The sequence below is a fragment of the Apus apus genome, chromosome 3 (genome assembly GCF_020740795.1).
Source record: "Apus apus isolate bApuApu2 chromosome 3, bApuApu2.pri.cur, whole genome shotgun sequence".
Taxonomy (NCBI): domain Eukaryota; kingdom Metazoa; phylum Chordata; class Aves; order Apodiformes; family Apodidae; genus Apus; species Apus apus.
Window position 1 is genome coordinate 107,102,569 of NC_067284.1, and position 461,871 is coordinate 107,564,439.

The 461,871-nt window shown below is 40.6% G+C and overlaps 1 protein-coding gene across 1 annotated transcript; it reads left to right on the top strand.

The window, feature by feature from the left end:
• Positions 1 to 20,607: 20,607 nt before the first annotated feature.
• On the top strand, positions 20,608 to 271,204 carry PKHD1 (PKHD1 ciliary IPT domain containing fibrocystin/polyductin). Its single transcript, XM_051615066.1, has 65 exons — positions 20,608 to 20,662; positions 21,745 to 21,822; positions 23,067 to 23,211; positions 24,182 to 24,281; positions 28,019 to 28,076; positions 29,005 to 29,083; positions 31,311 to 31,382; positions 32,484 to 32,548; positions 33,574 to 33,613; positions 34,187 to 34,257; positions 36,084 to 36,185; positions 36,518 to 36,613; positions 37,708 to 37,843; positions 38,753 to 38,867; positions 39,700 to 39,975; positions 41,076 to 41,165; positions 41,895 to 41,988; positions 44,841 to 44,983; positions 45,966 to 46,096; positions 46,844 to 47,028; positions 47,401 to 47,539; positions 48,741 to 48,895; positions 50,133 to 50,317; positions 51,345 to 51,467; positions 53,527 to 53,632; positions 54,116 to 54,394; positions 57,341 to 57,471; positions 58,294 to 58,429; positions 62,114 to 62,309; positions 63,737 to 63,804; positions 66,690 to 68,303; positions 68,681 to 68,824; positions 76,504 to 76,717; positions 80,679 to 80,829; positions 107,869 to 108,019; positions 120,857 to 121,069; positions 136,605 to 136,812; positions 137,810 to 137,967; positions 139,564 to 139,758; positions 140,607 to 140,774; positions 143,351 to 143,484; positions 148,509 to 148,621; positions 150,265 to 150,364; positions 152,263 to 152,397; positions 155,604 to 155,739; positions 157,979 to 158,225; positions 167,373 to 167,550; positions 168,048 to 168,243; positions 176,375 to 176,440; positions 178,072 to 178,191; positions 186,163 to 186,300; positions 193,410 to 193,523; positions 194,872 to 194,959; positions 195,455 to 195,609; positions 198,855 to 199,007; positions 199,326 to 200,204; positions 201,318 to 201,480; positions 203,435 to 203,595; positions 243,177 to 244,182; positions 256,096 to 256,222; positions 256,800 to 256,887; positions 260,419 to 260,526; positions 264,988 to 265,137; positions 265,625 to 265,759; positions 270,240 to 271,204. The coding sequence occupies exons 1-65, from the start codon at positions 20,608 to 20,610 to the stop codon at positions 270,578 to 270,580; spliced, it is 12,096 nt and encodes a 4,031-aa protein (XP_051471026.1). The 3' UTR covers positions 270,581 to 271,204.
• Positions 271,205 to 461,871: the final 190,667 nt, after the last annotated feature.

Sequence of the window (461,871 nt, forward strand, 5' to 3'; positions counted from 1 at the left end):
TGTGTGGTCAGTAATGCTGTCCAGCAAGCAGCCTATACCTGGGGTGTTGAAGAGTCTCTAAGCAAAGGCTGAGGCTAAAAAATCCCTTGAAGCAGCTAATACTACTGACCCCTTTTCATGCTTGCAAGAGTGTATGGGGAGGTGGGCATTTCCCCCTCTCCCACTCTCCTCTAGACCATTGCCTCCCTTTTTTCCTTCTCCCTAGTGACAATCATATCAAGTTCCCCTTTCCTCACTCAGTTTTCTACCATCGGGGCTCATTTCCCCCACTTTGTTTTAACATCCTTACAGCTCCCTTGCTAAGGTCTATTACTAAGGGCTTTCCACCAGTGTTTCTGTCTCACCCTGCTCAGGCCAGACCAACCTTCTGCATCTGGCATCTGGTTGCTCGTTGGCTCTTCACGTGCATCTTCCTTGCCTCTCTTCCCCTCCCTTCCTTGCTCTACCCCTAAGATGCTTATCCACCATCCCCGCGTGGTCCCTGCCCTGGCAGCCTGTCACAGTCCCTTTTGTATCACCTACCCTCCCAGGCCAGCCCACCCCATCACCCCATCCTCCCACCTGCCTGTGTCCTTTACAGCCCATGGCCATTCCCGTCCCTCCTGTCCACCTCAATCACCCAGCTGACAGCAGCATGTTGAGTGACACCACTTCAGCTGTCCTGTGCTGGGAGGGCATGTCTTCATTTTAGCCCTTTTTCTGCTGCCACAGCTTGGTCCTGTCAAAAAAACCCCTCCAACAACTCCAAACACCAAAGATTTCTGAGAATAGAGACATTTATTGTGTATACCTGTTTAAATGGCCAGGGGGCTGCTGCAGGAAGAGGAGGAGCAGGGATTTGGAGCTGGTTTGGAATCCTGGTGGGGCTTGTTGGTTAGCAGACGTGCTTGGGCAGGGTAGGAGGACTGGGCTTTTGTAATCTTTGGGGTCAGACAAGAGCCCAACCAGCTCCACAGGTCACACCAGTACAGTCAGGAATAGGGACCATGCCCTGGGTCCTCCCCACTCTGCTGTCTTTAGACGTATGGCATTAACTGTAACTGCCTTTTCTTCTCCATCAGAGCTGTTGGAAAAATAACATCTCTGGGAGACTGGACATGAATCCACTTGTATGGGTGGATGTTTTCAGAGGTGCTGTGACCAATCTCTTCTCTGGCAGATAATATTACTGGGGTGTCTGAATACCTCAGAATGTTCTGTCTGGTTGGGAAACTGAGGCACAGGATGACATGCTCAAGTACTTGGAGGGAGTTTATGGTACCATAAGTACTTAAAAAATCCCACCCTTTAGTAAAAGCTAATCTAAACTAGTAGACTAGATATGATTAGCAGAGTTCCCTGGCCCCAGGTGTCAAATGGTCCATATTGGTATTATTAAAGCTTTTCAACCTCCAAAACAGAGTTGCTGCATCCAGCTGCCTCTCAGGATGTGTCTTATCCCATGTAAATTCCTAAACTGTGCCTGAAAAATGATGGGAGACAGTAGCTGTCTCTGCCACAACCATGCTGAGGATGGTCCTGCAATCAGGATGATGGAGTTCTTGCACCCAGCAGCATCACCTGGTCCAGTTTGATTTAATTCAGAGTCTTTTTCTCTCAGACAGTCTCATTACAGGCTGTGTTTTACCTCAGAGCCTCTCCCTGTGTTTTATCCCTACCCTTACTACGCCTTTTATCATAGGTGAGTACTCAAACCTCTGGAAGTGACTGCAGGGTTATGTGGTCACTCTGCTTTTAACAAGAAAAAGTCTCCCTGCTAAAAACTCTGACTGCACTTCATTTAATTTTTTTCCCCCAAAGAAGAAAAATGACACTGAACATTGTTGTTTTGGCAGAAATTGGGGAAAAAAAATAGATATATATATACTTCTAAAGCATATTTTGATATGGATCTCATGGAGTCTGGTAAGGAGCAGAGTGACTAAGGTAAGTCACTTAGAGAGATGCATTGTACTGGTCCTGTCATAGCTGGTACAACTCTAGCCCCTTTCTTCAAGGTAATAATATTTTTAAGCTTGACAGGGAGCTGAGCCATCTCTTATAAACTATATTATTACCTAATAAGGTTGGACGAGATGATCCTTGAGGTCTCTTCCAAACTGGCATTCTAAGATTCTGTGATTCCATGATTCAATATTATTTATTTTTTTAAAAGCCATAATCTGTTTTTTTTTTTTTTGCTGAATTCACTCTCAGGTAGACCTATGCAACATGACAACAATATTTTTTCCTTTAAAATCCTTTCTAGTGCACAGAATTTTTGGGGTAGTAGGGAAAAAAAGCTTATTTGTTCAGCACTGTGAAAGATAAAATTCTGGGAAGGAGCTCCGCAAAGAAAATGAATAAATTACTTGCAAGCTCTTGCCATCCAATGCAATGTGTTCCTGGTATCGCTTGTCCATGATACTCCAGGAATGGTGCTCAGGGTGCTTCTCTCTGGGCATTTGCTCCTCTGTAGCAGAGTTCAAGCCTGGGAGGGTGCAGCACACAGATGGGGGCTGTGTAACCCCCACCAAGCAGCTTCCATAGCTGGAATGCATTGTAGAACAGGTGGGTGCCCCCTGCGGTGTGAGCCGGGGGGCGAGGGTGCTGCACACACGGATGTCACCCCCTGTCTCAGAGCCTCTGCACAAGCTGTCTGTGGTCAAAGGGGGCAGGAGTGGGGTGAAAAGAAACAGGAGATCCCATCTGAGTCCCCAGCATTGGCTTTCACATGGGCTCAGCATCCCAGGCTGTGTAAACAGCAGCATGACCAGCAGGTCGAGGGAAGAGATTCTTCCTCCTCTGCTCCACTCTCATGAGACCCCCAAGCAGTTCAGCATCCTGTTCTGGTGTCCCCAGCATGAAAAGGACATAGAGCTTTGGAGCAAGTCCAGAGGAGGCCACGAAGAAGATCAGAGGGCTTGAGCAGCTCTGCTCTGGAGACAGGCTGAGAGCTGGGGTTGTTCAGCCTGGAAAAAAGAAGGCTCCAAGGAGACCTTATTGCAGCCTTTCAATACTCAAAGGGGCCTATAATAGAGATGGGCACAGACTTTTTAGCAGGGCCTGTAGAGATAGGACAAGGGGTGATGTTTTTAAATGAAAAGAGAGATTCAGATGAGATATTAAGAAGCAATTGTTTACAATGAGGATGGTGAAACACTGGCTCAGGTTGCTCAGAGAGATGGGAGATGCCCATTCCCTGGAACCATCCAAGGTCAGTTTGGATGGGGGTCTGAGCAACTTGATCTAGCTGAAGTTGTCCCTGATCAGTGCAGGGGGTTTGGACTGGAGGACCTTTAAAGGTCCCTTCCAGCCCAAACAATTCTATGATTTTATGATCTTTCCATAAAAACATTAAACATGTAGCTGCAGTGGCAGTAGTGCTACGACACAGACAACTCCTGAGATGCACACCTGGAAAAGTGTGATGATCTTTCCAGGGAGCTGGAGACAATGATGCTCTGCCCTCACTCTCTCTGAAAGTTACACTGAATCAGGCTGACAGAAGCAGGGGTGCAAGGCCACCATGGAAAGGAAGTAGAAGAGACAACAAGACATCATGTGCATTCCAGCAATATGAGGTTGAAGGAAGGAAGGCGTGACAGAGAGAGGAGACCCTTGTGCCTCAGTTTACCCACCTGCAAAAGAAACTGTTAACTTTACACTGCCCATTTCTGTTTTGTCCAGGTTCTGCATTAATCTTGCAGTGGAAAGATTCTGCCTGGGTGGCTGGGGGCTGTCGCTGTCCTGTAACACCCTGGATAGATGCCTGGCAGATTTGGGGCACAGCTGAGACTGAGACTGGGGTTTGATGTCACTGGAACATGCTGAGGCCTGGAGACAGTCCCAGGTTTCAGGAGGATGCAGGGATGGCAGCTGTGCACAAGCTGGGCATCTGGCTTCTTCTGTGGCCATTTTCTATTTTGAGCTACTGATACACCTTGTAGTGCTATGGAGAGAAGAGGTTTTGCTCAGGAACTCCACGTGGTCCCATGCAGTCATGACGTTAACCCCAGCTGGCTTGGATTTCTTATAAAGTATCATCCTGTTCCTTATGGAAAGAAAGGTGGTTGTCCCTCTAAACCCACCACCTTGGTCCATTCTCACACTTGTGAGCTGAAACTTCCAGTGCAAAATGGATGGTATTTTTTTCTCTTTTTTTCCTTTTTTTTTTTTTTCTTTCAATTCCCACTTGTTTGAAGAAAAAAATTGAATCTGATGTTGCTATCATCATCATCATCATCATCATCATCATCATCATCATAATCACTATTCATTATTATTATTATTATTATTATTATTATTATTAGTAGTAGTAGTAGTAGTAGTAGTAGTAGTAGTAGTAGTAGTAGTAGTAGTAGTAGTATATCCTAGGTAATAACCTGTAGGGCATAATTTGCCCAAACTATGTTCACTTCATTTTTATTTTACTCAGCCCTTAAAGATCCATAGGAATCTGGGTAATACCAGTCCCCCACAGTGCTCCATGCTGATTACTATTCATGAAATAATTGTTAAGATGAATAATTATAACCTTACTAGGTGACTGTCCATCTTGCATCATTTGATCCATTGTGACATTAACCAAGAAGGGACTAATCTGTGTGCAAGGTGACTGGCCTTAATTGGAAAAAGAAAAGTGTAACTATCACTATGGAAAGGTGTTTTGTATAATTAACACCTCCTCTCTAGAGTTCTCAGTGGGTGGTTGTCTCATATGTTGTGCCAGTGTAGGATGTTCAGCCTGGAGAAGAGAAGGCTCCAGAAGGGGAGAACTTAGAGCACCTTCCAGTACCTGAAGGGGCTACAGGAAAGCTGGGGAGGGGCTTTTGACAAGGGCAGGCAGTGATGGGATGAGGGGGGATGGTATCAAGCTGCAAGAGGGGAGCTCGAGATGGGATCTGAGGAAGAAATTCTTTGCTGTGAGGGTGGTGAGACACTGGCCCAGGTTTCCCAGAGCAGCTGTGGCTGCCCCATCCCTGGCAGTGTTGAAGGCCAGGCTGGATGGGGCTTGGAGCAAGCTGGTCTAGTGGGAGGGTACAACTCGCCTCACTGCAGGGGGTTGTACTAGATGACCTTTAAAGGTCCCTTCCAACCCAAACCATTCTATGATTCTTATGGTTCCATGTTTCTTCAGTAAGAGATGGCTGACAGTGCAAATCTGACCAATGAGAGCGTTTGTTGGAGCTTTTCGTAAATGTTCAGATGGAAGAATTGGGATGGGAAAGCAAGTACAAACTATGTGAAGTGAAAACTAGTAGTGATGTCTACTTCTGCTGTGGCAGGTAAAGGAATAGATACTTACATCCAGAGGGAAAATGCTCTGCAATGTGGCTGTGTTTGATGTGAGAAACTGAGCAGGGTCACATGGGACCTTCACTTGGATGTGACACCTCAGAGGAGACAGCATCCCTGATGCCAGAGGCTGGAGGAGAGGACTGGGGAGGGGACTTAGCCTGATTACCTCTGAATTTATGATGGACATCTAAACCCTGGATCTCTTGGTGATTTTGTCGGGTAGTTCTGGTGTTCCTGGCTGATGCAGTTAAGGTAGTTTTGCTTTGACGCTTTGTTTTCTTTGCCACTGTAACACCTGCTATCACCTTATAGCTTGGGTGGGGGGGGAAAAGCTGTTTTTAACATGAGTAGTGAAAAACTTGTTTTTTTTTTTTTCCCATCTTGGTCTTTACTAGCAAGTATTATTATTCAGAATCCCTTCATTGAGGGTCCTCTTAGTGTGAGATCAATACAGATGACATTTATTTTGCGCAGTAGCTTTTCCGACCTAAGTAGTACACACTCTTGGTAACTGAGTGATGTAGTGCACCAAGAGCAATGGAATCTCATTTCATCATTGATGCAAAGTTCCTGTTAGAGTGAAGCAGAGAGGAATTATATTCAGACACATAATTGTACAATCATAGAATGGTTTGTGTTGGAAAGGACCTTACAGATCATCCAGTTCCAACCCCGCTGCCATGGGCAGGGACACCTCCCACCAGCCCAGGTTGCTCCAAGCCCCATCCAACCTGCCCTTCAGCACTGCCAGGGATGGGGCATCTACAGCTTCTCTGGGCAACTTGGGCCAGGGTCTCACCACCCTCACAGCAAAGAATTTCTTCCTAAAATCTCATCTCAATCTCACCTCTTTCAGTTTGATACCATTCTCCCTCACAACCTTTTCTGGGTTTGCTTCAGTGGTGGTGAAGGGATTGACTTTTGTCCCTGAATGTTCCCCCAGAGGGATGAGAAGATGGAGGGGAACAGATCATCTGCCCTTCTGGCTGTGCCCTCATTCATGCTGCCTGGATAAAAGTGGCCAGGAACAAGGAAAGTTGTGGTGCCTCACACCTGCTTGCATACTTGCGGGGGTGGAAAAGAGCAGATGTCCAGAGCTGCCAATTCTGGGAGTCCTGCAGGAATGCAGGGCCTGTGACAGCTGATTGAGCTGCAGAGGGTTTGGGTGGGGGAGCATGCCTGCACACTGCCTGGGACACTAGGTGATGGGGAAGGGACGTGGAAAGTTGGCGTAGACTCTAGAATTAAAGAGGCTGTTTGAGCCTGGAATGCTCATGGCCTGAATGCAGAAATTAAGCCCTCTCCTTTTGTGAGACACCCAGTCTTAGAGTCTCTGCTTGATTTTTAGTGTGCTTTCTGGGGTAGTTGATGGGAAGATCAGGTTACTGACTTGGCTTGATACAACAACTGCCAAAAGACATAATCAGTCCAATTCTAGCAATCAGAGCTTCAACCCCAACAGTCCTTTCCACTGTTACCAAGTGAGCCTGGGAGGAGACGATTGTCCAGAAAAAAATCCAATGAGGTAGTAATCTGGTTTACACCCAATATTCTATGAATCTCCAAAAAAAAGTCTCCTGAACCTTCTTATTTTCTGAACTGTCTGTGGTTGAGTTTGGTTTGACACAGGCTTGGTTTGGAAGCATTTCAATAGGGGTCCACTGAGTGGGTTTGAATGGAGCAAAGACAACAGAGGTGCCCAGCTCCTCTCAAAAACACCAGTAATCTATGTGGTACGTGTTCCTTGTTCCCTATGTTACAGGTTCCCCAGTCTAAGGGATCTGAAGTACTGCTCCCTGATTCATTGGGCTGATGTTCTGTCATGATGTGTTTTGCCCATTTAGTTACTGTGAAATCAAGGTACAAACATATGAAGATTGCAATGAGTTATGCAAACAGCAAGGTGCAGTCCAGCTGTAGGCACAGATGTGGTAAAGGATAATATTTATAATTATGTAGAGTACAACAAAGATGTTATCTGCTGTTGGTGTTGGGCTGATGGAAACAAAATGGCTAATGATACCATTCTTACCTTCACAGACTCATTGTCTGAGGATCCAAGATGTCATTAATCTAGTATTCCTGCTGTTATCCTTACTGATAGGCCTGAAGTCCTCAGGTCACCTCCTCTGTACAGGGATGTCTTTCCATGCAGGACAGCACCATCTGCCTTCAAGGCAGGAAAAAGGACCCTGGAGGAGGGTTGTTGAGTTCTAGCACATATTTAGACATGACAAAAAAAGTGATGCCTCAGGGTAACATCTCAGTCTCATCTCACTGGTGTTTTTACAATTAAGCAGATTAAGATCTCATCAAGGCCCTGTTCTGTGTCAGGCTTTTGGAAAATAGCCTGCAGACAGGCAGGTGCAAACCCTGGCTTTATCATCCTGTGCAATTTTGTTTTTTTGAACTCAAGGTGTGAAATTTACTGTCCTTGACTGCCAGAGGATGGAAAAATCCTCCATGCAAGTTCCAGGTAATGCCAGGCCTTCCTCCAGCACTCAAGAGAAGATTTTATCTCATCCTCTCCCCATCTCTGCATCTATGAAGAGCAAGTGGCCAGGGTTCCTTGGGAGCCCCTGGGGATCACAGCACAGCTGAGCAGATCCCGAACCCAAAACTCCTGCCCAGAGTCCCTCAGGGCAGGCAATTAGCAAATTAACACCCTGTGGTGAGAACAGGTCTTGAGAGCTAATTGATCTGGATTTACGGACCTGGGCTTTAAATAAGGGTAGTGCCAAACTTGGTGAGACTTAAATAAATAAAGCCCCCACCACCAGGCCAGTGGTTTAGAGCAGGTGTCCTTTGCTGTCCCTCCACCCAGGAGCTGGAGACACCATCCCTGTTCCCAGCTGTTGCCCTTGAGGTTTACACAGCTGCTGTGGGGGGTGGGAGAGCAAGGGGTGGTGGCAGAGCCTCGCAAGCCCCTTGGTCCCACAGCAGGGTCAGAGGTGGACAACTTTGGGCTAAAAGAGGAACAGGTGGGTAAAAGGCTGACAGAGGGAACACTGGCACTTTTCTTTTTAACAGCACCCTTTGTACATGCACACATTGTGTTGGAAAAGGCAAGACATGACTGTCTGAAAAGCATCTGACTGGGCTGAACAAGGCCCCCTCCCTAAAAATAAGGAGATCATCTTGCTTTTGGGGATTGAATATTCATTCAAATTGCATTTTAATGCAGGCAAATCTTCTGAATTAAATCATTAATTCCGGTGCTTAAGCGAGCAAGTTGTGATCAAGGCTTTCTCCCTCATCTCAGCTTTCATCCTCTCTTTTTCTTTTTCTCTATTTTTCATTTCTTTTTGGATAGGTCTGTGCAGCAGCAGCCACAAGGATACTTTGATTGGAGCTGTGTGAGTAACCAGTTATTCAGGTCTCTGGCAGTACAGAAAAGAGGGGGGATGTGGGGGTGTGTGTGGTGTGTGTGTGAAAAGTCTTGCTGTGGTTTAACTGAAGTATTTTTTCTAAGATTGGGAAGGAAATGGTTTCCTGCAGGTTTCAGGCAGTTTATGAAGACCCTGTGAACGGCAGGAGAAAACCAGAAAGATATGTGAAATAAACTGTGTTGAGTGGGGAAATAAATTAAGAATCATAGCACTAATAACAGCAGGTGGGCAGGCCAGTGACTGGTCCATCAGGAGGTCAGAACTGAACCCTGAAACAACATTGACATTTTCATTTAAGTGAAAAGCAAAATGCAGTTACCAAATCTGTCCCACAGTTGCACTGATGACCAAGATACTTGTGCCAAAAGTCAAGGCACGTTTTTCTTTAGTCCCTTGCCCCTCCAGGCATGATATTATCCCACTTTGGTGGGACTGAGTCTTTCCTGCTGCTTTCAGGCACCTGTGTTTTTCCTTGAGGGTAGTCATGGGAATGGCCAAGCTGATACATAAGCAGAGCTCATTTTGTGTGCAAGCATCTGAAACGACTGAGAAAAAGGCTTTGCTCTTGCTGGATGGAGTGTAAAACTGCTCATTGTGTAACTGCTTGTTCAGCTGATGTGGGGGCACTGTGGTTTCCACCAACCAGAGATAACTGAGAGCAGTAGAGATACTGCTCCTACCTGCTGGTATTAGGGAAGGCAATCCATGCATCCATGAAAAACAAGGTTAATCAAGCCTATGGTGAAACCTTTTCTTTGACCTTGGCAATGCAGAGTAGATTTAAGGTCACTTAGATACCTGCATTGCTTTCTCATTGTCTAGTAAGTTTGTTGTTCATCTATGCAACTTTCAAGAGTTTGTGGTTTTTCATCCTGAGAGGACAATGTCATAGAATCATGGAATCCTAGAATGGTTAAGGTTGGAAAGGACCTTAAAAATCATCAGGATCCAACCTTCCTTCTATGAGCAGGGACACCTCACACTGGGCCAGGCTGCACCAGCCTCATCCAGCCTGATGTTGAACACCTCCAGGGACAGGGCATCCAAAACCTCGCTGTGCAACCTATTCTAGTGCCTTACTACCCTCACGGTGATGAATTTCTTTGAGTCCACCTTAGTAGGAGGTCTGTCTGGAAGTTTGTTGTGTGTGACATTGGAGTGCCAAATTTAGGATTGAGAAGGACCATTAATGCTCTGCTCAAACCCACTGTGTGATGACAGGCTGTGGAGCTTCACACAAGGTAAATGAATGAGAGAGACCAAATCTCACCCCAAAGATTTGATGACAGAAAAGATCTCATTTTCTATTAAGTGGCTGGTTTACACATTTCCCTGCATAACTCGAGTCATTGTAAATTATACCTTTCCTCCCCTCCCACTTTTTCCTCCCCCCCCTTTTAATTTTCTTTTTTTCTTCTATTTTTTTTTTCCCCTACCTCTTTTTGTTTAGCCATGGCATGTCTTACATAGAAACCAAGTTGTGCAAATCATTAAAAAAATAGAAAAACCAAAAAGCGTCACTTGATTCCAGCCCTGAGGAATACAGTGGCAAGTCATCCCCTGGCCTGGAGGTGAAGCAAAGCCCGGGAGCAGCCTGCTGCTGGCTCTTTTCTTTCATGTGCCTCAGACACACAAATCCTCAGTCCCCGGGGGCTGGGGGATCACTAACAGCGGTGGCAGGCTGTGAGAAAGGGGTGAAGGGAGCAAAACTGTGCTCTCCTTTCATTCGCCAGGGTCAGCTGTCCCACCTGTTCCCCCTGCTTAGACATGGGTAGCAGGGACAGAGGGGATGGGGCAGTGGCAGCCTTGGAAGTGAAAACTCATCAAACAGAAGGAATTTAACATTAACATGAGAAACAAGGGAGCATTTGCCTTGCCACAAGGGAAGGGATGAGCAGAAGAAAAGAGAGTGCTGGACACAGTGGGGCTGGTTGGCCTGAATCACTCCCTTGAGAACTGGGGACCAGGCCAGGAAGAAGTTTCCTAATGAAAGACTAATGCTGGATGAAGCTCAGTAGGTGCAGAGTTACAGTTTGATTTGGAAACCCAATCTGCTACCAGCTGTTTATTTAAGCAAATGCCATGGCTATGGTCTGCAGTAGTGCCTGCCTAGACTGCCCTGGGAGATTTCTTCCATCAGATCGACCCTTGAATTTAACCATCAACGCTGCCTCTGAGGTCTGCAGTCCAACCTGTGCAGTTCTCCTGTGGGGATGTTATCACAGAGTTTGCAAAGTCTAAAGCCCACATCTTTCCCACAGTCATGTGCGATTACGTTTCTTTGCCCCTATTGAAATCAAAATCTTTTTTAGGCTACACACTATCTGGTATCGTGTGGTTACAGAGCACCCAACACAATGGAGCCTGCAGCCTTTCTTGGATACTATTGTTGGTGTGATAAAAAGCCCTGTAGCACTGAGACTGGAGGTGTGATGGTCCATCACACTGAAACAGAGCCCCGCTTGATGGGAAGTGTGAATGAGATGGTGTCCATGAGGAGAGAAAAACCTCTGGGAAGACCTCAATATCAGGATGTTTTTTTTCACAGCACAGATGCAGCTAGTGCTTTATTTAAAGCTGTATTTTTATTTATTTTTTTTTTCCCCTTGCTGCTGTGTTTACCTTTAGGAGGATTTCTCTGCTTTGGTGGGTCTGGAAGCCAGCTTTTTTCCCCTGGCCATCTCCTGTGCTTCGCAGATCTCACAGGAGCAGAGGGGCACCTTCTGTGTGCTGGTGAGAAGACTAAGCTGCAGCAGACAAATCCCCTGCAAGGTGCTGGTTTCTCCTTACCCATTTTCCTTGTGCATCCTCAGGCTCCAGCATCTGCCACGGGCAGGTGGCTCCGTAACTTGCATCCCCTCCATGACCCACACGACCGCGGGGGACACGAGTCGAAACACATTCAACCTTGAAACCAAAGAAGCTTCAAACCTGTCATTAAAGCAGCTGCACAGGCCATAAATTTAGTATTTAAAGAAGTTCATCGCCTGTTTCAAATGCAGGGAGAGTAGCTATGGGAACAACTTCAACAGGGTTTTACCATGCTGAAAAGTGACCCTGCACAGACATGCAGAAACTCTCCTGGAAGCACCAGCATTTTTTTCCTCTCAAAGGAAAGAGCTGAGCCTGTTGCAAGTCGGCCAGAAAAATGAGCCAGGCAAGGCAGGCAGCTCAGTTATGGGCTGCAAATGTAAACAGAAGTAGTGGTTATAAAAAGTTTTAAAATTCTAAAAAGCTGCTATTATGAATGTTAAGATTTTCAAGAAACAAAATGATTATTTTTTTTAGTGCCAAGGAGCAGGAATAAAGGAAAAAATTGAGGTATTGGTACTGCCTGATAATACAAATGATATTTTTTGGTTTTCAGCTTCTTAGTTGGATTTTAATCCTCTTTTGTAAAATTAGTATTATCTTCCTTAGATCAGCTCAGGCTGTGTTCATGTTAATATTCTCTGCCTTCACCACCCCACCTTGTGTAAATCATGGCAGGCAAGGGAGCAGCTCAGCTGGGGAGATGATGGCCTGGTGCCTAGAACACCAGAGCAAAGATAAGATCTGAGTGCCATTCCTGACCTGTCAGAGGCTTCAATCTTCTCCTGACTTAGGAAATGTTCCTGAACCAGCTGTATTTGATTTCTCATACCTAGATTTCTGTGCTAAAGTGTTTAATGAAGGGTTGAATGCAGACACTGCTTTGAAATCCCTCTGCATGCTCCTGGCTGACCATCCTTCTTACCCTACCTGTGAGCATGCAGACATAAGTGACTCATGCCTTAAGTACATTGAAACTCAGAAGGAAAGATGGGACTTTTTAATGAGATATTTTAAAAGACAAGAGGCACCCAAAATCTCAAGGCAGATTATCTCATCTCTACTCCTGTGGGTAGGGCCACGATAGAAAGGGAAGCGTTGTCACCACAGTGGGCAGCTCAGCCTATTCCAGCAAACCTAGGACCAAACAGAGTGGCTCAGTGAGGTCAGACATTTAAGGTTGTAATGTTGGTCCCAATTTAAAGGATGCTGTGGGCTGTAGAAAATGGGGATGCAGTAGGTGCAGTGCACCCTGTGTGATGGGATTTAATAGCAGTGAGAGATGTTTACTTGGTCTATGGAGACTGTTGTATCATGATTACAAATAAAGAAACTCAACCCCTGTGGACCCCAAGGGACAACTTTCAGCATGGTGCTAGATGCCAGATCCACTGTCTCAGCTCACCTTCCCACAGGTAGCTTCATCTAGCTGGATGCTGTGGGCCAGAAGGAGGAAGGCTGAGATTCAGAGGGGGAAATTCAAGCAGAGTGGGGTGTCTAAATCCCCAGGGTTCCCTTGAGTATCCCAGCTCAGCACCCTGTCTGCTGGTGTCTAACAAGCCTCTCAAGAAAAATGACATCAAACCCCAGGATTTACTATTAATCAGTCCAGCTTCTTAGCACCTTCTCTTGTGACCTTGGTTGCTAGGAAATTTGTGTAAATACACAAAAAGTGAAGTATTAATAGAAAGAAAGAGCAGCTGATGGGAGCTCTGCACAGGGCTCCATGGCCAGTGCAGGGGCTGCTCTTGCAGGACATGATAGACTACAAAGACTTCCAGGCTACATCTTTACCAGGAAACCAACCCTGTAGGGCCCCTTTCCTTCCCCTGCAGCCATACTCATGCTATTAAACTTAAAAACAGCTTCAAAACCTCAGTGACTATGTCCATGCAGTTCACCGGGAGCAGGCACGGGCCACGTTGACTCCTGAACCATCCTCGGGAATTGTAGCAGCTAATGTGAGCTAGTCTGGGTCAAACCATGCAGATGACCACATTTGCAATTTGAGGTCAATGGAGATACAATACCCAAGCCCTTGATGCCTTTATTCACCTCACAGATATATCCACAAAGTCTGAGGCATGGGCTGGCCTATGGGAAGTGCTGAAATCTTCCTAAGAGACTTTTCAAGCCTGGGTGCTTTGCTCCAGATCCTCAGTATTTGTAGAAGTCCTGATTTGATTTCAGCACGAAGCTGACGGTGTGAGTGGAGACTCCTTTCCTTTTGGGCACACATGGTTTGCAGTTTGCTTGAGGAGAAGACAAATGTGATAGGTAAGGCCTGGAGGAGGGCACTAACTTAGCGGCAATGTCAAGCTGGACAGCTCAGACCTTTCTTCAAGACCCGTATTGGGACTGAGCCCCTAAGTTCAAGTGGTTGCATGTTGTTTTTCCCCCCTCCATGTCCAACATGAGTCAGCAGGGAGGCTGCTTATAGCAGCCATGTCCAAGAGAAACACAGTGTTAGTGGTCAAGGCAAGAGAACCATTAGGCTTAGCTTCCTCTGGGGTGTTCTGTGGTCTGTTCGTAGGTGTGGATATGGGTGTGATGTGTGCAGGTAGCACTTCCACATCTTTTTCTTTTGAGGATAACTGGCTTTGGTGAGGAGCTGGCAAGAAAGACTGGTGCCCTCAGAGTGTGGTGATGCAGGCAGCAGCACGGCTGAGAAGGAGAAGGGGGGTCTCCCAAGCAGTTGCAGATGAAATTGCTAAACCTCACCTCATCCCACATTATCCTCCCCTCAGCTGTTCTGCTGGGTGATGCCATATGGTGTTCAACAACTGCCGCGTTCCTCTCACAAGGTGGCTGCCGTGTGATGGCTGGGGGAGGGTGCAAGAGGAGCCCTTGCTTAGCTCCTGCAAAGCTCTTCCATCCACATTCCCTGGGGAAACTTAGTGTCTTCCACGCTGCTGCACTTACAGAGCACCTGCCCTGCAAAAGGCTTCATGGGCTGTGCATCAACACCCCAATTTTACATGCATGTGGCTTGAAGATGAAGCTGTTTGGCCCAAATCATGTTGGTGAGTGAAAGAGCAGGGAATAGAATAATAAAATCATAGAATCATAGAATGGTTTGGGTTGAAAGGCACCCTTAAAGGTCACCCAGTCTTGCAGTCAGCAGGGACACCTTCAACTAGAGGAGGTTGCTCAGAGCCCTGCCCAACCTGACCTTGAATGTTTCCAGGGATCGGGCATCTACCACCTTTCTGGGCAACCTGTGCTGATGTTTCACCCCCCTCAGTGTAAAGGTTTTTTTCATTATGTGTAGTCTAAATCTACTGTCTTTTAGTACAAAACCGTCACCTATTGTCCTATCTCTACAGAACCTGCTAAAAAGTCTGTCCTCATCTTTCTTCATATGTTGGGGGTCTCAGAACTGGGCACAGCACTGCAGGGGTGGTCTCATGAGGGCGGAGCAGAGAGGGAGAATCCTCTCCCTTGACCTGCTGGTCATGCTGCTGGTGATCCAGCCCAGGATACAGGTCCTACAGCCCCTTTTCCTGTCCTCTGCCTGCTGGACGGTGACCTTATCCTCAGTTGCAGGTGGTTAACAAAAGCTGTCCTAGATGTGTGTCAGACAGAGCAGTGATAGCCCAGTTGGCCTTCAGCTGTGTTTCAACTAGTAGACAGATCTTCAACAGCTCTATACTCCCACCTAGTGATGAAGAGCTACTGCTCACGACTCATGCTTTTTTTTTTTTTTTTTTTTTTTTTTAAATGTCTTTTTTGGTTGCAACATGGGAATGTTTCTCAGGCTCCTGATGTGACTGAGTGTAAGGCTACTTCTACTGATACTCCTAAAATCTGCAACTTCCAAGCAAACAACTGCAAACAAACAAAACCAGATGGCCTGGGGAGATGTTTTTGAGAAGAACTTTCCTACTGTAAGAAAAAAAAAAAAAAAAGCTTACACACATACACAAACATGCACTTATTCATCAAAATGCACTGTTTTCCTCTTTGGTGGGTAATTATACCTAGCTAGGGTCATCAGCTTGTAGGGAGAGAGTATTTACACTTCATATTACATGACCCTTGTGTGACTTGACCATTTCATTCCTGGTCTGAATTAGGGGTGTCTGATTCTGGTAATTAATGATGATGCTCTTCACCAGTTTCCCTTTTTCTTTTCACATTTCAACTCCTTCAGGGGGATTTTTCCCTTTGCAGTTTTTCTACCTAATCTGCAACTTTTTTTTTTTTTCCAAATAATAAACTCTTTGTCCCAGTCAAATCCTTTAGCTCTGCAAAACCAAGACATTTTGTTGAGAATTTCCTATATAAAGCATTTCCTTAGGATTGGATCACAAAATGCTGCCTAGAATGTCAGAGGTGATAACTCATGTTTTTGCTCACTATGGTCTAGAGAATTTGAGTGACTGAGAATGTTGGGAGCAGAAATGTCAGTGCTCTGAGGACAGCAATGAGCCTTAACATCCCTGATCAGCCTCACCTGGGACCCCCACCCATACCCATCTAACCATGGGTAAGGAACCCTATTTAACCTCAGCTTCAAGCCTGCTATCCCCTTTTGGGCTGTGTAACAGGAATGCTGGAGTTTTGTCCCATGTCTGGTCCTGCCTTCTAGATGGATTATGGGCCCATGTTGTAGCTGAGTCTTCTGCTCTGTCTCCTCTTGCTTGTGAGGGTGTTCTCTGGAGGGACTCTGGACCTGGTCCATCCTCTCATTTGAGGCTGTCACTGGGCCCTGTTAGCAATATGTCTTTGTTTGCTGTGTTCAAGTGACCATCTTCAACCTGTCTCTTCTTTGGAAATACTTGTTTTGGGTTTTTTTTTTTGAGAATTTTCTCAAGTTGGCACTTCTGGCCATGTTTCCAGTGTAGTTCCTGTAAATAAGTAAATTGAGTGCAGACTACTGAACAGGATAGGGTTAACTTTCAGTGGGTTCCTGTAATCATTGGCTATATGCAGCTGAGATGATGGGGCTTGGCCTAAGAATTAACTGAATACAACTGGTTTCACGGCTGGGCAGAGCTCCAGAACTTCCCTGAAGGTTGATTGCCTGTGACTTTGTGCCACTGTGTCTCTGAATTGAGGCTGAGGGAAAAACAAGCAGGCCTGTTTCACCTCTCTTTGGGGATGAGGTAAGAGCATGTGTGCATTCTGGTGCATGGTAACTCATTAAACTGCAGTTATGCTGTGGTGTCTGTCAGCTTCCTCTGAATTTCAGTGGAAACTTCCATGAAGGCATCCATACCAGTGTAGGGGCTCAGCAGTGTGTCTTGTTACTGGTGGCTCCATCAAAAACTATCTGGACTCCAAGCAGATGGGTGCAGAGGTGCTCTTCAGCACCTGATGTGGGACGAACTGGGTCTTCCCTGCAGCCAGTGGAGGCACGTGGTTCTCCATGGGGTTAAAGATGATGCTGTTTCAGTCCTTTGCACAATTTGGCACCTCTCACTGCATAAGGATCTGCAGGAGTGTAGGTACCTGAGATGTGGTAGCTTGCCTGAACACTCTTTGGGCAGAATTCCTGCCAAATTCAGACACTGTTGGGAATACCATGGGAACAATGAATTAAGAGTATATGAAGAAAACTTGGTATGTTTGGATGAGATATGCAGAAGAAATTATTTTCTATGAGGGTGGTGAGACACTGGCCCAACTTCTCTTAGAGAAGATGTAGCTGCCTCATCCCTGCAAGTGCTGAAGGCCAGGTTGGATGAGGCTTGGAGCAACCTGGTCTAGTGGGAGGTGTCCCTGCCCATGCAGAGGGGTTGGATCTGGATGATCATTGAGGTCCTTTCCAACCCAAACCATTCTATGATTTCAAGTCCACTGCTGTGAAAGCCATTTCCAGATTGGATATCAGCATATCAAGAAACAATTCTATCAGTTGTTTCTGTCATTTTGAGAGGGAAAAGGAGGATAAAATAGACTCATAATATTCCTGTTGGAGGATCTTGTAATATATCAGTGGAAGAACAATTCAAGGTCACTCTCATTGTGGTCATTAAAGACTTGCAACAAAATAGTTAATAGCTGCAAGTAGCTGAGGTTAATAATTAAGCACCTGCAATGGATGGCTCCGAGCTGTCTGTGGCAGGCATTGAACCTTCTGAGAAACCAGCCTGGTGGGTTCAGTCCCACGAGGGGACTGAAATGAGTACCTAAGCCAACCTCAGGCTGAAAACTGCAGTAGAGCTGGTGTCAAAGGGATGGAGCAATCACACTGGTATCAGAACCTCTGCACGTTGTTCATTGGAGCTTGACATGGGAAGAACAACAAATTGAACAAGGTAAGTAATACTAGCAAAAGTGTCTTAAGGATGATAAAAGTAAATCTAAATGATTTTTTGTGTATGCTTTGCTGCTTTGAAGTGCAAGGTTCACCCGCATCAGAGCTCTGATCCCTACAAATTGCAGTTATGTTAAAAATGTAAGAAATATGGAGCAGTTACAAGAAGCTCTTGTGCTACAACAGATAATAGAAACTACTATGGCTACTTTAGTGTCTTTCATTGTTGTATTACTCTAGCCTCATAATTACTGTGTTTGGATTTGAGACAAGGATGTGGAAAAGAGCAGGAAAAGTTTGATGTTGGATGCATGTGTTGTTTCTGCTGGCTGGTCATGTCTGTGAGGTGTGACCAGAAACATGTGCCCTTTACTTGCTGCTTTGCTGTGGATTGTCATGAAAGGTCGTCTACCTCTTAGCTACAGCTGCCTCATGGGTAAGGCAGGGCACTAAATGGAATAAGCTGCATAGGGGCTTGGAGTCTGTTCTTCTTAGGTTTAAGAATGTTACAAAACTGATGAGTTATTGAAGGTGTAGATTTCTGAAGGCCTTGCAGCCATCTCAAATGGTGAGTGGTGGCCAGCTTCATCCAGGTCATCTTATTTCCAGATGTATTTGGCTTGTACGTGCTGTGCTGCAAATTGCAGTAGTTGGCTTTATGGGGACAGTGTGTTTGCCATAGTTAATTAAACTTCTAATTAAAGTTTCTACCCAGGTCTCACCTCTAAGAGTGTCAGTCTCCATTGCATCTTTTCTAGGGTGCTAATCCACACTTCTTCCATCGTGTGGCCTTCTGTATCCCTGCTCTTGCATAGCAGCTCTGAGGAAGGTTTTTGAGATTTTGTGACCATTATTTATAGTATGTGGATGATCTTTACCATATTTATTGTAATAGCAATATCAAATTTTTAAGGGAGAAGCATGTGAAAAGCAATCAGGTTTACTATAAAGCTTGCCTTTCTTAGAGAAGCCAGCAGCAGATTTGGTTCCTTGAACACCCACTGTGAATGCAGTACATTCCACTCATTTCTGCAAAAAAAGTCCCTACTGAAAAGGAGAGAGGGAACAATACTATCTGCCTTTAGTGTTCATTTTAGACCAGGAGTGCACTTCTGAAGCAAGTCTTCTCATCTCCAGGTAAGGTGCTATGTTCCACACCACAGAACTGTCTCACTGAACAGCCTGAAAATCCCCTGGGTACGTTCACCAGAAGGGTATGCACCAAACAAGAATTCAGCCATGATGGCAAGTTCAGTCCTTGGGACTAGGCTACAGGCAGTGCTGTGTGTAACACCCCTAAATGCTTGCAGTGGAGATGTTGGGTCTTCAGCACCAGTTGATTTAATCTAGGGATCTGCTTCTATTGGATTGTGCAACAAAGGTGGACATGGTTTTCTTTTGGATTGTATCTACTTCTGCCATTATCAGCAAGTGTTTTTCTGCCCAGTCCTGAGCCGTTATTTTTGTTCTCCATTGATTCTGAAGAATGATTCTTTTTCAGCCTTTCACCAATAGACTTGAAATTATTTGTCAGGGAACAGACAAAAAGGAACAGGAGGCACAAATTCCTTTCTCTTCACTTTCTTCTGAAGTACAGAATGTGAAAAACCCCAACAACATCCACTGTTCTTGAATGCAAGTTGACCACATCTTCTGATCAGTGTCCAAGAGCATGTTGTGCCCATAGACCAGAGATATTTTTTCTGTGTATGCCAGTCCTTTTAACAATGACTTAAAGCATCAGTAATTATGAACCTCTGTGGCAGCAGCAGATAAAGAACCAGCCCTGGGGTGCTGCTGGGTGCTTCGTTCCCTTTTTTTAAATTTATTTTTCCCCTTTCCTCTCAATAGTGACATTTATTTTGGGTTTCCTTCAATGTAGGTCTGAATCAACTCAACAGACATTTGCAAAAGCCAGCAAAGCAGACAGTGCTATGGATGGTTGTTGAGGCTTTTTCGGGTGACTTGACAGGCCGATCCTTCACGAATGTAGAAGGCAGTTGAATCAGTGCAGTGAATGGAGCAAGAGCACCACATGGAAGAACACATGAGCTCTTGGTACCATCATCCTGTGGTGGAACTGGCCTTAAGAGAGTTGAGGTCTGTTCTTGTCCTTTTTTCACAAACAGACTGGTGGAGAAGGACTGTGGATGTCTGTCTCTTTGCATCACTTTGTTCTTTTGTGTCGGGGACATGGATTCTCCCTTTAAGAATTGCTGAACATACAGCACCTCATACAGTGGTTATGGTGTTTTGCCCTTTAGATCCTACCATAAAAACAACCCAAAATCCTAAATTACCTTCTTGCCATTTGATTTTATCTTTATGCCTGTGACTTTGGTCATCTGAACTGATTTTTAACAACCCAGGGTAAGGATGTCTCTGTACTAACTGCTGATAGTTTTAGGTTCTTGCTCATTTAAAATGAGGGTACATTAATTAAGCCATGGTTATTTCCATACTAGTACAAAATCTGAGGTCAAAGCAATAAAGTTAATGGACTATATTTTTAAAAGTTAGATCAGTTCCTGGCACAGGCTTTATAAAGGGAATGTGTGATATGACTGGCTATGATAGCAAGTAAGACCGAGGAACTTCCCAGGCTACAGGGACTCAAATATTTATATTTGTAGAACAAAAAAGTCTATGGTTTGCAATATATTGATTCTTTATACCGTGCTAGAGACAAATCAATGTTTTCTCTCTGATTCCACATTGCAGTCCATCTCATATGGTGTAACATTGCTCTGCAAAGGGCAAAAATTGTACAGATGGGGTTTGTTTCAAAGTTACAGGGAAGGTGCTACAGCCCCAAGCCATGATCCTGCAGCCAGTCTCTTGTGAAATCCCCATCCAAAGTTCAAGATGAACCCGTGGAGATCATCTGTTCTGAGTGCTGAGCTGATTATATTCTTTGCAGGTGGGTCATAAAGAGGTGGTGTCTCCAACCACACTGGTCTTATGACAGCAGCAAAATCCAGTGCCACTGGGCTGGATAGCGACTGATTGTGAGTGAGAGACATGGGGAAGCATCTCTAAAAGGTGCTGAATAGTATGGGATATTGGCTACAGCATACTTGATATTGTCTAACCTTATCAGTGGATTTCATGGCATTCTTTCCATAGCCAGTGGAGATTTCTGGGTGGGTGTGGGGATTTGTTGTTAAATGTTCCTTTGCTGTCTGAGTTCATCTCACACCTCTTGGTTTTTTATTCACTTGATGATAGTCATATCATTGCGTGTTGATCTTAAGGGTTCACGATGCAAGTATGTCCAATATTTGGCTTCACTTATCCATACTTGTGTTTGGTGAGATTGTATTCACATGCAGCTAAGAAGCTGGGAATCTCCTGAAATGTTAAACAGGAAACTGGGTATCACTGTAAAAGGACACTAAAAAAGAAGTCAGCTACTGGTTCATCTGTGTTAGCTTCAGAGGATGAGGGTCCCCAAAACTAATCTTAAATCACCTTAAGAATTGGATGCCTTCATGAAAGGCACTCTATAGCAAGTTACAGGTTACTTAGTTTCATGAAATTCCTTTCCAGTCCTGTGTTTCTTTTCTGAAGGACTTCAGCAAGGGTAAGTGGGACAGGCAGTCTCAGACCCATAAGAGAGTATATTCTGTGAGCAACCCCAAGTTAGAGATGGTGAACAGAAGTGAGCAGGTACATTTATTTGAGAGCTGGAGGAATAAACACGAAGTTTATTGTGTTTACTTTAATTCTTAAGGAGTACAGGAAGCTCAGACAATAGCTTGGATCACCAAGTCCTGAAAGCATCAATACCTGCTTGAGTGGAAGAAGGACTACTACATAGAGGAGGCAGTTGAGGGAAACAGAATGAACAATATGACCAATTTGGATGACTGAGAAAGAGAAATGAGTTGAAGGGTGGGATCACAGGAGGACAGCTGTGAAATCACTATGACTTGTCTTGAATGAGATATTTTAGATGTTTGCGTTACACTTCAGTCTGAGGTAGCTGGGTTGTTTTTGCAGTGACAACCACAGGATTGCTCATTAAACCCAGGGAGGGCAGTGTTGCTGGAGGAACCTGGATTACAATTATTCTGGATGGTGAGTTTTGAACTCTTACAAAGCATGTATCAAAGTAACAGAAAACCAGCTCCATTCTGAGATTTATGGCTGCAGTGATAAACCCTAAGTAACTGATACACAGGCTGTGGCACCCATGACATGAAACCAGCTTGAAAGTATTACTTCATAATCTATTGCAGATGGTTGTTTTTAAGTTCTTTCTAAGTGAGAGAAGTTGGATTTCTACCTTAATTTTCTAGATGTAGGCTAGACGTTTCTTCCTTGCCACTCATTTTTTTAAGAAAACTGAAAGTCTCATCTGTTCATAGGTCCTGTGATGCTGAAGCTTTAAAAACATGAATGACAAATATGAGATCGGAGTAAAAAATCACAGAAATTGTTATGTCGTGCTCAGCTGGGCCCAAAACTATCTGTATGAAGCTAGGTCTGATTTTCCATAGCGCTGAATACTGTTTCATTGGAAAGAGAGTTGGTTTCTGAGCCAGCTCTATGTTCAGTTTAGCTGCTCAGGTTCTGACCCTCAGTTATTTATAACTTTGATGAATGGTATCAGTCTTATTTGTTTGAATATTGTGTGTTCCCATAGAGATGGTGAAATGGAAGCTCATGTCTTCAGTGCAGACCTTATCCCAGCAACACTGTGTGGCAGGCAGAGGAAGCCACAGCTGGGAACACACCATTCCAGCAGAGTGGGCTTTTTTTATTTGGAGGGGGGCAGAAAGCCAGGCTTTGGGATAAGGGGAAAGTACCTTTCTAGAACCAGTAGAAAATGTGCAGATTGCTGCAAGTCAAGAAAACACAGATGTCATTTAAAGTGAGTCTGTGTGCTGGGAACCTCTTGTGAAGATTTTGAGCAAAGGGAGAGTTGTTTATAAGCCATCTTAATTTCTTAATGTATTTGATTATACTAAGAAGATTAAGCATCTTAGTTTATGTTCAGATAAAGCTTGACTTTCTGAAGATTTAAAGTCTTAGATCATTTGGGCAGTTCACTCTAAAGAACTATATAGAATTCTATAATTCTATGTGGAAGAGACAAAGTATTGTATTAGGGGCAAAAAATGTCATGCAACTGTGTGGTGGGATGAAGTTGATCTTATTGTGAAATTACATAAACATGATTTTAAAAAGCCTGATTAGAAGGTCTAAGTGTTATTCCTAAAGAGATGCTGGGTTGCACATGTAACAATGTTTATATTGTGTGACTGAATGTGAGCAATCCTGCCCTCACATAGCTCTTCTTGTTGACTTTGATCACTCAGGCTCAACAACCCACCAGTTAGAACATGTGTCTTCAGCCAGTTGGTCCCAGCTGGAGGTGTCCCTGGTGAATCCACATCTACCCAGTTTGCCGTGTGATGTCTCTCCTGTGTATTTTAACTTATCCACTATAAAGTGCAGAACAAGGTATGATCCATGACTACAGTGTGAGTGAGAACTTGCCATTTGTCTGGTAGGATCCGAATTTTCCTTAAGTGTCTGTACAGGCAGTTTGGGAGTTTAAAGAATCCTTATGGCTGCTACTATGGTGGCTTCTGAGCACCTCCTAAGCTGTATTGCATTTATCCTTGTTTCAGTTTGATGAAGCACAAGGCTAGTTAGCAAGAGAGTCAGAGGGGGAGGCTCCTTTGAGAGGCTAGACCCATATTCTCAAAGGTTTGTAGACATCTACTTCTTAGATGGAAAATTCCCAAGAAAATCTCAGAGAGGGAGTTTACCAGCTTCTGGTGTCTTTGACCTGTCCAAGATGATAGAGGTTTTGGGTAGAGTGGGAAACAAATAAGGTTTTAAGCACGAGCTGGGCTATCTAAACTCCTTGTTTTCCATCCAGTCATAACTTTAAAGAAGATTGTTTGACTGGAAGACTAAGGATGCCACAAGAGGCTGTAAGAGTGACCCTAGGGGGGCTCTTCCCATATCTGGCTGCTACAATACAGTTGGGAGTTAATTCTGTTGAATGTGGTGCTGAAAAACTGCATTGAGGGTGCAATGTTATTTGCAATCCAGCACCAAGATGCCCTGTAAATCCAGGCAGCCCTGGGATATTTTAATACTAATGAATAACAATTATTCATTAGTATTAATGAACACTAATGAGCATGCCTGTGTTTTGCATTAACATACAATTTAGATAGAGTTCTGGTGTAGCCTTATTTCTTTCTGAGCTTAACTGTAATTTCTTGCTGTGTCTCCACATTTATTTTAAATTTTAGTTTTAGAGTTTGGGTTCATATGTGTAAATTTTGGGTTCACAAATCTTATCTTGTTCTATCAAAGCCTCAGAGGATCAACTAAGAATGGAGACCCAGACTTGGTGTTCCCTAAAAAATTAACCAAATCCGTATAAAAATAATATAACACATTTTCTTCCACCTAGGTCTTCACCCCAGGAGGCTTTGTACTATGTGGAAGTGATCTTTAAAGGACATGTGATTAACAACCTGACTGAGGTGGAGAAAGAAAAATGTACTTTCAAGGTAACCACAAAACAAGGATAGAAGTGATGCTAAAGAACTCAAGGTATTGAAGGTGGTCAAAGAGAATATATTGAAATATTATCTCTCATACTGTATGTCTGATTGCATGTCAGGATGAGGAGTTAGAACGCTCCTTCTGTCCCTTAAAACTAAGTGCATTGAGGTACTCATCAGTCTGGCACTGGATAAAATAAGTGACCTAAGAGACCTTTCTGAATAAAAAAAATAAATCTGTGTGCATGTTAATCTGACTCTGCAGTTAAGCCACACAGAGAGAAGACAATATTGTATCAGAAGACCTTATGCCAGTTTCTTCTGGTGTTACCCTCCAAGTTTCAGCTAACAGCAGTGACAGGTAACCATGATTAAGAATACCTTCCATGAGCACAACTGGTTCCAGGAAAGGATTTCTCTCCAGGTCTAGGGCAGCTCTCCAACATCTAAGAAGAGCAAGACTGGGGAAGCTCAGACCTCAGCTGTGATTTCATATCTGTTGCTCAGTTATTTTGAGAGCTCACTACTCCCCCCTTCTCCGGGTCAGTATTTTCCCTTTGGCACTCAATGCCAAAGCACATTGTCTCAGGAGGCTGGTAAAGTATGATGGTATTAGACCAGTTAGTGATGATGGTGTCAGGATCTCTTGCATATCATGCTCTGGGATGAGGCCTGGTGCATTCAGAAGTCACGTCCCACCTCTGTGCTAACTTGGAGTATTGAGCAGGGAAGCCCAGTGTTTTCAGTAAATTGCACATTAAAGCTGAAGAGCCATTGGGTGGTTCAGCTAGCTTAGAGAGCTGATGAAAAATCACCAGGGGATGCTGTTAATGAGGCACATTCCAAGCTAAATAAAACACAATGTGGCTCTTTGTTTTGGGGCTGGAACCTGGGAGCTAGACGTATTAAAAATTAATTTTGCCTCTGCATTAGAAAGACAAAGCCCACTGCAGGCAGCAGACAAGTTTGAAGAGCTTTGGAAGACTTGTGTCAGCTATTGGTCCTGGCTTTCATGCTGTTTTGGCTTCTATCTCTGCCTCAGCTCCAGCCCAGAGTATGGAACGATGCTGCCTTTGTTTCTCAGATACGACCTTTGCTGGAGAGAGTTTGTGGCTACTCATTCATTTTTTACATGGCCTGGAGGAGGAGGAAAGGCAAAGACTGAGCTTTGAAAGGGAATAGGGTTCAAGGAAAGCTTGGAAAAAAACTTCCACCTGTGCAATGTTGTCTTTGATTTCATTCAGCAAATGAGATTTTCCTATTTATTGGGCTGACAGCAGCATTGATAAGTAAAACTGAGGGCAGGAGAGGGCTGAAAAATCAGGTGGAGAGGAGGAAGAAGTTTTGGGGGAATGGGGACACATAGGAACAATGCTTTTCCTGTATGGTTAATGAAATCAAGCAGCTAATGACTTGGAACAGGATTTAGCCACCTACAGGACTGGTATTTGTAGATCCTAAGAAAGCAGAGAGACAAATGGATTTTATAAAATCTGAACAACTCAGATGCCTTTATACACCACTTTAAGCCCAAGGCTGCTAAATACCTTGATGGTTCTGACCCTTCTTTTTCACACAATGATTTTCATTTCCAGAGTGCCAAATACTTCATTGGATAAAGACAACAATGTTACTCTGATTTTTCATAGCAGATATGAGGAATAAAGAATTGAAGTGGTTTTGCTAAGGTCTCCCTGTAAAATGCAAGGCTGGACCTGGATTAGTTAGCAAGGCAGGGTCTGGATATTGTCTCCACCACTGCCTGGGATCACCCAGCTGCTGCTCCTTGGTTGCTTTTTTGGCTTTGGGTGATGGCAAGTCTGCTCCCATTAGAGAGCTTGGGTATTTTTGGTGTGTCGGGAGAGTTTCCCTGCCTGGTTTTCCCTGCCATGCTGTTCCCTGGGCCAAATAACAGGTTCCAAGCTATTTTATTTACTCGTAAAGAGCCTTAGTCCAAGTGCCCACCTCTCCTTTCCACAAATCTTGTGGTCTTCCCGAGACATCTAGCTCTATCTGATTGTCTGTCCAGGTATGTTCCCACTGACACCAGACCACACTCTGTTACATCAGCTTGTTGCAAAATGATATTTGGGTAACCTAGCACTGGAAAATACCTAGTGTGCTGGAGAAAACTCCTTATCTAAAGCTGGAATTTTTAAAATGCATCCAAAGAGTTTTTATTTCCTCCAGTCCTAGGATCCAGATGCTTGATTTAGACATAACATATTTTTTAACTACTGAAGACATCTCTTTATTGGTCCTGTTTGGTTGGCCATCTTGCAGAGAGAGACAGAGACACTTACAGAAAATGTTGGTTCCACGTGAGTTAGCAACATGTGGAGGACCACGTGTGCCTCTGGCCACTCAGTTGGTGAGCAGTGCTCCTACACGTGGTGATAGATGAATAGGATTGGTGTCAGTTTAGGAAAAAAAAAATGTCTAGACTTATTTTGGTTAAAAAAGTCTCACAGATTTGAGAGTCAACTGCACAAAAGGGGCAAAAGGGCTTGTTGAAAATGCAACCAGAGCATGTGCCAGGTCAGGTATCCACATCTCTTAGATACATTCAGAGGCTGATGATGACCTTCACTTGGAAAGTGTCCCTGTGTGCTCCTAGTCTTCTGAGTAGCTTGCCTCAAAGCACAATCTCTCTGATCCTTCTTGAAATCTATATAGTACACCATAGCAGATCTCCAGTATTTCCTTGTTGTTTCCTCTGAGAGCAAGTAGTGCTTTCCTAAGATACCTCTGATGTATTTTCATAGGATTGTTTAGGTTGGAAAAGGGCTCTAAGATCCTCCAGTCCAAATATTAACCGAGCACTGCCTAGTCCACCACTAAACCATATCCCTCAGCACCACAGCTACCTGTCTGTTAGATGTCTCCAGGGATGGTGACTCTGCCACCTCCCTGGGAAGCCTGTGCCAAGGCCTGGCAACCCTTTTGGGGAAGAAATAATTCCTAATAACCAATGTAAACCTCTGCCGACACAACTTGAGGCCATTTCCTGGTCCTGTTGCTTGTTACTTGGTAGAAGAAACCTAACTCCACCTCACTCCAACTTCCTTTCAAGGAGTTGTAGAGACCATTAGGATGTACCAATACAAACATATTCTTCTTTACGCTGCTTTAGAGTACCCAACCAGCGTGCTAAATGTTAGCTGAAGTATTTCACTTCTGTGATGTAGAAACCCTTTTAAGGAGTATATTATTGGGAAGAAAAATGGTGTCACACTGCCAGATAAAATGGGGGTCTCAACTTCAGGTAAAGCTTAGAAAATGTATAGTGTACTAAATCGTGTCTTCTGGAACTGACTGAAGCCAAAGTGAATAATCTGGGCACAAAGAGGATGCAAAGATAGCAGTAACACATTCTGAATGCAGAGGAGACAAGAAGGGGACAATGACACAGGTTTCCCAGAGAAGCTGTGGCTGTCCCACCCCTGGAATTGTTCAAGGCCAGGTTGGATGGGGTTTTGAGCAAGCTGGTCTAGTGGAAGGTGTCCCTGCCCATGGCAGGGGGATTGGAACCAGGTGATCTTTGAAGGTCCCTTCCAATCTGATCCATTCTAGGATTCTATTGCACTTACTCCCTTCTCAGAGCAAGACTCCACTTTGAAGATCAAATCTGAAGTGTGAGCTACAAAATGTGGTTGCCAACTGTGTTAGGAGCAGCGTGCAATCAGATCTTGTTGGGCTGCTGTGAAAATGACTGCCATTTAACTACAATTTTCTCTCTGCAGTTCTCTGCTGTGCAGACACCTGTGGTTTACCAAATTAGTCCACCATCTGGCATCCCAGGTACGGGACCTTTCTTGAAGCTGGAGACCACTTTAATTATTACTTGATGTTTCATATTGTCTTTCTCCTTATGAGGAATCTGTCTTGCTGGGGATTAAAATGGGCACCTCCAGAACTTAATGGCCAAGCTCATGCTGAACAGGAAAATGGGTCTGTACAAGGGGAGATAGTCTGCAGTACAAGAGGAATGGTTACTGGTGAGCAGGTTATTTGGGACTTAGTTTCTGCAGCCCAACTCTGCCCGAGTAGAGAGATGTTGTTCAGCAGTCCGGTAGGTCTAATTAGTCTCAACTCTTGAGTCATCTGATCCCATTTCATATTAGTTTCAGGAAGAATTAGCTATTAAGTGATGGCATTGCAATGCCAAACAGAGAGGCTATAGACCAGACCTTAAAGTTACATGAAAAGACAGTCACTGGTTTTGGTCTGAGCAGTTAACTGGGGTATGGAAAATTTGGCTCTATTTCTTTTCTGTTTGTATTTGGAGGATTCTTTAGACAAGATTGAAATGCTTATTTCTAAAGTTAATGTTAATCAAAACATTTAGGTCTCTCAAGACTGCAGAGAACTACGTGGGTGATTAGATAATATAGGTGTTCCTTGGTTGAACTCCATGAGTAATTTTCAGTTATTTTCAGGTGCAGTTCAGCTCCATCTTCTCATGCCTTATTCTGGGGTGTCTGTATGGAGGCTTCAATGCATTAGCTGGATGTTTCAGCACCCAATGTAGTCAGTAAAGAACATGTAAAAAGATGTGTGTTTTGATAGAAGTGAATTTAGTGTTAAGTCATGTTGAGTTACAGTAGAAGCTGAGAGTAGACAACATTTGCAAAGACCAAGAATGACTTTTGTTCAGCTCAAAAAATTTGCAAATACAAATTCTCTGCTTTGAAAAGACTTTCTTCTATTTCTATTTCCTTTTATACAGGAAATCTAATAGAGATCCATGGGAAGACAATTGCTGGAAGATATGAGACCCTGGACTTCAATGTGGATTATATCGATGGGTAATTGTATTTAGGCTGCTATCTGACCCATTCCCTGTAAATTAGTGTTTCTTCTATCAGACGCCTTGACAGCAATAAATTGCAACCAGTTGGCCCAGAATTGCCATTTACTTCCTTTATGGTTTATTGCAGCTCATGAGTTGGGCTCCAACAAACTTTGTTAATCTAATTGCAACTGGTCCATTAAGCTAGTTGGTTTGTTTACTGGCAGCACAGTCAATCACAGCTCAGTGTGAATTGTACTGTAATTGCATCTGGTTGCTGTAGATTTTATTTTGGTTAGCAAATTAAAATTTAACTAATTAAAATAATGTCAGAATCTAAAAGTTAAATAAATTTTCCCTTCCATTTGCATTTTTAGACAAACTATTAGTTTGAAACAGATGCTCTGGGGAGTCAGAAGACAAAGCCGAAGCATTTTGAGACAAAAGGCTTTGTTGTTCACTGCTTTAAACCCTCTCAGGTCAATTCCTCATTCTCAACAAAAGTTTGATTTTTATTTTCTGCTGCTTCTATGGTTACACGCAACAGAGCAAAGCAGGTAAATAAATAAATAAAAAAAAACCCCTTCAAGCCATCAGCACTTTGAACACAGTGAATCTGAAATGAACGTGGATGCTGACCTGCCATCAGTCATATCTATTTCTGTGTGCATGGAAGTGTTTTCAGATACTGCTGACTTATGATTTCCTTACACTAGTGTCAATGGCAGTAAGAACTAATGCCAAGTAGGTGTTTTAAAGACAAACTATTAATCTATAGTTGCTGTGCTGCTATTTTAAAGACTATTTCAGGAGCCAGGGAAGGTGCATATTCTCAGTAGTTAGAAATTTTAATTGTAGCAGCAGATATTTGACCACTAGATGCTTTTTAACTACTTCTCAGGCCAAATGGAAATGTCCCTTTCTAAGTAATTAATTTCCCTGCTAGCATGAATGAAAATCCAGTGCAGATTCCTGCCATACCACAGGCACCCTTTTATCAGCCCTACATTTTTGCTCTCTGAATGCGCTTTAACTTCCTTTGTTTGATATTAATAATTGTTTTACCTGCTTCTAGTGGAACTGTGAAGCCTTTGATCAGTGGGAAGAAAGGCTGGTCTGTCTGACTGCAGGTCGGATGTGCCTGCATGCTCCATTGCTAGATTACTCATTTACAGCTTGTCCATTGCCAAAAAGGAAATGGCCTCAAAATCTTAACATACCAGACAGGTTCACACTGTAGCTTCACATGAATAATTTGCCCATTTTTGGTGTGTTAGTACCAGGTGAGGACTTGGACTTGACCAGAGCACCCTGTCACTCAGTTACACTGATTCAGGATTTGGAGAAAAAAACAAACCTGTTTTTATACTTCATTACTTCCAAATGTGTTTTTCTGCCCTTTCTATGCTTTTCATGGGGTGCAATGGTTCAGTGATGCTGAACTAAACATTTTGCAGACCTGATTTTTTTTCTATTCATCCTTAAAAGGAAAGGTATCTCAGTATCAGCAAGCTGTATTAATAAAAGCAAACTCTTAATAAAACCTCATGAAACTACACTCTGAAGCATGGGTCATAGCAAAGTCTTTGCACTACAGCTTTTAGTTGCATATTTTCCTTAGTTCCCTGTTAATTCTCAAAGAATCATTGCCAGCCTTTGCTTATTATGCTAATTATTGTGAATTTATTACTCCCACTTCATGCCTCTTCTCCAGCAGAAGTTGTCCCTTGCCATATTGGTTTGCTAAGGTGGGGACAATTTGCTATTAGGAGCCTGGATGATTTCTAGCAGAGGGTGTTTGTAGTGTTTTTCCTCAATGAAAGGAGTGACTGAGTTGCATCTTGAAGCAGTATGGCTGTATGAGCATGATGCAATGCTTATGTTGCCTGCTGCTTCTGGAAGGGAAGGGTGGACATAGTCTTTCTGGGGCTCTGACTACCAACTGTCCCCTACAAGGGGGAGGTATTCAGAGCTAGCGTGGGTGTCTTGAAGGTGGTCCTGCCACAATCTTTACAGAGGTGCAGTTCCCACAGTATTTGGGGAATATACTCAGTAGGTGAAGAGGTAAGAAATGAGGGATTGGTCAGTTTCTTCATAGGTAAATAAATGCTAGATACAAGTGAGGGGTTATTCTTGACCTGTTTGAAGATATTTGCTGTTGATTTTAACAGGGTCAGGATTTTACTTGTAAAACTTTCTTGCAACGTGTCTCATCTCCCCTGTTTATTTTTTTTTTTGCCTAGACCAGCTATCCTTGTGGCAGAAGATGGATGGACCAGTCTCTGCTCTTTTGCTGACAGGCGAGGTGGAAGCAGGTCAGTTCTTAACTTACCTTTGGTTTCTGTTGGTGCAAGGGCTCAGCACAGCTTGTGCACACAAGCAAATTTTCTTGGCTTTTAAAGTTTTTCTGCTTTGGTTTATGATGGAGAGAGACCATGGGGGGTTGACCATGTGGTTTATGAGAGGTGTGGGTGATGGTCACTCTCTCTGTGGTCCCAGTCCTAATCAGGCAGGGCCAGGGGCTGTTCTTTGGCCTGTAGATGATACGTTGTGCCCTGACCACATCTGTTCTGTTCAACTCTTTAGACTCCAAAGCAAGGTAGCCATTTCCAAGCTGCCTATTGACCCTGGTAAATGCATTGCACTGATTTGAAAGGGGGATTAACTGATCTGAACTCTAAAAATTTGATAGCATAGGCTCTGGTGCCTGGGCCCTGGCACTGTTCATTTTTTAATATTCATGTATCCTTGTCTTCTATAAATGTCAAGAGACCCTTTAGACTGCAGGCTGTCGTGCCCTGCTGAATTACAGAAAAAAACCCCATAGATTCTGTAACAGTGTTTCTTTTATTAATTATGCACTTCTCACAGTGCCTGTGAGCACTGTGAAAGGGAGGCTGCTTTTACAGGGAGCAAGGGGAAAATCCTGCTCCCACAGAAGTCAGTGCTAGTTGCTTTGTTCCATGTCTACAGAAGGTTGATGTAATGTCAGCGTATCTGGTTTAGTTGCTACCTGCTCTTACTACAGATTAGGGACATGAGAGGTGCAAGTAGAAGGGAAAAATATTTGTTGTCCTGTTGACCCCTATGCCGTGCCCAGATTTGTCTCCTCTCAGCTCTTATTTCTAATAGGGGTTCTTAAGGTTACCAAGAGGATCAGCTTCTGGTTGTAAGGGTAAAGGAGCCAATCTGGAGCAATGAATGTTGCTGGGAGGCTTCCTCCTAAGCTGCTGAGCTCCTGGTGGTTGGTGGGGAGATGGATGGTTCTTCTCCCATCTCACCTGTTTATCTCCTTTAATTCCAAAAGGAACGTGACTAGCTCAGATGTGTAAGTCCACATCTTCAGTTAGAAGATTCTCATTGCATTTTGCTCTTTTTGCTCACAAGGCTTAGCCAAGTCCTTTGTCTCTTCACAGCTACCCTATTTGGGCAGAGGATGGACGAGGGATCCTGCAGTGCCGGGTGGAAGGGAACCACATAGGTTGGTAAAAAGGGGGAAAAACATGGGTTTCTGTTATTGCTGCAACTCCAGAAGGCAGAAGGAGAGTATCCATCACAAGTTCTTGCTCTGTCTCTGGTTAGGAATTTGGCTCAGGGTTGAGGCAAGAAAACCTGCTTCATGCCAAGGCTTACTCATTTAACACAGCCACAGCTGTGACTCTCATCTGCTGCACAGCCTTGGAGAAAATGAAGTACACTGCTGGAGTGAAACCATGGAAGATGATGTGAACATTGCTGACAGCAACACTGTGATCTGGGGGCTTTGCTCAGTTTACCTGTTTATTTTTTTACTTTATTCTTTCTTGCATGTATTGGTTCTTACCTTTACTGCTCTGTTATCAGAGAGGAATAAATTAGGTGCCCACTTTTATTCACAGTCTTTTTGGTAGCATGTTGGATACCTTTAATTTTTTCTTCCAGCTCTCTGAAGAATCTTCTGATTTCTTTCTGGGACTTTGAGCAGGAAGCTTTCTGCTTGGGAGGATGATCTGAGTTAAAGATAAACATTAGAAATTAATATCTAGCTGTTATGTAGTCACCGATCGCACAATTCAATAGCCTAAAATTTGGAGATGCCTTGTGTTATCTGGGATCCCTCCAGAGGGATGTCAGGTATAATGGAGGTCTTGAAGAAGGTCTGCACCTTCCTAGCATGCCAAATGAGGTCAGATAGGATCCACAGGGTCTAAGATGACACAAAGCACATTTACTTAGGTGACTAAATCCTGCCTCTGAGATTCAGCTTGCAGGTTCAGATTCATAACTGTGTTTATCTACATTATAGTGTCTACTATGACCTAAGGCTCTAAGCTCCCTACGCTGATATTCAGCTCAGTTGTCGCACGCACACACTGCCAAAAATCAACACAGTTACACTGGTCTAAGGAAAGTGTAAGGAAGAGGAGAATCAGGCCCAGGACAAACAGACAATGTATGTTAGGATGCACTCTTTGTGGAGCCCTCCACACTTTTGCCATAAAGCATATTACTTTTTTTTTCCTCCAGGATCCCACAATGTTAGCTTCTTGGTGTTTAACAAAGGAAAGTGAGTAAAATAATATTTTTCTCTCTTTTTCTGTATTTTTTTCATGGGGACACACAGGTGCATTTGAATCCAGGATGAACGTATGCCATTGTTACTGAATCTTACATTTCATTGCTTAGAAATGAGATTTGGCTATCTTGAGAAGATGTTCATCACACAGATGGGTAATGAAGAGGGAGCGATAAGGTTCATACCCTAAAACATCTCACCTTTGGGGTTTTAAAGTTTTAGCTTCAGTGCCCATAGCATAAGTAATCTGTTAAGCCCAGCTGAATAAAATTCTTCCACCTGGATTTAACTCTTCATTTAAATGTGAAAGAATTTAACCATAAATGGAAGTGAAAATGCATTTGACTGCCAAAACCACGCTTAACAATGTGGCAGTACTTCTAATAAAGGGTTTCAGCCATGTAATGGATCCTCTTGAATCAATGCCTCAGTTAGCTGGTGAAAGGTGTTGTTTAGTCCTTATAGAAATGTTTCATTATTTCTCTGGAGAGTGTGTGTTCAGCTCTGCCAAAAGGTCTGCCTCAAATAGCCAAGGGTCTCTCAGGTATTTTCTCTCTTTTGCAGGTCAGCAGTACACAAAGGTGCTTGGCTCATCAGTGCCAAACTGGAGCTTTTCTTGTATCAAACACATTCAGGTATTACACCGACTCACCTCTCTGCCCGCACTGTCTTTTTGGCAGTTCCAACATTGTCTAAGAAAAGATCTCTCACCATTGCTCTTCCTGTGGATGTAATCCTGTTGTGTTCTCACTTTGGGTGTGTCACTCTCCTGATATGATCTTACTACAGAAAAACACTGCAAATAAACAATTTCAGGAAGATCAGATTTATGTGCTAGGGCTGGGTGTGCTGCTCTATCCTGCATCCCCAGTGAGCAGGTGTTCCTCTCAGACCAGGGATATGTTTGAAGTCAGTTTTGGACCACCTAACTTGAGAAGACCAGAGAATGGCAATATGGAAGGATTTGGGACGATGTTGCTCTATCGTTGTTCTTTTTCCTGTCAGATCAGTTGTAGACTTGACGTGTTGCATCTAAAGAAACCTTTCCTCCTTAAATCACACTGTTTTTGGTAAGGCTGAGATCGTAGAAATGCAGAGTTTAAGATTAGGTAGGTCCCACACCAGCTACAAGGAAGAGATGGTACTCAAGAATTAAGTTCCAGATAAATTGTGAACGGTAGGTTATTGCACCATTTTTTTTTTTTTTTTAAATTAAGTTACATGAACAAGAATAACCTCCATGTGACATTTCCAACTACAATGTAGACAGCAGGAAATGAAATAAGTTGCTAAAGATTATGGTCATGGACAAATAGTGTCCAGGACTCAACAAGGTCAAAGCAGAAGCAGGGAATCAGGGATGGCAGAGCGCTGGGCAGCCTTTGTACTCAATCAAAGGCTGCATAAAGCTGAAACACCACTTGGTTCATCTGTGTAGGTCTCCAGCAAGGTCCTATTAAGTTTTTGCCATTAAGCTGGCAGAAATTAATGTAATGAATGCATTAGTTTCTTATGTGCTGTGCATGAGAAGCTTGGCTCAAGACATAACAAAAGCATTATTATTATTATTTTGTATGCTGTTTAATAGCATTAGGCTTGTTTCACCTGTAAATTCCAATCACTTTGTAAACAAGGCTGTTTTTATGTCATATTTTATTTAACAATCGAGGCACAGTAAAATGAAATAACCCTGAGTTGACTACTGGCAGAGCACCAGCAGAAACAAGATCTGCCACATTTATCCAGTAAACAGGACTGTACTTGGCAGTGACCAGTATTATAAAACTGAGGCTTAAATATCAGAAAAGTTAAAAAATGCAGATGTGGACAAACATAATTTTTTTTAATTAGATTTTTTTTCAGAACTACACAAGTACAATTTAGTGGTTAAACTAGGACATCAGAGTGCAAAGTGGGTGTCATCAAAGAGAAAAATAGGATTCCAGTGTGGAAAAGCATGACTATAACACATAAAACCCTGGAAGATTCTCATGGTCCTAATGTGGACACTGAGATGTTCAGATCCCTTCATTTGCCCCTGAAGCCTAAAGGACAATTGGAAAATGTGGCAACATCTAAAACTGTGGGCTAAATTGAGAAGCAGGTCAGACAAGGTCAGAAGGATTAAAACAGTTTCAATTCCACCTTTTTTTGCAAGGCTCCTCAGTAGCACAGAAGATACCAGTGTGCAATCTGAGCCTGACATATGCAGCCACTGCTAAGTAACAGTACTAGCATTACAGTATTTCTCCTGTCACACAGCCAAGTTATCCATGTTGTTCATTCCTGGTATAATCCCAGCAGCTGCCAAAAACCCTGTGAAGGATCAGGGAGATGCCTGTGTCATTCACAGGAGCCTGCTCTGGCTGGAAACAGTGCAAGTGCACTGCAGGCTCTGACGGAAATAGGTTTGGGATTAAGCTTTCCAACACTCATTTCCACCTTTTTCCTTCCTCTGTAGAAATAACCTCAGTGTTTCCAGAGGGTGGGAGTCTTGGAGGAGGCACCGATCTCACTGTCATGGGGGATTTCTTTGAGGAACCAGTGCAGGTCACTGTTGCAGGTAAGAGGAGAGATGTATCAAGTGATTTATTTATTATTTTTTTTAAAGGGTGGTTTTTTTTGTTGCTTTTTGTCCCCCTTCAGTGTGGTCATGGCCCTGCCCACAACACCCAACTGCTGTTGATGGACACCAGTGTGGCAGTTGTAGCACTCACCATCAGGGTGGTCAAATTATCCTGGCTGTGGGCATGAACAGTTTTGTTTCCTTAATAGTACAAACCCAGACTTTTAAGTAAAGTGCTGACCCCTTTCTGAAGCAAGATGGGTTCATGCTGCAGCTCAGCTGTGTTTGAAGTCTCATACAGGATATTTGCCTCCTTTTCCTGCTTCCAGGTGTCCCCTGTAAAGTCAAGCACGTCTCTCCCCAGCAAATCAGATGCACCACTGAGCCTGTTGGCAAGGGAAGGAGGTTTGGTGCCCCCCAGCCAGGTATAGTGCTCCAATAACTGAGGGTCCAAACAGGCAAATACACATGGAAATGGAGGGCAGAAATCATTTGGTGATGAATGCAATGGAGTAACAGGGCTTTCCAAAATGTTATCTGCTTCAACATCAAACCAATTTCTTCTAGGTTTGACAGAGAGGAGGTCATAATTAGCTCAGGGGCTGGAGCACCTGTGCTAATGAGGAAAGGCTGAGAGAGTTGAGGTTGTTCAGCCTGGAGAGAAGAAGGTTCCAGGGAGACCTTAGAGCACCTTCCAGTACCTGAAGGGGCCTGTAAGAAAGATGGGGACAAACTTTTTAGCAGGACTTGTAGCAATAAGACAAGGAATAAGGGTTTGAAACTAAAAGAGGGGAGATTTGGACTAGATATAATGAAGAAGATTTTCATGTGTGGTGAAATACTGGCATGGGTTCCCCAGAGAGGTGGTAGATGCCTGATCCCTGGAAACATTCCAGGTCAGGTTGAATGGGACTCTGAGCAACCTTGCTGACTGCAGGGAGCTTGGACTGGATGACCTTTAAAGGTCACTTCCAACCCAGACCGTTCTGTGATTCTACAGCAAGGAAAAGCAAGGTGGAGAGCTCAGCCCATCACTTGCATATGGACAGTGGTGTGAGGAAGGTCAGTCTGGTGTGTAGTGCTGTGGCAAATGAGGGGGGGGGAAAGTATGGATGGTATTTAGGGGAAGTGTAGCTGAGCTCGAGCTACTGCAGAGGCTTCTGGGAACCCTGCTTGAGTGGAGCACTGCAGTAGGGAATTATTGTGCATAAAATGAGGCTTAGCTCATTTTGACTGTGGGACATCTCGGTACCTTTTCCTACAAAGGTAAACGTGAACTTGGTTGGATGATCTGCTTTTTGCATAGTTATTTTTTCTTTCTGGTGGAGGATTTCAAGGTAGAACAAACTCCCTAATGGGAGATCTGTGTTCTGCCTTGGGCTGCAAAAAAGACCCACAGACAGAGCCAATTTATTATTAAAATTTTCTGTTCTAGCCTGCCTTCTTACACCACCAATGATAGCAGGTGCTTCGAGATTTCTGTTGGCTGCTACTGAGAATGCACATTTTAACTTTCTAGGAAACAGAGGGCTTCTCTTTGAAGTCTGGGATGATGCCTCTGATCTGACAGAAGCAGGTCCTGGATATAGATGGCAGTTTGTACCTAATGCCAGTTCTGCAGTAAGACTTCTGTCTGGGGCAAAGAAGTCCTTCAGGTACTCCATGATCTTAAGAAGAGATGAAGCCATGGCAATCACCTTTAGCAGTATAAGATGTAGCAAGAACACCTGACAGCTCTTTATAGCAAAGCCTTACAGTATAGCTCCTATAAATCAAAGCAAACCCTTTGCTCCAAGGTCCTTTTGAAGCTCAAAACATGCACTGAGCAGTTTTGTTTTGTTTTTTTTCCTCCTTTTGCTTTTCCTCAGTATTTCCACTCTACTTGGCCTAGATGTGCTAAAATACCACAAAAGAAATTGCTACAGAGGTAGAAGGAACCTCCAGTTAGAGGCTGTCCTGGACTGGACCTCCAGCCAGATGTGGAGGACGAGATCCTCAGCTGGTGTTGGCAGCTGCAGTGCAGATGGAGTTGTTGGAAATAAACTGATTTGCCTCAAGCTGTGACAGTATTTAAACAGTGTTGGTGCCCATTGCCTGTTCAGATACACCCTTGAAAGCTCTGCAACATGCATGATTGTTTTCATTTTTCTCTTGTGTGGGATTTTTGAGCTTTTTGCTGCCCATTCAGGGTTAAGACTTTGCTTGAGAATAAATGCACAAAAAAAGTGACCAACAAAAAAACCATACTTATTTTCAAGGACTTTTTGATGTTTTTGTTGTTGGTTTTGGTTTGATTATTTTTGTTTCGTTTTTGCTTGTTTGTTTTTTTTTTTTCCTTTTTGAAAACTTATGTAAAGCATAAATTACATTGAGTGTGAAAATGAGTCATTTTGAGGTTCCTTCAGTTTTTAAGTCTCTGAGTTTGTTTCATTGTAACCTGGTCTCACTGTCTTTCCTTGTGTACATGGGAAGGTGGAGTGTGGGGCTGGGTGTTTTTTGTTTGTTTGTTTGTGGGTTTTTGCGTTAACTCTTTTGTATATTATGAATGTTCTGCTTTTCCTAAGCTCCAGGCTGAGTGGATTTTTTGTGGCTCCTCAGACCAACAATTACACCTTCTGGATTCAGGCAGATGGTCAAGCATCTCTCTACTTAAGTTTGTCCCAAGATCCAGAACATAAGGTATGACTCTTAGCAGAGAAAAAAATGAGATCAGGATATGGTTTTAATTAAGATCATAACAGGTGGGATTTTCCCCAGTTTGAACTGGCTTATTGGACCTTATGAATCTGTTGCAGAGTAAAATCTGTATGATTATACTTGATGCTTAACATTTGGTCCTATTGGCTGCTCAGTGCATGAAAAACTCTTGCAACAGGAGTATTTCATTGTCTTTTTCCAGAAGACCTTTTATGTTCAGCACATGACCATCACTAATGATATGTGGAAGGGGACCTGTAAACTTGCTGTCTGACTTACTCAGTTTACCTCCTTTTTTGCCTGTGGAAATTTTGCCCTCTCAAATCATTGGTCATTCCCTTTGTAAAGCTGAGAGGATGCTGCAAGTGAAGGTGATCTGTTTCTCTGGGCTATTCTTAAGCCTCATAACTGATCAGGGCTAGAAGAAATAGAAAGGACTTCTTATCTATAAAATAATAAGTAATGTTACTGGTCTTACTAATGATAACATACTCAGAAGGTTGTAGAACCTTGTGCGTTCTTTCTTTTGTACTTTGAGGACATGAGGAGTAGAACTTAAGTAATCCATGAAAAGCTGCCTGGAGAACTGTTATTAGGGTTAGGATCAGCCATAAGAATTATCTGCTTTATGGTGTTGAACACTAAACCAAAGCTCTTTAAGATTGTGCCTTTTCCCCGTACTATAGGAAGGAATGTGTCAACCCTTGGCTATAAACACAAGTCTGTTTTTTTTGAGCTGTGGTATTGGAGAAAGCGTCTTTTGAGGCTGGAGAAATGTCTCTGTAACAGATTTATCTGGTTGGTTTGGACACAGGTGAGAATAGCTTCTCTCCCTGCTGGCAATTCAGAATGGTCTGAGAACTGGGTGAAGAGCTGGAGTGAGAATTGGCAGCCAAAATCCCAGAAATTTCAGTTAACTGCTGGTTCAAGGTACTACCTGGAAGCTCTGCATCATGGAATGACACCCAGCAATGGGATAAGAGTTGGAGTCCAGATACATAACACATGGCTGAACCCCCACGTGGTGAATAACTACTACACAGAGAGGCACGAAATCCGGGCTCAGGCCTTGCATCTTCCAGAAATGCAGGTTGGTGCTGTGTGCTGGACTCCGGGAGCTGGACTAGCCCTGATTCAGATGACACAGTTGACAGCAAATCCTAATTGTAAAGGTCTTGTCAGTGTTAGACGGGAAAGTGTGTTTCCTCATTGTTTTTAACCTGCTGAGATAGTTGATTAGAATAGCATCCTGAACTGAAGGTGTTTGTGGTTTTTACATAAATTGGTGGGCATATGTAAACACTATGATTGCATTATAATCCGCTCGTGTGTTACTCCCCTAGGGTTTTATCTCACCTCATTAGGTAATGCTAATTAAAACAGGTTTGGGATAGTTTTTCTTTCCCCTCCTTCATGACACCACACTGTGTGTTACCTGGTCAACACCTCTACTTCACTGCAGATGACAGAAACTTTCAGCTTGATGAAGTGCTCAGCAAGGAGGGAAATTTTTCCAGGTGGTTCAACCCTACAACTCAAGAGTTTTAGGGATCATTTGTGGCTGTTGGCATATCTGCACAGGTCATGGTCACCTGGAGAAGAGAAGGCTCTGGGGAGATCTAAGAGCACCAGCACTTTCCAGTAACTGAAAGGGCTACAGCAAAGCTAGAGAGGAAGTTTTGACAAGGGCATGGAATGGTAGAAACAAGGGGTGGTGGCTTTAAACTAGAAGAGGTTAGATTTAGGTTAGACATTAGGAAGAAATTCTTTAGTGTGAGGGTGGTGAGACACTGGAACATGTGGCCCAGGGAAGTTGTGGCTGCCTCCTCCCTGGAGGTGTTCAAGTCCAGTTTGGATGGGGCAATCTGGTCTACAGGGAAGTGTTCCTACCCATGGCAGGGGGGTTGGAACAAGATCTTTGAAAGTCCCTTCCAAACCAAACCATTCCATGATTCTTAGTAGCCCTTGTGCTTCTTTTCATCTAAAAACAGGAGCGCAAGGCTTGTGTCGGGAGAGACGTGGAGAACAAAAGCAGTTAAAGAGTAGCTGAAAGGACTCTTGATTTACAGAAGCTTGAAAAGCAAAATGCTGGCTGTAAAATCCTCCTCAGCAGAAGATACAGGTTTGAAGTCCGTGTATGTCATGCACTTTGTCTCTGTTTTTAATTATTTGCTTCTTTTTCCTCACCAGATGTTGACTGTGTCTGGCACAGGGTATTTCAGTATCTCCTGGAATAACTCATGGTGCAGAATGATCCCAGCAAATGCTACAGCTCACCAGGTAGGTGTCATTAAACTCAGACACCCTGTCCTCTGTCGGAGTACAATTGATGGGGCTGTGGTACTTGACAGCAGTCAAGCATTTGGCCCAGAAGCTGAGATAAATTTTACATTATGTAGAGGTGATTTTTGTTACTGGGAGTGTCTCTCAGTGGGATTTTTTTGGGTTCTGGTTCCCATACCACAGCATCTAGTCTTGGCCCCTCTCATGTCTTCAGTGAGGTATGTGGTGTGATCTGAACCAGACCCTTGGACTTCTCTTCTAAGACCTGATGTGTAGTGTATGGCTTTTGTTTTAGACAGCAGCTCCAATCTGGTTTATTGAAAAATCCCAGAGTGTCTTGATGTGGTAGTTGGTTATTGTTAAAAGAACCCTGGGTGATAGCTCCATGATAGCAATTAGACATCTAGCCAGCACTGCTGGTAGAGCCTGGAGGGGAGTGTAAATGCTCAGGCTGTGATGTAGCTCATATAAGAAATCTGCACCTTTCTGAGGAGGCTACTAGGCACCAAAGAATGTCTCACACCTCTGAATGAGCCATTCACACCCTGGTATGTTGAGCTGAATTTTATTCTCTACCTTTTGGTTACCTGCTTCTTCAGAGCTGCTTGCCAGGGATGCCCAGCTGATGAAAAATGTAGCAATGATGTGAGTGTCAAAACTCACAGCTGAAATGATCCAGGCACTGTTGTGCTGTGACTGCTTTTCATTTTCTTAATTCTTTTAAAGGTGCAAACAGCGATAGAAGAACTTCTTTCCATAGGATGTGAAACTGAGTCAACTTCTGCTAAAATCCTTTTTCGTGATGGCTTTGAGAAAGAAGGTAGTGATCTTCTGTGAAAAATAAACAGTATTTACTGTGAGAGTTGATTTCCTTTTACAAAATGCACATTGAACTTCTAATGATGGTAAAGTTACACTTTTAATGGGCTTAAGTACATATGTTTGTTTCTCAACTACTCGTTATTTGTATGTATTATGATGGGGTTTTGGGAACGAATATTAAAAACAACAGGATTAATCCCTTGTATGACTCAGTCATATTGCAACACACCTGTCAAAACAGGTGAAATGTTTTGGCTGTTAGAAACATTAGTAATAGAGACAAAAAAATGCAAGTTCTAGGGCATGTGAAATTATTCGTGTTTCAATATGTTTGTTGGTGAAACAATTCTGGTGTAGCCCATAGCTACATCTCAGGCTGTGGAAGTGGCTGATTCTGACTCTGGAGGTCTTTGCTTTCAATGTTTCTTGAGGATTGAAAGTGAAACAGTGCAAATATCTGTGGTATATTTGCCTGGTCAGGCAAGGTATAAAACATCACTTGCATTTGTAAAACAAAATAAAATAATTTATAGTAGTTTTCAAATACTTTAAGGTACTGTAGTAGAAAGTAGCTTCAGTTACTACTTTCAATACTGGCCCAGGTTGCCCAGAGAGGTTGTAGAGGCCTCATCCCTGGAAACATCCAAGGTTAGGCTGGATGGGGCTCTGAGCAACCTGATCTAGTAGACGATGTTCCTGCTCACTGCAGGGGGGTTGGACTAGGTAGCCTTGAAAGATCCCTTTCAACACAAACCATTGTCTGATTCTGTATCTGACAGCAAGAATAGTATACTTATCCTATGCCAAAACGTAGATAATTGCTGAGGGCCTTTTTATCATATTTTTGTATTAGGTATGAAGAGAGAGAACAGGTAATGCCAGTAAAGTATATTTGGTAACTGATTCCTCCTAGTGGAGGAAAGCAATTAATTAACTGTAACTGGGAAATGAGGGAAGTTTTATGCAGAAAAAAGAAAATGGAATCATACCAGGTTGCACAAAACCTCGTCCAACCTGGCTTTAAAAACCTCCAGGGATGGGGCACCAAAAAGCTCCTTGGGCAACCCATTCCAGTTCCTCACCACCCTTATAAGGAAGAATTCCTTCCTAATATCTAACCTAAATCTCCCCTCTCTCAGTTTAAAACCATCACCCCTTGACCTATCACTATCTTCTCTGATGAAAAGCCCCTCCCCAGCTTTCCTGTAGCCCCTTTCAAGTACTGGAAGGTGCTCTAAGGTCTCCCTGGAGCCTTCTTGTCTCTAGGCTGAACAGCCCCAACTCTCTCAGCCTGTCTTCGTAGCAGAGCTGCTCCAGGCCTGTGATCATCTTCGTGGCCCTTCTCTGGACCCTTTCCAACAGGTCTGTATCTTTCTTGTGCTGAGGGCCCCAGAACTGTACACAGTGCTCCAGGTGGGGTCTCACCAGAGCAGAGCAGAGGGGCAGAATCCCCTCCCTGGCCCTGCTGGCCACACTTCTTTTGATGCAGCCCAGGACACAACTGGCTCTCTGGGCTCCAGCACACACTGGCAGCTCATGTCCAGCTTCTCATGTACTACCACCCCCATGACCTCTAAAATATGATGGACAGAGGCTTAGTAACTGCATCTGCCAGCTCCCTCAGAACCTGTGGGAGAATCCCATCAGGTCCCATAGTTTTATGCACCTTGAGTTTCTTTAGATGGTCACAAACCTGTTCTACACCTATGGTGGGGGGTAGTTCACTCTCCCAGTCCCTGCTTTCACCTGTTGTGGCCTTTGTGTTGACAGTCCTAAATCTATGTTTATGCCAACAGAAAAGAGAAGAACTTGATCTAAAAGCCAATGATAGCTCAGCAGTACAGTGGGAATAAAAATAGGTGTGTAACAAATAGAACAAAGAAGAACTTGAATTTTCGTGAATGATTGTAAAATGTAGATAACATTAAAAGACAGCAGAGCACTGGTGAAATTATGATGAATGGACACCATGAAAAAACCCCAAAATGAAACAGTCACACATTCAGATGTAGGGTTCATCTGGCCCAGTGTCTTGTCTTCAGCAGAAACCAAAATAGATGCCTGGGAAAGAGTAAAAACCGAATATTTGTGTATAATAATAATTAAATATCTTCAAATATTAAATATTTCCAGCTCAGTTAATTCTTAGAGGGTAATATGTTTTTTAATTTATTTGCCTGCTGTGACTCTCCCTTCTCATTTCTTCCTATGAATACAGCTAAACAGCTACACTCAGAATTTCTCCCAGTGAAGATTTCAACAGGTCCAACACTTGTGCAAAGAGCCACAGTTACCTCCTTTCAGTATATATACATATATATATATATAAAATTAAACTCTGCTATTAACTTTATTTTGCAGGCATTACTTTTCTTACTGGAAGAAAAGGTGGATTGTCACTATGTAATGACAAAAGAAAATCTTTTCTTTACTAGGAAGAAAAGAAATCCCAGCAGTTTTTCAACAGCATTGTCAATAGACTAATGGAACAAATACCTCAAAGGGGAATGTGGATTCACTTTTATTTTGTATATCAGTTTCCAACTTTGCCTGAGTGTTTTCTGAAAAGGATTTATTGAAATATATGGGTAAATAAAGTGTTGTTTGCCATGAGGTTTTACAGTCAGAACAGTATATTTCTAATGGTCCCTCCTCCTGTCTTTCAGCACCCTCAAGCTGCAGAACAATTGTCCTGCAGATGTTCACCATATATCTGGGCAGGAGAATAGTGAAGAGTAGGACTGACAAATTTTGAATACCTACTTCTTCTGTTTTCATTAATCTCTTGACCATTTTGGTGTCTTCTGAATAATTTTCAAGCCTCTCATCTTGTTTCTTTATCTCTGTCAGATATGAAGAAGATTGTTACCGCAGGACACATCATCAGTGGAAAAGAGCCTTTCTGTGGGAGGTTCAGTATTCACAGACCGAGCCAGCTAGTGAAAACCTCTCCATCAACCCTACCAAGATATGATCTTGCTGAATATACGCATGTACGTGGCTGCTCTTGATGAGTAGGTTGCGCCGGGGACTTGGAAATGAATCAGCTACATAAAATCATCTGGTCTGCTTAGACTTCCATCAAATCCACAAAGAATCCTGTCTTTGGACTATGCCTGTGGACAGATCAGAGTGTCTTTTATTGACTGAATGAGTAGTTTGAGATCCCTGAGATGTAAATATTTTTTAATGCATCTGACTGCCATTTGCTCATGGGGATGTAACTCTTGCTGAGGAAAAGATGGGATGGTGTTAGGAAAAGATGGAAGATGCAGGGATGACCACTCCTTGACAACAGGAAAAAACCATCTTGTTATCTGGGGAACCATTCTTGCTCCCTATTCTACTCATCTTCTACATCTGATTTTAATAGGAATAAGTCTCGATTTCAGCTCTGTCACCCTTTCTTTGCCAGCTGGGGGAAAGCAACTAGTTAAGGGTTGAAAAGAAGAAGGCAGGAGGGAAAGGCTTATTCCCAAAGCCTCCTGAAGTCCTTCCGGACTCCTTTCAGTCCTATTTCCAAACCTGACACCCACTCCAAACCTTGTACCCTGTAAGTTAAACCGGCTCTTCCACTGTCTGTTCCTCCCTCCCAGGCACTTGAAACCTCCACAGGTAGTTCCCAGCTATGTTTTTGCCCCCAATCCTCGAGTCAGTTTCAGGCTGTATTGTGGCAGAGGAGTCACCTAGATCATAGAATCATAGCATCATAGAATGGTTAAGGCTGGAAGGGACCTTAAAGATCATCAGGTTCCAGCCTCCCTGCTATGAGCAGGGACACACAGTGCAATGTCTTCTATAGGTGCTGTTCAAGGCAATTTGACCTTAAGCCATGGGCTTCCTGGCTGACCTTGGACAACAGGTTTCCCAACTAATGTTCAACTGGGATTGAAACAGAATAGAATATCTTCTGCAGACATCACATATAAACTACCTGTAGTATGATTTGTGAACAATTTCCCCCCGTTTTTGCAGGTGTGTTTTGCACATAAAGGCCATATGAGCAATACCTTTCGTATCTCGGTGTCCTACACCAATGTCACTTCATGTTCAGTGAAGAGGAGCCTCACCTGCCTGTGGGATTTCAATGAAACCGTGTCCAAAAGGTATACAGACAATTCTGGTTTCCAGAGATGGCACTTCCCATAGTAAGAAGGTGAACTAGGAAAACTGGGGGATATTCTTATTTGTGCAGGAACAACTGGACAGTTGAGGTAAGCTGGCACATGCTCTGTCCCTGCAGAGACACTCCTGGAACACACTTCCATTCTTTTTGAGGATGTACAGAGTAAATTGGCTTGTTCTTTATTATATGTTCTATCTCACTTTTAGTGATGCACAGATGGAGAATTTGTTCTGTTTCTGGTAAACACACCTGAAGGTTTCTGAGACCATTAAATTCCCAGTTTCTTGGGCAACAGTCAGTGGTTTTTCTAGAGTGAGAGAGAGATGAATTGATTTTGGTTTTCCCCAGGTACACAAAGATCATTGGTACACAAAGTTTTGAAAATTGGTGTAGTTTTCAGTTTTCTTTATTCACTTGGAATTATATGGGTAGAAAACTTTTGGTGTTAGTTGTGAAGCTTGGGGCAGGCAGACTTAAAAATCAAGAGTTTTGATTTTTTTTTCCTCAACGTGATAGCTGCTCATCAGCAGCTCAGACTATTGTCCTGCAAAAAGGAAGAACTTCAGGAAGGGAAGCTGGCATCTTGGGTATTTAAGGCTGTGAGAGGAGAGTGTGTGCATACCTGAAAGGGAGTGAAGGGGCTGGGCTTAAATTACTACATGGTAGAGAGAGCTGGGAGCCTTGAGCAATCATCTGGTAGAGCCTGCACAACCTTGGTGTCTTTCAGCTGGATGTTTACCTGCACTGACCTCTGGAAGGGGTGTGTGAATAACTCCATGCTTCTCCAAGACCTCCCTGCCAATTCCCCAGTATTCGTGCATCAAATTGACTTGCTGAGCCCTGTGCTGAGAAAGAAAATATCTGGGACATTTTACCTTGATGAAGTCATCATCACAGACAGAGCTGTGACTGGTAAAGGAATATGTTATTTTTTTTCAGTCCTGTTAGTGTTATCATCTTTTCAGGATACTCCATTACAATCTTTAATGATAGGGATGGGTGAACATATTCCAAAGGGGAAGGGTATTTCACAACAGGCAGAAAATAATTTTCTTTTCTCAAAGTTAGATTATTTGGTAAAAACAATCAAGAAGGAGTTACCAAGCGTGAATATTCTTGGCTTATTTGAAAAATGTGTTTTTACAAATGTAACACTTGAATGATCTTAGCCGTACAAAACCAAACAAAAACCCCCAAAGAAGCAGATACTTTTCCAGCTATGAAATAAAACCTAGGCAGAGTGACAGCTGCTCTTTGCTTTAATGAATCCTTGTACTCTTTCAGTTTCTCAGAGACATCCCAAACCACCTTGGCCAGGTGGGAGGATAGTTGAAGCAGTATCAGTGATGGGGTCTTCTCCCACTTACAATGTGTCCTGGACGGTGTCTGGCTGTGGTGTCAGTCTTCCCCTTCTCTCTCCAAGGTTAGATCATCTCAGTATCCTGTAAAACCTCTTGCAGTAGCCCCTGACGTGTCTGAAGCTGGTTGTAGTCTAAGACAGAACATGAGAAGCAGTGAAGGGTGAGACTGCAGCTTGGCAATCCCTTTTGTTGAAGTCTTCTCCTCTAGGCATTTCAAATGGGCCATGTTCAAACTGTTTAGACTATTGAATCATCCACAGATGTCTATACTCAGTAGATGGGCTGCATGATTATGGAACTGAAGAGAAAGCCTAGGAGAGAAAGATTTGGGGTCAATCTGTTTAGCTTATAACATGATTAAGAGATGCATTAATCACAGCACCATTCAACAGGGAAAAGTGAAAGTGCTTAGCACTGGTGGCCTCTGCATCTCACAGAGAAAGACAGAGTCACTAGTGTGCTGTGCTGAAACCAGGAGAACTGAAACCAGAAATCAGCATGTGCTTTATAAATATTGATCACACTCTCTGGATATCTTAAAAAACCCAACAACCTGTCTGTTTCTCTTAACTGAGCACGTGGTGGGTTTTATTCTAATCCAATTTTCCGTGGTTAGGACAGGATCTGATGCACTGGCTGTACATCAAATGAGAAGGTTCAGTGGTCCCTTTGATTTTTGTATTCTCGACACTTGCTCTGCAGAAGTCACGGCTGAGAGTTGAGTCTTCAGCTGTTATCCAGACATTTAACCACATGGTGGCAACATTGGACCACAGAGGTTTTTTTTTTTTTCCTTTGAAAAAGGATCGTTTAGTGGCAAAGGAGAATATATTTTAAGTTTTAGAAACTGGGCTTTGAACTCAAATACAAAACAGTGCTGCCATTCGGGAGAGTTAAGCTTTTGACAGAGAGACTAGACTATAGAGCAGAAAATATTTCTGCTTTATGTTGTAGCTGCTGTCCAGGTTGCATTGTGTTGGTCATGTAAAAACACTAGTACTGAGGTAGAACTTGCTTGTGCTTGGTGCTGCATGAGCTGTTTCTTCTCCCATAATTAAAAAAGGTGTTTTCCCATCATTTTCTGGTGTGTGCATTGCCTACATCACATGGGTATAAGTTGGGAGTATCCAATACCTTTTGAGCTCTGAACACATTCTCTTTGGGTCCCTCAAGAATGTTGTTCCAATAGGTGTCCCTCTGCTGCTGGTTGACGTGAGGGTCTGGACTGCTAATGCCTTCATGTGAACCCTCTCTGTCACACAGAGGCGCTTTGCTTGGGGAGGGCTCCAAGGAGTATGGCTACCTCTATGTCTCCACGGAGGATGTGAGAGTCAGCCTCACTGTTCAGAGGCTGCAGAAGTCATCCCCACCTATCGGAGGGACCTTCCTCATCCACTTGGCCAATACGGTGATATCAGGTAAGAGAAGATGCAAGTACAGGTCCTGGATTTCCTTTGCAGGAAGCCAAGTGAAGAAGAGACAATATTGATCCTTGGAAAATCTTGGGTCTGGTAGGTTAAACCCACTGTGATAGCTGCTAGATCTTTGCATTTTATGTCCTTCAAGACAGGAGTTAAGGATCATAGACAGGGCAGCATTTCTAAGTAGGTGGGGTTCCAAAATGCATGCAGCCATGATTAAATGTTTGCCTTACTATTAAAGAACATTAGATCAGATCCCCAATTGGCATTTTGCATCTGAAGATGTCTTCTTGTATGACAAGACTCTTGTAGGTTACCTGGAAATTAATTATCTTCTAGGATTACTGGGATTTGAAATTTGTGTGTAGATGCCACAAAAGCTTTTGTGCATAGAATTGCTTGACCTTAATTAGTCACCCTCGAGGTGTGTTAGATTCTCTTGTGTTTGGTTTAAATAATCCAAAAGGTTTAGCATGAAAGTGAGAAAGTTAATCTGAGCAGGGCCAATGGTAAAGTTCTTGACTGAGGAACTGGTGACTCAGTTAAGAAGCCAAATAATAAAATAGCAAAATGCAGTATTAGCATATTTATGGAATACCTCTTTCTTCCATGTTGTCACTCCAGATTTTCCTACAAGAGCTGAAGACTCCCAATAGTGCCCTGCTTGGAACATCATCTTTTAAAAATGTATTCACTTCCTCTTGCCCTGTTCCCAGGTCTTGTGCTTTCTCCTCTTTCTTATGAATTGGATTAGAGAGATTTACTGTATCTGCAGCTTTAAATGGTCATGGTTATTTATATCAAAAGAAATAAAATATAATTTGAATTTATCTGGTATTGAACTCTACAAAGTCTTCTTGAGAGGCTGATCCTGCCCCCTGCTCCTCTCATCTAGGAAATTCCTGACCTTCCTAATTTGAAAGAACATGACTTGCATACTGAGATTTCACGTCTCCCAAAAATGTAGGTTGCATGTAACGAAAACTATTATTTTGACAAAATTTCTGATGGTCTCAACTGGAGAGATGTTACTAGGTTTTCTAAGCTATTGAACAGTGCAAATCTTTTGGCATTTGGGACTGAGTAAATTTGCCTCTGCTGCTTTTCAGCAGTCAGAAATGTTTGAGCCACAACAACCTCAAGCTAATAATGAAACATCTTTCTTCTCTAGGAGCAGGTAGATGTGGTCTCTTAGGGATGGGGATATCCACGTTTTTTCTGCTGTCTTTTGCAGATGTTTCAGTGCACATCTCCTCCCACCATCTCCGCAAGCTTTTGCAAGACCACGTAGATAACTCTACCGCCCCGTACTTCAGCACCAGTGACTTCATCGTGACCAAAGACTCAAACTCTTGCTATGAAAGGATCTGGACTCTGACTTGGAAAACTAAAAGTGGGGACTTGCCCAATGTTATCAATGTACAGTCATTTCTTTTACTAACACCTGCTTTGAGCCCCATTCAATGTCTTTGGCCTTGGCTGATTAATTCTCCCAGGATCTGTTTTTATGCAGGTAGCAGTGGGACCTTAAGCTAAGTGTCTTCCTACTAGGAATAGCAGCCTAAGAAAAATTCCAGATGAGATGATTAAAAAAGCAATTGCAGTTACAGGAGGAGAAATTGCATCTTTAGAGTTATGCTTCAAAATGAGCAGCCTAGAATGTAATTTCTGTGCCTTGATGTAGTTCTGTAGAATAAAGGGACTGCTCTACTGAAGTGAAAGCTCTTGTAATCACATTAACATTTCAGTCCAGTAACTGAAGCTCAGTACAGGTTTGTGGCATCATCTAGGGGCCCAGGTGTTTTTCTGAGAATTAGTTTGTATGGGTTCATATCTGGTTCTCACAGGTCTCAGATGAAGGTTCAGTTCACACTCTCTCATCCCAAGATTTAAAATTTAAGCTTTGCTTTGAGCAGAGGGGTCTGTCTGTTCTGAACCGGGACTCAGACTAAACTGCTCCCTACCCCAAAAAATTATTTATTTGTATATGAAGACTCTAAAAATGTAAAAATCATCTTCGATGCAGCAATGAGTTCTTATGCTCAAGTTGGTGAAAAAAAGTTTGAGCTGCATCTTGAGCTGTAGTACAGGCTCCCTTTCCACACAAAGTCATGTCTCTGAGGAGTAGATGTTCAAAGCTCTTTCCATGCCTAATTTCAAGTGATATGGCTGTGTAGAACAAGTTCATTTGCAAATCTAATTCCTGAATCTCTTTGCCTCAGTTTCTTGCCTGCCAGTTGAGTATGGGAACAGGGAGATTTTGTTAAGTTTTGGGTAATGAAGATTAATACTTAGAGATAGGAGTCATGGAGGAAGCTTGAGAAGAGATTTCCAAGAGTTATTTGCTGCCTTGTAAAAACTCTGTATGAACCCCATGGGAAAGGTTTTAACTTAAAATCACAGAATAGAAAAGGACAAGAAACTTAAATTCTTTGTTTCTTGCCAGGTCTCTGCTGAAAACCTTACTGGTCTGAAGCCAACCATTTCTAGTCGTGTGGTTTATGATGGAGGTGTGTTTATTGGGCCAATATTTGGGGACATGCTTGCTACCTTCAATAACAAAACGCAGGTGAGATGTGCTGTGACACTTCTTATTGATTCACCTGGATTGTGCAGATCCAGAAGTCTCACAAGTATTCAGGTACCTACTTTCTGCCACTAAGTGCTTTCAGAAATCTACTGTTCTGTGCTTTGGCATAAATTCACCAGATCCTGCTCCATGGTTTGTGCAGCAGAACTTTACTCCAATAGTTTAATGCAGGTGGGGAGAATGGTTATTATGGGTGACCATTCCATCAAATGGTGACATGGCCCTGATGGAGTGAGTCCAGAGGAGGTCATGAAGTTGATTTGAGGGCTGGATCAGCTCTGCTCTGGAGACAGGCTGAGAGAGTTGGGCTTGTTGAGCCTGGAGAAAAGAAGGCTCTGGGGAGACCTTAGAGCACCTTCCAGGACCTGAAGGAGCTACAGGAAAGCTGTAGGGAGGGACGTTAGATAAGGGCAGGGAGTGATGGGATGAGGGGGAACAGTTTCAAGCTGAAAGAGGGGAGATTGAGATGGGATCTGAGGAAGAAATTCTTTGCTGTGAGGGTGGTGAGACTCTGGCCCAGGTTGCCCAGAGCAGCTGTGGCTGCCCCATCCCTGGCAGTGTTGAAGGCCAGGTTGGATGGGGCTTGGAGCAACCTGGTCTGGTGGGAGGTGTCCCTGCCCACACAGAGGGGTTGGAACTTGATGATCTTTAAGGTCCCTTCAACCCACATAATTCCATGGAAGAGAATTTAGTTCTTTTGAGGCTGTAGGCAATGGCAGATTTGCCTCTCACCCTTTCTGGGTCTCATGGTGCTAGCCACAAGACTTGGGAATGACTCTATCAATCTGCAGTGTTTCAGCTGTTAAACTGATGGGCAAAATACATGAAATGGTGGCTGCAGCACTAGTCTGTGGATTGGGTAAATCCCTCAGCCTCTGTGGATCTCAATTCTTGGTGTGAATTGGGAGCAAGGAGGACTTACTGACTGGATGAATCTGCTGGATAGACAGATGTGCTCCAACCTCTGCTCTCAGACTTTGCATAGCCATGGACATTGCTGGCTTTGCTTCCAACGAAGACTGCCTGGCACTGTAGAGATAAAAAGGGTGATGCTGCACGTGCTCCACAGCCCAGCTCTGCAGCACTTGGGTATAGGTCATCCTGTTTTCTGGCAAGCCAGTTCCCCAGACATGAAAACTTCCCTGTTTCCAGTGGCTCAACCACCTATGACATCTCTGCCATCTGTGGTGCAGACATACCATCAAATAAACCAAATTAAACAAGAACAGCAGCATCAGCCAGACTTCATCTTTGTTTCTGAAGTTTTACTCTGGCTTGCTGTTAACAACAAGTGTAAAAATGTCCCTCCAATTCTTGTGTCTCTATTCAAGCAGAGTACTTTGCAGCTCTCTGCTCCTTGCATTTACTTGGATCAGTTTGCTTTTGCTTTTTGTAGGCATTGGTGTATCCTCCTGGCACACCCTTAATAGCTGGGACAGAGACAAAGAGGGGATCTTCTGTGCCCTGTTTTGCCAATTGACTCCTCAAGATCTCAGAAGAGATATCTCTCGATAGCTCTTGCTGGATATCAAGGTCACAGCCCAGCTTTTTCCCACAAGGAAAAAATAATAATTGAAGACTGCATGCTGGAAAGACACATTCTGGGATTCATTCTAATTAGTCTTACAGGGTGCTTTAAACATAATAAACATAATAAACTTGTTCTTGAGGCAGGGTAGGAAGAATTGGGGTATATGTCAAGCAGGGTGTTCAGCGGATGACAAGAAGAAGAGGAGTTGGGTGGAGCTGTGGGTCCCAGCAAGATGGGAGGAAAGATTCTACAGCCACTGAGAAAGGCTGGCTTTCAGTTCTGCTTTGCCTGAAACTGAGCCCTATCAAGGCTTGCAATTACATTTGTAATGGGGTGCAGCAGGATAACCAGCTGTCTGATGGTGCTCCATGCTGGCACAGTCAGAGTGCTTTTGGTAGCTCAGTGTGGCTACTGGCAGCACTCTGCAGGTCTGCCAGGTAGGCATGGCTCTAGAAAACATTTCTGTTCCCTTCCCAAGTTTAGGATAACCTTCTTCTCTGTCTCCAGGTGGTGGTGGTGGTTAATGATGTCCTTGCAAACTGTTCTGGGTCATGCTCTTTCCACTTCAGCCAGGAACTGACCCCCTTGGTCAGTGATTTGGAGTATTCATCAGGTAACGGGGCTTTGTGCCTGAACAAAGTGGCAAATTCAGAGAAATAGATCTGCCAGATGCTTATTACTTTAGTTGTGTGTGTATTCTTTTAGAATTTTCTGGTTTTATGGAGCCTGCACTTTTCAGTGGGGCACTTCTGAGCAGCTACAGTCTGAAAAACATGTAGCACAGGCATGTTTTTGCATCAACAAGAAGATGGTAGAGGCATTAAGGGAAGATACAGAATGATAAGCTTCATGCTCAAAGCAGAAGATGGTTCTTGACTCAATTAAAATTGTTAATAAAAAATCAAGGAATGAAGAAATAGCTGAACAGAGACAGGCAGGAATAGGTGTTATCAGGAACAATGAGAGATTAGCAGGGTTGTACTTTTTAACATGTCCTGATGAAGATGATAAAAACTTTTAACTGTTGGTTGAAAGTAAATCCTAGGCATTGCTACACCAAAATTCATGAGTCTTCTTGTTGATTATATTCTTTCAGATGATGGGTCCCAGGCCACAGTAGTTATAAGGGGAGCTGGTTTCACTGAAGAGAAGCCAGCTCTGCAGGTGGAGGTGAACAACACAACCTGCCATGTCATGACATTGAGTCAAACTGAAGTGGTTTGCCAGATGGAGAGGCTGCCAGTTGGAATCTACCAGGTGACACTATTGGTGAGACCTCATGGCTTCGCTGTCAATGCCAGCACAGGAGAGAGCATCTTCCTAAGAGTTGATCCAAAGCTGGTAGCTATTGAACCTCCTACAGCTTCAGAGATTGGTAGGTCTGAATGCCAGACTGGCTCTAAGTGACATCTTCTTTTTGCTTCTTGTTTTTCATGGCGTGTTTGAGTTCTTCTGTACTTTGACTTGTCAAGGTCTTCATCTGACAAAAAAGACGTAATATGGCTGGACATATTGTGTGTACTAAAAAGTACTAGGACAAGTTTCTTAAAAGTGACAGACTTTCCTTGGTTCTTTGTTGAGGCAACCAGCTTCCTGACTAGTTTCATTTGAGAATTGAGAGTTCAAGTACAGACATATTTATCCCAACAATCCAGAAGGCCATCAGTGTTTCACGGCTCGTATTCCCATATCCCTTTGACACACAGCTTTTTAGTACTTTAATTAATCTGGCTTAATTGTGAAATGGCTAAATTTGGTTCTTTCCAGTCCAATTGAAATGAATTTGTTTTTTCTGAGGGATAAAATAGCAATGTCATCTGTGTTTAGATACAAAACTGAGAAAGAAGCTCAAACTAAATTGAAGCTCATTCCATATCCATTACTTCTCCTCTCCTTGAAATATGAGGAACTAATGGGTGATATATTTAATCCTTGAAGACAAGAGCCTGGAATATTTTCCACAGGACTCTGGGGCCAAAGAACCACGAACTCTTTCATCTGCCCTGTACATGACACAGATGAGAAGACTTCATCTGGATGTTTCAGAAAACTGCCTAGCCAACTACAGCTGAGCCAAAGGCTGTAAAATACCTCCCTTTCTTTTTCTAGCAGAGGGAAAAGCCTCCCCAACCCAATGAGAAATGTGTAGAACATCCTTAACATACCTGAGTTGTGCATTAAGGACCAATGGTCTCAGTGTGCAAATAATTTTCAAGCAGCTAGAAACAACATGACTCAGGTCAACTCTGACAGTAAAAGTCCCCCAGCTTTTGTGTGGAAACCTAGTTTCATTATTGAGATGTTTTGAGTTAATGTTGATGAACAACTCTGTGAGCAGGAGTGCTGGCCTAAGTGTAGCATGAAGCTATGCTCAGCCAAGTGGCTTGGAGGACTGACTGTGCCATGCTCAGCCACCTTGGAACAGGCAGAGGAAAGGAACAATGTTCCATGAACTTCTATGTGGATGAGCCATTCTTGGGAGAATGTAGGATTCCTAAAATGAAAAGCAAGAAGTTACAGCCACCTCTTTTCTTTATGTTTTGTTGGAAAGTACAGCAAGAAAGATTTTCTGACTTTTTTCCTTCTACTTTTTTTTAATTCCTCTGCAGTGGAAAGGTCATATAGTTCATAAAATTGATACTCTCTGCATTAATTCATAAAAAAAACCCAAAACAAAATACCAAAACCAAAACAACGTTAAGAGAAAAAAAAAAAAAAACACAACAGAGACAAGTTTTTGTGCTTGGTCCTTCTCATTTCCTTTGCTGACAATCCAGTTCTCCCAATTACAGTGATCTGTCACTCATTGAAAAGAAAGCAAGTGTAATGCCATCTTACATTACATATGCCTTGAACATTCATAATTGGAAAGAATTACAGCTTCCATCTGTGTTTTTAATTTCTTCCATTTAAAATACCTCTCTTCAATCTTATCACAAAGTGCACATATGCACTATTTCATTGCATATGGATATAAGTGCAGATATCAAAACTTAAGAGCATCAGTCTTTACACAACACACATGGATTTTGTGCTCTAAATCTGAAGCTGCTTATCTGACAATTATCACACATGTCACATTACACAAGTGACTTCAGTTTTGAGTTCTTGCTGTTTCTGGCTCTGCAGACTTAGCATTACAGGACAGGAAGCCAGGAAGCATCGTGTGTTTTGCTGCATCAGGTCTCTCTTGTCAAAATATCACTGGTCCCACTGGTGCTGTACTGGGACTTCACTGTGACTTAACTCTAAGTGTGGGATGCCTTTCTCCAGCTTGTAGACAGAAGTTGCTTTAAAGAATTATCAGGAAATGATGTTTCTGAGGACAAGATACAAGGGACTCTGCCTTGAATATGTGATGACTTTACTGTAGAATCTTACTTACATCACATATGAAAAGCATCACAAAAGGTCAGTTGGTTTGTAATAGAACAATCACACGTACATGAAACATAATAAAGTTCCTGTCTGAGCCCTAAACTCTGCAGTGCTGATAACTAGAGCAAACAGCTGGAAGTTTCAAGCAATTTTGTTGTTGTTGTTAATTTATCTCTGAACTGCAGCAAAAAACAAAGTCCAGGTTAGAAATGCCATTAATGTCCATTACTGTTCTCTTTTCTGTCTCTCTCAGAATTCTACCTGAATCTTCTAGTCACTTGAAAAAAACAGAGGGGAACCTCAACTATTTGCACTGAAACTGGTTGCTGCAGAAAGATCAGGTCTAAGTCTGATTTGTGTTAGGTGTGATGCTGCATGTGACCGAGGAGGCTCAGCTCAGGCTGGCACAAAGGAGAACTGAGGCTGCTCAGTGCTTCACAGAATGAAGTCCTCCATGACTTTCCTCCCAGCTCTGTTAAATCCTAAGCCCTGCCAAGTCCCCTTTCTAACCTAAGTTTCCTAGACACATGCTACAGGATTTTTTGACAGTGGGGTGCTTAGCAGCTATTTGAACTGTGAAACCACTTGCTGTGTTAAGCTCATTTTCCATTCTTAGTGCTTCTTCCTTCCTTCCTTGTTTCATTATTGGGCTGGAGATCTTTCTAAGGTTGAGATCACAGACTTTGTTGGCTTAAATAATTATGTCATTAAGAAAAATAAACCAAGAAACAAAGCCAGTCCCCCTGCATCATGTACTAGAACTCAAATAATAGGCAAGAAGGATCTCTTGTGAAAAAGGGGAAGGTAGACACAGCAAGGTGGAAGGAGATGATCATTAGATCAACTGATCTAATGACTGCCTTTTATAGTCACTTAGTAATATTGAATCCTTTGTATAGAAAGATATTGTTCTGCATCTTGAATGTAATACCTGGTTTTGTAGGAGGACTGAGAGTTGCTCTCAAGGGGATCAATCTGGAAGGGGTAAACTTTGTGTTGTTTGGATCTCAGCCTTGCCCAATTTTGGAGGATGACAGAAATTCAACAAGAATTGAATGTAAAGCTCCCTCTCGGGTAAGAAATCACTTTTATTTATTTATTTATTTATTTATTTATTTATTTATTTAGCAGTCAGCAGCTTAAAGGACATTCTACGTTCTCCTGGCCTGGGAAAACACTAGGGGAACAGCAAAAGGTAGCCCATCAGCAAAGGCTTGGCTGTGGGACAACTTACCATGGACTCCATCTACACTTTAGACCAGTTGAATTAATGATAGGTTGATAGGTGACTTATGGAAACCAGTGAAACAGCAAAAAATCCAGATTAGCTAAGCCTCACATAAACAAAACTGGGGCTTTGAACTCCAGCAGAGTTGCCTGTCAACACTTTCAGTCATCAACTAGAAGGTTAAACATCCTGGAACGATTCCTCCTGCTCATATTGCTGAACCTTCTTCAGCTCCAAGTCTTCTACTTTACATTCAGACCTCCTTTGGACACTATTGGTGTGTTATACAAAAACATGACAAAGGGATTTTTAACAGCAGTGCTCTTTGCTGCGTGACAAAATTGTACCCAGGACAATTGTAATAGTTTAAATGTAGGGGTAGCTGTCTATGCTTATGATTTACCACCGTTCAATTTACTTGTATGGAAATAGCAAATGAAAACCTGCATAGGTTGGGATTGTTTTAAAGTTTTCACTCTCCATAGATGTCCTTCTAATGCCAACATAACTGTACATGTTTAAGTAGAGCCTGGTGTATAAACAAATTTTACCAGGGCCATGTGCCTGAATTAGTAAGTATGGGAGATGCAGGAATATAGGGAATAACTTTTTATTATTATTATTGGGATATTCTTATCCCTGAAATTTTCTTAATTTATTTTTTCCAGGGGACAGAAGATGCTGCTGTGCATGTGACAGTAATTTCTGGGTATCTTTCAACAACAGTAACCAACCTGTTCCAGTACGATCCTTCTTTAAACCCTGCTGTTGTATCCCTGAGCAGAAACAGAAGTGGCATAGCAGGTGAAAAAGCTACAGATATCTACTGGGCATCATCTACAGAAGTGGTATTATTGCTGATGGTGGTGAGGCAGAGGAAATTTAGGTCTATGGAGTCTGGTGATCCAACAGTGTTTTTGTTTTCTTTTAATTTGTAGTCCTTGTGCTTTCTGCTAATCCTGATCAGTCCTGGCTGTTTTATGTTGGTTTTACTCTAGCACACATGAGATAATTAATTGCTTGCCCTAGGGCAGTATGAATGATGTCCACAGGATGTCAGGTGTGGTATAGTGCTCCTTTTGGGTCATATTTCTCTGACTCTGCTCTGAAATCATTGCACCCATTCATTCTTGGTACCAGACTCAACCATGACAAGAGAAATGAGCTCTAGGGAGTGTCCTTCTCCAGCATACCAAAGGGTTGATCATAAAGCACATCATGCGTACTGTGAGTTACTGAAAGCAGAAGAGAGGCAAAACTTGTCTTGCTGATTCCCTTTCCTAAGCCAAACTGTTTCTTCCAATTTGATCTGTTATTTTATAAGCGAAGATGTTATGGACTTCTGGGGGCAAATTTCCAAGTAGATCTCATGGACCATGCAGCATTCCAGTATTTTTAAGTTTTCTATTTGGGATTGGATTTTTTGCCTTATCTATCTATCTATCTATCTATCTATCTATCTATCTATCTATCTATCTATCTATCTATCTATCTATCTATTTCCCCACAAGGTTTTGGCTGGACATTTGGAACAGAAGGCAGTATTGGTGAATGGTGCTCTCTTATAGACAAGTCTTTTAGGAAGAAACTTTACTACATTTCTATGTGGCAACCAGACAACATATATCTCATATCCCATTCCTCCAAGGATGCAATAATCTGATTTCTTTTTCCTCTCTTTTTGCAACCTCTCCAGTGCACACCATCATATAGATCCCTCCAGCTCAGAAGTTTGGCTGGACTTGGCGGGGATGCAAGGAGTTAGGTGACTGACAGTGGTGAAATGAACTTCTTGCTGCATGCGTGACATTTCTATTCCTTTCCCTAAATGCCCTTGCCATTTCCTATTATTCCAGAATGCAAAAATTAGAGAAAATGTCCTTTATCTTCTGAATATTACTCAGATGCAATAGCGCCAAGGGGAGTTTTTTCTAGCTACAGGCAGCCCAGGTGCAAGGAATTCCTTAATGTTATAGTGTCTCATGAACAGTGGTGTGACTGAGTTCAATCTCCTATTCAGAACATCCACGACTACATTTTTTAATATAATTTTCCTCCTATATAATAAAAAGAATAAATAAATTACACTGATGCCTTCCAGACATCTAGGATTAAGCTGACAATTGACCAAGAATTCAACGAGTTCACACTATTAATACATTCAACTTCGTTGGCTTTCAAACTTTATTTGACTCTTTGCACAGGCAGAATTGAAAAGTACTGGCTTCAAGATCTGCTTAGAGGAGCTGGTAGCTGAAGGGTGCTTTGTACAGACTCTCCTGCTTCACAGAAGGCAGAGACTTCTCCAAAGCTGAGGCTGTGGAGCTGGATGGTAAAGATAACCATATCTGCTGCAAAGGTGATGCTGAAGCCAAGTGACCCTGGCCTCTGTTTGGGAGGCAAAATTGCTACTCGGATCTGAATCTTTAGTAAGAATATATCAACCTACAAAATGAATTTTAATTAAGACAAGGGGAGAGAATAAACAAGATGAACAGCTCCTGGCTACATTCCTGTGTGGCCAGGATAACAGTATCTCATGCTCAATGAAGAAAAAGAATGGGCAAAAATGAAAGGCCTCTTGGACAGCAACTCTTCACCAAGTTGTTCTGAAGTAGCTTTGTGGGTAGAGAAGTGTTTCAGGCTGACTGGCTTAGGGAAATGGTAAAGAGATATTAACACCTTTTGCTTGATTAATTTAGAAAAAATATTTATGCAACAGTGGCCTGTGACAGCAGAGTTAGACTTGAAAACCTCCTCTTGTCCTGTTTATTCTTGTTTCTGTGCAGTTAAATCCACACCCATTAGAGGAGATGAGTGGATGAGATTCACCTCCTAAACAAGTCTCTGAGTTTGTTCCTTAGGTGTCTTGCACAGTCAGTGAAGAGAAAAAGGTGATTCCAAGTGGGATCCAGGATTCAGCACAGCTATTTTGGATATTTTCCTTACAATAAAATGGATCACTCCATAAAGGCTCTGTTTCTCTTCATTGACTACAGATAGAACTATCAGTGAAAATGCCTTTATTTGATCAGACACTGGACTTGGTCAGACACTGGACTTGGTCAGACACTGGAATGGACTGCCCAGGGAAGTGGTGGAGTCACCATCTCTGGAGGTCTCTAAGGAAAGGCTGGATGTGGCACTTAGTGCCATGGTCTAGCTGATGTGGTGGTATTAGGTCATAGATTGGACCTGATGATCTCAGAGGTCTTTTCTGGCCTCAATAATTCTGTGACTCTGTGTGCTTTCTACTGGTGCATAACACTATATTTTAAAATCTCTGTCAGGAGGAATTTAGCTTATGAAAATCCCTTCTCTGCTCTCCCTGTCCTTTTTTATTTCCTTGGGTATGCACAAATAAAGGAAAGTATCCTCTATCCTCTGAATATCATTTGGCTCACAGCAGAGCTTAAATAGGAGGCAGGGCCATATTTCCTGATAACAAGGTGCTTTGGAGCATGCATGGGCATCTGACTTTAGGTAGATCATGTTGATGTGGCAGGCTCCTGTTAAAGTTAGATGGCTCCATAGTGCTGAAAAGAGGGGTCTAGATCATTGTCTGGGATTGAGGAAAGATCTCAGAATTCCTCGGGTCCAGTTTATTTGAGCTTTAGAAAGACTGGATCTGGTTTTTATCAGCTGTACGTATTTATAGGATAGACACTTACAGTAAGGGAGAGTGGATCCCATTCTGAGTGTGTATCAGCAAGCTGAGAATGGCTATAGAGGGTCAAAATGCCCAGTTCTGGGGTCCTCAACCTAAGAAGGACATGGAGCTTTCGGAGTGAGCCTGGAGGAGGCCATGAAGATGATCAGAGGGCTGGAGGACCTTTGCTATGGAGACAAGCTGAGAGAGAGTTGGGGTTGTTCAGCCTGGAGAAGAAAAGGCTCTCGGGAGACTTAGAGCACCTTCCAGTACCTGAAGGGGCTACAGGAAATATGGGGAGGGACTTTTTGCAAGGGCATGGAGTGATAGGACAAGGGGAAATGGTTTCAAATTGAAATTGAGGAGATTTAGATGACATATTAAGAAGAAATTATTTGCTGTGAGGTTGATGAGACACTGGCACAGGTTATACACAAAAGCTGTGGCTGCCTCCTCCTTGGAAGTATTCCAGGCCAGGTTGGATGGGGCTTTGAGCAATCTGGTGTAGTGGGAGGTGTCCTTGGCAGGACCCCACATGGAAGTGAGGTTGAGACTAGATAAACCTGAAGGTCCCTTCCAACCCAAACCATTCTATGATAGACAAGTTCACAATGCTAACCTCTCAAGACAAAACTGGTGGCTTGTGTCCTTAGACAAGGGATTGAGTAACATACAGAACCACTGTGACCTTTTTTGTGTAGGACTGATGAACATGACTAGACATGCTCTGGCATGATGGGACTCCACTTTCTTCCTCTGGCGACGGTTATGTGTACTAAAAGAACTGTTGCTAGAAACACTGAACACTGAAATAGTTCCATCCATTCTTCTCTCTGCAGGTGGTCAGGAGCTTCAGATTGGAATATCCCAGTTTGCCAGTTACCGAGGGTCAGACATCAAGGTCCAAATTGGGGGCTCATGGGCACAGATCCAAGCACAGATGGACCACGGTGTTAACGTGACACTTCCAGCTTTGGCTGCAGGATGGTACAATGTTTCTGTCATCATCAATGGCATTGCTGTCACTTCCAGCAGGTGTGTGAACTTGTGTACTTTTCTTAAGATATAAGTTTCATTCTCCATCTTATTTAGTATTTTAGGGTTAATCTGAAAAGGAAAGCAAGAGTTTTCACAAATTCTGTACCTAATGGTGAAATCTGCACTGTGGTATAAAATTATGAATAATTATCAAGGCATTTATTGATCTGTGGGATCCAAGTCAGCAAACTGCTCATGCTAGTCAATTAACTCCCCTTGGATCAGTAGGAGGCAGGAGAGAAACATTTTAGACAAAACAGTGGATTTGATGAAAAATGCATATTCAGGCAATCAAAGGTATTCACAGATTCAGGTCAAATGCAGATAAATCCTGCTGCAGGAAAACAGGAGAAGAAAAGAAACACTTTTCATGAGAAAAAAGCTAGTTTGAAAAATTAAAAAAAAAATGCTTTATTTGGAGAATTTCTAAATGATGCTATTTCCATCTTTTAAGGTGACACTTCAAGTTCATGCCTAGATAACTATAGTATTAAAGGAATTAAAATATGCTGGAAAACTGACCTGAAAGTGGGATACAACAATGCATTCACAAACAGCACAGTTTCACTCCTCAGCCACTCAGCTCTCAACCATGGCAGCTGCTAGGAAAGATCCTGAAACAATGGTGCTTGCGGAGAAGGGAGCTGCTTTTTAGTGCTAACAAACGACCCTGAGCTGCTTGTTGCATTTAATGAACTTCAGAAGGAGAAAGCCTGTGGTCAGTGGGATGACACACAGGGATTCATCCCATCCTGGTGCTGGAGCCTGTTGGCAGCACCATCTCTTTGTCTCCAGAGTCAGAGGTTGAAGGGAGATGGGAAATCCTAGGAGACAACTCTGATCTCTGGTGGGCTGGATTGCAGGCTTGGGAAGGTCTGCTTCTCTAACGTGCCTTTTTAGGGCAGGTAATGTTTTTGAAAGTGTGTGATAAGGAGGAACAATAGATGTAGGTGAGACAGAAGCAGAACTACATCCTTATCTGAGTTGACTTCTGGAGGTTTTGCCTGGTTTTCCTTTTCCTGTAATTACCTCCACTGTCTGGTTGGATGATGTAAGGAGGGAAGGCAGTTGGGATGTTTCTTCAACACACTGGCATCTCCTGTCTGTGTGCAGCTACAGTGGGATCTGTTTGGCAGAAAAAAATCATTATTCTTTATTTTGAAGGGCAATTCAGTTACAACTCATGGACTAAATTTGGCTCACAGGTTGCTACTCAATAAGACAGTTTTCAAATCACATTGAAGCATTTGGGGCATGGGGTGGTCTTGTCACTGTGGCATTGAGCAAAGGTGAGGTGCCAGTTGGGTGCTTGACCTTCCAACATAGGAGTTGAAAGAAAGAATAGCACTGCAGCAGGAGAGAAAAATGTAAAAACCCAAACCCAACCCCCTCAAACTCCTTTGTATGTTGCTTGTGTTTTGCAGGGTTGAGCTGTTAATCCAGTACTTCTCAGAGATCTTCAGCGTAGAGCCATGTTGTGGTTCCTTTCTGGGTAAGCAGTGTCTGTACATCTGCACTCACTTATGGGGGTTAAAGGGATCAAGGGCATAGTTTTCCTGCAGGAATGGAAAGGGCATCCCATTTCACATCAGTTTAAATGGGTGTGTTTTAACTCTGGGACCCTTTTATTATGCAGACATGAACTGGCAGACAGCAGCAGCCTGGAAATACGGGATTGTAGTGAGCATCCCTCAATCTAGTTTGCTGGCTCAGGGCTCTCTTGTGCTTTGAATTTGATTTCCCCAAGTGTTAGCTCATGTATCATTGCAAGTTCCCATTGGGAAAACAAAGCACACCCACATCAGACTGATCTGTGTTGTTGCTTTCAGTCATTAAACCTCCATCTTTCAAGGCTTTCTGTGTGAAAGTTGGGCAGAAAGCAGGGTACGATTGTGGTTTGAAACAAACAATAATTTCAAGTGATCCCGAGGGGGCTGTTCATTTTTGTTAAGTTGAAAAGATAAAAAAGACCCCTTTTTCAATGTTAATTTTAATCAAAAGTGAAATATTTATTAATCCTGTTCCAAGCTTTTAAACATTGGAAATAACTTAAGCATGTTTCAGAGAACAACATCAGTAAATTGAAAAGAAAAGTTTTACTTTAAATCTTAAAATGCAGATTGGAGGTGGTTGATTTATTTTGTAATTTGGCTGGGGATGGGGGAGAGTTGAATCCCTGTAGTGAATTTTACATAAATCCTTAGAAATGCTTTTATAGAAGACAGAGAAATCCTTGTCTTGCAACCTCAGGTCCTTCACAGATTGCTCTCCCAGGCTCACAACACATGTAAAGACACAAAACTCAGAGACTTTATGGTACGTGATTAGTGTAATAGTTTGTGAAATGCCCAAGCCTTGAAAGATTAGAGTGTGGATAGAGCCTGGAAAGCAAAGGCAATCAGTTTTGAAGATTAAGCTGTGCTAAAAAAGGGGGAAAAAGAATTGCACCCTTCTTTTCACATTTAAGGGTAAATTGAAATTTAAATAAGAACTGATTAACTCTTTGACTGTAGTTTTATGAATGGCTTAAACTGATTTAGGATCTCATCGCTGCAGAAAGCACCAGTCCTTTCCCCCTGTTATCTCTAGTCTTTCATGTCTGTAACACTTGTGTGGCCATCTGGATTAAGGGTTTGAGCTCCCTCAAAAGGAGTCCCATTACAAAACAACTTGATTTTTCAGCCAGATCATGGGAAAAGGAAGGGCATGGGCTTAATGGATAAAGAGGTTAAAGCAAGGCAGGGCACAGGGAGCATCAGTTCTGCGAACTAAAGAAAGATGGAGAGAGGCTTCAGCTGGGCTTGGAAGCATGGGATTAGGCTGGGAATGCTGGAGAATCTGCATTTTAATGATTATGACTTTCTAAAATCCAGAGTGCTCCTTCTGCAGTGTTACCCCTATTCCCAGCACCCTGGGAGGCAGTGCAGGTGCTGCTGTTTTGCAATGTTTCAGAAATTTAGTGGACTTTAGCAAAGCCTTTGACAGTCTTCTGCAACATCCTCCTAGAGAAGCTGGCTGATCATGGCATAGACAGGTGCACAAGACTGCACCAGCTAGAGGTCAAAACTTTGTATCCTACTCTTCTTGAGTTGCTTTTCCACACCATAGGATCACAGAATACTAGGGGTTGGAGGAACCGCTGGAGATCATCTAGTCCAACCCTGCTGCTAAAGCAGGTTCACCTAGAGCAGATTGAACAGGGTTACATCCAGGTAGGTTTCAAATATCTCCAGAGGAGACTCCACAACCTCTCTGGGCAGCCTGTTCCAGTGCTCTGTCACCCTCAAAATAAGTAAGTTTTTCCTCATGTCCAGATGGAATTCCCTGTGTTCCATTTTGTGTCCACTGCCCCTCATCCTGTTACTGAGCACCACTGAAAAGCATCTGGCCCTATCCTCTTGACACCCATCCTTTAGAAATATATAAGCATTGATAAGAGCCCTTCTCAGTCTCCTCTTCTCCAGGCTGAACAGACCCAGGTCTCTCAGCCTCTCCTCATAAGAGAGATGTTTATAAGAGAAGGCTTAAGAAACCTGGCCTATTTATGAATGATCCTCTTGGTTCACACCAAGAGCCTCTCTACCCATTTGCTGGAATCTTCTATGGTCTTACGTAGATGCTCAAGGAAAAAAAAAACCAACATCCAGGTGCCCACAGGAGGAGAGCAGAGAGGCTACCTTCCTCCAGCCCACACACAGGATGCCCTGGCCAGAGCTGCCTTTGACAGTGGAGGGGGAACTGCTCTTCTCTTCCTGCACTACCCATCTGGAATGGTGCAAGCTGGGAGTGTGTATGTCGGGGAGGGCTTGAAGCTCAAAACATTCATCAAATGTATCAGCTTTTCTGGTCAAGTGACCAGCAGTGCATGGTAAATCTGGCACTCTGCCTGAGTCGCCAGGCAGAACTGAGGATTGCAGGAAGGTCTGTGGTTCTGGCTTTTGGTTGGAAAATAGTCATATGACATTCTGCTTCCCTGTAGGCAGCAGGACCAAACCATTTCTACCACCTCCCTACCTGCCTTTGGAGACAGTCCCATTCCCTGAAGAGTTCAGTCTGTGTTTACTCTCATGGATTCCTCTCACAGCAGCTTCTTGCAGTTCTGTGGTGGCTTTCTACTGTCATTTACTGCCCTGAAGGTTCCTGGCTGTCTGATAGCTTAGCCTCTTGTCCACATAGGAGTATCCTGATACATGACTGCTGTTATCTCTGGCTGCCTTGTTCCAAAAAGAAGGACTTAATTTCTCCTTTCAGGCAGCCTGGCTAAGAATGTCTGCCATGCTTTCCAGCTTTGTCATGGTTTGTAATTGTTCACAGACAGTCATTAATTCCTTTTCTGCATATAATATACCCTTCTTCCTTATTTTGTTTTTCTCTTAGGTGGAACACTGCTCACAATCTTTGGGGTGGGCTTTAGTCATGATCCTGGCCTGGTTTCTGTTTCAATGAACAAGCAAACTTGCACAGTTACTCAATTGGCAGACGAGACAGTTTGGTGCCTGACCCCATCAGCTGCTAATTTGTCTAATGAAGATCCACAAGACATCTCTGTCAGAGTAAATGTAGTCATCAGCAGTACGCCACTTCAACATACTGTCTTTGCAAAAGGGAGCACCACCTTTAATTACCAAAGAGCTTTGACTCCTCTGGTTACTGTTGTTGAAATGAACATCACAGACAGCAGCCTGCTCTTGAGCATCCAGGGGATAAACATCACTGGATCTCTGGCTAGGCTTGGACACAGTGAGTGTGAACTTGAGCTTCAACATGGCAACAAGTCTGCGATGTTTTATCAGTGCTCTTTGCCACTGATCAGTCTGGAGCCTGGGACTTACCCCATCCAGGTTATCCAGAGGCAGCTTGGATATGCTCATGTGACAGCTGGGCTGCAAGCCCTTACAGTAACTCCACAGGTAACCTCCATATTCCCGTTACAAGGGTCACTCTGTGGTGGGATGTTACTCACTATATCTGGTATTGCTTTAAAATCTGGGAGGAATTTGGTACAGGTCAGCCTGGACAGTAATTATTCCTGTGAGATCCAGCACTCTGATAACCACACCATTAGTTGTATTGTCCTTCCAGTGTCCCATCCTCTGCATTACCAGTGTTTGCCTGAGACATCTTGGGTTCTTAATGTCACAGCAACTGTCAATGGGATCAGCAGTGTCTGCCTTGGAGACTGCACACTCCATCTTCATGAGAGGTGGACCCCCTTTGTAGATTTGGTGACCTGGGAGACCAACGGGACATTTACCTACGTGATGATCAAAGGACAGAGGTTGGCATGGTCAAGTGATAGGCCCATGGTGCACATGAATAACCAGGATGTCTGCAAGGTGACTTTCTGGAATGAGACCAACATCAAGTGTTGGATGGACTGCATTGCCCCAGGGGAACACAACATTTCCATATCCAGCGGGAAAAGAGGGCAAGCTTGCTTCAGGAAGGCATCCAGTTCTCTCACCATCCTGCCTCAGGTGTACCAGCTTTACCCACGAAACTTCAGTACCAATGGTGGAGGCCTGCTCACCTTAGTAGGCTCAGCGCTGAAAGGAAAGAGAGTGACTTCTGTTCTTCTTGATCATCACCCTTGCCTCATTCTCAGTGTCACCTGTGTAGCTATCCAGTGTACAGTGCCTCCAGGTAATGGGACTAGAGCTTTGAGTCTAAAAGTAGATGGCATCTCCTATTACCTTGGAAGAATAAGTTACAACAAGGAGTTTACCCCAGCCTTCCTTTCACTTGTTGCAACTGGTCTCCTTTTGACCATGACAGTATCACAGGTCACAGAGATGGACACCATCTATGTATTTGTTGGAGACTTTGCTTGTAGGGATGTCACCATCACTCACTCTACTTTGCAGTGTTCACCTCCTCTGCTGCCTGTTGGGGAGTACCCTGTGCTGGGCCTGGATGTTCCCAGGGGCTGGGCTTCCTCCAACCTGACTTTCACCTCTCAACTGATGGTGACAGCTGTGCATCATAACTGGGGTAAGTCTTGATGCAGCCTCATCCACAGGGGCAGTATGAGGGACTGTGGTTACGGGGGAGACACTGGAATAGGTTTCCCAGAGGAGTTGTGGAAGCCCCCTACCTGGAAGTGTTCAAGGCCAGGTTGGCTTGGAGCAACCTGGTCTAGTGGAAGGTGTCACTGCCCACAGAAGGGGGGTTGAAACTAGGTGATCTTTAAGGTCCCTTCCAATCCAAACCATTCAGTGATTCTATCACAGTTGTTTTGGGGTGGGTTTTTTTAATTATTATTTATTTTTTTTTAGCATGAAAGCAAAAATTATTAATTCAAAGAATACTCTTGTTGACAGCTGGTTGTTGGGCTCTGTTTTAAATCTTGTTTTCTATTCTTTTCCAAGGTGGCTTGAATGGAGGAGCATTTTACCTGCGTGGAACTGGGTTTTCCCCAGGGAAGACTTCAGTCACAGTCTGTGGAACCATGTGTGGACTACTGGGCAACACGACGATGACTGATCTGAGCTGCCTGGCCCCTCGCTTACATGGTCAGTTAAGACACAAAACCTGCCATCATGTTAAGAATATCCTGTAAAACCCCATCTTGACCCAAAAGTGGGGGATTTCAGAGTATTTCATCCCAAGGGAAGAGAGAACAGCAGCAGCCCTGGAGAAAGCAGAGGAGCCATCATAGCATTCACTTCTGTTTTTTGTGCTCAGTCCAAAGCCGGGTGCTGTCAGGGGGAGTTTTTGTGTCAATGGCTGTGGGATTTGGACTAGAACCACCATGCATTGGTGGCCACACAAGCTTTCTGAGTGTGTATGAGGGTGTGTATGAGATATGCAAATGTCAGCAGTTCCTTAGGAAAATTGTATGACATAGAGCATACATGAGAGCTGCAGGGTTGGGCACCAAGGACCTCTTTCTTGTCTGTCATGACCATCTGAGTGAGATGAACTCCCTTAAATGTTTTTCTTTTGTGGGCTCATGCATTTGGTGTTTTGGCTGCATGGTGGGACCACTTCTGTGGAGTAAAAGGGTGGGAAGAAAAGGGTAGATGACTGGGAAGGTAAAAAAAAAAAAAATGTACTATGGCCCGTTCATAGCTTGGGAAAGCTGGGGATGAGGATTTGAATCCCTTGAGAGGAAGATGGGATCATCCCATAGCCAGAGCATGGGATGCTTAACTAGACAGAGGAAGCAGGGAATGATGCCATGATCTCCAGCTCTCTCATAGAGAGAAATACCATTGCCTTAATTTGGGAGGTAACTTTGAAATGGGCATTTCCTGGGAAAAGATGGGTTTCCTCCTTCACCCACTCATAGCACAGAATTAGGCTTTTAAGATCTGAAAAAGGCAGGATTTCAGACTTTTAAATCCCACCCAGAGACACAAGCAATTCCTCAAACACTAAGCACAGAGCACCTACCTTGGTGCTGCAGCATTGCAGCACTTGGTAGCATAAGTATCTCAGCCCCCTCAAAGGTCTGAACATCCTGAGATCTACAGAGATATTTCCTGTCCAGTGGCCATCCAGAGATCCATCATTCAGGTGAGCAAAGACCCATGGATTGGAATTCTTTGTGGACTTTGAAGAAAGATGGTAGTGAGAGTGGCCATCAGGGTAAATTGCCAGGGTTTTGCTCAAAGGTATGTGGAATCTCCATCTTCCCAAAGAGTCAGAAGTTGACCAGATTAGTTGCTGAGAAACGACTCCATTGTGAAATTTAGCATTCTTTTGAGCCAACGTTGGGACAAAAGGAGTCTAAGGGTCCTCTTCAGTCTCCTTTATTTCAAAATTCTTAATTTGCTCTTGTCACTTTGAACGGATCCTTTCCTTTTCATCAGGAATATTAAGAAAAATGGAGGAGGGGAAAGAAAAAATGAATTTAAAACCCAACCACCAGCACTCAAAAGGAGACACCAAGAGGTTGTAAGGGCTCAATTTTCTTTGTTTTAAACAAGATCCAGGCACAGTCCATGAAACTGCTTATTATTTTTCAAACAAGAAAGAAAACATGGTGCTGAAGTCCTAAAAAAAAATAATTAAAAAAAAAATCAGAGCAAAACCAGGGAAGTCTGATTATTGTGGGAAGAATAACAGAATAAAATGTAATCAAATGGATCCAAACTGTGAAAACATTAATAACTATGTTCAAAATTAGCTGAGTTGTAGGCAGCAGAGGGAGACTGGGGAAAAGCATCCTACAGGCAGGACCACGATGCTTATTACTGACACTAGATGTCAGCAAGTGAATGCTGATTGCTGGGTGCTGAGCGGATGCAAAGGATGCTCTGCCTCACGAGCCTAAGGAATACAGGCGCTATTTCTTTGAGGCCAGTTGTTAGACAACGCCCCCCCCCTCCCTCTACCCTGTCCTGGATTTTGCAGTGTGCAGCCTTGCAAATCTCACCAGTGGAATTATAAAAATATTTCTCTGTCAATGGAGTATTTACAGGAAAATGTTTGTGGGTGGTTTTTTTTGTTTTGTTTTTAGTAAAAAAAATGTCCTTTGCAGGCTGCTTAAATCTCTATTTGCCAGGCTATTTGTACTCCCACAGACAGACACGTTCAGCTTGTGCAGATCTACTATGGCATCGGTGAATCTCTATGTAGTGCAAGATGTTTTCCAGGTGGCTTACCCCTGATATTTAAAGGGATTGCACACTACCACCACTTAGGGCATGAGTGGATTTATTAAGTGCAGTTAGCCCCGTCTCACCTCGTGGTTTATGTGCTGCTGCTTGCCCGGGGAAGTTTGTCTCTTGGCACACATGTATCTGGTGCTCAGACCTTTCATTCACAGCCTCGTCCACGTGGGAGAGGTGGCAAAGTGACCTCGGGGATGCAGGACCATGAGCCGTGAAGGAGATGGGAGGGGGTGGCCTGTGGTGCCCCAGGGGGTGCAGAGGCTGGAGCAGTCAGGTTGGACGCTTGTCTGACATTTCCCGGCTTTGCTCGCGGAGCGGGTGATGAGAAGTGAAGAGTTCAAGCTGCATTTGTTCTGTTACAGTAGGCAGTGAAGCAGAAATGCCTTCCCTCTGGCACTGCAGGGTGTCAGGTGGCAGCTCAGCACCTGGGGTTCCAGCACTAGGTCATGTTGTGTCTGGCCTGCCTGAGATTAGAGATGTTCATGTGGGAATCCCCAGCCGGTCCCTCTAGTTTACTCATGTGATCAAATCAGCAGGCCAAGACTCTGCAGGTAGGAAATGTGACTTCTTTCCTATTTAACAGGCAGTTTTCTAAGACACGAGGAGCCTCTAGTCTCAGCAGGATCCATCCATAATCCTGTCCCACAGTGGGGTGTTGAGTGCGATTGCAGCAAGTTTTTGGTTTGATCATTGATAAGAACCGGGCAACCCAAGTGCTGAACCATGCTCAGTTTCAGAGCACAAGGAATAGGAATGCAAGCCTAGACTCTTATGACAACTGTTGTTGTTTTGTGGGGTGTTTTTTTTTTTGCAAGATGCAAAAAAAAAGATTAGAACAGAGCTAAAATTCGAGTTTCACTCTTAGAGCTTAGGAAAAATAACAAATAAAATTAACAAAACCACGCTTCCTTCAAGGGAAAACAAAACAAAAAGAAAAAGCCCCAAATCAACCCACGAGTCTTTATAAGTCTGGTAAAGAGATAACTGGCTTGATCCCAAGAGCTCTCCCCTTCTCTTGCTCCTGCTTTGTTGCTCATGTTGAAGTGCTGTTGATGAGTGCAAATACAGCTGTGGATTCTGCTCAGCTCAGGTTAAATTTGCAGAAGACATGATTAATTTCTGTGGGATTGAATTATGCTGCTGTAAAAGATGGGAAGACTGGCAGGAAGCTCGGGACAGGTCAGAAAATAACTGAATGTTCCTGTTAGGTAGTATTAAGGTAGGTACCATGTATAAATTTTACAATAAGTCAGTACCCTAGGTTGTACATTTGACTTTGGGGTGAGGGTGATGAAGGCAGCTTTAAAAGGAGGTGAACTGATAAGATGATCCATAAGGAAAAAAGCTGAGTGTGATTTGCCTGGTTGCATGAAAGTGTTTGGAATAACAGGTCTGGCTTAAGGGCTTTGATGTAACAATTCTTGGGAGCTTTGTTAGTGAGTCCTGGACATACCGTTAGCCAGATTACATGGGTAAAGGTGGATGTATAGGAAAGAGGATTCAGATTAAAGGCTAGAAATGAAATGAGACTGCTTTAAAAGGAGGAGAAACATGGCTTGGTGAAGCCCTTCATATGGGGCAAGGAAAGAGAGTGGAATGAGTTGCTTGCAGTAAGGGGAGATGTACTAAGGAGACTCACTCAGCTATAGGGGGACTATAGCCAGGGAAATGGAGTGATTTATATGAGTAAAAGCAGAAGACTGAAGAGGATGTGTTGTGGCAATTGAAACCTGAGTAGAAGCGAGGGTCTCTGATGCTTATTGTGGAAATCAAACCAAAGGATCCAAATGGTCCTTTCTGTCCTTCAAATCCAGACATGAAATTAAGAAATAGGCGAAGAATGCATATTGATTACACAGCAGGAATGTTCTGACAGTGAGATCTATCAGGCAGTGGAATAGATGCTTGCAAAGTCACCTCTTGGGACTTCTGAAACTCAGCTGTGCAAAATGAATGTCTCCTAGGGAGCAATTCTTCATAGGCAGAGGTTGGACTTGATGACCTTAAATGGGTCGTGTTCTTTCCTCTCCCTTTCCTTTGTATGTGTTTATTTTTAAAAACTTTTTCTTTCTTGTCAAGCGCACATTAATAACATGCCCTGCAGTTCGTTTTGTGAGAGGTGGATAACTGGGGATGTGCAGTTTGGCACTAAAACTCCTGGGCAGTTGTTCAATCAGTCTGCAGCTCCTCTTGGAACTCTTGTAAGTTTTAACATCATCACATGTCCAGCAGTTGTTATTAAACAGTAACCCAGAACAAAGGCCTAGTGCTGAGCATCCCAGGATCCTGGCTTAAGCCAGAGTATCCTTCCAAGACAGGGTTGGGGCTTTCAGTCCCTAACCTGTTGCCAGCATGCAGATATTTGGCTGCTGGTTTGTCTGATCTTAAAAGTGAAGCTGCAATGGGATGAATACATTAATGTCAGTGATGTGATTAGCAGGTTTTATCTTTATAGTGAGAATATAAATATAAATATATATAAAGCATAAAGAAGCTTCATTCTGGGGGCTGAACACTAACCAGTTGAGCAGGGAGAAGAATTGTGTCCCAGAATGGACAGACTGCCCTTTTAGGAAATACTGTGTGTGTTGCTGATATTTAACTGACATTTTTTCTTACAGTTGTGGAAGGAGATATTGGCACCAATAAATTCAAAAGATATTTGCATTTAACTGACAAGTCCAAGATTTACTCCTGAGAAAAGTATTAAATCCTTTGGGATCAGGGAAATAGCAGGACCTCAGAGATCCTCAAGGAAGGAATGAGAATTGGACATCCCCTTGAAGGGTGATATGTCCATCAGATGGACAAGAGCTTTAGGATATGGGGACAAGTGGTCCTAGATTTATTTCTGTGTATTGACTAAGCAAGTTTTTCTTGGACTTTGCTTCCACTGATCTCTTTACAACCCTTTGTAACCATGTTTTATAGCTCAGATTTTTTTAAATGAGTACCTTTGTTCACCTGGTTTGAGTTGAAAATGATCTCTTGCAGTTGGCATGATGGAAGGCCTTGTGTTCCTACTGGCATGATAACTTTGAGGGCACTGGGTCACATCAGAAATGTCTTATTTCCACACAACATTCTGGGTGTAATAAAAGCTACTGTTCTGCTGAGCTCTAAGGACTATGCAGGAAATATCTTTTGGTGACCTACTTTAGCCAGGCAAGATCTTTGATAGCAGCAAGGTGTTGAGGAAAATACCCTGAGATTCTGCAGGTAATTTCTAATATTCATCCTAAAATAGGGTTCAGCTAGGAAAACTCTGTCATGTTCTTTTCAAGACCACAAAGTAAAAGCTCAGCAACCTGTTGTTTTTGTATAAACAGTGAAATCTGAATTTAATCTACCTTTGACCACCCATCTTCAGAGGATGATCAAACACTGGAACAGGCTTCCTGGAGAAGTGGTTGATACCCCAAGCCTATCAGTGTTTAAGAGGCATTTGGACAATGCCCTTAATATGCTTTAAGTTCTGGTCAGCTCTGAAGTGGTCAGGCAGTTGGACTAGGTGATCATGGTAGCTCCTTTCCAACTGAAAATGTTATGTTCTGCTCTACTTTACTCTAGGTGCTCCTATTGTTCTAGCTTGTTATTCACCTAAGGTAGCTGTACCTTCCCCACTGCCACATCTGAGCTTATCACAGCCTTTTTTGTCACTGCTAGAATAGAACAGTAAAGCAGAAGGAGCTGTTATGCTCAATTACAAAAGGTGAACAAATTTTTCTGTCCATGGGAAAGTTGAGGTTTTGCAGAGGAAAGAAAGGTCAGTACCATTGCTGCTTGGATGTCTCATCTTTGCCAGTTTTAAGAAATTCTCAGCCTTTCAATGGCTGGAAAAAAAATGAAAAAAAAAAGAGCATACCTGCCATCTCTTTTGGAGAAATTCCTGTAATAGATTAGTTCTGCTCCAGGTTGTTGCAAAGACAAGCTCTCAGTAGTATTTACTCCTCTTGGATGGTGTTCATTTGCCAAACCACAGATATCTAGTACCACTTCAAATGCCCTTGGAATGGCAGTGTGGCCTCCTGCCAGACACAAGGCTCCTGTGGGAATTTTGGACACCTCAGGTGGCTCTAGACATAATTTCTGGTCAAGAAAAGCAAAGTATGTCCACAGGGCCATCATTCCTTTAGGCTTCTCTGTCTGATACTTACCTCTCTCGTGTTTATATGTAGGTCTTTGAGGCAGGGATTGTGTTTGGCTGTGTTTGAATGGATGTTGAGTAAGGGAATTGTCATTAAATATGAGGAAGAAAGAGATTAAGCACATTGCAAAATGTGTGAAGACGTGGGTAAGTTTTTTCCTTATTCTAAATCCAGAGAAGAAAAATACAGAAAAATTGTGAACTCTTTCTCTGAAGTTCAGAACAAATGAAATGCTAGATTTGAATATTTCAGAAAATACTTTAAACATTAAACAGCTTTGAAGTTTTTAAAAATACTCCATGTGAAATAACAATTTTTAGCAAAAAGTGCTGAATCTTTTAACATAAGAAATACAACATTTTCATATTTTTACCATCTCAAAAACCCTTTCCAGAATTGCTTAGGAGCCAAGACATTCACTGGCAATGACACTTCCCAGAAAACAAGACACATTTTGAACAAACTGAAATTTCAAAAAGCAAGCAAACAAACAAAATCCTTTCTTGCTAAATTCTCATTGATTACACTTTTGATATTGAAGAACACTCTTGGATACTACAGTGTTACTGTCCACCCTTTTTAAGGAGTTAATTACAACTGGTTTATTAGTTCAGGTTAATGAAAAATTTCCAGAAGTCTTTACATGCTCAGGGTTTTGAAAGAAACAGTTTTTGATCTCTGGCATGGTATAATGCTTAAAGGATTCTTTTTTCTCAAATTATTAAACCCAAATGTTTCAGTTGATCTGAATTTCAGTGACAGTTCACATTTTTTTAAGCCTTTTTGTCTAGGTTTAAAACACAAAAACCTGTTTTATGTTCACCCGACTTGTTTCTTAAATACACCTCAAAGCAAAGCAGCTGCTGTCATTGCACTTTCTAACACATCCATGGAGTCAAGCTCAGACTGAGTTTCTAGGCTCAGTCAGGGACAAAGCAAGGTGAACTGGGAGATCCCAGTTCCCCCAGCTTCCCTAGAAGGCCTCCAAGCTGTGGCTAAGTTTTCTCTAAACCTATTTCTGGATTTCAAAGCTGTGATAGACCTTAAGCTGTCATATCTTCCTGGTAAAGGGTTTGTGCTTTACTTCTGACCTGTAAAATGTGGTCCATCTTCCCCAGAAGAATATCCATGCTCTTATTTAATCACTTTTGTCTCCTCCTCCTGCGTGGAGTGGTTTGATCCTCAAGACCATCCTGATGCTCGATGCACAAAGGAGGTTCTGTGCTTGCCCACAGAAAGAAAAAGGACTTGAAGGAGCTGCATGAAGACCTATTTGTCCTCAAAAAGTGTCCACCAAAAGGAGGTCAGGACACACACGTCCATGGTGACAAATGTCAGTGACTAAAAATCTGCTTAATGTCAGTGGTGTGTAGGCTGCTTTGGGTTATTATTTTATTATTTTTTTTTCCCCTCTTGTCTTTGCAGCATCTTTGGCTGTTCTCTGTGGGCTGACACATTCTTCTGTTGACTGCCAAGAAGAGAGAGCCACCTTTATTGAATGTGATGTCCAAGTCACGGTGGATTCCTACACCCAGAGAGAATCTGTGTCTTACCTGTATGTCTGTGAGGACAACCCGCCTCAGTGGCACTGGAGGAACATCAACCCACCCCAGAGGCATTTTGCTGGACTCTTTGCCAGGTTGGTGCTGCTTCTCTGCAACAGCTGAGTAGGCCCATCCATGAGCAACATCCCCCAGAAGGTACTCCACCGTTTGCAGAATTGGCCCCTGCCAAATGATGGATTGAAGGAGAATATTCTAATTCTTACGTTGATGTCAACAGAACAGTTTAGCCTTGAGACCACTAGAGAGCTCCGCTGGGTTGTGAAATTTGTTCCTTGTGTCTATCAAAGCATGTCTAGTCCCCCCTCCTTCCCTCCCATCTTTTTAAAGTATTAGAGAGACATCAGAAAATCCATCTTGTAAACAGTCTGCTTTGTTCCTTCTTAGGTTTTAATATTTATCTTCTGATCCAAAGCAACATCTGGTGGATGCCAATGGGGAAAAAGATTAGGCATTATGAAAAGCAGAAGTTTTTATTCTTTCTTCTTTTTATTTTTAATTTTTATTTTTTACCCCTTCCTCTCTCCAAGCAGTTTCATAAGGAGAAAGTCACAGAACATTCAGCAGGCTGTGCAATATTTACTCAGCAAGGGTGCTCAGGCACTTAGTCAAGGCTCAGGGTTGGCAAATCCAAAGCCAGGTTGCCCAGGTGTATAAACTGGTGCCATGGCCTTTAGTGGAGAAGTGGGGCATTAATACTTGCAGAGCATTTACTTCTAGGAGTAAGAGGGAGGCATGAATTAAGGAAGAAACAGGTGAATAAAACTTTCCAAAAGACACTAAACAAATAGAGAATTGAGTAACACTGTGGTACTCTGCCTAGGATTTGCTGTACATGCTGAACCTGTTGCTGGCTGGTGCATGATGGTGCGATCCAGGTATTTCCATGGAGTTGCAGAGATTTGGTTCTTATCCTTATTGGGTCCTTATATCACAATTGATGTTGTGACTAATAAGAGGGAGATACAGGTGCCCTGTGTTGAGGGAAGGAAACCAGTTGGCATTTACTGAACAAAGACAGCAAGACACAAGTTGCACATTTTTTAAACTTGCTTAGAAAATATAAAGATGCTTTTTTTTAGAAAAAAAAATATATGTTTACACAGTTACAGCATCTTTCTGTCAGTCTGGCATTTCCTCCCCACTAACTCTTGAGCTCTGATTAATTCGACCTGGGTTTCATAAGGAATGGATGTCTTAAGAATTACAAAATTCTCATCAGTTTTGAGAAAATCTGTGTTAGGCAGAAAGAAGTTATTTTCTTGTGGAGGAAGAGGAAAGCAGAATTCTGCCCTAATCTGCTGATTGCCAGTTAACTGCAGGTCAGACAGCAGATATGTACAGCTGGCCAAGTCACATTGTCCATCTGTAATGTCTTTTAGCATCCTAGGAGATGGGAAGTATAATTTTGTTGGAGAAGACAGAAGGAGGAGAAACCTAGAGGAGGAAAAATAAAAGAATCCTGAAATTGAAGTGATTTTATCAGTTCTATTGCTCCCAGAATGACTTGTTTGAAAACAAGAAGCTTCAGGAAATGGCCTAAAGTTGTGCCAGGGGAGGTTCAGGTTGGATATTAGGAAAAAATTCTTTACCAAAAGGGTTGCTAGGCACTGGAACAGGCTGCCTACGGCAGTGCTGGAGTCACTGTCCCTGGAGGGGACGTCATGCTGAGGGACACGGTTTAGTGGTGGCCTTGCTAGTGCTGGGTTAACGGTTGGACTTGAAGATCTTAAAGGTCTTTTCCAACCAAAACAATTCCATGATTCTATGAACCTGAAGTTTTAACACCATGCTGAATGTGGCACCCCACTGTACAAACAAAGAGCTGCTCTGAGAGTACATTTAGGGGGTGTTTGTTTTGTTGCCCTTTGTCAGGGTTAAAGTCTTAAAGGAGGCAGCCACATTAGAAACTACAAAAAAGAAAGCCTCCTGCAAGGAGCTGAACCTTTTTAGCAGAAATTTTTTATTTCTATATTTAAATGAACCTTTCCCTCTGCTGTATCAATAATCAAAAGCCAGCCGTAGGGAACTACAGTGGCTTTTGATAGCAACACTTTGAGAACTGCTCTTGTCCTACACAATAATTCAAAGGAGTGGGCTACCTTTCAAGGCTACATAGTACATCTTGTTAATGCTGCACCTTTTAAATAACTGTTTTAAAGGCAGGAGGGCGTGGTTGTTGGCTAGATGCAGGGCATGGACCCGATTTGCCAGGGACTGAAGCTGATACAAGGATCTTTGAGTATTAATGTCTTCTTACAAAAACTTAACGAGCTTCAGTTGTAGGCGAAGAGCCAGTTCCTGATCTTTAGTAACTGTGTCCAGAAGACTTCAGCTGGAAAGTGTTTAAAGGAAATGTAAAAAAGGAATGACTTGTTAAAGGGAATTCCGGGATGTATCTCGGTACCATTGATGTTAATGGCAAGACTTGCACCTCTTTGAACAAATATGCATTTGCCATTAGGTGTTATAGGCTGTAGTACAGACTACATTAGCAGGACATTTGCTCAAACCACTGCAAAAGTAGTAAGAAAGGAGAGATTTAATGTGCAGTTAAGGCAGGAATTATTTCATTAGTTTTGTGCCCGCCTTTGGAACTTGACTCTTGAATTGTGATGATTTGTTCAGAACTCAAATCCATATATTTTTTTATTATTGCTATTATTAGTTACTATTATTAATTACAGCAATAAATGTGTCTTATTTTAAGAATTCCCAAAATAGTTGTTTTCTAGTTTGAATATACTAGTTTTCTAAGACTTGTGCTCCAGACCCTTCACCAAACCATCATCTCCCTCTTGACAAAACTCTGAGTGTTGGCTTTCCAATTAGGTCACTTTTGGTAGAACTTAGGCTTCTGACTTTGGCACTTTAGAAAATCCTGTTGTATGGGGCTCTCAGGAACCTGAAGACCTCTGATTATCCTGGTCCTGTCTATCCAGTCCTCTATTTTGTGAACTCTGTCCTTTCCTAACTATTCAGAAAAGTGGTGAAATTTGTTACACATATTGGTATTGCTCTAACTCATCTCCTTTCTGCTTTCCATCCCACAAGTTGCAGGTGTGTATCTGGTGGTGGGGTGGTGTTAAAGTCCTTCTATCTCCTGTAAACAGGTGGTGAAAAAGGTAGAGGAGCAATGCCCAGGGAAGGAATGAAAAGTGACTCTGGATTATCCTGGTCTGATCCAAAGGCTGCAGAAGTAAATTGGGAAGTTATCCCCTCATTTTGTGGGATGTTGGCTCCTATAGCTCCTTGTAACAAAATGCTACTGAAGTCAGCAGCTGTCAGCAGCAAGAGCCAGGAAAAAATATTCATTCCCCACCACCTTTTCTATCACTTCTTCCCCCTGTGCAAGGGGAGGCTTTAGAGTAGATGTCTGTTAGCATAACTGGCACATATATCGAATCTGCTTAGTCTGGGCTGTTAAGTAAGTTTAATTAATTTACTAAGTTAATGTTCCAATGCTAGCAACAAAGCATCGTTGCAATCAGCTGGGTAGCAGGAATTGGAACCCCTAAATGAGCTCATTTTTTCACAGTTGGAATTAGGGACCAGTTAGCCAGTTGTGTGGTTTTTCCAATTTCTCCACTTGCCCTAAGGGAGTTTCAAGTTATTCATTCCCTATTGCTAAGTGTGAGTAAGATGGGGAGGGGAGGGAGACACGAACAAACCCTACTCCTTGTAGGAGTCCATCTTTGATCCTCACACTGCTGATTCCCTCGCTGTTGTCTGCACTTATCTTCCTGCCTTGGTCCTAGAATGGCACTTGCTACTATTTGTAACAGTTTGGGGAAGCAGAAAGGCATCACTGAGAGATATTTACTGCATGTATTTTGATCCTGAGTGTGTGCAGATAAAGGGGGGAAAAACAAATAAACAATAAAAGAATGGAAACAAAATTACAGAAATTTGCAAAGTTTGACAAATGGTGGGCAGGAGTTGCCACAAGCTAATGGCTTGCAATGATTAATAAGAGTAAAAATAATTGCATTTCATTAAGATTGATGACACCCCATTTAACCTCCCTTCTCGTTTCAGCCCTAAAGTGGAAAGAGATGAAGTTCTCATCTATAATAGCTCCTGTAACATTACCATGGAAACTGAGGCAGAGATGGAGTGTGAGGGAGCTAATCAGCCAATTACCGCCAAGATTACTGAGATATGGAAAAACTGGGGCCAGAACACTCAGGTATAATCAAATCTTTTTTACAGACTGATTCAAACAGCTTAAAATTAAATTTGTAATATTGTGTACATTTAAAGGGGGTGAAAAAAAAAACAATTTGGGCTGAACAGCAGCAATATATAATATTAAATGCTTTCCAACTTTGAATAGCAGTTCTTATGCAGTGCAGCTGAATTAATGGTTAACTATGGTTAATCATGTATTTTATGAGACATAAATGAGCTTTACCTTATTTTCTAGGCAATGTATATCTTTGTTAACACTCTCCTTTTATATAGAAATTCAAAGTCTGTTTTAAACTGTTATTTTCTGTTACTTGAACAGAAATCTTAGCCATGAGATAGAGTTTCAGCTCTCTGGCAGAGACCTAGCACTCAGCATTTGTGCAGCTCTGGTTATATTTGGGTTTTGCTTCTCTTCAGTATCAGAAATAAAATGGGACAGTCTTCCCAATATTACACGTGGGCGTAGCAAGAAGGTAATATGTAAAGAGTTTATTACAAAAAACTGACTCTGAACTAATATAATTGTAAGACTCTAATGTAGATATCTGAACCTGTTACTTGCAAACTTATATAAAAATCTATATTTTTATATCTATCTATTGAGCTATCTAAATCTGTTCATTGCAAACCAAAAACGTTTTTTAATAGTCCCCAGGGTGGTGCAGAATTTTTGGGTGTATTGAGCTGATGTACTGGGTTGTACCACCTGTGAGAAGGAGTTCAGAGGGGCTGGAGATTTGGTGAACATCAAATATCACTTTGTCATCATCCTTTCCTAGCTGAGCAGCTCCTGAGAAGTGGGGGAGACCTACCACGTACAGGGTAGTGCAGATGGAAAGAGTTGAACACTTGATTTACTAGAACAAATGCTGTTTGTGGTTTTTTTTTTGTTGTTGTTTGGTTTGGTTTTTGTTTTTAATTTAAACCAAATTATCACACAGTCTTCTTAGTATGGTTGAGACATGGGAAATGGAAGTTTGTTTGTTCTGGATTGGTTTTAAAGCTACTATGGTAATTTGTAACCCTGCAATCAGCAATAAGGTTTCTACCACTTCATCCCAGAAGTAGCTGAACTGTCCTGGCAGAGTGATTTTGGTGTGTTACTAGCCACAGATTCTAAATCTTTTACTAAAGTAAGAGTGTCTGAATATTTGCCCTGCAAATCTACTTTATAGGTAGTTCCTACTGCAATAGAGTATCCTTCCATCTTCCTATTTTAAGTCTTTGGTCTGTGAAGGAATGTCACATTTAGGCTTCTGCCTACTAATGTTTGTTTGCTAGTCAGCCTTGTTAATTATGCTACCAGAAACATGTTCAGCTAAGGAGACCTCCAAGCAAAATAAATAAATAAAATGCTATTTGGCAACTGCAAGAGACCAGAAAAGAGAAATGCTCAGATGAGTACCAGATCAAGTGGTAACTACAACTTTAATTTATGTTCTTCTTTCCAAACAAACATCTGGGCTGCAGTGTGGAGGAGCTATTACCTACTGTTGGCTGTGGTCTGAACAGCTTATGAGTGCTCTAGTCTCAGTAATGAGATGATGGCAGGTTGTCTTTTGACTCAGGTTGGTGTAAGAATAGGAAAAAGTAGTAAGGTTTGTCCCTGCTATGGCTTTTCTGCTCAGAGTGGGGAAAATAAGGGAACTCCTAAGTTCTGAATAAATGAATTAATTCAGGGAGAGCAGAATGAAACCAACAGTACTTTTAGATCTGGGATTTGCTGCTGCTTAATTAACCCAGTGGGTATTTGGAATAATTTTATCCCTCTTCCCAAAACTGGCCTGGGTGAGCTGTGGTGGATGGGTGGGGAGTTCAGATAAATGGTTTCAATTTTGGTCCCTTTCTAGCTGACAGCATCCCTTTAAGATTTACGACCTGGTGCAGCATATGCATGCTTCACTGTAGAGGTTTAAATCATGTCATGAGAACTGGCCTTACCTTTCCAGTGGAAATAATGGTCCCCAGGTTCAGCACCAAGCAGTGAAATGCATTAAAAGTACCACGTGCCTTAGGATTATTAGCAGGCAGCACAACTCTGTGTACAAGTAATGGGACTGCATCTCTTTATATTAACATCTGGCACTTATATTGAACTCTCATGCAAAGATCTCAAAACACTTAAAAAATGGGCCTGATCTGTAGCTGTTCCCAGTATAGCTGCACTGCTCAGTGCTTAGTTTTCTGCCTACTTTTCTGCCAGCTGAGCAATGAACAGGCAGGCTGATATCTCAGCAGTGTTTTAGCACGGATGGGCTTGGGGTGAGGGTTGGAGATGAGAGGATAGGGTGATGTTGGACAGGGGAAGCTCCAGAATGGCACTGGAGGTAATAAGAGGCACTGAAGAAAGACTGACAGAGGCTTGTATTATCAAGAGCATAGAGGGGCCATTGGTAAGAAGAGGGAACAACCTCAGTTCAGAGCAGAAGAAAGCTCCAGCCCTTAAAATCTTCATTCTAGGAGCTTGAGTCTAGGGGTACAAGCTTTAGGGTGAAGTAATGTTTTCTTCCATCTTTATAGGACCTGTCATAATTCTTAAAATAGTAAGGAAGAGATTAACGAGATGAGTTGGGATTTGATAGGTTGAAAATGAGGCAAATGTAGACTGTGAATATGTCAAGGATTTGCAGCAACCTCCTGGTGCGAGAATGCTGGGCAGAAGACTAGAGATGACTGGGAAGGAGTGTGGTACATGTACGAGAGAGGCCAGGCAATATCATAAAATAATAAAAGCAGAGAACCAAATTCCAGTGAGACGGTGATCTCTTCCAGATCTCTTCCAGATCCATAGAACAGATCTTCCAGATCTGTTCTATGATACTTTTAGCAGCTTTGTTACCAATGGGTCTCAGACACAGCCTAGTGACATTGAAGAGGAATTCAGGCAGAAGGATCCTGGTGTACAGTGAGTGGCAGAGACACATCCACCAGCCTGATCTGGCTGTGACCAGCAGCAGCCCTGCACTGGTATTAATCCATTCTTCTGTTGCCTGACTCTACAGAACAGTATCCAGACAGTGAATTCACCCTGTCAACTATACTTAAAATTATATTAAGTGGCTATTGTAACTCATCCAGGAATGGCTTGTTGGGTTTTGAATAACACCATGTTGCCAGATCCATTCCTCCATTTTCCTGGTTACATCCAAAGTACATTATATGCATTCCCATGGTGTTCCCCCTCCATCTGTTTAAATTGCAAGTGAATGTGTAAGCCAGGGGCACCAAAATCACATGAAGAGATTAACAAACACCACAAGCTTTCTTTCTTAGTGAGTTAAAGAGGTGGTTATCCTTTGAACTTCTTTTATTGTCTTAGAAGTACAGAAACTCCAAGTACTAGAAAGATCATTGTACCTTGGCACAAACTCCTCATAGGTACATTTTTTTCTTCCATTTCTTTAATTCCTTTTCCCCCCCGATAAATACATATAAAGATATATTGTAATGAACATGAAGAGCTTAAGTCCAGACACCTTAATTTTTGGATCACCTGCATGAGATCGCTAAGCTTAATTCTGCAGGGAAGAGAGCTCTGATTTCAACGTAGGTTTGTTTGAAAATTGGGCTGTTGCTATTATAAAAAATTAGCAGGTTATTTTTTGAAAGTGCTGGCTGTCCTACTTGTGTTACATATGCTCCTCCTTTGAGTCAGACTCTTTATAGTCCAAGTTGAACCCCTTTGAAAACTTTCAGACAGGATCCCCAGTCAGGGAAAACAACTATATTTTCTGGAAGCTGATGCAATATCCATCACCTGTGTTTTGTCCTTTCAAATCAGTTCTGTATCTAGAGGAGTCCTGAAGTTTCTGGGAGTTTCAAGTTGCTGGCTGGAGACCTGTGAGCTGCATGGCAGACTTAATGAAATTTGGGTTCACAAGCTTGGCCTTTTCTTGGGGTCTGGCCCAACATCCCCAAGAAAATAGCTTTCATAGATTTCTTCAGAAAATGATTTAGGCCCTTACCTCTCTTTTTGTTTTAAATATTTGCCCCTATATGACTTAATTAGGTCATGCAAAGTAAGCAGTAAGCCTCTGCCCCACTGTTGTATTCGGCATCATTACTGTTTGTAATTTGCTCCATTATTATCCAAAGAAGAGTTGCAGAATTATTTTTATTTCAATATATAACGAAATTTAGCCTACCAAAAAGAGAGGGGAAAAAAAAAAATCCAGCCCTGATTGTATATCCCACAGGACTTAATTAGTTCACAGTTTCATGATACACTGGATAATGGGAAGATATGAATTAAATAGTAAAAGGGAAAAGAAAAGTTCTAATGCTCACTCAGTACCTGTCCTCTTCCACCTTGGCTGCATAATGAGATGTCAGCTACCCTGACACTGATGAGACATGCAAAACACACTGATAACACAGGTAAAGGATGCTCATGGGAAGGTTTGCCCAGCCTTGGATGTCTCTGAACCCATTATGCTTAGTGAGCCTTCAGATTATTATTCCGGATCACTGGACCAGACCTAATCATCGTGCAGGGATGATGTTTGAGCAGTGCTTCCCTGCTCCAGCTCCCCCTCCTCCTCTGGTCCAGATGGGTGATATAATGTTCATTGGAGGGCAGATGCCACATATATTAAGTCAGTCATAGGGAAGCTGAACTGGTATACTAGCCAATTCTCTACAACCCAGCCCTCGAGGGGTCCCTATTAAGAAATAGAAGGCTAATAAAAAATAACTTGCCAGATAAAAAAAAATAAAATAAAAAATGCCATCCTGGATTATGGCTCTGCCTGGATATGCTGTGCTGCCTTTAGTTTGTTTCTAAATAGGGTATTAAGGGAAACTTTTGAGATTTAAGAAGTAGCTTAGAGTATTGTGGATCTGTGAATTTTTAGCTTGGTGATTGATACAGGGATAACTGCTTTGTTCACTTATCAGAAAACAAACAAACAACAACAACAAAAACCCAACTAAAAAAACCCCAAACAAACAACAACCAACAAAACAACCTGAAAGGAAAAAATTCCACAAAGGCTGTGTCTGAGACATGCACAGTCACCTGAGAGACCCCTGCTGTTCAACTTCTTGATATAATCAGGACTAGCTCTCCAAATCCCTTGGAATCCTCTGCAGATCTTAGAATCACTCACTTCCTTCTTTTTTTTGCCTTTATTTTCCCCATTTATTGTCTCTCCATATGTCACAGTATTTGGAGGTAAGGAAGCAGTTGAGATAATTTTGCCCATTGAAGATATTTTGTGCTTTATATAGGTGAGAAATCTTAGGCATCTTTCCAAGGAGCATAAAAGGCTCTCTAGAAGCACTGAGCACTCTGAACATGAAAGGCTGTTACTTTATTTTTCACAGCAGGACTGATGCCAAATCTCTCGACCACATTGTCTGCCTGTGAGGGTTACACAGGCCACAAGAGCTGACTCTCCCTTGCAGGGCCAGCAGGGTCTTTGTGCAGTACATGGTAGACACGTGATGCTCTGCCACTCTTGTTCCATCCTCACATTTCGTAGGAATTCGATGGTGCATTTTTGAGGGAGAAGGGCTCTTATTTGGCTGTCCCTGACTGCAGACATCTAGAGGCTTTCAGTTTATGGTCAGATATGTTTGTCAGTATCTTCTGATTTAAAAAAAAGAAATATCAAAATTATATCCAGTGTCTTCAGTAAAGAACAAGTGCCTAAGGGTGCCTTTCAAGCTTTTTTCCCCTCTCACTTCTGAGATAAGTACAGTCCTGCCATGTTCTCACTTCTTTGCTCTGCCCCTTTGGTGTCCTTTGGCTGTCCCCCTCTGCCTGCCCTCCTTCTCTACTGTCCTTTCTTCCCTGAAACATCAAACAGTGCCAGAAAGGGCGAACAATCCTCCTTCTGCCTTCTCCAGTGTTCTTTGCTGTAATGTCCGTGAGTAAAACCACTACTGAAATTTGAGACTGGTTAAGCAGGGTATGGATGAAATGTGCTGCCTGAAAGGATAAATGCATTCTGCACTGAGTGGGATGAGCCCTGGCACCGTGTTCTAGTTGAGATGGGGCCATCAGGTTTGTGCTACCTTCTTGGTGCAAGGGAAGCAGTTCTGCCTGCCCTTTGGTTGGCATATTGTGGAGATGGATCCTAAAGGGTTTTTTGGAGCAGTGTTTCCTCCTCATCCTCCTTGCCCTGATGCAGAAATATTTACAGGGGAAGTGGCAACAAATTTCACCTTGATATGAAGGTTGTTTGTAGGGCCCCAAGTCTCAAGTTGAGGGAGAATTAAAATAAAATGTTATTTCATTCCTGTGAATCCCTTTACATACTGTAAAACCCCAGATCCCTTTATTTGGCCACAGTGATCACATCTCACGGAGGCTGGGGAATAGTTTCCTTCAACTACAGCTTATTATTCCTGATAGCACCTGACATTATGGTGTCTTGGGCTTTGAGCAGGGCTCCTGGGTGCTTTGGCATGCAAATAGCCAAAAATAAGCATAGAATCATAGAGTCGTTTTGGTTGGAAAAGACCTTTCAGATCATCAACCATTAACTTATCACACTGCCAAATCCACCACTAAACCATGTCCCTAAAACCCTAAACATGTTACACAGGTTGGGATATAAGGAGTAGGACTGGCTGAAAATCTTTTAAAATATCATGCACGTATCTTTCATAAAACATGCACATTCAACAGCCCAGCAAGGCACCCTTTCATCTCCATGTTCTCTATTTCTTAACCCACTAACTTGCTTACTGTTATTTTCTGAAGAGAGTGGGGAAGACAACGAAAACAACAAAGATTTCCAAGCCCCACAGAAAGGAAGTGGAGGAGTCCATAATAGCCTAATAAAAATAAAAGCACAAAGCCAGTCTTGGTGTGCGGATGCTATCGGAGCAGAGAGAGGTACCATCTGCAAGGTTGTTAAGATGTAGAGAACCAAGATGGCCTCCACAGTAACCACAGGCAATGTGAAGAGATAAATGGTTGACCTGAGCCTGTGTCAGGCTAGGATTGATGCCACTATCAGCCCTAGTGCCTTTGCAATGATTTTTTAAAAAATCTCTGATAGAGTGTGTTATCTAGTTACTGGCATGAGGGCAATGGCCTGGAGGCAGCGAGGAGAAGGGGGGAGGAAGAAGGAGAGGAGGAGAGAGAGAAAGGAAAAAAAGGTCATTCCAGGAGGACAATCTCTGTTGGACTAAATGAGAAAATAAGGGCCTTGCTCTGAAAGGGAGAGGTAAATAAATAATTAAAAAAAAAAAGTGGCTGCTAGGTGTGTGAGAAAAGGATAAACAAAATTGCTTCTTTTCTTTCTCTGTGGGTTTTTTTTTTTTCTTTTTCTTTTTTTTTTTTTTTAAATGGGATCAGCCTTGGGCTGCAATGGGAAATTTAGGAGCTGTGCTTGTGGTGGCTTTTTTTTTTTCCTTTTAAGTTTTTTCTTTTTGATTTGAGGTTTAACTCTTTCCTCTCCTGCTATCAGATAAAAAATCAAAGGCTGAAATGTAGCTTTCTTATTTCCCTCCAATTTTAAACCCCCCTCTTGTTGTTTTTTTCCTTCTGTTTTTTTTCTTTTTTCTTTTTTTTTTCAATCCCACCATCATTCTAGCATATATCAGGAGATTGCTTCCTAAGTTGTACTTGCTTTTCCAGGGAGCTCTTTTATCCCTATCACTCATACTGATGTAGTGGATGCGTGTTGGAAGTCACCCCCAGGTTGGGATGCTACCACCCCCAGACTGGGATACTGTTGCCCTCAACACGGACACAGAAAAAAATGGTAATGTTGGAGTTGCTTCTCCAGGGAACAGGAAGCAAATAATTTTTTTAGAATCATTAAGTTGGAAGGGACCTCAAAGATCATCAAGTTCCCAAACCCCCCCACCATGAGCAGGGAACCCTACCACAAGATCAGGTTGCACAAAACCTCATCCAACCTGGCCTTAAAAACCTCCAGGGATGGGGCATCAACAACCTCCCTGGGCAACACATTCCAGTTCCTCACCACCCTTTTTAGTGAAGAGGTTCTTCCTAATATCTAACCTAAATCTCCCCTCTCTCAGTTTAAAACCATTTCCCCTTGTCCTATCACTGTCGTCTCTGATGAAAAACCCCTCCCCAGCTTTCCTGTAGCCCCTTTCAAGTACTGGAAGGTGCTCTAGGGTCTCCCCGGAGCCTTCTCTTCACCAGGCTGAACAGCCCCAACTCTCTCAGCCTGTCTTCAGAGCAGAGCTGCTCCAGGCCTGTGATCGTCTGGGTGGCCCTTCTCTGGACCCTTTCCAACAGGTCTGTATCTTTCTTGTGCTGAGGGCACCAGAACTGTACACAGTGCTCCAGGTGGGGTCTCACCAGAGCAGAGTAAAGGGGCAGAATCACCTCCCTGGCCCTGCTGGCCACACTTCTTTTGATGCAGCCCAGGACACAACTGGCTCTCTGGGCTCCAGCACACACTGGCAGCTCATGTCCAGCTTCTCATCAACTACCACCCCTAAGTCCTTCTCCTCAGGACTGCTCTCCAGTCATTCTTCCCCCAGGAAGTGGAGGACCTTGCACTTGGCCCTGTTGAACTTCTTGATGTTGGCACTGGCCCACCTCCATCCTGTCAAGGTCCCTCTGGATGGCTTCCCTTCCCTCTTGGGTGTCAACCCCACCACACAGCTTGGTATCATCAGCAAACTTGCTGAGGATACACTCAATCCCACTGTCCATGACTCCAGCAAAGATGTTAAACAGCACTGGTCCCAGTACTGATCCCTGAGGGACACCACTGGTCACCTGCCTGCATCTGGACATTGAGCCATTGACCACAACTCTCTGGGTGCAGCCACCCAGCCAGCTACTTAGCCACCGAGTGGTGTGTATATAGGAAGTCATTTGGTTCTCAGGGACTTTTAGTTACTTGTATAAGCACTGATAGGATCTGAGCCAATAACTTGGGTGGGCAGTCATCATTAGCCACGAGTTACAGAGAAGGAGGATCTTCTTATCTTTCTCTCTTGACAGTGTTTTCTGCTAGGCTGTAGACTGTATGTGAATGCACTGTTATGCCTCTCTACTTTATGGAATTTGGTTTGAGGTGAGTGCTGGATTACACCTTTTCTACGGGGATGGAGCTCTCAAGAGCTGAGTTTGGTACTCAGCCTAACTTTGAACAATGAGTGCAGGATCAGCCTTCTCATCCAGTCCACACAAGAAATGAGAAAGCCTTGGATAGAGTGTGTGGGGGGGACCTGCAGTTGGGCTTTTCTTCATGTATATATATATATATATATATAAAAAAAGGAAATTCTGAGGATTGCAAGAACGTGGAATCATAAAATGGTCTGGGTTGGAAGGGACCTTAAAGATCATCTAGTCCCAACCCTCCTGCATGGGCAGGGACACCTCCCACTAGACCAGGTTTCTCCAAGCTCCATCCAACCTGGTCTTGAATACTTCTAGGGATGGGGCAGCCACAACTCCTCTGGGCAATCTGGACCATTGTCTCACCACCCTCACAGCAAAGAATTTCCTTCTAATATCTCATCTAAATCTCCCCTCTTTCACCTTAAAACCCTTCCCCCTCATCCCATAGCTACATGCTTTTGTAAAAAGTCCCTCTTCAGCTTTGGTCTTGTAGTAAGCTGTTGGTAGTAATGGAAACATAATAACCTTGTATCATGATTTCATCTGTGTACAGACTTTGGAGTAAGGAGTAGAGTAAGGATGAGTAGTATTTGTTGTCTTGGGTTTTTTAAAAGCTTTGGGGTTTTTTTCCAGTTTTGTTATTGTTAGTGTTATTAAAAGGCTTTTCATAAACTAAACAGTGTGAACTAGGAATACAGTTAGAGGACAAATAAATTACTGTATTATTTCAGTTCAGAGAGTGTTGATGGCTGCAGCATGAGGAAAGCCCAGCATGTTCAAGCACTGTGCTACTACAAGTAATCTAAGAAAGCCTTCCTTCTGTCTTTAAAGAGAGGGTTAATTTTATGTGATTGCCGGTAAAAACAAGCTGCTTTCATGATGAGTCTGTAATAGCTGGATGATAGACTGACTTAAAAACTGATTGCTAAATAGTGAGCACCTTCCCCTGACTGGCAGCTCCGTAAGTGAAACCCCTCATTTCCAATCTGTCCTTGTGAGTAGCTGCAGAGCAAAGGACTTCATTAAGGGATCGTGAGGCTACCTACTAAAAACTAGCAAATAATTTTGACAGCAAAGGGAAGGAGTGGAGTGGACTGAACATTCTGTGGTCCCTATGAAGAAAAACAGACATCCCAGGGGCAGGGAAGCATCAGGTGAAGTGGACGTCATAAACACTTTCCTCTGAACGCTGCGTCTTCTCAATAACAAGCAGTTCAGCCCATCTATGGCTTTGACAAAGTATTTCCAGTTAACTTCATGGGTGGTGCAGGGCTGGGAGCTGTTAGCTCATATTCAGTTAAATTTCAAATGTCAGAGCTCATTAGTGGTGATTTTAGCCAAAGACAGTTTGTGAGGAGCTCAGTCAATCTGACTTCCTCAAGTAAAATTGAGGCAAGAGACTGCTGTTTTGCTTATTGATTTATTTTCCTGCTTTCACACATCTTCTTTGGGTCTGTGATTCTGATCAAGGGTCAGGCTCAGTTTCACCCACTTAGGGATTACAGTTCTCCCTCTTTCACACACAATCTCTCGCTCTTTCACTTTAATTCTCATTTATTTGCCTTTTTTCCTCCTGCCTTAACCCGTGTTTGGTGAGTGGAGGATTCAGCTTATGCTTTTTGTGTTGAAGAGAGGTTTTCCCTGAGCTCTCCAGCCCACATGGGCATGTACAGGAGGGCAGGAGGGCTTTAGGTGTCCAGACTGAACTCTGCAAAGCTGAATAGAGAGGAATGATACAATTCAGTATTCATTGCAGAGATGACTCAGCCAAGGTCTGACTGTCTATGTTTTCCTGTTCCTGGGACTAAGCTTTTTGTCACCTTGAACCCCGCTGTGCCAAATGAATTGGTGCAGAAGAAGTTGTTGGGTGGTGGATGTTGCACTGCATCGCCTTTTTCTGGGAGCCCTGCTGGGGTCAGCACAGGAATGAGTCAGGGGATGAAGCCACTGGAGGTAAAAAAGTGGCTTCAAAGCTGAGGTGGCCCAGGCAATGCTGCAGAAAGTGAGATTTCCCATGCAGAAAGGACTGCAGCCACTGCTCACCAGCATGGGCCTAAACCAATGTCTCCTTTTTATCTCTGGGAGAGGTGGTTGCTGGATTACCAGACACTTGAGGGACTTGTAGGCAGGTACCCTGGGGCACTAACTTTGGATAAGTTTCTCCAGGTGGTGATAGCGAGCAGTGGATAAGTCTTGTTGGGTTTGGACCAAGGCACTTCAGTCTCCTGTATGTTCTTCCTCATTTGGCTGTGTACCTTAGTGACAACCGTGTCCTGGGCTGTATCACCAGCAGAATGACTGTTAGGTTGAGGGAGGAGATTCTCCTCTTCTACTCCACTCTCATGAGACCCCACCTGGAGCGCTGGGTCCATTTCTGGGATGCACACATGGGAAGGACATGGAGATGTTGGAGTGAGTCCAGAGGAGGCCACAAAGATGAGCAGAGGGCTGGAGCACCTCTGCTGTTGAGAGAACTGGGGTTGTTCAGCCTGGAGAAGAGAAGGCTCTAGGGACATCTTAGAGCACTTTCCAGTGCTTAAAGGAGTCCTATAAGAAAAATGGGGACAAACTTTTTAGCGAAGTCTGTAGTGATAGGACAAGGGATGTTTTTAAACTGAAAGAGAAGAGATTCTGACTAGATATTAAAATTAAATTGTTTACAATGAGGGTGGTGAAACATTGGCATAGGTTTCCCAGAGAGGTGGTAGGTGCCCCTGGAACCATTCAAGGTCAGGCTGGAAGGCACATGTCCCTGTCCATTGCAGGGGGGGGTTGGACTGGATGTTCTTTATATGTCCCTTCCAACCCAAACCACTTTATGATCCTTGTAGTATGTCCATCTCTCCCCAAAATCAAAACTGCCAGTGGAAAGTGCTACTAGGTACCCATCTGCATCCTTAAGCACTTACATGCACTCAGATTTTGGGGTAAAGATGTGCCAGCAAGGATATTTGGGAAAGGGACTCTGGATTTTATGTCCTGCCAAATGATTAACAGGCAGAAAAATGTGTGTGTGGGAGGGCAGATAGTGGAAGCCGTGGAGTGTACATTATTTCAGGGGATCTGCATTCCCAACAAAGATGAGCTGTTACAGCCCTGCAAGACAGAAGGATGGCTTTTTAGCTCAAACAGCAGCAGTTTGTGCTTTCAACTCAAAGGGCTCTCAGTTCAGAGGCTAGCCTGTTGGTCGAGAGGTTCTCTCTCACGCTAGTCTCTTAGCTTGATGTCTGATTAAAACAAAGTTAGGGCTAAAATCTCTTGAAATGACAAGACTGGTTACTGTCCCATGCCGCGTGTGATGCTGCTCTTCAGCTGAGTAGTATCTGTTCATGGGATAGTAGTTCAGTACAAAGTGCTTTAAATTAACTTCAGCTGCCTTCTGGCTGATGTTGTGGTGCTGTCTGCACTCCTGCTGAAATTGCCTGTCGTGTGCCCCTGTGAGCTCAAACTACTGAAAAAAATTAAAATTAAATAGATGGAAGCACTGTTCCATTGAGAATCAGTTCTAACTTTAGCTATATAAAATAAATGTATTGAAGTGTACATATCTGCTGTAGACATGTCCTCATTTGAAAGCAGTCTTGCATCAGAAGCGTTCTCCTATGTTTGTGCAGCTTCTTGCACAGTAGGATCTGAGGGTTTATGGGGATTTTTTGCAATTACTGAGACACCCATGACTGCAGGGACACAGCAGTGCTGTTCCCAGTCTTCTAAATGCCACTTAATGCTCAGATTCCCATTTGGACTTGGCAAATTCAGCTCAAAGTGGCAAAGCCAAGGTAGATTTTACTAAGGCGTGACATCTTCCTAGGTATAATAACCCACTCTTACCCCATTGCTTATGTGACCTTTTCTGTAAGAGTTCCATCTTCACCTTTTTACCTTTCTGGCAGATAAGTGTTTTTGATGATGACAATAAAGATACAGCAAAGCACTTTTATTCTTGGTTGCCCCATCTGGGCTGTGTGTTTGATCCGAACGGCCGGCGTTTCAGTCAGATTGCACTATCAGATGGAGCTGGCTCTATTTCCTGCATTATTCTTCCTGGCTGTACCACATTATGCAATTATGTTTGCATTTAAACCTGAGCACTTACCTGTAATGATGCTGTAGTTCAGTACATGATACATTACAGCAGTAGATAATGCATACAGATAGGCTAAGAAAGCATGTTGTTGATGTGCTAAAGCTAAACAGGACATCGCGTTTGAAAGTGGACTCTGAAAGCTCGCAGATCAGGCTGAGCTGTTTAAAAAGCTTGCATTACTGAAATGATAGCTGGGCAGGGTGAAACCCTCTCCCTGCTGGGCAGGTCCAGGTTTGAAAGGGCAGTGCAGGCTTCCCTGATACTGACCTTCAGGCTCCATTGTCCAGGTCAGCCATAGGCACTGCTGGGCACCGCCACCCACTTCTGCAGGAAGAGAACGGTCTCACTGGCTGCTGGAAGCCCTGAATCCTGCACCCTTTTAGCACAATGTAAGTGAGGGGCAAGAGGTTGCCTGGGGAAGTTGTGGCTGCTCCATCGCTGGAAGAGTTAAATGCCAGGTTAGATGGAGCTTGGAGCAAGATGGTCTAGTTAGGCTGTGTCTCTGCCTATGCAGGGGGGTTATATCTAGATGATCTTTAAGGTCCCTTCCCACGCAAAACATTCCATGGTTCTACAGTTCTGTGATGCAGCTTAGAGAATCCACTGTGTCTCTGCTGTTGGCTAAGCCCCTGACACCTGCTCTTGCCTCTGCACGGGGGATGCAGCCTTAGGGGACAGATTCTGACCAGATGGTTTGTGTTACCATGCGTTCAGGAACACAGACTGCTGCCCTGTTTCAGTGAAGTTAGCTGGGTTGGTTTAGGTGGTACCAGTAGCTGGATGGCAGAACCTGCCTCCCAGTGTTGAAAGTGATGGTTATTATTAGTGTGACAAGGCAATTCAACTCTAACCTCTTTCAGGACTTCTTTTCTGATAGATAAAGTGAAGTTTTCAGTAACTTCTCTACCTCTGTGCAGAGCACTGCACTGGAGCAAGGGTGCAGATTTCAGAAAGTAAGAACTTTCAGCACTGCTGCTCTATATCAGATCCTACCTTGGGAGGCAGAAAAGCTGTATAGCCTGAAGATATTTACTTTTGCCTATTTGGGTCCTCCCTCTCAAATAAATTTACTTTAATAGTGCATTTCAAACAGGTGAAAATTATAAGGCAAAATATTTTGTTGAAACTGCTGCAGAGATTCAGCAGACTGGTGCAGTCAGCCATGAGTTTTCCTTGTAGGATAATGATGCAATGCCCTCCTTCTTCAAAAGGTATCAGCAAGCACATCAGTTTTCCCCTCTAGAAAACAGGGATTCCATCCTATGGTTTTCTTAGCAGGGATGTCCTTTAACCATGTTCTGTGGAGCTGTGGATGGAAGGATGGAAGGAGCTATGGCTGGGCGAGTGTCATCCTCTTTGAGAAAGAGAGGATATACAGGTGATAAAACAACAGTAGCACTTACAAAGCCTCTTACCTCTCAGTTGGGTGCTGCTTAACATGTTCTCAGAGGTAATGGAGCAATACTCAGATTACAAGAGTGTATTGTCAAGATATGCCTGAACCTCTTAATGAAATAGTGAAAAAAACCACAACATGTCTAGCTAGAATCACCCAAATGGCCCTGCTGCTTTGGCTGAGGAGACATGGGTGCATATATGGCAATATCAGTGTTTTCTGTGGACTGTCTGGTTTTGCTGTCTGTGCTTTATTTTGTGCCTAGGACATACTAACTTGTAGCCTACATGTAGCAATTTCCTTTTCAAAGCACTTTTCAACTCAATGCAAACCGTGCAGAGGGACTTTTTACAAGGGTATGTATTGGTAGGTCAAGGGGGAACAGTTTCAAGCTAAAAGAGGGGAGATTGAGATGAGATCTTAGGAATAAATTCTTTGTTGTGAGGGTGATGAGACACTGGCACAGGTTGTCCAATGAAGCTGTGGCTGCCCTATCCCTGGAAGTCTTCAAGGCCAAGTTGGATGAAGCTTGGAGCAACCTGCTCTAGTCGGAGGTGTCCCTAGGTTTGGCATGGGGTATTGGATGATCTTTAAGGTCCCTTCCAGCTCAAACCATTATATGATTTTGTGATTCTATGTAAACAGATGGTTTGTATACCAACTCACTTGCATTGCCTATATCCCCATGGGAGCTGTGTGAAAGTTGGGCTGGATCCCACACTCTGACATCAAGCCCACCCTCACAGCTGATCTGGGACTCTCACAAGGGTTTTTCTTCTCTTGCCTGATGCAAAAACCCCATTATCATCACACCTTCACTGACACTGTTGGGGTAGGCCCTCCTCATTCCTCCCTGTTGACTGTAGCGTTCATTCAGAATTCCTTCTTGCTGGCACATAGGCATGTAATTTGATTTCTTTTCCTGCAGGTGGTTGGAAAATTGTTAAACTAATCTTTGGATTTGCAATATATGCTCTCAGATTAAAGTAAGTTAAGATCATCCAACTGTGAGACAGTATTTGCACAGTGCACACTGCAAAGGCCAACACCATCACCAGGCTTGGTTATTCTGTTTTTGTAAACAACTTGATGTTGCAATTTTCTCATTACCATTAAATTGCCATTTTTAATTTGTCTCAGAAACATTCTTCCTTTGAGAAATCACTGTTTTAGAGAGATGTGTCAATTCTGGTTGCCCTTTAACTGTGCTCTGTAAAGGAAAAAGCAGTCGTGTTGTATCTGAACTGGAAGGTTACACAAAATTCCCCAATGCTTCTACATGCATATGATTTTCATGCAAGTTGGGCTTGCAATTTAAACTGGGATAGTTTCCACTGAAATAAACTGTATCTGAATATCAGGCCATAAATGAACATTAGGAAGATTCTTGTGAATTAGCAATGAGTTACAGAAAAAAATTCACAGAATCACAGAATATTTGGAGTTGGAAGGGACCTTGAAGATCACTGAGTTCCAACTCCCTTGCATTGGCAGGGACACCTCCCACTAGAACAGGCTGCTCAGAGCCCCATCCAACCTGCCCTTGAACACCTCCAGGGATGGAGCCCCCACATCATCTCTGGGCAGCCTGTTCCAGTGTCTCACCACCCTTACAGTGAAGAATTTCTGCCTGATCTCACACCTAAATCTCTATTCTTTCATCTTAAAACCATAACCCCTTGTCCTCTCACTGCAAGCCCCTGTAAAAAGTCCTTCCCCAGCTTTCCTGTAGGCCCCCTTCAGGTACTGGAAGGCCACTATGAGGTCCCCCCAAAGCCTTCTCTTCTTCAGGCTGAACAACCCCAACTCCCAACTCAATTTGCAAAGTTGTATTTTGTAAAACAGGCTTCCTCACGTGCTCCAAGACATTTCCTCTGCATCCAGGGTGTTTTCCTTAATATTTAAAACTGAGGTTTCTGATTCTAGGATCAACCTCCCACCATAACCCTGAAAAGATCCTGGAAGTCCTGAGAGCAACAGTTTGGAACTCACATGAGTGTGCTAAAGAGATTTGGATATTCCTATGGGTTTAATGGTTTGCTTAATTATGGAGGGGCATAATATTGCCCTTAACCCCCATTACTTGGTATTTTACCTTGTATTTGGGTGAGCTTTCTTGCCTGTGATAGGAAGCTGACTTGTGCTATATCTGGGACATGCATCCCCCAACAACAACGTCTTTTCTCCTATGAAAAGTGCCCTCCCTATGAAAGCTCCATTAGATCTAACTAATACTCTGTGCCCTTAATTAAATACCTCTGGTGCAAAGAGCTTTACCTTCTATGCTTGGAAAATTGCAGTGATTACTCCCCTGCTGGAAAAGCTTTTTTTTTTTGGTGGTTGTTTTTTGAGTGGTTTTCTTGGTCTAGTTGTTAGGGATTTATATTATATATATATATATGTATATGTAATATTTTTTTAACAGGAATTAAGCTGTTTCTCATGCTATTGTCCAGTTGCAAATTGGCCTGAGACTGACTTGTGCCACAGGCTCTGACCTTTGAAACTGCCCACTCATTTTTTTTCTGAACTAATCAGCTAGATGAACTATTTACAGTTGGCTTTTGGGTCTTCTCACTGCTTTTGCGGCTGCCCCTGTCTGAGTAATTAATGACAGTGTGGCTTGTTTATGGTCTTGAGTTACTAATGCTGTTGGCTGCAAATGCATTTTTACCTCTGGGACGTGCCAGTTTCCTGGCTCTAGTCCCACCTCACCAGCCCAGGTCAATTTTTTGTGTGTAAACAGATTTATCCTGTAATAGTTAGAGAGCAACTAGGGTCATTTATCAGTCCCATAGAGAACATGCCCAGCCAGATTCTTCCCTTCTTCTGCCTGTGCAACTCAGAAGAATTCTGAAAGATTCCTGCAGGATAGCTAAAATTAAAAATAAAAAGAGGAAAAGGAAAATGAAATTTTATTATTTATTTATTTTTTTTTAGCACAGGGCCCAGGCAGTCTCAATTAGAAGTAAAGCTATTGGATAGTGCATCACATGGCCATCCACATGCCCAGCCCTGATCCCAGTGTTTATGGGAGTCATTAATGAAGGAACTGCTGTGTGGCTCTCTCAGGTTGGATAATAACACCTGTATTTTAAAGTTGGAGTAAAGGGTAAAGTTACATAGCAGTAGATGATGCAGATAGTCATACATATATCATCTTGTGGCCTTGGAAAGAGCTTGTTGGGGTATATGCCAGGCCTGTTCTATCATAAGCAATCACGCCAAATGTCCCAATTCATGTGGGAAAAACCAGTTTGGTCTCCTACTCCTTCTGGAAACCAGTGACAGACTCTCCAAGCCTGGTTAGTCAGAAGCATTCTGCTCATTTTATGCCTTAGCTACAGGTACTTCCAGGCTTCTTGGGGATAATGTCTGCAGGCAGAAAGTATTCATTTTTTTCCCCCATGGTATATAGCTCTCTAGCTATCTCTTCTTCACTTAGTTTTCTGAAATGTGCAAGGAGACTTCCTTTGTGATTTGTGACTCAAGCACCACATTCCTGCTTTTTTTTGTACCATTTCATTCAGAAATGGAGAAGACAGCCCCATTATCTACCTACCTTTATTGTCCAGTTTGGTTACCAGCGTCTGCTCAGTTGGACTAACCATGGCTGGTCTCTGCAATGACATTAATTTGAGGGGAACTTCTTTTCTTGTCTCTGGATTTTTTAGTAAAATTTTTCATTGTTTTGCCAAGGCAGTTTGCATTAAACATCTAAAAATTTCCCCCCTATTACTCACTGCTAAATTGGCATCAGGGACTGTCTTAACACTGGCACTCAGAGAATAAGGACCTCAGTGATCAGATAATCTTATTTTCAGGATCATAATCACTTGGAATTGAACTAGGTGAGAAACTTCTCACAGTCTGCAGCTGATGAACTCCTAGGAGCCAAGAGGTTGTCTTTTCTTTGAGGGAAGGTTGGGAAAAATTAGAGAAGTTGAAATATGCTCCCTGTTTTGCCATGTTCTTCATTCAAAAGACTTTCCAAATGGAACCAGATTAAGCAGACCTGATAGAGGTGAATGTGGTGCTTTTACTAAGAAAATGGATGTAGCCTGTCCACTGCAAACTTCTCCAGAGGTTCTCCTTTCGTTACTTTCTACTCCCTCACTACTCCCAAGAAAGACTCTTGGAAAGGAACTCTGTGCAGGAGGGTTGGAACTAGATAATCTTTAAGCTCCCTTCCAAACCAGAGCATTCTGTGATTCTGTGAAATGCCTTGATCAGTGACAAAGTTGGAGCACTGTCACAAAGTCCACGTGAATAAAAGTCCTTTAAGGGATTTCTGGTCACATTGTAAGATCCACTAGACTGCTGTAGCACTCTGATTTCCAAAGAAACTCAGTACAAGCTATTTTAATGTTTGAAGGGAACTTCTCTAAAAATGCTGTATGGGCAAGAGGAGCAGTGCAAAAACTGGTAACTCTTAATCTCTGTCTGGTTTTCTTTTCCATAGTGAAAACTGACCTTCTTGAAATGGGAGGGAAATTGCCCAGCATAAAGACTAGTTTGCAGCTCGTCACTGCCTGTTGGTATTCATTTGTTGTGCTCATGTAATGAGCCTGTAATGATCATCAAATCCAACTGCTAATCCAGCATGGCCAAGTCCACCACCAAACCATGTCCCTAAGCATCACACCTACATGGTACCCTGTGTCCTGAGACTTCTTGGAGAAGCCTTGTGAAATTCAACCTTCATTATTAGCCTGGACCAGCTTCAGTTTGGCCATTTTTAAATTTCATAGCACAACCAACTAAATTCTACTCATTTCTGTGTGAAAGTCTAAATCCATGTATTTGTCCACAAAATAAGGTGTTGCACTGTGCTGTTGGTAGAGAGAATACTTTTTTCCTTGCTGCTATATCTGTTTTTGCACAATGTGAGGTATTTTCTGTCCTATCTGGTATGACCTTATTCCATCTTTCCCACAAAGCTGTGCATATGCCTTCATTTTCTCTGTTAGAAGATTCCTTATACACTGCAAGAAATGAATAGATGATTGCAAAAACTTCTTTTGGCTTTGGTTTATATAGAAGAAAGGTCATTTTTTTACACTGACTGATGAAGTGCATGCAGGAGACTGTTCTAATATCAGCAGGATGAAGGGGTGTCCTATCATGTTTGTGTCACAGATGCTGGTTATACAGAGGAAGACCTATCTGTGCCAACTGAAATTCTATAACTTTACAGTTGTGGTGAGCATTTTCCAGTTAATTTAGTAAAGGGTTAGTGGCCCTACAAGCAGGAGTGGCAGGGAATAATGCCAAGAGACAGGTTCAGCTTCTCTGAGCACTGGACAGCATTTTATGTGTTAATTCCATTGACTGTAGCAAATAACACTCATTTGCATCCCTTTCAAGTATGTGTAGGAGGGAGGAGCCTGCACCAATTTGTCTGTTTTAATTATAGATGTTCTACCCACCTTCCTAATTGCTCCTTCATTAAGAAATAGCTTGTTGTTTCTTTTCCCCCTAAGAGCTAAAAATAATCAACTTTTGTTTGTTTCTGTAAATATTTTTTTTTCCCCTTGAGGAGATAATTATTTCTATTGTTGCATGAAGATGGTGGCCAATACAGGAGGAATAATTAGAGCAGATGGCTGAAAATACTTCCCTTGTAAAAGACATCTAGTGTAATAAAATACCTCCCCTCCTCTTTTGTCTCCTCCAAATATATGTTTTTCTTTCCTTCAGGTGGATAGGGGTTGGGTAAGGGATGTAAATCTTTTCTTGATGTATTAAACTGAGGAGCTGTCAAGAGTTCACAGACTGGATAGTGAGCTCCCTGTATCCATCACTGAAATTAAAGTGTTTTCAAATGTGGTGTAGAGTCCTGGGTCTACGGCATGAGAAAAGATACACTGTACTCCATCAATTAAAATGTTAGCCTTGTCTCTCCGTGGTGACTGAGGACAGGAACACTTGCTCGCTCTACTTGCTGGTGAAATGACAATCTGTCAGCACCAAGGAGAAGGCTGCCGTGTGGTTGTCGGTCTCTGCTGTGTCTGAAGCGTTCAAAACCTTTGCTTCTTCACACCAGAAGAGGTGCACCTTAGAGTCACAGAATGGTTTGGGCTGGAAAGGACCCCAAAGATCATCTAGTTCCAAACCCCCTGCCTGGGCTGGGACACCCCCCACTAGATCAGGCTGCTCCCAGCCCCATCCAACCTGGCCTTCAACACTTCCAAGGATAGGGCAGCCACAGCTTCCCTGGGCAACCTGGGCCAGTGTCTCACCACCCTCACAGCAAAGAATTTCTTCCTAAGATCTCATCTAAATCTACCTTCTTTCAGCTTAAACTGTTCCCTCTCGTCCTATCACTCCATGCCTTTGTCAAAAGTCTCTCCCAGCTCTCCTGTAGCCCCTTCAGGTCCTGGAAGGTGCTCTAAGGTCTCCCTGGAGCCTTCTCTTCACTAGGCTGAACAATCCCAACTCTCTCAGCCTGTCTCCACAACATTGCTGCTCCAGCCCTCTGATCATCTTTGTGGCCTCCTCTGGACTTGCTCCAACAGCTCTATTGACCTTTTTTTTCCTGGAGATCATGTGAAGTAACTAGGGTAACTTCTTGCACGTTCAAGTAGGTTGTCGTTGTGCAGGAGCAGTACTGTGCTTTGTGTTGTATTGGATGTGTTTGGGGAAAAGGACAAATCTGGCTGCTGGGGTGGAGTTGGTGGAAAACCCTTCTAAGTTCAGATTTCTCTCTGTGGCTGTGTTGCAAAAGATCCTCAGCTGAAACCCATAGTCTAGAAGGAGAGCAAGTGTTGAGCACAGCAGCAAGTAGAGTCTGTGTTTAACTACACTGCTAGTTCTGGGTTTGGCTCTAAAATTTCTGTCTTTTTCTGATCAGAGGATGAGGGCTCCTGTCTTTGTGTCTCTAGTGATGACTGCAGTCCTCTTTTTGGCACTCTGAGAAAACCCCACCTAACCAAACAATTTTGAAGCTACGACAAAATTAGATCAATTTATCTAGACTGTGTCTAAACAGGAGCTTTTCAACCCGTTTGAACAGAAACCTTGCATTTTGGGGAAGAGGGAGGTAAAAGTCATCAGATAATCATGTTTTGTTGGCATAATGGTTGCTGTTTACAAAAATGTAGACCAAAATATTGAAGGAGTGGTAACTTATAATCCCTTCCCTTTGTGACTTGGTTGCCAGTCTGTGTGGGAATGTGAGCATATCACTGCTATTGATTTATTTCTTGCAGTTACTGCTGCTGCTTCTGAGCCCTGGTAGTCACAGGCAGAAGCTGAGAAACTGATACTGAGACTTCATGTCCCCAAAGGCTGACATAAAGGCAACCTCAGGCAGGCTGACAACAGCAGCAGCTAAAAACATAAAATGGAGAGAAATCTGCCTGAAAATGGAAAAACGAAGGTGGGAGGAAGAGGATAATGTGCTGAATTACAAGGAGTTGGCACATCTTTTATTGTATGTTATTAAAACATTATTTTATCTTTACATAATTTATTCATTGTTTTGGAGCTCTAATGGGGAAGGAGTTGATAACCCCCAGAATTAATCAGTGTTATACACAAGTTATGGGCTTGATACATAAGGTGTGGGCTTGAAATAAGTTGCTCATGACACACACCAAGTGGGTGTCAGAGGTGGGAAGATATTGCAGGACTCTGCTCATTGAATTTTCATGTCAGATCCCCTCCCTGTTCCTTGTCCTATTTGGTACACTAGGAAAACCAAATAGATCCTTAGGGACTGTCAGTTCCTGTGTTTTCCCACCCACCTGGGGTTTCTGCCCGTATTGTACAGGTTTGATTCACTACTGAGTTAGTGCAATCTGCTGTACTGGATTCAGAATGTGAAATGTTGCTAAAGGTGGATTTCTTATGGATGTCTGATGTGCAGGCACATCCTGCCCTGGTCTGGGTGACCATTTTAAACATTCAGTTCATGCTGTACTTGTGTTCTTGGGGAAAATATGAGACTTGGGCTTGTTCAGCCTGGAGAAGACAAGGCTCTGGGTGGACCCTAGAGCACCTTCCAGTACCTGAAGGGGCTACAGGAAAGCTGGGGATGGAATTTTTGCAAAGGTATGTAGTGATAGGACAAGGGGGAACAGTTTAAAGCTACGAGAGAGTAGAGTTAGATTAGATATTAAGAAGACATTCATCATTGTGAGGGTGGTGAGACCCTGGCCCAGGTTGCCCAGAGAAGCTGTGGCTGCCCCGTCCTTGGAAGTGTTCCATGCCAGGTTGGATGAGCTTGGAGCAACCTGGTGTAGTTAAAGGCATTGCTACCTATGGCAGGGGTGTGGGAACCAGATGATCTTTACGGCCCCTTCTAACCCAAACCAGTCTGTGATTTTATGGTTCTATGATTCTATGAAAAGACCAGAAGAGTCTCTTGCCTCCATCTTGTTACAGATTTTCATGAACCTTGCAGAAATACAGTATCTTCATGGTTTCACTCTTTCTGCTAGATGTACTTTAGGCTGGCCATATTCAAATGTGAGCACTGGCAGGGTCACAGATGGATGCAGAGATGTTATGGTCTCATAAGCCCTGTTTTCTCCAAATCATCTTTCCAACAATCTGGTATATGCTGGAGCACAAGTGTAAAGACACCATCTCGCTGTTCCAGGTGCAGTCAGCCAGCTCCACCTTCATCATTCAGGGCTTGTTTTATGTCAACTCCTTTCCCCCCTCCTGACTTGGAAGCTCCCAACCATTTGTTGTGCCCTATGCTGAAGCTCGAAAAAGCACAGGAGGAAAATACATCTTGCCAAGTAGCTTTCCCCAGCTCTGCTGCTTCCTCCCGGTTCATTCCACAAGCACTCACGGGATGGGTGCTCAGCCATGAGCCTGGTGCTTGCAGCTGCTGCTGCTTTTCAGTCTTACTGAGAAGTGGTTAAAGACCATAGGTCAAACACTGGGTGCCAAGCAGGGGGAAAAAAAAAAAAAAGAAAAGAAAAAGAAAGAGTTTAGCTTCTATGAAAAGCTAAACAGTGAGGCAGACATTCTTATCCTGCTTGGCTGTAGGCAGAGGGAAAGGAGATGGAGTCTCTGCGTGGGGAGATGTTTTAGACATGACCATACAGCCCTTGGAGAGATGGCTGTCTTGGTGTTTTCTCTTTGGGATCTCAAGTGAGTTGGTCTGTCCCACTGGTTGTAAAAGCATCCTCAGCAAAGTCCCCCATGCATCCTTGTAGGGTCAGGGTGGGCTACAGCCTGTTCCATAGCTAGGGGAGCTAGACAAGGCAGTCATGATAACCATGGAGTTTCCCCAAGGTTGCATAAAAGGAAACTAGCAGGACCAGATGAGGGTGTGGATTTCTAGAGCTGTAAGTCTGTCAGCTTAACAAGGGATGTGCAATTAGTCTGTGTGGGTATTAGTCCATGTTATTTTACCATGGCTGCTTAACAGGAACTAGACATAAACCTCACCATTCAGCAAAGGAACTTAACAAGTCCATTACAATTGGAATTTGTTCTGTGTTTTTCTCCTACAAAACAGAATGACAGCAGCTGTATAGGATTCACAATGCCCAGGCAAACTCTGATTGTGATTCAAGACAGTTGGCCATTTCACCAGCCTTGCACTAGACCACATCTTCCTCTTTCAAAGACCTTACAGAGATGGTCTTCCATCCTTGGGAAGTGTGCAGGACTGCAAGAGAAGGGTCATCAAATAAAATCTATTACTATCTCATTTTCCTCCATCAGTTCAAAGCCTTTCCTATATTTCTACAGAGCTGCTTTCCCTGTAACCCCCTGTAGGTTCTTCTGTGCTATGGTAATTTATGGTACATTCCTTGAGCAACCCCCCTTTTCTCCATTCAGTCTTTAGATATATTCTCTTCATGACAGTGCAAGGATGGTATACGTGACTATAAATAGCTTTTGGTCTTGTGTCATTATCTGATGTTCATCTATTTGCTTTTATTTAAAAAATAAAACATTCAAACAAATCAGAAATCACTTCAATGGTGCACATGCAGGGACTGCATGTGGCAGCAAACAAAGCCAGACATCATCTCACTGGAAACCTCTAGTTACAGATTGGGTGAAATAACAGAGATTTTAGGACCTTGGCCAGATTATTTTCTGCCTCTCTGTAACCATTTTTGGGTAGTAAACTTTCATTTGAGCAATAAATCCTGTCTTCGTTTAGGTTGATGGTGTAGGAACTGCTTCTTACTGTGGACACGTGTCTTCTAAATAACAGAGCACTTGGTTTCAGCATATTTCAATCTTTTCTGAGTTACATTCCTAAGATCGTTAATAGTTCTTAGTATCCCAGATGATTTAAACATTTCTTTTTGTGCCTTATTACACCAGCAGGTCTGAGCTACTAGCTTTTATGTCAGAGAGTATTGGTGGAACTGAATGGGTGCAGAATCTTCCAAGAGGTGACAGCAGAAGCTTAGCAAGAATAATTTAAACACTAATGTTATATAGAGAGAATCTTAAATTAAGAACTAAGAGGTCTTCTAGCAAGAAAGGGGAAGCTTCTTAAAAAAGCCTGTCTACTTCAGAAGAAGAGTTTGTTTTTCTTAACTCTTGCAAGATCAACACATTGCAAAGTTTTTGATGCTAAGAAAGAACAACCTGGTATATTCATTATACCCTTGGTTTCCCATTAGAGTTAATTGGAGGCTTCTCAGTGGTTTCAGAGGGTTAGAGTGACATCAGAGTGACTTCAAGCCATTTAACAAACCTTCTCAGTAAAATATTCTGATGGATCCCACAATTTCGTAGCCATATCACGCAGTGATTTGCTAGCAGAATTGGTTGAGGTTGTGCCAGACAGGATTTAATGGATTTTGTTATTTTGTGCTACAGTTGGCTTTATAAGCAGTGTATTTAGGAAAGGTGAGCCTTTCCATTAACTTTACCCTCCTCTGTCCCCTGCCCTGACATAAAAACTTGTTTAATTAGCTCCTTTTTTGGTGGATCTATTGTATACCCTTGTATATTGTATAAAATCTGGTCTAAAGAACTATCAAGGAAGAGTATTTCACAGCTTCTCTGGAAAGACAGGGAATAAATTTATCTGTCTTTTCGGCTGGATTTTTTTCCTAAATCTCTAAAATATATAAATATGTTTGCAAGTAATGAAGATGAAAATTGTCCTATTACATTCTGCAACAATGGAAAAATTTTACTCTGTAACAGTTGTGTACAGATGTGAAGGCTTATCTGTGCTTCCGTAATTAAGTGATTCACTCCTTCTGACACAGAGGACTTAACTCCCCAGATGTTTTCACTGTGTGTGTTATTTGATGTCCAGGCTTCAGTCTAAATTGAACTGAGTAATTCCCTGTGTATGGAAATTGTACAGTGGGACAGAGAATGGGACGCACCAGCATCCATACCCTACTGACAGGATGGACATTAACCAGTTGTATCATTTAGCCTGGGGACCAACATCCATTCCCTGGTGCCAATAATTAGGACAGCAGTAGCCATATAATAGTTACCTGACGACTCCAGGTGCCATGAAAAATGCTGTAGAAAACATCAGGCACATGAAGATAAAATTGGCAATACCAGTATTGAGTTACCTAAACTGCAGCTCTGGAACAGAAGTTTTACTGCACATGATGTGCTGTGATTGAAAATGGAGTAACTATCTTTTGTTCCTGTATTGTGATTAATCTTTCCACTGCTGTTTTGGATTAGCACAACCCAGTGAGGACCACACAAATTTCCATGTCTGGTTTCCACTACCTCTTCAGATCAGTTGAGGCTGTTCTTGTGTGTGAGTTCAACTTAACATGTTAGGAAAGCCTATATCCACACTTGTGCACACGTCCGTGCAGAACATAGGAAACACATTCTTCAAGAAATCATTCAAACCCTCACTGCAAAATGTGTGCTTAAAGTTTAGAGGTGAGGAAGAGTCATGACTTGAAACAAGCTGGTGTTATTTCACTATTGCTTATCACGAACCAGGTTATTTGCTGTTTGCAAGTTAATCAGTGCTTTATTTGGAACCGATTGCCATCAGATGAGAGGTGATCATTACACTGGATAAGCTGAGAAAACTAAAACAGAATTTGAAAGGAGGAATGTCTCTCTAAATGTGGATGAGTGGCAGGAGAGCCTGTGAAAAACGAGGCTATTGCCTATCTAGCAAGATGTTTTAATTCTAAACTCTTCAGGCTATTAAAATGACATTGCCAGGAATTAACATGCAGTTCTGCTTTTTGGGAGGCAGAGAGAGACACACACCAGGAAACCTGCAAACCTTCTGCAGCCAGGCTTGCAGCAAGCCCCTCATCACCGTGGGCAGAAAGTGATAAGAGACAACCCCCAACTGGTGACAATCCTTTCCGAAGGCTGAGAACCTCTCCAACCCCAATATCCCTCCATCCCTTTGCTCTATGTGGGGAGAAAGTAGCCAGCGTGGCTTGGGCACCTCCTCTGCTGTGCTCTCAGCAGCCTGGCTTCCTGAAGGCAGAAGAAGGGGTGAGTTTTGAATCTCTTGAACCTCTCTTGGGTCTGTTTTTTTTTTTCTTGCCAGCTCGCCCTCCAGTTCTGTGCCCGGTGGGACGAGGACTCCAGCTGGCCTGCGGGCCACCAGCCGCGAGATGGCGATAATGTCACGATAGAAGAAGGCTGGACCCTGCTGCTGGGGACCCCCACCCGCACCCTCAACCTGCTGCATCTCAAAGGTCTGGCGGAGGCGGGGGCGGGGGCGGGGGCAGGGGATGCTCGGCGCTCTTGTTTCTCCAGGGCTGGAGTTTTTAATGGTCATGAATTTCCTCTTCCCTTGCCCAGCTCCTACATCGAAGGAGACACCTGGGCAGGCAGGCTGAGTCTGGGTAGACACAACAGGATGGGAAGGGGACGGGGGAAGCTTTTAATTATTATGTGTGCAGAAGACATTGTTTGCACTGTTTGAGGCATAACGACAATATGAGTAGGAAGGTTGTTGTTGGTTGTTGTGGTTTTTTTTCCTTGTTCTTTCCCCCAGCTACTGAAAGCTCTGCTCTCCTGAGTGGCATTTGGTGATCATGGCAGCGCTGGTAACAATAATCAACCCTGTTCTGTTTGGCATCTTTGAGGCAAGCGTGTTGCAAAAGCCTTTACAATATTAATGATGTTACAGAATTACAGGCCACAGCTACCAAGTGTCATAAATAATCCAAGATCCTGCCTTATGGCTGGTGGAGAGTAAAGAACTGAGCACAATTACTGGGGGGAAAACATTGGGTTTGCAGGGTGCAGGGACCCTGGGGTAGATTCAGCCTAAGTGTCGGGAGGTGTATCTCTGTGGGTGTCAAAATAAGAATTAAAATTACTTGCCATTTAGTGCCAGAAATGTTCCTCCCTAGAAATCAGGCCCTGCTTGTGAGAACTGTTGTGCATATGCTTGATATTAAGTGAATTAGTTTATCTGATGAAATTGCTTGCTCAAAGTTAAGCCTATGTGTAAGCCCCTGCTGAAATGGAACTCAAAATATAGACACAGGAGTTTTTATAAATTTAAGGACCTGGATTTTCTTTGCTAGCAAAATTATTTTAGATTAAAAGTATATTAAAAGTACTAGATTTCATTGAGGTGATGATGAGAAACATGCATTTTACAATTATATGTTAAACTAACTTTGAATTATAATTCTATAAAGAAAAATGTTTGCAAGTTTATCCCTGTTGCCAGAAAATTTCCAGAAAAGATTGAACTTGCTCAGTCTAGGTTCAGAGATTTTAAAGAATTGCTGCACCAGGCCTCATTCTTAATAATAATAATAATAATAATAATAATAATAATAATAATAATAATAATAATAATAATAATAATAATAATAATAATAATAATAGAAAATTGAGATTAAAAATATGAAATGTTATAGTACAATTTTCTTTCCTCTCTTTCCCAGTGAAAATCCTAAATCTAGGAGATGTAAGATTGTTCTTAACCCCATTGTGATTACAACATATAGTAGAGGAGATAGGTCAGAGCCCTGAATTTCTGAGACATTTGGCAGCAAATCTGGATGAGGATTTTGAAGCTCAGTCTCTGACTTTGTGAAGAATTGGAGCACAATATTACAGCAGGAAACCCTTTGAACTTTGGGTTCATTTGATCTATGAGTCAGCAATCAGGAAGCAAACAGAGGTCTGACTGAATTTAATGAAGTCTGGAGCAGTATCTTTATGGCTTCAGCTCATCTGACATTCAAATAATTTCTCTCCTTTATCACATTGCCCAAGAAGCTTGGTTCATATTGTAGGTGCAGTTAGGAAAGCAGCACTGAAATATTTTAGCTGCTATTATTTTCTGCATTGCTACATTCCAAATATAGGGACCAAGTATTTTAGAAGCAGAAACCTACATGGTAAGTGTTTATCTGAGCTTCATCTTTGATGAAGTTTTCTTGTTGCATCCATCCCCACTTCCATGGGTGCTGCTAGCTGCTGTTTAGCCTTCCTTTGATTTGGAGTCAAAACATGCTGAGACCCACTCTGATCTGAGACTGGGTTGGATTCATCTTTCCTGACCTTCCTTTTCTTTAAGTTTTCCAGTGCAGGGGTGTGGTTTAGGCTCCTGTATTGATAGAAAAACCACCAAAGACTTGTTCATCCTAGCTATTATAGATACCCATTTTAAGATGAATCACAGCTAGGTGATCCCCTTAGAGTAGCAACTACTGAGTCTGTGAATGTGTCAAATAAATAATTGCCAAGCTTACCCAACTGCAAGATGAGCATGGCAATAAACCCCTAATCTGTAGGCAGGTGTAGATACGTGCTTTGAGTGGAACATTCCATTCCTACTCTAGCTGGAGAGATTTTCTTAGTTGGAGCAGGAGAATGGGTTTAAATTGTACTTCTGCTCCCTTTGTCTTTCATGAGTTAGCGTCAGACTGTGCACTCACAAGCTGGAAATATAACAGGCTTTATGGGTGAAAAAAAAGCTGTAATACTACTGAGTATACTCCTGAGCAGACACTGTACTGCCATTTTCTGGTGCTGTATCCAGCAAACTGAAATTCTTGAAATTCCCCTCCTTTATTACAACATGAGGATTTTGAATACTGGCCCTGTGGTCTCTCCTTATGATGATTTCAACTTTGTAGAAATTGTTTAGAGAGTATTATATCAAGCATGTCAGCTACCTGTGCAGCCTTGAAGTGATCCTGTTTTGGCTCTATTAACATATAGCCAAATACATACAGTGGTTCTGGCAGTGACCAGACCGTTTGGACAGAAGATCCAGAGGCCCAAGCAATAGAGAAATAGGATTAAGCAACTAGGTCCTGCTCACTGCCATGAGGGCTCAGCAGCTCCTCTTTCTCCCTCAATGAGCAGAGCATGAACACGTGGTTATCATCAGTGAAAATTTAATAACCAGACTGTGAAACTGCTCAGACAATGCTGATTGGAGAAGAGATACAAGATAGATTGTAGATAACTCTGTAAATTCAGCAGATTGCAGTTATTTTTGTAATCCCAACATCACAAGTATGGAAATATTTATGCCAAGCCAGGACAGATGGAATTTTCCTTTGCAAAGAGCTTACACTGGAGTAACTCCTTTGCATTTGATGGGGTGATACCTCAGATGTGTGCTATTGCTTTTGTCTGAATGTCTAGGGCTCTAGGAAGTCCAAAAAAGTCACCTGGTCTTGGAGGGGTACCTTGAGGATGATTTTTGGGGTGATGCTGTTAGTATACCCTGGTAGGGTTGAAGATCCCCAGTTGCCTTTGCAATGGCAACTTTGACATGGCCATCCTTTTAGGCATAAGGGAGAAGATTTCTATAGTCCCTACTCTAGAAAAGCCTCATTGGCACTTGTCACAGCTCTTCCTCTCACTTGCAGGTATTGCTGCATCTTGGCAGCCCTGCTGAAACCAGCACACCAGTTCCCACTTCCACGATCATACTCCAGACTGAGGTTTTGGAAAGGTCTGACTCACTTCATCTGCCCCTAAAAACTCTACAACCAGTTTCCAAAATGCCATGGCTAAGCCCCCAAGATGCTCGTGACATTGTCAGTTGTCATCTGCTTTTGAGCCCTTGTTCAAGGAGCAATGCATACCCATCAGTATTTGAGATCTCTTGTAATCCACACTCTGATCAGGCTGTGGTTAGAATGGATCCTACGAGGAGATTGGGGAGGGAGAAATCCAAATATTGATCTTGCTGACTCTTTCCTAGGCTTTGATGGCATTAGCTAAGAGCATCAAATATTAGCTGATACACCTGCACAAGTAGTTGTCAAAACTAGTGCTTCAGTCTTTAGTATTATTCAAACTGGGTTTGAATTTGCTCAAAGAAGAAAAAACCTTTTCCCTCTGTTTTCCTGTCTGTGGCATCAACCAGACCTTAAACCCAGTTTAAAATCCCTTGTCAGTAGGAACGGTGGGAAACTGCTTGTGTTGTGGTGCTTTCTATGCCATTTTGCTCAACCCATTTGGGATGTTCATTGTGCTACTTTTTTTGCAGGCAGTTTCTAGTTCATATTTTCTTTTTTTAATCAGGCAGAGACATTACAATTAAAATACCGTAAAAGTGATTCTGGCAGTATTGCAATAAGCATGTTTTTTAATTAAAGAAAGAACATGGGATGTACAAATAGTACCAGCTAATGGGAAATTTCATCCAATGTATTTTTTAATTGAGATTTAAAAGGAAGAAAAGTCAGCCCTATTTCTCACTGTCGTTATGTGTTATTTTCCTATGTTGTTGCAGTGAGATGTACCAAGTCTGCAATAATGACAGTCTCAGAGCCTTAAAATCCAGGGTGTTTTCACTGAAAAAAAATTAAAGGCATCAGTTCTTAAATTTCTTAGTGTATTTTTTCACAGGAATTCAGTGTTATTCAGCAATTCACAGAGCTGGGCAGTCCTGGAGGAAGAGTTTTAAAGTCTCAAATCTGTAGCAATTAGATGTTGGATTTTTTAAATTCTTCCCCCAGCTGTAAATCTTGGTTCATGTTTGGTTACAGGTTGCAGATTTCTCTTTTCCATCCTGTTTTGAATGGGCTTACAATATGTACATTAGACTCCCAGGGCTCTCTCTTGCCAATGAAATTGATTTTCTGCAACTTTGGCAGCTTTTAAGATCCTCTGGAATGTCACAGGATGAGCAGATCAGAGGAAGTTAATCCCAGATGAGGAATCACACACAGCTCCTACAGAGACTGAGCTGGAACCCAAGGCAGCACCATCCCCTTCTTTCACTCACTGCTATGGAAGGAGGGGACATTCACCTTTGGGGCAAAAAGATGCTGCCTCTAACCATGGGATGGAAATATCTGCTGAGTCCTCCTACACCTATCCTGGGCACTGATCAGGCCCTTATTACTGCAGCAGCTTTGTACCATTGGTCCTCACACACACCTAATACAACTGTTGTGACCTGTGCAAGCTGGGAACTCAGGTCCAGGTCTTCTTAAGGTTTTTAAATGCAAACAAATACCTGCAAAGACAAGAGTTTGTATCCCAAGGCCAGAACTACAGAGGAAATGTACTGGATAGTATTATTCCACTTAGGTTTCTTAAGTTTTGAAGTATCCTTTCTTCCTTTGATGGCTTGACAGTCTGCATTACAATAGTTTTGTTGTAGGAACAGGCTGTTGCTAAGACCAAGGTGTCACCCACTGTGCTGAACACAAGGAGAGAAACCCAATCTGTAATGTCTTTAATTTTAAATGCCAGAAATCAGATTGAAATGAGAAAACTGAGTGGCGTGGCACAGCAAGCAGAAACACTCTGGCTTAATGGTCACCCAGGCAGACTCTAGGTGAGGAGAAACATAATCCTGCTCCCCAAAATAGTGCCCTCCTGAATGCCTGCCTCCCTTGTTGAGGGTGAAGCATTTAAAGTGCATCTATCACGTGTAAACTTGATAGCCCTAGGACCTATTTTTGAATCACACCTCCATATGTGTTACTTATCTTGTTGCCTTCACAGGGCTCACCTGGAAACTTCCTTCATTAGATCCTAGATGATGGGCTGGGATGTGTGTTACCAAAGCCAAGTAGAAATGTCCAGGCCGCTTCCCCATCAGAGTAGCTCTTCTCTTGCAAATGCATCAAAAGTATTGCTAAGTGTCTCGGAAGCTACCTAAGAGCCCAGGTGGTAGAACCATAGAATTTTTTGAGTTGGAAGGGACCTTAAGGATCATTTAGTTCCAACCCTCCTGCCATGGGCAGGGACACTTCCCTCTAGGCCACATTGCTCCAAGCCCCATCCAACCAGCATCTCCTGGGCTGCTGCTCTGAATTGCCTTTGCCTGGCTCCTGTGCTCAAAGGGAAGAGCCCAACCAGTTTACAAGGGAGCACGTGTCGCTTGAACAGATGGCTGTGAGCACAGTAAGCCAGAAAACACAGGCTTGTTGGGCCTGGGAGACAATTTGTGTCTGAGACTATTCAAGCAGCTGCTGGTTCCTCGCCCAGGGACAGATTAAGTCTCCGTCCAACAAAATGCTGGAATATAACTTTTTAGCACGTTAGTGACATCCTGCTGGAGATACAGAGGCATTTGAATTCACAGCTAGTTTGGGGAGATGTACTTTATATTACGAACATTGAGGAGGATACACAGGGAGGTGGAGAATGAGTTTTGGACTCTTGGTTCCGGCAGCCTTTGGGATAGAGCCAATATAACAAACTTTTTCCTCCTTTGCATCTTGCTCAGCAGTGGTCCAACCTACAATCCACTTTTATGGCTCATCGAAAGTCATGTGAGCATGTCAATGGGGTGCAGGAGACAGGTCCATGAAATAATCAATTGTTCTTACTTAAGGCTCATAAACTCTGTATTCCTCTTCTGATACACAGGAGGTTCTTTGTTTTTTGCTCTGATTTCTTCCCCGCCCCCCCGCCCTCCTTGTTTAGAGGCCCCACCAGGCACACTCTTGGAGCCAGAGGATGAGCAATGAGTGGGCTGCCAGCACAGTGCAGCCTTGTTGTGCAGGATCAGTTGTTTCAGTGAAGATATTCCAGCTCTGGCAGTTGCCTCCTGCTGTTTGCTACTCAGGGATGCTTGCCAGGAATATAACTTCTGAGCTTAAGCCTGTCTCATGGGAGATTCTGTGGCTTTGTCATGTGAAATACCAAGGGAGAGGAGCTGGTAAGAGCAAGCTGAAGGCTGTGGGAATATAATTTATACATGGCCATAGTGTGCCCACAGCACAACCAGAACAGATCTTCCTTGCACAGTAATGGAAGGGACCAGTCCAGCAGAGGAAAGGACCTTTCAACCTGCAAATCCTCTTCTACAGAAATAAGCTTTCCTGTTAGATGAATGGATGTGACACAGTAGTGATATGTAAGGCAATTCTTCTGCTGGTACTCTCCTAACATCTTCTATTATTGATTACATATATATATAAAATCTCTTAAGACTATCCAGCACCTTTCTTGTAGTTTGCTTGCTTTAACACTTCATTCAGCTTTACATGAAAAAGCAGAATTAAATCTGGTGACAGTCACTTTTATCCTAGCTCCCTAATGAGCTGTTCATTAGAAAAAATACACTATTTCTCAGGATGGTCTGATATCGACAGTGAATGCTAAAATGTGGCCTCAAAGATGATGATAAAAAGCTCTCCTTGTAAAAGGTTCACTTTGGGAAGAGGAGTTTGCTTCCCTCTGAGTTTGGTGAATCTCTAGAGCTCTCTAAATCACAACCTAACTGAGAAATATCAACATCTATTTTATGCATTATGAGAACACCTATGCTAGAAGGGTTTCTTAAAACAATTGAGGTTTTTGAGAAGGGATATAAGCTGCTGTATCTGAAAGTGTAAATCAGCATGACAGTGGCAAGGAGGAACTTCCCACAGCAATCCTCATAAGTCTTTACTCCTTTGTCATTTGTTTGTTTTTTGTGTTTTGGTTTTTTTTTTTTCAGAAGTGCATGATACAGCCTCTTTCCAGAGGAAATGTGCTGGATACCTGGGCTGTGGCATCACATGAGCCAGGCTGGGACACCTGACAAAGTGAAGTGTTAATACATTCTTTTTCCAAAATCTTTCCTTTTGAGTACACCCTCCACCATTTCCCAAGGACGTCAGAAGACAAATCTCTTTTCACAAAACTAGTCCTGCCAATGGCATGATGGTGCTGTAGTTATTCACACAGAAGATTACAATCCCCACCTTATTGTCAAGTTTATTTTCCTTAATATTCCCTTTTTTCCCCCTTTTTTTTTTTCATTATTTGGTCTGGCTGTTTCTCCTCTCTTGTGAGACAGAGGGACTTGCCTCCACTTTAGTTTTTCTCTCCTTTTTTTTTTTTTGGTGAAGACAGATAAAGAAAGATTTCTTTTCAGGGCAGAGAGGTGGAGGCTAATTGCTGGGTTAATTGAGAAGAATGATGCTTCTGATGTTCTCACAAAGTATCAAATAGCCTCAACATATTTCTCCCCCCTCTCCATCACTCCACCTAAAGAGACCCATTGAATTTGCACATTACTGTACAGAAGTGATTGTGGGTTTAATTGTATTTATTTTGCTTGGTGGGGAGGCCATCATAACAGTAGTTGATTGATTTTTACAAAATCACCCCCAAGGTCACATGTAGGGCTTTGCTTTCCTGTGCAGCCATAACAAACAATTTGAGGGTCACAGCCAAGGGCTCAGTTGAGCAATATTCTTGCTTTCTGCTTTCAGAGAAGAGGTCAAGTGCAATAAAAGAAGGAAGCATAACTTTTATTTTCTTTTTAAAATAGGGGAAGACAATCTTGTAAAGCAGCAGCTGTATATTTATTTTGACTCAATGAAAAACATAGAGATACTGAGAGCTGAGAGTTAGAGGGATAATATGCAATTTTTTGACATAAGTATTTGTAAGCTTGAGTAGAGTTTGTTTTACACTTAGACTTGGTAAATGATTAGATGAATCTCTGCTGAAGTTTTCTTTTCTGTGATACTGTTATTTTGGTGTGGTTTTTTTATGTTTGTTTTTTTTTTTTTTATCTTCAGCACTTGAACTTTTTTAAGTCTCTTTTCTTCCAACAACTTAGTGCCTTTCGGCTTTGTTCTGGGAGGAGTTCAGAAGCTTTGCAAATAGCCAAGGGACAATGGCATTAAGGTGTGACCATGAGTGTAGCTGATATATCTATGCGCAATCGTGACATGTTGGGTCTGACTGCTGCTTCTAAGGGAAAACCAAAGCATCATGTACAGCAAATGCCTTCTGGTGATCTTGATCTTGCAAATCTTGGCACCATTGCCAAATGTTCTTGGGTTGCCATTGTACCTAAGGACAGAGAAACCCAAGAGCTGGGCAACAACCCCCCATCTTGAAGTCCAGTTATTATTACCCCTAAACACCCAGCTCTTCACTCAGAGCGGGGAAACCTTGTTTCTATGTAGGGTTGTCCCCAGAAAAGGTCAAACCTGCAGGCCAGGCATGTTGTGATTATTGCTCATACTTGCACTCAGTGCAGAGCTGTCACTAGCATCCAAGCTTATAACCAGAAATAACCAATCAGAAATCTACAAAAGGTATAGAAAACTTTTGAATCAACGGAGAGAAAAATCAGCCAGGACAACTGACATGCAGTTAGCCTGTTCCTGAGGAGCAGGGAATTTTTAAGAAGAAAGGAAACAAAAGTGAGGTGGAGGAGCAGTCATAGAGGGATGGTGTCCTCTAAGGAGACAGACAGTGATTCTTAGGAACTTTATTGAGGGTGAGCTACTCTTGATGTGCCAAAGCTACGTTACATGGAAAAGTGCACAAGAGACAATGCAGAGGTGGTGTTAACACCCATCCCCTGCTTCTGTTTTTGCTGGAAGAGGGGCTGCATGTAAAGTGCAAGCTGCCTTCTTCTCACTCCCTGCTAGTTTTCTAGAGGGGCAGGTGAGTGTAGTACTGATAGCGAAGCATAGGTCTGTTATGTGCTCAGGGAGCAGGGCAGGAGTCAAATCCCTTAAGGGAAACAGGCATCTTCTGAAGGCTACCTTGAAGAGCATTGGAACCATTGCAAACAGAAAAGGAGTCAGGAGCCTTACACTCACAGAATCACAGAATGTTCCTGTCTGGAAGAGACCTCCAAGATCATCCAGTCCAGCCCTAGACCTAATAGCACAAGCTCGCCACTAGACCATTCCCCCGTGCCTGTCATCCCAGGAACAGAAGGAACAGAAGGAACAGAAGATTTTGTGCATGGAATGTTAACGTTCTAACCTGTCTTGTAGACAGATTGAAAACTGTGGATGGAAAAAATGTGTCTGAAACTTGGGAAAACTTTTGGGGAGGTTGTTTGAGGCAAGAGTGTGATTTTGCAATCAAAAGATAGGACAACTTTGGCTACCAGTCTTAAGTGGTCCAGTGGTAGAGCATGGCAGCAATTAAAATACTCATTAAAAATTGTATGAAGAGAAGTGGAAACAGAAATTACTGTGTTTCAGTCGGAACAGAGCATAGGAAGTCAATAAAGACCTTGGGGAAGGTGTCTTTTTTATGTTAGGAATAACATAAATCACAGTGATTTATAGTTCCCTTTCTAGATTGTGGTGATAAAATTATCAACACTGCTGCTATAAGGCAAATGTATTTAATAAATATTTCTGCTCTCACTCTGGGAAGGAACGAGATGGTAAATTATAACACAAGAGGAAGATGGCCCAGCAGTCCTTTTATTACTGAAGAATGTTAATATAATGAAGTTGTTAAATAGTACCTTTCAGGAACTGACATTCTTAATTCAACAGGTCCAGTCTCATTCAAGAGCTCTAAAACTGCTGGTAGAGGTTCTGTAGCCCACAAATATTAATTTCAGAGTACATGGGAAATTACAGGCATCTGTAGAAGTTCTCATCTTGTGTCAGGATCCAGACAGGTAAAGGAAAAAAATACTGAATGCCAATCTGGTATCTACCACAGGTAAAAGAGAAATCTGTATGATGTTAAATATTACAGTTAATTGAACCCATAAGTTACTAACTATAGGACTATAGTGAGTGACAGAATTTTTATGGGGAAAAAAAAAAAAAAAGACATCAAGCTACTTCATTTTATAAGAAAATTACATATTTTTTTTTTAAAGTTGATTTTGTAATATGTGATGGTGTGATGGCTAACTGAGGGTCACCTGCCAAGATCTCATAGCATCTAGCAGACTTGAGATGCACTAGCTCAAAAAGTCAGTCATTAGTGGCAAATTATTGTCCTGTCTACTTGGGCAACACTGCACATCCTCAATGGTCTTAAAGCAAATGCAGAACCATCACTGGTCACATTTTGTGACTGCCATTCAATCCAAATGCAGATTTAAACTGCATTTGAAGAAGAGATCTGAGCAAGGAGCAATTTGGAATGAAAGTCATGATTATACAATAAGGACCTTTGTCAGATAAAGCCACGATCATGAAGAGGATCAGAAGTCAGTGTGGCCTAAGGATGTCCATCTGATCTCCCAGCATAATGGGGAGGCAAAATAAGGTAGTATAGTTTTTTACTGTGAAAAGCAAGAGGCAGAGTGTGGGGATAAGCTAGTTTTGCCTCTATAGGCAGCATCAAGAACAATAAAGGAGGAGAAGGATTAGGAGGTCTGGCTCTCCAATTTCAGAAGGAGCACTGGGTTGTCGGAGAGGATGCTCTGCTTCATGATTTGGAATCTATTCCTTGCAGGAAGAGTCTTAAAACCTTATCAACCAGTCTGAATAACATCTGAGATTTGGTTCCACCTATAAGTACTTTCACAGAAAATGCTGTTTTCTACAGCTCACTGCAGTGCAGTGCAGGAGGGTACAGTGAGAACCACTGTCTGAAAGCTCATACATGACAAGTCAAGATTGGAAACAAAGCAGAAATTTTGAACAGCAAGACAAATTAGCTGTCGGAAGAGATGATAATAGAAAATGGTAGAGTGATGTCCCCAGATAACTTGTTTGGTTGTTTGCCTTTCTGGAGGGTATGCAGCAGTCAAACACAGATGACTTGACTTCCTCCAGTTTTGCAATATCATGGTGTGCACAGACCATCAGGCGATATGATCTAATGGTCCTTTCAGTCTGCAAATGAATACCACATCAAGTATCATCTCAATCTCAGCATAGAATACTTTGTATGAAGAACATTTCATTTTTCTAGAAGTCTCAGATGTATCTCAGAAGAAGAGTCAGGTATTTTCTGTTGTTTTGCATGAAATAAGCTGAAAATTTTGCTGTTTTATCATAGTCTATTCAGTATCATTTGTAAAAACACTATATAGCAAGCTTAACAAACATACATTTGTATATAGAAAAGTATGTCCAGGGAACGAGATAATTTACACATAGGGCAGTTAGTGTTTGTGGGAAAGATCTCATGTTTCCTGGTGCTTACAAGCAAGAAAATGTGAGATTTACCTCTTCCATCTATTAAGCATATTCTGTAAAAACTTAACTGAATCTACTGAAATCTGCAAAAAAAATATGTAATTACTAGTTCTTTTTCAAATACTGGCTTTGTTATAAGATCAAGAAATTAGAACTTAGACTAAGTTATAAGGCTGTTGTAAGACTAAGAAATGAATGCAACGAGAGCCCATCAACACAAGAACAAATAAGGAGAGCAGGATGTGTTCAGTAGAAGTGGGTGCAACTGGGTGGGAAAGGGGCACAAGTGTTTTGCTTCTCCCCTAACACCAAGAGCAGGAGGACCTGATCAACAGGCGAACAATGATCAAGAAAGCCTTTCATCTGACTTTCATCTTAAAACTTTTCCCCTTCTTTTTGGTCTCAATGCTGAAATTAAAGCAGAGGTCTGATATCGCTTATCTTTCGTGACAATGATTGGTAGTATCTAGTGCAGAAGAAAAATCAAATTTTTGGTAGATATAGAGGTCAACGTTAAAAATTGTTGCCACCTGTAGGAAGGTGGCCATAGTATGAGATGGCTCAGTTATTAGCTACTTCACATAAATGGAAATGTTGGGAGGGTGATAGACCCTTTGTAAGGAGGTCCGAGGTTGCGAGGCTATGAAGTACCCTCTGCTAGCTCCTGGGAAGTATGGCTTGATGTAGGATCTTATACTGTTTTTTTGAAACGGCTGGTTTTGAACAGCATCTGGAAGAGTACATAGGCTTAGATCAACCAGTGATCTAAATAAGTTGCCAGTTCTTAAATTCCAGAGCTTTTTCTCCTCTCCCTGTCACAAATACCTTGTAATCTGAAAAGTAGCATACACATTAAGTTATAATATCCCTTTTTAACATTTAGAGAGTGAGTAGGTTAAGATTGGGATTTTCCAACCGACTTCCTTGCACTTGAGTTGGAGAGACTTAGATGTCTGCCCATGCTGAATGGCCTTGCTCAAGGCTGGAAAGGCAGCCTGTGGTAGAATTGAAAAATGGACTGAATTAATAAAGTCTGTAAAGAGCTGATAATTTCATAGGGAGAAGTACAGAACAAGATGGGGATTTTGCAGGATGCAATCATATTTTATCCTTAATCTTGTATTTTTTATTGTAAAACCATGTTTGCTCATTTCTTGAAGCTCTTTTGTCTGTGAGATTACGACCGGCTATTTGATCTATGGTTGCATTTTACTCTTGTGTTGTTTTCAGGTGGCAAACTCTTGTTCACTGGTCCAGGACCTGTAGAACTGCATGCTCATTACATCCTGATATCTGATGGAGGAGAGCTCCAGGTGGGATCTCCCTTGGCCCCTTTCCGTCACAAGGCACACATCTATCTCTATGGAAGCTTCCATTCTCCATCATTATTTCCATATGGGGTCAAGTTTCTGGCAGTGAGGAATGGGACCCTTTCCCTTCATGGTGAGTAAATGTTTTATTCTCTTCAAAAGCAAAGGACACATGAATAAAAGAAAACAAAAGCAAGTAAAAAAGTTTTTGGAGGAAAAAAACCCCAACTTTTATAATTACTTTGAATTTCTAATTACAGTTAACTATTTGTTGAAATAAAGTTTTTAAGCCAGAGCTTCCATTCACCATCAGACTCCTATTTCTGCATCTTAGTGTTGTATCACCCTAAAAGCTCCTATTCTGGGACCTGAGTAATTTTTAGAAGCTGGTCCCAAGAAGAATGTCATAGATTAATCTTGGTCAGGAAAGACTCTTAAAATCAAGTCCAATCCTTAACCCAGCACTGTCAAGTCCACCAATAGATCAAGTAGTTACGGAACTCTGACAGACATTTAGGTGCCTAAAAGACGTTTCAATATGTGCATGTCCATCCAGAAATTAAAGTGTTTGTCCCCTGGAAACTGGTCTTTAGATCTCTGTTATGAATCAGGTGACTTTGCTCTGCTAATATAAAGGGTTATCCGTTTCCTAAAATCCCTAAGATGTGGGCTTGTGCAAACTGCATGAAGTTCGACAAGGCCAAGTGCGAGGTCCTTAGAAAGACCTTGGAAAGAGGAAATTCTTTAGTGTGGGGGTGGTGAGACACTGGAACAAGTTGTTTGGGGAGGTTGTGGAAACCCCATCCCTGGAATTATTCAAGACCAGGTTGGAGCAACCTGATCTAGTAGGAGGTGTCCCTGTCCATGCAGTGGGGTTGGAACTAGGTGATCTTTAAGGTCTGTTCCAACTCAAATCATTCTGTGATTCTATGATTCTTCCCTCATCTCTCTCCATAGTAACTGGAAAGTTTTCTCCTCAAAAAAGATATGGCTTTTGGGGTTTGCAATAGATGGTGGACTTCCAGGTAGGTCCCATGGTGAGGTCAATGCCAAATATGCTGTTGTTAGCAGCCTGTGCCAGCTGGAGTGGGGATGTGCTCTTCAACGAAGAAGCATGTGCTCCTGACAGCGTGTTTTCCCTGTCTTCTCCATCTCTCCATGCTGCAGTGGCATCCCAGAGACAGTGCTCTTTCTCTATAATTAGGAGCACAGGTGGAATCTTTATGTTTTCCTGGTGGTCCACACAGCTGCACCTATGTAACACAGGTTGCTGAGATAAATGACATGTCCAGGAGTATGCAAAAAAGTGTGGAAATTCCAAGAATTTCAAGCCTAGATGTCTGGCTCTCTGCTCTAACCACTTTTCTCTCAAAGAAGGTCCTGTGGGGCCAGACCTCTATGTTCCTACCATGTGGGAGAGACAAGGGACCAATAGGACAGAAAATGGATGTAGGCTTGCAGATGTTGTGGTGATTTAGATACAAAGCTTTCCATAGTATCCTAGGATGATTTGGGTTGGAAGGGACCTTAAAGATCATCCAGTCCAATTCCCCTGCCAGGGGCAGGGACTACTCCCACTAGACTAGCTTGCTTCAGGCCCTATCCAACCTGGCCTTCAACACTTCCCCTCCCCACGTAGGGGACAGCCACAGCTTCTCTGGGCAGCCTGTGCCAATGTCTCACCAACCTCACAGCTAAGAATTTCTTCTTAATATCTAATCTAAGTTTACTCTCTTTTAGTTTTAAACTGTTCACCCTTGTGCTATCACTCCATGCCCTTGTAAAAAGTCCCTCTCCAGCTTTTTTGTAGCCCTTTCATGTCCTGGAAGGTGCTCTAAGGTCTCTTCAGAGCCTTCTCTTCTCCAGGCTGAGCAATTCCAACACTTTCAGCCTTCTCCAGAGCAGAGCTGCTCCAGCCCTCTCATAATCTTTGTCTCCTCTTCTGGACTCACTCCAACATCTCCATGTCATTCTTATGTTTGGGACTCCAGAAGTGCACACAGCACTGCAAGGGGATCTCAAGATAATGGAGAAGAGGGGGAAAATCACTTCCCTCAACCTGCTGGCCATTGTTATGGATGCAGGTATAAAATGGCCATTTCTTGATGCAACAGCGTGTATATGGAATTCAGGTCCAAAGTGAGCATGAATCACAATGTTAATGCAATGCACATATAGAATCATAAAACTTTTCATTTTGGAAAAGACCCTTGGGTCTGTCAATCTCTAAACAAATGGGCTGTTTTTAAAGGCAGGATGTGTCATAGAGGAGGGAAGAAAAAAAAAAAAGCCAATGCATCTGAACGCCTCAACTACCTTCCTTATGTTCTTGTGTGTCACCCTTCCTACCAGTAGGCATTCATGTCCTCCAGCAGGGCTTGAATTTACACCCTGCTGGCCTACAGGCAGAAATGCTGCTCTTTGAGCATCACTGACACGTGTGGCTCTCAGTCAAAAATGATGTCAGACACCGAGGGGCACATCTGAGCACAGGGAGGGAGCGAGCTGCACCGCTGAGCTCTCATCCTGGGAGTTCAGAGGAGCCAAGCAAGGTCAGGTGAGGTCGGTTGTTGGAGGGGACTCAGTGAACAGATGCTTTACTGAATCAAGAGAGGTCAGAGGAGGCTGGGGAAGGTGCTCCTGGCAGTGGTGGGGAAGGTGGGCTGCCATGTTCCTGAAAGCCACATCTGGTGCTCTAGACCACTTCATCAAGAGACAGGAAGGCTAAATTATTTAGTGCTCATAAACTGCTTTAATAATTCCAGTAATCTGGCTTTGCAGAAGAACAGTGTCCCTGTCCCATTTGCTAGAGGTCTTCTGTGAAGAAGTAGTGTTAGATCACCTGGGCTGAACTGACTGTCCTTTACTGACCATTGAGTTTCACAGTTATCCCAGCCTTCAGTTCTGTAACTTGCATTAGATTAAAGCATGCCTTCCAGAAAGGCTTGGTCTTTGAGGACATCAAGGGAAACAGAAGCCAGTATTTTCTGTAGAAACTTGTTCCTAGGAATTCATTCAGTTAATCGTCCATATTTTTATTTATTTTTTCTTTTTTTTAAGAAAAGTATTAAAATGTCTGTTTTGAATTGGCCTGATAATGGCTTTTGCTGTTTTGCTTTCTCTGTCTTCTGCTACTTTAAAATATCCTTCCATTCTTGGTTTGACAAGATTTTGTCCTTATATTCTCAGAGCTTTATAACAAGAGCCTTTTCTTCATGCTGCTGTGTTTTATAGCAATGTAGGAAAAAACAGTAGCATCTCCTTGCAGTTATGCCTCCTGTGCTGCTTCTCTCTTCTCTTCTGAGCCTGGGTCATGACTAGCTCATTGACTCCATCCTCACAGACAACCCATGACATTACAGAAGTACAAACAGGGCAGAAGCACCTTTTTCAGTGTTTTCTTGGCAATATGATGGAGGGAAGTAAACCCAGGTATCTACATCTCAAGGCATTTCTCACTGATACTGTGATTGACTCGGTGTCATAATTCCCAGTGATTCTTCATTCCCAAAGAAACCAAGAAGGTGAGGTCTGCAACTTAAGCATTACCTGGATGGAGAGTATAGAGTGAAAGGTGGCTTTGCCCATGAGTGGAAACATCTCTTAATTTCAACTTCTTATCAAACCTTGCTCAAGAATTTGTATAAATTCCTTATTCAAGAAATCCAAACTAGTTGTGAAGTTACTTTTAAGCTCTGCCCTACATAAAGTCCTACTGCCTGGCTGCAATTAATGTTTATTCAAACCATATAATCTGCAATTTAGCATTGAAGTAGTAGAAGCCTGCTAGAAAACAAGACCAAAAGGACTGTGTTCTTTTGCTGGGTTCATATTGCTTACATGAAAGAGAAATATGTTCTGTCTCCAATTTATTACCAGTATGGCCTGTGGTATAGAACAAATTGTTGAGCATGACAGCCTCTTTCATATATACGTATATACATATACATATGTATATGTATATGAAAGAGGCTGTCATGCTCAACAATATGTTTGTGAGATACATATATATACAAGCATATATATGTTATCTCAGATCAAAATCATTAAATAAGCAGGCTTCCAGATTCTTAGCTGTCTTGGAGAAGACAGGGCTGAGTGCATTTTAATTTCTTTTCTCCTTCAGACTGGGAAGTTTGGGGGATGCTCTGTAGCCAGGCTTGAGTTCAGTTTGTTTAGTAAGCGTTGTCAGCTCCTCACTTTGATATGTTAATATGACTAAGGGTTTCCCACAATTCCCTGGTGAGTGGCAGTCCTTTGCTCTGGTGCTTGTAGCAGACTGGGAAATTTCACTGTTGCCTTTGGCTTTAGCCAACTCCCCTGCCAGTCAGAGCATGCCACCCATAAACTGCCTGTCAATCACACGTCAGTTTTAAAGGGGGTTTCAGTCAACCAGGGCAACTTGACTTTTTGACAACGTAATTATGGCCCTTGCATCCGCAGTAGGGGCCTGAGCGGGGCTGAGAGAATTTTATTGATTGTTCAGAAGGGAAATTTATCACTGTCTCCAGCTCTGTTCGTGTTTTATTCCCTGAGAAACTCTCCTGACAAGCTTTGGGGAGAAGTTTACCATGGTGGCCTTGGTTGTTCTTGTGCCTTTGTCCTTCTCAGGGAAACTGGACCAGAGGCACCAGTGGATGCTTAGTGGAGGGCAGGGACAGTGTGGGAGCAGCATAAGTGGAGATTCTGCATCAGTAGCTGAGGACATCTACCCTTTCTCTCTAACAGCCTGATTTTGTGGTCCAAACATACTTGTTAACATGGATGGAACAATTTTAAAGCCCTTTCAATTCTGTTCTATTTTTAGCAGTCCCGTGTAGATGAGGTCATTATTCGATTGCGTCCCCTGGAAAGATGCTGTGCCTCTTCCCAAAAGTAAGCCACCCCTTTTGCTGTGCATTTAGCTGAAACTTTGTCAGTGCCAACACTATAATGATATGGAGCATGAAAACATGAGCCTGTTCCCTGCATTTGGACTAATTCAGACTAATACATCTCCAACTAGATGGAAGATGCTGCACTTTAGTTTTAATACCTTGCTACGTTCACCTTGTCCAGGCTGTAGAAGCTGTGTGGTAAAGAAAAAACAATGTCCAGAGAGTTTTGGTTTAATACTATACCTATTTATAATCAGTATAATTAAAACAGAAACACCAGTGATCCTTTCATTCCTCTAAAGTCATGGGTAGTCCTGCTGCAAGCAATGTCCCTGCACTTGCAGTGCATGCTGACAGTGGAATATGACATTAAAGAGGCAATTTTACACTTCTTCTATCCCAGACCTCCCTGCATCCAAACTAATCATACATTTTCAGCATTAGCTCAGTAAAAGTAGTATTTTTTATAAGTTGAACCAGTTATTAATTTTAATAACTTTTAATCAATAATGAAACACAAAATATTTGTGAGCTGTGCACTATGGTCTACGGAGCCTGTGCATTCCTCAAGAGATCAAACATTTAATCAAATGCTTCGTGCTTTTCCTCCATTAAGCAGTGTTATGTATCTGTGCTGAGCTTGAGGTTAAGAGATCATAGACAACATGAGAGAATTTGTTCTGCTTTACTCACATATTAAAAAGAAAAAGCTTCCCAGGGGAAAAAGAAAAAGAAAAATATCTGTAGCAAGGGGATTCAAGATAGGGTGCAGAGATCTGCTAGAGATAAGCTTTTTTACTTTACTGAAATGTTTGTCTTTTCAATACCTATTATTTCCCACTTACTGAAAACACTGATTTGCACACCCCTGTAACACAGTGAGTTCAGCTCCTTTCTCCCTTTATGGAGCTGTTGGTTTTCCTTAGGTGGCAGTTATTTTGTGTGGTGGTTGCAGGAGGCTTTTTGCCTTCTGTGGCAGCATTTTTCCTTTCAAGACCTTGACTTTAACATGATGCATTAAAGCAGATGGCTCTTGAACAGGGGGCTAAGCTGCCTTGAATCCCCTTGTGTTCACTGGGGGCAAGAATCTGCACTTAGCCACTTCCCATGGAGTAACTAATGTACAATGACTTGTTCCATCACTTTCTTATTCACGAATATGAGATAAGGGACTTTAAAGACCAAGCAGATGTGGGGGAAAAAACAAACCAGAGAGCTGGGTTCAGGGAAAGCTGCTGTGTCTTTCATAGCTCCTCCTTTTTTCTAACAGAATTGATTGTCTTTGATTTAAATTTACATTGATTGCTCCATATTTAGTGCTGATTTTTTTGAGGAAAACGTGTTGTAAAGGGGACTGAGAGATGGGTGCTAATATATTTATAGATATTATATGATATGATGCAATATAATATGATACAATGTAACATGATAGAATAACACAATGTAGTTTGATACAATGTAATATGATACAACATGTTGTTTATATAATGTTATATATAATGTAATATATACATAAACTATAGCTAATATATTAGCTTGTGTTTCTTGATGGGGAGAGGTCTGTGGGTTGCTATAAATTTGAAGGGGTTTTGTGGGATGAGGTAGTTGCTAAACCTTTGAGTATAACATTGAAATACTCCTTCCAGTTCTGACCCCAACCAAGAGATTGGCTGGAGGAAGAGAAACAACCAACAAAAAAATCAGGGGGAATTTCCACCCCACATGGGATAAAACCTTCAAAGTGGGAGAAAACCTGCAGACTTTGGTAACTGAGAAGCCTGGACCCAGATCTAGGTTTTCTCAGGGCTGCAGTCTCGGCCAGGCAGGGACCCTCCATTTAGGCTCATCTTACTGTTCCCCACGTGTCTAATTCCCCTTCATTGCATGCTGGGGAGGAAGCAAACTGGTCTTAGCATTTAAACGGGTTTGCTGGCCCCAGGACCCACTCCTATGGGCAGAGATTCCCTGATTCCTTTGGCAGTGGTGCGGGAGATTAACTGGCAGTAACGGGAACTGTGAACAGCTGTGCATGGCTTGGGACAGGACCGCTGTGCTTGGCTGCTGCTTTGGAAGCTGTTTGTTCCCCATCTCAGTTTAAAGAGGTTTTCTTGCCTGGAACCTTTGGTTGTGAGCTATTTGCAAGTCTGGAGCACACTTTGGTTTGGTTGTTTTTTTAGTTTTTCTTTTTGCGTCAGGCTTGCTGGTTTTTGCAAAGGCATTGAAGGAGTTAGGAATATCTTTCCTTTTCCTTTCTGGACTGATGTAACTTGATGAAGTGACTGGGGAACGTCTGATTAAAGGAAATGTTTGGAAATGTTTGTATTTATGGGACAGCAGGCAGGGAAGGTACTTTTTCTGCAGTGAAACGTAGCAAGGAAGAGCAACAACAAGAGTTTCCACAGACCAGTTTGACCACACAGCCCTTCCCATCCACACTGGGCTGCTCCTTGCTTTCTTGAGGATGTCATTCAAAAATATTTAGGTGGAAATGCTTTTGGGTAAAAACAGTAGTTTTCACTAAGAAACACTCAGCAGGACTAGGTCACTTTCAAGGATATTTTACACTGGAGAAAATAAAAAAGATTAACTTTGTCTTTTTATTCCAATGATGTCAGAATATTTTTTCCCCACTGGGAGAAGGAAAAGGTGTTTAATTCCATCATTTTGCTTTCACCTGGACTGTCACTGTGTTATTTTTAGTATTATGTCTTGTTTCATATCAACATTTCTGCACTAGTGAAATGCACTGGTTTTACAGATTTAAAATCAAAACCATTAAGCCCCCAAAGAGGGTATTTGGTAACAAAAATAAAACAAAAACAAAAAACCAAAACAAACAAAAAGAATTGGTGGAATTTTTGTTCTCTGGAAGATGTTGAAGGTTTGCCTTCATTTGAATTTGTAGTGAAATCACACCTGGCTAGCCACAGGCTTGTATTTCATCTTCCAGAACCCACTTATAATGGGGAAACATCGCCCTATTTTACATGAGAGGAGAGGAAAGCCAGAGAGATGCTGAAAATGTGTCTGCACTGGGCCTTGGATGACTGGGTCACCAAGCAGGTTAAAAGCCAGCGTTAAATACTGAGCCGTGACTCACTCTGTGCTTTTACAGTGCTTGGACAGAAAATATCTCCTAGAAAATGTTTCGTGTCCTCATATTACAGTGGCAGCCTCAGCCCGAAGCAGCACCCGTTTTCTGCCCTAGTGGTATGCAGCTTTAGAGCCTCACTATGCAGGACCTCTGCTCAGAGCCAAGTACGTGATAGTGCCAAAAGCAAGATGGCACATAATGGCTTTGTGCATAAGGGCTCCCATGAGGTGACCGAGTAGATCAATAGCAGGCAGGGGACAGTGATTCTTCTACTCTGCTCTTGTGAGACCCCATCTGGAGTACTGTGTTCAGTTCTGGGGTCTTCCACACAATTAAGTCATGGACCTGTTAGAGCGAGTCCAGAGGAGACTACAAAGTTGATCAGAGGGCTGGAGCAGCTCTGCTCCGGAGACAGGCTGAAAGAGTTGGGGTTGTTCAGCCTGGAAAAGAGAAGGCTCCAGGGAGACCTTAGAGCACCTTCCAGGACCTGATGGGGCTATGGGAAAGCTGGAGAGGGACTTTTTAAGCTGCGAGAGGGGAGATTTATATTAAATATTAGGAAGAACTTTTTTCCTGTGAGGGTGGTGAGGCACTGGCATAGTTTGCCTGGGGAAGCTGGGGCTGTCCTATCCCTGGAAGTGTTGAAGGCCAAGTTGGATGGGGCTTGGAGCAACCTGGTCTAGTGGAAGACCGCCCTGCTCCTGGCAGGGGGGTTGGAATGGATGATCTTTAAGATCCCTTCCAACCCAAACTGTTCTGTGATTCTATGATGTTTCCTGTCTCACTCTGCCTGTTTCTAGCACAGAGCTTGTGTGTGATGCTGGGTTTGGTCCCTAACGATGTGGATGTCAGATGAGTTATGGGTTGAGCCCATTCTCAAATCCAATCCAAAACACCCAGGGTGATCCTGAGTGCCCAGTACTGAAGGCTGCCTGTGCAGCAGCCAAAAAGCTGATAAACTGGGTGCCCCAAGGGTTAATGAGCATTGCAAATTAAAAAGGACCTCTAGTTTTACCTTGGGGCACCTCCCTCTGCTCTGGCTGTGTTGGGAAGTAGCAGAAAAGCTGTCTGCCTCTCCCCAGGAGCTGCCCACACAGAGCAGTTTGTCCTGCAGGACTGTGTGGGGGTGGAAAGACATCTCCCACTCTCAGAGCAGACATCCCTGTCTTTCAAAGAGATGTAGCAGAAAAAAAAAAAAAAAAAGAAAAAAAAGTTAAAAAAAAAAAGTGAGACTGCTCTCACTGCAAGACAAGCTAGAAATGTTGTGTGAATGCTTAGGAGATATACCTAGGAGTGGAATTAATGGAGAACAAAACTAAACTGGGAACCTTCAATTCCAGAGGGCTGAGTTCTCATGGGTCAGGTAGATGTTTTTAAATGCATATGAAAAGGTAGGGAAGCATCTCTTATTCTTCCTTTTCTGATTCCCTGCATTTAATGGCCAGTGACTAGACTAGTGAAATCCAATTAAACAATTTCTCCAGGTCCTTAATTAAGGATCTGGGACTTTAAGGTCCATTTCATCATAGCTGAGTGCTATCCTGACTGAGGAGACTTTCTGGAAAATATTTTATATTCTTTTTCACTTCAGGTATTTTATAATGTATTATTTTTGTTTGTTTGATCATTTTATCAACTGAAGCAGTAGCAGAAAGAAGTCTCTATTCTGGATATAAAAATACATTTTTAAAAAAGATTCTTTTTAAAGCTGCCATTTCCAATGGATAAATTACCAATTATCACTGTCACTTGGAAATTTTAGGAATGGCCAAGCCAAGTCTGAGTAGGCAGTGCAATTTGGGTAGGGAAAAGGAAATATAAGGGGTTATGACAGTGGAAAAGAAGCTGGATTCCTTAGGCAATCTGACATCAGAAATGCTGCAGTAAATTATTTTGGGTTCTATTACCAGAGATTTTTATGCTGCTGTTTTTTGTTTTACTCATAGGTGTAATCCATTGAATGACATTTTTTATTCTGTCTTTTTTTTTGAGGGGGGAATGTAAACTGCTTTTTTCTTTTCACTTTGTTAATGGGAACAGAAAGATCTTACTCTCATTTACACTTAAGATTTACAATTTACCTGCAAGAGATTGACAGATTATCTTCAGGATAACTTGTATAGTCACAGTAAGTAGATTGTGTGTCTGAGCCCTGCAGTTCTTCTAAATTCCTTTTGTGGTACAAAGGGATCTCATTACCTCAACTTTTAAACACCAATAAGCTGTCAAAAAGTGTAAAAGAGCTTTATAGTTTGTTATCACTACAAACAAACTGTGTGTTTCTAACTGGAGTTTATTAATTTGTGGTAAATAGGAGTGAAGATGAGATGCAGAAGGATCCTGGCCCTGTGTAGTCTGAGGAGAAGGGTTCCAAGTCTCCTGTCCTGACCCAGAAAAGGAAAATTATTTAAAACATTTGAGCAACTTCTGGGAGGAAGACCAACAGTCCAGCCCCAGGCTTAGGGCTGGAACCAGTCCTTCTAAAACCCATTTAACGAGTCTAGTTTCTACCAACACTCCTGTACAAAATCCAGACTCTCCTGGCTCTGGATGTGTCTCACACTGGTTGCTGTCAGGCTTGGCTAGGATGTTCCCTGGGTATTTAAAGCTAGGAGACACCACATACTCTAAAAAGTCTTGTTTTCAGGTCAGGGACATCTGGTTTTGACCTAAGCAACATGTGATCTAGTCACCAGAAATCTTGGATTTGGAACATGTTGTAGCATTAAGGTGGAACTTATCTAACTAAATAGAAATGTATGAAAGGCAAGAGTTCCTTCCAGAGCAAACTGGTGGTTAGGGAAATCATTAGGCAATGAGATTGAGTGCCACTGGAGTAAGAACGTGAACATTTTGGCTGTGGATGCAGATTGCAAGAGGATAATCAGGCACAGAAGAGTGACTGTGCTTCACACACTCCAGGGATGGACTGTTGTATCTTGAAGCAGCATGTTCTGGAAATAAAGTTGAAAGATTATGGCTGGTAACTCTGAAAATGCTGTAAAAAACAAAAGCACCACAGGACCAATTGAGATCTTGTGCAAAGCAGGCTGAAAAAATCCCATTACCTAAGTTTGCCTGCTCAAGCCACAAGCCTTCACAAATCAACTGGAGAACTGGTTGATCAGGCAGTTTTCTCTGCCCTTGCCTCTTAGGCAACCTCTTAGGACTAGGTGAAACCAGTTAGTGAATTCATATAGCATCCTACACAGATTTACAAAATGTTTTGTAGTAGGGGTTGTAAGAAGTGAGATTTATACTGTTTTTCTTCTTCTCTACTAGACATAGAAAAGAGAGTGGCACTGTACACATCAGGATTGCCTTGTTCTTCATAGTTATGTCAGGTCTATACAAGACTGCATCTCCATAACATCCTTCCAACAGGAAGCATAAACTTGGAACCTGGTGCCAAGGTGCTCTGTATGCTACAATTTGTCATTAATTCACTTTGGAATTTGTTTTCAAGTCCCTTGCATTGACAACACGATTCTTCTCTGCTCAGTATTTAAAGGTGTTTTTGTCAAGTTACCTAGTAAAAGGTTCAATTCTTACTTTGACTGCAACAGTATTTTGAGTCTAATGGCTTTGTCCTGTCCCTTTAACAAGAAGGCACTTCTGCTTTAGATCTCAAGATGTGTTTTTCTTCCAATCTGAGCTTAGTTAATTATTAAAAATAAGTTCAATAATTGAGGAGTTATACAGATTCATCTATTTTTCAGTACTTTTGAGTGTTTCTGCTTGCAGTACTTTTTGGGGGAAGAAATAATTTAAATATACTGCAGCTGTTGGTCTTACAAACCTCCTACTCTCAAACAAGTCATTTATTTACCTGTTGCAGAGCCCAGTCCCAATCACTTAAGGTTGTTTTATGAATCCTGTATCTCTTGTCTGAAATAGAGTTTATTTTCAAGGGGAAACAAAGAGGGCTCTGGGCCTCCAAAGGGCCATTCTTCAGTGAGATTGCAGAGACAGGGGCTTTGTTCTATTAGAATCACAGAATGAATCATAGAATGGTTTGGGTAGGAAAGGGACCCCCCTTTCAGTATTCATGATATTTCTAGAGAGCCCATTGGTTCTTCGAAAGAGAGAAGCTGGAGAAGACCACTGGGAAACAAAGGTCATATCTCAGCTGGAGATCATTCTCCTGAGATGTTTATCAGCACATTTCACCTCCCCATTTAATAATTGGGTGTAGGAGTGCCTCTGAAAAGTGGTGTGCCCTATCCAGTCTATCTGCAGATGAGCAAAGGTCTGTAGACTGCTTCAAGAAGCAGGAGCAATTTGATTTGGTTTCTTGCCAGCTGTTTGGCCATTCATTTACCTGAGTGTTAATCTAAAAGACCACTTCAAGCATCCTATTGTATCCAAGGTGTCTAGGTGGGTCTGGCAGATAGGACATGGGAATTACATCAAACCTATGCCTTTCTGGAACAGCAGGTAGAGGCCAATCATAATCTAAAATGACATGTTTAGGCACCTGAACTCTCCCATTGTCTCCAAACTAAGTCACAGATTTCTTTGGGTTGGAAGGGACCTTCAAGGATCACCTAATCCAACCCCTCTGCCCTGGGCAGGAACATCTTTCACCAGTTGAGTTTTCTTCAAGGCAGTTGCAGCCATCACCAGTGATAGTGACTAGAGGATTTGGGTTCCTGTTCAAGCCATCTTCATTTAAACCTGTTGGAGAACAGGGCGGTTGTCTGTTTTCTTATAGTTGGAACTATGTGAGATATACTTCACAATGTTATACTTATTTTCAAAAAAATCCCCTGAATTTTTCTGTGTATCAGCTGTAAATTTGTTTTTGAAAGGGAAATAAGTGATGACTGCTCAAGGAACAGTGTAATACATTTCTGTGTGAGTGTGTGGTTGTATGATGGGCTCCCATAAAAACCATAGGGCTAGGAATATATTGCAATTAAGGCAAAGAAGCTTTAGTCATGGTCCCTTCTTGGTGACCAGAGAAGTATCACTAACCAAATCCTGTGTGTCACTCGTGCTGCTTAGAGTAGAGGAGAATCAGATCTATGGATTTTGTCCCATGTAAGAATAAAAATGGGAAGCAAGGAAAGAGGAATCTGATAGACATTTCTGTCCCCTGGATATATACATATATATATCTCCTGGATACCTGGAATATTCCACTTCTAGAAGAAAAAAAAACAAACCTTGAGATTTTCCTTTTTTTTTTTCAGAACTTGGAAGTGGAAAACAACCTGAAACAAGACTTTTCCCTTATTGCTTATTTTGAATATAGAGGTCTGTACCTCTTGGTGTTGAGAGTTGTTGCCCAGCAGTGCTGTAGTATGTGTGTGACAGATGTACACAACAGGGGTCAGTTGTGTGTCTGGCCACAGATGCATACAAACACACCCATTAACACACGGACACAAATCAGTACTTTAAACAAAATGTCCAGAGCTGGAGAAAAATTGTAGGCTGCTCGACATGCAGATGGCTGCATCAGTTGTTTGCTTTTGTGTGAGTCCTAAACATTCAAGAGGATCACTCAATGAAAGAAGGCAAATGAATAAAGATTATGAGAGTGCTGCTAGTAAAAGAATGTACAAAGGCTGATATCAAGAGGATTTATTTATTTATTTAGCTGGTTAAGGCTGTATTGAGGGTGAGGTTTCACAGGGAAGACCTTTGACATGGGGCAAGCTGGGCTTTGGGTATGTCTGCAGTAGGAAACAGTGTGGCCCAATAGCAGCAGATCTGCAGAGTGAATCATTTAGGTGTTGAGGATGGAGGGTCCACATTCTATGTGTTTTTGGGACTCCTATAGAGTCATTCTAGTCTGGTTCCGTTAGTATCTAAAGTGTATTATATGTCTTACTAGCTTACAGCTTCTGCCTTGTTTTCATCTGAAGTAAATCCATTTGATGCACTCCAAAACAGTTCCATGGTATGAACTGAAGCACATTAAGTGAAGGATGGCTGGGATATTTGCTTAGCTGTAAGGTGAGAAATTTCAATTCTTATTGAAGCAAAAAAGAAAAGATAACTGGCCAGAAGTATCTCACCAAAGTTTAGATGCCCTTCAGCTCATTGGCATACAGAGCAGGTGCTCAAATACCCTTCAAGATGGCAGAGTATAAAGACTTGATTCCTCCTTCTCTCATTCCTCTGTGAATTCTTTGGCTTGGAGGTGCTACTCCTCATTTCCAGCTCCATTAAGGAAAGAATTGGGAAACAAGAGTATGAGCAACAGAAACTGAAACAGAAAAAGGAGAGAGAGAAGCTTGCTTAAAATAATTTGAAAAAGATTTATTGGGCACAACCTCCACCCTCAGTGATTTCTGGTGTTATTACTTTTGTATCGCACAACCAGGGAGGACAGTAACTTGCTGTGAGCTAAAGGTAAATGATGATCTATTGCAAAGGAGGGAAGGAAAATATACTCAAGGTGAGTGTGTGAAGCACATGCTCTCCCTTGATGGTGTTGAGAGTGCTGGATCTCACTGGACCAATCTGTTCCAAAGCCTGCTAGGGAAAAAGAAATACCAAGAGTTAAAGCAAAGTTCATGAAGTGAAGAAGGGAGGGTAAAATGGCAAGATATTTCATTGCTGAAGCTTGTTGTACACAGACTCAGTAGCATGTCCACTAAGGAGGAGGGAATTTGGGAAAATGCAGTTGCAGCCTTACTTTTGTCTTCCAGTGGTGGCCTAAGGTTGCAGATGCAGGGGGGGTCTTCTTCATCCTGCCGTCGTGCTGACCCATGGATTCACACAGCTTGTCAAACCTGTAACTCATCCCCAGGGATGCTATGTGACCTTATCAACTGAACCTTAAAGTTGAAAATATGTGTTCAGATCTGGCCAGACTAAGGCCTCACCAATAATACGTTTCAGCAGTGTTCTTTGAGATTCAAGTTTTCTGGGAAAAATCACTAATGTTACAAAATTTCAAATAGTACCTGGTGTTATTTCTGCTTTTGGATGAAAAAGGCTGAAGCAAATTATTTTAATAAGAAAAGTTTAAGCAACTTAATCCACGATTTTAGAAAACAACCCCTCATTTTGGCTCCTCTGCTGGAGACAGTTTTGGGATGACCTTGTGTTGCTAGCTGAGAAATCTGTTGTCTCTCTTAAAAGGTTTTGAAACCGGTGATGTTTGTCTTTCCTTATGTTACCAAAAGATTACTAATAGAAGCAGGTGTTTTTGTGAAAGCAAGTTACTTGTGGGCCTAGGTTCACTGCATGTTTGTTTGGACGCTTGACTGGGGAATCTGATAATTCAAAGTGCTTTTTGCACTCAGAGAGGACAAAGGTCCTTGCAGAAAGTGTTTTCCTCCTTTGGTTATAAACAGTGCTTAAGAAGAGGGTGTTTCTCACATAGGGAAGTCAGTTTGGATGAATGAAACTAAACCTCAGCTTCCACTGCCAGTTCAGCAGACTTCTTTCCAGCATGTTTTTTTTAGCTTTTTGGGACCAGCAAAGACAAAAAATACAAAATGAAGATGTTGTTTGGAAAGAGCTTCAAGCAGACGTGCATAAATCCTCTTTTGTAGCATTAATCCTGTTTCTCCTACACAGCATCACAAAGAGATGCATTACTGTGGAGTAATACCAAGTGAGGCAGTATGTTGTAAGCATCACATTCCTGGTTTTTTATATTGATTAACTTGCTTTTTAATATTATCATTATTACTACTACTACTACTTCTACTACTACTACGTGTGTTTTTTTTCAGGCTGGATGCCCAAAGTAGCTTTCACACACTTGAATTCATCAGCTCATGCTAATGACAGAAGATTAGTGCTCCAGGAGCCTGTTGACTGGCAACCTGGTGATGAAATCATGGTGGGAAGGACAGGCCTTGGAGATGCACAACAGCAAGAAGAAATGGCTGTCATTGAGTCTGTGGTCAACACGGAGCTGTACCTCAGATCACCACTCAGGTATCCTTTCAAGAGCCAAGGGGGTTTCTATAGCAGAGAGCTAAACCAGGGGAAAGTCTGGTCCAGATGAGGATTTTCAGTTTTCTATGGGACATAATAACTCTATAAATCCCTTTAATAAAGTAACCAGAGATATTTTCATTCCTCATTCCTGCTAAAGATAGTGGTTGTTCAGTCCTGAATGCATCTCTCTTTAAATTCTGTATCATAACCATGAACTCAGCCTTCAAAGCAGAAAACACTGATGGCCACTACAATCCAGTGGCATAGGGATGACAAAGAATTTTCCTGCACGGTTAATTTCTTGAGAAAGTGCAGTTTTTTCACTATAAGTGTCTTCTTTAAAAAAAAAAAAAATAAAAAAAAATCCTTCCTTATTAACTGATTTACTTATGAAAATTAACAACATATTCAAAGTTAATTACTTCTGATTCAAAATGTTTTATTTGTTTTGGTTTTTTTTTCTTGGTTGTTGTTTTGTTTGTTTTTCTTTTTTTTCAGTGAGATTTATGCTCTCTTTGTCTTCTCTACATTAAGATCTTGAGTAAACTGTACTCCTTTTCATGGAGCCCCAGTGTTGAAATGTGTTAGCCATTTGGGAGGCAACCCAACTCCAAATCCCAGGAAGCTTATTGGTATCATTTTCAGAAATATTTGGAGCTTGAGGAAGAAAATAATGATGTTTTTCACCAAAATATGTTTTTGGGAAGATGAAGGAAACTCAAAGACTGAAATATTTTGGTGTAAACATACATAATCTCAGGAAAAAAACTGAGCTTGAGAGACAAAAAAAGATGTAAACAAACATTAACTAAGGAAAACTATATCTAGCCCATATGTGCTGACATATTGGATATGCCACTGTCTGTGGTAAGAAGAGGACTGAACCCTGCTGTCAATTTGGGCAGCTGGAGTCATAAGCATAAGTTAAACATAATTCTTGGCACCTGGCAGGTGCAGATGATTTTGTTCCATTTTTTTTTGTGTCATTCCCTAGGTACTCCCACAATATTGGAGAGGGATGGGTGAATGGCCAAAGCCTGCCTTTGAGTGCTGTGGTGGCACTGATCAGCAGATGGGTTGTTGTTCAAGGAAATGTCACGATGGAGAGGATTTCCCACCTCAGACAGTGTGCAAAAGCAGGTGTGACAAGAGGTGAGCAGGTCTTTTCTCACAGAAGTGTACTGAGGAGGTAAATTGCTCCATTTAAATCACATTGTGGTATAGCTGCGTATTAGAAATCTTTCTTAATAGGATAACTTTGAGACATACCAGTGCCAGGAAAGTGAGTTTATCTTTCCAAACATTATTTGACATTGAAGTGTGAAGTCTTGGGAGTTGAACTGCATTTCGTTGTAATATCTCCAGTGTCTTGTATTCACATTGTTGTTTCAAACCATCTTGGGAAAGACCCTGTAGTTTTGCCTGAGCCTAAGGGTGTAGAGAAGAAAGCATCTTCTGAAAACATGTTTCAGTCTACATAATATATTAAATTTTTAATTGTGTTTACTATTTAGTCACTTTAAGAATAAGGAAAAACAAAACAGCCCAATGCTGTTTGTACTCTTAGAGTAAAATATTGACGTGTTTAGGGAGATCAAGAAAATAAAACAAAAACAGGTGATGGTTTCTTGTAACATATAATATAGAAGCAAATAGCTGCACTAAGCTGAGTATCTCAGTTATGCTTTAGTTTTACCTGTATGAAACACCATGAATTTTGACAGGTGGCTTCTTAATTTACACCAGCTGATGAGGAAGCACAATCAGACACAGTGATTAACATTTGAAGAGAGTTAGGTTATCTGGCAAACCAGTTGTAAGGTTTCCTTTAAAAATAAAATGCCTTGGGCTTTCACACTGTGACACAAGACTTCATTTGATATCCAGCAGCCAACTGCTTATATTACTCATAGATTTATGGTCCATTTTCTGTGGAACTCATAAACAGAGTCTCTGAAATGTGTAGCCAGTTTGAGGTTTTTATTTGCGTTAAAGGACAGGAGGATTTCTCAGAGGAGTCACCAGAAGATGAGTGGACAGTGTTTTTTGTGGTTAATTTACCTTCTTTAAAAGAAAAATGAGCGTCACTGAGCATAAGCAGGCAGTGCTGGAATTTGAAATCCCCACTGCACCTTCACTGAACAAACCCAAGTTGCACTTTTGTAGCCTGAATCCCCTAGTACCAAAATACCCTAAGCACAGACGCATGGAAGGATGCCTTTCAGGAATGTCCATTCCTTCCCCAGCTCTACAATTTACTTTTCTTGTCTTAAGACTGTGGGTAGTAACAGTTTCTCACCATCTGCAGGAACAATGGGGAGAGCAAGCATCTTAAAGAATTTTCAACATGTTCCCATTTCAGTTTGGTTCAGTACATCCATGCCCAATCCCCTTTTCAAGAACCTCACTCAGTCAATGTCAAATCCGCCTTCCCCGTGCATAGAACTGTTTAAAATTGAACACAAGAAACTTCCAAGGTGTAAAACTACCAGAGCTTTCTGCTGGTTTTAATGCATGTCCTTCTAAAACTCTGCAGACTCTTAAGGAGGGAACCCTGGAAGTATTTAAAGGAAGTATCAAACATGCTTGCCTGTGGCTCTTTGTCTTGGGCCCGTGCTTAAGATCACTGCTGGAGATCGAGTCTCACAGATTCAATGTGGTGGGTCTCCCATTGCTTGGGGCACTCTGCACATCCTATGGTCACCATGGAGAAGTAACACTGTCTCCTCCCACCGGCTGATATTCTAGGTGGCTCCAGGTGTCTGTACAAGCGAAGCGAGAGGCAGCTGGGGTCTCGGGACCTGGGGGGCACTGTGGTTGTGGAGGCCTTCCAGGGAGAGAGGAGTCAGCTCCGGGTGGATGGAGTCCAGTTCCGCCAGATGGGCCAAGCGTTTGGGCAGCACCGCAGTGCCCTCACCGTTGCTGGCAACGCGAGGATGGCAGGTGAGACGGGAGGTGGGTCTGGATGATTTCAGATGTCCACCCTTTTTCTGCCCAAAGCTAGGGCAGATGTCCTTAAAAGCCTGCTCATCTCACAGGTCAGGTGACAGATCGGATCGGTAAATGTGAAAAACCCCTCACCTCTACTCTAAGCCCGAGTGGAACTTGATGGAGTGCCTAAAGCTGCTTTAGTTCCTTTGCATTTCTGGACAGCTGCTTCCTAAAATAATATTTCATTTTTCTGCCACAGCTCTGAGTTAGTGTGTTACTTCTGGCTCTGGAAATTAATGCACTAATATCCTGTGAGGGAGCCCAGAGGTGGCTCAGGGCTGTGCATAGGCCAAAATTTAATTTTATCACCTGAGGGTTAAGGAACATATTACATTATTTTGCCTTTGTTATTGATAAGTGCAAAATTCATCTCTGTGGGAGTGGCAATGAGGGCTCTGAAGACTGGTGATGACAGGAGCAAGTTAGGTGGGCTCAAATCACATTTTAAGGATACTGGATGGGACTTTCCCCTCCAGCTAACCCACATGTATGTCTTCCTTATCCCATGTTCACCACTGAGTGAAGATATAAGCTTCCTGGTGGCAGAAGGCAGCGCTGGCCATGATCCTGCAGTACAGTGGGCAGGTCACCATGCCTGGCTAGACACGGCATACAAGATACCAGCCCTGTCCTCACTGCCATTCTGAAATGTTTATCCTCTCCTTCAGTCTCTCTTCAGTCATTCAACTGCCTGAGCTCACAATGTACTTCACTCTTGGGATCTTACTCTATCTTCAAAAGGACTAACTGCACAGCATCAGAGGTTGAGAAGCTAAAATAAAATCCTTCCAACCTTCAAGCTGAGAGTGTTCTTTTTGCTCACAGCACTCATTTCTTTCCAGACTCTTACATACGTGGTTGTTGTGTTCTGGACTCCTTTAGCCAAGGGCTCCGTCTGAGTGGGATCTCAAACCTTAGTGTGGACAGTAATGTTTTCTACAACATTTCAGGCCATGGGCTTCTACTGGGTAAGTGAAGCAGGAAATTATCTATTCTACATGTAACATCAACATGTGCTTATTCCTCTGTGCATGAAAATACCTTTGAAGGAAGAATGGCAGATCCTTAACTGCACCTTGAGAACTTTAATCACATCTTCCATGTTTCCTGGTATGAGTGAGTCTGGAATAAAGCTCCTATGATTCCACTTGCAACTCCTAGCAGCTGCTTCCATTTTACTTTATACTTTCTGTATCTTCAGGTCAGTCTTCCCTTGATGTGGATCCCTTTTTTCAGTCTACGAGAGGGAAGAGGTTTGTTTTTTTTAGGGGATTGATTTATCTGTCTTTGAAGGAGAACCATTGTGCAATATTTAAGACCTCAGCTCAGTGAGGCATTTAAGAACATACCTTTAACTTCAGTCATTTGACATCTAAGATAATGGAGTGAAAGCATATGTTAAAAGTTAAACAAAGGATTTAGCACTTAAATAAATTGGAGTTTGGAGCAACAAAAATGTTAAACAACAAAATATTTCTCCTAACTAACCATCAGGAGACTGACTTGCAGCATCTTCTGCTGAGATCTCATGTTGCCTGAATACCTAAAGATAAAATTTGGAAAAAGTACAAATCTTAAGATAACCAGAAGGGGAAAAAATTATCCTTCAGTCCTGATCTTGCAGTTCCCCACACACAACAAGTCCCTGTGCTAGGTCCTCCGTATAAACATGATGAGAAGTAATAGATTAAAACAGAGGAAACCTGTCCAAAGACAGTGATTGCACACATCTTGCAGTCAAAGAGAGCTGGCTCAGAAAGATGAAACTACTTTCCTGGGTGATGCACAGATTCCTTCTGGTTGTGGGGATCTAGAACCAAGATCTTCATACTGCTGTCGTGCCTTTGGTCACTTGTGCCAGGACATGTGTCTGAGCTAAAGGGGTCTGAGCTGAGCGGAGCATTTCCTCTGAAGTCTCAGCCTGAAAACACCTTATCCACAAGATGTCTTTAATGGCTTAACTGTCAGTAGCTCTGGAGGGTCTGATGGATGAATTTATATATCATTTTGTTGCCTGCAAAGGAATATTTATTATAGCTGGTTATATGCAGCTCAAGAATTGGACTCCCTCAGAGATTTCATATAAAACCCCTATTTTCAGGGGGTTTGCAAGACAGTCATAAAAATTTGCTCTGGGCTTAAAATTAATTGACACACCAAGACCTTTTATGCCACCTCGAAAACCTAAATGGCTATCAAAAGAACTGCTTTAGGATCCTGTTCATGTCCTGGTAGTGACATTATAGTAAATATAGCCTGGAAACTAAATATTTCCAAAATGGATCTTCTTCCAAAAAATGAAAAAGGTTCAAAAGACTAAGAGGAAGGCTAAAAATCACTGCTAACCCAAAAACCAGAGGAGGTAGGTTTTCCTGTGAACTCACATTTGGAGTAGTAATGATTTGGGATCTGTATTTGGGACACAATTTGAGCAGGTACAATTGAGGATAATAATTTATGTTTGATAAGCAAAACTAAACAGATTTAATTTGCTCCTGCTGTGGACCAAACAGAGATGATACACGTCATATTCTGCTTTCAAAAAAGCAGAGCAGGGGGATGTGTCCTTATTTGGACTTGACTTGTATGGAACTGTCCACTTTTTGCCATTGGATAACAGATTTCTTTTTGGTGTGGTTTAAGCAAATGTTTTTTTTTTTCTTTCTGCTTCAACAATGTTACTAGATCTGGGGCACCCCATGACTCTGAGTTGTGTGATCAATTTTTTGATTGATTTTTTTCTTCTCACACTTCATTGCTTCGGGGGGCATCCCCCACCACTTTTGTGCACAGTTGCACCAAGTGTTTTAAAGTCTACTTAGAAATTTTCTTACATGTAAGTAGGGCAGTGGATGGAGACACAGGAGATAGATAGGACTTTGAATTCTAGTACTGCCAGAAGCATGTCTGTGTGTGCATAAGTGAGCCAGTTCCCCACACTGAATCTCTTTTTTTCCAGCTGTAAATGTGCTTTACAATATTCCCTTTATTCATTTTCTCCACAAACCTGGGGTATGGCTGGTGTTCAGTTCATATATAACACACGGTACAGGGTCCTGTGCATATTGAATTGCAGGAACATAGTCTCTGTTGCCTCTTTGTAAAATATATATCATAGCATTCCTTTCCCTCTTTGTTTTTATCTCATTAGAGTGTAAGCAATTTGTGGGAGAAACTGTTTTTTGGTCATATTTACAATGTTGATCAGATGTTGCTTGGGGCCTCCTGACGTTTCTGAAGCACATAGCCTTCCCCGTTCCACACTGTGCACCACTGTGTTGAGTTGTCATGGTAGCCTTTGACCATCTCATAGCCATCTTCTGTCATGTGCTAAACACAGGTTTCTAACTGCTTTTCAAACAGTAATTTACCCAGGGACAGTTAGTGAGGAAGCATAATTCCCAGGTGGGCCAGGACAGCAAAGCATGCAGGGCAAAACCCAGGAAGTTTGGTGGTTTATATAATAGAGGGTTTCCAACTATATATTAATTTCAGGTTTTGGGGTGTTTTTGTTTGTTTGTTTGTTTGTTTTTTTCCTTTAAAGGAGAGGGACTGGAAGAGGGGAACAGAGTCAGTAACAACATAGTGATTGGCCTTTCTGGAACAGATGGTTTATCCAACATTGAGACACTGTCACCAGCAGGGATCTACATCAGGGCTCCTGCCAACCACATTGAGGTAAGAAGTTCAGGTATAAAATGTAACATTTCTTTTCTAGTCAAAGCTATCAGTAAGGTGCTAAGCTTCATTAATCTGGGAGATCATATACATAGCATTTGCTTCTTAGCTGAACTGTCAGAAAATGCATGTGATGAGATGTTAAAGCAAGTGCATATTACAAAATTAATGACATTCATGGGCAAATTTTACTGTACTTGAATAAAATATTGCAGTGAGATCCTTTATGCTGGGATACTCTAAAAAGTTGGTTTATTTTCTAATACTTATGGATTCATAAAAACTGGGGAAAACTTTAGGCTCAGCTTCTCTAGCATTTTTTTCTACCTCTGTCATCCTTAAAAGAAACCCTTCCATTTTAATGGACGGATGATAAACACACTAAAATTCAGCAATGTTAGGTGTACCCCTGTCTGGCTTTAAAATGACAACTTTTGTGCAGCCTAAGATTTGTTTCCCAGGCTGACAAGTATACAATCCCTGTTCTATGAAAATTACATTGCTTTTGAAATAAATCAAGACTCTGTATTCTAAATTGTGATAAAACATTGAACTCTCAAAAAGCTGACAGAATAACAACCCTCATAAAATAGTTAAGCTCAGTAAAAATCTTTTATTTAATAATTCTCTAATGCTTTCTTTAGTTCATACTTCTTTTGGTCTTATTCAAGTCACTTACATTTCAGAATAAAAGGTCACTTTTATGTGTTTCAAGCAAAAAAAATATGGTTTTTAGTAATTTTAAACCATTTTTCCTTCCCAACTGTTTTAAGTCTGGAATTTCACTGAAAATGACCTTTCTTACCACAGTTTTAGTTGTGACAAACGCACACATTTTCATTTAAAAAAAACCCCAAAATAACCCTGACCCACTCTGTTGCTAATCCACAGAAATCAAACTGATTGTTAAGTGTATGTGAAGACCTAATCACCCTCCTGGCCTTATGTTCCAAGAGGAAAAAAAGTGCACCAAAATTTGAAGGTGAAAAAAAGGCCAACATATTTCCTACATCAGTATGAAGACACTAGTACTTAGAAAGAAGGAGAGGACTTTTCTGCAGTTCCCCCTAGAGTGTATTTATCATTTTTTTAGATCACCAAATACGGTTAAAAATTACAACAACTAGGCAGAATCACATGAATTTCAACCCCACTAAGCACAGTTTTGTACTGTCATGCACTGACTTAGTCTGAAGCTCTCTACTTGATCGCTGATGGCTCAGCTTTTGACAAAAGTTTGCTGCAATTATCTCTAAGAGTATGTGTGAACTGATTGTGGTGGGTTGGCAGCACATTTGTTTGGTTCTCTTGGTTCACCTGGCTTCGTAGATACTCCCAAAGCTGCGTCTGTGGCTGTGTACCCAAACATCAGGGTTAAGTTTGCTCCCCAAAGATGTCTTACTCAAGACAGAATAGCAGATGGCCCTTGAGAGGTTGCTGAGAAAACTAATTGTTGGCAGTCCCTTGAAATGGGCTTTTTGAGGCATTGCAGCAGCAAAGGGAAAATACTAAGAAGTTTACAGAATCATAGAATGGTTTGGGTTGGAAGAGACCGTAAAGTTCATCTAGTTCCGCCCCCCTGCCATGGGCAGAGACACAAATTGCCTAGCTTAAAATTATTATTAGCTGCATTACTGTTCTACAGCACCAGGCAGTGTTCAGCAGAAGATATGAAAGGACATAAATACGAAGAGAAAAAGTCGTGTTTTTTCCAAGCAAAAGTCTTGTATCCTGTGCACTTATTCTTAGTACAGTAATAATCATTAAATGAAGGGATGGTGCTCCAGCACCTGCATCATGATGTTACAAAGTTTCAGCACCTTTTCTCTGATCAAATGGCTCAAGAACTAGATATTGCTTTTTAGGCATTAATAATCTTAGTTTAATAGTCAGGTTTGAAGAGTGTAACAGGAAGGACTCAACTTCCTTCTGCCTGGTTCCCAGCCCATGACATGGAATGGAAATTTCCCCCTCTAGATTTGAATGTTATCTGGTTGTTGTTTTTTGTAATTGTTTGTTGTTTCGTTCGGGTTTTTGTTTGTTTTCAGATTGCCATCTTTCAGTTACTGGTTTTAAACCTTCAGGCTGCAATCTTTAAGACAAGAATTAAAGCTAAGATAGTCAGACAGGTTTAGGTCCATGCTGTGCTACATCTTCTGTGCATGATGGGTTAAGCTTTCCACAGTGAGACTTGCACTATCTTCATAACCACTATCTTTACTTGGGAGCCTAAATTTGCATTGGTGACTGAAGAGCTTAAATTTCCTTGAAAATCAGTGGTATCCTAAAAGGTGTTGAAATTGGGACACTGCAGTCACTCAAACCTGAGCCTGCAAAGATCTTCTGAGACCTGATTTCCACTGGTTTCCATTTGACTTAAGCTCTTAAGTGCATTTGTGAATCAGGCTGTTAGATAAAATTTTGCACTCATGCAGTATAAGTGCAAAATTATTATTACAAGTTTAGGGTTTTGGTTGTGGTTTGTTGGGGTTTTTTTAGTAATTATGGAAAGCCATGGTTATTGCTTTTTGGTGTCATAAGACAATTTCCTTGCCAGGGTGATTTCTTGCCTTTTAAATGCTATCAGCATGAGGAACTGAAGATGCCCTTCTTTGACATTGGTTATTTTGTCACAGAAATTCATGGTCTGTGTCCCTTGTGTTCGTTTTGTGTGTAGGGGAAAGGAAAAAAAAAAAAAAAAAAAGAAGTAATATTTTAATCTTTTTTTCTTGGCTCTCATGGGCCCAGTGGGTCTTGGACCTTATATAGTAAGTAACTTTCCATTCGTAATAATTCAATGCCCTTAAATCCGAGAGCTAGGATGCAGTGCTCCTGCATAAAAATGGATGGATGTGGCTTAAGAAATTCCTTTTCCTTTCCTGCCATGGTGTTGAGGAGTTGGAAATAGCTTAAATGAATGAAAGGGGTGGAGATCAGCCAGTGTTTCCATGTCAGAGGAGTGACCGATGGTCACGCTGTTCACAAATGAATTTGTTTCCCAGTATCATCCAACCCAGCCATTCTCCACACTACCAAAGAGGTGAGGCTGCATCTGTTTGGCATCAATTGTTTCTCAGCATTTCATCCCTACTGAGATCTTTTCTAAAACCTTCTGCAAGGTGTGTACAGGTTGAGGCAAGCCCACTGGGGGTACTCCTTGAGTCCTACCAGCTCCTCAAATGAGGGGAAGCAGTGCTGGGCACACTCTCCAGAGCTGTAATATCATCGTTAAGGTCAACGGTTTGAGCCCTGGTTATCTAAAAGAAATGCATGAAATATTTACATTAGCAGTGTTGCAGGGTTAAGAGACACTTAAAACGTCAGCCACTTTATTTTACTGCATACCTCCAGGTAGCTGGCATGCTCGGGGAGGTAATTTCTCTCTGGAATTTTGGTTGCATGGACATTCGTAATATACTGACTTCCACAAAGAATTGATTTCCACACAAAATTCCCTGCTTGCCTAAAACCCCTGCCCTCCAGCCACTAGCTGGCTGAATAAATATGCAGGTTTTTTCCTTATGAATCATCTGTAGAATGCACGATTGGAGTTGCAAATAAAAGACCCTGGAAATAATGTGACTGGACTGCAGAAGTATTTTGTTAAAGGAGAAAAGTCTGTGGCTGCACTTTCAGGAAAAGCAGCAGTTTTACCAAGGGATAGAGAGAACAGTGCTTTGGGTATCGATGTCTCTTTGTTGCTTGACAGATGTCAGAGATCACGACTGCAGGGAACACACTTGAATGGGTCAGAAGAAAGTAATTGGTATATGGAGGCTTTCACCTCTAGGTCACCAGGCTCAGCTTTGATTTGGTCCATCAGGGACCAAAAAGTCATTACTGTTTAACACTGTCCGGTGACCTATGAATGGGAGTGGTCGGTGTCAGTCCTGGTCTTAGAGAACAAACTCTTCTTATAGCTGCAAGAAAGCTCATCTTAGAGTCCCCTTAGAGAACTAGATACCTCCAGAGAGCAATTAATCTTATCTAAGGTTAGACCAGAAGAATTGCCCTCTGGACATGAGTATGCCTTATTTTTTCCTAGAAAGAGACCCTACATTTACCAGCCTGGACTTCAGCGTCAAATTTTTACACAACTAAGTTAAAAGAGAGGGATCATGCCCAGATATGCACACGAATACATCACTGTATGGGGACCATCCAAAACCAGCTAAGTTTGCCTGCCGTTAATGGAGCAAGAGTAGGTTTTTGCACTAGAGTAGAAAAGCTCCTAAGCGACTGAGTATCCCCCCCCATAACCCCCTTGCCACAGACTCACTAAGCACCAAACTGTAATTTTAAGGCCAGACAGCCCTTGTGTTCACTTATATTTCACCTCTTGAAATGATACAAATAATTCAGCTCCATAATTTCTTTAGTAAGTGATATTAAGTGACAATAACAGCACATCTTCCCATGGTTTGTCCTTACTCAATTAAAAAGAATCTAAACCAATTAGTTTACCACAGGTCTGGGTAAGTTTAGTTGCTCAGCCACTGACACATCCTGAAGATGCAGAGCTCTGCTTTCTCTTGGCCTTTACGTCTCACAGTTCAGTGCTAATGTTGATTCCTTTTGCTGTATTTGCTTTGGGAGATATGAGAAAGGTACAGATTGAGAAATAAATAAATGAATTGAGTAGCTTGTGATTTACCTTTCCTCATGACATTGCCTTCTTACTTACAAAGGATTTTGTGGGAGTAAGGAGTTTTCCACACACTTTTTTTCTTACCTGCTTCTTGAAGAGTTATGGCAATACCATTTTTCTGTCATTTGTTTCTATTACCTGGCCAACCCTTGTTGCCTGGCTTGAGAATAGTTTTCTTTTTAAGACTGTCCCAAGGTTGGAGTGAAAACAGGATGAGATTGAGGGCATAGAAACAAGGTATGAGCTTCTACAAGCTAAACAAGATTTTTTAATGCACCTCAGCAGGGTTTTTAATTTGGGTTTCTCTTAAGTTTATTTTATTTTCCAGAAATCTGTGGTAATCTTTTTTTTCACAGTCATGTATGTTTCTCTGCAGGGTAACACAGTGAGTGCTGCAGGATATGGCTATTTCTTTCATCTCTCCCCTGAGGGACCATCCAAAATACCTCTCCTGTCCTTCAGTGAGAATGTAGCTCATTCCTGCACAAGGTACTTGGGGACTTTTGGTTAAAGTGATTTTCCTTAGTAGTTAAAACACGCTCCTTTCTTCTTCATTCACAAGCCCGATTTATTACCTCACAACATTTCCCTCTGCTGTTAACAAGCTCCTCCAATTTACCACCTCGTTGAAATGATCCTGATGTAGTTTAAGGTGCCACATTTCACACATTTCCTCATCAACCATTTAACAGCAAAGCACTGAAGCATACGCTCATGTGTTGAACTGAAAGCTCATTTTTAATGTACCAGACATTTTGAGCAGAAGAGGGTGTCATGCAGGAGAACAGATACACAAATTCTTTCTTACACTCCTTATTTAACATCTCCTACAGGCCACCGTTAGAGACTTGACACTGGCTTACAAAACCTGTAGTGGCATTTCTTACCTCCAGATGCTTTATATCATAGCAGCATAAACATTCAACTGTTAGAATTTGGCCTCTGATTAAGTGGATTGAAATGTAGACTAAGCACTTTGCCTTCCAATGGGATAAAAGGAGCTGTGTGTGTCTCAGACTTTACATATCACAGTACATATCCAGGAATGGCTAATCACAAGAGCTGTTGCCTGTACTTCCCTAAACCAAAACTGATAGGAAAAATATCTTTGTGCTATAAGTCAGTGGATGGAGTAACCTGAATTTTAGAATCATAGAATCATCGAATCATTAAGGTTGGATAAGACCACTGAGATCATCTAGTCCAGCCATCAACCCAACACCACCATGCCAACTAAACCATGTCCTGAAGTGCCAGGTCCACATAATTTTCGAACACCTCCAGGGATGGTGACTCCACCACTTCCCTGAGCAGCCTGTTCCAATGCCTGAACACTCTTTCAGTAAAGAAATTGTTCCAATCTAAACCTCTCCTGGTGCAACTTGAGGCCATTTCCTCTCATGCTATCACCAGTTACGTGGGAGAAGAGACAAACCCCCACCCCATTCCTGCCTCCTTTCAGGCAATTGTAGAGAGTGAGAAGGTCTCCCCTCAGCCTTCTCTTAACACCCCCAGTTCCCTCAGCCATTCCTCATAAAACTTGTGCTCCAAACCCTTCACCAGCTTCATTGCTGTTCTTGGGACATGCTCCAGCAACTCAATGTCCTTCTTGTAATGAGGGGCCCAGAAGTGAACACAGTATTCAAGGTAATTTTGAGGAAATCTGGATTTTAATCTGCTTTTAAATCTCTGAGAAGTTGAAACCGAGGTCTGCATTCACGAACATGTACATTTGGAGTGTACTCCAAGTTGGCTGAATCCAAGAACTAGAAAAGCCTTATCTATCCAGATTCATGTTGGGCTCATCTGAAGCTGGTTGAAGGCTCATGAGCATGGTAGTGGTGTTTTGCACCAAGCACGTCAGTGGTGCTTTACACTGCTTGTTACCCCTGGTGTGGCTAATTCCAAAAATACTTGAAAAAAAATAATAAATTATGCTGTCCAGCATCATGAGATGCCTAAAACAAATATTGCTATCCAACAGTTTTGTATTTTGGAAGAAGTGATAAAATCTCATGCAGGGAACTGTTAAAGATTTAAGATTTTAGATATCTAAATGATTAATAAGAGTATCTGCTCATGAATATATGCAGTTTAAAGAAACTGTCTCCTTTGCTTTCTTTCCTGAACAGGTATGGGCTGCTGGTGTACCCAGAATATTTGCCACACAGCCCAAAGAGACTTGTTCAGTTCAACAACTTCACAGCTTGGAGCAGCCAGGGTGGAGCACAGGTACATTTGTCCTGACTGTCATCTGTAATGCTCAGCATCCTTAAGAGTAAATCACCTCTACACTGACATCACCTTTTAAGGCTGTAAATAGGCCACAGTTACAGTAAAAGCTCTTGTAGCTGTATGTGCATGTCCCTTAGCTTCTGTTTTGGTGACAAAGTCAGAAAGACAATTGGTGTGAGCTCTCCTTACTGCTTCAGTGCTACTTACACCAATAGCTGATGTCCTCTGTATTCATCTAGCATATGCCTGCCACTATAATCATAGAATCACAGAATGGTTTGGGTTGGAAGGGACCTTAAAAGTCATGCAAGTCCAACACCCTTGCCTTCAGCAGGGATATCTTCCAATAGATCATGCAGTCAAAAAAATTCCTCCCGGTGGATCTCAGCTATTTGTAATGATTGCAGTTGGTAGAGAATCTACCTTCAAAAGGGTAATGGTTTCCATGGGAATTTTTTAATCCTTGTTAAAAATGTGCACTTTTTGTGTTTGTCTTGCTTCACTCTCCAGCTATTGTAGTTCACTATTACTTTATCTGATTTAAAAATCCCAAACCATCCTTTATTATCTGATACCTTCCCATAACCCTGCTTAAAGCCTGTGGTCCTCTTAACCCCCCATCTAATGACCTGAACAGACTTTTTGTGTTTCTCTGTAAGGCATGTTTTCTGGTCTAACCCATCTTGTGGTTCTTCTTTCATAGAATCATAGAATCATAGGGGTTGGAAGGGACCTCGAAAGATCATCTAGTCCAACACCCCTGCCAGAGCAGGATCACCCAGAGTACATCACACAGGAAGGCGTCCAGGCGGGTTTTGAATGTCTCCAGAGAAGGAGACTCCACAACCTCTCTGGGCAGCCTGTTCCAGTGCTCTGTCACTCTCACAGTAAAAAAATTTTTTCTGATATTCACCTTAAACCTCCTATGCTCCAATTTGTATCCATTACTCCTTGTCCTATCACTGGTCATCACTGAAAAAAGCTTAACTCCATCTTCTTGACACTCACCCTTTACGTATTTGTAAACATTGATGAGGTCACCCCTCAGTCTCCTTTTCTCCAAACTAAAGAGACCCAGCTCTCTCAGCCTTTCCTCATAAGGGAGATGTTCCACTCCCTTAATCATCTTTGTGGCTCTGCGCTGGACTCTTTCAAGCAGTTCCCTGTCCTTCCTGAACTGAGGGGCCCAGAACTGGACACATACTCCAGATGCGGCCTCACCAATGCAGAATAGAGGGGGAGGAAGGTGTCCAGTGTGCCTTTGGAAGGTGTCCAGTTTTTCAATGTAGGGGTTTTGGTTTTGTTTGTTTGTTTTTAGACTGGTGCATTCTATTTCTGCAAAAGCTTAGTTGTAAGAAAAGAAAATAAAAGGATGTTTTGCAGTTTTGATTTTTTTGTTCTTCTTTTCTCTGCCTAGTTTTTAATTTCTTTGTATGTTACTGACCTAGCATTCATTAATAACTAAGTTAATTCTGTTTCTTTCCATGGGCTCCCTCTACAACCAGTCTTCTTGCTATTAAATGACTGCAGCCAAGTACCTATGGGCATCTTTCTGCTACAGACATTAACTTCTTTACCCTGCTATTCTTCCCAGTATTAAACCTGCAAAATTTAGAGCAGTTTTACTCTGTTACTGATTCTCCGTTCTAATTTTCTTTCATACTGTTGTTTTTCGTTTTTAGCATGACAGTCATTTAAAAGAAGGTAAAAAGTTTTGTATTATTAGTTGAAAGCAGAAACTAGACATTCCGGGAGACTCTCAAATAATAAATATACATTCAACACTTTTTTAATGTGTTTTTGCACGTCCCCTTTCTGTTGTACTATAAGGGAAGGAGAATTATAAGCAAATTTTTAAAAAAGTATTATTACTAATTTATTATTATTTTATATAGATTTTTAGAAGCAGCAACCTTGAACTCCAGCATTTCTGGATTTTTGCTTGCAAACACTTTGGCATTGACATCGTAGAAAGCCTGGGAAACACTTCTGTAGCTCATAGTGTTTTAATTGGACACACTGGGCAAAAGGTAAGCACTGCAGGAATTATTTCAGTGTCTCTTGAGTTACACAGAAACTCTTCAAACAGGAACAGTATGTGATATAAGCAATAATAATAGAAGAAATAAGAAAGCATCCTGAAGAGCAGTGCTTGCTCCTTGACAGCTTGGGTAAAGCTTGTATTTTAAGTAGGTATGTAAAAGATAAATACAGCTTCAGGATGAAAACTGGGCACTTATTTGTTTGTTTAGTCCTCTAGCAATCTTCCACCCCTTGGAAAGGTGTTGCCTTCAGCAGCAGCATCTGCATGGGACATTGATTTGGTGATAAAGCAGAGAAATTTGGAGCATTAATACCACTCTCCCAACCTGCTGGAACCAAGGATTTTGTTGCTTCTGCTGGAAGCAGCAGCAGCAGCAGAATAGCATTTGATCAGCTGGATTTTGAATAGTTTTTCAGGAGCTCCATCCTTATCAGCTGATGGTGGAGTTGAATATACATCAGCTGTTGAGAAACAAGTGATTGCATTCTGCAGGAAAGTTATGCTTTTTTTCCAACCTTCTTTTTGTTTTAGAATGGAAGTTGTGAAATTTTTTTTTTTTTTTAACGACTTTGAAACAAGGTCTTTGATTTTCTATTTTAATTTTGAAAGTCTTTTGAACTTCAAATCTTCTATATTATTATGCATATTCATGTATATTCTTTACAAAAAACAGTCAGGAGTGAAAGTACAATCAAATTTTTGTTCAACTTGTGAGCTGAAAGATTTTCATAAGATCCGTGTTAATTTTTTCCTTTCTTGTGTTTGTATTTTTTTTTCCCCAAGATTGCCATGGTCTCAGAAAACACTTGGAATTTCACAGAACCTGAATTTTAATGAAAAGTCATAGTTTTTGTTTAAACAAGCTTTTCTAGTGTAAATTCCTATATACCTTTTGCTGTAACCAGACAGCATTTAACTATACACAACTGGGTTCATTTTATGGTTTGAGAATATGGTGGGTGATCTACAGATTTTATTTGTATCCTACTTAGTTGGGTTTCTCTGCTCTCTCATAGCATCATTAGTCCACCTGGAACATAGAATGCTATTTTTTTTACTTGAGAATGAAAGCTGCCTTCAAAACGGAACATTTTTATTTATGCAATAAATATTATTTTCTTCCATGATTTCTTTAGGCAGCTGGACAAAGTCCTTTGGGTACTACCAGGTTGTTAACAGATTAATAACATGGATAACAGTGGAATTTTAGTTACAACTGGCCACAGCTGCTTGTTCATGATTTTGAGAGGGTTTTTTGCTTTTCTTTGTTTCCTGCTCTTGTTTATGAAATCAATTTTCTCTCTCACTGGCAGAAAAAAATAGTTTTAAATGAGTTTTCTTTAGAAGCACATGGAAAGAAGTCTGTGTAGTGGGTCCATTGAATGTATCTAGCTCAGCTATAATCCTGACCTCACCGGTCCAACCTTGCAGCATCCCAGTGATGCAATTCATTTCTCTCAGACACCAAAGGGTGGATGCCTTCATTTTTCCTTTGCAAAAGACTCCAACGTTGTACTTGTTAAGAGATTTAGAGGCGCTCAGCTGTGCCTTGTTTCTTCCGGTACCTCAGGGGGGTGATTATCTTTGATTATCTCATGATAAGAGCCTCCTTGTCATAATTTACATCTTAATTTATGTAATTCTCCCTTTAATAATGATGTCTCTTTAATATAAATTAAAACTTTATGACACAAATTTAATGGGAACTTTGGATCTTCCACTCTGCTAGCCCTTCCAATTTTTGAAAGAAATGCTTTAAAACATGATTTTTTTTTCTGGAAATATCAGGGCATTTAAAAGTTGGGGTTTTGATCAATCCAAACATTAGTGACCAAGGCCAAAAAGCAGAGGGAAAGATTGTTTTGTGGGTTTTTTTACTTCCTAGACATTCAACAAGCCTCTTCCATGCTTTCATAGATCAACTTATTGTCCTTGTGGAGACATTTGAGGAAAAACATTTCTTCCTGGAAAAGCAGGAGGGCTGAGAGAGGTGACACACAGGGGGAATTATCATCTCACGCCCTTCTTCTGTTTGCTATTTATTTAAATAAACTAACATTTATATATAGATATAGATACATGAAACGGGGATGGGATGGAAGAACAGACAAGTGTAAGCAAAAAACTGATAGTTTTTCTGACCAGTTTATTAACAGAAGCCAGAAATTTCTGCTTAGCTCTGACTTGGAAGAAGATGGTCCAAGGACCAGGGCCATCATTGCAGATGTTTTGATCTCAGAATAAAAAAGGTGATAGAGCCACTATCTCTTAATGATTTTGAAGATAGCACCATTTATTTGAAGTAGTAATCTATTTCTAAAAGTCCATTTCATTCAACAATTTCAATTAAAAAAGGATGTTTCCACAGAGGGTGGATTTTTCAACTGATTAACTAATACAGCTGTTGAGAGTTGTTCTACAAAAGTGTTTATTTGCCTCAGAAAAAGTATCATGCATTCCTGCTGGTCCTCCAGGTTACCCACTAGTTCTGAGTCCAACCTTCTTCCTTGCCTGTTCCCAAGAGAGACTGGCAGAGAGATGTACACTTCCCTTGTGAAATGGCTTACAATCACCACAAAATCTAGTTTGTCCACTGTGTTTCCCATCTCTTCTGGGTTTTGCTCTTCCTTTCCACTTCTGGTTGCTCTGATGGACTCTGAATTCAACATGAGCTTTGAAGAGAGCCTAGCTGAAATGCTTCCCCCCATTCCTAATCACATAACAGGGCTTTGAATCTCAGCAGTCAGGTAAATTAGAATAATTATCTTTATAGAGTAGGGTAATTTCCTGCCTGCTGGACAAGAAAAGATAAAGTAAAAGGGACTGTAAACGAATTTGCTCACTGTGCCTTCCAGGTGGATTCTTTCTTCCCAGGGAATGCACAAATTTCCTTTCCCTTTGCATGTCCAACCTTAACTAGTACCCAGCAAACTGGACAAAGCAAACAAGGTAATCACTGCCCTGGAATTAACACTATCACTTACTGTAAATGGTGACCTAAACAGATGTTACCTATTAGAATTTGCAAAGCAACAGCTTAGATCTGTCCTTCAAAAAGTGTACATGGCCCCACAACCATGGGCATGAGCGCAAATCACATCCTGGGGCATCAGCTGCTGCATCCAGCATTCATTAGACTTGGAGACTCACATGGTGATATGGGTCCCAGCACTCTTCATTTTTTCATTGCAGGATAGGACCTGTATGTCAGCAGGACTAAAAACTCCCAAAAGATACCAGCTGTTCATCTCCAACACAGCTTTCAGGAACTTTGATGTGAGCATTTGCACAGCGATCAGGACTTGTTCTGGCTGTTACCAAGGGCAGGGTAAGTTTGATTTACTTGGATTTAGCAGGGTTTCCACAGACCCTGGCTTTCCCCCATTTCAGATCCAAATGTTTAGAAGTTCCTAGCTTCCACAGTCAACATCTGACAGATGTTTCAGCTGAATCCTGCAAAAAACACCATAAAATGATGAAGCGTATTGGCCTCAGTTTTACTTCTGTAATCTTGTCACTATGTTTGCTATAGGCAAACTATCAAGAGCTGGGGTTTGAGGTATTTGCATGCCTGTTCTCCTTAGATTTCACTGTTTTAATATTTTTTAAAAGCGTCACTCTCCATGTTTCACTTCCCCCACTGGGACAGACGCTCCTCCCCACTCGCAGTGGGGCATGAGAAGATGTTTCATAAATGCGAGATAAGTGCTGAGCTTGGTGTGCAGCTCAGATGAACTGAGAAAATCCCTAGGCTGGAATTGGAGAGATATGCATAACAAACAGTGCTCAAAAATACTCACCCCTTTAGTGTGTGCTTTTGGTGTGTGCACATACCAGCCCCACGTTGCTGGTGGGCTGAACCAGACCCTTTAGCTGCTCTGCTCAACACAGGCTGAGGTTGCAAGATCTCTCCAATTTCCCTTGGAAATAACTTCACCACTTAGTTGAAGCCACAAATTTCACACATTAAGATGAAGGTAGCCTTATTTTTGCACTGATTTTATTTTCTCAATGGAAGGGGTTTTTATTCAATTATTTGTTTCTTCTTCTACATTTTTGGAGGTAAAATTTCAAGAGTGATGATTTCTTTAACAGCTATGACACAGCCTCACAGATTTCACCAAGCTCCTACCTCAGGCCAGCCTAAACCTTAGGTAAATTTGCCTAAAATAATATGTAAGCATGTTATCCTTATGAGCTTTGAAGAGGTACTCAAAGGCTCTTTGAAGAATGTTCCACCTGCAATTACCTCTTAAATATCTTTCTATATAAATGAATATTGTCTTACGATCATGTAAGAGAGAAAAAGACTTCAGAAGGTGAGATCAAAGAAGAGAAGGAATAGTAGTAAAATGTGACTCAGAGAGGCTACAACTGACAATATGATAGTCAAATAGTAATGAAATGCAATCCATGAACACTCACACCAAAGCTGACTTGTTCTGGTCCATGGGACAATGATTTTCTGACATTTTGGGAAATATTATTGTGTTCAAAAACTTCCTGTGCTTTAGTTAGCATGAGCATTCCTCCTTTTTTGTAGCTACCTGTGTTGCAGTCATGCAAAGATTCTCCAGCCACACTTTTCATAGAATCATGGAATGCTTAAGGTTGAAAGAGACCTTCAAGATCGTCATGTTCCAGCCTCCCTGCTATGAGCAGGGACACCTCACACTAGACCAGGCTGCATAAGCCTCATCCAACCTGGCCTTGAACACCTCCAGGGAAGGGGCATCAACAATCTCCCTAGGCGACCTATTCTAGCACCTTCCTACCCTCATGGTGAAGAATTTTTTCCTGATGTCTAACCTAAATTTACCCTCTTTCAGTTTAAAACCATTACCCCTTGTCCTATCACTGCCCTTTCTGGTGAAGAGCCCCTCCCCAGCTTCCCTGCAGCCCCTTCAGGTTCTGGAAGGTGCTCTAAGGTCTTCTCAGAGCCTTCTCTTCTCCAGGCTGAACAACCCCAACTCTCTCAGCCTGTCTCCAGAGCAGAGCTGCTCCAACCCTTTGATCATTTTTGTGGCCCTTTTCTGGACCCTCTCCAACAGATCCATGTCTTTCCTGTGCTGAGGGCTCCAAAGCTGTGAGCCAAGGCTTTATTGTGCCAGCTGATATATGCATGCACGTAAGTGTATTTACACACCTAAACAGTCCTTATCTCTAAAGAATTTATCTCATAAGCAAGACAGAAAGGATATATAAGAAACTCTGCTTTGGAGACCGCAACTTTTGGCAGTAGAACTTGTGAAGAAATGTGTGGAGTGTCTGATGAGATGCTGGAAGGGGCAGAGCATCTGGATCAGAGGTGTTTCAAACCACAAGTCCTGTCACAACAGGGCAGTGGACAGGTGGGACCTGGTCATAGCACAGTGATGGCAATTCCTACAACCATCTCTATTTATTTATTTATTTATTTATTTTCCTGAATCTCTCATTCTTGTTTACTCTGGAGATGTTTTTCCATAGTGAAGGTGAAGGTAATTTCTTTTTATCTGGAGAAGTCTTCAAGCCTATTACCTGAAGAGGTCAGATTCTGTTTCTAAAATGATGCTTGTTCCCCTCAGGTGGATTTACAGTGAGAGCTGAACTTCTGACTTTCATCAACTCACCTTTCCAAGTGTCCTTTCCCTTTCCTCACTCTGCCATCCTTGAGGATCTTGACGGCTCTGTCACGGGGCAGAGAGGAAGTCATCTCCTCCCTTCCACAGATATCCTTGCTGCATCTTGCACAGCTGGTGCCAACTTCAGTCAAGCCTCTCGTGGCAGTGTTTGTAGCAGTGATGTTGTTTTCCACCGTATGTCTCTGCATTTGTAAGTAATCATTCCACTCTTGAAAAATCGACATGGATGTTGCTTGCTATGTTTTATATTGAGAGAGCTGTGGGGTCTGAACACAGTCCCAAGACTCCTGCTTCTCTGCTGGGTCCTAAACTGTGTCAAAAGCCTGAGCACTGTCATAAATCACTCCCAGTTGTTGTCCACATGATCTCTGGCACTGTTTTATTCTGGCTATGTGTTCTCGCCCAGATACTTCCCAGGCATGGTTTGAGAGATAGCACAGAGACCATTCCCTGCTGGCAATTTGGATCTAGGCATCATGTTTTTGGGGAGGAGAACTTAGCTATATGGAAACCTATGAGAATTATCCAGGACACAGGACAGTCTTTGGTTTATTTTATTTATTTGAGCCTGTCCCAGTTCTCAGCAAGATATTTATTTCCCTCATTTCCTATCAATAGCCTTGATTCCTGTCCTGAGACAATTCTGGCAGTGTTAAGTGGGCCTTTAAGTGGAGATTATAGTAAACTGCTCTTTTGTCACTCTTCAGACACCAGGGGTATATAAATGGGCTTCTGTAGAAATGAGAATCCAGCTCAAGGTGGGCACTGACACTCAGATGTTCTAAGCAAGGTTGGTGCCCAAGCCAATAACCCAGAGATAACCCAGTGCTGGGATACAATTGGGGCTTTCTCATCAGCTTTGATGGTTACACAGCTCCTAAGTGCTGTCCAAGCTCAGAACTTCTGTTGCTGTGTTAGCCTCCCCAGGCTGAAATTGTTTCTCCGTTTGAGCTGCTGTCAGCTAAAGGGATCCAATGGAGAAATACTGCTTAGCTAAGTATTGTCACCACTTCTGGTTGCCCAGGAAGGAGGCTTGTGTATTCCTGGCATAAGAAGAAAGCAGGAGGAGTAAGACTTTTAGTGATCTAAATACCACTCCTGCTTTTCTTCCCACGGCCATCTTCCCTTCCTAGTGCCCTGCTTAACACGTCACTTCCTTTTTGAAGTACAAGTCTGAACCATTATCTGTTTTTTTCTGTTTCAGGTTAGTAGAATACAGGCAGAAATTCTGAAGTGGTCTGTCAGAGGGCTATTAATAATTTCCATCTGTCTTATAATTCATGTTTTAGAGGAAGGAGAAAAAAAACCCAAGCCCTTCCCAAGTAAATAAATAAAAAAATCAATCACATGTTCCACTGAAGGAGAAATGTATAAGACTTTCAGCTACCTGCAGGCTTTGCATATGATTACTTTCTCATAACAAAAACAAAAGTCTGCAATAAGTTAAGAGCTGGGAATTATTCTGGTTTAACAAAAAGGGTACTGGATAAAAAACAAAATACAACGGTACTAGATGACTTTAGGGGCCACTTAACTATGAGGTCTTAGGCAAATCACTTCCCTTTCAAGCCTGTGTTTACTTTTTTTATTTGGAGTACCAGTTCTTGAGATTGATGCTGTGTGGGTGGATAGAGCTTCTCACAACATTGCTTGTAGTGTGTTTTGAGCCCTTTTGGATACTGCCACAATGTAAATGTTAATAATTCATGACTGTTAATGCATCGATTCACTTCATTCCTCCTTGCCTCAAAATGTGGTTAAGGAGTGAGTACAAATGGGACTTTATCTACAGCATTGCTGTTAAACTCTGGAAAAGTTTGAGCCCTGACCTAAACTTTGTATTCCCAGCAAATTGATAAATAGTTTTAGATTAGTCCTATCACTGACTAGGTACTTCTCAATCAACCTTTTATTTCAAGGAAGTCATCTTTCTTTCCCTTCTTTATTATTCATCTACATGAGCTGGATGTCAATTATGCCAAAGATAGGTGACAGCTGGAGTAGAAGAGGCCAGCTGTTAGCCTGTCCTCTTGAGGACTCAACAGAATAACCTGGGAGACCCTGAGCATCCCCTGGTATTACCTCCAGATCCTCTCTCTGGAGTATCTGCTGCCAGCTCCACCATCATGTTAAGCTGAAAGACTGTCAGCATTCAGTCAAGTAAGAGTGGTGAGTCAGGGAGGCTTCTGTCACTCAGACAGAGCTCCAAAATGGACCTGGTAGAGGAACAGGGTGAGTAATAAAAGGAGCTGGAGGGGATGAAGGATGAAAGTCAATTAATTAAATATCCACAGAGTGACCAGAGAATGAGGTGTGGGCAGAGAAGAAGGAAGAGTAAATTTTGTCCAGATGTGTTTGAAGAGTAAATAAACAAAAAGGGAATAGTTTAGGATTAATAGAACAAAACAGGACTAAGAGCAGTTGACAAAGGTTGAATAGAGAGAGTAAAGATAGGTGGGTGACAGAAAGAATTTCCTAAATTAAGTTTTTGATTCTACTGAGTTTCAGGAATGCCTTAAAGGGTGAGAGAAATAACGGATTTTGAGAGGAGAATCCTCGTATGGCAAAATCTATCCCAGCAACCTCAGGCTCATTCCCTGACCCTAAGGGCAACTGGCAGGGCTTGGCCATGGCCACGTTATTAACCTGCTTAGCCTCCAAAACACAGGAAGTTCCATCAATGTTACCTTTTAAGAAAAATCCCCTTGTCTGGGGTCTGTCTGGGATAGGACTGGTTGGTGCAAGCTGAAAGCACGTCTGGGATAAATTTAATTATTTAAGTTATAATGTAGGCAACTGAATGCAAGTGAGTGGCTCTTTATCTTTGTGCTGTTTAATTTACTAGAATGCATGTAGTGTATTGGCACTTTTTCCCCTTTAACTCTTATATTTGGGGAAAAAAAAATAAATTGTTAGAGAAAAAACCTAGAAGCCTGTTTTAAAAAAAGAAAACTAGTATCTTGAGCATTCTTGACTCTCTGTTATGAACTGCTTCACCCAACAATTTCCAGGGGATCCATTTCCAAGCTTGCATTTCTGTAACAAAAGCCTTCTTCACGAAGTCCAGTTGAAAGTTAAACTGATGTGTCACTTAAGCACCCTTTAAAGAGAGTTTTTATGTCTTTTGAAAATGTAATTGAAGCTTATAAAAGTCTTTATAAATTTATATGTGAGAAAGTTATTGAGTAGTCTGAAGAACAGCTTATGCCATGGCACAGCAGAGCATGGCTGCAGGCTAGATACGACTGCTCCAAATGCCACCGCTACCCATATTATCATGAAAATATGAGTCTCTATTAATATTAAAACAAATTTTCATTAAAAAATTGTCATAACATGATTAAGTGACTTTAGAAGTTTCTTCACATTATGCATAATTTTTACAAGAGGAGAGCATTAGAATAATCTGCAGCCAGGCAGCACCTTGCGGCAAAGGGGACTCCAAACACTTCGTGGCTGCGCGCACCAGAAGGAAGTTTCCCTCTTGCTCCCTTTCATTTGCTTTTTCCTTCTCACTGTGGAAACCTGGGACTTACTCAGCACCAGTCTTGTCGTTCGAGCCTTTTTATTGCTTCCCTCTTCTTCAGACTGCTGCAGAGGGAAAAATGAGCTTTCTTCTTTATAGCCTTAATTCTTGAGTCTGGTCTAATATCCTCTCCCGTAGTGCGTGCATTCACTTGCTGCAAACCCAGCCGCTGCTGCTGGGTTAGTGTGAAAAGAATGGCATACCCCCTGCCTCCCTGTCCCTGAGTCTTGAAGAGAGTTCAAATGGTTACTCTAGTTTTGCTTTCCCTTTGGTATTTACTTACAGTGGCGCCTTCAGATGAACCCCCACCTGCTGTGAAACACCCTTACAATCCCACTTCTTCTCTCCACGTTTACATGCTCAGTTGCTCTCTGGTCGTGAATTCTCCCTGTGTACTTGACTGTATTCACACATGGGGCAGGTTACACGCTCACTTGGCCTCATAACCCAGTCCCCTCAAGGCTCCTGAGGCATAATGTGGAAGGCAAATATTAAATCGTTGGCTGTTGACTGTTAACAAACACCTCAGCTTAACTTCACAGGTTCAAGTCTTACTGCACTATATCTCTAGCATCTGAAACATCCCACCAAAGCAGCCAAGTGAAATTTGGTTTCCACTGTAGGGCCCCTTGAAATTTTCCCTGCAGCCTGGGGCATTTACAGCAAAGCCAGATCCTACACAGGCTTACCAGTATGCAAGAGAAGATGTTTCCCCAGGTCTACCCCCTCAGCTTGACCATTATCTGGGATGTTTTCTGGTGCAAGGAGATATATTTATCATTGAGGCACCACCTTCTAGCCCTACACTTTCTTTCCATGCAAGGAAAAGCCTGACAATCCAGTTGGATACTTCCTGATGGATATGCCAACAGGGACTCACCATCATAGGCAACGTATTATTAGCCCTACAATTACATTAGTTTATAGAGGACTGCAAATGGGCAATGGAGATGCAGTGAAATCGTTCCCAGTGTACCAGCATGCAGATTTTCTGATCTGCTTTGGATGCTTCAGGGCTCTGCCTGACATGGAGTGGCACAGTGGTCCTCCACAGGTTTTTTCTGTGTTTACACTGCAGAGATGTTTGAGCTGCTTGCTTACCAGCCAGCCACTTTCCAGCTCAGAACTTGTATATGATTTTAGTTTTTCTTAAAATATCTCCTTTTAAATTCTAGGAGCTGGAATATGATTTAAGAAGAGAGTTAGGAAGACAAGGGTAAAAAACTTAAAAGCTACTTTAAAAGAAGCCATCTTAGCTTGTCAGTCACAGCTCTCTCTGCTCCTTGGAGATCATCTCAATTCTTCTTTTACTTTCAATTCAGCAGACCTACTGCACAGTGGCTGCTCTGGATCAGGGATGAAGAATGAGTCATTTTCAAAAAGACCCCTGCATGCAGAAACTTGCTGATGGTAAAGGTTTATAATATAAGGCAGATTTGAATCATGTCCTTGGTCTCTCAAAAAAGATACACACGTTTAATTTAAATAGCTGAAAATTCCTAATTCTTGGCAGTTAAAATAAAATTAACTGGGTTTGGGCCCAGCATCAAAAAAGTGTTTGGTATGGCCGTAAGTTGGAATTAGCCTTCATTTGGCCAACAACAAATTGAACTGTTGATATAAACATTTGGTGTCCCGTTTGAAGTTCAATGCTATATCATTTCCTGTTTTGGAGAGAGATAATCATAATGGATTATTATAGAAATATATCAAATAGAAAGCACTTGGAACTAAGCACAGCGTCTGCCTTCATACACAAAGATATGGACCCTTAGGATAAGTAAGTTAACGGAAAACATAAACAGGAGAGTTAATATTTGTTCTCCTTGATGTTGCTGATTGGTTTAACAAATCCTCTGTGGCCCATTGATGTTCAGCAGTTCTGCACGATGTACTTGAGCTAAATTACATAACCATTTATACAATCACAACTGGCAAATTGTGGCTCAGACTGTAAAGTCCAATCCAGTAATCCTGCCATATTTCTAAAGCAAATTGCTCCTTAATTGAAACCTGCTTCAATATAAAAAAACAGCCTTTTCAATGAGTCATCCCTTTTTCCCCTCTTACGCTTTGTAAAGGCTTCCAGCAGTTTAAAGTGAGGGTTAATTTTGCATTAAGACCATTGCCTCCTAGTTTCTTTCAAATAAAGCTAGGGGAAGTTGAGGGAAAGGCTCTTTCCTCTGATAATGAAGCTCTCCATCTTAATGATGCGTGCAGGCTCCCTTGGATCCTCTGAATTAGAAATACTCATGTGTGCCAGTGCTACTCTGCTTCATTAACATTAAGGAGAGGTAGATTGGTGGCTATTTAGGGCACAGTGAAATCACTGGCTATTTAGGGCAAATGGAAATGGTGCTAATTGTGGCTGGTAATTCCATTAGTAGGGTACTTCCATTTTGGTGGCTGTTTGGCATATAGGTGAGAAAAACAAGCACAGTGACATCCTTTTGAAGGGAATGCATTCTCAGGTTTATTGGTGCCTTGTACCACTTAACTTCTACTCTAAGCTGCAAAGTTTTTCAGATTGCCCAAATTTTCATTTTGGTGTGTTGGCACTCTGTCAGGAGTAGGGTATGTGTTTGTAGGTGGCAACACCTCATGCAAGGTGTGTAAAAGGCAAGGACACAGCATTCCAGGTCAAGGAAAACCCAGAGATTTCAGGACATAAGATGTCTCCTGCTCCCTTTCCTTCCTTTGTCATGAACAAACTTCCAAGTGAAGGTCTGGGAGCACAGACTATCATGGTACGAAACCATGCAAAGTCTTCTTCGTCAGAAAGGCTTTCCTGCATTAAAAAAATAGCATTGTCAATCCAAAAATTCTTCAGTCAATCTCCCTGTCTCTCTATCCCAAAGACTGTGAACAGTTAACTGAAAAAATTGGTAGAATCTGAAGGATTCAAAAGTCTCTCCTAGCTTTGAAGCCTAGGGAGAGAAGACTTGTTGTTTTAAGCAGGCAAACAGGATAAACAAGATATGTTTCACTTAACTGCAGACATCTAGAAATTAGCTGCCCAGTTTAATATATTTCTTTGGAGTGCCTTTACAGACTGTAATCAAGATGGGTGTTCCAACAGAGTTAGATTCACTGTTAATTAACTAGTCAGAAAATTCACATTCACTAGCTAGTGAATCTACATGGCTAGTGTAGCATTGCCACCTAACTTTCTGAAGGATCAGTCAGGTAACTTGTATCCCTCCCCAAATCCCAGCAGGGATTTCTTTGTCTTTTAAACTACTTGGAAGCACTGGGGAGGAGACCCTGAGAAAAGTGATTCGGGCTGTCCCATCAGACTTTCTCCAGCGACAAAGAGTAAAATGAGTAAACAGCAAAACCACATGGAATTACATTGCACAGAGGATGGGTCTGAGCCTCCATCGCTTGCTGTGGTGTTGTGCACCTTTGTAACTCACTAAGGCAATTCCTGATGTGCAGCAGAGTTTAGTGTCACACAGCATTATGTGTGGTGTGCTACTGCTGCTAGAAATGTTTTCCTGAATACCTGTGCAGGTGCTAATAACTGTGGCAATAATGTGCTTGTTGTCATTTACTTGCTTAATTAGCAGCCTAATATCCTGGTCCAGTTAATGCCTATAAGAGGAGGTTTATTAGTAGTACGAAAGCTCTTTAAGCCTTATAAACTCCTTCCAGTCAGTTTCATTGGTCTGCCAATATCTTCTGGTTGAGTGATTCTTTGCTGATTCACACTTCTGTTTGCTGCTGCTGTTTCTCAGCCGGATGTTTCTGGGAAACCAGAAAGTCCTTTGCCAAAGTCATAGCCACCAGAATAACAGGAAAAAACAAACAAACAAGAAATAAAACAAATCCAAACAAACAAAACAAAATGAAAATGAGAAATGGAAAAATCCAAAACAAACCCAAAAATCAAAAAAAACAAAACCAGAACTGATTTTAAAAGAAAAAAAAAAAAAATCCACAGGCAGCCTTCCTTCAAGCTAATTGAGTGTTGTCTCCAAGGCAACAAAAAGGAAAAACAACCAAAAAATGCAAATGCAAACAGGTGAATTGCAGGATGAGATGCTTAAAAGAGGTTGTGGGTTTTTTTTAAAGTTAGTGTCAGCTCAAATGCCAAAACTGACAAAGTAGACTGAAGATGAAACTGCCAATTTGCCATGATTCGTGTACAATTCTGCTGCATTCATCTTTATGGCAGAATCATGGCCCCAGGGTACCTTGGCAAGCCAGCAAGGCTTCTCTTCAGCTGAGAATGAGATCTGCAGTCCTGGGACATGTACCCTTAACAATGTATAATGTGGAGAATGCAAAAAGCAGGAAAAAACTTGTTAGCTGCAGTTGTGCAGCTGCAACCTCAATTTTCTAACAAGCATGCCTAGTGCTGGTAGGGCCAGGAATGGGAGGCACTGGTGTCAATGGAATAAGACCCTTGCTAGAATTTGTGATACTTCTGTCAGAGCTCCTCCTGTATCAGAGCCACAAAGATGATTAAGGGAGTGGAACATCTCCCTTATGAGGAAAGGCTGAGGGAGCTGGGTCCCTTTAGTTTGGAGAAAAGGAGACTGAGGGGTGACCTCATCAATGTTTACAAATACATAAAGGGTGAGTGTCAAGAAGATGGAGTTAAGCTTTTTTCAGTGATGACCAGTGATAGGACAAGGAGTAATGGATACAAATTGGAGCACAGGAGGTTTAAGGTGAATATCAGAAATTTTTTTTTTACTGTGAGAGTGACAGAGCACTGGAACAGGCTGCCCAGAGAGGTTGTGGAGTCTCCTTCTCTGGAGACATTCAAAACCCGCCTGGATGCCTTCCTGTGTGATGCACTCTAGGTGACCCTGCTCTGGCAGGGGGGTTGGACTAGATGATCTTTCGAGGTCCCTTCCAACCCCTATGATTCTATGATCTTTAGTGCATCTGTATTTCTGAACTTCACCTTACACAGCCTTTCATCCTGGGGAAACTGGCAATCATAGCAGGAAGAGATTATTCAGGACATACGTCCAAATAATCGAGATCAGTTTAGTATAATTTGGAAAAAGTCCGTGTGCAAGGAAATGACAAATCCTGCCCTTGGAGAGGAAGTCAAGGTGGGTGGTTATACCCATCACAGCTTCACTGTATTATTTCCTGTTATCAGAGGAAAAAGGTCTCTAGTTGCCTTAAATCTAAAATGTTTATGCCCACTTACTATAATACTCTTGATCTGTTTAGTAAGTTTTTCTCTGAGTAGATCAGAATGGAAAGTGTTAGTGAAAAAGGGGGTTGAGTTGTTATTTTGATGCTCAGGAGAACTGGTGTACTGAAAGTTCACTCACTTTATGGAGGCTTTCATCAGTCTGCAGTAGCTTCAGCTTTGTACTGCACGCTTACCTGGGTACAGTGCAGTGTTTTAAGTTACATAGGACATTTGTACCTTCAGGTTTGAAGAAACTTATGACACCTCAAATACATGTGAGTAATCAGAAAACTATCACACCATTCTATCTCATGGAGATCCTAAAAGTTGAGCCTGAGGCTCGTGAGTCTGGTGGAATGGGAAATAGCCATGGTAGGAGGTGGTACCCATCTGTTGCCATTGCTCTGCCTTGGCACAAGCTTTGCTCCTCTGCACCTTTATTCCTCCACCCTTTCTCTCTCTCTCTTTCTCTTTTTATGACGCTTCAGGCAGAGATCGTTTCTTACCATATTTGTAAAGAATTACACACAAATGAAGTCACATTCTGAGAGAGAACCAGCATATACTACCGTAATTCAAATAAAAACAGAACTGTAAATGTTGCAAAACTACAGAGTTCACTGAAAAAATGTGATTGCATTTTTTTCCTCCAGAAAAGAGGCTCCAGACATTCCCTATAATTTAACTGTGACTGACAGTAGGAATAAGACAACCACGGTCAATTATGTCCCTGATACTTTGTCAAAGCTGTATGGCTGGATGGCTCTCCTCTTGGATAAAGAGACTTATGCCTTGACATTTGACAACCCTTTGGTCAGCAAACAGCTCCAGGTAAGATCGGAATTTTTTTATAATTTTGAAATTATATTTGGAAGAGCTAATCATGTTTTCAACTTTCTGGGAAAGCAGAGAAAGGAAAAGTGCACTGAGAAAATCTCTATATATTTATAGGCAGGGCTTAGATACTCTGACCTATTTCCTGAACCTCTCAGTAGTAACTTGGATGAGGGAAAGGATTTTGGACATCTTAAATGAAAGTTCAGTGTGGTGTTTAGGAATCAACAAAAATGATACTACCTTAAGAGAAACTGAAGTATGGTTTTCCAAAAACATTGTTTCTCTATACCCTTTAAAGGTGATGAGGGAAGTTGATTTTGCCTGCATTCACCATCCCCTTCTGCTTAATTTTATATCTCTCTTCCATGTTTCCAATACACATTTTGCAGAAGAATATGTTGCCTGTGACAGACACCACCCTCTTTATCCTACACTCTCTGAAGCTCTTGTCCCAGAGACAGGCTTGGTTATTTTGGTTCCCTCTTCTCTAGTATTCAGTGACATTTAGCAACTTCATGACTGGAAATTACCTGCTGGTGGAACACAAGGATCTACCTGCTGATCCTGAGGTTCTCGTGTCCTGTGGGACAAGGACTGGACAACCACTCCAGTCGCTGCCTTCATATGGTCATCATAGGAGCTGTGACTGGTATCTCGACAGCAGGCTGAGCAAGGTGACCTATTTGGGTAAGTGCAATATGAGGGATGTAATGTACTTTTTTGTTCAAGAATATTGAAAGAGATTATGTCTTTTTAATTTAAAAACTTTGATCCCCTGAACTGCGTAAGGCCTTGGCCACAAGACCGACCTTCAGTGGCCTTTCAATATCTGAGAGGTCCCTCAAAATATCAGTGAAATAGGTAAATCCATACACATTAGGTCCATCTCTGTCTGATCTATCTGAGCCTGATCTGTCAACAGAAGGAATGTATCATAAATAGTGTGTGATGTGACATCGGTAAAATCTGAATTGGTGTTTTGGAGAGGAAAAGGCATTAAAGTACACTAATGATCTCTGGTGTCAGCTGGTTCCATGTCACATGTATCATGAATCTATCTAATCTGAGCCCATTGAAGGCAACAGAATTACTGAGCTGGGGTTTTCCCTGTGACTGTAAACTTTCAGAGGTCTCATAGACCTTTGAATTTGAGTATGTTGGCTTTTTACACTAGCTCATGCAGAGTAGTGGCCACTTATTGGAAAAAAAAATCACGTGTTTCCTGATATTTATTGAGATTGGTAATACTTTCAGGCTTCATTTATCCTTTTAACTTTGGCAGATTTTCTGCAATTCCCATTCCCAAGCAAATTATTTTAGAAGGGTCCAAGTTCTAGATGTACATGATTGTTACCATTACAAATAATAATAGAACCAGGAATCACAAAACCATTTAGTGCTTTCAAGAAACATAGCTTATCCTTCATGATTGCCATACAGGGAAGCTAAAGTATAAAGATGCTGATTTTCACTATAACAGAAATTTTTGTCACTGATCTAATCCATTAGTTTTAATGAATTTCTCTGGATTTGCACTGATTAGATGGTATGCAGATGGCTTTTCATGTAAGATCTGTTTAGGAATGCACAGCTAGAACAATCAGTGGGACAGGGGAGAGGAAAGCATGGCTGGAATGAGGGTAGGCAATCCACTGAGCTTACTCTGACAGCAATGAAAATCAGTGCATATTTGAGGAGAAATGTGGAAGCCCATACCTTAACCTCAGTCTGAGGGTCACAATTGCTGCATCCATCTCTGGTCCTGCAGCCAAATAGCATTGCACAGCTTGTGTCCACACAGCTTAACATTCTATCTCTCAGAACAGGCTGGATGCACCCAGGCTTCAAATTAGGAAAGATCCCTGGCCTGTGCTAGCTCTCAAACTGCAATGGTCACCATCTGGATGAGTGCATTGTTCTGGGCCAAAGATGTGCCAGGAACTTGGCCAGCAATACAACCATGTAGATTACTGGGGTACAGCTCTTAGTTTCATGTCCTGACCCTGTTTAGATAAGGTATAGATACAGACTGGCTAGTATAAATCCAGCTGTTGTATCTGAGCCCTGCCCGAGATCATACCAGGTATCTACTGAAAGGAAAAATATGGTTTTACTATTTCAGTTTACTAACAGTGTAAATTTGTTCCTTCAAATATGAAAGTCAACTTTTTTTGAGTTTGGATCTCCTAAATTGTACTTTCACAAACAGCAGCATGGGAAAGCTCAGAAGATGACACCTATATCTTGGCCTCTTACTACTGTTGAAAATAGAGGAGATGATTGTCTTGGGATCAGATCTGTCCCAGATCAGATCTGTCCCAGCCAGGTCACTGGGACAAAGTGATCTGGCCAGCATGTCACTCTTGCATCACAGATACTTTCTTGTCCTTCTCTTGCCTTCCTTTCATCTTGATTTTTATTATGGGAAGAACTTGTTGTTTTTCATCTTCATACAGAAGAGAGAAGCAATCATCTGGAGTACACAAGGAGAAATTTATGAAAACACCTAACGTATAATTCATGCTGTGAGCATTCTCAGCAAGGACTTTTATAGCAGTGAGAGCAATAATTCAGTGTTGGATACCTACAATCTAATGCGCTTGGTAGGGTAAAAGTCTGAAACAAAGCAAGTGGATTCCTAGCCCTGGTGTGCCATTTAACTTCTCTCCTAATCTTCTCTGTGCAGGCTGAGGGGGTGAAGATAATTAGCCATCAGAGCAGACTCGTGGCATGTGGTGGACTTTCCATCACTCAGGGTCCTTAGGTGATGCTTGGCTGTCTTTTCAGAAAAATATGCTCCAGCTCTATGAGAAGCTATTAGGAACCTCATGAGGAGAGATTCATGCTCCATAGGAGGTCAAAGAAGACTGCCACAATAGTCCCTTCTGGCCTTAAAAACCCACCAGTCCACCAACCCAGAAATGGCAATGCTCGATGGCCTTCAGAACACATTCTTTCTTAAGTCTGCAATCTGGGTTGTTGTTTGGGTTTCTTTTTAATTATTATTATTTATTTACATTTAACTATATGAAATAATTAGGCAACTAATTAATCCCATTTACAAGCTTTGTCGGATTCTTCAGCTGTCAGTCAAGCCCAAGCCCGGGGCCGGCGTTGAGTCTCAGCTCCCTCCTTCATCTCACTTGGTCTCCATGGCTACAGGCTGCATCTGCTGACACCCCACTCTCTATTTACTGCTTAATTAAGAATTTCACGCTCAGCCCTTATCTGCTGCTAAGAACAAGAACACACTGTTAAGAAACTCCAAATTTAGGCTGCTGCACAAGGAAAGCCTTTCTTGTCGTCCTGACTGCGTGGAGCCTCTTTAACTACCCTCTTGGCAACTGCGCTGCCACCCTTCAATCAAAAATCATTAAATGGGGCAGAGATAATGAGCATGTAGCATATCAAAAGGAGGATGTTTGCTCGGGCTAAGGAGGAAAAGCTGTAAGGGCCTATAAGCAGCCGCCACTTCAAAGGGAGAAGGGGCTGATAAAGAGTCATTTGTTCCTGTTTGACTTATGTAAAAGGTCTGGTATGTTGGAGTCCCGTCTCGCAGACGCGGGTCCCCCCTCTCCACGCTCGTGTGTCAGCAATCAGGCAGCTGGGCACAAACAGCATCAGCCCAAGCATATAATCACTCGACTCCACGCCGACAATGGGCACTTGTAGGGGGTGGCGGAGGGAGGGCTGGGGGACAATGGGAAGACAATTATTGCAGCTGCTCGGGAGGGCCATAATTCTTCCTGCAGAAAGTCGGCAGCTCTCGCAGGGCGGAGGGGAGAGCTGGAGCCTATTAGTCATCCTCCAGATTTTGGAAGCACTTCTCCGCGCCGGTGGGGTTTCGACAGCTGCTGGTGTACCCCCTCCTTCCAATAATTGTACATTCTGGCAGAGGTCAACTTACTTTTGACCCTCTGCTTTTGTCCCTGTCAGAAAGCCTTTTAGGGAAAACTGTGGGGAAGTGGCAGGGGTGCGTTACATCCAAAATTAACGTCAGTAAATACATATCAGATGCCAGCTCATTCACAAGCAGGCTTCTGAATTCACACAGCCTTTTGCTCAGGCCTGCATGGGGGAAAAAAAAGGGGAGGGAAAACCCCACAACTGAGAAGATATTGTTATTCAAACAACATGGGCAGCTGAATGAAGCCACCTTGGCCAGCAGTTTGCGTTGGGCTTGGGCTTTCTCCATGCCCCCTTCCATGCAAAATTGCCTGGCGTCATGCAAGTGTTTATCTCTGGGGGAGAAAAAAAGGTCTGTCTAACACAAAAGGCAAGAAAATATACCGTATGGAGGGGATTAAAGGAGTTAAGTTGCCCTCATGCTTTGCTTGCTTGCAGTTTTGTAAATGAGGCTTGGACATGGGACAAAGCAGAGGATGGTGAATAGAGAAAAATAATTGCAGCAGAGAATGTTTCTGATATGTGGGTGACGTCTGCAATGATCTGTTTCACAAGGGTGCTCACTGCTGCCTATCTACATGAAACCCTTCTCATCAACCCATGAGTCTCTTTTAAAATATTTTTTCCAATCATTTGAAAGGAATAGAAAGACACGTAACCCCATGTACCTGCTGGATACTGAGTGAAAAGAAGATGAGGAAGCTTGAGGCATCCTGTGCCAGTCATTTCTGCATCATCTGCTTTGCTTTGACATTATTCAGTCTTCATAGCATCATCCTGTTTTTCTCTGGGGCACCCCATGTCTGAAGAGTTCCTCAAAGGTCACTGGTGTGCCCTGAAATGGGTGTGGCTCAAAACATGATGGGTTGGGGCTCAACCATGTTTCAGAGAGTGGTCTTAACATGATGTGATCATGCTGAATGAAAAAAAAAAAAAAAAGAGAGAGAGAAAAAACTTATTGTAACAAGGAAGGTGGAAAGAAACATCACACTGGGACATCTAGGATATTTTTAGGAGAAATATCCTGTGTAAATTGCAATAATAACATTATGAGCTTTTTAAGTCTGTTACAAATACGAGCATATGGTGCCACAGTGTGGTTCTGCTCCTTGGTGAAGGTCTCTGGGCAATTCTGGAATTGGCTAAAAACCAGAGAGATGTTGTTTCCTTTTTGTTCACTTTTGAAGTATTTAAACCATTTTATTTTCGAATTAAACAAAGTGTTGGCTTGCTTAGTCTCCAGATTTCTCTTGGCTTTTTTCCAAAATCGAAGTGCTGGACACAAACCTTATTGAAAACATCAGTGAAAGAATTATCAAACTTTTAATTTACCCCAAATACATTTTTCAGTAGACACAACTTTCATGGAGATGGGTCATTCTGCTGACTTTGCTCAATCTACTCATGTGTGAGTTATTAAGAGGGCCTAAGGCTCAACCACATATTACTGCTGTGTCAGAAGCAGGTTTACAGTTTCCATAGTTCTTAAAAAAATACTTTGATTACACTTACTGTCTTTTCTAAATTCCTAAAGAATTATCTCACTTCCACTACAATCTGTGGGTTTCTGTAATTGCTTTGTACAGAAGAAAAAAGCAGGCCCTTAAGAATGTTTGTTTCTAATATTAAAATACAGAAAAGAAATTTTTAAAAAAGATATTTTCTGCAGCCTTTTTGCTCAGGGCTAGAGGAGAATCCTAGGTGAAAGTCCTAAAGAATGGAGTTAATTTGTTACAGAGGACTGATTGTACAGCATGAGTCTTTTCTTCCAGCTAGATAAAACTCACCCTATATCAGTTGTTTCAGAAGGTCAGTTGACCAGATGTGGGCTGCTTAGATCCATGAAATGAAATGTCAGTTCTTAGCAAAGAGGTGTCCTTTGTAATAGACACAAACAGAAAAGTCAACATTCTCCTGGTGGATGAGTTCCTGTCCTTCTGACACAGCAGCAGAGAGACAGAGAATATAGCAGTTACAGAAAAAAGATGATGAAGTGCCCTTATAATCCTGTCAGGGTTGGTCTTTTGACTCTGCAATCTCTGCAGGTGGAAATTAATGACTTCATCTCTGCTTCTACAAATAGTAATGTAGTGTAAGCTAGAATCTGTGTGCATTAGCCCAAAACTATATATTGTTTAATTTATTTATTTTTTAATATTTTATTTTTACATCTCCTCCCTGCTGTGTCCCCATGACACTTCTGGGTATCTCCTGTAACAGATCCTGGCTGAGGATGACAAAATATCCTATCCCGGGTTCTCTAGTTTCTAGAGCTGTGTCTCGCTGTGTTGTTGATTGTGTTGTCTAAAAGTTTTGATTTCCCCGTGATGTATGTTAGCCCAATTGATGTTAAATAGCATGGAGTTGCTTGCTATTTGTAAGTCAGGCTATTGGAGCCATTTATCCTCTTTTCACCCCTTCCTAATATCCACAGGCAAAATTTCCCATCACTGCAAAGCTGGTGAAAGACTAAGTTGCTCCTCCTTCATGTTCACTCAAGGAGCCCTGAACCAGAAGAAAGTTACCGGGAGTATTGTCAAGAAGGCCTGTACTTATGATTCACAGCCCAAACATCCAGTAAGAGCTGTAATAAGACAGAAAATTGATGACCCTTATAAAGGTTTTATACAACTAAGCCCTGGAGCCTTATGACTGCGTTTTGTGAAGAGTCACCTTAATTCGATGTTTACTAATGATGTCCTTTGTCTGTATTGCCTATATCTCTTCCTGTCCTGAAGAGAAGCAAGGATAACATACTCAGCAGCAAAACAAAGCAACCAGAAGGACTATGTCAGTGTAGTCTTGGTTATTCCCAAGGCATGTATCTCTGCTGTTTTGATCAGCTTTTAGGAGTATTTGAGAGAAATGGTAGCAAATTGCTACTGATTCACAGCCATTGCACTTCATACCCTATAGACAAATAATTGTGCAAGTTGCAGGGATGTGGACAATGCAGCCTCCTGTTCCTTCACTCATGTGGAGGGTATAAATGGTTTATAATGGTTTGAATTGTCATGCTCTGTGCTCAGATGACACTGCAAATATGAGAGACTTTTACTGTGACTCGGGACATCACTGCACTAAGTCTTAACAATTTCTTTCTCCACTGTATAAGGGGACTGAACCCCTTTCTGAGGTCTGTATAGCATATTGATGAAGTTTTATGTCCCTTTAGGATTTAATTAAACAGCTTTTCTCTGAACAATACAAACATCCTTAACTAGAGGATTGCACTGTAGTGTCTGCAAAATTAAGCCAAAAAAACCTCAACAAACCTGACAAAAACACAACTATTGAAAAAAGAATAGCATCAGGGCTTGGTTCTCTCACTTCTCCTAAGTCTGATGTAACACTTTTGATTCCTGATTGCCCAGCTATAAGTGAGGAGAAAAAGAGTGTCACCATACCATGAAAGTACCCTTAGAAGAGAATTGTCTAAAAGCCACATGAACTCTGTGTCAAAGACTTTAAATTAGCACTTCCTGTCATTCTTTCTCCCCAGAGATTCACCTCCTGGTCACCCAAAGACATTATGCTGTTCATTTTGAGCTTTAGGTGACTATTTGGGGCAGATTGACTTGACTGATATATGGATCAGATCACAGTTACCATTGGGAGAGAAGGTGTCATGAAGAACCAGGCTGAGACACCTGATTACTAATTAATCAGACATGAGAAAAACCTCATGGAATCAGTTTCTATTTAATTATGGAAGCCTCATTTGGCATAGGAGCATATGCTGCTGCTAACTCAATTGAGTGCTTTCAACTGACATAAAATAGTAATTATCAGAAATAATCAAGATTTTTGATTATTCATACTAATTTATTGAACACTTAAAATTAATGAACCTCTCTTATTTTAAATTTGCTCAGTTGCATTGGGAGAAAAGGAGAGAGGCAGGGAAGGATGGTTCTCACAATTTAAAAGTACAGAGACTTGTTTAAAGATTTAATAAGTAAATTACAATATGGCATGAAATCCCATCGGTGGGGTGCTAGACACATAGGAAAGTTCCTGGCATGTTTTGAAACCGAGAGAGGTTCTGACAATGGCTTCATTTATATAATTCTTCTACTGCCAAAAAATCTTCTGATAAAATTTTAGGGTCACCATAAGGGGCTGGGGAGTGGACAGGAGATCTATGTTTGTCAAACTGTTTCTATTTTAATCTACAGTTCCAGTCTGGTGACTGAAAGGAAGTGTCTTTGTATGCCACTGGAGATGAAGAGGAGGTAGCCTTTTAGTTGGATCTGAAACAGTTTTCTCCTGCTCCTCTTAGTTTGATTTGCATTATCTTGGCCCTTATCCTGCTGACAATACACTGGCACAAAGGTTACTACTGTGATAATTCCTTCTGACCTCTTTTCACAGTAGAGAACAGAGTCCCTGTCTTCAGTCTATAAAGTCTGACTAATTAAAGCATCTCTTTCAGATACCAGGTTTTTTTGGGGAAAAAAATTCAAAACCAAATTACAAAACAAAAAACTTAATTCACTGTTAGAGCCAGTTAATACATTATGCATTCAATGGTGTAATATTGCTTGTCTTAGTGGAACTGCTGTGGATTTATAGTAGGATAAATGCGATTCATGTTCCAGCTTAGAATTTCTGATTGTTGAATATTTTCTTTTAGCTGCTTCTAATGAGTTGTCTTGAGACCTTCGGCATCTGTAAATTAAAATGTTTTTGTTTAATCCTTTCTCAAAGTACAAAAAACACAAAAATGCTTAGAAAACACGCATAGCTGTTCTCAAAAAGAGAAAAATAAAATGGTTAGAAATGTAAAGCAATGTCAGAAAACTACATGTAGCCATTGATTTACTGTGATTTTTTATTTTTTTTATTTTTTTTTTTGCTGTTGTTAATTTGTAAGGCCTTGCTGTAACTCCCTGTAATTCTCTGTCTTCAGTCACAGGAGCTGACATAATTCAGGTCACACTGAAAGAGAAGGAACGAGTGGCTTTACCTACCCCAGGTGTGTGACAGTCTGTATCTGAAAGGCTTGATCTGGGAGTCACACTATTTCTTTTTACTGCTTTTTCCAGAAATAGATTGCTATGTCTCACTTCAATATTTTGTACATCTATCAACCCAACAGGGGTTCTTAGCATTCATTTAAGCATTTCATTGAGCCATATCTACCATTGCTCATGATAAATGTGTGATTCTACTGTATAAAAGACTATAAACTTTTCTTAAGAAATACTACAGCAGATCAGAAAGGTCATGGAGAATGTAAGACTACAGTGTATTTTAGTGCTTCATAGTGATCATAGTGTAATAGTCTGACATTACTACACAGTTACATGATGAGTTGGACAGAAAAATACACCAGAGAGAATGGAGACCTCCAAAGTTTGGTCTTAGTTAAATAGCTGCCTTGTTGTGTACTAGCAGCAATAATAACTTAAGTGGCAATAGAGTTTAGAGACCTTTTTGCAGCATTATTTCCCCCTGAACAAAAAAGTAATGGAGACAGACCCAGCCTTAAGGACCTCCACGGGGGTTTTTCTACATGTTACTGGGCTGAGTCTAGTCCCCCACACTTAGGCATTAGCTTGCCCCTGTGTTTTCAGTATCTGATTAAGCCCTCCTCAAGAAAAAATTGCCAGAATTTTCTTTACAATGGTAGGACAGAGGTAGATGCTTGTAGAGGCCTCCAGAGGGAGGCCCTGCCTGCATTAGTTTAGGGCTTTCTGAACTTACTGTGCAGGATTTCCCCTGAAGGTTTCCCTTCCTCTCTTGACGGCAGAACAAACTTAGGCAATTAATTTATGAAGACTGGCTCATTAGCCATCTAAAATACAAGTGCAAGTTAAAGACCTACATTTTGTGAATTTAATTTCTCCCAATATTTTCCTGATGCTGAGGCTCAGAAATTTCCTTTTGGATTGAGACAAAAAGTAAGTCTTTGGGGAATGAGCAGGAGTTGACATGTGTTTCAATCTAGCTGTTTTTCCAAGGCAGGTCTTCATTACCCCTTGCAACAGGAAAATTCCTGCTTTTCTGACAGCTAAACAACCTTGTGAGTTTTGCTCACTCATTTTTGAAAATCTTTCATAATTTGGGAAATTCCAATGCCCTGAGAATTCAATCTGCTTTCTAGACCCTTGGGGAATAAAAAATGCATGAGAAGAGTTGACACTTTCTGGTAGGGTTAGTTACCATTATGATTATTTGGTTTTGCCACCAAGCACAGGTGATTTGCTTTTCATTTGTTCATCTTAATTTTGTGTTCAAAATGCTCAGAGCTTTGGATGGCATAATGAAGGAATTGCTTATGAAGCATATTCACAAGGCATAACCTAAAATAAGTATGACAAACCTCAAGATTTGCTTTGCTTTGCTTTTGATGGGTACCAAGGAATTTGAATCTGTTTTTTGCAGTTATTACCCTGCCCTCTAACTCTCAGTATATGGTCCAGGAAGAGATCTTTTTACCCATCAGCTTCCTTTAAACATGGAAGATAACAAAGAACAGCCAGTGTTGGTTCATCAGTGACAAAAAGAGGATGTTAGTGCCACAGATGCTGGACTGTCAAAAAACTGGTAATTCTCCCAGCTACTAAGAATGAGAATTCTGTCTTTGTGTGTCCTGTTTTGTAGTTCCCTCTGATGCTGTCTTGAAATGGTCACACCCAGAGACATGGAACGATGTGGAAAAAGGCTGGGGTGGATTCAACTGCAGCATCCCAGGCCCTGGAGAAGACGTCATCATCTTACCTAGTAAGGAGGGAAGGAAAGGTGTTTCATTTCTGCAGGGGTGCTGGGGTTGTCTACATTTATGTTTGTATTTGTGTTGCAGCATGGGCTTCTTGGCACTAGTGTTCATTCTACTTCTGTTCCTCATCACATACTGGCTACAGTACATAAGTGTGATTTTTGGAATAGAATCATCCTTCTTTTCCATTTACAGATATACACAAACAAACACACACTTACAGACTCATACTCGTATTTGTATGCAGCAACTGTCTTTCCAGATCAGAGAATTTGCAAATCAGAGTTCACAAAGTGCTCATCTCCTGACCCATCTCTTTGTATTTTGTGCAGGGAAAATATTTTACATATCCACAATCACACCACCTTCCATTTTATGTTCTGTTGCAATTCGCACTATCAGTGATAATCTCTCAAGCCATTTGCTGTGGATGCCTCCTAGATGTTTTAGCCTATATGTGTATTTCATCCTCAGACCTGAGTTATGTTTAAATCCCAGCTCAGTTTACATGCCAGCAAAAATATTAGGCAACTTGCAACAAAATCTGCAAGAGAAAACTTGTGATAATCATTTTACCTAGTAGCTGACCCTGTTCTGATTGGGAAGTTCAACTAAATAATCTCCTGAGGTCCCTTCCAGACATAACTAGTGTATGATCTTAGCAACACTCCATGGTATGTATCTGACGTACTCTGGGACATGGTGCTGGCTCCTCCTCATCTGTCTCACACCAGATAAGTCTCTCTGCATAACACAGCTCCACTTCTGGATATGGAGATAACACTGCTCTTTGTCTCTTCATCTTCCTCCTGATTATGGCTTATGAAGTCTTTGTGGAAGTAAGTTTCTGTTGCTTTGTGTTGGCATTTGGGCATGGAGGCTCAGTTAAGACTTCTCTGTCCTGTGTCATTAAAAGTAATATTTTAGGTTAAATCAAGAGTTATCTTCAACCTGCAATGAATATTTAAAATTCAGTTTTCTTACAAGTGTTAAAAACTCCCATGTTGATTGCAATAATGCTTTTCTCCACTTTTCTGTGGGGGAACTTACGTGATACTGAAGAGCAGGAAATTTCCATCTTTGATTAGGCCCATATTTCCTATTTAAAAAGCATGGTTTTTTTCAGTTCTGTCATTTCACTAGCTGTAATGCATAACTGTGGTTAAATGTAAGTTTAGAGGCTAGAGAAGGCACAGAAATGTCCCTCCAGGCATTTACTGGTCTTCTGTATGTCCTGTGTCCTATGTACAACCAAGGTAACAGTAAGTACATACGCTTTGGCATCTTAACCTCTTCCTCATCATTACAGTTAGTAGAGCCAGAAGAGTTACTGTGCTGACAATAGTGTGAACTGAGCTGTTCTTTAGGATTTGCTGATGGTATTATGTAGAGCTGCAGGGCTCCTCTGCTTATATGAAGGTATCTAGTATTGTTTGAAGCACTGCAGGAGCATCCTGCTTAGCCAGGCGAAACTCTAGATGGTCACAGTTGTCCCCTGTGTTATATTTGCCAATCCTGTGTGAGGTCTCAAATGTCCAAAGGCATTTTAGATAGGAATAAATACCTAAATGAATTTACTACGGTGGGAGTTCAGACAACTGATTCCTATCAGACAGCTCAGTTTAGGTGCCACAAATTGAGGACTGAACCTCATTTCTCCAGAGCATGTTCAGGACCACTTGAGATACAGACCTAGCTTGCAGTTAATGTATGTCCTCTGAGCAATGCTCTGGAGGTCTACATCTATTTCTCTTGGCAGTAGAAGTAGCATTAACATCCATGTAAAGGTCTTGCCACTGTTCCAGAACAGGGTTTTACCCCCAGTCTCCAGAGTCCGAGTGCAGCTCCCAAAACAGTGGACTTGCTCTTCTCTTCCAACAGCATTACTCCAGCTGCACCACTGGTACTTCCTGTTGAACATATGTCTGCTTGCCATTCAGAAAAGCAGAAACTGTCCTTTCTGTCCCATGTTCCCTGTTTCCTACTCCTTTCTCACCTCTATTGTATCTGATTCCTTATGCAGCATTAAACAATAGGATATTTTCTCAGTGCTTTGCTGTTTTGGGTCCTCTTGCCATGGTTTGATTTTGCACACCATTAAGTGCTTCATCCTTCATAGCTCTCCAAGAACAAGGCCAGAGACAACACCAGATCATTGGTTTCGACATTATAACCAGATCACCAATGTCAGCCCACGACTGTCAAAAGATCAGATTATTTCAGTCTCAAAATGATGTGTCAGATGCCAGTATGAAGAAGCACAAGGGTACCACTTGTAGCTAAGTCCTCTGCACTCACAATGGGTTTAATTAGGTATGATCAGGTGAGATCAGGTGGTCACAGGAAGTAAATCAGAATTTACAGAGAATCAGAAAGTAAAATACATAAATAAACAGGTTAAGCTAAGGACTTGGAGTTCTGCTAACTGAGAGTGAGAGTGGAAGCTGGGTACTCAGGTTTTCATGGCCCTTTGGTCCTTTGCAGCTTCACCTATGAATAAAACTCCTTTGTGCTTCCTAGAAAGGTGTGTGTAATCCTCTCAAAAAAACCCCCATTTTAGCTTCCACTTGAGGTATTGACCTTGGCTTTTGTAACGTACCACAAGGCCCTTCATGATGAAGCTGTGCCTGAAGCATTGCACGTTGCTGTCCACAACCCAGTCCAACCCATCTAGTTCTAGGACTGGAAACGATACCGCTGCAGCAGTGTGCTGGTATACCAGAAATAATTAACTCTCTTGAGAGGCAAAGCTCGTTATCTCAGGCCTGGTGCTGTGCAGCATGACTGCACAGCCTTTGGAGTCAGAACTAATATCTCCCAGGTTTAGAGCACTGATGGTTTGGTCTGTTTAACTGGGGAATATCTGCACTGTGCTGAAGGACGTGATGCAGGGTTTCTCTCTAGCATACAGGTGCCTACTGGTTGGGAGGCAGCAGGATAAGGGTTGAACTATTAGACATGATTTGTATGTTACCATGGACAAGAAGGTTATCTGCCTATAAGGAACAGAGGGGTCAGGACAATAAAGGTTGCCCAAAACCAGAACACAAGTTGTTGCCTGAGTAAGATGAGACCCTGAGATTTCTAGGTTCTGAATGACCATGTTCAGCTGCTTGGAGCAGGGTGCTTCCCAGCTTAAAATAAAACCGTTTCTGCTCTTTAGAGGAGCTTTACTGAACAGCAAAATCACAACAAAATACTAAAGGGATGAAAAGGAAAGAAGCAAATGAGAAGTGAAAATGCATTGCCTGCTAGGACTGGTGGAGAGCCATACTGTGTGAGTGTCTTCTTCCTATCAGTGATAAAAAACTCTTAGATCCTATCACTAGAGCAGACATATGTGTTTAGCTGGTGCACAGAAACTATTCTCTCCTGGATAAGATTATTTCTGGAATTATCCTTCAATTTTAGCCCAAGAATATGAACATGGACATGAACACAAACTATGAGCCAATCTATTTTGAGAGAGAACTGCTCTGTTACATGCCTGCCTTTCCTGATCATTCTCCCTCTGCTTTCTTTTTACACTCTCTTCATTCTTGCTGGCTTGGAGGTGCTGAAACACTTATTGGCAGTGGTTGTCAACATAGTGCAGAGAGTCAAATTGGAGTCATAGTCAACACTGATGTGATAAAGGCAATGGATTTTTTGCTTAAATGAAGGCATCTGACATGTAGTTATGTAAGATGAATTTTCTGTCCATTTCTCATACCTTGCTTTGCTGCCACAAGTGTTTATATAAGTTTCTATTTGCTGGAAGGTGAACCCCTTGCTTGGGTCCAAAATCTAAAATGAAATCAACAATTTTTAAATTAATATTTAATAGTGGCATGTCATGGATGTTTCCCTTCCCATTTCCACCTGCTTGTGCATACCCTGCTAAACTCAGAATTACTCTGGATGGCTGCAGAAAAGTGAGAGTTTGTTCTCATGACACATTCTACAAACCACCCAAACTTTGTGCTGCTGTACACACTAAAATAAGATTTTTGTGATTCACTCATGGCAAGATGCAGTTGTGTCTCACTCTCTACTGTGTTTTAGTTAGAATTTATCTTCTGGGAGCCATCCATAATGATTTTTAGGTTGAAAGCCATGCCACAGGCCTTCTTCTGGTATGCTGTGCATTACTGGGTAAGTCCTTTCAGCCCCCAATTAACAGTTTTAAAGCCTTACAAAAATAAATAATAGATGTTTAGTCCTAATTTCCAGTGTGAAGAACTGCAGGGGAAGACTTTGGTCCAGACCCGACACTGTTGAAATCCCTGAACGAAGAGCTAGGACACTGCCTAAACTTAGCTAAGGATTCAATATGCTTATTTAACATAATAAACAAAATTGAATCAATAAGGCTGCCTCATGGGCGGGACTCAGGAAAGTTTGAAAAGCTAGAAAACACCTCTATAACTAAATGTTCATATTGAAAAGCAGATTTTTGTGTTGCTGCTTGTTGTCTGCTTCATATTTCTGAAAGTGCTTTTTGGAGGGCTTAGAAATTGGGGTTGTGGACTAAGTTATTCCATATCTTTGCCCTGTTTTGAAATACTTGGTGAGACTTCAGGAGTTCATACCTTTCTTTGCACAAGGATTAATTTCACTTGGAGCAGGGGCGGGTCCTTCCTGTTAAAGTGACTTTTAATGTTGGTGTGTTACAAGTCCCCTTAGTGTCTGGCTCCCTAATGGATATAATTCTCTTCCGGCCCCAGCTGGAAATGTTTAGCTGAAGCTGCAGCAACTTGTTCTTTTATCTCTGGAGGTTCATCCTCCAGAGCCACAGCCATCCCACAAGGATCTCTAGCATGTATCAGGCTTCAGCAGTCCCACCACCTTGAAAAACAAGCTGGTTGAGTTTAGTCATGCCATTCTGGTGGCCAGCAGTGGTATTAGCTTCGCAAGCCCTCGGATTTTCAGGGCTTTGGTTTATGGCTTTCAGTGTGACACACTCCTGATGCAGCAAGCTCTGGGTGGAAGGAGAATGTGTTATAATTCCAGGCAATGGAATGCTGTTTTGAAGGGTATTGATATGATATCATGTATCCTCTGGCAATTTCTCTCTCTCTTTTTTTTATTTTTTTTATTTTTTTTTTTTCTCCAGGGATGGAATTCACTCTGTTATTCATTTTCTGATTTTGATTTTCTTTGAACTTCTGCTGTTTGAAGAGATGAATGCTCGAGTACTGTATCTCATATAATAGCTCTTCTGTTGTGCCTGATTTCCATTCAATGGCATGCTATGGTGTTTTATATAGCAATGCAGCTGATCAAAGGCATTTTGTGTCACTGCTGGAGTCATTAGCAACTTCTCAGTATTATACATCTGAACATTAAGGCAGTGGCATACCTGTGAGCTTTTGTCTGAAGAAAGCATATGTATAACGAAGCATAGCTCTGTTTTCAGGCTTGAACTATGGTTTGCTGGAAGTGTTTTTTTGCTGTTATATTTATGTCTTAATGGGAGAAAAACAACTCTGGTTTGTCTTTCTCTGAGGGTAACTCTCCTGAACTCAGTGACCTAAAGTTTATAGTTTTCACCCCTTCATCATCAAATCCCTCCACTACATAAATGAGTGTATCATGTAAAGACCATGCAAGGAAGTCTGCTTTGAATCTGTTTGCTTGTCTTCTTGAGTGTGGAAGGACTTTTTTTCCTCAAAGGAATTTTCTTTCTTTTCTACAGAGCAACATTTCACCCTCTGAGGACTTCAAACCCCAAGCATCACACACCCCAGAATGTTCTTTTAAACTGAGGAAGCTATAGGTTTGCAGAGACGTCTCTGAGTGGGGGAATTTTGCACTCCTGTTTCAAGGCTCACATACATGATGCTGTAGTTACAGAGCAGTCAGCATTTCCTTTAGAAAATCTTTTTTTAGAAAGATGTGCAAGTCAGCAAAAATATCTGTTCTAGACTGGAACTTGACATATAAATGGTATGCCTAGGAGCACTTCTTCTTTTCCTTGTAAAAATGTTTCAGTCTGTGTTTGGTGAATATACTTATGGCCTTTGTCAACTGCAGCTTTTTGCCACATTCTTGAGCTGTGATTTCACAAACTAGATTCTCCTTCTGTCCGAGAGATACCATTTTAACAACATCTTCCCCTTATTCTCTTCTCTTCTCTCTTTCATATCCTCACATACTGTGCCTTCCTTTCTCAGCTCTGCAGGGCATAGGACTATACCTGTCCTGTAAAGAGATTATAGACAGGAGTTTTTTCATGCCTGTAAAAATGTTTCAAGTACTAACAGCATGAGTTAAAGGGGGGAAAAAAAGAAAAAAAAAAAAAAAGAAAAAAGAAAAAAAAAAGATTGGTCTTGCTCTGTGGGGACTTACTGCATATGAAAGCTGTGAAAATTTTGCATGCTTGACAGATGCTTCACCAAAGTATGAAGGGAATATCTTTTGAAATGAAGTGTTCAGAGTAACCATGGGTTGCTGCAGTACATGGTGTAGTCCTTGAAAACGTAATTCTTGGGCTTTCAGGGTGATGTCTGGAGAGAAAGAAAAAAAATGGGAAAGGAAGAAGTGGGATAATTGAGTAACAGGGATAAAATAGGAACAAATATGTAGAAGAGACAGACAAACTGCAGGCAAACCCATGACCTTGGACCATGCAGAAGTTTCCTCTCCCTAGAAGCTGTGAAACTTCAGGGCTGCAAAACCAGAGTAAAAAAACCCAAGAAAACATTATTATTAATGACAGCCTACTCATACTTTTTTCAGTCTGCTTCTGAGTGTACTTTGAGTAGGTTTTTCTTATGTTTCCTGAAAACAGGGCTCAAAAAGATTCTAAAGCTTTTGTGCTAAATGGTTTGAGACAGTCCTTAATTACATGTTTTATGGAAAGGACTTTCCCTGTGCTACCTATTGCATGGTCATTTGCCTCTTAATCCAAAGCAGTTGTTAATGAATTTAAGGCAGAAGCAAAACGTAGAAGCAGCTGATCCACTTCACGAGATGCTTCATAGCTCTTCCTATGTTTCACACCAAAACTGTTTCAAGTGACTCATTCTCACCACTCTTGGAAAATGTGTGTTCCTTAATCTCTCCTGTCTTGTACATCTGTGCCTCACAATAAATGCACATGAGATCAATGAAAATCACAGCAGATCTCTGGGTGGGATTTGGCAGCTGTCATTATGTTGAAGATTCTTGTTTACTGCAAGCTATTTCTATGAAAGTGACAATTAGATCACATCATTGAACCCTTTGTTAAGGAAATACCTTGCTTCTCCTTCTTCCAGGGCCATAGACTGACTCAGAGATGCACTATACCTGGAAAGTGTTAGTCTTGTCAATAATGAAAGGAGATGGAAGACACAATCTTAGGGCCTGAGCTGTTTTCCAGTGCAATCAACTGAAAAGCTCCTAGTGATACCAAAGAGCATTAGATGGACCCTGAGGGTGGAATTCACGTATGTGTAGTGGGCTGCCTGTAAATGATACACCATTTTCATCCTTCCTCCTGTCCTGCCTGGAAATCTTAAGTGGCATTTAAAGGTTCCCAGGCTGCAGACTTGCAGCTTTTGAAGGCAGCAGTGATGTCATTGTGCTCAGTCAATGACATTCCCTACACTGTTCTGCAATGTAAAAGTATGCTCCTTGTTTTGTCCCTAAGGATCTGAGGGAATGATGCATCCCCTGATCACTACTAAGTAATTTATTAGCAGGGAACAAGTAGTCCTGTGAATGCAGAATTGAAGAAATCTGGGTTCCTGTGGATTGTGTTGATGTAAGCAAAGATTTTTCTTGGTTGGTGAGGAAGAGATGGGCTTTCATACAGAAAACAGAGCAAAGCCTGACAGTAAAGCTCTGCTTGTGGATGCTGCATAAACACACAAGCTCTTCTCCAATAATTTTAAGCCAAAACAATCTAAATAAAGCAAACCTAACATTTTTCATCCCCATTGCCACATTTTTTGGCAAGTTGTGTTAGTAGGCTGCCATCATTCTAAACAACTTTCTTCTTTGTTTCTTAGACCGTACCATCCTGGTGGACATGGCTCTTCCCCCTCTGAGAGGTCTCTATGTCCTGGGGACCCTGGAATTCCCCAGCAACTCCAGCAATGTCCTGAGTGCTGCCTGCATTGTGGTGGTGGGGGGGATGCTAAAAGTGGGTAAGTGAGCAGCTTGTCTTCTGGTTGCCTGGGGTTTATTTCTACTCTTGATAGACAAAGGAAGTGGGAAGAAAGACTTATAATGTTGCTATAAATGTGTTGGCCATCCTAAAATCACATAGCTATCTGGATATATGCAATGTGGATACCCAGAATCCTTGTTAAACACAATGTTTATCCTCTGGATCTAAGTACCTGATCATTTGATGCAAATACTGCTACCCTCACTCCACTGAAGTCAATGGCAAAACTCCTGATTTCATCGTGGCTGAGATTTTATCTGTTATGTGTAAAAATCCTCCCTACTTTGCTTTATGAGACCGTAATTCCCCAGGGCAGGATCTACCTTAGTGTTCAGGCAGTGCCTGGTTTCTGTGGGCATTAGTAAGGCCTTTTTAAAGTGACACAGAAGTACTCAAAGCCAGCTTCAGCAGAATCATGGAGAATCCCCAGAGTGCCTGGAAATCCTGCTGTGGCATGAAGCTGGCACAGGTGGATTCAGCACATTTTTTCCTCTCATCCCTCTGTACAGATGAGCACCAGGACTTCAGGGAGGTACCACCTTGCCCCTACTTCTAGTGATTTCAGGGTCCCCAATGTCACTGGGGCTGATCCACATTATTTGCAATGGACAGGATCAGTGTTTTTCCACACAGAGGTAATTACTCACATAATTCCCTTTAAATATTAAGGTTCCTAAAGCCAGGCATTGTATTTACTTACAGGAATCCTTAGGATGCTGGGATCACATTGTTGATCACTGCTTGACCTTTCTCAAGATTGGTTTCATGAACTTTAAAAAGAGAATTTGTTTGTGTAATCACCTCCTGAGAAAGTCTGCTCCAATATTTGTTTGTTGTTAATCTCAAGGGACTGTTTAGTTAATACAGTACTGGCCAAAAGAGTTATTTCACTGCCTTGTGTTTTTCTTTGGAAAAAGGGATTTATAAGCCTAATCTGGGAGGTTAATACATATATATATACACTTAAAATAGGCTCAGTCATTTCTTACTCATACTCTTTTTTAGTTTAAATGTAGTCTCATATTGGTTTTAAGAAAAAGCATGTTGTTCGTTGCTGAAAACACTTACTGAAAAACATTGAGGCACTTCTTTGCTGCACAAAGTACCCTCCAGCACTTCTGTGACTAGTAATGATATTAAAAGCAAAACAGGTATTTGCAGCTGTTGAATCATAGTCCAGCATCTTCTGGAGAGGTATCCTTGCTCTACTTTCAGCTGAGAGATGGTAGGTGGGTAGAGGCTCTGCAAGTTTCCCCCACCTTACACTGTCTGATGCTTGCTTGTAAAACTGTGAGCACAAGCCTTTTTTCCTTCCTCTTTCTCTTCCCATGTGTCCAAGGCCTAGAGGTAACTTCTTGGAGCCCATCTGTCCAATCGTGACTCTTCCATGCCTGAAGGAAGGTTTTGAAGCCCATCTGTCCAATTCTACCACACCCTAAAGAAATCCTGACACAAAGTAGATAATGAGACAGTTTAGTAAACAGATTTAATAGATGTGGACATCAGCATTCGGCATTGCCTGAGCAGGATCTGGGGTTGACATCACGTGAGTCAGATCCCCAGGTTCTCCCTCTTCTGTAACTTGTCCATGCCCTGTTTTCAGCACAGCAATCTTTGGTCACATCCTGTTATTTATAATTCACTGGCCTGAGCCAAAAAAACCCACTCTTTCTGGTAGAACCTGAGTATTTTTTTTTTACTTAAACTGCTAGAGAATAATGATAAGTTCTAGAAACAAATCTTACTTGGACTTTGGTGCCTTTCAGAGCTCTTGGCATTTTATCTGCAGAAAAAAAAGTCAGATGGTAAAATATGACTATAAGTATGTAGGAACTCAGTGACATGAAAAATAGATAACAAAGGTGGTGGTGGGGGGAAATCAGTGTAAAATTGGAGTTTATGAAACATCAACAAGAACATACTTGATTTTACTAAAACAATAATTTGGGATGAGAAAATAAAGTGATAGTTGGGAGATCAGAATTTACATAAGTAAATAGCCATGTTTTAGTGATGATCAGTGCTCAGCCTTATAATAACAATTAGGGCACAACTGAGTTTGATTAACTGGATGCCTTTTCCAACTTCTCCAGTACCTCTATTACGTGTCCCATTTTCTTTAGCTGTGGGTTGTGTCCCAGGTTGCAGTCACATAGCATCCCTGCACAGCTATTCACTTACGTGAAGATGGAATACAGAGGATGTCTTCAGGGCAATTTTTAATCTCTAATGACAGAAAAAGTGGTTTGAAAAGCTCATTGCATCATCTTCATGCTCTCACCTCTCAGCCTCCCACTATTTGGTCTTTAACCTTTCCAAGTCAACTTTTTGTTTTTTAACTGATGGTATCACCTCAGGCAGGGATGTGATTCATTATACTTAAGACACCCAAACCTAGGCATAAGCTGTGGATGCCAGCATGACAGCTGGCTGTTTCAGTAGAGATCTAGTCAATACAGTCAGTGAAGACACTGCAGCTGGTGAGAATGGCCAATGCAAGTATCTAGAGCAAATTACAGTCTATGTTGTATTGTCTGATTTTGTTAGCTCAGACAGCCAGAGAACATGGGAACATCTCTGGTAAGAAAGCTAGATATAGGTGCATGAATCTCTCTGGAAACATGGTTCAGTTGCTATAAGGATTTTGTATTACTTTGGGCACCCTCACGTGTCCCACCAGGGCTCCAGTTTCTGCTTAAAAAGTCATTGTTCTGTCATTGATCCCTCTTTTGTATCTGGTAACCTCACATAGTGGATTTGGAGCACACTAGGCCTGTCAGGAAGCATTAGACATCTATATTTAGGCAGCAGAATCCCATCCTACTTGTCTTGTCTCACTTCTTATTGCTTGGATATTCATCTCTCATTCCTGACTGCTGGTTCCTACTCCACAGGTGTCTGTCTCTTATCTTTTCTGTTTATTTGGTAGCATCATTTGTAAGAGGTAACCCACATGATGTTTCTGTGTTTTCAGCTGCTTTCACAGGCTTCTTTGCAGAATGTAGTCTCAACACCTGAAGGAACAGCTCAGGAAGGAGAACCCACACTAGGTCACTATCCAGCTGTGCACTGACCATGAATAAAAACTCTTCAGACTCTCTGGTGACAATACACCACTGTTTTCAAAATAACTGGGTAGGCAGAGTCCAAGAAGTTTTTAATTTAGGAAACACAGAGCTGATACTGGAGATGGTCACAGCAAGATACTTAACAAAGTCTATTTGCAAGTGGAAGGGAGGGCATCTTATCTCTGAGATTCCCTTGCTCTTATGCACAACAGCTGTTTCTAAAGAACAGAAAGTCTACAAGGGAGGAAACACCCACTGTTCTAGGAAAGCATTGAATGGAGTTTGCTATGGAAAAAAAAAAAAACACACAACAGCAAAAAATTGTCAGGAAAAAACATCTGGAATAAAACTGAAATATGAAAACAATGGAAAATGCTTTTGAAACTCAACAGCAAAGCAGATCCAGGATGCAGTCTAGAATACGTGAAAATCTGTGTAGAAAAAACACTTGTTCTCCCACTTGTTTTCCCTATTTTTACATGTTGAAGTTTTATCATCTCCAGAGGTTAGAACTCATGAAGGATTATGAGCCAACTGCAACCATTGTGCCAACAGATCTGTGTTGCAATCCAGGCAGCTAGACCTCACACTTCTTCCGGAAGGTGTGTAATCAGTGGTGACTCTATTAGCAGCACAGGTTGTTTCTTATACATAGGATTATCATATATGTGGTTTTTTTTTAAAATTAGTCATGCATGCATTGTGGTGCCAACATTCCCTGCAATGACATCAGCTTTAGACCCTTGTAGAAGTTTATATACCTGCAGTGCAGCCATTTGATGTGACATCTATCATCAGACAGAGAGTGAAGGCACAAACTAACAGTGCAGTGCCAATGCAGAAAGTCCAGCTTGAAGGAAGTTGCATGGTTGCTGCTTATGCACTAACTGATTGACCTGTGTCTGCACTTAAGAAATACCTGAGATATTTAAGAAGAACTTGGAGCTGGTGGAGTGAGAGCAGAGGAGGCTGTAAAGATGACCAGAGAGCTGGAGCAGCTCTGCTCTGGAGACAGGCTGAGAGAGTTGGGGTTGTTCAGCCTGGAGAAGAGAAGGCTCCAGGGAGACCTTAGAGCAGCTTCCAGTATTTGAAGGAGCTACAGAAAGCTGGGGAGGGACTTTTGACAAGGGCATGTAGCAACCAACTATCAACAGGACGTGGTTGGAAGTTGAAAGAGGAGAGACTGAGAAGAGGTTTTAGGAAGGAATTCTGTGAGGGTGGTGAAACACTGGCCAAAGATCAAAGACAGGCACTTAAAGCCCAGATCCTTCACGTGTGTTACAGAGATTATTATTCCAGTGCTTATGGCAACTTGGTAGCTTTAACAAAACTATTACAGGAGCTATGATTTCATATGTCAGTTACTTCATACAGTGATGAAACTTACCCAGCACTTATTTCTGATGAATAAGCTGACGTAGCTGCTGTTTCCATAGCTCCATCTTGATGAGCCATTCTGTAGGGCTGTATTTAGAGCAAGCCAAAGCTTTCCCCTTTGTTTTCCTTTGCTCTCCATACCTTCAGAGAGAGCATTACCTTTCTAAGACCTGTCATCTTATATTTTGAACATGCTTCACTTCCCTTCTTAATTCTTCACTTCCAAATTATTGCTTAGTTTTCTAGACTAACTTTAATTTTGTTTTTGCCCATTTGTGTCAGCTTGTCTGCTTACTGTAAATTTATGTGTGCCATGTTCATGTTGTCCCAGTCTACTTCGTTAATCAGAAAGTTTTGTGCTATTAAGTCAAGTGCCTTGGAAAAGCCAATTATTATATCAAAGCTATTATCTTTATCAACTGTAAGCTCATTAGAAGATTATAACAAGGAAGTTTCACAGGACATTTTTCTATAAAACTAGGTTGATTGGCATTAATTATATCATCCACCTTTAATGATTTATTAATTGCGTTCAGAGTTGGACATACCATTTTTATTTATTTTTCCCCTAGAATCAGTGTCAAGTTGACAGGCCTGTAATTACCTGGGGCTCTTACTTTTATCTTTGTTTCAAATATTGGCATAATATTAGCTTCCTTCAAGTGCTCTGAGACCTCGTGGGTGATTCCAAACTTAGGGAAAAGTCTGCCTTCTGGGCCAACTCTTCTGTAGCACCTGCATTCAAGTTACTGAAATCTATTGATTTAAAGCCATGGAGCTATTACTGGAAGTAAGCAAGTGCTAAGATTATTCTAAATATACTTAAAACAAGGCTAATTTTTCTATTAATAAATATCTCCTGTGTTCTTTTGTGTCAAATGCCATTTACAGTTTCCAGCCACTGAAGCATTTCTGTGAATGCTATCTTTCCATTTTATTTATTTCTTTTCTAAAAATTTAATATGGTGATGAGCTATTTTGAATAATTTTATTATAACTTCTTTGTTTCTCACTGTGATTATATTTATTTATTTATTTATTTATTTTAACAAAGGTAATATTCCTTAACCTATTGTCATGCTTTTTAGGATTAAAAATCGCAATTTTTAGCTAAATGTAGACCTAATTCTGTTAAAGAAGTAATAGCTTCCACCTCAGGCCTTTAGAACCCAGATTTCCAAGCATTTGCTTGTGATTGTTAAGCCTGGAAGAGTACTTAAAAAGTGGTTTTAAAATTTAGCTGAGAATTGGATATATCACATAGCCATTTTTAACTGATAGAGGTAGAAAAAACAGTAAATGCTTTGTAGCTAGGAGTAAAATAGTAACACCAATAATAACATCATCAGGAATTCACAGTGATAATTAATAATAATCCCCCCACTTTAAGGGTACATCATCATGATTAGAAAATGGCAATTGTGAGTAACATTGTGAGACTAATATAAAGGTCTCCAAACATTTTTGCTGAACCTTTCTTTGGTCTTCAGCCTAGTTAATGACTTTATCCCAGGGGGTAAGGTTGACCTGAGGATGGGGAAAGGTATGTTCAGGCTGAGTATTTCAAATCACAACTTGCTGTGAGGGTGAAGCAGGAAAACAATCACTCTGCATACAAAAATAGACACAAATGTCTACATAACTCTTCTGCTTGATGTGGATATTTGTTTAACCTAGTGCATCAGTGAAAGCACTTATGACTCGTTTTGTTCTGTGAAACTAGTATTTGGTTGCTGCCCAATTCCTGGTTTTCTCCCAGTCAAACCAGTTATGAGAATTTAAACAAGAAAGTCAAATATGGTTTAGATGTCCACAGAGAAGGTATGAACTCAATGGTGTAAGAGTTATTAGACACAGAACGTGCAAGTCTTGTACTGTTTGTCTTTTATCCATTTAAAAGCTGTACAGAAAATTTAAATATCCACAGATATCAGCCAGACACTGGTGGGGAACAATGAATTTATTTCTTGATTTCATTTCATTTAAAAAATGCTCTTAAACAGGAATGTTTCTTCAGGATACAAAATCGTCTCTTTTTTCCAAACAAGTAATTTTTAAATATTAAAAGAACCTGACAGGCCACCTAGTTTTGTACAGATATGTATATATTTTTTACTTCTACATCTGTTGCAGTTTTCTGTTGCATAATTGATTTAATCTCTAATTTTAAAGGAACGCTGAACTCTTTTACTGGACACCGCATACATTTCTCCAGGGCAAAAACTGCCCTACTTTTCTTGTTTAGTATGTGTTTAGTGCTGGGCTGTTTTCTTCTGGAACTGTAAACTACCCTTGGTGAAATAAATGAAGTCACAGTTGGAATACAGTTTACTGTACAGGCTGATCACCACAAGATAAAAGCACCATCTCACACACCAAAACTCCTTGGACGTCTTCCCTGAATCTTTCCATTGGTCTGAAGGACCATTGGAATCATTCTGGCTGAGGAACTCATGATCACCTGGGAACTGGTGGAACTGGAGAGGAGCAGAAAGGCAAAACTGGGCTGAGGAAGGAAATGCTAGTCCAGCCATTTAGACCTTTAAATTTTGAATCACTTACCTCAGTTCCCCCCTAATTCAGCAATGAAAAGCCATTGATAACTTTAGGGTGGGTTGTTGCTGTTTTGCCTTTATTGCAGGTTCTTTTCAACATCCCCTAGAAAGGGATTTAAAGCTGCTGGTCCTTCTTCGTGCCTCTGAAGGGATTTACTGTGATCGTCTGGAGGAAATAACTGTCCACCCAGGGAGTATTGGTATGAAACATGAGTTCACCTTTTTGTAGGAAACCAACCTTAGGCAATAGGCTAAGAAAACGAGCTTGTTACCATGTCATACAGGAAAACATCTGAAAAAGGTACACACATTTTTTTAGCTAAAATGTTTACTTTTCACCAGGTCGGTTCCGGGATTTTCTGTGAAGATTTTGTTTTGGCAAAATTTGGCAGAAGTGAGCAACTAGGTGTCAGATCCTGAGGTCTTCAGCTGAGAAACTAGAGAGGACTTAAAAGGACCCGCACACGTACACAAGGGTTTCTCTTGGTTCTTGTCCTAGTTTGATCAAATGGTGACAGTTCTAGATTTAAGATTTGTAGAAGGTAGTTGTCAAAGTTGACAGTATTAATCAGATGACCTTGTTGAGTGGAGTGAAATGCAAAATGCCAAAGGGTATTTGGTCTCTCAGTTATCTTTCGTCTCTTTTAGGATGAAACAAACTGCCCTCACGTTTCCAGGTTAGAATGATTAGTTTAAACACCACTGTTTTCAAATGTCTAACTTCTTTGAGATGAATTACACCTGAGAACTACTGGATGGATTCAAATATATAAATTTAAGTATTTCCAGGCATTTGGACCCATATAAAAGATAGATGACAAAAGATAGTTTATATAAACTTTTACATGTCCTCATATAATTATGGCTAAAGAAAGAAGTTAACTTTTCTGTTTTACATGTTTTAAAATGCATTAAAGAAATACTTGCAGCAAAAATCCTCTGAATCAATATGTCACTGTTAAATAGGGAGAACAAATTTTGAACTGAGTCAAACTGAAAGATTTCAGATGATGTCAGCAAATGGAAACAAACATTTCAATGCAGGAAATCAGATTTTTTTTAATGCTTCAACTGTAATATTGGAACATGTCACCTCTATGAGAAGTTTATATATTTTCTCTTTTTGCCCTGGTTTTGCATTCCTTTTCCAGAAAAAAATTCTGATTTTTTTTCTCAGTTCAGAAATATATGCAATAGCTGAGTAATTTTTTTGTATCTTTCGTTCCTGGAGTTAAATGTAATTTGTTTACTTAAGCAGATTTTTTTAAATGTAGATATCTTTGTCTGCAATTCCAAAGAGAGTTAATGAAACTTCTACGGTACAATCCTCTTTCTTGCATTTACATGTGTAGGTCATTTTACTTTATTAAAGATTTTTTTCTAGTTCACTTTGTATTTCAGTTGGAGGCTGTGTGCTATTCTTACACTTTTCATAAAATATAGAAACATGCTTTAATAAATACAAAGATAGCTGTGTATTTAGTTATTGGTGCAATTCTTCTCAGGTCTCTCTTTTAACCTATGAAAACCTGTTGTTGTTTATTTCAGGGGTTTATGGACAGGTGCAAATTTATAGCGCTTATCCTAAGATACCTTGGACACATCTGGGAACTAACGTTGCTCCTGGCAATGAAAGGTGGTATTTTGCCCAAATCCTTCTTTATGTGCCCCATTCAGAGAGAACAGAATTGTCTTCCACCCACTACTGACTGTGCTGATCAGCTATAGTGGAATCTTAAATGCCAAGTGCACACATACACACAACCCAATACATGGACACCTACATTTTGTTGTCTAAGTCCAAAGCCGACTTTCATCTCTGTAGGATATTCCTGGCAACAAAAATGGTCTGACAGGTCTTTGGTAGGCAACTTACTTGTTCTTTGCAACTCTGTACTGGAACAGAATACCTTGTTAATCAATGCTGTGAAATAGTCTTTTTGGAATTAATTTCCTCCCACATACTTCAGACATCTGTTTTTGCAGAAAGCCCTAAAGGGGCTTCTCCTAGAGCATAGCCTGTGGATGCTTTCTGAGCTCTGCCTAGGCAAAACTGTTGTTCATTTCTTTTCAAATCTGTGAGCATAACTCTCATAAATGTAATGACATTAACAACATCTTGGCGTTACAGGATTCTTGTGAAGGAGGAAGTAGATTGGAATGATGGTGGAAGCATTGTGATCAGCTCTTCCTCCTATGAAGCCCACCAAGCTGAAGTAGTTACACTTAAAGAAGTCAATGGTCATAACATAAGAATTCATGAACTACTTCTGCACAGGCATATTGGTAAGGAATCTGTTTCCGTTTGAGAGAGTCTTCTGAAGCACTGACTTTCCATTTCATATCTCACCAAGATCTGTTTTACTGAAATATCTTCATTTCTTTCTCCATATGCTTTTTCCTTGCTGTTTTGATACTGGAAATGTGATGTTCAAAATCAGACAGAACAACTGATTCTAAAGTGAGTTTCTGGGAATATAATAAATCCAGTGCTGAAAACTTTTGGAAAACTTCCTGGGGTTGCATGTTTTAAATAGAACTAGTTAACAGAGAAAGAAAGTAACTGAAATTTTAAAGGAGATAAAACCCACAAAATGAACAGATTTTTTAGGCCATTTGCACAATTTCTGTGGTGTATCAAAAACTGAAACATTAAAATAATGCTTTTTCAAATTTCAAAATAATTAATGAAGTTTCAAGTGCAAAATGTTATCAACACCATGGCACAAGACAAATTTGTTTGTAATCTCATATGTAAATATGCATAGGATCTGTATATAACTCTGTTTCCTGTGTAGATTATATGCAAACCATATTTAAGTGGAAAAAGAGATACACTGTTGGTAATCTATTTAATTTTAGTTCAGCCTATGATGGAAATTTATTACCATCTATTTAACAAAAATTAGAAAAAAAAAAAAATTATTAACAGGTCAAAGTCTGATGGTCCAAAACTATGATATTTCCTCTGCATAGAAATACTTTTTAACTTTATTCTTTATTCAAACTAGTAGGCACAGAAGTTGTTACAATGGTTAAAAAGGAATATTGTTTGTTTTCAATGGCTATAGCTGTACTGGTTAACAAAGCTTCACTTGGAACTGAGGAACTGAGCCCTGTTCTGCAATTATCCACACCTAGACGCCCCCCCCCCCCTTTTTTTTTTTCAAGTGAAGGAAGAAACCTTCAAGTCAATCTTGGAGCCAGAGAACAGTTCTTAACCTATTTTCTTAGTTAATATGGATACAGTAAGAGTATCCTGAGATTAAATGATTGCATATACACTGAGTGCTGCAGTAGTTGTTAGATATAACTGAAAAAAATATAGGACTGATAGAAGAATTAAGAGCTAAGTAAATACTGGGATGCACCCTGGCAAATGCAGAAGTCTACGATAAATGTTCACACATGAGCAGGTCACTCACAGATCCCTTGATAATCAAAGCAGAAAAATACAGTCACAGAGTCACAGAATGGTTTGGGTTGGAAGGGACCTTTGAAGATCATCTAGTGCAACCCTATCTGGCATGGGCAGGGACACCTCTCACTGGACCAGGTTGCTCCAAGCCCCATCCAACCTGGCCTTGAACACTTCCAGGGGTGGGACATCCACAACTTCCACAGGCACCTGTTCCAGTGTCTCACCACCCTTATTGTAAAAGATTTCTTCCTTATGTCCAATCTAAGCCTACCCTCTTTCTATTTAAAATTGAATGTTTTAAAGTTGTCCTGTCACTACAGACCTTGGTAAAGTCAAATCAGCACAACCTGCAACTCTTTGCTGCCTCGTCCCAAGGACAGGCAGCCTGACATTTCCACATCTTCTTATAAAGGTTTATTTTTGAGTTATCTAACCTTTACCTATTGTATACAAAATGCCACCATATGCAGCAGCATTTTCTGTGTTTGGCAGCCTCCCAGACTCACGTTGTGCTCCTTGAGAGAAGACCCATTTCCCTGTGCTGCTGCCCCATGTGAATTCCCTCATAGAACCATAGAATCATAGAGCTATTCAGTTTGGAAAAGCCCCTTGGGATCACCGAGTCCAACCATCAACCCTACTCTACAAAGTTCTCCCCTAAACCACATCCACCAACACCACATACAAACAACTCTTAAACACATCCAGGGATGGTGAGTCAACCACCTCCCTGGTAGCCTATTCCAGTGTCTAACCACTCTTTCTGGGGAAAAAAAATTCCTAATGTCCAATCTAAATCTACCTTGTTGCAGCTTGAAGCCATTCCCTCTTGTTCTGTCACTAATTACCTGTGAGAAGAGGCCAGCACCAACCTCTCTACAATGACCTTTCAGACAGCTGTAGAGACTGATGAGGTCTCCCCTCAGCCTCCTCTTCCCCAGACTAAACATTCCCAGCTCCTTCAAGTGTTCTTCATAAGATTGATTCTCTAGGCCCTTCACCAGCTTCATTGCCCTCCTCTGTACTCGCTCCAGCACCTCGATGTCTCTCTTGAATTGAGGTGCCCAAAACTGGACACAACACTCCAGGTGTGGCCTCACCAGTGCTGAGTACAGGGGGAAAATCACCCCTCTGCTTCTGCTGGTCACACTATTTCTAATACAAGCCAGGATGCCATTGGCTTTCTTGGCCACCTGGGCACACTGCTGGTTCATAATCAGCCACTTGTCAACCAGAACCCCCAGGTCCTTTCCTGCCAGACACTTTCCAGCCACACTTCCCCAGGCCTGGAGCGTTGCCTGGGGTTGTTGTGGCCCAAGTGCAGGACCTGGCACTTGGCCTTGTAGAAGCCAAGACCATTAACATTAGCCCAACAATCCAATCTATCCAAGTCTCTCTGTAGAGCCTCCCCATCCTCACGCAGATCAACACTCCCACCTAGCTTGGTGTCATCTGCAAACTTACTGATTATGCACTCTATGTCCTTATCAAGATGTATAAAATAGATAACAAATTGCACTTGAGAATTGTTCATTGCTCTCCATTGTACATAAAACAAGCTTGGACAACTAAATTATATCTGTAGATATCTAGAGGCCCCTGAGATTGATTCCAAGCTAGACACCTGCATAAACTATCTTAAAAAGTCTCAATTAGAAAGACTTTGTTTCAGAAAACACACACAACTAAAATGCTGTAGCAAGTTGGTTTTTAACATTGTCAGTGGTCTGATCCTAATGAGAATTCATGGCAATGAGCTCTGCAGTGCACTGAAGAATAACTTCAGCACATATAACTCAGAAAAAATGAAGTGTGAATCTGTTCATTGGTTTGGCATCTACACACCAGAGGGAAAAGGTTTAGCACCTTCTTTTTCTAAAAATGAAATACGTTGGTAAAATATAAGCGCATGGTGACTATTTGATGGGCAGGTGGCCTTTCTGCTTTTGTGTTGATGCATGTAGATTGTGCTGGAGGAAAAACACACTTGAATGTCAGTGCAGATTCTGCAGAGAAGCTGTGTGTAAGCTGTCAGGCTTTATGTCCCTCAAAGCACTGGTTTATAGGTATGATAGACACTTATCACATTTTCTTTCTTGAAACTCCCCAGGGCATTCCCATGACACAGAAGATGGCAGACGTATACCTTTGGCTGCTGAGGTTGGACTCCTAACACGGAACGTCCAGATCAAGTCTGATGTGGCTTGTGCTGGGAGGATGCTGGTGGGACGTTTTACAGACTCCAGTGGGACAGTGTTTGAAGGTAGTTGAGATTCACCTGTCTCATTGACCAGACCAGTTCTGCCCAAGAAAGGACTTTCTAACACAGATGTGTCGATTCACATGTTCTGCGCAGTTCTAAGCAAAGAGTGAGTGTGTGACACCTATGAAACATGAGCACTAGAAACATGTCATGAATAATGGAAAGTATTTTAAAAGGAGCTGTTCTTGGTTAGATGTTTTTTACTTTTTATACATTTATGAACAAATACCCATTGCTGGCAATACACAGACACAGGTTGCCTGTGATGTCCAGGTGCTTACCAGTTCTTAAGTAATTTTGTAAGTTATCTCATTTCAGGTGTTCTTCAACTCTTAAACGTTGAATTTGTTAACTTCGGGCCTCCTCAGCTTTCTGCCATTGAATTCAGGAGTATATCCCAAGGATCCTCAGTGGTGTCATCCAGCATTAATGGTAGCTGTGGAGTTGGCATTAAAGCAGTCATGAGCAACTGGATCTTGTTACATAATAACACGGTGTTCAACACAGTTGGACCTGGTATTGATTTGGAAGGGCGAAACCATTCTCTCATCAGGAACCTTGTTATTCTGAGCAGGCAGCCAGAGGGCCTATTAAACTGGATTGCTGGCATCAAGGTGAACCTTGTCATTGGTGTCTTCCTCTGTAGCAATGCTGTGGCAGGGTCTGAGCGAATTGGCTTCCACATCAGAGGCCAAGAGTGTTTGCTTGATGGAGAGGATTGCAGTGAAAATGTGGCCCATTCAAATCTCCATGGTATCCACCTGTACCAGGGAGATGGATTTCAGACCTGCACTAGAATCACAGGTTTTCTGTCCTATAAGAATTATGACTACGGTGTCATGTTCCACCTTGGAAGCAGCGTCATCATGGACAATGTGGTGCTTGTGGACAACACTGTGGGTCTCTTGCCAGTAGTGTACTGTCTCTATGCCAAACAATGCCACACTGGGAAACAATTCATAGAACTTAGAAACTCCATAATTGTTGCAACAAGCTCAACTTTTGACTGCATTAGAGACAGGATCAAACCTCACTCAGCTGATCTAACAGACAAGGATCGACCACCATACTACCCTCTAAGAGGCCGTGTTGGGATTTTGTGGCCTACGTTTACCTCTGTTCCCAGCCAAAGGCCAGATGACCCATGGCACAAAACTGGGCATTGTCCAAAAGTCCTGGGACTCATGAAGCTGAAAGGTTGGTCTTCCACATTCAGTGGCCAGACTATTCTGTCTTTCTTTTTCTTGACTAATTACATTTTTCCAATTCAAGTCACAGCCTTCCACAGCCAGGAATGGGCATGGTGGGAAAATCTGAGCCTCAGTGGAACTAATAACAGAATTATTCTTTAGTTTGATAAGGTTCAATAGAAAAATATATTATTTGGTATTTTTCACTTCTTGAATCTACTCCAGTATAATTATGTCATAATGTCATATGCTAATATATATATTTTTGCCTGCCTTCTCTTGCTATTTGTTTTTCCACTTGATTAATGTCTCTGATCTAAGGTTACCTCTACCCAAATAAAGATACCATGTTTGAGAAGTGAACAGCACCACTACGACTTTTATTGTTACAAGGGATTGCACAAGAGAGATAAAGGTTTTGTGTCCCTTGTCTTTGGTTCAAATGAATTCTGCAGTCCCCAGAATAGTATTTGCATATAGCAGAACCTAGATAGCTGGTTGCTGTGGTAGGATCTAAATACCTCACAGTTTTTCATGTCTTTATTCCTCACTGGCACCTACTTTTGTAAGAAAATGCAGGATTCTCTTTTATACTGAAGAATAAGGGAGACAGAGAAAGGCAAATTGACTTGCTCAGGGTCTCACAGGAAATTTGTGGCAAAGCATGGATTTTGTAGCTGCACAAAAGCTCAGTGCCAGAGTCAAGAGTGTGTCACCAGACCCAGCTCATCTTATATTAACATCTAGAAAGTGGATAAACCATCCAAGGCAGGTTGTTATTCAAATTGTTCTTATTGATTCAAATTAAAATTAATACATCTTTCTTGGTTTTGTTTCTTTCTTACTGTTTCCTTATATTCCATTTCCAATGGGCATGCCTTGGTTTGTGTCATTTTTAGATATAACTTGACTATAGAATATTCTAAAACTAACTAAAGATCTATGACCACAACAAGTAGTCTGATTTTTAAATTATTTGTGCATATGTATATGTGTGTATGTATATACACATGGGGGCAATTTAACATGAAAAATGTCGCAGAATAGAGCCTTTCTCTCTCTATTTCTGGAACTCCTTTAACCACTTTTGCTCACTTGATCTTCCCTTGATCCCTGACAGAAGTCACCTTTACTGGTTTTACAAAGAGCTGCTACAGTGAAGACAGGGATGTCTGCATCATGTCAAATCCTGACCATTTAGGCATCATGCCTCTTATCACTGCAGAGACGTCAAGGATGTTACATGTCAATGATAAGGACAAGTTCTACTTTTATCCAACAAGGTAACATGCTTCATTTTGAACTATCTTTTCCAACAGCTGTTCAAACAAACAAACAAACAAACAAAAAACCCTACAGTTTTGTGACTGTCCTCACCTCTGTTTGGATCAGTTATCTTTTTTTATTGTTGTACCAAGAGTTTAACCAATTAGTTTAGATTGGATGTTTAGCTGCAGAGCTCCTCCATTCTTTGTCTCTGTCTCTGCTTGTGTAGTGCTCCTGTTTGGCAAAAATGAACAAGTTTCGACATCAAACAAACATGCACAGAATATCTCAGATCCAGAAAAGCAAACAAACAAACAAAAACAACAAAAAAACCCCACCCCAAACTTAGTGCAATTTTTTAAAATTTGAGGTTCAGATTCCATCAAAGTGCATCTCCAGACCAGTCCTTTTGGATTTCCCCTTTTACTGGTATTTGTATAGAAAAACAAGCTTCACATATCTCATTCCTTAAAACTCCATCCTGAGCATCTCGGACTTCTCAGCCTCAGGCTTCAGAAAATGTCAGGACCTCCAGCAAAAAACCTTGAGACAGAGAATGTCATTTTAAGTTGGGGAAGTGGAGCTTGATTTTTGCCTGCGAGGCCACATCAGAAACGTTGATCAGTACCAGGCAGGCTGTGAGATGTCAAAGGATTGCCAGAACTGCTCCTGCCCAGAGAATATCATCAGTGTGTGGAGGAGGGAGGGGAGAGCTTCATCTGTAACTTTAAGTCACTGCTGGTTGCAGCAGTTTAAACATACCACATCCAATGGAAACCACATGACTATTTATTTATTACAATCAATGAACATAATGCAGAGGTTATGTCAGGAAAGCCTTGAAGAAGCAAAAAAATGCAGCATGGACTCCACTTGCCAGTCAAAAATAATTGGAGGTGTCCCACCCTGCTATGTTTAAAGCCCCTCCAGCCTTCTGCCAGAATTTTTATTTTATTCTATATTTTGGCTTTTTTTTTTTTGCTCTGGGTGTTAGTTTGTGCATAGATTTCTGAGACCTGTCCAGCCTGTCAGCTCCCATTATGTATCCGTCTTGTATCCATCCCATGATATTATGCTATTAGTGAGCTGCTGAATACACAGTCCACTGCAAGAGCTGGTGATTTTCAAACTTGATGAATGCATGTTTGTTACTGAATGATTTCTTAGTGGTCTAGTAAACCTCTGAGGGAGATTACATCTCTCACAGTTCTCCTCATGCATTATCTGCATGCATTTATTTAATCCACCTTTGTAACTGCTGAGCTTGGTCCAGGCTGTGGCTGCATTGCTCTGCTTCAGCATCCTGGAAGGATATCTTGATGGATATGTCCTTTTCAAAGAGCAGGTGAGCATTGCCTTAAAGCATGAGCAGAAATAGAAACATCAGGAATATGGCAAGACAATGAAGTAGTTTGCTTGTCCCACTGGTAGACCCAGCCCAGTGAAATGCTGGATCTTCTGAGAGATGTTCAAGAACTGAACTAGCTGTCAGGATTAGAGGAGCTGTCTTTGTTCTCCATGTCTTTTGAGCTGTATTAATTTGAAACATTGGCCAGTTTGTTTCTCTGCCCTTACTGTACAACTCTGCCTACATCTGTTTACTGCATTCAAAATATCAATAATGGGGTTTTTCCAACCTGACCCCAAGAAGTTAGAAGTTTTCTTCAATACTTGCTGCATATCCACATAGCAATCTGTAGATGTTTCTGTGGACTTTGCTGGATTACAAGTCATCGTGTCTTATAGTGTTTTGTAATAGGAGTGATATGGCCAGGAGGGTAGTTTCTTTAAGCTGTCTTAAACCTCTAGTCAAAATTCAGTTAAAAGCACTGAATGTCCTCAACATGAGATTTAGCTCACTACACTTTGGGGATCCAGAAATTAGACACGTTATCGAAAGAACATACTAAACTCATTCTGTAGTCAATTTGTTGTCTTCTTCATAATAACTTTACCCCTCCTGCCTGTCAGTGTGCAGACCTCTGAAGGCACCATTTTCCCTGAAAAGAGATGCAAAGGCTCAAGAAAGGCCCTTTTCAAGGATTTGGATGGAAGTGTCCTGAACCTAGAACCACCTGTTTCTGTTTTCCCCAAGTCAGAATTTGAATGGACACAGTTCTACTTGCAAGCTGGTAAGTACCTGTGCTATCTGGAGTGCTCTCAAAGTCATGCATGCCTTTGACCCATGAGGAGAGGGTTTACCTCAGCCTTTCATGAAGACCTACAACTGAGTTCAAGATGGTGGTGGTCACGGATTGTATGATGCCTTTCCAGGATGGATATAGTGAATTACAAAGTAGAAGTCTGGGAGGTTTTGCTGCACAGTCCACCAGTGCTTCTCTGCCTTCTTGCAGAACCATGTCAGCTGGCATCCTTCAAGGCCAGGTTGGAGTAACCTGGTCTAGTGGGAGGTTTTCCTGTTTATACAAGGGGGTTGGAACTAGATGATCTGTAAGGTCACTTCCAACCCAAATAATTTGATGATTCTACGATCCTTAGTCCCTTTAAGGCTTAATTAATTCATTTTAAGACCAGAAAAGAATTAACCTGCCCTTCACAAAGTCCCCAGAGAGCATTAAGTCAGACATGCCATGTAAATGCTCCGTAAATACAAAATGATAACAATAATTGGCCCAGAGAGGACTTTAATCCGTACCCCACTGAGGAGATAATCAAGCTGAAAACTCACTACAGAAGTTTAAAGACCCCTCTCTCTGGTTTAAAAAGGCCCATTCTGCTCAGTAACCACTTTCTGAAGGTTCACACAGCAAGGCTCCGTTTTCATCCTGATTAAAACTGTGCTCTCTGATTCCAAATAAACTCCTTAATTGCAATTAGCATTTCCTGTGCCTGCTGCTGATGGCGGCCATTTTGCTAAAAAGACATAACATTTGTGACTCCACGGTATGGGAGAGTGATGGAAGGAGCTGTAATTAATCCTGTTTTCCATCCCACTCTGAAACTGATTAAACATGAGAAGAACTTTAATCTTTAAACAAAATGTCTAATGTGTATCAAGTAAAGGCTTTTCCTCTAAGGATTCTGCTCTCACTGGCTGCTTTACAGGGCTGATTAATGTTGTCTAGATGCAAGCACACTGGTTTTTACTCTACCTTTTCTGCCCTGATTATTAATCACATGCAGGCACTAATATCCTAACAGTATTATCACTTATCACTGGAATATTCATGCATGCATGCTTTTGCACACAGAAACTGGATTTTTTTTTTTAGGTTTGGACCATTTTTAGCACACCCTGGCACACAGTCGTGTGCATGTCAGGAGACCCCACCATCTAAACTGCACAGCCTGTGCAACCTGCACTCTACAGGTTTTATCTTCTTGTGTAATGGAGGTAACAGCATATGGTAAATGCTGCCTGCCTCTGAGGCTATAACAAAATTGCTGTGTTTCCTTCTTGCTGCCCAAATATGAATGGAGATTTTCCTTCCCCCTCCCTTTGCAATTGTGTTTTTAATTCCTCTGTATTTCTCATTCTGACCTGCAGTTCCTTTCATCTTGTGGATGACATTTGGAAAGGCACAGCTTGATGCTAAGGTGAATTCATGGTCGTCTTCTTCCCTTCTCTCCCCCTTCCTTCTCCCTCTTGAAAGTTGTGACACTGAGCATTTTGCACAGTGCAAAGCAGGCTCCCATGCTAGACAAATAGGAGACAATGCTCACTTTTTCTGCTCAGAGATCTTCTGTGGGGCCAGATTCCCCTTTGTCATGACAGTGCACCAAGGCCAGTGACAGTGGTGATTTTATGATGATGTTGAGTAGAATTTGGCCCTTTGAGATCTACTTTTCTTGAATTCAGTTGAGCATGTGGTATTTATGTCATCGGGGTGGTCAATACCCACTTGCTGATCTTGTCATCTTTGCACCCTGTTAAACCTGGGTAGTCCTGACCACCTCCAGCAGCTTCATCAGAGCACTGCAATGCAATGGTTAATGCTCTGCCAGCCTGACTAACCACGGAAACAGGAGATAGCGTCTTTGGGTAGCTACACAACATCCTTGCCACCTCCACAGTTCAGGGGCACAAGTTTCTTTGGGGCTTAAAAGCTCTGGCTTTCCACATCCTCTTTCACCTTCATCCAGATGCATGGATATATTCAGTTTAAGCTTCCAGCCCAGACAACCAGCATGAATGAAGTTATTGGCCTTTACCCATCTCTAGATTACTTACCCCCCTCCTCATTACTCCAGGAGGATCAAACCAACACACTCAATGTACTTCAGGAACACAAACACCAGGAAGATGTTTTCCCAGTAGAAAAGCCATGCAATGCATATTTGTAATGTACCCACATTTTTTTCTTTTGTCTTCCTTTGTGCATAATCTTTGACCTCCTGTGTTATCTCTTTGGGTTGTAGCCCAGGTCTTTATTACAGTTTTCTGTAGAAGCAGAATTGTGTAAAAATGAAGTTTCCGTTTCTGGATAAACCTCAGAATTCAGAAAGAAAACAAAAAAATAACCAACAAAACCAAGCAAAAAACAGACAAACAAAAATACCCAACAAAAAACAACCCCCCCAAAAAACCAAACCAAAACAAGACAAAAAACAACCTCAAAAAGGGGACAATTCCAAGATTTTTGTTACTATGATTTCTACCAAAAGAAAAAGGAGCACCAACAAAAGTGAGTTTGGGTCAAACAAAGCATAATTATTATTTTTTTTTAATCTGAGAGTATTTTTGTTCTGCTTTTTTCTTTTAAATACAGTGCTGCAAAAGTTAAAAATGAGATGTTTTCCAACACCCCCGCCCCTTAAATAATGTATAAGGAATTTTCATAGTATCATTTTTCAAATTACCCAAAACAATTTAATGAGTTTAACATGAATTTGTAATTATTTTAATCTCTTTGAGCTGCCCTTTTTGGATGACAAAATGTTTTTCTCCCAAAATTCATCTCTATATGAAGCCTCTTACAGAAAAGCTTGGGGCCAGGCCTGGAGCACTAAATGATACCATGGTACAAGAAATATCAGAATCACAAGCTGTACAGCAAAATTAGCTGTAAACATGTCTGTCTAGCTGAGGAATAAAGGATAAGTGAACAGTTCATGCACTCAACTGATTTCTGTGTCCAGGTTTTAACCTGGACAGCACAAAGGATTGCTGATGCAACAAGTTTCAACCACTTGCTGGCTGGCTGCAATAATTATAGGGCTCAGTTTTTGTCCTGCCTCATGACAAGGTGTGTCACCCAACAACAGCCAACTCCCAGAGACACTGAAGTTCATTTTCTTCCTTTGATGGAAATGTAGCTGAGGATAAGGGGCTTGCAGAAGATTCATCTGACCCCACTTCCACTGCCTCCAATATTTTGTCTGGTGAACCAGAGATCAGCACCTTAAGCACAGAAGTGAGATGGGCTGAAACATCGATGTCTGAGAGATGAAACCAAGCATTTCAAATCTTATGTCTAGAGCCTGCAAACACGCATCTTCTTATTGCTGGTAGACAGGTTCTAGGCATTTTTTAAAGCAATTTGTGCAAATAATCATAAAATCATAGGTTGGAAAGGACATCAAAGGGTCATTTAGTTCAAGATCTCCTGGAAGGGGAGCCTAGATGAGGTCATCTAGCACACTGTCCAATCGCATCTTGAAAATCTCCTGTAATGGAGACACTACCACATCCCTGGGGACATTGCTCCAGTAAATCATAGAATCATAGAATGCCAGGTTGGAAGGGACGTCAAGGATCATCTGGTCCAACCTTTCTAGGTACTCCTATAGTTTACATGAGAAGGCTCAACAGCCTGATTGTTCTCACTGCATAAAAAAGTATTCCTGATAGAAAGATAAGACCTCTCCCGGTGAGACTGTACCCACTGAAACTTGCCTTTTCCACGTGGCTCTGTCCTCTTTGTAGCCTCCCTTTAGGTACTGAAATACTGAAAAGTCAACTGATACTTCTCCAAACAGAAAAGACAAAACTCTCTCAGTCTTTCCTGATAGGGCAAGTTCTTCAGCCCTTTGATCATCTTATGGACCTCCCTTGGACCCTCTCCAGTCTCTCTGCATCTTTCTTGAACTGTGGTTACCACAATTGAACACCACACTCCAGGTGTGGCCTGACAAGCGCCGAGTAGAGTAAGATGCTCATGTGTCTATGTCTGCTAGCAATGCTTCTGTAGATGCAGTCCAGGATCTGACTTGCCTTTGTTACTTCAACAGCATGCTACTGAATCACTGACTTATGTTCAGCTTGTTGTCCACTAGGGCACCCAAATCCCTTTAAACAAGGCTGCTCCCCAGACACACAGACCTTAGCCTGTACAGACTCTTTGGTTAGAGGTGCAGGACTTTGCACTTGTCTTTGTTAAACTTCATACTGTTTCTTGCTAGCCCTCTCTTCCAGCTTGTCCAGGTCTCTCTATAAGATTGCTCACCAACCAATTTAGTGTCATTAGAAAACTTGGTGAGGTTACTTTCAATCCCATTATCCAGATGATTTATGAAGATGTTGAAGATCATGGGGCCCAGTACCAGTCCTTGGGGGACAAATAAGCTAACCTGAATACTAAACTGTTGCCAGTGTCAGTGACCTAACCTAGAGATAAAGCACTGGGAATATCAGAAATTACTATATATTCTGGAGAATCACAGAATCAACCAAAAATTATTTTAATTTATTTTTTTTTTTTAACTAAAGACATGCCTGGAACTTTTTTTTTTAAAATTTTATTGAACACTTAAATTCTAACTATGTTTTTTAAACAAACAAACAAAAAATTCCCCAACTTTTTTTCCTTTTAATTAGTATTTAAAAAGCTGACCAAGTGCTTTATTGAGAAAGAAGTGTCAGCTGTAGTGGGAATCTATTGGTGAGAGGATTAGTTTGGTTTTGTGGACAACTGATCTTTTTAACTGACCAACAGGTAACTGAGAGCACATTTTCCTTTATTGTTTTCAATCTAGGCAAATCTAAAGCTGCAAATTTCCCCACTGTAGTCTTGCTTTCTTTCTGGAGGTAATCAGTACATTTTCTAGATCATAAAATTGTAGGTATTTCATATGTAAATGCTTATCTGAAGCAACTTGCTCAGACATTTAAACACTAGATTTTGTATTCTGCTGTTGTAAAAAACTCTCTGGAAGATTGCATTGTGTTGAGGCTAAATGTCATGTAGGAATATGCAAAGGTTTGTTAGGTTTCATAAGAAATAAGAAAAAAAGTTAGATCTACATGTAAACAGCACAAATTCCTGGGAACGTGGATCAAGGATTTTTGTAGAATCTTCTTCCTTCTGATAATTCTTATTATTTAATAAAATTTTAAAGCAATTATTGAGGAAGTGTATCATTTTGGCACACAGGCTGCCAGTGTAATCTAGGGTTAAAGCTGTGTGAAAATTCTACACTTGATATATTTAATATTCCAAGGACTATGAACAGCTACTCCTGCTATGCATAATCATGTGTAGTAATTGAAGAAGTTTGAGAAAAGAATGCAGGCTTGGTAGATTTGCAAGGAAAGAAACAGATGCAATATTGGTCTGAAACATTTATTGTTTTCCTCTGAAGCCTTTTGTTGTTGTTGTTCACAGATAGAAATTTGCTTTTTCTGCAATAAATGGTCCATGCAAAATGGGTTGAAAGTGGCAATGGAGGACATTAAAAGAGCTGTTGCTAAGTTATTGTTTTATAAAAATCAAACCTAATATGACTGGGAAATGCCTGTAACTTTTACTTAATTTTCCTGAAAACACATCCCTGGTAAAGATTTCAGGAAACCTTAATTGAGATGAAAGTCGAGAACAAAGTTGGGAGGATTTTCTCATAAGAGAACAATGTTTAAAGTTAGCCAAAGAGAATATAACTTCTGTATCTTTGATACCTATGTGGTGGCTTTTCATGTGTGAGATGGCTGACTCAGCAGAACTTAAAAAGGATCATCTCTGCTGAGGACAGTGTGGCATAGTGGGGGACACCTGTGGGTGGTGAACCCACTGGCTGGGAAAAAAGGCCCACAGTTCATCTGGATGCCACCACAAGGCTGTGCCTTCAGCAGACAGCTCTACCAAGGCAAAATGTTCCTCTGCAAGATTTGTTTTTGTAAATCATGGAGGAATAGATCTCAGTTGGAGAGCCAGAAAGAACAAAATAGGTCAGTATTGGGGCTGATGAGGGCATGACAATTCCATTTTGAAATACTATAGAGTATTTTCCCTCCAACTCGTGTATATCAACCTCTACCAAATAGCTATTTTTCTTTTTCGGGGATGTTATTTCCTTTAATTCTGAAGCTAATATTTATGATGAATGGCATTGTTCATTGTCCTGGTGATCAGTGTAGAAAAATGCATATATATACAAATCTATATATGTATGTATTGATGTATAAGCCTCTCAAACTCTATGTTCTTGTTCCCATGGCAAGCATCAAATGCTTTTCTCATGAGGAAAGCAAAAAACCTTGGGCAAACCCATCTATTTTGCATCTTCATTGCTGTTAATGGGGTTTAACTTTTTGTAACAGCCTTTCTACTTCTTTTCTATATTTCTCAGGTGTTTTTAAACAGGCATCCTCTGGTGTTCAGCTGTATAAGATGTAAAATACGTGTACGTATCTATTCACAACAATGACATTTGGAAAAAGGGATTGCAAAGTCAGGTCCCCCTGAATATGGGAGATAACCTTAGCCCTTAGGATAGCTATCCTTTTTGAAGATATGGCAGCAAATAGTTTGCACCTACAATTGCTCTCAGAAATTCTTGGCTTCTCCTTTTAGCCTTAATCCCTGAGGATAAAGCAACAGGTTTTTCATTTTCAAACCTGAACTCCAGTATTTAAGAAGCTGTTTAGAAAAATGACACCATTTCTAGAGTTTATGAAATCTTGGAGAGAATATTTGCTTTCCTGTGAGCTAAAAAATAGCTCAGTGCCTCCAAAAATCCATATCACCTTCATTTAGGAGTCTAGTTCTGGCTTAGATATCCACTTTTCTGTATAAAAATGTTGTCTGTGACCTGACCATAAACTTTCTTATCATTGACATGATGTGGCTACTATTTGAGGGTAACAGTTCCTAAGCGGTGATTTATAAAGCATTGGTGGTCCCTGAAGCCTGAGTAACTGATGCACATATCACCTATGAATTAATTAAAGGTGAAAAGAATCATTAGGCATCTGGAAAAGAGAAGCTATGAAGAATGGCTAGCAAAGTTGGGTGGCTCAGTCTTGAGGAGAAGCAATGGAGGAGAGATTTCAGAACTGTCTTCAAAAATAGGGAAGACTGCTGTGGAGTAGAGAGAAATAAATTACTCCCCAACTCGATGGACTTAGAAATAATGGGCTGAAATTTCATCAAGATCATTTTAGAGGTGTGGGAGGAAATGTTAGAATGAAGGCAGCAAAACTCTGGCATAGCTTGCCTGGGTGGGTTGGGGAGTGTCTGTTCATGGAAGCAAGTATCTTTAGATGACCCAGACAGAGCTGATCTGTTCCTGAAGGGAGGGAGGCAGGATCAAATAACTTCAGAAAGCCCTTTCTGGAACTATTTTCAAAATTCTGTAAGGATTCTCTGTGGTCAGCAGGAACCTTTGAGATTTGACAGTGATTTATGGGTGCAAAGGTCAGAGTGTTGTAGTAGGAAGGTCTGATAATTAGGACTTTCTAAATACTGCTGATGAAGACAAAAGAGTGACTACTAGGTAGGTAATTAGTGCAGAGAGATTCTTTCCCAATCCATGAGCTCGGTCCTCTGAGTCAGTCTGCCTGGTTTTGTGGAATCCTAATGCACTTGAAAGGTTGTGCAACATGTACATGTAAGGTTAGTACCATGGAAAATGGTGTATAGGGTCTGAGTGGGGTTCACCCAGTGAACCAAAACTGGATCAGGTTCCTTAACCTGGGCCCTCTCCCCAAAGCTCAGTAGCTCAGGCATCATGCCAAGGCACTGCTTCACTCTTATTTATCATTCCTACTTTACTGATGTCCACAGATCTGAGCCAGTAGCTGGGTTTTAATGCTACTAGATTCCATCCAGAAATTTTCTGGGTATCTTCTGAGAGAAGCTGCTGATATTAATAGTCAGAAGGCTATTCAGGAGAAACAGAGGAAAACGGAGAAGTGAGCTGCTCCAGAGCAAGTCAGGGACAGAGCTAATGACAGCAGCCTACAATGTACAACCTCTCTGGGCTTGGTGGCTGTTACCTTCAAGGAAAATAGATGCCTGTGTTTATGGAATTAAAGAAAGAAATGTGAATTGCATCCTGCACTTATAACTATATTATTTTCCTTAGATCTTGGAGGCATATCTATAATCCAGCCAAAGTGCTGAGTGTTAGTTTGCAGAGCTTTACAGGGGAAGCACTGCATTTTGCAACAATTAATTTTGCAGAGGAAGCAGCCTGTTTAAAGACGCCTGCAGCAGTCACTAAAATATGTGTTGTTTTTCAAGGCCACCAGACACACAGTTGGCTAGGTTGGCTAATAAACAAAACAACAATGCAAAAAACCCGGCCTCATGGGGTTTGCAGGAAGAAGGGATGAGAAATAAAATGAATAATGCTTACCTGCTAGGGGTGGGTGAAGACCATAATTGTTTAGCCTCCAGCAGATCCCTGCAAGGGTTAAAAATGACAAAGATATTAGTTGGTGACTGCTAAGATTGTTGGTTTGAAGCTCTGGGCAAAACAGAGACTGTTATTTACCGGACTTGGTCGATTTACTTCTTAATGCAATAATGACCTGTGAAATGAAACGTGAGCTAGACAATTGTTCCTCATTGTTTCCAGTAAAACATCCTTTCATACCCCATTAAACCACCATTAATTCCATTTGAAAGAGAAGCAGGCACAAACACCAAGGGATCTCTCTCTCTTCCTCTTTTCCTCTCTTTGTGGGACTGATCAAAGTCTGTGAATAGCAAAGCAGCTTTCTTATCCATTTTAGAGGCTTTTGGGGCAATCTGTGGGGACCACATTTCTGAATGAGCACCACTGAGATCTACTGGATTGGCACCCAGTGGATCATATTCCTGAGTTTTGCAGAAGAGCATATCAGCTAACCTGGCAAACACTGTAAATGTATTGATGTTAATACATCATGTTTGTTTGCTGGGGTTTTTTTAGGTTGGCTTTTTTTAAGCATGAGATTTACATGATCATGCAGTGGATAAGCATATGTATGTATGTGCCATTTCCCACCCAGTAATTATTAACCCATTTTCAATTTAAATCAAAAGTAGTACATGGAGAAGTTCTCAAAGATAAAAAGACTCCCACAGGTTAAAACAAACAAAAAAAGTTGGGACTGGGACGAAAAACACTATCAGTGGACCCTTCTGTCCTTCCAGAGGGGTATATTCCTTGGTTTCCATTTCTTGGATACCAAGAGATAGACTCTGGGAGAAACTCCAGTTTAGTAACCCAACTAAAGGAAAAACTTTTGTACATTGGTAGGTGCAATGGAATCCAACTGCTGCTCTGAATGTAAAAAAGCTCTGGTCCCACTTCATATAAAACTGGTTTCTTTAACTCCTGACTCTCCTCTGCTGTAGAATATTATTGAGTAACTACAAAAAGATGGAAATATAGAACTGGAGTATTTAAGATGTTCAGATTTTATCAGATTATGCCAGACTAACAAACAAAACCCCAAGATATTTTCTTTCCCCTTGGTCAGAACTCTAACATGAGAGAGAAAATTAGCAATCCATCTGAATTATTGGATATAAATGCTGCTTTTCTTCTGGAAAACATTGGTAAATAAAAAGAGACAGAAACTGTTTTCTTACCAGAGTTTCCTAAGAATTTTTTTTTTCCATTAAAAAAAGCAGTGTTTAACACTTAAAATATTTCAGCCAAAATAGTTTTGTTCTCCTTTTTTTTTTTTTTTGGGGGGGGGAAGGGGGAACACATGATGGATTTTAATCAAAACCCAGTTTTCTTTCAAAAACAACACAGAACCTCAATTTCCAGAATACATTTTCAGCTAACTGTGAATAATTCAGAAATATTGAGGACAAATTGTCCCTCAGTTATATCAACATAAATCTGGTAGTCCCCTGTTCTGTTTGAAATTATAAACCATCTTCCATTCACGCATGCTATGTTGTTACTGGGCAGCCAATACTTCTGAAGGTGAGGGATCAATTGTTACAAGGAAAAGAGGAGATGCTTGGGTGGGATGTTGTGTTGGAGGTGTCTGATGCTGAGGGGGCTTTGGTAATGCTCCTTTCACACAAAACATTGATAAAAATCCTGTCAAGAGGAGGTGAGATCTGGAGGGAGTAGAAGCAGGGACAGTTCTGATGAAGCCCGTGGTTTAGCAGGAGAAAGTCAGAATCTCATAATACTAACTTAACCTCTACATCATCAACGGCCCCCAGGACCCCCAACCTCAACTCCCTTTTCTACTTTTTTGTTCTTCCTGATCTGTCCAAGATCCCCAGCCCCAACACACATTTCTACCTCTGCAAGTCTACAGGCCAGGACCCTTTACTTTCTCTATTTTACAGACCTCCAAGATCCTTCTGTCACCAAACCAAAACCCTGACTCTGTTCCAGTTTTCTTCCTTTCTGCTGAAATGTACCACATCATCCACAAATCAGGGGATTAATGCCAAATATCTTAACCTCCACAGCCTTCATAATCAGCAACTAAGTGTTCTCCATTCTGTGTTATAGCCTTACCTGAAACCTACACCATGGCATGTAATCAGTTCCTTGGCAGGTGTTGCCCACCTAAGTGGAGAATGAAAGGCTTTTACCCAAGAGTACTACTGAATTTCATGCAAGCCACAGTTTGACAGTCTGTATTATAACATGTTCCATCATCATCCCTGTTTTTCAGTTGCTTCTATTTTTATATTTCATTTTAATTTATTATATTTTTAATATTCTATACTTTGATGCTATTTGCTACACTTGATGCCTTCCTTTTCTCATGCTAGATTTATGCCTTGGGTAAGATTTTGTCTGCAAGTTTGCTCAGAAATGGTTCAGCTGCAAAAAACAAAATTAAGGTTTTTTTTTTGGTGTATGTTAGAAAAAGATCTCTAAACTGTAGAATATGTAGGCTTGCAGTAAAGGAATGAAGGTTAGCAGGGTATCAGCTCTGAGGTCAGTGAAATGTTTTCTAAAAAACTATGTCCAGAACTATCTATGAAAATAAACTGCAGAGATTCACTGTCTTCTGATGTGCTGTGAAAGATCTAAGCTCTGACTATTGCCTTGAAAATTTCAGTTCTTGCTCCTCTGTGTTGTTTGAAGCACAGACATCAAATGGTCTCCTTCTTTCAGCCATCTCCCAAATACCTTGAGTATTTGGAGCTTTAAATCCCATGTTCTAGATCCCTTGCATTGCATCTGCTAATTAGCAAAGGAATTCTGGGCACTTCATGACCCTTGTTGCTGCCCAAGGCACTGCCTGTGTCCCTTGGGGACAAACATGTTATGTCCTAACTTCACAGGCTGGGTTGGTTAGGAGCCAAGGGATTACAGAGTCATCAGTGGTGGAAGGGAGGAGACACCTCAAAGTTTAGCCATCTGCAAGTGTGCCATCAACTGGGAACAGGCTGTTTAGATTTTGATTAACCAGACATCTTATTAAGTCACCCAGCACAACTTACCTTGTGTGGGATTGGAATTTTTTTATAGATGCCTATATATGTCTCAGTGGCTGCTTACTCATAAGATTGAGTCTCATTCACCACAAAAAATGGATCCTTATGGAAGGATTCAGTTGTAATTTTCAAGAGAGATGGAGAATGAGAAGTGCAAAAGCCCTTGCCGTGCACGTGAAGAGCAATGGCCTGGGAAAAGAAATCCTTGTGTTTTTTTTTCCTTCCCCTGTAATTCTTCCTACATAGCAATATTCTGCATCAGAGAAAATCACGACTGTGTGTATGCAACTGTGTGTGTATAAACACACAGATTCGCAGGCACTGTCCTCACAACTGCACTTGGAAGCATTTCATCATTTTTTCCCTCTTATCTTCCAAATATTAGCATTTAATGAAATACACATTTCTTTCATTTATTTTGAACTTACTCCAAGGCCAGCAAATACCAGAACCTCAAATGTTATGACAGGATAGATTCTTTATTGGTTTGTTTTCTTTTCATTCTTTCTGTTTTCACTGTGATTTTTATTTTATTCTTTTAATTTATTTTTTTTTTTAAGATTATAGACCCTTATGATCTAACTCGAAGAGACTGACTTCCAACAGAGGTAGACAAATATGTCCCAAAAAAATGTCCCTGAGACCCATCCAATGCAGACAGCTGTGCAGCAAACAGGAAATTGAGGAAGTCAGGTTCATCAGAAACAGAGGATTTCCTTCGTGGATGTTTCAGATAAAGCATCTTTAATTTTTCCACGCTGGTTCAGTGGTATAAAAGAACCATGAGAAATGCAGCAACAATACAGCCTTGTGGCTTGAAGACAGTGATGTGAACGCAGAACTGAGAGATGAGTTCTTATGGGGACTACCACACCTTGGCCATCTTGACATGGCTTCTTCCAAGCAAACTCACACTTGTCTGTCTGTGCTCTGGGCTGAAAGGACATGAGCCAGCTCTGACCCAACACAGACACAGAGGAGTAGGACTGACCAGGACAGGCAAATTTCCATGTTAATGTGGTTACAGTTTCCACTTCAAGTTGGGGATGGTCCTTCTAGTTAGACCCATGGGCAGAACAACATCAGGTTGACCTCTAAAGGGCAATTTAAGTGTCCTCTTAATTTACAGTGTGCTTGGCTAGAGGTTTCACTGCTGGCAGAATTGTGTCACTGGAGCCATCAGCATGTGAGTGGTGATTTATTGTGAGAGTGACAGGAAAATACAAGCTGCTGTTGCAGAGTCACTCAGCAGGTCTGAGTTCATTGCAGAACTCTGCTAAAACTTTCTCCTGTGACTTTGAAGAAGTCACTTGATTATTCTGTTTATGCTTTTTTTTTTTTTCTTTTTCCCCTCCACTCATTGGTGTGTGATGGCTCTTGACATTTCAGTGTTGGGACTAAAGAAGGGTCTATATAGCACCTGATATGATGTTATCCCAAAATAGTCCAAGGCTTCTATGAGACAGTGGGAAAAATTACATGCCAGTAATTAATAGTGTCCATGTGGCATTATCAGAGAAGACTAGCATTTTGATGTCTGCTTGTATGACCTTAGTCTGCCTTGCTCTCCTATTTGTGCTTTTAGTTTTTGACACAGTCTCGTATTACACGATCACAGTAACAAGCAAGCAGTTTTAACACATACGGTCCAAAATGTGGTTGTTCTGGAGATGGCTCAGGGCTGTGTAGTATCACAGAGTTGTATACAAGAGTTCTACCTTATCTCCTGGAGAAACTGAAACATGTGGGATAAATAAGGACTGGAGGAGAAGAAGGAAGGTCTCACTGCACAGGTGGTTACTGAAACCCATCTGTGTAAGATATCAACTTTAAACTAGTCCTCTAAACCAAGCCATTTGCCCATGGCCTTGTCCATGTCCCCATAGCATTTAATCTCTATCCTGGATCCAGCCATGCCTGAGCATGGTGCTGGAGAGTTCCAGTTGCAGGGAACAAAAGTGCTCTGGGGAATGTAGCCATGGTTGAAGTTTGGGGGTGATCACAAGCCAATGTGTGAGATCACATGCTAAGACTATTTGGTTTACTGGTGTGGAAGTGATCTGCGTGATTTGCAAACCAAAAAAAAACACAAACCAGTACGTGCAGAAACCATCCATCTCAGAGTCAGCCGTAGTGCACCCATGAGATGGATTGAATAGGGCATTTTAGCTAATGAAACTGCAAATGTTGACTAAACTCGGACCACGAGGTTGGTACACCACAAAAGCAACTTTTCACACAATAATTACTGAGGCAAAACATACAAGATGTTAATTTGTGAGGCATATCTCTGAATGGATGTCATCACTCCGTCAAGTTCAAAGCCTATGTAGTTGACACAGTGAGCACCTTGGGAGTGCTCAGGGTGTGTGGCAGAAGTACTAATGTAATTATTAGTGAAGATACTGAATTGAAAAGAACATAGGAATTTCCTAATGCATTTATGGATAAACAAATCAGTTATTTGATAAAAATAATCCACTCACTGGCATCATGCTTAAGAAACTGGAAAACAAATATTTACATCTCGGGTAATGAGATCAAATACTCAGTCTAAGACCATGCCAAGAACATAGTTATTAACTTGCCAAATAAAACTTTATATGCATTTTAATATACACATCTATAAATATACAAGATTATAAAATCGTCCTGCATTCTCCTGTTGCTGGGAAAAAAGACACACAGGTAGTTAGGCTATTGCACTGCAGCATCGTAAGCTGTTCTACTACATCTTTTCCAAGAAAAGGCAGATTTTTTTTTCTTTTCTTTTTTTTTTCTGTGTTGTAATCACATTACATTGACAACAATATCTCAATCTGTCTTAGAAAACAGGTTGTCCAGACGGGGTAACCTTAGAACTGTAATGTATCCCAGAATGGGGGTCACAGACCTGAGTCAGATATTGGTCCCACTTGGGACTTCTGTGTCTTTGGTTTATTTCTTTGTCTTTTCTATTCTTTTTTTACAGTTCTGGATAATTGCCCACTAATTTAAGTTTCAAGCGGCCCTATTTTCTGATTGCTTTGGTAAGGCAAGTTGAGTTACAACTTTGGCATAGACCTTACTCGAGAGACCAACAGAGAATTTAACTTCTATGTTTGACAAGCTAATTGGCCAAGGTTTAAAACCATCAGTTATGCCATAAAACTGTATGCAATTAATTGAAGGGAGCTGATTATTTTCAGTTGGGCTCTGTTCCTGAAACATCCTCCTACTCACTAATAAACTTTGTTCCTGCAGTGGTTTCTCTGAAATTAATAAACACTAAAAAAACGAGAATAAATCTGCCTCATTGTTTTCCTCCTGTGCTCCCTAGGACACCACAGCTACTGGACTCAAAGTTTCATCTGCACAAGGTCCAAATTGCAAGGACACTTTTTTTTTTTTTTTTTTTTCCCCACTGAGAGACTGATAAGAGATGGTAGCATTAGCTCATCAAAGATGACAGCTGAGTTCAAAGTTCTACCAAAAATAAATGCAAAGGAAGTAGAGGGTACAGCTTGATTGGATAAATACTCATTTGGAAAAGATACTTGGTAAAAATGATTCCCCTAATAGCTGAGGAGGGTCCTCAGCTCTTCTTGGATTTCTGCTACTGATTTGGTGCACTTTGTGACAAATTGCTTCCACTTTCTCTCTACTTCTTAGTCTGAGAAGTGTACCACACATGGAGCAGGGCTGGGCTGTCATGTGTCCAGTCTCTGTGCCTTAGAAGATGGGCACAACTGCCTTCTTTCCTTTCATCTCTACAGAATGAGCTAAGAAATAAAGCAGTAGCAGGACAGTAAGGAATGAAACTGGGTAAAACAGAGCTTGCTGTGGGGCAGAGCAACAGGCAGTGTTGAGGACTTTTCCGGCCCTGTGACTCTAAATGCTGCATGTTATTATTAGAGGTACAAGTAGAACCAAAAAAACCTCTTTTTTTCATTGCAGAAAAAGTATATATGTCTCCCTTACTGTTCCAAACCACAGTGTTAGACATCTAAGTCAGCTTTAGGGAAACCAGCTCCCAGTGTGGTCTCCTTCAAGTGACTGGTTTGGACCACTATGCAGTAAGGAAAACCCACTTTCTCCTTTGTCTCTCTAGAGCTCAAACAGAAACAAACAGAAGTTTGCTAAAAAACATCGTTGCTCTTGGAAAGCCTGAAGCTCTCTGGAGAAAAGGTCTGACTGTACAGTGCTCCAGAGGAAAGAACCCAGAAGGGGCCAGAGCTCAAGCACAAGTCCAGTGCTGCCCACAATGGTGCTGTGCCATGTGTAGGAGTAAAATCCTACACAGCTCCAACAGTGGCTTAAAAATCAGGGTCAAGGTTTAGAATGTTTCTAGCGTCTTGTTGAAGGTGGTGGTTTCTTTGCAAAGAATATTAAGCAGTTATGGCTTGACTTTTTTTTCTCATAGCCATGTATTCCAAAGCAGCCATTCGAGGACAACCTGAACGTAGATCCAGTTCCTGTGCTGTTTGTTGATGTAACTTGTCTCATCCACTCCTTTAGCCATTCATGACAAGATGTTCCAGAATTTGAGTGACTGACAACTTCTGGGCGCAAGTCGTTCTTAGGAATTATTATTAATAGCGAACAACGTCTGCTCATTAAGGCAGACTAAACAAGTCACTCTTGTTCTCTAACATATTCGTGTATCAAAGTTGGATATTTGCAGGGTTTTTTTTAGTGTTCTCTCTGAAAAGTGAGTGTGGGGCCTTAATCAGTTGAAGGTGATACAGAAACTAACTTGTTTACTTTGACCAATTTTACTTGTAGATTATGTTTCCAAATAAGCCCTTTGTAACTAATAACTCTTCACTGCAACCCTGGAGGGCACAAAAGTTATGGGATGGTGGATTATGGAAGAGGGTGGGTGGGAAAAAGTCAATAATAATACCAATAAAAAAGCCATCTTTCTGATCAAAGCAGAAAATGCTTGATTAAAGATTATATTAAAAAAGAAAAATGTAGAGGTCTTGTTAAAACCTTTGGGTTACTGTCCAGTTATGTGGATTTTCCCTCTAGTGCTTATTCTGGCATTCATTAAACCCTGATAAGTTACATAGAATCACTTGAAAGAATGATTAGAAATGCTATGTGTGAATAATAGAATTGCTTAAAGGGAAATGGAAATTCTTAAAGGGAAATGCATACTGACATGGAAAGTGAACTAGTGCAATTTTCTCATTGTCCAGGGTTATTATCTTATTCCTCTCTTTTTGTGGTGTTGAATTTGTATGCTTTAATATTCACAGTTTGGGGGCTGTTTAGGAAAATAATATTGTCTTTCACTTAGCTCTGGTGGGAGGCAGATGTGTTGAGGTCTTTCAAAAAGTAAAGTATCTTTTTTTCTGGTGCTTTTCTTTGAAAGTGTTAGGTTAGAGCTTGGAGGGAAAGGAAGAAACAAAAACCAAAACCAAAACAACACAACAGCGATAACTCAAAGCTAACTCTGATCCTTCCTCAAAGTTGTCTGTGTGACCCTCTGCAAGGAGGTTGCTCCTTGTGCTCCCAGTGTGCAGTGATGGGGCCATGTCTCCTTGCTATTTCATGTCTTTACCTCAGTGTGACCTATTTACTGGGAGCCAGTGCCTGCCTAAATTCAGCTGCTTCACTTGTCATCATCTAGAAGTGAAGTCAGGGTGACCTCAAGTCAGTTGGTGAAAGACTGTGTGAAAATTCCCTCAGGTATATCTAAATCTTAAATTACTTCATTAGGAGTTGGACACCAGCCAGTTCCTTGTGTCACTCTGGAAATCTCAATCTGTGACTTGGAGTGTCTGGGAAAGGTAAATTCATCCCACCAGTCTGATGTGTCCAACAATTTGAACGTGTTACCAGAGGTGTGATAGAAGACCCAGGAGAAGTGAGAAGTAAAAGTGGATTATACCACCAGCTAAGCAACCTTAATGATGGGTTGCTTGAATTGCTAGAGCAAAAAGTCCAGCATGCAATTGCCTTTACACTGCTCCTCAGCAGTGTCTCAGTCTCTGTGTACCTCCAGTTTTTTCAGAGCTATCATACTCTAGCAAATGGGATTGGAGAGCCTAGGCACCTTGGATTTGGTGACCCAGGCTGTCTGAGGAGGTGGTTGAGCCACCATCCCTCGAGACATCTAAAAAGACAGATGTGGCACCAGGGGACAGGGTTTAGTGGATGTGGTGGAGTTGAGGTAGTGGTTGGACTTGATGATCTTGAAGGTCTTTTCCAGCCAGAATGATACTGTGATACTGTGATACACCATCATGCAGCCAGAGATTATCCTGCTGCAAGGAATTTACAGCTTTAAATGGAGAAAACAAAGGGTAAGAGGGGAAAGTGAATCCAAAACGTGGTCCAACAGGGTCCATTTTGGCATGGCAAGGGCATAACCTTATCTTGGCAACAGAACTGATGAGGGATTGCTTTGTGTTGCTGGAAACATTGCAGCCAGCACCTTTGGCAAGCTTTTTGTTGAGTAAGGGTTTATTGCTTGCTTACTTGGTGTCTCTTTGAACAACCAAAGTGTTAGTGCCCACAATGTCAAGTACTGTAAATCCAAATTAACTTGCTGCCACAAGAACATGTCATATTTCTTTTCTTTACTCTTCATGTTACAGAAATAATATATTAGCACTGCACAGGCTCAGTCAGAGGGGAACAGAGCTGATCCTGTGGTTAAATTATAAAGTCAAGCTATAAAAGCCCTAATATAAACTATGGGATAATGAGATGTTAGAGGATTTTCTGAGGTCTACTGCTGATCATGTCATGTTTGTTTAGTAAGACGTGTAGTAAGGGAGTGTTTTCACTGACATAAAAGCATAGACTTTGGTGAGAGAAGTTCCAAAAATGGCCTTCAGTACTTTAAGCCACAGTGACTTAATGGGACATGGACAAGTATTCTTTAAGCCATTCTGAGGTTTTCTACTCTACCTAAGATATATGTGGGCATAACATTGACATGTCTTTCTTTGCCAATGGAATTTGAGAAGTGTTTTTTCCTTGTATTTTCTTTTTCAACAATGTGGTCAAAAGAATTTCTAGTTCAGAGGGTGAAACCCTGCACCTCTGAACTGAATGTCTGTGTTGACTCAACGCTCAAAGAGGGATCTGTGGAGAAAACTGGTGTTTGGTGAGCTCTTGGATCCATCTGCCTTTTGCTCCCAGAAAGACCACAGGTAGACAATGATGGTGTAGAAATACCTTCAGCCTCCTATGGTGAATTCCACACAGCCAGTCCATGTGTGCCTCACCATGTGTGAAGCTTTCAGGCAGATTGAGGCTCACCATATCATATGTGCTCTGAAAGTTGTTTTTCCCTTGTTCCTGGGGCCTGTAATTGCCAGTTTATTGTTGCTGTGGGCTGTGGGTCAGTTCTTGAGGAAGGCTTTGTGGTGCCCTAAGGAGAAGGCATAGATGTATCCTGAATGTCATGTTTAGGGTTAGATTTGAGTGCTTTTTTAAAGAGAGATTTGAGTTCTACTAGAACAATTCATCTTTCCTAAATGAAATAATTTATCTGACCCTAACAGTGGTGTCTAAGATGCATACATTTCCCTTGCAAGGTGTTGATTTCTCACAGCTTAAGGAGCCAAGCTCATACTTGGATGCTCAGGTCTAAATATTGAAACACGTAAGCTCAAAAAGAAGCCAGACCTAGAGAACTTTCAGAAAGAAAGAAGTGCATGGAGACTGTTTCCCATGTGGTCAATGAAGATTTTCTCTGAACTGGTTTTTTAAGACTTCATTGCAATTTGGTTGATGACAATATACAGTAATGCAAAAATGCCTTATGAGGATGGCACTGAGCATCAAGGTTGGGTTTTCCAGTGAGACCTAGAAGAGAGATTCACCTCCTCTGGCTGAAATTTCCTGATAGCAGGTACCTATCACTGAAATCTTGCCAGACTCATTGTGAAATCTCTGATCTAGTGGTGGATGTGAAAGAAAAATACATGGGCAATATAGCAGTGGTTCTGATTCTTTGTCTCAATCTTTGTGTGGCCTCTGTCTTTTGTGTAGTAAATAAATATCTGCATTTGTTTAATTTTAATGTTGTGTATTTTTAAATCTTTTTCAAGCTTCTGAGAGAAAATTTAGTTTTCCAGCTTTATCTGAAAAGTCCATCTATTTTGACTTCACAGGCAAACTTGAGTTTTCATTTTTGTGTTTAAAGGAACTTTTTCATCTTTTTTTTGCCTTATTGTTTTCTTTTTCACTGAAACTAATAGTAAAAGGTATATAAAGATAGCAGTCCCACAAATACTATTTAAAATGAGGTACAACTGATTATTTTAAAATACTTATTCTGTTAAAAAAAATAAAAAGTTAATATATATGTGGGTTTTTTTTTTCATTTTCCAAACTAGGAGGTAGTCCTGTAAGCATGAACATTTTGGAACTGTCATTTTCTTGTCTTTCATGACTCATAAGTGTTGAATAAATTAAAAGCTCTGAAGGAACCTTTTCCTTGAGTTTAAGAACTTGACAGTGGAAGGGATTTTGATATAGAAAAATGTTTCTAAGACATCTCCTCTAACTCCTTCAAGTGAAAATAGTGAGTGAAATAAAAAAGGCTAAGATACATGAAGGCAGGGGTAGAGGAACACATCCATGGTGTGACTGCATAAGTCTTGCTTCCACAAAAAATCCAATAAAGTGAATAATTTTCAACTAAAAAGGAAAAATAAAAGAAATATTTTTTAAAAAAAAAACAACTAAGATCTGCATTATCCATTTTAAAATAGCAGAGTTCTTTATATCCTAAAAATGTGTCTGTTTCTGAAAGACTGATGTGCCATTCCTGACCTTTATGTGCTCTGTACCCCAGCACTGTCCTTCCTCTTGTTTTATGAAGCAGAAATTTCATATATGACACCCCAAAATGAGGTGACTTTTAATCTGAGGAAGCCTTGGAAGATCTGATTTTCAACCTGTTCCCAGCCACAGAGAGACAAGCAGGCCTAGCCATATACCTATATTCGAACAATAAAATTACTTTGGTTGGAAAAGAAAGACTTTCAAGATCAAGTCCAACTGTTAACTCAGGGATATCAGAGGGAAACCTCACGGTGGGTTAGAGGCATGCAGGTTCAGTTATGTCTTCCTGAATCTCCCATGAAGTCTTTATCAGGGACTGTGTATCTGAACTGCAGCTAGGGGGACTGGAGGTTCTTTGATGCAAGTCTTAATTTTTTTCACCCAGTGCCTCTTGACTCTAATCAGCTTGCACTGAAGCTGTTAAACTAGCTTCTCTCCTATTACTGAGGTCGACTGTTTGAAAAGCAAATTTTTAGAAGAGTGGGCTATTGCAGCAATGCATTGAGTTGATTGGTGGAACTGCAGAAAGCTCCCTCTGTTGCCATCACAGTAATGCAAGAGTTGAACAGCATTAAATAATTTTATTCTCCTTTTTGTAAACTGGTACCATTCCCAGGTTTTCTGTAAAATATTGCCAAAACTACCTTAAGAGTGTATGTTAACTGCAGGTACACATGACATGTCAAGTGTTTGTATTACATGAAAGAAATGATGCATACTTCTATATATCTGTTTACATCAAAAGTTAATAGATGGTAGATGGATAATGGGATTCTGGTGTCTTTGGTTTATGGACCACTGAACTAGTCAAGCTGTCTCTTTCTTTTCTCCCACTGCCCCAATCCCTTTGGTCACCATCATTCCACTGCAATCCAGTGATCTAAAAAACAAGGACTGGCGGTGACAAAGCATCAGAGGGAGGCTAAAATCCGTGTGGCATGTGACATAGAGAAAAGGTCACATTGCCCCGCATCAGCCCTCTCTTAAGTCAAGTTAATTAATGGTCTTTTTTTTTTCTAATTCAACTGGATGGGCCTCCAGGCAAACTGCTATTTGTAACGGCACCGCATTCTGGAGTCACTCAGCCTGGTGCTGGATGTGCTCCTGCATGTCCTCATGTCTTCAGGCCAGGAAGCATCAGCTCAGCCCTCCACTCACTCTTCAGGTGTGCATATTGCTACCATGTCACCTGGCAAAGGATGAATGAGCCTGATCTAGGTGACTTTCCATAGAAAATCCCAATGCTAGCATGAGCACCATGGAGCAAAGCAGAGAGGAGATGCAAAAATAGTCTCAAATGAGAGGTCACAGTAACTTCAGTTATCTTTGTTGTGGATGCACAACAGACTCCTGTCTACAACAGCAAAAGAGCCACTGGTGAAACTTCTAAAGAGGGAGGGATATTTAAACACAGAGTTGTTTTGGTTGGAAAAGACCTATAAGATTATCAGATCCAACTGTTAACCCAGCACTGCCAAATTCACCATTAATCTATGTCCCTCAGCACCACATCATCACATCTACACAGCTTTTAAATCCCTCCAGGAATGGTGACTCCACCACTGCTCTGGTCAGCCCGTGCCAGGGCCTGAAAATCCTTTCCATAAAAGAATTATGCCTAATATCCAATATGAACCTTCCCTGGAACAACTCGAGGCCATTTCCTCTTGTCCTATCACTGTTACTTGGGAGAACAGAACAATCCACCCCTCTTTTCTACCTCTTTCAGGGAATTGTAGAGAGCGAGAAGGTCTCTCCTCAACCTCCTTTTCTGTAGACTAAACACCCCCACTTCCCTCAGCCACTCCTCACAAGACTCCATCTGCTGACCCTCCTCCAGCTTCATTGCATTTTTCTGGACATTCTCCAATCCCTCAGTGTCCTTTTTGTTGTGAGGGGTGAAAATCCGAACACAGGACTTGAGGTGCTTCCCCACCAGTGCTGAGTATAGAGGCACACATGGCCAAAATGTGTCCTTGTGAGGGCAGCTTTTCAAGCTGGGCAGCAGTGCATGCCTCTCTCATGAGTTCTGCTTCCACCTCAGCTGGGCAATGTGCTCCTGTCCTTGTGTGCTTGTGCAGAGCTGTAGGTTGCCCAAGGTGATGTTCATGACACTGGACCTGCCTCAGATCCTATGGAGAGTTCTGACCTCATGTTCCTGCTATTCTTGCTCTCTGCAAGAACACAGCCTTAACCCATGCTTCTGACCCCTGCTGGCATTCATGTCTGCTGTGGATCAGCCCTGTCTGTGTCTGAGCCTGTGCTCGGACTAAATATTTCTGTGCACACCATGCTGTAAGGTTAAAAGAAACAGCAAGAGGCTTTACTGAGGCTCAGTTTTCAGCCAAGGCAAAGGCAGACAACAGATTTTTCTCTCATTAACCACTGGTGGCAGAGTCATGGTGATGCAACCCATGCTCATGTCATCTCAGTCTTGCTCAGCATGTCTGTAAGACAGATTTCCACCTCTTTTTTTTTTTTTTTTTTTTTTTTTTTTTTTTTTTGTGAGTTTTTATGCAAACATATTAATCTGTTCTCAGAGCATCTTGATGACAAGGATGCTCATGCATGATGCATTGAGGAGGGGGCTTACTTGATAGCATGATGAATCAGACTGTTTCCCACAGTGACTTGAGGTCATAACCTCACTGAACTCCAAGAATAGAACTCACTATTGAAGACCAGAGTTGGGTCCAGCTGCATCAACCCAGAGAGACATTAGCTGAGTAGAGACAGGAAATTATTCCCAGATTTGCTCCTGTGCTAACTCCAATCCTCCCAAACCCATCCTCCTTGTATTAATTAAGGTGCAGTGGGTAGGCACATCTCTCTTCAGCTGCTGTCAATCTATTGCTCATTTCCAACTGGGAGATAACAGCTGGGAGGTGACTTGATTATCCTTCCTTCTCTTCCACTTAAGTTTGAAGACTGCTCTGGCAACAAACAGAAGGCACACAGCAACAATTTTGTTTCCTGCCTCACTAATAAAGGTTTTAATAATCACCTCAAGTGATTTTCCTCCACTTAAAATATTTTTCTAGAAAACTTCAGCTCCAGTCTTGTAAACTGCTGAGTGAACAGTAATAGTTTGTTTGCAACAAGTATGCAACAAAAAGATCTAAGTGTGAAAAAAGTCACTCAACAATGCCAGGAAAAGGCCAAATATTTCAAGCAATGTCTTACTGGTCTTTGCCTCTGGTTGTGAATTGTCATCTTGAAGGGCCCAGAAGAAATGGGCTGCAGGTTTCCCCTGTCCATTTCCTCCCACTGGAGACACCTCTCTAACTGATGTGGTCTCTGTTAAATTTTGCAGGTAACGTTATGGTCACAGCAGGAGCAGCATTAACGTAGATAAGGGATATGCCCATGTTAAAACAAATAAAGTGGTGCCAGGCACAGACAAGGAAACACAATCCTCTGCTCTGTAAAAACCATTAAAACAGCCCCTGGCACGCTTTGTCCTGGGCCAATTAACGTTCTCCCAAACAATTCTTGGGTGCAGTTTGGGAGTTCACATGTGCCAAGGCACATTCCCAGTTGGTCAGTTGGATGAATCCATCCTGTTTTGAAAGCTGAGAGTGTTTAATAGATGAATGCAACCAGACCATGTCAGTTGGCCTCAGTGTCTGGGAATACTCCTGGGCACATTTAATTTACTAGTGAAGATGTAGCCAGAATGTCTCTGCAGGAACATTCATTACTTCTGTATCTGTGTTGAAGACGATGTTTTTTGCACTAGTCTGATTGTATCCCACTGCTTCTGGTTTTAAAGCCCTTATTTTTCTTTTGGCTGCTTTAGCTGATCTGTGATGTGATCTGTTGTCTTCATAAATCTGCCCTGTGTCAGTTTACTCAGTCTTCAAAGAGAGTCAAATTCTGAGAGCTCCTGGTTTGGGGTTTTTTTTGCACTCTAAGGTGATTAAACAACCCTGATTATAGTAAATTAAAAGACATTCTCTCACTTGTGCAGCCTATGTGTTAAATTTTTGAACATTTAAAAATTCTTTTCTGCCTTTTTAGTTTCTCTCTGATATGTTTAGATGGTCAGCACCATCACTGCTGACTGTGCATGAGTCTGGACAATTGGTTAGGGAAAAGCTGCTGGTGGCCACCTCATTTTTAAGTCTGCCAGTGCCTCCCCTGCTCCTGAGCTATTTGGGGTGGAGTATTTCTCATATGAACAGTGGGGACCATGGTGTTACTGCTCTGCTCAATGTGGCTTCAAAGATCTCCAACCTTCTGATGACCTTTGTGCTGGTAAACTACAAAGCACCAAAGCCAATTTTATGGCCCGAGGCTTAACTGTCCTCCTAATTTTCCATGTGTCCAGTGTGGTCACATGCAAAATTATTAAACTTCCTTATTCTCCAGACCGGTTTGGTTAGTTCTAAACTGGGATGGTCACAGACCACGCTAGCACTCAGACAGCTCCTAGACACTGTTTTGGTCAGTGTTAATTGACCTAGACAAAAAAACATGCCAAGCACTGTTCCAGGAATGTAAAATATGTGTGACTGAGTACCACGGCTAAGTCATAAGCCTTCACAAGTGCAGATATAGCCTCAGTGTACCTCTTTTTAAGGCTGGTGGAAAATTTCTCTATCCCAGAAGGTAGAATTCAGCCTGGAAAATGTATGATTAAAGCTTTCGAGATTTTTCAGCATGGGCAGCATGTCTAACATGACATCCCTGTCTCAACCCCAGAGGAAGAAATGTGTGTCTGACAGTTCTGTTTGTATTTTTCTGTCCTTTGTGAAAGAAATCCAACCCACCAAAAACTCAGATGTTGTTCCTGGCTGCAACGTTCGTAACTAGGTTCTGAGAAGTTTTGTCCCTCTTCAGTCCCCACTGGGTTAAGAGGGATTCCCTACCTTCCATTGGAGAGGTTTGTTGTCTGGAAGTAGAAGGACCCTGAATGGTTACACTTTCCCTCAAATCTTGCCTGTTTCTCAGACACAAAATAAAAACATTAACTCAAAAACCAAACCAAACGAATGAACCAGCCAAACAAAAAACACCTGAGGAAGACAAGGAAAGGGCTGAGTGATGTCTTCCTTCTTTCAGTGATTTCTGTTGATTAAGGTGAGGAAAACAGCTTTGGGGAGTACAGGAGATGCCTGGACAGTCTTAAAAATAGTAGTTTTGGTTGATGCTACTTACTCAATTGTATGTAAAGGTAGAACCAGAACTATTCTGATGCACAACATATTCTATGCAGAGACTTCTTGCATAAACTAGAGTGTCTTTACACTTCTTGTAAACCTCTTTTCACTAGTTATTAAGTGGACAGAATTGACACCTGCGTTTTAGTGTTTATTCCCAAACTTACTGTGTGGTTTGGGATTACCTGGGACATTATTAACCACCTGGGCTTGATACACATGAAGAATCTGATAATTACACCAGACTGTATCTGTCAGGTCCTAGGGAACTTTTGTTCCCAGCAGTTGAGAGGAGGTGAAGCATTGGGATGGATTTGAAGGCTGTACCTGGTGTAAGGACATCCTCAGGTCCCTATAGGGCTCAGTTCCTAAATTGTAAAACTCTCCTTTCCTGCTTGCTCTCAACTCTAATCCATCTGAGGAGTGTCTCATTATGAGCTTTCTCAGAGCATATCAAGGGGGAGTTCTATTCCACAGATTCCTCACCATAACACTTCCCAGGCAGAAAATCCATTCTTGCTCCAGTCCAGTGCTGTCAGTTTGCACACATAAGCAGAACAAGCACTACATGGTCACGATGGTCATGTAAACATTGTTATGGTTAACCATGGATCTACCCTGATGATCCTATTGGGTACCAAGAGGGTTGGTAAGGCCTGAAGTTAAAATGTGGTTGTGTTGCTTCAGAAATGTGGTGCAGGCTTTGATGATACAGGTCTGACTAACATCCATACGCCCCTTAGATGCCTGCTGGATGTTTGTGCAAAGGTCAGGTGTCTTTAGTGCTCTCCCAGAAGGTTTTTAATGGAGTGAGCTGCTAGCTTTTATCCTTTCTCATAATTTTATGAGGCAGAATTCCCCCTCCTGGAGGCAAGTAGCCAGCCTGCCACCAGATATTCTCTTTAAAATTATGATGAAGCTTGAAATAAAACACAGCCATAGACTGAACCCACTAACCCTCAGTCCAAAAGTATTAAGGCTGCTGGTTGATAGAGTCAGTATCTAGTTCTTGGAAATATTTTGCTTCTAGCACCCTGGATGATTAGGAAGAGAGGACTAGGCGAAAAAGATAATTATTCCATATTTGCTGTGGAAATGGCAAGTGCAATTAGAATTGCCAACTGAGTTGTGATCAAAATTCTGATTAATTACTTACTGCTATTTCACAGAGAAGAAATTAGTGCGTATCTAATTGGCATTGCTGAAATGTATTCTGTGCCTCACTTGCATAAATTAAATGTACAGAACAAATCTACTGCATGTGTATGAGAGAAAGAGAGGGAGTAAAAGAGAATGTAGGATACTGAGCAAGATCCTTAGGTGATGTAAATCAGGACTGTTCTGATGAAGTCTCTGGATGGTGAGGCTTGGCCCCAGCGTGCTAAGAGAGGTACTTTGATTTGAGTGTTTACGGAGGGTCTGTGTTATACAAAAAGAGAAGGGCAGACTAGAGGATCACAGCAGCCTTTCTTCTAGTCTTATCAAATCTCAGTCTATCAAAAACCAGTCATGGCAGTATCAAATCCTATTTTCAGCTTGTGATGCCATGGCTCCAACCCCCATCATACCATCAGAGAGTTCCTATCGTATGATTTCTGTTTGCTTATTTATTTCAATTTCAGCTCTGCACACGCTCTAGGCACATATATATAATAATGGCAATTACACAATGTACAAAGCACATCAATAATTTTAGTATGAAAGAGAAGGAAGCAGAGCAGAGCTACAATTCCAGTGCTTTAATCAGCAGGACCACATGATGTCAATGAAGTGGGGACACGGAGAACTGATTAGATAAATTCCCCTTTGCACTTCCAGCACCAGGCATTGAAGTGCCCACCATGTTCTGAAAATGAAATGTGTGCATTCAAAATGTATCTGCATATATTTTCCCACTGGTGTCTTTTAGGTTTTTCTACCAAACAGAATCTTATGGAAATGAAAAAAAAAAAAAACAACAAAAAACATGTCCCTAGATGGGAGCTTTGGCAATGTATTTGCTCTCTGTAGAGAAGTCAACTTGGTACCTTTAAGGAGAGGGATGTTGATATTAGTGGGGATTAGATGAATCACCTCCTCCTCCTCCCTACTGCCCCTCAATTAACTTTTATTCTCCAAGAAGAAATGGGAGAATGGGGAATGTATTGTTGCTTTGAAAGAGGCTATTTCCTTATCATAGAACAGTTTGGGTGGGAAGGCACCTTAAAGATCAGCTAGTTCCAAACTCCCTGCCATGGTGTTTGGTTTAGTTTTTTTTTCCCAAGCAGTGGTCTCATTCTGCTGCATACTGTAGGTGTAGCTGTACTGAATTTAAAGGGTCACTCAAATACCCCCCAAAACTGCAATGAAATCAAGCACCTATATTGCCTTGCAGCACCTTTCCATTACCCTTGTCTTTCCTTGCCTTTTGCCTATCCTCATTACAGTGGCACAGAAGTATACATTCTAACTATAAAATATTTTTTGTTCTTTCTTACTCTTTTCATAATGAACTGGTGTCCCACCTCTTGAACAAACATTTCACTTCTGCCCACTTGAATCTGAAAGGGCACAGCCATCACCCGTCAGCCGTAATATTCTTTCTTTCCCTTTCTTCCTATCTCTGCCTCTCTTATCTCCGTGATTGTCTTTTCTCTGCCTCCCTCCCCCTCCAGACAGCTTTATTAAATTCAGATCTCTACTTCTGAAGCCTCTGTGTCTGAGCTCCTGTTCCATGTGAGCCACGAAGAGCAAAAGAAAAAAAAAAAAAATAGATTCCCTTATGTCCTCCTCCCCTCAATGTTCTTGGCAACACAGGGATCCTTTCCGCAGCATATCCTCCTGGCTAGGTGTTCAGGTTACAGACTGCAGAGCTGCCAGAATTATTAACCCTTTTTGGACCTCAGGGAACCATAAAGCAAATGTGAATTCATTTTTGACAACCGACAACACGTGCTTGGCAAATCATACCACACTTTTTTGGGTAAGATTTGGGTTGGAAAGTGAGAACTCTACTGGAAATTCTTCCCCAGGGAAATTATACAAAAACAGAATTCCTGTGGCTTTCATGGACAGTGGTTATAGCCCAGACGTCTTGATAACACAACACAAATTTAGAACTGGTTTGGAACAATTTTCAACCTGCTGGATTACTCTTAGTACTTAGTACTCAGTAGTCATCACTTAGTGTGCTCTGTCTCTGGAATGAGCCTCTCCATGCTAATGGGATGCAGATGTGATGTACAAGGCTTCAGTCTCCAGTCCCTTATGATTGCCAGGTGAAGATGTGAAAACGGAGCAATTCTCGCTAGACGGGCTCTTTGTAAGCGCTTCAAATGGGTTTGGCTCTTCATGGTACTCTGGAGCTAAGAGATGTTCTCTGATGGTCCACAACACCAGAAAGGCCCATACAGGCTCTTGCTGAGAGTCTGACAGCTAAGCTTTTTGATTGGCATGCACAGAAAATGAAATCTATTCTGCTATTATTTATGTTAAGGAATAAAGAAGTCAAAAATCATGCTTGTTCTAATCTTATTTATCTGCCTGGCAATGCTGGTTTTACACATAAAAAAGAAACTGACACAAAATTGTCCCTACTGGCAACTGTCTTCATAAAAGTTAAATAATATAGATTATTATGAATAAAGGGTATCCTTTAAATACTGGGAGGACACCTGTGCTAAATGGCCTTTGGGAATCTTCTGTCGCTCCCTCTATCTTAACTCTGTTAGTGCTCTCTTTTTTTTTTTTTAATTTTTTTTGTTTATTTGTTTACTTTTTATTTTCCCTAGTGTCAAAGCACTAAAAATTCTCAAAGAAACTAATGGGCTTAATTGCCCCTGCCTGGTTTCCTGCACACAGCTACTGTGTTCCCACATGACAGCTTTGCATGAAATTTTGTACCGATTGAATATTTGTCTGCTTAACCACATATTTAGGGCAATGATAAATAAGCACCCCAGCACTAAGAGTCTCAAAAATATTATTGACTGTCATGTTTTAGGGCTTGAGGGAAAGGACATTCTAGATACGTTTGTGGGTGTTTTTTTTCTTCTTTTTCACAGCAATCTGGAGGATGAAACCATTGTCCCATGTAGGAATGCAGCTTTATAACTTTATTTGCAGACAGGGTCAAAACATCAGCTGTTTTATATTGGCTTAAGCATCAAGCTGTCATCAAATAGACCACCTGAGGAAGTGGCCTGCTGGGAATGCATTTTAACAACCAAACAGAGACATCCAAACCTTTGCAAGCTCAACCACCAGAAATTACAGGGAAAAGCAGAGAACAAATGGGCTTTGGTTTTAGTCACTCCAAGTACCATATGATGGGCTGTTACTTCTCTTTTCTGTTTCCCATTGCAGGCTGGGATGTTTTCAGACTAAACAAGTCCCTGTAACTTGAAACCTGACCATCATTTATGGAAGTACCCTGTGCAGCATGGTTAATAAATAAAAAGTTAAGAAAAATAAAAAGACAACCCTTCCACTATTAACAAAAGGTTCTTCAAAGCTATTCTTTTGCTCTGGGCTTTTACAATAATAAGCTGAAAAAATACATTAGAGATCAGACTCCTTTCTAGCCACTTCATATTTCATTTTGCCTCTCACTTGTCTATTTATTTTCACGTCTTTCCTTATTAGTTCTCAATTGTAGAAAGATAACATTAGGCACAATGAGTTTTAAATATACTCTCTGGCCAAAATAACTCCCAGGGCTGTCTGAAATTTCAAACATCTCCCTAGTAAGTCTGGAATAATAGGCAAAGGGAGTGATGCCTACTACTTAGAGCAGGATAGTAGGGACTGGGTTGGTGTTTGCAGTGCTCCACCAATGGAGTTACTGTTTTTCTCCATGGCCACCATATCACATAACCAGGATTAGTGTGACTCTGAGTTCCTGGTTACATGAAGATGATGAACAGTATCTGGTAAAGCTTAAGAGATGCTCCATCTCCAGATCTACTGTTTCTCTGCTGAAGCTGTCCAGAGGACTTTGATGGGACAAGGGATAGGCCTAGGACTACCTAAAACACGAGTACAATAACTATTTGCAAAAGTAAGCCTTAAAGCTTCTTCATACCATTTTGCATGTGTATGAAAATAACTACGAGAGTGCCATTAGGATCACAGATCTTCTTTGAGTCATTTTCAACCCTGACAACTTCTATGGACATAGCCTAAACTGGCAGTTTTGTCCTAGTCAACATATAAAGGCCTAACATGTTGATATACTATGATCTGTGATGAAGCCCTCAGAAGCCTGATCTAACTCTAACTTGGTAGTTAGCCTTGCTTTGAGCAAGAGGTTGAAATAAATAACACCCAGAAATCTCTTCTGACCTATTCTTCCCTAAGATGTAGGCACGGTATTTTAACCCTAGGCCTACAGAAACATTTGATATTGTTGTTTGAAACCAGTCTCCTTCTATCCCTGCACTCATGGTGGTTCCAGAAGTCAGAAATTACTTTTACAGGCTCCCATTGGTTTTGCTCAGATGTCTCTTTTGCAGTAAATTCTCTATTTCTCTGCTTTCCAAGGTATTTTGTTCAGTGCCCTCTGCTTTTCCTAGGTCAGCTGTACTGCTCAGGAGGGGAGCACTCTGGTCTGCAGTGTAACTGTGCAGCAGGCTATCAGTGCTGCTCTAGGGTGGGAATATTTAGATCCAGTGGCTTTGCTAGTGTAGCTATGAAAGCCTAACCCCAAACATTTGTATGCAGCCTAATCAGATTTCTGTCAGGGATAGGGGACCTTTCTTTATTTCTAGATTAACATGGTAGTGGCTTCATCTTCCTTCCTTCTGTCCTTCTGTTCAGAACTGGAGAATACAGTTACTTTAGAGGTGTGTACAGAGCTATCATTTCTCACTTATTTCAGAGTAGGAACATCTGTTATGGCTAGCTGTTCTGCAAGCCTTGTCAGCCACATTTTTAGGAGTTGGGCTGATTTCAACTAACTTCAGCTGTCCAAATACAGGCCTTCAGACCAAACTATCTGTCTAGGTTTCCTATACAGCCAGTCGAGACAGATACCTCTGGAAGAGATACAATCCATCTAAGGGAAAGCAGGAATGAATGACCCTCTGAAAGTCTTTCTTCTCTCTCTCTCTAATGATTATTGTCTAGATGAACAGCTTAGACTAGACAATTAGCTTTGACTAGATGCTTAACATTTAGGCAGCTGAAATTAATGTGATGAATTCCATTCTATGTGCTCAGATAATGACTCTAGCCTTTGTATCTCAAATTTTAGCTCTTCAATATGTTTTCATAGGTGTTCAGATTCTGCTCTATGCTTTCAGATTAATTTCAACTTCTAAGGCTTAAAACACTTGCTTCCCATTACTGTTCATTGTCATAAATATGTCATGGCATAATATAACTGCCTGTACCTGTAAGGAAATCCTTCTGCTTTAAGATTCAGCTCCATAGCCCAATCAGGACTAATATTGCTGAAAATCACCCTAATAATGTCACAGGGACAATTGTGCTTGTGAACCTTTCTGTCACGAGCACAGGTTCTAGAACTGTGCCTCCAACTAAGGCAGGGGGAAGGAAGGAAGGAAGGAAGGAAGGAAGGAAGGAAGGAAGGAAGGAAGGAAGGAAGGAAGGAAGGAAGGAAGGAAATAGACACAAGGCTGCTGATAAAAAGATATTGAAGACTTTGAGCAAAATGGGGAGAGAGCTCAAGAAGTCATCAATTTTTTTCTGAAGTAGTATCTACACTTAACACCACTTTCAAGAGAAATTGATATAACCTGCTAAAAAATTTTTCAGTCATGTTAGTTCCACCAGGTTCCTAATCAGTTGGTTTCAAGGCCTTGGTATTTTATTTTATTTTATTTACTAGAAAGACATTTTTTCTAATTTCTAACCTAAATATCCCCGGTTAAGATATATATGTTTTTAATTTTTTTGTCTGTATTGAACATGGGAAACCAGCCTTCCTTCCTTCCTGATAATTTTTATGAAGCTTCTATAAACTAATTATACTTCTTTAATACACTAACTGAGTTACTGTCTGTAGCCTTTCTAGGCTGAAGTTAAGATATCTGAAATACGTTTGTTTACATGGTATATCTGGGGAAAAAAGGCTTTTCAATAAATTAGTTTTACAGAAAATTTTACACTGTTCAAAAATATTGTAATTTCTCAGGTAAAGCCAAAAACTTAGTAAAATTTTAATATTTAGTCAAAATTTTGTAATTTTTAATAAAGAAAAAAAGGGAAAACAATTTTTAGAGCAAATGCTGAACTCTGTTCCATTTTCTCCTTCATTTATGTTTTATAAAAATAATTGCCATTTTTAAACTTCTTAGCTTTAATCTGAATGCTTCCAAAATCTGCAGGTATTTGGCATTTTCCTGCTGGCCCACTTCTAATGGAAAATCATTTAATCTCTCTGCAAGTTGGTTCCCAAGACCAAAGAACTGTTCTCATTGGGAAGAAATGATAATAATAGTCAAATGGTGTTCCCTGCAAGTTTTATTTTTAGGCAGTTCATTTTATGCCCCAACTTTATTTTTGCAGAAGAAAAGGATTATTTGTCTTTGCAGTGACTGCAGGCCATGGAGGGAAAGAGAAGCTGAGAACTTTCCCCTCCATAACAAAACCTGGCAACGATGGTCTTAATAGAGTTCAAGTTTAATTGATTAATTCTTTCACCACTTGTCAGAGAACATACTTTTGTTTGCAGTGACAAACTCAGCTCTTTCCTCCCCCATTTCTCCAGTGAGTAGCACAAGCACTTGTGTGGAGCACACATTACCACGAACCGTTACGATGTTTGCTGTCAAACTCATTTATTTATGCAACCACTGTGGAAAGGCCTGGGGCCCATAAGCAGCCCTGAAAGATTTCAGAGCCCTGGTGTGGGGTCATGAAAGGGAAAGTGAGGGGGAGGGTGAAGCCTCCACTGGTTATGAGAAAGGAACTGACACAGGAAATGGTCACATATGGCACAGATTTATTGTGTCCGGGACTTCCCATTCAAAATTCATTATATCCACAGCTCAGAGGAGTGCATGGCACGGCCACATTCATTTTTAGGTCTGGCATCTGATGAAATTGCTGTTCTGCTTTCTGGTGGTGGTGGTAGCTTTATCATTCCGTGGCCAGAGAGACAGTAGTGACTAGAACCCCTTCGGAAAAAGCTCTCACCTGTATGTTGAGCTAGCAATTTGACTAAAACACCTAGATCGCTGGGGTTGCTGGTCAGTATTGTTCTGGTCTTTAAATACACTTCAAGGAAACCAGGATTATCTTACTGGGAAACAAAATGGGAAAAGCTGTGGTAGTGACATGAGAAACAAACGCTTACAGAAAAGTATGTTTTTTCTAAAGGTGCAATAATTTGGACCAAAAGATGTTTCTTTTTGCATATTTCTCTTTTAACCTGAAAAAGTTCCCTAATCATTAATTAACAGACGAAAGTCCTCCATAATTGTGTCTTTCTGATTCAGTTTAATAAAATGATGGACAAGCTCTCTAGGTCAGTGCTGACAATCGTAGGAATGGACGCCAAGTCTACTGAGTCAAGCAATGCTAGGATATGGGCACTGGAGCTTCCTGGTCACTCCTGCTACATCAGAGGAGCTGCAAGCCCAGTTTGATCCCAGGCAACACAACAGAGTCCAAGACAACTCCTGGGAACTTGTAAAAAAATAGCACAAGTCAGGAGCTAGTTCAAAAGAGCAGTTTGGATGTTGCTACCATCTTAAGGAAAGTCAGTGATTTTAATACTACAGGAGTGCCACACCAGCTGGCCTTGGGGACAAGGACCTGCCCTTGACGCTGGTTATTTCTTTAGTTTTGATGGATGCAGTGCTGTGGTAACTGTGTTCTAGCCTCGTCTTCTGGGCACAGAGAGCCAAGGTATTTCCAGGTGTGGTCACCTTGCAGTAGCAGCAGGGCATTTAAGTTCTGTGGCATTATAAGTAACACCACTTAATTCAGCCATGACACAGGGTCTGGGCGGGGTAACCTCAGTCAAAGACACTTCAGATTTAATGATTCATCTCCTTTGAGATGGCTCAAGTTATATCTTCCTGGCTAGGCTACTCTTTTCCCCAGCTTTTTGCAGTTTTGTGAGACTCCAGAGGTTCCTGACCTGTAAATCACTGAAAGCTTGGGGAGCATTTTGGTTAACATTGCTATTACACGTGCCTTGTTTCCATGTTCTTTCTAGATGACTCTTTTTGATCTCTGTTGGAGATCACCCTTGCCTAGATGGTCTTCCCTCTTCTCATGATTTGACTTGTGCACTTGTGCTTTAAGGCCAAGAATGACTTATTGCTATAGTTTCTGGGAATTAGAAAACTTTTCAGTTTTTTATTCATAACTTGAAATAAATATGATCATCTGCAACACATGTGCCTTACCTCTTAGGTGTGGGGAAACTCTGAAGGGTAGGTGCTACTATAAAAATATGTAAATACATGGAAGATGCAAATAATGCTTGATTTCACAGCAGTGTGTGTGGCTGTATCAATGCATGCAAATACTCAATGTAAGAACAAATATTTCACATAGTACACCTGTTTTTCTATGGATTTGTGCATGAAAAGGAAGGGCCAATGCAGGTCCTGGGGCTTGTAACAAGGGTGAGATTACACTATAGGTTTTCCTTTCAGTGGGAGAACTAATAACTGCTTTTTCTCTACTTGGGCATCTACTTTCACAAAACTTATATGAACTTAGCATCTTTTGAGTCCACAAATGTGACTGAAATTGGCCAGGGTGTTCAAAGTTTTTTTCTGGAGGAACAAACAATAAGCAAGAGAGAAAAAAGAACCTCACATTGTGATCTTATGAGACTCATTTCCTTTGAAAATAATTTTCTTTAAAAGAAAAAAGAGCCTAAAGCAATCACTTCATTTTTATTTACATGGTCCCTGATATGTGTATTTATATCTATCTATGTGTGTGAATCTCTCACACACTTAGTACACAGACACAAGCACACATGTCACCGTGCATTCCTACACGTGTGTTCCCAACACACCTTCCAAGAAACCCACTGCAAATAAGTTGCTTGGCATTGCAGATCTGTGCAGTTATCCCCCCACGGGAACACTGGTATACTCAACTGAGTGATGTCCCTACAGTCAGTGGGATTTCTAAAAATGGTGGGGGATGCCTTGTCTCAACATCCACTGAAACTGGCAGGCTTTTTTTTCACTTCTCTACATAAAGATTTACAAGACTGGTGTCTGAGGAGCCAACACTTTCCTAAGATAAGTGCATAGGCATGGGGACCCTGTGCCAGGGATTAGACAGGAGAATCAGGGTCAAAATTATTGATGGGGAACATCTGAATTCAAAAAACGTGGAAAACCTTTTGTGTAGCAAAATACAACTGACCTCAGAATAATTTAGCTTTGCTAGATTTCTAAGGTCCTATTGCTGGGCTTTGTTTTTATTTTATTTATTTATTTCACATTTGAATGTCAGCAGGTCAAAAGGAACAGTTAATGTTGATGAATATTTCCCCTTCAGCAAAGATTTGTGCTGGCCAGCCCAAGGCCAGTGAATTGCAATTTCTAAACAGTGTTCCATTTATCTCTCCCCTCCCCCCTCCTCCCCTACTTGTTTTTATATTTTTGTAACTATAATTTTCATTAAATTAGAAATAACTGACAGGCAAATCCAGTCAGATGGAAAGAAAATTGTGGGAGATTTATTTTATTTTGATAAAAAACTGACATCGCCTTTTGTTTTTGTCAAAAAAAATGACTACATTTTTCCTTATACCATGAATTGTGAAATCTATCACAAAATGGCTAAAAATTATTGAAGGAAATGGTGGTGTTAACCTGAAGGGGAAAATCATTAATGTTGATGTATTTCATTCAATTTTAAATGTAGAAATTATTTTATTTTATTTTATTTATTTGGCATTGGGGAACTAGGGAAAAGACACGAGACTTGCAAAGGACTCTGTGTGCCTTTAAGTCAAAACATCTATTTTAAAAACACTCTTCCCTCCTTCCCTCCTGCTCCATTTTTCTAAATAAAGGATATGAGATGTTGTTGTTGTTGGTTGTGTTTTTTTCCTAAGCAAAAAGGACCCCCTCGGCGCATTTTTCTTTTCAAATGTGAAATGAGGTGGAAAATCCTCATTTCACGACAGGAAGGACAAATATTGACACAAAGTTAATATTTGTCAGGAGCCCTAGAAGCAACCTGAGTGCTAAAATCTCGTGTAGATATATATTTATTTTTGTGGCTCTGGGTGTGTGTGCATGTACGCGCATGCATGTGTATATAATTAACTAATAAACTTGACTTGGTGACAGGGGAATCTGCAGAAAGCAAAGTCTGCTCTGTAAGGCTGAGGAAACAGCTGGAGAGGATAGACACACACACACTCTTCACCTACTTCTCACTCATTTATTCACCGAGTGGGACAAACATGACACACAAGCCTGCACAAACACCCAACACACACATGTCTTCTTCTACTCAGATGCACTCAGCTCCTGGTTGGAGTTTCAACCTCACTCATTGCTACAGCTATGAACATAACCTTCATCTTTCCCACCCATTTGTAGAGTCTCTGGTTAACTCACATGCCAGGTTTCTCTTTCTTTTTTCCCCATCTTTTTTTCCTCCCACTCACACACGTGTGCAAACCACGCACGCTCAAATATAACCTGTTTAATCAAATTTCTTCCATTGCAGAGGGGTGCTTCTGGAATTTATCACTGTTATTGTTCACCACCAATGTGAATAGCACGTCAGCTCAATATTCAGTGGTCATTCAGTATTTATTAAGTCCTGTCCACTCTGGCCTTTTTTAGAGGAAAGCCCTGGGGCAGATTAGCTGCTGGCCCTGACATGCCGCGTCACTTATCTATTCACATTGATTATGAGAGTCAGCTGTGGCCAGGACTCACTTTTTCCTTCTTCTCTTAGACCCCTCTTACAAGCACCCCTGCTTGGATTTTCATGAGGAAATAATCAGATTAGGGCTTCAGCGGCAAGTTCATATGGAGTTCTCTTTCTCCAATGTGCTACTAACTGAATAAACGTGTTTTGTGGTAAATTGTAAATGACATTATGATTACTAAGGCCAGCATGGGTTTCATTTAAAAGTGATCGAAATTGCAGGCTGCAGAAATTGTGACTGGCAGATAAGGCCATTAAGAAGGAGACAAGCAATGATGATCGTTCATGCAGGGGTGTGTGTGCAGGAAACTAAGCAAACCCCCCTTGTGAGGCAGGCAGGGCAAAGGAAAGACCTGGGAAATCACAAAATATCAGCAAATCCCATTTGTAGACAAGAGAAATATCACCAGGGGGACATGGGGCTTCCGGAAGAGCAGCTGATGAGATCTGTCAGCCCTTGTGGGCTGGCTGCCTGCTGCAGGCTGAATCCTTCCAGTGCTCCAGGACAATACCCAATGTCTCTGATCGTGGTGTTTCCACTTCTGCTCCTGAACACAGTTGTTGCTCCCCCTCCCTTCGCCCCCAGCACATGCCAATAACAAAGTACTTGCACTGATGAAGCAAAAAAAGGGGAAATAAAAAGGGAAAAAATGGTAAGCTGGTGTCTAAAAATAGGGGCTTTTGCACAGATCTTATCTGACTTGGACCTCCTCCTGAACTAAGCTTGACATTAATGTAATTTTGTTGCTTTCCTCTGTGATGTGCAGAGTGAGAGCTCATTCTGGGAAATGCTCACAGACTACAGTCTGCACACAAGGAATCCCCTTGAAATAAATTATAGCTGTGTCCACAAGATCCAGGCATCAAGACGTAAGTATAAGCAGAGCCCAGACTAATTCCCCACAGTTAATTTCTTTTTCAGGGGTCTGGTATTTTTCTACAAGTGAATTTCACAGTTTTAACTATTCCTTGGTGAGGGGAATGCCCTTTTATTCATTCAAAAGTTTGTGACTCTCAAGGCTGTGGCTGTCCTTTTCTGTCATTAACACCAGGAACTGCTGATCTGCATACACATCCCCAGAATTGCTCAATGAGGATCACAGAGGTAGTTTAGACACTGGTTGTGCTTCACCTAACACTTTTGTGAGCACAGCTAACTAGGGACTGAGAAGGTTGGGGAGGGAAGGAGGATTATAGCTGGATACAGCAGCAAATTCCTCCTTTGATTGTATTTTGAAGAGAGGAAGGAAAAAAGAAACATGCATCTTTTCCTAAGATGCTCCAGGAAGAAATGTTTATGTTTTTGGTGCCCATATCTGAACTCATTTACCCTCATTCTCATTCTCATTCTCATTCTCCCTTTATAATCAGTGATGATCTCATTATTACAGCCTGAGGCACAATTTCTCTCATCTTAAAGCAGAGACCTTTATTTGGTCAGATGGAGCTGAACTCAGAAGACTGTATGAATTACATCTCTTCTGTGTAGATTCTTCCATAGAAGGATTCTCTTGACTTGTCTCCACAGACACTGGGATGGGATTTGGTGTCAAATTCTGACATACATGGAAGTGTCTTAACTCCTGTTATATTCAATGAAAGAATAACTAAAGTGCCATCTAAATGTCATTCATGGACTATATGCTACGCCTACAGATGTTGTAGCTACCCAAAGAAGTCCTGGTGACTTCAGGTACTTGAGATTAAGTGACAGGATTCTACCACTCATCAGTAAAGTTAGAGGAGATTTATAATTCTGTGATTCTGTTATTATTCTTTATTAAAATATTTGATTTATGAAAAGGCATGATTATTTATTAAGATTTGTTATTAAAAGGAGATCTGGATGATAAAACAAGTATTTTATGGTGAACTTGGTTGCTTTCTAAATTGCTCTGTCTGTACATATGGCTGTATCAGCAGTAACGAAAACATCCCTGTGTCATCAACTCTGTTTTCAGCACAAATCTAAAACATAGCCCCATACCTGAAGACAATTAACTATCCCAGCCAGCAGCACATCTTGCTCTTTCATTAGTGGTCATGATTTGGAATGTAGGAAGAACAGGAAAGTGTATACAGTTTCTATACCATTAATTACTGGTCTTCAACCACTCAAACACATCTTGAAGTAGATGTGTTACCTACCTGTTTAGGGTCCAGGCTTCTTTTAAAACCATGTAAAATTTTAGCACCAACAAAAGTGACTGAGCACTGCATGGGAAAACAAGCAGCTATACCACAAACTACTATGTCTGAAAATTAATGTGCTCTTTTTCTCAATCTCCCTCCATTCCCTTCCAGGAATTTACAGAGATGACAGTAAGTGTACCTTCAAGACCTCAGTACAAGGCTACTTCTGCAAACAGGCAGATCATGCACTCGTCATCCTAGAAAATCTGGACCCCAGTGTGGCTGACCAGAGGCTGTTTCCAGTGGTAGCAATGACTGGCAGCTTTATGGACACCTTCAGTGATGTGACTTCTTATGCATCATGTTATCCTGCAGAGCATCGTTCTACTTTCTTTTCCGTGTTGCCATCTACCAAACTCACTACGGTTTGCTTCCCAGACCTAGCACCTCTGGCTTTCAGACTCTCTGTCCTCAGTGGCCAAAACACAACCAGACTGCCCCTTGCTATATTCTACACTGAACCCCTCAGCCTTCGCGTTTTCATTCAAGGGAAATATGTGTCTCCAACCCCATCTTCTTTCTCGCTGAATGAAGGGGCAGGAGCCAATTATTTTAGCTTTGAAGACAATCTCCTCTATGTTCTCCTTCATGAGAAGGAACCTGTGGAAATAGTTGCTGGCCTTTCTCTTCTTTTGGCTTTCACTGTAACTGATGATGTTGGGAAAGAGAGTGAGGCAACTATAATACATCGATTAGCTGATTTCTTGAATGTTGGTCACGACCAAGTCAGAGTAATCCATCACGTGCTGGGAGGTGAAAGCATGTTGAAGGTAATCTCAGCCAATGCTAACAAAAAGCAATATCACTGCCCTACCATGGCATTTTGCATGGACTTTCATAGCAGGTCTGGATTACAGAAAGTGCGGAAAGAACCAGTGAGCACCCGAGCTCTGCAGTCATATGATGCGGCTGGTGCTTCAAGAGTGCTCATCGTTGAACTTGGTGACCTACCAGGCCACCCTGGAAATGAGTTGACAAGGGACAGTTTAAAGAGTTTGGCCAGAGAAATCATCAACAGTCATCAGGCTGGAGACCTTCAGAGAGGCCTTGGTTTGCCGGTTGATACCTTAATGGTGACTCAGCCTGCCTTACTGTTTCCAGGAGAAGCCAACAATGGGTAAGTAGCAGATGCAGTACCATCACAAACTGATTGAAGTATAATGAGGTAGTTAGACCACTTGATCTGCTTACAGGGAATAAGTTCTCCACTGACTGAAATATGACTAACTATGCTGAAACACATTATAAATTCTCCACAACAGACCTATGCCCAGCTACTAACTAAACTGGACTCCTGAGTGTGAATTACGGTGTTATTCTGTTGGTGCTCATGAGTCTCTGTAGTGCAGAGATGTCCAGGATGCTTTAAAGCAGGAACAGAGCTCCTCAAAGTTTGTCTTCAAACTATGAAGTACTGAGTAAAGTTGATGTTTATAGAAAAGTTCAGACTTCAATGGCAGCTTATAAATTGATTCACCACCAAAGATGTGTTATGAAAGATAGGTTGTTGCCTTAACTAACTTGCAGGTCTAAAACTTAATTAATATACTTTTAAAATTTAAGGCCAGAAATGACTTAATCTTATACTTCAATCTTCTGCATGACACAGGCCACTGCTGCTCACTTTGATACCTCAACATTGATGTTTCTTTTTAACTAAAATTCTAGAAAACCATCTGGTATTGAAGACACAAGAGCTGGACATAGCAAATACTACCTGAATGTGTGCCTAGATCTTGAATGCTCTATCCCTGGTTTTGCTGTCCTAAGTACTTGCCCCCTTTCTCTTGTCATCCTTTCTCTCCAGCTTCCCATGAAAGTTGCTTCTCCTTCCCTTCACTGTTACATCAATGACCTTCTGGGCATTGACTCTTCCTCCTCCTCCAAATACCCACAGAATAATCAAATCACTTAGCTGTCTGCTTTTTGATAAATTGAAAGGTTTGAGTCCTGGTGAGTGTTGCTGTCCTTCTCTGTCTCTGTTTACTGACTCCTTTTTGAAGTGCACATCTGAAAAGCCACCAGATTTCCTTCATAACAGTGACATACCCAAAAGTGGTATTAAATTCCATTTTCTTCTGGCAGAATTCAATGATTCTATTAGCCCATTTTTTAATCAGAAATAGTATAACTCATATTTATCTGCTTGTTCTCTGTATTGTCTAATTTCTTTTCAGTTCTGGCCTTCCAGGACCCAATCCACTCAGTTTGTTTTCTTGGATCCAACACACTGAATGTTTGACTGTTCTCCCCATAGTTTATCAGCCCACCAACTTGCTGGGCATTTTGTCTTTGTATTTGTTTCGTGATGTAGATGTAACAACAGGCAACCAGCTGTTTTTGACAGAATAACACAGGACACCTCTTGACTGTATAATGATTTCCCAATGGGACCTACCTTTTGAGCTCTGTCAGTTATCTAGTTCTTGGTCAGTTTTGTACATACTAATTTTTATTGATGTTCTGTAACAAGGCTCCATTTCCAAAGGTAATTTTTTCCTCTCCTTTCTAAAATCAAACAACCCTTTCTGTCCCTCTTTCCTCCATCCCCATCTTGCTCTTTTCAGCCTCTTGGAGCTACTATATGCACAGCCCAGATGGCAGCTCTTATCTGCAGAGTAGACTGTGAGGAGCAAGGCTGGGAAGGGAGCAGACAGCAGTGTATTTCAGCCTCAGATCCTGAATCTGTATTAAAAGCATATGGGAAATATGAAAAAGGTAATATGCCATCTGTTTTTAATAGGGGACATGGGATTTGATGTTTGGCAACCTTATTGTGTACTCTCTTTGTATTGCACAATAGTTTTTTTGATGTTGTGCACTGTTGAGCCTTACCCAAGTATAAGCATATTCCATCTATGCAAGAAAGTAATTGGATTTGTCTAAGACTTAATTTCTCTAATTAATACCATATCCTCTGACATTTGCCACTGACCCTTGTACCATCCTGGTGTCTGTTGGCTGCCAGTGATACAAACTACTATTCCCGCTCTTAACTTTTCTACTGGACACGAAGTCGCTTCTGGTAATGAAGCACCTACAGTAAGAAGACTGGTCTGTGACCATAAGAATGTGTCCCTGCCCGTGCAGGAGGCTTGGAACTAGGTCATCATTAAGGTCCCTTCCAACTCAAACCATTCAATTATTTTAGGAATCTTTGTTTTGTTTTTTTGGTTCGCATTTGTTCGTTATATTAGGGACAGTAGGAAATTACTATTTGCAAGATAAAATGTTAAACTAGGACCAAACTCTGAAGATATACAGTATTTTTTATCAGAAGAACTGACATCACTAAGATATTTGGGGGCATTTGTGTTATGTAGGACACTACAAAACAGAAGTGTGTCCATTACTGATGATCAGAACAAGAGGAGCAACAACAGCTACAGTATAGAGAAAGGAAGAAGCTACAGTTTTTTAGAGCAAGTTCACCAGAACCCTATTAAATACCTATAGGTTCCTCAATTCATCATGGCCAGGGAGATCACTTAAAGGAGAGGACCACCCTCTTCTGTGTGCCAGGGAAGAAATCTCATGGCTACATTTTTTCAGACACAAATGGCATAATCTCTACACTGGGGACTGCTTTCCTAGCTGGCATTTGTCTTCCCATCTGTGCAGGCTTTGTGAAACCCATTCAAGCAGCAAGTATCAGGACAGGTCCCTGGGAAGGTGGCTGCTTTGTTGCAAGGACAAGAGCACTGCCGGCTTAAAGGTAGAGATTCACCATCTCAGTAGATGACCTAGGATGTATATTCAAGAGAATACTAACATCACCAGGTCATAGCTGGTGGGGTCCTCTGCTGTGTTATTTATTGCTCCCTGTCAGCCATAGCTTTTCTGGAATTACTCATGGCTGACATTTCTGATGCAATAAGGCCATAGAAAACTTGTGAAATGAAATCAGGGTTTTCCTGTTGGGACATGTAGTAACCCCACTGTCTATCTGTCTTTCTTTATGCAGCACATGCTAGCACAAGAAAGGATAAATGGGCTGAGATTACAAACCAGATTAATTATTCCTATATATTTTTCACTGGAAGAAAAAAAATATATTTTCACTCGTGATTCATACAAAATCCAACCAGGCTGTCAGACAGACACAGAACCTGCATGCCTGCCAGGCCAGTCTCCCTGTGATTTCAGACTAGTGACTCCTCTTGCATCAAGACAACAAGAAGATCTTTGATCAGCAGAAGCTGAGTGCTCATCTTTGCAGCCCAGGACAGTGAGGCTGAAGAGAGCCTTGAAAACCTTGCTGTGGTCAGGCAGCCAGGCAGTTAGTCTGTATTACGTTGCCAAGCCTTTATAAAAAGGACATCTGTGATGACTTGAAATGCCTTTTTGCATAATTTTAAGTTAACTCCTTTGTTAGGATCACTTCGAGCACAGTTCATTGCCTTGTCAGCGGAAGATGGGTGATTGTTGTGGCTGCTATAGATTTGCACAGGTGGAGAAAGAGAGAGATGACAATCAGACAGCTTTATCTTTTTGTTAATGTCTGTGTGTTAATACATACTGCAATGTGCTTACAGACAGAACTCTGCAAAGGAAATTCAAAAGTTTGTCTAATACCCATTTAAATATAAAAGTGAGAGAACAAGAGAGCACAATAGAAATACATTGTACGTGCTTGTGCAGGTGCTTTTCTACAAAATCAGAACTATAAAACAGGGTGGTCATCTAGAAGCCATTTAGTCCATATCCCCACACTAAGGCAGGCTACTTTCCTCCTTCTTGGTGGACCTTTAATTTGCTACCAAGTGAAATTTGCTAGCATTAAGCTTTCTTTATAAAGAAGAGTTAGGTTTGGGGTAGTGTGTGGAAAAACTGTGCAGAGATGTTCTGGTTTAAATATAAAGGCACATCCCCCACAAAACAGAGGACAGAACTGTTGTTACCCCTCCTCCACTCTCCCAAGGGAAGACAGAAGGGGAGTAAGGAAGACAGAGTTAAACTTTGGAAATTGAAACTAGGAACAAATTTACTATAACACAAGGAAAAAAGGGTGAAATGGGGGGGAAGAACAAGTAAGTATATATATGCAAAGACACAAAACCGATCTTGATGATGGCAGGGATATGGGACACACAGGGCTGCTCCATGGGAGAGGCCCAGGGCTCCACACAGCACCCGATGCAGTTGGATTCTGGAACGAGCCAAATGTGGGAAGCCATGTGGGAAGCCATGTGGGAAGCCAAAGGAATCCAGCAGCAGACCCGTCAGACAGAAAGGAGCAGGAAGGGAGAAAAGCGCGGCTTTTCCTTCTCCTTGTTTTTATAGGTTGTGACAGGAAGTGGGTGGGAATACTGACCCTCCCAGTCTTTCAGGGTGCTAAGGACTCTCTCTCTCTAGGGGTGTCCAACTCCATGATGCGGTATCCCAAACCATAACAAGGAAATAATGGTGTTTTAGGCTCACAGCAAGCAAAAAAGTAAAGCAGGACATCAAAGAGCTGCCCATTCAGACAGCAGTATTGATGCAGACAACTAAATGAGAAATTGTTATTAACTCACTATGTCACACGGCAGTTTTATTGTGCCCTTGCCACAATCCCTCTCCAGATTCTTGTAGGCCCCTTCAGGTACTGGCATCTTTCTGCATGGAAGATGGTGGCAATGGAGATTTGTGTGTGAAAAGGGTTTGCATGAAGTCATTCTGGGTCCTAGAGGTAAAGTTGGGTGTTTTTTTTTTGTCACAAAGCCTTTTGATTTTGATTTTTTTTTCTTCCGGTGGCAGTTGTAGCAGAGAATGCAGGAGCTGAATGGGCATCAAAACTGAACTCTCAGTGTGTTGGTGTTGTCAGGAAGGCACAGGCATATCAGGGATGACAATGCCACACAAGGACTTTGACTATGTGGATGGTAGGCCCCGCATCTCATTTTTTAGCAATTTTTCTCCAAATTGAATTCAGAGAGGGGAAACTGATACTGCATGCCCCCATACGTGGTCAGTAGAGAAATTAAATTGCAGCTTATACAGGAATGATTTTCATTCAGGGACTACTCCAAATAAACACAGAGTACACTTGAAGAGCAGATGAATCATTCGTACAGGTTGAAGGTAATGCTACAGTATAGGTTACTGCTAATTACAATGATGTCTGTGCATAAGGCTGCGTGTCCGTATTTGAGGGGAAAAACTCAAACTGGTCTTTTTTGTTCCTATGTATATGACTGTTTTGTCAAGGCCATATTTCCCTTACAAGTGTTCAAATCTCTAAAACACCCTTCTTGCAACAATGCAAAATCAGATAAACATGGTTTATCACCACTACTCTAGGGGACCAGAAGACTTTTGACAGTGTAGGGGTTAAAGTGTCTATCACCAACTACCAAACCCCCAAGCTGAATTCCCCCTCTGAGTCTTATTTTTAAACTAGATTTCTGTTACTATCTACTGCACATGGTAAACTTACCTAAAAATTTGCCAATCCCATTCAGAGTTGATACCCATTATTACAAGATTCAGGCAGTTAGGAGTCCCACCCCCACTGTAGCTGTGGTGGAAACCGCAGCTTGTTCTGGCAATGGGCTTCCAAAAACCAGCTGGTTTCTCTGCAGTAAGAGAGCAAGAGGTAGGAAAGGTGAAAGAAGAGCAGGAGAGAGCAGAGGAGCAGGAAGATGAAGACGGTAGGAGTGACTCAGGAAAAGGAGTGAGGCGTGTTGTGGGTCTCTACGTGAAGAAGGAGGGATATATTGCCATATATCCCACACACCCTTGTGGGTCTTTGAAACGGAGGGGTTTGTGTTACTAAATCTCAGTTAAAAATGAAAGGTATCAATTCAAGAGGAGCTTCTCCCAATTCCCCAGTGCTTGCCCAGAAGTTGTGGATGTTCAGACACAAGCAGGAGAGCCAGGAGCATCTCCATCATTTTTCTCAGGCCCTGGAAAGAGACCTGGTCCCAGCGCTGGTACCTTAGTGCTGTCAAACAAAAGCTGCCTTGCTCATGTCATGTATAAATCTGTTTTTCCCCTTAACAATTAACAGGATCTGCAGTAAAAGTGATGATTTAGATGACACATGCACATAGCAGAGAGGAGCTGCCAAGCTATGTCTCCCAGGGACCGATCCTTTCCCTAGTCTGCCTTATTTAGAATGTTAGCACTGTCACCTCTATCAGCAGAGCATGTCTGGTGTGACATTCGAGTGAGTGACGGCTGTGTCAGCTGCCAGGTCAGCTGGCTTGGGTGAAGCTTTGTGCTCTTGACTAACACTGAATGTAAGATGGGAAAGGGAGAAAAATTCTTCTACATGCTTTGTTGGCGAGAGTCTGGCAAGAGAAGGGTTAAATGGCTTTGGGTGCTGATTCTTTGTGAGGGTGCATGCACATATATATGTATACGTGTGTGTATAGATATATATATATATATATCTGCACACACCTTGGTTTGGCTGTAGGACCTTGTGCCCGCAGGCCACAGTCACATTATCATCTGGAAATTGGATAACGACAGCACAATGACAAATCCAGGTTGCTTGCAATAAGGTGCTAATCCCTTTGCTTTAATATCGGAGCAGCGTGTAATGATGTTTGGACATCACTCCAGTTTACTGACGACCCCACTGGGGCCGGCAATAGAAGCGTACAACTGTCTAACAAGCCATCAGGTGACCGCCGTCGTCAAAGCAACGGAGGATGCAATCTAATCTTCCCTCCATCCCTTCCAGCTCCCAATAAGGACCAGATTATAGAAGTGGCCCATCAAAGCTTGGTAACTCGAATCAATTAACGTTAATTCGCACAATGCTATGATGTATTGTGATCACTTTCATTTCGGAGAAGGGGGAAGAAATTGCTATAATTCACCTAAAATGAGGTTGTCTATGGTGCTGAGGTATTAATTGGGTGTCCATATTAAATGGAAAAGGAGCACGGTAGTGAAGGAAAAGTGGATGAGTGACTCTCTTGGCTGCTATTGACCTATCAGAAGAAGACAGTGCCCTTTTCCTTTGCTTTTATCTATTACAGTTTTCCCTATTGCGTGTCAAGTTGATGTATTATAAAAAATTCATTTGGTGACCTTTCACCCCCCTAGCAGATTAAACAATTTCACTGGGATGGCATCATTAACAGGGCCTTGCATTTAATGATGATTTCTCTAAAAGGCCACGGAGATTCGATTTTAAGCTAACAGATTTATTGCACTATTATAACATATCGTAAAAAACTGTACCACCTACGGTCTGGTTTTAGGATAGAAACTGTTTAAGAGTTTATGTGGAGCTTAAAGTGGTATTACCTTGGGATACGCAGCAGCGACAAGGCTCTGACCTCTGGCGGGATGCTGTTTACATTTAATAAAAGGCCCTTCTCCCACAGTAAACTTGGGCAGTGTGTTATGAAGAAGGCCTGGCTTAGCTCCTTGCCACTAGCAGACAGCTTTGTAACTAGGGGTATTTCCACTCATCTACAGCAATTAATAGAAGTCACTAATGAATTTGGGGGATGCTTCTCTCCTGTCTGATCCATCTGCTCTGTCCCTCTCCTAAAGGCTCCCGGTGATCCCACCTCACACCTGAGTGGATCCATTAAGTCCTTCCTACCTCCCTGTTTTAATCTTTTAAAGGTGTCTTACCACTCTAAACCACAGGATTAGGGACTCCACCAGCTGCATCCACCAAGCAGCTGCTTGCTTCAGCTCTTGGTGCCACTGGGGTTGAAAGGTTATCTGAACAGGGGAGGGGTGACCAGCTTCGTGTGGGAGGCATAACTGTGTGTTCCTGAACATCTGTATTCATGCTGTATGACTATATTTACTCATTTGTAAAATGGGCCAAAAAAAAAATCCTGAAAGCTAGACTGGGAACTATTTGGAGCTGAGAGAGTCTCTAGCAAACAGAGTGCCCCAAAAAGCTAATGTCAGAACTTAGTCAAAATGACTATTTTAATTGTTTCATATTCCAAGAAAGTATGTATTTGACCTCCTTTTCAGAGTTTTTTTCAGTCCAACCAACTTCTCTGATGCTTTCAACAGCCACAAAACATCCAGCTTCTAACTAGAATATCTTTGCTTTATGAAAGAATTAGAAATTGAAATAATTAAATAAAGAACCATACCTTTCAGATCCAGCCTTGCCACAGGAGGTAATTTGGTTACTTGCTTCTTACCCTAGTTTGCAATTAGATCTTGTTTTGGTAGCTTTCTGCCATCACAGCATCTGGCCTCCAGGGCAGTGGGCACACAGCTTCATTGAAAGCTGATGCTAGTTGCAATGTACAATGTACTTAGGTGCCTACGTTTTTGGTCTTACTGTCTCAACCTACATGAAAGAAGTGAGACATCAGCGATGTTTGACACCATGAGTCCTTTTCAGTCCATTTGTCTAGGCCTCACAAGGAGATATGATCAGTATAACATATTTATTGTTTCTCTGTTGTCAAGGAAAGCTGCAGCCTGCTTTCCCCTTGAGTGCATTTCCTCGAGCTTTGATTTCTCTGTGTACCATGGGTAAAGATGGGCATCTGTGGAACTAAAAGTCATCCTTTGGATAGCTTTTTTGCTTAAAGTAGGAATGACTTCAGAGTCTTCACCATCTTCTGGATGCTTGTGTCTCTTTTTCCTTGTCTCTATTACTTAATGATAAGATCTGCAGGGGGAGACAAAGCTCTGAAGAGTGTAGCTGACAGGGCACAAGTACCTGGTGTCTGGTTAACCTCATCACCACGTGACCTGACAATGCACTCCTCACACAAAGATGCTAAAATCTTCGCAGCCCTTCCAGTGAATCTGCATGTACTTTGCCTTATAAAGTCCTCAGTGTGACTATCTCCTGTCTTCACTACCACACCATTCTTGTAGCCTGTCTTCTTCACCAGTAATCACCAGTTTCAAGAACAACAACAAAAAATTTTGGCTTGACCATGATGCTTTTTGACATATTACTCGTTCCTTAAATTCTTCCCAGTCTCCTTCCCCTTCCAAATATATACTGATGCTGTAACACTAGCATGGCAGACAAACCCAGACAATTGTTCAATTAATGTAATTGTGTTTATTAGGAAATTAAATATGCCATGGACTGGCACAAAGGCCAGCTGATACGGATCAGCCTGTGTCCATAAAATTAAATCTCTCGCCCACTATTTCAGGGTGGTCTTATTCAAATTGCCAAGTGAGAATATTCTCTGATTCTATTAGCTCCCAGACCATTTGGAAATTGTCCTGTTCCATTGGAGCAGTATGTGATGGACTGACACTTCAACAGTAGAAATGATCAAGTATTAGGACCAAGGCTTTTTCTTTGGGATTATTTAGTTTTCTAGTATAGATGTATCCATCAACTTTAATGGACCCTTGACCCAGGCTCTCAGGCTGATCTCTTTTCCCTTGAAGTAAATTGATAATAATAGCTATTATTGTTATTATCATTATTATTTTTATTATTTGTATTGGTTTTATTATATTTATTATTACGATTATTATTATTGGTGGTGGTGTTTTGTTGTTGTTGTATTTTTTTGTAGTTATTATTGTAATTAAAATATCAAGCTCTGTTTATTTTGAGGGACACTTCCCTCTTTCTGCTCCAAATCTCTCCACCAAGTTTCTCAGTCACACCCTAAGACCTGCAATAGACCCTCTACTTTCCACGACCTCTAACTTGTTTGCTGCTAAAGAGCAGACACTTGCTCTCCCGCAGAGCCTCAGCACGTTCAGCAAATATCTGTTGGCACTGATGGTGAAAGGTCTGGGATCCCTGATGTCCCTGAAGACTAAGGTATCATGAGCAGTGCCTGCTTGCCCGCTGTGCCCACATTTAGAATAGCTGCAAGGCACTGAGCAACGGAGCTGCTCCCCATTGAGGACTGCCAGCAGGGAACTGCAAACCAGCCTGCTCCTTCCCAGCAGGAAGCTTCAGGGTAGTGACAAACAACGTGCTCTTCATGCCCATCAGGAGGAAGGCAGATCTCCTCGCTCCTGTCCTTGCTAGGCTACAGGCACGCTTGTCCATCCCCACCCCTCAGCTGCACAGCTGCTTTCCTTCCAGCACGAAACACCAGGGGAGCAGGAGGCTGCTCCTCTCCCCTCCTCCTCCGCGCTGACACTAACTCGCAGGAATGCAAGTGGCTGTGTGCTGGGTTCCACCCTAAGGCAGGGGCTCCTCAAGAGCCAGGCTGGACCGTGTGGGATACACACACAATGCTCGGTGCTGTGTAAGCTGGATTCAAATCACCTGCAGACATTAATCTTAAGCAAGCATGTGTATTTCACTTTATTTTTTTTTCTCTGTGTTACTCACCCTAGGGAGCAGGGACGTCTCCTTCCGACCACCACATTTTGCAGCAGCCTTCTTTTAAGTGAGATGAGCACAGTTTTATCACGTAGGGCTTGTGGAGGCAGGGCATTTCTGCCAAGATTTTTCTTACTGACAATTTTAAAGAAGCTGGAGGGAAAAAAAAAAAAAAATTCGGCTTACAGAAGCCATACCAAAATTCACCTAAACTTGTCTGGACTCAGCTGGAGCCTGAGATCTCTGCTGGGAGAACAGTGGTGGCTTGGTGTGCTCTTCCTGCAGTGGGTTTCAGTCACAGTGCTGAACACACGTTTATGGGGGGGAGGTGGATAAGAGCACTCGTGAAGCCATTGGGGCCTTTGACATGAATTTCAAATATATCACTGCCTTTCAGACTTCTCCACTGATGAAAAAGGGCCAAGATAAGAACTGAAACTTCTGGTGTTGTTTTTTGTGGGGGTTTGTGGGGTTTTTTTGGTGTTGTTTGGTTGGTTGGTTTGGTTTTTTGTGGTTTGTTTTTTTTTTCAAAATCATCAAGGCAGCTCTTGGTCTGCAAGTGTCCTTAAACCTTTACTTGGGCTTTCCAGTGTCTGTGGTTCAGCCCAGTAAAAACAGTTTCTACTTTGCAATGTATAGTAATAAACTGAAAAAAAAATCAACCAAAAAAACCCCTAAAAAAAACCAAAATGAAAAAAACAAACAACCAAACACAAAACACAAACAAAAAAACTGTTAAAGCAAAGGAAACTCATGCTCCATATATCTTATGTTTATAAACACCTTTAAGCAAACACTAGAAATGAAAGAATAGCTTTTCTACTTTAATTTCCAGACCATATCAAACCCCCAGCCACTTCACTGCAATTGCAGATTAGAGAGGTTTATATATGTATAAATTATATATATATATATGAGATACTAAATGACACAAAGCACTGGGAGAGGGAATGAAATGATACTGGCTCAGAATAAAGTTCTGATTCTTTATTCAAATGAGGAAGCCCTCTCCTGGGATTCTCTAATTTAAATTTCAGTCTAGGAAAAACCAATATCTTTCAATGGGGTGCCAGTATTTCAGCATGCAGACTTCACAGATAATGAAAGACAAGAACACATGACATGATAAAGAAATGCAGTGAAGCCCTGTAAGTGCTTTGCTTCTGTAGAGGAACAGAAACTTTATTTTTAGCAGAGTTAAAAGTGTTAATAGAAAATCTTTCTACTGGACAGGAAACATTTGCAACTTCCACTGTTTTCAGTACACGGCGATCAAGACTTTGGGACTAAGGTATTTGATTTATGAATCCACAATACCCCTGTCTCTGCCACATTCTTCTAGTGTGATACCAGGGAAATAGTTTCTTTTGTTCATTTCTCACTTTTCATCTGTAAACTGGGGCTTAAAACGAAAAGGATTTTTTATTACTTTGGTGCTGCTGTCTGCTTGGACATGATGTCTGTTTCATATTTCCAGACATACTGCTCTCACACAAGGAATCAAAGTGCCATGACAAGGTAAATTAGTAGTCATTTGGTATAGTGCTCCTTCCGATCCATAACAGATGCTAAGTATTACCACCTGCATTACTGAGGTAGAAGATCCCAGGAACAGAAAGTAGCATGTCATTCCTAGGTAAGATATGAATTACCTCTGGGACTAGCATCAAGTGTTTTCATGGCATTAATTTTGTTTGTTGTTTTTTTTTTTTGTGGTTTTTTTTTACTTTTATTGTTTATTTCTTGTTTATTTATTGATTTTTAACTTTCCTTTGCATATGAAAGAAATGGAAGCAGACAACATCCAGAAACTCGTTTGTATGTGAGACCTGATAGCATCTCTGTTCAGGTGCAACCCTCAGATGGAGAAATTGAGAAGCAGCTTCCTGTACAGCCAAAAATAATTTTCCTGGACAGGAAGGTAGGATTTACCATCACAAAAGTTGGCAATATCAGGTATGATAAGGTACCCTGGTCTGCTCAAGCAAGTCCACACCATGCAGAGCAGTGCTGGGTGGAGACCACCATGTTTAAAACAAGGTTGGACTTCTTTGTGATGTGATTTAGCACTGGCAGAGGTACTAGCACAAGTCTTGGAAGAAGTCCAGTGAGTCCTTAAATGCTGGTGGGTTGTTGGACTAGATTCAGTCTTAAAGCCAGATGAAATTTGCATACCATAACTTTGTGCTATGATTCTATTTTATTTTTATTTTCATGTCCTCTTTCCTGTTTTCCAAGTATTCTATATTATAAAATCATTCCCAATTTGCTGGTCGGGCAAGAAGATAGCCACAGAATAATTAGCTCCAGGTATAGTAGTAACCCTGAGGCATGTTGTCAAACCCAAACTTGGACAGCTTTATGGACATTATTTCTGGATGCAAAGTTTCTTTACAATAAAACAATCTCTGTATATCCATTAGTCATGAGACTGGTTTTACTGCTCAAGGAACAAGCTTTCAGTTTACTTCTGTTTTGCTCTTTTGTTCTTCCTCCAGGGTCAAAGAGTTGATGAACTGGGACCTCCCTCAGAACCCTGGGTTGTATCAGCTCACCTAAAGGGCTCCTCCGAGGCAGTACTAAAAGGTTTGGATATGTGTTCTTACAATCAAGAATTGTGGCAAAGCAGCTATGCAGAGTAATGCTGATAAATTTAGAAGTTCTCCCTAAGAAATACCAGATTTGAAAATTACTCTTTGGACTGAAAAACCAGGTTACAGTAAGAGTTGGGCAAACTGCCCAATCATATGCTAGAGAAAAAGCTTATATAAAGTAATCTTGTGCTCTGGAGGCTTAAAGGGAGTGTATCCAGTAGTTTATCTTGAAAAGACATATCTTAGATTTAAAAAAAGAAAAAATTAGAAAGAAAAAAAAAAATGTTAATTGGGGCAGTTTCCTTAGAGTCAATGATAACCTGTTAATCCCAGCAAAGGATCTGACCAAGTACAGACAGAAACAACTTTCTATTGTTTGTAATTAGCATACTTTAACATGAAAATATTTTTCACAAGGGATCTAAATGTTTCCTTTATGGTCTTCATTTATTGAAAGACCTGAACTCATGATTAATTCTAAGCATATGAGTATTTTCCTTGAGGTTATTGAGGCTATGAACATGCTTAGATAGAGAGCCTTGGTCTAAGTAAAGCAGTGAACCAAAAACCTGTGAATGATCATATGCTTGTAAACTGGAAAGTGAAAACTGTATTGATTATAAAGCGTCCTAATTTTGATTGCTAAAATATTTAAATGTAAGCAAACAGTCCACACATTGTAAAGTGAGGTTTCCTACTACAGATAAAGTATTTTGTTTGCAGTAAAGCCATTGGAGTGTTGGCCTTGACTTGAAAATTTCACTTTTGGAGAACGTAAGTGGAGCTCATACTGCAGATCAGAGTGTCTCACCCTTTAAGTTTGCGTTTCTATTAATTAGAAATTCTTCCTACCTCATTCTAGTTCCAGGTCTATAGGTTAGAAAAATCTTTTCATTTTTCTGCTGTTTTTCATGCCTTTTCAGGGAGGTACACCACATAGGTTTAGGAACATGAGTTTAGATGACCACAGACTATTGGATTAGATACTGGCTAACAGTGGGAGAAAGGAAGGAAGAAAGGGAGGAGGGGAGAAAGAAAGGAAGCAGTCAAGGAAGGAAAAGAAAGAAAATAAGACAAAACAAAAGAGAAGAAGAAAGAAAGGGGGGGGAGAGAAAAAAGCGAAAGGGAGCAGAAGAAAAAGAGGGGGGAGAGAAAAGACACCAAAGAGACATGCACTTCACATTCTTTAAAGGATACATACATCAAATTAATAGTCAATAAACTCCAGCAAAGAAAGAACTGCGTAGTACAGATGTTCTGCATGTAATAGTTTGCTGCAGTTTTCCCTTTGACAAACGTCCTTATTGCACTCGTCTTTTGATGCATATGAAAGCAGCATTTAATCCAAATGGGTCCTGTCTAGCACACTGAGGCTGCTTCATCTGACAGCAGCCAAACTGCCTCATGGAAAGTAGTTTAGCTCCAAATGAGCTTGATTCTATGTTAAATACCAGCTTGCCTGAGAGATCTTTGTGAAGACTCCCATATATATCTGTAATTTTCTGAGCTTTGAAGCATATGTGCCTGAAAGCTGAAATAGTCTCTGTTGAGAAGTACAGTACAGTACTCCAGGCTTCATCATAGACTAGAAATGTCAATTACAAAGTATTTGAACACAGCTGACAAGACTCTCTATAAAAGCAGTGTTACAGTGAGCATCAGAGCCAAGAGAAATCTTGGTAGTCCAGGCAGATACTGTCATAAGGAGGATCATATGCACAGCAGATAAATAGATGAGCCAGGATCAGGCTGGAGCAATTAGAGAAATCCAGATTCCCACATCTCCACCAAGTCTATTCACAGTATAAATTACTGCCTGTTTATCACAGCTGGTCCTAGAGACTTGAAATGAATTTGAAGACTTAGTGTGCTAGATGCTGTACAAAAATAGAAAACTATCTATGTAGTCGAAACCTAACTGGGATATTAATACATTAAATAATACCAGATCATGGAGAAGGGAATCTTTATAATTCGTGTTGCTAGATCATTAAAATGTGGCATGCTTTTGCCCAAGAGTTTGTCTCAGGCAATTTCTGACCATGGCTCAGAAGTCAACACAGCAAGGAAGTAACCTCAGTAGGCAGTTTGCATTGCAGCATCCCTGTTTGGAGGCTGTAAGAGTTAAAGAGGCTGGGCCAGAGCATACCACTTATTCAGTGCCAAGGAACAGATCCTGGCACTGTTTGTACCATAAAGGAGTTGGCACCAAAAAATGGGATAAAATCAGAGCTAAATTGTCCTGCAGTCTATCCTATCATCAAAAGTTTCGTCTCCACCTGCTGAACACTCCTTGCGTGTGTGGTTGCAAGATGTTACAAGGATGTTTGCTGCTTCATCACTTTGTTCAATATCCTGGACACGGGGATAGCAAAATATAAATGTCGTCCTCACATTCAGACTTTATGTACCTTCACCTGTGCTGCTTTGCAGCAATAAAATGTCAAACCACCTGCTTCATAAAGCAAATAGTTATTACATGTTGTCTTTGAGCAGGCAAAAGTCAGTATTTGTCATCAGTGGCACAAGTCCAGCGTACTAAGGAACTCTGACTTCTTGCCCCCACCTGAACCAACATTTTAAAATTTGTCAGTCTCTAGGATTTCACCCTTCTCACTTCAAGAGCCTGAATGAAGCCCAAAGGCCAGGGTTTGGCTGGTGCTCAAAGATGCACACAATAAAACAGAGATCTTGTTGCAAAGTAAATTCTAAGTTCTATAAAGAGCAGACAAAAATGAAATCCATGGCAAGTGTAAGTGTTGGGTCAGAATGTATTCCCTGATAGCTTAGAAGAAGCAGTAAAGTGGTGAAGAAACAGGCTCTCCCAGGTTTCCTTTTAGTGCTCCCAATGTAGCTTTTCCATGCCAGGCTTCTAGCTGAAGGTGCCTCCAGTACAATCACGGGAAAGTCACCACAGACATTTTACCAAATTCCTTTCAAAGTGTCTGAGATGGCTGGAGAAAAGTTCAAAACTATTTAATAGTAGGACAGCAGGTAGTATGCCCAAATGCTGAAGTGAAACACCTACAAATTAGAAAAAGGTTCAGTCAGCTCTTTCTACTTAGCAGCACTGGCAGCCTCCTTGACACCATCAGAAAATAGTCACTAATACTGCTTGGTGACATAGTTAATCACACAAGACTCAAATAAAAAAAGATGAGCATCTGAAACTTTGTAGTGCATCAATATAGCTCCCATTCCATCTGCTTGATGCCCTCAACATTTGTATCCATATTACACCCCCACTGTATAAAGATGCAGAGCAAATTCCATTTCACACTGAGCTCAAGGAACCAAGATCAAGAAGCTAAGATTCTCCTGTCCATCAGGAATCTAGTGCCCAAGTAAGTCTGAATATCTGACCCTATGTGAAATTTTGGGGATCAGACAAATAGATTATTATTAGGAAAGACACTGAATTTAAGCTTTTTGAAACCTCAAAGTCACAAGGACTCTCTGAGGGGCTTAAGTGGTACTTATTTGGATGCTGTTAATTGAAATGCAATATTTTATTACCCTGCAGGGCTCACCCAAGTGCAGGTCATAGATGGATGTGCAAGCTTTTCCAGCCTGGCTGTCTCCAGTTCAGGCACAAACTGGAAACTTGTGTTCACTGTCACATCACCTCCAGGTAAGGGCCATAATCTGCATGTTTGGATTTATTTTTATTTTTCTTTTTAATTTGGTAGCTGAACTCAAAACCCTACAGGTGGTCTGGATTTGTAAAAATGAAATTAAGCTTTGTTTAAATGGGTGGCACAGTGCCAAACCTCTAAATAACCTGACTTCTGTTACATGTCAAAATTGGCGTTACCAGGGCAGCAAGAGAGCTGGGTTGGTTTCTGTGCTATTCATGCAAGATCCCCAAATTTAAGATGAGTTAATAGAGAAAACCAGAGAAAGTTACCTCTTTCTTCCTGGATTTCCCAGCTATGAATTCATTGTAGGAAGCAGGTGCTTGAGGTCACTGAGGTGCCAGAGAAAACTTTTTCCTATATATTGATCTTCTCATTCCCTGTTTTTTTCCTGTTTGTCTTCAGTAATTTTCCATCTATGCTACCCATTATTTTTGTTGTGCCTTTCACTGACTGTTTGTCTGCACCTGGACATCTTTATGGACATAGATGATCTTTAAGGTCCCTTCCAACCCAAACTATTCTATTGGTAGTGTGATTCTACGATTCTATCTGTATGGATGCAACAGGTTATACAGACTGAGTGTGTCCCATCCAGACTGGGCTGTACTAGGGTTATCCCTGACAGTTTACAGAGGTGACCTTGGGACCTTCAGGATTGTGCAGTTTACACAAGACCTCTGAGCAACCCAGTAATGGTGAAGTGGCAGCTATGCTTATGCCTCATTAGAAATACCAGCTGAGGGCTACATTGGCACCTTGGGGGTAAGGCACCACATAAACTCTGGCTTACAAAAGCCTCAGGGCATCTGTACAAGAGAAGCACTTGTCCAGCTCTTTGCGGGCCTGAATTTACCTACAAATCTGGCTTTGAAGGTATGTAGGCATCAAAACACTGGTTTCTTGTCTCAGAATGACTGCTGAGGCAAGCCAGTGGAGAAACAAGATCATACTCCCTGGCATGTGGTCCAAAGACATAGTAAGATGTAGGTGCTGCAAGACCATGTGTAAAGTCTCTATTCTGGTATTACGTTTTATATATATATACACACATATGCATATATATACACATATACATACACAGATATAAATAAAGATATATTTAGATTTAGATCTAGATATCTCCATACATATATATATAAATATATATATAGCTTGAAACCCATCAGGTGGAAAGAAGCCTAGGAAGGACAGATAAAAACATTTCCAGGAGATATTCCAAGATAATTCCAAGATAGCATGGCTTGTTTCAGCCTAAAAAACAGAGTGGACAAATACATCGGGCAGGTGAAGTAGCCAAGGGGAAGTGGCTAATGAAAAAATCTGAGCAAAAAAATTAGAAGGTGGTTACATTCAAACTGTATGTTTCTGAACAGCCTCTATTAAAAGATAGGAATACTGAGAGCAGATCAAACTGCTTTTGGGTGGAGGTCATTATACTTATGGATGATGTTGTATAACACACTACACAATAGCATGAGACAGGCTTTATAACCCAAGAAATTTCTTCCTATCCTGGGATTAAATGATGATCCAGAGGTGAAATCATTGCTTCTCCTAGTCACAAGTGGTGAATCATCAAATGCTGCCCATGGCTTTGCAAAGGGAGAACTGGGGTGCAGGGAGGACTTTGAGATGAGCCTTTGAAGTGGGGACTTAGGTCTATGTGGAGGGCGTGTGCTGCTGAACATTCACAGCTCCCAGTGCCTTCACTTCAATGAGAGCAGATGGAAAGTCAGCACGTCACAGGATCTGACTCTTTACAACTTAACAAAATGCATTTTGAAAGCCACTTCAGGGGAGTCACAGAATCCTCTTTCCTCTGAACAAAGCTAAAATGCAGATCCCTTTTATGAAAAATTTAGCCTGTCAGGGTGTTGCAAAGCAATGTTTACAGCTAGTGATTAGAACAGGTGATGATTTTGTGTAGGCATGACCTCTGTAAATCAGAGTATTGTACACTTTCAGTATGCATTGCAAAAGCACACACCAAAGAAGCAGTGCCCTTTACTTGTTTGTAATTGGGAACCACAGTGGAGACAGAATAAAGGCTTTTATACCAACAGACTCTTGCTGAAGTTATTTCAATATTGATTGAGATAAACAAACAAAAATTAAACAATCCAATAGTAGATGTCTGGGATACATTTTCATCATCAGGTTTCTGTGCGTGTACCCTGGCATAGTTTGAAGTTTGGAGGCAACTGAGAAGATGCAGCTGATGTTGAATGCTGTCATGGTTTGACTCGGGATTGACAATTAAACCAGCGACAACAATGCTCTTGATCCCTTCCCCCTCCCACCCAGGTAGGGAAAGGAGAGAGATAATTAGGAGAGAGACCTTCCTGATTGAAAACTAAACTAGACAGCTTTAATTAAATAGTAACAATAAAAGGAATACATACAATTATACACAAATGTGCTGAGATCTGTGAGCAGATCTGAAACATCCTGGAGCTGCTGGAGAGAGGGGCAGAGCAGGCCAGAGCTGAGGCAAGGGTGATGAGGGTCAGGAATGCACGAGCCTGGGGATCAGCAGTGATGGAGAGATGGAGTCCTCCTTGGATGCCAGCCATAGATGTAAGAGAAGGGAAGAAGAAGGAAGGAAGAAAGGGGCTTGACTTCTGTGATCCCTGAATTATACATGGGATGGAATATGTCTGGCCAATGTTGCTGTCGGTCGAGTCCGCTCCTCCCTGTGAGAGGGTTGTACATAAGACTTCTCTGCTCTTTTAGTATCCAAAGCAGAGCAAAGTGCCCTTGATGTCTCAGCTGTAACATCAACAGTCCAGCATTATCAGTCCACTAGCTGAAAAACTTGCTGCTAGTTAAAAGAGAGTTCTCTAAAGGGAAAAAAAAAAAAAAAGAAAAAATCAGTAAAAGGAAAATCAGCTTCATCCTGCCTCAAACCAGGACAAATACAATATTCCCAAGTGCTTTAGGTGTTAGTTCCTGGGGAAGAGTAGACTATGTATAGAACTGCTGCATAGTCTTGCTCCTTGTTTCACAGTGGTATTCACTTAACTGATATGGATCCCAATGGACTTGATCCATCCACTTTCCATTTAAGCCAGCAGCATTCTACTTGCAAACTATTAAGAGTAGTGCAAAGCACCTGAAAGCACCTGTCTGTGTAGAGTCCTTGCTACCTGTGAGATTACTTCTCTGCCCTCAACTGAAGTTTATATGTGTTCGTACCTGCAGGCAAATTTTTCCCAATTGAAACATGCTTCCCACATAGTTCTGATGAAGCTCTGCTTTGTTCAAGTGGACAATATTGACACAAATCTAATTAGTTTCAGATAAAAGTACTTACAGCTACTTACCCTAGTCTCCAAGTCTCCCTCTCACTGAGTTTCTGATTTTTTTTAACAAATTAATGAAAAAATGCTTTTAGATTTTTATTAAAAATGGAACTCAAGCAAAAGAAATATCTGTTCATTGTCATTATTATAACTGTGGAGTTAGGACTAATAATTGTTCAGGCAGATAGATAATGAGTTGATGCACTAATCCACATCCTTCACATTGGTCTATAGAGAGTACCAGGCCAGTTTTATCAAACTCCTGTCCTTCCTGGCAACATTTCCATTCAAAATGTGTTTTGGAAGTGGTCCAGGGAACCAAAACCAAAATCAAAACCTACAGTTCTGATTTTTAAGATGACAATATTAAACATGTTCCAGTCCTTGAATCTCAGATTCTGAGACCAAATGACCTCTTTACCACAGAAGCTATGGGTAACAGCTGGCTTGATCCTGACTTCATTTACAGAAAACTGCAGGATCTTTGGGAGAAGAGCATTGCACAAAACTTGTATGCATCACAGGACTAAATATTTACCATGCTATCAACAAGGACCCTGATTTTTTTGTTTGTTTATAATGCTCATTATCGACTTGGTGGAAAATATTAGCAAGTTCACTGGGAGTTTTCTGCGTGACAGCCTTAGACTTAATGGTAGTGAATGTTTCTAGGTTCTACATAACTTACATTGATATGAATCAGGTATAGCCTATAAAATCTGTATATGGCTTAGAAACTTTCTCATTGCAGTTTCTCTGTCTTGCTAGGCAGAATGTGCATATTTTCTGTCTAGGCCTCATCTGTATGGCCTCAGAAATAGACACTTTGTGAATGCATATTTTCGGTTGGGTAGTCAGGTGGACAAATTCATGGAAGAAATATTAAGGACTGTTAAATACAAAGGGCTGCCTCTGCTTCAGGAAGCACTGAGGGCTTGAAACTTACACTGGAGAGGTATAGTTGCATATTTGGTTTGTCCTGGTACTCAGTCCTAAATAAATATTGTTGGCTAGTGTTTGATGTGGAAATACACAGACTTATGGGCTGTTCTTGCATGCATTTTTAACTGTGGAAAGGCTAGAACCTGGTGTTTTAACTGAAACTCATGTTCTTACTTTTGTAGTAAACTCTGACTGCTTTTAAATTCACAGGGGTTAAGTTTACTGTGGTGTCTCAGCCATTTACCATATTCCCTGTCCCCACACGAGTGAAGGCCAGCATGATCCTTGTTGTCATACTGGGTTCAGCCGCATCTGCATTCATCCTCACTATTGGATTTTGCTGGTTCAAGAAGAACAAAAGTAAGTTGGAAGTGCCCACTAAAATGTATGCTTGCAGGCTCCTTATTTTTTATAACCAATTTCCAGGACAGCCACAACAGGATTCAGAAAGTAGCACTCAGAGAAAGCTCTGAGAAGTTCAGAAATTGGCAGTATAGTTTGTAGTTTCAAGGTTAGGTAGTTTTGCTGCTATAGCAGATGCTGGTGTCCTGGAAAAAGTTTTAACTATGCAAAACATGGAAAAAATCAGTTTTTTATAGTGAAGACAAAAAATTGAGAGACAAAGGAAATATTTGCTATGACTTCAACGATCCGTTCAGCCACCAAGGATCAAACACAAGCTGGTATGAACATAAAAGAGCTCTCTCTGCTTTTGGGAAGAAAGAATACTTTTAGATTATCTTTAGATTATCTGTTAATTCACCTGCAATGTATTGTTGCTTCAGTTAATAATTGCTGATGAGCTAAGGAAGATTTGAGAATGATGTGACTCTATGTTTCATTACAGAAACAAGGACTGACCAGCCTGAGGTACCACGGGCCAGGATCAAGGGACCCCATAAACAAGAAAAGCCTCATGCAGCTCACATCCAGCCTTGCTGCAATCAAGGAGAACATAAAAGTGGCATTCCTGTAGCAGGAGGTGAAACTACAGCTTGACAATAATTCGAATTTATAAACAGTCAAACATCAAAATAGTTGTTTTAGGTCCTTTTGCAAACTATGAGTTTGTATAGGATCAATGGTACAGTTCTTCTCAGAAGGTCTATCACTTTATTACCTCCTCCTTCTCGTTCCTGGTACTTTTCTATTTAACATTTTTTCTTCTTTTATACACATTGCTTGTAATCCTAGTTCCACAGAAGGAAGCAGCATAATCCCCCTTATCCTCAACGAATCTGTGATTTCACCTCATGTTTTTGGAGTAGGGCAGGGACCAGCATTCTCACAGTGTCCCCATGACGTGTGGACCAACAGGGCGTGTGGACCAACAGGGCTTCTCCATGCCCAAGTCTCCAAGTGATGCAGCAAGAACTGTGCAGTGCTCAAAACTCTCTGGACAAGTTTGCAGGATGTGGAGGACTGCAGCAAACTATACCAGAGGGAGAAAAAAAACACTCAGAGCTCATCTGCATGGTCTCCATTACCTCCACCACTCCCTAGACCTTCATGCCATGCTTTCTGAGCAGTAGGTCTAAGCCAGCACCGCACAGTAGATCCACTCCTACCCATCCCCATCTGTGTCCCCCAGTACTCCCCAGGGTCCCTGCCACAAACACCCCTCTTCCACACACCTCCTCAAGACTTGTCTTTTCATCATCTGCTGATCAAACACAACTTCTTCTGAGGTCACAGAAAAGCAGACAGCCTTGGGGGTGTGCGACTGGCAGCATAAAGCACTGGCTTCCCGCTCTGCAAGTGTGAAATGTTCTTAGCGTAGTTGGGGTTTTTTTGCCTCACCTGCCAACAGTGCAGATCTAAGGGCATTCAGATAACCCCACTGAACTACCCACTTACTCTGTTCTGGGAATTTCTTCTTCATCTGTGGATTACATAAGAGGCAGGAAGAGGCGAGCTGGAGTTTTATCTCCTTTTAATTAGCATCTATCACAAAAGCAGAGGGGGGGAGAGAGAGAGAGAGAGGAGAGAGAGGAAATTCTGCAGTTTATGTGTTTTGATATTTGCTGTACTCCTCCAAAACACAGCGTTCAGCTGTGTGCCTTAGGATACATATCTGCTATAAATTCATTTTTTATCTAATTTGTCTGAGATCTAAGCTTCCTGTGGAGGTCTGAGATCAAAGGATCTGATTCTGTCTGATGTTGGCTCTGACACATAATGCGTGCTGACTTAGTTCTGTCTATAAACTCACAGTGGGAGGCTGCCATTCTCCCTTGGCACCTTTACACAGTGAACTTTCATTTTGACTGGGGAGGCTGACAGGTAGAGCGTTGATTGGAGCCATCATGTAAATAATTCATGGAAAGATATATTCTTTTTTTATTATTATTCTTTTTTTTTTTTTTCTTTTTTTTTTTGCCAGAAAAAGGCAATCCAGCCACTTAAAGTCTTTTAGGAATAGTTGCAAGACAAAAAGATTCCCCAATATGTTCAAATCTAAACAAGGATAACAATATCTTAAGTGAATCTAATACGTGTGACTTGGAAATGTCTCATGTTTGATTTCTCCTTATTTAAAGTGCTGTTGGTTTTGGAGAGGGAGAGAGAGGGAAGAAATCAAAGCTGCAGTCTTTTTGTTTAGTTTGTGCTTTATAGCGGTTCCCCCCAAAAGAAATCCCACCTTTCTAATGTAATTAAGTGTTTGGAGCCTTTATTATTAATCACCACAGTAAGTCTTGCATGGTAGAGTTTTTCTCTTTAGGTGCTTACACAGTTCAAAGTCCAATGGGGTTATGGGCCCTGATTGTTGTCCCAGAACAAGTAGCTGAGGATGTCAGTGAAGAAGAAAGCTGTAGGCATAGATACCCAGTACTGCAGGGGACAAGGGATTAAGATATTACCTTGTCTGACCTTGGTGTAACAAAAAAATCTCCTCAGCTTCCCATAATTATCTCTGTCTTTAATTAAATAACTTTTGATTGACTAATACTTGATTAATAGAACAGCACCTGGAGATGGAGGAACATATTGTTTCTTTTTGCCCTTTATTCTGGTGGTTCACCACTTACACCATCGAAAATTTGTATCCTGTAGCAGCTGACATTTTCTAGCTTGAATTTCCAGTCTTTTCAGATATTATACCTGACTGATCCTTATCCTGGACTCCTTGGCCACTAGTGCCCAGAAATCACTGTTGTATTCCTGAAGATGTTTGCCACCCTTGCTCCTAGGTTGCTCAGATCAACTTCTCCTTCCTTTCTACCAGTTTACTGTTTTTCCCATGACTTATAAAATTACATTAGAATAAATTTTGGTTTTAATTCCAAACCACTGAGGGAAAAACTGAATATCATCCATTTCAGTGGTAGCATCTGGTACTGCCACACATCCCCACCTCTGAGAATTATTTCCCATATATAATTATTAGCTGAGCTCTGTCTGATAACTGATACTTTTTCCAGTTAATCTTGTGCTGTATTGATATTGAATAGTTTGTATTTAATTTTAAAAAGTCAGAATATGTTAGATTACTGTGTCTCAAGGCAGTATTTCATCCTTGAAACTGCTCAAATCCAGAAAGCTTTCAGCCTCCTCCGTTAATACAAACTTGTTGAAAAGGCCCATTTTCACCATTGAAAAAGGCCTTTTTGAAGATAAAGAGGTCAGCAACACATATCAAGAAATAACATGAAGCTTTGCTGTAGGGGATCATGACCAGAATCATAGAATTGCTTAGTTTGTAAATACCCTTAAATCATCCAGTCCAACCATTAACCTAATGCAGTCAAGTCCACCACTAAACCATGTCCCACAGCACCTCAGCTACATATCTTTTAAATCCCTTTGGGGATGGTGACTCCACCACTGCTATGGGCAGCCTCTTCCAGGGCCTGAGAAGCCATTTGGTGTAGAAATATTTCTCCTAATATCCAATCTAAATCTCCTCTGGCACAACTTGGGGCCATTTCTTCTTGCCCTATCACTTGTTACTTGGGAGAAGAGAGCAAGCCCCACCTTGCTCCCAAACTTCTTAGAGGTAGTTGTAGAGACCAAGAAGATTTCCCCTCAGCCTTCTTTTCTGCAGATAAACACCCCCAGCTCCCTCATCTGCTCCTTGTCTTTTTTCTCCAGACCCTTCCCCAGCTCCTTTGCTCTTATTTGGAAATGCTTCAGCCCCTCAGTGTCCTTCTTGTAGTGAGGGACCAGAACTGAACACAGTACTCAAGGTGTGGCCTCACTAGTGCCTGGTACAGGGGGACTGAAAGGGGAAGGGAAACTGTTACGACAGAAATGTGTGGCTACTGAAAATTCACTGACAACTTTCTAGTGGATTTCCAAGAGGTACACTCCCAAAATTGAAAGCCCTCTGTGTACAAGTTGAAAAAAAAAAAGCAGCACTTCCTAACAGGAAAAGTGAGTGTAAGCATGAAACTGTAGAAAATAAATGAATATATGGGGAAATTACTCCAGCAAATAGATATCCAATTTGTGAATTACAGAAAGGAAGAAGAGAATGAATCTGAACAGAGGGTCTGAGAAACCATGGGGACAAATGCCTCAGTTCAGGAAGGGTCTTCAAATACAAATAAGGGGTGGTTGATGCACGTATTCTGGGATCATTTGTGGTAAGGACCTATAATATATGCTGATGAATGGACTAAATAAATCTGATGTTGTCCACTTACACATGACATATGTGGACTAAGACTAGTTCAGAATTTTGGAATGAGTGTAAAAGGATTGGGTCTGGGCTGTTTGCTTTTTTTTTTTCTCTTTTTGGGGGAGAATGGAGAGAACAGCAAGAATTTTACAAATGTTTTTAGCATCCCAAGTGAGGCAGGCTGCCAATCTCACTCTGAAGTGATAGTAGCACATCCTGTCAACTCAGAAGCCATCTGCTGTAACATGACAAGTGATGCTGCCCCTGTGGTTGATAACCACTTGGTTTATTAAGCTGTAAAGAGTTTTTGTTTCTGCATGAAAAATGTATAGTATCTATTTTACTTTTTCTGCATTTTTTCAATAGCAATTTTGAAACAGCATTGCAGGTTACAAGCTCCACCTTAAATATAATTCAAACATTGGAAATAAAAAGTTCTATCTTATATTACTGCCTGATAGATAAAGATTTGATGTATTTTATAGTTACCTAGTATTAAAAGGATTGTCAGTCTTAACAATATGTAGCTGTGTTCTCTATACTTTGTTATTAAGCATTTATCAAAATATTTGAAGAAACATTGGAGGATGTTCTAGGAGCTGTTAATGTATCAAACCAGCTGGTTTTAGTTCATGCATATTTGTTTGTGGAAAGAGCTTAAGATTATTAATTTTTAACCACTTTTTTTTGTTCAAACTAAAATTTGTGGCTAGTTAAAACTATTTCCCCAACAATAACTGCTTTTTCATTAATGTCACATGGTAAAGGCATAGAAGAGTAAGGAATATGAAGGTAGGGAGTTACAATTATTGTAAAGCACAAATAATTCTTGCTTTCACAGATATGGAAGGAACTAGAGCAGTGGGCCATACCACAAGAGAACCAGAGGAGCTGAGCCTGCAGCCCTGTGAAGTCAAGTCAGTGATAAAGATGAGCACTGTACAACGTAAGACAGATAACAGAGACATCTTTTCTTCAGCTAAGAACAGTGACAGTCACCAACAGCCATGTGAAGGAACATCTGGTGACCCTCTGGAACTTCAGCAGCAAACAGTCCTGAGGTGTTCCAGCCAGAAGGATGTCCCACAGACTTCAACTGGCTTCGATGAGGAAAGAGAGAAGTCTGAAAGAGTGTCTGAAACTCAGAACGAGCATGTTGCTGTGGTAGCAGCAGAGGTGTAAGAGAAGCAATGTGAGGTGGTTGACCACCAACAAAGCAAGCTTTGCCTGGCTTGCAGTCAATACAAAGCTGAGTCTTTTGTCTCTGAGGTCAGAGAAAAATGTGCACATCCTACCACGGGGAGCCAACCTGCCATGCTGGACATGAACAAATGAACCCCTGCCCTGGATCTCCACCCAACTGGGAGATCCTGCCATGTCTGTGACATTGAACTTTGCTTTCATAACAGGGTGGGTGTACCCAAAATGCCTGTTGAGAGTAGTACTGACACCTCTAAAACCCTCTCCAAGACTTGTCTGGGGGAGTGCTAGCTGCCCAGCTGGGTCAGCTTTGGTATTACCTTCAAAAGTATCCAGGGATTAGTCTAATAATAACAGAGCAGATGATTGGATTTCCGACACTTCAGTGTACTAGCACTGATGTAGTCTTAGTCACTAGAACAATGTGATTGGTGTGTGTGCATATATAAAAATATATAGGAGTTTTCCCATTTCTTCCAATCATGCCTTTAATTTCATTCAAAGAATCTCAGTACAGGTGTAACTGTCTGCCTTTTTCTGAGGAAAAATGAATGTATTCAAGTTCTGTTTCATTGTGGCTTAAATAAGTGCTTCCATTCCTCCTTAGTTAAATCTGTGTTGGTTTTGTTTTTGTTTTTAATTAAAGTAATTTGCTGAGTTAAGTCTTCACCCTGTCATTGTTTTCTAACGCTTAAATCACTGGCTTGTTATGAACACTGCTTTTTATGAATGATAATAATAATGCTGAAGTTCTTCTGCTTAGAGAATTCCCCTGTGCTTTGCTTTACTGAGCTGGAAGATGAGGCATTTTATTGTGGCCTCTCTGTACCATAAAATTCTGGTAGCAAGGTCGCCTGGTGGCACAAGATAAAATTTATCCTCCTTGCAGAAAAAAATACTTGAGCAGGAAGATGAAGATTCTGCCCAGATCAGCAGTGGAAGAGAAGGTAAGAAAGCTTGATTTTAAAAAAACAAAACGAAAAATGCCCTAACAGAACCAAAGAAAACAAAAATAAACAAACAAACAAAACAACAACAACAAAACAACAACAAAACCAAAACCCCAACAACCCAACCAAACACAAACTAGCTCACTTGAAACTGAAGGAGCTAAAGTGCAGGTGCTGGTCAGTTCTCGAGGCACAAAAATAGATTCACCAGCATTGGCTCCTGCACTGTATTGTGTTTTTAAGCATCATTTTCTGGTGAAATCAGACTGATTCCATGGCAAGCCAGGCTTCTGGCTGAATACACAAATCTTTTCTGACTTCAGACACTGGAGAATGAGAGCCTTGTATTATTAAGTGCAATAGATCAGCTTTTTCTGACCTATGTCATATTATGGAAAAAGCAACTTCTTACAGTATTTCCTGCAGAGGCCAAAATATTATTTTATGTGAATTAACACAGTAGATCCCTAAGCCTCATGATTCCAGGTATGAATAAGACGATATACCTTGCAGAGACACTCAAGTTTGGCAAAATGATTTGTAGACCCTTCCTTTCCACTACAGCTGATCCCCAGTTTTAGATGCTTTCACATGGCAGGAGATCCTTTCCTCTCTGCAGAAAAACAATTCCTCCATCCCCTGAAGTCCACTTCCTTTCAGGAATTCTACCTCTAGTAAGTGGCTCTACCATATCCAAGCAGTGCAAAAACAAATCATATATAATTACAAATGCCAGAGTATATGCAAATAATATACAACTAATATTTATTATAAAATATTTACAAAATTTAATCAATGGAGCATTTTTGGGGGGGAAAAAAATATGAGACATTCTGGAAACGGTTAAGAGCTTTAGTTAATCCGTTAAGTCATAATCCCTGCATTTATTTACACTTTGTTTACAGAATAAATAATGCCTTGCATGTATAGAACTCTAATAGAATAAGCAGGGCTAAAGAATCTTTAACTGCAGCATTCTTGATCATTATTTCCCACACTGCTATGCATTAAGCGTGTGAATGGTGAAACTTGGGAAAGAAGTGGGGAGAAAGTGAAATGAAGCATGATGAAGAATCAGTGTAAACATGAATTGAGTCCTGAGCAAGTCAGAAATTTAGGGGACCTTGTGTACAAAAAGAAAAATAAGTGAAAAAAATCAGTGTGGTGATCAGAGAGAAAGAAGATGTTACTAAGACTTAGTGGCTGAAGAACATGGTTAAACATTAGGCAGTATTTTTTTCTAAAAATAACCGGGTTTAGGCTGTTTGCAACAGCACTTGCATGAAATGGGATCCTACTGCTCAGTGACTGATGCAGAGCCAGGGTCCTTTTGAAAACTTCTCCATTTAGGCAGGAAAAGGTAAAAACCCAACCTTTCACTCTTCAAGGGAATTTACAATTAAATGAACAGACATATCCTAGCTGCCCCTGGGCAGCTTTCCTGGGCAAGGCAAAGAAAGAGGATACATATCTCATGTCCCAAGCCAAAAGCTTCATTTTACAATAGTTCAAATGCTAGCTTGGCTCATGGGGCATCCACATGTCATTGCTGTCTTGCCATAAGTACTTTTGGTGATCCTGCTCAAGACTCTTAGTCTTTATGTTGCTGACTTAATCATTGTACTATAATTAGGACTGCAGCGTTTTCCACGTTTGCATGTATGTTTCATGGGTAAAGTTGTGTGTTGAAATACTCCTTGATAGGAAGGCATTGTACATTCCAAAAGCCAAGTGGAGGGCAGACCAGGATAGGATTGGAGTGGAATAAGCCAGAGGAAGAATCTACTGAGTGACATGTGGGTGACCCACGAGGGGTGGGATGCCTTCATAAACTTGAGGTTATTCAAGACTTCTCGTCCAGCTGCAAGAGATTCTGCTAAAAGGAGTTCAGTCTTTTATCCTGTCAGAATCCAGCTTCTGGGAGGGCACACAAAAAGATAGCAGCAGGATTTAATCTCAGCTTTTCAAATAAACCTATAGGCTTCATGGCAAAGGCCCCTGCTTTAGAATAGCCCACATCCAGGCCAGCTCGATAAGGGACACTAAACCCTTTCTTGGGGGCTTGCTCTTAGTCCAAGTGGAGCTAAGCTTGGGTTTAGCAAAGTGCTAAGCTCCCTACACCAAACACAAAGGAAACCTTCAACGTGCAGGCAAAACAAATGCAGAATTTTCTATATCTGCTTGTGCAGAACCATCCTCTGAGAACCAAAGCCTTTCTTGACAGTCATGTTAAATGTCAGTGAAATTTGACAAGTTTGGCTCCTCTGCAGCCAATGGCAAAAATTTCATTGTTTGCTCAGTCTGAGGTTTCCACCTGCTAACCTTTTAGTGTAGTCCCATCTCCAATAGCACTTGAGTTCCTTTATTGATATAAATAAGCATGGAGCTGAAAGGATGCCTTATGTTTTTAACTGAGCTCTCCAGGCATGTCTGAATTCCTAGACAACGTATGGTCAAAATTATTCTCTTCCTTTTTTTCCCCCTCATTTTGTGGAAGTGGTATTTTTTCCTCTTATGTCTGAAGTAGAGGAGTGCATTACAGACAAATTTGCCTAAGGCTTTGGGCCAGAGTTGATGAGACTTTACAAAGATACAGGAACAGGCACATGGATAAAAAAAAAGAAAGCCTGTGAAAAATTAAAATGACAAGCCTGGTTAGGGAGCAGAGATAACTGGTGATGTAGTAAAATTAATTACAGTCTGGGTTGAAGGAATTGTGTGCCTAAGACAAAATTAAAAAAAAAAAATAATAAAGAAAAAAGAAAAACTAAATAACAGCAATGAGATTATAAACCCTTTCATCATCTCTATATGGTATAACTCCCAATCCCTATTTATTATGACATTCCTTATGACATTTATTTCTATAGGATGAGAGGTATAAATAACAAATAAAGGAGGCAAGTGTCCAGTCAGAAGGCTTTTCTCAGAGCTCCAGCTTCTGCAATGAATAGCCTTATTAAGAGTGAAATTACACCCCCCAAACCAAAATCTTCAGTGAACCAAAATCTGTGAGAGAAAACCTTCACCGGATCAGGAAAACTACATGATGCAACACTCCAAGGGTGATAAGGGGTGCTTACTGATTATGTAGATGCACAGATTGTTTAGATTTAATTTTTTGCAATCCTTCATTTGCCAGGACTTTGTGCTAAGTTAAGTGTGGGAAATGTTGGGTGAATATCATGAACATTATAAAGACAATTGCACGAGTAACAGGCAGAAACACCCTCAGATCATTCTGTGATTCCATAACACACCAACAAAAGGTGTTTCCTCTGAGATTTCCCTGACATATAAAAGGGATGTGTTTTTGAAGAGTGGGGACAGGAGGACAGTTCTACCTCAGATACAAGATTTCACGTGTTATAACAGAAGACAACCAGGATGTGAGGTTGCAGTGGGGGATGAAGTTCCTGGGAGTGTGAGGCCAACCAAGGAAGCACCTTTGGTAGGTATCATAGCTGCTTTTCACTGGCTTAGACCTGTGTGTGTGTGTGTGTGTGAAGCTCTGCAGATGCCGAGAAGCTACTTGCTACTGTCTTACCAAAGCATTTCCTTTAATTTTCCTTTTCTTTTTTTAATTAATCTAATCCTAATTTCTTTCACATTTTGATCAGCAAAGAGGAGAGAAGGAGTAGGGAAGAAGAAAAAAAAAAAAAAAATGATACAACATCAACATTCTCAAATTGGTTAAAAATCCAAAGCATTATACATTGCTCAGTTTGTCCTTAGCTTTATTCTCAAGGTGAACATTTAACAGAAAGTACCCAACAAAACTGGAAAACAGTGTGAAAGAAAAATTAGAGTCTATATGAGCTTCTGTCTTCTCTTGGTCACCAGCTCATTGGATCATTTTCACCTAAAATTCTTCCAGCATCCTGTCAATTTTGCCTCAGATGTTTCAGTTCAAAGCTTTTTCCTCACATTACAAGCTAAATGAAAAACAGTCCCTATTACTGATGAGCCTGGCTCAATTTCCAGTTATGAACTAAGGCTGTGGTAGAAGATTGCACATAAACCAGGTAAATGTCTGAAGAGCTTTCATATTGGATCAGATCAGACCCTCGCACTGAGGGCTGCAAGTGTTGGATACTTGGTAAAGAATACAAGAAAAAAAAAAAGAAAATGAAATGAGCTTTCCCTGGATTCAACCTTAAGCAAGAAGAATATGCTGGGAATGGTGGTTGCTCCTAGTGATCGTTGGGTGGACCTATTGTCCCTGAACGTTTTCTGAAAGAGTAGAATGAATCTTGTGTTACATCAAATTATCTATATCCCATGTGGGAAAAAACCTTAAAAATAATAATAATAATATTTTTTTAAAAAAAAGCTTTATTTTAAATGTTCTGTCTGCTGTTTTCCAGTCTTTGTTGCCTGATAAATAGGAAAACATGTTTAATCACCTTGCTTTTCTAGATGTCATACTTAGCTCTTTTCCAAGTTCTGTGGGATGCAGGGATCTGACTTAACATTCAGCTGGGGAAAAAAAGGAGTAGTACTAAACAGGGAGAGAAGAGGAGAATATATACTCAGTCCTCCTGCAAAATCCTTCCCTACTGATTTGTGCAGTTAAATCTTATGCAAATAGGTGTGCCAGTTAAGAGCATAGTCACCCTGAGATCACTTTGTGCAGTGAGAGGCAACTCTGGTGTTTCCAGAGAGGGATTCAGTTGTCTCTGGGAAAAAAAAAATAATTGCTCTGGGACACTGAGTGTGGAATGAGACTAGGCTGACTAGGACCCTGAGCTTGGGTCCTCAAGTAGAAACCTAAATACAAGTGCAAAAAAACCCCAAACAAAACAGTGACGAAAGGGTTTAATACTAAAACCAACCACTTTGATTTGGGATCAGTAGGGAGAGAAGCAGAACAGAAACAGGTGACATGGCCACAACAAAGGAGTGGAAAAGGATCTCTGCAGCAACCCTGTGGAAGACAGACTCAATCCAGATCACACTGAGCTTGTCAGAGATGGGAGCTGCCCTCAAGATGATTGTGGAACAGGCACTGAGAAGCTCTGCTTCTTTGGGTGTAGGTCATCTCCTTCATCTCCCAGTAGGTCATTTGTCCATCCCCAGGGGCCGGTTAGGTGTAGCTGGATTAATTTGTGCTGTCCCCTCTGATGCACCTCTCCCTTGCAAAGTACATTAAAGATGAAGCCAGTGCCCAAGACACGCCAAGTCTCACAGCTGTCAAAGGGAATGATGCTAAAAATATCTCACCCTTGCTCTCCCTCCCCCCCTCGACTGCCTCTCCATGTCTAGGTGCTGACAAAAGTTATTTGTTGTATTCCCTTCATTCGGTGAGTGACAGGAGACTGGTGTCAAGTGAGAAAATGAAATGTAAATTTTATTAAACACCTTCTCATCTCTGTGTATCAATCCAGATTCCAGCCTAACACAGCAAATCAAATCCTGTCTTCACCAGGCCTGAGGGCACACAGAGAATCATTTCTTCTTAATACCATTCCTTCCTAGTAAAATATTTTTCTGTTTAGTAAATGAAAATTTAAAATGCAAACCCTATTTTAATCCCAGAGAAAAGATGTGCATTGCAGGGAGAAGGATGCTACATTTCATTCTGTTATGCCTTATGCTTTCTTCTTGTTTTCAGACACGATGATTAGCTGGAGCATAAACTGCAACTCCCTTTTAAGACTTGCCCATTGGGACTCTTTATCTTCATGTCCACCACTGGGCTTAGTATTTTACTAGTCCAGAGATGATTCAGTATCCATCCATTTAATCCAAAATTGCATGGTAAACTACATGATGTACTGAATTTTGAAACACTATTCCCAAGTCAGTGGCATTAGAAGTTCTTTGCTGTAGGTCCTAAAATCTCAGTTTCTCTAAGATAGGAGTCTTGGTCCACTGTGAGAGGTTAAACTGTCAGAAAATCAAGTTTTTAGTTCAAGGCTTCTTGCTGCTAAGCAAAATCATGGTTGATTTTACTTCCTTTATATTCACAGACAGAGTATAAAATAATCTGTTTCTTTTGGTGACAGTGTGAAGACATTGATATCTGTTTATCCAGGCTGTGTAGAAGTAAAAGTTAGGATGGAGACAATACATACATGAGACAAAATCTTTACTCCTGAGAGGTGGCAATGGCGAATGTGTTTATTGTAGTCACTGATTAACCAACACTCCGTGTGTGTGTGTGATGAGGAAGCACTGAACCATTGCTCTCTGGGACACTCAATGGAGTTCTAAGTCCTACCTTTCATCTACACTCATTAGCCTTACATATTAAAAGTTAGGTAGCCAGTCTTAGTTGAGTTCTCCCTTGCATGTGGTTAATACAGACAAGCACGCACACCGGGGGGTGCTTCACTTCACTTTTCGTACAGAGTAATTGCAGTGTGGGCCAAATCATCCTGTGGAACTTCCTGTCTCTCTGAAGTTGTTCCCTGAATAGCTCAGAGAAGATGTCTGACTTCTAGCCTTCGATGTTTCAGTTTAATCTGGCTATATGCTTCCTACTTCCACTGGAATGTTTCACCCATCAGTTCCCAAGTCGTCATGAGTTATTTTCTGATGGGAGAAGTATAGTGGGGTGCACAAATTACTAGACAAGTAGATATCTTGTGGTAATTTTTCCCTCTGAAAATTATGCCCTGCTCTGTAATTGCTCCTCTTAGCAGTAACTCATCAAGTACCAGTTTACCATGGAGGTAGGTGTCCTGGGATTTCCTGGTTCCCCCACCTGAGGCAGCCCCTAAGTGTTATAGGGGTTTAGAATTTCAGCCATCTCATGGACCTAGGAGTTAACAGTGTCAGTTAAGGTTCCCATCTTGCAGGTCCTGCAAGAATTGCCAGAGGACTTCATCTCAAGAAGGAGGATGGTCTATGCAGTGCCCAAGAACCCTGGAAAAAATTGCAACAGTTCCAAAGAAAAATTTTTCATAACTTTTTTTTTTTTTTTAAATAATTTGACATATTTCATAGTCTTTATTAAAATTCAGGTTTTCCCTTCAAAGAGAAATGGTGAACTCCTGACAGCCCTAATTATTGCATTTCCCAACCCCTTTTGGAGGAAAAGCTGTGCTGTTGTCTGTGAATCAAGGATAGACATGAAGCAGGGAAGAGTTAAGCAACTCAGTAAAGCTTCCACTAGAAACAAGTGGAAAAGAAATCAGATAAAGAGTCCATTCTCCTTGGCTGGCTGTCCTCAGACAGACTTACAACACCATTTTTGCTATCTAAGCCTCTTTCAGAAAGGAAAATGGAGACAGACAACACTGAAAAAGTAATGCTGGGCAAGACTTGCAGCTTATACATGAAGTTAGCTGTCTTCAGTTCAAGTCTGCATCCTGCCACCAATTCCCGTCTCCAGCCTTAAGTCACACATTTAATGTCTCTGTCCCTCCGATCCTCATGTGCAAAATGAGAATGCTAATAGAGCCTTTCTCCATCCCTCAGTCCACTTTGCCCACTCTGGCTTCAGGATCCTCAGCACTGAGGCTGTTTCTAATGAACTATTTTCCAAGTGCAGTTCAGTCATGGTATCCCAGTTCCTTTTGAAACCACTCCTGAAACAAAAGAGTAATAATAATAATAGTACTAATGGTGATAGTAATAGAAATGGAGGAAAGAAAGAAATTAGAAATAGAAATAGAAATAGAAATAGAAATAGAAATAGAAATAGAAATAGAAATAGAAATAGAAATAGAAATAGAAATAGAAATAGAAATAGAAATAGAATAGTACACCTAGACTGGTTTCACTTGCAAGGTGCTGAGGGTTAAAGAAAAAGATGAAAAGTGCAGCCTGTGCAGAAGAACTGTCATGTCACAGAAATTGTCAGCTTTCCTAATATCACCAATCCCTCCTCTACCTCACCAACGTAAATTCTCCCATGCCTCAAGGTAGACGACTGTTGAGACTTGGAGCTCCAGATACATCCACAGTGAAGATCAGTCATTTCACACTGCCAGTGGGCTTCTTTAGTATTCTAATACAGAACCAATTGCACACTATGACTAATAATGTTGGCTGTATGGAAGAATTATTTATATAGAGACTGAGAAAGGCCTTCTTGGATTTCTAGACAGGACAGTCTTGATTTGGAAAGAGCAAAGCATAAAATAACTTCAGGGCCATTTCAGACTGCTGTAGTCTCCAGGAGACAAGCTGACAATTGATGCTTGAATTTGAAGCTGCAGATGTGTATGCTGTGGCAAACCTTCTTCTCTCATACCCTAGAGTCCCCCATCCTCAGAAATAAAGAATGGACACCTGGTGAATGCTGGTCAACACAGGCTTATGGAAAATAGGTACTGTCAAACCAAAATGACAGCTCTTTTTCTGATGAGATTACAAGTTCAGTCAATAAAAATAGCAGTATTCAAGCAATAGGCATCTGTGAGGCATTTGACTTGGTATGCCATGACATTTTGATTATGAAACCAGAAAAAAAATACACAAAATGAATGTGGTGCACCTTAAGTGGATTAAAAATAGGCTGACAGCCTCAAAACGTGTATCTAGAAGTTACTGCTTAGGAGGTTGGTTTCTAGTCTGGCCACAGAAGGATCAGGTTTTGTCCTGTTGCTATTTTAGCAGTATGTTTTCTATAAACACAAAGGTAATCTAAAAGCTGGTATTCAGCCAATTGCTTAATGAGATGGAGATGAGGATGATGATAAATAAAATAAGAGGACAGATCTCTTATGTTGACTGATCAGTGGATAAATGGTGTTCAGACAAATGAGGCACATTTCATTCTAACCCTAGAAAAATTATACTCAGGGAGAGAGGCTGGATTTCCCAGGCAGGGTTTCTCTTCTGACAGCTGGTGACTGAAAACAGCTTGTTATCATGATAGACAATAACTAAAGATGAGGTTTTTTTCAGGCTAAAGGTCTTTATAAGGAGTTAATGTTGTTTTGCTGTGTAGTGCTTTTAGAGAAGAAGAGGGTGCTTTTATTCCAGGACTGCCACAACTTCTGGTTTTGATGTCTGCAGTTCAAGAAGATGTTTATTATTTTGTAGAGGGTTCACAGAGGAAACACAGATGGGGAAACCATATTGCACAGCCAAAAAAATTCATGTATTTTCACTTTTAAACCAGATGAAAATTAAGTGCCCAGTGTAAATTGGTCATTTATGCTTTCTCTGTAGCCAGAAATATGGAAGACACCTCACCTTGCATCTCTTAGTCTTACAGTGGAATAAAACACTTCTGAAAGTGCTGATCTTTTGACATGGTCACAGTCTAAAAATACCTGTAGGTGAAACAAAATTTTGAAAATAAAGAGCTTTTCTCTTGACTAGACAAAAAACATTATATGCAAGACAAATTCAGAGTGGAATTAATGGGATGTTAAGACTGAGGGTGTTAGTAAATGGTTTAGCAGGGGAAGGGTGATTGTGGGAGATCTTTGCCCCATGTTTTCACTAGAAGACTAAACGTTTTTGTTTGAAATCTTCCTCCCACCCCTTCACACAACATACTCCAAAGGTCTGTGTAGTTCAAGCAGAAATTAACTCAGGGCTGAGTTCAAGCAGCAGGAGCCTGAAGGGATGACAAACTGCTCTAAGGTCTCAGCAGTCCCTTTTTGTAGGAGCCAGAGGAGAGCAGTGTGGTCAAGTAGGTATCTCTTCATCCTGGAAGAGGTGTGATGAGGGTGGCAGTGCTGCACCCCGTGGCAGCAAGGAGAAGACAGGAGAGAGCCTAGCAATGGAAGCAGGGCAGCAAGAAGCACTTCTTACACCACTTTTCGGTCCTCTTTGTCCATCCAGAGCTGTTTCAACCCTCTAGTATTAATAAAAAAACTATACAATTAAGCCTTTCTTGCTTGATTATGTCATCTTACAAAGTTTGGGTAAGCAATTTTTGAAAGCTCAGACTGCATTATTAAGAAGCTAAGGCACGTTTTTCTTATGAATCTCAGGACTTGCTTCTCACAGGTTCCCCTCAATGTGAGGGGTGTTTCCACTGTAGTGCTAGATACTGTCTGTGAAGAAATGCTAAAGAATGGGTGTAACTGTAGCCACCTGTGTCTCTTCTGGGTGACTCCAAAGCACATCCACGTCCATGAAGTCCACTCTCTGGACATGAAGAATCAGTCAAGGGCTAAAAGGTAAATGTGGTTAATTTACTGCTTGTATTTATGCTGAAAATAACAACAAAAAAATAGCTATAAGCCCTCTTTCAAAGCCATCTATTAGGTTCTCTCCTTCTATGCATTCTCCTTATCTATGGAGTACAAACAGCTGTGGTGTATATGTATATGTACAAACATCACATAAACTGTGATGCCAAACACAGTTTAGTAACTCCAAAAATGCAGCTTCAAATAAACTTCCACTTTTGTAAAATTTAAAAGAACTGTGTGTTCTGCATTGACCATTATAATGGGCAGACCGAAAAACCTGATCTCAGAGATCAACTGCTTTTCAGACTAATTCTGGCCCTACTCTGTTCAAATGGGCAAAAACTGGAGAGGCTTGCTTGCATTAGCCATCAAATTCCAACTTAAGGCTTATTAACAAAATTGACATATAAAAAGAGTGGTTACAGATTCGAATCATATTCTGGTATTGAGGTTGCTGCAGAGGCTAAGCCAGTACTGCTCTGATCTTAATCACCATGGATATTTCAGAGATAAAATAAACCCAAGACTGTCCTTTAAAACTACTGCATATATACTCTCCGCACCTCTCAGGATGTTTGATTCAGGGAGACAAATATCTTTCATGTCAAGGTTTATTTATTGGTTTATAATATTCCTGGGTAGCATAATAGAGAGATGTCTACTAATACTCTGGAGAAAGCAGGATTTCTCATGAATTTTATACACATAATTTCCTTTGGGAAGTGCTGAGTATGATACTTCCTGAAGGACTCTGTGGAAAATTCATGTAAATAAGGCAAAATGGATTCATGGTTCCAGCCTGCAGTTATCTTGGGAACAGCGTTTTGTGAAACGAAGACACTGAGGGCTTTAAATGTGGACATTTTCTTTTCACACAACGTGCCATGGTACCATAAAAGGACTTGCTGGTGCCTGCTCCTAATGTGACTAGTGAAGGTTTTCACAGAGACAAAAATTTGCATTTCTGGCACCATGTAGAAGACTTCCCTGCATTTCACATGATGCATGCAGGTTCAGTTTGGACTAGTCAGAGTCCTTAGACCTTATCCATAAGGCACTTTCTAATAGCATCATCATCTTGAGGACTGAATGCTGATCAGGTTTTTGTGCCATTTGGTGTATAATTATATTGACCTTCCCAGTGATGATTCTTGAAATTGCATCTCCATGAAAGGATGACTTGGAAAGCTCATTAGAAAGAAGTCCCATTCACCCCATACAGCCAAAATCTCTGGTGCCTGTACCAAGCTCTGTGATTAACATTCAAAAGAACTGAGTTAAGAGCTGAGCAGAGGAGCACTTAAAGAAGAGCGGTGCTGGAGAGGGAGAGTGGTGCTGGTGGCTGGTGAGGAAGCAGGGGAAGAAGGTGCCCCAGCAGAAGTTTCCAGGCAACCCATGGCAAGAAGGCAGCTGTCCCCCTGCACTCATGGAGGAATGTGCTGGAACAGTCCCTTGAAGGCACCAGGAGGGGTGAAGTTGACAATTTTCTTTTGTTACTTAGTCTGAAGTTTGTGGGTCTACAAGGTGGATGAAAAAGTGTTTTGTCTTTCTTCTTTACCTGGGTACCTCTATGAACAGAAATGACTGAACTTTTGGACTTACATTGTCATGCAAATGATTGCTTATCACACCCAAAATGGAAAACCAAACCAAAACTAAAATAAAATACTGAATGATATAAATTCAAAAGCAAGGCACACATTGTGGATTGTACAAAGAATATATCAATGAAGAATTTATTTCAGGAGGAACCATATTTGTACTTTTTGCTGAAGATTTGTCCAAGTGGAGTAAAATCCAGATGAGTCTTGAGCTTCTGAAGCATAGCAATACTTCCATATCTGTTGTGAAAATAGTTAAAAAGGTAAAAATGAAGAAAGACTCATTTCTTTTTCTATTATTTTTTTTTTTCAGTAAAATGTTAAAGAGACACCATGAAATTCATAAGCGACAACTTCTGTTGAATCTCACACAGGTATTTGATGTTGCTATATAGACAAAAAGGCATTTCAACAATTATTTTGAAGTACAAAAGACTGGGAATGTTTGGGTTTAGGCTGTGTAAGGATCCTACGTTTCATTTACTGGTGGACAAACTGAATGAAAACTCAAGACTTTTTCTCTAATAAGACCTCAGAATCTTCAAGGCAACAGATACAAACCCAAGCTTTGTTCTGTCTAACAAAATATCTTCTCGCAGCTTAAATTCCTGTTCTCAAAATGCCGCCTGGAGACCAATGCAGTGAAGAAAAATAAAATAAGATCATATAGAAATCCATATTCAGGACAAATAAGTGAATCCTCAGAGGGGGTGAGCAGGCACAGAGGAGCTCTTCTGACTTGTACCAGCTGAGCATCTGATGCCAAATATCACTAATGAAGTCACTAAGCCAAATAATGCACCCGTCCTATTCCCTTATAATCACTCCAATGCCCCTTACAGCTGTTTCCAACTGTGTCTCTGATCTCCTTGCTAAGACATTTAAATCTCCTGTTTCATTTGCATGGTTATCCAGTGAAATAGCTCCTAGTGTTTCTTTTCTTGTTTGCAAAACTGAAGAGAGAGGGGGAGGAGGTAGGAGGGGGGGATATGTAGAAATGCGATGATATATCTACATGCAGGGAAATTATTCAAATATCTGACAACTTACTTTTGTTCCACAAGAGACTAGCTTGGAGGCTTGGACTCTCACGGGGCAGATAGCCTTTTTTGTAAAGTCTTACCATAATTAGTATTTCATCCCATATTGTTTGGTATCCAAGTGTTGTGCTGCATTGCCTTATGTTGGAGCTGGCTGCCCTGGAAGGTCTATGGCTTTGTTTTGTTGACTGTGGGTTTTTTTCTAACCCATGACTAGGTTGTCAGGTCAGCTGATCAAGAACTCTGCAGGAAAACTATCTGGAGGGCAGTTGGGTTATGGAACAAAGAGTAAGACCCAGCAGAGGACTGGAAAGAGATGTCTTGTGATGGGGTCATAAGAATAACTTGGCTGGTCCACATCAAAGAACCACTTGGCCTGGTGGCTGCTAGTGACCAGAGTGACAAGCACAGCAAAGACTGATATTTCCCGGACATATTCCCCTACTTTCCTGTGACTTGCAGCTCAGAGGAAACCCATTTTTACGTAACATTCTTTGATGATTTCTTGACACTTATTTGTCCTATTAATTTTTTAACTTGTTTAAGTTTTGGGTGTCATCTTGTCCTCACAAAGCAATGATGAAAAAATTGACCTTTTGATTGTTTCAGACCTGTCTCTTGAGATTCTTGTTTTACACTTCCTAGTCCTTTTACTGGAGGAGAGATTAAACGGTCATTCCTGTCTATCTTGTTCCCTGTTTGCCTTCTACACATTCCTTTCCAGGCTGAGTAAGTTTACTCAATTTGTAGTTCTGCATTGAAGAAAAGGAGACTGTGCATTAGAAGCAGGTAATCTTGTAGGACTTGAGAGGCAAATTTTTAATGATGTATATATTGTTTAGTATTGAGCCCTAACTCCCACTACCTTATTGTCCTGGAGAATTTATCTAGCTTACCCGTTTCTTGCTTTCCTCCTACAGCACTCACTGAATTACCACTTGAACAAGTCTCCAGTGCTCTCCATACCTTTGAGCAAGTAAAATGAAATAAAATAAAATAAACAAAATAAACAAAAAAAATTAATAAGATATAGAAAAGAAATTGATCAGCCCCATATGCTCCATTCACTCTCACACCATCTTCCAAAACTTTGCATTTATACTGATTCTGGCTGGTTGTTTTACTCACTCAGAATGTGGAAATCATGTTTTTTCAAGGCAATTGCATCTCACAGAACACTGATTTCTGTGAGCAATAAGAAGTTCAGTCCATGTGGTTCCTGAATCCCTTGTTCAGATATATCATAAGATGCTTGGGGTGTAATTACAGCTGGATTTGGTTGGGAGGAATCTGCTAACAGTGTCCTTAGCAGACTATATCCTGCAGCATGTTAAATTCCTTTTCCACTACACCCCAAGGTATGAAGCCTACATTCTGAGAGTGATGCAATAAAAACATAATTCTGGCCATAAGGTAGACCTCACACTAAAAAAAAAATAATTAAAAAACTGAATTCATCTCTTAGGGCCATGGAGTTATCTCATGGGATCCTGAGAAGTCTTAACTGTGATGCAGTGTGGGTTAGATTTTATTTTGAAAGAGGTTTTTCCTAAAGTGTGCAAACACAAGCCATCTCTGGGCTACCTGATCTGAAAATCAGGGATCACTCCTTCACATCTTTTAGATGGCTAAGATCTGGGTAAGTCTTTATGCTTTCCCCAGTGGTGGTGGGTAGTGATTTTGGAGAGGGAAAAAATAGGTTTTCCTTAGGGGTGTGATGAATTGTTGCACTGGAGAAATTGCAGCCAGCTTTGGGCTGTTTGCTTTTTACTTTGAAAGGAGCAAACAGCATGGAGATTTTTCTGTAAATAAGCAGCATCATGTCCCCAGCATGTCCCCAGCATGCAAGGAAGAGAGGTGCTCTTGATGTAGATGCCCCAGCATGTTGCCAATGGGATACCAGAAAGTCCATTCTCTTCTCTTGCTTTTGTCTATAGTGGCATGTCCTTTTTAAGAAGTAAATATTCATCAGTCGCACAATGATTACAAAAGAAAGTACTCCTATAAGAAAAAGAAAAGGAAAAAAAAAGGAAGTCAGAGAAAGGGATGTGTGCCATTTACTCCCTCAGCTGCAAATCGGCATCAAATTGGAGTCTAAGAAGTGTATATTAACATTCAGCTGGCTGTTACTGTGAGCTGTAATAGACATGAGCATTGACTAGACCCAATATTAGTGATGGTACTGGGAAACCATCCTTGCTTTTGGCTGCCTGAAGGCAGTAGTGATCCCCTGCTTGTCCTATCTGTCAGTCTATTTGATCTCCAAATGAATTGCTTTTGATAACAGCTATATAAATGCAGAACTGTTCCGCTGGGCCTTCTTAAATGAGACTCCTCTCTTTCATCTCCCAGTCATTTCAAAAAGCAGATAGACTTGTTAGAGGTTTTTAATGCAATGATTTATGTTTTATCTTGCCTGGTTTGAGGCAGCATTTATTTAGCACTAAATTCTTCCCAAGCCTATATGTGAGGGAAAAAGACTTCAGCACAATATTTGGGACTTAAAATAGTGTCTCTATGTGCATATGTGTACTTGTGTGTGCATGTGTGTGCTTTGCTTCATCAGAGAGAAATAAGTTGTGTACATTCTTGTTAGGAATTCAATGCTCCAGTTCACTTGGACTGGTGCACCTCCAGCCAAATTAAGAGAAACAGGAAGGAAACAATATTAAAAAATATTCTGACTCAGACTTTGTTCAGTCTAGGGCAAATAATGAACATTTTAGAGAACAAAAGAGTGAGAAAAATCATGTATCCTTATTAGGTTCAATAAAAAGAAAATCTCTCAGTCTCTTTAAGTTATTAGCATTTCCTAACATTAGTCCACTTTAGGAGTGGGTTGTCTATCTCTTGCATTTTTCATTTCTTCTGTTTGCCGAAAGAGGATACTCAGCTATTTGGATCTAAAGATTGGGTAAAGAGTTGATTTTTAAGAATCTGATATTAATTCATAATGAAATAAACAATATTGCTGGTGTCTGAGCAGTGGAAAGAATTTAGGTCCTTTGGAGTACAGAAGCATTCGTCCAGACTCCACATGAAAGGAAGAGATAATATTTCAAGCCTGGACATTATTTTTTTCCCTTGCTTTTACTTTAATAGTGGTTTCATTGGAGGTACAACTCAACTTATTTATTCTAATTGTGAAAGCTTAGGTTATGATGGGACATGCACAATGGATGGAAGAGAAAGATCATTAAAGAAAAATCACCTACATGTCTTTGGAACAAGGAACCTATATTGTAAAGAGACTAATTTTTCAGTAGTGAAGCTGGCTGAACTGTCACCGTGCTATGTAGTATATCACTCCCTCTAATGAGAAATAACTGATACATTCAAAAACCTCCTTTCTGCCATGGAAATAAATAATACAATAAAAGGAGCTAAACGTAAAAGGGAAAATACATGTAATTTAAATAATTGGTTTAAATAAGGTAATATCTTCGATGCAGCAAGGAACTGAGGAGTAATAGGAAAATTAGCCTATTCTTCTTCGCAATGGCAAAGCTCATTTTTGCCTTGAAAGGAAAAGAGATTTGGATTAGCATCAGGCAGAGGAGAGCTTGCATTCTTCCACATCTCAAGTTGGAGCTGAAGCAGGAAGGTGCTATACAGGAGGCCTCCAAGAAATTACTTATCCTACCAAGCTCAGACACGTATTTTACACTGGAGCTCAAGTGACACCTGTTTGTCAGCATTAGCAACAGAGGCAAGTTAGGGATGCTAAACTTCTAAATAGGATTTCCTCCTTTCTTTCCTGTTCCTGATGCTGCTTCAGCTACTTAAAAATCTAAGAAGAGAAAAGAAATCCTGACTAGCCTGACTATTTAGTGGCTATCCTGACAGTTGTTGGCTCCAGCTCAGTTAACCCAGGTTCCTTGAGATCTTTGACACCACTGGTTGGAGTGCTTTTCCAGTTTCTGTGTTTGCTTCCCAATCTTTGTGTCACAACTGTGGTTTTGTCCTATGGAATTCTGGGTGAATGGTCTTTCAGTGGCATGCATAAAAAAAAAAAAAAGTTTAAAAAAAGAGAAAAATATGTGTATATATATATATATATAAAACAACTTTCTTGTTTTGCTTTTGTTTATGATGCCTAAAAGTCTAAATCTATTCTGGAGGAAAAAAAAAAAAAACAACAACAAACTGTGGAATATTGTTATCTCCTTTTTAAGTGTTTGCAAAAAGCCCAGCTCTACTGTGTTCATTTTGATAGAAGAAAAAATGAGAATACTTGCCCTTCTACAGCCTCATGATATAGCAGATATCATGTATAGTTCTCCAGACATCCCTTAGCTTAGGTGTCAAGTGTCCAAAGCCAACACTTGTGTTAGTGTTGCCTGCCTGGTGGCCACTGATCACCCTCCTCAGTCCTGCACAACAGGACCCCTTAGCCTGAATTGTTCAGGGATTCACGATCCTGGAAACTGCTGCCTGATGGATCAAATATGCAACACAGGCTAAGCCTAAAATGCTCCTGAACACATAGAACAAATATGTGAAGAAATATATGTGTTGTTTCTTTGGGTATCATAAATGCAGCGACTTGCCATCAATATTAAGGAGTTTTTTCCTGCCAAAGGACACTTGAAAATGCCATCAAAGCTTTACATGCCTTGACTGTATTTGTATTTATATTTGTATTTACTCATGTAGATGCTATTAAAGAAAAAGAAAAAATACAGAAGACATATTTTTTCTGCATTCCACTATGAATTACCAAAACATAAAAGTAATACTGAATGAAGGACGTTAGACATATGTTTGCTCTTGACAACTCCTTCTGATGTACAGGAGATTGATTTAAAAAACCAAACAACCAAACCACAACCAAAAAAATTAGTTTAATTAGGTTTCAGTGGTCTGATTCTGCTCTTATCAAAGTCAGGGTAACTTTTTTATTTACATCTGAAGGAACAGCATTGACGGAGTCCATCAAACTAATTTTAATCTAGATTTATATATACATATATATATTCTGAATATGCTTCTGAACTGTCTGTAGAGCAATGCAATCAACTGACATCTGTTTCATGAATGCAGAAATAACTCCATGTCAAATGTAACTATTGCAAGGAACATCTGTCCAGAAGTAGGGAGAATATTCTCTGCTTCTCTTTTCACCTTAAAATAGCTTTAGTAATTTCATTTGGAAATGGGTTTTAAAAAAAAAACACTTTTCTGAACACTTTTGTTCTTAAGGATCAAAACTAAATTGTTGCTTGTGTTTGGTTGTGTTGATTTAGTGTTTTTTTAAAGAACATATTTTAGAAAGTTATTCTTTTTGGAGTGCCCAGGTTTCCACTGGAAGGTATCTAAAATGTGTGGAGAAAAAAATAAAAGTGGGTTATTTCAGTCTCTGTAAAAAATTGTTCTCGTTGCTGCTCTTACTTATTTGCCATTTAGAGTAACTTAGGAACAGTTAGGGACAAAATATTTTGCCTCCTGAATGTAACACTGTTGTCCAAATTAGCAGCAAACGCAGCAGGTAGTGGGACTCTATTATCAATAAGATGCATTTGATCCTGCAATCTGCTTTAGGATGTGAACAGCTACACCATGTTTCATTCCAGTGCTATTTTGGCATCTCCTCTTCATGGCACATTGTACAAACCAGACTCCCTCCTAGATGGAAGAAATTCTTTTGTAGCAACTGTCTATGTCAGGGTCTCGACTGTACAGTACTGTTCATGGTGTCAGACTCAAGAGGCAGTTAAACAGTCAAACTTGGAGCATGGTGGGGAAACCCTGGCCTGGGAGGTCAAGGAAAAGCTCTCCTGGACTTCACCCCTTTCAGGAATTTAGCCCAAGTTTTTTATGTTTTTTTTTTTCCTAGTCATTTTAAATCAGTGTTAAATTTTAAAATTACACTTCAAGGACTGGAAAAAGAAAGGTCAAAATCTTGTACTGTAGCTATGGTTAATATGCAGATGTGGTTCACAGAAGATGAGTAACTCAGCTGGTTTCCACTTTGCCTTGCCCTGCCGTGATTGAAGGCTACTGAAGCCTATGACCTCCCTACAAACTCGATCTAAATATGGTAGAAAGCAGAAGAAATACCCTCACAAATTCTGATCAACTTTGTATCAGAGAAAAAGCATAGTCTGTGTGTTTGCTATGAAATGAAATAGTTCCAAGAAACATTCCCATGCCTTGAAACTCCGTTGTTGATTGCAAATTTTTAGAGTGGTTTTGGTTCAGGAGAGTTAGTAACAATTCCTGGATCAGGAATAATGTCCAACATGCATCTTGTGTGGGGCCACACACTGTTTTGGAGACCGAGAACTCTTAGAAAGGATGTGTCCAAATATTGTGAATTGGCTTTGGGTACAGCAAGCCATCAGGGCTTATTTAATTTAATATTAGATATATCACCAAGATTGCTCCAGAAGGAAGGCAAGGATGATCTGGGTGCTTCCACTGGCCTTGTGTGATTTTGAAGGAAAAAGTCAAATATAAAATCCTTACCTCAGATCTACAAAATATGAGGAAGGTGACATCAGGATAAAACTGCTGTTCAGAAAATTTAGCTTACAGAACAGAAGACAGAGACTTTCAGACAAGTTTTACAATTATTTAAGAATGGAAGCATTATTAATCACTCTTGACATACAAGAAACTACAATACAGAGAGACTAAATCTAGGATTTTATCTTTTATCTATGTATATAGATATGTATATATACAAATATAAATTCATATATAGCAGCTCCTGCTGCTATAGAGGACTCAATGTAACTGGGTAAGTTTCTAAAGAGCACAGTATGCTGAAAACATGGCCTTGAGCATCACAATAAAAGCTGAGTGCTGTTCACGGCAGTAGAAAAACATGAAAATGTTCCATTTGAAATGTCTTCTTGCTGAAAAATGTTTCTTAAATTGGAGCTTTCTATAGGAAAGGTTTCTTATGAGAAAAATGTTTTGCATTTTTGGCAACCAACAATTGGCTAGAATTCAATAGGTTTTTGTTGTTGTTTTGTGTTTTTTTTTTTCCCCAACTATTGGCTTTCTGACAAAATTTTAAATACTTTTGAAGACAAGGCTATCTGAAAATGCAGAATTTCAAGTTTTTTTCCTAAATTCTATTTTAGAATAAAACACCTGATCTATCTTATGAATATTTGGCTTTTAGGAAGGCACCAAGGAAGTGGGTGAGTTTGTTTGGTTTAAAACTTTATCAACAAGGTGATGGGCACTTCAAGACCTACCCTTAAATCACATGTCCAAGGTGCCCAAGAAAGTGATTGCAAAGTCATGAATCATGCTCAGCTGTTATGAACAGAAAGTCAACATGTTTTCCTTTATAGGTATCATCTGCCTGTCCCTTTACACAGTTCTCATGCACTTTTCATTGGATATTATGAAGAAAACCAGGAATAACAATTCCTCTTCTTCTATTGCCCAATGCAATACCTCAGAGCACCTTTGCAGGGGAATTTCCATACATGCCACCAGTGGATGCTCTTTTTCACCAACCAGGAGAGGAGACCCCATTCTGGTAGTGTTTTTGTTTTTCCTTTTCCTTTCATCCTGCAAGGATTTCAGGCAGTTAATTTTGGGTTGGAGCAGGGGGAGAGCTGGAAGAAGAAGGGATGCGGCACTCCCATATTTTCCCCAGTATAGCATCACTTATTAAAATCCTGTTGTCCTGACCATTGTTGTTGCTATTGAAGTCTGGTTTATTTACTTGAAAATCTGATTTGTTTCATTTTATTACTGTGTTTGTGAAGTAACTGATATCAGATTCTGCAGGGAAGAGCTGCCATTTACCAGCAGGCTGTGATGGCTCTGACGCGGTCTGCAGGACCGGCTCCGAGGCTTGCTCTGCCCTGGGGGCTCTTGCAGAAATAAGATTACTGGCAATAACTGCTTCAACTGCTTTGAATAACAGACACAACTCAGAGAGCATAAAATTAGCATAAACACAGCATCAGTGTGTTCCCTCAGCGGATACGAGACAGGCAGGATATGGAAAATTGACTGAAATGGGGTCAGGCGCAGCTGAAATCGGGAAGGCAGGAAGCACTGCCGAGCAGAGAGGTGGCTTTGCTGCTGCTAAATAAATAAATAAAAGGAGATCCATGAAGTTTTAATGATAACACGTTCAGAGGGGTGGATATTAAAAATGCAGCACCGGTGTCAGAACACCCTAAATGTTGTCTTTTCCAGGCAAATTACTCCGCGTCATCTTTTGGCTTTGCACTCCTGATTGGGCGAAGGGAGGGGGAAGAAAGAGCAATGATAATAACGGCAATAACAGCAGTTTCCTGTAACAAATTTCCTGGTTTGTTTGTTGGGTTTGTTGTTTGTTGTTTTGTTTTTTAGGGGGGGTGTTAGTCGGAAAGAGAAAAAGTGGAAGGAGAGCACACTGTGATAATTTGAGGAGAATGCCCTAGATTTGTTAACGAGTGCTAGAGAGTATTTTGCAGCACTCCTATCTATATTTATCAAATATTAAAATGGGAGATGCTTACTGACACATTCAATAAAGAAGTACATTAAAAGGGGAAGGCACAGCTGCTCTCATTTTACAGTTTTAATAATGAGATGTTGCAGATATCACTTGCAACAGCATTCCTCACAGAGCTTTGGCTATGCAAACCCTTAGACCTGTTCATACAAAGTGAGCTGGAACTAGCACATGCTTAAAATCAGAAGTTTCTCAGGAACCCCAAGTACTGAAAAAGGTCCATCATGAGTGTATCCATCTCATAACCTGTATGAGATTTGGGATATTCTTTTCAAAGCAGCCTCCCCTCCTTTGAAGAGCTGTGAGAGGAAGACAGCCCATGTTGGTGGAGCATGGGTTGCTTTTATTCAAGAAGGAAAATGATGGTGATTCTGCTCCAGCTTCCCACTCTTGCGAGTTTGTCCTTCAGATGAAATGGGGATGGTCTCAAAGTCTCAAGATCAAACTCCTTTATCAAGCTAACTTACAAAGCAGAGCCTGGGACCCACTTTCAGAAAAGTGCATTAACCCTTATGTACTTCAGACTAATGTAATATTCCATGTTTCAACCACTTTTATCCAATGATGAAGAAAAAAAAAAACACTAAAATTAATCCAAGATGATTTGGGAAGGTTTTTTATCTTCCTTTTTCTCTTTCTCCTTCTTTCCTTTGCTTTCACTCTTTCTCTACTCTTTCACTGTCACACGGAAGCTTTTTCAAGGTCTCAACAGGGAAAGATGTGGGGTCAACAAATACTAATCTTTGACTGAAAAATGATGTGTTGAAGGACAGGAGGTTTCCACTGCTACAAGTGATAGAGAGGGTGAAGGGAAACAACCAGAAGTGGGTAACTTTAGATAACCACCTTTGAGACAGTTAACCACAGAGAAAATCAAAGAAGAAAGAGTCTGGCTAAGAGCAAAGCATGGTATGCAATAATTTTTTGACTGGGGTCTGCAGTCAGTTACATAAGAAAGTGAGATACAGAGTTGTGGGATGATTTTTAATGTTCTTGCCATTCATATTTTATCTTATTATTATTATTATTTTCATCACCTTTATATTTTCCTGAGCTTGAACAGGGTCAGAGAAGACTGAATGAAATAGTACTGCTAGTCTAGCCAGCAATTGCCTAAAAAAAACCAAAAAAAACAAAAAAAAAAGCCTAAAGAAAGCCTGCTATTGTGAGATTTCAAGGCCAACACCATTTCTGAGCAAGCTTTGGATGTGAAATGTGAAATGAAACTCGAGAGTGTGGCCTTGTCTGTAAAAATAAGCACTAAGGACCCTCTGTCCCTTGCTAGTAGATCCAAAAGAAAGGTCAGATTTAAAAGGTCCAGTAAACTGAATTACTTTTTCCCCCTTAAAGGTGGTCCTTTCAGGTCAGAGGGTAGACACGTGGTGGTGGATCATGGACATAGCATGCCTGAGGACAAAGGAAAGACTTTGTTGTCCCCAAGGCATCAATCCAGCATCTCTCACCAGCACCACATTCATTAAGCAAATAAGCAGACGAATTAAGCAGAGGAACACATGAGGCAAAACAAGTCAGACTTAGAAAACATCTTGGAGTACAGCCATTATTTTCCTATGGAAAAAACCTCTTAATTCCAGTCTCTTTCTCACAAAGGACATTTTTCTCTCTTTCTACTGGGGTTAACCAGCATTTAATTGATTTATTCAGGAGTATCATTGATTCTGATGACAGTGGCAGGACTAAGCCCTCAAAGGCTGTAGCTTCCTGGCATGCAGACTATTATGGGTCCTATTCATTTTGCATCACTGCTGCTCCTGTGTTAGATGCACGGTTGCCCAAGGCTCCCTCTGTAATCAGTGGAAAGAGATAGGCTTCTCCAGAGGGTGATGCACATCTAGCCTGGGCTGAAGTGCTATCTGAGAGCAGTTTTCTCAGTGACTATAACTGGAATCTAGGATGACTATGTGGGTTATCAGTTAAGCACCTAAAGTTTCTTTTAATGGTAGAAATACTACCTTAGTGGCCACAAATGTCTCATCATCTCTTGCTACTTCTCTGTTGCCACTTGTACTCTCTTGTACCAAACATGGATCAAAAGATTTGCAAATCAGGACATTTTTTTTTGGTCGGTTTTTAGGTGACTCGTGGCTTCACATAACAGAATCCTGAACCAGTGCAAAGCCTTGCAAGTTTTGCCATCATCCTTATCTTCATGCATTGACTTCTCCTGTGTATAAATCCAGATTTGAATGATTTGGCTGAAAATTAGACCTCATGCAGGATGATTTAAAAGATGTTGAAAGTGGAATGACCCGTTTAAAAAAGAAATTATTCAAATGTGGAAGTTCATCCCTCCGTCCTTCCTTCTCCCCATCTTTCACCCACCTCAGACATTTTTACACATACTCTTTCTTTATTGTTCAAGAAAATAAATACACAGGTTATAGGAGATTTTAATTTTTCACTGGAATATATAATTTAATACAAATATAATATAATAAACTTCAGTTCAGTGTTACCAAGCAACTTTCAGTAAAGGTAACATTTGCTAGTCTCTAGTCCTCTAAATATGATATATTTTTTATGGGGGACATTACAAATAACATTGAGCAGCAAGATGAAATTGACTTTAAAAATCACTGAGAATATACATTTACTGAATTATCATGAGACTTTAATAAACATTTTTAGAAGCTGTTAATGTCACTATCTGAAATGCAATAGATGTGAATAAGAAAACAATTCTGATTCAGGCAAGACTCAGTAACCAGCCTTAGCTTTGGAAGATTAATTCATACACTAAGGCAGCAGACCTAGAAAGACTTATTTGTATTATTTGCATCTTTTTAGCATTCTTGATCTAAGGTATATATTGTTTGTGGCATTCAGGCCATATGCAGAATTTTTTTCAATTTTAGAAACTTGCTTTGCTGTTGCTTTAATCCTCACTCAGTTTCTGGGTGTTGAAATGGAAGACTGAGATTTGCAGGAGTGTTTAAAAACTTTTTACTTAAAAAGTATTTCTGAAAAAAAAAAATTACATACACTTTTAAATGGATAACTACCGTGGAAAAAAGAGGTAAATTAGCCTATCAGTCTTCTGACTGTTGTCGTGGAGAAAATACAAATATTTTCCTAGTTCACAGGAATGCTGGGATGCTAAATATAGTCATCAACAAAGCGAGAAGCTGTTGACATCCTCCCAAGTTCTGAAAGACAATCTTTCATTATTATGTCTCAGTTTCATTTAATGTATAGTTTCCAATGATCTGGTTAATTGCCTCAAGTGTCAGGTAGTCTTCCTTCATATATTTTAGCCTGCTGTTGGTAAGCAGCTTGGTACTAATTCATCTAGTAAAAGAGAAGCTTGTAATCAAGTGGCACTTTACTAAGATGCCCAAATCAACACCCTCCTTATTAGTATTAGTCCTGCTGCTCTTATGATTGTTGGGTCAATCCCTTGCTTACACCCATGACTGGGATAGATCAACAGCTTTGGTTTCATGCTGGCATACTACTCTGATCAGATTTATGACCTGTATTCAGTAGGTAAAGAATCATGAGCCATCATCAACCACTCAATTTTTAATTTAGTCTCTAGAACCAAGTCTATGGCAATATAAGCTACCTATTCCACAGGCATATGGAACAGATGTATGAGCTGTGGCATGGACATGACTAAAAGAGTTGCATTATAGTGAATGTCCAGCAAAACTAGGACATTCAACAAAAACAAGAGGAATTTAATGTAGCCCAACATCATGAAGTGAAAGTAAAGTAGCATTTGTTTATCCATTATTTATTGAACCTTTGTTTAATTGCATTTTTTCCAAATATGTCCCATTCTGTCCAATAATGCATAGATCCAGCTACTTTCCCACCCATCAAATCATAAATAGTAATTTTAGTAATAGTAATAGTAAATCATAAATGTCATTTTCCCAAATTTCAGGTTTGTCATGCTTTCTGTAACATCATTGCTAACTTTTCCAGTAAGATTAATATCCAGCATTTGCCTGAATTTATTTCATTGTCTATTCATAACACACTTCCAGAAATGTTGGAACAAGGTTTAAAATGGAGAGACATTATGCTATGAGGTTTACCAGAAAGGTTCAGGAGCTCTTACAATAGCGTCTTTGAAGCTACTGTGATGTTGCCAAGTTCATATTATTTAATGACATTTCTGATACAGATCAAATAAGGCAGCTATGAAAAAAAAAAGAAAAACAGAAGTTCAAATAATGTTTTAACTGGAGGTAGCTGGATCAGCAGAGAGAAAGTCTTGATTTCTGACTTTTTTTTCTGCTTGAATCACATACTTTTGAAGGTTCATCATCAGCAATCGAAATTCCTTCCAGCTTCTGGTGGGACACAGAAGACTGAACCTGAATTCAACTTGAATCCCCACTCCTGGAGCTCCAGCAGGAGCTTTAAGGTAGAAAGAAACAGTTAAGCCATAAACAGGACCATCAGGTGGAATTCATCTGCCCACAGGTATTTTTCTACAGATTGGACACCTGTGCCTGACTGTAGCTGCATCTCAAATGCCTTGAGAGTCGATGGAGAAAAGGAAAAGCTTGCAATTCTTTCTGTGCTAAGGTGCTTCTAAAATACATCAGATGAACACTTATTCTTCTGCACTGAGAATTACTCAGCTCAGAAGTAGCTGCTGCAGTACAGAGTGAGGGGAGGTGAATCCTACTGGGTTTTTTTTGTATCGATGGGTGTCAGGCTTGAACTAATGCCTCAAGCATTAAAATATTGCTTCAAAACATAGTCCTCCTTAAATTCTAGACATATAGTTTGCTTTAATTAATTTAAAAATACATCATTGTGGTGTTGAAATTAGAATTTTAATCTCCAATGTTTCTTCCAAAATTGATAATGAGAAATAAAGGTACTTGGAGAGGTAGACTGATCCCTGTGTGAACCGATGGATCAAACATAGGCTAGACAAAATGCTCTCAGAAAGTGCCTGTTTCTTTCGATTGACTTTACAAGGGTTTTGGAGGATAAATTTGATGTGGAGAAATTTGAAACACAGTCAAAAACTAGACAAGTTTAGTGCCATCAGTCACTGCAGTGGAGATAATTTAGTTCTGAATATTTTTAGTTCTTCTATCATCATAACTAATTTCTACCACTTGTGGAAAAACAAGATGTGAAGCCCAGGGCAGCAGCCCAGTTACTACCTTGTGTTCTTTCAAACTGAAGGTAGTAACTATCAGGACATCCAGATATTGATCAAGTGTATATACATTGAATAAATTACATTTTTGTTCTTGTTGTTAACTTTTCGTTTGGTTGGTTTTGTTTTGTTTTCAAAATTTCTTGGCTCCGTGTGAGTTTACTGAGGTCTGAACTGGTTCTTTTTGTATGCAAAGAGATTCACTCCTGCTGAGGCTCTTACATATTTTATTATTTATTTTCTAGTAATTAATCTGAACCACTGACTCAAACAGAACTAGCCAAGTGAAAAAGAAAATATAACAAAGTCCCCCAATATGTTGTCTTTGCCTAGGGCAATAAGCAGCTGACGGCTAATGGGACAGATGATGCTCCTCTTCTCAGTTCATCCATTTAGCTGCTTGTTTAAGACATGAGAATGCCTGCATGCCTTGACCCACACTTTGGGATTTGAAACTTTCATATCTGTTCTTGGTAAAGCAGGGCAGATATTTTTCCTGACCTTTAGAAAACACCAATTTTTCACCAAAATTTAAAACTGAAGTATTTTTGCTTTGCAAATGCCGATATGTTGCCTTTTACAACTAAGTTAGATGTCCCTTCCTCTCTTTCTCAGGTGATTACAGAGTTAGTTGAGTCTCTGACTGCACAGCAAGTTCCTCTCCTGGAAAAGCAAAATAGCAAATGGCAGTCCATTGTCAGCTCCTCAGCAAATGTGGGAGATTCAGCATGGAGTTAAAAAGGGAGGAGAAAGCAATTCTGTAAGGGATGGTGACATGCATTCATCAGGCCATACAATGTGAAATAGCTGGGGAGAGGAAGGGGCAAAAAAAACACCTTGCAACCAGATAACAACCAGATAACAGCAACTACAGTTGCTTCTGGTATCAGGTTTCCTTTCCTGAGACATGTCAGTCTCAGGTGACACAAATTTCCCACTGGAGTTATCTCTGTCCTCTTCGGGAACAGCCTATATTAAATGCCTGAGTTTAAGAGAGATGAAATTTGATGACATTAATCTGAGTCTTAATTTGTTAGTTCTGTTAAAGTTGGCTAACAATCTGCAATCTGGGACCATAGATGCCTGGTAATTTAACAGGATGTGGTTAAAGCCACTGAGAGAAAAAGCATGGATGCTCCCTTAATCTCTTGGTTTACTAAAGGCTTTACACACTGAAAGAAATTCCACTTCTATTGCTTATCTAAATAGTAGCTAAGTATAACTACTAGAAGGTGGTTTATATTAACAACTTCAAGGCAGAGTACTTCTCAAAAACACATCAGTCTCTGCTGTACAAGTCATGTGTCCTACCTTTTTTTCTTACTCCCTGCCCTCTGGTACATGTCAGTGCTGTTCCTGAGGTCAAACTGAGTGAGAATCTGATGGCAGGAATCAACACTGATTTCCGCATTGAATGTGTTTATTTCTATTCGTTCCCTTGGGGACTCTGAGGTTTTTCTGTTTTGTTTTCTTCTCTTCTCATTTTCTTCCAGGGAACTTTACTGCTGCCTGTAAGGGAGACAATCCAGCATTTCTAGCTGGCAATGGGAGCTTGGGGGCTCCCTGAAAATGTTGAAAACTCTTTGCTTTCCAGAATGTTTGTTTAAGAAAAGTGAGTTTACACAGCTTGTGCTGAGGATTTGCAACTGACAGGTACAAAATACCTTCCCATTTTCTCTCCCAGAGTTCCAGTACTGTCCTTAATGTACAAACTCTTAGTCCTACAGAGCAGAAACTGGCATCAGAAATCCTTGTAAAGATCTACAGGAAGTTTTATCAGCACTGAAATAAAGCATCAAGATCCACAACTATATCCATAAAATGATGGACACTATCTCATAATTGTGCCTGCAGTAGAAGATTGTTTGTTCCTCCATGCTGGCTCTTTATCTGTACTCCCTGAACCCTCTATTGAACAGAAAAGTCCCAGACCTCAGAGATGGGATGCTGGTGAAACATCACTTTATGCCAGAAAAAACAGCCATTGGACTACTGCTCTTCCTTTTAAAAAAATTAAGCCCAAAAATCAATAGGAAATGGTAAAATTTCTGACTCTAAAGTAGTAGGAGGGGTATGCAGTGACTAATTCCCTTAAGTAAAATTCTGTTATGTCTATGTTATAGATCATGGAACCATAGAATCACGGATTATTTGGTTTGGAAGGGACCTTTAAGGACCATCTAGTTCAACCACCATGGGCAGGGACATCTTTCACTCGATCAGATTGCTCAAAGCCTTGGCCAGCTTGACCTTGAACACTTCCAGCAATAAGGCATTCACAGATTCTCTGGGCAACCTGTTCCAAGGTCTCATGACCTTCATTGTAAATAATTTCTTACTTATGTCCAATATAAATCTTCCCTCTTTCAGTTTTAAAGTTACCCCATCTATGCCCATCTACCTTAAATACTTTGGATTTCCAGAGTGAGTGTCCCCAACAAATGCTGAAAAAGGCAGCTGCTCTTGAGCCTGACCCCAGCTGGGCAGCTAAAACCAGAATCACCTGAAATCAACTACAAAGTATGAAAAAATCTGCTTGTAGACTACCCCCATGATAAAATCTGATCTCTCAAGAAAAGGAGGAAGGAGGAAAAAAGGACAACTAAAGAGGAGGATTTGATTCTGATTGGAGAACTGTGCTGCTTTTCCTCAGGTGTTCCTGTCCTCCTCCAATCCCTTTTCTCTGTTCTTCTTCTCTGCCCACTGAAGCACAGAACAAACAAATGACAGAAAACAGTGAGATTTCAACAGTGACTTCCTACTTAATGTCTACATTCAGTGTTCCCTGTCCCCATCCCTGCCTCCCTCTCTTTCTCCCTCTACATTTTCATTGCCTATCACTTTCCCCAGACATAAAGAGCAGCCCAAGTTATCAACTTTACCATTTCTTTACACAGCTTTGACAGCTCTTGTTCTCTCTCATACACAGTCTCATCTTGCAGCCTTGTGGGGCACAGTATTTGCTTGTAGATTTTTCTCTCTCCTTTCCTTGCTTTTCTGGGTAAACTGAGCTGCTGAAGTCCCAGCACAGCCATCGGCTTTTAGGCCACAGTCACCCAAGATCACCTCTTTGCCTGTAAACAGCATCTTGGAGCTACCTGGCCAAAACAGGCTCCAGCTTTTGCTGATGTATTAAATGTACTGTAACTGCTGCCACCAACAGGACGTTCAACAAAAATGAGACATTTTTTCACCCGCTGCTTCAACAGCTAGGTCTCAAAAAGAGATAATGAATAGATAAGAAGAATTTACATTCTAACATCAGCATATTTGCTGTAGCAAGCTCCCTTCTGCACAATCTCTTGCACAACACTCCCTCCAGAACCTAAGCAGAACGTGCTGCATTTTCTCATCCAGATTGCAGGAGACATCTGAAAGCTGCCTATTTTAAACAAGACCATTTAATACCATGCACAAAGAAATACAAAGATGGTAAGAAGAAGGAGTACTGAGAAAAATACAAGAAATATTTTCACCAGATAAATTGATCATTATGACCTAACATCACTATTTTTAGTGAAGAAATTGAGCAGTAAAATCTGTTTCCCAGTGGCAAAAAAAAAAAAGTCTGGTTTGTGCCTGCAAGTCCTTTTGAAAGAGCTACTGCATGATTATTGATTTTCTGAAACTGGCTGCCTTGAAATGAGCACGCTAGCATGAGCTCACAATTTGCAGTACCGTGTTAATACAAAATGTTGAACATTGTTTTTCACATGCTTTAGGATTTTTAAAGGCTGTTAAGTTTATCCAAAAAAGTTTCAATAGCTCCGTTTTCTCAAAAATAAAGCCAAAATCTTTTTCCACTATAAAAACGAAATGCCAAAAAAAGCACAGAAGTTTCCAAAACTTCACTAACTGTGTAAAAAAAAAAAAAAAAAAAAAAGAAGAACAAAATTCCATAAATCTGGAAGAAATGTAATTAAAAATAAAACAACATGGACACAATTGCAGCTTTATCTACAAAGAAAATTATATTGTCAATGTATTACTTCTTTGGAGTATATATCCCACCTTTCTCTTGCACTAATAAACAGATCATTGCAACTTTTAAAAGTAATTTTGATTTTTTAATTTTTTTTTTTCTTTACACATACTTGTCTCACTACGTTTAGTTCAATGTAAACTAAGCTGAAGAGTTTCACTTTGACTCTGGCTGGTTTGCAGGGTTCCAATTATCCCCAGACATATTGAAATTCAAAGCACTTTAGAGTAGAGTGAAGGCATGTTTATTTTCATTTTGGAAGGAATGCTTCCCATAAAAAAAACCCTAAATTGCTATTCCATGTTGTCATTTAATTTTGTGGATGAGATTTTATGAGATTATAGTATGGGATTTAGAAATCTCATGGTTCAATTCTCATGTCGTTGGGATTAAGAAAATCATTGCAAAGGAAGGCAAGGACAGAGAGCACAACAGATAATCTGAAATGATTCTCTATTTAATTCTGAAATAACAGTGCTCACACAAGGCACTATTGTGGACTTGCCTTTGGACTGGAGCCTATTTTGTTCAGTTTCTATATACAGGGAAATTGCTCCCAACTCCCTCAGGCAGCTTTGCAGATCTGCTCAGGGATACTGAGGAAAATTAAACTGAATTAATTTTTGAAGTGGATTAGTTCAACTAAATTAAAATGCCGTGTGGACTCTCTCATTCAGAAATAAAGCAGCTTTAATTCAGTTTTGCTTCATTCAGTTTAACATTGGATGAAGCAAGACAAGGTTTAGGCTCCTTTAGAATTATGTCCAACCGAATGCAATTTAAAGTCTCAAATAATTTGGAGTTATTTGTCTGACTGTCTGTCCCTGCATAAAAAATGATGCAATATCCATGAAGGACAGAATGTGGATATAAAGATTTCTGTCCACAACTGGGACATGGGCAGGGTACTGGATTCTTTTCCCACTCCCTCAGATCTGTAGGAACCTGCAGGAAGGACAACTCAGTCCTGTTGTACATTCAGTCCCAGGCTCTCTTCTCAGCCTGGCTAATGTAAAGGTTATAAAATGTGAAAGTGTGAAATGGACTCATTTTTCAAGCCTTTTTTACTCAGTCAAAGGATAGTTACAGCTTCCAAGTCACTAGTGACATGCACTGTATTAGTAGTGCTAGCTTTCTATCACATTACAATTCTCCAGAGCCTTCTGCTCCTCTCACCCTTCAAATGAATCATTAAATTAACAGTTATGGACTATTTTAAGCATAGAAGGCAGCTACTCACTCGGAGTGGGAGGAGCAAAAGAAAAAAACAAGGTCTTATTCAAATAGCTTGGGAACGTGAACTTACCTGCTTTCTAGTGGAGCAAATTCCCCCTTTCATGAATTTGAGACACCATGCTCATGCTGGGGTGTTGCAGATACACATCAACAAGAAAATAGGGCATATCAACTAAAAAAACCCTGACTCACATTAAATCAATTAAAGGTATTCTCCATCTGGTTCTACCCAAGGGGGTTTGTACTGATTTAACTAAATTGGTTTCTAAACTGATTTAGTTAAATTGGTGCATAAACTGTGAGTAGAACAGCCAGAAGTAAGTACAAAAGAGTCTAAGTAAGTCAAACAAATCCAAGTGTGTATAAGAGGCACAGTGAAAGAGATTAAGTGGCAGCATAACCTTTAGGGGTTATGTGGAGTGATTCTGAGCAAAGCTGTAGATCTGACAAGGATGTGAACACTGTCTCTGTCCACATGGGCTGCTGGCCTCAAAGCACTGGGAGGTGCATGACTAAGCCTGGAAATCTGAAGAACATGTTCAGAAAGGTCCACAGTGGTGGTATTTAAGCTGCCTGTTGTACTCAGAGCTTCATCCAGCCAGTGCTGACCTACAGAAAACAAACCAAGAATCACATAAATGTATAAATTGTTGTATTTAGGAAGAGGGGCTAAGAGATGCATAGTTGCAGATGTCAGGTGCAACAGTGAAGAGGTAAAGACAAGAGCAATGCAGGGCTGAACTTTGGTACAAGGAGGTAGTCTCAAAGCTAAAACTAAATGGTCAAAGTTCAGATCCTAGAACTGCTGCTGATCCTCCTTATTGGACAGTGAAGAAATCATCTCACGCACCTAACTCAGTGCATCTGTAGTGGCCATCACCATGGTGGTGCTGCAACTGGTGTCAGTGTAACTTACACAAGTCAATTGAGCCCCTTCCTAGACTATTCCTGGTTGTATTTTAGGAGTTAGCATGAGCTATGGACTATTCCCAGTAGTGTGATCACCTTATTCTGGAAGCTAAGAGGGTTTAACTGCAGAGTCACATCCAGGCAATGCCAGATGGCTTTGGGCAGTGTGTCCTGGAAATGTTTAACTCAGTAGTGCAGATATGGCCTTTGTGCCTCAGTTCTCCAACTCTAAAATGTAATGTTATTTTGTATGTGGTTTTTTGTACGTGTGTACAATTCAGGGACGAGGAGATGGATAGTGAATTACAGATATTAGGAATGTTACAGACATATCACACTAATTATGTCCCTCTGTCCTTTCTTGCACCAAGGGAAGAACCAGTCACAGATCATGATCCTAGAAATTAGTTTTTATAGGGTGTTATTCATCTCGCTTGAGTTAAGCAAGAGATGATGAGGTTATTAACAGTCTCATGTATCATGAACTCCCAGAACTGCTTCACCAAACCACCCTTGGGTTTTGAACTGGTATTACACTTGCAATAAGTGCCAGCACTCTCTCTTTCTTTTCATGACTTTTCTAATTATAATCTCCCTGGGCACATGCCCAGTTTTCATACAATTTTTGGACAACACTGAGGACATTATCAGTGTTTGTGATGATAGGAAAGAGAGGAATTATGCACAGCATGAAACTTCCTGATGATTCCTGATGTTTTGAAGTGGCATTCACATGACCAATACTGTTTCTTTTCTGTTCAGCCCCCATAAATCCTCTGGCTGGCATAATGCAAATGCCCATGAACATATTTGGGTCTTTCCTGTGCAAGTCTACTTCCTTCTATCTAGTTCTGTACTGGGCACACACAGTGCTAAGCCAATTCAGAGATGACCACAGATGAAAGCACTCACTGTATGGACATTCAGCTGCTTCCTACAGCTGGCAGGTAACCAAAACTTCTCAGATGGCTTAATGGGCATCTGAGAGATACCCAGATACGAAGTAACTGAGAACACACGTAGAACTATAGCAAATAGAACTGACATGAGTTTGTTAGCACTCAGACAGAGAGGATAGCTTCTTAGCTCTACTGTTTTTGGCAGGCAGAGTTAATTGTTTTCATAGTAGCTGGAATGGGGCTATATTTTGGATTTGTGACCAAAATAGTGTTAATAGCACACGGATGTTTTAATTACTGCTAAGCAGTACTTACACAGCATCAAGGCATTTTCTGCTTCTCAGACTGACCCACCAGTGAGTAGACTGGGGTGCAAAAGAAATTGGGAGAGGACACAGCTGGGAGAGCCATGAGTTTTCTCACTTTTACCCATCCTACTGAGGCGGAGTGAATAAGTGGCAGTGTGGGGCTTAGCAGCCCACTTGGGTTAAATCAAAACACTAACTCAATATATCCAACTCCTCCTCTTTGTTGTGTCACAAGTCTCTGGGTGGGGCCATCCAGCCAATCCCTTATCCACTGAGTGGTCCAGCTGTCAAATCCTTGCCTTGTCAGTTTGGAGACCAGGATGTCATGTGGGACAGTGTCAAATGCCTTGCGCAAATCCAGGTAGATGATGCCAGTTGCTCTGCCACCATCCACTATCTCTGTAGCCTTGTCATAGAAGGCCACCAGATTGGTCAGGCATGACTTGCCCTTAGTGAAGCCACGTTGGCTGTCACCAATCACCTCTTTATTTTCCATGTGCCTTAGATTCCTTTTTCCCCTTTTTAAAAATAGGGGCTATTTTTCCTTTTTTCCAACCAGCAGGAACCTCACCAGACTGCCATGACCTCTAAAATATGATGAACAGAGGCTTAGGAACTGCATCTGCCAGCTCCCTCAAGACCCATGGGTGAATCCCATCAGGTTCCATAGATTTATGCACCTTCAGGTTCTTTAGATGGACACAAACCTGCTCTACACCTACAGTGGGGGGTAATTCATTCTCCCAGTCCCTGCTTTCACCAATTCACCAATTCACCATTCATACCTATACACATGTGAAAGTGTATGTGTATTGAAATGCAGGTGTTTGGACTTGGAGCTGAATCCCACTTCTTATGTGATTTTTGCAAAATCAATTAATGGCTCTGAATTTCTGTTGCTCATTAATAACATGGAGATGATATCTCTCCATAAATCCACATCTATGCACTTTGTCAGGCATGGGATCTGTTTGCTCAGAATACTGCCCAACAAAGCCTTAGGCAACATCTCTGTTATGTTGATGTACATTTTTTCACATGTCACTGTGAAAAAAACTAGTAGCTCAGTCTGGGAGCCATGGCTACATCAGAGCCTGTGGCATAGGATAAGAGAGCTTAGGGACAGAGAAGCAGGGGCAGATATCTGAGAGGTGACCATAACACACACAACCAGTCTCAAGCCTCTTGGAAAGATCTGAAAGGCAATTATATCTGGGAAAAACTTACATTCAGTTCCAGCACTGGTTTGTGTCACTGCTGTTTCTCCTGGGCAGGTTGTGTAGCATATAAAGGTGATGAAATGCATCATCTATAGTCTCTATAGCCTTGTCCCAGCAACAGACCCCCACCAGCAGAAACTCCTTCCAGCTTCCATATCTTTGGCACTGACAGAGGACTCTGCTTTCTGTCAGTGTATTTGTGCAGTGACACATATTCTCTAGTGATTAGATTAACGTTGGCAAAGGCAATATGAAAAACCCACACAGATTACCACTGTCACCCGCAGTAATTACATTTATTCATTTCCATTTAGCCAAGTTTTTACAAGCTGAGCAAGGGGCCAAATAAGCAATAAACACAGAGGCAAGAAATTAAAATGCTGATCCGTTCACTGTGAAAACAATCAAACCATCATCTTTCTTTAGGCAGCTCATTCATCATCCAAGAGGGCCACAGTGTGCTGATATGGAGGGCTGGAAATCTAATGTTATTACATGTAAATTCACTAACATGAAATTACTGCCCCTGATGTGATTTTACTAATAAATTAGTTCATTTCTACCTTTTCACAAGAGACTTTAGGGACCGTGGAGAATTGTACATGAGCCTCATAATCTTGCCTGCTTTATTTCAAGTGAACAAGCAGTTTAGTTCCACCCTAACACCAACATCTCCTGCTTCTGCATTTTGCACTTGCCTTGGCTATTTTTCACTAGGGGATAAATAGCCATTTTTTACTGTTTTGGGGCCAGTTTGGTTGTCTTGGGTCCAGGAGGAGTGTAAGAAGATGGAGGCTCCTTGGTTTTGCATTTTACTGCCATGGCACTGATTGGAAGAAGCAAGTATCTAGATGCTGCCTCAATGTTTTCTGAACTGTAGAGTCTGTGCAACATGAGCTTTAGCAGCCTAAAATTTTTTTATATACCAAATCTAATGGGAACGCCCAGTTCCTAAACTGGTAACAATTACGGGACTATGGTGAGTAGGATCCGACACAGGAAGTTGATATAAGTAAATATTGAGACATCTCCATTTTTATATCTTTCAAAATAGCTTTGCATCACATCTCTCTCTTAGGTCAAAGTACCAGCTTTCAAGGTGCATGGCTTCACTGGTGTGCAGGGCATGGAAAGGATTTGAGGCCAGTGATCACACGTCTACTTGCACATCATGGAAAACCCAGTCCACCAACTTCAATGAGCTTCAGAAATATGCAGAGAGCAGCAACAGACTCAAAGGCTTTGGTAAAGTTGCTCCTGATTTGCAAAACTGTAAGAGGAGAATGAAGTTAGGATTGATTTCCCATTTTTGCCCTGTTCAATTTGCTTCTTATAAATCCTCAGTGAGGGGATCAGGGCAATCTGCGGAAGAACCTGTGCTTTATTCTTCCAGACATATAGATGATTCTTCAGTCTAACTCAGCAGCTATATAAATACTATTCTCAGTCTACATTCATTGCTCTCCTTGAAGCCAGCTGCAAGATACCAGTCACTCACTGCTGAATTTGCTCCTTTTTACTTCTCATCTGTAAAAGCAAATTTGCCTGGTGCTCCTTCTGTCTCTGGTGAGGCAAAGAAACTCCAGACCATCATGTCTGCTTTCCCTGGCAACTTAGCTTTGAACTGGTAGCAAGAGACAGCAATGAAAACTCACCTGCTGGTACATCTGAGATCCACCTGTAGCAAATTCGCATAGCAAAGTTCCAGCTTTAGCCCAATAACTTGACAGCAGCACTGGCTAGATTCTCATTGTGTTTAAATCTCTTAGATTCACTGGAGCTGTACCAATTAACAGTGTTGGGGGTGTGGGGTAGGGAAAAGTATTTTTCCAAAGCAACTGTCAGTTCTGAAATCTCACTGTTTATTTGCTATGTTTTCATACATATTGAGTGATTGAGTTACTTCATTTCCCCCCTTCCTCATCTATTCCAGCTCTGTCTTGCCTGCTTAGCATCAAGGACACACCTGTGTCTCACTACATGTGTTTTATGGTGCTTTGGCCCAGAAGATCCTGCAGAAGATTTGGTTCCACTGGTGCTACCAGATAAATAAGGACATTGCTATAATACAAGTGTCAAAGAATTACATGCTTAAGCCTGATCCAGTTATCTAAGTTCTTCCTATGGTCAGTCAGAAGAAACAGACATTTTAAGAGGGTAATTTTGAAGCAGATGACTATCCAGCAGTGTCTAAAAAGAACCCAATATACGTCAGGTTGGGTTTTTTTTGTGGAAATTTGGAGTGCCCTTTTGCTGTGGCTCTCTCGATCATCTCCACTAAGTGCACTTCAGATTATCACAGTTCACTGGCTCATTTGGTCTCAAAACTGCACAAACAGGATTACTTGCAAATGAAATGAGAGGATAAACTCCAGAATTTTACTTAATATTTTCTAACTATGAACGGAAATGGGAACAAACTAGACTAACATGAAATCCCTCTGAGATGGCTACAGCATGGATGTGAGTACTGCAGCATGGATTGTTTAAATCTATAAATCCAATCCTGTTTGTCCAGACTATATTGTGACAGAGATATTGCCTATGTTCTCCTCTGCCTCAAAAAGTTGTCTAGAGCTTACTTTTAATTTTGAGGTACTTGAGTAGTGTAAGCTGAGCCTCTTCTTAGGAAATCAATTTTATTTGTGGGGCAACACTTTGACATAATATAATATTAACATCACAGGACAAACAGAATCGTAATATTTCATCCCTACTGCTTGGAGTATGGCCACTGTAAATAACTTCTGACTGAAGAGCTGTTATTTCATTAAGGAAATAACTAAAATTCCCAATAGTCTTTCTACCCAATAAGCTGATTATCTGTAAATCAGCCAAACTTGTCGTCAATATGGACGAGCTGTTGACAAGTTTAGTAGTTTGTCTTATCCTGATCATCTTAAAAATGAAATTATATAGTCAGAAGGACTTCAATACATCAGGATTTAGTATCTGGATCACTAAGATTTACCTGCCAGCCATGTCTGAATGAGGTTGAGATGACAAAAAGGAGGGCAATGATCAGGGCAAGGGCTGTGCTGAAGCAAGGGAGCCTGTTTCTGTCCTCACTTTCTCTGAAGTCAATCAGTGTATTGTTCTAATCAGGATTTTAGACCTTCATCTAAATGGAACTGGCATGGGAAGAGATTTCAGGCCCACTGCATCCAATGAGCACTAAACCAGGAGTTGAAGTCAAGCAGCATGTCACAAGACCAGTCCACAACTGGTTGGACTCCTCTGCATTCTTTGTAGCCGGGGCGACTCTGTCACATCGCTCTCTTGTTTCAAAGACTGCAGGTGTCAGAGACATCTAAATTGTCATCAGACCAGCCTTCAGACTAGTCTTAGATTCAAAGTGAAACCCAGGAAAGGGATTTAGACTGGGTTGAGTGGCACTCCCACATTTTCCCTTTCTCTTGCAAGACTTCATCTGGTTGAAGTTCAGCTCCAGCTGGCTCAAATGCTAAGGTAACTGCTGGTGCACCCCTGGCTCTTCACACGGAGCTGAGCTGATATTTGTGCTAAAAACCTGACCAGATTCATCCCACCTAACATTAGGTACCCAAGGTCTTGCCAAGCCCGTAAAGTGAATGGCGGAACCTGCTAGGTGTCTTCCCCTGTCTGTCCCATTAATTTGGCAGAGGTTGCTCTCCCCAGGGAAAGGACATTGGATTTTCTTATGATCTACTGTTTACATCACACATATTAAGCAAAGGAAAATGGATACCAGTTAAGATGAATACACTGTGATAAAAACTACTATTATTCAGAACCTGGATCCAGGGGGGAGCTGCTTCAAGGCAGGAGTGGATATCCCTACATTGAAAATGTCAGCTCCTGTCAGAAGGGAGGGGAGCTGTTTAGGTATGTGACAACCTTAGTTATTAATTTCTAGTCTGCAGCCAGACTTTATCAGAGCATTCAGTGACTCCTCTGAGCAAGCAATGCATTTAGCATAGACAACCTAGATGATCAGTGGGAAGGTGAGTACCATCTACTTCAGAAGAAGATGATCAGACAGCTGAAGCATGTCTCCTGTGAAGACAGGCTGAGAGTGTTGGGATTGTTCAGCCTGGAAAACATAAGGTTCCTGGGAGACCTTGGAGCATCTTCCAGTACTTGAAGGGGCCTATGACCTATATCTAGTCAGTGGTGAAACCAAAGCTGACTCCAGGCTTTCTGGCATCCTGTCTCTTGCCATATTCATTAGATCACAGTGCTTTACTGGTTAAAATCTCAACATGCACATCAGACTGCTTGGGCCCAAATTGATCAAACATGACTCAATGCCAATCAAGCCTTGTGAGGAATTAAGAAGAAGCTATGTAAAAGTATCGAGAGATACTGTGTTTGCTTTTCTTTATCCCTGAGATAAATCCAGGAACTTCTCCTTTGCTGACTTTGTATTATGCATTTGAAAGTGTTGTTGCAGCAGATCAAAACCTGAGGAAGCAAGAGGGGTATTGTTTTGTGCAAGGGTGTTTTGAGGCCTCGGGTTGCTTATACAGCAAAATAAAGCAGTGCTGGCTTCTTTCTTTTCTTGCAAAGATCCTTTAGGAATTACTCTGGCAATTCCAGCGCCAGAGAAGGGCTCTTCCTTTGCTAATCACCTAGCTTTATTTGGCTCTGAAACTCACTCAGAAGCTCCCTGTGTGTGCATTAACCAAAGGTACAGGATTATGTTTGTTTAATAATATAGTGGTGTCTTGCTGAACAACTGTAATTTCCATGTACTTATTGATCTTAATTTATAATGCCATTAGCTTTCTAAACTGCCATTAACTAATGATGGGCTCTGTAGGCTTAACAGCTCTTTCAAATCAGTTGCTGACAAGTGGGGCCCAGAAGCATTTGTCAAAAGGGTAATGGATCCCTATCAGAGTGGCAATAAATTAGGTTATAGTCTTATCAAATTAAACAATGGATGAAGGAAAATTAGCTATCAATAAAAATCTATAAAGCTGCCCTGATTATTCCCAGTCAATTATATCAATTAGAGATCAAACAGTGAACCCCCTGCAGTACGTTAAATAGAACTAACTGGGGCCAAAGGCGGCCAAATTGTGTTACAGAATGCAACACCACGGGCAGCTGTAGGAGATAATCATTACTGTCATGGACAAAGGAGCTGCTTTATTAGAAAGCTGGATGTTGCCTGCAGGCAGGCTTCTGGCAAGAGGACAAAGGCTCTGCAATAAGGAAGGGGAAAGAGGCTTGAATCTGTCTGCCAGGGTGAGGAGTGTGTTTCTGCCTGATAGCTTCCCCAACTTTTGTCATTCAAAGCAGGCTGGGCTTCCTCAGATTCTGCAGAGACCTCTGAGAAGTGACTTTGTCAGGGGACTCCCCTCCCTCTCTCACTTTGTTTTTTAAAGCCATGCTGATCCTTTTTTCACTATTGATACACGATACTTTAAAGATGTAAACTTCCTGTAGCGCAATTAAGGTCCAGAGTGTAACTTCAGGCACGGACTACTAGGTGCTGCTGTGGGGCAGTATCCCAGTTATCTGGTATATGTAGTAAAGTATCTTTGGAGACAAGAGTATGTCTTCCCTTCTCTGTCAATCTTTGTATCTATGGTGGGACAAGGGGTCTCCTGGGATACAGACACCAAGCTAACACTACTTCATTACGCCCCTCTCCGAGAACTGTCCTAGGTTAGAGGGGTCTGGTTGTGTCCATGTTATTTTCTACCACAGCTCATGTCATACAGGGATTTGAGCTCTTCTTCCCATTGCAGACTGACCACAGGGTACCAGGACTCATGTTTAGATACTTCTTTGAGGGATGCAGAAGGTCATCCAGGTAGTTCCCAGGAGGCCCCCAATTTTCCCTGTGTTTTCACAAAGTCAGCAGCGCACTCCACAGAGCTGACTGTAAATTTTATCCTCAGGCACCAAATTCCAGCAAACTGAAATAGGACTGTACACCTGCACGTCTCAAACCTTCGTGCAATGATGATGTCAAAGGGAAGTTTGGCTCCAGCTCTTCATTTGACCACTGGATGTGACCATCTCTGTGAGACAGGATGTGTCCCTGCTTCTGGGAAAGCTTCTCCTCAAGCTCACTGCCACTTGTAATCTCAGCTAAGAAAGTAACTTCTACTGCAGGCTATGAGCCATGACCTGTCACTTGCTTGCTTTCTTTATAAAGTTATAGTTTCTTATGGGCTGTCCATAAAGCACTTTATGTCTGTTGAGCGGGAAGAACAATTTGTGGATCATCTTGCTTCCCATGCTGCCTTTGTACCTGCCTGTGGCTTCCCTCAGTAGCTTAGATTGTCCCTTTTAATTTCCCCTGTATGTTGAAAACTTTCTCTGAAGTCTTGAGGCAAAACTGGCACTCCAGTATTTAGACTCTGACATTAGCCTTTGGGCTGCTGCTTGACCCTGTATAGAATTTGGTGATTATCCCTCTCCTAGACCAAGACCTAAACAGCAATGTTTCGGGTTGGTCACTATTGCAGGAGCAGCTGAGTAGAGATATTTGTTACTCTCCTTGCAGAAAATGTAGGATCAGATTCAGGAGAACACTGGCTTCTTTTTAAAATTACATACGGTTTTGTTGTTTTCTTTCCCTTCTCAACAGATACAGACACAAACACATTGGTACTGAATAGCAACCCCTCTTCACGTAAGAGAACACAAAGAGACACAAGACATCACTGTTATGAGTTGCAAAATGAGGCACCCAAACTAGGAAATATTGAAATTAAGTTCACCAAAGTATCTCTAAATCGGCCCATTTGCTGAAATATTTCATAGGGAAATCCTTGATACTGCAGTGCTGTTTTCCAAAACCTTTTGTGAGGCTCTCTGCCAAGCAAAGTGATGGTCCAGCAGCATAAAGGTGGTACAGGACTGTCATGGTTTGGACCTAATGACTGAATTCCTTCTACTATTACTTACCATGACATGAAATCTTTCCTTTGTTGCTTGTTTAAATCTTTGTTTAAATTATCTACAGGAAGCAGAGCTTTAGGGGTGCATGCCTCAAACTTTGGACATGAGCTCCAAAAGATACCCAGGATTGCCCTAACCTTCACTTTCTTCTATTTAAACCAGTGGCAGAGGTCTCTGCTTTGTGTTCTGTAACACAACCCTGTAGGTATGTGCACGTGCATGTGTGTAGTATTTCTGAAAAATTACTAAACAAAACACACCCCACACTCCTGCTTATTCCGACAGAAGAGTGTTGAGAGAACAAAAATTGATTGATGTTATTCATATCGCATTAAGGAATACTGGAAGGCTTTCAAATACATCGTGATGAGACTAGACTTGACTAGAATACCTGTAATATTTCTTGCTGAGCAAAGCACTTAGTAAATGGAAGTGAAGATGATGAAACTTGGTCCTAAAGGGATGCCAGAATGTAGCTGCTTGGGTTTTTGATCCTCTTTAGACTTTTGAATGTGCTTTATTGTGTGTCTGAGAGTCACCCCTTTCAAGACACAAGATCTCCATCCTCGTTGAAAACAGGCATATATGCCAGTACTTGCAGGGCTGGGGTGTGACTGCACATTGGTTTGTAGTAAAGCCAGCAAGAAAAGAGAAACGAGTTTCTGTTGGAATATCCCCCTTTGAAATTTCCACTTCAGAAATCCTGGGTTGTTTCTTTTTTGTTTTTTTCTTTTTTCCTTTTTCTTTTTTCTTTTTTTTTCCCTTTTATTTTTTCTTTTCTGTGGGCAAATGTCAGTATCTAAACAAGCACAGGAGTCTCTCTTTCCGTTTTCCAACTGTCACTAAAGCAAAAAGATGAGGCAGGCAAAATAAATGTACCTTTAAAAAAAAAAATCAGGGTGGAGCATTTGGAAATACAGTAATACCAAGAAAAGTCTGTGTGCTTCTTTCAAAAGCATACATTTTGTGTAGAAAATATTTTTTAACAGCTGTGTAATGTTTAAAGAGTAGTTTGGATTATTTCATATGCCATAAGGAAAGGGCAAAAATTGTCCATTAAAATTTTTTGCAAGGAGATCTAAGTTGAACAACGAATCTTCTTTCCTGTTCTGTAGATGACCAAAGGGATGCTCAGGATTGCTGCCAGTAACTGTGCCAAGATCTAACTGATAATAAATTTTAACTGACAATATGCAGAGAGGCAGCAATTCCAGTCCTGAGTGACTGAAATGCCATCAATCATGCTCTTAACAGTGCTTATACAGGGCTTGAAAAATTCAGTTGTAGTGGTGATCAGTAAAGTAAGACACTCAAATATGGACAGTATTAGAGGATGGAAAATATAAGCAAAATTACTTTATGCATTGCTGTTGTCATTATTAAGTCTAATCAACAGCTTGGTTCTTGTTTCTAATGTAACACAGCCATGTAGGAGGTGATGTTAAATGTGACTTGGGTTTTTCCTCTTACCTAAAACTGCTTTCTGGCTTCACTTCTAGCTTCACCTATGCAACCTTACAGAAGTTAAGTAGGGATTCATGTTGTAAAAGCTTTAATGTCATAAACAGTAACATAGATTCAGAGATCTTGAAGTGGTGGAAGGTGGCCATCACCAGATGCATTCTGAGAGTGTTCCCAGGCTTGTGATAACCCACAAATTTTGAGTGAGCATTCTGGGGTTCACAGCTAGCTAGATGAAGCACAACAATTTAGCAATATAACTGACCAAACTATTTGAGACTCTCCATCATATTTCAGTGTTTAGAACCAAGAAATTTCCCCTCCCAAGCTGGGAGTTGGGCATCTCACGCTATGCAAGCTCTTAAGATCACTGACACAGCCTGTGGCAGAGCAGGGAACTAAATCCTCCTTTCCCAAATTTCCTTAGCATCAGTGTTTCTGATTTCTAACCCAAAACCAGTGCATATCCCTGTCAGAATGTGGGATTTGGAAAAGTGAAGTGTTCGGCACCGTGTTCAGGGGCACAGATTATTATTCTGTACACAGTTAGAGAAAACTCACCTTTACAAATCCTTTCCACACATGCTGATTTGAGTCCTTGGAGCCAGCATCCTGTGTGTATCCCTGAATAATCTATTTGCTCTGAAAAAGTTTAGTCTCTCAAATTCTTCCTTTTTGTCTTAGAGATCTGCTCATCCCCATTTTGTGCTCTGACAGTATTAGGCAGAAGACTGATGGGAGGCCAGAAAGCAGCTAATGATGTGGAGTTTCCTGGAAAAAAAAAATAAAAATTCTAAAAGAGCCCAAGGACTGAGAAATTTGGATTTACATAGGCATGGTCTGTTGCAGAAGCCTGGGTCACTAATCTTCCTTTTTAACCAAGCACCTCTGCAAATGGACTTCAGGACTCCTTCCCAAGCAGTGAGAGGCAGCGTTAGGCGCCAGACGCAGACAAAGTGGGGTGGGTGCATGGAGGGGGGGCAGGGAAAGAAAGTAATTTAGCATCTGGTGAAATGGATTGCAAACGTACAGAAGATGTTATGCTGTTAAGACTTCTCTCTGTCTCCCTTTCCCTCTCTACCCTTCTTTTATTAAAGGCCTAGGCAATTAAAAAATGGAGACAGTGTACCCCACTTAATAGCACTGCTGTTAATCTTCTCACCAGTCAGCTCTCAGCTCTAAGTATCGAATGCACAAAAACCCTCCTCCTGTCACCAGCTGTGGTTAGGGAGTGACTGTCCTCAGGGGCTCCAAGCCTTAAAAAAAAATAAATAAAAAAAAATTCACCACTGAGAAAAGGCAATAACAGGAGTCTGCCGTTGTCTAACCTGCCATATAAATGAAACAATCAAAGAAGACAACAAAGGAAACTCCACTAACATCCAGAGGCAAAAGCAGTTTGTTGTAATATATCCTAGCTTGGGGAACTATTTTTAGCCAAACCTCTCTTTTTTTCTTTTTTTTCTTTTCTTTTTTTTTTTTTTTTTTTTACAGACATTCACAATCTCTTTCTAATTTCGATTAAGAGAAGAGTGGAAAAAAACTCAACTGGAAGACAGGAAGGAAAGAATATGAAGAGCCAGCCCCATTACAAGAGAAAGGTGAATTAAAACAAATCCTTGTGCATGCATAAAGGATAAAATCAAATATTACTTTGAATGTTTAAATAAAAGCAGTTTCTGATGTTGTCACTGTTCAGCTCCCTGAAAGACTCAGTCATTACTCATATTTAATTTTTGAACTGTGATCACAAGTAGGTGCTAATGGCCTGGAACTGTGTTGTGCTTGGAGCTGTATCAGGATAAAAGGAAAAGATGATTGTGACCTCAAATGTATTTGTATATTTATATACATTTGGTTTATATATTTAATATATACAGATGCATACCTGCACATGTGTGAGCAAGCACACACACAGGCACACCAAGTGGCATATGTTATGTATATAAAGCATACATTTCAATCTTCATAATTATATATAATTAAAAAACCAGCAACAACAACAAAAAAAACACCTGAGATTTGGGATGAGGGTTAATTTTGATATTTCTGTTTCCAAGCTCGGATCTTGTGTAGTTATGGAACTTGCAGAGCTAAAGAAATATGCAGATATTCCCCGTTCATTGTCGAACTCTGAATTAGCAGCACTAGAGAAAAGAACCTGTGTAGTAGCTTAAGGCCACATGAGTGATTTATAGCTGGCACCCACAATCAACACCAGACTCTCAGGCCATAGTCAGAGTATTCAGCTGGTAGGGAGGATCCCTTAACTCTGCCCCACAAATTATTTGCAGTCTCAGGTCTACCTAACACAACATGGATGAGTATCATCACATCTAACTTTAGAGAAGATATCTGCATCTGACCTAGCTGTCCAGACTGCCTTTGTAAACGTGGCTACTTCTCAGGTGCAGTTCTTTCTCTTTCAGATGACCCTTCTTCAGATGACCCATTCTTCTTCAGATGACCTTACCCCAGAAGTATTACAGCTCTACACAGATGCTATGTAGAGATCTGTCTGCAATGAGCTCAACGTAGACATGAACTTGATGCACTATGCTTTGTCTATACTTTGGTCCATTTTGAATATGTGAGATAATTTGTATTCTCTAGAAAGGTTATACAAGAGCCTGCAGATTACAGCACCTTCATGGAATATGTGGTTTGAATACCAATCTGAAGCTGACCAGAGTAAACTCCTTAACAAAAGACAAACCCAAGCTTTACTCATAAATGTCTCTACCTTAAGGATAAGGTTTCTGGATCAGAAATGTTGATAATAACTAAGATGCACCCCTCAAATGGCCTATAATCTCTAGAGAAGAACATGCCTTCACCTGCTATTAGCGCTTCCCACAGTAAACTTATATGCTTTCTGGATTGCATCTGACCATCTCCACTGAATGTTTGGGGAGTATATAACCCTAAATTGAGTGCTCTTTGGTCATCCCTGTGGAATCAAAACCTGAGGTTTTACCCATTTATGCACTTAGGTCCAGAGGTCGTAGGTTCAATACCATGTAATGGCCACGAGCGGAGTCATCACGTAGCAAAACTTCAGTACAAATTCCTGTTAATTGGATAACAGCCTTGGGCAAAGCTTTAGTTATTAAGGAACTTTAAAAGTAAGCTGGCAGCTTGAGGCCATCAGCCCCTTAAAATCTACCAGTCATCTCCTGGAAAGTTATTTAACAAAAATATGTGGTTGTTTGGGTTTTTTTTAAAAAAAACAAAAAACAACTCCTGTTGTTGCTGGCAGTCTTGGCTGAGAGCCAAAGCACTACAATGATTGTTGGAAATAAAAACTGTTATCCACAACTGTGTCAGTACTAGGGAGCAATATCCCCTTGTTTTGTGAGAGGATTCTAGAAGGTAACCGCACAGATTTCCATAGAAATATCTTCATGTCAAAGACACATCATTTAGAAAGGGTCACTGCTAATTACTAGATACCTTTATTAAAGATGGACCCATTTTTGCTATGCCCAGTGGGTAAATAAAGGGCATACCATCCCCTCTAATGTCCTCCATCAGTGTGCTTATAACCATTTATAATTCCCAAGTCTTACATCCATAGCACACTTATCCCTGCTATTAATAATTCATTAACTTTTGATAAAATCTTGAAAAATTTACCTCTTTACATAAAGAGTGATCTACAGATTGACAAATCAGGTGTGGTGACTGGAAAGCCAAGAAGATGTCGTTATTTTTATCTGCCCCTTGCAAGCCAACCACTGAACCATGTCTCTAAGCGCCAGGTCCATATGCCATTTAAATGCTTCCAGAGATGGTGATTCCACCACTGCCCTGGACAATCTATTCCAATGCCTGACAACCCTTTCAGGGGAGAAAAGCTTCCTAATATCTAACCTAAACCTCCCCTGGTGCAGCTTGCATCCATTCCCTCTGGTCCTATCACACTTCATCAGGGAGAAGAGGCTGTCCCCCTCATCACTCCAACTTCCCTTCAGGCAGTTGTAGGGAGCAATGAGGTCTCCCTTCAGCCTCCTCTTCTCCAGACTAAACAACCCCATCTCCCTCAGCCGCTCCTCACAGAACTTGTGCTCTAGGCCCTTCACAAGCCTTGTTGCCCTGTTTTTTTTTTGAAGCTCTGGTGAAGCCTTCAGAAGTGGCCACCTCCCATCCTTCTGCTTCACACCCAGCAACAGGGTCTGAGGTATTGCTAAGTGGGTATGTGATGAAGTCAGAAGCAGGGGGGGCTGATACTTCTCTGGTTGGTTGTTGCCAGATGACTGAGGTGTAAAAGCTGACTTTCACAAATGAGTTTACAAGTCAAAGATGGATGGAAGAGGTGCATCCTTTTGCTGCTGACTGCTGCCTGAAGAATTCAACACTTCTGAGCCACAATGGTCCAACAGGCCACCTCACCCGAGCCCATCAAAGAGAATTTAAGTAGTCAGCAAGCATTTACTTAATCTACACCCCTCTCCTCCCTTTACCTCCCAGCTGTGCTTCGATTTAAACACCATCTCTGCAAAACTCCCAACTTCTTGCTGTTAATTTCAAGCTCGGCTGACAGAGCTCAGCTTGGATCTCGTACCCCTTGGGAGCCGACAAGCAGTTTCCACTCACAGATCACACACAGCTGAGTGATGTTCAGAGACCCCTTCGTTTCCCCAGCCCTGCGCCCTGCGAAGTGACATTAGCGCTGGGTAATGATCTGTAAATGTGTCAGAACTGTGCCACCTAGTGACACCGCTGCCTAGTTCCTTTGGTGAAGTCACACTGATGGCACATCAGCAAGCCCTAATATAATTAGCGCTAATTTGGTTTCTCGGGAGCTGGCTGCTGCACAGCTCCCTGCTCAGCCACTCTCTGCTGCTCCAGAAGACTTTTCTCAACGTAATAGGAGCTTCATTAGGGCTTCGTTTCCTCCATTCTTGATTGTAATAGGCAATTATTTCCTTTTTTAAGGTTTTGGGTTTTTTAAATGGATTTTCTGCACATCAAAGTGAATCTGAAATGCACCAAGACTTTAGCAGGAAGCAATCTGATAACGAAGTGGGCTGCATTTTTTTTCTGTCTAACAACTAGAGCTGACCGGCAATTTCTGGACTGTTTTTTCCCCCTTACATGCAGCAATTTCCTTAAAATAGGAACCTTTTACTTTCGACAAAGTTTCCATTTCCAAAATTTTTTATTCTAATTTTTGATTGCTGGTTCCTCCTGTTTCACAGCTCCAGGTTTCCTTTGGAAATATCCATTAAAACAGTGCTGCACACCATAAAACATGTGACATTGAATGAAATACCTCTGGTTGATCCAAACCAATTTTGGGGAACTCTTTTTTCTTGTTTTCTTGTTCTGTTCTTGCTGTTGTTGAGATTTTGTCCTTTGCTGTGAATGCAGTGCAAGGAAAGTTCAGAAGGCTAAATTTTTTGCTTGATTAAGAAAACTGTTTCCAATTAACTTCCCTTGTTACATTCCATGCCAGTAACACTAATGTGCACTGTCTAACATACCTTGTTTTGGACACAGTGCAGTAGAGAGATCAGAGACAAGTCCAGTGAAATGATCAGAAGGCAGATTTAAAATTAACAAAAGGTTGCATTTCTTTTGTTTGTTTGTGTTGTGGTCTTTTGTTTGTTTTTCATGAACCCTAATCACAGTGCAGAAGTCATTGCATTGAGATACTGTGGAAGGCTAAAGTGTAGAAATTTATTAAAAAAAATAAATAATCAAATTCATGAAGGCTTAGCACAGAATCATAGAATAGTTAATAATCTAGATTGGAAAGGACCTCTCGATGTCACCTGACACAATTCTTGAGGCATCCCCAAACACTTCTGGTCTGATGCTTTTGGACCACTACAATGTTCATTTTTTCAGAGGGTCATGATGCAAATGTCAGGAATCACATCCCATAAAACTCAACAATACTTTGCTGTACATGATAGCCTAAACGAAAAATATATTATTAATGAGCTAGAATGTTTCTGTTTAGGTAGGTTGCAGGCAGCTAAATGCAGACTTCTCCACAGGAGCTGGTCAACCCTGCCTCCTTTTGTAGTCATTGTAAAGCAGTTGGCACTAGTAGAAGTGATTCATCTTGGCTTAGAGTAGATGCCTAAAATAAGTCAGATGAATCACACCCCAGCAGAATCTCTTTCTTTAGTGACTGTGAAGGAAATCTGGGAATTATGTCTTTAAGTCACTCTTATTTTGGATTTTTGGACTAATTTATTTTTTTTTAAATTGCTGGGGTTGAAATTTCCAAAATTTCCAAAATATCATGTTTTTTGGCCTTAAAATGCAAATTACCAAGTTTCAGCCTGAAACATTTTCATTAAACATTTGATTTATGGTAAAAAATAATATGGTTATATATTGAATTAAAAGGTGGCATTGAGTTTAGCTATATTGATGCATGTAGCTGGTTATTTTAATATTAATGTATTCCACTTACATATCTTTTCCCATTAGTAGCTATTGAATTCTTTTCAAATAAATTCAGTGGTTTTATCACCACTTTAGAGACATGGAAATTGTGTCACACAGGAGATGATGGGAAGGTCATCACAAACACTAGACTAGTTTCAGCCAGGGTTTTGTCTAACCAACTCTTGAAATCCTCCAAGGATGGAGCTGCTGTGACCTCTATAAGCCCCAATTCCAGTGCTGCATAACCTCCCAGTGAAAAAGTTTTCCTGGTATCCAGTCTGAACCTTCTAAACTGCAATTCACAGCCTTGACTGTTGTATCTACAAACAACAGAAAAATGTTTTGATCTGTTGTGTTTGTAGCTACATGTCAAACCCTTACGGGCTGTTACTAGATTGCCCCTTAGATTCCTCTGTACTGTGTTATGCAAGACCTGCCCCTGGAAAGTCTCCTGGTGGGTTGCTTCCTCTAAAATCCTTATGATACAGTAGCTACTTACTGGACCCTCTCCAGTTTCTCTGTGTTCCCTTTGAACTGAGACCCCAAATTGGACACATAATTCTAAATGTGGCTTCAGCAGCTCTAAGTAGAAGGGGGTAAGTTCCCTCAGTCTGCTGGATACACTCCTATGCTGGATACATTCCTTTGCAGTGCAGAAACCAGTATATGGTTTGCTGTATTCATGATGACAGGACACTGCCAGTTCATATGCAACCTGGTCACTACTGTGATCTTCACATCATTTTAACTGGAAGCACTATTCAACCAGCCATTTCCATGGGTATGTTCTGCCCCAGGTGCACCACTTTGCCCTTCAACTTATTGAACTGCTCAGTTTCTTTTGTTCCAGTCCTTAAGTTTCTCTTGTTTCCACTTGATTAAAGTGCTCTCGTTAGCTGTGTCAGTCACTCCCTCTTGCTTAATAATGTCTGCAAATTTGTTGAGGATGCACTTTGGCCCAGACCAATATTGATACTGAGCAATATAAGTCCTAGTATTGATCTTCAGGTTACTCCACTTCATGTCAACATACAGCTGTGTATTACGATACTGCTATCCTGGTTTTTCAGTCGTATTTCAACCCATTCAACAGTCTGTTTGCTCAGCCTGCATTTCCTCAACTTCCAAACAAGGATGCTGTGGGAGAATGTGCCAAAAGCCTTACTAGAACAAGTTATGTGCTCTATTATTTCCTACTCTGTGTAACTGGTCATTTCATTAAAGAAGGAAATAAAAGTGTTCAAATATTATTTGTCCCTGGTAAATCCCTGTTGACTATTCTGAATACCTTCTTGTCCTTTATGTATTTGGAAATGATTTGGAAATGCCTTTCCAGAAAATACACGCCTGACTGTCTCACAGGTCTTCAGCTCCTCCCCACGACTCTCCTGATTAGCCTTTTTCTGTCACCCACACCCATCTCAATAGCCACAATTTTTCATACACAATAGAGGCCTCACCCAGCCACTTCAGGTAACACTTTTAGTATCCTCAAGGGTAACCTATCTGGTCCAGGGGATTCAATAGCTTTGAGGTTGTCAAAGTAGTGCCTTGTCTGTTCCTTCCTCACTCTTGGCTGCCCTTCTCCCTCCCAAGCTATGTCAATAGACACAGAGGTGTGGAGCACCTGATACACAGAAGACATTGTGCATTTCAGCCTTTTCCACACTGGTGATGATTAGGTTTTCTCCTGTATCCAGCAGTGAGCTATCATTTTCATTCAACTTCCTTTTGCTACTGGCACACCTGTGGATTCCCAACTTCCTGCTGTTATTCTTCTGTTAGTGCCAGATGCGCTTTGGTCTTTTTCTTTCATCCCTAAGAGCACAAACAAAACTTTTATGCTCCTCCTTTGTTTCCCTTTGTTATTTTCCCTTCATATGTACTCCCTTTCAGCATTTTTGTTTTATCAAGAAGCTCCTTGATTAGCCTGCCTGAAGTTCTTGCTCTTTCTGCACAAACACAGTGCTTATTCCTGAGCTTGTCAGTAAGTTTTCTTTCTCTGCAGCAACTCCTCCTTTCCTGGATACTTTCAGGGGAGTCTGTGTAGCAGTTTCCACTGACCTAGTCTGCTCTCCAGAAGTCTTTGTTTTGACTCTTCACCCACCTTCCCTAGCCTTCCTCCAGATCCTGCAACTCTGCTGCATCACTGCTGTCCAAATTACCATCTAAGTCCATATTTATCACCAGTTCTTCCCTCTTGATGAGCAGCAGGGCCAGCAGAACATGGGCCCTGATTGTTGTCTTTTCTAGTATTTACATCACAAAATATCTTACCCAAAGCTACCCAAGAATATAAGCTATTTTTCTTTGTTATTTTCTCTACTGTCTTAAATGGAAATCTTCTAGAAATACGTTCGTGCAATGAGGAGACTGGAAGACTCTGAAGACGTTCCCATCTTTGTGCCTTATTTACTGGAGAAGATGGTTAAAAAGCATCTTGTCTTACTTCAGAAAAACAGCTGTATGTTTGCCAAGGTCAGCAAGATGCAAAGAGATTTGCTGAGGGCTATATTCTCCTCTCTGATCCATTCTGCCAATTTCCACTTCATATTCAGCAATCTGTCCACACATGGGCCTCCTAAGGATGTCAGCAAGAATTCCACAACCACAAGAGAAGAGCTGGGCCCTTCAAAAGTTACTTGCTCAAGTTAAAACTGCCTCAGGGCAACTCTGACTTACGTGTTTGTTTCCTTTTGATAAAATTATATGTATTCACAAGCTGTTATTTTGTCTGTCAAGACAGAAAAAGTATAAATAAAAAGAACATAGGGTTGGAATGGCTTGCTTGGATCACTGAGTCTAGGTCACCCTTTACCATAGACAAGCATATCATATTTTACCTTTTATAACGTTATCAAGTTCCATCTTTAAACTAGTTCGATTTGTTGGGTCCTAGTGGTCTTATTGAAATGCTGGTCCAGATTTTCATTTCTTTGGTGGTTGGAAACCTAATTTCCAGACTAAAATAATTGTCTGCTTGTTTGTAAGCAGTTTTTCCTTCACCAGCTTTGTCCCTTTGTTGAAAAATCTTTCCTCCCTTCTTCCTGGTTATTCATTCAAAGCCTTTTATGTAAAAATAATGTAATCCTGCTCTTCTTGTCTCCTCACGTGTGCCAGAATTTCCATGCTCCTTATTAGCTACAGTGGCTTCCTAAGTCCTTCAAAACACTTTTATTTTTCTATTGCTGACCCAGTGCTATTGCTACCTGTTTGGCTTCCTGTGATAAGTACATTTCTGATATTACGTTTTGCACAGCTTCTTTGCCTTTTCTAGGCACACTAATCCTGCCTATTTTTTTCCTTTGCTGATCTATATTACACAAAATAAAGGTTTTTTCCCATAAAAGCACACAATGTGATTAATAATGTAATCATGTGTCTTGCACAGGAAAGCAAAGCAAAGCAAAGAGTTTGGTTAGGAGAGACCTACAATGATCATCTAGTCCAGCTGTAGTTGGACTTGATTTTAGGTACTGCAATCTTGGTTCACCCTGAGATTCTATTTTTCTCATTGCCATCCATGTCACCATGTGTGAATTAGATGAGAAACTCTTTGGATATTGCTTTGCTTGAAGATACAGTTATGATTCTGCAAATATTATAATTATGATATAATGGATACTACTAAAGTCTGCCTACTTTGTTACCCAACTGTGGCCTAAATTGGACCCTCTAGAGAAGGAGAAAGAAGAAACTGATCAGACAGAATAAGGAATATTCCACCTTTCCCAAAGAAAGCCTCTTTGCTGTTATCTCTATAGCCTCTTCTTTTTTCTTTCTTCTTTTCTTCCTCTTCCTCAAATCTTGCTACTTTCTTCACACCTACAGAATTAGAGAATATTTTTGGTTGAAAAAATACTTTTAAAATCAAGTCCATCTGTTGAACCAGCACTGACAAGTCCACCATTAAGCTATGTCCCAAAGCACCACAACTACATGTCTTATAAATATGTCCAGGGATGGTGACTCCACCACAGCTCAGGTCTCTCCTCTTGCACCTCTTTCTTTGCACTCCCTAGCCCCACCTGATCTTACCCCATCTCCCATCCCCATGTCCCTGTCTCTATAACTTATCACTGCAGCTGCCTTTCTTGACCAGTACACTTCCTTTCTTTGAACTGCTGCTGTTTTATCTTCATTATCTCCCCAATTTCAGCTTCTTATTTGTCCATTTCTCCAGACCTTGCGGTTTTCTTTCTGCCTTTTCAAGCTTCTCTCTACGTCTTTGCCATCTTTGCTTCCCACTTCAACATCTGTGTTGTACTTTCTTGTGCTTCTCTCCTCAAACCCATCCCTTCTTCTACCACCATCTTAATGGTTTAGAGCCCATTTTAGCATTTATTCTGATTCTATATATTGCACATATATATACATACACACACAAATACATAGTGGCCTGTGATCAGTGCTTACCATAGATATCCTTTCTCTCTGCCCCACCTCAGTGGCTGAACACTAATGAACTAGTTTTATGCCATGAAAATGTTTTTAAGTCTTCCAGATTTTATTCTTTTTTATTACTGTTTGTTGCTGAACTGCTGATGTGAGAACCGTGGGGGATTTCTCTTAGAGGCTTGGCTGGGAAATGCAAAACCCAAGACAGTGATAAAAAATGGCAACTCTCCCACCTCACAGAGGGTGGAAGGGTGTTTATATGAGCAGCTGAATTTTGGTCAGGGTTCTGAGTTTAACTTTTCACACTGCTCATCAGAAGTGCCAGGGATCTCAGCTCCTGCTGGTTTCTGTCCTTTGGCAGAGTCTGAAGCCCAGGCTAAGGTTGGGATCCATTACACCAAACACGATTTGAGCAACCTGTGGTGAAAGGTTGTCATGTGCAGTTTACACTCACTGAATACATCAAGTCTTTTGCCAGCATACTACTACTTACGTGAATGAGTGGTAGATTCTTCCCAGTAAAAGAGGAAGCAGGAGTCTAAAATCTTTTCATGTTTCTTCTCGTGGCTACTCCACCCATCAGGCTTGAACCAGTGGATATGACAACTTCACAGCCTCAGACAGCATGGCTACAGGTCACACAGGAGTGAAGAGGATCAGGAGGTGCTATTTACACGTCAAAATAACTGATGTGAACATTCCTGTGACTACTTCAAAGGGACTTCTCATTATATTTGTTATTAAGTGCTTCTCTGTTACTAAGAAGGAGGGCAGGTTAATTGGAAAAATTATGTTTAAACTTCATAAAGAGTGCAAGCATGAAACCCATCATTTTAATAAATGTTATCATGTCTTCTGGATCTAATAGATCTTAACTGATGCATGCTATCATTAAGTTTAATTTAAGAAACTACCCCTAGAGATGTTTTTTAAATCAATTGGAGACATGTTCTCAAACAATGTTAGAAATATTTGATTTACCTACATCCTCATCACTGAACCAGTTTCCTGAGTAAAGCAGCAGAGAAGAATATACCACTTTACCATCTCATCTTTCATGCTAAAAAAATTGAAAGCTTTTTTACTCAATATATTAAAATATCAAGTCATCCATCAGCATAGTTCAGTCACCTCTGAAGCAGCTGTTTAATAGTGCAGTGCAATGCTTCAAACAGGGAGAGGTTAACTAGGTATGAATAAATCATTGCATGAAATGAACCCTTTTCTCTGTTTGAAAGTTAATAAGAAATTTGGGGTTGTCTTGCATGCTTTTGCTTCATAAGGATTTAAATAATAGCATAGCCAGACTTTAGGCTATTCCTTTAACCATTCATTGAGCGTTTTGGGAAATAATATTGTGCATCTAAGCTGGAAGCTCATGGCTCTGGTACGTATTTTGACAGCTCAGATGCTAATCAGTGAACACCAGAGAAATGAAGTTACCTGAATGGGGTAAAACAAGTTTTGAGAAAAGTGACATGCTGACAATCTCAGGGATCCGATGGACAAGGCCAGGGACGTTAACAGGGCTTGTGGGTTAATGTTTGCATGCTGAAGGTTTGGGTTTTTTTTATAGTTATGTACATGTCTGAAGTCACAAAGTAAGACCAGTCACAAGTACAACAGAAGTCAGAGCAGTTCCACCTTTAAAGGGCAACGAGCTGTGCTATACAAAAGCATAGAGGTGGTAAGATAATGAGAGGAAGTCAGCTTGGAGAGGTGATATATACAGGTTTTGTGTTTTTTAGTAATTGCCCTGTGAAGGAAACCACAAATATGCTTAGCAATTTTTGTGCAGTTACAGTAAGCCTCTTCATACCTCTGCAACCTCTCCAGACAAGCTGTAGGTCTAGGCAAGAAAACAAATCTGTGGTTTAACACAGTGGAGGACACAATTCAAAGCAGAAATTTTGATTCGTAAATAGGACAGTTTATGCTTTGAAGTTTCATTGATAGGCCATCATCTGTTGATGTCCCATTCAGGGGAATATATCTGCCTCTTGCCACGTGTTGTTTTTTTGTTTTTTTGTTTTTTTTTTTTTTTTTTTTTTTGTTAAGAAGAAACATTACAAGATCTTGCACTGTTTCGTATTCTCTCCTTCCTGCTACCCTGTTTAATCAAAAAATAAGAGTGATTGTTCACCAGGGCTGGGACATGGTGTGCTGGGATATGGGTGCTGACAGTACTGCCCTGGAATGGTGTCCGATGAGACTTTCTTCAGAGTCCAGAAAATTACTTTTTTCCACACAGAAATCATGAATGACTGACTGATGGGAAGGATATTCCAGTTCTGGCCTTTGATGGAAACCATCTATTCCTGTCTTCTGTGATATGCAGGCTCCAAAATTGTGCAATTGTGGTTTTCATTTTTCCCCAGAAAGAGTATAATCTTTGTGTGCTGCCTTTGCACATACAGCTGTTTGCAGTACATAGGACTGGCAACACTATCAGCAAGTTCCATCAGACAATCCCAGTCACTATCTGTGATCATGTTTTTATCAACATTTGGGAAAAAAACTGCATTTATCTGTCTAAACTTAAATCCCAGCGTGACCTGCATAAGAAGAAAATCTGTTTTTCCTTTAATTTAATTTGAAGACAATTTTTTTAGAAGAATGGAATGTTCTTTGAGTAATTTATAAAGAAAGGGGTTGAAAAAAATGTATCTAATGCTTTAATTGCATAACTGAAAGTGCTCAAACATGGTAGTAGTGGGTGAGTTAATAAAATACAGAGGAAAAATGTCCCACCTTATGTTTTCATCATTTATTCCCTGAGAATAGAAGGATGTTACTGTTCCCACTGAGACCTAGTTTTATTCTTAACTCCTGGACATTAACAAAGAACGATGAAGAAGTCAAAGTTGTTCATATCAATTCCTCTGAGCCATGTCCACCAGGACAAAGTACCACATATGCAGCTGCTTTTACTTGTATAAACAGATGCAACACAAAATCAAAGATCATCCTTCTTGAAATAAGGCCTTCAGGATATCAGGTACACTGCAATATCTTGAAATTCAAGCATTCTTATGAGTTAGGCCTCAAAAAGCATGATATTACTTTAGCAAACATGATCCTTAATAAAAGAGTATATTCTGAGTTCATTTTATCCACCTCCTGGTATCTGAGCCTTTAGGGTAGCCCCTATAAAATTATATCCTCAATCTTTTATCTGCAAATGAAGAAGTCAAACAATTTATTCTTATAAAATATGACTGAGCTTCTGTGATGCTTTGGACAGGAAGATTTCAAAAGACTCTAAACATATATAGCACAAAAGCTGGAAAAGAACCAGAGCAGCTAAGATTAGTATCTAACTCCCATCTACTATTATTCCCAAGTTCAGTACCTGATGCATGTTAGACGATGATTAAGTAACAAATAAAATAAATTAAAAACAACAACAACAACAACAAAAACCAACAGAAGCTTCAACATTCTTTGATAAGGCAGTACTGTAGAAGAGCATCTGAATGCTCAGAGTTAGAGAGTTTAAGGTGATCATTTCCAAAAGTTCAGAGGACTCATTCACAGATTCCCCTGTAGCTGAAAAAAATCTGGATTTATACCGCACTGAAAGTAAAGAATGACCTCTGCAAAATCAGAAACAAAGCATGATGGTGCCCTAAATAAGTTGCCATTGTTGAAAGTTCAGTCTTGATAATACCCAGCTCTTTGTGTGGATACAAGAAAAATACATACAATCACAGAATCACAGAATGCTAAGGGTTGGAAGACACCTCTGGAGATCATCGAGTCCAACCCGCCTGCCAGAGCAGAACCACCACAAAATCTAAGGCAGGTCACTCAGAAAGGCATCCAGGCAGGTCTTGAAAGCATCCAGAGGAGACTCCACAACCACTCTGGGGAGCCCGTTCCAGTGCTCTGTAACCCTTAGAGTAAAGAAGTTCTTCCTCATGTTGAGGTGGGACTTCCTGTGCTCTATCTTGTAGGCATTGCCCCTCTTCCTATCACAGGGCATGACTGAAAAGAGATTGGCCTTTCCTTCTTGACACTTACCCTTATGATATTTATATACATTAAAAAGATCCCCTCTCGGTCTTCTCTTCTATAGACTAAACAGCCCCAGGTCTCTCAACCTTTCCTCTTAAGACAGGTGTTCCAGTCCCTTAGTCTTCCTCATAGCCCTCAGTTGGAATCTCTCAAGTGAATTAAATGGAGGAGCCTAGAACTGGAGACAATACTCCAGGTGTGGTCTCACTAGGGCAGAGTAGAGGGGGAGGAGAACCTCCCTTGACCTGCTGGACACTGCTGCACCCCTAACTAGTTTTAAACTCCAAAAAACATTCCCTCCATGAGTTCCTTTTGTTCAAGATTTGTAGTCAAAGAACAACTGAGAATGAAAATTTGTGATCAGATGTTGAGATACATGTTCACGTTGAATAGTATCTTTACTCCACAGTGTTTATCCTATTAATGTAACTATTACTGGAATGATAGTGCTGTGTCCCTTGCAAGCAGAAAAAGAAACTCTGCCGTTGCAGAAGGGAAGGAATACTTTAATCTAGCCAGTTTTGGCATCTGTGCTGAAATCTGTTTGAGATGACTTTTATTGCTCACTGTGACCTTGCTGTGTGTGAAAATATCACCCACTGGAATTCATCCTGAACCAACCTTTCACCACATGCCATGCCCTGGAAACATGATGCACCATAACTCTCTGCATAATACATGGGCAAAAGCTGAGCTGGTTCAGCAGCAAGGATTGACATTTAAAACACAACAGAAAGGAAAACAAAGAAGTGGACATAAGCCAAAAAAATCCACCAGCTCTTCGGTCTATTGTTTTTGTTGATTTGATTTCTTTAGCAAATGTCTGAGTTCGCACTGCAAGACATGGCATGAATAGTTGGGCTGAGCCCTAGTGAGCGTAGTGTAAGCAAGAAAGGGGACAGATGTCCAGGGTTGCTTCATCACCTGATTAAGGTGCTTTTGATAACCAGAGAAAGCAATTTTCATATGTCTTTATTTCCATTCCAGAAATGCCATTATGCCACAAGGGGGTAGGGGTGTTCTGTTTAAAACCTTGCAACGTATTCCTACAGACCCAGTGTTTCACTAAAAACAGGGTTGAGTATTATAAGAAGCCAAACAGATTGAATCTGCACAGACATTTTCTATACCATCTGCATTTCAACTATTGCTCTCCTTATAATTAACATCTGTTCATAGATATTGATCTGAGCAGCAAGGATGAAATTATTTAAGAACTGTCTGTCTTTCAGCCTAGTGAGTTCCTGGGGATGGTTCTGGAAGTGGAGAATGGGTTACCCTCAGGAAAGAGGATTTGGTTACAAGGAGCACCTTTCATTAATCTAACCAGATCGCCAAAGGCTTGGCAGCACCAAAATGGACACAACTGGATCTCATCAGAGAAAGTGCCCCTCAAGCACACAAAAATTAAATCACATTTTTGGAGTTGGTGGTGTGTGTGCAGTCACTACTTCATTGAAAAAACAAAAACAAACAAACAAACAAACCCCAAACAACAACCAAAAGACTACATGCAGATAAAAGGCCATAGGTGATTCCTGAAGATTTATATTCCAGAGGACAATGTAAGCATATTTTCTGCATAAGTAACCTATTAAAAGGAAAATTTAAATTAGTGCTTTAACATTCTTATTTTGTTTCACTCCAAGAGACCTGGCCAGTTTGTGGTAGAAGAGAATGTGGCACCTGGATATGGAGAGAATGCCTCTCCTAAACTGCTGACATTGCCCAGGAGACACAGCCACAGCACACGCATTCAGCTCAGAATGCAAAAATGCAGCTGAGACATTGGGTAAATCTTTTCAAAATTCTCAGAATTGCTGCTTGTTGACATGTGTTAATACAGGGTTAATAGGATCCACCTGTAGCCAGCTCTTTGTTCCCCTGCTTCTCCTGGCAGACAAGCTCTTGAAACACTTTAGCCCACTTCCAGGGGGAGACTGAGCAATATTGCTCCAGTCCTTCTCAGCCAACAGTATCAAAAGCATTTGGTCACATATATCATAAGAATGGGATAAATTTGTCTTTTCCCATATCTTTTATTAGTCACCCTCCAAATTGTCTTATTTTACTATGTTTTCCATAGCCCCTTCTTTCAATCATAAAGCAAAAGGAAACTTAATTTCTGACAAGCTTAAGTGAAAGAGTTGAATTTATATCCTTCAAAATGTCTTTTGTTCCTACTTTAAAAAATGAAAAAGCAAAATTAAAATGTGCCATCAATACTTAGGTGGTCAGAGCCTTCTTCTGGTTTCCTTTCAAGACCATAAGAATTTTTCATCCTTCAGAGGGAATGGCATATACTTTTCTTTTCCACAAATTGTCCATAAATATGCATAACCTCACCTGCCTCTGCCAGGATATAGGTTAATATTTTATTGAGTATAGATTGGGGCAAAGAAAGGATGACAGTGTCTTTAGCAGCAGTAGGACAAGAAACATGGTCAGACCAAACTACTTTTATTGATAATAATTTTTCTTTGTCTGAGCTCCTGGTGGTCTGAAGCCACTCCTGCTTCTTAGGCCACCTGGTGTGCAGGGTGTATCTACATGGCATGAGTGCACCAGGATGAGTCAAGCTGGGTTTCATAGTCTTGAAATCCTTATACAGTTCAATCCATGTCATCTGCAGAGCTTGCAGCCTGATTCCACCAAAAATTTTTCCTAGAGTAGTGGCATGGGAAGGATGGGACATCTACTGCTGGCTGAAACCTTTTGTCTTTCTCTCACTGGGCTATGGGAGAGTTCAAGCTATGGAATATGGATCTTCTACCAGAGAGTTGCTTGGGAGATAGATTTGGTTTCAAGAAAGTTGTTCTGCATGACATTGAAAGGGAATAAAGCAACATTAAAAGTTCATAAATAAATCAGTCTTTTCTACAAATGTTTTTTTAAAACTCTGTTTTATTTAATATTTCTCAAATTGCAGCAATTCAAGATTCAGAGAAAAAAAACCATTTTCATTTCATAGTGGAAGATTTTGCTATGATTATTTTAAAGAAAATAATTGGCTTTTAAATGACATTACTGACATTTAGCTAATATACAGGAATTGATTTTTAGTTGTTAACCAGCTTTTTTTTGCCCTTAAAGTTGAAGCCAAATAAAAGAAATATCATATTTAGTGTTAATGTCTTTTATGGGAGAAATTGGGTGTTTTCATCAACATTTCACTGTTCAAATTCAATGACTGAGTGAAGAAATTAAAACTGGAAGTAAATCTGAGGAAGAAATATGAAAACTAGGTAAACCAAAGTTTTAAAATGAAACTGGTGAGGAGATTTTTTAATGATATTAAAAAAAAAGAAAAAGAAAAAAGTTTGGATATACCCCTTCAGGAAAAACAAAACAATCTTTTTGTAAATGATGATGGCATTTGCTGGAGGGAAAACGTGAGGGAGAAGAATAAACCAGAGCATTGTCCATTCCCCCCCCATAAAAAATGATATGGTATCCAGACCCTTTGCTGAGAGTGAGCACAGTTGTGCTCTGAAAGGGAAAAAAAATGAAAAAGAAAAGAAGGAAAGAAAAGAAAAAGATGGAGGGGTGGGGGGAGAGAAGGAAAAAAAAAAAAAAAGACCAGCAATTTCCAGCTATGCTCCAGGAGGAGTTTCATATGGAGCTAACTAAGGAAAATCGGCATCTCAAAGCTCCTTTGGTCCCATAAGTGAGGGGGGTAATAAGTGACAGATCCAGCGGGGTGAGGGCAGGGAGGGAGTGGGATGGGAGCTCGGGAAAGGCAGGTGCTGCAGTCAGTCTCCTCTCTGCCAGGAAACGCAGGAAGAATGCATGACCAATTCGGTTTCAGAGCAGAATGCTCTCTTTAATGGACAGAAAACACTAACCTTTTATTTTTTCTCTTCCTCTCCTTCTCCCACCCCCCCCCACCCCAGTTTTAACCCTTTAAAAGGACAAAGGACAAAGCTCACATCTCTGTTGCAACCTATTTTTAGTGCACCAATGGTTTCCATGTTACCTATCTTGGACAAATGTGCTGTTGTGTGAAAACAAAATAAACATCCTGGGAGAGTCAGATTATCTGACAGATTCAATAAGGGTAAAATATATTAAATAATCCCCTGTTACCTAAGCACCTAGCTTTTTTGCTTGCTACAAAACTGGCAAGAACTGTATGGCTCTGACAAGCTCCACTGGTATTTAATGTTTGACTACAGGGGAACTCAAATAGGGAAGATCTGAAAAAGAAGGAAATTTGGAAGTGGCCCAGCACTGTGGGAAAATCTGGCTTAAATAAGCATATTTTGATATGACACTTAATTTAGGCTCTGCTGAAAGCAAAGGCCAAAGCTGCTTTGTGCAGGATCAAACCTTGAGGTGGCTCAGATCAACTAAATAATTCAGTTGTCATGAATCACAGCCACCATCAGACTTTTCTTCCTGGGATTTTGTTTCAGGGTCCATGTCTGTGAATAGATGTACTCTTCCCAAAAGATGTACAGGTTAAAGCTTACTTGTGGATAACATGAGGGAGATGCAACCACAGTGTAAAAGCACAGCCACAAAGGTCCCCTATACCCATCCTTACACATGTGCTGTTGACAAGGCACTCAGCACACACCAGAAGCATGCACACAGCCATGCACAAGTTAAAGGATTAATTTCCTGGCTTAGCTAGTTGAGGTTCAGATTTAACAGTTCTAAATATGCAATATGGCATAATACCATTATATGAAGTGTCTGTGTTTTTTTTTTGTTTGTTGTGTTTTTTTGTTGGGTTATTTTGTGTTTGGTTTTTTGGGGGTTTTGTTTCTTGTGTGGGTTTTTTTTCTTCCTGTGATAAACCTGGAGTTAATGAGGATGGAATGTGTGCTTTTAAAAAAGTCTCCTCCCTACATCCCACAGGTGCACACTGAAGTTTATCCTCCAGCCTCCAGCGTGCTCAGTTTTCCAACAGCTAAAGTAAAGCAGCATTTAGTTAAATTAAAAAAAAAAAATCACTGCAAAAAAAGGAGAGATTAATTTTACGACTCAGTAGTTTGAATTATAGCCTATGAAAACCCAAGATATTTCAAACACAGGATAGAAGTATGACTTCACTGGGATTTGTTTTTTGAAAGCACTTGATTCATACAAACTCCTGTTTTTCCAGTTTTGGATCTTACATTGATAGCAAAGAAAATTTTCTATTTTCCTGCTTGTACGTGCACATGTGCATGTGCACGTGTCTGTGCTTGTGCACGTGACTAATATAAATTATACCCTTTTGGTTTATGTGTGTGGGTAAGTATATGCAAATACATATGTATGTGTATATGTATAGTGTAATGCACAGGCTTCAGGATTTTTTAAAAAATCAATGGTTCATATCCATGCTTTAAAATAAACTATTTTGATTTCCCATATTAAAAAAAAGAGAGAGACTAATAAAATTAAGGGTTGTTTAAATCAGGGACAATTAAAAAGCACACATTTCTTTTCCTAGGGTATGCAATTGTATTCAATGTTTGCAGCACAAGGCCTGCCTGTAGGATAAATATAGTAATGGGTTTTGTGATTTGATACTAAAAGCATAACAAAATCCTACAGCTGTAGCCTCATTTTTCTCCACACTCAAAATGCTCACTTTCTTAAATTGCATATTTTGTACAGTGAAGAGAAAAAATCAGATTCTTCATCTAGGAGAACCAATTTCCAGCATAATAGGTAATTGCATATAATTACAGGAATTTTAGAAATTGAAACAAAGAAACAAAAGGACGGTGATTGTGTTGTTGTTTTGTGATTGAGATTAAACTGACAGCTGATATCTTTCAACTTTTACATTTTTTATCCCTTCGGTACTACAGAATGCATGTAACTTTTGCACATTCTGAGGAACAGAGCCTAATATGCAAAAGATCCCATTCCCACTGGCACCAGGGACAACATTTTTAAAGGTAATTAGATGTCTAAAGATACAAATCAGACCTCCAATGGGATTTCAAAAGTACCTCAGTGCCTAACTTCTGATTTTGGGTGCCTGAATATCTTGGAAGAAAGCTTACAAATAATTTTAGCTATTTGCAACCACTGTACAATCCCTCTTTAGAAAACTGAATAATGAAAAGACACCATCAAGCAAACACCTTCATAATAAAATAAAACTCCCCCACAAGTTTAGCAACCTTTTTAACAAAAATCAGGGCTACTTCCTCTAAGTCATGTAGAAAATGTCTTAGATCTCTTAAAACCTTTGGTCTCATGGTGGCACAGGGCTTTGACATACACCCAGACCTGCCAGGGCCAAAAAAATTCCCATTTTCCAGCTAAAGAGCAGGAACTGAAAGCATGTGTGCTGCTCTTTCAAGGTCTAACTATGCGTTGCCTTGTATTGACCACAGGTTGTGGTGGGACACGTATCTGAGAAGTTTTTGCTCTGTGTCTAAGGAGGAAACCTTCCTGCTGTCCTGGGTTTAATCACAAAAGTTAATTTTGGGCATCTTAGTGAGACGCACAGAAGAAGACTCAAAGAATAGCAAATGGAGAGAAGTGAGACACCAACATGGCCTCCATGGTGAAGGCTGCTTTTGTTTGATACCAAAAGAAGGATGGGATGAGTCCAGGCATGCCTTCCTTTGCATCCTCCACAAGAAACTTCAAAAGAGAATTATGAGAGTGAATCTGCTTGTTTTCCAGATGAAGAGAAAAACCGAAACACCACCGAGATCAAACATTTTGTCATAAGGTCACAAATCTTCTCACCAACTTTGGAAGCAAGTTAAAGTAATCCCAGTGAGAGGAAGCTGGGAATTATTGAGGAAATTGTTTTCATTTTTATTATTATTGTAAAATGCCGATGACTCAAACTGGAGCTATTCTTGGGAAGATTGTTTCCAACATACTCACCTCTCCCTCTATAGTTTGTGTAACCCATAAATGCTCTAAATGTCCAATTCTGAGGCTTTTAAGATGGAGGGAGGGAGGGAGGGAGGGAGGAAGGAAGGAAGGAAGGAAGGAAGGAAGGAAGGAAGGAAGGAAGGAAGGAAGGAAGGAAGGAAGGAAGGAAGGAAGGAAGGAAGGAAGGAAGGAAGGAAGGAAGGAAGGAAGGAAGGAAGGAAGGAAGGAAGGAAGGAAGGAAGGAAGGAAGGAAGGAAGGAAGGAAGGAAGGAAGGAAGGAAGGAAGGAAGGAAGGAAGGAAGGAGGGAAGGAAGGAAGGAAGGCAGGCTCTTTCAGTTATGTCTTAGTGTGTCTTCTCTGTCCTCCTGCCCCACTCCATGCATTAATTCTATTCAGAGATCTAACTAAAGGGATGCCCTTCATGATCCAAAGCCCACTTGCAATAGCAATGATTACAATTACTTTATCTTGCCTTAAATAATCTCATATGGGTTCTTACAATCCAGCTCTGTTTTCATTGTTCACATCCATAATATCAGGCTGGAGCAACTCCTCAACAAAGCTGCTCTTTCCTGACCCCTTGACTTCTTGGGCAAGGAATATAATGACCTCCATTGATTCAGCTGCTGGTAGCAAGAGTGAAGGGGAAGAGGTTTCCAGTTTCCTCCCCAGCAAGGCTTCTAAGTTGATGGAATTGCTAAAAGATTTTGTTTTCTGTCCAAGAGAGTCTTATACTGGTGCCAGAGTTGCACGTGGGAATAAAAGCAAGGAACAGAGGCAAAGGGGAGACAAGTAATTAAGAGTAGGGAAAGATTTACTCAGTGCAGGATGTCCATCTATTTTGAGAAAAATACAGCTAGAATGAATCTCAGTTTGTAGCACAAAAATAAGAAACACCAAGTATAGGGGGAGAGTGCAGCTCAGGCAGAACAAAAACCTCCACTGCCTCTGGAGTTCAGTCTCATAACTCCTGGTTTATGTTGGGAATTAAAGAGAGGTGGAAATTGCATCTGAGACCTTTAATGGCAGACCTAGAACAGGCATCCAGACTTCAGATTATTGTACAGTGGTTTTGGATGTTGGCCTGCTTGGAGTCCTTGACAAAAAGGTCTCTGCAGTAAGTGAAGAACCTTTGTATAAGATACAGAAGCTCTTCAGGCCCATCTGTGACTATCTAGTTTACACCACCAGCAGCAAACATACACAACGTCTATCAGTGTTTGCACCCTAACAACACCCCTTGTAAGCATAACTCACATCCAGGTACCAAAATGTATTTGGTAAAAACATAGAAGGGAAGAAAGCTAAATAAAAGATGACTACTGGAGGAGCTGGTTACAGTCCCACTTTACATGCTCTCACATTTAAATAATAAAACCACATTACAATTGGTGATTTTCAATAAACTGTCATCCAGAATGAATGAAATAAAGGGATCTTGCTATAGATACAATGTAGGACTGCAGTTTTGCTTTTCTGGTTTTCTTTTCCCTAATTGTTTAGGCTTTATAGCACTAATTTGAGGAACACTTAGGAACACCTGAGAGGATCAAAAAGCTTCTACAGCCTTCTTAAATATTTAACAAGCATAGTGTAACTGGAAAGGATTTCTTCTTGCTTTACTTTTTCTTTTTTATGTTAATTTGTTTCCTGTTGAGTAGTGATAGGTCCTCACACGTCCTGTAATGTAGTTTTGAAAGTATCTTTCATGGGTTTCCTTGTTGTCCTATGGTGTAGCCAACACACACCCCTAACCTGCTCTCCCTGCATCTCATGCCTGCACGTAAGTAACCACAGAAACACAGGCCAGACTGTAAGCCCTATGACACTGCTGTAAATCTGCACTGTCTTTCCTCTAGATTTACACCATTTTAATGGAGATCACGGCAAGTGTCCCCCCAAACCAGGGATATGTCCTGTGAAGGGACCTGAAGACACCCTCTCAGGAGAGTATTAAGGATCTCTGATGTTTGTTTCTTAAACCTCAATCCAAGAGCATGTCTCATAAGCAAGGTCTGCATGCTGATCTGCAGGCTTGTTCATTTAACTATTTCAGTGCTTGTCCATGTATCTCACTTTCTAAAAATGTTTCATATTAAGATTTAAGATTGCTGAGCTACCCTTCCCTTGGCTTTGTAAGATTTTGTCTTTCAGGGGAACCAGAGAGCAATCAGAGCTTGCAGGGAAAACACACTTTCATCTGAGTGAAATTCAACTCATTTTATTTTGAAATGAAGTATTTAAAATGTTTCTAGCAAGGGAGAGTGGATAAGTAATCAGAATCTCAGTGTGGGAAGAAAAGAGGATCAATGGCATAGGCTGGGCATCTATCTTCTGTGTGCGTTGTACCAAATGCACAAGAGAAAGAGCCTTTGGGAAGAAGAAAACTGGACAAAGTTAGACCTGTTGAGTATTTATTATTAGAAGTTTGTATTGGTTTCAGCTCCTGAGACACTTTGAGACATGTGGCTTTTCCTGGTTTGGAATAGGATTATTTTTAAGGTCTGAATATTTCTGCAGCACTGAGATGCTGCCTGTGCACTGCCTGGCAGTAATGCCATCAATACAAGTTAAAGCCAGTGAAACATTATGTGTTTGCAAGTCAATTAGATTCATCCACCAGAGGTCATTAGATGATCAAATGACACTTTCCTACTGTCTTTATAAGTAAAGGTATCAGTATTCTGTGCTATAAAAAAAAAGGATTCTCATTAATAATAAAAACCTTAAAGGAGAAATAAAAGTGTTATGAAGTAAATTATCACACAGTGAAGTTCATGATTTTAAATAGCTTTGATAAGAAAACAAAAATATGTTCTGAATAATATTACCAAGAGAAATTACGATGCCTGTGAATTCTTATTCCAAAGTGATGAGAGATACTTAAAAGGTAAATCTGACTCTCCATTATTCAAATGACATGTTTCTAATTGTAATGTATGAATGGCATAAACCCTACCTAGAATGGTCCATGACTATAGAAATTTTAAGGTAATATGAGAGAGGTACCTAATAGTGCTTGTAGTGAGCTCCCAGGCTCTGTCCTTGACTGCCTTTACACCAACGGAAATCAGAAATCCTTCTGTCAAATAAAATAAGTGGGCTTATAAACAGAGAAAAGCTTTTTGATTTTTCCCTCTCCACTTTCTCCTCATCCTCACTTTGACTTGTTTTATTCTTTCTTAATTTCTCTACTTGCAATGGCACGTTGTTCATCTTTCTTCTCACTCTATTTTTTCACTTTATATATCATCTAAACGTAATTCCCTCCTGTTTTGTCTTATGTCCTTCAATTCTTATCTTTGATTTCTAGTTTTAGCTTTGCAATTGTCACAATTTTGGGCCTGAATTTGTAGTCAGTACTAGTAGAAATGATCCTCATGCAGGATTAGTGACATAGCTGAAGATTTCAGCTAACTATCTGTGCAAGCAGCTAAAATTCCCTCCAAAATGTACAGGTTTTCTCTCTAGTGCATTAAAATAGTAGCAGATAATTAGTAGGAGATGTTCATGAGCTAGGAATTCATAACTGATCTCTGCTAGCTTTCCAGTCAAGTAATTTCTTTGCTGCCAGGATTCCTCCCAAAGTCTTGTCAAATCCAAACAAAAGCAGTTGTTAGTGCTTTATATTCTTTTCATTCTGTGAAACCCAGCTCCACCACATGTGCACTGCATACACCTGGTTCAGAGCCCATTTATCCATGTTTTCCCCAACAAGTTCTCCTTTCCTTCTCACGAAGTCCCAGGTACATCATTCACAAGGACATTGCCATTGGAAAAACCATTTTAATCAAAGATTGAAGTCAAAGCTCTGAGAGGACTCTGGCAGTTGAAAGCTGGGTTTGTATCCATATCTCAGGCAGTGGAACCAGGAGTGAGGGCACAATAAAAATGAGCTGGGATTTAGGTCGGGACCTATTTTAAGGTTAGCTCAGTTGCTGAGACTCCTCTATCCCAGGAAAATAAATTATATCGGGACTTGAGTCCAGCTACTGCAGAGCCAAGATCTCCGCCTTGCCTAGATCATAGCTCTCCTGGGGTAACAGTCTTGTTGGTTGGGTTGGAAATTGAATTTTAGCCTCTTTACCCTGGATAAATTCCCAGCGTTAGTATCCAAGGAAGGAAGGAAAAAGGGAAGGAAGGGTTTGAAACTATCTACCATATCCCAACTGCTGCTGAACAAAGACGTGGCTCTTTCCATGGAAGAGGGAACAGAAAGTGTGGGAAGAAGTTAGAGGCCAGGGCATGCTGGGGCTTGGTACCCAGTAATGATCCTATGTTGGTGGAGGGCTGGTTGAAACAGAGGTTTGGGACTGAAGGGTTGGGAACTTCTGATGGAAAATGATCTCTGGAGAAGCTGCTGGGTCCAAGGCAGGAGGGTGAAGCATGGTTGAAAGAACATTTAGAGCTGTCATTGACAAAGTTCGCTTGGTATGTAAACACAATGACCCATGAGGGTATGAGAATTCACCAAGACAGGGATAATATGAGATAATATTCCATGGATAGACTATAACTTTCATTTGTATTCATTTTTGAGATCAATTGTATTTCCAACCATTTTGAATCTCTACAATCTGCCCTGAGAGAAGGGCAGCACAAAGAGCCAAGAATGCAGCCAGGCAACTGTGGCTACAGTTATAGCAGCAAACTGGCCAGCATCAGCTCTTATATCTAGGCTGTTACTGTTTTAGCCCAAGGGAACAGATACTGTCTTAAGAAATTCCCAGCAGTGATTTGGGAGCTAGCCAGGGACAATTCCCAATAAACAACTTAGACAAGGCTTCTTTTGGAGACTACAACTAATATTAAAGATAATATTAGGTGGTCAAATTGTGCCAGATAGCCTAAGGGTGACTGAACAGGCTTGCTCATGAGTTTAGTAAGGGTTTGGTGGAGATTTCACCTGAATGACTTCAGAAATCCTGGAGTTCAGGAGTAAGACTCTTTATAGCACCTGCAAGAGTAGGTCAATTATATTCTAAAGAAGCAGTATAACTGGCTTAGGAAGCCTGTACTCTTTTTCTCTGTTTGTTTCCAAGCCACTGTATAAAGCAAGTGCCATGAGTGCTTCATGCCTCAGTTTTCCCTTAAAAAAAAATGGAGGATGGCATTTTTTCATATTTTCAACCATTTTTCTTCCTCTTAACTATAACCCTCCACTGACTTAAGATAATGTTTTTTTTTCACTTCAGGTTCATGAGAAACAATAGCTACCCAGGAGGGCAGACAAGCATGTTTTTGTATATGTAACATACCATAGCAGATTTGGGGACCACAATAAAAACTGAGATACTTTGCAGGGTGTATCTCCATGGGGATAAATGAACTCTGCAACATACATGGCTAAATGTGGAGCTGAAGAGAAGGATTTCAGCATTTCTTTTTAAGTTTATGGGCTTCTAAAATGTCTATGGTGGACATGCAATCCCTGCACAGTGACAGAAAGTGCACTAGCAGAAGGTGAAATCTTCCATGCTATCTTCACAGAATTCCCAAAGGCTTATAGATCACCTGCTAGATGCCACTAACAAAAGTGGAGCAAGTCTGCATGTAATATCACATTTAATTATAGAACAGTGGCGAAAAAAAATACATAGAAGGGGAAATAAGGAAAACTGATGGCTGGTAAATAACTATTAGCAGGTGAGGGAAAAGCAATTCTAGATTTAAACATTTATTTATTTGACTGCATAAAAATATGGGGGAAAGTAGTTATCTTATTACTGGTTAGCTAAGCCTGAGGCTAACTGGATGATATGATCTTACCTGTTGATGAAAGCTTGGTATCATGAACAGTCCCATTAGTTGCAACACACTGAGTCAAATTAGCATAACCTATGCTAATTTGGTCAGTTACTCTGAGATTGGTTTGAGAAATGAAGCAAATGTATGCATGTTTGGATACTTATTTGTGAATTTTTAAATTAGACAGCAACTTTAAAATTGTTTTTCATTACCTACCCAAAATATATAGATACAGTTTTTCATGAAGTCATGATGAGACACTCTTCTTTCCTTACAAATTTGGCTGCAAGCTGACAAATCCAGAAACAATCAATTAATATTTCTTCCTCCAATAACCTCTTACCAGTGACTGCCTTCAGCAGTGAATCTTCGTCAGTGCATGTCCAGTCAGTCTGGACTGTTTTGTCTATTTTTGACCCACATTCCCAAATCTATATGTCTTGATCTAGCTACTAGCTATACAGAACAATGCTGGAGATGTGCTCTTTATAGTCTTTATCAGTTCATAGAAAAAAAAAGTAAAATATGATCAGCTTTAAACTGCAAAGGGCACTTGAAACTAAACTCAGCCAGCTCTTAAAGTGAGAGGCTCATTTCAGCCTCCTGCTGAGACTAAAACCGTTCAGTGAATATAATAAAGCTTTTCTATTTTTGCCTTCTAAATGTGCAACTACAGTAGAGCTTCACTACTTTTGATTTCCCCAGTCTGCATAGTTTGTGGTGGACTCAAACCCCCCACTTACACTCCTCCTCCCTTGCTCACCCCCAGCTCTCCCCAGTTTTCTGTGGATGCTGAAAGATCAGCTCTGCTCCTACTTTTCCTAAATTCTCCTAGGCTTAATAACTGCTCAGAATGTGATTGTCTGGTCTGGCTCACTTGCAATTTGACGGGTAGTTCAGAGTATGAAACACATATTAGGTTTTCAGCTTTGGAAAATGAACCCTGATTTATAGAAGTAGAACTCTAATCTCAGCTAGAAACTTATAGATTGCTCAACACAACCAGGTTCATCTTCTCCAATGGCCAGACCCTAACTTTAGCCAAAGATGCTTCAAAAGGAGATCCCAAAATGAACAAATATAAGCTGATTTAACCCCAGTAAGGAGGATATTTTTTTATCTGTGTGTTTTTGTCTCTTGGTTCTTTGTTACTTTTGGATTGGTTTCTTCGTTGAAAAGGTTAAAACACAACCTCACCTCACTCTAATGAGCTCTTCTGGGACCTCCATAAATGTGTGTTATAACTGTTTTCATTTTAAGGAAGCATGGCAATTTGCTGCATCAGAATACTAAAATGTGGACTTGTGAGGCTGGAAGGGACCTCAAAAGGTCACTTCTTCCATGCCTCTGCCCGAGGGCAGGATCAGCCCTACCTATGTTGCTTCTCAGAGGTGATCCCCTAACTTGTTTGCAAAGGCCTTTAATGAAGGAGATGCCACAGAAAGTCTATCTTAAACACCATCACACAGCACTTTGCAGAGATTATCTCATATTGAACAACGTAGAAGTGATATTTTAAAAATAAAACATTCAAGTCAAAACCAAAGAAGAGATGTGTACAATTTTAATATGGCAGGCACTTGGGGAAAAAAGAAAGGTAAATATTAAGAGCTTGTTCTAATAATCTAATTACTCAGGTATCAAACTGAACATTCAGTTGAAGATGAAGAAATGCTGTGGACTCTTGTAGGCATGTCAAATTTGTGGGGTTATGTTGTCTCCCTTACTTTATGTAGGTAGCAGTCCCATTTTAGCAACTTCTTCATTAGCAAAGGATTTCATTGATTGGGTTATTCATTTTGTCCTTGCTAAATTTGAATAAATGTGGTTGTCTTTAGTCCCACTGGCAGTAGGTACTGTGTTGATATAAGCAATTTCTCATCTGCTTGTTTGCCCTCCCTGGTAACAGTGTTCCCAGATCTCTATTGACTCTACCTTGAATCTTGTTTTTAAATATTAAAGATAACCATTATTCTCTTGCCATTAAACCAGGGTTAATTTATTATTTTCACCTGAACAAGCTTTATTTTGTGACTTTGAGAATGTTTAATTTTGTAGGCAAGTTTAATAAACAACATTAAGAGGTGCCAGAAGATCACTCCTTTCTGGGAGACGCCACATTCCTCTCTCCCACTCAGGTTTACTCCTGGTTTGTTTCAGCTTAGGGAAATCAGCCTTTCTCCAAGCAGCCAGTATATGTATTAGTAGCTAGGAGTACATCCTCCTTGCAAGTCACAAGCAGAATTAGGTCATGAGGCCATGTGCACCTAGGCAACCATCTGCTTTAGTTCAGCAATCAATTCGGCATATCCACTCATACAAGGTTTGTGAAAACTTGTGTTAGTGATGAAGGACAGAAATAGCAAACTGCTGGTTTATTTTTAAGTAGTCTGCTGAAGCATAAAGACACCAAGGCTACATCTGCACCAGGAAATCAAACAGGACAGAGCAGAGGTACAAACATTAAGTGTCGTTCTCCAGACCATTCGACTGCTCTACAGTTCTTGGTATTTCTTTAGTCTATACACCAGTGAATTCCCTGGCACTCTTCAGGATCTGTCACAGGTGATCTGGACACGGCCAGCCTCCTTGTGGTTGAGGAGAGGAAAAATTTTGCTGTGTTGTGCCTGTACATATATACCCAGATCTGCTGTAGTTCAGGCCACTTGACATCTTACCCTTCCTCTGTCCTTCTCCTTCAGTGTCCCCTGAAGGAAACTTTCATCTGGAGCTTTCCAAGCTCTTTTAGTGCACATGGAACAACAGCAGGATACCCTCAAACTCTGTGACTATTTTCCATCAGTGCATCTGATCAGAGCATCATAGCAGTCTACAGCTACTCACAGAAATCTTGACTTAGGTTCAGACTGGACCATAAACACTGAACATTCCTTGTCTATGCTGCCAAACAGCAGAAGTTTCTGCTGGTTCCACCTCATCTTGAGGAAATGTCAAGCCATTGATTCTCAGGAGTATCCTGGTTATCAGTCATGTGGTGGGGGAGTGATTCTTCACCCATTCTGTTGAAGTAAGCTTACATGCAGAGAAGTACAAACTGTTCCCTGAGAAGGAAGAAGCAACGTGACTCATGAGTTGAGCAGTTAGTGCTCATATGAGGTGGGCGTGGACCCTAAGCCCTGTTCAAAAGACTCTTTATTTTGGATTAAACAGTTATCTCATGAAGCAGAAACAACACTGGAAACAGGGGCTAGAGCTAAGACCTTCAAGCTTTACCTCTCTCATAGTTTAGACGCAATTTTTCTGAATTATCCACAACTGGGCACTGGAGATTTCTATGTCAATCGAACATAAAGGGAGAAAACCTGAACAATTATGTTAAAGAAATGCAGGTTTTCTCTTTCAGGCTTTCCAAAGCTGTCATATTGCAAAGGCAAGCTACAACATACTCAATCACACCATCAGTCCTTCGCCTTCAAGGCACTCTTGTTGCAGAAGGCCTGTTCTGAAGAGCAGTCTGTCTGCTGATCAGCACTGGACTGAGCTGTGCTCCAGGTGGATCTGTTTGCAGATTTGGCAAACAGGGTAAAAATAATTTGAAAAAAAAAAAGAAATTTGCTGGATGCGAGGCTGTACTTGACTTCAGGCAGACAAGAAAGCAGACCCCTGACACTGACACTCAAACCCAGCCCTCTTCCCTGCTGACTCAGAAGTCTGAATCTGCTTAAACATATTTACACCTATCTGAACAGAAGCAATATCATATCATCATATGATGATTTGTAGCAAGTAATAGTCATCATACGTGATAAGGAGAAGGATGCCTTCCCAGTTACCTCAAATCTTACATGTATACCTATGCCTCTGTGTGTGTCTTTATGTATATATAGGTACATACACATCGATACACCTCTACATACCTATACCTATCTAGCTGTAAATATATACAGGCTGCAGCAGCCACGCTTCTGCAATTTAAATATTAACAACAGATTCTACTCTGTAAAACATCTGTGTAAACATTGAGTTACTTACTGACCTCATTGGAAATGCAGAGAACAAACTCTGGCCAAATATATTCAACGGACACAAAAAGAAAGCGCAATGACAGGTCTAAATTCAGTACCATGAAAACACAGAACAAGGGGGGTTTAAACAAGTCAGATGGTCTGCACCAGACCGGTATTCTATATGATGCATGTGTTTTATACAGTTCTGTATGTTGGCAGAATGGGATCCAAACAAGTAAGTTAAAGTTGTGACCTGTCTGTTTTTCATTTACTAAGGTCACAGAGAGCGGATACCTCTTCTTCACGGAGAGTTATATATGCAAATTACTGCACAGATAAGCCAAGTGTGGGCAGTGCCTCCTTGCTACTTGGGAAGAAACGCCTGTTTGGCTCCCTATTGCTGCATTTCTGCTACAAAGACAGATTTGCTAGACTTTTTTTTTTTCTTCTTTTTTTTTCTTCTTTTTTTTTTCCCATTAGAACTTTGCTAAAGGTTTTTTCGTTGAAAACCTGGATGGTCTGTGAATGTTTGATGTTCCTGAGCAGGGACGCTGCTAAAAGGGTCAGAAAATGAGCTCCGTGCGAGTGTCAGTTGAATGCTCAGAACAGCTCTGTGCTAGTGAATGAGAGTCCTGGGAAGTGTTTGGAGCCTAACAAAAAAAAAAAAAAAAGAAAAAGAAAAGGGGTTGGTATCTGGGCCAGAGGGTGAGAGCTGTTACATGTGTCTCTCTCTCCTGCTGCTTGGGGCCTCCAGAGTTCATGGAATAACAATAAAGAATTAGAGAGCAAAAGGCACGTGTGCTGCAGCTGATTCTGACTGCTCAAAACGGAGCCATTCGTTGTGCCCTGTGCAAATGAGTTATCGGAACCAAGCAGATGGGACTCATGTGCCTGTGAGACAAGGAGAGTTTGGTGTCACTTAACTTCTGCTTTATTGTCAGTGAATCTCTTTATGGGATCACCATGTATTTTTTAATATGTAAACTTTTCACTGGAGAAGTAGATGTGAAAACTGTGCTCTGCTCATCAGAGAAGAAAACAAACAAACACAAAAGCCCAAGCCCCAAACATTTATCAACCATGGTAATTACATTTACTGTGACCCTTTTGGCATTTCCTCTTCTTATATGGGGCAAGCTGCATCTAAAGTGGCAGTTGCAAATAAAGAAGTGTTTTAAGCATTGATCTTTTGTTTTAATGGTGAGTGTGGTGGAAAGATGCAAGACAAAGCCTGTGGGTGTCAGTGGAAGAGCTTCGTTGGCATCTCCAAGCTTCAGTTCAGACTCAGACCAGAATAAAGTAAAATGGAATTAATCCTTTCAGTGTTAGTTAGACAGAAGTTAAATATCCAAACTAGGCTACTTGTCCTCTATATTCACAGAAGAGACAGGTATGTAGGAGAGCAGGTTGAATGGCCCTCTGGAGGTAGCTCTTATTCTCACAGCAGATAAGTAGGTGAATCAGTGAGCTCAGGCTATTCACCAGGCATGTACATCACAACCTTTAGGGGAGCAGGAGTCACATTTGGTGTCGGCTCCCATTTAAGTCGAGTAATTAGCAAAATTTTCCTTTAATGTCAGCAGGATTAGAACTGAGAACAGCAACCAGAAGCAGTGGGCACTGTGGCACATGCCTGTGAATGGTCTTATTGGGGTTAATGGTGCCACTTGCAGCTTAAAAGGCTGCAAGAACTCGAACACGTGCACATACCCGTGGGCTTTGTGTCTACACTGAGGAAAGCTGAGCACTGCCCCTGTGTCATGATTACAAAGGAATAAAGCATTAGCATAGCAGGGCAATGAAAAAACACAGGGGTTTTGAAATTTTTCAACAAAATATTTGGAAGGGGTTGGCTGAAAAGTGCCAGTTTATTGAACCCACAAGCTTCATTGGGATTTTTTTCTGCTAGTTTAATATTAGACAAAAATAAAGTGGAGACGTCAGGAAGTACAAAACCAGCCCACTTAGATACTATTAAAAGAAAAAAAAAAAGGGGGGGGGGGGGCCTTTGGTCAGCAGAGATTATCAGTTTTGACTTTTGAAGTAATTCATGGTAAAAGGAAAGTCTGAAAAGAGAAAATACTTTGAAGTTGTTATAATTTAAAAAAGTTAACTTGATCCATGTTCATTCTTGGAACTACTAGAATTTTTTTTTTTTATTCCTGTATTTTTCCCCCTCGTATTAGAGGGGTAAAAGAGTAATGAGATTCAATATGTGAGCAAAGACTTGATCTACATCTTGGTCAAGTGTAGACAGACAGGTAGACAACAAATAAATCTGGAAGTGGGCTATATCTAATGGATTAAAGCAATTGAGCAGACTAAATTATTATAGCTTTTGTTTTAGTCAGTATTTTTGAGATCTTAACAGATACATGTACATCCTTGTATATGTATGTAGTGCCAACTTTGGGCAAAAATAAAAGAACTCTATCTTTACATAAAATAAAATCATTTGATCCACTTCCCTGAAGAAAGTAAACACTTTCTGGGAAAATGTTCATCTGATCAAAAAAGCTGATCTTCACTCCAAAGAAGTTTCAAAATAAATTCTTCAACCAACAATTTATATTCACACTATCTTCCCTCTTTTCATATCAACTTCTGGATGAAAAGGAAATGGTTATTTCTTTGTGGTTAAACTTGCAAACGTATCCCATTATAAAACTACTTGTTCTACCCTCTCTGCTTCAGAAAATTAGTTTGGTTGGCAAATTGTTGCATTTATTCTCAGGATCCAGGGAATAATCTAAATTTGAATAAAGCATGGCATGGGCTTTCCCTCCCTAACCACACTTTCAGTTTTATTAAAAATTACCTTGAATATTGTATTTACTTCTCTTATCTCCATTTCTTTAGCCCTAAGGAGGAATATCATCAGTTTGATTCTAATAATGCCTGGTGGGTCCACTGTAAAAACTCTTTGTAAAAATGATCTCTCAACCCAACAGACAGCAGCTTAAAAAGGAAAAGCAGATAAAGTCTGATTAGAACTGGTTCTCTTTTTTCCTGAAATATAAGCCAGCCTTGATCTCAAAAGCTACCTTCTCCTTAAAATGCTGACTTGTATTAGCAATCTTATTCAAAACCCCAAGGAAGGTATTATCAGAATATTTTATGAAATTTGTTGAGTATTGAAAGGCAACTTTAAGGGTTTATGTTTTTCTGTACCTTTTGGGGGAAGAAAAAGTTACAATGAACAATTAAAATCTTGTATTTGAATAATAGGGAACTGGAGCTCAGAGAAACATTAAGTGTCTTGTATAAAATCCCTGTTGTGGAGCCTTTAGGTCCCACAAAGGAAGCAAAGGCATTTAGAAACAGTCTTAAGAAGACAGTTAAGTGGCCAAAACCTGATTTATTATCATTTGTGTGTGTGTGTAATGATATTGGTATCTCTGAGTCCTGCCTTTACCTTTGTTGAGAGTAAACCAGAGACTTTCAGTTGTGTAGGGTAGATCAGGCTCTGCATTTGAGGACTGATATTTCAAGTCTGTAAGAACACACACTGAAAAGTGAATTGTAAGGCTGATTATAGAACAAAATAAAGAAGAACTCCTAAAATTATGACAGAAAGTATTTCTGTTTGATTTCCCCTTTTTTTCACTAAATGGAAATATTTATTCAGGTCCTATGTTTTTACAGTGTGAATAATTGACAAATACATCTTATCATCAGTAATATGTCATTTTCTGGGAGTTGCTATGGACTGGACAGGAATTGGATCAACCCCCAAAATTGTCGAATCTACTTTTGGATTGAGATGTTTGTAAACATTATATTTGTTCAGAAAAAAAAAAAAAAGTGGTTTTTTTTGTTTGTTTTTATTTTTTTTATTTATCGGGAGGAGTCAGAAATTTTGCAGATAGCACCAGATCAGCTTAAAGTGTGGGGGTTTCTTTCTGCAACTTCTTTTCATTCTTATTTCTCAGTTGCTTGTCTTTACACTTTTCAGACTGAACCCTTTAGATAAGCAAAGTATTCAGGATGATGAAGTTGAACCTTCTTAAGAGCCTTTTTTTTTGGTCTGAATTTCTGGTTTGAAGGAATCGAAAACCTTGATGTTGTGCACACTTGAAAAAACTCAACTTGCTTAAAAAGCATGGGAATGCATAGCATTTTGCACAGCTGAAGTAAGGCCACTGAAGCAGGAACCTTGGCTCATGAAGAGGAATCCAGATTTTCTTGAGAGCTCTGAAAACCGTAGTTCATCCTCAGTGAGATAATAAAAGTGAAAATAGAAGAATATAAAGAAAATTTTCTTTGTATCCTTTCCCATACCCTTCATCGAGGATGAAAGAAATGCTAACTTAATAAGAGTAGTCAACATTTAGAACATCTTCATGGCTTTCCCTGCCTTTTACCCAAAGATCAGAAGCCGAATGTTGCCAGCGGTACTTGAGGGGTCATCGGTTCAATCTGGTATGACAAATCCTCACTTTCATGTGTTCTGCATTAAATGTTCATGTTAAAGATGACCTGATGGCTCTGATACTCTGAGCTTCCCATGCACCTTACCTTTCACTAACTCAGAGCTTGCAGATGGGGACAGTGTTGTGGTGTGCCGAGCTGTTCAGTAATTATTAACACAAATGAATTCAAGGAAGCTGTAGTACCATTTAACTGCAGAGAAATGCTTAGCTCTGACAGCTCATTAAAGAAAGTACCATCTTTAAAGGAACTGATGCAAAAGAGAACATATGAAGCTTAACCCTGAGGTGGATTTGGCAAGGCAGAGCAATGCCAAATGTCCTTTATGGATTGCACTAAGAATCTGTGGGCTGGAGTAAATGCCAGGTCAGGTATATGGAGTCTGTGGCCTGTGATGTGTTTGCAGTGGATGGCAACCAGGTTATGCATAAGCAGAAAGTGAAACATCCCTGAATAGGAGCAAAGCTGCAGGTCAAAGAAATAGTAGATCTAAGAAAATATAAATTTAGAAGTATATTACACTGGTCCACTGAGTCACTTGAGGCAAGAGACTGATAGATAAACCAGCATGACTTTGCTCAAGACTTCTGCTCCTGAATCAAATACATGCTTCTGAAAAATCTCACCTTCGTATCTTTGTTCTTAATTTCCTCCTTTATTTAAGCTAAGAATGGCCATATTTTGTTTCCTTTCAGGTGTATTTTTTTAACATTTGAAGGAGTCCTAACAGCAATTCAAAGAAAGGATTTAGGGGAGGAGGGGCTCTTATCTTCTAGTACAATCTATCTCTATTTTTTTCACAAAACTCAACAGTAAAATCAGGCCAGCAGTCAATCAGATCATATTCAAGCAATCAGATTACTACAAATGCAAAAAAAAAAAAAAAAAAATCACCTTTAAATTAGTGTCTGGTATATTATATGAAATCAAGTCCATTTTATAATGAAAATTTGTGTAGAAAGATGAAGTACACACTTTTGATTTACTGTTAAAATAGCATGTTTGGAGCCTTGCAACATTATTATTTCTTTTTTTTTCTTCTCTTTTTTTTTCTTTTTTACAAAATGGAAATTTGTCACCATTATAATTCTATTTATAAAATACATAATCAAAATTTCTGTTATGAATAAAATTACACTTTAGGAAAAAACAAATAAGCAAACATCTAACCAGACCCAGAAGACTAGAGCTAACTGATAAAAGAAACACTTCACATTGTTATGCATCAGAATTCAATTTTTTCAGTTCTTAAATCTGCAGTGTGGCTCTGGCCATCTAGAACTGTCCCCCAACATTTCTGGCCCTGGATCAGGAGGCAGGACTGTTCATGGACTGTTCCCATGAGAGATTTGTTTCTGGTCACTCTGTTTCAGAGGTTCAAAGGGTTACATATTTTGGGTGCAAGGTCTCCTGTGCCAGCTGGCCTCAGTGCCGGACAACTGCCAGGAGCACATCAAGGTATAGGCAGTACCAAAGATTATTTAGGAAGCTTTATGTACTGTCAGTATTGACATGTATTATAGCATTAGACTGCTTTTCATCTTTTCATCTCAGCACACTACCTATGTTAATCAAAACACTAAGAACTGTAGCTATGCCTGGGCCTGGCAAATGGTCCTTGTCTAATGATATTTAGCATCAGACAAAGATCGCAAGGGTTAAAGTTTGATTTCAACTTAATTTTACTGCATTACCATTGTTTTTTCATTTGTTTCTTTTTATTTCCTCCTTCTAACTTAATTTCTCTCTGTCCACACAGGGAGAGAAAATTAGTTTTGACCTGCAAGCTGTTTCAAGCTCCAGCACAGGCTTCCTCTCTGATTTTGCACAAGTTAGATAATGCTGTACAACAGTTCTTCTTTATCTAAAAAATAACCACCAAAACCACAGCAAAACCCCAACAAACAAGCCAAACCAATGAAGAGTGGTGAAAAGTGGCACTCAAGTCTACTTTTATAGATTTCTATCTTGCAATAGTAATGAGGAAATGCACAGCCAGCCAGGTAGGTACCTAGATAAAGTTTGAACTTTAATACACACCAGTAGAGGTTTCAGAGGAGCTTTGTTTCCTAAGGAAACCAAAATGAAGAAAGAAATAAAAAAGGAAGAGAGGTGGCAATATCTTGCCTTGTGATGGTGTAATAACAAAGGTTACATTGGGTACACATACTCCAGTACCTCAAATATATTCTTACAATTGCAGGAGCTATGTCATTTTAGAGCAGCACAGGCTTTCCATTGATCTGGTGTTTACCAGTCCCATAAGGATGTCATGGATACACCAGGGAATTTCAGATTAGAGTATCTATAAACTTTTGAGCAATTAAACTGAGTCCTCCATGATGAGCTGGCCATGCCAATCACATGTTCCTCCTATACCCTAATTTTTAGAAAGATAGTGTCTCAGCCCTGACTGAATATTCTCCCCCTCTAGTTTGCTCTTGTGAGACCCCACCTAGAGTACTGTGTACAGCTCTGGAGCCCTCAGCACAGAAAGATATAGTGCTGTTGGGGAGGGTCCAGAGAAGGGCCAAGAAGATGATCAAAGGGCTGAAGCACCTCTGCTATGAAGACAGGCTGAGAGAGTTGGGGATATTCAGTCTGGAGAAGAGAAGGCTCCTTATAGCAGTCTTCCAGTACCTGAAGGGGGCCTACAGGAAAGCTGAGGAGGGGCTTTTCACCAGAGAAGGTAGTGATAGGACAAGGGGTAGTGGTTTTAAACTGAAAAAAATATATTTAGGTTTGACGTTAGGAAGAAATTCTTCACCATGAGTGTAATAAGGTGCTGGGATAGGTGCTCAGGGAAGTTGTGGAAGCCCCCTCCTTGGAGGTGTTTAAGGCCAGGTTGGATGAGGTTTTGTGCAACCTGGTCTGGTGGGAGATGTCCCTACTTATAGCAGGGAGGTTGGAACATGATGATCTTGAAGGTACCTTCCAACCTTAACCATTCTATGATTCTATGACTCTATGATTCTATGATATTGTTTCAAAATTAGGGTACTTCACTAAAAACAGAGGAGCAAAATAAAAACCCATCTTCGTGAGACCATACCTAGTATGGAGGAGTCACCTTAGGGGAAAGAGAAAAAATACAGAGGAACATGCAGAGAATGCACTGGCAAGAAATGTGAAATAAAATTCAGAAAATTGTTTTTGGGAAAAAAAATATCTTTTGATGAGTAGAAATTGTATGGAAAGAGAGAATGCAAAATTACTTGAGATAAAAGTGATCTGCAAAATAGCTGTGAGGTGCTTATTTGAGCACATAGAAAATCTCTGGTTTTGCAGAGATAACATTACAGCTGCAGAGCTACTAACTCATTTTCCTGTGTTATTCACCAGAAGGAACCACAGATGTCGTAAATCCTGATCCAACATCTAGGGAAGTCAGTAGCAGTTTTTATGGACTTAGCAAGCAGGGGATTTTGCCTACATCATGTTTGGTCTGGATGGGTTCATGCAGGAAAGGAATTGAAGTTCTTTCAGTGTAGTAATGAAGAGCGAGGAAGTAAAGACATAGGTAAGAGGCTGGCAAGGATTGACTTATAAGGACAGACCTGAAAAACTTATATCCATGTAGCTTGGCTAAGAAATTACTAAAAAGAAACAGAAAAATTGCCTAGAGTTATCTGAAGGGTTTAAATGCCAAGAAGAGTGAAGAATTATTTAGGGTGTGGACTTTGCCATGAGCAATGGAATTAAATTAACTAAAGGAACGTACAGGCTGACAATCAGAAAGGAAAAAAGAGTCCTAAAGTAAATATTAAACAGCCTGTCTTTGGTGGAAGCTCCAGTAATAGGGTCATTTAAAATTGTAAGAAGACAAAAATCCTCTTGGGGATAATTCTTCAATAGTCAAGGTATGGGACAATGTGATCTAAAGATTTTAAGGACAGAGGTCATAATAATCAACTTACTGTGCAGGGGTTCAAAAAAGAGAATGATAATGGTTACTTCTGGCCTCATATACTATGAATCCATGAAAGCAGAGATAGGCAAAGACTTCAGGAGAGGTCTCAATGTTACTAAGGTAATAGTGAGCTCTTGAAAGACTGCTGGATTTGGGTGTAACAGGAGAGGAGCACCCCAGAAACATTCACCTTTTCCTCCTCACTCTGCGTACACGGCCACATCTTGCTCTTTCAACTATATGACTAGATTCTGCAACTGAAATGGTTACAGTTAACACAACATTTATGTATGAAGAACTGGAAGCTCTTTACCAGTGAGTGAATCCAAGGCATTTCAGCCTGAGTGACCCGACATGTATAAACTGAAGTTGAACATGTTCTTTATTTTCCTAAGTTCATTATTGCATTGACTTAACTTTAGCCTACAGAACTGCCCTCCTACCCTATACAGTCAATCACAACAAACAGAACAGGAGCCCTGAAGCTGGGAATATTGGACGCAGAGAAGAAAATACTATAAATTGTAAATCAAAGATGATGTCTAGTTTATGAGAATTTTGCCTGAAGATACATTTTTTATTCCCAAAAGCCTCTTTGCTAAAGCATTTATTACTGATCCTAATTCCTCTTGCAAATTTAGTTAATACTCATAGATATCTTTTGCATACAGAGTAGCACACATGCAGTTACACTAATGTGTCTCAGCTGATGATGTGGGCCTGAATAGAGCAGACTACAAAGTGGCTGGGCAGATAGCTGAAAGGAATATTCATCTTAAAATAAAAATGTTTTTACTTGTGGAAATAATGTTGCATTTAGTTAAATTTCTATTGCTCTAATTAGAAATGTCATGAATGCAGCATAGCCATATAGGAACCCTCAAATGTCATAGACCAAGCTGTGAAGTGGAAAGGAGATGTTGTGTTAATGTCCAAGGGACACTGTATAGGAGAATATGCTATGACATTGATATGACTTTGATTTCCTAGTTTTAGGTAAGGTCTCAGCACGAAGGACATTTTTGCGACCACTACCAGATTAAATTAATCATTTCCTCTCTATCAGACTTCCATTTTTTTCTTGCATTACTTATTATTTAGTAAAGAAAAGTGATATTTTCAGGATTCACAGAGCTTTTATCTACATGGAGAACAGCCCAACAAGCAGGAAAACCATCTAAGTGACAAGGGGCTCAAGATTTGTGGATGTAGTCCTAGCTCTGAGCAATCTTTTCTTTCTTCAACTGCCCTGTGCAGAAGCTCTCTGTTTTGCAAACCAGAGTGGTACAGGGCTGGAAGGCTGAAAAGATAAGGGAATCTAACACAATCCTAAAGTTTGCATTTGGTAACTTCACCTTGGATAAGCTTTTATTCTTGGCATCATCAAAACAAAAAAAGTGCTGACAATCTGCAAGATTTACTCTGGGAAGAAGAACAAAAAGATCAAAGCTGGGAAGGGTTGAATTATTAGGATTGAGTGCTCAGGTAGAATAAAAACAGCTTTGCTCATAGATGGTTAACAGAAACATAACAACAGCATGCAAATATTTGATGAGTGTTAATGTCAAGGCTTGAAAAGTATTTAGGAACTGACAAAAACTTTCTTGAGATGTACTAGGATAACAACTGAAGCTGAAGAGTTGAAACAGCATTTCACTGGAGAGCTGTATGGCTGTGCAATAACTCCCCGTCAGAAGAGGCAAATGCACCAGTTAATGGGGATATTAAAGCTCAGGAATTTTAGAGATCAGGTTAATTGAGTCACCCATGTTATATGATTAAGTGGGAATACTATCTTGTTTGGAGAAAAAAAAACACAAACATGTTACTATAAAAATAGTTGAAAACAACTTCCCTGAAAGAAAACCCTGCCTGTAGTCTCTTCTGGTTACATACTACAGTTATGCTCATTGCAAATGAAAAGTTTCAAGCAACTGTTCCTCTTGCTGATTTATGTGATTTCCTGAATTTTGGCTCAGTTATGAAACTATTATCTCAGTTCTATTAACCTATGTGAAGCATATTATTGTTCAGGGTCTGTGGGCTGAGAAAGAATGGAAATATTACCACCCAGACATCTTGTTTTAACAAGGTTAAAGATAAAAGAAAACTTTTTGAGATGCTATCTAACTCTGGAAAAGTATCAAATTTGTGTGTGCAAACTGAAAGTGGATTACCTAGCCAGTGGGTAAAATTGTGAGAGTCCCCACCCTACTCATTAAACCTCTAGGCTTGAAGTCCTCCAAGAGAACGCATTGATGTGCACTTGAGCTTGTTTCTTAAACTCTTGGGTGTGTCCTGTAAGAGCAGGACACAAAATGTACTTGGACAAGGAAGTGGGAACAAAGTCTAAATTGGTTTCCAGTACTAAAATAATCTGATGCATCAGTCTGTGGATGGTCTTTGGTGATGAGAGAAGACATATCACAGTTGGCTTAAGTGGAGAGTATGTGTGTGATAGGACAAGGAGTTTAATGGTTTTAAACTGAGAGAGGGTAGGTTTAGTTTGGATATCAGGAATAAATTATTTCCCGTGAGGATGGTGAGACACTCATCTGGGTTGCCCAGAGAAGGAGTGGCTGCCCCATCCCTGGATGTGTTCAAGGCCAGGTTGGATGGGGCTTTGAGCAACCTGGTCTTGTGGAAGGTGGGTGTCCCTGCCTATGGGAGGGAGTTTGAAACTAGATGATCTTTAAGGTTTCTTCCAACCCAAACCATCCAATGATTCTATGGGATTAAATATCTTTATAAATTGGTACACACTGAGAACACTGCTTTTAGAAGGTGGCTAATTTCTACCATTAGAAGTGGGTGTACCTCACTGAAAATATAAGTTAATTCTTTAGATTGTCCTACCAAAACAAAATCAGCTTGATCAGCTTCTACTAGGAATGAACATGACTTGTATTGGTCTACTGTAGAGAGGAAAATTTCATCCTCAGGTTAAATTCACTTTCTAAATGACCTTAGAGACCAACATGTTAAAGGAAACCAAATGCAAGAGCAGAAGATGAATAGATAGATTGAAACATTTAGTGTTTAAGAACAAGGGATGAAAATTCTAAAATTTCGAGTAGTTCCAATATTTAGATTAAAAAATCCCAATGGACAATCTATTCTAGTTCACTGGAAATTATAAAGTGAAAATTGAAACTTTAAACCTTTAATGTTGATAACTTTAAAGTTGGTTTGAGTATTCTTTTATTTTGAAAACAAGGTGTTTTTTTTTTAATTAACAGACTTATTCTTGTTAATCCTTTAGATTTCAGTAGGTTTCCTCACCTGTTGTTTTGTGGGTTTTTTTAATGTACATTTTATGAAACAGTCCTGTGATTGTAAATCTGCAAAGTTTCGTATGGAAACATATGGATGGAAAAACACAGAAAAAACTCCATTTTGTGCCTTTTTTTTTTTTTTTTTTCCCTTGTGGATGAGGACTGTGTCCATAGGATCTGAGCACCTAGTTCTGAGAGGTTCCACCTAATGCATCTAATAATTTTTAAAATAATAATCATTATGGGGAGAGGGGAGGAAAGGCATGGGTTTTGGGTCCTCTTATCACATTTCTCTAGCAGTCCAGATCTAATAGCCTCTAATGGTCTAGATCACCAGAGTGACTTGACAACAAACAGTAGACCAGTTATGGGATCTTACAACATTTATCTGTTACAATATCTTCTGGGAAAGTTTAGTCCTGGAATGAAGTTTTTACTGCTTATTATATGTAGTTAAGGGCAAAAAAACACTGCTGCAGCCTGGAAAACAACTTAGGCATATTCATTAGACAGCACAAGGATGATCTAAACACAGAATCACTGTGTTTCTCAAGAGAAAAGGCAGGATCTAATATAGCCTCCAGGAGACTTTTAATTCGGAGGCACAAGCAGTTTGATGGCCATTAAATGTAACAGCTGGCAAGACGAAGAGCCAAGAAGGACTGTGGAGCCAAGTAGCAAGGTTTCTGTTTTCCTAGGATGAATTGTGAGAGAGTTCACTAATACTCCTCACTGGATGGCCAACAGATAGCAACAGCAACCAAGACACTAACACATGAGTCACCCTCTGTGTCTTCAGAGTAACAGTGATGAAAAGTGAACTTTTTGTGTTATCAGCTGGCAGAGGTAATGCCAACTTTAGAGCAGTGGTGCTGAGAGCATTGGAAAGGCTGGGAAAATAAGCAGTAGTTGGCTTTTACATTCTTAACCAGCTCCTGCTTACAGAGAGGGAAAGGGGATGCTGTTGTACCTTGTGAGGAATCGGCCATCGTAAATAAAAATCTGGTTCTTGGGGACTAGGGGGTATTTCGTCAGAGCTTCTGTTTCTCTCCAGCATCTCGTTTTGGTGACTGTTAATCATTTTCTGGAGCCCAAGTCTGGTATAATCCCTCAAACATTGTCCTACTGGAGTAAACAGCTTGGTGGTTATGAAATGACAGAGAAGCTGAGGTCTTAGGAACGGCCCATGTTGGTGTCCAAGCACAGCCTTCACCTACTGACCTATGAATCAGTGTCTGCCTTGAGACTATACACAGGATTTCAAGTTTCAGTGCTGGCTGTAAGAAAAATAATGCTGAGTAACTGTTGTTTTGTAGTGTTGCCCATAACTTTATGAGATTAATTTCAGAGAAGGAAGATTTGGAAGCAAAGTTTAAGGCCCCTTCTGGGTCTGTCTCTTATTTAGTCTGAGTCTGCTCCACACCACTCAGGCAGCGTAAAGGGGAGTTCAAATGGGGTAAATTATGTTTTGCTGACTCTAATGGCTTTTTGCACTACCAGAGGCATGTCAAGATGCCTTAATATAAATGAGAAGTAGTTTTATTACCTTTTGTTCTTCCGCAGTCTGTGTACTCAAAAACCTGATGAGCACTGGCAAGTGAAATTTGAAGAGAAACCTGAAGAGAAGCCCACACTTCCTCTGAAAGGATACCCATTTTATGTTTGATTTTTTCCTTTTTTTTCTTTTTTTTCCTTAGGTGCCACAGTTAGACCTGGAGAGGTGGAGTTACATGCTCTGCAGCATTTGAAAACACTCTGCAGTAGAGTCTCAGAGTTTATCTCTTATAGTTAACCTCTGATGCAGGAGTCCTGCTGCTCCTGAGGGAGAAAAAATATCTTGGGAAGGAAGTTACCTACAAGTATGAACGTGGGCGCACACACATGTGCACATCTCAGTGCGTTTGGCTTATGTCTTGTGCTTGAAACCTTCATATATAACAAATGTAAAATGTGACATCTCATAATATTTTCATATTGGGTAACTACAGAGAATATTTTGGCATGGGTCCTTAATCTAAAATGTTCAATTTTAATCAGCTTGAACTATGGTCTGTCTTTCTGCGAACTGAAAACCACCAATCAATTTTCCTTTATCTTTTTTTCTGTTTTTCTTACCCAAGGCAATGCCTTTTGTAAAAGGGTATTTATTTTTAATGGATTTTTTAATGAATTTTTCAGTCAAGCTATTAATAATGCCATTAATTATAGGCAGCTTGTATTAAAGTGCATGCTGGCCTCTTAATCCTGACCCCCAGCTATTGGCTTGCAGCTAATCCAGCCCGGTGCTTGGCAGCGGTGTCGGTCGCAGCCCGTGGCTGCTTGGGAACAGGGGGAAGACTAAAGGATAAGGAAGGTTGGAGAGGAGGAGGAGGGGAAGGGGGGAGCAGCGTTTTGAGTATATACTTTGCCAGAGGGGGTGAAGTTTAAAGCCAGATATGTTAGTGCAGTGGGGATAATCCCGGCCAACACTTGGGAGGACCTTTCCCGGCGGAAGGCTTTGCTCTGCCTGGGAGCCCTGGCCGGGCTGATAACCCCCAGGAGCCCCGCGCCGCCTTCACCTGGGGCGGTTGTGCGCGACGGCCGCCCCGCTTCAATCTGCTTAAGAGATCGGGCAGACAGAAGGCCCCGACCACATAATAGATTCCTTTCCCTTCCCCAGGCTGCTCATCTGACATGTTTGTTACCGAAGTTGCTAATTAGCGGCTGGTTGAAAGATAATGAAGGGGCCCCATCCTGTGAGGGAAGAGGAGAGAAACTCCTCTGTCGTTAGAAGTGGGACCAGATCCAAAGAGTTTTCAGCCTTTGTGCATGGGTGCACATCTCTACGTTCTGTCTTCTGGGGTGATTGGAGGTGTTTGAGAGATCTTAGAAGTCATCATTTTGTGCCCATGAAGTTTTAACCTTTTTTTATATATATATATATATAAAGGGTCTTTTTATTCTTGTGCTGAGCTTTGTTAGCTTTGCTTTGTTTGCTTCATCACTTCACTCCACACATCTTAGGAAAAGAAAAAAAAAGACATTATTCCCATTTCAAATGTTTGTGGAACAAAGGATGGTGCATTTGTCCCACTGCAGATTTGTCTCTGGGTGAGTCTCCATAGCCACGGGATGCAAGTTTCATATTCACAAGCTCAAGGAGGAAAAATCCTTTCTACTAAAGATCAGACACCCACAGAGATGTTAATATGATATTTTATGGTAATTAATTTGAGCATTTAAATAAGAGGTTTGGCCACTGGATTTGTTAATGGTTTTTGAAAACCAACAATGCAGAGGATGAGATAGAAGCAAAAAGCAGTTCCTGTCCAAAGAAACAGACATTTTGCACCTGAAAGAAGCTGGGATGCTTTGGAAAGAAAATAAACTGATGTTTTATGTTATTTAGGTTTTTAGGTTTCCCTCTTTTTTTCTTTGAGTTCTAGTACATAAGTGTGACTTCTGAAAGTCCTTGAACACTGATGCACATCTGGGTGTTCACTGCCTAACACAGATTTTGGAAATGTATAGAGCAAGGCAGTTTGTGAACTCAGGTTTTCCCATCCCCAGCACCAACACCCCCTAAGTCTATCACTCTTTACAAATCACTGAGCAAGTTTTTCAAGTGCAGCCCCAAACCTGGAGCTTTTTCAGGGGAAAAAAAAAAAAAAAAAAAGTTATTTGTTTGTCCCTATTTGTTTTCCAGTGGAAGAGCTTTTTTTCTCAGTGGTTGCCTCTGGATCCAGGTGTCTGTGTTTAATAGCATGGATCCAGGTATGATTTTAGTGACAGCATAAGGAGTTATGCCTGGTAATGATTTGCTCTTAGCACTATTTCTCTGTTTTCTTTTTTTGTTTGTTTGTTTTGCTCAACAGGTTACCTTGGCTGTGATAGAGCAACATGAAAAATCAAGGTGGTATAAACCTTTTCCCAGAAAAAAAAACAACAGTGGCATTGGATTTTGTAAATAATATTCTTCAGCTTCCTCAATGGTGTACAGCTTCTGCGTGTCTTCTCTTACTCACCAGTGCTGCTGTTGCCCTACTCTGTTAGAGCACAATGACTGGAAAGAAATAGAGAGAAGAGAAGGGTGGAGGACAAATTATACATGGGTGCTGAGCCTCCTAAATCGTGCTCCATAGCACTGAAGTGGGGAAATGAGGCATTGCACACATTCTCCTTGCTATTTAGTGGTGTCTCAGCTTCTCTCCAGCTTTAGTACAGCTGTAGCATAGATCATATTGCAATAGTTTGTTGTGAAACATCATCAGATTAAAAATTGTTCCCTGGAGCCACAGCATGCATTAGATGATGCATGTTACCAAAAAGCAAATAGTAACCCCGTGCCATTAAACCAAAAATACCAAAAAGTGGTTAAGCTTTTTTACTTAATTAAAGTTTTTGCTTCAAGGGTTGTATTTTTTCATTTGGTTTGGTTTGGTTTTTTGTTTGTTTTCCAGTCTGTGTGATGATATTCAAGCTTTTCCTCATAAAAGAAGAGCTGAGGCAAATGTATGGTCTTATTAAAATTGGTCAAAAAAAAAAAAGAAAACCAATTACAGGAATTCCTTCAACAGCACTGCCACTTTGCTTGTATTCCTAAAATATAATACTATGCAAGGCAAATCAAATTTTCTTTTGGTTGGTTTTGTGTAATTTGTTTTCATGCTTGTTTCTTGTCAAAATCAGGACAGAAGATACACAAGTACAACAAACTAGTGAGGACCTCGGGTCCTTTTTATGACCCAATGGACCAATTCTCAAATCCAAGACAACAGCTTGGAGAGCTTAAATAATTTCAGCTGTGTCCCTTTGTCTAGAGATATTCCCTACACTGAGATACTGGCAATGTTGAACTCACTGGTGGGTTTGTAACATCATTTCTATAGGAATAATGTGGTTTTGAGCATTTACCCAAATAAAGTTCTGAAAATTTTGAGTTCCACCTGTAGGTAGCATTCACTCTGCTTGTGAGTTTCAGAAAGATAAAGGTTTTACAGTTCTGAATGGAAGGGATATTAGCCTGTTATTTTGAAGGTCAGATTGAAGCTGGGTTTGATCAGACAAGAATGAATGAATAACCATATGTTCTGGCAAGATAACTGTAAACATATCTAAGAGAAATGAGTAAGATGGTCTCAGCAAGCTGTCCTGAGCAATGTGATTTTTGCCATCAGAAGGTTATAAATTACTCATAAATTTGTTATGAGTTTAAAATGGCCCAGTTTGGCTCCAGCATTTGCTGTCTTTCACTAGATAAACATATACCCATGCATCTTTCCTAATGAAAGTGAGGACTGTGCTGATTTTCCCCCACTACTGAAGAGCAATTTTACCAGTTTTTATAGATTAAAAAAAGGGACAGGAGAGGATAAAATAGATTTAAATTAATTTTAGGTAGATTTCTGCATGATGTAACTGGAAAGTTTCTCCCACAGGTTTCCTTCCATTTTGGGATATTTTATTTTTTTTTTAAATTCACACCAATTTAGTATACTATTTAAGTGAGTGCCTAGCTTTAAGGGTAAAAGAAGTTAAAGATGTGCTCAAGCTCCTGCTAAATTGGATCTTGATTATTTTTTCTAAATCTATCTTATTTCTGGCATAGCTCAGGAAAGCTGTCAGTCCCTGCCCGGAATGGGAACCTGAAATGCTTTCAGCACATTAGAGAGTTGTCTTTTCAGGTCAAGGCTGAGATAGAGTGAAAGGGAGGGAGGATTGCATTGTTCTTGCTTGACCTATGCAATGTTTTATTTTTGGAAAAACAGAGCACGGCAGCTTCCAGTCTTTTTCTGATCCTCAGTCTTCACAAAGGCTGCATTCAGCAAATAGGGCACACTGTTTCAATATGTGCTCTGTTTCTCTATCTAGCTCACTCATTTATTTTTGTAAACCTCCTCATGGACTATATATATTTAATTGCAGATCTCATTTGATTCTTTTTTCACCCTTCCTGCTACATGAAATTAAAAAAAGAAAAATGTTCGTTATTGATTTTTCTCTACTTGACTCCACGTGAGTCAAAGATGTATTTCCTTTTACCAAAAAATACCTTCTGACAGGAGCTGTTTAGCTGAAATCAAACAGCTGGATCATGTAACTCTATTAATTTAAACAGAGCTGCTCAGATTTATACCAGCCGAGGACCCAGCTTAGAGGAAATCTTCTAAGAAAAAGTGTCCTCCAGCTGATTTAAGCAGTTTGGCCACCACCAGCAAATTAGTTTTCTTTTTAAAGTAAGAGGTAATGCAGTGCAGTATCCTGAGTTGCAGGATACTTTTCCCCTGGCATTTCAATGGGAGCCAACTTCCAGAAGACTGGATTACACAAGGGAAGTAGGACAGAGCAACAAACAAAGTGTGGGTTTATTGTTGCTCGTCCATCATTCACACACTGAGCCTGGTTTCTCAAAAAAACATAAAAAAGCAAAAAAAAAACCAAACAACCAAAAACTAAACAAACTCCCCACCCTCCCCCAAATCAAAAAACATTCAATATTTGCCAACCAGAAGGAATAAATGCTTTTCTTCCTGTGAAACACCTGTTGCCTGTTTGCTTTGACTGGCATGAGTACTCATGTCATTTTTTACAGAACTTTTCTCCACCCTGACTGACTAATCTTTTCAAGCACATATCTAAAAACCCTCAGAAAAATAATAACTAGGGCTAGCAATGGTAGGATTTTAAAATATGGGATGATTTTCACCTGTACATGTCATAGTACCACATAATTCGCAAGCAACACCTTATGAGGTGCTGTGAAGTGCTATGAGGTGCTGCCTCTTTTCCCAGAAAAGTTCAGTGCCTGAAATGTGCTGCGCTGTGCTGAGATGTCATAGCAATGCCTTTGGGATAGGGCAGACATAGAGGGAATGGGCCATGATAGCAGCATTTTGGGGCTTCTTTTTTTTTAATAATGGTAATGTAAATGTTGACTCTGATGTTTCTGAGTTTTCATTTTAGCCACAGATCAGAATATTGCAACTAGATGATCTTTAAGGTCCCAAGCCAAACCACTCTATGATTCTGTGATTCTGTACTGAGGAGGCTCTTTCCTTTTAGTCTTTGAGTGCTGCTATGCTGCAGTTCTGCACATGCTCAAGATACTATCACACAAGGTTGCAAAACTGTGGAAAAAAAAAAAAAAAATCTATTTCAGACATTTACTTTCACATGAGGTATATCTGCAGTTGGTTTTTCTCCTTTAACTACAGTGAGAATCTGTGGTGTTTCACTTGTACATAGAAGATGCAGATCTACATTGGAGATACTTAAAAATAGATGAGATGAATCTGACCTTTACTTTCTGGTCTTTGTGTGCTGTTGGCCTGTGCTATGGGACAGAATTCACATTATTCAGGATATAGATTTTCACCTTTATAAGACATGGATGCTTGTATGCAGCTATACATTTTTTGTTATATGCTATACACTATGAATCTCTGATCTATAAACCATATGATTTCATTGCTATTTGCAAGCCCATATTCAATAATTCCATTCTGTAGTTTGAGAGAGGGGGAAGAATAAAAAAGAAAGGAAAAAGTTAGCTGTAAAGTGCCTTAAGAATGGGAAGAGATGTCAAACATTTGCACATTAACAGTTCATCACAGTTTCTGTGCCTCTACCAAGTACCAAGTCTAAAATAATTTCTGAGTTGAAAACCGTTTCACTTTTGCAGCAGATGGGAAAAATTCCTGATTCTTCTCTACTGAATGAGCTGTTGAAAAACCAAAAAGCTGTTGAAGAGCTAAAAATGATCAGAGTAATTTGCTAAGTGTTTTGACACTGTGCATATCCACCCAAAGTCATCTCCTTCTGGTGCAGAAGATAAATGGCAGTGAATAAAGATCTGATAGTGACTCAGTATTTGCTATGCCTGTGACAGGAAATGACTCTTTCTGAGACTAAATTGTCATGACATGGAGCTAAGCATAACAGACCATTTTTTCTCTATGTTTTTTGACTCCCCCTTTTTTTTTTCTTCTCCCATTTTTCCTAACAAGGGCTTAAAAAAATGAGTGAGACCCAAATACCAATAGAAATCACAAAGCAGGATTTTCTACCATTAAAGTGCACCACACTATTAAACTTTTTTTTTTTTTTTTTTGTCCCCACAGACCTGGGCAACATTCATATCTCCTTGCAAGTGTGGATGGTGTGCCTGAAATCCAATCTTTCTGTGGAAGGCACCCAAGTTAGAAAAAATGAGGGCCTGTCTTGGGTTTCTGGCATCACTAGAAATGAGGATTTGTGTTTATTTTCAAGCTTTGCATGGTCTCAGGAAACATGATGATAGGTGCTGCTTGAGTATATATTAAGAGACATTCCCTTTCCCAGAGAAATTGCATCCTCCTGCAGGACATGAGAAGCTCTTTATTGCAGATTCTGTAGTGGCAGATTTTACTGTAGCTTCTTCTTTTTCAATGCCTTTTCTCTGCAAAAAAACCCCATGAAATCCCTCTTATACAAGCAATGCTCTGACTCTGGAAGTAATCATATATTTTTATAGCCAGAAAAAAAAAAAAGAAAAACATTTGATTGTTGAGTCTAATTATCTGTGTAAAACAGGTGATAAAGTTTTACCTATTAACATCTGTTTTGAGCTAATTACCCATTTCCGGCTAAACCAGATCCCTTGGTAGGCCTTTCTTTCTTTATATTAAAATATCAAAAATTGTGGCATTTATGTCACCTTTTTGATGTTTGTTGTTGTGTCTTGCCTGTGTCAAGCATTGGTGCTTCTCCCTTGGTGTTTTTACCTCATCTAACTCCAGCATCTTACTACTGGAGCTCTCTAGTATTACTCTCCGTTAAATAAAAGGTTTACTTGATATTTTATTTAAGAAACACAGAAGCTAAATTAAAATCCTTGAATCTTCTTTGTAGACAATTAGCCAAAATGAGCCTCTTAATAATCCCAGCATAAGACTTTTCTCTGAACCATCGCCAACTTGTTACACCCCTCTAAGAGGCAGACACTGTAAGTGGACCGTGGTGGACTGATTACACTAGTCTTACCAATGCAGCACACAAAGACAAGACCACTTCCTTTATTGCCCACCCTACTCCTGTGATTCCTTGTCCAAAAGCTACTCAACCCACTTGGCACGTCACAATATTAGGCATTATCATCAAACTGCTTTTTCTTTTGTGACACCCAACTGTTGGGGATTTTTTTTAGCTTTTCAGTTTTGAGCAGTATCATTCAGCAAGTCAGACAATCCTTGACAGTCTGTCCCTCCTCATGCCACATTTACTCAGTTTGTCCTTATTAAACCAAGCTGAAACTAGGTCTTGCTAGTAACGTGTAAATGTAGGAACTTGGGAAGTCCATCTACACGGATACATACAGTTTCAGAGTTGTGTTACTTCCCACAGTTTTAGTTGTCTACATGCTAACTGATCATTTAAGCTTTCTCTACAGTTTATGAAGGAGCAAATGCCTCAAAGGTTTGGCCATTTTCACTTTCATCGACAACTCTCTTAGAGAAGGATGAATAGAGGGCTTTAACCACTCAAATATCTGCTGGAAGCAATGGAGAAGGTTTATGAAGTCTTTGAGGATAACTTCCTGACTCAGATGATTGAAGAGCTGATGAGGAGAGGCACCTGCCTCATACTGGACCTCATATTTACCAGCAAGTAAGGGGATAGGAAGGATGGTGACAACCTTGACTGCAACAGCCATGTAATGGTGGAGATCAGGATCCTGGAAAGAGCGAGCTAGGCAAAAAGCACAATCATGGAACTAGACTCCAGGAGAGCAGACTTTACCTTTTTCATGGACCTGCTTGAAAGAACCCCATGGAAGACCATTCTGGAGAAAAAATAAATAAATAAATAAATAAATTAATAAATAAAAATAATAATAATACAGAAAATTATTTATTTTCAAGGATTATCTCTTCCAGCCTCAGGAATGGTCCATCCAAACTAAGGGATGTCAAGCAAAGGTGGCAGGAGACCTGTATGAAAAAAAAGGAGATCCTAACAAAAATTAAGCACAAAAAGGAAACATGCAAGAGCTGGAAGCACGGTCAGGTGACCCAGAAGTATAGAGACACTGTCCAAGTGCAGGGACAGGGCTAGTAAAGTAATCTAGTGTTGAATTTCACAGGAGATATGAAGTGCAACATAAAAAACTTCTATAAGCATATAAGCATCAAAAGGAATACCAGAAAGAATGGTGGTTTGCTGCTCAATGGAGCAGGGGACCTGATGACAAAGGACACAGCAAATGATGACTTTTTCATCTATCTTCACTGATGAGACCAGCCTTCATGAATCCCAGGTGTTCAAGACCAGAGGCAAAGTCCAGAGCAAGGAATACTCAGAATGATGATCAGCTAAGGGAACATTTAAACAAGCTGAACATACAGAAGTCCATAGGACTTGATGGGATGCATCGATAAGTGCTGAGGTACCATTGCAGGGACACATTTTATCTTTGAAAAGTCACAGTGATCAGGGAAAGCTTCTGATGAATGTTAACAAGTTAAAAAAATAGGCAAAAAGGAGGGTCCTCCAAGAAAAAAATAGTCTTAATTTATCAATAGCTCTACCTTAGGTAGTTGAAGCAATAATTAAATCTCTGTTTAGCTTTTGGTTCTCCAAGTTAAATAAACACAGTTCCCTCAGCATATTTTCATACATTTTTGTATGCTTCAGTTCTGTAACTGTGTTAGCAGCCTTTCTTGGACTTTCTCCAGTTTTCAGTCTCTCTCTCATGAAGAAGCTCCAAATTGCACCAACTATTCTCATGAGAGGAAAGCAGCGGGAAATAATCCCTTCCTTTGACCCATTTGCTGCAGCCTCTGCTTTTTAGATGGCTGCAAGTAGATGGTCTCTACCTGCAAAGGCCTAAGTAGGGTTAAGCTCTATTTACTGTCATACATTGAATAAACTTGGAATGGGTCCACTGGCTGTAAGGTGAGATACAGGGGATGGCAAACCAACATATTGGTGTCAACTGTCTGTGGGCATGCTCTTCATCTATGGCAATTGTGCAGGTAATTTGTGCCAGCTTAAATTTACTTCACTGGAAGGTAACGTGACTGTCATTAGCTCACATATGTCATGGGCTAAGAATGTGCACAGAAACTCCTACTGTGGCTCAGCTGACTTATAGCAACACTCTGTTCTGTGTCTGAGTTGTCACTCCCAGTTTTGTGTTTCTTAAGCCCTGGCAAAACAAAAGAGATGAAAGAGGATCTCTCTGATATGTCACGAACATTTCAAACTCAAGCCCTGAAAGAACTTCAGATGCAGATTTGGTTGGGAGCATCCTCAGTGGCCAGACGCTTTGATGAACTGATCCAAAATTCTGACCTCAGCCACGTATCAAATGCGGATCCAGTTCTGAACTGGACTCTGCCTTTAATGTATAAATTCACATCTGTCTCAGCTATAAATATTTCAGGGTCTGAATGAAGCTTGGCCATATTTTCTCTGATCTCTGCTTCTTTGGTATCCACTGAAAAAGAGCTTCTTGCTTCCTAAAGCTTCTCTGTTTAAGACACAATCTCTTTGCATGTGTTACTTTATGCAGCCCTAAGAAAGCTCTCTGTGGAAACTTACACTTTTCAGGAAGAAAATTTGGCTAACTTTTTTAGTAAAAGAGGTGCAAAAAAAAGATTTAATGATTTTCCTCCCAACTGTCCTAAAAAGCAAATAAAATATGCAGAGGGAAAACCTGCTTGCATAGAGCAGACATATTTCTGGGCATCTACGCAGTTAGCAGAGGGAGGATGTTCAATTAGTCTCTTTACCACAAGCTCCCCAGTTAGTCTCCCTCTGGAAAATAGGTGAGAAATTCTTATATTCCTCTCAATATGTTAATCAGACAACTGGTATCACAGTTCTCTAACTGTGTAATACCAGTCCCCCTTGGCAGATATATTTTATTTGGATAATGATGTGAAATTTAAGATCTACGTTTCAATTGTAGAGAGCCATAGGCAGTTGTCAATTTTAGTGACAGACATGAACCTGGAGCTAAATTCCTGTGCACAAGCAAAAATTCCAACAGGCATAGCGCAATTCTGGTCCCTTAATAGAAACAGAATTTTCTCCCATTGAGGGGCAGTATTTTAAATTGTGCCTTGCTACTCCTGGTGCTGGCAAATCACAGATGCTCTTAAACGTTTCCTTCCACTTGGACGGTTTGGTGACCTCAGCTATCAAGCAGTTTGCTGCAAAATCTGATGGATACTTGATTTTTCTCCTAAAGTGACCATTGCTTTGGTACCAAAGCACCATTGTATGAATCTCCTGCTTCTCTTTCTTATTGCTGAATATAATTCTGCATCATCACTGTCTTCCTTGGCAGATACTACGATTTTTAGTGCACACTATACTCTGTCTTCCCTATTCACTTCAAAATGGCTTAATTCTAAGTTAGCTTCTGCATCCAGTGCAGAGAAGGGTTGCCTGTAGCTCTAGCTAAAACCTTGAAAAGTTGTTCAGGATGGTTATTTAGATCTCTCTTTCCTTTTTTACTAGCAACAGCCTAACAGAAAACATCTGTTTCTTGCAAATACCAAATTTTAGGTGTATCATTTTAGTTTTCTTTCTACTATTGTTGTTGTTGTTATTGCTATTATTATCATTATTTTGAAAAGATTATTATCATTATTATTTTGCATAATGTTTAGAGGGGAGTTAGTGAGAATGAATTTTTTTGTTAAAACTTGTGGGTGCACCAGAAGCCTGAGGAAAAGATGAGCTACATTCTGTTAGTTGGTTGGGGTTTTCCCCCAAAAGTAAATCTGACACCACTGAAAGCCCCAGAGCTGCCAGTCAAAAGAGGAACAATATCAGTAGCAGCAGCAGTAGCACAAAGTTCCTCCACACTATAGCACTATAGCACAATAGACAAGGCACAAAGTTAGGATTCAGGCAGGGCTCTCTTAAATCTGATTTCTCTGCTTTGACATCTAACCAAGAGAAAAAAAAAGAAAAGAAAAGAAAAATATTTCTATCAAGTAAATCTACAGTTAAATTTTTCTTTTTAAACATTTCTCTTTAAATATTTCTCAACAAAACTCAAGGGTTTCTTTTAAAAAATTCAAAGATTACCTAGATGTTTTTCTGTTTCTTACAATAGACATTTAGGAGGCTGTGGTCCTAGCTCCAGATCTTTTCCCTCATGAAGTCAGAACAGAGATGTTAACAAAATCTCTCAGCTTTAACAAAATGTCCTACTGAATACACCATGGAGATGCTCTGACTATAGCTCAAATCTACTTTTTTTTCATTAAAAATACTTAAGTACTCCTGAGAACTGGGACCAGAATTCTCTTTCAGGTATGTCCCTCATCACTGAGCTATAGTTATTTGCACACTGTGCTTGGTCAAAATTATATCTCCTGTGAAACTGAACTGCTCCAGCTGTGACAGCAGAGAGGAAGCTGCCTCAGACAGCCCTTCAGTAAAACAGCTCATGCACAGCTTTAGGAGGTTGGATCTCATTTCTCATTCCAGAAGAAAATTACTAAATACAATTGGAGGAGGGAAGGAACCTGTGGACGTTATCTAAGACAACGCCACTACAGAGCATGATCAGCTTGAAAAGGCTTTCCAGAACCATGTCCGGCTGGGTGTTGAGTATCTCCAAGAATGAAGGCTCCTCAACCTCTCTGGTCAACCTACTCCAGTGCTTGGTCAATCTGATAATAAAAAAGGGGTTTTCTAAAGTTTAAGCAGAATTTTCTGTATTTCAGTTTGTGTCCCTTGTCTCCTGACCTTTCACTGAATACCTCTGAGGAGAGCCTGGCTCTGTCTGATTTATTCCCCTGTATTCTGTAGCTATGCACACAGGTAAGATCCCTCAGAGCCTTTTCTTCTCAAGGCTGAAATGAATTACTCTAAGTCTCCCTGCAGTCCTGAGAGAAAACTCCCTAGAACAAGCATTTCTGCAAGAAGGTGAATGCTAAACTCTGGGCACATTTCTTAGCTTCCACACAGACTCAAAGATCTACTATCTAGGGACATATTTAGGCATATGTTGTCTGCCTGATGACCACCCCTAGCAGCTAGTTTGGAAAAATCATAGAATCATAAAAAAGTTTGGGTTGGAAGGGACCTGAAAGATCACCTAGTTCCAACCCCCCTGCCATTATCAGGGACACTTCCCACTAGACCAGGCTGCTCCAAGCCACGTGCAACCTGGCCTTGAACACTTCCAGAGGTGGGGCCTCCACAGCTTGTCTGGGCAACCTGGGCCAGTGTCTCACCTCACAGTGAAGAATTTATTCGTAATGTCTAAGATATAGCTCCCCTCCTCCAGTTTTAAGCCTTTACCCCATGTCCTCTTGCTACATGCCCTTGTGAAAAGTCCCTCCCCAACTTTCCTGTAGCCCCTTCAGGTACTGGAAAGTGCTCTAAGGTCTACCCGGACCCTTCTCCAGGCAGAACAACCCCAACTCTCTCAGCCTGTGTCCAGAGAAGAGGTGCTTCAGCCCTCTGATCATCTTTGTGCCCCTCCTCTGGAGTTGCTTCAACAGTTCCATGCCCTTCATATGTAGAGGGCTCCAGAACTGGACAAAATACTTCAGGTGAGCTAAGATCACTGGATTCAAAGTCCAGATTATAATCCTTTGGAGGTTAAGATAATTTAATCATATGATCAGAGCTAGATGGCAATCACTGATTCAGGATCTAGCAGTGTTTATTTTACTACTATAGGTATAACCACTGGCCACACAAGTCCTGGGTGGGTGTCACTTGTCACCAGAGCAGGCATTTCTGTCTCACCTGACCATCTGAATTGCCTTCAGAGATGTAGGAGGGAGAAGGGTCCTTCTAGGATGCAGTTCACCTCATCCTGAGGCACATTTTCTAAAGCAGGTCAGATGGGTCAAGCCCTGTCAATGTCTGCTTCTCTCTGTGACTGTGAAGTGATTAAAGCAGACACAGCTGTGTATGTTATAGGCATCTGAAACCAGAGAGAAACAAGTGTCACCACAGGTAAGTGTGGTTGGCCCTGTTTTCACTGCTTGAAGTCCCCAGGCAGCAGCCAGTGAGACATACCCAGAAGAAATGTAGCCTTCATCATGATGGGTGAAACAGAGCCTGTGCCATGGGTCAATGCCAGTCTTGAGCACATCTCCCTGCCTGGGTGCCACACTCAGAGCTGATTTCTGCACTTGGTCAGGGATGAGCATGTGGAGGACTCACATTCACAATTCCTATTGCTCCTGTAAAATCTGAAATCCTCCCTTTCTGTATGGTGACTGCCTCAGCAGTGCCTGCAGACACAAGTACCTCATCTGCTGCAGGAACACTTCAAAACCTCTGCAGACTTGCAGATTTGCCAAAATATTCAAGTACCAAAGATACAGGATTGATATCCTTTGGGGCCATATTGGGTTTTTAAGTCTGGTTGCCATAATCTGCATTTTGCAGTGGAGGTTCCTCATCATGGGCACAATCCCTCCATGTTAACCTCTGCAGATGCTTTGACATAAGCATGGAAGTTGCAGTAGGACATGTCATGATAATTCATATTTCTTCCACAGAAGCATTTGTCCTCTCAGCTGCTGCTCCCAAAAAGAACCCAGCACTTCAGAGTAATACAACATGTGCTAGAAAGGTTACCATTTTCCAAAAATATTCAAGGAACTGTGGGCTTTAATCATTGTTATGATTCTTTTAAACTAGATTAGTTGTTCCTGTTGTTAACAAGAATGTAGTGCTTTTTGTCACGTTGGAAGTGTGATGTGCTTTAGCATACCCGGATTTGAAAACAGAAGCTGACAGGTTTTTCTTCATGAGTGTTTTGATAGTAGACTTTTCCTTTTCTTTTCTTTTTTTTTTTTTAATTTTTTTCATTCTTTCTTCTTCAGATTCCATCTCTATTGATCTTTAATGGCTTCCAGATGGGATCATATTTGGCCATTTTATAAGCTGAGCTCTGAAAGACTAAGAAAATATGGTTCACAAAAGCAGCCCATTAGCTAATAAAAAATAAAAAGGCACTGCAAATATACTAATAAAGTTTTTAATGTTGTAATATATTAAGGAGATGACAACTGTGCAGGAAATAGGCCTGGCCTGGCTGCATGGAATAACGAGGGAGTTTTAACAGCTTATGGTAGAGGTAACAGCTGTTGAGTAAGAGCAAAACATTGCTTACATTTTACATCTTAGCTGAAACAATGCATTAACCAGCCTTCCTGCTAAGACCTCAACTGTCAGCTAATCCAGTAAATTCCTCTATTGGAGAAAGCATCTTTCAGCCTTCTGGTTCACACGAGGCTGGGGATGCCAGCAGCAGAAATGAGTTGTTGTGTTGTTGCGCAGACTGTGTGATGCAATTTACCCCAGACACCGACTGTTGGAGAGGAGACTTTTCAAAATACCATCTAACGTCTAACACACTGGTGAAAGTACCATGAGCCTGCCTCCCATGTGCCACACACCTTGTGTAGCTATCTACACCAACGCGGAGGGAGTGCAAAACATTACTAAACATGACTATCAGTTGGCAGAAAGGAGCAATTTTGCACACATACACCAGGATGCTTGCACAGATGCAGACATATTTTGCCCTTGTGTATAATATCTAATTATTAGATGGTGCTTTTTACCCATTAAAGCCATTTGTGCCATTATCATATGTATGCACCAAGCTTAAGGCTTCTTCAGCTCTTTTGATTGTATCAATATTCATAGAATCATAGAATTTTTTTGACTGGAAAAAACCTATGAGACCATCAAGTCCAACTGTTAACCCAGCACTGCCAAGGCCACCACCAAACCATGTCCCTCAGCACCACATCTACACATCTTTTAAATATCTCCAGTTACTCCACCACTTCCCTGGGCAGCCTGTTCCAGTGCCCGACAATCCTTCCAGTGAAGAAATTTTTCCTAATAACCAATCTAAACCTTCCCTGGCACAACTTGAGGCAAGTAGTTCCAGGAGCTACTGGTAATCAATGCAAGGTGGTGTGTGAATGGCTATTACATAGCCAGTCACCAGTTTGAAAAACTCACCATCTACGTTCACAAGATTGCCAAGGACATGCCTCAGTTTTACGAAAGGGGCAAACAGAAGGCATATTTCAATGTGATGTTATCTAGGAACAGCCATTCCTGCATAAAACCTGTGTGTGAGGAATACAGTATTTTAGAAAAAGTGTTTTTCAGTTTGAGAAGTGCATACAGACATCACCATGCATGTCTGTGTGTCTGAATGTGTGTGGGGTGGGAGAATGTCTATGCCAGAGCTACTGGTGTCCACTGTGATGTGATAGCATGGGATGTATGTCGGACTATTTGGGGGTGAGTCTCTGCAGGTCCAAGTACATAGTAGGATTAAGACGAGTATTAGATTGTGATGAAAAGTAGTAAAGCTAAAGAGAAAGAAATCTCTCAGTCCAGGATAAGTAGGTACTCAGGCATTGCTGCCTGTGTGATTCCAACAGACCTTCCCTCATTCTAAATACCAAGGCTGGGATCTTCCACAGACTCACAGACTGCAGCAGAACTGGGAGCAAAACTCCCATTTTACTCTTCCAATTCTTTATTTATAATTCTCAAATTTTTATTCCTTTGGAAATTAAATTCCTGAGATATGGATTTAGACTGTCTGCCACTGAGGTCTTCTGTGTCTTTACAGTGTCAACCCTGGAGACCAATATTAGGAAATACTTAAACTTTCTCTGCTGTATTCTCCTTTACTCCTTTAAAATAATAAGCATTTGGTTTCCCAGTCACTCTGATCTCGTAACTGCAGTTCTAATATGACTGCATGCGGCAGCACAGGGCTTCTCTGGAGAGAAAATGGCAATAAAATTAAGAACATGAGCTTGATTATAAAGGCACCATTAAACTTTGGCATTGTCCCCTTAGTGCACTCCACCCCTTTCCTTCAGAAACAAATAGTGTTGCCGTTTGTTTTTGGCTGCAGAAATCTTCATTAAAGTTGAGGAATTAAATATAGCACTTTAGCTAATTAATTATGGTTTGATCATTTTGACACCTCCAAATGACTCAGCCACATACCTGGAAGCTTTGTCAACTCAATTGCATCTTTATTTTTGTTGCCTTTAACCAACAATGAAGACTAATGCCACTCTTTCTAGTTTTCAATCACCTCTACAGAAGTGCTCCCCTGGCAATGTGCAGGGACAGACCTAATTAATCCCTCATCTTGCCCTACACTGTGTCTATACATCACACTGGCAGTTGGAACTGCTGCTTGTTTTAAGGCTATTGCGGGAATGAAATGCTCATCTGTTTTTCAATAATTTTACCACAGGTGGTGATTTGTAATTAGAAAGGGCAGAATCCAATTTATTTTTTTTTTTAATCATCATCGTTGTTATTGTTGTTGTTGTTATTATTGTTGTTGTTGTTGTTATTATTATTATTATTATTATTATTATTATTATTATTATTATTTGGGAGAAGAGAGGGTGGGTGGGAAAAGATGTGAAAAGGTAATGGTAATAATAATAACGACAACAATAATGATAGCTGCACAGCAGGGAAAGAGTATTTAATTTCTAGCACCATGGATTATAGCAGATTTTGGTCTCATTGAGGCAAAAGAACAAGGATTTGCAGTGATGTGGCTGCACACAGGTTAAAGATCAAAAACTTGAAGAAGTTAACAGTTTTTTACATAACTCAGAGGAACTTTGACAGCTCACAACTTCCAGAGAGCACTGGATCCCAATACCAATAGTCCATTTTCTACCTCTTTTCCACCACCTGCCGCTTACTGCTGTCTGCATGAACCCATCTCCTTGTAGATGTGGGTGCACAGGTTCTTACTCCTTGACACCATGTTTTGGAAGATGTGATTGGCAGGATGTGTGCCCAAATTACTGGGTAGATTTAGCATAACATATAACATCGTGGGAAGATATCATGACTACAAAAAAGTCAGAAGTTTCACAGTAGGCTCAATATTTTCTGTTGATATCCATGTGGTTTTGGTTGACATTCACTATCACTGAACACTGATCAAATCCATCTTGACAGAGTATCACCTTAATATATTTTGGAGCAGTTTCTCTGCTGCTTTGACAGGTACACAAAGTAATAGCAACATTATCACTTTGTTGTGGCAAATAATCATCAGTGTTAAATTGTTGGGTACTATGGCCTTACGTAGCTTTACACACTGATTTCTGCAATGGTTTTGAAGCACTACTGAAAAAGTATGTTGTGCTAAATGCTATAGGTAAGTTATGAGTTGATTTTAAGAGCAAAGTGGCTAAGCCACTAGCCTACACTCATAATACTCTATTGTAATTTAATGGAGATTTCAGATATGGCCTTATGTAAATTACTTAGAGTCAGATTTTTTGAGGTATTGGTACATTTGTACATATGTGTGTTTTCAAGAAAACGTAGGTTCTATCATTGTTTAATTTAAGCTAATAGGAATTTGGAGATCTTACTGAGAAAACTGAGAACTCTGGCTTGCAGGCCTCCCTTTGTTACCTGTTTTGTATGTACTGGAACAGCTTCAAAAGCAGAGGCCCATCTCACACCATCCTGTTGTTCCAGAAATAATGAAGTTTTCAAGGAAGCAGAAAATCTGGGTCTAGTTCCAAGCTTCAAAACAGGCAGAGAAGAGACCTCTCTCTGCTCTTTATGAAGGGTGTACCACCCCTCTGAGAGATTTTACCCCCTCGGGGGCATAAAGGGCAGATTAAAACCCAGTTTAAATTTTCCTATTCTTGATGTGTTACTGGTAAGTGAAAGAGAGGAGGAGGCTCATCTGCTGTTTCTGCTGCCCACAAGGATGGGATGTGCAAGAGACATGAAGCTTCTCCTAAGCAGACCATTCCTCCAGCTCAACAGAAATCAACCTCATTTTCAAGGTTTTTGCCTTAAGCAAAGTATTCCTCTGCTTGTTTTCCATGTCAGTAGCCTCGGCACCTTCCTGTTTTTGTCATGCCTGGACCTGGCCTTGGCTGACCTGTTGTGGCTACTTGCTAGGAAGCGGTTCCTAGCAGGTCTTTCAGGTGAGATGGGTTCCTTACCTGTGCTCACGATCTCTTTTAAATTTCAGTTCAACCGCATCAGTTCTCCTTGATCTTCTGACATCCTCTTGCAGCTCTCTGCCCAAAACCCACCAGGGTTTATGTCTCCAGTACCTGAGTGACACAACTGTGCTGCCCTACATAACCTGCCTCAGTGACTCCTGGATGTGAGATCAGCCTAAAATTCTTGCTTTCAGATGTTTTGTCTGTTTGTTTTAATTTTGGCCTACTGAAAGAGAAATAGCTTACATTGGAAAACAAACAAACAAGCAAACAAATAAATAAATAATGTTTCAGGAGACAGGACATTGTACCTATTCCTCTTCCCAGCCCCCAAACCTAATGCATGAACTGAGCACCCAGAACAGTCACAAGCTGTGGTAATTTCCAGACAGACCCCTTGCATTTTTTTCTGGCTCAGCTCTTCCAGAATATTATTTTTCTCTTTCACTTTTCCTCTCTCTCAGGGCACCTTGCCCATTTCCTGATGCCCTGAAAACTCTTTCTCCGTGGCCAGGCATTTTGTTTTAATTTTTTTTTAATGAATTCAGCCCAGTGCCCACACATCCCCTTAACCATGGATTTGTACGCTCAGGAGAAGACACGGAGAGATGTTGATGTTTTTGGCTAGTGTTCATGCCCTCAGTACCCTTTTTTTTTTTTTTTTTTTTTTTTTTAATGAATATACATGTTTTCTTGGCTGTTTGCACTGGAGCCCATCTGTTGGAATGGCACGGTTCCTGCTCACAAGTGGAATCAGACCCTTGCTGGAGGGGGAAGGTTTCAGGCAATGACGGGTTTTTTAAGAGGAGCAGCAGGAGCCCTACAGGAAGGCGTCCCCCCACGTCAGTGCTGGCACCACCTGCCTCTTTCCACATCAACACACCAGTTGACACCATCACACCAAAGACCAGAGAGGCCAAAGAGGGTAGGGGAGGAAGACACGGGGTTTGGAAGCTGCCAGGAAAACTGCTGGTGTTGTAACAGTACCCTCTAAAGAGCATGAGATATTTTGAAAATACGGTGTATGTAATAAATGAAAAAGAAAATAACACTCTTGTAAGAAAGAGCAAGGGACACCAATTCCTAGACAGTTTAGGGCATTAGCTTAGATATAAAGAACTAATTTCCCTGCTTTTGAATAGACCTGTGAGACAAATTGCTTAGGGTTGCTTTGGAATAAGTGCTGCTTCCAGGCAGCTGAGTAGCACATGAGTCATTTTAAATCATTTTAGACACAGACACCAACAGCTAAGCCAGGTGATGCAGTAGGAGACTAAAGTGTCATCATGACTCCAGAATATTTGGTTTTAATTTAATTATTTTTTTTTTTTTTTCTCCACTTCTTTGGAAAATTCTTTCCCCTCCAAAACAAGCTCCAACATTTTCTAACATATTCTAATGTTTGATACGTTACATCTACATAAGTTCAACTGAACTTTAGAAAAGGTGTATGGGTCTGAGAACATAATTAAAAAGCAACCAAAAATTCAGTCCACCTGCTTCAACTGCTTGATGGGGACAGAACAAGAAAGCACGCAGCACAGTTAGCTATTGGTGAAAATACTTAACACAGATTCTGATATGATCTTTAGGTTTTCTTAGAGAAGTTTAATGCCTTTCTTTATCTGTTTGCTAAAAAATTTCATTTGCTGTATGATTTTTCAGGTTTTTTTCCCCATACTTCTTTTGCAGTTATTGCTCAAACTGAAAATGGGAAAAACATAGAAGGTGATAGGAGTAGAAAATGCATAAACCAGAAATACCCACAGTATGACTTCTTCATAGTCCCAGAAAACAAGTATACAGTGAGGGGAAAAAAAAAAGAAAAAAAGAAAAAAAGAAAATGAAAAAGAAAAAGAAAATGAAAAAGGAAAAGGAAAAGGAAAAGGAAAAGGAAAAGGAAAACAAAAAAAGGAAAAGAAAAAAAAGGAAAAAAAAGGAAAAGAAAAAGAAAAAAGAAAAAGGAAAAGAAATAAAAATAAAAATAAAAAGAAAAAGAAAAAGAAAAAGAAAAGAAAAAGAAAAATAAAAAGAAAAAGAAAAAGAAGAAAAAGAAAAAGAAAAAGAAAAAGGAAAAGAAAAAGGAGAAGAAAAAGAAAAAGGAAAAGAAAAAGAACAAGGAAAAGAAAAAGAAAAAGGAAAAGAAAAAGAAAAAGATATAAACAGAAAAAAATGGTTTTGGAACCTTTTGCCTGATTCTTTTAACTGAATAACAGGTATGTCTTGTGCTCTCTGCAAAGGCAGGTTTTCCTTTGACACCTGCATGGACCTTTGCCAGGGAAAGGTGCAGAACTGGGGCACAATCAGCTCTTAAAAGCAGATGACTTCCTATGTGACAGAGTGGCTCACATCTTGTTTACGGCAACAACACAAATATTTTCCCACAGATATTAAAGGTAATTGCTTTAATTTCTGTCTCCACTCTTCATGAGTTTGAATTTTCAGACAATTCAGACATAAATACAAAGCTTGACACTTTGTGAGAAGCAATCTGGAGTTACACTGCCATCCAGCCTTCCCTTTTTAGGGATAAAACTACAAGAGTTTCAGGAGAGCAATTAAGGATCTCCCTAGGTGGCTGGAGTGCTAAACTGGCTCTAAATATCTTCTGAACAGTGGAAATGAGACTACAAGTGCCACAAAAAACCCACAGAAGAGTAAAGACCTAAACTCAGGAGATCCCCGGTTTAAGTTGTTTTTCTTTCAGGCTTTTAAAATGGTTTCTGGAAAGAAAACCTCAAAGAGTAGTGAGTATAGGGCAATAATTCTGTTGTTACCCTAAAGATGTATCTGTGCTTTTTATTTCATTAACTTGAGGCTTTCTTCTAAGTTTTCATTTTTATTTACATTTAAATTAAAACAAAAACAACAACAAAAAAAACACACCAACCAAACAAACAAAAAAGAAGCAAAAATTACTTGTAACCTTGTGAGGGTGGTGACCATGTTAAAAATATAACCTACTGGTAACCAGCTGTCTTGGTGGCCAGCAGAAAAAAAGATTGAGGAGATCTGGAGACTAAATTGCTCCCTGGTCTCCAGACAATGGATGGGGAGATCAGCTTCCTTGGGGATCTGGGAAGCTTGTTTTTCAGCTGCTGAAATTATATTTATTTAAACTCCATAAGTGGATTTAACATCTGTCATCCTGACTCATTTTGCTGGTGAAATATGAATATGAACATGGTCTTATGGGAAAGGAATAAAAAATTCTTCATTTTGAGGTGGTTCTTCTACTCTGTCACGATATCACCTCACGTTAGAAAACAGGATCCTGGTTTGTCCTTCAGCTTGAAGCTGAGCAAATTCTCAGATGATTCTCAGCAAACTTCTTCCCTGTTTAGCCTGAGTATTAAGAATGACTACACCTATTAAAAAAAAAAACACACTGAAATATTTTCTTACTGTATCTTTTTGCTTCTCTATCCTTAAGGTTGATAAATATTAAGCAAATATTTTTGGTTCAATGTTTATGTTTAACTGTTCTCATCCAAAGAGCAAGAGATGTCTACTTCAGCATTTTGTTCAGCCAGGTCTTTGTGAAGCAGAAAAGCCTATATTCTTCCCTAGGTGGAGTGAGAGCATGGTTCCTCCATTAATTCAGGACATCAGTGGGACAATGAAGGAATTGCATGTTGGCAACTCACATTTCTCCTAGCCTCTGGATAAAGGATTTGAGTTTTGTGCATGCTGCCAATCCTTTAACGATCTTACACATCCTATAATCACCCTAAAAATTTGGAATAAAAGGGAAAGAAAGGGCTGAAAAGAAAATGAAAAATCCTGCAGGCTGCCTTAGCCAAGTATCTTGGACTTGGGAGCTATTTGATCATTAGTCTAAGTATGGATAATCGGTGTAATGCTATCTAAAGAAATTATACACTGAAATGGAAAATTCACTTGGTAAAAGCCAGAAGAATTTTTTTTCTGGAAGCTAACATTCCCAGTGAAAGGCAAATGTAATTTCTCTTCATTGTGTATTGCTTCTTGAGGTGTTTAGCTGGCATGTGTGTTTGTGTTTTTATTATACTTCAAGGCTAGGATCCCTTTATCAAGTGTGGCTTCAGAGTTTGCCAAGCCATGTCGAGACATACAGAAGAACAATGTCTTCATTGTGCTGAGTTAACAGACATTAAACTCAACTCAGGTTTTTAACATTTCCTTATCTCCCACATGTCATGGATTTTCCTTCATTTTTTTTGTCTGTTTTAAGCAAGGACACTAGAATACTTTCATTTAGGTTGGTATTAATCTTTGTACTGTGGTAGACTGAAGAGTATTTGCAAAAGAAACCGAGTCTCCAGAAGCCACTGGAAAAGGTGTGCAGAATTACAAACAGATACATGGAAAACAGGAATTTGATCCAGAATTCTTTGCAATTGGGGTAAGAGGATGCATGACAAGCTTTGGTTGTTTATACGCAGGAAGGGTATAGGAGTGTTCAGACTTCAGCCCACCTCTCCCAGTTACCTCTACAGTGAAGTTGTAAGAAAAAGGCACCTAATAATCCACAATCCAGAAATTAAAGAGAAAGATGAAACAAAACGAATATGCAGAGGAAGTGCAGAGGAGATGTGAGCAAACAGATGAGGAAACGTGTTCGGAGAAATGTAGGGACAAATGCAGGGAGGAGACACATGGAAGGAGACATTACTGGGGAAGATAGCCAGAGAGGTACTCTTGAGGAAAGGTGCTCCATGCAAAGTGAGGTGCAACTCTAAGGGGATTGTGACCCATGGGTGACCCATGCCAGGAATAGTATCTGCCCATGCTGGATGCTAAAAAAAATATAATTCCAAGGCATAAAACATTCAAATTCTTTTATATTTAAATATAGTTAGATGGATCAAGGTCCTCTGATACAGGTATGTATGAAATGAGGACAGATTCACGCTGGCTTTGAATAAGAGCAGAGTGGTGGCCATGCAGAATTATTAACCCTGGCTCTAGAAATACAACAGCCACTCATCGGTGTGGATCTCTCATAGCCTATTGTGCAGCTCTATGATACCAAGACCATAATACTATGGATTCCAGAAACAGACTACCCTGGTGTCTTCTTATATTGATTTGAATATTTTACCACATGTGGTGTGGACATATTTCTAGTCATTTGCGTGACCTGGATGAAAGAGCTTATTACTGCATGGGCAAGGAAAGTTCACCTCAAATTATCAGACAAGTATCCTTGATACAAAACTCTGCCTATTGGGCCTTGATAGTCTTACTTATCTCTTAAATTTTACCAAGTATTTCCCACTTTTAATAGACTACTAGGCCTTAAAGCACAGCCCTTTATTACAAATGCATTGCTCACTAAACTTCTTCTAGAGACAACTCATATCTTTATCACTAATTAATTAAAACTCTAAATCTTCAACTTGTCTCCATTTCCTTCTTAGTCTCAGCACCTGTTTTATCCAAATTTAGAGAACCTGAATTAGTCCAGACAGAGAACACAAGAACAAATTTCACTTTGTTCTTGGAAAACCTATCTCAGAACTTCAAATTAATTTGTGGCACTGTTCCTTCATTTAAGTTGGGCAGATGTTAAATATTAATGTTAGGCATATAGAGAAAACATTCCTGGATGTGTTTCTTTTTTTGTGTCCCTTATCTCACCTGAGAACACTGACAGCAAATACTGTGATTCTGTGCAAATTCATGATGTGTGGGGTTTTCTATCATGCATAGACCTTGGATGCTTATGAAGCAAGAGTGATATACCCCTTCAATTTTAATGATGTCCTTTGCAGATACAGTCCAAGTACCTATAAAATTCTGAAGATGGAAAGGAAAGAATGAAGTTGAATTCTTCTGAATTCTTGCATACCTACATACTGCATGGTTGCCTTCATACTATATATAAAATTATGATACCACAGTCATATCATAATTGTGATCTCATGTGACTTTTATATTGAGCCACTTCTTTTTAGTGTGATGGCAATAAAGCTGTAGACTCTCCATTTTTTTTTCTAGGGATTCAGTTTTCTTATGACACCTGTCAGTATATTGAGCTTAGAGGGCAGGGAATCTTCCACCTCGTAAACTAAGATCATAACCTGCATAAGAATTGTCCAGCAGCCAAGGTTTATTTGGTCTTCTGTGCCCACACTGAAGTTAGACATTTGACAGTGAAAAGCTGAAATGTTTAGTGATTTGTGGTAAAACAGGCAAGATATAATTCCATAAAGGGCCAGTAATCAGTAACAATGTGCTAGTTGCACAATATAGCAAAACAAATTATTTACTTTAATAAAATGGCTCTATGAATACAAACGTGAAAAGGCCAAGTGGGTTATGGAAGGTCATGCAGCAGAACATAAGTGAACACAAGTCCTGAACATCAGGCCTCTTCCATCTCTTCTAATTTGTGTAGTTACTGATGGTCAAAGGACTTATCAAGACTGGCTGCGGGATAAAATGAAAAAAGCAGGTTGAGTAATGACAGAGAATTTCCAAGAGTGAGATCTGTGGGACTAACTGAAAGTCCAGTGACATCCAACATGCAGTTAAATGTGAGTGGACAGAGGACTGGAGGACATATTCATTCAGTGCCTAGAGAGAGCAATTCTAGGTTGTCAGGAATGGCTGGAGTAGATGACCTCAGAGGATTTTGCCTTTGCTGCTAATCTAATTTTAATGATTCTTTGAGTTGTGTGGCTTAGGAATACAGGAACATGTATTTAAATGAGTCATGAGTTTGGCACACCCAAGGAATGGTGTGTCTATGTGTGTGCTTTCTCTATGCTGACAAAAGTTGCCATTTCTCTTGTAGTTCCCAGTGTGAGTCACCGGCAGAGAGGAGGCAGAGGGAAAGGGAAAAACAAAACAAAACAAAACAACCCTTGAATCCCAAAATCGTCATAACAAACTTGCTGCTGAGTGAAGTTGTTGTTTGGCTGAGCGTGGTGACTGCTGTGCTGTGACAGATCCTGTCAGAGAGGCACTGCCCCAGCTTGCAGGTGTAAGCATGACCTATCAAACTGAATGGGAGCTGACAGAAGGGATTTCTGCAACGTGAAACGGAGAGCTGACATGAAAACAGTGACGTGTGAGGGACTGAATCACCGCAAGCGCAACTGTCACAGATGATGTCTAGAGAAATGACAGGAGAATACTAACTTTACTTGATGTCAGTTTAGTTGTCCTTTGTGTTTGGAAGAGTAACTGCTAGGAAGGGGAAAATTTTAAAAGCACACAGGAAAAAAAAAACACAAATGGTGAAAAACCCATGTGCACATCCATTTCAGCTCAATACCCAAAGCAATTTTCATGTCCTCTTGCAACTTTATTAGTATGGGCAATTCTGTTTGTTGGGGTTTTTTTGCATGTTTCCTTATGGCTAGAATGGTAGTTTTGTATAGACTATTACAAGAATAAGAATTTTATTTAGCCTACTGAAAACACCAAGGAAGACCTGCTATAACAGATGCAATCAGCTAATTGCTCCTACTCTTACAAGGATGAACACTCAGTTACCTTTTCACAGCAAGGAGTATTTTCAAGGAATAAATTAAAATTGTGTACTAAGACATCCTATATTTGTGTGACAGACTTTTTGAGTGGGACAATCAAATCTGTTTTCCTCTTCCTGACATGCTTTTGTGTAGGTCACCAACTCTCTGGGTCAGTAGCAGTTTCTTCCTTGTAATCTCCAAGTGAGATCAAATCTTGTTTAAAACAGGCACCTTCAGTCTATGCTTTATTAAAAAAGCTTAAGTAGAGTAAAATGGTTTTGCAGTGAGCACCACCAGGAGTGGTAATGTTGGACAGATGCTAAAGACATCATAGTTCCAAAGAGAGCAGACAAATCATGGTCTTACTACTAACTCTGCCCATGCCAGATTGGATGATGTGACTGACATGAACATAGAGAGATGTGAGGGGCAGGATGGGCAGTCCATGAGGCAGGAAAGAGGGCTCCCACTTTTCCCATACTTCTGGCTTCAACTGGAGTACCAAATATGTTTCTCTAACCTCTAAAGCAAAGTAAAATCTGATTTTTTTTTCCTTTCTCCATGACAGAAATGCCCTGAAGTAGACCTTGCAATTGAAGAATAGCTATTTATTTTTTGCTGTTCTGAGCAAGCAGGCAACCCTTGTGAGATATTACTGTTGATGAGTGAAAGTACAGACTAGAGACAGTTCTAAATGGTAAGCTGTTAATTCTCTTGGCTTAGTTACAATATCTGACTTGTATGTGGTTTAAAAAATGAAACAAACCAACCAACCAAAGAAATCTAAACAGCTCCAACAACTTGAATTAGATCTGTTTTATATAATACAAGAGCAGAAACTATTAGAATTAATATTTTCCAACAAAGACATAATTGGAATAGAAACCAGAGGCTGTTCTCCCTGACCTTGGCTAAGACCCTTTTTCTTCCTCTACCATCTGCTTGCTCTCCCATGTATCAGCTGCTTGAAGCAGAGATCCACTGTCCTTAGAGGTCAAAATCTGCAGAAGTCTGTAGGAGTATTTTCACTGATTTCTCAGGGTGCTGGATTAGCCCATCAGCAATTTTGCAGTGCCTCGTTCAGCTGTGGCACAATTACATCTGGAACCTCAAATTCTCCTACATTGTTCATACAAACTGCATGGGGTTCAACAAGGCCAAGTGCAAGGTTCTGCACCTGGGTCAGGGTAATGCCAGCACAAATACATGTTGGGCAGAGAATGGGTCGGTAACAACCCTGAGGAGAAGGACTTGGCAGTGATGGTGGATGAGAAGCTCAACATGAGCTGGCACCATGTGCTTGCAGCCCAGCAAGCCAACTGTGTCCTGAGTTGCATGAAAAGAACCTTGGCCAGCAGGTCAAGGGAGGGGATTCTGCCCCTCTGCTCTCGTGAGACTCTACCTGGAGTACTGTGCCCAGTTCTGGAGCCCCCAACATAAGAAGGACATGGAGATCTTGGAGCAAGTTCAGTGAAGGGCCACAAAGATGATCAGAGGGCTGGAGCACCTCTCCTATGAAGACAGGCTGGGAGAGCTGGGGTTGTTCAGCCTGGAGAAGGAGAAGGCTCCAGGGTGACCTCATAGCAGCATTCCAGTATCTGAAGGGGGCCTACAGGAAAGCTGGGAAGGGACATTTTACAAGGGCTTGTAGTGGGATGACAAGGGGTAATGGATCAAATCTTGAAGAGAGGAGATTTAGGTTAGATATTAGGAGGAAATTCTTTAGTGTGAGGGTGGTGAGACAGTGGAACAGGTTGCCCAGACAAGCTGTGGAAGCCTCGTCCCTGGAAGTATTCAAGGCCAGGTTGGATGGGGCTCTGAGCAACCTGGTCAAGTGTGACATGTCCCTGCCCATGCTGGAGGATTTGATCTAGATGATCTTTAAGGTCCCTTTCAGCCCAAACCATTCTATGATTCTATGAGTGTAACTAAAAGTAAGTATTTTGTCAAATTAATTCAGCTGGCTAACAAATCAGTTCATGACTAGAGGATCAGCTCATGACCAGGGCTGATCCAAACATGGAATATCTTTTTCTAAACACTGTTTCTTTATTTTCATTTATTTCAATTGTGGAGAAAAAAACCCCAACATTTCAGAAGTGTTTTAGAAGTTGGAATTACTGAAACATTTTCTTTCAGAAAAAAATATTAAACAACCTCATTAAAACTTCAAATATACACAGCCTGAAAAGCCTTTTTTTCAGGTGAATGACATTGGAATAATAAAACCAAAATTATGAACTTTAAATCAATTGAAACAGAATGTTACAAATTACTCGTGGTGTGCTGTGTTTTGTTGAGTCATCATGTACCAACTGCATGTTAGAAATTAGTGAAACCACCATTTTCTGACAGAAAACTATTTTATCCAAAACTAATTCAGTCTTTTCTAACACAAATGAATTTTGATCGTACGACCAATCACACAATAAATGGCACATCTGATCAAAGGTCCTTTCTTTCTTTGAGAACCATATATATATATATGGCACCAGCCACATTATGATGAAAGACCTGGAAGAAACTAACTACATGTAAACATTTCCCATTCATTATCTTGCATTTCTGCTACTGTGTGACAAATCATTACTCTTAGTGTAAGGCAAGCTTTAAAAATGTAATTACTTAATCATGCAGTTAGTTCCCCATCAATCCTACCAGCACTTGTTCTTAACTAGCTTTAAAGAACAAAATTAGGAGTAATTTGTAAGCAAAAGTAATTGAGGAAAGGCTGATATTGCCAAGGTGTTGACAGCACAGCACATGGTGTCGTTTCTTTTAATTCCTGAGCAAAGACGTGGTCTGCAAACTTTGCTGAGGAGCAAAGCTGGCTGGCTACTGGTAGAGTCTTAAACAAGCCTTGTTGTCCCAGCACAGGTCAGGAATGAGAGTTTTCCTCATTTTGTGTCACCCATCTTAAAGGAGCTGTGGGATCATTTAATGGGATAGAAAGGGTGGATCAACAAGACCTGGATATTAGGCTTACAATTAATCATTTTCAGCATCAGGAACAGCTCTGAACTAGAAAAGGCAAAGGATATGTTGTGAACAAGAATAGGAGCTCATAGTCAGTGATTTTTATACTTTCATAAAACTCCAGGGGATCTAAATTAGGGTAAAGTAGAAATGGGTGGTGAATGGGAATGTTGTAATGTGATCTGCTTCTTTGAAGAGTGTAGGTTCATCAAAGCTTAAAGTGTCACAAGGAAAATACAATTTTTAACACTTCTCTCACTTGTGCAAATTTGTAAGGCATTTTGAAATTATTCAAGAATCTGGTGTTGTCTTTACCCAGGATAAAAAAGTGAGTGTCCTGATTTAAAACAACTTGTAAAAACCACAGTGTGCACATCTTATCTATCCATCCATCATCCATCCATCCATCCATCCATCCATCCATCCATCCATCCATCCATCCAACGCAATCCTGAAATAACCAAAATGAAAATGAATAATTGTGAAAATGTTAAAATAAAATACTTAGAATCTAGAAATGAGATTAATTTTGACGTGCTTTTTCTTTAAATAACCATTGCTGGAGCTGACTGAAAATGATTCTGTCTGTTCTGCAAGCAAATCACTTTTTAAAAAGTAAAGACATTTTATAAAGATAGAAAGGAAAGAGGAGATGAGACTAGGGGGAGGAAATCAGATGAACCAGTTCTCAAGATTTCTTCTTCTTGGGTTTATTAGGTTTTCATGCAGGATGCTGCACATGGACTTGGACTGTTTAGGGATATTGTGCTACACCTGCCATGTATGTTATTGAGGAGAGGAAGACTGAGGACGGCCAAATTAACCAAGAAAACCAAGGAGTTTTCAATTGGAATCTTGCCTTCTTTTTATCAAGTGTTTTGTGAAAACTAATGTCAAGATGTCTCTTTTAAAAACTGGCTATTTCTTTTGGGGAAAATAGATCTTAATTTGGGAGGGGGAGGTGTTGGATCAGTTGTCACTCTTCGCAGTGACGAGCAAGGAATTATGTACTCTCAGGAAAGAAAGAAATCAAGAGTTTTCTCATACTATGAGCTCTGTCCTCCCAAGTGCTTGCAGACATATAATGGAAAAATGGCTTTTCAGAAAAAAACAGTCATTCTACTTGAGTGTGGGGAGCAGAGAAGGATATTTAAAGGGCATGTGATCTGAAGAAGAAGTGGAATATGCTTGTGCAGGTTGAAGTTTATTGCAGAAGGTATTTCTATCCCACCTTAACTGAAACTAATTAGGCGTGACTGCAAAACATAGTTCTTTCTTTCATTGTTCCTGTGGGTTTATTTAGGACATAATGTTGAATGATCTCTAAAGGCATAGTCCTTGTGATATCAGATATGGTCACAGCATGCTTGTGTTAGCCATGTCTTGTCTTCACCAAGGGAAAGAGATTTAATAAGAACCATGCTCTCATCCCATCCTAATCACTTTTAAATCACTTGAAACTCTTGCTATTACGAATCCTGCCTTTATATTGTGCACTTGTCTTGGCTATATACTGCAAACAGAAAAGAAACAGAAGGAAATTTACTTTGATTGTACAAAAGTGAAGCACACTCACAACTGCGACATGATGTTTTGCATTAAAGGCAATTCAAAGTGAGGGAGAAAATCACACCAGACAATGCACCCAGGTAATTTAGCTTATCTTTTTTCCTTTGAGATATTGTGTGGGTAGATCATGATTTTTATTTGTTGCTTTAGCCAATAGGTGTTTTAGCAACAGAAACAACATCATTTGCCTCTAGGGTTTTTACATGAAAGATCAGGATGTGAAAAGTGTTTTTCTTGTGATTAGCTGAATGAGGGCAGGCTTATATTGTTTAGGGTTTTCTGGTGGGGTTTTTTTTTGAGACAAAAGCAAAATCAGTTCAGTACTTGAGTTGGTGTGATGTTACTCCACATTGATCTAGGAGCTGTACAACCCTGTCACTGAAGCCTTGGATGAAAACTGAAAAAAAATCCAACACACGCTAAAAGTGTATTAAATGACAGCTCTGAATACTGCTACAAAAAGCAGTTGCTGGTGCCCTTTAGACCCCTAGGCTTCTACAAGAACAGTATGAGAAGAAACTGAATATTGGCCATTTTTCCAATCTACTTAAAAGACCTCTTTGGGGGAAACAGGCCTGTGACAGATAACAACAGCTGTGATGCAATCGTCTTTATTGCTTTGTCCATCTGAACCAGATTTGGGTAGAAAGTGCTGGAATTTGTTTCCTTTTTATGTTAGAGAGCTAAATATTGGATGCCTAGATCTAGTGTTTTCAGGTTTGACATTTTTTGTACCTGTAGATAGAAACAAATACCTCCTGAGAGTTCTTTACCTGTTTCACAGTAGAGACCTATGCTAGGAAGAGACAAGCCATTATCCCAAAGGATCTCTTTTAATTGACTGTGAAAGCACCCTTGAGTGTCTCGCTGAGACTCAGGCAAATAACATTTAGACACCTAAACAGGATGAGAAGACAGATATTTGAATGCTTTAGCCCTGTCTCACGACAGAAAGTGAGACCCTAGGCTCCAGTGGAACAGGTCTTTCTCTGATTTTGCTGTGACATATATTTGTGTGATAATTTAACCTTATTATTTCTTTATTTATTTCCAAATATCCTTTCCAGAGGTTCATTGTGCAACTCTGTGGTATTTGTGCAACCTTAACATATTGTATTCTGCAGCACACAAGGCATTTGAGGGAATATGAGCCAACTTCACATATCCAAAACCTAGGGAAAAAGGTAAAGGCAAGAGACTGGATTAGCCAAGCAGAAACAATTCACTCCTCATGAACATGACTCTCATCCCAGACTCCAAACCTCCTCTCTAAGGATGGGTTTTGTTTAAAAACTGCACAATGTGATGGCATCCAGTACTTAATAAAAGTACTGAAACTGCTACATGGTGCCACAGATTCACTTACTGAACATGTCAAGAGGCAACATTTTATAGGCATTGTAAAATCTTTTTACCACACACAGCTGCATTACCCAAAATTACTCGAATCTGCAGGGCATCTGAAATGCACACTACAGCAATAATAGGCTTTGCTGCTTAAAAAGTGATTATGACTAATGCACAAAAACAATTATCACCAAGCATAATTGCAAATAATTAAGCACAGTATATGTATGCAGTAAGGATGCACACACATATATATGTGTACATACATGGCATTCCATACCTAGTTTCTTACTATAAAATGGGATCTAAAACATGTAAAGATTAGGGGAATACCGGTATTTCTGTGTGGCAAAAAGAAGAAAAAAGAAAACAAGCAAACAAACAAAACCCCCCAAACCAGAAAACACTTGTTCAACTGAAGGCATGGAAGCCAGCCAGAAAGCAGAAACAGCACTCTTAGTGTTAAGGGTAAAGTGTGCTTTACTAAGAATGATCATAATTGAATTAGAGCTAAACATCCATTGACAGCACACGCATTTGGGGAGTGAGCTGCAATGGATCCTCAGGTGAAGATTATTAAAGAGGAAAAGGCTTAAATTCTATTTATTTCCTGAGTTTATCTTTCAGTTTTCCAGGAACATAAGTCTTAAAGATTTTACAAGCCCAGAAGTTGAACCCATGTCTGTATTTTTCATGAGTCTGAAGCAACTTTTTGTTCATCAGTTTTTCTAGCTGCTTTTTGAAAGCATTTATTTTTTTAGCTTCAATGGCATATGTCTGCCTTGAGTACTGATACTCTTCTGCATTATCAAGATTGACTGGCTGAATGATCTGGAGGATGACAGGACTTTTACTATGCTGGCTAAATTCAGGACAGTGTGTAGCATTTCATGACTGCCCACTGCCCAGCCCCATCAAACTGAGTTCATGCAATATCAGTAAAAAGTCTTCTTAAAAACCAGCACTCTGGGGAGGATATTATTTCTTGTGCAGCTCCCGGCTGTGGTGGTCCTTAAAGAAGGACACAGTCATGATTAAAGCCAAAATAATTAGGAAAAATGAGCAAAACCCTCAACTGTTGCTGGCTTCATTGACTTCCCGATAAGTAGGTCAACTGATGTCAATTGGGGGCCCCACCAGTTGAGTTTGCTGCTTCTTCTGCTTGAGGCTTTTGATGCGACCTTCAGTAATTACACCGTGCAGCAGGCACACAAGTGGAGTAACTGCATTGTTTAAAATAAGGTGGATAAAACACAAGAAAAATGCAAGATTATTATTAGTATGAATTACAGTAAGTCCCATACACTGGAAATGGCAATATTTATAGTATGAACTCAAACTGGGATAGGATAATGCCTGGGAACACTCTGCTGCCCTGGCAAGGCTTTGTTAAGGCATCCTTTCAACCTCTGGCTGTGGATCACCATGTTAATAACTGTGTCAAGCCTTCCTCAGTTCTTCTGCTACAGGTGAATCTTTTGATGCTGCTTTAGACTCTACAGCTGTCTTTGAGCTAGTAAACCTGGAACAATGGTCACTGGCACATTGTAGTTCCTACTGTTAAATTGTTACCATTGCCACTGGATTGTGTCTAGTTATATTTTCACAAAAAACTCATATTAATTATTTGGGCAACAGTGCTAGAGCACTCTACATCTGGTAGTTTGGGTCTGAGGGTGATAGGGAATGGCTGTATGGATCTAAGTATTGTTGTGCCAGTATTCTGAGTCCCAGAACTGTCTGTGGCTCAATTTAAATATATAGTCTCTGAAGTGGAAGAAAGTCCAGTGTATTTCTATGGTATCTATTCACCCTATGACAACAGGCTGACAGAGCTGGGGTTGTTCGGCCTGGAGAATAGAAGGCTCCAGGGAGACCTTAGAGCACCTTCCAGTACCTAAGGCAGCTACAGGAAAGCTTGGACTTTTTCCAAGGGAGTGATAGGATAAGGGGGGATGATTTCAAACTGAAAGAGAACAGATTTAGATTAAATATTAAGAAGAAACTCTTTGCTGTGAGAGTGGTGAGACACTGGCCCAGGTTGCCCAGAGAAGCTGTGGCTGCCCCATCCCTGGAAGTGCTGGAGGCCAGGAAAAACCTGGTGTAGTGTGAGGCAACCCTGAACATAGCAGAGGGGCTGGAACTAGATGATCTTTAAAGTCCCTTCCAACCCAAACCATTCTGTGATTCTGTGATCTTTTGTTGAGTACATAATGGACACAGAAAGTATGTATTGACATGAAAACCAGAAAAACATGGGCTTTCTGCTTGGCTGTTCTGCAGGCATGAATCTTGGCATTTTTGGTTGGATTTTTTTTCTTTAGAATAAAGATTAAAAGAAAATTGGCCTATAGTGATTCTGCAGTATTGATATTGTATCTAAGATTGATTTTGCTTAATCTAAAATTTAGGCATGTACTATTAACTCAATAGCTGCTGGAGTGAAAGGAGAGAGGCAGGCTTTTTCAGGAGAAATTTACCCACCATCTCTTCGGTATTTTCCTCCAGATGGGACAAATTTCCTTCTGGAGATACACATCCTCCTCTATCAGCCATTAAGGGAGTCCAGATTACTTGTTTATAATATATGTCTGGTCTTTCAATGATAAAATTAAGGCATGAGTCGCATTCACAGCTGTAGGTTTTGCTAAAGGAGGCTAAAACATCCAAAGTCCCATGAAAGTCAAGAGGAATTAGGTGTGTAGATCAGTTCACCTTACCAAATTATGTATGGGCAATAAGCTCTGCCTTATAGGGGAATTCACAGTCTTACTTTCCCTATCTGGTGCTGGGTAATAGTTAAGCAGTAAATTTTGATGCATGTCAGTATGGAAAACCACCAGTATTTTCCAGTAAAGCAGAACAAGTACCATTTGCCTTGTTTTATATTCAGTGGCCCAATTATAGGAAGCATCAGAGGACTGAATTGTTTGAATAGGAATCACCCTTCAAAAATAAACCCACTGGAAAGAATTCACTAGAATTCACCAGTTGGTTTATTTCTTTTTTTTTCTTCATTCTTTAATTTCTATCATATCTCTTCTAGAATTGCTTACACAGATCACAGTGTTACTTCTGTGAACTCCATTAACAGATTTGCAGTAATAGAGCTTAAAGTCTTCCAGACATAAGCCAGGATTCCACATAATTAAGTGCTACACACATATTGAAGAGAGACAGGTCCTACTCTTACAGTACATTCTTGTTAGAACTATATCTTGAATTTTTGAAGTATTTCCTAAATATTCAAATTCAGCTGTTTGAAAACCAGATAAAAAGTTATGCTAAACTTCTAAAATTTAAAGTTGATGCCTTTATTATTTTCACACAACTTGAAACATATTTGTAGGAGCTTTTTAATCTTCATACATTCATGTTACAGTTAAAACATTATTTCTATGGTTTTTACTAGTGTTAAACTGGAGCTGTCTTGTGATAAATTTGTTGTATTTCAAAAATCCAAAGTTTGAGAAAATAGCAGAAAAATCTGATATTTTACTTAAAGGCTGCTGTGTTTTCTATTTCTGATGGAAAACAAAAAAGTCAGAAAAAATTTATTAGCTCTCTAGGAGAACATCTGTTTGTGATTGACTTAAATCATTAGTCTGGTGTTTAGTTTTAGTTTGGTTTTTTGTTTATTTTCTTCTCTTGAAAACCAATCTTTAAGCTTGTTTCTATCCTTTTTATATAAAAATCCAAGATTTTCCTCGATCGGTTTTGAAGAGACCAAAATGTTCAGTTCCAGAAGGGGGAGAAAATAATAGTGATTCAGTTGAGCTCTACACCTCCCAGTAGAAAACAGATCTTTTTTATGGAAAGCGGCCACAGCTGCACATAACAACATGCATTAGTGCATCTCGCAGGGAAATGAAATCGAACAGCAAGACACGATCATAAGCCTATCTTGGAGTGTAGTCAATTTGTCCAGTAAATATTGTGGCATTAACAGTTTTATTTGTTGATCATTTCTGATGTTAATGGTAATGGGCCCCTTTGGTATTGGGATATTTATGTCTGACAGTGTGGTGCAATTTACATTAATAAGACTCATTAATTTCAGATGGTTTCTACTATGAAGGAAGGAAATATTAGAAGTGTTTTGTGTTTTTTTCAACATTAGTCTCTCCCTTCACACAGCACAAAGACACTAAGCTACACTGCTGTACAACAACGAATGCTCCCTTGTTTTTGTTATTAATGATCTGCTTGCCTGTCAATGCTAAGGGTAGATATCTGCCTCCTGGAGGATTTATCTTGCTTCCACATTTTATTTAGTTTTTTGTTCTGTTGTTTGTTTGGTTGGTTGTTTTTGTGTGTGTGTGTATGGGTTTTTTTGGTTTGGTTTTGTTGATGTTGTTTTGGTTGGTTGGTTGGGTTTTGGTTCGTTGGTTTTGGTGTTATTTTTTTGTTGGTCTGTATAGAACTCATAATCCCCCAAAAACCTAGAAACATTTCTGTTTCCTTCTCCCATTTCCTACATCCTCTTTGCTTCCATGGCAATGCCAATCCTGGCCATCAGTTAGAAACTGGATGCTAAAATTAAATACAATTTTGTGGGAGGATCTGTGACAGAAATGACAATTCCTTCCTTGAAAATTTTACCAATGACCCAGTTATTTAGTGTGTTCAATGTTTATAACAGGAAATAGAAAGCTAATTACTGGTTATTAAGGGCTTTCTAAATCTCTCTCTTTTATTAGTTGGACAATGAACAGTTACTTTGTATGAGATGGGAAAAGTCAAAGCAAATAATTTATAGGGACTGATTTCCATAATGGGTTTTCAGGCACAGACTCATGGCCCTGGCAGCTGACATGACTGCCACTGTCCTGCCTTAGCTTCAAAATATTTGTCATTCTTCATGAAAATAGAAGATTCAGCATTTTACCCCTTTAAATCTCAGACAGTACAGTGGACCAAAATGCACAGCCTTGCAATGTCTAACTCTACCATGTAAAGATTCTGGTTTGGGTTGAGTGGGATTTTTTTACAGTATCTTCTCTTGTTATATTTTGCAGTTTCTGAACAAATAAAGTTGAAATTATGTTCTGTTTCAAGAAACCCAGAAAAACACAAGACTTTCTTAAGGGGAAAAAAATCTAAGCAATTAATTGTATACTTAAAGCTGAAGAATATGGCTTTGAAAATAAAATGTGAGGTTTTAGCTCTGGGGAAAAGTATTATTTATTTGTTTGTTTGTTTTTAAAAGGATATATTCAGAGTTTTGTTCAGATGCTGTTGAAAAGACTCTCATTCTTACTGCCTTTAGCCCTTGAAAAGTCTTTACATCAAAACTGAACGTTGTTCAGAAAGGTGCATGATTTTTTTAGGAGTTCTCAGCTTTCCCTCCAGTGACTCAGCAGTACAAGAAATAAACCTCTCAAATTTCTCTTAAAACTTCAATATGAAATGAGAAGGAATGTGTTCAGAGCCCATTAAAAATGTGTTAACAAGTATGAAAAAAAATCACAGCTGGAAAGTTCATCACCTAATTTGGATAATTATTGAAATTTTAAAAGTCTTGTGCAAAGAGCAATCTTTTGTATATTCATGCAGGTGTGTAGCTTTTGGATCTTCCATTACTTCTGCTAAAACCAGGAGCAGCAAATGGGCATACAGTAAAATATGTGCTGAGGTGTTAGGATAAGTATTTCATAAATGGAAAATGGAAAATACTACAGACCGGCAATTAGAAAAGACAGTAACAGAATTAAAGAACTGAGTGAAGTTAGGGACAGCGAAAATGTAAGTTTTATGTATTAGGGAAAAAAAGGAGGGGCCTAATAAACAACCCAAAAGCTGTTTATAACCAAAAGTATGAAAAAAAAAAATGAAAGAAAGAAAAAAAAAGAGGTCAGTAAAATATTCGCAGAGGTTCACAACTTCAGACACAACTGGCAAGTAATTGAAGAAATAGCTTGCTGTATTAATATATAAAAATAATCAGTGAAGAACTATGCTAAGGCCTCAATAAAAGTATGGAAAGTAAGTTAAAATATATTAAGGTGTTCTGGTTTGGTTTTTTGGTAGTGGGGGAAGGGCCCCAGGGCTGGCTCCGGTAAGAAGCTCCCCCTGCTCCAAACCCAGCCAACAAGCCATTAGAGGGACAATAGATGTGCCTCTGCCATTAACATAGGAAAGAATCAACATAACACCTGAGCAGAGAAGGGCTTGGGGGAGGAATTCTGTGCTGGAGGAGGAGAGCTGTGCTGATGGTTGGTGAGGAAGAAGGGGAAGAAGGTGCCCAAGAAGAAGTTTCCCTGCAGCCCATGGCGAGATGGCAGCTATCCCCCTGCACTCATGGAGGAACATGGTGGGACATTCCCTGAAGGCACCAGGAGGGGTGAACTTGGCCACTGGACTTGGATGTTGTGGCCAGTGGATTTGCTGCCTGTGGACTCTTGATTGCCTAGCTTTGGAAGACCTGGGGCCAGGGGAGTTTGTTCCCAAAGCAGCCCGTGACTCTGTGGGAAGCCCAGGCTGGAGCAGCTCCAGACCTCATGGGAAGGACTCAGGGAGGAGAGGTTTGTGGAGCACTCTCTTCCATGGGAGGGACCCCCTGGGGAAGCAGGGAAGGACTGTAAGGAATCCTTCTTCCCGAGGAGGAAGGAGCAGCAGGAACCACCAGCCTGTGAAGTGACTCTAAACCCCATCCCCTGTCCCCCTGTGGAGGGGAAGAAACCAGGAACAAAGTGATTTGGGCCTGGGAAGAAAGGAGGGGAGGGGTAACATATGCAAGCCCTGCTCTGTGTGTTGTCTGTGTTCTGTGTGTACTTAATTAGTGTTACATTCAATTATTACTTTTCCCAAAGGTGAGTCTGTTTTGCCTGGGACCTTAATCGCTGAAGAACCCTCCTTGTCTTTTGTCGCAACCCAGGAGCTCTGTCCTCCTCATCCCAGAGTGTGTGTGTGTGCTTGGTGGGGGGGGAGCTGAGTGAGCAGCCATGGGGGCCTGTTCCTTTGTTGTCCTGCTGGGCCCAAAACCACGACATAAGGTTATTGGCAAATATAAGACAGAGGAAAACAGGCACTACAAGTCAAATTTTTGTGCTTCTTTTCATGTATTCACAGGTTTGATTTCTCAATGCAGCGTACACAGGGATTCACTCACACACCTTCATATATTTTAAAAGTGTTTCTAACCCCCTTATTTTTTTTTAGTTCTTCTTTTAAAGGTTGAATAACGAGGCAAGGTTTGATGAGAACAAATAGTCCCATTCAGAATTCCTCCATTTTCATTACTTGTTGACAGTTTCATTATTTCTGTTGAAATGAACCGGAAGCATAAATTCATGTTCTTCCCTTCTGCCTGACCGCAGGCAGATGCTTAACAGCAGTGGGAAAAATAACTGTCTCCCCATTTCCCTGAAGCAAACCAAGATTGCTACCCCTGGAGCTAAGTGAGATTTCAGGAGCAAGCTGAGAAATGTACATTTCTCATGATGATGCACTGATTAAACCTTCCATTTTGTGTGTGCAAGTTCCTTATTTTCAGCAAAGACAAGAGTGCCTCTTTCTGCAATGCAAACTCCTCTTCAATGGTGCTTTCTAAAGCTGCCAACAAAAAACGTAATTAAAAAAATAAAAGGAGATATAAAATAAGAATAGCACTGCAATGGAAAAATTTTACTATGTAGAATTAATGTCCTTATGGCACTATCGTGTTAACTCCTCTTTTTCATTTTTACATGCTGAATGCAGAGAAATATAGATGAGTTTTATTTACACACAGTATCCTACCTGCTTTTCAAATAAGTGGTTGTTTTGCAGATGAGCTGTTAGTAGATGACACCTACCAGATCTCCAAGACTACAGCTTTACTGATACACTAGAAAGTATCAGGATACATCCTAAGCTATGGAATTCAACTGCTTATAGGATTAACATGTCTGGTTTAGGTGTGTCATGGATCACCCAGCACTCTTCCAAAGATTTCCATGGATATTTTGGCTTTACAAAGGCCAAGAACCATTTCCAATAGGAAATCTGTGTTTATCATCTCTGCTTTGGTGAAAAACAATAAGATGGACTGTTACGCATATGCACTAGCCAAACTGCATTAAGAGGTATCTTAACTGTTCATGTCACTGTAAATGATCTTTAGTGCAAAATCCTGGAGAGTTTGATCCTGAAGGTCACTTCAGAACCATGCTTTTTGAACAAAGATGTTCTGAGATTTTTGGTTATAGAAACCTCAGATCCAAACCTGCCAAAATATATTATAGTATTTCACACACAATACAAGTGAAATGTTTGCCCTTTCAGTCCTGAATTTGATAATAAATACTTCACAACAAACACTTGTGGATTGCTTCTCTTCAGAAGTCCTCTTGGTTATTTATTGAAGCTATTTCAGCCCTTAACACAAATCTTAAACAATGTAGGTTTTGTCTTCTTGACCTAACTCTCAGTTCCTTCTTTAATATTTGAATCCCATTCATTCTACCTTTTCCCCTGAGCCACTCCACACTATTACTATCCACTGTTTATACTGAAAGATTTTACTGTTTCAAAGAAAAAAAAAAAAAAGAAAGAATCATCAAGATATGAGTAGTCCTGCTAGATTAATCACTTAAGACAAGGTTAGGGATACTAGTCAAGTGAAAACATTCCCAGATTTGGCCAATCGATGAGTTTTTAGAAATTAGTAATAGGACAGTGTAATTATCCAGTGGTTTAGTCTGAACTCTGCATGATTAACCTCTCAAGTCTCCTAGAAGACTATAGATCCTTGTCTACCTTTCATAGCTTCTTTGTCTCACAGCCTAGACCTGGCAGTCTATGAAGTGCATGGAGACAGGGGAAAAATCTCATGAGCAGCTTGGCAGGCTGCTTTTGATATGGAAGTAGAGAATAATGGCCAACTCTTGCTATTGCCTACCTCTGTCAATGTGAGCTGAGGTTTGAATTCTGTTGACAGATTTATGCTGGCAGAGTGCAGATAGGAGGAAGAAAGAAGAAACTCCAAAGTCCATTAGCAAATGAGATGGTGGAGCAATGAGTCAGTGCAGATAGGAGGAAGAAATAAACTCCAAATTCCATTAACAAATTATATGGTGGAACAAATATGAGTCAGATTTTGTTGCTGTTTATAGGTTTTAAACCAGAGGTAATTACATGGCCTGATAAACAATTCAGGTTGTGTCCTATGGAAACCAAACCGCAACATGTTATCACATCATTAAAAATGATATTTAATAAGTAGACATATGCAAACAACCTTCATTCTGGAAATGTTACAAGTCAGAATTTTCATAGATTTCTTTCAATTTGCTAGATTTCTTTGAAGTTGCTTTGTTTGGTTTATTTTTTTCAGCTGAATTAAATAACAGGCACTCTCAGATGCCAAGTCAAACCAGCAATTGTTGCACATAGTTCTCAGTAGCGTACATGTCCAGTTTCAAGACTGCTGGGATTCTCATAGTGCCCTAAAAGCTGTAGACCTGTCTTGTCCAAGGAAACTGAGGAAAAGGAAACAGGTCAGCTGCAACCACTCCCAGTGCCAACCTCCAGACCATGTTATGTATAAATATTAATTCATCCATCCAAGCAATAACACAGAGAGTTGCTTAGGTGCAGTAGTACAGAAGCCACCTTCTGAAAGGTGCTTTTGTGCTTGAAAGGTGAACCAGAATATTTTTCTGATGTGTGACAGCTGTATTTGGGGTTGTTCTCCTACATCTGAACACACTCTGTAAGTCAAATTGGAGTTGGTTCCCTGCTGAAAACAAGGTCCCCATTTTCAACGGGGACGCAGCTTGAAATAAATCTATATTACTTAAAAAAAAAAAAAAAAAAAGAAAAAAAAAAGAAGAAAATTACCCTTTAGAGTAAATTAAAGCAGATACATTGTCTTTGATCAAGTTACAAGCAGGCAGAAGTGTTAATATACTGGAACATTTTCACAACGGAAATGAATTACACCACAGGCCATGCGACTGTAAAGTCGGGCGGAAATTGTAACAAAAAAATCAACGACTGAGTCTAAACTCTGAAGGATGTTGGCAAATGTCCAGGAAAAGGTATGGTTGGTGCCAAACTTGCATAAAAGAATGGTTTAACAGTCAGTCCAATTGCTATAACTGCATCTTTTTTTTTTTTTTCCTTTTCTTTTAGCTGTTTTTCCTATTGTAACTAATCCCATTAAATAAGACCCATTGTCGCTGCCCCACAGACAACAGGCTCATTCAGGGAAGCTGTGCCATGCATTGAGATCCTTCAGCAGGATTTGAAAGAGACAACAGCACATCATCAAAAACTGGGTAGATTGAGTGTGTTTCACACTGAAAGGCAGGAAAAAGCCTTCACAGCACGACTGAAATCGACCATCGTTTGAAGATATCTCTTGGAAAAGTTGTGTGAAGTCCTATTAATGTTTAAGATTATTGGAAGGTGAAAGAGAGAAGTGTTTTGGACATGCCTGATATTTCCATAAACCTATGGCAGCATGACAAAAGGAGGGATCAGCCACCAGGAGTAGTGTGGGGGTGATGGAAGGAAGGCAGAAGGAAATGCAGAGAAAGGTCAGGTTTAAGAATCTGATCCAGCTCACTCAGTGAGAATGGGAGGTTTCTCATTCAATTCTTAAAGAATTATAACAACTATAACTACAAAACACCTCCTCACTTATTGGTCCCTTGTGACAATGGGAAGTTTCCCATTCAATTCTTAAAGAATTATAACAACTCTACCTACAAAACACCTCCTCACTTATCGTTCCCTCTGATTTCTTGCAAGAATGCCTGGTTAAATAAATGGTGGTCATGAAAAAGCTGCTCAGAAGATAAAAGATACCACCCAAAACTTTGTGATAACTAAAACATAGAGATCAGTAAATGAAAATCATAATAATTATTTCTATGAGTAACTAGTATTTGCAACTAAAATTTCAAGACAAATAATGTATTTGGACTCAATGATCTTAAAGGTCTATTCCAACCAAAACAGTTATGTGATTTCATCAGCTCAAGTGAGAAGCATTTGCTGTAAAAGCTTTCAAGTCTGAACAGAATAGAACTGCAGAGTGAGTGAAGGCAAAGAAAGGAACAGAGAAAAACGCCACACAGATTTATTCTAATCTGCCTCCCATGGGAGTCCATGTGTACACTGCAAAGCCTGCAGATCTGCTGGAGTATATTCAGCCTTAACACTGAGGCTATCAACAGCTATCAGCCTCACACTGTTACTGTTATATACTCTGTCTAGAAAAATACTTTCTGATTTTCAGCTGAAATAAATAGCTTGGCCAGGCTCCAGGTTCCAGGTTCTGTGAGAACCAGGGCAAGTGTTTCTGTGTCGCCTTGTTTTCTGCCTAGGGACATCTTTCATTTCTAGGGCTTAAACAGAGTCTTTTCATGGTTGACTAATGGGAATAGTAATAATGATTTACACCTGTAGCCTTAAAAGTCACTTTATTTTAAAAACAATAAATAAAAAAATATTAATACCTTCAGTTACCACATAAGGAAACTGAGGCACAATTTGCCTGGGATCCTCTCCAAGTAGCTAGCAGCAAAGGCAAAAACACTCCAGGCTTGTCAGTCAAATGTGGGTTTTTAAAATTTTTTTGGCACCACCAAAGCATATTTTGGTTTTATGTTTACATTCTTCTGTCCTTTCACTGTGTTGTTGTTCTCTTTGACATTGTCCTTCTGCATTTTCCATTTCTTTCACATATGCCCAGCCAAGCACTCATGTTCTTATGTTAAGTCTATCCACAGCATCCACTGGGTTCAGGTGAAAGGTAGCCACAGAGACATCAGTTAAACAAGCACTTGATTGTTTCAAACTCTCTGAACGTTCTCTGTGGGATTTTATAGGGAAACTGATAGCTAACAGACTACAGGTTCTGCTTTAAGGAAAATAATAGCAAAGAATTTTACTTCAAATTCAGTTTTTTTGACTGAGCATCAGCAGTACCTTTCAACATTGCTACAGTAAATCAAGACCTTTTGGAGTTTTGACCACCATCAGGCAGCACATGCTTGGGTTGCCCTGAGGAAAAAGTTTATGGCTAGGAAAATGCCAGCATATGGATGGAAAGACAAATGTATGGACCAATAATCCTCATACGTAACTAGCATCCTCAATGTAATGCTAGTCACAATGGTGTCAACTTTCCTTTTAGTGCTGCACCTATTGGGGCAAATACATGTGATCCAAGTGAAGTAATTAACCTGGAGCCTAGAGAAGGAGGAAATACAGTACAAAGCAAAACTTAAGCATCCGAGACCCTGGCCCGTAGCAATAGGAATAAACCACAAATATGAAGTAGATTAAAAATAACTGTCAAGTTACATCACAGGACCTTTATCCCTCAGCCCAGGCACATCTCTACACAGTGGTTATCATTAGCAGTTGCAGTTAAGAACAGTAAGAATCTGTTCTTTTCATTTCCGTTAATATCTTAAGAAACACAGACATTGTGGGCGAATCAAACTCAGCTGAAATATGAGCTAAATCCCTCAGCTGTAGCCAATTTGGATCTCATTTTACACAGAGCTAATCTAGATTTAAACCTGCTGAATTAAACTGGATTTGCAGTCAAGTCAGCAAGAGCAGACGCGGATGCTTATGACCAGGCTCTGGATGCTCAGGTGGTGTGAGTCACCTATGCCCAGCACCAGGGTGAAGTGAGCCATCCTAATTTACACCTGGTGTTCTGCACGCCCACTGCTTTTAGTGCTTTACAGATAAGTTTTGCACCTGGATTGTTACTGTGTGACTGCTGGTCTGGTGATTCAGTGACAAAGGTGATTCCACTAACAGCTAAACTATTTGCAGACATAGGAAAGAATGTTCTTATTACTTTTAATCTTTGAGTCCTTCAGTAAAGCTTTTAATTTTAGTGAAAGTACTTTGCTTGATTTTCTTGCCTGTAACATCACATGCACAAGGTCATAGGAAGTAGAAGTCTATCAAAGAATTATTTGATAACAACAAGGATCTCTCCTGTATAATTTTATATGGAGATAAATTTTGTATTCTTTCATAATAATTCTCTGGTTGTGAGAGGGTGTGATCTTACCACCTATCTGGAAATTACTTACAGAAATACCAAAACCTCCCTAGCAGCTACCACATTTGAATTGCAGGGTAGATATTTTCCAAGCATTGATTATTTTTTTTTTTCAAATGTTTACTGTACTTTGTCTTAATTTACAGGAAGACTTTAGTTTTGGTTTGTTAGGATTTTTTGTGGTTTGTTTGTTTTTTGGTTTTTTTGGGTTTTTTTGTTTTGTGGGGTTTTTTTAGTTTGGGTTTTTTTGTTTGTTTGTTTGGTGTTTCTTGTTTGTTTTTATTGTGTGGGTTTTTTTAATAAAAACACGTCATCCACTGTGAAGCAAAATAAAGAGAGCAAAAACTTTGAAAGTTGTAAAGTCTGGGGAAGTTATGGTTATTTTGTTGCTTTTACACATAGCAAGGAGCCAAAAGAAGCCCTTCTTGATTAGTCACCACAACACTAGGAAAACTTGCATAATAAACAGTACTAGTTCACCTCAGGGCACATTATTAGCACCAGCTCTTACTTAGACTCCCACAATCAGAAGAGACCATGCTGATCATAATGTTTCATCCACTGCTACTGTTGGGCAGCACTGCCATGAGTGTGTTCCACTGATTTTCTGTGTAAGGTCAGGCTGTTCCAGAACCTCAACCCACCAAAGCTAAGAAACTTTCATTATACATCATAAACAGTATTCCTTTAGTGACAGCATGATTATTTCATTTAAGAAGTTCTTTTCCATCTCTGTTGCTTTTTACAGGCAACTTTTCTCTTCTTCATACATAGTCCAAATGCATTTATCTGTCATTTTACTGCTGCAAGTATGCCATGAATTTATGATGCCATCTATTCCATTCACTTGAGAATAGGATGAGATGGTATTTGGGAGAGGAAGAGTGGGGTGAACTTCAGCTAACTCCATCAGCCACATAAATAGACTTTTTAGCTCAGCTGTTAACCATGATCCCCTTTTAACTAATTTCAAGCAGGAGTTCTGCACTGAGAGTGCTGGTTTCCAGCACCATAATTTTAATAACCTGCAGGTGTTCCCATGCGTGCTGGTTGCCTTATTCCTGTCAGTGGAGACTGAGGTGACAGATTTGGCAGATTTTGGAGAGTAGTTCAGCTGTTCGACTGTACATTCTTCCTTCAGAATTTATCACATCATTTTTCACACCCTATTGATGGAATTAATTCAATCTTAGGCTGAAATGGGACCTGAAATACCCACATATGGGCACCAACACTGCAGCTGAATCCCAGCTTAGTGAATAGTTTTAATGAAGTTGTTTGTATTTGGTGGCACTATCCTGTCCAGATTAGGGACATTAAATTTTTATTAATTTATATTGTCTTAGAGAAAAAACTTGCATCTCTCAGCTCCTGGCACAACATCTTCCAACTTTGACTGCAGTAAAAATAAATGGATTCAAACCATAGTACATTTGCAGTGCTGAGCCTGACTTTAAGAATAAAGCTTCAAACCCCAGAGAATCTGATCTCTTCTGTGTGAAGGAAAACACACCCTGTTTATTGAGCTTCATACTCTGTTCTGGCACTTTCTTGTTATAAACTGTTGTTGATTATCTAATTCTTCTGGGCATATGAGCAATGCCAGAATGTCAGTTTTACATTAAAAGGATGCAGTTTAAAAAACAAAACAAAACCCTAAATACAGAAATAAAATATGTGTTTAATTAGGGCTTTAATCTTTCCTGAGCTCATTAAAAAAAAAAAAATTAAAAAAAGAAAGAAAAAAGAAAAAGTGGGGAATGGATGCCCATAGGGTCTGATAATATTTTCCTAGAGTGAAAACTGCTCCTACAATGTATATTAGTAAATATCCATTTGTGTTAGTAATTAACTTCAGTGTTTGGATATCCATTTATTTCCTCTGATTGCATGTTCCAGTCCAGATCATTGTTAAATGAGCAGCACCATAATAGCATTGATAGAACTGTTTGGACAATTGTTTTTTAGTTAAAGCTGAGACACTGCTGCACTGCTGCATCTTTCCTCTGGGGCAAGCTGATATCTAACTGCCCCACAGCTGAGCTTGCAGATCACTTAGGACCTTTTTTGCTGGGGCAGATGAACCAGAGAAACAGTCTATAAATTTTTTTGAGGTTTTGAAGCAAGTGAACCCAAATTTCAGAATACACAACCTCTCCAAGAAACAAAAATAGGGTTTTCATCAGGCTGCAGTGTCATTTAAAAATGATTAAATCAATCAATCCAGTTGAAAATGCAGAGACAAAGGCTGCTAATATTCTTGTTTGAAATGTTGTTACAAATCTCTAGCCACAAACTGATAAGCAAAGCACAAGAGGCATGAGAAAACAAGTGAAATATCTTCCTCCCTTGAAGAAGTTTGTTAAAAAAATCTGATTAAGCCAGAATTAAATACTCCTGGGACACAAATCTAAAGGAAAGACAAAAATATATTGAGGAAGTAAGGATTGCTGTGAAATTTTCAAATATTGACCTGAAAATCCCAGATAACTTTTTCAACATGAAAATGTTAGGAAACATCCAGAGTAGAACAAACATCATTCAGCATGGAATGAATCCCCTGTATTAATTCTGCAAGAGTTTCAATGGCAGGTGATAAAGGTATCTCAAAGACAGGTGAAGAATTGAATGAAGGGATATTATTCAGTGGTCCAGAAGCAGCAGCAGGCAGGACTCACTGGTCCTCTGAGTAAGGACAAAAATAAAATGTTTATATTGTCCCTTCAAGCATCAAAATATGAGCACACATACATACATATGCCTATACTCCCCATCTGTTTCTGGCTATGGATTTGTGGATATGTTTATTTATTCAGAAGTGCAGAATTGTGAGTGTAGTTTTTCAGTGTAATTGAACTCCCTTTCTTCTCAGGCTTGGTGTAATAGAAATATTTCCTACGAATCATTTATTTTGCAAAAATATTTACAAACTGCAAAACTTTAAAAATATCTCAGTAATGTAAAACAAGTTGGAACACTTCAAAAACAACCTTCCCCCAAGAGATAAAAAAAATAAAATGAGCAGGGAACGTTTTCAAACCATCTTCTCTATTAAAAAAATTTTGTTTCAATTACTTTTTTTTTATTTTCTGAAAGATGAAAAGTGTCATTGGGTAAAGGTGTTGCAGGAAGGGCTTTATAAATCTTTATGTTTAGAGGTTAAGTCAAAGCTTAAAGGTTGAAGCTGGTTTAAGGTTGGTTCTCTGCCCTGAAGTGGCAGAGCTGGCTTCCCCCCTGGGCAGAAGAGTTTTTCTCATCTCCTGGGAATGGCCATGGCCTTTGCAAGCTCTCAGATTGTGCCTGATCTTTTTTTTTTGGGTGACTACTAGGCAGATTTGTCCAAAGCCTTGGCAGATAGTAGGCCACCAATTAAAACCTATAGCAGATTTTTGAAAAATGTCTCAGCCCATGCTCTGGCTCAAGCTAACTGCTGTAGACAGAAGGGTGTAATGCTAATTTTCTGTGTAGTATTGGCTCAGCCAATTAGATTTTCAAACCTTTGTGCCTGCAGTTAAGCATAAAAAATATTTTTCAGGTATTTAAATCAAATTGGCTAGGTTTTCTGAGAAGCTGAGAATCTTTTGAGTTAATTTACTTCAGACTTCACTAAAACTTTAGATGATGAGTGTAGCAGAATCTTCTATGTCTGGGTTAAAATGAGACTTTTTCTATTTTAAATCCCAATTTGGATTAGGAACACAATTCTAAATTGTGTCCTTAGTTTATTTCTGAATTTGCCAAGAGCAAAATTATTATGAAGTATCCCAGGTAGATATCTTGTACAGGACAGGGACTTAATCCCTATAGGAAAACAAGAATTATCCTGCACATTTAAAATGGAAATTTCAGCATGTGTTTTCATTTGAAACAAAAAGTGTGGGGTTTTTTTACTCTTTTCTCAAGGGAAAATAAGAGGCACTTCCTTTCTCTAATGCTTCATATGCTCATCTGGGAAGTAGGAAATATATGCAAGCTTTTGCTCTTATTCAGTTAAACCAGGATGCCCCAGCTGACATGAGTTATTGGTATTATAGAGATATGGGTATTATTGGTATTGGGATTATTACTAGGATATTGATATCATAAACTGAATACTTTTTGACTGTTCAATTTGACCACAGAACTCATTGCAGGACTTGAGGAGTCATCTCAAAATATGTAGCATGACACACAATACATTTCTATGGGAAATTTAACTTTGACAACGGGCCATTCCCATGCACAACATTTTATCCAGACTTTTAGGCTCTTGGAGATGTCATTTTCTGACCTGCTAGATTAACTGCTTGGGATCATCCACACTCTTTGAAAGATCTGTCTTCAGCAGGAATGGGCTCTGCTTGTCAATTTGCAAAGCAGACACAGGGAGATCAGGTTCATACAACTGCTGCAACATTGTAATGTGATCTCATTTCTATGTACATAGCACACATAGCAAAGCAGAGCCTTGATTCCTTACTAGTCTCTAAGTGTTATGATAAAATGAGCTAAAATTGTTATAAAGACAAAAGATGTGTAACTGGTCTTACTAGAGCAACCACAAATTCACCCAAGATGGAAACCTTATTGCTTTAGACGCTATTATGTAGGTGTAATAATATGTGGTCACTGCCTCAAAAGATGCATAAACAGAAATTAATACATCAACACGTAACAGCCACGGTAACTAGTCATTGGAACAGCTTGCCAAGAATTCAAATAAACTCATCACCAAGTGAGATCTGAATGTCAAATATATCTGTGTCTTTCTGAAAGTGGGGTTGCAACTGAATAAGTGATGGGCTTCTTGCAAGAACCTGAAGGTGCAAGGCATGAGTCTCTGCTTGCAACTTGCTGAAAAGTTGAGCACCTAAGACCAAGCTCCCCCTATAGCCTGTGGAGGCAACTCCTCTTGTCCTAACATAAGTGTCTCAGATAGGTGGGATGGATCACCTCCAACAGTGTGTCCTTCTAACATTGAGGTGAGCAACAGCAGAGGCAATGAATCCTCCCTCGTGATAGCCCTTAAGAAGCCCTGACCTATTCCAGATGATGGACATGATTGGCCCTTGACATCAGTGCAATTAGTTTTGTTGGGATTTGTGTAGCAGCAAGGATCACTCCACTTGGTGGTTGTGGTCTTTACTGGTAAAACTGGCTGGAAGACAAACCCTCAGAAACCGAGGCAGGGACGTTTAATGTATTTAATAATTTTTAATGTAGCTTCTATTTTGTTGAAGCTTTCCTTAACCAAGAGTGGAATTTTCACTCCATGCAAGTTGGAGAAAAAGCTTGGAAACATGGTTATTGCTAATTATATCACTGTTTAGTTAGCAGTACTGGAAGGTATTAATATCACCCTCTGCATTATTAGAGGGAAGTAAACGTTGGGAAACTTTTGTCATGACAGAATATAAAAAAAGAATTAATAAGTGAAGAATTTTCTCACTCCTTTTTTTGTTTGTTGGTTTGGTTTTGTGTGTTTGTTTTTTTAATAGCAATAAAATCTATAAAACAGCCCATAGAAGAAGAAATACCATGTTAGAAACAAACATGGATATAAAAAGAGTATTAAGAACAACTACCGTATCTGCTCTTAAGACAGAAAAGAGGGTAATTAACTGCTCCCATCCTGATGGTCTCATTTGAATTTATGCAATTTCCTTTATTTTCTCCTTTGTTTGTTTTATTTTCCTTTACCCGTGTGCTTTTATCATTTCTGTTGTTTATTCATGGCAGAGCTGGTTGCAGGTTTCAATCAAAAAAGAAGGAAAAAAAAGAAAAGAAAAGAAGAAAAACACAACTGCACCATCCTCCAACTGGCCAACATGGAGGTTGGAGACCACACGGGGATCAAAGTGATATGAGGACAACAGGGGTTTCATTAAAATGTTCTCCTCTCTGCCTGAGGAAAGAGCAGTGAGGACAGGGTGAGAGGGGGAAGGGAAATCATCTGGCCCAAACAAGTTTAACTAAAAAAAAATCCAAGCAAACCACCTGTGGTCTCCTTGGAAACTGGCTTGCAACCCCTCCAGCCACCTTTTAATGAAACCCCAGAGCCCCTTTATTAATTTATTAAAGAATCTATTTTCTGAAGATTCATAAACCGTGCATAACTCATATTCCAACACATCTCTGCTATGCTAATGGCGCGTGCTGCCATGAATAATTAATTCTTTAATTAGTAATAATTAGAGGTTGTTGTATAGGTCAAACCATTGGGCTGACAGCATGCTACTGTCAAAATGTCATTTGAATTAACGGGACTGTGGTCCTTTCTACACTGAATGGTTCGTCGTTTGGGGTCGGTTTTCCCCTCCTGTCCAAATTTTATTGTTTTAACTATGGGTTGCTTTAGAAGGTGTGGAATATGTAAAAAACAACATTTGATAGAATTTATGGCACAAAATAGAAGGCTGCAGACCTTCAGCAGATTCTTATAGAGGTGGATCTTGGTTAGAGCAGTGTTTGCTCCCTCTGTGGAAAAAGCAAGAAAGTGACAAAAGCAATCACACTGACATATGGTACTAAGCCAAATAATGACTTTTTGGTCAAAAATCACTGACCATTCTCTACATCCCTGCAAATAGTTCTTCTACTTAATGGATGACTGGAGGAATTTAAACCCTGGATGGGATACACCAGGATCTATGTTCAAGTCTTTGGCTGTTCAAAGCCTGAGGAATTTTGAACCACTGTTCTCCACATTTCAGGGGAATACAGAAGGCACTGATACAGACTGACAGGCTTGAAAATTGAGTGTTAGTACTTCTCTGCTCTATAGGAAAGAAACTATCACCACCACAAAAATGATAATAAGTTACCCTACTAGTTAAGCCTCTTGACTGGAAAGAAGGGCTTGAGCAAGGAGACAGATAAGAAAGAAAATAATCAAATTAATGAAACATAAATACTGGATGTATTGATTCTGCATCTATTTATTTCATTCCTGTATGCAGGACCTTCTAGAGAAGGACCAGAGGTCAACCCAAGACCATAAATATAACAGCCCTCTGGGATCTGAATTGTGCCAGAACTACTCATTTGAGGAATAAGTGACAGGACTTATCTGAACACACTGGAACTACAGGTGGAGATCAGAAACGCTTGTGAAGAACAAATTCACTGAAGATCACTGAATATATGGAAACTACAACTGACTCTTAAAGTGCCTGACTCAGAAATGGTGGAAACGGGAAATATGAGAAGAAATTATCAGGCATGCTCATTATTATCATTCCTTTATGGGCATATATTTTTGGCTGCTCTCAGAGACAATTTGATGGGTTGGCTGGACCTTCAATCTGACCTACAACAGACGTTATAAAGAACAACTTCTTTATAAGGAACTTAACATCCATTTGTCTGATTTTTTTATGTCTCTTCCAAGGGAGGTACCAGATGTCTTCAGATATAGTGAAGTTATTTACCAAACTTTCACCACCAAAGTGAAGTGCTGGGTGAAAGTAACTGAGCAGGCTTGCTATGGGTAGGTTCATAAGAACACAAACAGAGGATACTCTGTCCCATCTTGAAGGTGGAAAGGGGAGAGGTTGGCTTAGTCAGGTGATTGTAATGGTAGCACAAGATATGGGAAGTGATGTGCGTTAGATGTGGTGGGGTAAATCATCGAGGCAGAGTCCTACGCTACCACAGTTTCACTGATTGTAGTTCAGCTCGAATAATTTGCACATCACTGCTGTCCCCAACAGACCCAGACGTTCAGCACTGATGGAGCAAGGGATTCGATTCATGCATTTCATTTCACTTGAAAGACACTGACCTGAATGGGTTGTTGTTGTTGCAGTCATCACAGAAATACAAACACACAGCCTTAATCATAACCAAAGTGAATGAAAAGAAGTCCTCTAACTCACAGTAGAATGGATTAGAGCCCAAGAGCCCACTCATTTCAATTCCTGCTCTGACTACAAAACACACATTCTCTCTTTATGGGAACAACCATAGCAGCCTTTTTATTCTTCTCTTCTTTGCCTACTAACAGAAGAATTAATAAGTGGAGGCTAAACAAATGCAAAGAGAGCTTGAGTATGTTTTTGAGTTAAAAGAAGATTAAAAACAACCCTTTCTGTAAAGAGGGAGAAAAGAAAAAATATTACAAGAATATAAACCCATAAAAATATAGTCAGTGGAATGAAGTGGCAGCTGTTTTGCTGCCAGTCAAAAAATTGTGTTATCAGAAATCCTTTTGTATCACTACATATTTATGTGTTGGTGTTTTTTTTTTTTAAATAATGTATAAATGCAAAGTCACTAGAGATTGTACATGAAAGTTTTTTTGCTGTTGACAATGCAACAAGGTCAAGCAGGATTTTACATGAAAGCTCTTTGAAATCTACATCAAGGGGCCTGGTTTGTAAAGGGAAACAAGCGTGTGGTGGTTGTGGTGAACATAGCTGCAGATCTGCTGCTCACAATACAGGGGACAATTTAAGCTCTCCTTCTGAAAAAATACAAAGGTTTCTTTTTATTTAAATTATTTAAATTAATATGTTAATCAGATTTTTGGAGTAAACATCTTGTGACTGTGTAGTCAATATAACCCCACCATACTTTAATAGCAATGATAGGGTATTGGCAATGCTGTTGAAAATATGACAGAACTTAAAACATTGTCCCTAGAGAAAGCATGGTTTATTCAATGGTTATTGAATAGAGTTACTAGCCCAAAGTTAGACAAAGGTTGTTTTATGCTTACTTCTGTCTCTAGTCTACTACAAGACCATCCACACATTAATATGTACCTCATTTTCCCCAGCTGGGAAAGGTAGAGTGCCTGGGAACTCACTAGGGAAGAGATAACTGGTGTGTTCTTCTCATAGTTTACTTTTTTCTCCCTATGTACATTCTTCTGGCAGAAGACACGGTCGTTTACTCTCTCTACCCATTCTTGTGATGTGTCTTACATTTCTACCCAGAAAAGTCCACAGCAACACGTGTCTTCGTGGAACTGCCATGAACTCTGTGAACCACAGTCTGTCTCTGCTGTTCCTCCTTCTGTCTGCATAACTTTCAGTTTTCTGTTCTCTCATAACCACCTGCACACTGGCTTCATTTCTGCTTAGGATTTTCTCCAGTGCCTCTTAATCTTTTTTTGTAAGGCAGAGTTGTTATCTCTTTTTTTAATTTTCCACCTGTTTTTCTGCCCATTTCTTTCCACAGTTCTCTTGTTCAGAAAACTTGTTTTTCAACTCAGTTTTCAAACAAAGAAACTCTTTTTCTGCCTTGTTTTCACATTTTTACAGGCATCTTCCCAAACTCTGCACTCTTCTTTAGTGGTTATAAAAACATCCTAAATTACCAACATATCCTTTTGTTTTCCCCCCCTATGCCCTGTCTTAACTCAGCTTTGTATCCAGTATCTTTATGCCCAGAGCTTCTCAGTTATGAATTCTATGAACAAAATACTACTTACCTTAAAACCTTGTGTCAATATGCGTAAGGGAGGTAACATATCCTACAGGTTCTGCTTCCAGTTTCTAACTCCCCTTTTACAACCCCATCCCAGCACATTCTCAAGCCACCACTTTCCTTTTTCCAAGAAGCTCTGCCACCTGTAGCTACTATCACCTCCTCAGATATCCCTGCTACTCTCACAGGGGCCTCAAAGACATTGATGCATGCTTGGCTTGGTAAACAGGTCTTTTTTCAATCTGCTTGCTCTCAGGCTTGGTCTCATGGTTTATTGACATGTACTAGTTTAGGTACCACCATCAAAGTGTGAGAGATGGCAAAACTAAGAATATAAACCAAATCACTGGTAGAATTGGACAAACATCCAATGACCACTACTGCTATAAAATATGAGACAAATATGTCTGATCAAAGCTCTCATGCAGATGGTGGATTTGACTTCACATCCAAGGTGTTGGCTTGAGTTCCTTCCTTTAATATGTTATAAGAACATCAGGAGAAGAACTTATTCTACTTAATCAGAACAAGAGCCCATCTGGCCCCTTTGTCTGTCTTTTCTTTGAGGGACAGTAGAAAAGCAGGGCAATCAGTCAGTACTACCTCTTTTACACACTCAAGGCCCATCATATGCTGGCCCAAATTATTTCCCTGGCTTGATTCTGCTAATGTGTATTGCATAAACGTAGATTTCAGCTCTACATTAAACTGCTTCTCTCCCAAATTGGGAGAGAAAGTCACAAAGCTGAATTCTGGGGAAAAAAAAAAAAAAAGAAAAAAAAAAGTTATTTATTATGGAAAAAAAAGGAAGACTTTTCAGTGATTTCTGGCATTCAGTTTTAAACCAGCCAAATCTGGTTGAGTTTAATTTCAGGGTATGTATCTGTACTGGAGCCTGAAACTGCTGCATTGTGCTTAGATACCTCATGGGTTTTTTGTAAGAAATCTTTATATGTTGTGCTTTTGACTCTCTTCCTTAGCTTTCCGTCCATGGCCAGCAAAAGGTCCAAATCACTAGTCCTAACTACTTTTTTTTTTTCCTTGTTCTTTCATGTTTTTCCTTTCTTCTTTCTTCTTGTTACTTTCTCAACAGAAGTGATGCCATGGTTCAGGTAGTTTATAAACTATACTGGTCCCAAAGACACATCAGGAAGGCCTAGAATCCAAATCTCTCAATTCCTGTCTGAATTCTAACATTATTTTTCTTTTGCTTTCATCCTGGGCATAGGATGTGTCCTGGTTGGTACAGTATCCCTTTGGCCTGGACAATTTTACTTCCCAGTTATTATCAGGGCTATTATAGATGCACAGGTTAATTAAAATATAAAAAGCAGTCACTGCCCTGAGGTACCCATTTTATTTTTAGCTCAAAGGAGACAAAATAGCCTTGCATAGCTTCAATGTGGCTTCTGTGGATTCCTCTCACAGTATCAGCCTCCAGGGGCCAGGGCAGCCAACTTAACCATCACTGGGACATTACTGAACATCTCAGCATTTTAGGAGCTCCAGTCATTTCTTCCAAAATCTTTAAATGACAAAGCCTTGTCAGAAACCTAATAAAGTGTTTCCTTACATTTCTCCCTTAAATAGAAATTTCTAAATTGCATCTTTGATTGGCAGCCACAATGCTGAAAGCCTGCTGTGCAAGCCAGCTTGCACTGTGGTTGAGCCATGGTTCTGACCTCCACACTCCATTTTCTGCAAATGCAAAGCAAAGGTGCAGAAGCACTGTTGAGAGAGTTTAAAACTTCTGTTTCTGGTCATGCCAGGGATTGCCCAGAGAGGAAACACAGAAAAGTAGAAATTCTTCAATAAAACAGAACACATTAATACATTTACATTTTATTTAAGATGCAATTTCTTGAAACTGAAATGCTCTTTTCATTCAATGGGCATTTAATGACCATTGTTGCACTGCAGGTCCAGTCAATGGAGCAGCAACGATCACTCTGCTCTTCTTTTGGGTTGCAGTGGGAATAAGTAAAGTCAAAACTCTGAGCTTCAAGCTGAAGAGTAAAACAGAAATCAGTTTGAAGAGTGCATCTGTATGTCTCAGATATTTTTTGTGTCTGAATCACTGTTTTTTATTCTATAAAGAGTATGTAGATGACATGTAAATGTTATGTAAATTGGGTCCATAGTCCATTAAAGCACAATATTATAATCACTAATACCCCATAGGCATGGACAGATCAACCAACCCAGTTTTGTTTGATCTTTGTCAGAGGCAGTGAGCTCTTTTATGCAATATCTTGTGTACACGACTTTATTGTGAAGCTCATAATTTCAAATTGTGTCTGTGTGGGATAAATAGATGTTGATGTGAATTTCTGCAGCAAAGTTCAGCAACTATATTACTAGCAAATCAAGATTATATAGACTGACCAAAATGAACGAATCCTGCCTTCCAGTGAGAATTTCCATCTAAAGTGATCACCTAATCAGTAGACTTGAACAACCTCAGATTGTGTACAACACTTAGCCTCCATCACCTGCTACTTTCACTGGCCAAATTAAAAGAAAACAAGTGTATACACAGAAGACTGGAGGGCTGTTTGGCCCTTGCCTAGGAAAAATATATTCCTTACTAATTGGCACAACACTGTTAATAAATATTAACTGGTTTACACAGCCCTTGCGTTTACTTAATGAAATGGTAGTTGAGGGGCTAATGGGTTAATTGGAGAAAGGAAATGAATCTTCAAATGTATCCAAATCTGATAAGTGGCTTAGTCTAATTAATAATTTACATGTCAATATAACATTTTTGTAGTTGCCACATGCACTTTTGCAAGACAAAGGTATAAATAATAAAAATCAAACCCAGATAAATTCACAGTTTACACTTTCAGGAGACAGGGTGATTAATCACTGCAATAACATAGAAAGCACTGTGATGGATTCTTTATCAACAGAAAATTTTTAACCATCCAGACTGGTTTGTTTTATTTTAGAAACCAAATGAACAACTGTGACACCAGAAATCAAACTTTGCAATACTCCTTTTTTGGTACTCACACTGAACTCAAATGTTATTCATTCTTTCCAGTTCCCCATTGTCATCTGCTGAGCCTTACCTGGTGAATTTTTAAGGATGCAGCTTGGAAGACTATCACACAGCTTGTTTATCCTTAGCCTCATTGTCCACATGAAGATGATACTGTATTTGCTGTTAAAGCAACTGCTAATGCTATCTTGTGAATGTTCATAATGTGAGGTGCTGTCCTACCCATATTGGGGCTGGGGATGTGGCCTATGATTTTGAAGAAAGGATTCACCTGACCTTGTAGGACTCATTCAGCATTTATGTATCTGTCCTTGATACTACTGTCAATATCAGCACTTTCAGAAGGTGAGTCATCTCATTCTTTGATGAATATCTAGGACAGGAGGGACTAATCAGTCCAGAAGTGTACACATCATTCTACATTAGCTATAGATTAAGTGTGTAACTTATCTAGGCTGGACATAGAGCTGCCATATAGACAGAGATCATAGAGGGTGAAATATTCCACCCCATGCACCCCTGGCATGACCATGATGAAGCTGAAATCAACAGTATGATTTCAGTTAACCTTTTCCTTGATCCTTCTAGCATGCTCATTAGGAGTTAGGCCGGCAGTACAGTCACAAACTGGTGTTCCAGATGCAAGGCATTTCTCCCATGCCATGGAAGTGTGGAATGAGTAGAAATCAAAAAAAAATGTGAAGCCCCATACACAGCAACTTTTTCCCCAGGGCTTTTTACAGAATTGTTCTTGTAATAATCAAAGGCATGTGGAAGATGGTAAAGCATCTTCTACCCTTTTCTTGCATGCCTATTCAAAAGTCATGAAGAACTGCATTTCCATCAGTCTGAGCTATGCTAAATACTGAGCAGTATGCATGATACTTCATTCAGTTATGGGTTATTAGAGATCCAAGCTCATCCACAAAGGATTGTCAAGCTGCATTCTTGGATATATGACAATTGTAAGTGAGCTAGAAATCGGACACAGATTAATAGTCTGCGGTGTCAGGAATAAGTGACATGATTAAATTAGAAAGGCACAACTAAATCAACCCATGCAAACCTGATCTTCTGCACAAAGTGCACCAATCTCTCTGCAACTATAATAGATTTTCATTGCATTTCATATTATGAATTACATAATACAAAACTACTACAAAGCTTACATGCATTCATGCAAGTAAATCAGTATCTTTAATTCTCCTTCAAAAATAATTACCCTTTAATCATTGTAACTTTTCTGAGCTATATTTGAAATCTTTAATTGTTCAGTTTCCAGATTTCAGAGAAAACCAAGATAACTGCTGAACCAAGAAGATGACTTCTAAACAGTTTACTGATATTTAACTGATCCTGAAGCTTCTGACAGATGTAATAGCATCTTTCTCAGGTAAATTTGTAATGGTAAAGACTTTGGCCTTCTATTGAACACAAGTGTTTTATTCCACCCTGAGACAGCCACATCTCAGCAGAAGTAGCAGTGCCTTCATATATCCATATACAATGAGATAGGACATCTGGGAGGGGAGGCACGAAAAGAGAAATAATTGAGTGTTATCAGTTACTAAAAATTTTTGAGACATAAATTCATTCAGTAGTTAAAACAAAACGTGAATCTATATTAAGAACTAAGAATTGAATTTGTCTTAAAATCTTTCTATTTTGAGGGCTTCTATCATGTTTGCTTTGAAGTATCTTCTTGGTTAAAGGATTATCAGGCATTTTCTTTGTTTGAATGATGGGACGACTGAAGATGCATTTCACTATCCTTAAACCATCCCTGACACCACCAGATGAATGTCAGGTCTAGTCAGGAGAAACAGCCTTGATAGGCATTCCTCTGCCTCCTTGAGCAGCTTCCTTTATTGGAAATGACATTTACCCCTCATGAATGGGTCCTGTAGAAAGACTTCTGTAACACAGGCATGGAGCTCTCCAGCAAGCCATCTCTCACGTACAGGAGAATGGGTTTCACCTTGCAAAAACCTCTCACAGTTCTGGTCCAGAAAAGAAACTCAGGTGCTCAACTTAGAGTATATGACTTATATCAGTAGTTAACAGCCCCAAGTGACAAAATTATCTCTATAGATACATAACTTCTAGACTGTGTCTTGTCCCACCGTATTGTGAGTTTGGATGTGACTAAACTGGCCTTGTACAGAGTTTTCTCATTAAAATAATACACTGGAATTTTGTGTTAGTGGTAGTGAAAGCAGATTTTTTTAAGTACTTACAATCCTGCACATATAGGATATTTAAGACGTCAATTAATTAGTTACTTGTTCTCTTGTTTTCTTCATGGATTACCTGCATACCTGCTTTTTCTGTCTGCCACTCTATCCATCATTAGTCTATCTATTAATCTTCAAAACCAATTATGAAGTACAGCTGAAACCACAAACTTCTCATTCAGGGCTTTGTATATCCAAAGAAGAAGGGTGATGAGGAGCTGGAATGGGTTGCCCAGGGAGGTTGTTGATGTCCCATCCCTGGGGGGTTTTAAGACCAGGTTGGATGAGGTTTTGTGCAACCTGTTCTAGAGGTAGGGTTCCCTGGTCGTGGCAGGGTGGTTGGAACTTAATGATCCTTAAGGACCCTTCCAACCTTAGTGATTCTGTGGTTCTATGATTCTATGATCCTAAGAAGCCAAGTGTCAACTTATTATTTACATTCACCTTGCACACAATTTATAAAACTTTTCTTCCTTTTCTATAGACTTTGAATATGTGCCCTTGCCAGGACATGTGAGGTCACTGATGTTGTCAAAGATGATCTTTGTCAGTTATTGAAATGAGAACTAATTTGACCTAATCTAAGCCGACAGACAAAATGGTTCATTGGTAAAGCAAGCCAGTTCCAGGAACTGGTGCTAAAGAAGAGTATGGGAGCAAAAAATATGGGTTTATTTTCTCCATTCAGGATTTGAAAACTAAACTTGTAATAGGGTTCAGCATAATTCATTCAGCCAGAGCTATTAGTGGGAAGACTGTGTTATAACATACTTCTTACACTTCTTATATTTACACAAATTACACTATATTTGTGTGTTGTATCTTGTTCTTTTGCAATGCTACACATTTATTTTCACTGTAATATAATTATCATTATGATTAGTAATATCAATGTAGGATCCAGGAGGCACTGACATTATTCTAAAAATCTAAATCCCAGCAAATTTTATTCCACCAGGACAGAAAATTACTCCTGTGTGTATCACATAAACCAGTAATGCTTTATCCTCGAAAAAAATGTTGATTTTCTTGAAAGGGAAAAGGCAGCTGGTCTTTTCTTCAGCAGAGCATTTGAGCTTGTGCTGAACTTTGCTAGGCAGGAGACTGTGCTAGCAGCAGCTAGTCCCAGCTATTCTGCCTCTGTGAGTAAAGCTGAATATGAACTCTGGTACTTGTGGGATCAAGGCCAGAGAAGAGAGCCTGTAGAAGGAAGATTAATGAAACTCTGCATGCCATTAAAATTAACCACGTAAAATTAAAGATCCTCTGTCTCCTGCTGCCCCTCAATTGTTGTTGATATGACACTGTCATAACTGATATATTCAGCTCATGGATATCTCTTAATAGCTAAATTGAGATATTCTATTTCTGCACAGTCCCTGTGTGAATTGAACCCAAGGGTTTTCAAATATATGTGCACATTTCTATATATGGCTCTGATTTATAACAAGAAAAAGAAAAAGGCAAAGATAAATAATATTGAATATTAGCACCTAATATTCAGTAAGCAGATACCTTTCCCAAAGATCCTGTAAAGCTTTATGAATGTGACATCTCTTAAACATTCACTTCACACGTCAGTGAAATGAAGACACCTAAGGCTGCTTAGACTGCTCTGAACATTTTCCCTTTTAACAGCTTTGAATGGAAAGTGGCTCTTTGTTCAAAGTGAAAATGTTTATGGAAAATATTAATCTCACTGAATTAAAAAAAAAGTGTTGCTTTCCACTGTCAAAACAAGCTTGTTTTGTTGTTTTTGCTTTCTATCTAAAAACAGATGACACTTGAGGATACATTGAGAGGTAAAAATACTTTAAAACAAAAAAAAATGACAAGGAAAATATAGAAGCTTTTTGCTAATTACTGCCACCTTGGTGTTAATTGCTGATACCAAGCTGTGATACCTTGATCTGTTGGGTAAACTATGATTCACCTACATGAAATGTACTTTGATGAACCAAAATACTGAATATTCTATATTTTCTAGTCCTGTCAGGAAAGTGACAGGATCTGCAAGTGTTCAGGATTAAATTCAATAATTAAAATACTGAAAAAAAAAATAGTAATTGAGATGTCTCAATAAATAATATCACAATTTAAAAGTATTGCAAAGTGAGAGAGGAAATATATAAACGATAAAGTGGCAAATAGTTTAGCTATGGCTGGACAGCCAGTGGATTTTTGGAGTTTGCTGATATGTCTATAAAAGGTATTGTCTGAAGCAAATAATACACAGGCCAAATAAAAAGGCAAAATTAAAAGGCAAGTTGCTCCTTACATTGAGTTGAACAAACTGAATTGCTGGACTCATAAGCAAATTATAATTTCAGTTCTGAACAGTTATATTGTTTAAACTTGAAAAAAAATGAAATAAGCATTTATTTTTTAGTTGGAGTTCTTCTAAATGGAAAATTTAAAGCTCATATACTTTCAGTTTGTAGGTTCTGTCTTATCAATGAGGACAAACAAACAAAAAACAAATGTATGAAATATTTCATTGTTCACTGGGAAACTTGAAGTTTTTCTATGAACATTTGATCAAAAACTTTCCTCTAGAACGAATTCTGAAAATTCTGAGAAAAAGTACCCTGTATGTTTTACAGAGAGAGATCATCCTAAGATTGTTTGATGTTCAAACCTAAAATTACTTGCCTTCCCTCAGAACTTAAAGTAATCTAGGGGTTTCTTTGAAGTGCTGCTGTTTTTCTGGCATTTTGGCCCAAAACAGAAAGGTTGGAGAAGTTGCATTAGATGCTAAGAATGCACCTGCTTGTTTCCCTGCAACAGGAGGAGTTTCAGGGAGTGTCTGTGTATAAACAGAAACCATTTATTTTATTTTTAAATGTTTTAGTGACTGTGGTAAAAAAGACTAAGGAATGCCTTCTGATATTGGCAAAGGTGAGATTAGAGCAAATAGAAAGTCATGTCAATGCTTTTCTCTTTTTTCATTCAAGAGACATGATGCAAAACTCTCTGTTTTCCCAATGTGTGTTTGTGTCTGAATTTCTATGTATGTATTTACAGTTTTATGTGATATGCATTCCTCTCCAGGCAGGCTCCTGTATTATGTATCAGATCCATTCTTCTTAATGTTTTATGCTATGTAATTTCCCCTCACAGTAAAACAGTGATATATTTAATAAAAAATTAGATACACTTCTACTGCCTCACTTTATTATTTATTTTTTTTTCCTTTGTCAATCTGGGTTACTGGCCACATAAAGTTAGTGTTCAAAATAAAATTGCTCAAATCACTGTTGAATAAGTAAGGTACTTGCATGCTATTAGTTCTGTGTCTCAGCCCTGAAGAATGCAGATGTTTTGTAAAGTGCTAATGCCTGCCGTGCTCTTGAGTTATGGATCATGAAAGAAGTGGAGCACTTACCTCAGGGACACAAGCTATCCCACAGGTAATATATTTTCCAAAAGTGCAATGTGGTCATAATTTCTGGATGCCTGTAAAATCAGAGTTATTACTGCTGCTATAATTTGGTTCAGGATTTCTATCCAAACTCACAAAGTTTCCATGAAATATCTCTCTATCTCTCTCCTCGCAATTAGTGTACAGGTTAAAGGGTCAATCAAACAAATAAACCAGGAAAACACAAGCCCTGTTCTACCCTATGAAATCAGTGTTCTTGAGTCACTTTTCTTCTGGGGAGGAGTGAAACTGGACACTGTGTCATGCTCTGAAGATCAAAACCCTTGGGTTATTAGAGATCCAAGGCTGGGAATGCAGGTGCTGCAACTGATTGTCTCACCTGCACTGAAGCCTGCTGCCAGCCATCTTCTAGCCACCACCTCCAACTTTTGTCATAGGTCAATTCACTGTGTTGATGAAGCAGTCTTTAAATTCACACATATTCAAATTCATATGTAAGGCTAATAGGCAATCTCAAACTAACTGTGATTCTCAGGTCAACAAGTGCTGTTTTGTGTCTCAAAGTTGATTAATGTTACTAATTCAAGTAACTTCTTCAACAAATTCCTATCATGGGGCAAATGCTTCACATGCCTCTGGGTTTGAACCAGAGAGCGAATACCCGCCAGAATTAGTCTGGGTCAGGAACAAGGACTGGACGTAACCCAGAACAACCTGAACTAGTTGGACTTGCTTTGGTGGTTGGTTGGACCATATGTTATCCAGAAGTTACTTCCAATATAAATTATTGCATGAATTTATGATTGATATTCTGCCGGGGCTACTTTTAACTGATAGCAGCACAACTTTCTCTTTTAATCTGTAATGTTTTGTGTTCAACAACTACAACGACAAAACAAGCACTCTCAGGTAAGAAGTTATTACAGAAACCTCTGAGACAGGAGCTGGGGAACTGCTAGAGAAAAGGTTAAGAAAGTTCCAAAACACATGAGACCAGAGACCCTGGGAGGTTCACTAAAGCTATGAAAGTAGCAGGGGCATAGAGCTGAAAGAAACTTGATGTCTTCTTTAGGCTGGAGGATTTTTGTTGTCTTATAGAACATAATAAACTGCTCTTTTGTAACAACTTGTAGTGTTGCAAAGATAGGCATAGCATTTCTGCCAAGGTTGGGACCTAGAGGAGCTGGCAATTAATTATACACAGATGTGCTGTATAGTTGTGAGTGGGTCTTAATGTGCTAGTGAATATACAGCCACATCTAGAATAGGAAGTAAAAAAAATACTAATATATAAACATGGGAAAAGGTTCTTGATCTTTGGTGGTGTTAAACTGGTCATGCGGTGCATATTCTGCTTTTGGCCCATGTTGTTCTTCTTCTAAACCACTCCTGGGCACTATTTGGGAATTTACACATGAAAGATACTGTTTTCAGTAGGTATATGTATGTGATCATCTTCTTTTGGAGGTTAGGAAAAACAAATAGTTTATGTGGTTAAGAAAAAACAAATATATTCAGAGCTAAAGAACAGGTCCCGGCACTGGTTAATTTCTTTGTTAACTTGCCATTATAGCAGCCAATTTGTTGCATTGATTCTCAGAGAAGAATATGGACCAAGATCCAGGAACAGAGAGTGATCTGATTTCAATGCCTATTTTTATCTATTCCATCTTTTAGCAAGTATTTTTGCAATAGCATAAAGATAGAGTTGTGCTTAGATACAGATCATATTTTAACTCTTTTGTGTCTACTACCTGGATCACTGGCCACCAGGAGGATGGTATTGAATGGTAATACAGGACACTTGACTTTAACCGTAGCAACCACTGTTACCAGGGGGATGTTCCTGGGTTGTGGAAACCAGTATTGGAGGATATTTGCCTCATTCAGGTAAAAAAGGTACAGAAAGTTAGGGAACTGGTCCAAACTATTAATCATAGACTTTAACCAAGGGAGGAAGACAAATTCCTCCAGAAGATGATACCTCTTCTGGCCTCCAGCTTCTGGTCCAGAAGCATGAAATATCCCGTTGTCCCATCCTATAACTGCCAGCAGATGTTCTAAGGCATCCAGACAATTGTTGACCATAGAGAAAGACCATTACTGCTCTCTATATAAGTAGCATTTTGATTTCCAAGAGTAAGATGGATCTCACCCTTTCTTACTTCAATGAGTGGGGTACATCATAACCATTCCTTGGTGCCAGTAGAGGACAAAATAATTTAGGGAATCTTTTCAAGACAGAATAATATGCACTTCAGCAGAATCTGGGAATTGGAAATCTATAATGTATCTGGGACAAGGAGATCAGGTAATTTATACTAGGCTGCTTAGCTTTTATCAAGGTAAGTCAGCAATGGACTGGAGTAAAACTAGACACTATGTTCAGACAGAGTCAGTATTTTTGAAGTAAAAATGAGTCAATCTATTCAGATGAATCAGAGGCAGACAAGTAAAATCAGTCAAGTAACAGAATTCATCTGGAATTGAATTCTATGCCTTTGGGAAAGGAGAGGACTTTTGAGAATCTGTACTGTTTAGGTATGCTGTCAAGAGATTTTGCAAAAGTCAGGAAGACCAGCATAGATATGTCTTCATTAGGGGCTGACTTTAAGGAGGTATATGGCTGGAATTAAGAGGTCCATAGCAGAATAAGAGTCATTCCTTATCACATCATGGGACAGCACTTCTTTTGTCACAAAGGCTTCCATCCACCCAGTTCATGTCTATAGAAACATTGGTCTGTACTATTTATATGTGCCAGGCACTCTTCCTCCTACCTGAGGGTATGGGACAAAGAACTACCTGAGTCCATGGTCTGATTCCATTCTCCATCCACTATGGCCACAGCTGGGAAGCAGTGGGACAGGTGCTTTTCCCTGAATGTTGTTGGCACTGTTCAGCATTGCTCCGGATTTCCATCCCCTCTTCCTTGAGAAGCAATGCTCAAAGAAGTAAAACTGTGCTGACACCCTCACTCCATCTCTTCGTGCAACTTTGCATTTCCCAAGGAAAGAAACAAGGTGCTGTGCTGAGCTTGTGTATGGCTGGAGCTTCTAGCTGAAAACCACCTCTCTGAACCACTAAAAATGGGGTCTGGTTTTCATCAAAAAATGCTTTTCAGGTACACCAATTTGTGACAACATCAGAGCAGGGTTGTTGTCAGCTGCCTGTTATTCTGCTGCATACTGAAGCTTCCCCAGGTGTATCCCCCCTAGCTAAGGTGTGGGACCCTGCTGAATACCAGTCCCTTTGTTGTGTATTACCACGTTAGCTAAACTGTCACGAGAGTTGCCAGTATATATGTAGAACACAGATTAATCCAATTAAACCTCCATTGAGTTTTCCACATTCCTCATGTTGCAGCCTATATCTCTTCACAGGTAGGCATCAGAGCATAGGTAAGATTAATTAAATGATGTTTATGGAGTGGCAACCCAAGAGAAAGCATGAGGGAGGGAGTGATTAGCAGCTAAGCTTTAAGCTATGATTAACAGCTAAGCTTTAACCTACCATAACTGCTGGTGATCCTTAACCTTTCTACGTCAATTTTAATTGTAAGGATGAGGTTTTAAAAAAAAGGCATTAAGGTAAAAGCATTGCACTCTCTGACCTGGAGCTTATGAATAATATAGGTTTCAGATTTTTCCCAGCATCTGAAGAAGACCCCTAAAGATAGTATAATGTTTACACAATAAAAGGTAATATAAATAATGGCTTTAGTGAGGAAAGAAAAAAAAAATCTGGGAATTAAAACTAACAAATATGTTCAGATTTAAATTTCTGTAGTCACATAATGACACAGATGGTAAATTTTACTGATACGTATTTTTCCCTGGTGGAGAGCACACAGTTGCAATCCAGCATGACAGATTGTATCCTAAACTAAAACTGTGTCAGACACAAAGTAATCATAAGATGCTATCATATAATTTGCACTGGGGCCAGCCTGAATCTTGTAAACATGCTCTGCTCAGCTGCATTGAGTTGTATTTCAACTGGGTTTTCCATTTGTAATATATCTCTTGTGCATTATTTTTTTTTTCCTGTTATTAATCTTCTTTTCACTAGTTTGAAGCAATGGTCCCCATAATCATTAACTATTATAATTATTGTTGTTGCCACTGTTGTTATATAACATTTTATAATGCTAATGATTATTAATACTACTGGTCCCATTTACTAAATGCATTCAGCCGGATCTGCAGAAGTGAGGTCAAATATTGAGATTTAAGTCACCATTGAACATGCAGAGTTTGATTTAAGATGAGATTCATTTCTGCTAGTTTAGCCATTTAGGCTAAATGAGTTTGTCTAATTAGGCTCCCGCTATTGAAAAGGTAAAAGAAATGTTTCTCCAGAGACTTTTTTACCTTATCCCTTTCAGAAATTTATTTTAGGATGGGCAAGCCACCCTGTGAGGATGTTCAAATCATCTCCATAAGACTGACTTAAGTGAAATATTTAGCATTTTAATTGCTAAAGTTAGAGAAGATTAATACCTTCTGTGGTGACTATGGTGGGGATTTTGTACATGTGGAGACCCAAAGGAGCAGCTACACAGTGTAGGAGTCTGTTCTCTGACCCTGATACCAGATTTTTGAGTGAGATGAAGTTGTTAGACTACATTTATTCCCAGTTTTTGGGAACTCTTTGAGAATCAGTTAGATGACCTGGAGAAAGTGCATGTGGGAGTCCATATGATGATTCAGTGGTGTAAAAGAGTGTATTTCAGTGTCTTGATTCATGCTCAGGAGCTGTTTACTAGTAAAGATGCAATCATATAATCCAATTAAGGTCCAGGTTACAACTCTAAGAATCTTTTCATCACTAATTGTACTTGTGTCTGGATGTTACAAGCATGTTGCTGCTGGTACCAACAGATGTTCTGCAAAGTGCCAATGCGCTTGGACACAGAATCATAGAAAGCTTCTGGTTGGAAGGGACCTTTAAAGGCCATCTAGTCCAAGCCCCCTGCAGTGAGCAGGGACATTTTCAACTAGATCAGGTTGCTCAGAGCCCCATCCAACCTGCCCTAGAATGTTTCCAGGGATGGAGCATCTATCATCTCTCTGGCCAACCTGGGCCAGTGTTTCACCACACTCAGCATAAAAAAATTCTTCCTTATTTCTAGTCTAAATTTCACCCTTTTTTAGTTTAAAACCATTGCCTATCACTACAGGCCCTCTCCACCCTCTGCCCCCCTTTCTCTACAGCTCTGCGGTTAGCAGGAACCAAAGCTGGGATGTTTCTTTTTCCCAAGCACACGTGCAGCTGTCGTGGTTTGAGCCCAACGTGACAACAAAAGGAACAGCCCCATGGCTGCTCACTCAACTCCCCCCATCCCCACAAACACACACACTCTGGGATGAGGAGGACAAAGCTCCTGGATGGAGATAAAGGACAAGGAGGGTTCTTCACTGATTAAGGTCCTGGGCAAAACAACTCAGCTTGGAGAAAAAATAATAATTTAATTTCACACAAAACAAACACACACAGGGCACAGACAACAGACAGAGCAGGGCTTGCATATGTTACCCCACCCCTCCCTTTTTCCCAGGCCCAAATCACTTTGTTCCCAGTTTCTCTCCCTCTTTCCCCCCAGGGGCACACGGGGGCAGGGGATGGCATTTAGAGTCAGTTTACAGGCTGGTGGTTCTTGCCGCACCATCCTCCTCAGGAAGGATTCCTTACAGTCCTTCCCTGCTTCCCCAGGGGGTCCCTCCCATGGGAGAGAGTCCTCCATGAACCTCTCCTTCATGAGTCCTTCCCACCAGGTCTGGAGCTGCTCCAGCTTGGGCTTTCCACAGAGTCACGGCTGCTTCGGGGACAAAGTCCTCTAGCTCTGAGGTCTTCCAAAGCTGCACAATCAAGAGTCCACAGGCAGCAAATCTGAGTCCACTGGCCACAACATCCAAGTCCAGTGGCCAAATTCACCTCTCGTGGCACCTTCAGGGAATGTTCCACCACATTCCTCCATGAGTGCAGGGGGCAGCTGCCATCTCGCCATGTGTTGCAGGGAAACTTCTTCTTGGGCACTTTCTTCTCCTTCTTCCTCACCAACCACCAGCACCTCTCTGCTTTTCCAGCACCCCTCTTCTTTCTTGTTCCTTTAAGTGCCTCTTTGCTCAGCTCTTACCTCAGTTCTTTTGTATGTTAATTTCAGAGGTGCATCTATTGTCTCTCTAATGGCTCCTTGGCTGGGTTTGGAGCAGGGGGAGCTTCTCAGCTTCTTACCGGAACCAGTTCTGAGGCCCTTCCTCTGCTAGCAAAAAACCCACCAAACCAGCACAGCAGCAAAACCCATTAAACTCTGAGGTACAACAGCCCACCCAGTAGGATCATGCCACTGCCCAGAAACTGTTTTTCCTTGAATATTTTTGCTCAGCAAGTGCTATTGCAAGTCACAGTTTACACAAATGCCTCCTGTTAGTGTTGTGTATTCTTGGCACTCATTGTAATGAGTTGGAGTCATAATGGGGTAAGCTGTGAACTTGCAGCAATAATAGTAATAATACAGAAAACTCAGTCGATTTTAAATGTCCCCATACTTACTTCCTTTGTTCAATGGGGCTGTTAGTTTAAAGAAAAGAAATAAAACTGCAACAGCTACAGAAGGCTGAAACAATTTTGAAAGGCCAAAGACAGAATGACAACACAATAATAATGACAGTGCCATAATGTTCATTTATAAGATGGCTTTCATCCAAAGCTCTCAAAGTGCTAAACAAACTCTGTAGGCAGAGAATGAACTGAAGGCCACGTCTTTCTGGGGCTAAGGTACAGGTGAGTTGTAAAGGATTTTCAGGTATTTTGGAATTTTGACTACTTTACTGCCTGAAGAGTGCTGGATGTTGGAAAATCAAGAGGCTGATTGAACATGGTGACAAAATAAATGTGATTTTAGGAACCAGAAAAGAAGGCCAACGTTTTTACAGATGGACATTACTTATTTATAGAGGGCTGAGGGCTCTGTGATTTGGCAGAAAAAGGCTACCCAAAATCCCATGTCCTGGAGTTGGATCTAGATTATTTCAAACTGCAAACATCAAAACACTTAGCAGTGACACTAATTAACTATCAAATCAACTCACCCAGGAGTACAGTGGACTCTCTGTTTCTTGGAGTGCTTAAATCAGAGCTATGTTCAGATTTGTAGAGGTACAGTGTAGCTCAGAAAAGTTATGGGCCAGATGTAAAAGTAAAATTTTAAGGCTCGTATTCAGGAGAAGCTCAAGCAAGATGCAATGGTCCCTTCTGGCCCTAAAAATATATTAATCTATTTATTTGATTCTTTCCAAAAGGGCTGGGGAAGGGGACAAATGGGGACACCAAAGATATATTTGTGTAATTCATTAAAAATAGGTTTGTTTTTCCTACTCTGGTATTTTGACTGAACTGAATTAGTTCTGTGCTTGTATATGTTTGCTATTTATTAGCAATAGGATTTGTAATTAATAGTGATAGTAGAATAATAATAATTTTTGTTTCTAATGCTTATCTGTTCTACTCCTTTCCTCTCCCCTTCTTTCCCTGCGAGCACAATGGTTTCTGAGAACACCTGGAGCTTTTAATTCAGTTGTATTAAATTTTATTTCCATTCTAATATGAAAAAAAAACAAGGGACTCAAATCCTCCATTTCAAATTATGTCCATTTTCCCATCATTCTTTTAGTGTCCTTGTAGCAGGATACAGTTTGCCTAAAGAAAGTTTCCAGTCCTGTTTTTGTTTTTTTTTAAAACTTGTGTTGTACATTTACATTTATAAATACAATTTCAAAAAAGATATTAAAATCAGTGCATGACTGGGTGTATTTGTATGTGAGAGCTGAACTTAAATACAGTACTAAAATTACTGTTTTCTTATATCTCTTTGTATGTACAACAAAGTTGGAAGAGAGATACAGATCTTGAACCCTCAAAGCAATATAACCCTTGTGATAATGAAGCCTGTTCATGGCAGTTCAGCTAAGGCCTAGCTGTGCTTGTCTGCCTATGCAAATGGATGTGGTTTTATTTGACCTGATTGAGAGGGTCCAAAGGAAGCTTTTTCAGCATAAAACCTCTGGTTGATGAAGTGAATGTAACTTCCCAGGGCATCTTTGTGGCTGTCCATTTATTTCCAGCCTAGCATCACCTCCAGAAAAGATTAAACTAATCCAAGTCCAGAGTGATGCTATGCTTTTCTCTCCCCTAGTCCTGGGGGTTCAGACCTACTCTCTTCTCTTTCACTGAAAAAAGGCAGTGAACAAGTGTCATTGGTTAAAGCTGATATCTTTGCTGCCTTGGGCTACTTTTCAGCCAGATCACCCAACCACACAGTTGGATTAGCTGACATGAGGTGGGTGGGAATTTGTGACTGGGAGATTCAAGCAGAACCACACAAGCCTGTCTTTAAAGAATGTCTACACTAATGAGTAGGTAGAATCATTCCTTGGTTATTCTAAAGCCAAATGACATGATACTGCACTACAGAGCTATACTTTACCTTTAAAATAGTTAAATGTTTTAAATCCCTCTTCCATGTTAACCTTGAACCATGAGCAGGCACAGAAGATAAGGGACAAAGGCTCTTGTCTGTACGCAGTCCAGTTTGGTTTTTTTGTTTTTTATTTTGGGGGAGTGGGGGTGTTTGTTGGTTTGGGGTTTTTTGCTTGGATGGTTTTGGTTTTATTTATGGTTTGTTTTTGTTGTTGTTGTTGTTGTTGTTGTTGATGGATTTTTTAATATAAATACAGTCAGACTGGCTTAGGCTGCCATGAAAATGTAATTTCAGACCAAGCTGATGTCCATCAAACAGCAACATGATCTGAGATCAGACTATAGGCAGCAGCTTGTTCATGTCTAAACACCTTAAAATGCAAGTTTGCATCTGTCTGCATCTATCTACACAGGTTTAATTATCTTTCCTCACTTGCATTTGCTTGAGGAACATCAAGTTCATGGTGGAGTGCCAGCATTCAGGCTATCCTAGTTCATGCTGACTTAACTTCTAAAACCCATCCACTCTTCTAGCCCTCATAATGATTCATAAAGGTGTCAAATGGACCTTTGTAAAACAATAGGCACCAATATTGTGAATTACAAGATAAAAATCAGTGACAATGAAATCAAGCAGTCAACAGTATGTGAAAGCTGCCTGCAAAAGCAACTGCTCACCCACATTCAAGCAGCGTGGCTTCAACAAGCTGGTGGGAAAGGGATGAGCCTATGGAAGTACTTTCTTAAGGAAATTTCATATGCTTACCCACTGATGCATACATGTGTGTACCTGTGCATGTGCATCTAAATGGGCTTTGTCTGTGCCAGTAAATAAACCAGCACCATTGCACTGACGTGAACACTGGAATTTGACAGCCTTTGTAACTAGTCAGATGGTCCCTGGCATGTTGTTGATCCAGGCTAGCTAGCACTTTCCCAGACAATTCCCAGGCACAGCTCAGGAGCCAACATGCACCAGGCACTGTCCCCAGTAGGCAAGTTGGAATTGGCTGTTTTATTTTGGAGGTAAGGTTGTTTAATACGAAGGAAATGACCAGACTGTGCCAGCTGGCCTCAGGGGCAAGGGGCTGATCCTGACACTGCTTAGCTTCCTAGCAGAGATGTAGCCAAAATGTCTGTCAGGAGATTTGTCTTGGTCCCACTTCTGGAAGTTAGCCTGGCAGTAAACACACAAGTTCCTTTCTCCTCTGCTGTGGCTTAGCAGTGAGGAGATTAAATACTGCATTTTGTTGATCCAGGAGTGAGGAGAGAGCTGTGCCTTCAACATAGGCAGAAGGGAAAAACTGAAGTGCAGGGGTCAGTCTGAGACAGAGCAGGATGCTCATCAATGAAAAGCTCAACATGAGCCAGCAATGTGCACTTGCAGCCCAGAAAGCCAACCATATCCTGGGCTGCGTCAAAAGAAGAGTAGCCAGTGAGTCGAGGGAGGACATTGTCCCCCTCTACTCCACTCTTGTGAGACCCCGCCTGGAGTACTGCATCCAGTTCTGGAGCCCTCAACACAGGCAGGACATAGAGCTCTCGGAGCAAGTTCAGAGGAGGACCACAAAGATAATCAGAGGGATGGAGCACCTCTCCTATGAAGACAAGCTGAGAGACTTGTGGTATTTCAGCCTGGAGAAGACAAGGCTCCAAGGAGACCTTAGAGTGGCCTTCCAGTACCTGAAGGAGGCCTGCAGGAAAGCTGAGGAGGGACTTCTTATCAGGGTGTGTAATGATAGGATGAGGGGTAGTGGTTTTAAACTGGAAGAGGGGAGGTTTTGACTATACATTAGGAATAAATTCTTTAGTGTGAGGGTGATGACACACTGGAACAGGTTGGCCAAGGAGATTGTGGATGTCTCCTGCCTGGAAGTGTTCAAGACCAGGTTGGACAGGACTTTGAGCAACCTGATCTAGTGGAAAGTGTCCCTGCCAATGCAGAGGGGTTGGAACTAGATGATCTTTGAGATACCTTCCAACCCAAACCATTCTGATTCTATAAGAAACATCTCACTGTGGCTACTGAAGACAACAGGACACTAGGGACAGGGGATGCAATATTTGCTTTTTGATGGAGTGTTCAAACTACACAGGCTCTTTGCCCTCATGCATCTGCAGGAATCAGTTTGTCCTTCATGACGTAGATAAGATGAGCAGCCAAACAATGTTTGTATCGTTACCCACTTCAGCTGAGTGCTAGTAAGCAGCACTTATTAGCCATTGTCCTGTTCCTATTGTGGCCCAAGATTGTCTCTCTACAGAGAATCATTTTGAGGATTTGGCTCTATCTTTTTTCTGCCTATGACCACCTGAACGAGACGTTTAGGGGAAAAAGTTCAGATGGGAGAAATGAAGGAAAGGGGTGGAGAATGCAAATTTCTTCTCAGGTTTTCTTCTTTCCCTAATTAAATTCAGATTACTGTTTCTTCAATTGCAATACAGAGTATCCATTTAAAAATAATAATTTAAAATTCTACTTATCATTTTGTGTCACAGAAGGCTTGCAAGGAGTTGTTCCATAGCCTGAGGCTAAAGCTAGCCCAGATATTAGATGAACCAAACAGGGCTATAATAGCAAGCCAGTCTGCACCCCTGTGATGTTTAAAAAAAACCAACCAACCAAACAAAAAAACAACCCCAAAAAGTTAAATTAATGCAAAAAGTTGAAAGCTAGGATAGCATTTCTTCTGTATGGGAAAGAAGAAGTTGCAGAGGAAGACAAGGACAAATACCTGCATTTAGTCACCTACCACAGAATCTAAGATGGACTAAGATTATGGGCTCTAAGGCGAGGAGTTCAGTGGTTTACACAGCTTTCCTACTGTACCTGGTTACATGACATTGACTCTCCAGGTAACACAAAGAAGAAGGTCTTCTACTCACAGAATCATAGAATCACAGAATGGTTTAGGTTGGAAGGGATCTTAAAGACCATCTAGTTCCAATCTCTCTGCATGGGCACAGACACCTCCTGCTAGACCATCTTGCTCCAAGCCACATCCAACTTGTCCTTAAATTTTACTCAAACCATTACTTTATAGACATCCTTTAGCTATTGCATCTGTCTTTCCTCTCTGACTCCACTGGGAAATAAGACTTGGCTGCCTAAATAATAGGTGAAATTAATACTTCTTTTGGGCATACACTACACAGCAATTATATAAGTTCATTTCAGGCACCACAGAAAGCTGCTTTGTGAAGCCCAGGTAGTGAGTTTGTAACCTGAAGAACCAATAAGGAGAGGAGCAGGGAGACCTGTTGCTGGGGGAAACTGTCACCAAGCAGCCTGGCAGGAGCAGAGATGGTAGTGATGAGCAATGTTGCAGACCCTCCAGCTCCAAGAGACGGTGGCACTGCAATATGTCAAGTGCATCACTGAGTTTCAGCTCAGTGGAGAGGACAACACATACACTTGGGAACTGGGGAACATCTGCTGGAAGAAGTCACTTGAAAAATAACCTTGCAATGGCTTGGGAGAAACATCTGTGCAGCAAATTACATACTACTGGTAACAGAAAGATGGAAAGACAGAAGTTGGAGAGAGCACAAGGACCATCTTGTGTCAATAATACAGGGAGCTGGTGACAGCACACAGGGAATTTAGGTCAGCACAAACTTATTTGGCTCTACAGCTTTTATACACAGAAACTGGTGCAGTAGCTGTCTAATTGAGAGGACTGTGCAGCTGTTTTACCACTGGCCAATGTGAATAGAGGGATCTGAATTTTCCCCTTTTCCCTATTCTCCACTCTGAAACTCTCTTTTTTATTATTTACTTCTTAGAGGAGCTTTATTCCATGAGTTTCCTGTTCTGCACATACATAACAGCAATATGGGGAGGATATGTGTACTCTAAATTAGTTGAATATTTTAGCCTTCTAAGAGACATGGAATCTAAGTCACATGATGATGTATAATGTCCAGAACAAATCTAGTTGATATACAGGATAGTACAAAACTCCCAAACCCCTCCTGACTCTTATTTTATCCATTATTTAAAACAACACTGTTTTTCAGGCAAAGCAAAGGTTCAAATGAAGCATATTCCAACAAGATTCATTTTCTTTAAGAAGTACTGGGTGAAATTCTCCAGGCTACATGTTTTGGGAAGTCAGATTTGGTGGTTACTTTTCGTTTCATGTGCATGTAGATTTGAAGAATATGAAACATCTTCAATTATCTGATTTAGTAGAAGTCAAAATCATGGCAGAGACTAACAGTCTGCCAGCATGTACGATTGAAGGTCAACACTCAGAAATGTGCCCTGGGCCTGTGTAGTTAAGTTTATTTTAACTCTAGTCAGACCACCAAGCTCCATTTTTCTTTACTGAAGCTGTGGACAGGAGCTGGTTAATTTCTGGTCAGCTTCCACATCCAGCTGATGCAGGTTCAAGTCCTCTGTGGCTCAGACCAAACAGGTGAAGTGGCAGATCAGTGGGATAACATCTCAAATTTACAATATTATTTTTGTCTCTGTCTCTTGCAGACAGACACACGATAAAGAGATTAGGAGAGACAATGCATCCAGATTATTTTAGCCACTGAGGAAAAGGCAGAAACACTTTTCTGAAACGTGAACCAGTGTTTGCTGGCCATGGCACACATCAGTCTTTGCTATTTGATAAGCTTGCATGGTGAACAAAGTAGTTACAGCAACAGTTTGACCGCATTTGCACAGCAAGTTAATAGAAAAGATGGAGACAACACTTACAAATTGTAGATTTATTTTCTGCAGCCTTTCCACCTTTTCTCCATGAGAGTAATGGCATCACCTCCACAAAGATGGTGTGATGTGCCTTTTGCAAAAGGACCTGACACTACAGCAGGACTCAGAGAGCTGCTGGTAGGTCCAGAGAAGGAAAACAGTGGGAGGAGGTGGAATGGTAAGTATTCAAATGTACAGATCTAAGGAGTAAAAAGATACAACACTGAGCATGGAAAATAGGTCTGAAGTATGTCAAGTGTTAGAAATAACAAGGAGAAACCAAATGTAATTTGGGCAGTAAGGTAGTTGGATAGTGGGATTTGTGAAGCAGAGATGCTGGGAGGTATAATTGAACAACTAGTCTGGACTTCTTGTCTTTCATGCAGGCATCAGTGCCATTGCCTGAATGGGCAATGGGAAGAATGGGAGAAGGGTAAAGGAAGAGAGCAAGAGACTAGGAGCAGAGACAGAGAAAAGTTTATTAGCTGCACATGCATTTTGAGAATATGGTGTTTCTACAAATGAACAGGTGAGAAACACTTAAGGAGAGGTCTTTAACCTTCAGAGGAAGAACCTGAGTTCTGTGTAGTGGCAAAACAGGACAGAAGGAGTAAAACAGAATGAACAGGCCTCAGAGGACTTCTGTCACTCATCACAGTGCTGTGAAAAGGAGACTGAAGTCAAGAAGTCAAAAGCCTTAGGCATGTTTTTACTAATTTTATGTCTGTTTTTCTTCTTTTCTTCCTTCTTAGCCAACTCATTATGGCTGAACTGATCTTAGCTGCTCACCAAGTTGTCAGCATCTAAGAAATGCAAGTGTAAAATGGAGGCATTTGGTTTATGCCGCACACTTGCGGTCTTACTATTTGACAAATAATAAAATGATACTGTCATAATAAATATGTTCAGCTCATTGTTCTCATAGTAACTATTTCATAACAGCACATGAGCAACTGATGTCATTTGATATAGTTGGTGAAGTACAAAGTAACATTTGCTGTATGGTATTAAACTATAGGACTGAAATTGATGCAATACTCACCTTTGTCGTTGTCACCGAAGCACAGATTCAGTAATGTCTCTGCCCTTCTTCCAGAACTTTGCTACCCTCTCAACACAGTAACTCTCCTTTTCCCATTTTTTCCCTCTGTTCATGAGCCAGCCTAAGATTCCGTGCACTTTCTTGAAAGAACATAATTTTTTCAGTGGCATTTCTATACTTGTTCTACTTATTATGTGACAGGAAATCAGGACTATTAGCTATTTCTGAAGGTATACCTAATTTCATCATATAACCCATAATTCAGCTTCAATGGAAGTCTATAAGCCTATACTGTTACACTGGGTCGACATCTGATTGTCTTCATCATACTTGTTCCTGTTCATTCCTTAGTTCCCCTTCTTAAGCAAACCACAGTAAGCCCACAAATGACAAGGCAATGCTTTCCAGAACAACTCCAGAAACTGTTACTTTTTTACTCCTACCCAGGAGAGTTTTCCCAACACGATATCCTGAGAATTTTCACTCTCAAACACTTCCACATGCCTTCAGGAAAAGCTCAGTATCTTGCAACGTTTGCTCATGATGCTAAACTGTGGTATGAAAGAACACCACTGCACAGAGATGCAACATGTCCCTAGCTATTTCACACACTTCGTACTCAAAAGAGTGCTCACTAAATTATTAACTGTCACAGGACCACAGAAACAGCATTTGGGATGCTGCAAATAACCCATACCAAGTGCCCTGCAGGGTGTACGGCTGACATTAGATGGTCACAGTCTTCACAGCTGTAGACATAATTATCTCATATAAAGTATCTGAGAGGGGACAGTATCCTTGACAGAGACTATGAGGAAAATGTAAAATATACCACAATAGGAATTTGGTCTTGGTCTGGTCTCCTTGTTAAAGAAAGTGGACTTTCTCCCACTCTGATAGATTTTGCATGGTTTGCACAGATAAAAGGATTTGGGCCTTTTGAAATGAAAAGGAGATTTCCCCTATGTGCCAGCATGCTGCTGACGAGGTCTCATCAAAAATGCACCATGACCATGTCTCCCCCTTGGTTCCTGTGTAAAGCATGTCACAACCTGTGTCTGCGCCACAGGAAAAGCTGTTTGAACAGATCATCCTCGGGACTTGACACCGAATGTGATACCACACTCGAGAGTCTGTGCAGTACTTTCTGTTTGTGACTCTGTTTATCATACTACAAGTCTTGATTATTCTAATGACACTGGGCCTCTTCAGAAACACATTGTTTATACCCCCAAGGAGTTTGCTGTGCACACAAATACTCTCAATCTACTGTATAAACAAATGTGTTATTCAGCAGACAGCTGCAGTTCTGCTGCTGATAACTGGCAGAGGGGGCTGACAACAACACAGCAAATATGACCACCACCTCTAAGTACTTTGCAAACTTGTAGAGGGACTGGATTAATCACCCATCAATTCAGTGGGCTCTGGAGCTTGCATTGTTGTCTGCTCTGGGGTCTGTGATAGAATTTTGCTTAAAAAAAAAACCCTAAGCCTTTACCCTGCATCTAAAACTTTGTCCTATTTAAGCAAATGCCTCATTATGGCTTTCAGAAGAGGTGTCATTTATCAGACCCACAGCTTTGGGAATGCACCAAACCCAGGTGATTATTAAAAATGCACAAGTTGCAAGAAGGTATGAGTAATAGTGGAGGTGTTTTTCCCCTGAAACTCTGGTGGTGTTGGCCTTCACTACTTCAGTTGCCATCACTGAATCACCTGAATCCTTTTTTTGGATGAAGGTTTTAGAAGGAGATCTTCTAAGGTGTTTAAAATGTTCAAAGCCTGAATTCCATTTGGAGGGAATATATAGACAGGGAAAGGTGAGACAGGAGGAGAAAAAAAAAAAAAAAAAAGGAAAGGAGGTAAAGAAGACAGATTCCTCAGTCAGCTGCACAATATTGCATAAGTATGGCTGAAACAATTAAAAAGAAATCACTGAGTTTGATAGGCTGAATACAGCATAGTTGAAATAATATTCTAGCACATAGAACTAGGAGCCAGCCGAGATCATCAAAGGTACATCAGTATTGAAATCAATTAGACTTAGCAATACATACTGGTTTCTGACCCCTCTCAGTGCTATGGAAACATTTCTCTCTCTCTTTAATTTGTTTTGGGAAATACCAAAGTTAGGTTTTCTTCCTTCTTTGAGGCAGATGGGTAAAATTTGGAGATGCTAGTAAGCCAATCAAAATTACAATCTGCTACAAGAAAGTAGAAAACCTCATCTTGTTTTCCCAACCACGGAATGAGGGATACGAAATCACTTTGTTAAACAATAATGATTTCGAGAACTTCTAAGCACCTCAGTTGTTTCAAGGAAATCCAGACTATATCCACAAATACAAATTCCCCCCATCCTCCCTTAGCTATTGTGCTGATGCTTCACAACAGACTAAGCCAGTCTCTAGAGATTCATGTTTTGAGTCCTTATTTCTGATTATTTTGTGTGTGCATGCTTGTTAGTTTTCCCTCCAATATTACTCTCCTCAGATGTGGATCCATCCCTTTGTAGATGAAGAAGTGTCACACAAAAAAGGATGAGCAAAAGAAGCAGGAGATAAATATGTGCTTGTCATTGTCTGTACTTTTCTGCCTTCTTTCTTTGGCTCACAGACACACAGAAACAACAGTACTTACAGGGAGGGATCTATAAATAAGGAAGAAATGTAAAGAATTGAAGCAAATGGTTCAACTGGAGAATCATTTCATGTCACTGGAGCCAGAAAGGTCATCCTGATTGCTCAGTGAGTATTTTTATTGCCTATTTCATTTTGGTTTTATGTATGCATCCCAAGCTTCATATTAGTACTTCATACATATCCAGAGTTGTGTTTTGGGGGTTAAGGGGAGAGAGTGGACTGTCCCACCGTGGCAAGAAGATACAGGTATTTATCCCTGCCATGAATGTCATCAGCATTCAAGCCTTCTCAAAATTTTAGGTGGGGAGAAGGAAGAACTGGGATCAGGCCAAAACTGAGCTTTTTTTGTTACAGAAGGGAGAGAGACAGGAAAATACAGAGCTGGGACAGAGATCTAGGAAAAGGTCCTCAGAAGCAACCTGGTCCCCAGGGAAGGCAAGCAGGGGCAGAGGACTATACTCAAGGGGAAGGTACTTCCCAGCAGAGGCAGCTGCTCTGCCTTGCCAGGCTCTGGCACACCTTAAACAATTTGCCTTTGAATGGGTCTTGTGCTGATCATGAGAAAAGGAATACCCAGAGAAGAATCACCCCCATTTTATTATCAGGTCCTGTTTTCTAGTAATGCCAGGACACCAGCACTGCTGAAGATCCCTGAGCCTGGCTCAGTGCTTCAACTCTGAGGGGTTGAGCAAAGGAACAGTAGAGGTGGGGCAGGAGGAATCCTTCCTTGGCAGGGGTAATGTGGAAGTAAAACACATTGGAATTTTGAAGTGCTCAAAAGTAGCAGAGAAAAAGGGGTTTTTAGAAATCTCTCACATTCTAGGAAGAATGGCTAGGGGTCCAGAAAAATATTTCTTATGCTCAGCCTGAGCTCAGTTCCTCCTGAGTCCTTTGTCCTTTTTAGACCAAGATTTCACTACATTTATATTTTCATTATGCAGGTGTTTATAGTTTTACACTGTCTTTGTCTGGTTTGCTAAAACCATTATCTTCTAATTGCACTCTAATAAATTTGAAGGCCAGAAGAATCATTGTTTTGATGTAGTTTGACTTTTTCCATACTGGAAAACACAGGATTTAACCAATGGTCCCTGTATCAGGCCTGTAACTTCTGATTGAACTAGGGAGTCTCTTTAGAAAAGACATCTAATCTTGATTTAAAGACTTCTTTAAAGACTATTTAACAACTCATCAAGCTTGTCTGGGATTTCTTCTTTGGTTTATAAAAGTAATGAACTGTGTCCCCAATCCTCCCCTCCTGGAGATACTTCTTAATGGAAAGTAAAAATGCCACAATTACAACACACCATGTGTGGGACATAAACCCTCACTCTCACTCTAGTATCTGTATTGTATTTAATAAAGTACCAACAGAGCAGCAATAATGTACACTAGGAATCAGGCATCATAAATAAAAGGAGGAAAATGTAATAATGGGAAGTTGGAGAAAAATATGAAGGGTGCTGTAAGAACAGAAACAGACAAGGGGGGGAGGGGAAAAAGAAAAGAAAAATAAAAATAAAAAAAAAAGGAAAAAAACCCTCAGAGCTAGGCATGGAAATAATGTATTTTAAACTACATGCACTTTTGGAGGATTTTTCCTGACCAGAGGAAGAGATACACAGGGATGCATGTAAACACACACACATATACACACACCACTTGCCAGATCTTACCAGATGATGTAGTTGAGGCTGGCTGAACTTAATTAACTTGGATGAGTGGTTTTAGATTTTAACCTTCCTTGTTTATTTGCTTTTACTGTGCAGTGATAAAGACTTTCAGACATGGAGGAAAGGGGAAGAAGAAAGGCAGAAGTGAAATGATTCTTGAAGAAAACAATAAGCAGCTCCGTATTTGTCCAGTTGTTTGTTTTTAAGGATGCAGGGTAATTGCTCAGATGTTATAAACCAGCACAGTTCTGACACTGATCTACACCAGCTGAGAATCTGGCCCTGGGAAGCTTTTCCTCTCTGGATTTTAAAGGTAGTAAATAGGGGTTTTTTTCTACAACCATTTTTTTTGTTACTAAAAAAATCACAGCAGAGGTCTGTTGTCTGATAATAAACCCAACCTGCCATGGTTTGGCCACTTCCATAGTTCTCTTAGCATGCAAAATAAGCTGTTCACATCAAAATTCCTTTATGAAAATGGATCCTGGCTCTTCCTACCTCCCAGATCATGCCTGGAAACTGTTTGGGAAAGTGCTAATTGATCTGTTCCAAAGACTTGGCTGGGAATGGAGAAGTTCAGGAGAATGAGCTCCAAAGCCAAGTTCCATTCCTTGGCTCTGGGTAACTGACAGATTTAGACATTGCTTAAGCATCTAGAACAAGGTGAGATATATATGCTGACAATATGGGTACTCATATCTGAACTTAAGCATATTAAGACCTTTAACTCCCCTAAATCATAAAATCATGGAATGGTTTAGGTTAGAAGGGGCCTTAAAGATTTACTAATTCCAAACCCCTGACATGCACAGGGACACCTTTCACTAGATCAGGTTTCCATGAGCTCCATCCAACCTGGTCTTGCACACTTCCAGGAAGGGGGCATCCACAACTTCTCTGGGCAACCAGTGTCAGTGTCTCATCACTCTCATTGTGAGAAATTTTTTCTTACATTAAATCTAAATCTACCCCTCTATCAGTTTCAAGCCCTTGTCCCTTGTCCTGACAAGGAAGACCCCCCATGGGGGGGGCCACAAATCCCCCCTCAGTGTCTGAGCCAACAGCAAAGGCATGACCTTGAGGGCCCAGCAATTATAAAAACATTCCAGTGTCTTATCAACCTAGCAGAACACACAGTTGCTAGTTGAAGAAAGCTCACTGAAAAGAAAAAAAAGGAATCATCAAAAGAAAACTGGCTTTATCCTGGCTCAAACCAGGACAATAATCTAGGAAGCTGCCTCTCAACCCTGCCACAACTTTTTTCTTCCAGTCTTTAGACTTCATGTGATGCATAGAGCAGGGAGGTATTTGCAAGATAGTTGAGGGATTGTTTTTAGTTAAGGGTTTGTTTACTGATGAGGTCTCTGCAGAGATAATAATCTGCATTTGGGAAAGAGAAAAAATCTGGTTAATTCAAGAGGGATAGATGAGGAGAGTTTAACCCTGAAGAAAACAGCTGAGGTCCAAGTTTCAAAGTTCAAGGTGCAGCTGAGATCTAAGGCAGATATGAGTTCCCACCTCCCTGCCAAGGGATCCCTACAGGTCTTTTTCTGCCTGCTGCCTACTGGTCTCTCTGCCTGTGAGAAACAGAGCTGGCCTGGCCTGGACTACAATGATCTGGCAATGCCTATCAAAGAAAATTAAAACAGCAGCAGGAAGCAACAGAGGGCTGCAAATGTTTGTCCATCTGTAATCTCAGACCTTTGTTCTGGCCTTTTGCTCCCAACTAGGAACCTCAGTTGCCTGCTTCCAAGAAAGGTGGATTAGTTCCTTGCACATAAACACCCTGCCAACTTGCCACAGGGGAGAAGCTCACTCCTGACCTCAGCGCTGACCGTCGGTGCGGATGAGCAAGAATCATCATGGGTAAGGATTTAACCTGACAGTGAAAAGACTGACAGCCACATGTTAAAAGGTAGTTTGGCTCTGAACACTGATGTGTAAAAATGGCACTTGCTTACTCAGCAGACCAGCTCCCTGGGCCTCATCTGCTGCCCTAGCACTCAAAAATAATAAGAAAATTGCAAGAAGTTTTTACTTGTCTCAGCCCTGTTGAAACACCATTCATTTACTTTATATCAGCTGAGCTGTACAATAAAGTTCATAATTATGAGAAAGCCTTTCAGTGTAAGGTGGCAGAGCTCAAAATGGTGCAAATAGTCCCACCTGGCTTCTCAGACACTACTGTCAAGTCTGGTGTTGTAGGGGAAAGCAGTGTGAAATGCAGGATAGAGCAATTGCAATTTCCACCTGTGTGTGAGAGGAAGAAGGGAAGGAAGAGGATGCAGGGCTAGGTGCCTAAGCTTTTAATCAAGTCAGTTGAGTAGAAGAAAGTGTTTCTGAAACTTTGAAAAATGTCAAGGCTTCTCAAGATAACCATGTCTGTCATGACTGCATAGGAAGGGGGTAGATGTGAGGCGGTGTCAATGGCAACTCAAGATCTTGCTTTCTTCAGGCAACATTTAATGAGAAAGAAGTGGTTACTTAAAACAAACAAGCAAACAAAATATTATGATGGTAGCGTCCATCATTTTTAGCAGGAAGACCTAGGAGCTAGAGGACTCTCCTTGGTGAAAAAACAGATCTTGGGTCTTCTCAGTCTGCAGTTCCTTGAGCGTCCAGTTCTCATTCATAAGGTTCCACCTGCTCTTTGGAATGTGAATGTGTTTCACCTTAGATCAATCACTAGATAAGAAACAGAAGCAGTCTCTGGGCTGCGGATGAAAACATCAGGTTCCCCCTTCCCCCACCAAATGCTCTAGACAAGGCACAGGGCAGGCTCCTGCTTGCCCAAGATCTGTCTGGTCCCATGATCTTAAATTCCTGGCTGTACACTCACCCAGAACGCATCATAAAAATATGGTTACAATATCATCTTGAGATGTGCAAATAGATGGTTTCCAACCAGTCAGGCTAAAGCGATCCTGAAACCCAGATCTTCTTCAGTGTATACTGTAAAATATTATGCTACCATGGCAAATGTGGTGGTCCCATCACTATGGAGTAAGGGCCCTATTTGATACAAAGGCTAGTTGATGCTCAGGACCTAGGTCATTATGAGGTCTGAGAGGTTTAGTTGACTTCTTTTCTTCACAGAACACTTCCAACCTAATTTGTTCAGCTGAATGCTGACACTAGTATTGACAGCACTGAAAGGCCTGGATTTCTTCCAGCTAGCTGGTGGGTCTAAGTCTTAGCTTCAGAAGGCTCTGGGTTGCCATGTTCTTACCTCTTGCTTCTCGTAAAACAGGTTCACTGCTCAAGGAAAAATGGATAGACAGCATAGGTGAAGTCTCTTTCAGAAAGCAATCTCTCTTAAAACCTATGCTGTGCTGGATAAGCCTTTTTATTTCCCAAAAAAGTCTGTTCTTGACAAGAAAGAGAAAAAAGGAAAAAATAAAAAGAAGGAACTCCCACTACCACCAAATGATAAAGAGCAAAAGACTTACAAATATTCAGTAGTTGATTTGCAGTCCAGTAGATATCCAATGATGGATATTTGATTCTCACAGAGTCTCTAGATGTATTAACTCTTTCATGGATCCAGGAAAAAAAAATTGCAATAAAATGCTGTTGATTCAATTACAGTTCTTGATCAGAATTTCAGCATTGCAATGCAACATGAACTAGATACATGAAACACCCCAGCACTAGGCCTCTTTTCCCAAAACACAGCTTGAATTTAACTCATGAGGTGCTTGCAGGGTGATATTAGCCAGCTGTCACTGGAGGATCAGATGATATTAATGGCAACTGGCATGTCTATTCAGCGAGCTTGAGCTCATCTCTGGAAAACCAAATGGAGTGTCTTTCAAACAAAAAAAAGGAAATCAGAAGAAGACAAGGGAAATGGTAAAACTGCTACTGATTTGAGCAATCCAGCAAAACATCACCTGAACAAAGTCCTTGGGAATGTAAGGAAACCACAGAACAAGACTGAGTCTGCAAAGTATCTCTTCATTGCTTATAACAAGTAATTTATTAAACCTTAGTCCTTGCCTCCTGAAGCTCCAAGTCTGAGCACCTGAGCATATGACTTTAACAGTTCACTAAAATAACTGGTCTGTGGCTTTCCAGTCAAAATTCACCCTGCACCCTACCAGACTTATCTATCATGTGTGCTCCAGGGTAGCAAGCATTAGCCTTAAAACTTGCCAAAGGATATGCATGACATAAAGTTTATGAGTAGTCCTGTAGACTTCATTTGGACTACAAATGTATTTACACATCTTAGCAAGTCACTCATTAGTACACAAAAAACATATTATATTTCTGTCAAGAGGAAATTTGAAGTTCACTTTTCAAATGTCAAAGGCCTGTGCATTTAACAAGGACAACATTTAGTTTTTCCAGCCTCTGTTCCTCAGGGCCGGAGAACTTGTACAAAGGAGGAAAATCACCCTAAATGGGCTTTTCTTGTACCAGAAGGATGAAAGCAAAACAGAAGGTCTACATTTACGGTTAAATATTGGAAGTATAATTTAAATGAGAAAGCCAAGTTGAATGCAAAGCAATTACTGACACTTAATATTAGTCAGACTAATAAAGCAGCAATTAAACCTCATTATACAGCCATAAAATTGATGTGTAATAGATTGATTGCACCAAATGCTCATACCGATGTTTGATGACATATCACAGGCAAGGTGAACTTGTTCATTTAATTGGTGGATCAAAATAATTTCCTGCAATAGATTTAACCTTATTGCATTTCTTGGCTTCAGATGACATCGGTGACAGTCTAAACAAATAAATAAACAGAATGAAAGGAGAGCAAAAAAAGCCTACAGACCAGCCAGCTTGCTCTGTGGCAAATACTCTCTATTCCACAGCACAATATTCCTTCTCCCAGGAGATCCATGGTTATTTGAGAATCTTCTTGCCAGCAGCACAATTTGGATCTTGAACAGCAGCACAGCTTCATTGTTCACTCCTTGAATTGAACGTGAGGAGCTGAAGGAAGCCTACATGTAAATGTTTTGCTGCACGTTTACAGCTGACACAAAATTCAGCATGGAGTATATTAAGCTCAAGGATTAAAAGAAATTGCTGTTGGAAACCTAAAGGGTAAGCAATGAGAAGACCATTAATAAAAACCTTTTAAGCTCCTCCAAAATCACATCTGAACCTTTTTATTTTGACAATTGGTCAAACCTAATAATTAGATTTAATCAGTCCAAGGGTCCAGCATTTCAGATTCACTCTCTTTCATAATGAAAATTCTTTATGTGGGTTTATGTGATGAATATATATTTTAAAAAGATTCAATTCCTTGATGGCTATAAAACAGCATATTTGCTGAAGACAAAATTTTGGGCTTTTAGTTCTTATGGAGTTTCCTATCACTCATCACTAAGGTCATATAACAACACACTATCCTTAGCTACCTACCTTTGCATTTCACAGCTTCACTACTAAATCTGAGCCACCACGTAGCAATAAAGATAAATGAATGGTCATATTTTCTCCTCCAGCAACACCTGTCTTGGTCAAAAGAGTTTTATCTTTCTACACTAGAACTAGATTTCATCATTGCAGCAACTGAAAGGTTCACAAAATGCAAACCCCCATGTCAGAGGAACCTTTTGAGAGGAAGAAATTATCAGAAAGACAAAGGTACTTTGAGTTACTCCCAGGATCCTGTGACCAAGTAGGATTTTACATGCTGGTGTCCTCTACATCTGGCCAGCAAACAGTGAACATTTTCTGTAAGGGGAAAAAAAATCTATTTTAAAAATCCTGAGAAGACTAAAGTCAGCAGAGTGTTTGGTTTTGATATCAAGATTTTCCCAAGGATTTTAAAAATGTTGCTTAGTAAAATCCAGGTATGGAAGTAAAGGAGATGAGGGCTACAGTTAATCCCTAGTCCATTCCTCATTATAGTGCTAGTGGTTTCAGCTAGCAAATTTTCCTCCACCATCAAAAGTAGCAGAATCAGGAAATGTACCATTTTTGTCTGGATTTGAGTTTGAAAAGTCACCACTTGCAGAGTCCTGTTGCTCTTGTGAACCTTTCTCTTGCCTTGGTCTGTGCTTTGGTTGGTGCTGATAAATTGTGGTTTGAACTGAGTGTGAGCTCCAGCAGTGCAGTAACTTCAGGTCAAATTCATTACTCCCTTATCTGAAGAGCTGAGGCTCCTTGTTTTCAAATTCCTGGAGTTTCTCAGAGCCAGATGCAACTGCTGCATGAATAGCATGTGCTGCTTCAGTACACAGTCAGGTGAAATGGCTCTCAGTGAACACCCAGACATCTGGCCCTCTGCTCAGGTGTGTAACTTCAGTTCAAGAGAGCATCCCTGGCAGGAAAATAGCAGAAGGTGGGTGAGGAATGGGACACTGCTCACACCTGTGAGACTTCATCTGGTTTCACTTAGCCATTTCCATTGTACAATGTGATAAAGAATTATATATAAAGAAGAAATTCTTGAATATACCTACTTCTACTCTATTTTTTTCCATGTGGTTTCAGTAATAAAAAAAAAAATATATATAATGCTTAATGAAACATGGTACTTAAATTCCTTGGAAGGGGCTGCTGGCAAGGATTACATACTTCCATCTAGGTAGCACATAATACTCTAAGATGAGATTCTGAAAAGTAAGATCCAGCATTTCACTCCATATTTGGTTTCTCTAGCCTGTGGGCTGCTTTTAGAAATGATGCCCACTGTATTTAAAAGGAACTGACAAAAAAATTTCTTCTTTCAGAAGTCAGGCCTTGTATTTATTTTCTATCGATATCAGATCTTGATTTTTGGCACCTACACTTGTACATTTTGATACACATGCTATGAAAAGTCAGATTAAAACTTCAGAATTGTATTTGTACCTTGTTCTATATATCAATTTTCCTGTAGTAGATTTTTATAGTTCTCTCCACCCTCATCAGTATGAAATCTACTGGAATGTACAAAATGTGAAAATGGTATATTTTGATATGGATATTTTCCAAACACTGTGTAAAAAGTATCCAAGATTTTTTTTTCCTGTTTTTTTTTTCTTTTTTTTTCTTTTTTTCTTTTTTTCCTGAGTAGCTCTCTGTAAAAGCTGTTGCTGTGTTTTCATAATCAATAAGGTCACCCCAGCTAGTATGTGTTTTGGATCTTAAATGGCTCTCCTTTTTTGATATGCAGCACCTTGCACACACTTCTGCTCATTCATTCCTTATCAGCAGGCAATGCTGTTCTTTTATAGGAAGTTTTTCATTTGATTTATTTAGTCTAAAATGGACTAAAAATTGTTGCAGAGACATGGCAACTGTCTTCCAAGATGTAAAATGATTGCTGCAAAGGAGGGAAAGAAACTGTTTTCTCTATATTCTGGGGAGTGGAAAACTAAGAGCCAGGGAGATTCAGGAGAAGTCTCAGGTGAAATAAGGAAACTGTAGCATCAGTAGGTCCTGAAACAGCTTGTCTAGAGGGATCGCTGAAGCTTAATGAGTTTTTAAGAATAAGTTGGGTGAACATCTAACAAAAATCATTTAACTGCAGCTGATCCTGTTTAGGGTCAAGGGAATGGTCTAAGCAACAGGCTGAAATTTTCCTCGTACCTTGAAACTATGTATGTTAAGACGTTCTTCCTATGCTGGATAGATACCCCTGACAGGCTGACAACAGCAATTCTTAAAGCTGCTGGCAGGCAGGTCTAAGTTTTCCCCACCAGAGGATTTAATATGGCCTTTTATTTGAAGAAGGAGTTGATGGAAGGCAAATGGTGTTTTCGTTAAGATTAGAGAAAGGATAAATATTTTGAGAAAACAGTAAATTCTCCAATAGAATGTTATGTCCACTGATGGAAGTAATTCTGAGTCAGGATTTAAATTGTTTTCAAATAATTTTCCAAAATAGGAGGAAATAAAAGAGCTCAGAAAATTGGGATAAAGTTTGAAAACTTGTAGTAAATTTTTTTAAGGAATCTAGTATTGATTTTATTTTAAAATAGCTTTAAAATAAGTACAGTGAACAGCTCTGGCATGCTCAGCATCTTCTGACTCAAGGAGTCAAGGCTAGCTGAGACCTGACAGCTCTCTCTTAGAAGGCTGAGGTCAGCTGAGATGACTCCTCTCCTAAAATATCCACCAGAATCCCTTGGTGATACTTACAGATCCATCTCTTTAGCAGCAAAAGACAGCCATGCTGTGTTACCATCCATAGCAATACACTGATTTATCCCAGCTGTGTGCCCAGACAATGCATGCATGTGAATGCAAATGTACATATGCCTTCAGCTGACACTCACGTTGCCTCCAGGGTGACTGGAGAAGGAAGGTGGTGACTGCTGTTCCAGTGTGAGCCATCTCTGGAAGCAGCAGCCTCAGCCTCCTGCTCCCTCATCCTCTCTTCCATGGTGGCAGCAGCCAGCCAGACTTTCCAGGACAGTGCCACTGGCCAAAATAATACATAGAACATGGGGATTTTGCTGTTTCCAGCAGTCTGATGGCCTAGTTAGCATATAAAGTTACATATAAATAAGACCATCTTGGACCTGAAACAAAATCCCACGAGAGGCATAATCCTCACAATTTTAGATATTAATTAATGTGCTCAGGATAAATGTGCAGATTATATATGTGCTGATAATCTGTAAATATATATTGTGGTTCTCACAGCTCTATTTGCTGTCATTTTGAATTATCTGATATCAGCAAGTATAGCAGTTTGAGTACTGGCTAAGGTGGCCCATGTTTTTTGGTAACTCATGTGCTCCTGGTAGCTGAAGTGATGCTTAAGTACAGTTAGATAGGAAGAACAAAGTTGTCTTCAACACAAGCAGTGACAGTGTCAAAGCCTCCAGCTTGTTTTGCACTGGAAAACAGTCCAGTACCTCAGTGTGACTGAAATAAGAGAGGACATGTCAGCCCATGTTAACAGAATGTGGAGTAGGCACTTTGAATAAATTTGTAAGCAGTGTATAACTTCTCTGGATAATCTCCAAAGAGAGAAAGCCACATTAGTCAAGCCAAGATGTAAGGCAGTCACAGAGAAGTGATCTGACATCCTCCTTGAAGAAGCAGAAAAGCAGCCTTATAGTGTTCCCAGAATGGAGATATTGAGCTGATCTGTTTTTCTAAAGATAGTCAGGACACTGACCACTCAGAAATATTTTTTTCACTGCAACATAAAAAGAAAATAAATATGAGCAGGGCAAGAGACAGACACTAGCCAGTGAAAACAACAACAAAAGTCCTTATCATGTGGCTTTTTTGCCAAGAATAAGAAGAAACTTTAACAAACTATTAATTTTATTTCTCTGAGCCTGAACAAGATTGTGTAGTGGCCACAAACAGCACCAATGCAGGTCCAGGTCTGATAATTCCTATCTACTTTAACAATGTAGGGGACCAATTTTGATCTTAACTTTATTGTTACATATGATTTTTTTTTTTTTTTTCCTAAGGAGAGTATTTCATTTATGTGTTGAATCATACTTTCTGATAAATAAAAAAAATTGACACTTCTTATTCACAATTACTTTTCCTGGAAAATCTTCTTTGTATAAAAGGAAACTGCTGTAAAATATTTTTTCTGACGCTTTTGTATTTAGATATACAAGATTATCCTTTTTTACCTCTTTCTTTTCCATTCTCTCAGTTGTTCCAATTTGTTTGCAATTGGGAGAACGAACAGAAATGAGTGGAAGGAAAGGAATGGAGAAAATGCTTAAAGTCCTCATATTGTTTTCCTTCAACATTTGCAATTTTCAGATAGCTCCAGAACAGAATTCAAAATTATGTCAATGTACGAATATTACAAAATCATTAAATATATGCTTTTAAATCAATTCTACCTGTAGGATTACTGAAAAAAAAACTTCAGTGCCACGGGGGACACTCTACTAACAGTATTTGTGGACTGGCTGGAAATATGAAACAAGTAGACATGTCCTGAACTGAATCCATTCCTATAAGATTTCCAGCCTAGGGCAGCATTCCTTGAAGGATATATGTCTATCTGCTTAACTATACACGTGATGCTCCATCCCACTGAAGCCAACAGGAGCATTTACTGTTCATCCAGTTAAGCATTTACATAAATCTCTGTGATAATGTAGTTTAATCGAAGACTCAAGTGCTTGGATAAATCTTAGGTTATTCAAAGCAAACTTCAAAGCTTTTTAAGTTCACTTAGCACCAATTATAGCCCAAACAAATCAAATGGACTCTATTATATGTGAAGTTTTCAATTCATATATGTAACATTACAGGGGCTTTTTCTATTCATCTGCAACCTTTTTACTTCACTGAGAAGGGACTCCTTATTAAAGCTGCTTAAATAAAAAAAAAAAAAAAGGCAGAAAACGCCTGGAACAAAGTAACTGTAACTGTAAAATGTCCTTAAAGGCCAATTAGAAATTGCAATACTGGGAGTTTTATTACAACTAACTCCTCCTTAATTATCAATCAATGGATTCTGTTGGAAAAAAAAAAAAAAAAAATCTCAAATTCACAGCTGGGAAAATGATGCTAATTATTTTCTGTTAATTAAGGCTGTGCTGGGATTCAGACTTGCCATCCTTCAAATAAAGGATTGACATATCAATGCTAACATAATGCTTAGGGTCTTTTCCAAAGGCTTTATTTCTAATGGTAATAAATTGGTGTCACGTTATTTTAAGTGTTTTAAGCTATCGTGCTATTACCTAACCCTGATATATACAGAAGAGTATCTATCTCAGCACTCACACTGACTTCTAATATGCAAGTTGATTCTTCATCTTGCACTGTAGCTGTTCCATTGTGAAAGCAAAGGAGCTTTAAATAATTTGGAGCTGAAAGGAGCAAAGCTAAAAAATGTAATCAACAGTAGAATCCCCCAAATATCAAATAAATTTGAGAGAACAAAACACTTGAGTAAAATTCTGGGCACATTATATTCAACTACAATTTTCTCATTGATTTTTAGAGACCAAGACCTGGTGTGCTTAGCCAAATCTCTGCTCCTCCTCCATTATATCCTTCATTGGGGGAGTTCTCAAAACAACAGCCAAAAAACCAAACCAACTTCTTACGTTGTTTGGTTTTGGTTTGGTTTGGTTTGGTTTTCTGTGGAAAAGGCAACATAATTGAATCTATTAGAAGTCTCTTGTCTTGCCTGCTTGATGTTTTGTCCTAATGATCTACCACATTTCTTACAGGCAAGACTGATAAAAGTAAGAAATAAGATGGTGGAAACAGATAAGAAAAGAAAAAAAAAAAAAAGTCAATACTTTGCCAGACAAACTTGTGCACAGTCTAAGGAACATTTGGCCTAAGATTTAGACAAGTTTTAAAGAATTGTTCCCAGTTTAAGACAAAATGGGTAGAAGGGTGGTGTTTTGTTATGAGTTTCAGTCAGGCTGAGAAATTATTGTGTCTGTTTCTGAACGGCAAATGTCAGATAAACAGCTCTGAAAATGCACACCCCATACACCCCCACAGATTCTTGGAAAACATGATTATAAGCATTTACAAACATCTGAGATAGGCTGAACAAGAGCAGGCATGAGACATAGCCCTGTTATCTCCCTCATTCATCCATCTACTTATAAAGCTGTTCTGGAGGAACCTGATGTAAATGACAGGCCCTTCCTCTGGCCTCCTTACAGAGATTACCAACATCATCACTACACAGGTGGGTACTGTATGCTAAGAGGTTTAGACTGCAGCGGCTGAGCTTGTTTGACAGATGCCATGAAATTGGCTGTGACACCCAACTACAGTTGACTGACAAGAGCATAGCACAGAGAAACCAAAACACCAGGTGAATGATTCACCACTGTACCTTAGGCAACTACAGGCTGGAAGTCTGACCACCACCTTCTTTTCTAATAAGAAGAGAGAAACAGGCACCTTCAAGAGGATTTTTGTCTAACTGGAAAATGGCAGCTAAGGTCAAATGTGTATTCTCCTTACGGTGTGTAGTTCTCCCTAGTGACCAGAAAGTGATTATGTCTAACTCTGACTTGGTTGTTCACCTTTAAGGTGTCCAAAATTTGCTATTCCACTATTTTGACTCTATGCCTGTTAAAACTCTCTTCAGCAGTTGATTCAGAGTTCAGGACTGGAGACAATTTTCTCCTACTTGGTATGAATGTGAGTGGATCCATGGTCTTAAAGCTGTTCCTGCTGCAGCATCTGGCTGCTGAGTCACACATCCAAGATAATTCATGAAGAAGCAAAGAGCAGAAAGAGTAGTATAATTATTCACAATCCAAAACCAAGGCCTTTAATCATCAGTCAAGTGAACAAAAAGGCTGTTGTGACCACTGATGTATTTCCAGTGGGTGAAGGTTAAGAAAGTTGTTCTTAGGGGTCTTCAGAAATCCAAGGTCTCCTAAAAACCACTGCAGAAGTTTCTGCAACAATGAGAGTCTCCTCAATGACTTAGTTGGTCCTATCACATCTTCCTCTCCCACAGATCTCCTACAAATGCAGGTCTTATAAGAAGAGACTGGGGAAGCTGGGGCTGCTCAGCCTGGGGAAGAGGAGGCTGAGGGGAGACCTCATTGCTCTCTACAGCTACCTGAAAGGAGGTTGTAGAGAGGTGGGTGTTGGCCTCTTCTCCCTAGTGACTAACAATAGAACAAGAGGAAATGGGGTCAAGTTGCACCAGAGGAGGTTAAGACTAGATATTAGGAAAAATTTATTCACAGAAAGAGTGATGAGGCCTTGGAACGGGCTGCCCAGGGAGGTAGTGGAGTCACCATCCCTGGAGGTGTTAAAAAAACGGGTGGATGTGGTGTTTCAGAAGATAGTTTAATGGTCATGGGGGTGTAGGGCTGATGGTTGGACTTGGTGATCTTGAAGATCTTTTTCAACCTTGATGACTCTATGATTCTATGAAATCTTAACTTCCATTTCAAAGTGTATTAATGTCATATTTTTATGGCATAAAGAAACACCCAAATAGATGGCAGGCAAGTTTGGACAATGGTTTTAACTCAACTTTCACCATATCTTCAAAAAGCAAACTAAATGGAATCTGGAGTGTGTATCTTTACATTTGCCTGATCCTTATCTACCCCCAAATAAAAAATATTTTACCTATGCTACATGATTACAAAGCTTTCTCTCAGCTTTTGTAATTCATGTATGCCTTCTAGCAGTCATGAGTCATGGGTCTCTTACACTTGTCAAGTACACCTAATCCCTACCTTTCATGGCCCAAAAATCCTAAAGATGGCTGCACATGTAATTGCCTGGAAGTATAAAATATTCCCCACATTATTTATTACAGCATTGCCTGCTAGCACCTCTATAGTTAAGGTTGTGTCAGCATTTTCATTATAGGCCCCTATTTTCAGCTGTAAAAATGTGCTTCAGGCTGGAACTAGGAAGGCTAGTGATTTCTTTTTTTACTATTTTTTAAAAATAAAATTACCTTGGACATTTTTTTTAAGTTATTCCATCTGTAGTCACAAATACATGTACACACCCCCACACGCCTGTTTACAGCTGTATATGCACATGTGTTTAGGAATATCTAGTGCAGTATAAATGTAGAAATAGATATTGTCATACTAACACACCTAATTATTTCTTTTTCTTTTCAGCATGTGCTCATAAAAATTGTATCTGTGTGGGAGCAATTTTAGCAATAGCACAAGTTTTGCTCCAAGTTGTTGCAGGGTCCTTTTTCCAATTATGCTGGTAGAGAGCAATAATAAAATATTTCTTTATTTTTACACCTTACATATTCATTCTGCGTGAATTAATTTTTCTTCTGGGATAATTCTAACAAAAGTATTTAATCTCTTTTCTTGGATCAAAAGCAAGAGTATCAACTACACTCAGGTGTCACTCCACCAAGTGCCTGTGATTTAACAACTCATTCTCAGGTTTTGCTTTCACATAGGTCTGAGAGTAGGATATGAGCACCAACTTTGCAGGCCTAGCTACTCATCAGTCTTTGAGGCACAACAGTTTAGACCTCACTGCTCTTTTCCATAAGCAGAGCTAAGAATTAACATAAACTCTGCCTGCTTTACACGTCTTATGAATTGACTTACTGTATCTAGCAGGAAATCTCACCATAGAGGCACTACTTACAGATATCTTATTGTATACACCCTCTATATTTCATGGGTCATCTATGACTTTACCAGTATTCTATGACATCTGGAGTTCTATTTTTTCTTTACTGGTATCACTGTTAGTACCAGCAATAATAAAATAATATAACTAGACCAGAATAGAGTTGACAGGGACAAGAGGAAGATTGCTGTCTTTGAAAAAGCAAAATATATCCTCTGTTTGCTGTGTTTAGGTTTTTTGATTACTCATGTTCTCCTTGTTTTCCTCAATATTTTTAAAATAATTGAAGAAAATAAGGAGATAGAATTGTTACCCATATTTAATGGTGTTTAATGAAGTGTTTCTGGAGTGAATGTTAATGAGCAGAACACTTGCCATCATTCTGAAAAGGGAAGGGGAGATTTTCACATTGCTTCATCCATGATCAATACGGTCCTCTGAGCCTCAAAATATGCAATTCCAGTTTCAAGTTTTTGGATGTAATTATGGCCTCAGGGCACCTGTCTTTTCCTAAGTATTTCAGCACTGCTACCTCTTCCAAGTCAGATAAAAAAAAAAAACAACAAAAAAACCCAAAACTGACATGTTTTTTCTTTCTTTGCTCTTTTGCAGGAAGGGGAATTTTGAACCATTATGAACCCATCCTTGAAACAAATCATTGCTAACAGTGTAATAATTTGTGGAAGCTGCCCAGAACACCTGGTGGGACTCTGGTTTTGGTTTAACTCCATTGTGAAGTTTTAGGTTTGCTCTGACCTGGGACTGCACAATTTGTGCAAGGATACAAGCTGAAAAAACCTGAAGCCAAAGCAACTGGTCCCATAACTCCCAGCCCAGAAGAGCTGCATTTCAAGCAGAACTGCCAATAGCATCCTCAGCTTAAAAATTGTTATCTCAAACTATTATATAGACCTGCAACATGAACCATTATTAGCACAGTCTAAGTGGAACTGATCCAAAAGGAGGAGAAAAAAAATTCAGCTATGTTAAAACTGTTCAAAAGAAGCATAAAGAAAAACAAACAACAATGCCAGAATTCCATATTTAAGTTATTTTTATACACCCTGGCTGTTGATGATTTTTATATATGTTTATGAAAGACCATTGAAATTAGGTGCCTTCTGCTGGATGACATCTACTGGAAGTAATATCATTCATACAGTTTTCATTGTCCTTCTTAAATCCTGTTAGGAGTTTAACCCTTAGCATTCCTAGGAAGAGGTGTTTCCAGAACTTCAAGACTTAGAGGATTACAAATGTTCCTCTTAAGAAAAATATGGAATTTTTCTGATAAAATGTAGATATCTGATTGTCTGTGTTTCGGGCCTAAATTCATCCTGAATACTCTTTATATTCAATTAGAAATAGCTGCTTTTAAGTGTGATTCATCTAACTTTAGTGATTGATCTAACTTTAGTAACTCATCTTAGAATGAAGTAGGACCTAGAAATACCTGTCAATCTACTTTGACCATGTAAGGGCAACACAGACATGTGCATTAAGAGAAATTTACATTAAATAATATGCATCTCATCTTGTGTGTCTATAGGAGTCCTTGCAACCAAAGTCTGTAAGGTAAGTAAGTATTTTGCTGAACGCTATAAATACCCATAAATATAGTGCCCAAACCCTGGTGAGTTACAGATCAGTGGTTTTGCTCTCATAGATAACATAGAATCCAAGACAAACACAGAAATCCCATAGTTTTCCTTTAACTATAGAAGTCCTTGCTTTTTTATCATGGTGTCACACAGGATTGCAAGTCTTTTGGAGTGGCATTTATCTTGGTTTAGGTATCTGCAAGTCCGTCAGTTCAGTACCATTTACCAAAGTAGGACCTGAAAAACAGACAAATCTGAAAGGAGATTCATCCTATCTGACTGACATGGAAAGAGTAAGAATCACCTTGCCTAATTTCATCTGGTTTAATTGTAGCCATCAAGCTTAAGATTATCATCTTGAAGTGGCTCAAAACCAGTGCTCTTAGAACAAACGTTTTACTTATTTGAACACAAAAGAAAATCACCAGATGAAACCAAACCAAAGAAGCCCATGAAAACAATGAAGGCTGGTACATGTCCATTGCTCTTAAACTCCTACAGAGGACTCTTTTATTCCGACCTCAAATGCCTAGGCATTTCCCATGAATAAATGAGATTTAATATTTTAGACAAAAGAAGTGTTTTTTTTTAATTCCTATTCCTGGTTTTTGACATTGCTGACAAAATTGGGGCAATTCACTCAGAAGCTGGAGTTGGAGCATGCAGTTCTCACCTTCCTACTACCTTGAAAAATCTACTTTACAGGTAACTCCTTAAGTTAAACTCTTCTTAAATTAAGTCCACTGTTCAACTGAGTAACTGAACAAGCAATTTCACTTGGGATCCATAGGTCTCCAGCTCCTTGAGCAGCTTCATTTTGTTCACTGGAGATTTCTTTGATATAGAAGGTGATATTTTATAAACAGCTTACCAGGGATGACCTGTGATCCTGTCCAGTCTGCAGGTAGTTTAATATCTTTTCTTGGCCTTAACTGTTGTTTCAGTGTCTACAGGAACTCTGTGTGTCCCGAGACAAAATGAAAAAATTCTTAGTGGAAATAATAATCAAAAGCATCACTGTTCCAGGTCCCTTTTCCACTGCACACCATCATATGAGAAATAACTTAAAGAATGGGATAGTTTGTTTTGTCTTTACTGTTTTGCTTAACTGTTTTGTTTTGTGTTGTTTTTGTTGACTACACAGGAAAACTGGGCAGGTAGCCTAATATTTTGGTGGTGAATTTGAGCCATGATGAAGCTCACACTTGGTATTTTTTATTATCCAGGTGAGGTAGATGAAAAAGGAAAGAAATTAAGCACTCCTAGCAGTACCATATTTCTCTTTGAGTACCATTTTCATTAGGATTTTACTGGGGAATCACTATAATAATTCATGGCTGAAGTTGCAAACATGTTTTTCTTTGGATTGTCAGACTAGTGTTTCCATTTTATTGAAGGCAATTGCTTTAATACATGAAATTAGATGTTTTATTTCCTCCAATTTGAATGTCTTGTGTTCCAAAGCCACACTTACACTTTAATGCTTGTTTGTTTTTTCTTTAATTTTCCAAGAATACTTGCCTTGATCTGAGCGATATAGCAAATGGCATTCAAAGAGAGAGACTTAAGGAATAAATCACAACACCAGAATAAGACTGAAACCACAAATCTCCCATGACTTATTTGGAATACTGCTTCATAGCATTCAGATTAATATTAAGAATGTATAATATTTATAGACTTTGACAGGTAATTCCACATCTATCACACTGTACTTTCTGTGGTTACTTCAACATTTGTATAATTTTTTCCCCCTTTTAACCTAGTACATTTCAAAATTTTACTGTGTAGGTTATCATTATAAAAAAAAAAAGCTTAATTAAAGCTGATCATTAGGATTTTCACTTTATATGTTCTCAATATATTATCCAATATGTGAAAGTACCATTTTCTTCTGTTGGCTTTAGTAATGTAATCAAACCCATTGTTGCTGCAATTCCCAAGAGTTTCTGTGTCACACTATATATGAATTTAGGAAAATAAATTTTTAAAAATTAAAAATCTATTTCTAGTAAGTGCAGGGGAGAAGAGTTATCCAAAATTCTTAATCTTCAAAAGAAAATTAAATTACCATAAGGGGTTTTTTGTTTGGTTGTTGGTTTTTTTGCTGAAAATATATCTCATTTCTACAGTGATGATGAGAAATTATGTGACTGTCATCAATGTTCATGCATGTGAAAATATCCACCAATACATCACAAAACACTCACAAGAAGGGGAGAACTAATTATTTTTTGTGTGTGTCTATGCAGGCTATATGAAAGGTCTGTATTTCCTTCATTGATCTGATCCTAAACAGATTTCTAATGTTATTGTTTCATGTAGGTAGAATAAGAATAGTCACAAAAATAACAATGACAATAGTAACAAAATCAGCAACCACTGTAAAAGACTAAATCTCTCCACCTATTAAGGCTGCTATGGTTTTCTTTCTTTTTTTTTTTAGTCCATCCCTTTTTCAAGGTGTGAGATAAAACAGGTTAACATCTTTTGATATTTTTTGCTTCAGCTACAGCTTCATGTTTACTTGATGCATTCACCAATGTACTCTGAATTGTTATGTTAAATAGTATCAGTCTGTTGTGACATCAGTATCTTCAGAAAACTTCAGGGAGTGTGGGAGGAAACCTACATCTCCCTCTGCCTTTATTCTCAACAAGTGAAATAAAAGTCTAATGCTCCTGAGAACTATAGGTTTGGCTTAGTATCCCAAACTCTCTGGAGAGAGAATGACTCAAACTAGTGCTCATTGACTGATTTCAGAACAAATGGTCACTGATAAATATAGGAAACTATGCTGGCAAGTATTTTTAATAAATAAAACCTGCAAAAAATACTCCAAATTATGCAATGGGATGTGTTCTATGTGATTAATTTTCTTGTGCAATTTGTAAATACACTGTCACAGAATCTAATCAAAGGCTCTTGCATTCAGCAGGGCTCTTTCGAGTAACCACAAGTTTTAGAGACGTAAGTTGGCACCTAAGATTGTATAAGCCCTACTTCGAAAAATGCTTTTTGTAAACTCACTTTATTATTTCCTTTCAACAAACACGGCATCAGAATGAGAGTGATGGATTCAGAACTCCCTCTGCACCTGAACTTCAGGGAGCTGAAATATGGTGCTGGAGTCCTGACCTTGTTAACAAACAATAGGAATTTTGCTACTGGCTTGAACGAAATCAAGATTTCACTCTAGAAGACTGACACCTAGGACTTATCTCTTGGATCAAACAAGAACACTAGCCCTAAACATTTATCTTTGATGAGGAAGTGCAGTTTCAAGTCAGTTTGGGCTTTGAAATCTACGGTTCAGACTTATTTCAAAGATGACTTCACATGATGCAGTAGGCTTTGTAATCTGTGAATTTCATGCTTTTAAAAAAAATAGCTGGGAGCAGAATTAGTATGTACAGAATAATAACAGTCCAGTTCAATTGCTATTTAGTTTGGAATGGTTGCTATGAGAGCTTGTTGGAAAAGTGAAAAATGTGATGAGAAGAAATATTTACTGTGCAAACTTTGCATGCCAATAAAGAAATTATAGAGAGACTATTGTTAGCCTTAACTCTGTAATTATAATTGAAGCACAAAGATGATCAAACACAAGACCATTTACAGTTAATCATTTTGACATTGCTTGATTTTTCCTATGAACCGTAGAGCCAAAGAATCAAACAACATTATATCACAACAGCCTCAATCTTAGGTGGTGCAAATCAGCTTAGCTCCTTCACTTTAAACAATCATGCCACTTTGCCTCAGCTGGTGGTTTGGTCTTACATATCTTTGTTACAGCTTGAATCGACTTTACTGGAAGGAAAATTATAAGTTTGTTGTCAACACAATCTAGCAAAGAACTTGCTATGCGACAGAATCTATTTATAGTTATCTGGATTAATTCCTATAAATTACATGAGGGATTTAGAAACTTTTTTAATATCAGAAACTATTTTCTTATTTAGAATATAGTTCTCCTTATGACAAATAAAAGGCAAAAAAATTTATGCTAGGAACTGATATTTCTGTTGTTGTTGTTATTGTTATCATTATTATTATTATTATTACATTAAAATGACACCTACAGACCCTCAATGAGACCAGTATTTCATGGTGCTAAACATGTAAGTGGAAGTGATCTTACATACATGACTCTGAAGTATATTATCTAGTTGGTCTTTTTTTTCACAAGCTAGGCACTGGCAGAAGGCTTCTCATCTCTCTTACGATGGGAGAAATCAGCCTGTAGATTTGCTTTTGCAGAAAAGGGAATCCTGGGAGCAGCTTAGATAAGATATCTTATATTTAGGAGTCTAACTGTAGTTGAAATGAGTCCCACAATCACTTCACTATCTCAGAAAAAGTCAGCTAAAATGTAATAAAAGGGGGAATGGGATTAAATTCTGGTGCACTACTGCACAGACACAGCAAGATCCATCTGTAAATAGTCCTTAAGTGCCTGTGTCAATTTTGACATCAAAAATACTTGCGGTCTTTTTCAAGATTACTTAAAAAAAAAAAAATCTTCATCCTTCCTAATGATTAAACCAGAACTTAGCAAAACTGTTCTGCTTCCTTTTCAGTGTTTGAATTCCAGACTTGATAGTAAACTTCTGAACTGGTGTATGATGAGGTAAGGAAATATGATAGCTAATTTAGTCTCAGGTGTTTGTGCACATGCTTACCTGCCTGAAAATTTCTAACATGAAACCCATCGCTCACCCAAAATTTCTCTTCATGAAACCATTTATTGAACTTTTTTTTTTTTTTTAATCAGTTCTTTTGGAATTTGATTGAATGATAGTTAAAACAGCTTTTGCAATTTTCATACAGCTCCCACTATAATCAATAGCCTGTATACAAAGGTGTCATTATTCTTTTTGTCTATTTGTATTAGCATGTTTCTGTTCCTTCTGCTCACTAGCTGAGCGTTCACTCATTGCTGCTGTACATGTTTGCTTCCTTCATAACAGCATAAGACATTATTCTGGCCTCATGGCGCTTGAAAGATGAGTCAAATTAATATGTTTCCAGGATTCATGGGGAACCGATTAGCTGTAAGGTAACACACTGCCATTGTGATTAAGAATCCCTAGGGGATGCTGGACATCATTGGTCATGAGGAAAAAATCAAAGCTACTTTTAGTATCTACAGATGGGGCCACCTTCTGCTTTCAGCAATTGGCCTAAATCAGGATTATCTCCACTGGTTTCCATGGTGTTTGTCAAGATTTATACCAGAGGAAGAGGTATAACATTTGCTTTTTCAGCAATGGAGAGGAGATTGGCCCTATGAAACTTCCCTGGAACAGCTCCGTTCCAAAAGAGCAGTTCAAGCAATAGCTCCCAAGTATCAATGCCATTGCTGTGGCAGTTTAATTCTCTCCATTTTCCTGTAGTTATCCCTCAGTGCTTGGTGCTGAATACTCCTCCTGAATCTCTCTATGGATAGGAAGCAACCATGATTTCTGACTCTACATCAGCTGGAGAAGCTTTGCCAA

What these genes read in the sequence shown, in the direction of transcription:
- PKHD1 (XM_051615066.1), top strand. Translation starts at nt 20,608, where the DNA reads ATGAACCCGTGGAGATCATCTGTTCTGAGTGCTGAGCTGATTATATTC. An exon ending in ATCTTGCTGAATATACGCAT is followed by an intron (nt 44,984 to 45,965) that starts GTACGTGGCTGC and finishes CCGTTTTTGCAG; the next exon opens with GTGTGTTTTGCACATAAAGG. An exon ending in CCTGGCCCCTCGCTTACATG is followed by an intron (nt 68,825 to 76,503) that starts GTCAGTTAAGAC and finishes TTGTCTTTGCAG; the next exon opens with CATCTTTGGCTGTTCTCTGT.